The sequence below is a fragment of the Neofelis nebulosa genome, chromosome 2, assembly GCF_028018385.1.
Source record: "Neofelis nebulosa isolate mNeoNeb1 chromosome 2, mNeoNeb1.pri, whole genome shotgun sequence".
NCBI lineage: Eukaryota > Metazoa > Chordata > Mammalia > Carnivora > Felidae > Neofelis > Neofelis nebulosa.
In genome coordinates this window covers 128754765-129233665 of record NC_080783.1, presented here as the reverse complement: position 1 = coordinate 129233665, position 478901 = coordinate 128754765, and the positions used below count along the sequence as shown (strand labels likewise).

General features: G+C 42.8%; 13 protein-coding genes, 2 long non-coding RNA genes, 1 other non-coding gene and 2 pseudogenes across 49 annotated transcripts; 8 read left to right on the top strand and 10 right to left on the bottom strand.

Annotated features, from left to right (window-relative positions):
* The first annotated feature begins 11948 nt into the window (after nt 1-11948).
* GPSM2 (G protein signaling modulator 2) lies at nt 11949-60642 on the top strand. 5 transcript variants are annotated; one of them, XR_009257888.1, is made up of 15 exons: nt 11949-12277; nt 32265-32486; nt 32869-33004; nt 33334-33476; nt 34020-34143; nt 34257-34372; nt 36898-37053; nt 38176-38284; nt 39700-39829; nt 42313-42383; nt 46911-47087; nt 49851-50010; nt 50874-51091; nt 58428-58616; nt 59877-60038. XR_009257888.1 is itself a non-coding variant. In XM_058716338.1 (15 exons), the coding sequence occupies exons 2-15, from the start codon at nt 23812-23814 to the stop codon at nt 60102-60104; spliced, it is 2046 nt and encodes a 681-aa protein (XP_058572321.1). In that variant the 5' UTR covers nt 12141-12277; nt 23563-23811; the 3' UTR covers nt 60105-60642. The 5 variants fall into 5 exon arrangements, 4 of the variants coding, with proteins under 4 accessions (XP_058572319.1, XP_058572318.1, XP_058572321.1 ...); XM_058716338.1 differs by lacking the exon at nt 58428-58616 and adding an exon at nt 23563-23867 and having other exon boundaries at nt 12141-12277; nt 59877-60642; XM_058716337.1 differs by lacking the exons at nt 11949-12277; nt 58428-58616 and adding exons at nt 12388-12479; nt 23563-23867 and having other exon boundaries at nt 59877-60642.
* Nucleotides 60643-61702: 1060 nt separating this feature from the next.
* CLCC1 (chloride channel CLIC like 1) lies at nt 61703-87824 on the bottom strand. 5 transcript variants are annotated; one of them, XM_058716330.1, is made up of 11 exons: nt 87736-87824; nt 78412-78553; nt 77892-77993; nt 74748-74855; nt 72073-72294; nt 71691-71831; nt 69985-70078; nt 68429-68526; nt 68023-68169; nt 64922-65263; nt 61703-63503 (listed from the first exon to the last, which is right to left on the bottom strand). In XM_058716330.1, the coding sequence occupies exons 2-11, from the start codon at nt 78538-78540 to the stop codon at nt 63246-63248; spliced, it is 1641 nt and encodes a 546-aa protein (XP_058572313.1). In that variant the 5' UTR covers nt 78541-78553; nt 87736-87824; the 3' UTR covers nt 61703-63245. The 5 variants fall into 5 exon arrangements, with proteins under 5 accessions (XP_058572313.1, XP_058572315.1, XP_058572316.1 ...); XM_058716332.1 differs by having other exon boundaries at nt 78412-78552; nt 87732-87807; XM_058716333.1 differs by lacking the exon at nt 87736-87824 and adding an exon at nt 87370-87687 and having other exon boundaries at nt 78412-78552.
* Nucleotides 87825-91401: 3577 nt separating this feature from the next.
* Nucleotides 91402-92967, bottom strand: LOC131493326 (proline-rich protein 11-like; annotated as a pseudogene).
* Nucleotides 92968-94920: 1953 nt separating this feature from the next.
* On the bottom strand, nt 94921-164863 carry WDR47 (WD repeat domain 47). Of its 7 annotated transcripts, XM_058716325.1 has the most exons (17): nt 164725-164863; nt 159858-160043; nt 149723-149770; nt 145905-146071; nt 143659-143742; nt 138926-139031; nt 135447-136249; nt 130609-130735; nt 122503-122681; nt 118833-119093; nt 116081-116156; nt 113675-113832; nt 111212-111381; nt 110274-110444; nt 109460-109591; nt 99565-99783; nt 94921-96274 (listed from the first exon to the last, which is right to left on the bottom strand). In XM_058716325.1, the coding sequence occupies exons 4-17, from the start codon at nt 146060-146062 to the stop codon at nt 96132-96134; spliced, it is 2787 nt and encodes a 928-aa protein (XP_058572308.1). In that variant the 5' UTR covers nt 146063-146071; nt 149723-149770; nt 159858-160043; nt 164725-164863; the 3' UTR covers nt 94921-96131. The 7 variants fall into 7 exon arrangements, with proteins under 7 accessions (XP_058572308.1, XP_058572306.1, XP_058572309.1 ...); XM_058716323.1 differs by lacking the exon at nt 159858-160043 and having other exon boundaries at nt 164725-164852; XM_058716326.1 differs by lacking the exon at nt 159858-160043 and having other exon boundaries at nt 130609-130732; nt 164725-164852.
* An 8888-nt stretch (nt 164864-173751) lies between these two features.
* LOC131490927 (small ribosomal subunit protein uS8-like) lies at nt 173752-174158 on the top strand (annotated as a pseudogene).
* Nucleotides 174159-175153: 995 nt separating this feature from the next.
* On the bottom strand, nt 175154-183988 carry TAF13 (TATA-box binding protein associated factor 13). The gene is made up of 4 exons (XM_058716321.1): nt 183871-183988; nt 182943-183021; nt 178790-178887; nt 175154-176522 (listed from the first exon to the last, which is right to left on the bottom strand). Exons 1-4 carry the CDS (start codon nt 183895-183897, stop codon nt 176352-176354), a joined length of 375 nt encoding a protein of 124 aa, XP_058572304.1. The 5' UTR covers nt 183898-183988; the 3' UTR covers nt 175154-176351.
* A 10910-nt stretch (nt 183989-194898) lies between these two features.
* On the top strand, nt 194899-200379 carry TMEM167B (transmembrane protein 167B). Its single transcript, XM_058716322.1, has 3 exons — nt 194899-195056; nt 197202-197333; nt 197873-200379. The coding sequence occupies exons 1-3, from the start codon at nt 195047-195049 to the stop codon at nt 197953-197955; spliced, it is 225 nt and encodes a 74-aa protein (XP_058572305.1). The 5' UTR covers nt 194899-195046; the 3' UTR covers nt 197956-200379.
* Nucleotides 200380-201607: 1228 nt separating this feature from the next.
* LOC131505928 (small Cajal body-specific RNA 2) lies at nt 201608-202018 on the top strand. The gene has a single exon (XR_009258678.1). It is a non-coding gene; the product is annotated as a small Cajal body-specific RNA 2 (non-coding RNA).
* An 887-nt stretch (nt 202019-202905) lies between these two features.
* On the bottom strand, nt 202906-214437 carry CFAP276 (cilia and flagella associated protein 276). Its single transcript, XM_058716320.1, has 5 exons — nt 213579-214437; nt 205127-205243; nt 204490-204605; nt 204000-204130; nt 202906-203557 (listed from the first exon to the last, which is right to left on the bottom strand). The coding sequence occupies exons 1-5, from the start codon at nt 213657-213659 to the stop codon at nt 203487-203489; spliced, it is 516 nt and encodes a 171-aa protein (XP_058572303.1). The 5' UTR covers nt 213660-214437; the 3' UTR covers nt 202906-203486.
* Nucleotides 214438-214537: 100 nt separating this feature from the next.
* Nucleotides 214538-288063, top strand: ELAPOR1 (endosome-lysosome associated apoptosis and autophagy regulator 1). Of its 4 annotated transcripts, none has more exons than XM_058716314.1 (24): nt 214538-214552; nt 214768-214976; nt 252304-252424; nt 255003-255195; nt 260250-260397; nt 261099-261179; nt 261762-261867; nt 262001-262150; nt 268389-268477; nt 272353-272530; nt 273227-273355; nt 273751-273841; nt 275808-275913; nt 276190-276327; nt 276844-277107; nt 278412-278585; nt 283076-283256; nt 283562-283658; nt 284128-284229; nt 285550-285676; nt 285754-285932; nt 286454-286619; nt 286863-286918; nt 287778-288063. In XM_058716314.1, the coding sequence occupies exons 2-24, from the start codon at nt 214824-214826 to the stop codon at nt 287809-287811; spliced, it is 3063 nt and encodes a 1020-aa protein (XP_058572297.1). In that variant the 5' UTR covers nt 214538-214552; nt 214768-214823; the 3' UTR covers nt 287812-288063. The 4 variants fall into 4 exon arrangements, with proteins under 4 accessions (XP_058572297.1, XP_058572300.1, XP_058572299.1 ...); XM_058716317.1 differs by having other exon boundaries at nt 287747-288063; XM_058716316.1 differs by lacking the exon at nt 286863-286918 and having other exon boundaries at nt 287747-288063.
* Nucleotides 255191-298130, bottom strand: LOC131504256 (uncharacterized). 4 transcript variants are annotated; one of them, XR_009257884.1, is made up of 4 exons: nt 295785-295899; nt 293085-293144; nt 258473-258642; nt 255191-257333 (listed from the first exon to the last, which is right to left on the bottom strand). It is a non-coding gene; the product is annotated as an uncharacterized LOC131504256 (long non-coding RNA). The 4 variants fall into 4 exon arrangements; XR_009257883.1 differs by lacking the exon at nt 258473-258642; XR_009257885.1 differs by lacking the exons at nt 255191-257333; nt 258473-258642; nt 295785-295899 and adding exons at nt 292033-292385; nt 296682-298130.
* SARS1 (seryl-tRNA synthetase 1) lies at nt 295882-317810 on the top strand. Its single transcript, XM_058716318.1, has 11 exons — nt 295882-296095; nt 302916-302986; nt 307590-307667; nt 309172-309330; nt 310303-310446; nt 311213-311368; nt 314446-314667; nt 315225-315354; nt 315624-315781; nt 316910-317039; nt 317381-317810. The coding sequence occupies exons 1-11, from the start codon at nt 295960-295962 to the stop codon at nt 317536-317538; spliced, it is 1542 nt and encodes a 513-aa protein (XP_058572301.1). The 5' UTR covers nt 295882-295959; the 3' UTR covers nt 317539-317810.
* A 9921-nt stretch (nt 317811-327731) lies between these two features.
* CELSR2 (cadherin EGF LAG seven-pass G-type receptor 2) lies at nt 327732-354740 on the top strand. 3 transcript variants are annotated; one of them, XM_058716299.1, is made up of 34 exons: nt 327732-331603; nt 335941-336588; nt 338521-338743; nt 339158-339273; nt 339450-339538; nt 339915-340072; nt 340500-340663; nt 340817-340942; nt 341307-341473; nt 341754-342041; nt 342125-342299; nt 342534-342675; nt 342834-342954; nt 343354-343537; nt 343714-343815; nt 344454-344548; nt 344763-344972; nt 345456-345639; nt 345740-345868; nt 345955-346135; nt 346296-346463; nt 346562-346688; nt 346803-347003; nt 347342-347516; nt 347837-347949; nt 348080-348159; nt 348247-348373; nt 348464-348586; nt 349210-349337; nt 349796-349884; nt 349990-350184; nt 350312-350482; nt 350630-350864; nt 351328-352933. In XM_058716299.1, the coding sequence occupies exons 1-34, from the start codon at nt 328267-328269 to the stop codon at nt 351347-351349; spliced, it is 8793 nt and encodes a 2930-aa protein (XP_058572282.1). In that variant the 5' UTR covers nt 327732-328266; the 3' UTR covers nt 351350-352933. The 3 variants fall into 3 exon arrangements, with proteins under 3 accessions (XP_058572282.1, XP_058572280.1, XP_058572281.1); XM_058716298.1 differs by having other exon boundaries at nt 327733-331603; nt 351185-352933; XM_058716297.1 differs by lacking the exons at nt 350312-350482; nt 351328-352933 and adding an exon at nt 353964-354740.
* Nucleotides 352808-359466, bottom strand: PSRC1 (proline and serine rich coiled-coil 1). Of its 5 annotated transcripts, none has more exons than XM_058716308.1 (8): nt 359293-359466; nt 358762-358819; nt 358614-358671; nt 357716-358157; nt 357248-357362; nt 356909-357157; nt 356509-356602; nt 352808-353243 (listed from the first exon to the last, which is right to left on the bottom strand). In XM_058716308.1, the coding sequence occupies exons 1-8, from the start codon at nt 359323-359325 to the stop codon at nt 353060-353062; spliced, it is 1233 nt and encodes a 410-aa protein (XP_058572291.1). In that variant the 5' UTR covers nt 359326-359466; the 3' UTR covers nt 352808-353059. The 5 variants fall into 5 exon arrangements, with proteins under 5 accessions (XP_058572291.1, XP_058572292.1, XP_058572293.1 ...); XM_058716309.1 differs by lacking the exon at nt 359293-359466 and adding an exon at nt 359193-359286; XM_058716310.1 differs by lacking the exon at nt 359293-359466 and adding an exon at nt 359048-359134.
* LOC131504250 (uncharacterized) lies at nt 359412-370655 on the top strand. 2 transcript variants are annotated; one of them, XR_009257881.1, is made up of 3 exons: nt 359412-359523; nt 361210-361381; nt 369603-370655. It is a non-coding gene; the product is annotated as an uncharacterized LOC131504250 (long non-coding RNA). The 2 variants fall into 2 exon arrangements; XR_009257880.1 differs by lacking the exon at nt 359412-359523 and adding an exon at nt 366060-366363 and having other exon boundaries at nt 361284-361381.
* On the bottom strand, nt 361375-380980 carry MYBPHL (myosin binding protein H like). 6 transcript variants are annotated; one of them, XM_058716307.1, is made up of 11 exons: nt 380870-380980; nt 378664-378745; nt 378004-378192; nt 369181-369269; nt 368426-368621; nt 368072-368211; nt 367769-367928; nt 367530-367666; nt 366246-366432; nt 365044-365089; nt 363771-363866 (listed from the first exon to the last, which is right to left on the bottom strand). In XM_058716307.1, exons 2-10 carry the CDS (start codon nt 378683-378685, stop codon nt 365079-365081), a joined length of 1131 nt encoding a protein of 376 aa, XP_058572290.1. In that variant the 5' UTR covers nt 378686-378745; nt 380870-380980; the 3' UTR covers nt 363771-363866; nt 365044-365078. The 6 variants fall into 6 exon arrangements, 5 of the variants coding, with proteins under 5 accessions (XP_058572288.1, XP_058572290.1, XP_058572289.1 ...); XM_058716306.1 differs by having other exon boundaries at nt 378674-378745; XR_009257879.1 differs by lacking the exon at nt 380870-380980 and adding an exon at nt 364453-364503 and having other exon boundaries at nt 378004-379137.
* A 45-nt stretch (nt 380981-381025) lies between these two features.
* On the bottom strand, nt 381026-448994 carry SORT1 (sortilin 1). Of its 2 annotated transcripts, none has more exons than XM_058716300.1 (20): nt 448630-448994; nt 426398-426457; nt 424886-424959; nt 415614-415716; nt 414921-415085; nt 410978-411051; nt 406870-406919; nt 405907-406037; nt 402164-402308; nt 401026-401181; nt 399239-399345; nt 396178-396280; nt 395671-395839; nt 394632-394822; nt 392228-392417; nt 388466-388582; nt 387748-387856; nt 386220-386326; nt 385824-385947; nt 381026-385607 (listed from the first exon to the last, which is right to left on the bottom strand). In XM_058716300.1, the coding sequence occupies exons 1-20, from the start codon at nt 448939-448941 to the stop codon at nt 385593-385595; spliced, it is 2502 nt and encodes an 833-aa protein (XP_058572283.1). In that variant the 5' UTR covers nt 448942-448994; the 3' UTR covers nt 381026-385592. The 2 variants fall into 2 exon arrangements, with proteins under 2 accessions (XP_058572283.1, XP_058572284.1); XM_058716301.1 differs by having other exon boundaries at nt 405907-406034.
* A 3936-nt stretch (nt 448995-452930) lies between these two features.
* Nucleotides 452931-477516, bottom strand: PSMA5 (proteasome 20S subunit alpha 5). The gene is made up of 9 exons (XM_058716293.1): nt 477363-477516; nt 473257-473323; nt 466504-466630; nt 464000-464067; nt 462987-463094; nt 462789-462847; nt 461563-461665; nt 460466-460552; nt 452931-453182 (listed from the first exon to the last, which is right to left on the bottom strand). The coding sequence occupies exons 1-9, from the start codon at nt 477389-477391 to the stop codon at nt 453105-453107; spliced, it is 726 nt and encodes a 241-aa protein (XP_058572276.1). The 5' UTR covers nt 477392-477516; the 3' UTR covers nt 452931-453104.
* Between the last annotated feature and the right edge of the window lie 1385 nt (nt 477517-478901).

Genomic DNA, 478901 nt, shown 5'->3' with positions numbered 1-478901 from the left:
TGTACTTCATCTCATCAGTCCTCTCTGTGGCCCTTAAGATAAATACTCTATGATCCCTACTGTGCGCTGAGAACAGGTCAGTCTGATTCCAAAGCCAACTTGCTTCTGTTCCTATTAGACCACGTGGCACAAAGTGGGAGGAAATAGAAAGTTCAGACTCACCAGAACTTTAAAAAAAAAAAAAGAAAGATTGGTAATTAGTTTTCTATTCCTGCTGTAGCAAATTATCCCAAACTCAGTGGCTTAAAACAACACAGATTTATTATCTTCTAGTTTTGGAGGTCGGAAGTCCAAAAATGGGTCTCCCTGGGCTGAAATCAAGGTGTCAGCAGTCTGCATTCCTCCTGGAGGCTTGAGGGGAGAATCCATTCCCTTGCTTTTTTTAGCTTCTAAACACAATGTGCATTCCTTGGCCAATGGTCCCTTTCTCCATCTTCAAAGCCAACATCATAGCATCTTCAATCTCTTTTTGACTCCGACCCTGGTACCTCCTCTTTCACTTAACAGGACCCCTGTGATTACAAAAATGGGCCCACCCAGATAATCTACAATAACTTCCTCACCTTAAAATCCCTAACTTATCACCCGCAAAGTCTCTTCTGACAGGTACAGGAGCATATTCACAAGTTCTAGGGCTTAAGACATAGGCATCTTTGGGACCATTATTTTGCTTATCACAGTACTTTATATTTTGGAAAAAAGTTTTTTTAATATTTATTTATTTTGGGGAAAGCACAAGCAGGGGAGGGGCAGAGAGGGGGACAGTGGGTCTGAAGTGTGCTCTGCACTAATAGGCTGACAGCGGAGAGCCCAATGTGGGGCTCAGACTCACGAACCTCAAGATCATGACCTGAACTGAAGTCTGAAGCTTAACCAACTGACCACCCAGGTGCCCCTATTTTGGAGAATTCTTAGAAAACTAGGATCTGGGGCACCTGGGTGGCTCAGTCGGTTGGGTGTCCGACTTCAGCTCAGGTCATGATCTCACAGTCTGTGAGTTCGAGCCCCGCGTCAGGCTCTGTGCTGACAGCTCAGAGCCTGGCGCCTACTTTGGATTCTGTGTCTTCCTCTCTCTCTGCTCCTCCCCCACTCATGCTCTGTCTCTCTCTGTCTCAGAAATAAATAAACATTAAAAAAATTAAAAAAAAAAACTAGGATCTGTGCCTCATCATTTCTTACCCAACTAGTATCTCTTATATCTGTTACCCCCAAAGCCCCTCCTAAAATGGAACTCTGTCATCTCATGGAGCAAACTGAACACTATAGGAGGGCGTACCTCAAACATGGAAGGTTTAAAAAACAGAAAATGATAGCTGTTGATATATGCAACTACTTGGATGTATCTCAAAATAATTATGCTATTTGAAATAAGCCAGAAAAGAGTACATGTTTATATCAAATTCTACAATACGCAGACTAATATATAGTGACAGAAAGCAAATCACTGGTTGCCTTGGGTTGAGGGGCAGGCTGGGGGAAGGATTACCAAGGGACATGAGAACATTTTTAGGATTGATGGATATATTAATTGTGGTGATGGTTTCACAGATGTATAAATATGTCATACAAGTGTCAAACTTAACAAATTGTGTACTTTAATTATGTACTGTTTCTTATATGTTACAGCTCAATAAAGCTGTTTAAAAACACATGAGGGGCCCCTGGATGGCTCAGTCAGTTGGGCATCTGGCTCTTGGTTTTGGCTCAGGTCATGATCTGAGGGTTCATGGGATCAAGCCTGGTGTTGAGTTCCATGCTGTCAGCATAATCTTCTTGGAATTCCCTCTCCCTCTCTTTCTTCCCCTCCCCCATCTCTTTTTTTTTTTACTCTCTCTCTCTCTCTCTGTTATCTCTCTCTGTTTTTTGCTCACGCGCACACACGCACGCATGCCTGTGTGTATCTGTGCTCTCTCTCCCAAAATACATAAATAAACTTAAAAAAAAAAAAGATTCTCTTTCTCTCTCTGCCCCTCTCCCCTGGTCTCACTCTCTCTCTAAGATAAAAATAACAAATAAATAAACAACAGTATTAAAACACACATGAAAAGAAACTTCAAAATCCTCCAAGGCACCCAAGAACTGCATAATGAGGTTCAAGAGTCACAGAGAAACTTGTGTCATGCTTCACTAACCTTATCTATATAGCTCTTCAGAAAATTCCTAAACACCTCATTCAGATGTTATCATTTCAGGATGATTGAAAATTTGCAAGTGTAACACATTTGGGAGCTTATTTTGCATATTATCTCGGTTCCTTAGCTTGGCATAGGAGATCCTTTGTGAACTGTGTGGGCCGCCTACCTCTCCAACCTGTCTTCCTACCACACCTGGACTTGAAATTCATGCTTCAACAATGCCAAGCTATTTATAGCTGTGCAAGCTCACCTGGTGTTTTATGTCTCCATAAAATGTGCTGCTGTCCTCTCTGCCTCCTTGGCCAAGAGAAGCCACCACTTCCTCTTCCACCACCGCCATTTCTTGGACAAGCATCTTTTCTTTGGTTGCACTTTCCCCACCGTACTGTAACTAATCGTTTGACATCTGTCTCTGTCACTAGCCTATCTGTACTCCCAACCTTGGCATATAGCAGAGACTCAACAGCTATTTCATGGAATTAGAAGTGCTCCCAGTATGTCATAGAGACAAACATCAGAGCCATTAGGGTATCTGTAGGGAAGGACATCCACCAGAAGAGGAATTTGGATGCTAGTGGATGAAGGGATAAAGCATGGTCATGAAGTTGGTGATGGTGACACTACTGTGGCCCCAACTCGAGCAATGGCTGTCAGTAGGAGGCAGGACCACTCCAGAGGATTTCAGAAACTGTGGGGTGCTTTTGGTTATCACAGTGCTGTCTGACCAGGAAGGTGCTACCAGCACGTTGTACCTGGAGACCGGGTGGAAGCTATGTACAGAGCAGCCCTGTAAAAAGAAGAATTATCACATCCAAGATGCCAATAAGGCCTTCATTTCGAAATAAAACAAACTACTCTAAAGATAAAGGGTGTTTTCTTTATAGAGACTGAAAATATTCCTCATCCTCAGTGCTTCAGGAAAAGGACCAGAATCCTCTCCCCCAGCTGCAAGCACTCACTCTCCCTGCCCCTGTCTGCTTCACCAGCCAAGTGTCACTTTTCCCTCTTACTGTCTGCACTTCATCCTTTCCTTCCCACCCTGGGGTCTTCACTTCACGCTGTTCACTCAGCCTGAAGTGGCTGCTCCCCCTCCCTCCCTTTTACCTGGTCACTCCTTACTCATCCTTAGCATGTCATTTCCTCTAGAAGCTTCCCTCATCTCCTATACTAGGTCTGTTTCCCCTGATATAAGCTTTCAGAGCATTCTGTGTATCTCTCTAATAGCCTTTATTACAAGGATAAAACCTTGGTGGAAGGAAGAAGGGGAAAGAGGGAGGAGGGAAGCAGAGAAGAAGACTCATTTGGCTGTTTGAGGAGGATGGAAAGAGCACACATTTTATTTTTTTTTATGTTTATTTTTGAGAGAGAGAGAGAGAGAAAGAGAGACAGAGCACGTGTGCGAGCAGGGGAGGCACAGAGAGAAAGGGGGACAGAGGATCCAAAGCGGGCTCTATGCTGACAGCAGAGAGCCCAATGCGGGGCTCCATTAGAGGCTTGATCTCACAAACCGTGAGATCATGACTGGAGCTAAGTCCAAAGCTTAACGGACCAAGCCACCCAGGTGCCCTGGAAAGAACACGCATTTGAAAAAAACCAGACTCTTAGCTCTGCTCCTTATTAATTGAGGAACTCGAATAAGTTACCTAACTGATTTGAACCTTGGTTTCCTCATCCACAAAATGGGGCTAAAGGTGTTAGTGACAATTAAAGGACAGAAGTATACAGAGTATCTTGTTTAGCGTCTGACACATGGAGGGTACTCGGTAAATGCCAAATCTTCTTTCTCTCTCTCCCTCCTCTTCCCCTGAGGAAAGGGCATGTAAATGCTGGACTAAAAAAACCTTGATGCCTACTTGACGGGGAGCAGTTCTATAAGCCTTCTAAATGGACTTAAGTGACTCTGAGAACTCACAAACGTCTTAAAGAAAGCCCATGGTCAGGGGGTAGACAGTTGTAATAGATTGTGAGTAGAAGCAATGAGGGGAATTCATAGACACTGAAGTGGAGTGTTGCTCAATATTTTTGTAAGACCTTCTCTTCATAATTCCTCCAGCATGCAACAAGTATATGTTGGATGGCTATACCTGGTTTCTTGGAAGCAATATGAGCTAACTGGGAAGTGAGGCACCTCTAAAAAGTTACTTGGTCCTTTATGTCTCTGAGATCAGGGTCCTACTGAAGTCCCACTGATGCCAAAGGGGCCGGGGGTGGGGGGCGGGGGTGGGTAGGCTTGGAAGGGTCAGTAAAAATTATATGAGGTGTCTTTTCTAGCCACTAAAGTAGAAAGAGTTCTAAATGACCACAATTTAGATTCATATGATTTGCCATCAAGGGAACCTCTGGGCACATCTGCAATCCCATAATTAAGACTGATAATAGCATCATAAAGTAATGGGTATAATCTTTAGAAGGAAACATCTGAGTACGCATACTATCCTAAAGGCAAACAGACTCTTAGAAGTTGGACACATGGGAGACTGCAACAGGTAAGAAAGTCCCACCTCCTTTCTAAGCAATCCACCCTAAGTGATCTTTAGAATAACAGAGTAGTAAGTTAGGTTCATTGTGCAACTTCTTTCTGCCTGACATCACTGGAATTAAAAGCATTTGATTGCTTTGCTAACAAGAGCCTCCAAATCCGTTGTTAAGCAGTGATATTGACCACTTGAACTTTATTTAGAGAACCCCAAAAGTTAACCCTATAAAGCAACACAGGGCTGTTTCCTGATCAGAGCCCTGAACTTCTTACTTGCTTTTCTTTCTCAGACAGGCTTCTTAAAAGGATCTTCTTTTTTCCACAAGTCTTAAAGGGTTGCCTTGCTCACCTGCCTTTACCAACTCCTGTTCTGGATTTAAAGTAAAAATTTCTCATCCTGGGATGCCCTCAGTCCAAGAATGTAGTGTATGGCATTTACCCTCACCCCTGCCAAATTTCTAACCTGTTATCCTCTCACCTCTAAATATTTATCCCTGTTTCATATCTCTTTTTTAAATAGAAAGCATCAGAAGGAAGTAACAGAGAGCATCCTTATGGGCGAATATTCATCTCCATAGTATTTTGTCTTAGTTTTTAAACCTTTTTTATTGCTTTATGCTTTTAACTTAATGTATAAAATGGGAAAATACAGAAATGTCCAGCGTCAGAAAACTTCAACATAATTCTTTCTATTTATTAAACATGTTTTACATAGTTGGGGTCATAATAAATGAGCAGTTTTACAACCTGCTTTTTTTTTCACCAGACATAAAGAACATTTCCCCATATTATACTTTGAAATAAATATCTTTTTAATAGTTATATCTACTACATGGCTATATTGCAATCATTTCTCTAACAATAGACATTTAGATTGTATCCAGTTTTCAATATTTTTAAATTTTTTAATGGTTTTTTAAAATTTATTTTTGACCCTGTATAAATCAGACCAAGGCTTAGATTTTCTAAGATACAGTCTTGCTTGGCTGTTTTCTGTTCCCTATCTGGTTTTACTCTTTTCCTTACAGGTTCATCCTGAAAAGCCCTCCCTCAATAAATCATGCATATTTAATCCCTGTTTCAGAATCTGCTTCTAGGGAACCAACTTAAGATTCTGTAAAAGGGGATGCTCTTAGTACCTATGTCATAGAGTTGTGGTAAAGATTAAATATTAATTAATAGTATCTTGTACTTATTATGGGTAAGGCATTGTCAGACACATTTTACACATGTTAATTCATTTAGTCCTTAAATCAGTCAGGGTCCAGGTATAACCCTGAAACATGTAAAGTGCTTAGAACAGTGCTGGTGCATATTTAGCATCAATAAATCTTAGTTATCATTATTTATTAAATCATTCTACATTTCAAATGGAAGATTAAGCCTACAAATAGACTTTCCCCTGGATTTTGATGTCTCTGTTCCATGCCCCTTTTCTTAGACATTCCTTTGGAAAACTCTTTCCCTCTCATTTCCCCCCTCTTTTATTCCAAAAGGTAGAGAGCTACCAAGTCCACATCTTTGTTGAGGAACCCCTATACCTAATATTCTGACTTGGTTTTAATTAAGGAAGCACTCTTACACTCTGATAGACTTTGTTGGAAAGGGAAGAAAAAGTGTTTTCTCCTTGATTATTCAAATTTGCCTTGACTTGGGTCTTTTATAACTCAGAGGAGAGTCCAGCCACCCTAGCTTTATCTTAAACCCAAAACGAAACAAAACAAAACAAAACAAAAAGAAGACATTAAGCTTGGGCTATCCTAACAACCTTGCATGTTGTAAGGCTATGCACACTCTCATTGTTCTCTCTCTTCTCCAAGGCATTGGAAAATGGTCAAGAAGTGTCAATGTCAGCAGTGTCGACACCAGAGGGGTTTTCAAGAGATGTGCAAATGCAGTAAAAACCCCACTATGTCCCTAGCACCCAGAATAGTGTTTGGCACATAGTAGGTATTTAAACATATGTGTTATTGAACAGATGAATGAGTGAATTTACAAAGAAAGAGCAATGACATTGGTTAATAGTGGTTTATATTTATTCACATATTTACCACTTACTGTAATTATCACTTCCTTCCTGCATCTTTATCTAAGATCATTTTCCTTCTTCTTGAAACAAAACCTTTATAAGTTCCATTAGTGAGGGCCTGTGATGGCAAAATAACTTTTTGTTCATCTAAAAATGCCTTTCTTTCACTCTCCTTTTTAGATGATATTTCCACTGGTTAAACAATTCTAGGTTGACAGTCATTTTCTCTCAGCACATTCTTTTGGCTTATATTTTTACAGTTGCAAACTCACCTATCAGCTAAGTGTTGTTTCATTGGAGGTAGTCAGCCCTTTCTCTTGTACAGCTTGTAAAGTTACTTGTTTTTGGTGCTCTGCATTTTCATTATCTTATGTGTAAATATCTTTTTTCTTTTTTTCTTTTTAAAATATTGCCTAAAGTATTGTCCATTTTTCTTATTTTAGAATTTCAGTTAGACACATTAGAGCTCCCTCTATCCTCCATGTTTTTCTTTTACATGAAAAAATGAATTTGGTTCTAGCTTCCAATTTGCTAATTTTCTCTTCAGCATGTCTGATCGCTGTTAAACCTGCCCATTGACTTTTGAATTCTAATTATTATGCCTTTTTTTTGTTAAGTCTAGAAGGGTTTTTTTTTTAATTCTTTAAAAAAAATTTCTTTTAACATTTATTTATTTTTGAGAGACAGAGAGACAGAGCGTGAGTGGGGGAGGGGCACAGAGAGAGGGAGACACAGAATCTGAAGCAGGCTCCAGGCTCTGAGCTGTCAGCAAAGATCCTGACACAGGACTCGAACTCACAAACCGTGAGATCATGCCCTGAGCCAAAGTCAGATGCTTAGACGACTGAGCCACCCAGGCACCCTTGAATAATTTTTTAAGTCTGCCTATTCATTTTTGGCAGAACTTTGCTCTTTATTTATATTTTCAATCTTTTATTGCTTTAAATATATTAAACATATTTATAATCTATGACTGGTAATTCCAATTTCAATGTCTTTAAGAGTTTGATTCCATTGTCTTTCCCTGCTAATTCATGTTTAAGAATAATTCTTGGAACTTTCTCTGTGTAAATTTTTGGGGTCTGGATTAAGTTGGTGTCTTAGTCCATTTGAACTGACAAAATACCATAAATTGGGTTGCTTAAACAAAACATTTATTCCTCACAGTTCTGGAAGCTGGGAGGTCTAAAGTCAAGGTGCCAGCAGATTGTGTCTGGTGAGGGCCCATTTCTTGGTTCTCAGAGCACTTTCATTTCACTGTGTCCCTGTGTAAGAGGCTGTTTTTGGGGTCTTTTTTTTTTAACAAGGGCACTAATCTCATTCATGAGTGCTCCACCCTCATGACGTAATCAAAGACCCTATCTCCAAATACTGTTACGTTGGGAATTAAGTTTAAGCATAAAATTTGGGGGAGACACAAATATTCAGTCTATAGCAGTTGGTTTTCTCTAGAGGTGATTTGGTTTACCTTTGCCAGCTGGCTGGAGGCACCACCAACCTGAAACCACTTTAAATTATGTGCTTGAGTTTCAGACAAAGCCAGGTAGAGCAGATTATTGCCTTTGGTTTAAAAAAAAAAAATCTTGGGGCACCTGGGTGACTCAGTCGGTTGGGCGTCCGACTTCAGCTCAGGTCATGATCTCACTGTCCATGAGTTCGAGCCCCACGTCGGGCTCTGTGCTGACAGCTCAGAGCCTGGAGCCTGCTTCCGATTCTGTGTCTCCCTCTCTCTGGCCCTCCCCCACTCACACTCTGTCTCACTCTCTCTCTCAAAAATAAATAAACATTTTTTAAAAATTTAAAAAAAAATAAAAAATAAAAATCTCAGAGGAGATATCTCCTCTTTCATTCTATGCTGAGGATGATTACAGGTAATTTTCTTTTGTTGTCTTCTGGTAAAAGACAGTAAGAAAAGATCTAGGGGATGCTGACCTATGTGTGGAGTCTCTCATTGGATTCCTCATCTTGGTAGGATTTGGCCTTTGTCTCCTTTTTCCATGCTTCATGAGACCATGACAACTAAAACTCAAGTTCCTCTGCTAATCTATTTTACTAGTTCCTAGCTTCTGAGTAATCCTAATCTGAATGCTGGTTCATTAATAAATTTTCTATTTTTTAAAAAATATTTAAAAGCATTTTAAGTTGTTTTAGTTGTTTTCAGTGGGAGAGTTGAACAGGGAATCTGGTTTACTACTGTCAGACATGGAAGTCTACAGATTGATTTTCTTTGCTACTTTTTATTCTGAAACATTCTAAATTTCTAGCAAATGTAAAAGAATAATACGTGAATAGTATAGTACAAGAATAAGAGATATGTCTTCACCTAGATCTAATTGCTAATATTTAGTTTATATTTCTCTCCTTTCTCTGTCTTTTGCTGAACTATTTGAATATAAGGTGCAGAAGTGATGAACCATTTGAATATAAGTCACAGAAGTGATGTTTTTTTATCCTTGAGTATTTCAGCTTGCATTTCCTAAAAATAAAAAATAAAAATTCTCCTATGTAACCATAATTCCATGTCACCTCTAGGAAAATTAACAGTAAATCTCTAATATTATGTAATATATTATCTACATTCAAATTTCCCCAATTGCTTCTAAAATGTGTGTCTCTCTTATTTATGCCAGGTCTTCCTGCATCCTATTATGCAGATGTTCCCTGGAATGTTCTTGTACTTCTGCAATAAGTTGTTTCAGACTTTACTCTCCATCTGAATATTCAGAAAGAGGTTCCCTCTCCTTTATTTTGTGGGGGATTTCATAAACCCTGTGATGAAATGTTTTCTGTTGGCTTATTCAATAAAGAGAAGATATCCATCTGGATTCAATGTTTACTGAAAAATAAAATAAAATGTGTATCTCTCTCCCTTTCTTTTTCTTTCTCTCCCTCCCTCTCTGACTTAGGACTCCGTAAAGATTCATGTACCTTTTTTTGATTGGTTTGTTTTTCATGACAATGATGTTTATGAAGAGTCTGGGCTGTCTTACAGAATGTCTGAGATTCTGGTTTTGTTTCAAAGTACTCCTTTAAAACTATAAGCAAATGAAGTTGTTCTCAAGTTTAAAATCGTCCTCTGGCTATTATAACATTTAGAAAATAAAACCCAAACTCGTTATCCTGGCTTACAGAGGTCTACATGATCTGGTGTGACTTCACTTTGTATGTTCTTCTCTACCTCACCTTCATTTAAGCCATAGTGGTCTTTTTACAGTTTCCCAGACAAAGCTTGCCCTCACAGGGCTTTGCATTAGCTGCTCCCTCTCCCTAATATTCTTTTCCCTGAGCTTTACTTGAAAGTTGGCTCCTTATAATTAAAGTCTTGATTTGAATACCATCTTCCCAAAGTGGACTTTCTTTCTACCTTGACCCTCAATGCAGTCTTTCAGTCACTCATTCTCACATCACCCTATTTTGAATTCTCTGCTTGGTACCTGTCACAACCTGATATTTTTCTCATTATTTATTTTTATTGAGCTCCATGAAAGCAGGGGCTGTGCTTGGTCTTGCTCATTACTATATTCCCAGCACCTACACCAGTTCCTGACACATAGCAGAAACTTAATAAATACTTGCTATATACTGTAATGAATAAGCTGAAAGCTGAGGGCTGAAAAGTACCCAGCCATTTAAAGGGCCGGAGGGGAAAAATCTTGGCAGGGGCAACTGCCAGGGAGAAAGCCCTGAGAGAACCCTGAGGCTTGGTCTATTCTAGGGATGGAGAATCGCTTCTCGGCCTTTTGGCTAAGATCAAGTGTATTCTAGGGATGGAGGAATGACCTGTGTATTTGGAGGGAAGTAAGCTAGGAGAGAGAAATACAGGAGAGGGGAGAGGGGAGTAGGGCAAGATGACTGAGAGCTTTGTGGGCCCTGATAGGGAATTTAGATTTTATTTTAAATCAAATGAGAAATTGAAATGAATGTAATCTAAATGAAAACTAAAAGTTTCTAATAGGAGAGTGACATAATCTGAGTTATGCCTTTTAAAAGATAATTTAAAAACTAATTTAACTTGAGTAAGATGGAGATAATACCAGTGATAGAAAGTCATATGTGTAAGAGATCTGCAGGCGGGAAATAATGATTTATTTTTGGACATGTTGAATTTGACATAAGGCACTTCCTTTGTGGTTTTCCTATCAACACCCAAAAAAGAATTTATAAGATGGTATTATAATACCTACCTCTGAAATGTTACAGCCATCTAATTCAGTTGTTATTTATAAGTACCTGATATTAAAGGTAGTTGTCGATAATAAGTACCATATTTAAGCAGTCAGACACTATGTTAACTCCTTAACAAAACTTACCTCACTGAAGCATCACAACCACCCTTATATTACAACAGGATTTCTTTCCCGTGTTTTACAGCTGAGGAAACTAACGCTAAAGAAGGATAGGGAACTCGTTTAAGGTCAATCAGCCTATAATTGGCAGAGATGGAACTCAAATCCAGGTCTAATCTGATGCCAAGGCTGTTATTTTAACCAATTTGCAGCAATACATTCCCAGCAAGAGAAATGCTGCTTGGATCACTGGTTACGGCCATCATTCAGAGAGATACTGAAGTGGGGATTTCTCTAACACCTCTTTAAGCCTGCAGAAACATGTAAATTTCATTTTGGTGGAGAAATAGTTGAGAAATAATCTAATTAAATTCATCTGATTCTTCAGCCCAGAGAGACTTGCTATTTTTGTGAAAAACTGAGACCAGTTTTTTGGTTAAACTTGACGTGGAGAGGAGGTGCACGGAAATAAAACTACTCTTCCCAGTGTGTTTGGAATGCATTGGCCTGAAACTGAGTAGACTGCCACCCAGTTTTCCTGGGAACCGGCAACTCTGCAGTCAACACAAGTTTGCTTTCCTAACAGATGGAAACGCCAGAATTGTGACAGGCCCGCAAGAACTGAGGCTGCCTTGTTCGACTTTGACACGGGTCCCTCTGTTCCTGTCACAGAGCCCTCTTTTTTCTTAAATATCCCGCATACGCCGCTTGGGAAACTCATTCTCCAGGCCGTCGGAGCTTTAAGCGCAGATCGCATTAGTTCTCGGCGCCCACCCTCTCTGAACATTTTGCTGGGAGATATTTATCGCTCCACCCTTCAGCGTCTGAAGAAGAAATAATAGTGCAGTTTCAACTTGACGGTTGAGGATAGGCCCCGGAGCGGCAGGAGGCCAAGCCCCCCAAAGTCTCCCAGTTCCCCTCCCGCACGCCCGTCCGGAACCCCAGAGGCAAAAACGCCGTCGCCCGCCCCGCCCCGCCCCTCCTCCCCCACGCCGGCCATTGGCGGGTCCGAAAGACGCGGGGCGTTGTCGGTTTGAATGGGAGAGACGAGCTGGGGCGCAGGCGCAGAGGAGGGAGCGGCGGAGGCCGGGCGGTGTTGCGGGACCCCTGGACTGGGGAAGGAGGCGAGGGGGGCGAGGAGAGCCGCAGGAGCTCTGGCTCACGTGACCCGCAGCGAGCTGGGGCGGGGGCCGCGCGCCTGCCTGCCGCGGTGCCCCTGCCTGGTGAGGCGCCCGCGGCGCGCGGACTCGCCTGGGGGAGGGGCCACAGCCACCCGTCCTTCGCCCCAGGCGGCCGCTGCCGCAGCTCAGTGGCGTCCGCCGCGCTCCCGGGACTCGCCAGCCCGCGGGAGGTGAGTTCTGAGGCGTCTGAGGGCGCCTCGCGGAGGGAACTGACTGGGAGGGTCGGGTGTGTGCGGCACGGTGGGGTAGGGGGTGGGTCCGGGGTCCCGGGGCCGTCCGCTTTGTTGGGGGTGGTCGGCGGGGACAGGCGCTGCCAGGGACCCGAGTGAAGAAACCAGAAACGGGATGCGGAGTAGCTGGCTGATGTGCGAGGTGCTTTCTTGTTGAGAGATTTTTTAAGTTTTTTCAAGTTTAAGAGCTTTGTTCCCTTTTTAAAATAAAAAGTATGATAGGGTACAGCGACTCCTTACGCATTCTGAGTGTAACAAACAGTGGCTTAAAACCCCGAACGCCTGTGGAATTAACCCCGAGGCAGACAGCATTCACTTGTAGTCTTGCGCTTGCCGACTGAAGCCGGCAGTGTTTGTCGGACACCTGCGTCTCCTTCGTTTTCAGTTCGCGAATTCTGGGCACAGACTTGTCGAATTACCGTAGAAATTGGTAGTTGCTGCGGAAAGTTTTCGCAAGCAGAGAATGTTGAGAAAGCCCTTACCGAAAATCTATAAAAAACCTACGAAGAGTAAAAAGTGGAAAATCTATACTTTCCTTGTTTAAATGGTAACTAGTTAGATCGTGTTAACTAGTAGCATTTGAACTCCGCTCAAGAAAACGAGTAAGGGTGGCAATTTTATTTGCCTTCATGCATAATTTAAGCCTGCCACAGAGTTAAGCGGAGTAGGTTCTTGGCTTTCCTTTCTGCCGGCTTGTGTTGGAAGCTCTCGTGGTGTGTGTGTGTGGGGTTAATGTACCAGCCCAGCTGAATTTTCAGGCTGCCACTTTAGGAGGGTGCGCGAAGATTTCCGGTCTGATAACCACCGCTGTGATTACCTCAGATAAAAACCACTTTTGCTAGGGTTGTCCCTGTTGGAGAAACAGCTTTAGTTGATTTTTCTGCTGCCTCCTTCTAAACAAAGGACGATCGCAGTTGGTTGACCCGGGCGGGTGTGAGAAGAGAGAGGGCTCGGGAGAAGGGCAGTCTCGGACCTCCTCTGCTTTACACCTTACCATGGATTCATTCAGGCAAGCTCTTTCTTTAGGCTGTTATTTATAATATAAGCAGTGGAGCAGATACAAAGTAAAAAGTTGTACGATATTGCTGTAGAATCATTTCCCCCCAAATCTGCTTTGGCTAGATCAGCAGTTTAGCTGTATTTTCTAATGTTATTAAGTCAGGCATGAAGTGTTACAAATATTATATTTTAATATAAATTTCAGACTTGGTGCTAGGCTAATTACAACGAAGATAGCCTATAGTGATTTTGTAAATGGCCTTGTACTTAAGCATAGAATATGTCTGAGATTTACCCAAACAGTAAAATTTTGTAATTTTCTGGAATTCAAAAACCTGTTGCGGATTTAGATTAGTCTAATAGTAGACATTTAAAAAAATGTCATCTATCATTACTACTATACTTGATACTTTTGTTAAGTACCAGAGCCAGGCACTGGGTTAGGTACTTTATAAATCCTATCTCTCATCATCACAACACATGTTGCATAAGTGTCATTATGCCCAAACAAACTCTGAGAGTTTAACTAGCTCAATATCACATAACTAATAAGTCACTGTGCTAGGATTCAAACTGTGGCCTGATCCCAGAGCCCTCGCTGTGTTGCTTCTGTGCGATTGTTTAAATCTCCTCCAGATCTCTGGATTCCATTTGTAGGGACATAATTCACTTTTAAGATGCCTTTAGGTGTTGTGTGTTGGTAACCATGCAGAAATATTTCAGTCCTCCTTTTAGGACAACTGTCTTCCTTTTAGGACCTTTTAAATCATGTAACACTTTCAATATCCTTTAATCATCTATTTTATAAAGACAGTAAAAAATTGAGTAAAACTTTTCTGAGGTATTTACATGAATATGAATTTACTCTTTACTGTGGAGCAGATATGTGTTAAGGGCCAGTTTTCTCACTATTCTAGGATTCTTTGCCACTTCATAGTTCTTCTTCACAGGCAAGAAATCAAAAGTTTGTTGACCATCAATTATGTGCAAAGCAATTTGCTTGGTGTTTGTTGTGAGATGACAAGAGAAAATTTCCTATTCAGTAGTTGCTTCTGGAATTTTTCCAAAACTTTTCTTTAAAGTTTATTTATTTTATTTTGAGAGAAAGAGCAATCAGGGGAGGGGCAAAGAGAGAAGGGGAGAGAGTCCCAAGCAGCCTCCCTGCTGTCAGCACAGAGAGCCCCATGAGGTGCTCGAACTCACCGTGGCATCTTGACCTGAGCTGAAACCAAGAGTTGGATGCTAAACTGACTGAGCCACCCAGGTACTCCGGAATTTTTTTTTTTTTTTTTTTTTAGTATTTATTCATTTCTGAGAGAGAGGGTGTGAGTGGGGGAGGGGCAGAGAGAGAGAGATCAGAGGATCTGAAGCAGGCTCTGAGCTGACAGCTGTGGGCCTGAAGCAGGGTTTGAACTCAGGAACCATGAGATCATGACCTGAGCTGAAGTTGGATGCTCAACCGACTGAGCCATCCAGGTGCCCCGCTTCTAGAATTTTTTGAAGTATCTATCTTCTTTCTCCATGTTCTACCGTATGCATTGCTGCCAGTTTATCTTACTAACACAGACCCAACTTTGTTATTCCTTTGTTGAAAAAATTACAGGGTTAAATACAAGGCCACATATATATTCACAGCCCCTAATACTTTAATGTCTATTTATTTTTGAGAGAGAGAGTGGGGGGGGGGGGCAGAGAGAGAGAAACAGACAGACACACACACACACACACACACACACAAAGTCTGAAGCAGGTGCCAGACTCTGAGCTGTCAGCACAGAGCCTGATGCAGGGCTTGAACTCAGGAAACTGTGAGATCATGAGGTACACTTTAGTACCTTCCTAGACTTGTCTTTTCCTACTCCTAATCCAGTGTGCTTGTCCTGGGCACACATTCTGTGCATTCCTACCTCCTTGCTTTTGCTTGAGTCATTTCCCTGTGACTGGAATGCCTTTCCTCCATTTGCCTCACAAGGGTCCACCCATCCTTTAAGGTGCAATGTGGATTCCTTGCTTCCAAAAAGCTTTCCCTGGTCCTTTTTATTTAGAATCATTCCAGGAGCACCCAGGTGGTTCACTCGGTTACGCGTAGGACTCTTGGTTCCACTCAGGTCATGATCTCACAGTTCAGTGAGGTTGAGCCCTGTGTTGGGCTCTGCGCTAACAGGGCGGAGCCTGCTTGTAATTCAGTCTCCTTCTCTCTCTCTCTTCCCTTCCCCCCATTCTCTGTCTCTCTCAAAATAGATAAACCTAGAAAAAAAAATTAGAATCATTCTTACCATATCTCATAGCATTACTGAATTGACTAAGCACATTTTAAAAAAACTATTATTTTTATTTATTTTAATTGAAATCCAAGTTAATTAACATACAGTGTAATCATGATTTCAGGAATAGAATTTAGTGATTCATCACATATATAACATCCAGTGCTCATCCCATGAATAATCGTATTTTTTCACAGGATAGTGATAACATTTGGAAGAAGATAAAGTTATATTTTCTTATAAAGAATTCTAAATTCAAACTGTCTAGGGACCCTTATAGACATTTTTAACCATTGTGCGTTTGGGATTTATTTCTACTTAAAAATTTATTTGAAACCAGTTATGCCTCTTTAAAGTCCTTCTGCTAAGAGAACTAGTTTGTTGTCACTTAACTCTAGAACAATGCCTAATACAAAGGACCACTTCTGTTCACTACTCAGTTTTTCATATATGTATTGATTTAAGCTGATGACTCACCAACACAGATAGTACTAAATAGCTATAAGTCAATATTCTCTGGTAACTTGGTAACGAGTTTTTCTGTGAGTTGTGTTCTCCTTGTTCTATCTCTTCTGTCTCTCTCTCTCTTTCTCTCTTTTTTTTTGGGGGGGGGGGCACAGCAGTGTCTTCAAAAGCTGTATTTTTAATTTGTTTCTTTGAGCTCCAGTTAACTGCATCATGGTTGTCCAAAATTTATATAGGCCCTAAAAAAGAAAAACGCCTAAATAAACTTATTTATTTATTTATTTATTCATTTATTCATTTATTAACAAAAAGATTACAGATCAGAAAGGGCAAGAACTAATATATATACACTTAAGGGTTTTGTTTTCTTTTGGTAGAAATTGGGCTTAGTGTAAATTGTCAGTGTTTTTGGATTGCAGACATATTCTTGTGATCTCTTGGTCTTTTAACCTGAGTAGTCATTTGGAAAGCACTGAATATATAATTGGGAATGATGAAAATTTAGAATGTGTTTTTTTTCCTCAGTCCTTACAATGTCTTTTGTAACTTTGGTATTGTAATACTTCTATGAATCCCATTTTTATGTGTTTATAACAGTTAACTATAAATCATTTTTCTTATGTGTCTAATTGAAACTCAGAAGATTGTTAATTTTCTAATAGATTAAAAGGACTATATTTAACATTGTTTTGTAGGAGAGAAAATTAACATTATTTGCAAACTCTGGGCTTTAGTTTGATGAGAAAACCGAATAATAGGGAGAAAAATACTAATTTTATCTAACGAACATACCTATTCCTTTACCTATATTTTTAAATATAAAGTCTTGTTGGAGCAGTACTTGTGATTCAGTAACTGCTTTGCAGGGAAAAAAGGAAACCAAGATTAGGTATGTTACATAAAAGTAATCTGTCTTTTGTCCTTGAAATTTTTAAACAACTATTTCATCCTCTTGAATTATTGTAATCACTGAGGATTGTAATTACAAAACAGCAGTTTTAATGATTGGTGTAGTGATTGGCATAATTCAGATTGACTCCATGTATAGTATAAAAATGGAGCCCCTTTCTAGTTTATCACCCCCCAGAAAAATCTTCAATATTCTTCCTGATTTATCATGGCCTGCCAAACCAAAGACACTGAGTTTGCTCATGCAATAATTATTATATCCATAGTGCTTTGTGTGGAGACTTTTGGAAACTGCTGTTGACCTATAAACATTCAGCATTTCTCATATAAGTAGATGCATACTTGGTCCTTTCTCGCTGTTTAACAACAATGCTAAGATGAAGGTTTGAAATATTCAAATCTTTTTCTTCTTCTACATTACATTTTCTTTTAGTATTTATCTAATTTGAAATTTCATATATATTTGTATTTGGTTATCCAGGGATAATTCATTGGAGTCTTTGAGTATAAATTTTCCCCATCAAAAAAGGAAGATTATGCGTAGTTTAGTTGTTTAGAGTGGTGAGCTTTTAGTTGTAAACATTGAAAACATGAAAAGGAATTCTTACTGTATATCATTAAAATTGTTTAGGTTATACTACTCTGAAATGGTTGCATTTGTTGTTTTGACATTTCTAAAGGCCATAGCTCTGGATATATGTATACACACACACGTATATCCAGATTTTTTTTTTTTTTTTTTTTTTTTTTTAGAGTGTGAGCATGACTGCGGGAGAGGCACAGAGCAAGAATCCCAAGCAGGTTCTGCACGGTCAGCAAAGAGCCCGATATGGGGCTTGAACTCACAAACTGTGAGATCACGACCTGAGCCAAAATCCAGAATCAGATGCTTAACCGGCTGAGCCACCCAGACGCCCCTGGATCATAATATATTTTTTTAACCTGCCAAGAATAAAAATGAGAATGTTGCCTGGGTGGCTCAGTCGGTTAAGCATCTGACTCTTGGTTTCGGCTCAGGTCATGATCTCGCTGTTGGTGAGTTTGAGCCCCACATCTGGCTCTGTGCTGACAGCATAGAGCCTGCTTGGGATTCTCTCTCTCCCCCTGTCCCTTCCTTCCCTGCTTGTGCACGCGTGCTGTCTGTCTGTCTGTCTCTCTCTCTCAAAATAAACCAATAAACTTAAAAATAAGTAAATAAATAAATAAATAAATAAGTTTGAAATAGTGCCTTTAGTTTGCATAGATTTGCTATCTTTCATAATGACCTTTAGGATTAATTTCAAATACACTTGGAAAGCCTTCTGACTGGTGGTATACCTTTTTAAGATTTATTTGGAATCTAGAACCATTAATCTGTTCTTTGAATTTTATTCTATTTATTTAGCTGATTGATAGTCACAAACAGCTCATTAGAAAGTTACACTGTTACATAGCAGTTACACTGTTAGCTATGCTTGTTTTCTAAACTAACTTGGCCTACTGTCTCACAGACTAACATTGTTGCAGATTTAAAAATTTACAATAAATTAAGACTTAGCCTTAATTGGAGTATGTATTTAGGATTATGTATTTGCTTAAGGAAAATTTTATTCATACAGTTTTATAGCATAATCTGTGGTAAATTTGCATTTCTCCAGAATGATAGAGAATAGAATGATTTGCTTAACTAAGCACTGTGATTATTTATTTTATTAACTTGGGATCTTGTAAAGTAATTTACATTTGCTATATATGACAATTATCAGTTGATACTAAAACCATGTTCAACACTATACATAGATTATATATGGATACACAGGTATAATTTTGAGTTAACTTTAGTTCAGAGTATTATGTAAAAATTTGGTTATAGTATTGGTTTAGAGATTGAGTATGTTGAAAAAAGAATCAGAACTTTTATACATTGCTTTAGTTTTTATTTCATTGCACTTTCTCTTTAATTTTGCCGCTGACTTATTGCAGGATTAACATTTAGATCTCATTGGTACTTTAACAGTTTTTAATGTAAGTTGTGCAAAAATTCAGTAATGTCGGTCACTCAGTTCTACTTTTTACCCTTCTGATTCTTTCCCATTTACCAAATTTTATATGATTTCAAATTATCTCGTTTGATATCTTTATTTTTTCCAGCTATTATTTGTGAATATAGCACTTTACCAAGTACAAGTTTAAAAGAAGTATTACACTTTTCCCTCCTCAAAGTCTAAGATTCCATTTTCTCACCTTGGAAGTATCCCTCTTGCAATCCGATTTGTCATTCACTGTGCAATGCTACTGTTCCATCTACCTTGAAAATTGGAAATATTGGCGTGCTCTTTGTTACTGCTTGACCTTTACTTCTCGTATCTAATCAGTGGCCATTGTTTTTCATTTTTCTTTAGGTATTCCTAGCTAGATTACCTAATCAAGTACCCAGCCATTTTAGGGTTTGACTTCCCTTGCTTTAGGCACTAATTTCCCATGTCAGTCATGTATTCTCATGTCAAAATAATTTTTCTTGCTTTTATTTTGTTCCCTCAGCACCTGCCACACTAAAACCAAGCTCTGAACTTTTCTCTCTATTGGACTTTATTTTGGCATTCTTTTTTTATTACCCCCATTATTACTGTGATGTGTATTTGTTATAACCTGTACCCTTAAGTCTAATATAAAAGAACTTCATTTTAAGTGTGTTCTTGATTCTTTGTCCATATTTATCCCTGCCCAAATTGTTAAAGGGCTACTGTATCTGACTTGAAACATTACAATTGAAAGATTTGGAGAATTTGACTGTTGCTCCTTACAGGGAATTATTAGGATAAAAAGTTTAAAGAATTTAGATTATCTAACCAGGAGGCAAAAAAAGTAAGTTATATTTATTGTCTGATGAGTGTTACCAGTTTATAGAGATACTTAAAGAATCAGACCAGAGGTTATCGGCATTTAAGTTGGATAGTTTGAATAAATTGAAAGAAAGGACAAATGATAATACATGTAACTGTGTACTATGTTTCCCCATTGCTTAGTTTGCAAATATTTTACTGTTGATGGAGTAAAGTAAGGATAGGATTTATTGTTTACTCTGATTACATACCTTGGACAGTGCCTAGAAGTCCACCTAGCTGTGTAATGGGAGTCTGCCTATTTTGACTTCCTAATCAGGTAATTAAAAGTGAGGCTGGGGCGCCTGGGTGGCTCAGTTGGTTGAGCATCCGGCTTCAGCTCAGGTCAGGATCTCGCGGTCCCTGAGTTCAAACCCCGCGTCGGGCTCTGTGCTGACATCTTGGAGCCTGGAGCCTGCTTCTTGTTCTGTGTTTCCCTCTCTCTGCCCCTCTCCTGCTCATGCTCTGCCTCTCTCTCGCCCTCTCAAAAATAAATAAATATATTTTTTTAAATTAAAAAAAAATTGAGGCAATCAGAATTATATACTAGCTTATCTTTCAATATGCTTTTGTCAATTTCTAACATATAGAAAAAAATATATATCTTTCTCTTTATTTCTGTATGGTCAGACCAAAAGATGCTGAGGGTTTTTGTTAGCAGTGAGGTTTTAGGAGCATTGTTTTTTAAAACCTGGGAGATACTACTAAGCACATATAATATGTTCCTTGTAAAGTATTAGTTATAAGTCTTAATGGAGATTGGAGGTTAAATTTGATGACTTCTTAATATTCTTTCAAACCTATAATTTCCATTCCATTTCCTGGTCCTGTCATTAAATTTTCTTATCCTAATGAACATAATTTAATATTTATTACAGATTTTATTACTGTCACACTGGTAATATATAAACTGTGTGTTAAATATGAAGTGGGTTAACTCTTTGTAATGTGGAGCATAAATGAACACATTGTTACTAAATCAGAGAGTTCTTGCAGAATTAATCATTGAATCAAGAATTACTTGTTCAGTGAATAATTATAAGATAAGAAATGCTACTTTATTATGGAGATTGTAAATGAAAGAATGACTTCTTTGGGTATACATTTCTTTTGGGAATAGTAAAACCATGTTATAAATTGTCCATACAGAAATGGTGAATAGCATTCTATCTTCTTGCTTGTTTTAATTATTTTTAAAATGTTTCTCTATGCAGTCTTAAATAAGGTATTTCACAATTCCATTTATTTACATTTGTTAATTTGACTACATGTATCCATTTTAATAAGTATGAAGTTAATATAGTTTTAATGATTGCTAAAATTTGGAATTTCATAATCTGGATAAAATAACATTCCAATTAAGTTATAACTTAATTCAAAATTAATTTATTCTAGTACTTCACCTTCTGCCCCATTTTATAAATAACAGCCTAAATAGCCTAAACCGCAATGTGGATAGGGGAAGACCTTTTGGTTGACAGTTTAGCTGTTGTGTAATCTAGATGTACATTGAAGCTATTGCTGTTAATATCTACACTAATAGTGTTAATAGAGTTTTATTATTAAGGAGGCACAATGGAATCCTGAACAAAAGAAAAAGAGGTTTGTTGGATTAATAGCTGCTACCCTGTCTTTTCATCATTTCTTAAGACACTTCCTTTTGCTGGCCAAGGGAAAGATAAGAGGAATAATATTTTGTGTTTTTTATGTGTCAAACTGGTTATTAATATGAAAACATCATTTCCTCTGGGAAGCTTGTCAATATTCCCAAAGCTAGTCCTTTCCACCTTCTACCTTCTTCCTCCTCAGGAATCCTTACTGCTCTGTTTCCTACTAACCTCTCTCAAACCGTACTTGATTAACAAAGCAGTGGGTATGTGTGATTTAGAGTCTAGTTTATGTTATAGTTGAAATATTTATTCATTTATTTTTAAAAGTTTATTTTTGAGAGAGACAGAGACAGCCTGAATGGGGGAGGGGCAGAGAGAGAGGGAGAGAGAGAATCCCAAGCAGGCTCTGCACTCTTCAGCACAGAGCCCAATGCAAGGGTCAGACTCCTAACCGACAGAGCCACCCAGGCATCCCTAGTTGAAATATTTAAAAGGATGATGTGCAAAAGGAATTAGGCTTATTGGATGGAGCAGAAGGGAAAAAATAGGTAGAAATGGAAAGATTATTCAAACTATGGAGCAACTTTCTAAAAGGACTATTCAAAATTAGGATTAGCTGCCTTAAGACTTTTCCGGGAATGAGGTAGTAAAATGTTAGACTAATTTACCTATAGTGTTGTTTATAACATTGAGATTCCAGGACTTAATAATTGTGTTTGTGTGTGTGTGTGTGTGTGTGTGTGTTTATAAATTACATCTATTTATATATACACATACATATATCTTCTTTGTTTCCGTCAGTTGTTACCTTAGAAGTTATAGTTTATATCTGATGTTCTGTAGTTTCTCTGTGATAGATCTGGGTATGGGATTCATTTTTATTTATCCTGTTTAGGACTTAGTGTGCTTTATCAATCTGCTAATTCAAATCTGTCTTCAATTCTGAAAAATTCTCTTTATCACTGAAGATTTTGCCTTTACTTTTCTTTGTTTTTTCCATCTAGTACTATAATTAGACCTCTGTCAGAGCCTCTCATTTTGTCTTCCTGTTCTCTGAACTGCTCTTCAGTGTTTTTTTGTCTCTTTAATCTATTTGTGAATGTCAGGATAATTTCTTCAGATATCCTTCTAGTTCACTTATTCTCTCTTTTGCTTATCTGCTGTAGTTTTTAACCAGTACATTGAGTTATTACTACCAATGTTCATAACAGTACTTTAGTAGTAGCAAAAAATCCAAAAATTACAATCCAAATGCCCATCAGTAGCAGAATAAAAATATATTTGGTCCACAGCAGTAAAAATATGCAAACTGTAGTTATGTGCAACAAGATGAATCTCAGAAACATAATGTTAAGTAAAACCACATAAAACTAAATGATATGATTTTTAGGCCTATATAAGCATTGTACTAAAGTTATAAAGACAAGAAAGGAATAATGAACAAAATTCAGTTTAGATATCACCCTAGAGGGGAAAGGAAGATGTGATGGGTTAGATTGAGGCACCCAGGAGACTTCAAAGGCAGTGATAATATAGTTGTTTTTCTTAAATTGGGTGGTGTTATATAAATGTTATGTTATTCTACTATACACATATTTTCTAAATTTCTTTTGTACTTAATAGTAATAAAAACATTTTAAAGATCTTAAAAAGTAAAAATAGAATATGCTCTGAGAACAAATGAATACAAATATAATCTAATGATCAGCACAAATATAGTGAAGAAATAAATTTAAAGTTGGATTTGACTTGTTCGAATAATTACCAATTTTTCATTTAACTTGTTACAATAGCAATTTTTAAAAGCTTGAAGTATCATAATTTTGTTTTTAGATACTCCAACACATTCTCCTAAATTTGTGTATAAATAGAAAATAATACATAAAATTATCGTATTTTAGGACGATTTAAAAAATTAAAGTACAGGCCTCAGATGAATCTCATCTATTCATTCACATCCTTATTTAGAAGCTGTGTGATGACAGTTAAGCCCTCTGCTGTTTTTCTCCCATGATTGACATGACAGCAGTCTGTGTGATTATGTACAGCTTGGAATTACTTTAGGTTATTGTTTGAAAATAGGACTTCAAGCAAAGCATCTTGTATTCCTTTTGCAGAAATGTTGCTGAAGTGCTGCTGAAAGGGCCAAAGATGCAAGGATTTGGGACACATTTTGAACCTTTAAGCTGTCTGACATTGACCTCCTTTCATTATTAATAAAGAAGAAGCAGGAGCTTAGGATGTATTAACACCAACTCATTAATATACTAACTGGACAATGTTCTGCAACAATTCTACATTGTAAAGAACTGGATTGGCTGAAAATAAAATAATTTCATATTTTACTCAGCTTATAATATGACTCGATGGAGGAAAATTTGATAAGCATGAGGGAAGACCATTCTTTTCATGTTCGTTACAGGTAAGACCACTACTTTCTTAGTGGGTGACTTTTAATCCTTATTAAACATGTATTTCACTCTGATCATTTCAAATTTAAATTTGAATATATTCAAATTATACTAGCTGTAGTTAGTATCTCCTATAAACTATATTTTCTTTTTGTTGTGGTAAGATTTTATATCCTTTCTATGGGAAAATAGTGGTAGAGATCAATTATATGTTATCGTTTATTAACATTTTTGGAAGAATTTATGAATAGTTACTTTATATTTTGTAACTTATAATACAGGTATAAAAATGAAATCTGTTTCTAAATGTTTGAGGTAAAAGCTGGATTTGTAATAGGACCATATGTGAATGACCTAATTTTTTTGTTTCAGTTTTTGATGGTGATCTTTTATGAGTGAACTTTTAAAAAAGTCAGTAAAGGAATGGATGGGTACTTTCTTAACATGATAAACTAATAGGTTAATATTTAATGATAAAATATTAGTGACATTTTGGATACATTTAGGAGCAAAGCAATGATATCTTCATTTTTATTTCAAAATTTCTGTTTATTTTTGAGAGGGAGAGAAAGAGAGCACAAAGTGTGAGCAGGGGAGGGGCAGAGAGGTGGGGGGGTGGACAGAGGATCTGAAGCAGGCTCTGCAGTGACAGCAGAGAGCCCAATGTGGGGCTCAAACTCATGAACTGTGAGATCGTGACCTGAGCTGAAGGCAGATGCTTAACTGACTGAGCCACCCATGTGCCCCCATCATTATTTAACTTTTATTCTAGAAGTTCTGGTCATTGCACTAAACTATATAATGAATATAAACATAAATATTAGAATGAAAGGCATGTAACCATTAGTAAGGTGATTAGAATACTAATAGATTCTTTAACATAAATGTCATAAGCTAATAGTAAATAAAACTTGTAGCAGTGAGGATTATTCAGCATATCTAATAAGTTGAAGGTGTTGGTTGCTAAATCCTAGATATCTTAACACACATTTAAGAAATAGATGTATTGTACTTTGGAGCAGATTTGTGTTAGGGCATGGTGCCAAGGAAGTCTGTATAGTCTGTAATATGAGGGTATTTCTATTAAAAATAAAAAAGTTTTAGGGGCAGTTGGGTGGCTCAGTTGGTTAAGTGTCCAACTTCAGCTCAGATCATGATCTCACAGTTCGTGAGTTCAAGCCCCATGTCGGGCTCTGTGCTGACAACACAGAGCCTGGAGCCCACTTCGAGTTCTGTGTCTCTCCCTCTCTCTCTCTGCCCCTCCCCTGCGCATGCGCGCGGTCGCGTGCGCTCGCGCGCTCTCTCTCTCTCTCTCTCAAAAATAAACATTAAAAAAATTTATAAAAATAAAAAGGTTTTGAATAAAGAAATGGGGGACATTCAACATAATTAAAATGAGCTTTTAATATAACTCTACCCTTTTGGGCATGGTTCCAGAAGTTTGGGAGTTATCTTACATGCTTTTTTCTGCTTCTCACTCTCTGTATCCAGTGTGAAGTCATGTCAGTTTTATCTCCTAAATGTTGCTCGGAATTATCTACCCCATCTGTATCCTCCCTATCACTGTTGTGGTTTAGGCCCCCTTCATCTTCCTCTAGACTCACTCCATTCTCCATTCTCCATTCTCACCTCTTAGAAGCCATCTTTTTAATTTGCCACTAGGGGGCTCAGTCTAAAAACACAGAGCTAACTGTGCCAATTCTGCTTAATCACTGGTGCCTCCTAGTCACCTGTAGGGCAGAGCCAAGCTTAACATAGTATACGATATCTTCCTTTTTCTAGCTTCTGTGTATTCCTTTGTTCTTACTTTCTTCCAGTCCTAGCCTTGCACTTTGAGCTCTGGTTTCCTATACATATCTTGCTGTTCCGTGTCTCTGTGCCTTTGCTCATGATGCACTCTATGACTTGAATTATCTACTGTTGGAAACCACTTCTAAATGCCATAGTTTGGCTATGTGCCCTCCGTTTGCTCCCATAACATGCTTTGCATATCTCTTTCTTTGCATCAACTATATTAAAATTCATTTGATCTGTTTATAAGTTTGTGTCCTCTTTGACCCCTCCCTTTGACCATTAACTTCCTTAGGGCAGCCATGATGCTAAGCATGTTATCTGACTCATAGTGCACGTGTGATGGAATGTATATTGAACTGCATTGGACATAACTATCAGTTGAACCTAGTGAGTAAGATTTCGTCTTGCTAAACATTTTCAAGAGTGGTATACTTCTTAATACTGTGTAAGAGCAGCAGGTAAGGAGGAGTGGATTATACATCTACCTATGGGAAAGTTAGATTTGTCCTTTTTCTATGATATAGCATAGGTCAGACATAGTTGTGTATTGGTATAGGACTTCACCAAACGAAACTTTAAACACTGTAACTATTTTTAGTAAGAATATGCCATGGGGGACTTGGGTGGCTCAGCCAGTTAAACATCCAACTGGATCTCAGCTCAGGTCTTAATCTCAAGGTCATTAGATTAGGCTTAAACAAAAACAGAAACAAACAAACAAAAAACCAAATCCCAATATGCCAAACAAAGCTTTAGCTTCTTCAGTGCTTTAGGATCAGCGTTCTGTATATTGATATATATTCTGTATATTGGATTATTGTATAATTGCAGGTAATACTTTTTATCCTTTATGTTAGGACTCATGGCCTGGTATAAGTTATTACTCTGCTCTGGTAAACAGGTAGCATATATTGTTTTATCCTTCTTGTTCTTTCATTTTGGAAGTCTTCATCCATCCCTGGAGAACATTCTGTGACACAATGAGTTTATAATTTTGAAATAGAATAATTCTTTAGACACTAAGGTACCTCCTGAGAGAGATTAGAATACTTTATGAAATATTTTGTGACCTATTTATGAAGGTAGAGAGAAATGGAGACTGGTAGTAAAATGAAGTTAGTTTCTAAGCTTTAAAACAGCATATATATGATGGGGGTGTCTGGGTGGCTCAGTCGGTTAAGTGGCCAACTTCAGTTCAGGTCATGATCTCACAGTTTATGAGTTCAAGCCCCACGTCGGGCTCTGTGCTGACAGCTCAGAGCCTAGAGCCTGCTTCAAATTCTGTGCCTCTATCGCCCTCTGCCCCTTGCCCACTCATGCTGTCTCTAAAAAATAAACAAAAAAAAATGTTTTAACAGTATATGATTGTTTTTAAAGTAATTATAATTAGTTTTCGTAGGCATGATAGTATTAATTTTTTTTGAAAATGACTCTTTTAGAGATACATACTAAAATATTTACAAATGAAATCATATGCTTTCTGGAATTTACTTTAAAAGAATCTAGGGTTAGAGAGTGAGGATGGAAATAGAGATGAAACACACTGGTAATATTATATATTGGTAATTGTTGATGTTGAAAGATGGATGTATCAGGTTCATTAGTAAACCAGTTTCTCTTGTATTTCTTTGGAAAATGTCTTTGTTCCTACTTCAGTAACTTTCATATTGTAAAAATTAGACTATTGCACACAATTTGTAAAGGAATACAGTTTTGGTGTTGAATTCTTTAATTTTGCTAGGTAAATGTAGTGGTTAATATTCTTTCCTGAAGAGTATTTGAGGAATATTGAGTTTGAGGTAATGTTAGTGGAAAGAGCATTGGATTTAGAGACAAAGACAGGATTTCATTTCTCAGCTTTGCAGTCCTATGATCTTAATAGGTCACTCCACCTGTCTGAGCATCAATTTCCTCTTCTGTAGTAATACCTCTACAGTAATTCTCAAGAAGGTTATTTTGAGAATTTAACTTAATATACAGTAAAATCACTTTTAAAACTAAGTTACCAATCAAAACTTAAATCTAAATCAAGGTAAATTTATACTACTTTCCCTTTCGCAAGTAAACTAGAATAGATATATGTGGTAAACAGAATGGATGAAAATTGTTTGTGGGAGGTAGGATTGGTAATGGAAAAGATCCATGCCCAATTAGAACACATGGAAGGTGGAACTAAGGTCTGTAAAGAGATTTGACAGCTATAGAAGACAGCACAGTGGAGAAGATGCAGAACACTCTTGTATTGAAGCCTGAGACCTCAATCCCATTGTTTATTCTTAAATAGTATGTAAACCTTTTGAGGGTAGGGTCAAATTTGAACATAATCTGTATGAAATCTTTTTAAATGATGTAGCATTGAGGTTTTAATCCTCTCTTGTTTTCATTGATATACTATGAACACAAGAAACTAAAATTAAGAAGGTAAAGGAAAAATCTAGCGTGGAAGAAAAGTGAATAGTAATAATAATTAAAAATATAAAAATTAAATTGAAATGACATGGGGTTGTGCAAAAAATGAGGAATTATAACTATAATTATAACATTTTGGCAAAATGAAAACATTTCAGTTAAGTATAGTAGTACTGTGCTTATTTGTAGTTATTAGGAATGTACTTTCTTTGCTTCTACAACTAGTTAGGCCATTAGGAAGAATAAAAGAAACTTTGTATGTGGGATGTATTTTAATGGAGGTATTTTCCCAGTTTGTCTTCTACTCTGAGTGTGTTCTTTGTTTCCAACCCAGCTGGTAAACAAATGAAGTAATTCTATTCTCTCATAGAGACAGAGAGGATATGAAATTACTTTCTCTCTTACTATTTAATGATCTTCTAAAAAATTTATAAGCCAACCTGCCTTGACTGTTATGCAATTAGATGTATTTGATTTTAGGTGTTGGAGATTTTGCCAAAATGTTGACTTCTTTTCTAATAAAACATACCAGAGCTACAATATATCTCAGAATTAATCATTACTAGAGAGTTGAGGACTTTATTTTAGGAATTACTTAAATAACTTTTCCAAGGTAGTTTCTCTTATAGGACATTCTTACTTCATGGACTTCAGAGACAGCTGAGCAGCCAGCAGGGTTCCAGTTTGCTGTCACTGTTTCTAATGAAATTATCTAAAATGTCTTTTTAAAAATTTGTAGCTATAAATTCAGTCTGCAGCTAAATTTTGTTACATACATAATTTGGATTGATGGTTCCGGTAAAACGTTGTGTAAGTTTCAAACCAGAAAGTCAAATATTTGTGGTGAAGATGTTTATTTGAAGAAGACACTTCTCTGGTTTATATGGATATAGGCAAACATGTTGTAAACTTCCAATTTTTACATGTCTTATCTATGAATAGCCAGTTCTGCCTTGTCCCTAATTTCCTGGCCAGCCAGCTAATCATCCTGAACTGATGGTGCTGCTGTATGTAACTATTTCTCTACTTCTCCTTCAGTGAAATCATGTGCCATTATTAGTATTCAATTGTACAGTGGCGTGTAATTTTCCTTAACACTCTGTTGATGGACATTTAAGTTGTGTGTGTGTGTGTGTTTGCTGCTGTGAATGTCCTTTCACATATATATTCTTGAAGTTGTGTACATATAACTTTAAGATCAATTCCTACCAGTGAAATTGCTCAATATATAATTTTCTTACATAATTAGAATCATGCTTAAGTTAAAAATTTTTTAATAGAAAAAGTATTTTATATGTAAAAATATCATTTCCAATTTTTTTTTCCTATGGTAATTCTTGAAAGTTCAGTGGTTTCAGTATTCAGACAAATAAAGACACCTAGTTTAGGTAGCCAGTCTAGCAAAAGAATCCTTTAAGAAAATCACATTTTTTACATAGTAGTCTTTGTACTGCCTCATTTCTCTTCATACACAAAATACAGCAATCACCTCATAAAACCTCAAAAATAATCTTTTTCTTTATGAAGTCCCTAATTTTCAAAAATACAGTTTTTTTAAATATTTAATTTTGACAGAGACAGAGATGGAGCATGAGTGGGGGAGGGGCAGAGAGAGAGAGAGGGAGACACAGAATCTGAAACAGGGTCCAGGCTCTGAGCTGTCAGCACAGAGCCTGATGCGGGGCTTGAACTCACAGACCGCGAGATCATGACCTGAGCTGAAGTTGGATACTCAACCCACTGAGCCCCCCAGGTGCCCCTCAAAAATACAGTTTTAAAGGGCAGTTTTTACTTGTGAAAGATGAAAATTGGTTTTATTAATTTGAAATGACATGAAATATAAATATAGCAGGGGTGCCTAAGTGGCTCAGTCAGTTAAGTGTCCAACTTTGGCTCAGGTCATGATCTCGCAGTTTCGGAGTTTGAGCACCGTGTCAGGCTCTGTGCTGACAGCTCAGAGCCAGGAGCCCGCTTCGAATTCTGTGTCTCCCTCTCTCTCTCTGCCCCTCTCCAGCTTGTGCTGTCTCTCTCTCCCTCAAAAATAAATGAACATTAAAAAAAATTTATAAATAAGTAAATATAGCAAAAATTCTAAGTTTTCTGGTTTAACTGATTAATTTTTCTGTGTGCTTTAGATCTTTCTTCTTTGTATATAATTGGTCTAATGTTGAAGCAAAATGTTAAATAGAGGTTCATTTGCATTATTTTGCCTAAATCCATTAAGTGGGGGTGAAATCACTAGTGTAATTGTGATCACACTGTATCCTTTTACTTAATTACTTGAATTATAAAAAAAAGGATACCTGGATGTAAAACTTGAAATTTACCTATCATAGATAACTACATAAATCTGCTACATAACCAAAAGTCTGCTTTGAACCTTTGCAATTGGCTCTGTTAATCTTAGTCCAGACTTTTCTCTTTATCAGATTTATTTTCCACTTTTGCAATCCCATTTTAATTTATGGCTTTAAGGAACCTTGGAGTTTTATAGGCTAAAAGACAGCATCTGAAGAAACATGTTAATTGATTGGCCTGCTACTAGAAATACAAAAGTATAATCCTATTTGAATGAATTTAGGGCGAGTTGTGGTTTAATTTCTATTTCTTGTTAAAGCAGTGATTCTCAACTCTGGCTTATATGTTGGAATTACTTGGGGGTGTTTAAAAAATACTATGAGCCAGACCTCATACCTAGAGAGTGGGACCCAGCATTGAGAGCTTTAAAAAGCACTCCATATGAGCTCTGCTGTGGTGCAGCCAGGATTAGGAATCACTGCTCTGTTAGAGTTGTTCAAAGCTAATTCCAGTAAGGAGTAATTTCATGCTGCTCAACAAAATTAGAATGCTTGATGAGCTTAATCAGAGTTTCCCAAAGGGTGATAGTGTCCCTACCACTGGTGTTACATAAGGTAATTTTACTTTTTTATTTTAATACTTACATATTTGTTTTAATGTGCATTAGAAAATAAGTATCACACCAAACTCCTCACAGTTCCATGGATACTGCTTTGAAGCCAGATTTTTAAAAATTGCATGTGCCAATTTCAAAGAAATTTGCCAAATTGTAGAAACACACTTAAGTGGATGATTATGTAAAATATAAACATGGCAGGGGCGCCTGGGTGGCGCAGTCGGTTAAGCGTCCGACTTCAGCCAGGTCACGATCTCGCGGTCCGTGAGTTCGAGCCCCGCGTCGGGCTCTGGGCTGATGGCTCAGAGCCTGGAGCCTGTTTCTGATTCTGTGTCTCCCTCTCTCTCTGCCCTCCCCCGTTCATGCTCTGTCTCTCTCTGTCCCAAAAATAAATAAAAAATGTTGAAAAAAAAAAAAAATTATAAAAATAAAAAAAATAAAAAAAATAAAAAAAAAATAAAATATGAACATGGCAGAAATCATAAAAATGTTAAAGAAACACAGTGGCAACTTTGGTAAAAGTCACCTTCTAAAATCTAGGATTAGAACCTAAAGTATCATTGCTTTTTCTCCAATGTATATTTAAAATAACTTAATTCTTCTAGCTTTTAAAAATCCAGTGACAGACTTTGAGAATTAGAATTTCTGAAAATATTTAAATTACTGCTTTCTAACAAAGTTTCTTGTCACTTAGTTCTCTTATAGAAGTATGCCTTATAGATCAAAATACTTTGCTCCTTTTTTTTCTGAGGTAGAGATACCATGTGGTGGTAAGGACAGAAAGGAGTGTGTGTGAGTGTTTGAGACAGAGAAAGGGATAGGGATGGTAGGAGGGCTTGATGGCTGAGTAGGTCACTTAGATACCTAGATAGAGAAGAGTATTAATTATAAGACATCACCTTCCCCAGGTACCTGTTTTCTCCCACACTCTGAGGAAGTCCATAAGTCTGCCACAACTCAGAATACTTTAGGAAACACTACTTTAGGTTCTCTCATTGGTGAAGTGGGTTGCTCTGGGTGGGCCAATTAAAATGGGCTCCATGTAGAGGTATTTAGCTATCCTATATAAAAGACCTCTGGGGCTCAGAGACATTTGATTAGGCAAATAGCTCATGCTATAAATAATAGTTTACTGTTTTATCAATAATGTATATATACTTTAATTATAGAGGCAGCTCTTCTAAGCAAGAGTAGACACAGCCAACATTAAAATTGTATTACCTGAAGTTAAAAATACTGTGGTGCAGTTATAATATAATGTTGTAAATGTCTGTCCTATGTAATTTTATAGAATGGAAGCTTCTTGCCTAGAACTGGCCTTGGAAGGGGAACGTCTGTGTAAGTCAGGAGACTGCCGTGCTGGTGTGTCCTTCTTTGAAGCTGCAGTTCAAGTTGGAACTGAAGACCTAAAAACACTTAGTGCTATTTACAGCCAGCTGGGCAATGCTTATTTCTATTTGCATGATTATGCCAAAGCATTAGAATACCATCATCATGATTTAACTCTAGCAAGGTAATTAATTTAAGCTTTTTAATACTCTTTCTCCTTGAATGTTTCTTAAAAAATGTTTATTCAATTAAAAAAAATGAACTTAATACATTTTAGTGAGTTCTGATTCAGTAGCACTGCATTTTAAAACTTTAGGCTGATCACAGTTTAATGAAATGATTTAATAGTAGTGAAATGACACTAGAGTTTAATTAAATGAATGAAAATTAATTACATTTAAATACAGAAACATAAGTTTTACATTTTTATTTAAAGTAGGTTTCAAGGCTAATAACAGGTCCTTCTTACCTAAAGCATGTCAGTTGTCCTCTAGGGAAAACTATACTCTGGCTGCTTGCTTTATTTTTAACACCATTTGCTTTCCCCTCCCCCCCCCTCCCCCCAGGACTATTGGAGATCAGCTGGGGGAAGCCAAAGCTAGCGGTAATCTGGGAAACACCTTAAAAGTTCTTGGGAATTTTGATGAAGCTGTAGTTTGTTGTCAGCGACACCTAGATATTTCCAGAGAGCTTAATGACAAGGTAATAAGGAATATTACATAGTGGGCCAAATGTTTTATTTGAAATTGCTTTGTGTTTTAATTTTACTTAATTATTCTGTAGTTTATCTAAAAGTTAATACCAATAAAGAAAATATTCATAGAAAAATAGAAGTAAGAAATTTAAAATAGTGGAGAAAAAATAGTAGACATTCTTTCATAAGTAATCATTTATTTGGTTGTATGGATGGCCATCGTAAACATTTCTTTCTCTTGACCATCAAGGATAATTATAAATAAATATACGTGATAAGCATTATAATACCTGGCTTCTGATTTCAAAACATAAACTCTGTTGATATCTTCATCTAGGTGGGAGAAGCAAGAGCACTTTACAATCTTGGAAATGTGTATCATGCCAAAGGGAAAAGTTTTGCCTGCCCTGGTCCTCAAGACATGGGAGAATTTCCAGAAGACGTGAGAAATGCTCTGCAGGCAGCTGTGGATTATTACGAGTAAGTAGCACTGATGCAGTCCTGTGGCCCACCTAAGGCTTGGACCTGCTCTACATTCTTTATCCAGTAATACGTTTTTAAGTTTGGGAAAGGTTTTAGAATTATGGACTAGCAAGTAAAAATAAACCATCAAATCGCTGCCAAAATGTTATAGTGTTGGAATAGAGTAATCCCCTCCCCAGGAAAGCTTTCCTTTAAATTGTTAACCGGTGCCACTTAGTGGCAAAAACAAGAAATATCAATCGTTAGTCTAAACTATTTGGAGTAAATTTAGTTTTTTATCAGTAGAATTTCATAGAACTTCTTAGCTGTAACGGTTCCAAGATTGAATCTGTCCTTGACTCTGGACAGAAACCTGCCTGAATGGTTCAGTAAAGTGTTCCCATTTATTTCCCATAATCATCCTCCATCATACATATACCTCTAAAATTTACACTATGACTGTAAGCTTAGAAATTTTTTTGATAAGAATTTGATTTATAAATTAAATCAATACATTTTTTTCTCAAACGTATTTTTTTCACAACTTTTGTTATCATTTAGGGAAAACCTATCACTAGTGACTGCTTTGGGTGACCGAGCAGCCCAAGGACGTGCCTTTGGAAATCTTGGAAACACACATTACCTCCTTGGCAACTTCAGGGATGCGGTTATAGCCCATGAACAGGTATAGTGCAAGGCTTTGAGGCCAGATCATTTTCCCCATCAGTGTTCTGAATAGTGATTAGATTATTCTTTAGTTTTATTATAGCTATATCTAACTAGAATTTTCTGTTTCAGCGTCTCCTTATTGCAAAAGAATTTGGAGATAAAGCAGCTGAAAGAAGAGCATATAGCAACCTTGGAAATGCATATATATTTCTTGGTGAATTTGAAACTGCCTCTGAATACTACAAGTTAGTCTAATATTTCTATAGATAAATGTAAAATGAATAGTTATGCAGTCCTATAAAATCATAGACTTTGGGTTTAAAACTTGCTTTTTGCACATACTAGCAGCAGGAACTTATACTTCTAAGCCTCAGTTTCTTCATCTGTAACGGATGATGCCCAAAAGCAACGGACGATGCTTTTGGGATTGTTGTGAGGATTGAATGAAAGAATATATTAAGCATTTACTTTGCATAGGATGTGGCACATAGTCCTAAATAAATATTGTACCTTCGATTTAATCATAGCAATATGACTCCTTTATATTTTTGTTAGTTTTTATCTTTAAAACTGTTTTTAAATGAAATTCTAAACTTTTAAAGTCTTTTAAACCTGTTTAGTGTGTGGGGTATGTACATTTATATGCTTTTTTTCACCCAGTTATGTGTTTGCAAAAAGCCACAAGAAAGTCTGGTAACAAAAATATGCCCTAGTTTTCATCAGTGATCACTTAATTCTTTTCCCCACCATTGTACCCTCGTGTTGAACATTTCACCCACCCTCTCCTGCCCATCTTTCATCCTCACCATAAACTGAGGCCCCCATTCACTTGCCTGAGGAGTTGGCAAACCAACTCCTCTGGGAAAGGTCTTTCTGGTCTTTCAATAGACTTGATACATAGATAATAGGAAAGTGTAGACTGTTTGGGATTGTCTGGTCTGTGCTTTCTAGTTTGGAGTTTTCTCTAATTAGTGGGGATTGAAGGCCCATATAGACCTTAGGCAGAAGCCAGTTTGAACCAAAGATACAATGATTGAGTTGTATTGTTAAAGAATCCAGTGTGAGAGGGTTTGGGATAGTTTGTCATCTAAAAACAAAAGGTAAAATTGCTTTAGGTCCATCTTAAAAACTAGAATGTCATCCCACCCTACTTTAAACATTGACTAATGGGTAATATTTGTTCGTTGATTAGATATAAGATATCCTCGTAAATAAAATACATTACTATATAAGGAATACGTAGTTTGATTTTGATTTTATTTTGATTTATTTTTTTAAGTTTTATTTATTTAAGTAAGCTCTACACCCAACATGGGGCTGAAACTCCTGACCCTGAGAGTTGGATGCTGTTCTGACTGAGCCAGCCAGGCACCCCTATATTTTGATTTTAAATATAAAAGTTTCTTATATTTTAAAGCCAAAAGACATGGAAATGTCTTAATTAATAGATGATCTACTTGTATTAAATACTTAAAAATTCTGCAATAAAGTGGATGGTGGCTGTTTGAGTAAAGAACAAGAGTATGAAGTAATGAAACTTCTTCCCGCTGCCCTCTCCATAAGCAGGCTAAAACTCAGAACTCTCAGGACTGCACAAGAAGGCTATCTTAATGTTTTAAATCGCTATCCTTCAGGATAGAAAGCAGTAGTAGTAGCAGTTTGGTAAACCTACTTTAGCAATTGAATTTGTTCCAGAAGGACTTCTGAATATTTACAAATTATACCGTCAAAGAATAATGGTGTGCCAGAAAAATACTCCAGGAACTCAAAGCAATTCCAGAAGTCTTGCAAAAATGTTTGAGAGGAGGCAATGTTAGAATAAGTGTGTGGTCTCCCAAGGTGACAGCTTTGAAGGTATCACCATTAAATATAAAATTTCAGGCTTGTTTGCTTAAAACTATATTATCTATCATATACCTATTTTTTGTATAATTATAAATCACATGAAATATTTGTACTATTTGGCATAAACTATAGGAGTCATTTAAGTTACTGGATCTAAAGCATCTGTAGGCTTAAGTGCTGATAATAATAATCAAAACAGTATTTACATTTGTTAGCATCTCCTGCGAGCAAGATGTCATTCTAAGCACTTCATATATACTAATTTGTTTCATCCTCACAAAACCCTGTGAGGTATTTTCCCCATTTTACAGACGAGGAAACAGAGAGTTTGAGTGACTTGCCCTGTGACAGAGCTAATAATTGCCAAAGTTGGGATTTGAACCCATTCTAACTTTAGGGTCCACACTCTTAACTGGGACACTAGGTTCTCATTGATTCAATGTGTGTTAGGTAGAATCTGGTTAATGTTTAAATGTGGTATTTAATATTTTTCATGAATCAGTGACTACTGATTCTACACATTCTACACATTAGAATTTTGAGTACTATGTTTTGAATTTTGGCAAAATGCAAAGACAACAGTATAATTGAAAAGAGAGGTTATGTGGACAAAATTTTCTTACTTTTAAGCTATTGCCACTACAACTTGGATAGTTTTTTTTAGAGACACTTGGTCTTGTGTCAGTATTCCTTTTCTCTGAAGAATATTTAATAGGGCTCTCAAATTTATTCTGAGAGTCTGGATTTGGTTTTTGTGTTTCCAAAACAACTTCATTTTGTCTGAAAGTGATGGAGAAAGTATGAGATATTAAACTCTAAAATAAATTTACTTTAGAGGCAGGAAGAAAAATTAGTGTTTTATTTTATGATTATTATAGCCAAAAATAAAAATGATCATTATGTAAGAATTAATTTCTTTTTTTAGAAAGACACTACTATTGGCTCGACAGCTTAAAGACAGAGCTGTAGAAGCACAGTCTTGCTATAGTCTCGGAAACACATACACTTTGCTTCAAGACTATGAAAAGGCCATCGATTATCATCTGAAGCACTTAGCAATTGCTCAAGAGCTGAATGATAGGTAAGTTATACAGCTCCCTACTATAATTATAGTAAAATATAGATGCATTATTGAATCCTTAGAATTTTTCCTTTGTTTTTAAGTTTGTTTCCTTTGTTTTCTTTTTAATTCTTTTTTAAGGAATTTCTTCTGTTTTAGTTACCTTCTCTGTACGTTATTGCTTGAAGGGCTAGCATGTCATAGGAGTTTGCAATGGTCCATATAGCCTTGAACCAAGATCAATAAGTAGGTCACAAACTCGGTTGCCTGCAAAGGTCCTCCTGACTAGAACAGTGTGGGAATTGTGGTGATCTTAGAGATAAGGCCCAGCGTAAGGGGGCAGCTGTTACTCAGCTCCAGCTAACTGATGCCAGGCAGGACCAAGGGTCTGTAATGTCCAGGTACTCCTCTGTTTTCAAGAGAAGCTGGAAGTCCTGAGTTTTATTTGAAATCTTCTGATTTTTAAATATTGGTGGCTATTTTTTTTAAATAAAAAACTGTATGATAAAACAGAATCTGTGCAGGCATTTAGTCTGTGATGTTTGCTTTAGAAAGAGATTTTTACTTCAGTATGAAGAACTGCTTTTCTGTAATTGTTCAAAATGAAATATGTTACTTCAAGAGGTAGTACATTCTCTCTCCCCAGTGGTGTTCAAACCTGGACTGAATGATTACTTGGTAGGGCTGTCATGGAAAGAAAATGGGCAGTTTAACTAGAAGACCTATTAGATTTTATTATTTTATAATAAATTGTATGTTTGAAAAGGATGTTTCCCATTTTTTGCTTGACTCTGAGTTTGGTATTATCTGGGTATTCTAATATGTCTCCAGTGATGTGATAGTATGTTCTTTATATGAAAGACCAAATCCAAGAGTGGGAGAGAGCCAAAGCATAAGAGACTCTTAAAAACTGAGCACAAACTGAGGGCTGATGGGGGGTGGGTGATGGGTATTAAAGAGGGCATCTTTTGGGATGAGCACTGGGTGTTGTATGGAAACCAATTTGACAATAAATTTCATATATTTAAAAAAAAAAACAAATCCAAAACATTGTTTATACCATTAATTACTGCTAAATAGCTTTTATTCTACACACAGCTCTCCTTTCATATAACTATATGTTAGCTTTGAATTGTTTTGTAGAATTGGTGAAGGAAGAGCATGTTGGAGCTTAGGAAATGCATACACAGCTCTAGGGAATCATGATCAAGCAATGCATTTTGCTGAAAAGCACTTGGAAATTTCAAGAGAGGTATGTAACTAAAAAACGCCTGTCTGTGCTATGTGATTCACAAATTAGCACGGGGGAAGCCCTATTATTTCTCTGGATTTCTCCTGTATAACCTAGTAATATATCTATGTTATTCCCTTGGCATAAAAACTGCACAAAGCATTTTGAGATACAGATCAGAGGTCTGTTTGCATTGGCTTTGATGTAGGAAGATAGGAAGGTTAAGACCAGGCATAGGGGAATGGAAAGATTACTAAAATATGCCTCCTGTCTCTACATGGAAAAGTAGCATGGTATGGAAAGAAAAAACGGGTTTTTTGTTGTTGTTGTAGTTGTTGTCTTTTTTTTTTTTTTAACATGGTTGTTATAATCAAGGATTTATAACCCAGATTGTATCTGTTCCTGGGGCACCTGGGTGGCTCAGTCGGTTGAGCGTCTGACTTCGGCTTAGGTCATGATCTCGTTGTCTGTGAGTTTCGAGCCCCATGTCGGGCTCTGTGCTAACAGCTCGGAGCCTGGAGCCTGCTTCGGATTCTGTGTCTCCCTCACTCTCTGCCCCCTCCCCCGCTCATGCTCTGTGTCTGTCTGTCTGTCTCTCTCTCTCTCTGTCAAAAATAAATAAACATTAAAAAAGTAAATTAAGGGGCGCCTGGGTGGCGCAGTCGGTTAAGCGTCCGACTTCAGCCAGGTCACGATCTCGCGGTCTGTGAGTTCGAGCCCCGCGTCAGGCTCTGGGCTGATGGCTCGGAGCCTGGAGCCTGTTTCCGATTCTGTGTGTCCCTCTCTCTCTGCCCCTCCCCCGTTCATGCTCTGTCTCTCTCTGTCCCAAAAATAAATTAAAAAACGTTGAAAAAAAAATATTAAAAAAAAAAAAAAAAAGTAAATTAAAAAAAAAAAAAGATTGTTATCTGTTCCTGTTCCAGTTCTGCTTTCTGGCTATTTGAGCTTGGAAATCTTTTCTAAACCTCATTTCTCATCTGTAAAATGGGAAGAATAACATCTACCTTGCAAATCATTATAAGAATTAGAGATAGTGTATGTAAAAGTGCCTAGTGTAATATCTGTTGCTGGCTTAATAGATACTATGGTATGGAAACAATATTCTAAGGAAATTTTATTCATGTGTTGGCAACTTAATGTGTCACAGAATAACCTACGTTATTATTAAATATGATTGTAGAGATTAAGAGCAATTAGTATTTAGAGAATGGAAGTATTGGTAGAATGTAATCAGCTTTCCTATTGCCATATTTTAGAAGTTTCCCTTTTCTTTAAAGCAACTATTATTGAAAAAACCCATTTCATTCAGTCTCTTAATTCTAATAGAACTGTTTTCATTTCTATTTTCTTCCAGTTTTAGGTTCATAACATTTTCAGCTAATCTTCACCATTGTCTTTAAATACTACTCTAAAATATAAATGCTTGTTGGTTGTAGGTTGGGGATAGAAGTGGTGAACTAACAGCACGACTGAATCTCTCAGATCTTCAAATGGTTCTTGGTCTGAGCTACAGCACAAATAATTCAATAATGTCTGAAAATATTGAAATTGATAACAATTTGCATGGTAAGTAACAGGTCTTCAACCCAATTTCTTTATCCTCAATTACATTTAAATTACTCATAACATGTTAACCATCTCCAGAGAGAATATATAACTTAGGAAGCTCAAATTTTTATAATACCTTTTTGCTTTACCATAGTCCTGTTGATGTATCACTGTAGAATACGGTATTTTACGGTTGTTATCTTGAACTTAGGAATGGTAAAGGTATGATTATTTTCTATAGGGTCACTCAAATTTATAAATGTTTGATGACAAAATTAAAATATTTTATTGTTTATTCTTTTTGATTCAAATGTTTTTACATATTTGATTTTTGTTTAGCTCTTGTTTCATTTCTAAGGTTATCTCTTAGATGAAAATTAAAAGGTCTGATAATACCAGTATTGAAACGTGGGTAATGGAAGCTCTCATTCAGTGTTGATGGTGACAGAGATGTGTTTACTCTCAAGAACAATGTGGCAACATTCTGGTAAAGTTGAGGATGTACTGAGCATATGATCTGGCATTTCCACTGCCAGTTACATACCACTGATATCCAAACTGGAAGAAACACTTGCTCGTGTCACTAAGAGAAAGAGACATTTTCAAGAATTTCTGTAATAGTACTGCTTATGATAACAAAAAATAAGAAGCACTCTAAATCTCTGTCCCCAGTAGAATGGATAAAGAATTTCCTAGTCCTAAAATGGCAGTCAAAATTAAACTACACATGAACTTGGCTGAATCTCACAAACATAAAGTTTCTCAAAGGAAGCAAGTTAGATGATATATACAGTATGAGAGCATTTATTATAAAATAAACTAAATTGCTTGGAGATCTATATATATGTAAATAGATGAAACATGAAATATATGAAAATATAAAAAATTATAGGGAGGAGGAGGCACATTTTCAGAGAGTCACAAAGGAGTTAATATGTTGATAGTGGTTTATTTGTTAAGCTGGGTATTAGGTATCATATATTCCTTATGCCTTTAAAATATTGCTTAATCTTTAAAATATTGATTGGATATGAAAATGTGAAAATGGATATGAAAATATGTTTCTCTATATTCAATGCTAACTTTATTGAAAAAACTTTTGACGACCATGTTTATGTTTATTTAACATGTTTCCTGGTCAGCATTAAATCTCTCATCTAATGTGATCTTAAAATGAATATGAGTAACAATATAGAACTAGAGGTGTTACTTTGATTCTTACCTTGAAATTGAAGGCCTAAAGCCTTTTCCTTGGGTTTTTACTTAATTAAAAAAAATTTTTTTATTGTTTGTTTATTTTTGAGAGAATGTGAGTGGGGGAGGGGCAGAGAGAGAGAGAGAGAGAGAGGGAGACACAAAGTCCAAAGAAGGCTCCAGGCTCTGAGCTGTCAGCACAGAGCCTGACACGAGGCTTGAACTCACGAGCCATGAGATCATGACCTGACCTGAAGTTGGATGCCCAACCGACTGAGCCACCCAGGAGCCCCTTATTATTTTTTTTAATGTTTATTTATTTTTGAGAGATAGAACATGAGCTGGAGAGGGCTGTAGAGAGGCGGGGGATAGAGGATCTGGAGCGGGCTCCATGCTGAAAACAGAGCCCTATGCAGGGCTCGAACCCATGAACTATGAGATGATGACTTGAGCCAAAGTCAGACATTTAACTGACTGGTTTTTACTTACTTAAACTACCCTACAGTTTGTTTTTTCCCCTACTATAATCATTTTAGTGGTTTTTTTAAATTTGTGTTTTTTCCAGTTTGAGAAATATTTGACATACATGATTGTAAATTAAAGGTGTACAGTATGATGACCTGATTTATACCTAGTGAAATGATCACCACAGTAGGTTCAGTTAACATCCATCTTCTCATACAGATAGCAAAAGGGAAAAAAAATTCTTCTTATGATGAACATTCTTAGGATAAACCCCCCTAGCAACTTTCCTAAGTGTCATACAGCAATGTTGACTGTAGTCATCATGATGTACGTTCTATCCCTGGTACTTATTTACCTTATAACCGGAGGTTTGTACCTTTTGACCACCTTCTTCCTTTCCCCCTCCGTAATCCTCTGCCTCTGGTAAATCACAAGTTTGATCTCTTTTTTTCCTAGTTCAGGTTGTTTTTTTTCTTTTTAGATTCCACTATAAGATCATACGGGATTTGTCCTTCTCATTTTCTTTTAAGAGTTTCTGTGGATAGTATAAAACCAGTTATTATAAAATGCCTTTTCTAAATTAAGGGGTAATGTCAGTAACCAAAGTTAGTTTCCAACCAAAATGTAACTTCCCTACATCAAAGCATTTTAGAGGGAGTGTATATTCTATTTTTATGTAGTTGGTATGGAAAATTATTATTCTTAAAAAAATACATGTTTGTATGTTTCCTCCTTCCATATGGGTTTGTGTAACAGACTTTAAAATTGAATAACCTAGTCATGCTGAATTTGTAGTCTTAAGGACTTCCCCATGTATTTGAATTTTTTTTTTTTTTACAAAGGTGCACGCCCGAAGTTTGGACACCGACACAGTATGGAAAACATGGAACTTATGAAGTTAACACCAGAAAAGGTTGGCAGCCCTTAGGTTTTTAAATTTCTTGAACTGTTATAATCAAATATTTAAGTAACTTTTAACTTACATGAATAGTTTAAATAAACCTTGTGTTGTATGGGTATCACTTTAAAATTTTCCTTTAAAAAGAATTTTTAAAAAGTGCAGTCTAAAAAGAATGTGCCTAATATGCTGCCATCTGTTTAAGAGAAGCATTATGCATCTATATCCTTTGTAGATGCTTAAAACATTTCAGGAAGAATCTCTAAGAAACCTGCTAATAAAAATAACAATTGCTTCTGGGAAAAGGAGTGGATGTCTCAGAAGAGATACTTTGTACACAGTTTTAGTTTGAACTGTTTGAACATTTTAACATGTACGTGTATCACTTTTCTTAATTACTTTTTTTAAATGGGAAAATTAAAGGGTTAGGAAGCTTTTTTCCCCCAACTAAGTAACAGCAACATTATTAGTAAGATAAGTGATATGTATGATCAAGCTAGTTTTTCTGGCTGCATTTCTTAAAAGCATTTTCTTCACTAACAACTGTTTATTCAAGATGCATCTGCCTTAGGCTTTTGTTTTCAGTAACAGAGAAGGGACTTTATAATTAGAAAAGTTATTTTTTCTTTTATAATTTTCTATTAAGTTTTTTTAATTCCAGTGTAGTTAACATACAGTGTTATGGGAGTTCCAGGTGTGCAGTATAGTGATTCAGCACTTCTGTGCATTACTCAGTGCTCATCATGCTAAGTGTACTCTTTAATCTCCATCACCTAGTTCACCCATCCCCCCACCCAGGGAAAAGATTAGTGAAGAAAAGAAATCTAGGTCCTTTCTTCCACCTTTAATTTTACATTGTTAAAGCAGGCTGTTGTTCTTTTATGGTTTTTTTTTTTTTTTTAATTTTTTTTTTTTTTTTTTAACGTTTATTTATTTTTGAGACAGAGAGAGACAGAGCATGAATGGGGGAGGGTCAGAGAGAGGGAGACACAGAATCTGAAACAGGCTCCGGGCTCTGAGCTGTCAGCACAGGGGCCCGATGCGGGGCTCGAACTCACGGACCGCGAGATCGTGACCTGAGCCGAAGTCGGCGCTCAACCGACTGAGCCACCCAGGCGCCCCTATGGTATATTTTTTAAAATACTTTTTATAAAATAGGTTCATTATAATAACTTCAAAATTTCAACAAGGAAATTAAAATTATCAGTAATCCCACCCTCAGTGGTAACTACAAGTAATATTTTGGTATTTATTCATCTTGCATTTTCATGTGAATATTAATATTTTATAGATATTTTATAATGTGTAGTTAATATTATTTCCATGTTATTAAAAATTTTTCTGCCCTATTATAATAGGCATATGATTTTTTAATATTGACATTTTTTGTGGGAAAAGTTTTCATAAGTTCAAATCAGCCAGATATATATAAAGTTCTTCAGAAATCCTAGTTAACTCCTGAAGGACTTTGTGATTTCCCCAGATACCTGTCTACATCTTATCTTGTCAGTTTGCAAATCTGACTAATCTGCAATTAATTAATTAGGCTAATATGCAATTTATTTAATGTTTATTTTTGAGAGAGAGAGAGGGAGACAGAGCACAAGCAGGGGAAGTGCAGAGAAAGAGGGGGATACAGAATCTCTGAGCTATCAGCACAGATTCCGGCTTGGGGTTTGAAATCATGAATTTGAGATTATGACCTGAGCCAAAGTTGGCCACTTAACCGACTGAGCCACCCAGGCACCCCTGCAAATTATTAAGAGAAAAAAAACAAACAACTTTTAAGTCAATTTAGGTCTCTTTTCCTATTTCTTGTAAGAACATACTAATTAGCAAAATTAATTTGCTGCCTTGTGCCTAGCTCTGAAGTGGTACTAACAATAGATTTCATTAAGAAGCTGACTAGATTTGGGCGCCTGGGTGGCGCAGTCGGTTAAGCGTCCGACTTCAGCCAGGTCACGATCTCGCGGTCCGGTCACGATCTCGCGGTCCGTGAGTTCGAGCCCCGCGTCAGGCTCTGGGCTGATGGCTCGGAGCCTGGAGCCTGCTTCCGATTCTGTGTCTCCCTCTCTCTCTGCCCCTCCCCCGTTCATGCTCTGTCTCTCTCTGTCCCAAAAATAAATAAAAAACGTTGAAAAAAAAATTTAAAAAAAAAAAAAAAAAAAAAGAAGCTGACTAGATTCAACCCTTTAATTTTCCAAGAGCCAAATAATGGCAAAGTTTTGTCTCTAAAATATGTTTGGAATTAGTTCTGTGTTTTCTTTCCCTCATAATAAAGTTGCGATTCATTATTTCATTATTCTCCACCAAGCTAAGAAGCATATGTAAAGAAAAAAGGAGATTCTGTGTTAAAGATATTTCTTAGGAAAGAACACAGTTGAAGGGAACTCTTGAGACCCTGGATGTCTGAAAATGCCTTTTTGCTACTCTCACATTTGACTGATAATTCTTACTATGGAATTACTAATTGGAAATAATTTTCCTTCATAATTTTGAAGACCTTGTTCCAGTCTGTATTCTTCAGTGTTTTTGTTGAGAAGTCCAAATAAGTATATAGGAAACATTAAAAATTTTTCACATTTCTGGGGCACCTGGGTGGCTTAGTCGGTTGAGCGTCCAACTTTGGCTCAGGTTGTGACCTTGAGGTTCACAAGTTTGAGCCCCGCATTAGGCTCTTTGCTGACAGCTCAGGGCCTGAAGCCTGCTTAACATTCTGTGTCTCCCTCTCTCTCTGCTCCTCCCCTGCTCACATGCTGTCTCTCTCTAAAAAATAAAGATTAAAAAAAATTTTTTTTTCACATTTCCACTTGGGATTTAGGTAGAGTTTTATGTTTTTTTTTTTTTTAAGTTTATTATTTATTTCTAAGAGAGCGAGCGAGCATGAGTGAGGGAGGGGGAGGGAGAGGGAATCCCAGGTAGGCTCCAGGCTGTCAGCACATAGCCTAATAATGGGGCTCAAATCACAAACCGTGAGATCAGGCCCTGAGCCCAAATTGAGAGTCAGGTGCTTAACTGACTGAGCCACCCAGGCACCCCGAGTTTTATGTTCTAATAATTGGGTTTGTTTACTTTTCTCGAGTCAATAGACCCTGTAGTCCACCCCAACAAATAGTTTCTCCTTATCACCTGTATGAGAAAAGGAACAGAGGGAAAAAAATAAAACAAACTTCATTTGTTACCCAGAACTTACCCAGATAGCTGGCTTGTTCACTCACTAGCTATCTCTCACTCAGGTACAATAGCCTCAGGGCAAGACTTATCCTAATTTGTGTCTCATGTGATGTAACTTTATTATCAGTTACTACATTACATAGACCTTTGGACTTACAAACACTTAAGACCGAGTGTTAAAGCTGCAAATGTCATGTAGCTACTATACATACTGTGTTTTTCCTTTCCACTCAGTAAATATTTGTTTTTTGTTTTTTATGGTTTTTAGTCATTCTTACTATTTTAGGGTTTGGGGGTTTTTTAGTAACTTTATTTTTAATTTACATCCAAGTTAGCATATAGTGCAACAATGATTTCAGGAGTGGATTCCTTAATGCCCCTTACCCATTTAGCCCATCCCCCCTCCCACAACCCCCAGTAAATATTTGTTATATTGAGTCTGTTGTTTAGAGGTTAAGTATATTTAAACCAGGTCTAGACCTATATAAATGACTGATGTTTTCCCTATTGAGAATTTAGTAGTTAGTGAAAACAAAAAATGACAAAAAAAAATTACTGCTGTATGGCTTAGATGTTAATTTATACCGTTAAAAATTCCACATATATCCAGAATTTCCAGTTGTAACAGGTTCTTAATTAACTCACATCCAGAATAAAACTTGCTCTTTGACCTTTCATATTTTTATGGGATTTTGGCAAACTTTTCTTTTTTTTTTTTTTTTAATTTTTTTTGCTTATTTTGTTTTGAAGGAGAGAGAGACAGAGTGTGAGTGGGAAGGAGCAGAGGGAGAGGGAGACACAGAATCCAAAACAGGCTCTAGGCTCTGAGCTATCAGCACAGAGCCCGATGTGGGGCTCCAACCCATGAACTGTGAGATCATGACCTGAGCTGAAGTCAGATGCTCAACTGAGTGAGCCACCCAGGCACTCCTTACTTTCTTAAAAAATTATTTTGAGAGGGAGAGAGAGGGCACAAGCAGGGAAGGGGCAGAGAGAGAGAATCCCAAGCAGGCTCCATACTGTCAGCTCAGAGCCCAATGGGGGCTTGATCCCACAAACTTTGAGATCATGACCTGAGTGAGAATCAAGAGTCAGATGCTTAACTGACTGAGCCACCCAGGTGCCCCTGTTTTCTTACTCTTAAGTTCCTAAAAGTCACCACTTTAATGTTTTGGTGATGAAAAATTCACAGTATGCATTTGGTACAAGCTGTTGAAAATAGATATACTGGCAAAAAGGAATTTATTAAGAGATCTAGCTTCACCCCACACTAGAGGAGTGGCAATGGCAGGTTAATATGATAGAAAACCAGAAATAGCTTTGGTTTTTTTCATGCCCTGTTTTCCATATCTGTTTATAATTTTGTAGGTACAGAACTGGAACAGTGAAATTCTTGCTAAACAAAAACCTCTTATTGCCAAACCTTCTGCGAAGCTGCTCTTTGTCAACAGATTGAAGGGGAAAAAATGCAAAACTAATTCCTCCACTAAAGTTCTCCAAGATGCCAGTAATTCCATTGATAATCGAATTCCAAATTCTGAGAGGGTATGTATGAAATAAGTTTTTGAGTATTCTGTTTTGAGTACCTACATTTTAGTTTTCTTGTATTCATACTGAATATTTGATAAATTATATTAGACATTTAATATAAAATATCTTTTTTTATTCAAAGAAGTCTTCCATATTTCCCTATCTTTTCAGTCTTCTTCAGAGCTAGAAACTGTAATTACTCCATTCATGGATATGTTGCTTCACTGCTCTGGACAGTAATTATTTGTCACTAATTACAAAAATACTACCTTTTAGTTTACTACAGTGTCTCCTAGTAAATAAAACTCCTTTCATTGTAGAAGTTAGAACAAATTAAATTCATATGTTTAAGGATTTTAAAATGCTGATTTAAAATAGTATCTGCTAGCATCAACTTCTATTTATGTTGAAATTATAACAGTTAAAAACTGTTTTGATGAAAAATGATCACAGGAATCAGCTTATTAAATATAACTTAAAATATTTAGAAATAAGAAAATATCAGGAATATCTCTAATCTAGCTACCCTACACTCTGATAAAAGAACCAAAATAAATTACAAAGATGATACTTCCAATTATCAAGTCCATTTTCCAATGAGTTTTTTTTAAATTCTTTGTTTATTCATTTTTGAGCAACAGAGTGCAAGCAGGGGAGGGGCAGAGAGAGAGGAAAACACAAAATCCAAAGCAGGCTCCAGGCTCTGAGCTGTTAACACAAAGCCCGACGCAGGGCTCGAACTCACAGACCATGAGATCATGACCTAAACTGAAGTCGGACACTCAACCGACTGAGCCACCTAGGCACCCCTCAGTGAGAGCTTTTGGAAAAACTGCTGGTCTTTTATTTTTTTGACCAATTTCTCTTGGTCCTCTTGTCAGCATCCCATCATATCTGTACCCTGGTAGTGTCTTTTGTATTGATTTTTACCAGTTTTTTATGTGTATGACTAACAAAAGGAAACTTTATGGGTATATAAAAATGGCTCAGGAATATTTTTATAGACCTAGAGCAGATCTCAAAGGCATACCCTTTGTTCAAGATTTCAGGTTTTAACGAAGCCCACTTAGCTCAACTGAAAAACATCCACTTCTGGACCCTTCCTGCGTTTTAATGTTTAGAAGTTTGAATTTGAGCCTTTTTTGCACCTAGGAAAGTCTTGTTAGTGATTAATACATCTTACTATAGCTTATGTATATATTTAATACCAAACCTCAGATTGCACATTAAAAACTGTACTCTCTCAAACCCTCCTGTTTCCTTTATGTATGCTATGTACTCGGTCACCCAAGTTAGGTGACATTCTGGACTCCTTTTCCCCTAACCATATCCAGTCAATCCCTACATCCCTTAGATCTGTCCCCACCCCCACCTTTTGAAAATAAACCTCTGCTACTGTGTCTTAGTTCTTAGGGCAGTACTGCATCTCTTAGCCAGATTTTTGGAATAGGCACCTGAACTTGATCTCTTTCCCTACGTAATTTCTGCAGCCTTTTGGAGGCGCCAGTTCTGTTTAAAATTGTTACCAGTGCTTCTCTTATTTCACACAGTATAACTTGTATATCATACAGAGGCCCTTGCTTTGGCAGCTTCTTCCTTCTTCACCTCCCCAACCCTTCAGTTCTTAATCCCCTGAATACTACAGACCTTTGGAATTGCACATTAATCAGTATGAAACATATCTGCCCTGCTAATCATTATTCATTCTTCAGGAGCCAACTCAAATTACCAGTTTCCCCTATTTCCCTGAAGAATTAGTTCTGCCTTTTTCGTGAGGCCTAGGACATTATATATATATGTATCTCTACTATAATATTTACATCATTGTGAAGAATGAAACTTTTATTAAACATTGCATCTGTCATGTTAAGCTTTGAAGCCTTCCAAATAAAGTATGACCAGTTCCCCTCTGCCTCAAATACTCATTTATTTGAAGTTCACATTTTTTTCAAGATCTTCAAATCTGTAAATATAATAAAGGATCTTGGAAATCAGTGTGCTTTCTTAGTTTTCAGTTCTTAGTTTACTTTTAAATTCTGTTGTAGAATCTTAGAACCAAACTTTGAGCCTGGGATCACTAATATTTACATAATTCATTCAATATCTGGAGCAGTTCCCCAGAGTTGAGGTACATTTCTTTATTCTTTAGCCTTGGAAATACAGAGATTAAAAACTAAAATAACTAGGGGCGCCTGGGTGGCGCAGTTGGTTAAGCGTCCGACTTCAGCCAGGTCACGATCTCGCGGTCCGTGAGTTCGAGCCCCGCGTCAGGCTCTGGGCTGATGGCTCGGAGCCTGGAGCCTGTTTCCGATTCTGTGTCTCCCTCTCTCTCTGCCCCTCCCCCGTTCATGCTCTGTCTCTCTCTGTCCCAAAAATAAATAAAAAATGTTGAAAAAAAAAAAAAAAAAAAAAAAAACTAAAATAACTAGAAATGCTTTTTGTTAATTGGATTGAAATAACTTGATTACCAGGGTTGCCATCTTGAATTCTTTATAATGAAAATGTAAGTTTTTCTTTAAAGTTTATTTATTTGGGGGGGGGGAGGAACAGAGGTCCCAAAGCGGGCTCTTCACTGACAGCAGACAGCTGCATACAGGACTCGAACTGAAACCACGAGATGATGACCTGAGCCAAAGTTGGACACTTAATCGACTGAGCCACCCACGCACCCCGAAAGTGTCAATTTTTAATCTTAACCCTTTTGCATATATATCATGATATTGTTCCATTGATCTCATGATAATGCTGGAATATTCAGATTTTCTCTCAATATTTCAGAAAATCGGTGCAGATATTATTGGAGACGAAGGGTTCTTTGACCTGGTAAGCCGATTTCAGAGCAATCGGATGGATGATCAGAGGTGCTGCTTACAAGAACAGAGCTGCGGGACTGCTTCAGCTGCGGCTTCTTCCACTCCACCTCGAGTGATGATGAAAGGTGAGTGATCTGTGCTTCTCCCCCAATTTTAGTAGTTCCCTTTGATATTCTTGTGATTTCTTTCTGAGAGTTTAGTTCTCATCAGAGCAGGTACAGTAAATGAGCCTGAATCCAGGTGTATCTGAAATGCTGGTATTTCTTCAGTTTGAAACAAGGTTTTGTTTCGGTTTCCCTAGGTTTATCTGTATTTTAGTCCAGGTACTTTCTACTAACTATATCATATTTCCTCCCTAGATTCTTCGGGACTAGAGGAAAAAAAAAATCTAACTTTAAAAATAGGAAAACATTTAGTTATAATTCTATGTAAAAGACAAATGCTTTCTGTCTGGATTAAAAAGAAAAGCCAAGATGGACTGAAGAGGAACCTCTAACTCAGGCTGAAGCTAAGGCCTGCCTGAGCCTTAGAAAGGTCTAAAATGGATTATCTAAGATTTTCTCTTTCAGCTACCAGAAGATTTCCTCCGTAGACCAGGACTTAGCAGCAATAATTTAAGTTAGCTAAGTGGTTCCCATGCAGGGCAGAGAATAAAAACAGTCTCATTCATCCTCATGTGAGAAATTATGTAAGAGAGATTATTTACCTTCTGAAATCTAGCCCAAGATCTTGTAAAGTTACATTTTGAGCAGGTGGTTGATAAAAGGAAAGATAGTCAAATCTGAATAACCTCCAAGTGAATCACCTGAAGTATTCTGGGATTTATTCTTCCCTCCCTGCCCATCTGGTCAGGCCCCAGCCTCTCAGTGAGAGCTAAAGCAGGAGGCAGTGGATGTTGGGACTGAAAAAGGCAGAAAGAACTAGATGTATATTAAAAATATGCTTAAATATTTTCATAATGTTTGGGACTTTTTTCCCCTGTTCATAGCACCGTCTGTTTCCGTGGTGTCCCCCAACACAGATGAGTTTTTAGACCTTCTTGCCAGCTCACAGAGCCGTCGTCTCGATGACCAAAGGGCCAGTTTCAGTAATTTGCCAGGGCTTCGTCTGACACAAAACAACAATAAGTCCGTACTTGGCCACTTGATGACTAATGACAACAAAGAGCCTGATGAAGACTTCTTTGACATCCTTGTAAAATGTCAAGTATGTATGCATATTTTTTTTTTTTTTTTAATTTTTTTTTTTTCAACATTTTTAGTTTATTTTTGGGACAGAGAGAGACAGAGCATGAACGGGGGAGGGGCAGAGAGAGAGGGAGACACAGAATCAGAAACAGGCTCCAGGCTCTGAGCCATCAGCCCAGAGCCTGACGCGGGGCTCGAACTCACGGACCGCGAGATCGTGACCTGGCTGAAGTCGGACGCTTAACCGACTGCGCCACCCAGGCGCCCCTGTATGCATATTTTTATTGGTCTGTGTGTAGCTCAGATGCTGTTGAGAGCTTTGGCAGTATTTTGATTATAATTTGGGAAAGGCTCATTTTGTATTAGGGACACACTTATCATTCAGGGATCCTTCAGACACTATAGATCCCTGTGATAGCTTCTTATTTTGTATTTTGGGTGGTAAGGTAAGGTGTTGCTGATGCCTCTCTCTGACCTGTGGTGGAGAGGAGACTGAAGGGCATTGGGAGGAGACCTAGAAAAGAGCCCCACTTTCCTGAATGTTAGTATCGGGAGCAACCAGTGATTAATATGGGGAGAGTCTAGCTGGGGCCCTTTATGCTGTTGAGAGCTTTAGGAGAAATGTTCTTACAGAGATAGCTTTCATTTTTTATTTTAATAATTATTTGCCACAATGGTTAAGGAATACCTCAGATGGCTTGAACACGACCATGAGAAAAATAATCCTTATTTTCACTAAAGAGACATTTCCACTGCCTGACCCTAGTTCTGTGTCTGTTTTTTCATTCATAAAAAGAGGAGATGATGATACATACTACCAACCTCTCATTTATTCAGCAAAAAAACTGAGTACTTACTATGGAGATATCGTACTTGCTTTTAAAGTTTTTTAGTTATTTTTGAGAAAGAGGGAGAACCTGAAGCAGGCTCCACACTGTCAGCATAGAGCCTTAACATGGGGCTCAAACTCCCAAAACTGTAAGATCATGACCTGAGTCGGATGCTTAACCAACTGAGCCACCCACGTGCCCTGCCATGTACTTGCTTTTAAAGGATCCTATGTGTTAATGGGAGAGACAGTAAGTAAGTCTCTGCGCATGTAGAGATAGATACTATATGACAGGTACTGATACTTGCTATAAAGAAAATTAGAGCCAGATAAAAGGGTGGGGTAGCCAGGGGTGGTGGTGGTTAGGGAAGATGTTCTTGGATTGACAGATGAACAGAGATCTGAATAAGGTGAAATAGCCATGTGAGTATTTAGTGAAATAGCATTCTATGCAGAGACAAGTCCCTTCTTGGATATAAAAGCTTAGCAGGTTCAAGGAATGGCAAGGTGGCCAGTGTGACTGGCATGGAGTAAATAAAGGTTAAGGGAGAGTGGTAGGAGATAAGGATAGAGAAGTAACCAGCCTAGATCTTATGATCTTATAGGCCATGATGAGGTCTTGTGTTCCAGATGTGATAGGAAGACATTGGAGGGTCTGAAAGATCATCCTGTCTACTGCTGAAAGCATGTGGAGTGGCAGAGGCTGTTAGTAGAACCAGCTAGAAAACCAATGTGGTAATTCAGGCAAAAGATATGACTTTGACTAGTGTGGTGGTAGTAGTGATGATAAGCAGTCAGAACAGGGATATATTTTGAAGTTATGGTTGATTGGCAAGACCTGTTAATAAATCAGATGGTATAAGAAACAATCAAGAAGGGCTCCTGCCTTTTTTGCTTTAAATAACTGTTGTCAGTGGATGGTGCAGTTTACTAAAATAGAGAAGTTGAGAGGAGAAACAGGTTTGGGAAGAAAAAGCAGGAGTTCTACTTTCGGTATGTAAATTTGAGTTACATAAATAGGTATTTAAGTGGAGATGTTGAGTAGCCAACTGGATATAAAAATCTGGAGCCCCTGGGTGGCTCAGTAGGTTGACTAGTGATACTGGCTCAGGTTGTGATGCTTGCGGTCATGAGATCAAGCCCCCTTCACACTCGGCGCAGTCTCTGCCCCTCCCAGGCTCATGCATACTCACTCTCCCCTCCTTCCCCCAAAAAACCTATAGCCCCAGAGAGAAAGGACTTTGGGAGTCATCAGCATATAGCTGGTATTAAAGTCCCAGGAAGATACTACCTAAAGAATAGATACTGAAACAGGAGGACTAAGCCCTGAGCATTCCAAAATCTGACTGAATAGAGGAAGATGAGCCAGCAAAGCAGCAGTCAGCCTGGAGAGTGGTAGGAAGCAAATTGAAGAAAGTGTTTTAAGGAATGTTCAACTGTGTCAGACACTGCTGCGAAGTGGCTGATCTACTAGCTTTGGCAATGTGGAGATTATTAGTCATTCTGAAAGATACTGTGATGGGGACAAAGGATTGAGGGGGTTGAGAAAATGGAAAGTGTTAAAGGGGAGACAGTAAACAAAACTTTCAAGGGATTTTCAGAGTTAAAGATGAAGTATATAGAGGTTGGTTTTTTTCTTATTTTGGGAGTTAATACCTCATGTCTGCTGATGTAAATGATCAAGTAGAGGGAGGAACCAGTGATGCAGCAGAGTATGTGTGTACAATTTGGAGGTAGATGCAGGTAGGAATTCTCTGGTTGTTTTTCTTTTCTTAGCAAAGTAAGAAGTAGGGCCATTAACAGAGATTGGGGTTGGAGCATTGTAATTTTGAAGAGAATAGAACATAGTTACTTTGAGAAACTGAAAGTATATTGACCAGCAAAAAGTAATAGGATTATTGAACTACACTGAGGACTCCTTCGAAGTTCACAGTCACTGAAGTAAGTACAGTGATGTATTTTCTCAAGGCATAACCAGCTACTTAAGGATAGAGATTTAACCAGGGTCACTAATTTGATAGACTAGGATGGAGGAGGAGAGAAGCACATGCCAGGAAATGATTTTAATAATGGACTTTAGAACCTAGGCTGCATCTAAGAAAGGAGGTAGGAAAATGAAGGGTATGGAAGTGACAACTGTCAGTAATCCTGGTGGCTTTAATAGCGAAGACCTGGGGCAGCTGAGTCAGTTAAGCATCAGACTTCAGCTCAGGTCATGATCTCATGGTTTGTGAGTTCAAGCCCTGTGTCAGGCTCTGTACTGATAGCTCAGAGCCTGTTTTGGATTCTGTGTCTCCCTCCCTGTCTCTCAAATAAACATTAAAAAAAAAATACTGAAATCCTAGTAACAGGCCATCAACATAAAGAAAAAAAATTGACAGAACTGAAGGGAGAAATGGACATTTCTATAAAAATAGTTGGCGATTTCAAGACTCTCCACCCCAGTGATAGGTAGGACAACCAGACAGATGATGAACAACACAATAAATCAGCTAGTTCTCACAGAATCCACATTCTTCTCAAATGCATATGGGACATTCTCCAGGATCGACCATGTTAGGCCACAAATTCTCAACAGTTTTATTTTTGAGACACACACAGAGCATGAGTGGGAGAGGGGCAGAGAGAGAGGGAGACACAGAATCCGAAGTAGGCTCCGAGCTGTCAGCACAGAGCCAGACATGGGGCTGGAACTCACAAACTGCAAGACCATGACCTGAGCCAAAGTCATATGCTTAACCAACTGAGCCACCCAGGTGCTGCAAGTCTCAACAATTTTAAAAGATTAGATACCATACAAAGTATCTTCTCCACATCTCCACAACAGGATGGAGTTAAAATAATAAGTAATAAGGAGGGGCACCTGGATGGCTCAGTTGGTTGGGCATCTGACTCACGGTTTCATTTCAGGTCATGATCTTGTGGGTTCAAGCCCCGTTCTGGGCTCTGCACTGAAGGTGAGGAGCCTGCTTGGGATTTTCTCTCTCCCCCCTCCCCTGGGTCACACTGTCTCTCTCTAAATAAATAAAACTTTAGAGAATTCCCAAATTTGTGGAAATTAACCAGTGGATAGAGAGGAAAACACAAGGGAAATTAGAAAATACCCTGAGACTGATAAAAATGAAAATACAATATCCTAAAACCTTGGGATGCAGGGAAGGCGGTACTCGGGGGGATATTTAGAGCTGCAAATGCTTATGTTAAAAGAGGAATATCTCAAATCAACAACCTTTTTTATAGCTTAAGGGGTTAGAAAAAGAACAAACTAAACCTAAAACTAGCAGAAAGAAGGAAATGAAGAACAGAAAAAAAAAAAAAATCAAATCCAAAAGCAGGTTAGTTAAAAGGTTTAACACAACTGACAAAGGCTCAAATTACTAAAATTACAAACAAAAGTAGGGACATCACTTCTAATTACAGAAATAAAAAGAATTTTTGGATAATACTGTGAATGCTTATAAGTTGGATAACCTAGATGAAATGGACAAATAACCAGAAACAAAATCAGCCAAGACTTAATCATGAATAGAAAACAGACTCATAATCTATAAGGATACTGTATCAGTAATCAAAACCTCCCAACAAAGAAAAGCCCTGGACCTGCTGGCTTCACTGGTGAATTCTACCAAACTGAAAAAAAGGGAATACTTTCTATTCCTAAGTCATTCTGTGAGGCCAATATTGCCCTGATAACAAAGCCAGACAAGGCACTACAAGAAAACTCTGTGTCCAATATCCTTTTTGAATATAGATGCAAAAATCATCAATAGAATACTAGTAAACAGAATCAAATGGCATATTTAAAAGATTATACACCATGCCTAGGTGGAATTTGTTCCTGGAATGCAAGAATGGTTCAACATAGGGGAATAATCAATGTAATATATACACTACATTAATAGAATGAAAGAGGGGGGGGGGGAAAACACCTGATCATCTAAATTGACATTTGACAAAATTCAACACATTTTCATGATAAAAACACTCAACTAGGGATAGTAAGAAACTACCACAACGCAATAAAGTCACTTATGAAAAACCTATAACTACCATCATAATGGTAAATGACAAAAGCTTTACTCTAAAAGCAGGAATAAGACAAAGATGCTCATTTTTTACCGCTTGTATTCAAATGGTACTGTAAGTTCGAGCAGAGCAATCAGGCAAGAAAAAGAGACAAAAAGCATCCAGGTAGGAAAGAAGTAAAATTATCTCTGTTCAGAAAGGAGTCTTATGTGCAGAAAATCCTGAAGATTTCACCAAACAAAAAAACCCTGTTAGAACTAAGAAACATGGGGTGCCTGGGTGGCTCAGTTGGTTGAGTGTCCGACTTCAGCTCAGGTCATGATCTCACAGTCTGTGAGTTTGAGCCCCGCGTCGGACTCAGCGCTCGGAGCCTGGAGCCTGCTTCCGATTCTGTGTCTCCCTCCTTCTCTGTCCCTCCCCCACTCACGCGCTCAAAAATAAATGTAAAAAAAAACTAAGAAACAAATTCAAAGTAACAGGGTACAAAATTAACATCCCAAAATCAGTTGTGTTTCCATACACTAACAGTAAACAGACCAAAAAGGAAACTAAGAAAACCTTCCTAAAACAGCATCAGCAGGAATGAACTTAACCATGGAAGTGAAAGACTTGAACAATGAAAATTATAAAATGTTTCTGAAAGAAATTACACTACATAAATGGGAATATTGTTAAAATGCCAGCACTACCCAGAGTGTAATCTATGGATTCATATAATGCATTCCTTATCAAAATGTAAATAAGGTATTTTATAGAACAGAAAATTCCATCTTGAAATTCCTATAGAATCTTAGGGGAACCCAAATAACTGAATCTTGAGCAAGCAGAACAAACTTGGAGGACTCCCACTTCCTGATTTCAAATTCTACTACAAAGCTACAGTAATCAAACAGTATGGTACTGACATGATGACAGACATAGACCAATGGAAAAGAGAGCCCAGAAATAAATCCTTGAATGTGTCTTCAAATGATTTTCCACAAGTGTGCCAAGACTATTAAGTGGGGAAAGGAGTCTCATCAACAAATGCTTCTGGGAAAACTATCCACATGCAAAATAATGAAGCTGGGCCCTTACCTAACACCATATGTAAAAACTGAGAATGGATCAGAGACCTAAATGTAAGAGCTAAGACTTTAAACTTATAGAAAACATAAGAGGAAAGCTTCAAGATTTTGGATTTGGCAGTGATTTCTTAGTTATGAGACCTTAGTTATGAGGCACAGGCAACAAAAGAATAGACAAACTAGACTTGATCAAAGTTTAAAACTTTTGTACATCAAATGACACTATCAACAAAGTAAAAAGGCAACCCACAGAAGATACCTGCAAAACATAATCAATAAAAGGATTAATTCAGAATATAGAGAACTCTAAAACTTAACCACAAAAAAACAAAAACCCTATTCCAAAAATGGGCAGAGAATCCAAATCAATATTTCTCAAAAGATCTACAAATGGCTAATAAACACAGGAAGAGATGCTCAACATCACAAATTAGAGAAATGCAAATCAAAATCATAATGAGATACCATCTCACGAACCCATTGGGAAGCTACCATTAAAACAAAAAACAAAAAAATGGGTGCCTGGGTGACTCAGTCAGTTAAGCATCCCACTTCGGCTCAGGTCATTATCTCACAGTTTGCAAGTTTAAGCCCCAGGTAGGGCTCTGCTGACAGCTTGGAGCCTGGAGCCTGCTTCAGATTCTATGTTTCCCCCTCTCTCTCTGCCTCTCCCCCACTCATGCTTGGTCTTTCTCTAAACAATAAACATTAAAAAAAACAGTTGGCAAGGATGTGGAGAAATTGGAACTGTCGTGCACTGCAGGTGGGAATACAAAATGGAGGAGCTGCTATGAAAAATGGTTTGGTGATTCCTCAAAAAATTATTTAAAAACAGAACTACCATATGATCCATCAATCTCATTTCTGGGTATATACCCCAAACAGTTGAAAGCATGGATATGAGCAGATATTTGTACACCTACCTTCAGGCAGCCAGCATTATTGACAAGAGCCAAAAGGTAGAAGCAACCAAGTGCCCATTGGCAGATGGATAAATAAAATGTGGTGTGCATGTACAATGGAGTATTTTTCAGCCTTAAAAATGAGGGAAATCCTGACACAGGTTACAACACGGCTCAAGACACTATGCTGAGAAGTAGGCAGTCACAAAAGGACATACAGTTCGACTCACATGAGGCAAAGTAGATTCACAGAGACAAAGAATGGTGGTTACCAGGGGCTGGAGAAGGGAGGATGGGAGCTACTGTTTTGGTTTTGCAGAATGAAAATGTTCTGGAGATGGATAATGCTGATGACTGCACAGCGGTATGAATGTGCTTAATACTGAACAGTACACTTAAAAATGGTTAAAGTGGTAAACATTCTGTTTTACCACAATTTAACAAAAAATTCCTGGGGGAGTACTCTCTAGCCTGATCTGGAAAATTGGAGGTGGCAGTCAACATGAGATGTTTGAAATCCTGATTTTCAAGACAGTGCAGTTACTGAGAATGACCAAGTCTGGCCTATGATGATGGGAGCTTAATGGATAAGGCAGAGGTGAAGACTGGAGACCAGAGGAGAGGAGGTCTAAGGTGTGAAGTACCGAAGTGTTGGATGAATTGGAGGACAATGAAATCACCCCAACTTAAAGACAAGAGAAATGAAGAAGCAGGAGCCAGGTGTGTGGGTGGTGGGGGGCTGCTGACAAGGCGGCCACTGAGAGTCACAGGGCTGGCCGTGGGGCGAAAGGTTAAGGCATATAAATGCACGGTGCCCAGCAACATATTAGGCACTCAAATGTCAGCTGTCACAGTCCCACTCTGGAGCTACAATACCAAATACTATACTATACACATTTAAATGCTTATATATATATTTTTTTAACGTTTATTTACTTTTGAGACAGCATGAACGGGGGAGGGCAGAGAGTGAGGGAGACACAGAATCCGAAGCAGGCTCCAGGCTCTGAGCCATCAGCCCAGAGCCCGACGTGGGACTCAAACTCACGGACCGCGAGATCGTGACCTGAGCTGAAGTCGGACGCTTAACCGACTGAGCCACCCAGGCGCCCCTAAATGCTTGTATTTTTTATTTGATGGGTAACATTTGTAATGTACTTCTAAAAGAAGAATCAGAAGTTAGAACTTCAAGGAAAAAAATCTGGCTTGTTTCTTTAACAGATTTAAATGTTTAAGATAGGGCGAGGCAAACTTTCTGTACAGGGCTACATAGAAAATATTTTAGGCTTTTCAGGCCCTTACAACTGCTGGACTCTGCCAGCCACACTTAATTCGTAATTAGTAGACACATGAGCATTGTGGTGAAACGGAAAGGAAACTTTATGCACAAAACAGGCAGCAGGTTATGGTTTGCTGACCCCTGACCTGACAGAGTAGTGCTGCAGGGGTTTTATATATAACATTGTGTTTCTAAGGATTGGTAAGTTGTCAATGCCAATTATGTAAGATTTGACCTTGTATCTTAAGTAATCTTACCAAAGTCTTGAGGTTATGGCTATACTTTTTTTTTTTTTTTTAAACGTTTATTTGAGAGAGAGAGACAGAGCATGAACGGGGGAGGGGCAGAGAGAGAGGGAGACACAGAATCGGAAACAGGCTCCAGGCTCTGAGCCATCAGCCCAGAGCCTGACGCGGGGCTTGAACTCACGGACCACGAGATCATGACCTGAGCTGAAGTCGGACGCTTAACTGACTGAGCCACCCAGGCGCCCCTATGGCTATACTTCTACATAGTACTTGTTATGTTCTGATTATGTAAGTCTTTGAAAAGGTTTTATTAGGTTTCAGGTCTAAAGATTAAATTTGTGAGACAAGGCAAGAAAAAAAAAAATGTTTCTCTTGTGATGACAACATAATGTAAGGTAGTGTTCTCCTTCCCTACAATATTTGTGTTTCAATCTCTCTCTCATAAATTTTCAGGGGTCCAGATTAGATGATCAAAGATGTGCTCCACCACCTGCCACCACAAAGGGACCAACAGTACCAGACGAGGACTTTTTTAGCCTGATTTTACGTTCTCAGGCGAAAAGAATGGATGAACAGAGAGTTCTTTTACAAAGAGATCAAAACAGAGACGCTGAATTTGGGCTGAAAGACATTTTGCAAAGTAATGCTTTGTTGGAATTTAAAAATACAGGAAAAAAATAAACCACTAGTTATTACGGATATATTTTTTTTAATGACCTTATTTCCTTTCAGAACACTGCAGGGAAACTATTTTTTTCCTTAAAAGGAGAAATTATAGCACTGTAATACAGCTTAAAATGTTTTTAGAATGATGTAAATATTTAACCTTTAATAGTATAGCATTAATTCACATTTCTCTGGACACTTGTTTCAGGGTGGAGGTGTCTTCTACAAGGTGCTTCATCAACTTTTTTGAATAATGCTTGGGATTGTGTTCTTTGGCAACTTTTTAGATTCCTTTACCTAGTGTTTGTAAAGTGATAATTTTTTTAACTCTTAATTGATGATGGCATTTTTTAAATACTGAACCGTGGATATAGTAAGAAATTAGGCTGTTTAGTAAACAATAACATACTTGACCAATGTGTAAAAAAGTTATATAGTCTTTATTAAAAGAATCTAGATCTTTTTTCTGCTAAAAATCCTATTTTCAGTATGTTATTAGTTCAAACCCATTATAAAAACAGCTCTAAGAAATAAACTTTTAGCATGTTCTGGACCCTTGAATTTTAAAGTGTGTGTGGCTTAAAATTATATCTTCTGTTGCAAAATACTGTTTAAGACCTAATATCAAAAAACAAACCCAAACTCCTGTGGTTGTATTAAGAACCTAGGCCATGAAAATAGAGAACACATGAAAACTCACAAAATTTAAGTATGAAAGATGTAGGTTAAGCTCTCAGTCGTCATTAAGCCTCCCTTCATCTCAGGAACTGAAGGCAGTTTACAAGGGTACGCAATATGACATGACAGGAGGTAAATTTAGCAAAAGAAGACAGCAAGGATGGGACAGGCTAAGGCTGAATTGTAAAATGCAAATGCCCACACCCAGAACTCATTCACCTCTGGTTGCTTTTGATTCTGCACAGCTGGGATGGTATCTGGGGCTCTGGGCCTCTGTCCTTTCTCAAAGTCCTTCAGATGACTTGATGGGCAGTGAGAATCACTTCTCCAAATGGCCAATGTTCACAAAAATAAAACAGAAGAAAGTTACTCGATCTGGAATCACATTAAAGGCTCAGGAAAAAAAAAGTATTCTTGGTTCTAAGATCAGACAAATTTTGTCAAAAGTACTCTGTTAACACCTGGATCACTTTATGATGTATATATTATACATAGGATATATATATAGGATCTTTATTTCTTAGAGCTAGATAGCATCCTTTTAAAACCTGTATGTAAGTTTCATGGGTTTTTTTCTTATAAGCATATTCAATGAGCAAAGACAGCATACCAAACCACAATAATGTAAAATATTTTGTGTATACTGCAGTTAAGAGCCTGTAAACATTCATTAATTCCATTTAAAAACTGCTTTTAAAAAGCTGTATACCCTACTGATTTTCCTAAAAGCCTGTTGCTACAATTCTTGATTTTGATAAATATGAGCTGGACAATAAGCCTATTACTCCAAGTTCTAGACTGCCCTTGATCTGTTCAGTTTGCTTTAGTCTTCCCTATTTGCTGTCATTCGACAGCAGTTGAATGTATGTTGCTTTGCTGTCAAAGTGGACTGCATCCCCAACAGTTATCTGTAATGAAATAATACAAAGACGAAATTTTAATTTTTTACAGACTTGTTTTTAGATTGATAAAAAGGAGTTCAAACAGCATTAACTCCACTCTCATTGTTACAGTCTGTCACCTGAGGCATTCGATACTCTTTAGAGTCTAATCACAGCTCAAAGGACACCTAACCACCCTAGGTGCATATTTACCAACTAGCATGAACAGGTCTGGCCCTCAAAGAGGTTTTTTCAATGTTTACTTTTGAGAGGGGGGACAGAGAGAATGAGCAGGGGAGGGGCAGAGAGAGAGAGAGAGAGAGAGCGAGGGAAACACAGAATCTGAAGCAGGCTCCAGGCTCTGAGCAGTCAGCACAGAGCCCGCTCAGGGCTTGAACTCACAAACCGTGAGATCATGACCTGAGTTGAAGTCAGATGCTTAACCAACTGAGCCACCCAGGTGCCACAAGAGAGGCCTTTATATGTATTGATGTTCAAAAATCCCCAAACTGCAGGCATCCTTGCATTAGTTCATATATCACATACCTACTATGTTACAAATTTTTATACAAAATTCTGTTGTATTTGGGGGGGGGGGGGGGGGAATACTGCCTTTTTGATGAAATACTAAAGATGTTTGCAATATTAAACTAGAAAATAATATTAACGTTAAATTTTACACCCTCTTGCTGAGATAAGTTTTTAAAAATCTTGACAGTGGCATTTTTTAGTATTTGACCAAGGATGTAGAGAGATTATGCTGTTTAGCAAAAATAATGTACTTGACCAATGTGTAAAGTACATATTGAAATAGAGCTATTCTCAAAGTCTATGGACTATGTAAAACCCAGATTACCGACTTAAACTGTGCTAATAACTAAATTCTCCTGGCAATCTTCAGTTCTTAGCTGAGGGTAAAGTAAGATAGGTGGCCAGGAAGCAGGCCCAGTCATCGCTGGGAGAGTTGAGAGACGGAGATGGGATAGGGAATGACAAAGCCATGATGAGCTAAGGCAGCCTACACAGAGACAAACGGACACACACTCCATGGCTGCATGAAGACACCGAAGTGCATGACAAGAGTAAACTTGACCACAGTGGACTCTCCTTAAAAACTATTTTTGGGTACTCCCACTTGCAGAAACATATCGAATCCAAGGCACGACTAACAAATTATTAACTAAGGTAGGTGTCCTCGGGCTTCGCTAGGCACCATGCACGTTGGCTAGTTGGTTCCTATCTAAGCCTGTGAACCATCAACTTCTTTCTCACTGTCCCCTGAATCAAACTGACCTCTTTATTTGAAATCAGTGATACTTGCCATGGTGTTCATCGATGAATCCCGTTCCAAAATTAAAACTTTAAAACTGTTTGGGAGGTTTCAATATGAAAATGAAATTAAACTGACAAAAGATTAAAAACTAAACAAATACAAGTGTATTCATTCGTTCTGATGGTCAATAAAAATATTAATGTAGAAGTTGGCACCTGTATAGTAAATGTCAGAATATGTGTAGAGAAGAGTGCACGGTTGTGAAGAGTATACTTTACAAAACCCAAAGACGACCTCGGAGCTGTGGTCCGAGTCTGTGTTCCTCTAGCCACATGGGCCAGCATCCAGGTCCTTTCCACAGCTGGCGGGGCTGGATGCACCACCGCCTTCCTCTGGGCTGCCTCTGGCCTCGGTCCTGAGCTGGCCCTTTTCCTCCACAGTTGTACCTTCCGCCTTCTCTGATGTCTCTGCACCAGAGACACGCTTAGTGGACTGGCTGCTTTCAGTGCTGCTTTCTGGCAGTGTGCTTTCTCCTGGGATTCCAATCTCTTTGGGCTTTGCATCCAAAACAGGAAATTTATGCTGTAGAGAATTACATTTTAATTGTTTAATTAATGCAATCAAACATGTTTAACAAGTTCCTATGCAAATCTGTTGTATCAAACTTGGAACTCTTTCGAATCCCAGCTCCAGTGCTGTACTGTAAGGATACAGATGTTATTAAGCCTCACAGAACTATACACGGAGGAATGGGGCAGGGGCACGGAGGATATGGCAGGTGGTCTAGTGACCCAGGTTTAGGAAGGGACAAGAGGACTGGTAAACAGTACTGCTAACTCCTCTTGCCTGGTGAGAGTAATTCATTTGAGTTATTTATTAAGTCTGTATTAAGTTCTATGTGCTGGGGATACAGCAGGAACAAAACCGACAAAACCCGCGCCCTCACTGGAACTTCCAATTAGCTTGGGGGAAAGAAGCAACAAATTAACAAACTACCACGCTGGGTTTACATCAGGTGATACAGGAGTAAAGGCCTGAAGAAATGAACCATATGAATATACGGGAATGGCATTCTAGACAGGGAACAGCAAGTACAAAGGTTGTAAGTTCACGAAATAGTGAGGAGGCTCCTGTGGCTGAAGGAGAGTAAGCACAGCAGGAGAGCAGGAGGAGAAGAGATCCATGTACCAACGGAGCCGGGCTGTGGGCAGATCAAGGGAGCCCCGGGTCACCATGATAACTAGCTTTCCCTTTAAGTGAGATGGGAAGTCACTTGAGGCTTGGGATGAACGGTATCTTACTGTTACCTATTAAAGCTGAAAGGCACATCTGAAAATTTTCTAGATGTACGCAGGTATGTTTATTCTTCTAAGAAACTCCGTGGAAAGGATTCTATAATCTCCTAGATTCTGCACTCACAGCTATTTCTCAAAGGTTTACAGTTGCAACTTGAACTTTGCAAATGACACTATAAATTCCTCTCACAAACAGAAATGGCAGTGTCTCTTCAAATGGCCCATAATGTAGAGAAAACACCTCAACATTCGGCAGGTAGAAAGTAGACTCTAGCCAGCCAATGATACCAAAGACTTGGGAAAGTGTGGTGTGGCCCCTCCCCGCCCACTCTTCCGCCCAGCTGAGCCTTTAGGGCTCTCCTGCGGGCTCCCCAGGGCTCCAGGCCTTCAGTGGGGACTTCTCTCTGAGCTCTTTACGGGTAGAAATTTTAGTCATGCTCGCTCGGTTTTGTAATGAAATTTCCTATGAACTACCACCTGTTCTAACTTGTTAAATAGTACTTTACATAAAAATTAAATCTGGCTTTATTTCTTCTGAGAAGGCCAAACTTTTGACTAGAAAGGAGGAGAGAGTAAACAATTATATCAATAACGATATAATTAACTGTGAAAGTTAAGAGAGGAAAAAACGCTTAACCAGAAGCTCTGTAGGAAGCACTCAGGCCTAACATGACAGGACGGCAAAATGAACAGTTGCTGACTTACACTGGGTACCGCCTTGGGATGCTCTCTTGCCTCTGCGTCTGGTAAATCACATGCCCGGAGCACTTCGGGGCTCTTGTTGCCAGTCTTAAGTCTCAAGTCAACATCTCTCTGTCTCAAAACATCTCTTCTACCCTCATATGTTTTGTCATAAGGGCCTTGCTCAACGGGGCCGATCGGGCCTCTATAATAGAAATCTGTATCACCTGCTCCACCATGGGGTCTATAATCAACTTCCTTCTGCCGTCCTCTGTCACCTGGCTCAAGTGCCCGGGGTGGTTCTCTCTCGGGACCACTTATTTGTCTCAGCATATTAACTGATTTTCCAGCACCATAGCAGAAACTCTAGAAGGAAAAGAAATACATAGTCCTGAGTATTTAATGGCTGACTCACAATGAAATTATTCAGGATGCTAACAAAATTACCTAACTTGACTTGTGGCATTTGGAGACATATTCATTTCACTATTGTTTCATTAGAGGTCTCTTCTTTAGATTAATACTGGGCCAGAATAGCCAATAAAATGTGAGAAATCATGAAGTGTTAAGTAGACATTTCAATCAGCTGAACACATTCTGAATGAATTGTACCAAGGGAAGTTTGGCTAAAGTCTAGAAACTTAAATTGGAAGGTACTACCTGATAACTGCTCATCAGTTGTCTATTTTCACACCCACCATATAAGGTAGTTGCTAAAAATCAGAATTGCACATCATTATGGAAACATTCTCAGGGTAACTTTCCAACAGGCTTTGAGTCCCATTTCATGAGAAAACCTAGGCAGCATTTCTCAATGTGTGGCCCAGGGACCCCGAGGGGGATCCCTGAGACAGGTTCAGGGATTCTGGGAGGTCAAACTTTTTTCTACTTCAAAGACCTTAGTCTTTCTCACTCTTCCCTTCTGAGTGTGGAATCTTCTGGGGCTGGAATGACTTCCTCACTCTGACAGCTCATGGACCGTGTGCTCGTGTAGACGTGAATTTTAAATTTTTCTTAGTTTTAATTCCTAATATGGTAAACTATCAATAAACAAAACTACCATAAATAGGAGCTCTTCGTGGTCCTCCGTTTTTGTTTGTTTTGTGGGCTTTGGTTCTTAAGAGTACAAAAGGGTCCTGAGAATAAGAAATTTGAAAATCCCTGAGCTAGAGAAACTATTTGAAGACAGAAGCAGTAAAAGCCCTTTCCGCAGGCAGATGAATCAAGAGATGATGGGCTTTTGTCAGACACTAGATTATAGGGAGTCCACCCCTTACAATGGTTCGACTTACAACTGTTAGACTTCACAATGGTGAGAAAGTGATACACATTCTGCAGAAACTGTACTTCAAATTTAGAATGTGGATCTTTTCCTGGGCTAACAATTTCAGGTACGCTCCTCTCTGGTGATGCTGGGCAGGGCAGCTCCCAGTCAGCTGCGCGGTCACAAGGATGAACAACCCCTTCACCTCAATCACTCCTTACCCACACAGCCATTCTGTTTCTCACTTTCAGTACAATATTCAATAAACTGTGCAAGATATTTGACACTTTACTATAAAATGGGCTTTGTGTTAAATGATTTTGCCCAACTGCAGGCTAACATAAGCATTCTGATCACATTTAAGGCGGGCTAGGCTAAGCTATGACGTCCTGTAGGCTAGGTATCGTAAATGCACTTTTGACGTATGGTATTTTCAACTTATAATGGGTTTATCGGGATGTAACCCCGTAAGTCAAGGGAAATCTGTACTACACAATTAATGTCACCTAACAAAATCATCCCCCTAAACCTGACTCCTAAAATCACAAGCCCAAAAAACAAAAACAAAACAGGAACAATTTCAAAATGAATAAGGCATAGTAAATTTTGTACCCTTAGGGAAGATAATCCTTTTTAATTTAATAATTAAAATTGGAAGGTACTAATCGTCTGATAATTGCTCACGTGTTGTGTATATTCACACCCAATATAGAAAGTCAATGCTGCAAATTATTTAAAGTTGTACATTTTAAATAGCTTAATTTCTTTACAGATGCAAACTTGGCTTTTCCCATGGCACATCTGGGTTCTTTGTATTTTGTTTTATGTGACAACTACTTCATTAGGGTAAGGGCTGAAAATCAACAATAAGAAAGCTGAAGAGGCTGTGGATGAATGACGAATAATGTTTCTACATAATCAATGTCTGTTCCTGGATCCCCAAACTGTTTCCCAGTACAACACCTTCTTCTACATCCCTGCCTGATTCTCCGCTTAAGCCAACACCCTTCCCTTCTCAGGGCTGCAAAAACTCAGACTGAAACAAGGCCCCCTTTCTCAAAGAGGACAAAACAGGGGCGCCTGGGTGGCGCAGTCGGTTAAGCGTCCGACTTCAGCCAGGTCACGATCTCGCGGTCCGTGAGTTTGAGCCCCGCGTCAGGCTCTGGGCTGATGGCTCGGAGCCTGGAGCCTGTTTCCGATTCTGTGTCTCCCTCTCTCTGCACCTCCCCTGTTCATGCTCTGTCTCTCTCTGTCCCAAAAAAAAAAAAAAAAAAAAAAAAAGTTGGAAAAAAAAAAAGAGGACAAAACAACTGATTTCATCTGTATTACTTCAACAAGTTAAAGAACAAATTTAAAAGGGTGTTATTGGGGCGCCTGGGTGGCGCAGTCGGTTAAGCGTCCGGCTTCAGCCAGGTCACGATCTTGCGGTCTGTGAGTTCGAGCCCCGCGTCGGGCTCTGGGCCGATGGCTCGGAGCCTGGAGCCTGTTTCCGATTCTGTGTCTCCCTCTCTCTCTGCCCCTCCCCCGTTCATGCTCTGTCTCTCTCTGTCCCAAAAATAAATAAAAAACGTTGGAAAAAAAAAAAAAAAAAATTTTTAAAATAAAAAAATAAAAAAATAAAAGGGTGTTATTACTCGAAGTCCCTGCCACAACACCCACAATCAAACTTGAGAATCATCTCCTTGCTTATACACGTAAGAATACACACGTAAGTATAAATAAGTCCGCATCACTTTAAAATCATCTTTTCATACCATTAAGCATGACTTAGCCTGATTTACCACAGCAAAAAAAGTCTGCAATTTTAGAACTGCCTTTTTCCTGCAAGTCCTGTTAACAGTCAACAGTGCTATGTACTAACCAGCACAGCCAGTGCCATAATTATCAGCACTGGAATGTGAAGTAATACTGGCATCTCCTTCATGAGCGCTTTAATAAATTCACCAGCTCCTTTTCCAATGTGTTTCAATGGCTCCGTGACAAAGTTGGTGAACGTAACTGCCAGTGCCTAAAACAAGACATAATAGCAACTTAATTTTTCCCTCAAATGGTTGAGTGCACAGAACAAGCCAAAATTCGCTGTGCACTGGGATGAAATTATGTTCATAAACTGAAATGCGTTTAATGTGAAAATCATTTGTAACGGAAGTATTTTTTCTAGAGCAAAGGTTTATTAGTAGCAAAATGACGGTAAGAACACTAACTTTTAATAAATACAAGGGATTTTTGACTTTGTATGAGTAATTTTGACAAAATGAGTTCCATACCTTTGTTGGTGGGACCAACCAAATAGGGTTGACTAACAAGAGCTCATAGTATTTTTGGCATGGGTCATCCTTATAGGTCCACGAACTTCTAAACACTTCTATTTAGAGAAACAGACAAAACACTGAGTCATTAAAAAAAAAAAAGTTGCATTTCATTCCCAAATAAGACATTTTCGTTTTGTCCCTGTCCCTGCCGCCAACCAATTTTAACTGCTGTACAAATAGACTCCCTATAACACTGATTTAAAAAGTTTTCACCTTATGCCCAAAATGTTCAAAAATCCCCTCAAATTATACGAGTCTTATGCAGATAAAACATACTTTATGAAAATTTCTAAACAGTAAACATCAAAAACTGTTCTTTATACATACAAACGAATCCAAGGAAAACGGGAAATCAGAGATTATGTGGAAGTTAATATCCTGGCTGTGATGCTGTGTTGCTATAGTTGTGGAAGATGGTTCCACTGGGGATAATGGGGAAAGGGGGCACAGGATGTTTTACTTCTTACAACTACGTGTGCATCTAGAATTATCTCAATAAAATTTCAAGTTTTATTTATTTTGAAAGAGATAGCATAAGTGGGAGTGGGGCAGAGAGAGAGAGAGAGAGAGAATCCCAAGCAGGCTCTGGAGAGGAAGAGAGAGAGAATCTCAAGCAGGCTCCAAGCTGCTAGTGCACAGCCTGCTTGGGATTCTCTCTCTCTGCCTCTCTCTGCCCCTTCTCCACTTGTTTGCTCTCTCTCTCTCCCTCAAAATAAACATTAAAAAAAGAAACCAATTCTTACTTTACAAAATAAAGAACGTTAGTTCTCCCAATTTTTCTAAATGTATGTACACAGTACATTGCATACTAGCCTGGGCTAGAGGATATATTCACTTGTCTCCTGCAGCCAGGAAGCAAGGCTGGATTGGTTTAGTTCCCATAACTTTTGAAGAAACGCTAATTTGGACACCCTGTTTTGTACAATCTGCCGAGAGTCTATTCTGGGTCAGCTATTACAGACGTGCATTTATAAAGTGCCTTTGAACACTAAACCATTCCTATTGCTAGATATACAGAAGTAAAGACAGTCACATTAGTGAGAATGTTTATAAAGTCTGTGAGATTAAAAAACGTCAAATAATTTTCCTCTTATTTAAAAAATGTATAGTAAAGTTACAATGTAAGGTTTCATAAGTCATTATCAGGAGATTAAGTCTAAGCTGGATATTAATTTATATAAACACGATTCACTTCTTTAATAAACATGCCGAACCCTCTTCCCAAGGACTAGATGAACGACATGAGCACAGGCTCCATCACGGTCCAATGGAGAAGACAGGTGACACTGGAGCCGGCAAAGACAGGTCCTATTCCTTCCCTGTGATGTTACATGAGCACAGGTGTCACGGTCTGAAACCCGACGCTTCTGGCATGTTCTTCTGATACTGAAGATTCATTTGGTCATGGGAAGCGTCTTTCCGGCATTTTATCATTTCTCTGTAATTACTAATATGTTCTCTCCTTCTCAGAAATTCTACTCAAGATAAGGCCCAGTGAACCAACACCTTACCCCAGAGACTTCCAATCCAGTCCATCTTCTCAGCACACACGTTGTTTAACGGCTCCATCTTGGCAACCTCGGCCTGATGCTGTGCGAAGGCTAGCTGACCAACACCAAGAGGGAGCTGTGAGCAGCCGCTAACAGGAGGTTATGTCTACATATCCAAAACCTTACTTCAAAGAGTGTCTGTACCAGACCCCAGACTGTTCACATTTTTTTCGATACAAAAAAAATACGTATTATTTTAAAATAGTAGCTCTTTTCAGTTCATGGCAAAGCGCAGTCTCTTTTTCTTTTTAATTAAATTTTTTTTTAACATTTATTTATTTTTGAGAGAGACAGAGAAAGACAGAGCATGAGCAGGTGAGGGGCAGACAGAGAGGGAGACACAGAATCTGAAGTGGGCTCCAGGCTCTGAGCTGTCAGCACAGAGCTGGAAGTGGGGCTCGAACCCACAAACTGTGAGATCGTGACCTGAGCTGAAGATGGACGCTTAACTGAGTCACCCAGGTGCCCTCAAAGCACAGTCTTAATACAACAAGTGAGGATAAAGAATTATAGTTGCCTTCTTTGTACATAGTTTTGATGAGAAAGGAAAACCTTTGTACTAAAAAGATTGTTTTAAAAAATTAGTTCAAGGGGCACCTGAGTGTCTCAGTCGGTTAAGCGTCCAACTTCAGCTCAGGTCATATCTCACGGTTCGTGAGTTCGAACCCCATGTCGGGCTCTGCTGACAGCTCAGAGCCTGGAGCCTGCTTCCAATTCTGTGTCTCCCTCTCTCTGTGCCCCTCCCCCACCTCTCTCTCTGTCTCAAAAATAAATATTAAAAAAATTTTTTTAAGTATCAGTTCAAATATAATTCACAGCACGTCCCAAAATATATACATTAAATAACTACTTCTCATTTTCTTTTTACAATTCACAATAAAGTGTTTTACTCCGGATGATTTTCAGCACAAATGGTCCACATAAAGATACTATATCTTTTTATATAAAAGCCCTGGGGGGGAATCACCAAGATAACAATATTCAACCAAACTTTCTTCCTTTAATCTGTGAAGAATTAGTTCTAGAAGCTGCAGAACTTAGAGCAAAAAGTTAAGGATGTATCACAGTGACTTAAATCAGATAAATGCATCGAAAACACTTTGCTACCTGACTCACCCTGCGAAAACGATCTAAAATTGCCCTTCATTGGTTATGCTATTTTGGCAAGAAGAATAGTGCTTCATTTGACTTTCTGTATTCAGTATGATCCCAATTTTGAAAGAACTGAAATTTATTTAAAAAAAATTTTTTTTATGTTTTATTTTTGTTGATGATGTGTCTACCGTCAACATATCGCTTTCATATTCAGAAAATAACCGAACTTTTAAAAAATAATCTTTTGATATCTTTTCTGGCAAAGAATAAAAGGACATACCCTAAATTACCTACATAAAATTTTAAACAGTCTATCTACCTAGCTTTATTCTGATTTAGCTGCCCAGCTGCCACCGTCAGGAACTGGGCTGTGAGGACGAGGACCACGCCAGCTGGTCAAGGACCCAAAACACCAGGTGCAGGTGAGCAGCTGCCAGTTTCCTCCCCCGCCTCATCGCCAACCACTGCCTCCAGCCCTCAGGAAGGTTATGTATCAGCTCTTGATGCACGGTCTTCTTCTTCTATTATGAAATGGCATTTGAACGTTTTAAAGCCTCCCGCGTATTTAATACCTTATATAAATACATCCAATTCCATCCCAAACTGACGAGAAAACTGATGAATAAAACCCGTCTCAGCTGGGTGTACCAATGCACATAGGTCCATAGCTCGGTAGCCACCAGTGCCACGATGCAGAGCAGACACAGAAGCACCTCAAAAACAGGAAGAAGGGGAAAGCAAAGTTACTGCCACACCATCCTCCCCACCAGAAAATGGGAACTGTCAACAGAGACCAAAGAACCGGACTCCTAGGCCGAATCGGGTGTGCTCTTCTGCCGCACGCTCCTCAGTACAGCAGGAGGGTCTCCATACAGGCTCCTAACAATCATGGTGGAGATTTTAAGGGATTTTTAAAGCTGAGCTGTTACTTACGTCCCCCTCATCCCATCTTACCATCAACACGTTATACGGATCCACTCCAAAAGAGTCTTCAAATCGCCACTTCCATGTTTCAAAATCATGAAGCTTAAAATTAATTAAAATATCACTTAGTGCATCATCCAAGGCTCCTGGCTTCCAATCCTCTCCACTGAGAAACTTCTGTATTTCTAACAAGGTTTGTCTTCTTAGGATAATCTCAGCATCATAATGCATATCACCTTTGTTTTCTTCAGGCTGAATTAAATTTGCCAAAAACAAACAATAGAAGAGAGAAACATTGTAAGACAACAGCCAATCTGGAACTAAATATGTATGTGGTTCTTATTTCACATGTAAAAAGTAAGGATAATACTATCCACCTATTTTTCTCACATACAAACCAGAGATTTTGTTCTATAAAGTCACCTCGGACGCTAGTCAACAAATACTGAACCATGGATCCTACAGGAAATACACATTTTCATCAGCCTGTCAATGCACAGCCCTTTAATGTGTGTTTCTACTTAAAGATACCTTATTTAATCTTGTTGATTAACACTTAACTCACAGCCAACAGCACTGTAACTCATGCCCAAACGAAGCTTATCTCACACGCATATTTTTCTCTGTAAGGCACATCCCAGCCTTCATGTGCTCAGAGGCACTGGACAGGATTTTTCTTGGGAATTTTTTTTGAGAGTGCATGAGTAGGGGAGAGGGGCAGAGGGAGAGAGGGAGAAATCTAAAGCAGGCTACATGTGATCTCACAGTCTGTGAGTTCGAGCCTGTTGGGCTCTGTGCTGACAGCTTAGAGCCTGGAGCCTGCTTCAGATTCTGTGTCTCCCTCTCTCTCTGCCCCTCCCCCGCTCATGCTCTGTCTCTCTGTCAAAAATAAATAAACATTAAAAAAAAAAAAACTTAAAGCAGGCTACACGCTCAGCATGGAGCCTGATACGGGGTTCGATCCCACAACCCCATGAGATCATGACCTGAACCAACATCAAGAACTGGACACTTAACTGAGCCACCCAGGTGCCCCTAATCTTGGGCATTGTTTTAAACAGCCAAATAACAACATCAGCGTAAGTGTGAAATATGTGGCACTAAATAAAGCATGAAAAAGTAATTGTTTATAGTCTGAGAACTGAAACAAGGCAAAACACAGCATTGCGCAGCCTCGGCTGGGAATGGGCGCACCAGACAATTCAAATGCTGTGCTGCTCTGTGCATGTCTGAGCGACACAAAAACTCTGCAAGGATTAACTCTGGGGTCACAAAAGAAGTTCAGTGTGTACACAAATTCGCAAATATGGAATCCACAAATAATGAACGTGAGCTGTTTACTTTAGTTTTCATTTATGACTTTCCATCTGACTGAATTTTCAAAAGTCCTAAAATATGCAGTAATACAAAAGAGAAAAGGAATCTCGAAAAACAGCCCAACTGGAGTTTCTATGAACATGCATATTTTTTTTAAATTTTTTTTTAATGTTTATTTATTTCTGAGACAGAGAGAGACAGAGCATGAGTGGGGAAGGGGCAGAGAGAGAGGGAGACACAGAATCCGAAGCAGTCTCCAGGCTCTGAGCTGTCAGCACAGAGCCCGACACGGGGCTCGAACTCACAAACCATGAGATTATGACCTGAGCAGAAGTCGGCCGCTCAACCGACTGAGCCACCCAGGCGCCCCTGAACATACATATTTATAACTATTTTTATTAGCATGTATTCAGGTTAGCAAAATCATTACAGACATTTTACTTTCATTAACCAGTTAACACAAATAGAATATTCTTTTTTTCTAAGAATGCAGATATTTATATAAAAAGCAAATATAAAATCAGAAGAAAACAAAGTGTCATGTGGTATCACAAGTCGTCACTGAGCTAAAAAAGCAGTCATTGATTACTATTTTTAAAAAACACCACATTAAATATTTCCATCGTAGGTATTTTCTGCCTTCATTTGTGTCCTCACCCCACACACTTGTAAGACTTGAATTAAATGGCGCGTGTATGAGAACATCTGCTTTTTCACTTCCAAAATAAGGTGGGATGATTAAATATTCATCTAACATTCCTTTCCCCTTAAAACTTTTCTTGATGTTTAGAGGCACCTGGGTGGCTCAGTCGGTTAAGTGTCCGACTTCAGTTCAGATCATGATCTTGCAGTCCATGAGTTCAAGCCCCGTGTTGGACTCTGTGCTGACAGCTCAGAGCCTGAAGCCTGCTTCAGATTCTGTGTCTCCCCCTCTCTCTGCCCCTCCCATACTCACGCTCTGTCTCTCTTGAATGAAAGAAAAACATTAAAAAAAAAATTCACTTTTCTTGATGTTTTGAATCCCCAGAGTGAAAACAATGACTCTAAAAACTGGAATCCTAACATTAATTATGAACAATATGCACATGATATGCAATTCTACAAAGTAGTACTTGACATAGTAAAAAGCTTCCGCGATGGGGGGAAACTACTTAAAAAACATTGTTGTCTTTCTCAACACAGAATGATCTTACATTACGAGAATGAGAAAGTGTGTAAGTGGTAGAAAACAAGGGCCAGCATAGAATTTCCTTGCCAAGTCATGAGTGTATTACATTTCCAACCATTTAGTAAAGTTCAAATAGCAAATTTAAAGCACCTCCTCCCATGTGAAATTAATAAATAATGAAAAGATCCACCATACTGATGAATATCACATCAATACTCACAAGTCCGAGCTTCCTGGCTTCAATTAAAATTTTATTTAAGTATCTCCTAAAAACAGGATTGCTTTGACTTTCATAGTCTTCCCTCTTTTTCTTTTCACACTCACTGATCTGTAATCACAGAATAAATTCAACATTAGTTAGCATCAAAGTTTAATGTAAGGGTCAAGTTTCTAGCCTAGAGATCCCATCAAGATCAAGGTAGGGGCTTGTGATTATCAACTATATGAAAACTATAGAACTTCCTACTTTCCGTAGGTTCTCTTTGCAAAGGGCAGGAAGGCAACAAGTGAGGAACACACGTTCAGCACTTGGCTCTGGCAATTTTAAAGCTAAAAATCATGAAGCAAGGAGGCAGAGATGTGGATGAGCAGAACATCTAGGACCATCTGCCTCTTCCCAATTCCAAAGTAATGATTCAATGAACAAAGGAACAAAAGAAGAAAGGAAGAGAATAAGGAACAGAGAGATAGAAAGAGAAACACACAAGAGGAAGCCGGAAGCTGAAATGAAGGGCCCAGCAAGGAGTTTCTTGAATGTGCATATTACTTTTTGCCTTTTATCAATTTTTCCTGTAAATGATCGATCATCCCCAACTCTATGTATGGGCTGCTTCAGAAGGGCAGGAACATGGCTTCTCCAGAGTGTCCTACACATGGCAACCCCTCAGCACGTAATTCATCATTCAGATTTCCTCTGAACCTAGCTCTACAGACACCACAGTGGTCAAGTTGCTAGGTGAGGGTAGTACCTATCTTACAGACAGTAGAACCTGTGATAAGCAACTTTTATTTTCTAATTGAGTGTGGACCATGAGTTGAGTTAGCATGGAAACGGGCTTCAGATGATAAACAGAATAACCGAGCGTTACACTCAGACTTAGGATAGAAGGACACTTGAGAAGTCATGTGGCAGCTTCCTCTGCTTGCAGGCAAGGTTTAAAAACCTTTTAAATTTCTCTTTAAGAGAATGTGTGGGTTTTTTTGTTTGTTTTTGTTTTATTTTGAGACAGGGAGCAAGAGCATGAGCGGGAGAGGGTGAGAAGGAGAGAGAGAAACCCAAGCAGGCTCCATGCTGTCAGCACAGAGCCTGACTTGGGGCTCCACCCCACAGACTGAGATCATGACCTGAGCCGAAACCAAGAGTCAGACACTTAACCGACTGAGCCATCCAGGCGTCCAAAAAGGAATGTTTTAATTTTTTTAACGTTTATTTTTGAGAGAGAGACAGAGAGAGAGAGAGAGGGCCAGAAAGAGGGAGACAGAGGATCTGAAGCAAGCGTTGTACAGTGAATACAGAGCCCGACGTGGGGTTTGAAGTCACGAACTGTGAGATCATGACCTGAGCCAAAGATGGCCACTTAACTGACTGAGCCACCCAAGCACCCCAAAGACAATGTTTTTTAAAATAAGAACTCAAGGGGCACCTGGGTGGCTCAGTCGGTTGAGCGTCCAACTTGGGCTCAGGTCATGATCTCGCGGTCTGTGAGTTCGAGCCCCACGTCGGGCTCTGTGCTGACAGCTCAGAGCCTGGAGCCTGCTTTGGATTCTGTGTTTCCCTCTCTGTCCCTCCCCTGCTCATGCTCTGCCTCTCTCTCTGTCAAAAATAAATAAACATTAAAAATAAATAAATAAATAAAAATTAAAAAAATAAGAACTCAAGACTCCATTTTGCCAATCATATTTTTACAATTTTGAGCCCATGTTGCAAAGAATGGAATAAAAAATCTCTGTAAAAAGGCATTTCTGCATTTCCTAGTGTGCAGCCAAACAAACTCAATGATACTACAAAACACAACTAAACTGAGGCAAATCTTATCCAAGCATTACTTTACTGGCATTGGGTGAGACAGCATTCACAGCCGGTTAGCACCACAGCAGTGCTTACAGATCCATAATCGAGATCTCTGTGCCTCCATTCACAAGCTCTCCCAGTGTCTCAAGCTGGAAACCTCTGTCCTTCACTCCATCCTTTTCCCTTCTCCCTCAGCTACCCAAATTTGCCTATTCCACCTTGAAGAAGTCCCACATTTCCCTCTTCAACCCTTGTCACTGCCTTGGTTGGAGCACTGAGCACTGCTGGGCCCCTGTCACCCCCTCTCCTTCCAAGGCCTCTCCATGGGGCCACCAGCTCATGGTCTCCACAGCCAAGAGGTTGGTTCCCACCCCACAACACACATTCAAACCCTTAATAATAGTGACTTATTTCCTTTCTCATCATCTCTACTTCAGTCTCACAAATAAAAGGACTGAATAAATGAAGGAATAGCTACCACACACTAAATTATAATAATCCCTTATATTTCCAAGAGTAATTCTTATGCTCATCAGATGATCATAGGCCCATTTCTTCGTGGGCTACATTTGTCATGAGTCTATGACCAAGTACTGTGACAGGTGACAGAGAATCAAAAATGACTAAAACAGGGGTGCCTGGCTGGCTCAGTCAGTACAGCATGGGACTCTTGATCTCGGGGTTGTAAGTTCAAGCCCCATATTGGGTGGAGAAATTACTTAAAAATAAAAAAATAATAATAGGGGCACCTGGGTATCTCAGTCGGTTAAGCGTCCAACTTCAGCTCAGGTCATGATCTCACGGTTCGTGGGTTCAAGCCACACATCGGGCTCTGTGCTGACAGCTCAGAGCCGGGAGCCTGCTTCGGATTCTGTGTCTCCCTTGCTCTCTGCCCCTCCCCCACTCGCACTCTGTCTCTCAAAAATAAATAAAACATTAAAAATAATAAAATAAAATCTTAAAAAAGTAAATAAAACATTCTTGATCCCAAGAAATGTTCATCTCTGAGGGCTGATGGGGGGTGGGAGGGAGGGAAGGGTGGGTGATGGGTATTGAAGAGGGCATCTTTTGGGATGAGCACTGGGTGTTGTATGGAAACCAATTTGACAATAAATTTCATATATTTAAAAAAAAAAAAGAAATGCTCATCTCATAAAGAAATAATTACAACATGGTGAAAAATGTTATTACAGGAAAATAAAAGTACTATTTTTAAAAAAGTTCAGAGTAACTAAAAAAAAAATTATATATCAATATTGTACAGTACACAGAAGCATATATGTTAGCAAATATAGGAAGCAGCAATTAAACATACTATGAATATAAAATTCATGAATTAAAAAAAATTCTAACCTTATGAGTTAAAGAATCAAGTTTGCTATAACATTCCGACAATTCATCAGCACATGACAAGTCAGGACTGACATCTTTTTTCTCTGATACATCATATTTCACCTAAAGCAAAACAGAGATTTTTATTTCCTTTATAAAACCTATAGTTAAGACTAAAACCTATAGTTAAGTTGTAAAACCTATAGTTAAGACTAAAATTTGACTTCATTTTATGACTTTGTTATATTCTTCAATTGTATTGAACCATCAAAAAAGAAAGAGTCTCAAATTTCTATACTAAGAGCTAAAATCAAATTAGTTGCTGCTCAATGGGCTTTACGTTCCAATTCAAAACAAAAATAACCAGGTGGGATTGAAATCATTTTAGATGAAGCAGGTCAGGGAGATAATCTGCACGGCTACTAGTCACTGATATACAATTCTTACAGCTCTGTGAAAAACTGCAATCGAAGTGGACTATTTCCAGTACAGACCTGGGAAGGTCTTACGTACACACACGCTTTTCTTTTTCTTTTAATACCTGAGATTTTCTCATTGTTCCTGAAGCAGCATCATAGTTAAGCATGTCTGTGGGATCAATCCAGTCATCATCAGAAGCATAACCAGTTATAAGCCACAGACATTCACAAAGGAGCAGAGAATACAGCATCCTGCATGAAGGCTAAAAAAAAAAAAATTTAATAGATATAATGAAATAGAATTATTTTTAGAAGACATGGTTTTGTAATAAAGGCTATCTACTTCCTTCTAGTGCTAAGATAATGCTTTCTTTCTGAATAACTGAAATAAAAATACTCAGTAAAATGGTATTCACATATAAACATATACACACATATTTTTGCCAAGACAAAAAGAAAGTAAGAATTTTTCATAAGACTCAGAAGAATCCGATTCCCGGGTTTATATCCAAGGAATGAAAATACCTATCCACACAAAAACTGATACACAAATGTTTATAGCCACATTATTCACAATAGCCAAAAAGCAGAAACAATTCAAATGTCTATCAACTGATGGATAACTAAAATGTCGTCTAGCCATACAAAGGAATCTTATTAGGCCATGGAAGGAATCAAATACTGATAAGTGCTACAATATGGATGAATCTTGAAAACACTATGCTATGTGAAAGAAGTCAGTCACCCAGGACCATAATATGATTCCATTTACGTGAAATGGCCAGAATAGGAAAATCTAGAGAGACAGAAAGTAGATTAGTAGGTCCTCAGGGCTGAGGATATAACAGAGGGTTGGGAGATAAAGGATACAGGGATTCTTTCTAAGGTGATGAAAAATGATCGAAAACTCACTGTGGTAATGGTTGCAATTATCTGTGAATACATTAAAAACCACTGAGTCGTGCTCTTTAAATCGGTGAATTATATACAGTATGTGAATCATTTATCAGTAAAACTGCTTTAAAATAAACAGGTATTTAACCAAACCCTCTCCCCCCAATTTTTTTAACACATGGAAAATTAGAAAGGTATAAAATTAAGATTCAAATGAGGTGACTGAACTCCCAAACCTTTCAGAGAAAGTAACCTGCTTCAGCTAAGTCTCGGCAGAAACACTGTCAAATCATTTTTGTTTAAGTTTATTTATTTATTTTGAGAGAGGGAGGGTGTGGGAGGGGCAGAGAGAGAGAGAGAGAGAGAGAGAGAGAGAGAGTGAGAGAGAATCCCAAGCAGGCTCCACAGCAACAGCGCGGAGCCCAATGTGGGAGTCAAACCCACAAACCTTGAGATCAGGACCTGAGCCAAAATCAAGAGTTGGATGCTCAACCGACTGAGCCACCCAGGTGCCCCAAATCATTTCAATACTTAATACCTCTTCTATTCAACACTGTCCAATACATAAACAACCAAGCACATGTGGCTATTTAAATTTAAATTACATTAATTACAAATTCAGTTACTCAATCATGCTAGCAGCATTTCAAGTGTTCACACACCCACAGGGGGCCTGTGCCTGCCAGTACAGACACAGAACAATTCCATCACTGCAGAAAGTTCTGTTGGACACCTTATCTTATACCTACTATGAATAAAAATCAAATAAGAGAATTCTAAGATGAGAAAGCCCTGGGTTTATAGTCTACCTGTAGAAATAAAGTAGCTCCAGGCTAAATTAAACACTTCTTTGTGCTCCCCGAGTGCTCTCTTTATTCTTCCAGCACAACACACAACAAAATTAGCCACTTATTGGCCAATCTCTTCCACGGGCACAGTGGCTGCCCATCTTGGCTGTGTGTTAAGAATCACCTGACAAGCTTCTAAAAATCCCAATCTTCTGGCCACATCTCAGGCCAATTAAATCAGAATCTCTTAAATGTGGGACCCAGGCACTGGAATTTTAAAGCGCCTCAGGTGGTTTCAATACGCAGCCAGGATAGAAAACCACTGTGCTATAAAGTGAACTTTTCCAGGGGAAGGTATCGGAATTCACCTTCCTGATGGCTCTCCATCTTGTCCCCTCCACCTCTCCAAGCCCAAGGCCTAGCCTGGTGGCTGGTGCATGAGATACCCAGTAAGTTTTAAGCTGCAAATGGTCAAAGCCATACAGGGATTCACAAGGTTTTAGAGGTTTAGAGGCTTCAGAGGCCACTCTCTGACTGGAAGACACGGGCACGATTTCATGGAGGAATGGGGTGTGGGAAATAGACCGGGGAGTGTGCAAGGTAAGGGAGGCAGAGGAGCAAAGTGAACCTTCGAAACCATCAGAGGATGGACATGGTGGGAGATAGACAGGAAGATGGCGGGATGGCAACGCTGTAGTGACAATGCTGATGTGAAAGGTTATGGCCAGACTTCTCGGCTAATAGTTCTCAAAGGCATGGGAGCTACATTTGGGGAAGATGAAGGTAGCACTAAGTGTACAGAATGAGGGGGAAGAACTGGATTCTGAGAGTCCTCCAAGGAGGCTGAAGTAGCAAAAGGATGCCGAATCACATTCTGAAGATTGGCTATACATACAGGCCTCAGCTACTGAACGCACAAAAGAGAAGAAAGATGGCAGGCATGACCAAGATTTCAAGGCTGACCAACTACAAAAACACGGTCTTATTAACTTCAAAAAGAAATTGAGAATGAGAACATGGTTTTGGGGGAAAATCAGGCATTCATTTGTACAGCATTTACTAAATACCTACTGGATACTGGGCACTGTCTTATGTGACAGGGATGCCAAGACACTAGACCGGCCACTATTTGTTAAGAAGCTACATGGAGGGAGGAGCACACGGGGATGGGGACAGGATGGGACAGTAACTTGACCAAAAAATAAATATAATTTCAGGTAGTGATATGTGCTGTGAAAAAAATAAAGGGGGACAATGGTATGGATGAGTTAGGAAATGTTGAGTATTTTAGGGAAGGTCTCTGAGGAGATTAAAGATGGCCACAAATGCTGTCAAGTCCCCAGCGAGAGATGGAGTTTATTTTCCCTCCTCCCAAATCTGGGCTAACCCTGTGACCACTGTCAACTGAGAAGAGAGGAAGAACTGATACAAAAGCATTTATTTTGGGCTTAGAACTATAATTTGGGGAGCAGCCCAAATTGTGGCCCCACTGCAGGGAAAAAGGGTTTTTTTTTTTTTAATTTTTTTTTTTTTTTACGTTTATTTATTTTTGAGACAGAGAGAGACAGAGCATAAACGGGGGAGGGTCAGAGAGAGAGGGAGACACAGAATCCGAAACAGGCTCCAGGCTCTGAGCTGTCAGCACAGAGCCCGACGTGGGGCTCAAACTCACAAACCGTGAGATAAAAACCCCGAAAAAGGGGTTTTTATAAGAAAAAGGAGGAAACAAAATACCTTACATCAGTTGTTTCCCAAGTATTGTAACTGGGAGATACTATTACAATTTATAATTCATTGGCTTTCTAGGTATATTGTATTAGTTGCTAGCAAAGTCCCTTTTGCAGAGTGACCAATTTTTGTTAAAAATACAGATACAGCAGTCAGGTGCTCAGTCATATGCCCTTGCCCAGTTCAACAGTGGAATGCAATTCCTGTTTCAAAAACAGAATGAATGGGGCACCAGGGTGGCTCTCAGTTGGTTCAGCATCTGACTCTTTGAGTTCAGCTCAGGTCATGATCCCAGACTTGAGCCCCAGACGGACCCTGCTTAAGATTCTCTCTCCACCCCAGTCCCTCTCCCCCCCACCCCTTGCATTCTCTCTAAACAATGAAGAAAATAAATAAATAAAAACAGGATGAAGTTTCAGTCACAAAATGAAGTCTCTTATGCACAAATGTTTTACACAGGTTCACAATATTTAGCCAAAATATTGTGGCAGAAGTGATGCTGTGTTGGTTCTGGGCTGGGCCTGGCCTGGCCTATGTGACACCCAGCTGCTTCTACTTTATCACTTTGGAACACCTGCTCTTGGACCTCAGCTGCCATACTGTGAGAAGACCTAGCCACATGGAGAGGCCATGTGTTGGGACACGCTAAGCTCCCAGCTGGCAACCAACATCAATGGCCAGCCATGTGAATGAGCCGTCTTGGTAGTTCCAGTCCAATCCCACAGTATTGGGCCTGTGACCCAGCCAACATCATGTGGAATAAAAGAGCTACACAGATGAGTCCAGTCAAGCCCCATAAGCCTACAGAATCATAAGAATAAAATGTTTAAATGCCTCTAAACTTTGAGGTGGTTTGTTACACAGCAGTAGATAACCACAACGACATTTAAGCAGAAAAATGGTAAGAAGCTAACCTTAGAAGACTTGGGAAAAGAATATCTAGAGAATGGGCATAGCAAGCGTAAAGATCAGAGTGGGGAGAAAATTTGAAGCATTCAAAGAACAGGAAGGTCAAGATGCATAGTACACCGTACTCCAAAGCACTCCCTAGACTCCTACTTCTGGCCAAGATGAAGTAGCAGGGGCCAAATGTACTCTCCCGCCTGAAAAACCGAAACCTCTGCACAAAATCTATGAGACAACAATTTTCAAGACATTGGATACTAGGTGAGCAAGGCTAATTGTCTTTGAAAAAATGGGAAATGGGAGACTGGGTGGCTCAGTCAGTTAAGCTCCCAACTTTGGCTCAGGTCACGGTCTCAGAGTTTATGAGTTTGAGCCCCATGTTGGGCTCTGTGCTGACAGCTCAGAGCCTGGAGCCTACTTTGGATTCTGTGTCTCCCTCTCTCTGTCCCCCACCCCACTCTCTCTCAAAAATAAATAAAACATTTAGAATTTTTTTAATTAAAAAAAAAAAAGAAAGAAAAATGGGAAACAAACACAGACAGTCCTTCCATTGCCCCAGCTTACTGTCTTAACAGTTTGCAGGCCATGAGCACAGGGAGGGGGAACTCAGGCAGAGCCCAGAAAACAGAGGAAACAGAGCTGAGTATCTGGGGGGACCAAGGCAGAGAAAGCTGCAGAGAGACAGAACCCCTTTATTATGTGCAGAGGGTCCCTGCCACATAATAAAGGATATCTGGTCTTTGACCACAGTTCCTCCAAATGCCCTAGAAATTTCCTGAGTGATGGCAGTGTCTGTGATGAGGTGCTAATGAGGGGACTACGTTGGGCCCAAGGTAGCTTCAAGGTGGAGGATGGTCATGAGAAAGACCAAGCACAGGATTAGAGGGTTGGAACTTTCATCCATCCAACCTCAGGGGAGGGAAGGAAAGTGGAGACTGATTTCAATCACATGGCCAATGACTTAATCAGCCATGCCCTGCATCTGGCTCTGCACCAACAGTGCAGAGACTGCTTGGGATTCTCTCTCCCTTCACCCAACTCATGCTCGCTCGTGTGTGCTCTCTCTCTCTCTCAAATAAACTTAAAAAAAAATTAAAAAATAAACATGAGTAAAAAATTTAGGAAACTCGTAATTGAGAAAATAAAACCAAAAGTTAGTTCTTTGAAATGACTAAAAAAGTTTGATATACCTATAGTAAGATTAATGAAGAAAAAGAGAAGCCCCTCCCCCAAATCAAAAATGAAACAGGATAAACTTATTCCTGATTAAAACACTTAGCAAACCACGAATAAAAGAAAACTGCCAGATAGAGTACTACAGGCAAACACTACACTTGATAAATACTGAAATCTTTCCCTCTGAGATCAAGGAGACAAGGGAAAACCTCTGGAAGGTTTCTGGGATATTGACAGTATTCTAGTTTTTGTTTTTTTGTTTTTTTAACATTTATTCATTGAGAGATGGGGAGAGACAGAGCATGAGTTGGGGAGGGGCAGAGAGAGAGGGAGACACAGAATCCAAAGCAGACTCCAGGCTCTGCCTGTCAGCACAGAACCCGAATCGGGGCTCAATACCATGAACCAAGAGATCATGACCTCAGCTGAAGTCACTCAACAAATGAGCCACCCAGGTGCCCCAACAAGTGTTCTAGTTCTTAATCTAGATAGTAGTCACATAGGTGTATGCTTTTTAAAAATTTGATAAGAACATTAATATTTTAGACACTTTTCTGTATATGTATTTCAGATTTTACAAAAGCCTTTTCTAAAATGGGAAAGAATGAGATACCGTTATGGTCTGAACTGTATACCTCTAAAATTCATACGATGAAATCCTAAACCCCAGTTTCACAGAATATGACTGTATTTGGAGATAGTGTCTCTAAAGAGGTAATTAAGTCATAAAGAGGTCATTAGCATCAGCCCTAATCCAATATGACTGGTGTCCTTATAAGAAGAAGAAATCTGGACACAGGTCAGAGAGAAGACAGGAGGACACAGGAAAAAGGCAGCCATCCACAGGCCTAGAGAGGCCTCAGAAGAAACCAACTGTGCCGACAACCTGATCTTGGATTTCTAGTGTCCAGAATTGTGAGAACATAAACTTCTGTTGTTTAAGCCACCAATCTGTGGAATTTGGTGGTATGTGGTATAGCAAACTAACACAGATTTCTTCAGACATAAAAAGACTAAGAAAGATTCCAACCCACAGACTCTTGATATGTTAAAGAAGTTTAACCTCAATGAGAAAAGGTGTGAATAAAAGAAACAATGATGAGCAAAGGAACTGGTCAAATATACTAATTAAGTAAACCACTAATAAAAACAAAACACCCACAACTCTTTTTACCCCACAACTTTTTATGTTTAAAAATGTAAAACTGGGGAGCCTGAGTGGCTCAGTCAGTTAAGTGTCCAACTCTTGATTTCAGCTCAGGTTATGCATGATCTCATGGTTTGTGGGATCAAGCCTGGCCTCGGGCTCTGTGCTGACAGTACAGCGGCCTGCTTGGGATTCTCTCTCTTGCTCACTACCTCTCTGTCCCTCTGCTGCTTGCTTGCTCGCTCGCTCTCATCCCCCCACCCCTCAGAATGTAAATGTAAAAAAAATGTAAAACCCAAATACGAAGTAAAACAACAGTGGGAAAGGTATCCTAGGATCCCTGTCACACTCTAGAGACTGTTAGAAATACTGGATGACTGTATACTTTATTGGGGGGGGGGGGGGGGGAAGGAGGAGTTAAACTAAGGAATAAAGCCTTGAGAAGGCCTTAAGAAAACACTTAAGACTAATAAGCACGGTAGAAGACAAGCTAAAAAATGCAATGTGTAGAAACTGAGAGGAGCTTAATTTGAAAGAGGCATTAGTCAACTGTTATTAAATACTTCAAAGAAGCTGAGAAAAATAAAGTCTGGGGGAAAAAACACACAGGATTGCTTAATTCGTTGGTCATCTGTGAAATGACTTTCACAGACTAAAAGGGAGAAACCTAATTCTAAGCAGTGAAGAACTAGGTAGGTGACAAAGGGCATCTCTGAATGGAGCAGAAGCTCTGAGAAGATGGCAGTGTATAAAATCAAGTCTACAGAAAAGGCTTTTCATAGGCAACAAGATTTTACCCTCCTTCATAAACAGAAATGAATAAGGAGGAATGGAAATAAAGGTTCTAAAGCAAAAAGAAGAGAAGCTGACAGAGTTCACATTATTACATGTATCAAGAAGATGGTGAAACGATCCACTAGGAAGCCAGGAATGTCACTGGGTGAGGAAGCTGGGATGCAGGAATGGAGATTTGGGAAAACAGCTCTATAGGGAGCATTATGTAAAGGGAGATGAATCAAACACCTTTCAAGCAGGGGCACCTGGGTGGCTCAATCGGTTAAGCACCCAACTTCAGCTAAGGTTGTGAGTTCAAGCCCCACGTTCGGCTCTCTGCTCTCAGTGCAGAGCCTTCTTTGAATCCTCTATCGCCCTCTCTCTCTGTCCCTCCCCTGTGCACGCTCTCTGTCTCAAAAACAAATAAACATTAAAAAAAAAAAAAAAGCCACTCCTTAAAAAAAAAAACAAAACCACAACCTTTTGAGCAGCTGAGTTTTGACTATGACCCCTACAAAGTCATGCTATTAGCAATTATGCTACTTTCTCCAAAATGATCAGCAGATCCAGAGCTTTATCCAGGACTAAGAATTAGAAATGAAAAATCATGCAAGACCAGGAGCTGAGGTAGAAGAGTGGAACCAGCTGCAAACTCAAGTCCTCCTGCCAAATCCCGGTGGTCACTGACTGAAGGCTGTAACTCCTTGAGCAATCTTATAGCTGATCTCACGCTTCCTCCAAACAAAGCTGCATCTAAACCTGCTGGGGATCTTGTTAAAAACACCTTCTGATTGAATACATCTGACGTGGGCCTGAGATTCTGCATTCTAAGAGCTCCTAGTGATGGCAGAGACATTGGCTCACAGACCACACTCTGAGCAGCAAAGTGTTAAGGAAAAGTAACCATCCTGTGTTGGTTTAGTTTAATGAGGGGCACCTGTGATTCTACTTGACAGTGACTAATAAGCTTACTTTAAATCACCTTTCTCATCTGCTTCAGGCTTTGACACTAATATCAAAATTATTATATATATATAACAAATATACATAACAAGTATATATAATATATATAAATATATAATAATATAATAAAACATGCATAATATATAATTATTAGATATATAATATATATTATATATAGTCCTCTTACTACATGCCAAACATTGTTACATACATTCATTCATTGAGTCCTCACAAAAACTCTTGGAAGTAGTACTGTCATCTTCATTTTACAGTTTGGGATAACAAATAACTTGAATGGAGAGCTACCAAGAAAGACTGAGATCTCCAAGGAAAGTTACAGCTACTGAGTGGAAATCAGCAAAGAAAAGTATCTGATTTCAATGAATTACACATGTATGAGAAAGACAAGACTAACTTGAGTCAAATTCTGTATTAACCAAGAAGTTGCATGGCACAAAAGTCAGGAGTTCGCAATTTAGTTCGTGTGCCTATGTCTGGTTTGCTGGAGTCACAGCTCTCAAACTTGAGAATCTGCGTCTCTAACAACCTGCCAGATGGCGATGATGACACTAATCTGGGGACCACACCTTCATAACCACTGCCATGGAGAAAATATGAATTGTTTTTCACCACCCACTCATAAATATGTATCTCTAATCCTTATATTCAAATCAGATTTGAAGTTTTAAAAAATTAACTACAACCAAACCCGAGCTATTCCGCTGGCGGTATTCGATCAAACGCTGCGTAAAGTTTTCAGAGATAACTGAAGCCCAGGAAATTCAGCGTTCGCTCGACTCTGGCTTTGCAGTTGCTGCCCCTTTCCCTAGGCCGCTCTTTGAACAGTGTATGTAACTCCCCAGCAGCCCGCGCTGCTCCCGAAGATAAGGCGGCCAGTCCTCGCCGATCCAGGCACAGCAGCCCGGGAGAGCGCGGCCCCCTGCCCCGGGCAGCGCCCGCCCAACCCGCCGGGGCCGAAGCCGTAATCCGCCCCCCGCACATACACCCAACCGCGCCGACTCAAGGCCGGGTCACCAGCCTGCGTCTCGGGAAGAAGGGCACCTACCCGCCGGCCTGCTGGAAAAGATGGCGAGCCGCCTAGCGGAGCCGCCGAACGCTTCAGCGGGCGCCTGGTTTCTGGCACCGCCTCATCGACTTACTCGGCTGGCAGCTGTGTGTCCTTCCCGGGCGCGCGGCTGATTGGCCCGCCGAGGGGGCGGGGCCTGACTCTGTCGGCTAGGTTTAGGCCAGGGTTTTTTACTTTGATCAGCTAGCTGAACTCTCTGCAAGTGAAGCCAAATGTATACGAATGGGTAGTGTGTTTTCTTAGTATTGATGTATTTTGTTAAGTCCGAATGTGCAACATCTACAAAAATTGTTTAAGTAAGGTATAATGAACGACGAGGATAGTCCTATGTATGGGCGTGGAGGAGGACATGCTCACTATGGTGTAATTGGAAATTGGAAATTTTGTTTGTTTTTGTCTTTAACTGCTGCCCTGGCAGTTTCAGGAAACTCTCCAAAGACGAAATGATGAGTTTTACAAACTAGGAAGAAATGAGAAGTACACAAGAGTTACTGGCAACAAATTTGAATGCTTTTTAAATGTGTAATGTGGTACACTTAAGTGTGCATGTTGCTTATTACAATTTTTTAAGATTAAAATATACCTCACGTAAAGTTTACCATCTTAACACTTTTTAATATTTTTGAATGTTTACTTATTTTGAGAGGGAGAGAGAGGGAGGGAGAGCACGTATGCAAGCGGGGAAGGAGTAGAGAGATAATCCCAAGGGGACTCTGCTGGTAGAGGGGGCTCCATCCCACCAACCCTCAGATCATGACCTGAGCTGAAATCAAGAGTGGGAAGCTTAGCCGACTGAGCCACCCAGGCTCCCTAATTTTAGCCGTTTTTAAGTATACAGTTCAGGGTCATTAAGTATATTCATATTGTTGTGCAACAGTCACCATCATCCATCCTCCATTAACTCCTTCCTTCTGCAAAATGAAAACTCTACCCTTTAAACAACTCATCATTTCCCCACCCCCTTTCCCTGGCCCCTGGCAACCACCATTCTACTTTGTATCTTTACGAATTTAACCACACTAGGTACTTAAGTAGACTTACACAGTATTTGTCTTTTTGTTACTGGCTTATTTCACTTAGCATAATGTCCTCATGTTTCATCCATGTTGTAACATGTCAAAAATTCCATCTTTTTTAAAGGCTGAATAATATTTCATGGCATTGTTTACCATAGTTTGTTTATCCATTTATCTGTTCATGAACTCCTAGGTTGCTGCTCTGAACATGGGCATGCAGATATCTCTTCAAACTCTGCTTTCAATGTTTTTGGGCATATATCCAGAAGTGGGATGGCTGGGTCACATAGTACTTCCATTTTTAATTTTTTGAAACCCACCATGCTGTTTTCTACAGTGCATGAACCATTTTAATATGATTAGCAACACTTTAATGAAGCCATAGCATTTAAAGGATTCTCAGGTGGAAATAATATAAAACCTGCTATCAAAATTAGTAAAAGATGCAAGGCAGAACACATTTTAATACTGGTACAATGGCAAATGGCAGCCTTACAAGTATTTATTTATAGGATTTCTGCAGCATTTTTTTTATTTTATAGCATCTTTTATGAACCATTATTCCACAAGAATGATCACATCATCATTTAGAGACAGTACATACTGGTTTATTTTATTATAAACATCATAAGTGCCCCCGTAAAATATTGTTACAAATACTCAAATGTCTTATTCTCAGTGATTATTCCCTTTATTCTCACATAACACAAATGTAGTTAGCAGGCTTTTTGAAACAAACTAGAATCATATATGTTTCATAACTTCATCATCTGTTTAATTTTCATTCATAAATGTGTTGTAAACATAAATGTGGGTCTCCTAAGAACAAAACATTGTCCCCAGGTCTGCTTTCCAAGCTGGTGACTTTCCACAACCCTCACTGTATTTGGCATCTCAAAGCAGTATTTATCTGTGGAAATCTAGGCATTTCTGGGAAATTACTAAAATAGCTTTTTTAGCCTATGCTAACTGGGGGAATATTTCAAGGATATCATATATATAGCTACTTCCTGTCAGGCTAGAATTTCAGTGAAGATCTAAAACCCCTTGTTTCCTATCCATGAGGCACTGCTATCTTTATTCTTGGAACTGCAAGGGGAGGTTATCACCATCAAAGCTAATCCTGTGCCTTCAGTCACGTTCACCCCTAATGAGAGTTCCCCTTCCTCCATGATACTTAACACATTAGTGATGGGGATCCTGGCTGAAGCTATAGTAGTGTCCACTGCTAAACAGATATATCTGACAAACGGGGGGCTCCCAGAAATACTTAGCAACTTTGTAGGGGACTTACTGATAGGGTTGCCTAATAAAATATAGAATGCCCAGTTAAATTTGAATTTCAGATGAAAAATAAATATTTTTTTAGTATAACTATGTCCCATGCAAAATTTGGGACATGCTTATACTAAAAGAAATCATCTATTGTTTAATGGAACATACTTAAAAGTTATTTGTTGTGAGGTACCTGGGTGGCTCACTGGGTTGAGCATCTGACTTCAGCTCAGGTCATGATCTCATGGTTTGTGAGTTGAAGCCCTGTGTCAGACTCCAAGCTGATTGTGAGGCATGCTTGAGATTCTCTCTCTCTCCCTCTGCCTCTCCCCTCCTCCCCTGCTTCGCATGCTCCCTCTCTCTCTCTCTCTAAAAGAAAAAAAAGAAAGAAAGAAAGAAAGAAAGAAAGAAAGAAAGAAAGAAAGAAAGAAAGAAAGAAAAAGTTTTTTGTTGTTTATCTGAAATACAAATTTGATTAAGTGTCGTGTATTTATAATTACTGAATGTGGCAACTCTGGACTGGCAGAAAAGAACAAAAATCCAGTGAGGTGTGCGTTGTTACTGTTATTGAATTGACAGGCTGTTGAGGACAAGGAATTAGGTCTCACAGTGAATATGTCATGGACTTCAGAGAATCCTTCGGGGAATTGTGGAAAATACAAGCAAGGTTCATGCTGAGGTCCTCGTGAAACTTATATATAGCCGCATGAATGTGGACAGCAGATATCAAAGTAAGGAAAATTTCAGACTTCGGTGAGCCAGATAGAACTACCTACTTATGATGCTAGAAATGATACATTCTGACTTTTAAGGTGACATTGGACGTTTTGCTTCAAATCCTTTTGGAAAATAATTGGGTTTGGATGGGGGATGGTCTTACCTCTTAACTGCTTATAGAGAACAGAAAACAAATCTAGAGGGTCTTTTTTACTGATCAAGTTTCAGCACTTAATGAATGCATTACCTTTATAGGCTGAAATACTTTTATTTTTAATTACCCAAGAATATTCAAGATGAATGGACATTTCTTAATGTCATAACTGTACCTATTAAGTACAAATTAGTTATCTAGTTAAATGAACAATGTTTCCAACCTAATTTGGGTAATTGCAGGATAAACATCTCTTTGGGGATTGCATTTTCTCGAATCTGTTCTCTTATTGTTTATACAAACTAAAAAATATCCAAATACCCACTTTATACCACAGTATGTATGGGCTCCAAACATACTTTAATCCTTCAGATAGAATTATAGACTAGTATAATTATTTATACATATTCTACTACATTAAAAAAAAGTTGGCTGATTTTATCTGTGTATTTTTTGGACCATCACATGCAGTCAGGCAGAGTTGGCATCAGTTTTGTTCAACAAAGCTTCTTATAGAAAGTGGCAGAGTTTGAGTTGGGCTTCTAAGGTGACTCCACTGAAACTTTCTCCTTCAGTCCCAGGTCATGACTAGAGTCAACCTAGCTCCTGTTTCCATATTTTTTTTTATTGGTAAGTGAGGTTCCACCTGGGCTCCTCTCTACAGCAACTTTCCTAAGTAGTTTCCACAGATTTATCTGGCTTTTGCCAGGAATAAGTAAGACATTTGTCAGTTGAGTTGGTTACACTTTGGAGTTGGGTTTCAGGATAACACCCTGCAGGTCAGAGACAGTAACTAGTGGATTCCATGCCTTTGGTGCTGGTACAAACATCTCCATCAAAACTGTGTCGTCTTGGGGTGCCTGGGTGGCTCAGTTGGTTAAGCATCTGACTTCTGCTCGGGTCATGATCTCACAGGTCATGAGTTCCAGCCCCGCATTGGGCTCTGTGCTGACAGCACAGGGCCTGGAGCCTGCTTTGGATTCTGTGTCTCCCTTTCTCTCTGCCCCTCCCCCACTCATTCTCTCTCTCTCTCTCTCTCTCTCTCTCTCTCTCTCTCTCTCTCCTCTCTCTAAGATGAATAAACATTAAAAAATTTTTAAAAAACCCTGTGTCTTCTTTAATTTCAGTAATAGATCTTTAATTGTTGGCTGCATGAATCCATCTTTTTTTTAATGGTCCAGGCTGAAGTGTTTTAATACAGTCAGAATTTCTGAGGGGCACCTGGGTGGCTCAATCAGTTGAGCATCCAACTCTTGGTTTTGACTCAGGTCATGATCTCCTTGTTCATGGGTTTGAGCTCTGATTCAGGCTCTGTGCTGACAGCACGGAGCCTGCTTGGGATTCTCTCTCCCTCTCTTTCTGCCCCTCCCCTGCTTGCTCTCTCTCTCTCTCTCAAAATAAATAAAAATAAACTTAAAAAAAAAGAATTTCTGAGCAGCAAAGGTGCTAAAGGTGGTGGAGGTACAGGCAGAGGAGGAGGTGGAGGGAGTGGAGACAGAATCGGATGAGGAGGAAGATGGCTGGCCGGCTGTGGCAGCATGGGAGGAAGTGCAGCTCAGGATTCTCCAGGGATGGTTAGGACACAGGCAGGCACATTTGTAAATTTACCACTTATGTGACACATTTGACCAGAGCTCAGACAGGTCAAATTTTCCAAGATGGTCCTTCAGTGCTTCCTGGAGTTTGCACAATTCACTTTCCAAAATGCAAAACCATTGTTTTAGACCAGAAAGTTCTCAGTGGCAGATACAGAATGGAAAGATGGGGTCTTTCAATACTTCTAACCTCTGGGCCATTGTAGTTCCTACACCAGTTGTACATAGACCACACTCTATTTTACTGTATCTTTGATACTGGGAAATTTGAAGTTCCAGTATGATCTTAGCCAGCTTCTGCTGAGTGTTATCTGTTGAAGCAATAACCACTCTTTCTGGTGATGGTGGCAGACTGGGAAGTATAATTAGCTTGAACTGAAAGTGAAAGGCTTTTTTTTTTTGGATAATCTTTTCACTTTGGCTTTTAGCTTTCTTCCTCATTGTGTGAACTTGGGCATGATTTAAGTCTAAGAGCCTGGGAATTAGATAGAGTCAGGGTAGTTGGCTTTCCCTTGCTATAGGGGCTACACGATTTTATGCGAGAGTTCCAATTTCTCCACATCCTTGCCAACACATATAATCTTGTGTTTTTGATAATGGCTATCCTAATGGGTGTGAGGTGGTATCTCATTGTGGTTTTCATTTTCACTTCCCTAATGAATAGTAGTGTTAAGCATGTTTTCATGTGCTTATTGATCATTTGTCTACATTCTTTGGAGAAATGCCTATTCAAATACTTTGCCCATTTTTTAAATTTATGCTTTTTAATGTTTATTTTTGAGAGAGAGACAGAGTGCGAGCAGGGGAGGGGCAGAGAGAGAGGGAGAACAGAATCTGAAGCGGGCTCCAGGCTCTGAGCTGTCAGCACAGAGCCTGATGGGCCCGAACGCACACAATGTGAGATTATGACCTGAGTCGAAGTCGGATGCTTAACTGACTGAGCCACTCAGATGCCCCCCTTTGCCCATTTTTTAATCTGGTTGTTTTTCTTTGTTGTTGTTGTTGTTGTTTTTAAGCTATAGTTCTTATATATTCTGGATATTAATCCTTTATCAGATATATGATTTGCAGATCTTTTCTCCCATTTTGTAGGTTGCATTTTCTCCCTGCTGATTCTGCCCTTTGGTACCTGAGTGGCTCGGTCAGTTAAGGGTCCAATTCTTGATTTCAGCTCAGGTCATGATCTCACAGTTCGTGAGATCCAGTCCTGCACAGTCAGTGCAGCGCCTGCTTGGGATTCTCTCTCACTCTCTCTGCCCCTCCCCTGCTCACTCTCTCCCCCTTTCAAAATATTTTTTAAAAATATAAGATTTGAATCAGACTTCTGATACTTCTGTAGGAAGGGGTTAAACATTTCTGCACCCCCTCCCTTCCTCACTGTCCTTCCCCAACCCCACTGAGAAGGGTTCAGAGAATGTAGATACCTCAATTCTCTTATTTTCTTGTTTACATGAACCTCTAAGAATCTATTCACCTCCATGCCATGGAGAAGACAGTGTGGAGGCATGGGAAAAAGGAAATATATAATAAGATGTTTATTAAAATAATTTCTAGTGATTATCTAATGCACTGAAAAATGAATTCTATATCCCATATATAGGAGGATCTTAAAGTTCTCTCCTTGATAGTGATGGAATAATTTTATGAACACTTTTTTACCATGAAGTTGAACTGGTCTGTATCAGGAAAATACCTTTTTTCCTAGTTTTAAACTTAACACTAATGACCTGCTGTAATGTGTAGAATGTGTAAAATTAAGCATGGAAGTAAACTGAAGAGGAGATGTGGCGAATTTTAACAGAATTCCCTTCTGCAAAGGTAGGAAAACAGTGTACCCGGCTGAATATACACAACTAATTAGATTTCATTTCTTTCCAAAGCACTCAGTTCAACATATTTGTAGTCTAACTTGCAATTTATGTATTTTCCTGGGCTTTTATTAATTAACTTTCACAATATATCCAGGATGGACGGTTCCCTAGACTGTGAATAAAAGAAATAGGAGACACACAAAAGTTAGGCAGTTGCCAGGGGTTAAAAAGTAAGTTAGTAGGGACACCTGGGAGGCTCAGTGGATTAAGCATCCAACTCCTGATTTTGGCCCAGGTGATGATCTCATGGCTGTGGGATCGAGCCCCACATCAGGCTCCCACACCGAGTGTGGAGCCTGCTTACAATTCTCTCTTTTTTTTTTCTCTCTCTCTCTCCCCCTCCCTTCTCCTCTCCCCTGCTCATGTTCTCTTTCTCTCTCAAGTTAAAAAATAAAAATAAACTAAAAAGTAAGTTAGTGGAACTATAGGAAGAAATTTAAGAAATTGATTGTGGGGTTCACCCCCTGGCCACAACACTTCCAAGTAAACTGGAAAAAATAACACTCTAAATTGAAAGTCACAGACACTGAGGAAGAGGAATTCTTTTAGATGTCAAGAGGTCTTTATTGAAATAATAGCACAGTTACACTTCTAATAATATCCTTTCCACTTGTATACAATAGATTAAAAATGCTTGCTACATACAGTGCACAGACAGTTCAATAATTAGAACCAACTCAACTGCATTTGAAATAAATAAAATAGCCTATTTAATAACTTAAAGTAAAATTACTGTACAATATGAAAATAAAGATACATAAATGTTAGGATCTACAATGCCATAGAAATAAAATCATTATTCTGCATTACACAAAACAGTGCAAGAAACAAATCCAAATAAGCTTTTGGAGTGCAAAGTTTAAATGTTTCCATTTTAAATTATCATGCAGACATAGCATTTCAAACCATGCTATAGTCTATGGCAAATTTTTTATCTTTAAGAGGAAAAATGCTAGCCAGTCAGTTTACTGTACCATCAAGTGTTGCATCACATAGCGCTGCTGCTCTGCTTCTACAGTACAGTTTAGAAGGGAGGTATCCTGTTGCATTCAAAAAACTGAAATTAACAAGTTTCTGAAGCAAACATATTTACCTTTTAAGCCTGAAACGAAATAATGTGACAAAATAGTAATTATATCCCTGGGTTTAAGAAAGAAAAGGCCAATACCACATAATGAACTAAGAAGCAGTTTTCCATCCATCTTTCAACTCCATAATGATCCTTAGTGAAAATAACCATGTAACTTTTGAGAGACATAAAAAATTCTGACCTCCAGCTGACAAGTGATACAGTATCATGGGCTTGTGAGAAAAGTTAATTTCTGAACACCTATGTTTAATTCGTGTAGAGCTTGGTTGCGTTACATGTAATAATATGCTTAAAGTATAGCTCAATTTCAATGTGTATATAAAACTGTTATTTAGGCAAAGACCAAGGAATGCATTTAATACTAAACCATAAACACATCGTCCACCTCGGAGTGCACACTGACAACATAAGAGCTCTTCCGCAGACTTTGGCAACAAGACTACATATAGCAGATCACAGCAGCACGAGCTCACGTGGAAGACTGAAAGCACTGCAGAATAACACCACCCAACAGTTCCTATCAAAGGGATACATGGTAATAAGGGGCCTCCTCGTGCTAAGCCACTTTCCCAGTCAGTCTATGTTCTTCAGATTTGTTATTTTCACAACGCAGTAGTCTTAAGTCTCTGTGCTTTCACTGCATAGATTGACACTGGGTACTCTATCCGTTGTAAGTCCAGAGGGTTACAGTTCTGTCTGCAGAGGATGACAGGAAGGACAAATCCTGGGTGTGCCATCTGCACTGAATCACTTTGTCCTTGTGCTCCCCTACCACCATGATAGGAAGCTGCTTAGTGAGATCTCCTAAATTAAAAAGAGAGATACTGATTTACAATACAAAATAAGTATATGTATACATTTCACACACTTCCTGTTACTTGAAGACATTATAGTATACAAGTCCTAAACTACATCAATTTAATACATTTAAAGGTTTAAACAGGGATAAATTATTGAATATCTGTTAGTAGGATTAGGTAAAATATACACAGCAACATTGGACACAGCTGCCACTCTCTCCTTGAAACTATCTCTCAACTTCTCTCTGACTTTGGTGCCACTACATCTTAGTTTCCTTTGCTGGTTTGCTGTTGTTCCTTTCCCAGGAATCAGCCTTCAAATTTCCTGTTTACTTTATATCCACTTCCTATGAAATTTCATCTAGTACCATGATACCATGGCCATTTGTATACTTATGACTCACACATTTCACCTCCAACCTTGACTTCTCACCTGAGCTCCAGACTAGAATGCAAATAGCTATTCGACATCTCACTTGACTGCCTCATAGTCATCTTCATTTGTTCAAACTGAACACTTGATTTTCTTGCCCAAACCTGTTCCTCCTCCTACCTATCTTCCTTATCTCAATTAACGGCACCACCTAGTTGCTCATGCCTAAAACCTAGGAATCAGCATTCCCCTAACTCCTCAAATTTAATCCAAATTAAAATATATCCCAAATTCAGTCACTTGGCACCACCCTCCACCTCTACCACCCTAGCCCAAGCTACTATCGATCCCTCAACTGAACTGTTCTGATAATCTCCTGATATTTATACTTATAATCCATTCTCCCTACAGAATTCGAAATTACCTTTTGAACAATATCAATAGATATCAAATCAGATCACTCCCTGTTTTAAATATTCCAAAGGATTCCCATTATGCTTTTTAAACATGCCTATAAAACCCTGCCTCAGATTTATTCTTCTGTCCCTCACTCCCTTAGTTCTCTAAGTCCCAGCCACCCTGGCTTCTTGTAGCCTCGTGAACATGCTGAATTCACTCCTGCCTCAGCACCTCTCCAGAAGCTACGATCTCCTCCTGGGGTCCTGCCCTGGCTGTGCCTTCTCATCACACAAGTCTCTGCACAAATGGCATTTCCCTAGAGAGATCTACCTGAGCCTACCTAAAATAGCCTTCCCCATCCACCCATTCTCTCCCACCTTGCTAATTTTTTAACTGCACTTACCGATACCTGAAACTACATCATTATCTGGTCTACTTTTTATTGACCTCTAAAATGTAAGCTCCAGGGGTGCCTGGGTGGCTCAGTCGGTTAAGCGTCTGACTTTGCCTCAGGTCATGATCTCATGGTTTGTGGGTCAAGCCCCATGTTGGGCTCTGTGCTGACAGCTCAGAGCCTGGAGCCTGCTTCAGATTCTGTGTCTCCCTCTCTATCTGCCCCTCCCCTGCTTCCAGTCTGTCTCTCTCTCTCAAAAATAAATAAATATTAAAAAAATATATTTAAGATGTAAGCTCCATCAAGGAGGAAGTTCCCTGTCTTATTCATCTCTCTTCTGTCTCTAGTTGATACAAAATAAATGACTGCTTACTAAGTGATTAAAAATAAAACTAGATGCTGAAGATATAATTACACATATTATACGTTTTTTAAAGCAGAAGCAGGGGTGCCTGGGTGGCTCACTCGGTTAAGCAGCCGACTCTTGGTATCAATTCAGGTCATGATCTCATGGTTCGTGCGTTCAAGCCCTGTGTTGGGCTTGCACTGACAGTGCAGAGCTTGGTTGGGATTCTCTCTCTCTCTGCCCCTCCCATGCTTCAGCTCTCTTTCTCTCTCAAAATAAATAAACTTTAAAGTAGAAGCAAAGTGGAGTACATAAATGTGTATTTTAACATCTACCATCGTTGAACTCAAAATGATTCATTGTAATAAGTGCTGATTCTTTTCAATATTTTAAGAACTATTTAATAAGACTATTCACTTGATCTGTTTAATAATTTTCTATAGGTCACATCAATACAGTACCAGTAATCTGACTACTGAATACTATAAAACTAAAATTTGAAAATATTATATAGTCGATTACAGCAGATTAACAACAACAACATCCCAAATAGCCATAAAAATCCTGGAAGAGAGCACAGGCAGTAATTTCTCTGACATCAACAGTAGCAACATTTTTCTAGGTATGTCTCCTGAGGCAAAGGAAACGAAAGCAAAAATGAACTCCTGGGGCTACATCAAAGGAACAAGCTTCTGCCCAGCAAAGGAAACAATCAACAAAACAGAAAGAGAATCTATGGAGTGGGAGAAGATACTTGCAAATGACATATCTGATAAAGGCTTAGTAACTAAAACATATAAGAACTTACACACACACACACACACACACACACACACACACACCCCAAATAATCTAATTAAAAATGGGCAGAAGACATGAACAGACATTTCTCCAAAGACAGACAGATGGCCAACAGACACATGAAAAGATGCTCAACATCACTCATCATCAGGGAAATACAAGTCAAAATTACAAATGAGTTATCAACTCACACCTGTCAGAACGGCTAAATCAACAACACAACACAGGTTTTGGTGAGGATGTGGAGAAAAAAGGAATTCTTGTGCACCCAAAAGGTGGGAATGTAAACTAGTATAGCCACAATGGAAAACAGTACAAAGGTTCCTCAAAAAATTAAAACTAGAGTTATCATATGATCCAGGAATTCAATTACTGGGTATCTACCCAAAGAACACAAAAACCCTAATTCAAAAGATATATGCACCCTTGTATTTATTGTAGCATTATTTACAATAGCCAAGATATGGAAGCAACCCAAATATCCACAATAGATGAACAGATATGGAACACACACATACACACACACACACACACACACACAGAGGAATATTACTCAGCCATAAAAAACAATGAAGTCTTGGCATTTGCCAACAACATGGATGGAGGATATAATACTAAGTGAAATACATCATTCAGGGAAAGACATATACCATATGATTTCATTCATATGTGGAATTTAAGAAACAAAACAAAGAAAACAAGGAACAAAAAAACCAGAGTCTTAACTAAAGAGAACTGATAGTTACCAGAGGGGAGGTGCATGGGGGATGGATGAAATAAATGAAGGGGAAGGGATTACAAGTATAATTATCTCAATGAGCACCGGGTGATGTATGGAATTGTTGAATGGCTATATTTTACACCCAAAAGTAATATAACACCATATGTTAATTATACTGGAATTTAAAAAGAAAAGTTAAAAAAAAATATGTGAATTAAAAAAAAAATCCCAAATAGGAGAGTCCACAAAAAAGGACTCACCTTGCAGGTCTGTCACCTTTATTTTCATATCATAGGATCCTGTTAGCAAGTAGTGAGCTCCAGGAGAGAATCGAACAGAGCGAACATCGCTGGAATGAGGATGATAACTTTGTACCATTCTTCCTCCTCTTATGTCATACAACATGCAGCTAGAATCTTCTTGTCCTGTGGCCAAGAGACGTCCACTGGGATCTACAGCTACAGATGCCACTGCACTGCCTGTATAGAAGACAGAATAAAAGTTTCACATGGAAAAACCAATACAGCTAAACTACAACAGCTAATTGTGTTCATGGAACCATACATTAAAAATTTAATGTAGCTGGGGCGCCTGGGTGGCTCAGTCGGCTGAGTGTCCGACTTCAGCTCAGGTCATGATCTCACGGCTTGTGAGTTTGAGCCCTGTGTCGGGCTCTGTGCTGACAGCTCAGAGCCTGGAGTCTGCTTCTAATTCTGTGTCTCCCTCTCTCTCTTCCCCTAACCCACTGGCATTCTGTCTCTGTCTCTCTCAAAAATAAATAAACATTAAAAAAAAATTTTTTTTAATTTAATGTAGCTTGTCAATACTGTTAAGGAAAAATCCAAATCAACATTCAACCATGGACACCTGGATGGCTCAGTCAGTTTAGTGTCTGACTTCATTTGAGGTCATGATCTTGCTATTCATGAGTTCGAGCCCTGCAGAGGGCTCTGTGCTAACAGCAAGGAGCCCACTTCAGATCATCTGTCTCCCTCTCTCTCTCTGCACAACCCCCCCATGCATGCATACACTCTCATTCTCTCTCTCAAAAATAAACATTAAAAAAAAAACATTCAACCAATAAACACTTTCATCCTTTTTAGAGACAAAGTGTAAGCAAGATTCTATGAGAAACAAGAAAGTCTGTTGTTTTTCTTTTATCATCTGGGAGAACCCCCTGGGACACCATTACCTATAACACAATAGTACAATAGATGAGCCACTATTCCTAAGGTAGTGCTATCACTGCTGGGTAAGTGTCCAGAAATACTCCCGTAACCAGCTCAGAGTCTAGTTAAGGGAATAAGAAATTAAGTAACAAAATATGTTTTAGGACATAGTAGAGGAAATGTGTCTAAGCAACATAAGAATAACTGCCAGCAGGAACTGGATGAAAGTAAGTGCTGAGTTCACAGGTTGCATCCCTAAATCCAGATTAGGTATTTTCAATAGGGGTAATAATGCCCCCAAGGGAGTGCAAAATGGTTTCTAGGGGATAGAAAAACTCTTAAACATTAAAAAAAGTTTGTTAGCACCCCCACCCCCCGAAGCTTAACCCCACCCAACAAAATCTTACTCCTTAGTATTTAATTTCTCTTGTTAGGAAAAAGTTTAATTTAGTTTTTCTCCTCACAGGGGGCAATAATGAAAATAAGGTTGAAGAACACTGCTCTAGGCTGAAGTGGCTTGGGAATACTTCACAGAAAAAAGGGACATAAGTTAGACTTTAAAGAACAGTAAATAGTATAAAAAAGAAAGAAATTGGGGCGCCTGGGTGGCTTGGTCGGTTAAGCGTCCGACTTCGGCTCAGGTCATGATCTCACGGTCCGTGAGTTCGAGCCCCGCGTCGGGCTCTGTGCTGACAGCTCAGAGCCTGGAGCCTGTTTCAGATTCTGTGTCTCCCTCTCTCTCTGACCCTCCCCCGTTCATGCTCTGTCTCTCTCTGTCTCAAAAATAAATAAACATTAAAAAAAATTAAAAAAAAAAAAGAAAAAAGAGAGAAACTGTATTTATTATACACATATGTAAAAATAATCTTTGCCTAAGATTTTGATAGAGAAAAGATGAGGGCTATTACATGAAACAGAATTACATGAAATAACATTTAGAGGAAAAGTATAAAAATGTTTAAGGACAGGTGGCTTAGTTTGCTGGAGTCACTTGGTTCAACAAGTTAACATAAAAGGTAGTTTGTAGTTGAGCCATAAAAGGCAGATTAGGGTCAAGGGGTGCCTGCATGGCTCCGTTAAGTGTCCGGCTCTTGATTTCAGCTCAGGTCATGATCTCATGATTCATGAGATCAAGCCCCACATCTGGATCTGCACTAACAGTGTGGAGCCTGCTTGGGATTTTCTCTCTCCCTATCTCTGTGCCCCTCTCCTGCTGTGCTCTATGCTATGTCTCTCTCTCTCAAAATAAACAAACATGAAAAAAAAAAAAAAAAAAAGGCAGGTTAGGGCCAGACTTTTAGGCATCTGCAGTGTCAAACTGCAGAGTTTGAACTTGTTCTTATACACAGTGAAACATAACTGCAAATTTCCCAGCAAGAGAATTATATAGTCTAACCAGTACTTTAAAAAGATTAATCTATGTGAAAATGTGTTTTAAATTCAAATAGACTTTGAAGTCTAAAAGGGTAACCTCTAGAAGACAAGACAACTAATAGAATAACAAAAGAATAAGAGCCTAAATGAAGACGGACACATTTTACCAAAAAAAATTGAATGAAGAATCAACAGTCTTGTCCTCAATGGGGCAAAAAAAGAAAAAAAAAAAATGAGTCCTAGATTTCAAATCTAGTTGCATGAGGAAATAAGAGAACTGTTATCCAAAAAAAAAAAAGGGAAAAAATGAGAAGAACCGATTTGCAGGGGAAATATAATGACTTTAGTTTTTTTTTTTAATTTTTTTTTTTTTAACGTTTATTTATTTTTGAGACAGAGAGAGACAGAGCATGAACAGGGGAGGGTCAGAGAGAGAGGGAGACAAAGAATCTGAAACGGGCTCCGGGCTCTGAGCTGTCAGCACAGAGCCCGATGCGGGGCTCGAACTCACAGACCATGAGATCATGACCTGAGCCAAAGTCAGCTGCTTAACCGACTGAGCCACCCAGGCGCCCCATGACTTTAGTTTTATACATGCAAAGTTGATGATGCCAACAGAAATCCAGGAAAGTCTGTTAGGCTCCAGGCTCTGGGCTGTCAACAGAGCCCGACACAGGGCTTAAACTCACGGACCACGAGGTTATGAGCTGAGCTGAAGTCGGACACTTAACCGACTGAGCAACCCTAGCGCCCCACAAATATATAATTTTAAATAGTGATAAGAGCTATGAAGTCAACAAATGGAGTTCAGTGATAGAAAATAATGGTGAGGTCCCAATTAGTGCAAAGAAGGCCTCTCTGGCAAGGTGCTACTGGAGCTAAGACGTAAAGATTAGAAGGACCTAACCAAGAGAAGACAATGGAAGAACATTTCACGTCAAGGAAACAGCATGTGAACTCACTAGAGGTGGGAAGTTTGGTACATTCCAGGAAATGAAAGGAAAAACAAGTGATCTGAGTTAAGACTAGAGGAATACACAATGCCAGATCAAGCAGGGTCTTGGGGGCATGGTAAAGAGTCTGCACATTAACCTAGGAGCAATCAGAAAGCACTGAAGTGCTGTAAGCAGAGTCTGATGTGCTCTGGCTGTTGTGTGGACCGTGGGCTGGAGGTGGCAAAAGTGTAAGTGCAGACTAAGGAAGCTCTTGCAGTGGTTAAGTTGAGAGATGGTGGTGGTTTATCCTAGAGTGGTGCCAATAAAAATGGAAAGCAGTAGATGGATTTAAGATAAATTTTGGAGGCTAAAACAACAATTTGTTTATGGATTGATTACTGGAGGGAAGGAGAGAAAGAGGGATCTGGGGAGACTCCTTCTGGCATGGACAATGGGTGGTAGTACCACTTAGGTAAGGAGGTGTGGGGCAGTTTTGTTTAAGGAGAGAGGTCATTGATTCAATAGTTTGGTTTAAGACACGTTAAGTTTGACATATCCTAGAAGATATCCAAAAGGAGGTTAGAAATATGAGCCAGCCATGCAGAAAAAGTTTGGGCTAGAGACAAAAATTTTAGGTCTGTCAACATATGAGTTACACTTAAAGCTGGAGGAACAGATATAGTCAAGTAGAGAAAGGAAGGAGACAAAAGTCCTAGTCCTAGGGAATGTCAAATTTAGAGACTAGGCAGATAAGAAAGAATCACAAAGGAACAGTTATACAGAAATGTAAAAGGAGAATAAAAAGCCCAAAAAGAAAAGAGAAAGAGGTTAACTGCTGCAAGTCACCGAGAACTGAAGTAAAATAAGGATTTAAAGGTGATGTGACGGGTATCTGGGTGGGTCAGTCAGTTAAGCATCAGACTGTGGCTCAGGTCACGATCTCATGGCTCTTGAGTTCGAGCTCCATATTGCGCTCTCTGCTCTCAGCACAGAGCCTGCTTTGGATCCTTTGTCTCCCTCTCTCTCTACTGCTCCCCCGCTGGTTCATTCTCTCTCTCTTTCTCTCTCTCAAAAATAAACTTAAAAAAAAAAAAAAAAGGTGATTTGACAAAATGAAATTGTTGGTGACCTTGAAAAATGTAGATCTTGCTGGAGTGGAGGAAGCAAGAGACAGACTGGAATAGGTGGAAGACTAAGGGTGAGGTAATGGAAACAATATATGTAAGCAAGACTTCTGAGACATCTGGGTAGAAAGAGCAAAAAATTGGGAGGGGGATAAGGAGGTCAAAAGAGGAACTTTGGGTCATTGCCAATTCTATAACATTTTTGTAGGTCTATGGTAGACAAGAAAGAAGGGCAGATCCAGTAGAGGAGATAATGTTGCAAGAGAGAGGAGATGACCAAAATGTTGAAGTCTCTGAAAAGGAGAGAAAAGGGGGTGAAATAATTTAGACAACTAGGGGAGAGTTTGGAGATAAGTCAGTGAGATAAATGTATAGAAACTAAGCAAAGAAAACCAAAAAATACAATTATTAACACCAAGAAAAACAAAAGATATGAAAGAAAAGGAAAAAAAAAAGATATGGATAGCACAGTAAGTTCTCAGAGTGGTTAAAACAATGTAAAGAATGAATACTGATCTAACCAAAAATGGTACAGCTATATTGAAAAGATAGGAGACAGAAAGTATGTGAGTGGATGAGGAACAACAGGAATCAGAAAGGGACATGAAAAGTTAAACCTTCATCTTTTATGGTGTTAAGGGAATAAACAATCCTAAAAATCTATGATTATGGGTATGTTATTTAGAAATATGTAAACTATGAAAATACAACTACTACAAAAGTTTAAAATGGTTGCCTTGGGGGGAGTCCTAGGTGGCTCACTCAGATAAGCATCCGACTTTTGATTTTGGCTCAGGTCATGATCTCATGAGGTTCATGAGATGGAGCCCCGTGTCAGGCTCTGCGTTGACAGTTCAAAGACTGCTTGGGATTCTCTCTCCCTCTGCCTCTCCCCCACTTGTGCATGTGACACATGCACACGTGCGCACTCTCTCTCTTTCAAAAATAAATAAACATGAAAGAAAAGGTTTCCTTGGAGAAATGGGAAACGAGGCAATGGCTGAAGGACAGGGGACAATTCTCAGGATACTGATATTTTTCTTAAACCTTATTGAACTGTTTGGTTCTTTAAACCATGTTACACATTAACTTTGGTGACAGTGCAAACTAAAGTTTAACAAATCAATGATCACATATTCATATATAAAAATACACATGTGTGTGTATTCCAGAATCAAGCTTGCTAGAACAAATCATATCTGGTTGGAATCAAAGTATAGGAAAAGGTCCATGTAAAAACTAAAAAAACAATAGAACAAATCAATGAAACTAGGAACTGGTTCTTTGGGGGAAAGAAATCAATAAAATTGATAAACCTCTAACCAGAATTATGAAGAAAAAAAAGACAAAGGACCTAAATAAATAAAATCACAAATGAGAGAGGAGAAATAATAACCAACGCCACAGAAATACAAGTAATTATAAGAGAATATTATGAAAAATTATATACCAAAAAATTGGCAACCTGGAAGAAGTGGATAAATTCCTAGAAACATATAAATTGTCAAAACTGAAATAGGAAGAAATAGAAAATTTAAACAGACTGATAACCAGCAAAGATACTAAATTAGTAATTGGGGCACCTGGCTGGCTCAGTTGGCTAAGTGTCCAATTTCAGCTCAGGTCATGATCTCACGGTTTGTGGGTTCAAGCCCCACATTGGGCCTGTGCTGAAGGCTCAGAGTCTGGAGCCTGCTTTGGATTCTGTCTCCCTCTCTTCCTGCCCCTTCCCCGCTCATGCTGTCTCTGTCTCTCAAAAATGAATAAACGCTAAAAAAATATTTTTTAAATCTATAGATAGCATCATCCTTAATGGGAAAAAACTGAGATCTTTTACCCTACGGTCAGGAATAAGACAAGGGTGTCTACTCTTACCATTTTTATTCAACATAATGCTGGCAGTCCGACCCACAGCAATAAACAGCAAAAGAGAAATAAAAGGCATCCAAACTGGTAAACAAGAAGTAAAACTTTCACTACTTGCAGATAACATGATACTACATATAAAAAAATCTGAAAGACTCCACCAAAATCCTGCTAGAACCTAATAAACAAATTTAGTAAACTCACAGGATACAAAAATCAATGTACAGAAATCTGTTGCATTTCTGTACACAAATAATAAAGCAACAGAAAGAGAAGTTTAAAAAAAACAATCTTAACAAATGCACCCAAAATAATAAGATACCTAGGAATAAACCTAACAAAGAGGTAAAAGACCTGTACTCTGAAAACTGTGGAACACTGATGAAAGAAATTGAAGATGACACAAAGAAATGGAAAGATATTCCATGCTCATGGACTGGAAGACTAAATATTGTAAAAATGTCTATACTACCCAAAGCAATATACACATTTAATGCAATCCCTATCAAAATACCAACAGCATTTTTCACAGAACTAAAATAAACAATTCCAAAATTTGTATGGAACCACAAAAGACCCTGAATAGCCAAAGCAATCTTGGAAAAGAAAAGCAAAACTGGAGGCAACACAATTCCAGACTTCAGGTTTTATTACCAAGCATTGGTAATCAAAACTACAGTACTGGCACAAAAATCTACAGAACAGAACAGAAAACCCAGAAATGAATTCACAACTATATGGTCAATTAATCTTCAAAAGCAGGAAAGAATATCCAATGGGAAAAAGACAGTCTTTTCAACAAGTGGTGTTGGGAAAACTAAATAGCAAAACACAAAAGAAAGAATCTGGACCAGTTTCTTACACCATATACAAAAAGCAATTCAAAATGCATTAAAGCCCGAAATGTGAGACCTGAAACCATAAAAATCATAGAAGAGAGGGGCGCCTGGGTGGCTCAGTCGGTTAAGTGTCCAACTTCGGCTCAGGTCATGATCTCACAGTTCATGAGTTTGAGCCCCACATCTGGCTCTCCACTCTCAGCATAGAACCTGCTTCAAATCCTCTGTCTTCCACTCTCTCTGCCCCTCCCCTGTTCATGCTGTCTCCCAAAAATAAACAAACATTTTTTTTTAAAAATCCTAGAAAAGAACACAGGCAGTAACTTCTTTGACACTGGCCAAAGCAACTTTTTTCTAGACATGTCTACTAAGTAAGGTAAAAGAAACAAAAGCAAAAATAAACTATTGGGACTTCATCAAAATAAAAAGCATCTGCATACTGAAGGACATAATCATCAAAAGTAAAAGGCAACCTACAGAATGGAGGAAGATATCTGCAAATGACATATCTGATAAAGGGTTAGTAACCAAAATATATAAAGAACTTACACCACACAACACCAAAAAAAAATCCAATTAAAAATGGGCAGAAATATGAATACACATTTCTCCAAATAAGTCCTACAGATGGCAACAAACACACGAAAAGATGTTCATCATCACTTACCATCAGGAAAATATAAATCAAAACTACAATGAGATATCAACTCACACCTGTCAGAATGGCTAAAATAAAAAACACAAGAAGCAACAAGGTGTTGGTAAGGATGTGAAGAAGAAAGGAAGTCTTGTGTACTGTTAGTGGGAATGCAAACTGGTATAGCCACTCTGGAAAACAGTACGGAGGTTCCTCAAAAAGTTAGACATAAAACTACCCTATGATCCAGCAATCACACTACTGGGTATTTACTCAAAGAATACAAAAATACTAATACAAAGGGACACATGCACCCCTATGTTTACAGCAGCATTATTTACAACAACCAAATTATGGAAGCAGCCCTAGTGTCCATCAACTGATGAATGGATAAAGAAGATGCAGTATATATATATACACAATGAAATAATACTCAGCCATAAAAAACAATGAAATTTTGGGGCACCAAGGCGGCTCAGTCGGTTAAGCACCCAACTTCAGCTCAGGTCATGATATCGCAGTTTGTAGGTTTGAGCCCTGCGTTGGGTTCTGTGCTGACAGCTCAGAGCCTGGAGCCTGCTTCAGATTCTGTCTCCCTCTCTCTCTGTCCCTCCCCTGCTCAAGTTCTGTCTTTCTCTCTCTCAAAAATAAACATTAAAAAAAAAAAACGAAAATTTGACATCTGCAATAACATGGATGGAGCTAGAGGCTATAATGCTAAGTGAAATAAGTCAGTCAGAGAAAGACACCGTAAGATTTCACTGATATGTGGAATTTAAGAAACAAAATGGATGAACATAGGGGGACAAAAAGAGACAAACTAAGAAACACACTCTTAACTATGGAGAACTGATGGTTACCAGAGGGGAGGTGGTTGGGAGGATGGGTTAAATAGATGATGGAGACATTAAGGAATGCCCTTTTGATGAGTACCAGGTGATATACAGTATAGTTGAATCACCATAATATACACCTGAAACTAATGTAACACTGCATGTTAACTACCTGGAATTAAAATAAAACCTTAAAAAAACAAAAACCAAAAACCTAAAGCACTGAGTGAACCTCAAGTGAAACACCTAGCAATATTCGCTGCGTCAATGCCAGTCCCTAGTGAGCTGTTTATTGATAGCTGGCTGGTAATTTTATGCCACCTCTAGTCATAAATGAAGGTTTATTAAAACAGTAAGTAAAATATTCCTGGGGAAAAAAAAGTTCCATGAAAGCCAAGAGAATTGATAAAGCACTAAAATAACAAAACAAAAACACCACCAAAAATTAAGAATGAAAAGTAGTCCTTTTCATTTTGAACAGTGCCATAAAAACTACAAAGCAGAAAAGGGACTCTAAAATAAAAACAATTGCAAGATATTGTGCTTCTCTTAAAAGGTGATATAACATGGGGTGCCTGGGTGGCTCAGTTGGTTACGCATCCAACCTCGGCTCAGATCAGGATCTCACCATTCGTGGGTTCAAGCCCTGTGTCAGGCTCTATGCTGACAGCTCAGAGTCTGGAGCCTGCTTTGGATTCTGTGTCTCCCTCTCCCTCTGCCCCTCCCCAGCTCACACCCTGTCTCTTTCTCTCCCTCTCTCAAAAATAAATAAACATTAAAAAAAATTAAAAAGGTGACATAACACAAAGAGCAATACCCTCGGTTTACATGGAACGATCCAAGGTATATTGTTAAGTTCAAAAAGTAAGTCATGTATTATATGCTACCATTTCTGTGTGCATTCTTTAGACATATGTTTAAAGAAGACAGGAGGTTATCACATATACAAATTTCTTGGTTATACACTTAAAGAATATTTATAGAAGAATAAATAAGAAATTGGTTCCTTAGGGAAAGATACCAAGGAATGGGAGTGAGAAGAAAATGATCTTGTTCAATTTCAATTTCTGCCGTGTGTATTTTAAAACATGTTTTTTAAAGGTCTGAGTTCTAAAAGAGCCCTGCTGACAGAATAATTGCCGCATGACACTTAATGTCTCTGGGCCTCAGTTTCCTAAGCTGAATGTTATTTTTACAAAGAAAGTAAGATGAAAGTATTTTGAGAGAATTTAAGGTAATCTGTAAAATACCAACTATTTGTTTTACTATTTATTCCTATTTTTTTTAACAGATGTGTTGCAGGGGAGAGGAACTAGACAAGCGCATTTTACAAAGTTTCTTTGTCATATAAATTCATTTAAATTCCTGAAAAACCTACCAGTTCCATGGAATGTTGTGCCAACAACACGAACGCAGCTTGGTACTCGAAGATCCCAAAACCTAACAGTCTTATCTTGGGAACCAGATGCAATCATCCAGCCACTCCAGGTATAAAGTGCTAAAATATGCCCTATAAAAGATCATATACTCAGTTATTATGGTGAACAGTACTTTTCTTAAACACATTCAAAGCTAGGTACTCATTATTAGACATGCGATGGTCTGGTTAATCAAATAACACTGGGTAGTAGAGACTTTCCACATATATCAAATATACTGGCAATGTTCAAAACACTAAAATTCAGTAAACTGCACATCAAAATCATACTAAACAATCTTGTTACTGACCATTTCAGGATACCATAATTAGTACTGAAAAAAAAATTATCATTTGAAATTATGGCAAATTATGGCAAAGCACAGGATCATGGTGTTAGAATACTGGCTTTGCAAGAGGCAGACCTGAGGTCTTATCTCAATTCTGCCATATTCAGCTGCAAGATATTGGTCAAGTCATTTTGCCTTTTCAAATTTTGTTTATTTCATATATAAGATGAAGATACAACTTCCTGCCATATAAGATTATTGTAAGGATTAAATTATGTGTATAAGCAAGGGATTTAGCGCACAGGGAAATGTTACCTATTGTTACTGTGTTGTTATCTAAAGTTCCCAACTAAAACTTTTAAAATAAAAATTTCCTGTCTTGAAGAAGTCACTTTTGATAAAATATACCCCATTAATGAAAATGCAGAGAGGGAAAAAGCACAGGTTGAACAAAAAGAAAAGTAGCATCTGAAACTATCACATACCGGTATGTCCACTCAGAGCATGCAGGCCCTGTCCTCTTTGACAATCAGTTGTATAAATGTTACAATCCCCTGCTCCAGCACTTATTAAAATAGCTCCACCACTTTCTGGGCCTTCCATAAATGCCAAGTCTCTAATTGTCCCATCATGCATACTAAATTCCAGATCCGGTCCTGAAACAACAATAAGAATTAAAAAAAAAGATGCTGCTCAACTTACTGTGATAATTTGGTATTGCTAAACTGTCTCAAAACTAAGCAAGAATAATGGTAGAGAGGAGTGGTTTATATTTTCACGTAGGGATAATACTATTATCAATTTCATTTTACTTAAAGAGCAAAAAACTTCAAGAAATCAAAATACTGATTCAGTTATCATCCTTAAAACAGCTAGAGAGTTATCCTCTCTTTTATGCCAAAGAAAAAGAAAGAGAAGACAGGTACTCTCTGTAACATATTCATTAATGCACTGCTGGTAGTTATTTAAAAGTTATCTTTCCTTTTTTTTTTTAAATGTCTATTTTTGAGAGAAAGTGAGCGTGTGTCTGTGGGGGAGGGGCAGGGAAAGAGGGAGACAGAGAATCCCAGTTTCCTCACTGTCAGCACAGAGCCTGATGTGAGGCTCGAACTCACAAACCATGAGATCATGACACAAGTCAAAATCAAGAATTGGAAGCTTAACCGACTAAGCCACCCAGGCACCCCAAAAGTTATCTTTCTGAATAACAATAATTTTCTAAGAATTAGACAACACTGATTAAGAACTTACTAAAAAAGAATAATGTCTTATGAATGCAACTAAGCAATTACAAGAAAACTCTAAAGGCTATATTCTTAGATTTTATTGAAAATAAAACAGATATATCAAAGAACATAAGGAAAACATTAAGAATACATTAAGAAACATTAAGAACACTACTGCTTACATACTTGGGACCTACCTGTTGCATTACAAGTCTCTGCATTGAAGGGCAGCACTTTAACATATTTGTCATTTGATCCTGTTGCTAATAACTGTCCACAAGGACTCCAGGCCACACAGTAAATGGATCCTTTATGATGTTTATTCCTTTTAAAACGTACCACTGGCTGCTTAGGGATGTCATGTGCACTAAACAGAAACATTACAGAAAGACATTTCAATTTTTTGCTTGCCAAAGTTAATGAACTTCTATGTTATGATTGTCTTGAGGGAGGGAGCAAAAAAGTGTATCAGACAACATGTCAATAACAATCTTCAAAATCTCAAAGCAAAAGAAATGAATTTAAAGTGTATTTATTTATTTATTTATTTATTTTAACGTTTTATTTATTATTGAGAGGCAGAGAGAGACAGAGCATGAACATGAGAGGGACAGAGAAAGAGGGAGACACAGAATCCGAAGCAGGCTCCAGGTTCTGAGCTGTCAGCACAGAGCCCGATGCAGGGCTCGAACTCAAACCGCGAGATCATGACCTAAGCTAAAGTCAGACACCCAACCGACTGAGCCACCCAGGTGCTCTGAATTTAAAGTATATTTAAAATTGAAAAGTAAAATTATAAACTATTATTAGACTAACCTAACTCTATTTCAGACCACATAAGGAACAAGATTATTTTTTAAAAATTCTTCATTTCACTTGGGGCATCTGGGTGGCTCAGTTAAGTGTCCGACTTCAACTCACGTCATGACCTCACAGTTCAAGTTTGAGCCCCACGTCTAGCTCTGTGCTGACAGCTCAGAGCCTAGAGCCTGGAGCCTGCTTTGTATTCTGTCTCCCTTTCTCTATGCCCCTCCCCTACTCGCGCCCTGTCTCTCTCTCTCTCACAAAAATAAACATTTAATAAAATCTCCATTTCACATATTTTTCATAGATTTTAACTCAGAAGCACAGAGGAATGAAAAAAAAGAGCTACTAAAGCTTCCAAATTCAAAAAACATATATTAATATTATATTAAACATATAATATGAGCAATTGGCTGGGGCTGAGGGAATGCAAGGGATGAATCAAAAAGAAAGGAGGCGAGAGTTCTTTCTAGAGTTTAAAATCTTACAAAGGTTGGGGTGCCTGGGTGGCTCAGTTGGTTAAGCATCAGACTCTTGATTTTGGCTCAGGTCATAATCTTGCTCTGCTCTGAGCATGGAGCCTACATGAGATTCTCTTTCTCCCTCTCCCTCTGCTCCTCCCCCGTGAGCCCATGAGCATGTACACTCTCTCTCCCGCTCTCTCTCAAAAAAAAAAAAAAATCTTGCAAGGGTCGATGTTGTCATGATTACTCACAAACAGTAAGGCAAGTGTAAGTGTTCTGGTCCAGTACAAAAGTACAAGGCCTTAAAGGACAGGGAGAATTTTTACAGAAAAAGATGACAGCAGAATCACTCCAGTGAAGATAAAATATAGTATGGCAAGTGCCAGCTGCAGACTGAGTGGGATGGACATGGTAGGTGAGGAGTTGCAGGCACGGTTATGGAAGGTCCTGAATGTCATACTCATAAATTTGGCCTTTAATGGGAGTCAAACATTGGTTTAGTGGAGTAATAGATCTTACCTGCATTTTAAAACACAGACTAATATTCGGTCAAAGAAAAACAAAAATCATATGACTTCACTCATATGAGGACTTTATGAGACAAAATAGATGAACATAAGGGAAGAGAAACAAAAATAATATAAAAACAGGGAGGGGGACAAAACAGAAGAGACTCATAAATATGGAGAACAAACTGAGGGTTACTGGAGGGGTTGTGGGAGGGGGGATGGGCTAAATAGGTAAGGGGCACTAAGGACTCTACTCCTGAAATCATTGTTGCACTATATGCTAACTAATTTGGATGTAAATTTTAAAAAATAAAAAATAAAATAAATTAAAAAAAATAAAACACAGACTAACACTAGGATACTAAAAATTTCATTAGGTATGATGATAACATCAAGTCTGTAAGAACTGGAGATTCATCCTAAAGGGTGAAATGACATATCCAGGATTTACCTTAAACTATTTTAACAAAAAGGATAAAGCAAATATGACAAAAATCTCAACAATTACTGCACTGCACTGTACTGACATCTAATTTTGTGTGTGCTTGAAAAGTTTCGTAATTAAAAACAGAAAAAGAAGACTGATAAATTGCCAATACCTAGAAGGTACTTAATATTGATCTAGAAAACAGATCAGATCAAAAGATTTTCTTTTCAGTTGCACATTGAATTCATGGCCCAATAAAAACATTTTATGACAAAAACTTATAAAATTAATTGACAATTCTGATGTGTATTTCCTAAGCATTGAAAATAAAAATTTTAAAGTTTAATAAAGAGAAATAAAAATTAAACACTACTGAATGGCAATTCTGAAAAAAGAACTAATATAGCTAAATTAAAAACTAAGGATTGACGGTACAAACCATCTATCCTTACTTACCTTGGATCGATTACTTCTGGATAGGCACATACTCTCAGAGTTTTTGAATTTGAACCTACAGCATATAAACCACCACCTGGATGAAAAGCCACTGCTCTAACAGCTTGTGTGTCTTCTAGGGTGTTAATACAAACAAATTGTTTTTTTGATTTGTCATCCTATGGAAAGAATAAATATGAAAGTCATTCTATGAAAAAAGCGAATTTAAAAGAATTCCTCTTTAGTCCATTTTAAATTCATCTGAACTGTATTACTTATCACTTTATGTGATAAATAAATCACATATAAATAAATCACACATAAATAAATCACTACCTACAATCACATATTCTTTTAAATGGCAAATTCAAATTAAGCCAAATTTTCCTATTTTTTGCTGCCCATTGCTAAATTCAGAGAGCACATAGACATTCAAGTTTTTCTTTGCTTACTATGACAAAATATAAGACTATGCAATCCATATAGTTACCTTTAACTATCAAGAAAAAAAATAGCCCACATATATAATTCTCACAAAGTTAACAGAATATCATTTGTGCTTCTAAAAGTAGGAAGTATAAAAGACTATTATTCAATCCACTTGGGGGTTGGGAGATAGTTTCACAATCTCTAGCAATGAATACTTTAATATTTCAAATTGAAATTATAAAATACTCTTTCAAAATTGTGAAAAGGATTTTAATCAGAACATTTAATTTGAACCTCATTTTTATTTTAAACTGTCAAACTCTGTCCTCTTCTGAGGAAGGTAAGTTGAAGCCTGGGTGGCTATATAAAAGCTTTCGTGACTCCTGCTATTAGTATAGTTTGAAACTACCCTGCTACCCTGACTACAATGGACTGGACCTGGAACAGGGACCTCTAGACTAGGTGTGGTCAACACACGTCACCAAATCCTGTCTTTGGGAAGTACAGATGTCAAGTACACATACAAAGGCAAATGTCTTCCGCTCTGGTTGTAACCTTACAGCTCTAGGACCCACAGTCAGTGAAGAGATCATGCCTCTTCCTACACAAATTTTTATGTCTTCATGTAATACATCCTCATGGGGGAACAGGGGAAAAACTTGATAGATCATACTATGTCTGCCTTATGTAACTGAATTCATTTCTTATTCATTTGAGGGGCACCTGGGTGGCTCAGTCGCGTAAGCATCTTACTTTAACTCAGATATGCTTACAGCTCAGAGCCTAGAACATGCTTCAGATTCTATGTCTCCCTCTCTCTCTGCCCCTCCCCTGCTCATATTCTCTCTTTCTCTCTCTCTCTCTACCTCCCTCTCTCTCTCAAAAGTGAATAAACATTTAAAGTTGTTTTTTTTTTTAACATTTATTTTTGAGAGACAGAGAGAGACAGAGTGCAAGTGGGAGAGGCGCAGAGAGAGGGAGACACAGAATCCAAAGTAGGTTCCAGGCTTGGAGCTGTCAGCACAGAGCCCAACACGGGGCTCAAACCTGCAAATCGCGAACTGCGAGATCATGACCTGAGCCGAAGTCGGACCCTTAAACAACTGAGCTACCCAGGTGCCCCAAAAGTGAATAAGCATTTTTAAAAATTGTTTTAAATTACTCATGTGAATTTATTTGACTAGAAATGCTATATTTCCCATTGATCCACATATAGGAAATGTGATCGTCAAACAAATAGCATTGGTAGATAAGAGAAAAAGGGAGAAGAATGACTAACTGATTAAATGGCCTATAGCACACAAATAATAATTACAAAGGGTTGCTTTAGAATAGATGTAGCAGAGCCACCAATTAAATCTATGTGCTCATCTGCAGTGTTTAAATTTTTAAAAAACCTGTTGCTATTTTTAAAATATATTTCAAATAAAAATCTACATTCCTACAATTTCTTGAAAATGAAAAGAACTAGAAATACTAGAGAAGCAGATTTCTTTGTGCAAGCGAAAAATATTCTTATGTGCTGCTTATCACAACCATAGCCAACTTTATTCATTTATGTTATCTGGCCCATAAGCATCTGGAATAATGGCTGTGTTTATGGGGTTAAAATTTGAACTAAGAAATAAGATAGAATGAAGTTATATAGTAATTAGGTAAGGATATCTGGTTCCAAAGCAAAAAAATAGCTGCACTGAAGATAAGCCCATAGGAAAAACCAATAATATCTAAAGAAATTAACCACAAGGTTCAGAGAATAGTGCATAGGCCCAACTCAGGAGCCCAGATTGCTACTGGACCATTAAAATGAATACTTGCAAGTATTTTCTGAGGCAACCTCTTCACTTAGCCCAGTGAATGTTCAATTACCTTGAGACAAATAACAGCATTAATAATAATGATTATTTCTAAAATTAGTTCTATGAATTGAGAATTCCTTAGCAAAATTTGCAAGTATATATAAAAATAATGATGAAACCTCCTTCCCCAAAGTATTACCTCTTCCCCTCTTGACCTTGATAGATTTCCTGAAGAATCTCCAAGAGATGGTTTAATGACCGAATGTTCTGATGAGCTGTATGAATAGAAATTCAAATAAAGTTTACTCTGAATATCAAAACATAAACTGAATTAATTTATCCTTTCAATTTCCAAATTTTTTTTGGCAAACGACCTGCACTGACCCCAAAGTTACGCTCTGAAGCCATTTATTAAGAGGTTCTGGGCTCAATGACACCAAGCACCATTTTAAGGAGAAGTGAGAAGTCATTCTGGAAAGGAGATTGAGTCAAAATCCATAAATTTTATAGTGAGATGTCAAGTAGTTTTCTCCTGCTAAGTTCTAGAATCCTGGATGCTATGCTTAAATGCTACCCCAGACAGGAACTTAGATTGTTCTTTAGGAAAATTTTCTCTGGCCCAAGAGAAAAGACTACAGAAACTGACAGTTTCAAGTCCTACAATAAAACAATGTTTCTCCTTAATTACTTTTTGCCATGTTCCATCTACGTCCATAGCCTTCCAATTGGCTTTTTTTTTTCTCCATTAATGCTGCACTCTTTATAGACAGTCAAAGGTTTCCAGATAGTTTAAGAAAGTCTACTATATAAAAGTCAGAGACTAGGGGCGCCTGGGTGGCTCAGTTGGTTAAGCATCAGCTTCAGCTCAGGTCATGATCTTGTGGTTCATGAGTTCTAGCCCCACAAAGGCACACCAAAAATGAGGCAATTACTGTCTCCATGAAAAATAAGAAGTTATATGAAAAGGAAACATAATCATATTATATCACACAAGTCAGGTATCACATTACGTGACCATCAACATTGAATATTGATTTAAACAAAAATTGATACATATTGGAAAGAAAGAGTAGACAAAGTAAATGTATTGTGGGTGAGGAGTATGGTAGCTAAATCTAATTAGCAGGAAGTCAATGGATAATAAAAATAGTAACAGAACTATGTTATTTCGAAATGTGGAAATATATAGCAAAAAAAACCAGCTAACTGGGTTGAAAACGACAGCCTACCAGAAATTGAAATCATAGATAAAGACGGGTAAGATTACCTTCACGTGCTACTTGTCTTTTTAAATCATGAATGTAGGTTACTTTAATTAAAAAAAAAACAACACAATTTTAAACTTTGAGTTCTAGTTTTGGGAGTGCAAAAATACAGCTGTTGAAACTAATAAGGAAGCAAATATTAGTTGAACTTATGCTTTTATATATAAAACTAGAATTTTTCAAAATAAAATAATAAAAATAGAAAAATAATTTTTATTTATAATAAATAATAAAATAGATAATAAATTTAAATATTTATATTTAATAATGAATATAGACTATACAGTCTATAGTTATATAGTAAATAATATATAAATAATAAATACTAAATAAATAATAAATATATATTTATTTAATAAATAATAAATAATAATAAAACTAGAACTCTTGAGACAAAATTTATAAAGCTAATCTAATTCCTATAAGCGTCCAAAGGCCAAATGCAAGTTATCCAATTTTTCAACGTTTTTTTATTTATTTTTGGGACAGAGAGAGACAGAGCATGAACAGGGGAGGGGCAGAGAGAAAGGGAGACACAGAATCGGAAACAGGCTCCAGGCTCCGAGCCATCAGCCCAGAGCCTGACGCGGGGCTCGAACTCACGGACCGCGAGATCGTGACCTGGCTGAATTCGGACGCTTAACTGACTGCGCCACCCAGGCGCCCCGCAAGTTATCCATTTTTAAATGAACCACTCTCAAAGGTGTTTAATGTTGAGAATAGATGAAGAAACTCCTATGTGGAATTTAAGAACAAAACAAATGAGCAAAAAGTGGGGGGGGGGGGGGGGGCAAAAGAAAAAAAAGACAAACCAAGAAACAGACTCTTAAGTATAAAGAACAAACTGATGATTACCAGAGGGGAGGTGGGTAGGGGGACTGGTGAAATAAATAGGTGAAGGGGATTAAGGAGGGATTAAAAAAAAAAAGAATAGATGAAGGAAATGCTCCATAACTACTCCCATTGCATAAATTAACACTTGTTTACTAATGACAGCAAGATAAAACTCTTCCCTGATTAGTGAAAACATAAATATGCAAAATGCCTTCAATTGCTGTAACTGCCAGAACAGCCAAGAGTGTCTTGCTGCAATCATCCCAACATGTTATAAAACATCTTGTGCTCTCAACATCTGTTAACTAAATATTATTTGTTGAAAGGTACCAATGGCAAGAAAAAAGAAAACCAGGGAGAAGATAAAACTGTAAGATCTTTGAGTACAATAATGTATTAAAAGATAGAATTTTCTTGGTAGTGATGAGAAAGCAAAAATAAAAACAGGAGAAAAAAAACTACTAAGAAATTTAGAAGTTAGTAGAAAAACATAAAGATGGATTAGAAAAAGATTTGGTAGGTAATGAGCTCTAAAAACTTTTTAAAAATTTGTCTATTGAGAGAGAGAGAGGAGGCCAGAGGGCGGGGCGGGGGTGGGGTGGGGCGCGGGATACCAAGCAGGCTCTGTGCTATCAGTGTCAAGCCCAACAAGGGGTTCGACATGGTTGGTGACAACCATGAGATCATGACCTAAGCTGAAACCAAGAGTTGGACACTTAACTGACTGAGCTAACCAGGTGCCCCATGAGCTCCAAAAACTTTTATTTGTATGGCTCCAAAGAGAAGTTCAACTTTTTAGGTTTCCATTCATTAGCAGGAAGTTAATATTTCCAGGTTTTATAAAGTACTTACATTTGGTTTCCACTAGAAGGTGACTCCTCAAGAAAAGGTATGTGATTTGTTGATCCAGGATTACGAGGGGTGCTTGTATGAATATTTGAAGCATCATGTGTTAATCTCTGACTAGAGTCTTGGGGAGGTGTAGCAAAACTAGTTACAGAAGAATTATTAGATCCATTGCTTTTACTCCCATTACATTGCTGGTTGAGCACTGATACCTCATTACCAAGGCTATCCATTCCAATATTTAATTCACCAAGCTTCTGAATAGACCTATAAAATAAAACAATGCAATTATATTAAAAAAAAAAAACTTAATCACATTCCTTTTTTTTTTTTTTAAATTAAGTAAAGTCCACACCCAATGTGGAGCTCAAACTCACAACCCCAAGATCAAGAGTCACATGTTCTTCTGACTGAGCAGCCAGGCACCCCAATCATTCTTTCCTTTTTTTTCTTTTTCTTTTTCAGAAATAAAGAGAGCATGAGTGGGGGAGAGGGGCATAGGAAGAGACAGAGAATCTCAAACAGGCTCCATGCTCAGTACAGAGCCCAACATGGGGCTTGATCGCACGACCCTGAGGAGCATGACCTGAACTGAACTGTCAAGAGTCAAGACACTCAACCAACTGAGCCACACAGGTGCCCCACATTCTTAACATATAGATTATTAGAAGTTTGAGAAGGTAAATACATGCACATGTAATATATATATGAAATATATAAATGGTAATAGATAAATGGTAATTTTTTAGTACTAAAAAATTGGCTTAAGACATAACCAAGATACCAAAAGAAGATCCAAATTTTCCTAAAGTATGCCACTGTAGAAGGATATAGGCCTAAAAGCACCTTTTACCATAACAGCAAGAAAAAAAATTCTGTTTCTTCTCCAGTATAACTGGTTTAATTTTCCACTTAAAACTTAATTTCCCAAAATAGTCAACAAAAATATCACCACTACCAAAATTTCTCACCAACAAAACAAATCATTTTCATTTCATCTCTGTAGTTATATCACATCAAGTAGGAAATGTATGATTAGAGCAGGCCATGACGGAACAGTCAAGTGGCATCCTATTATTCACATATTCAATCTACACAGACTCTCTGGCAGGCTCTGATCTAGGTACCAGAGGGATAAAACAGAAAGCAAAGCAAGTGAGCCTCAAGGTCTTTCCCTCATCACAAGTCTCCCTACATCAGGATAGACGGACTTCTTTTGTTGGACTCAGGGCTCCAAAGAGCACAAAGAGGAAGCTGACAAGCTCTCTTAAGACTGAGACCCAGAACTGGCCCAGCATCACTTTTTACAGCTTAGATTCAATATGAGAGAGGAGTCACAAGGGGTATGAATTCCAAGAGGTGCTTTGGTTTATTGTATTTTGAAAGTTTTCCTACATTAAACACTGGCGTGTGTGTGTGTGTGTGTGTGTGTGTGTGTGTGTGTGTGTATTTAGGGCTTAGAAAAGACTTTTAAAAAGTAACTCAATATTATTAAAGGAACTGCCAGCCATTATTTTTTATGTTAAAATTTTTAACTAGGCATTTTCCAAATTGTGTTCTATGAAACACTAATCCTGTGAAATGCTCCTCATAAAAAATGAGTCTGAGGTCGAGTAAATTTGGGGAGTGCTAAGTATAAAGAGTAAAATGCTAACATCATTTTGACTCTCTAAAGTGGTGAGGATGGGGATGTGGCAGAATATGCCTGTAAGTGCCAAATCAGCAGTGCCGATTATTAGTATTAGAAGAAACAAAATATCAAGAAGTATAAAGTAGTGACACAGTATGGTTAATGAAAATTCTATCATGCTTTAGTTTATTTTCTTCTATAAGATCTATTATGTAACATGACTAATTTCTTTCCCTCTGTCTATGCCTCTTGGAAAAAAGATGCAAAATTTAAATCTGGAAACTATGCTCTATTGCTAGAATGACTTGAAGAAATACAACATTAACATTTCAGGGAAAGGATATTTTATTTTATAGATTCTATCTCTATTCAATTTGTCCATGGTATTAGGTATTTTAAAGTTCTGGTACAGCGGGGCACCTGAGTGGCTCAGTTGGTTAAGCATCTGACTTCAGCTCAGGTCATGATCTTACCACTTATAAGCTTGAGTCCCACATTGGGCTCTGTGCTGACAGCTCAAAGCCTGGAGCCTGCTTTGGATTCTGCGTCTCCCTTTCTTTCTGCCCCTCCCCTGCTTATGCTCTGTCTCTCTCTCAAAAGTAAATAAACATTTAAAAATTTTTCAAAAAGTAAATAAAGTCCTGGTACGGCCTCAGATATATGAAAAAAAGGATTGAATAAAATATTAAAGGGTTAGAAAACAATAGATAAGAGAGGGCCAGGAGAACAACAGAATTTATACGAAACTAATTTTCAAAAGCTAAATAACAAGAAAGAACTTGAATTCTATTTATAATGGTTTTTAAAGGAAGGATAAACCATCTTGAATAGTTTTTTCCTGAGGAAGTACATCCTTTACCACTGTTAGGATCACAGAACCTTGACGCTTTATCTTCTGATTTAATGCCAGCTATCTGTTTTCACTGCAAAATAAAATGGTCAGAGAATCCAATTGCAACCATGACTTTTATGGATATGAAGAAGACATCCAAGAACCAGAAATGGCAGTTCATCAAATTAGGATAATTCTAATAAACCATGGACTTATCAGAGGAGATAAGAAAATGATCCTCAAATGCAATGTTCAAAAGCCTACTTAGACTCTAGACTACCACTAAACATTCCTGAAGGTTTGAAGACAATCAATTTTAGGCTCACTGACTTGCCCAACCCTCAGAATTTCAAGCAGATTACTTCCAATATTATTGAACCAAATAAAGAACTGATAGTCACCACTGAATTGCCTAATCATAATGACAATAATAACCAACATTTATGGTACACTTCTTATATGCACCAGGATTTATTCTAAGTAATTTGTTATATATTAACTCATTTAATCTTCCAACAAGCTTTGCTCAGAGACATATATTCTAGTTTACTGATTTTTAAAAAGACACATTACTATCTACCTGTCCATATACATACAAACACACACACACACAAAAACACACACACACCTCCTATAATTAAAAGCAATGTAAGGTCATATTACCTTGGCAGAAATTATAAGAAAGAATAACTTTAATATATTGAATTCAATAATAATTTTAATATACTGAATTCAAAAGAACCTGGAAGTTCAAGCACCCAAAATAACAATAAAAACAACAGTGAACACTTAACATAGTGCTTACTATATGCCAGATACTGTTCTAAGTACTTTGCATAGATTAACTCATTTCATCTTCATGGCTGTTCTGTGCAGCAGATGAGGAAACAAGCAAAACGAAGCTAAGTAACTAGGACCCTTAGGACCTGAACTACCCTGGGACAGAGCTGGATCCACCTAGCCATTTGCTTCCAGCTGTCAGCTGAACCACCACACTTCTGCTCTCGTTGCTTCGATGTGAAAAAAGGTTTAAAGGAAAGAAGAACAAAATTAGATGGACCCTCAGAATGCTGTGACAAGAAGATATTCTGTAACTCTGTATTACTTCAAACACTTTAAAATTACAAACTATACATGGAAAGCAGCAGTCATTGCCTGCTTGTAATCTCTTTGAAATAATTCCTTACATTTTAAAAAATGACTGAAAGACATACCTATTAAGAAATTGTTCTGTAAGATTCTGCTGCTGATCAGGACCATCCTCCTGATTCACACCTCCTTCGAGCAGCATTTGTTGGTATATCTGCCGCTGTTGCTCCTTCTGTTCTAAATGCTGTTGATAGCGTAATCTTTGCCTATAATATTCTTGAAATTGTTCTGTTGAATCTCGAAGCTTAAAAATATTAGAAAATATATTTTAACAGACTATAATTAAATATATGTCCCTACTCAACAGTAACTTCTAAAAACACTGGATGAAATGTGCAAGTAGCTATATTTAACAATTAGAAAATACTTAATATATTGCTCTTTGAAAAATAACATAGTATCCATGAGTTTTTATAATCAAGTAGATCAATTAATTTACTTTATTCTATAGCAAAAGACTGACCAAAATGAATGGTTATCCTGGATCTTTGACTAATGCAAAAGAAAAATATATATTATAGTTGTCACAAGGGGGTTAGATCTGTATTGCTTGAAAAAAATACTAAGAGAAGACATTAGGATTTAATAAACACAGTATTAACCTTGTCCAACACACTTAATTTAAGCAGGTAAATGGTTTAATAGGTTACTCTAGAGAGAAACTTTAAAAATTTCCCTCAAAAACAGTACCTTAATTCAGGTTTCAAATGACCTTTCACAAGAAAGTGGAATAAATGAATGGTAAACTTAATCCCAACATTCCTGCTTCATTCTTCCAAAGAATTGTATAGCACTCAAATTTACAGGACTTGGATATTCAGTAAATTCCAATATTGGCAAAGAAAGACTCCTCTGCCAAGGTGGAGTCTGGTCATATTACAAAGATCATGTGAACCAGGGTTACCCTGGAACTAATCAATTATCTTTGAAATTGGCAGTGACAATAAGCTTAGCTAAGAGTCTTATATGGCTAACTTAAGCTAAAACTGTCTCCCTTTTCCAGAAAACAGTAACAATCCTCTTCCATTTCATAACTTAATAGCAATAACTCTGAGAAAAAATTATGTGTCCTTTTAAATTTTTTATTGTTGGTAAAACAGAAAACTTGTCATCTTAACCATTTTCATGTGTACAATTCAGTGGCATTAACTACACTCACAACATTGTGCAATTATTACCACTATTTCCAAAATTCTTCAGCACCCTGAAGAGAAACTCTGTAACCATGAGGCAGTAACTTCTCATTTCTCTCCCTCCCCCAAGCTCCTGGTAACCTCTATTCTATTTTCTCTATGATTTTGTCAATTTTAGATATTTGATATAAGTGGAATCATGTAATATTTGTCCTTTTGTATCTGACATTTCACTTAGCATGATATTTTCAAAGTTCATCCATGTTGTAGCATATGTCAGAATTTCATTCCTTTGTGTGGCTGAATAATATTCCATTGAATGGATATACCACTTTTGTTTATCCATTAATCTGTGAGTGGACACTTGGGTTGTATCTACCTTTTGGCTACTGTGAATAATGCCTCTATGAACATGGATGTACAGATACCTGTTTGAGTCCTTGCTTTCAATGTTTTTGAGTGGAATTACTGGGTCATACGGTAATTCTAAATTTAGCTATATTTAAGCTATATTTTATTTATATATTTATATTCTATATTTAATTCTATATTTAAGGTACCACCAATCCATAGTGACTGCACCATTATACATTCAAATCAACAACATATGAGGGTTCAAATTTCTCCACTCCCCACCAACACTTATTTTCCACTGCTTTGAGTTCAGCCATCCTAGTAGTTGTGAAGCTATATTTCATTGGGGTTTTGATTTGCATTTCCCTAATGACTAGTGGTATTCAGCATCTTTTCATGTGCTTATTGGCCATTTGAATATATTCTTTGGAGAAACGTTTGTTCAACTTTTTTTTTTTTAAGTAGGCTTCACACCCAGCGTGGAGCCCAATGAGGGGCTTGAACTCATAACCCTGAGATCAAGACCTAAACTGAGATCAAGAGTCAGATGCTGAACCAACTGAGCAACCCAGATGCCCCTCAACTCCTTTTTCATAAGTTGAATTGTCTTTTTGTTGTTGAGTTGTAGTTCTTCATATATGCTAGATATTAAACCCTTATTAGATATATAATTTGCAAATATTTTTCCCACTCTGCTGGCTGTCTTTTCACTTTTCTGATAATGTCCTTTGATGCGCAAAAGCTTTTAATTTTGATGAAGCTCAATTTATCAATTTCTATGTTTGTTGCTCAAGCTTTTAGTATCATATCTAAGAATATATTACAAAATCCAAGATCACAAAGATCTGCCCTTATGTTTTCTTCTAAGAGTTTTATACTTTTAGGTCTTATAATTAAGTTGTTGATCTGTTCATTTTTGTACATTATGTGAGGTGGAGATCCAACTTCATTCTTTTCCATGTACAAATCGAGCTGATCCATCATCATCAGTTAAAGAGACTATTTCCCCGTTGAATGGACCTGACATCCTTGACAAAAGTCAATTAGCCACAGATATATGGGATTACTTCTAGTCTCTCAATGTAGTCCATTGGTCTATATTTCTGTCCTTATGCAAGTACCAAACAGTTTTGATTACTGTAGCTTTTGTAGCTACTGTAGCTTTGTGGCTTTGCAATCATGAACTGTGTGTGAGTCCTCCAACTTTGTTCTTTTTAAAGATTGTTTTGGCTATTCAGGACACATTACAACTCCATATGAACTTGAGTACTGGCTTTTCATTGCTGCAAAAAAGGTTGCAGAATTTTTTTAAAGGAATTACATGAAATCTGTAGATCATATTGGAGAGTACTGACAATATTAAGTTTCCCTATGTGTGAACACAGGATATCTTTCTATTTATTTAGATCTTTTAAAATTACTTTCAGCAATGTTTTATAGATTTCAGCATACAAGTTTTTCACCTCCTTGGTTTAATTTATTCCCAGGTATTTTATCCTTCTATATGCTATTGTAAATGGAACTGGTTTCTTAATTTCCTGTTCAGATTGTTCAGTGTTGGTAGTATAGAACCACAACTAACTCTTATTGTTGCTCTTGTACCCTGTAACTTTGCTAAACTTGTTTGTAAGCTCTAGTAGCTTTCTTATGAATTCTTTGGGATTTTCTATAAACAGGATCATGTCATCTGTAAATGGAGATAGTTTTACTTCTTTCTTTCCAATCTGGGTCGGCTTTTGATTCTTTTCCTTGTCTAATCTCTCTAGCTACAACTTCCAGGAAATGCTGAATAGCAGCGGTAAAAATAGGCATCCTTGTCTTTGTTCCTGATCTTAGGGGAAAGCTTTTAGTTTTTCCCCAATGAGTAAGAGGTTAGCTTGGGTTTTTCATAAATGAACTTTACCATGCCAAGGAAATTCCATTTTATTGTTAGTTTTCTGAGAGCTTTTATCATGAAAGAGTGTCTGATTTTGTCAAATGCCTTTTCTGCATCAATTGACATGGTCAGATTTTTTTTTGTCCATTATCCTACTAATGTGACATACTACATTGATTGATTTATTTAATGTTGAACTAACCTTGTACTCTGGGATAAATTCACTTGGTCAGGGTACATAATCCTTTGAATATACTGATGAATTTAGTTTGCTAGTATTTTGTTAGGGTTTTAGTTTCTATTCATGAAAGAAATTGGTCTGTAGTTTTCTTTTTCTTCCTTTTTTTTAAAGTTTATTTAGTGTGAGGGGCACCTGGGTGGCTTAGTTGGTTAAGTGTCTGATGTCAGCTCAGGTCATGATCTCACAGTTTGTGGGTTCAAGCCCTGCGTGAGGCTCTGGGCTAATAGCTCAGAGCCTGGAGCCTGCTTTGGATTCTGTGTCTCCCTCTCTTTCTGCTCCTCCCTGGCTTCTGCATTCTCTCTCTCAAAAATAATACACATAAAAATTTATTTTGAGAGAGAGACAGTGTGTGAGTGGGAGAGGAGACAGAAGGAGGAGAGAATCCCAAGCAGGCCATCAGCACAGAGCCTGACACAAGGCTCAAATCCATGAACCATGAGATCATGATCTGAGCTGAAATCAAAGAGTCAGACCTTAACCGACTGAGCCACCCAGGCTTTAATTTTCTTTTCTTGTAATGTCTTCATCTGGCCTTGGTATTAGGGTAATGCTAGCCTCACAGAATGAGTTAGGAAGTATTCCTTCTTCTTATATACTTTTAGAAGATTTTGAGAAGGACTGATGTTAACCCTACCTTAAATGTTTGGTAGAATTCATCCATAAAGCCACCTGATTCTGGATTTTTCTTTGTTGGAAGGTTTTTGATTACTGATTCAATCTCTACTCATTGTAAGTTTGTTGAGATTTTCTATTTCCTCTTGAGTCAGCTTAGGTAATTTGTGATTTCTAGGAATTTGTCCATTTCAACTAGGTTATCTAACTTGCTGGCTTACAGTGGTCATAGTATTCTCTTATAATCCATTTTATTATTGTAAGGTTGACAGGAAAGTCCCCAGTTTTATTTCCGATTTTACTTGTGTCTTTTCTCTCTCTTTTTTTTTTTTTTTTTTTGGTTAGTCTAGCTAAGGGCTTGTCAATTTTGTTAATCTTTTCAAAGAATCAACTTTTGATTTTATTGATTCTCTATTGTTTTCCTTTTCTCTATTTTATTTATCTCCCCTCTAATCTTTATTACTTCCTTCTGCTAAAATTTGTTTTTCTTTTTTCTAGTTCCTCAAGGCATAAAGTTAGGTTATTACTTTGAGGACTTTATTCTTCTTCTTTTAAATTTTTATTTACTTATGGGGCACCTGGGTGGCTCAGTCAGTTAAGTTGGCTCAGTCTGACTTCAGCTCAGGTCATGATCTCACAGTCCATGAGTTTGAGCTCACATTGGGCTCTATGTTGACAGCTCAGAGCCTGGAGCCTGCTTTGGATTCTGTGTCTCCCTTTCTCTCTGCCCCTTCCTCACTTGTACTCTCTCTCTCAAAAATAAACAAACATTAAAACACTAAAAAAAAAAGTTTTATTTATTTTGAGAGGGGAGGGGCAGAGAGAGAGGAAAGAGAGAATCCCAAGCAGGCTCCATGCTGTCAACACAGAGCCCAAATCAGGGCCCAATCTCATAGACTGTGAGATCATGACCTGAGCCAAGATCAAGAGTTGGATGCTTAACCAACTGACCCATCCAGGTACCCCTTTTCTTTTTTAATGTAAGCATTTACAGGCATAAATTTCCCCTGAGCACTGCTTTTGCTGTATCTCATCAATTTGGAACGTTGTATGCTTTGGTATGTTGTATATTCATTTTTATTAGTTTCTAGGTATTTTCTAATTTCCCTTGTGATTTCCTTTTTGACCCACTGGTTATTTAAGAGTGTGTTAATTTCTACACATTTGTGAATTTTCCAATTTTCCCTCTGTTATTAATTTCTAGCTTCATCCCATTATGGTCAGAGAAGACACTTCACGTGATTTCAATTTTTTAAAATTTATTGAGATTTGTTTTGGGTCCTAATATATAGTCAATCCTGAAAAATGTGTATTCTGCTATTGTTGAAGTGTTCTTTTTTTTGTTAGTATCACTTTATTTACATATTTGTATTCAGATATTGTTAGTATTCACATATTCACAAAACAAGTTACAAACACTTGGAATACTATCACTGACCTGAGGGCCTAAGAAAACAACTTCCTCTAAAAAGACTGATACAGGCACCTCTGGGTAAAAAAAAAAAAAAAAAAAAAAAAAAAAAAAAAAAAAGGTGCACTGGGGCACCTGTGTGGCTCAGCTGGTTGAGCGACCAACTTCAGCTCAAGTCATGATCTCGCAGCCTGTGGGTTCAAGCCCTGCATCAGGTTCTGTGCTGTAAGCTTGGAGCCTGGAGCCTGCTTTGGATTCTCTGTCTCCCTCTCTCTCTGTCCCTAACCTACTCACATTCTGTCTCTGTCTCAAAAATAAACAAACATTGGGGCGCCTGGGTGGCGCAGTCGGTTGAGCGTCCGACTTCAGCCAGGTCACGATCTCGCGGTCCGTGAGTTCGAGCCCCGCGTCAGGCTCTGGGCTGACGGCTCGGAGCCTGGAGCCTGTTTCCGATTCTGTGTCTCCCTCTCTCTCTGCCCCTCCCCCGTTCATGCTCTGTCTCTCTCTGTCCCAAAAATAAATAAAAAACGTTGAAAAAAAAAAAATTAAAAAAAAAAAAAATAAACAAACATTAAAAAAAAATTTTTTTTAAAAAGGTGCATCCTCTAAAGCAACAAAATTGTTGGAGTATTCTACAGATGTCTGTTAGGTCTAGTTGGTTTATAGTGTTGTTCAAGTACTTTGTATCCTTATGGATCTTCTGTTTAGATGTTTTATCCATTATAGTAGGTAGGGTATTGAAGTCTCCAACTATCATTTCTCCCTTCAACTCTGCCAATGTTTGCTTCATAGATTTTGGGGTTCTACTGTTTGGCACATATTCACACATATTTTTAAATATATTAAAAAAACTTTTTTTTAACTTTTATGTTTATTTTTGAGAGAGAGAGAGAGAAACAGAGTGCAAGTGGGGGAGGGACAGAGAGAGGGAAGACATAGAATCTAAAGCAGACTTCAGGCTCTGAGCTGTCAGCACACAGCCTGATGTGGGGCTGGAACCCATGAACCGTGAGATCACAACCTGAGCCGAAGTCGGACACTTAACTGACTGAGCCACCCAGGCGCCTCTTAAAGTTTTTTTTTTTAATCTTTACTTATTTTTGAGAGAGAGAGAGTGTGTGAGAGGGAGAGGGACAGAGAGAGAAGACACAGAATCTGAAGCAGGTTCCAGGCTCTGAGCTATCAGCACAGGGCCCAACACAGGGCTTGAACTCACAAACCATGAGATCATGACCTGAGCTGAAGTTGGATGCTTAACTGACTGTGCCACCCAGGCGCCCCTATATTTTTAAGTTTATTTATTTTGAAAGAGAGAGCATAATCAGGAAAAGGGCAGAGAAAAAGAGAGAGAGAGAGAGAGAGAGAGAGAGAGAGAGAGAGAATGAATCCCAAGCAGGCTCTGCACTGTGAGCACAGACCCAACACAGGGCCCAAACCTACCAACTGTAAGATCATGAGCTGAGCCAAAATCAAGAGTTAGACACTTAACCACTGAGGCACACAGGTGCCCCTTATATGTATTTTTAACAATAATTTTTCTGCTTCATTCTTAATATTTGGTTGAAAACAAAAAAATTTATTGAACGTTTTAAAACTACCTCTTCATTTCTTCTAAGTGGCATAATATATAAGATAAAATTTATAATCTCCTTCATAATACAATTTCCTTTCTAAAACACCAGAGAAAAATAATTTAGAACTCTAAAGACTTGGATAAAAATGGCGCCTGGGTGGCTAAGCAGGTTAAGCATCCGACTTCGGCTCGGGTCATCATCTCACAGTTCATGAGTTCGAGCCCCACGTTGGGCTCTGTGCTGATAGCTCGGAGCCTAAAGCATGCTTCGGATTCTGTGTCTCCCTCTCTCTCTGCCCCTCCCCTGCTCAAACTCTGTCTCTCTCGTTCAAAAATAAATAAATATTAAAAAAGAAAGACTTGGATAAAAGTATTTTCTATTACAAATGTCATTTCTGAGGTGCCTGGGTGGTTCAGTCAGTTAAGCATCCGACTTTGGCTCAGGTCATGATTTCACAGTTCATGAGTTTGAGCCCCGCGTCAGGGTCTGTGCTGACAGCTCAGAGGTCCGTGCTGACAGCCCAAAGCCTGGAGGCTGCTTCGGATTCTGTGTCTCCCGCTCTCTCTGCTCCTCCCCTGCTCACTCTATGTCTCTCCTCTCAAAAATAAAAAATAAAAAAATTTTTTAAAATGTCATTTCTTGTTCATTACATCTAATCAGTAAAATATAGAGCATACCAAGCTACCCACATTTAATGTGAGTTCAATTACTTGAGTCTTGAAATATGTAAGATTAATGTAAACTGTGGTATTTTTAGATTGCTAATAAATTCACCTGTTAAAAATTCTCCAAAATACATGACAACTAAAGATACCATATATCCTTAAGGGAGAAAATGACTTAATAAGTCTAGATATTCTCTCACCTACTCTCAAATATTAAAAAATTCCATTTACATTTACTCAAGCAAACACTATTATTTCTTACAAAGAGAACAACTCTAAAAGACACTAGATGTATTAAATTATACCTCATTTTTTTCTTGCTTAGCTGGTCCTGGATTCTGTGCTCCATTTGCAGGTTCTTTTTCTGAAACTGAACTCTGGCCCAGGACTTCACTGCTTATAGGCCGCTGTGCCTCAACAGGTGTATCACTTCTTCCAGAAAAGTGCAAAAAACAAAAAGGAAGAGGTGGGAGTGAAGGAAAAGATATTTCAGAGAAATTTTAATTAAAACAATGACTATTTAGTCTAAATTTTACCAAATGTTCAAAAATAGATTTTTTAATTTTCCTTTCTTAAGTGTATATATAAGGTGTTTTTTCTTTTTTTAATAGAATATGCCTATAATGGAAGAGCACTGGATTATTAAGCAAGGAGGGTAGGGGGTCCAGTCTAAAACAAGATTTGTGGTCTTTGGAAAATCACTTACATTCTCTGTGGCTCAGCTTCATCTATAAACTGAACTGAATAATAAGCTGGATGACCTAATGCCTAAATTCTCTTTATGAATCTTAATCTGTGATTCTGTTACCCAAACATTAATTTTTCCCCTCCAATATGTTTCAACAAAAATTTAAAAACTGTTTATTAAAAGGCTTTCTTTGGTTTATTTGCACTTAACATAAAAGCTAAACATACATGTTTCCAGTATTTTTAATGTATACTAGTTAGTGAGCTTAACATCTCTGTCAGGTTGTTCCTAATATTCTTCTAAACACTAGCAATTTCTACTTTTTGTAGTTATTCTGTTCAAAATTTTTAATAACTAACATCATCCAAAAATGATGAATACCTCAGACACTTACACAGATAACCTGTTGGCACAAGGCACCATGGGAATATATACAAAAGTAAAATGACCTCTGCCTTGAAGGAATTTGATTATGAGAGGGCTTCATAATGGCCTCTCCAGGTAGAGTATGTAATACATAACAAATTACAGTTGTAGAGGTCAGGAAGCAGAGCTAAATAGTCATCTTCACAAAGGCACCATTGGTCAGAAGCTTTCTAACTGATAAGTACCTCAACATACATATATACACATGCGCCCAGAAGAGGAAGGAGAAAGACTTGGAGAAGTTTTCAGGACCAATCTCTGCTGTAACCTGCTAATGCCCATAAGAAGCCCAATTTTATGCCCACAAGATAGATTTAATAAGAGTTATTAACTATATATAAAATAAAATGACCTTCATAATGTAACATTTAATTTTGCAATCTATACATTTCCATATGTATTGTCTCATTTAACTTGCACAGTAACTTGTGAAATAGGTTGTAACTCTCATTTCACAGATGACGAATAAAGTTATTTTCCTAAAATTGCATAGCCAGTAAATAAAGGGTTTCAATCTAGATTGTCAGGTTCCAAATCCAATGCTGATTCATTCCTGAGATGTTTTTGGGTTGGATTTTTTTGTTTGTTTGTTTTTTGTTTGGTTGGTTTCTTTTTTTTTTGCCATTTAATTTTGAGACCATTACACTGAATAGCCAAAGCTTATATTTTTTTCAACAGATTTTTCTTCCTTTTTTGTTTGGAGTTTGTTTATGTTTGAGTGAAAAACTATCTTTACAAAACCCACACTCTCTTATAAACCCTTCTTTTGTGTTTTATCTTCTTGTTCACCATAGTAATTCCATCACTGTATCCCCGGAATGCAGCATGACGCTAGCAGAGGAGACACTCAAAATATTTTTAAACAAATACTGACTTCAAACGTATATCACCACAAATAAGAGGTTTCTTCAAGTGGCATCTTCAAGATAATTGTGTAATAATCTTACCAATATTTTTAAATTACACCTAAAATATTTTTAAGTTTATTTATTTTGAGACAGAGAGAGGCAGAGGGGGAGAGAGAGAGGCAGACGGGGAGAGAGAAAGAAGCAGAGGGGGAGAGAGAAAGAGAGAGAGAATGAGAGAGAGAGAGAAGGAGAGAGAGGGAGAGAGAATGAATATCCCAAGCAGGCTCCACACTATAATAAGCACAGAGCCGGATGCAGGGCTCAAACTCACAAACCGTGAGATCATGACCTGACCCAAAATCAAGAGCTGGGCACTTAACTGAGCCACCCAGGTACCCCACACCTAAGATAATTTTAAAAACAAGGTCAACTTTTTCCAAAGTAAATTTTTATACTTTATCCACAGCACAGTAGCTTACCTATAGCATGCTATTAGCAGCCCTTTTGACATATTGTCTTTACCAGGAGTATGACACTCAGAAGGGGGGAAATCTGTATTTACTAAGCACCACGCACATGCTTGCCACTCTGCTAGGAACTTTATCTCACTTTGCAAGTCAACACCCTATTTTTATACAGATGATCACTTAGGCTCAGAGAGACTAAGTAATAATGGTCCCAAGGTCACACAACTAGTAAATGGCAAACTCTTGCTCAAGTCCAAGTCTGACTCCAAAGACCATTCATTATTCCACACTGCTTTGCCTCTTAAGTCTTCCAATTTCACAGGCATGACAGATATTTTCTTGGTTATGCTACTGCTCAGCTAGTAACACATGTATTACTCACATTTTAATATGTCACATTTTACCTCTCTACTTATTCTATAATGGTCTAGTAGCTTATACTCCACTTCTTTCTGTCTTTAGTCATTCCTCAATTTCTACTACTCCTTTACATAGGCAACAGCACATGTAGAGTCAGAACTGGATAGATTTTTGTGTCTCTTTTCTTTAGAAAGACCATCCCTTTGTGGGAACGCAAACTGGTACAGCCACTCTGGGAAACAGTATGGAGGTTCCTCAAAAAACTAAAAATAGAACTGCCCTACGACCCAGCAATTGCACTACTAGGTATTTATCCAAGGGATACAGTTGTGCAGTTTCGAAGGGACACATGCACCCCCATGTTGATAGCAGCACTATCAACAATAGCCAAAGTATGGAAAGAGCACAAATGTCCATCGATGGATGAATGGATATATACACACACACACACACACACACACACACACACACACACACACAATAGAGTATTACTCGGCAATCAAATAGAATAAAATCTTGCCATTTGCAACTACATGGATGGAACTAGAGGGTATTATGCTAAGTGAAATTAGTCAGAGAAAGACAAGTATCATATGACTTTACTCATATGAGGACTTTAAGAGACAAAACAAATGAACATAAGGGAAGGAAAACAAAAATAATACAAAAACAGGGAGGGGGACAAAGCATAAGAGACTCATAAATATGGAGAACAAACAGAGGGTTACTGGAGGGGATGTGGGAAGGGGGATGGGCTAAATGCATAAGGAATCTACTCCTGAAATCATTGTTGCACTATATGCTAATTTGGATGTAAATCAAAAAAAATTAAATTAAGAAAAAAAGAAAGACAATCCCTTTGGTGTACAAGTCCAAACATTATACTGACGAAGAAGTTCCAATCATCTTACGTACCCAGAAGAATATCAACAGTTCTCCTCAGAAGAATATCAACAGTCCCTTAGGAATTGAAGCCCAACATACCAGACAATGAAAATTTTCTTTAAAGAGATTGGAAAGTCCAAGAAAAGTTTAAGATAGTCTCTACCAATGTTCAAGACTCTATTCCTTTGGGATTTAGATAATAGGATCCTTCGATATTAAGTTATACTCATCCATTTTCATTACTAGATATCATCTCTATCTTTCAAGTAGAGCAATAAGATGACTCTTAAGTCACCCTACGCTTGGGGTGCCTGGGCAGCTCAGTCAGTTAAGCATCCAACTCTTGATTTCAGCTTAGGTCGTGATCTCGTGGTTTATGAGTTTGAGTCCCGTGTCAGGCTCTGTGTGCTGACAGTGCAGAGCCTGCTTTAGATTCTCTTTCTTCCTCTCTCTCTCTGCCTCTTCCCTACTCATAGTATCATACTTCATAGTATCAACTCTGAGTATAGGAAACCAGCCATATGTCCCAGTGGTTTTCCTAGAAAGTGAGGGAAGAACTTTTCTAACTCTTGAAATAAAGAACCGCTAACCAGGAAATTATTATTTCATGCCAAGTTTGAAAGAAAAACTGAGTGCTGGCTTTAACACTTATTTCCTTCATGTATATTAAGAGTTACTAGAGGGATGCCTAGGTGGCTCAGTCGGTTAAGCATCTGACTCAGGCTCAGGTCATATCTCATAGTTCGTGAGTTTGAGCCCTGCATCGGGCTCTGCACTGACACTGTGGAGCCTGCTTGGGATTCTTTTTCTCTCCCTCTCTCTCTGCCCCTTCCTATTTGCTCTCTCAAACTAAATAAATAAACTTAAAAAAAAAAAAAGGAGTTACTAGAAAAAATAATCAGAGTGGAAATAATCAGAGATTTTTACACACATACATTCAACACTATTTACTATTCAGTACTATTCATATAGGAGAAAAAAGTGGAAATAATCTGCTATCCTATGATGAGGAATTAGGTAAAATTATGATACAGTCATACAGTGGAATACTGCATACATCATTAATCATTTATCCCAATAAATGTTTAAAAATACGGGAAAGTATTCAAGATCAAATTTTAAAAAGCAAATTATGTGAATATATATAGTACATTCCCAATCTTTAAAAATGTATTCATAGAAAAAAGACATCATCGAAGTGTGAGATTACAAGGGATTTTAATTCTCATATTTATACTCTCCTCTATTTTCCAAAATGTCTTCAATGCACATCCATTGCCTTTATAATAAGTAAAATAATAATACAGGATATAAAAATATTCTCATTGATAATTTTAATTATCAAAATTTATTTCAGAAATGCTTTATAAAGTTTAAGGACTAACTTTCAACTAAAGGGACTTGAACATTAAACACACACACAATCTCACACTTTGAATAATTTCTAATTTTTATGAGGAAATACTTACCGTTCAGGGGATTCTTCATAAATACTGTGACATTCTGTATTCTCAAGCATGAGACTTCTACTGAGGTTTTGTACCCCTGGATAATGAAAGTTAGCAAAGGAGTGTGACATTGGAGACGTTTTGTTTCCAAGGTCTGAGATTCTCTTATCATGACTGGTTAGGCCACAAGTGAGGCCATCTAAAGCAGGATTCAGAGAGCGGGTCATATAGGCGTCAGCTGATTGAGGCCTTCTCATTGGAGACGATGGATAGGGAGAAAGTTTGCTGATAAGAGGAGTCAAAAGATCAGCGTATGCAGCTTTTGTAGGTTTCAGAAGTTTGTCAACATGAATATTAAGCATTTTCTGTTCAAAAGCACAAGAGAAGACAGAAGATGGGAGATTCTGAAGCCATGACAATAAACTCAGATCCAAGTCATCACAACCATTACCACATAAAAGGTCAATGCCAAGAAGTACTTCACTTTCTGTAATTTCTTCTCCAGTTGCTTTACTTTGACAAAATTCTACACAGCATTCATAAAGTAGGCCCTTCATTACAAGCTGAAATAAACGATTGTTACTTGCTTTAAACCCAGCCTCACTTAGCTTCCTATCAGCAGGGATGAATTCTGCAACCATGACACAAGCCTCTTCAAAACAGTGAACTCGTGCAGTGCTTGGATTCCAGTCCTTAAATTCAGCATGATTGGTCAGACGAGGCAAAGTCAAAAGCAAACAGAGCTTGCTGTAATCATCTTTAGAAGGACAGTACTCTTCTAGGGCATGCAAACATTGCACAGCTTCTTGCATGGTAAATTCCAGCTGTAAGAAAAATATAAGTGATCACTACAAAGAAAGATGCTGTGAGATATGAAAACAAGAGTATTTTAATCAAATACATTTAATCAAACGTTTTATAAAATATTTTATAAAATGTTTTAAAAAATATTTAATCAAATATTTTATAAGCTTTCATAAACTTTAATTGCAAAAGGATAAACTCTAGTGTCACAGAGTACTCATATAATTTGCAGGCTATGTAACAACTCTAAAGTCAGGAGCTAAAATGTTTTTTCACTATTAAAACAAAAATATGAAATAATTTGGTTACTTAGCAAATTAAACTCTTACTATAAGAATAGCGTTGGGGGCACCTGGGTGGCTCAGTCGGTTAAGCGTCCGACTTCAACTCAGGTAATGATCTCACAGTTTGTGGGTTCGATCCTGTGTCCCACAGGCCTGGAGCCTGCTTCAGATGCTGTGTCTCCCTTTCTCTCTCTCTGCCCTTCCCCCACTTGTGCTCCCTCTCTCTCTCTCAAAAATAAGTAAACATTAAAAGATATTAGGGGTGCCTGGGTGGCGCAGTCGGTTAAGCGTCCGACTTCAGCCAGGTCACGATCTCGCGGTCCGTGAGTTCGAGCCCCGCGTCAGGCTCTGGGCTGATGGCTCGGAGCCTGGAGCCTGTTTCTGATTCTGTGTCTCCCTCTCTCTCTGCCCCTCCCCCGTTCATGCTCTGTCTCTCTCTGTCCCAAAAATAAATAAAAAACGTTGAAAAAAATAAAAATTAAAATTAAAAAAAGATATTAAAAAAAATAGTGTTCTAGGGATGCCTGGGTGCTGGGTGGCTCAGTCAGTTAAACACAAACTCTTGGTTTCAGCTCAGGTCATGATCTCACAGTTCGTGGGATGGAGCCCTGAGTCAGGCTCCGTGCTGTCAGCGGATTCTCTCTCTCTCTCTCTCTCTCTCTCTCTCTCTCTCTCTCTGCCCCTCTTCCACTAGCACTCTTTCTCTCTCAAAATAAATAAGTAAACATTTTTTTAAAATATTGTTCTAGTTCAGGCTTTGGACTATCATTCTCAAATATATAATTTTTTAAGGTCAAGATAATTGAGCACTCTAGAAATGAAAACTGAAGCATGCCAATATTCAATGGTTTATGTAGCTTGCTATCACTCCAGCTTACCCAAAAAGCAAAAAAGTCATTCTTAAACTTGCTGTAGGAGAAATTTGTGTGGGGAAAGAAAGCAAATTGGGGGCGGGGGGGGGGGGTGGAACTCTACAGTTCATTTACTACAAAAATAGTATGTGAGGTGCCTGGGTGACTCAGTCAGTTAAATGTCTGACTCTTGATTTTAGCTTAGGTCATGATCTTATGGTCATGAGATTGAGTCCCATGTTGGGCTCCATGACAGGTGTGGAGCCTGCTTAATATTCTCTCTCCGCCCCCATCCTTTGTCCCTCCCTGACTCATGCTCTCTCTCTCTCTCAAAGACAAAACAAAACAAAACAAAAAACCTAGTATGAAGACAGAACAAAGAAAGCTTAGCTGAGAGAAAAATTACAGTAATTTGTATACTGAATATTATCTTAAATCATAAGCTTTTAATGATGTAAGGAATCTCAGAGTTTATGGAATTCACCTTTCTTTAGCTTACATATGGGAAAAGTTAGGGAGCAGATTTAACTAAAGTAATTCAGATGGTTAATGACAAAGACAAAGTAAAAATTAAGTCTTTTGACTTACAGTGTTCTTTTCAAATTTAAACATCACTGTGGGGGCAACTGGGTGACTCAGTGGGTTAAGCATCCGACTTCAGCTCAGGTCATGACCTAACAGCTGGAGTTTGAGCCCTGCATCAGGCTCTGTGCTGACAGCTCAGAGCGTGGAGCCTGTTTCAGATTTCTGTGTGTGTCTCTCTCTCCCCCCGCCCCCACTCATGTTCTGTCACTCTCTCTCAAAAATAAATAAACATTAATAAATTTCAAAAATTAATAAATAAAATAACCATTACTGTCTGGCAAACATTTCTCTTACTATATATGAAAGTTCTCATTGTAATATCTTTTGAGTTTATTTCAATGAACACTTACTTACTGGCACTTAATAAGTTTCCTTGGTTTGGGATATAACAATACTATAATTAAAACTTTAAAAATAACTCTCTAATCAAAAAAACCCTTAGTATCTTTAAATTTGAATTGTCATAAAGACACACATATTTTATCAAAAACCACCTCTGTTGTTGTACTGATCATTGGGGTATTGTATGTAAGCGATGAATCACTGGATTCTATACCTGAAACTAATATTACACTGTAAGCTAACTAACTGGAATTTAAATAAAAACTTGGAGGGAAAAAAAAAACACCTCTGGATCAATGTAAATACTGAAAAAACAAAACGAGGAAGTAAACATAATCCACTTCTGGGATAAAAAAAGAAGCAATGATGTAGAATCTTCAAGTCAAACATCTACTGTAATCTAAATCACCTTAAACAGGAAAAGCACACACTCTCCAACCAGCCAGCCATTCATTTATAGTCTGTGTCTAAATCTTGGAACAAGTTCAGAAGCATTATAGATTGAAAGTACTCCAGCTGCAAAAGAGTAGATCTTATTCCATCCCAGCTCATAAAAACTTTGAAAACTCATGATACTAATCTTTTGTTTTAGTAAATAAAATACTTATGACTGAAACAAGACTATAGCGCAAACCTTCAGGAATAAAAATCTTACATGCTGGGGCTCATCTTCTGCTGACATTGCATTGTTAACACACAAGGCTTCTAAAAACTTCTGCTTCAGGATAATATAACGAAACCTGTGAAAAATAAAATACAAAACATTAAAATGATTAAAAAGCCGAGTTACGACAAAGTCAAAGATTGGAAATGAAACCCAGGTTCTTAGAGCAAAACAGACCAAGTTTGTCTTAAAGGGCTAATTATTCCTCTAAAAAAAGATTTTTAAGAAAAATTAATTTTCCAATGTCTCATAAATCAAATGCCCTTTTAAGTTACTATAACCACCTTTGCTTTCAAAAAATTATTTTTTTAATGTTTATTTTTGAGAGAGAGCAAGTGTGCGCACACACGCGCACGTGCGCGCGCACACACACACACACACACACACACACACACACACACACGCATGTACACAGGCAAGCTGGGGAGGGGCAGAAAGAGAGGAGGACAGGGGATCCAAAGTGGGGTCTGTGCTGACAGCAGAGAACTCAAGGTGGGGCTTGAACTAACAAATCATGACCTGAGCCGAAGTTGGATGCATAACGAACTGAGCCACCCAGGTGGCCCTGCTTTCAAAAAATTCTTAAAATTTGGGGCACTTGGAGCATCTGACTCTTGATTTTGGCCTAGGTGAGGATCTCGCAGTTCATGAGTCTGAGTTCTATGTCAGGCTCCACACTGACAGTGCGGAGACCGCTTGGGATTCTCTCTCTCCCTCTGCCCCTCCCCTGCTTTCTCTCTCTCAAAAATAAACAAACTTTTAAAAAATTCTTAAAATTCTTAAATTACTATTTTTTTAAAATTTTGTTTTAACATTTGTTCATTTTTTTGAGAGATGGAGACAGAGCATGAGTGGGGGAGAGGCAGAGAGAGAGGGAGACAGAATCTGGAGCAGGCTCCAGGCTCTGAGCTGTCAGCACAGAGCCCAACGTGGGACTCGAACCCACAGACTGCAAGACGACCTAAGCTGAAGCTTAACCAACTGAGTCACCCAGGCGCCCCAAAATTCTTAAAATTCTTAAAAGCTTATCACATTGAAGCCACAATTAAAATAATTTCAGTAAGTAAATACAATTTAGTACTCGAAGGATTTCTATTTCCAATATTAATTCTAACCAAAAGCCAAGTTTTATGAAAGATGAAAATTATAATCTAATATGAAATCAAAATCCGTTACATTCAAAATGTTTTGTTTTATTATGTTTTGTTTTATTATTTTGCATTTCATTCAAAATATGTCCTTTTTTCTTTTCGAACATGAGAAAAGTCTAATAAAAATCAGGCTGAAAGAGGAAGAAATGAACATTTCTGAAGTCATAAAATAATCATAAACTTTAAAGCTTTTTAACAGAGATTTTTCAGGGAGAGGTCTACTTGACTTGTCTAAGAATAAAAAATTCTGGATGCTTTAAGCACCTTAAAGAAAAATTATTTTTAAGGACTGAAAGAAAATGAAACTTCAGTCATTCCTTCAACCATTGTTACAGTAGCAAATGTATGTCCAATAAAGCAAAATACTTGCCTTCAAAAGAGGGTCATCTAATAAGTTGTATGAAATATGTACACTGTTTCAGCAAAGTCTCAAAGGAATGTGAAAACAATTCTATCAGAAGGGGTGGAAAGTATAAGGCAAGTTTTATAAGAGCTGACTCTCAGAAGATGATCAGGTGTGTGCTGTATAAAGGTAGGAGATGGTGAAAGGAATACTATTCCAATAAATGAAGAATGTGCAAAAGCAAACAGGTATCAAATAGCACCAGTGGTATGAACAGATGATCAAAAAACAATGTAAGGTTGTACTTCCATTAATGGTAGTCACTTGTTATCTGGCTAACCTTTCTACAGATAACAATGATAAATCCTAGATAAAATTTTAAAAGTAACTATTTGAAAGCAATGAAGAACAACAAAAAGCTGGTACAACTAGAGGGAAGTCAATCTTTGGTGGCGGGGGGGGGGGGTAAGGCATGGGGGGGCGGGGATAAAAAAACCTTTGGAGTGAGATTCAAGGGTATAAGGTCTTCCAGCTGGGGGCACTCTCCAGTCAACACAATGTGAGCTAAAACTCAAGTAGAAAGCTACAGTTTCACTTTCTTAAAAAGTCAGCAAAAAGTTTGGTACTGCAAGAGTAGCTGAAAAGCAGGAGGACATCCAAACACAAAGGAAGCCATAATGAAAAATACACCAAAATCTACTGTACAAACTCAGATAAAATCTTTGGCTGTCCCTGAAACTGTGAAGATGCAAGGGAGACTCCAAGGAGCCCAGGGAAAGCAACAGATGAAAGGCTAATTAACTGACAAAGATCTCAGCTGGCATCCACTAAGTGGGAGTGTAACCAAGTTAACTACCTCATGAATAAAAGTCAACACTTTTCAAAGGCAGATAACAGAATCCAGAGCCTCAGCAACGAATCCACAATGTGCAGAATACACTAAAAAAAATTTTTTAATGTTTATTTATTATTTTTAAGAGAGAGACAGAGTGCGAGTGGGAACAGGGCAGAGAAAGAGGGAGACACGGCATCCAAAGCAGGCTCCAGGCTCCGAGCTGTCAGCACAAAGCCCAATGCAAGGCTCGAATTCATGAACTGTGAGATCATGACTTAAGCCGAAGTCAGACACTCAACCTACTGAACCACCCAGGTGCCCCATATTTTAAAAGTGACTAGATACGTTTAAAAAAATAAAAGTTAGGGCGCCTGGGTGTCTCACTCGGTTGAGTGTCCAACTTCGGCTCAGGTCGTGATCTCAAAGTCTGTGAGTTCAAGCCCCGCATCGGGCTCTGTGCTGACAGCTCAGAGCCTGGAGCCTGCTTCAGATTCTGTGTCTCCCTCACAATCCACACACAAAAATAGTTTTAAAAAAATGAATAGCACCTCAGTCCTGTGGGACAATATCAGTTATCTAATACTGCATAGAGTCCCAGAAGGAGAAGAGAAAAGGGCTAAAAAAAATATTTGAAGAAGTAATGGCCAAAAACTTCCCAAATTTGATGAAAAATATAAACTTACAGATCCAAAAAGTACAGCAAACCCGAAGCAGGAAAAATACAAAGAAACCACACTTAAGCACATCATAATCAAACTGCTAAAAGCAAGTAATAAAATCTTGTTGCCAGAGGCAGGAGTTGGAAGGGTAGGCATATTGGGTAAAGTGGGTCCCAAGATATAAACTTCCAGTTATAAAGTAAGTCATGGAAATGTAATGTACAGCATGGTGTACATTATATAGTTAATAATACTGTTTTGCACATGTGAAAATTGCTAAGAGAGACCTTAAAAATTGTCATCACAAGGGGCGCCTGGGTGGCTCAGTCGGTCACGCGTCCGACTTCAGCTCAGGTCATGATCTCGTGGTCCGTGAGTTCGAGCCCCGCGTCGGGCTTTGTGCTGACAGCTCAGAGCCTGGAGCCTGTTTCAGATCCTCTGTCTCCCTCTTTCTCTGACCCCCCCCCCCCGCCCCGTTCATGCTCTGTCTCTCTCTGTCTCAAAAATAAATAAATGTTTAAAAAAAATTAAAAAAACAAAAACTGTCATCACAAAAAAGTGTTTATAACTATGTATGGGGATGAATGTTAACTAGACTTACTGTGATCACAATTTTACAATATATACAAATATCCAATCCCTGTATTGTACATCTGAAACTAATATAATGTTATTTATATGTTAAATATACCTCAACAGGGGTGCCTGGGTGGTTTAGTCGGTTAAGTGTCCGAATTTGGCTCAGGTCATGATCTCGCAGTCTGTGAATTCAAGCCCCACATCCGGCTCTGAGCTGACAGCTCAGAGTCTAGAGCTTGGAGCCTGCTTCAGATTCTGTGTCTCCCTCTCTCTCTCTCTGCCCCTCCCCCACTCATGCTCTGTCTCTCTCTCTCTCAAAAATAAATGAACATTGAAAAATATATATATACAGGGGCACCTGGGTGGCTCTGTTGGTTAAGCGCCAACTTCAGCTCAGGGTATGATCTCACAGTTCATGAGTTTGAGCCCCGCCTGCTTTGGATCCTGTGTCTCCTCTCTCTGCCCCTCCCCCCACTCACGCACTGTCTCTCTCTCTCTCAAAAAAAAAAAAAAAAAAGAACATAAAAAAAATATACACACACACATATACACCTCAATAAAAAAAAAAAAAGATCTTGAAGGCAACTAAAAAAGAAAACAAAAACAACAACAACAACCATACAAGAGAATCCAGACACAAACACAGCTAAGTGTTCATCAGAAAATAATGGAGGCGAGGAGATAATAGAACAACATCTTTAAAATCTTCATATTATTGGGGCATATGGGTGGCTCACTTGCTTGAGCTCTGTTGGGACTCTTGTATCAGCTCAGGTTGTGATCTCTCAATTATGATATGGGAGCCTACTTGGGAGTCTCCTCTCCCTCTCTCACTCTGCCCCTCCCCAGCTCATGCTCTCTTTCTCAAAATAAATAAATTATGAAGAAACAACTGTCTCAGATATGGCCCTTGTGACTTTTTATATACACTGTCAAAAAAGGTAGGTTTATAAATCAGATTTTCAACCAACTGAAGTACATACAACTTGTCCTCTAGAAGTGCTCCAACTCAATGGTATTGAGTATACTATTTTCTAGGAAAGCTAACAGTCTTGTTTTTAAATTTTTGTTTATTATTTTGTTTTGCTAAGCCTATACCAGTGATAAGACAATAAAAAATTTTGATGAAATCTTACCTTTTTTTGTCAAATTTTTCCATACATTCTAGAGGCTGTATAAACTGAAGAACTTCATCCCATTGACCATCAAGGATTAGCTGCCTATACAAAGAAAAACACATGCATGTTATCAAATTTGGGTTATACTAATTAAAAGCAGAATAAATAAGAATGAATAAAAGCAGAATAAATGATAAGAATAAATGATAAGCAGAATAAATGAAGCATTAAAACTTCAGTCTGAAGTCTGTAATGAGGTTAACATCCTCAACCACTATACTAAAATAAATTTTTCACAACTTATTTGTAACAACATATCCTATACAAGAAGAATTTGTGAATCTGCATCCACTTCTCATTCTAATATATATGTGGGGTTTTTTTCACCTATATAAAAACACTGGGCTAAGTCTAAACGTTCCTTTATTTTCCTACTCATCTTACAGTTTTAAAGCTCTTCTGTATTATTTAGGGGCCAATGTATGGCTATATTTCAGACTCACCAAATCAGAGGTTCTTAACTGGGGGTGATTTTGTCCCCAAGACATCTGGCAATGTTTGGAGACATTTTGGTTGTCACAATTTGGGGGTGCTACTGACATCAACTGAGTATAGGTCAGAGATGTTGCTAAACATCCTACAATGCACAGGAAAACCCCCACAGCCCCAAAGAACAAAGAATTATCTGGCCCAAAATGTTACTATTGCTGAGGTTGAGAAATCCTGCTCTCAACTCAAGGATTCTCAAGGAATAAGATCAGGTTTCATTTCACTTTAGTGGTCTATGGGAATTTCCAAAAGTTATAAGGCATTCTTACTGCTGTTCTTCTTTTATAATAGCAATTTCCCTACTTCTGGATTTTTAGAACAATATAATTTAAAAAGGGATGGGCAGGAGGATCTAAATAAGATTGCCAACTTTTAAGCCTGCTAATAAGGAATATTAGTAAGAAGCAATCATAATATATCATAATCATTTTACAAAGAGGCATTTTAATATTTAAAAAGAAAGGGCAGAATTTCAAAGGTTAGTCCTTTAAGATGAATACATTTAGTTTAATGAAAAACTTAACTATTCTACAATTCTTTGCATTTTACCTCAGACCAGTAAAACTTCATCAGAAACCCAGCTGGTTCTTGGAGGGGGGATATTTGAGAGCCACTGCTAAATTCCAGGAGTAGCAATGCTTGAAAGACAGGGCCGGAACGGCCTCAGTGTTGGTTCCCGAGAATATTGACTAAGCTCCCCAGGGCTAAATGACATTCATAACACCAAATACAATGAAGTTCCAAGGAGTTTAAATAAACTCTTAATACACTGAAGTTTGTTTTTTTTTTTTTAAGTTCCTTTTTCGTGACTTAGGAATGCTTCATTTTTTAAAGATTTCCAAGTCACAAAATGCCACATGTCCAAGAATCTGTACTCTTCATCAAGGATATTCAGTATCACATAAGCAGAGAGTGCATTTCTGTCTGGAAATCTGGGTTTTTCTTTTTCCATCTAATTCAAGTTAGGATATATTTAGCTTCCCATTTGGCAAATATGTTAATTCTCTTTTGCTCTGCAATTCCAAGAATCTTGTTCTAAGGAAATAATTCAAGATGCAGAAAAAGTCCTATGTATAAAAGATGTTCAACAGAGCATTTATTTAAGATAAATTGGAAATAATTTGTTTAAAATTGGGGAATCATTAGGAAATCAATTAAATCAAAAAATTTTAAGTATAAATTTGTAATAACACAGAGAATCCTTATAATGTTAATGGATAAAGAAGGATACTAAGTTATCCTTCTAATAGAATGTAACAGAATTGCTTTTTTTTTTTTTTTTAACATGCACAGAAAATCATCAGCATGTAGTGTGTCTGGCTGATGGGTATTTTTCTCTTTTCCTTTTCTATATTTTCTATAATGAATATATCTATATTCATTTCTATGGCCAAAAAGATGGTATTTCAGAATTTTTTTTTTATCCTTCTGGAGTCTCTTATTTTTTAAATCAAGAATTTTTCATGATGATGCCACAACCACAATGGAGTTGTGACTCTAGTTTTTTTAATGGACTTCTTGATCTTACTATTGAAAAGATTCTATAGAAAACATGACTTTGTAAATGTTCTATTATAAAAACAAACATTATTTTTACAAATTATATGGCCTTTTCACGATTATAAATATCCCACCTGAAATACACATATTATTTCATTAATACTTAACACTTCTTTGAAGGAGCTACAAACCTTATAAAACTAATGAAATCATACCTCAGAAAAAGCATATCATCTGAAAATAAGCCGTTTATGACTCCACTTTCTTTCTCGAGGGCTAACATACTAATGTGAAGTTTCTTTGAATTCAAGAAGTCTAAAATTAGTTTAATAATTTCAACCTCTTTTACATTCACTGTTTCTTCAGCCGTCATGTTGATAGCCTAAATATTAAACAGAACAAAAACAAAAATTAGTCCTATTATTTTATTTCTAAGTGTTATTAACTGTCTGGAAACTCTACATAATAGGTTTCTTGGAAATATTTAGTATAGGTATTTTGAAATGAACCTAATATTTATCAAAACCAGTCATTCTTTAAGGTGGAATAAAGGTTATGGCTATAATTTTTTTAAGTCCTTATCTTTGAGAGATACACACTGTAATAATACAAATTAAATGATATAAAGTCTGTGACTTGTTTCAAAATAATACAAGAGGGGACTGGAAGAGGTAAAGATGAAACAAGAATAATGACTATTGAAGTGGGGTAATGGGTAAATGGAGGGAGATTCATTTATATTTGCTATGGTCTGAACATTTGTGTCCTCCCAAAATTAATCTGTTGAAATCCTAATCTTCATATTGACAGAATTAGGAGGTGGAGCCTTTGAGAGGTGATTAGATCTTGAAGGCTCTGTCCTTCACGGGATTAGTGTCCTTCAAGAGGCCCCAGAAAGATAGCTCAACCCTTCCACCTTGTAAGAATACATCGAGAAGTCAGTAGTCTGCAACCAGAAAGAGAGTCCTCATCAGAACCTGATCATGTGAACATTCTGATCTTAGATTTCCAGCTTCCAAAGCTGTGAGCAATAAATTTCTGCTATTTATAAGCCACCCTGTCTATGGTATTCTGTTACAGCAACCCAAATGGACTGAGACAATATTATTCTATCTATTCTTACACATTTTTAAAATCTGTCATAAAAAAGAACATTTTAAAAGTCATTAATAACCATGTTTAGCCATGTCCTAAATACCTTGCCATAGGCATACACTCATTCAATAAGCAGCTTTTTCTCTGTGATAGGCACTGTTCTACTTAGACACTGGCCTTGTCCTTAAGAAGCTTATAGTCTATAGCAACACAAACTATTATATCTTGTACTTTGGAGTCAAACAAAACAAGGCTGATTAAAAAGTACAACTTTAACTCATATCAACCTAAACATGAACAAAGATATTTCAATTCTCTACAATCTCTTCTAACTTTTACCTAAAAGTTTGCAGTGATACAATTGAGCACATAGGTTATGAATTCATAAAGATTCAGAACTAGGAGGAATTCTGAAGATCATTTCACAGATGAGATCACACAAGTTAAATGGCCTAAGCTGTTGGAATTTTCAAATGTTAAGGCTAACAGCAGTACAAAAGACTACCATGCTAAAGGGACTAGCTGCAAAGACACATCATCACGCATCATCAATGAAGCAGACTATTGTAAGCACATCTTTCTCACAGGACCGACTAACTTTAACCAAGTTCACAGAAACAAACACACATATGTATGCAAACGTGTTAATTTTTTTCCAATTTGTTTATTATCTTGTCAATTTCTTTCTTTAAAATGAGAAGTGTAAATGTCCAGCAGACTATAATGTTCATATCAGATGAGTAGATTTTCTCTTTTAGGTAGAGAAGGTGGCAGGGTAAACAAGGGACAGAACATGGGAAGATATCATATGACTCAAATATTTAATGACATCAAATTAAGCTAATCTCCTACATCAGGCTAATCTCCTACATCCATCACCACAATAAGGACATGCTTGCCTCAAGAAACAAACAGATCACCAATCTCTCTCTCAAAAGGGCAGCTGACCAGTCTGCATGCTTTGGGTTTCTCTTTGCTCTCTTTTGAGCTGACCATCCTCCTGTTCACAGACTTTGTCCAAAAAAGGATACAGTAAAATTAGTGATATTTCTGCTCACTAAATTTTAATTACATTTCAGAGGTGCCTGAGATTACTCCTAGAGCACAAGGGTTAGTGGTTTTAGCATTCCCCAAATCTTCACATAATTTTTACTAGCAAAAGAATGGCTTTTACTAATTTAATTATCAGAAAAAAAACTGCCCCCTCCATCTTTTAAGTTTTTAGTGGGTACTTCACTTATATCACTATGTATCAACCATACAACTTGGTGCAGAATTGAGATGCAATTTTCTATTGTTGTTGAATATACCCAATGATTTCGAACATTTTATAGGCCTCAATTTATTTTACATTCAGCCTCAATATGGGAGAACTCTAGAATTACTATGAATTTCACGTTATGGGGTGCCTGGGTAGCTCAGTCAGTTAAGCACCTGACTCTTGATTTTGGCTCAGGTCGTGATCTCTCAGTTGGTGAGATTGAGCCCCACATCGGGCTCTGCGCTGACAGTGCAGAACCTGCTTGGGATTTTCTCTCTCCCTCTCTCTCTGCTCCTCCCCAACTTGTGCTCACGCGCACTCTCTCTCAAAATCAATAAATGAACATTAAAGAAATAAAATAAATCATAACTACAAGTTCAATGCCACCATTTCTGGTTAATAAAGTCTAAGAGAAAAAATAAATTCTTTTTTTTTTTTTTTTTAAATTTTTTTTTTTCAACGTTTTTTATTTATTTTTGGGACAGAGAGAGACAGAGCATGAACGGGGGAGGGGCAGAGAGAGAGGGAGACACAGAATCGGAAACAGGCTCCAGGCTCCGAGCCATCAGCCCAGAGCCTGACGCGGGGCTCGAACTCACGGACCGCGAGATCGTGACCTGGCTGAAGTCGGACGCTCAACCGACTGCGCCACCCAGGCGCCCCGAGAAAAAATAAATTCTTACAAATACATATTTTTATACTGACTTTACATTTAAACTTTGAATAAATACAAAAAATGTATACTAATTAACGTAGAATTGTTCAGCGTTTTTAAAAGACAGGCTTTAATTCTATACTGTGAAATTCCTAGCAGAAAAGTATACTATTTTAACCACTCAACCCAGAATTTTAATTCTTATAAGATTCACTGTTGCTAGATAGCATATACAACATAGGCACATGCTTAATGACTATATCTTCGTTATTCTTTTCTAACCACTCTGTGTTACTGAAACGTTTGTAGAGGCTCCCCAAATCCCAGCTATATAATTTAGAAATTAAATACATTATTATAAATAAAACTTTTAAAGATAATACATAAAAACATAATTCACATTCTTTTTAAAACTTTTTTTTTTAATGTTTATTTATTTTTGAGAGAGAGAGAGAGAGCAGGGGAGGGGCAGAGAGAGAGGGAGACAGAATCCCAGGCAGGCTCCATGCTGTCAGCACAGAGCCCGACGTGGGGCTTGAACCCACGAACCATGAGATCATGACCTGAGCCGAAACCAAGAGTTGGACGCTTAACCAACTGAGCCACCCAGGCGCCCCCATAATTCACATTCTTAATGTCCTTAAGCTATTAATCACTACCAAGCAGAATTTTTCTCTAATTCAGAAGAGTAGAATTCAATAATAAATGTTTCATCCTACCTTCTCAGGGAAGATATAAAACAGTAAGAGTTAACCAGCTTAGAAACAACTAAAATTATCTTTTAAATGAGATGTACAGTACATAAGTGTACAATAAAGTTTACTTGAATTAACTTAAGGTGCAAAAATCAATGAAGAAATGCCTCTTAAAAGGTACGGAGTAGATGATTTTGTTTGCAACTATTCTAAAAATCATTCAAAAGGACAGAACTCTGGCCCTTTAACCTATTTAAGCCAAAGTCAGCTCTGACAACACTGTAGGTTAGATATGCCAGCGCATGGTGCATGTGAACGATTACTCACCAGGCAGAATTTATGTAGAGCCAACAATAAAGTGTATTCTGCTGAAAACTGAAAACAAAATGAAAAAAAAATCAGAATGTTTCTGTATTTCCATAATAAATGACACACTTACCTATAAAAAACAAATCACAAAAACATCTCTATGTATTTAAAAAAAATAAGTTTTTACTTGGGGAGTCTAGGTGGCTCAGTTAAGTGTCCAACTCTTGGTTTGGGCTCAGGTCATGATCTCATAGTTTGTGAGTTTGAGCCCCACATCTGGCTCCATGCTACTGGTGCAGAGACTGCTTTGGATTCTCTCTTTCTGCCCCTCTCTTGTGTGCTGTCTCTCAAAATAAATAAGCTTAAAAAAAAAAAAAAGAACTTTTTACTTATATCCAATCCTGGACTAGGTGAGATAAAGAAATGTTTTCTTTAATAATAAGTATATCTGGACACCAGCAGGAAGGTAGTTAATATTTTAGTACTTAGATACAATATCTACAGAAATTAAATTCCAGATGCCATCTCTATACTCATACTGATTCCTATCTTAGTCAAACAAGATTAGAAGACTATATTAAGGGGCAAGAAATAAAATTATTTTTAGAAATCTAATATTAAATATAAAATGTTAACAAGAAAAAAAAAGAATGTCAACAGAAATATATTGACCTCTATGTATATTTCTATACATGGATATGGAAAAAGTTTTATGAAAAAAATATCAGTGGTAGCTTTCTAATCAAATATAAATAGATAGGATTTAAATGTTCCTTTGCAATGAGGAACATTTGAAATGTTTCTTTACTCACTTGTAATACATATTAGGAAGGAAGAAAAATGCACAAAACTAAGAATGACTCACAAGTACAAGATTGAGGGAATTAAGGTACAGCCATTATAAATTTTATAGTCAAGAAAAGAATGCTGAAGAAAAGTTCCATTAATCTCCAACTCCATCCCACACAATAAAAACCACCCTCTTTAATCTTCCAAGTATTACAGAGCATGTAACAATGAGTTACAGTGCCTTAAGATTCCTGTTTACAGACAAAAATGCAGATAACAAAATGAAGTACATGAACCCTTTTAATACCAAACTGTAACACCTTTTAATACCAAACTGTAACATAAAACTACTGCACCTTTTCCTTTAAAAAATAGAGCAATAAATTTAATAAAATAGCATTCTAAAAACTTAAGTTGCTGCCAGGTCAGTTAACTGTAAATGTCTGGTCCTTCAGAATTATAAATGTGATGTTGCAAGCCACTTAACCTCTATGGGCCTCAATTCTTCATACATAGAATAAGAGGGTTAGGGGCACCTGGTGGCTCAGTCAGTTAAGCATCCAGCTTCAGCTCAGGTCATGATCTCGCAGCTCATGGGTTCAAGCTGCTCATCAGGCTCCACACTAACAGTGCAGAGCCTGCTTGCGGTTCTCTCTCTCCCTCTCTCCCTGCCTCTCTCTCTCTCTCTCTCTCTCTCTCTCTCTCTCTCTCTCTCTCAAAATAAATAATCTTTAAAAATAGGGGCGTCTGGATGGCTCTGTCGGTTGAGTGTCCAACTTTGGCTCAGGTTGGTGAGTTCAAGTTGGTGAGAGCCAACTTTGGCTCTAGTGTTTGGTGAGTTCAAGCCTGGCATCGAGCTTGCTGCTTTCAGGGTAGAGCCCAATTCGGATCTTCTGTCCCCTTCTCTCTGTGTCCCTCCCCCACTCTCTCTCTCTCAAAAGTAAAACATTAAAAATTGTTTTAAAAATATAAAAAAATATATTAAAAATAGAATAAGAGGGTTAGTTTGGGCAATTTCTATGATTTCCCTTTAAGTTTTATAATATGCTTTAAGTCACATTTCAATATACTTCTTGTTATTGATATACATATATTCTTAGGGGGAAATATAAAGTCTTGGATAATTAGAAGTCTCTAACATATAAGGTCAGTTTAATAAAAAAGAAAATAGATTTGTTTTAAATCATATAAGCAAGCAAACAAAAGCCCTTCTAACTGCAAAGCTCTGTCATGTCTGCTAATCAACTAATGTTTATAACATGGATACAGCATGTGTCCCTTCTTATTGTTGACAGCTGTTCTTCTATTCATCAATTATTCTAATTTACTTTCTGGAACTGTGAATAATTTTGGCTTAAAGACCAAATTATCTTTAAGCAGGTGTTGCTTAATATAGCTATAAAAAGAAAAGAATTCAATTAACATAAACTATACGTTGTGTATCTGCATAAAATATCTCTGGGGAAAAAAGACACAAAAAATTGATAAAAATGGTTCTTAAAGGGTCTTAAAGGAAAACTGGATAGTTAAAGAATAGAAATGGTAAGACTTTCCACTACATACCTTTTTATACCTTTTGAATTTTGTACTATGTACAAATATTACCTATTCAAAAAATTTAAATAATAATATGAAATATAAGTAAGAATTTCCAATTGCAAATTACTTGAAAATTCTAATTGCAAGTAAATGAAAGGTATTAGTAATAAAATGAATATAATATATTCATTAGGTATGTAAAGAAGTAATATTTCAGAATGATTTGTAAATTTTTTGTAACACAAGACCTCTTCTCAGATCTGATTCAAATATTATTTCAATCTTTCTTTATGAGATTAAAGTATGTGTGTTCTTTCCATATTGAAACTCACAAAAATTTAAAAAACATATTTAATTGCTAAAGAACTAAAAATTTACAAGATAAGCAAAACTAGTTTTGACTCAGACTGTATAATTAAGTCTTGTAACCCAGAAAATGTAAAGGAAAAAATGGTCAAATCTGGTACTAAAAATGTAAACTGTAAACCTTCCATTTAATAGAAGTTGTCATAAACAAGAGACAAAGGACAAATCAGGAATAAACATAACACACATAAACGGTTAAATGGTTACCAATGAGAACAAATAGATAGCATCTTCAAATCAATACCCTCCCCAAATTCCAGTTGAACAATGAGCAAAGACTACACAGACACTTCACAGAACTACAAAAGAGACCAAAAATTTATGAAAAGATGTTCAACCTCACTAGTGGTACTAAAACAAGACACCATTTATGGCCTACTAATTTTGGCCTACCTGATAATACCTAGTTTTGGCAAGAGTGTGGGTAAATGCCCTTTCACACATTGTGTTAAAAATGTAAATTAGGACAAACTTTTTGAAAGAGACTTTGACAGCATGAAATTCTTATCTATAAAAAAATGTTTTTAATGTTTATTTATTTTTGAGAGAGAGAGAGAGAGAGAGACAGAGCATGAGCAGGGGAGGGGCAGAGAAAGGGAGACACAGAATCCAAAGCAGGCTCCAGGCTCCAAGCTGTCAGCACAGAGCCCAACGCGGGGGGCTCTCACGAACCGTGAGATCATGACCTAAACCAAAGTTGGACATTTAACTGACTGAGCCACCCAGGCATCCCCTCTATAAAAATTTTAAATGTTTATACTCTTTGACTCACCAATTCTAATTCTACTTCTAGAAACTGATCCCAAAAAAGTACTTGCAAACACACACAAAGATACATATACAAAGATGTTCCTTGAAGATTTGCTTGTAATAGAGAAAAATGAGTAATGAACTGAGCTCTCATCATAGCAGTATTGTTAAATTATGGTAAATTCATAGTACAGAATACTAATGCATCCTCACAGTGCAAAGGCACATCACGGAATATAGCTATTAATAAACATCTGTTGAATGGATAAATGTAAATGCATCCACTTATTTTTTTAATGCATCCACTTATTTTTATTTTTTTATAAATATAAATGCATCCACTTATTTTTGATATCTGTCTAAATAAATAAAGAAAGGTCTGGAGGGATACATATCAAACTGGTCAGAGTGGTTACTTCTGAAGACAGGAATTGTAATGGATGCAGGGCATGAAACTAGGAAGAGAAAGGAGTTGAAGGGGGACCGTTTTACTCTTCATCATTTGTATTATCAGAATGGTTTACAACCAATATATATCCATGCATTAGTTGTATATTTATACATACATTTCTTACATGAATACAATTTTTAACTCTAAAAAGAAAAAAACTATGAAAAATTACAGGATTAGATTCCAAAGGTTCTCTTCTATATCAAGATAGTAACTAGAATAGAATCCCAAAGATAGGATTAACTGCTATGTTTACAATGAAATAATTATTGGGTACTATTCTAAGATCTTTACTTATGTTGTTTAATTGATCCTTATGAGATAGGCAATTTCATCCCCATGTAACAGATGAAGATATTGGGCTTTGTAAGTTTAAGAAATTAACCCAGGGGCACCTGGGTGGCTCGGTCGGTTGGGTGTCTGACTCCGGCTCAGGTCATGTTCTCACAGTTCATGGTTTGAGCCCCGCATCCGGATCTGTGCTGACAGCTCAGAGCCTGGAGCCTGTTTCAGATTCTGTGTCTCCCTCTCTCTGGCCCTCCCCCACTAATGCTCTGTCTCACTCTCTCTCTCAAAAATAAATAAACAACAACAAAAAAGAAATTAACCCAGTATTTACATTAAGACTAAACATAAGGATGGAGCTAAAATGTATTATGCTAAGAGAAAGAAGTCAATTGGAGAAACACAAATACCATCTGATTTTATTCATATATGGAATTTAAGAAACGAAACAGATGAACATATAGGGGTGGGGTGGGTAGAAAAGGGAACCAACCACAAGAGATGCTTAATGATAGAGAACAAACTGAGGGTTGATGGAGGTAGGTGGGTGGGAGATGGGCTGAACAGGTGATGGGTATTAAGGAGGGCACTTCTTGTGATGAGCATTGGGTGTTAAGTGATGAATCACTGAATTCTACTCCTGAAACCAATACTGCACTCTATGTTAACTAAATAAAATTTAAATTAAAAAAATAAAAATGCGGTTCCTGAGTGGCTCAATTGGTTAAGCATCTGGCTTCAGCTCAGTCATGATCTCACAGTTCGTGGGTTCGAGCCTCCCATCTGGCTCTGTGCTGACAGCTCAGAGCCTGGAGCCTGCTTCAGATTCTGTGCCTCGCACCCTTTCTGCCCCTCCCCAACTTGCACATGCGCTCTCTCTCTCTCTCAAAAAATGAATAAACATTAAAAAAAAATAATAATAGGGGTGCCTGGGTGGCTCAGTCGGTTAAGCATCAGACTTCAGCTCAGGTCATGATCTCCCGGTTCACCAGTTCCAGCTTCATGTCGGGCTCTGTGCTGATGGCTCAGAGCCTGGAGCCTTCTTCGGAGTCTGTGTCTCCCTCTCCCCTGCTCATACTCTGCCTCTCTCTCTCTCTCAAAAACAAATAAAACATTAAAAATAATAATTTTAAAATAACAATAATAATAATTTAGAGGCACCTGGGTGGCTGGCTCAGTTGGTTAAGCAACCAACTTGGTTTCTGCTCAGGTCATGATCTCGTGGTTCGTGAGTTTGAACCCCGTGTCAGGCTCCAAGCTGGCACTAGGGACCCTTCTTGGGATTCTTCCTCTCCCCTCCCTGGCCCCTCCCCCCACCGCTCTCAAAATAAACAAACATGAAAAAAGATTTTTAATAATAAAAAAAAGATTAAACATATATTTCACCAGCAACTGAATACTTCTTTCAGAAGTACATCAGGACATACATCTTGATATCAGCATCCATGTCAATCAGGAAATCTTTAAAAAGTATCAGAGGGAACCTATTTAACAGGGTAGCAAAACAAAGGGGAGGCAAATTTTATATTTACATATATATTATATATGATTAATTTTTGTATGTTGATCATGATTAATTTTATTACGTATATATATATGATTAATCTTTAGATCAATTTTTCATTAGCTCCTCAAACATCTGAGCAAGTAGAACTCTTCAACTCTTCATTTTTTCCACAAGCATCTGGGCTGCCTTATCTTGGTAGCCAGACAAGAAATTGTCTCCCCCTCCCCAATTCAAATCCTAAGCTTTGCAGCAATGAAAATTAGAATTTCTGACTGTGAAAGGGAGACCGAAATACAGAAACAGAGAGGACAGGCAGAGAGTGAAAGAGGAAGAAAAGGAGAAAGGGTAGGAAAAAGGAAAGAAGGAAATACAGTAGCCAAAGGTTACAACCCTGGGCAAGAATGGAACCATAGTTTGTGAGATGCTAAAGATCTTTCTGCTATATCACACTAATTCCCAAGAAAGGGAAGGGCAAAGATACTTCACAAAAATAAGGAGAGTCATCTAAACATGTTAAGGGAAAAAACTTCACAGTAGTGAAATAATTTTTAAAACTTATTCCAACTGAGGACCCTAATTTTATGATCTTTCACATTGTTTTTCTATTAAACAATGTTAATAAGGTAAATAGACTTCTAGATAAAATCCTGCATTAATAACAGTCTAACCAGAATTTTAAACATGCACTTTAAAAAAAATTTTTTTTTAACATTTATTTATTTTTGAGACAGACAGAGAGAGCATGAACAGGGGAGGGTCAGAGAAAGAGGGAGACACAGAATCTGAAACAGGCTCCAGGCTCTGAGCTGTCAGCACAGAACCCGACGCGGGGCTTGAACCCACGGACCGCGAGATCATGACCTGAGCCGAAGTCGGCCGCTTAACCGACTGAGCCACCCAGGCGCCCCTAAACATGCACTTTTAATAGGAGAGACAAAAAGGATTAGCCCAACTGTGTAAGAAACTAAAATAAAATTAGATATTACTTTTCTTTTTTTTTTTTTTTTTTAATAAAGGTTTCCGGGAGATCATCAGTTCTTTTTTTTTTTTTTAAGTTTATTTATTTTGAGAGACCAAGAGAGAGAGAGCAAGCAAGTACATGAGCCAGGGAAGGGCAGAGAGAGAGAAAGACAGAGAATCCCCACAAACGGTGGGATAGGGTGCTCGAACCTACAAACCATGAGATCCTGACCTGAGCCAAAGTCAAGAGTCAGATGACTGACTGAGGCACCCAGGTGCCCTGATACTACTTATCATTTAAAAAAAAAAATCTCTCCAGGTCTAATAAAATATATTTCTTAACCCTTATTTAATCAACCCCACTTAATTTAAAATTGTTATCTAAATGAATATTGCCATCAAAAAATAAGGAATATTGAAACTGATAGGAGGGAAGGGAACCAGAGGGAAGGAAGGAAGGAAGGAAGGAAGGAAGGAAGGAAGGAAGGAAGGGGAAAGAAAAGAAAAAATTAGATCTAAGAGCTCTAGAGTTTAACTTTCAATTTTAAAATGGACCTCGGTCTTTAAAATATCTATGAAAACCACGCCAAATATAGGGAAACCTATATAAACCTAGATAAATTTAACAGTGTGTTGCTACAAATGCTTCACTCTGAACACAATTTAGCTTTTAGAGCACAACTAAAACCAAAATCAGTGTTGATTTAAAGCATAAGAATTTTTATTTATTTAATTTTTTTAATGTTTATTCATTTTGAGAGAGAGACAGAGTGCCAGTGGGGGATGGGCAGAGAGAGAGGAAGACACTGAATTTCAAGCAGGTCCCAGGCTCTGAGCTGTCAGCACAGAATCCGACGCTGGGCTCGAACCCACAAATCACAAGATCATGACGTGAACTGAAGTCAGACACTTAAATGAGCCACCCAGGGGCCCCTATTTTTATTTATATAAAAAATTGTTTTAATGTTTATTTATCTATTTTGAGAGAGAGACAGAGAGCATTTGAGCAAGCAAGACAGAGGGGGTAGGAGAGGGCCAGAAAGAGGAGAGAGAGAATCCCAAGCAGCCTGTCAGCACAAAGCCCAACATGGGGTTCTCGAACTGAGATCTTGATCTGGGCCGAAATCAAAGAGTTGGACACTTAACCAACTGAGCCATCCAGGAGCCCCTACTGCATAAGAATTTTAGATCAAAAAACAAAATGTGTAGAGAATTTTTTTTATTCTTAAATAATACATTTTTAGTTCACTTGCCTAGAACATGGTTCGGCAGGTCTCTTTAAGACCTATCAGACCTTTGGGGCACCTGGGTGGCTTAGTTGGTTAAGCCTCTGGCTCTTGGTTTTGGCTCAGGTCATGACCTCCTGGTTTCAGGATTTCAAGCCCTGTGTCAGGTTCTGTGCTGGCAGCATGAAGCCTTCTTGGGATTCTCTTTCCCTTGCTCTCTGCCCACCTCCCTCACCCTGCACTGCCTCTGTCTCTCTCAAAATAAATAAATAAACTAAAAAAACAAAAAACAAAAAACCCTATCAGGGGCTCCTGGGTGGCTCAGTCAGTTGAGCATCCAACTTTGGCTCAGGTCATGATCTTGAGGTTCATGAGTTCGAGCCCCACATCAGGCTCTTTGCTGACAGCTCAAAGCCTAGAGCCTGCTTCAGATTCTGTGTCTCCCTCTCTTTCTGCCCCTCCCCTGTTCACACACTGTCTCTCTCTCAAAAATAAATAAATATTAAAAAAAAAAAAAACCTATCAGACCTTTGCTGTGTTCTCTGGTCTCAGACTGAACAGCTTCATCAGAAAACTCACAGATGGTGTCACTGAACTCAAGAGAAACCTAGCAGTAGGTATGGGCAGACCAAAGCAAGTCTATTCTTTAAAACAATTTAAAATGAGAATCCCACTTACTAGTGAGCAACAGTGCCACTGCTTGATTACACAATTATTAGACATTAGGCAGAACTAAGAATTCCAGGTCTCCTGACTCACAGGCAAAAGCTTTAGGTGTTAATCATACAAAGAATTAAAAGATTTTTTAAACGATTTATTACTTAAATCATCACAGCAGCTCATGGTAAAAATTCAAATGTTTATTAGGCAAAGTTTCAACCTATAAAGATGTAAATAAGAAATGTAGAAAGTATATATTCTTTTTTTTTTTGAAGTAGGCTCCACACCCAACATGGGGCTTGAACTCAACTTTGGGATTGAGAGTCACATGCTCCATCAACTGAGCCACCCGGTGTCCCTAGAAAGTTTATAATCTTAATATTTGTAATAAAAATTAACTCCAAGCACAAATTTATGCTGTATCAACCAAGGTCAAAGTAAAATATTCATATAAACTCATACTATATTCCTATTTATTTTCTTATTTGTGTGTTTCTACTTTATTTATTTATGGTAAAAATAATGTTTTATCTAAGAACACAATTTCACCTTTCATTATATGAGACCTCTAGTATCGTTTTCTGTCACACCTAAAGCCAAGGTACAGAAGTGTGCTTTGTAAAACAGATGAAGAATGTCCTTCATGGGGTGCCTGGGTGGCTCAGTTGGTTAAGCACCCAACTCTTGATTAAAGCACAGGTCCTGACGCTGGGGTCATGGGATCCAGCCCCTCACTGGGGTTAAACTGAACGTGAAGACTGCTTGAAATTCTCTCTCTCTCCTTCTGCCCCTCTCCCCAACTCAAGCTCTCTCTCTAAAAAAAAAAAAAAAAAAGTCCTTCATGTTGTTTTACTCCCATACGCACTTTATTATTTTCAAAGGGAAAAACAGAACTTAAGGTATTTGTGTATACTTCAGAAATTGAACTACATAAAAAATGGCTTTTTTTTTTAAAGTCAGTAGGTCAACATACAGAAACACAGCAGGAAATGTACTGAACCAAGAATCACAAAAACTTGAAAATGTACTGAAAAAGTCAAAATTATATAAGCATTAACTACTGAATTAAGTACATCAGAATATATACTATATAATTACCTATTAAAGTCTTTCATCCTTAGCTTTTCTACTTCCTTACCTTTTATATATTCATCACAGAATTGAGTCGGAAGATACATTAGTCCACTTTCCTATAATGCAGAATATCCAAAACTTACCTCTAACAGATGGTCTGACAACCTCTACATAAATGCCTCCAATGAGAGAAAATTTTTATGCCCCCCTTACAAGCCACTTGTGGAAGGCAGTCTCTAAGATGAGCCTACTAGTGTTTACAACCAATGAGTGTTTACCAATGAGCCTACTAGTGTTTACAACCTTCTGTAGTCACTGGCCCTTGAATGTGCGCTGGATTTAGTGACTCACTTCTACCCAAGAACATAGCAGAAGTGTTGGGCTGTCACTTCCAAGATTTGTAAAAAGATAGTAGTGTGAGTCCTGAGTGCAGGCGTGTGTCCTCTCTCTCAGAATGTTCACTCTGGGGGAAGCCAGCTGCCATGTCATGAGGCAACCTTGTGGAAAGATCCAAGTGACAAAGAACTGAGGGAAGCCTCCACTCACCTGCTGGCAAGGAATGGAATCCTTCAGTCCAACAGCCCACAGGAACAGAGACCCAAGCCACTGAGCTTAGAAGGAGATCATCCCTGATTTGTGTCTTCAGATGACACCAAAGCCTCTGTGGCAGCTTGACCGAACCTCAAGAGAGATCTTAAATCAGAGGCACTCAGCAGGTCTGTGCTCAGATTCCTGACCCTCAGAAACAGTGAGATAAATATTTGTTGTTTTAAGTCACTGTTTTGGAAAAGGTAATTTGTAACAATAGATAACACTCATTTAATTTTTTCACAAGTATAAAAATTTTGCTTTCCTAATACTGAAATGAAATCTACTTTCTTGCAACTTTCATCTAGTTATTCATGTCTTCGGGTCATCATGATACAAGTTTATTATGTTTCAAACTTTCACACATTTGAATCTGACCAATAATCATGTCTATTTTCCTATACGCTTTAGCAATTCTTCATATAGCTTACAGAACCCCTACCATTCTAATCATTCTCTTCCTAACATGTGTTAATCACTCTCTTAAAACATCCAAAATAGAATACAACACTCCAGGTATGGTATTTCAATGTATACATTGAAATCAACACTTCCCATGATGTGTGCACTATATAATAAACACACCCAAACACCTAAAGTTGCTTTACATCATCATCTGCTCAGCAGATACTGTTTTTGCACTTCCCAGAATTTAATTTCTAAAGCTTCTCTTGAAGTTGGAAAGAAAACCAATCCAACGCAATTTCCAGGCTTTCAAAATAACATTTTAAAAAAGGTTAAACCAAAAAATGGACATTAAGCCTCCAATTTTAGTTCAGTTCTGTAAAGTTTTCTCAAAAATTTTATTACAAGATTCTATTTTCTTTTCCAATACATCAACAAAAGTCACAAAACATACTTAGCCATAGAAATCTGTTCATTTTATAGAATTCATTATTTAAGTCAATGTATCAAATAGTATAAAATGTTTATGTCCTTTTTCATGTAGTACTGTTTCTCTATAAAATAGGGTGTTGACTTGCAAAACAAGATAAAGGTCCAGGCAGAGTGGCAAGCATGTGAATTGTGCTTAATAAATATAAGTTTCTCCCCTTCAGAGTTCATACCCATGGTAAAACCAGTATGACAAAAGAGCTACTAAAAACATGCTACGGGGGAGCTACTGTGCTGTGGATAAAGTATAAAAATTTACTTTAGAAAAAGTTAACCCTGGTTTTAAATATATTTTAGGTGTAATTTTAAAATATTAGGAAGCTTGAGGCCCCTGGGTGGCTAAGTCCATTAAGTGCTGGACTCTTGATTTCACCTCAGGTCATGATCTTGTGTCTTGTGGTTCTTGAGATGGAGCCCCACATCAGGCTCTGCACTGACAGCATGGAGCCTGCTTGGGATTCTCTTTCTCTCTCTCTTTCTGCTCCCCTCCCCTGCTTACACATGCACGCACTCTCTTACCCTCTCTCTTTCAAAGTAAATAAACATTTAAAAAAAAAAAAGATTCTCTCTCTCCCCCTTTACTCCTCTCCCCCACTCACATGTTCCCTTCTCTCTCTAAAAAAATTAAAAAATAAAATAAAATAAAAAATAAAACAAAATATTGGGAAGCTTGATTAGATCAAATTATGTTGCAGATGCCACACGAAGAGACTCTTACTTATGATAATGTTTGTTTGAGGTCAGTATTTGTTTAACAATATTTGAGTATCAGGGCGCTTGGGTGGCTCAGTCAGTTAAGTGTCCAATTTCTTCTCAGGTCATGATCTCCTGGTTCGTGAGTTCAAGCCCCACATGGGGCTTTCTGCCGTAAGCAAAGATCCTCTGTCCCCCCTCCCTCTGCCCCTCCCCTGCTAAATCTCTCCCTACCCTGTCAAAAATAAACAAATATTAAAATAATAATAATAAAAATATTTGAGTATCTACTCTGTGCTAGTACCATGCTGCGTCCCAGGAATACAATCACTGAGTTACTACAGTGAAGACGATAAAACATGAAAGCAAGATTTATAAGGTAGTGTGTGGTGTTTTGTAAGGATAGCTTTTTACCCAAACAGAAACAAATTAAAAAGCAAAAAGCAAAACAAAAAACAAAAAAAGCAAGAAAAATCAGTTGAAATATATAAGCTTTGACTATTCAATGTAATGGTTTCAAAATTACACAGAATAAAAAAGTATCCTTAGGTATGGGCCAGCGTTGGACTTGGAGTTTGAAGACCTGGATTCAAGTCTTCTATATAAAAGTAATATGCATAAAATATAAAGAGCACCATAAAAGAATTACAAATGAAATGCCATGGAAGTTCAGAGGAATAATAGGGTTTCCTGTTAAGAATGGGTTTGAGAGATTGTTAATATCCTAACATGCAGAGATGGGAAAGGAAAAGCTACTAACATGTACTGTGCATTTACTATGTCAGGCCCTTAATACTCCTATACAGTATTTATGAATGGGACAAGAGGGTCTACATGACTAAAATCCTTTGACCTTTCCACTACAATATTCTGACATTTACAGGAGGCGGGGGGAACAAGAGGGGATAATCAGAATAATAAGCCTAGTGTCAAAGTTTTAGAAATTGAAATTCAACTTATTTCCTGTGCTAAGTAGTGATTCATTAGCTGAGTGAGTCTAAGGCAATGCTTCTTAAATTTTTTTCCATAGGGGCAGAAAAAGACTGAACACATCCCCAGGGTCCCTTAAGCATGAAATTTCTTTGAAGTCTCTGAAATCTACCTTATATTCTCTAAATATAAGAAAATCGTACTGAAAGCAGGAAAGCAATCCTTGCACACATATAGGAAAGAAACACCCTTTTTCCATGTCACCATGGTAATAAAGAACCTCCATCAAAGAGTAAGGATGGATGCACCTTAATAGTTCCCGTGAGCCCTGTAAGGCCATTATAAGAAATAAGGTCCTGGGCCTCAAAATACTAAATAGATCATGCAGAGTATTTTAATTATCCTTGCCAACGCTCCACTCTATTAAGAGGTAATCAACAGATGCCTTAATTTTTTTCCAAAGTGCTTTCAAACAGACTATCTTGTTCAATTTAGAGCCCATTCCAGACTAAAACAACAGTAGGTATTATCCCCATTTTACAGATCTAGATATTAGACTCAACAGTAGGTTAAGTAGCTCTTCCATGATTGTAATCAATAGCTAAATGACACTTAAATCCAGGCAATCTGATTTCCAGCTTACTGATTTGCTAAGGAAAACTGCATCTTTTCATACTTATTTTGAAGTATTTCTCAAACTACAGTATATATCAACCATATCCCATGCTGTCCATTCAGTAACTGATAATTTCACAAACAGAAACAGAGGCTGAACACAAGTATGTAACTAGGAACTTAGAATAATACCCCTGTTCTCTAATGATATAGTCCTAATACTGGCTTTAAAAGAGAGAGAGAGAGAGAGAAAGAAAGAAAAAAGAATTAGGAAGTAGGAAGAAGAGGTAAACATTGAAATCCCTTCACAAAAAATTACATATTATTATGGCATATAAGTTCCAGTGTTCTGTGGTGCTTTTTTTTTTTTTTTTACCTGACAATATACTGCTAATGGTTTAATTGCTTGTCTTTTCCCGCACTGTATAATAATTTTCCTTTTGTGTGGAAGCAATCTCCCCCCTAAAACCTAAGGTAAAATTGTTCATTACATCTTTGTCCTAAATGAGACCCCTAGAATATGCCATATAAAGGAAAATGGGCTCTTAGGCGTTTCTCCTTCCTAGTAAAATTTCAATGCAACTCAAGCCAACACCAGAGACAAAAAAGATTCTACTTGGATTTACTGTGAAAAAAAGATCTGTAGCATATTTAAAGCCTACATGTTAATTTCTGTGCCATTAACTTCTTGAAGCATTCTATGAAGTCTACAACAAAGGGAGGCAAATAAGTGTTAGATCACAACCTATGAATCTGGGTGGAACAAAGGCTTCTCCTTTCATTATGCAGAGAACCAAGTTGCCAAAAACGCTCCGCTCAGATACCATGCGTGGTTACTGACTGCACGTCTGGGTATAGAGATGAAAAAAAATCAAATGCTGTTCAAATGCCGCCCAGCCTACCTTGCCCCTTTTGCCCAAGGCCTCGCCCCAGAGCTGGAGCCCCAATCTTTCTCCCCAATACAAGACACCGGCTGAACCCTAGAGTTCTACAGCCTCCCGCCTCTTCTACGCCGGCGCTCCTCAGCCCCAGCAAAGCCGGGTTCCAAACCCAGTCGATTCCCCTCTCCCCGCCCCCCGCCCAGACCCCCAAAGGCTGCACCCACAGAACCACTGACGTAAGAAAGGCCAAAGCCGGCCCCGCGGAGCTGCCCCACGCCGCCGCTCGGTTCCCAGCCCCGCAGCTTCCTCCCTTCCTCCCGGCCAAGGCGTGCCCAGACAGGGACGCGAGCGCGCCCCTCAGTTCTCGCAAAGGCTCGGCCGCGGGCGAGGAAGGAAGAAATCAACGCAGCCAGCTCCCCTCCCGCCTCTCAGCAGCGGCGAGGTGGGCACTGGTCCTGCGCTAGCTCCCCGCTCCGGGGCCGACGGTACCAGGCGAGGGGTGTCGCTCTACCCCAGAGCCGGGCTGGAACAGAGGGGAAGGTGTGGTCCAGGACAGGCTGTCTCGAAATAGGGGCCGGCAGTTCCCAGGTCCTCATCCGGCGGCGCCGGGGCCTCACTCAACGACCCCAGTCCCCACCCAGGAGGCACCGAAGCCTACCCGAGACCCTTCTCCCGGGCCGCCAACGCCGCCCTTTGGGCCAAGGGCCGCCTGGGTCGGAGCCCTGTCAGCTGGTGACAGGTGGCAACTGGTGACCATGGCAACCCGAGGTGCGATGCGGCCGACCCCGCCTCCGCCTCCCGGAGTCACTCACCTGAGGGTTCCCGGACGAGTCCAGAGAAGCGGCTGAGGAGAAAGCGGCTGTGAGGCCGGCGAACGGGGCCCCGACGCGGCCGGGTCCGGGCTGGGGCTGGAGCGCGAGGGCGGAGGTCTATGTCTGGGTTTGGCGTCGGTCCTCCCTCCTGCCGCCCGCGCGTCAATCCATCAGATCGTCAGGCCGTCCTTCCTCGCGTCTGCCCCTCCCGGAGGACCGCTCGGCTCAGCCTCTTGCAGACTGCGGTTGTCAAGCGGCGCTGGAGCAGAGCTCCAGCCCCGAGCGGCAACCAATCATCGCGCTTCTCCGAGGCGCCTCAGGACCCCGCCGAGGGGCGGCCAGGCAGGTGCCTGAGCCAAAGGGAGAGTCGGCTGGGCGGGCCCGAGCCTGGAGAGGTGGGGACCTGCCTAGACAGACAGGCTCTGGCCTGCCCTCCAAGGACCTGCTGGACTCGGAGGAAGAGCTGGCCTGGCGATTGGGTGAGAGACCAGCAGCCGGGACGCAGACGGGTCGCTGGCCGGTGACCCCGCGTCCCGAAATAGCGCGGAGGGGGCTGTCGCCTCGGAATCGAGAAGTCCTCTGCTCATTAGAATCGCCTCTATAATACTCTTTCCTGACAATTTATTACTGAACGCAAATGAAATAAATCTAGCCTCCTCTTTTCTCTCCGCTCTTCCTGGCCTCACTTTCTTCCTGAAAACTCCAGCTGCTTATTTTGCCCCATTTTTGATTTCTCCTTTTGTGATGCTGATATACCTTGGAGCATTTTACAGTTACTTAACTTGTTCACAGATTTGGTTTTTTACTACCCTTTTTATTAGTTGCAAGGCCCATGACAACAGAACCTCACTTTCCGACCCCACCAGTGCAGTCGATTCCACAAATATACATGATGCTTAACCCAGCTGAATTGAGTATTCAGTGGGTATAACGATGTAGAAGAGTTAAGAATACAGTGATACAAACCTGTAAGAACCTCGCCTTCATAAGGGCCAAATGCCAAGAGTGAGCTGGGCCTCCAGACTGAGGGAAAGGACGTAAGAAAGAGTGGTAATAATAAACATCAAAAACACTTAAGAACAGGAAAAATTTAATCTAATTCAAGATAAAAGAAGCTATCGTGTGAAGGAAAGGTTCTAAGAAAAGTATTTACGAATTCAGGGAAAACAGTTTATGCAAAGCTTAACTAGTCCTGATTAACTCCTATAAGAAAGTCTTCATTAAGAAACTCTCTCAGTGATGTGACAGGCAAATGAATATAAACACAAATTAATGTTACCCAGGGTCTTGATATCAAAAAGAAAAAAGAAAAAAATTTTACGGAGTATTTAAATTGAAAAAGTGGGCAGATACAATATATCCTGGAAATGCCAGTATGGTTTTTGCCAGTATAGTTCATCTGAGAGTCCGCTACTTAAATTTGATTCTCAATACCACTGCAAGAACCAAGCACTATTTATTTAAATTTTCAGCTAGATCTGATGTGGTTTAAAGTGTTGGGGTTTGGAGCCAATGGCCAAGAAAGAATTCTTCAGACGTCTTCAGTGCAAAAAAAATGTCTTTATTAAAGCACAAGTACAGGACCCATTGACAGAGGACAGAAATAGCTGCCCTTGGGTTGTGAGGAGTGACTGATTATATAAGATTTTTCTATCCTACTGAAGGGATGGTGGTGTCAGGGTCCTAGGAAATTCAACCTACAGGTTTCTAGAAGTTTGACTATTGATAAGATTGCTTTTTTCTTGTAAATCATTAATAAATACAGTTGCAAACTGGGGCTTCTGGGCAGCTCAGTCAGTTAAGCATCTTGATTTCAGTTAAGAGTCAGTTAAGACTCTTGATTTTGTCTCAGATCATGATCTCACGGGTTCATGAGATGAAGTCTCTCATCGGCTCAGCACAGAGCGTTTGGGATCTTCTCTCTCTCTCTCTCTCTCTCTCCATTTGCCCCTCCCCTGCTTGTGCTCTCTCACTCTCTCAAAATAAATAAACTTAAAAAAAAAAAAAGACCATTGCAAGCTGATAGAGGCTCATGATAGAGGCATCACTGTGATCTTTATCAGTTAACCACTTTTTTCTCCCTTTCCTTTGTTCTTGGGCAGCCAGGAGTGCTTGAGGAATGTCACACATATCCCACCTTGGGGGGTGGGGGGTAGCTGTTAGCTTGTGCTTTGCCCTCAGCTTGCCTTTGTTTCTCACATCATTTCTAGAAAGAGTTACTAATCAGGGAGCCTGACAAACATTTGACCACCTATTAGAGGCAGAGTGCTACGTAAAAGGAAGAACGTAATCTGGTACTAGATTGGTTTGGGCATTCATAAAATAAAGTACTTTACTTATGCTCTCATTTAAGCTTCACAATCTCCCTTAAGATGCCTGTTAACTATTCCCATTTTAGACGTTAAGGGATAATTTGCCCAAGGGCAAATAGCTGATCTGTAGGGGAGCTAAGATTTCAACCAATATGATTCTTAAACCCTTCTTTTTGCACTCTACTTCAGTGTATCAACTGGATATTTTAGTGTGAAAAAAAATGGACTTATCCTGAAAAGGTAGAGGGAATAAGGTCTTATTCATGTTTATATCCCCCATATCCTGTGGCAGTGTTACCTGTGTCTAAATTTTGAACAAGTCCTCAGAATTGTTAGAAGCAAACGCACAACCGTATTTCCAGAAAAAGGGGGTGGGGAAAAGGGAGAAATCAGGCACTGAAATATGACATCTGGCACATCTTGTTCAGTAATAAATGCATTGACTGTATATTCACTTCCTAATGTAACATCATCAAGTTTTACACTACAACCTTAATAGCTGTTAGCCTAAGGTATCACCTTTCCTTCTATACTCAGCCACACTGATTAAGATTAGATCTTCTTGTCTTTCACTCTAGTTGCTGCAAAGCAGTGAATTGTTCAGAAAGGACAAGGCTTTCTCAGTTGAAGGACTGTCCTTGGATTCTGAGGTACTGCCTCAATCATTCACCAAATATTTATCAAGTGCCTACTCTGGATGTGGAACTAGGTTAGGCATTGTTTGAAAATGCAGGTCCTAACTTGACAGAATGATTCATAGTGCTTGTGACTTAAATGCCTATAGGCTAAGGTGTACCCCTTTTAATAAGATTCTCAAATCTCATTTCTAAAAAGGGAAATAGAAGTTTTTGGTTTTCCCCAAATAGTGGAAAGGAATCTGAGCACAAGCCTAAAATAGGAAATCTTGCCTCAAGCTCTTCAGGGGAAGTTCAACAGGGATATGAGCACTTGTTTTAAAAGTTCCACTCTCCTTATTAGAACACACACATAAATACACACACCAAAGAGCTGTGTGATTTATAGCCAGCAGTGCCCTGGCTCTGGGAGAACAAACAAGAGACCACCACTGCTTCTCTTTCAAATAGTCTCAAAGATTAGGTAGGTAGAATACCTGGGTCTACCAGCACTCCTCTCCAGACCCCTAAACAAAAGCTTAAATTATATGTCAATGACTAAACCTAGCAACACACACACACACACACACACACACACACACACACACATTCTTGTTTCAACATAAAAGAGATGTGCTTTTTTATGTTAAGTAAATAATTGGATGTTCTACTGAAAACAAAAATAAAAATTTTTAAATATTCTGTTTTGAGAAAAAAATTCACCCTATTTTAATGAAACCACTGGCATACTTCAAAGTCAAAAACAGGGGGGAAACTACAGATTAAAAATATTAATAATACATAAAGCACATTAAGCATCATAATTTTGGATGGGTATTTTAGGGTAAGGTTAGTAACTTTCTAGTAATAATCTTGAGACTATTTAATAGAACTTGCTAGAAAGAGCAAAGAAAAACAGAGATTGACCAAAATGAGTCTAGGTAGGTGTCTTATTGTAAGTCATGTGCCCCCAAAATATTTATAAAAATCCTATTTCAGAAAAATTAAGTATCATATTAGCATTTCTTTTAGAGTTTGGTCAGTAACTAAATTGGCCCTTTCCAACTAAATTTTGAGTTATTTATCTGAAATAGTCACACAGCCCCTGGATGGCTCAGTTGGTTGAGTGTCTGACTTTTTTTTTTTTTTTTAATTACTTTTTAATGTTTATTTATTTTTGAAAGAGAGAGACAGAGAGAGACAGAGTGTGATCAGGGGAGGGGCAGAGAGAGAGGGAGACACAGAATCTGAAGCAGGCTCCAGGCTCTGAGCTGTCAGCACAGAGCCTGATGCAGGGCTTGAACTCACAAACCGTGAGATCATGACCTGAGCCGAAGTCAGAATGCTCAACCAACTGAGCCACCCAGACACCCCTGAGTGTCTAACTCTTGATCTTGGCTCAGGTCATGATCCCAAGGTCATGAGATTGGGCCCCGAGTCAGGCTCTGCACTGAACACAGAGCCTGTTTAAGATATCTCTCTCTCTCTCTCTCTTTCTCTCTCTCTCATCTCTCTCTGCCTTTCTCACCCCCTTTACCCCTCTCCCTGGCTCATTAAATAAATAAATAAATAAATAAATAAATAAATAAGTAAGTAAGTAAATATAGCCACACAAAGGCAAATGACAAAATGCTTTGTTTCAGTGATTGTTCTTCCTATCCTAAAAGAATGCACCCAAGTTCAACACAGTTTACCAGGGTTTCTGTGTAAGTATAATATAGTGAGCATATGCATAGAAGTCTCAATGCTACAAATTACACATGAATTGGGATTTTGTACAAAAGTTCAAACCTTAACTCTTACCAATCTACAGGTAACATAAGAAATTTCTCCTTACTTTATTTCGATAAATTTAGAATTCCACTCATACAGATACCATAGAGCAAAATAGTATCAGTGCTATGTCTCAAATAAATTATAGGTGCTTAGTAAATACATGCTGACATATCAAAATATTTTCTGTGATCCTATCCCATAATGTTCCAGGATTTTTTACCTCAATACCTGGGATTCGTTCTCACCGCTTTGAAGAATGAAGGGGTGGACACAAAACAAAATGAGCAGCAGGCAAAAGTGTAATAGAGTAGGGATGCCTGGGTGACTCAGTTGGTTAAGCATCAGACTTCGGCTCAGGTCACAATCTCGATCTCACAGTTTGTGAATTTGAGCCCCACATCAGGCTCCGTGCTGGCAATTCAGTCTGGCGCCTGCTTTGGATTCTATGTCCCCTCTCTCTCTCTGGCCTACCCTGGCTTGTGCTCTGTTTCTGTCTCTCAAAAATGAATAAACATTAAAAAATCTTTTTTAAGTTTATTAAAGATTAGAAAGGAAGAATAGTATGAAAGCTCTTTTGCAGAGAAGGGACATTTTGAAAGTGAATTTCTGCAACAATAGGCAAGGGTCTTTGTTTTATAAGATTCTGGTCAGCCCTCCCTTCCCTTCTCCCTTGCTCCTTTTCAGGTTCTACCCTTACTGGCTAGATAACTCTAGGTCCTGGCTTGTCCATTCCTGATTGGCTCGACTCCATTGTGTGAGGAGTCAGACTATGGTCATACTGTCCCTCATGTAACACAAGTTTTATGGTTTACTTTTGTTAGTTAGGTATTTTGATAGTCAAATTCCTGATGGGAACCTGAGGGAGAGTAGGTGGTGTGTTAAGTTCTTAAGAGGAACGTTAAGCCCGAGGGGGTTTGCTGTGGTCAAATGCTCCCAGCCTTGTTCCAAAATATGTGTTTTTCCCCCACCCAGGGACCTCAGGTCCTAACCTTTCCCTCTCTGCCTATTTTATCCTAGCATTTCCCAATCATAATATAACAATCTAGCTCATGTAGTCATTAACCAGGATCCAGGAAAAGCAGCAACCTGTAACAACACATTTAATACCTTGCTCACTGGTCATCCACCTCTCAGTCTCTGTGCTAAGAAGGTAAAGATAGGGGGGTGCCTGGGTGGCTCAGTCAGTTAAGCGTCCAACTTCAGCTCAGGTCCTGATCTTGTAGTTTGTGAGTTCAAGCCCCTCGTTGGACTCTGTGCTGACAGTTCAGAGCCTGGAACCTGCTTTGGATTCTGTGTCTCTCTCTCTGCCCCCTCCCCCTCTCAAAAATAAATAAACATTAAAAAAAAGAAGGTAAACATAGGGCCCTCAGAAAAATCAGGTCTAGAGATTAGGAATGTTCTGGGATACAGGCAGAGTTCTTGAAAAGTTCCTGATTTTCAGGCACAATGTTTAGTGTTGTCAGCTCTTGGGAACAACTACGAAGCTTCCCTGAAGATATTGAAAGTAAAATTCCCTTCTTTGAATTACCTCTGAGCTCAACATTTGAATAAATTAGAGTAGAAATACACAAAGTCACCTGAAAGCCACAAACAGACAATGCTTGGATGCCTACTGTCACTGGAAATGAAAACTCAAGCCAACTTTCCAGTACCAGTGACAAAGGAATCTTAAAGGATGCTCCTCAGGAAACATACCCCAGTGCATTGCTTTGGGCCCTGGGGAGCCATTCTTCCTGATTCTGTATTAATTTTATCCTCTTATTTGGTGCTCTAGGCAATGCATTCATCCAATTCCCCTCATTCTAATTCACCTTCATATTTATGTTTTGATTTCCCACATTGTCTGCCTAGGGAAAGGAAAAATTGGCTGGTCAAACCTATACAAATTTTATCTACGTCTGTAAATTGGCATCCATGTTCATACATTGGTCTTACTAGCTTGGTTTCTGTGAGTCCACCCTGAGAGATGGATGTGCTTTCCATTTGCTAACGAAATCAGTTTCCAAGCCTGCAGTGATGCAAATCAAACTTTGGACCACATATTCACCCAAGTAATGCAACCTCTAGAGGCCTCTTGGGAAGTGGCCAACAGACTCTCCAGATACCACCTCTCTCCACTGATGTGAAGTCAAGTGAGCTATGGCCTCCACTTAAAAATTTCTACCCTTAGTATTAATATTATAGCTTTTACTTAAGAAAATCAGTTTAAATACAGTAAAGCCCATTTCAAGTGAATCACAGATTATATTAGATGTTCTGCTTGAACAGCAAATAAACATGCTTGTTAAAAAAAAAGTTATAATTTATTTAAAGAGAGAGCCTCATTAAACAAAGTGTGGGGTGGGGGGAAGAGCTATTAGAGATTAACAGAGATTTAGACTTTACCCAATGCAATCAATGGGCAACCAAATGCAATGGGGGACACCTTGTTTAGATTCTACTGCATGGGGTGCCTGGCTGGCTCAGTCAGTACAGCATGCAACTCTTGACCTCAGGGTTGTGAGTTTGAGCCCCACATTGAGCATGGAGCCTACTTTAAAAAAATATTCCACTGCAGACAAACAGTGGGAGGCAGAATAATAGCCCCTCCCAAAGACATCCACATCTTAATCCTCAGAACCTGTCAATATGTTACTTTTCATGGTCAGAGACTTTGCTAGTGTGATTATGTTAAAGATTTTTAAATGGGGAGGTTATTCTGGGTTATAATCACTTGGGTCCTTAGAAGCAAAGAACCTTTCCCAGCGGGGGTCAGAGGGAGATACGACTATGGAAGGAAAGTCAAAAAGATGAAACATTGCTAATTTGGAAGGCAGAAGGGGACTAAGAACCAAAGAATGCAGGCTGTGGATGCTGGAAAAGGCAAGTAAACAGATTCTCTCCTAGAATATCCAGAAAGGAATGTAGTCCTTGATGTTAGCCCCAGGAATGCCCATGTCAGACTTCTGACCTAAAGACCTGGTAAGATAATGAATTTATATTGTTTGAAGTTACTAAATTTACAGTAATTTGTTATAGAAACAATAGAAAAGAAATATAAAAACTCAAAAAGATATTTTGAGACAAACTAGGAGATTTAAACAGGGATTGGGCATTAAACGGAGTATTGAGGAATTAATATTAACTTTTGTTACAGTATGATAATAGTATCTGGGCTACTTTTTAAAACTTTTTGCTAGAGATGACATACTGAAATATGTATAGATGAAATGATACAATGAAAGCTGGGATTTGGTTTAAAAAACTGTCCCTTTACCCCCAAAAGGTGGGGGTATAGATAAGACATTAAAATTGGCAAAAGATTAGTTAATTGTTGAAGATGGGGCTCATACTATTCTATTATTATGTATACTTGAGATTTTTCATAGTAAGTTTTTTTTAAGTGAATTAGCTTAGGAAAGAGCACCTGAATATTACAGATCAGCACTGTCCAAAACAATTTTCTGTGATGATGGAAATGTCCTGCATCTCCACTGTTCAATGCAGTAGCTACTGGCCATGGGACTGATGAGCACTTCAAATGAGGAACTGAAGTTTTAATTTTATTTAATTTGAATTAATTAAATTTAAATAGTCCCATGTTGGGGCTCCTGGGTGGCTCAGTCGGTTGAGCTTCTGACTTCTGCTCAGGTCATGATCTCACAGTCTGTTCGAGCCCCGCATCGGGCTCTGTGCTGACAGCTCAGAGCCTGGAGCCCACTTCGAATTCTGTGTCTCCCTCTCTCTCTGACACTCCCCCATTCATGCTCTGTCTCTCTCTGTCTCAAAAATAAACATTAAAAAAATAAATAAATAGTCCCATGTGGCTAGTGGCTGCAATATTACACAGTGCAGCTCTAGATATTAGAAGAGAGCCATGATGTCTTGTTATTAGAATTCAAATAAGTAAGCTTGTGAATCAAGTCAGCACACATCTGCTATTTTTGTCTGCCCAGCCTCTCTTTCCCTTTCTTCCTAATACTATCCAGCTCCTACCTCCCACCCTGATCACTTCTGGGGATTTTCTGTATTGGTAAGTGAAGTAGTACCCTCCATCAGTTGTATGACTAGAAACCTTAGAACTGCTATTATATTCTCTTCACACACTGAGGTTTCTGAGAGAGTAAAATCAAAATTAGGACAAAGATGGACAGTCTTGATTCTCAAGTTCTTAGACCTAGTCAACCCTGGGGAGTCAATACCATCCTTACTTTCCCTTGTTTCAGCTGGATAAAAACAATAAATTCCTCTTTTGCTTATGTTATTTTTGAGTCAAGTTCTATCATTTGCAACCTACAATACAATGTCCCACAAAAAACTTAACTCCATTTTTCCGTGCTACCATAATGGTGCACATGAATGTTGTCATGGATACTCTGAAGAGCATTAACAATGCTGAAAAGACAAGCAAATGCCAGGTTCTTATTAGGCCATGCTCCAAAGTCATCATCCGATTTGTAACTGTGGATGATGAAGCACGGTTACACTGACAAATTTGAAATCATCGATGATCACAGAACTGGGAAAAACTGTTGTGAACCTCATGGGCAGGTTAAACAAGTGTGGAGTGATCAGCTCCAGGTTTGATGTACAATGCAAAGATCTAGAAAAATGGCAGAATAATCTGCTTCTGTCCTGCCAGTTTGGTTTCATTGTACTGACAACCTCAGCTGGTAGCATGGACCATGAAGAAGCAAGATGAAAATACACAGGAGGGAAAATCCTGGGATTTTTTTTTTCTCTAGGGATGTAATACATTCATGCAAATAAAATGACTCACTGGACTCTTAAAAAAAACCCACAACAACAAAAAACACACACACAAAACTAAACAAATGCCAGGGTCACTAGCAAAATAGTAAGATTAATGGCACTGCTATAGACTGAATTGTAACCCCCTAAAATTCATTACGTTGAAGCCCTACCCCCCACCCCCATCTGACAATATGGGAGATGGGGCCTTTAAAGAGGTGATTAAAGTTAATAAGGGGCACCTGGGTGGCTCAGTCGTCTCCGGTCGTGATCTTGTGGTTCGTGACTTCGAGCCCCACATCAGGCTCACTGCTGTCAGCCCGTCAGCACAGATCCCGCTTCAGATCCTCTCTGCCCCTCCCCTGCTTGTGCTCTCAAAAACAAATAAATATTTAAAAAAATAATAAAGAGGTGGTTAAAGTTAATAAAGCCATAAGGGTGGACCTCTGAACTGACAGAACTGGTAACCTTTTAAGAAAAGAAACAAGACAGCTCTCTCAGGAAAAGTGAAGACACAGCAAGGAGCTATCTGCAACCCAGGAAAAGTCCTCACCAGACCCCAATCATGCTGGCACCCTGATCTTGGACTTTCAGCATCCAGAAACGCGAGAAGGTAAAGTTCTGTTGTTTAAGCTGCCCAGTCTATGATATTTTGTTACGGCAGCCCTAGCTCAGACAGGTACCAGTATAGCTCTCCTAGTGCCAGTTACTACCAGTTCTTTCAGGGTGAAGTTGACCCTGATTAGCAAAAGTAGTAATATATTGACATTTTATTATTCCATTCCCATTCTTGATTTCAGCTTAGACTAGAGTAGCTTTTCAATTGGTTTTTACTTTTTTTAAGTAACAAAACGCTCTGCCCAGCTATCTTGAATCTCATCAAATCAGAAAAATTCTATCAATATAGAAAAAGTCTTTACTGAGATTAAGCAGCCAGAATTACATTACTAGTAATGGAGAGGAAAAGCTGATAAATCACATAGTCAAATTCATGTATTCATCCTTTTAACTTTTGACTTTATTCCTTGTATCAACAGGTTAAGAAAGCAAGATTCTCTTACATATTGATTTATAGATAATGTTACAAGCAGCACACAAAACATTGTTTCACAGAGTAATATTCAGTGATCCCATTAAATGCAGTTTTAATCCTTATTTTAAACTAAGTGCAATAATTTAATACAATAAGCTGAACGCACACAAAACTTGTATATCCTGAACTACAAAAGTGGTTTCCACAACCATACATGGTTTTAGTCAAGTACACATTTCCACAATGAACAAGTACTAACAAGTATGTTAATAAAACACTATCCTAAATGCTTATCCTGCCATCAGCTTTTTAAGCAATACCTTCCTGTTACTGAAAACATTTCTTTTTAGACGCTTTAATCTAACCTGGGAAAATGAGTTCTCTTAAAACTTGACAACTAGTATATTATAAGCTCAAAAGGTTTTAAATCAAAAAAGCCTTCCAATACGGAAGAATTCACATGAAACTTTTAGTTAAAAAAAAAAAACCCAACATTCTTGTTATCTAAAGAAAAGAATATTAAACAACAAATATCTCAAGACAGATAAACATTCCTACAAAAGACTGTATTTTCTTGTATCTTCTCCCTAAAAAAACACAAACCAGTTCACTATCTTTTAATAACCTCATAGACTACTATAAACACTCCTACAAAAGACTGTATTTTTTTTGTATCTTCTCCCTAAAAAAAAGCAAACCAGCTATCTTTTAATAATCTCTTAGACTACTATAGTCTAAAAACTTTAGAAGACATGAAACACGTCTTAGCTATCATAGTAGAAGGTGCCCTTTAGATTTCATATATTAAACAGCTACAGTATAGCCTACACCTAATGGCACAAATACCTAATACATAAATACTACTTCATCATTTAGACAGTCAAAAGTCAGAAGGAACTGCATGGTTTGCAAGGTACTTCAACTTACATGTGGTCATTAAAACCCAGTAAGTAATTCAAGTATAGTAGTATAATGGCAGACAATTCAAGGCTCAAATATCACTCTAAAATTGAAGACATGAAAAAAAAAAAAACGGAAAACTTTGTGTTCGTCCATCCTTCACCTTCATGGCTAGATATAGAGACCTTACAGTGGAAAATATACAGTTATTATATATGGTTTCCCCAGAAGATAATGAAGCTTCAGAAAGTACAAAAGGTGTCAAGATCCATAGTTTGCCTCATCAAATGCTTTTCTAGCTCGCTTCAATTCTTCATTCATAGTAAGCAAGTCTTTAACCCTAGCAAACTTCCTTGGGTCCTTTCGAATCAAGAAGACGATATCTTCAACTTGTACCCGACCTTGTCTTCCGATTGACATTGCCTTGTGAGTCTATTACAAAAAAATAAATTAATTTTAAAAAATCTAATATTTTACTTTTTATTTGCATTTACTTAATACTGGTGAGTTTGAAGACTTTCTCTTCTATTTATAGCTATTCATTTGTGAATTGTGTTTATATTCATGTCCTTTGTCCACTTGCTACTGTGTTATAGAGATGCTTAATGCTTTATAGACATCTTTTAATACTAATGACATTAAAACTATCAAATTTATTGTTTCTTTTTTTTGTTTTTTGGTATACCTAGTCTTTGTCTTCATTTGTATAAAATAATTCTGTAATTTCGTTGTAACTACATATTTCATTTAAGCTTTGTCTAGTAACGAATAGCGGTGAGTAAAAATAAACAAACGGTGGTGAGTTTTCCCCTTAAATTCAAATAAATCTCATCTCCTATCATATACTCATCCTGTGCAAAAACAAAGGCTCATCATAATATTATTTCTAAGGACAAAAAAAGGAGAAATTAAGTGTTTAATAAGGCATTAAATAAACAAATTTGGGTACATCCAACCAATTAATATTATGAAGCCATCAAAAATATTTATAGAATATTATGCAATGACATGGGGAAAGTGTTCTACTTATGTAAGTGAAAAAGAAGGCTCTGGGGTGCCTGAGTGGCTCAATTGGTTAAGCAGCCGACCTTGGCTCAGGTCATGATCTCGCGGTCCATGAGTTCGAGCCCCACGTCGGGCTCTGTGCTGACAGCTCAGAGCCTGGAGCCTGTTTCAGATTCTGTGTCTCCCTCTCTCTGACCCTCCCCCGTTCATGCTCTGTCTCTGTCTCAAAAATAAATAAGTGTTAAAAAAAAAAAAATTAAAAAAAAAAAAGAAGGCTCTAAGACTAAATACACTGTATGATCTCAATTTAATAAAGTTTAAAAATATGTGCAAAAAAACAAAAAAATATTCACCAAAATCTGAGCATTAGTTGTCTAGATGGCAGGATTACAGATTTCTATTTTCTCTCCTGTACTTTTTTATAATTCCTAAATTTAACAAATATTCTTTTTATAAATGGAAAAAAAAATTTAATGCATACTCTCTGACAGGAATTTTACTTCTATTATTCTATACTAAGGAAATAATCCATAACACAGGGTAAAAACTCACAAGAACACAACCAAACTCAGTATTCCTATCCCTGTGAATATATCCAAGGAGGAGATGGGAGGACATTTCACGAATATGGTCATATCTATTTAGATCAAAATAATCTGTAACTTACTTATGCAAGAGAGAAATGGTTAAATATATTAGAAAACAATTTATTTATTTTTTAGAAAACAATTTAAATGAATTTCATCTAACTACTAAAATAATTGTGATTAGAATGTAGAAAATATATTATTATAAAACTCTGAGTAAAAGACATGTTTACTATGATTACCACTATATGTAAGCACTGTACACATTTTTTTTTTTTAATGTTTATTTACCTTTGAGAGAGAGAGAGAGAGAGAGAGAGAGAGACAGAGTACGAATAGGGGATGAACAGAGAGAAAGAGGGAGACACAGAATCCCAAGCGGGCTCCAAGCTCTGAGCTGTCAGCACAGAGCCCGAAGCAGGGCTTGAACTTGTGAACCGTGAGATCATGATCTGAGCCGAAGTCGGACACTTAACCGACTGAGCCACCCAGGCGCCCCTTTTTTTAATTTAATTTTTTTTTTTAAGCACTGTATACATTTTTAAATAAATACTGGAAGGGGAGATCTTACATTAGATAATGGGATTATGGTTAATATTTGTAAATTTTATTCTAGAATCTTATAATTATGTCCTTATAAATAAAATTCAGGAGAAGGTAGAATATTGTGTGTGCACATATACATGTGTGTATGTTTATATGTATATATCATATACATATATCTTAAATATTTTTTTTAACCTTATTTATTTATTTATTTAGAGACATTACTCAAGAGCATGACCAGGGGAGTGGCAAAGAGAATGGGAGGGAGACAGAGAGAGAATCCCTAGCAGGCTCAAGTGTGAACTCCCAAACCATGAAATCATGACCTGAGCGGAAACCAAGAGTCGGATGCTTAACCGACTGAGCCAGGTCATGATCTCCCCATCCTAAGACAAAGCCCCATGTTTGGCTCTGCGATGAGGCATGGAGCCTGCTTGAGATGCTCTCTCCCTCTCCTTCTGCCCCTCCCCCATGCACATGTGTGTGCTCCCCTCCCCCTCTCAAAAATGAAATCTTAAAAAAAAAAATTAACTAAGACAAATTACAAAAAAAAAATCTTACCATTTCAGTGATGAACTCTATGACAAGGTCTTCAAGAATATCCACTGACTCAGTATAAGGATTCTGGTCATCCCCAAACCCATACATCATACATCGCACTGCAAAAGAACAATCATTTTTGTTTACTTGAACAAATTTAACAATTTTACCAATACCTTTTTCAAATTAGAAATGGACCAAATAACACAAGATACTTGTATAAACATATATTATATATTTGTTGTCTGCAAGTATGGATTTTGGTGTAAAAGACTTTTAACCACAATCTCATAACCAACTGTTCCTACAACTATTCCTACCTGTCATTCCCTACTAGGAACTCCTGTTCCCTCCCAGCCACTGAACCCTGATACCAATATTCTTTCCCTAATCTCTATTATCTATTCACCAACAACCCCAGAATACCTGTAACTAGGAAACTCCATGCCAGGGACAGGATGAGTAGCAATGGCTTAGCTCTTACTGGGAGTATTCTATGTGTGTATGGAGTAGGGGGGTGGGGGGGTGGGCAGGAGGGGCAGGCAGGGGGTCATTGGAAAAGAGAAGGCAAAATCCTTTCTGATACTAACATAGGAAAAAGGACATGAGAGAAAGTGCTCTAATTGCTTCTTATAGGAGGAACACGGTAATCAAAAGGAGAAAGCAAACAATGTGGAATCTTGACATTTCATTCCCTAGATCAATGCACTGCTAATAAAGTCCTTTCAGGCTTCAACCGAAAGAACCATAGAAAATGCAAAAGAGAGGGGCGCCTGGGTGGCTCAGTCGGTTAAGCGTCCGACTTCGGCTCAGCTCATGATCTCACGGTTCCAGCCCCGCGTCGGGCTCTGTGCCGACAGCTCAGAGCCTGGAGCCTGTTTCGGATTCTGTGTCTCCTTCTCTCTGTGACCCTCCCCCGTTCATGCTCTGTCTCTCTCTGTCTCAAAAATAAATAAACGTTAAAAAAAAAAAATTAAAAAAAAAAAAAAAGAAAATGCAAAAGAGAAGAAAAGTCTAACACAGAGTAATAAAAATGGGTGCTAACACCTAAAACTTACATAGACCTTACTATGTACCAGGGATATAGTTTTAAGCCTTTCACATACATAACTCATTTAAACCTCACAACAATCCTTTGAAGTAAATACTATTATTATCCCTATTCCAATGGAGGCACTGAGCTAAGTGATTTACCCAACCTAAGTGATTTTCCACACAGACATAAGAGATGGAACCTCAGTTTGAATGCAACCGATCTTGCTCCAGAGTCAATATTCCTCCTCTTAACAGTATTACACTTCTTGGTAGTTTAAGGCAGATGGAATCCATGTGGATTCTCATCCTATAGTCTACAAACTCCCAGTTAGTCCATGGATAGGCTCTAAGAAATCCTTGAGGCCTTCTGAAATTAAATGCAAAAATTTTATACATTATTTGTGTGTGCGCGTTTTTCTTGAAAGAACAATCTGTTCTTAACAGTTCAGAAAGGGGTATATAAATGTTAAAAAAAAAAAAAAAGGGTCACAGGTTGGAAATGTTTTGTATATGGATCTGAGTGGTGGTCATATGTAAACAAGTAAAATTCATTAAGCTGTTCATTTAAGACTAATACAATTTATTTTAAGTACAGTAAAGAAAAAAAAGGAACTCCTAGGACATTTCTAATGGAAGATATGAGGGGCACCTGGGTAGCTCAGTTGGTTAAGTGGCCAACTTCAGCTCAGATCATGATCTCGCAGTTCAGAGCGTTGAGCTCTGTGCTGTCAGTTCAGAGTCTGGAGCCTGCTTAGGATTCTGTATCTCCCTTTCTCACTGCCCCTCCCCCACTCCTGCTCTGTCTCTCTGTCTCTCTGTCTCTCTCTCTCTTTCAAAATTAAATATTTTAAAACGTTAAAAAAATAATGAAGGAATGAGTACATTAAGAATAATTCCTATTTAGGAGAAGCAAAAGCTGGTAGAACTGAAAGGAGAATTGAATAGATAAGCCTAGGGAAGAAAAGAAAGGGGCGACTTGGAAGTTAGCCTGGGACTGAGGTATCCCTAGAGTTTAAACTGGTAAGAGCCTTTATGTCCAGATACAGGGAGTAGAAAACAAGTTGTTTTTTTTTTCTCTTTTAGATTCTGACAACTTTGTTTTTGTTTTTTTTTTTTTGAGATAATTTCAGACTTACAGAAGAGTTACAAAAAATAGTAGAGTTCCCAAATACCCTACATCCACCTTCCCCTTATTTTAACACCTTATATAACCAAAGACATTTATCAAAACTAAGAAATTAACATTGGTACAAATATAGAACTTACTCAGATTGTACCAGTTTTTCAACTGATATCCTTTTTCCATTTCAAGATCCCACGTTATTTAATTACCATGCCTCTTTACTTTTCACTGATCAGTGACAGTTCCTCAGACTTTTCTAGTCTTTTATGACCTTGACACTGTGGAAGACTCCTTGTTAGTTATCTTGTAGAATGTTCCCCAATTTGGGTTTGTCTGGTGTTCTTTCATTATTAGGCTGTGGGTACCCATTAGTAGAAAGGATACCATAGAGGTGATGCGCTCTCTTAACTGACTGAGCCACCCAGGCGCCCCTGATGTGCAATCTTAATGCATCACGTGATGTTAATATATATTACTGGTGATGTGGACTTTGATCATTTAGCTAACATTTTAGACATTACTTGTCTGCCAGGATTCTCCACTGTAAGCTTACTATTTTTCCTTAAATATTTTGAGTAAGATACTTTGCCATGAACATTTTGATGGGCACAATTCACCAGTATGTATGTAAACTGCACTTGGTTAAAAGGTTTGTAAAGATACAAATACCAGTGAATGCTCTGAAACTTTGTGTTATAGTAGCAAAAAAATTTTTAAGAAGAAGATTTAGGAGAACAGATCTTGGCCAGTAACAGATATCAAGATTCAGGTAAGACCAGAAGGCTGTGAAAATTCCAAATTTTTATCATCACAAAAATAAAACAATTCAAGTAGAACAAAGGTTTCTGCTAACAATTGACTATGCAAACATCACACTGAGATGCTCTAGCGTGGGAATCCCCTTCTTATGCTGATTAAGAAGCAAAAACACATACAAATGGAGTAAACAGTATCAGAGATGGATTAAACAGTGGTCAGCTTTAGGTGAGAAATTGAGATATGGAGGATTTGAGTCATTAAAAATATAAAAATAAAAAGACATACTGCCTGCAGTTTCAAGAGCATTTGGAAATGACTGAGCCTGACCCAGCATAAATAAACCATATATTCATTTGTTAATACTCAGCCATAACTATATGTAAAGGACACAGGTTGAAGAGTGCATTCTCACAGTGCCTTTCATGGGCTGGCTTTGACCATCACTAGACACAGCAGCTCTTCCACTTACTTGCCAAAAAGGGTCAAACCTGTCTATTGAGGGAATACACTAGAGAACCAATCAATACATTATAATTTCCATGCCACTGTAATGCCTTACACTGTTCACCATTTTTCTGTATTTTCCAATGCCTTAGTCCACAGCCCCAACTTAATTCCTACCCTCAGCACCTGTTCCAGGATCCATTATAATTTTTGACTTACAGTCAAAGGAGTCCCTGCTCCTACTGCTGCAATAGTAAAGGACATAAAAAGTAATGGAGGTATGTTCTTAGTCCCTGAGTTGAAACACTGATCACATTTCCTCATTTTAAAAAACTGTGTATTAAAAAAAAAAATGTGGGGGAACCTAGGTGGCTCAGTTGGTTGAGTGACTGACTCTTGATTTCAGCTCAGGTTGTAGTCAGTCCCAGGGTCATGGGATTGAGCCCCAAGTTGGGCTCCACACTGAGCGTGAAGCATGCTTGAGTTTCTTTCTCTCTCTCTCTCTCTCTCTCTCTCTCTCTCTCCCCCCCCCCTCCCCAGCATGTGTGTTCTCCCCAGCATGTGCGTTCTTTCTCTCTCTAAAATAAAAATTTTTCAAAATGTGTACATACAAAACCCACCTACCCACATACAAACATATAAATTGGGGTCAGGATCATTACTATCCATGATTCACAAGTTAAACAATCTTACAGGCAAGTCTGAGAATATTGTCCCTACAGAGAAACACATTCAGAACATTAATCTACTTTGAACAAACATGTCCAAAAGTTTTTATCATCTATAATTAAATCATTGTCAAATATTACTTACATTCTTTAGAAAAAAGTCTCTTCCTTTTACCCTGTCCACCTTCTGCACCTCCTCCAATTTCTTCACTTTCTTCCTCAAACTGTAAGTTAAAAATGTATATACAGAAATGTCAAGCACTGCATTTGACTTTTAAGTAATTAATTTTTTTCCACTTTCAACACTAATTATCATGCCAGAAAGCCTAAAACATGCAGCAAAAAAATCATGAAACCTTAGCATTTTAGGAGCCTTAAAGACTATCCAGTCCAACTTCCCACTCAATGCAGGAATGGCTCCTACAGTGTCCCTAACAAATAATTTTACTGCCTCTGCTGGAAGCGTTTCAATGACCGTACTTTTTTTTTTTTTTAAACCAACTAGTTAGCCTATTACTACACAGTTTTACTGCTAACAGTGAATCGAAGTAAGTAAAACTATCTTTATTTTTTATTAAGCATTGCTTATACAGTGCCAGGAACTTTCTTCAAGTAAGCCTTAACCCCATTTTACGACACGAAAACCAAGGCTCAAAGTTAAGTAACTTGCTCATAGATAATAGAGATTTTGAAACACAAATTCCCTGACTTTCGGTCCATTATTCCCACTACTTTACAGTAAGTATATAGTTTTGTTACTAGTTGAAGTGTTGGTTCATAATGAGAGCTAAACATAATTAGCTTCGTCCTATGATGATTCTCCAGGCGATTCAAAGAGTGTCTGACAAATAGAGACCAAAAGCAAAGGGCAAGGGGCCACCTTCCCACTCTTCACGTCCTGCCCCACACACTAAGAGATGAATCGGGAGGGAAGGGCTAGCACGGCGTGAAGTCCCCGAACTCTCTCCAGTGAATTCGCGAAGGAAAACCTCGAGTGATTCTGAACTCGAGTTCCACTTCTGCACCCCAGGGAGTGAAGAAAGGACTGAGTTGCAACAGTGGTGGTCACTCACGGTAGGATCTTCCTCCTCGTCTGCCATGCCACCAGCCAGCTTACAGGGCTCAGCCGCCTCGCTCCCAGCGGGTTTTACTATATCCGCGGCCTCACTTCCGGTGACGCGCAGGGAGGGGCGGGGCGAGACGGAGCCTAGTCCCGGCCGGCCAGCTGGGGTGGAAAATGCGCGGAGATAAACTAACAGGGGACCGAAGCCGAGTTTAGGGAGAGAGGGATGAGCTCTAGGCTCTGTGTTCAAGATCACAGATTAATTAAACATTCGCAAAGTAAAGGGGGCGTGTATCTCCTTGTGACCCTGAATTTGCTTCTACATATCGAATCACCTCTTCCTGATTTGGGGCTGTGTAGTTATGCATCGTTGGGGGTCCTAGCAGTCCTTGGGCTGCCCGAAGAGTGTACTTAAACGATTTTAACAACTTTCAGTTACACCATTATTAATTGCCAAGCACTATACCGGTTATCGGGTGTGTTTTTCCTCGCTACTAGTTTTTAAGGGGGTGATACTACCCCTTAGACTGAGGATTAAATATGTGTGCGGAGTTTTTTGATCAGAACAGTAATTGGGAAAAACACCGGCGTTAGAAGGCTAAAGGGATATAAAATGTTATGCAATGCAAGACACGATACCACACAAGGAAAAGTTGTTCCACAATGTTTCTGAATGTCCTGCTAAACATTCATGCAAGTGAAAAATCTGTAATTATCTGAACCTAGAACCTTTGTTAAAACATAGACACAAAGCATGTCCTATACTTTTAACTTACATTTAATTTTCTAGGAATGAAACTATGAGATAATAGGAAAAAATATTTATGGGTCTCTGCTGCCAGTTTCTGGCACAGAACTCCTAAAACCCTTGCAATTTCCTTGGTGATAAGAGCATAGGAGCATCTTTTGTTCTTATGAGGCAATTTAGGATGGGATCCTAGATGGGGGCTGGTCACCAGAAAGACCAAGCCATGATTAGAAGGTTGGGGTTTCAGCCCCAGCTCCCATTCTCCAGACGGGGGAGGGAAGCTGGAAATGTAGTTAATAATTGATCATGCCTACATGAGGCATAAAAATCCCAATAGTAGGGGTTTTGGAGAGCTTCCAGGTTGGGGAACATACCCACCTGTGAAGAGAATGACACACCCCCAACTCCACAAGGACAGAGAAGCTCTTCACTTAGGACCCTTCCAGACCTCGCTCTCATCATAGGCTGTTCATCTAAGTAAATGTTTCCATTAGTTCTGTGAGGTGTTCTAGCAAATAAATCCAAGGGGGAGGAAGTCATGGGAACCTCTGATTTATAGCCAAGTTGGACAGAAGGTGGGGACTCTGGCACCTACTACTTGTAATTGGCATCTAAAGTGGGAAGCAGTCTGGTGGAACTGCACCCTTAACTCATGGGATCTAATTGAATTAAATTAGACTTGAATTAAATTGAATTAAATTGTAGGACACCCAGCAGTGTCACAGAATTGTTTGCTGTGGGAAAAAAACCCCACATTTAGTGACCAGAAGTGTCAGAAGTGAAGTGTCCTGTGTGAAAGTAAAGAGGAAAGATACACAGGGAGGAATGAACCAGAGTTTTTCCCAAAATAGCAAGTACCATAGAAGTGGAGAGGTATATACTTTGTTTTGTTTGAAACTTACCAAGAGCTGTGAACCATTTCAGGAAATAACGTCACCAAAGGCCAAATCACTTGTAATAATTTGGGTAGCCCATACTCACTGGGTGATAATGCTTTTGTAGCTCCCACATTCATTGTGATTCTACATATAGGTCCAAGCATCTGAAACCATTATACCCTCTAGTGTAGTCATGCCTGAGCATTCACATATTGAAACACGTATTATAATTCACTGTCTGTATTTTACCTTTATATTACATTAGGGCATTATATATTATTTTTAAATTATTGGGTAGTTAAATACATTTGTTATTTATTGCTGTGTAACAAATTCTCTCCAAACTTAGTGGCTTAAGACAAACATCTATCACACAGTTTCTGTGGTTGAGGAATCTGGGTGCAGTTTAGTTGGCTCAAGGTCCCTTATATTGCAGTCAGGGTGTTGGCTGGGGCTGCAGTCTCATCTGAAGTATTGATGGGGAAAGATGCACTTCCAAAATCACTCTCACGGTTGTCAGCAGGGTTCAGTTCCTTTAGGTTGTTAGACTAAGGGCCTAGTGCTTCATTGGCTATTGCCAGAGGCCTCCCTCAGTTTCTTGCCACATGGTCCTCTCCACACAGCAGCTTACAACATGGCAGCTGGCTTCAATTAGCACAGATGAGGGAGAGAACCAGGAACATCCAAGACACAGAAGCCACAGTTGTTGTTGTTGTTGTTGTTGTTGTTGTTGTTGTTGTTGTTGCTGTTTTGTAACCTAACCTTGGAAGTGACATCCCGGGGCGCCTGGGTGGCACAGTCGGTTAAGCGTCCGACTTCAGCCAGGTCACGATCTCGCGGTCCGTGAGTTCGAGCCCCGCGTCAGGCTCTGGGCTGATGGCTCGGAGCCTGGAGCCTGTTTCCGATTCTGTGTCTCCTTCTCTCTCTGCCCCTCCCCCGTTCATGCTCTGTCTCTCTCTGTCCCAAAAATAAATAAAAAACGTGGAAGTGACATCCCATCACTTCTGTCCTATTCTGTTTACTAGAAATCAATAATTGCAGCCCATACACAAAGAGAGGGGATTACATAAGGATGAGTATATTATAAGGCAGACATCACTGGGGGCTCTCTGAGAGGCTGCCCACCACAGTAGGTTATATTATCTGTGAATGTCATTGCAGAATAATAAAGGAGACATTATAATACTTTTGTTATTTAAGAAAGATTATTGAGTCTGATAGGGTTGAGAACTTCTGTGTTAGGTAGTGATGAAATTCTGGGTTCAAGTATAAAACATTCATAGTGTCAGCAGACAGATAAAATGTTCCAGATGCAGACCAAGAGGTACTATGCAGCAATCAGAAGCAACAGACTAACAACATGGACAGAGCTTAGAAACACAGCACTAAGTTTAAAAAGAAACACAATGAGATCTATAACAATACCATTTATGTAAATTAAATATACATACACACAAAAAATAGGAACAAATGAAAAAGCATAGACATTAAATACATTGAAAGGTTGTGGGGCAATGCACAGATAAACAGCAAGTGAAGGACTTTGGAAGGGCCAATTTCAATACTATGTCATCAACTGCAGAGCATCAATAATTCAGCCTTCAAAACCTGAGATCCAGAATATCTAGGGAAGAACATGCAGTTATGAGCAGATCAGAAATAAAGCACAGAAAGTGAAAAGTCCTGGTGTGCTTCCATAAGATGTTTTGGGTGGATTACCAGAGTCAAGTTTGTTAGGTGGGGATGCAGGAAATCAGGCTGGAATGAAGCTGGAGTTAGAGTGTGAAAGGCCTGGAATGTTCTCTTCAGAGACTAAACTTCACACTGCAGAGTTCCTGGGAGGTCTTTAGGCAGAAGAGGCATATGACCTTATCTTTTTTAAAAAGATCACTTTAGCAGGGAGACCTAGGATAAGAGATGATTAAAACCTGAATTACAAAGAAGGAACTTTCAAAGGTAGAATTTGCAGGACTTTGTGTCTGAATGAATCTAAGAGCTGTGGAGAAGTTTACATACAGATAGATGGAATGTGTTATTAATATAAGTTGGAAAGTAAAATGGGAAAGCAACTGGGGGTAGGGTGGGGAGAATAAAATGAACTCGGTCTAAGAGTCTAGAGATGTCCTATAGACAGGCCTGGAAATCCACAGAGAAATTAGAACCAAAGAAAATGGCACTGGAGACATCAACACAAAGGTGATAGTTTAAAGACTGCACAGGAGGGGCGCCTGGGTGGCTCAGTCAGTTGAGCGACCAACTTCGGCTCAGGTCATGATCTCATGGTCTGTGAGTTCGAGCTCCGCGTCGGGCTCTGTGCTGACAGCTCAGAGCCTGGAGCCTGCTTCTGATTCTGTGTCTCCCTCTCTCTCTGTCCCTCCCCTGCTCATGCTCTCTGTCTCAGAAATAAATAAATATAGGAAAAAAAAAAAAAAAGACTGCACAGGAACAAAGTCTAAGAAAGAAGGGAGCCAAAGAGCAGATCCTTAGAAACAGTACATCAGGAAACAGAAAGACAGAAGGAATGGTTCAGGAGGTAGTGTTGAAATAAATCTCTAGGCCCACGATGGAGCCATTCCCGTCCCTGGTGCCATGTCAGCAAACGGAAACTTAAATGCTCTATTTTACCAGAAATGCAGCATATTCCTCAGCCAATCCCCAAATGCCAAGCAAACTCTGGGCCTTCTTACTCCAACCAAGGTTGACTATCAGCCAGCCAATAAGATATTTTAATTTTTCTTTCTTGTTCTTTATTCTTTATCCTATAAAAAGCATTCTTCCTTCCACCCCATTTTGCAGTTCTTTGAAAGGAGACTGCTTCATTAAGTGTTCAAATCCAAGGCCTTTTACTAAATCTCTTTAATCATCTTTAATAGCAGGAAAAGATAAAAGAAGAATGATGAAAAGAAGAATATCTTTTGAAAGCCAAAAGAAAAAAATTCAAAAAGAAGCAAGTGGTCAGGAGTGCTCTGTGCCACAGAGATTAAGGGTTTAAGAGATTTATATTTTTTTAATTTTATTTTTTATTTTTTAAAATTTACATCCAAATTAGTAAGGGTTTAAGAGATTTAAAACGACGCCTTGGATTTTACAATTAGGAGGTGGTGGAATAATCTGGACAAAGTAGTTTGAGGGCAATAGTGAAGCCAGACGCCAGATTATAAGTGGTTAAGGAATGAGTGTATAGTTGGACAGTGAAGGGTAGAAAAGCAAGGAGAGGAAAATAGCCTTAGAGGGCAGTACGGTGAAGGAAGGTGGACTTTCAATAAATGACTACCGAATGAGTAAGGCCGTGAACTTGCACCAGACACTTAACTGCTAGGAAATCCAGGTTTTCATTATGGCAAAGAAATGGAATGAGCTTCTAAAGAAAAGGTTAGTGACAAAAGAGATCTGTTCACAAAAGAATGGAGTCCATAGAGAGGCCGACAGCAGTAGCTGACAGAAAGAAGCAGTAGAGCTGAGTTGTGGGAGAAAAATTTGGACAGAAAGGCAGTAGGAGGGGCTATCAGAAATGAGGAAAGCAGAGGCTGGGTGGTGCGCTTGAGGCATGTAGTAGTGATGGGATGGGAGAGGGCAGGCAGGGAGTACCAACTAGACCCCAAATCCAGAAGCAGTGCAGTCCCACACTCACCCCGCCCCCACTCTCACCCCTACACCCCAGGGTACAGACCTCTGCTACTCACTGTTAGGGGCTTTAGGGAAGTAGTGTCATTTTTTTTAAGTGGCTTTCAGAACTTCCACAATAATCTTGTGCAATCTTAACCACATGTTTGTTCACTAAAGAACACCTATACTCCCTGTTCAGCTAGCAGGCTCTGGGGTCAGATAAATTGGTTTTAAAATCCTAGCTGTATTACTTACCAGCTATGTCACTTTTGAGACAACTGACTTGACCTCTCAATACATCCCTTCTTTATCTGTGAGATGGAGCTTTTAGCAGTTACTAACCTTATAAGGTTATTATGAGGCTTGGATGCGTTAACACCCATAAGACACTTTGAGTTGTACCTGGCAGGTAGTAAACATTCTGTGAGTGTCAGCTGTTTTTGTTCAAGAACCTATCTTTTCAGCAGTATCTTCTATTCTCCTTCATGAACTCTACATTCTAGTTCCACAAAACCACATTCAATTATTCACGCAACAAATATTTAACAAGCACCTATAAAATGTGCAGCGCTTGTATGGGACTGTGGATAAAATGAAAAACAATGAAAATTCACAGTCCCAGGCTCACAAACCTTACAGTGTGGCAGGGGGACATGAACTAAATAGATATTGTATGCTCTGATAGTTTATGATGGGGGAAGGCAGCCCAAGAAGGTCAGAGATGCCTTCCTTGAGCAAGTGAGGTTTGAGCTGAGACCTGAGGGATGAATGGAGTTAGTCAGTGAAGGAGAAAGGGAAGAATATGCTGTGCCCGCAAACTTGTCCTGTGCTTTCCTTTCTCCAGGCCTTTGATCACTGTTCTCCTTTCCCACTAGAATACCTCTTTTTTTATTGAAATGCTACATGCCTTTCCAGCCCAGCTAAAACATCCGCTTCTCCACTAAGCCTTCCCTGGGCTCTCCAGCTGAAAGCACTTTCTCTTTTACACTCCCACAGCACTTAATTTTCATTTTCCTTCGCACTTTCTACTGTATTTTCTGGTTATTTGTACACACAGCTTATCTTGTCTAGTAAATCTTATTAAAAACAGAGTGTTTATCATTCATCTTTGAGCTCCCAATGTCTAGCACATTCCTTAGGCTTAGAAGTCCTGGAACAAATATTTGTAGCATAAATTAATGCCTGTTTGACATCCCTTTTCAAATATGTTGTAATTCAAATGAAGCTATTGTGGCAAGCTGTGCCTTTGAGAATGAACTTACTCTTTGGTTAGACCAGAATGCCATAGTCATGGTCCCAATACTGATTAGTGTTCACCACAGTGACCACAACAACCCTAACAAACAGACCACTGTTCTTGACTGGCAGGTGTTTGGCAACAACTGCCTGTCTTCTCATGGAGGCTGAAATGAACTGAGGAAGGACTGTCTGAACTGAGTCCCTAGTCAGTGGGATTCTATTTATTCCTTGCAGTTTGGCTGCAAGAGCCAATGGCCCGGATTTGACCTGATGTGAGGCTATAATGCTTTCCACAGTGACAGAAACACTAATGCTTGGAACAAAACCATCAAAGATTAGCATCAGTGGAAACTATCCTAATTTGAGGCAGTGTGAAGACAAGGGGAAGGGGGCTTTGAAGTCAGATAGACTTGGGTCTGGATCCTAACTGGACATGTGATGTCACCCATGTGCCTTCTTTAAGTCTCAGGTTTCTCATTTTAAAAATATTCTGCAGGAGCTCCTGGGTAGCTTAGTCGTTTGAGTGTCTAACTGGTGATTTCAGGTCAGGTTATGATCCCAGGGTCATGGGATCGAGCCCCACATAAGGCTCCATGCTGAGTGTGGAGCCTGTTTAAGATTCTCTCTCTCTCCCTCTCTCCTCTCTCTCTCTCTCTCTCTCTCTCTCTCTGCCCCTCTCCCCACTTCGTATTCTCTCTCTTTAAATAAAAAAAATAAAAAATAAAAATAACCTGCAAAACAGTTGTGAAGATGAAAGATAATGTCTTTACATACATAATGCCTGTGGTTTATTAAATGTGTTTATTCATCTATCATCCCCAATACAGTTTGTTCCCTGAGAGCAGAGACTCCTTTTTGCCTCTATTCCTGCAAAATCTAGCAAAGTGCTCAGCACTTTGTACACACTATGTACACACATAGTACACACATTTTAAACAAATGAACAACAATAACAACAACAACAACAACAACAACAACAACAGTAATAACTAGCATTTATGGAGCACCTACTTCATGCTAGCTATTGTTATAAATAGTAATTCATTTAATACTTCAACAACCCTAGAAAGGAGCAACCAATACAACCCAATTTTAAAGAGAGAAAACAGAATATAATATTTTTAAATATAAAATTCCTAATATAGCAGATTTTTAAACAAAAATCTGGTGAGATTAATTTTATTCAATAAAAACACATAAAATGCTTTATAAAACCTGGAAAGGAAAAAATGTGGTAGAGAGAGAAGAAAGGACATAAATGTAAAAGTGGGAAGAAAGAGTAGGAAGAAGAAGAAAGACACATGGAAAAAGAAGAAACAGAAATGTGTAAATTCTGAGCAGTGTAAAAAATAACTACTTAATCAGAGTAAGACATTGTGGTCTATCACTGTCCTTTGAAATAGTAATTAGCCAACTACTCAATTACTCTTCTCTGCCCTTCAACTGTGATTCTTTTGTCCTCAAACTTTATTCCTAAATTCTGTGAGTGATGGGGGAAAAAAGACGTCTTTCAGAGAATGACAAAAAATTGGAGTGGTTTCCATCTAGTACAAAATGAGGAGATAAAGTTATCACCAAAAGAGTAAATGGCATGAGGGGCCCCTGGGTGGCTCAGTCAGTTGAGCATCTGTCTTTGGCTCAGGTCATGATGTCACAGTTCACGAATTCAAGCCCCATGTAGGGCTCTGTGCTGACAACTCAGAGCCTGGAGCCTGCTTTGGATTCTGTGTCTCCCTCTCTCTCTGCCCCTCCCCTGGTTGCACTCTGTCTCTCTGCTTCTCTCTCTCTCTCTCTCAAAATAAATAAACATTAAAAAATATATATTTAAAAAAAGAGTAAATGGCATGAGCAAAAACTGTGAAAGCAAAGAGCACATTTGAAGAACACAGAAAAGTTTTTTCACAGTTGAAGCTTAAAGTGTACACAGAACAGTGGAAAATGCTGCAAGAAGGCCATGATAACAGCTAAGGAGTTCAACAATATTTACCAGGCAGTGGTTGCTGTTACAAGAAACAACAGTTGTGATTTGGAGCAAAATTTTCCAGTCCTCAGTTCAGAAGACCAGTATTATTGTTTGAGTGTGATACTGGGTAGTCTTAGGCTAAAGCTCACTTTATCTCTAAAATTGGGTAATAAGGCACTTGTGAGGATTAAATAAGATCATAAAACAAGGTGTGTTTGGCTTTTGAAATGTCAAAATGTCATACAAATGTACATTTTCACTTCTGGAGGATAGAATTGATGCTTAAGACTGAAACAGTAAAATCACTAACATGATGGCTGCAGGATTGAAAAGGGAACAATCTGAATGACATTCTGAAAAAAGTTAATTGACTCAAAGATAATTTACAAATCTAAACTTTAGTGATTAGGGGAAAAGGCATATTAACCCTAGAAACTGGGAAATTGGTGAGAAGGAATTGCGTTTGGCTTTAAACATTTCAGATTATCAGAAGAACATCTATTAGAAATGTAGGATTGGAGCTTGGATAGGACATCGATTTAAGAACTCTACAAAGACAGGGTGCCTAAGTGGCTCAGTCGATTTAGTGTCTGACTTCGGCTCAGGTCATGATCTCATGGTTTGTGAGTTTGAGCCCCAGGTGTCAAAAAAATATATTTAAAAATATTTTTTAAAAAAGAACTTTTTGGGGTGCCTGGGTGGCTCAGTTGGTTAAGCATCCGGCTTTGGCTCAGGTCATGGCCTCACAGTTTGTCAGTTCAAGCCCCACATCGGGCTCTGTGCTGACAGCTCAGAGCCTGGAGCCTGCTTCAGATTCTCTGTTCTCTTTCTCTCTCTGCCCCTCCCCTGGTCGCACTCTGTCTCTTTCTCAAAAATAATAAATAAACATTAAAAAAAATTTTTAAAGAACTTTTCAAAGAGGTAGCAGTTGAAACCATGAACAGAAAGAATAGGTCGCCAAGTGAGAGTTAATAATGAGAAAAAGAGGGTGCAGGTTTCTTAGGAACATCTATATTTAGGTAGAAGAAGAACCAAAGTAAAGAGAACAATTAGGTGCAGGTCAGTGAGGCTAGCACAGTTCAATAGGATCCAAAAAACAGGAGGCTTTCTTTAGCTGAAGATGAGCTACACGATTCAATCTAAATTGGTGAACATGAATTTATTTAGGACTTGGTTTGAGTTCTATCCAGCCATGGTGCAGGGAATTAACAGTCAGTTGTTAGTGATATTAGTACTGATGTTGTTTTAGATAACAATTGATGAAAGGTTCAAACGCCAAGACAATTAGGGGAAACTCAGTTGTTTTTGAGTGGTACTGAGCAGTTCACCTGGGCAGGGGGATTTGTCTGTGTGTGTATGTACATAAATATATCTGGCCTTGTCTTAGATTTTGTCCCCTATATTTTCCTTTTTTTTTTTTCGTGCACTGATGCATATTTTTGCAAGGAGTCTGTCTTCCATTAGACTTTTTTTTCGGCTTGCCTCTCCACTCCAGCTCTTAGAAGGAGGCATTCTGGTAGGTTTTTTTTCCCTGTAACCAAGCCGTCTGCAGTCAGCAGATGGCACTGCAGCAAGAGAGGCACAGAGTTCCTTTAGGACCTTTGTCAACCACTACAGACTGGTAACCTAACTTGTAATTTCATCTGGGAAGGCGGAGTCGCACTTTCGCCCTTATTTTAATAAAGCAGGTCGGGTTGTGCACAATTAAAGATTTCGATTTACAGAATGGAATCTGTGGCTTTGTCTCCACTCTCCTTCATCATTAAACCGGTATCTTTCCTCAGCGTGTGAAAGTTTTGTGAGAAGCGCTGTCCAGATATCGCCAATTCTTGGTTAAAGTGGCCAAGTTGACCCTAGCATTTAACTAAACACAGGAGATCATCGAGACTCTACTGAAAGTTTAAAGAAATATCCACAGAAACAAACAGGCAATTACCTGAATGTTTCCCGACAAACTGGAGCTTTAGGATCTGAAATGTGTGACTTGTTTCTGTTATAATGTTTCTTATTTCACTCCGAAAGTTCAGACGGAACCTAATTATTCTGATTTCCATAAGGAGTAAGAAAGAAGTGATTAGGTCAATTATTTCTCAATAAAAAATGGAGGGGGGGGGGAAGATTCTGGTATACCCGGTAGCAAAAAAGAAGGAAGAAAGAAAGGAAAAAACGAAAGAAAGAAAAGAAGAAAGGAGCCGCGAAGCAAAAGAAGTCCTTCCTGGAGACCGCAGGGACCGCCTCATGACCTCCGCTGTCAGGGTTCTCTTAACTGGAAGCGCGGGACCAAGACCTCACCATCACAGGAAGGCTGCTGCTGGCGCGCGCGCGCACACACACACACACACGCACACACACCAGCTGCCACAGCGCAAAATAAAGTGCAAAGCCGCAAGCTTTACCTTTCCAACTACACTGACGCGAAAGGTCAGGTTACGCCCCCAGCACTACTGCTGCCAGGACACCAAGGAAAGTTGGTTACCATGGCCACTTAGGAAGCCTCCCGGATGGCACTCTTACGCTCGCGTTGGCAAGCAAGTGCCACTACCCACACAAGTCCCGTAGCTTGGGAATCAGCTAGCCACTCCTGATTGCGTTCGGCGCTCGCCTGTCTGCCCTTGCGCCTGCGTACTACGCCTCGTACCCGTCGCCGCGGCCCCGATCGGGAAGTGTCAACACGGAGCTGGGTTCCCCAGTCTTCGCGGCTACCACCTTCAGCCGATCCCGGACCCCCTAACCAGGCCCGGGCCCAGCCGCCATGACGAACGGTGAGAGCCAGTGCCCAGAGTGGAGAATGGGAGTAAAGGACGAGGGGAAACGTGGCGGGCGGGACCCGGACTGACGTGGCCATTCTCCCCGCCCCCTCCCAGCCCAGCCCCACCATGGCCTTTTGCTGCCCCTGTCGCTCATCCCCAAGTCTTTCCGCAGGTTCCCCCGTCCCGTGCGCATCTAGAAATACATATGTCTCATGTGCCCACACCCCGGGTCCTCGGTCTCTACCCCGTACTTTCTCTTTCTCCTTCCTAGAAGTTCGTTTTGGCCATTGCAAGACTCTTGGGCAGGCCAGTCCCGGTTGAACTATTGCTTTAGCACCAGGAAAAAGAGAGGATCCTCCTCCCAGCCCCCTAACGTAGGCTTGTTGGGAGGACCAAGAAATCACAGAGGATGTCAAGTCTCACATTTTTTGGGTGCAAATATAGACCATTGGAAAAAAAAAAAAAAGTTCTCCAGAAAGTTATGTCTAAAGTCCTGCCTGGGTGATCCCATCTGGAGACCCTGGCTAGTGTTGCAAGGGTTGGATTTAGACACTGCCTCTTCTAAACGATGTGGCAATTGCAGCCCTGTTTATCCAAACTAGTTTTCCAAACGTCTTCATACACTTGATAGAGATGATTTCCGGAATTCCAGGGAAGGGCAGGAAGCAGGGATTTTATGGTCTTTAGAGTCAACTTTACAGGAAAGAAGAGAAGGCCTCTTGGTATGATTTGAGGGGTACAGGAAAGTATTTCTCAAAAGTACATTTTCTGTAAGCCTGGCAGTGGTGACTCAAATTTCACCTCCTTGTGAATTTTGGCATTGTCTGCAAGAACTTGTGAGAGTAAAAGAACACACTAAGGTATCAGTCTTCATAAGAACTTAGTGTATGTGTTGACTTATTGGACCCTTTCTCGTCCGACACCTGGCTGTGAGGTAGTTTTACTGGAGGGAGATAGAGTGGTCTAGAACTGGCAGATACTGTGTAAAATATCCTTTTGGAGCTTCCTGGGTAAGTCATAGGTATGAGGTTACTAAGCACAGTACCAGAAGTTACATCACCTGGAGGAAGACATCATCTGGACCAGGAAATAGAATAGCAGTTTGATACAGAATAATTACTGAGTAATTTTTAACCTTCCCTCCTTTTGTTATCTGATTATTTTTTTTAGGTGCCTCATTGTGCTTACGTGTACAAGAAATAGCTTGTTTTATATATGTAAGAAATAGAACTAATTGTTGAAAGCTTTATTCCCACAATTGTTTCACTATGTTGAAACCTCAGATACTTTTTTTTTTTTTTTTTTACAAGAGTCTGTTGTTATTCTACCAGCAATTTGGTTTGTAAGTAGAGTACTATGCCTGAGGTGTGAAATGAGCATAGGATAATTGTAGTTTTATGAAATCTAAAAAAAAAAAAATTTTTTTTTAATGTTTATTTTTGAGAGACAGAGCACAAGCAGGGAAGGAGCAGAGAGAGGGAGACCCAGAATCCGAAGCCAACTCCAGGCTCTGAGCTGTCAGCACAGAGCCCAACGCGGGGCTTAGCACAGAGCCTGACATGGGGCTTGATCCCACAAACTGTGAGATCAAGACCTGAGCTGACATCGGACGCTTAACCAACAGCCATCCAGGCACCCCTGAATTCTAACTCTTGCTATTTCCATTAAGCTTTACTTTTTGCTTTAACATATTCTTCACCAACAAATGCAGATTGGGGAGACTTGGCTAAACATCTGGCTCTCCTTTATCACATGAGTGATTGATCATAAGAACATGTGTACTTTTGTTAGCTCAGGCTCCAAGGATTCTTATGCCTCTCTCAACCTGTTACCACTACTGGCCATTCCTAGGAGGTTGATTCTACGTAAAACTGATACCCTTTTCTCAGAACTCATAGTTCTTGAAAGGGGAGGAGAGGGTGCAGTGAAATATTTGTACGGGGGTTGTCTACAAGCAGTTTGAGGAACTATAAAGTAACCTCGTTAGTCCCAGGATTTGGGCTCCCTCTTATCAAGGGTTGGCATTGTCAGTTGTGTTTATCGTCTTGATATTATATCACACTCTGTTCTTGAGTTCTCAAGTGGGATCACCTATCACCTGTCCGAAACTAGATTAGCATCAAAGGTTTTGTTGTTGTTGTTTTGTTTCTGTAACAGTGTACTCCTTGGATGGGATCCTGGTGTTTGGTTTGCTCTTTGTTTGCACCTGTGCTTACTTCAAGAAAGTACCTCGTCTCAAAACCTGGCTGCTATCAGAGAAGAAGGGAGTTTGGGGTGTGTTTTACAAAGGTAAGATCGTAGCTAGACAGTGAATGGAGATTGCCATCTCTGGACAGTGAGGTGCTACAAAGTGGGGGTGGGGATAGGCTGGCATTGTATTTGGTTCCACATTTACATAATTGTTTATTTTAGCATCAAGGTAATTTTAATATTCCCCACGGAGTAAAAATAGATAAAGAATTTTAGACTGGACTGGAATTGTTGGAATATTTTCCCAGTGAAAAGTTTTTCTGAATTTCTGGGAAGAATATATTGGAGTCTCTTTTAAGTTTTGATTTCATTAACTCAGAGGCTTTTTTATTTTTTATTATAGATAAATCCTACCTATCTAAATCTCTTTTCAAAATAGAGCAAAATATAAACAAACAGTATATCCACCTAGAACCTATAGCTTAAGAATAGTATTTAAATGCATTCCCGGGTGGGCTCTTGAAAACCTTGATAGATCTCTTCGTGTAACTAGAGATTTCAGAGCATCACCTTGAAATTGAGGACTTACATGAAGGGCGGGGTTTGATTTCTTTTCTCTTTTTGCTTTTGTCTGCTAGCCGCTGTGATTGGAACCAGGCTGCATGCTGCTGTGGCAATCGCCTGTGTTGTAATGGCCTTTTACGTCCTGTTTGTAAAATGAATTCCAACGCATCCATCTCATCAGCTGCCAACCAAGAGGATGAGGGTGAAGAACCTGTCGGAGCCTGGGCCCAACGTGAGAAAGCTCAGCTAAAATCATCAAAGTCCCCAAGATGACACCACAGCATCTGCTCCTACCATATGTGGGGAAAACTCCTCATGGTTACAAACATTATTTATGCTTCAGGGGACTCGAGGAAGCCAACTTCCTTTGATCTGTGTGTGAATCAGTCCTCAGCAGAGAGCATATAATGTCCAGATAAATTACACTCCATGGTGATAAGATTACATATACCTCCTGCATAAAAACCTGTCACCTATTTTGTTCTTCAGTCCCTCATCAGGAGCTTTTCAAACTGAGACTCATTAGGGAAGGACATAGGCTGTGTTCACACCTCTTGGAAGGAGAGAGAATTTTCAAGACTTGACTTTTCTTTTTCACTGTTTGATTTGCATTTGGCAAATTGATGGAAACGGGGTGGGTGGGTGGGTGGGAGGAAGAGGAGTTAAACAATGCCAAGAAAATTTTTCACTTTGGAAATTTATCTTTCATATACTCGTATGGGAACGTAAGAGAGAGGCATGGTCCTCATTGCAAAAAGAGAACGGATGATATAGTTGTGCTGTGTGCTGGCAGCTTAAGAGTTTGCCAAGAAAATCTGGGCCTGTGTAAGATTTATCTGTGATGAGACCAGAAAGCAGTAACTTAGATAAGGAAAAATGTTCTGTTCACCAGTATCCCCCAAAGGAGACTTCACCCCATCAAATGGTAGATGGAAAATGAATCTAGTGTTGCAATTTTCCTAAAGCCTTTTTATATATTTTAGATTACTGAGTGCTGAATAGTGTCACTCAGTTTTAAATGCCATCGCTAGGGGAAAGAGAAAGTATTGAAGAAATAATTTTTAATATATTTGCAGTGAGGGTAAAAGAAATCTAGTATATAATTCATACACTAGTAAAGTCATCTAGTATAAGAATTTATTGTGATGTTAGATCGACGTTTTGTCACGTTATCCAAGACTTATTGGATTATCCACGTTATGTCACGTTATCCAAGACTTATCCACAGTCTTATTCTGTGTTTAAGTCTGGCTTATAATGGCAGTTTTTAATTGATTACTTGTTTTTCTTGGGCAACTCTTAGGTTGCCTCATATTGCAGTACTTTTTAGCTATCCCTTGGAAATTCTGTGTTACAAGAACATGATAAATTCAAGTGAGAGAGAGAAGTTGCTGATATGCATAGGCATGTTTGGATAGTTCACAGAATCCATGATTGAAATGAGGGTGTTTTCGAGAATAAAGGAAAACAGATGTTTGCAAGGGAGATTGATGGGCTTTCCCATGGAGTGTGGTAACTCTTGCGCAAATCATTTTAGATGACTCAACATTTGAAGGGATGACTTCTCCATTAAAAAAAATGAAAAAGAGTTGGTCTAAAATTACATTATTGTAAAAAGCAGGCATAGACATAGGAGCCAATTGAATCACCCATACAGTAAAACGTGATTGTGGACAAGTTGGCTGTAGTTGACCTCTGTGTGGCAGGAAATTGTCTTTTGTCTTATCCCCAGAGAAAAGCTGCTAGGAAGTTTAGGTTTCAAAACAGGCAGTTTAGTGCTTTGAGGGTTTCTAGAGGTGTAGCAGGTCACCAAGTAAACACTACACATCTCATCCTCTCAGAGTTGTGCTTTTTTCTCTTCAGGAATTGGCCCAGAGGGTACATTTCACTGATTAGTATGGTTTCCAGTGTCCCTCCTGAGGATCTTTCACACGAGGGAAAGGAAATCTATTGGAACAGAAAGGAAGAGTTACACCTTGTAGGTGTGAGTTTGGGACCTGTTGGCCAGCAGGAGTGCCACTCCCTGGAAATACAGGTTCAGCATGTTTTGCACTTGTTATTCTGTAGCTTTAATGACTTGTTTTCCAACAGGGCTAATGTCTCTAAGCTTGGTGAATAGAGCTGCTTCCATTTTAAACTCATTTCACAGTTCTAGTTCAAACCCAATTTTTACAGCCTCCTGGGCGGGTCATCTTGCCCTAAATTGTTATATGTTGAGGTGTTTTCATATGAGAATGTACCAAAAAGTGTACAGAATGAAGGTAATTTGCAGCAAGAAACAAATAACACAGCTTATTTAATTTTTTGTGTTTATGTAAGCAGATAAGCAGAAACCTGTTTAATTCATTACTTTGGTTGGTGTGTCATATATTTTTTTGACTGAAAATTGTAGGATGTTATTCCCCTAAGGAAGTCTTAGGGGTAGGAGAATGGGGATAGCAATATTGCCTCAGATTCAAACTGGCATCACCATAAACCCTGAATGCCAGGGTGGAATGAAGTCAGCCTTTTATAGTTGAAATACAATTTTTTATTCACCACTGTCTGCACAAATCCTTGAAAATAAAATTCCTTTCCCTACCGTTTTTGTCCATTTTATTTGTCACATGAATTCATTGAACTTTGTTCAACACTCTGCTGGGTTCTGCCCATGGTATATATACCTTTTTAGTTTACATCATAGTGAATACCATCATTCCTGTTAACCTAGTGTGATGGTCACCAAATATACGATATAGTTCATAATTTATGAGCGTGTGGTTTTCTCCTTTGAGGGAGCTCATACATGCATCAGCATTCATATATATCAGCATATATACATGAATAAGTGTTGAGGTGTATTAAATAAGGTAAATAGCACTCCTCAAAACATTTTGTCTACCACTACTATTAAAATACAAGTATCACCTGCCATTACCAGTCATAAACTCCTTCATTCAAATGAGGTTATCAGGTTAACCAGCTATGAACCTAGGCAATCCTTGAGCCAATGGGATTCTGGCACATAAATGGATACTTTCCCCCTATTTGTTTATAAGTGCACGGTGGGATTGGTACAGTTACAAATTATAAATTAATATTTTTCTGGTTTACCCTCATGCATACCTTTTTCACTGAAAAAAGAGAAGGTAACTGAGACATTAAAATTGTGTTCCTTGATATGAAAGGAGCTAATACTAATTATATAATCACTACTTTTTTTTTCACTACTTATTCTGGAATTGGAAAGTTAGACATGCTTTAACAGACATGCAAGTTAATGAAGGTTCAGCAATATGACTGCCACAGAACCAAGTTCCAGGTAGCAAGAGGGCTCTTGTGAATGAGGATAGGGATATGCCTTCCTACTTTTACTCATCTCACTATTATCATGACTACCAAGCCCTTGGATTTAAGTAACCTATTCTCACCCTTCCCTTTGGTAAAATGATGTTTTCCTTCTCTCTTGGGGGAGGAACTCCTGCAGAACCTGGTACTGGTTAATGACCGGGATTTGCCTTCTCCATGGGAAAGTAGCCACCTATAAATCTGAGACTGAATCATCTTATATCCAGAACTTGGGTCAAAGACCAAAGAAAAACTAGAGATATGGATATAAATATGCTACTGCACAAAGACCAAAAGACAAGCACGATTTAGGATTGCCGGGTTTTGTCCAGCCTTTCCCTCGGACCTGGGTTCCCCTCCGAGCCACGCGAGGGCAGCAAAACGCATACCGTCACGAGGGCCTATGCTCAGTGGTTCCTCCCAGAATCCTCCGAGGTGGGGGAGGGGCGGAGGGATTTAAAAGAGGATGCGGACTTCCGTTCTCTTTCCGGAGGGAGAGCGGCCTAGGGCGAGGTGGTTTGTATGGTGCTTTGGTGTTGAATGGAAGGCGCGTATGGCCTGAGTGTGAGTGGATGCGCGACTGTGAGTGTGCGCGTGGGGCGTGCAAGGCGAGTGTGTGCGCCCGTCCCTGAGCCACTCTCCCCCGCCTACACCTTGATCTTATTTGATCGGGTTGTGACCCTTGCCCCGCGGGGCCGACCCGATATGAAAAGCTCCCCTCCTGCGAAGCCCCCTCCTCTGGGGCGCTGTGCAGCGAGGCCCCTTCGGCGGCGGCGACGCTGCGGTCCCGGAGCCGGTCTTACGGGGCCCGGCGCTCAGAAATGATGAATTGATCAGATAGACGAGGCCGGGCTAGTCCCGGGCCACTGATTATCGAGGCGATTCTGATCTGAGCCCGGCCCTGGGGCACGGCCACCCGTGGCATTGGGGCTAAGCGTTTACAATAGGCGGCGGCGGGGGCGCTGACCGGTGGGGAAGGCGCGGGTGAAGGAGCCATCACTCTGCCCCCTGGAGCTGGAAGGGCACGAAGTCGTGTTTGCCGCTTCAGTGTTTTTCTTTAGCACCCCTCCCTTTTTTCCTTTAGTCCCGACTTGTGATGACCGTTTGTATGGTACCAACACTGGTGCCCGCTGATCTAGAGGCACACTACAGCGTCTGTCGCTAAAGGCTCTATGTATATATGCACGCCTATATGTGTGCGCGCGCGTGTGTGTATATCGCGTGTGTGAGTATCCGTAAGAGAACTTGGAGAGCTTGTAAATATTCAGATTACAGGGACCCGCCCCAGATTTACTGAATTAGATTTATTAGGGAGGTCAACGAGTCTGTATTTTTAAAAACCTTGATGTATGGGTCACAGTAATAAATTTTTAAATATTTCAGTATCAAATAACCTGCATGAGATGATCATCTGGAGAGTCACCATCTCTGCCGCTTTCAGCCATTATAAATAACGAGAACTGAAACTTCATATTGTCACTTGGCAGCAGATACTATCTGAATAGGTGGAGTAACTGGAAGAGGGGCTGTGATAGATTGGTGGGATTTAAGGGCCATGTGTACCTAAGTAACAGGAAGAAGTCCTTTCATATCTGCATTATTCAATAATGCACATGCTGTCCAAACTTAGAAATGGAAGGTTACCCTACAGTATTCTAAAAGGTCTGCCATTTCTTGCCCAATTTAACAGCAGGTCCTCCTGAGTGACTTGTAATTTTAGAAACCACATTAATGCATCGGTTTTTAGGTCCCCTCAAGCCCAAGCACCAGATTATTGAACCATGTTTAGAAGAACTGCCTGTATTTCACGGCACAAATTGACAAAGAAGGGAATTGACTCCCAGGCAAGAAGACCGCAGAGTCAGACAATGAGCAATGGCAAGGAGCCTGGACCAGACAGATGGAGCCCTCATAGCAAGGTAGAGTCCAGTAGATGACAAAATCCACCTGGTCTGAAGTATGTTAAGTGTGACCTCATCATAACCATTAATGCCACATAGAACTACCAGAATTATGGCAGTGTGAGCTCATTAAGAAAATGGGCTACGTCCATTCTTGTTTCCTCAACACTTAGCTCAGTGCCTGACATATAAAAGTTGGCAAGAAATGTTGAATGGATACATCAATGTTTGGAATGACTTCTAAATCCTTATCTTCTCAGCAAAATGACTCCAAATTGCAAATATGTCCAACAGGACTAACTTCTAGAAGTTGGGAAACTTCCATATTTTAAGAGTAGTCAAGTGTCAACTTTTACTCCTTGGGCAACACACTTCAAGCTTCATCCAGCACAAATCTATTTAATGGAGGTGGGTGAAAGGACGTTCCACTATGATTAATTAGTCCAGGGGCCTGTCAACACTAGGTAGAGAAGAAGCCACCATCATTCTTTCGGGAGTAGCCTCCATTGGTGGCTGCAGTATGAGGGGACACTGTGGAGAAAAGAGAAGAGGGAGTAGGTTGTGAATTTCAATAGTTTGCCTTTTCTGGGAACCTGTAATCATCCATACATTTCTGGGTACTGTGGAGCAGTAACAAGCTGTCTTGTAACAGCTGGGAAACTGGCATATAGGGGACTAATGGGAGATAGCTAGAGGTCTTTCATTCCCAGGTTTCTGCCCTTTGCTAGAAATTTTGTTCCCTAGACCTAAGGCTGAGTTAAAGGCTCTGAAAAATTGAACTCATTTCCTAGCTTATAGGCAGCATGTCCCCTGGGTTTAGCCTGATATATGTCAACTTAGTCACTGCTATTCCTAGATCCTAAGTTATCCCTTAAGTTCTCTAATGGCCAATCACCTCAACTCCCTGATTCCTAGGTCCATTTAAAAAAAACTCTTGTACCACCCATCTGCCCCCCAGTCTTCTAACCCTTACCTATGGATCCCTGGATGCTGTGGATAGACTCCTTCTTAGGGTTGATCCAGTGTCTGATGTTAGCCTGGGAAGTGATGGAAGGTGGCAGAGGAGGGGGTAAAGGTTCTCCAGGGAATTGGGTCTTGATGATTCTAGAAGATGGTATGGGGAAGAACAGGGGAGAGTGAAATCAATCAGAAGGAGAAAGGTGAGGAGGGAAAGATAGTTGCATGCAGCCTCAGAAATAATGCAGCCAAAGATCCTTTTTATCTTTTTCAGTGGAATCAACTGAAGCTTTTGTTTATACAGATAAGCACAATCCTGGAGGATCGCTATTCATTTTAGATAATAAAGATATAGAAATTGCATTACAGATACAGATGTAAAAAATATAGAAATCTGTATACAAATGAGTACCTCTGGGTTATCGTTATTTCTCAGGTAACACTTTACCTTACTTGACTGGATGGCATTGTCCTTAGGACGGAGAGGCTCCACCTCCACCACTTACCCATGGGTATCCTGGGTGGTCTCCTGATGTAAGAGTGTCTCATTTTTGTTCTTGAATGTCCCTGTGTGATGGTTGTACAAGGCTGCTAAGCGGAAATCCAGGTCATCCTTTGGTATCTACAGAGGAAGTCAATCCCCCCACCCCCAGGGTTAACTTGCCACCTCTACCCCAACTCTAGTCAGTTCTGCTGGGCTCTACTTCTCCCCAAAAGCAGAGTGAACCCTTTTTGTGCCTGAGATCCACCAACTCCTTACACACCAAAGACATCTTAACTCTTGTCAATATAGAATTGTGTCATGGTTAGGCCTAAGGAGGGGTGAGTTCTTACTGGAGATATGGAAATAATTATACTGTCCTTTAGTTGGGCCTAATGGGCCTTACTTCATTTATGGTTACAATCAGAAGAGAAATCTGGTAAGAAAACAACTTGCTCCAGATAATCAACTGGAGAAAAAACCGAAGCCTTCCAACTTCCCAGGGGCCAGATAAATCAATATTTGGTTTTGGATTTGGTAGGATCTTGGATTGGGGACAAAATAAAGATGGTGATGCAGTTAAGGACAGACTACCTTTCCAAAAATGATAGTCACGAGTCTTAGGCAGATGTAAAGAGAAATAGCGTTTCAATACTAGGTACCTCAGGATCAAAAAAATAAACTTCCCGCCTCATGGAGGTGACTGTGGGAGTTGAGTTGAGCCGACTCCAGGGTTCCTGTTGCTGAGCAAGGTGATTTGGGTTCTTATATGGCAGTTTCTGCAAAAGAGAAACCACACACAGGACCTGGTTACAGGAGGCCTTGCTGATGTGATGGCTTCAGTGACACCATCTCCTTATTCCATCCTATTTTAACTGAACCTCAGATATCTTCCAAGGGAGGAACAATATGAGGCAAGATTCCCAGACTTTAGATGCTCCTAAGTTTTCAATCTTGGAACTGGCAGAAGTAGGCCAGGAATACAGGGAAAGGGGTGAAGTGGGACAGGGGGTAAAGAGTGCAGAGGAGATAAGATGATGAGCTCAGGCTTAGATGTCCTGAGTTTGAAGAAAAGGCAAGACATCTGATTGCAGTCAACAGGTAGAAAATGGGAAGTGTGCAAGTTAGAGGAGAGCTCAGAACACGTAATAGGGGTTTGATGGTCGTCCGCATGAAGTAGTAGCTGAAGCCTGCAAAAGGAGTGTGGCCAAAAGGGCTCATGACTGTATAATATTATAATGGGGGGGGGGTGGGTGGAGAGGAAAGAGGAAGAGACAGGAGAATCAGAAGAGTGCAGTGTCTAAGCAGGAAGAGAAAAATATCAGCAGGGAAGGGTTATTGTGACTGCAGAAATGTCAAAGAAAAAGTACACTGGTTAGTCAATCTTCTAAATAGAACCGCATAAGCATGAATGTGAAAAGCACATAACTGATTTTCTTCATTGTATGTAAAGCTATATTGTATCCCTAGTGTCTAGAACAGCAACCTAACACATGGCATTCAAAAATGAAATACTGTTTGAATGATGACTGAATTCTAGTGAGTCCAACTCCAACCTAGTAGAAATCAAATTCAACCTATCCAATGTTGAAATCCTCCTCCCCTCTATATATGGCAAAATGCTGTGTGACTCAGGTCAGTTATACATTAATTGAATACTATGTTCCAGGCAGTGTGCCACCAGCAAAAAAGATGACAAATGAAACAAGAAAACTACAAATATATGAGGCAAGCATAGGCAGATTTCCTCCCACTTTTCAAAAGCTACAGAAGTCTCATCATGTCCTCATTCAGTGGATGAGACTGTCTTTGAGAAAGTCAAGACTGTTGAGCATGAATACCATCCTCACATCCAGTGTCCTTCCATCTCAAAGAAAGAGATGTCCCTTTTACTCAAGAATAACCCTTATGAATGGAAAAACATATTCCCCTCAAATGGAAGAAAAAAAAGCCAGGTAGCAATACTTATATCAGACGAAACAAACGTTAAAACAAAGACTGTATCAAGAGTCAAATAAGGGCATTACATAGCGATAGAGGATCAATCCAACAACAGGATATAACAATTACAATTACCTATGTACCAAACACAGAAGCACCTAAATACATAAAGCAAATCTTAATAGACATAAAGGAAGAAATTGAAAAAAAAAAAAGCAAGAAATTGATAGTAATACAATAACACTAGGAGACTTTACCCCACTTATATCAATGGATAGATCATCCAGACAGAAAACCAACAAGGAAATGATGTTTTTGTTTTTTTTTAATTTCTTTTAATGTTTATTTATTTTTGAGACAGAGAGAGACAGAGCATGAACAGGGGAGGGTAAGAGACAGAGGGAGACACAGAATCCGAAACAGGCTCCGGGCTCCGAGCTGTCAGCACAGAGCCTGATGCGGGGCTTGAACCCACGGACCGCGAGATCATGACCTGGGCCGAAGTCGGACGCTCAACCGACTGAGCCACCCAGGTGCCCCGGAAATGATGTTTTTGAATGACACATTAGATCAGATGGACCCAAGAGATATATACAGGACATTCCATCCAAAGCACCAGAATTACACATTCTTTTTGAGAGCACATAGAGCATTCTCCAGGACGGGTCACATATTAGGCCACAAAACAAGTCTCAATAAAAAAAAATTTTAATTAAAAAAATTAAAAAAAAATTTTTTTAATGTTTTATTTTTTATTTTTGAGAGAGAAAGAGAGAGACAGAGTGCAAGCAGGGGAGGGGCAGAGAGAGAGGGAGACACAGAATCTGAAGCAGGCTCCAGGCTCTGAGCTGTCAGCATGGAGCCTGATGTGGGGCTTGAACTCATGAACTGTGAGACCATGACCTGAGCCGAAGTTGGAAGCTTAACTGACTGAGTCACCCAGGCGCCGTAGTCTCAACAAATTTAAGAAAACTGAAATCACAACAAGCAACTTTCCCGACCACAATAGTGCTGAAACTAGAAATCAATTAGAAGGGAAAAAAAAAAAACCCTGAAAGAAACACAAACAGAGGCTAAACAACATGTTACTAAATGACCAATTGGTCAACTAAGAAATCAGGAAATCAAGAAACAGAAAATGAAAACACAGCTGTCTGTCCGAAGTCTTTGGGATTCAGCAAAAGCAGTTGTAAGAGGGAAGTTTATAGCAATACAGGCCTACATCAAGAAACAAGAAAAATAATCAAACGATCTAAAGAAACTAGAAAAAGAAGAACAAACAAACCCTAACAAAGAACTAACAAAGTTAGTAGAAGGAAGGAAAAATGAAGATCAGAGCAAAAATAAATGAAATACAGACTAAAACATACACACACATACACGAAAAGATCAATGAAACCATGGGAAACATAAAATTGATAAACCTTTAGCTAGACTCATCAAGAAAAAGAAAAAAAAGAGAGGACTTAGATAAAATCAGAAACAAAGGAGGAGAAACAATAACCAACATCACAGAAACAGAAATAATTACAACAGAATATTATGAAAAATTATATGCCAACAAATTAGGCAATCTAGAAAAAAAGGATAAATTCCTAGAAATGCAGAATCTTCCAAAACTACATCAGGAAGAAATAGAAAATTTGAACAGGCCAATTACTAGTAACAAAATTGAAATGGTAATTTAAAAGTCCCAACAAACAAAAGTGCAGGACTAGATGGCTTCACAAGTGAATTCTACCAAACATTTAAAAAAGAGTTGGGGCACCTGGATGGCTCGGTCAGTTAAGCATCTGACTTTGGCTCAGGTCATGATCTCACAGTTTATGAGTTTGAGCCCCACATTGGGCTCTGTGCTGACAGCAAGGAGCCTTATTTGGATTCTCTGTCTACCTCTCTCTCTCTTTCTCTCTCTCTCCCAAAAATAAAGATTTTAGGAAAATAAAGAAGAGTTAATGCCCATTCTTCTCAAGTTATTCCAAAAAAATAGAAGAGGAAGGAAAACTTCCAAATTCATTCTACAAGATCAGCACTACCCTGATGCCAAAATCAAAGACACTACAAATGAAAAAAAAAAATACAAGCCAATATCCCTGATGAACATAGATGCAAAGATCTTCAACAAAATATAGCAAAACAAATTCAATAATACATTTAAAGGATCATTCACCATGACCAAGTGGGATTTATTCCAGCAATGCAAGGGGGCTCAGTATTCACAAATCAATCAATATGTTACATCACATTAACAAGAGGAAGGATAAAAACCATATGATTATCTTAATAGATGCAGAAAAAGCATTTGACAAAATAGACCATCTGTTCATGACAAAAAAAATCTCAACAAAGTAGGTATAGAGGGAATGTATCTCCACATCATAAAGGTATATATCAATTTTAATGGTGAAAAATTCAAAGATTTTCCTCTAAGATCAGGAAATGCTCACCATTTTTATTCAACATAGTATTAGAAGATTTAGCCACAGAAATCAGATAAGAAAAAGGAATAAAATGCATCCCAATTGGTAAGGAAGAAGTAAAACTGTCACTATTTGCATGTGACATGATACTATGTATAGAAAATCCTAAAGATTCCACCAAAAAATTATTGAAACTAGTAAATGAATTCAGTAAAGTTGCAGAATACAAAATTAATATACATAAATCCATTGTTTCTATACACCAATAACAAAGTGGGAGAAAGACAAATTAAGAAAACAATTCTATTTACAATTGCACCAAAAATAATATTATAGCTAGGAATAAATTTAACCAAGGCAGTGAAAGACCTCTTTTCTGAAAATTATTAAGACATTGATGAAAGAAATTGAAAACAACACAAATGGAAAGATATACCATGCTCATGGATTGGAAGAAATAATATTGTTAAAATGTTCATACTACCCAGAGCACGCTAAAGATTCAGTGCAATCCCCATCAAAATACTAATAACATTTTTCACAGAACTACAACAAATAATCCTAAAATTTTATGGAACAAAAGACCTCGGATAGCCAAAGCAATCTTGAGAAAGAAGAACGAAGCTGGAGGTACCACAATCCCAGATTTCAAGACATGTACAAAACTATAGTAATCAAAACAATATAGTACTTTAGGTGCCTTGCTGGCTTGGTTGGAAGAGCATGAAACTCTTGATCTCAGGGTCATGAGTTCAAGCCCCACACTGGGTGTAGAGATTACTAAAACAAATAAATAAACTAAAAAAAAAAAAAACACCCAATATAGTACTGGCACAAAAATAGACACATAGATCAATGGAATAGGATAGAAAGCCCCCAAATAAACTCATGCTTTTATGGTCAATTAATCTATGACAAAGGAGGCAAGAATATACAATGGGGAAAAGACAGTTCTTTTGATAAATGGTGCTGGGAAAAAAACTGGACAGCTACATGCAGAACAATGAAACTGAGCCCCTTTCTTATATCATACACAAAAACAAAAGGAAAATAGATTAAAGACCTAAATGTGAGACCTGAAACCATAAAGTTCCTAAGGGAAAACATATGCAATAATCTCTTGGACATTACCCTTAGCAAAATATTTATGGATATGTCTCTTCAGGGAAGGGAAACAAAAAGAAAAATAAACAATTGGGAGTACACCAAAATAAAAAGCTTTTTCACAAAGAAAGCCATCAACAAAATGAAAAGACAACCTACTGAATGGAAGAAGATATTTGCAAATAATGTATCTGATAATTAATATGCACAATATATAAAGAATTTATACAACTCAACACCAAAAAACAAAACAAAACAAAAAAAAACCTGATTAAAAAGTGGGCAGAGGACCTGAATAGACATTTTTCCTAAGGGGACCTACAGATGGCCAACAGTCACACGAAAAGATGCTCAACATCACTAATCATCAGGAAAATGCAAATTAAAACCACAATAAAGTATCCCTCACATGAGTCAGAATGGCTAGTATCAAAAAGACCAGAAAAAAAAAGACAAGAAATAACAAGTGTCGGCAAGGATGTGGAGAAAAGGGAGCCCTTGCGCAATGTTGATGGGAATGTAAATTGGTGCAGTCACTGGGGAAAACAGTATGGAGGTCCCTGAAAAAATTAAAAATAGAAATACCATACAATTCCATAATTCCACTACTGGGTACTTACCCAAAGAAAACGAAAACACTAATTAAAAAAGATATATTGGACTATGTTTACTGCAGCATTATTTACAATAGCCAAGACATGGAAGCAATCCAAGCACCTATCAATAGATGAATGGATAAAGAAAATGTGATATCTATATATCTATATATCTTTATTCTTTTTTAATGTTTATTTATTTTGAGAGCGAGAGAGAGTGCAAGTGGAGGGGGGCAGAGAGAAAATGCTAAGCAGGCTCCACACTGTCAGCACAGAGCCCAACATGGGGCTCGATCCTGCCAACTGTAAGATCATGACCTAAGCCGAAATCAAGAGTCGGACACCTAACCGACTGAGCCACTCAGGTGCCCCTATATCTTTATTCTTTATCCATTCATCTATCTATCTATCTATCTATCTATCTATCTATCTATCTATCTATCCATCCACCCACAACGGCATATTACTCAGTCATAAAAAAGAAAAATCTTTCTGTTTTCAACAACATGGATGGAGCCTGGGTATCTGCTAAGTGAAAGAAGTCAGACAAAGAGAGACAAATACCATATTATTTCACTTATATGTGGAGCCTGAAAAACAAAACAAAACAAAAGCAGAAATAGACCCATAAATGCAGGGAACACACTAAAGGTTGCCAGAAGGAAGGTGGGTAGAGAGAGGGGTGAAATAGATGAAAAAATTAAGATATACAAACTTCCAGTTATAAAACAAAAAAGCCACGGGAATGAAAAGTACAGCATAGGGAATATAGTCAATAATATTGTAATAATGTTGTACGGTGACAGGTGTTGACTACACTTACTGTGGTGAGCACTGAGTAATGAATAGAATTGTCAAATCGCTATGTTGTACACCTGAAATGAATATAACACTGTATGTCAACTATACTTCAAAAATAATAATAAAAAGGAATAACCTTTTCCCCCCTGAACCTAGCCTTGTGCTTCAGAGAGACCTGCACCATCCTAGCATCCCCTGTACTCAGCTTCTCTCTCGTTCCTTTATCACTGTCTCACTACCACTCTATCACCTTCCCTGCAGAACTAGACTTCAAGAGTTGACATTTGCTATCTCCACTTCCTCCCCATTTCCGTCCCCTCTTTAGCCACTGCAGTCTGGCCTCTTTCTCAAGCAAGCACTGAAGCTGCTCTTGCTAGTGACCAGTGATCTTTATCTTTAGCTAGGTTTGGAGGATCCTTTCCAGACCTGATCTTATTTGACCTCTGCAGTTTCTGGAACCATGATTCAGATTCCCTCAAATGTTCTCTCCATGCTCTGTGGGTCCAGTTCCTCCTTGTTTTCCTCTTGAGTTTAGTCGTAACTGCTTAGCTCCCTTGTCAGCACTACTTTCTCTTTCTCTGCCCCTTAGTGCATTCTCCAAGGTTTTTATTTGTTTGTTTGTTTTTTTGTATTCTTACATTCACTGGATGAGCTCATTCCTTCCTATGGCTTCAACCACCACATGGCTATTTTGATTTCCCGATATACATCTTCAACCTAGAACTCTCAAGCTGTTGCCTGCTATTCATGTTCACTTAAGAGTCCTACAGGCACCACAAAACAACATCTACATAACTTATCTGAACATCTTTCTCCCCAAACCTGCTTCCCCTGAATCCCTCATTCAGTAATGGCATCAATTAAGTCCTCGGACACCTAGGAGCTATCCTAGACTTGTCCCTTCTTTTGGGCCCATCCATATCCAGCCACAAAGTCTCATCAGTCCTGCCCTTTGCATCTTTTTCACATCTGCACCATATTGCCATCCCCTGCTTTAGATCCGTTATTCCTCCTGGAGACTGCTGCCTCTTGAGGCTCTTGCCTCCTTGCTGATTCCTCTTGTCCTAACTCCCATTCTACCCAATCCACTGTCACTGTGTTTTCTGAAACACCCATTGATTGTGTCATTGTAGTGCTTAAAATCCTGATATGATGCCCCGGTGCCTCCAGGATGGAATCCTAGCTCACTAGCATGGTGTACACAGCACATCCAGTCCAACAAGGTCACTCCGGCTCCTGCTCTCTCCCCTCCTCCATCTCACATTGATGCTCCAGCCATTCTGGACTCTGGTCCCCAACAGGCCACTCTTTCTCTCCTTTCCATGTATGGGCACCCGCTGCCTCCTCTGCTCTGAACGTCTGGTTCTTGTTTCCTTCTTCCTAACTCACATTCCACCTCCTCCCTCACCTGGGCCAGCTATTTGGATGTGAAAACTCACCTGCTCTGGGAAGCTTTCCTTTAAGCTCCCAGTTCTCCTGATATACAACATATAACTCTGTCATAACACCTGTGCTATTGTGCAGGCATTCTTGCTGTTGTGGTTGTCAGTCAGCTTTTCTACCAGAGTTCCTCTAGAGCAGGAGCCATATCTAATTCATCTATATATCCTCAGTGTTGAGCAGATTGCCTGGCATATGGTAAATGATAAATGTTGAATAAACCAAAGGAAGCTTTTTGATCCTGTTATTTAAGCCACAATTACTATTTAATTCACCGTATTTCACACCACTTCAAGCATCCCAAATACCTCTGCCAGAAAAAAAAAAAAAAAAGATCATCTAAATTCCCAAATCACTGACACACACACACACACACACAAACACATTCCAGTATTAACCAAAAGACAGAGATGGTGTGAAGGCAGATGTATAAGGCATGACCTGGTGGCTTCCAGAGGATTCTCTCCCATTCCATATCTCATGTCTCTTCAGAGAACAGTTTTCCAAACAGGGCAAAGGGTGGTTTGGCGGGACCTGAGACTGTTTAAGCCACATTACACAGCATTGCTTTGGGCAACGAGAGCCCCCTTGTTCCTCTGGGCTAGAGCTCTACTTTACTCTCCTCAAAAGCACCTCTGAAACGTTAGCAGACCTGAATATGGGGCCAAGGAGGCAGGCAGAAAGCAAACTTATCCGGTACTTGACTCAGTGTCCTCACCAGAATCCTTTAAGTTACCATCTCTGCCCATTAGGCGAACAGAAAGAAGAGTGCCATCGACCCTGGTGGGAATCTGCGCAAGAAACCACAGTACCTTGGAAGCTCGGGCTTTTCCCAAGTAGGAGTCATCGTTATCCAACGTAGGGTGCTGGAAAGGGTCTCGGGTGAAAGGCATGGCAAAAGGCGCTGGTGTGAAGGACTGGGGGCCCGCGCAGCCGCACACAACGCACGCGGAGGATCCCGTGTCCCAATTGTTTGGAACGCCCAGTTTCGGTTGCCGAGCAACTGCCCCTCCGTCTGTGACTGAGGTGAGTTCCCTTCGAGAAGGGCGCCACCTGGCGGTGCAGCGCGGGAGACCCCTTGCGAGGGAGCTCCTGGGAACGCAGAGGGAAAGTGTCACCTAGTGTACCAGGGAGCCCTGCATTTGCATTCGGGAGGCTTAGTTGAAAAACGCCGGCCTCCTGGCGTGCAGGACTTCTGCAAAAGACTTCATCTGGGGAAAGAAGTCCTAAAAGATGACCCAGGAATTTCCTTCTACCTCGCATCTAACAGAAGGATTTTTCAAAGCAATGAGAGAATGAGGATGTCAGGAGACGGAAGAGCCCAAGTGTCTTGCACAAACACTCCTTCCTTAAACCCGTTTATGCCAGTCTCAAGTCTTCTCACAGAGCCGGTTGTAAAGGCACCGCTGAATTTGGTGGGACGGAAGTTAAGATCTCCAGAAGAGGCTGCTGCAGTAGGTAACACGTACCGGGGCCACTCTTCCAAACTGTAACTTCTGGAGGTGAGATGGCGTCTCAATCTTCCTTCTATCGCTCCACACACAGGAGGTGCTAAATAAGTATTTGTCGAACGCCACGTCTGCAAAATTAGAGGTGCTCATAAAAGGCCCATGGCACAAAAGGGCAATGGAAAAGGTGGATTTGGTGCCGATGGCTTGGAGGATGTTTCTACTGCGTTCTTTACACGCCCCCTGTGCCCGCCTGTTGGGCCGGTTGCAGACCCCGGGCGCGCGCTCCCTGCCACGCGGCGCGCGCCAGCGGCGGCGGCTGCCATGGCGACCGGCAGGTGAGCGGCAGAGGAGCTCGTGGTCCCTGACCCACCCGCGCGGAGGGAAAGAGGAGGCGGTTGCCAAGGCGACGTGGGTAGGAGGAGAAGAGGAAGGAGGGAGGAGGAAGGATGGGCGGCCTCGGCGTAGCCGCAGGGAGGTGACTGAAGCGAGCCCAGCCCCTTGCATCCTCCCCCTGTGAACCTCCCTCCCCTTTTTTTCCGCCTTCTGCCAGCAGTAGCAGCAGCCGCAGCACCTGAGCCGCTGCTGCCGCTCGCTCAGGACAACGTTATGGCTGAGCCTGGGCGCAGCCTCCATCCCTCTTCCGGACGCAGGGGAAGAACTGAGCGGCGCACACTCCGGCTTCTGCGGCTGCTGCTCTGGGTTGGGACCGCCTTCCAGGTGACCCAGGCAGCGGGACCGGAGCTTCACGCCTGCAAAGAGGTACTGTCTTCCCCGATTCAACCCCACTTTGGTTAGAAAAATCTTGGATCCTGGCGGAGACCTTGAGGACCCAGGCACAGACAGTTTCAGAGGCCACGGAGTTTAGGTTTCTTTGGGGATGAGACGTGGGGCTGGGGGAGGGAAGAGGAGCAGACTGGCGTCATGGAGAGGCCAGCCTACTGGAGGACTCACGAAATAGATCATCCTCACAGCTTGGGCTGCTGAGCTCAGGGGGGAAGGTCCCAGCTCCAAGGAGCCCAGGAGGGACCCAGGTCCCTGGACTCGGGAATGAGGGAAGAAGAAGGCATGGGTTGTTTTCCAGCTGCAATGAAATTACCTTTAGTTGAAAACAAAAGATTATGTACAGAGGGGCAAAATGGAAAGTGAGAGAGAAGAAGTGGGGTAAGAGAAGAGTTAGGAAGGCCAGAGGAAAGTAGGGGAGCAAAGTGGGAATCCTTGTGGTTTTATCATGGCTTCAAAAAAGGAGAGTGAAGGTGGAAGATGTGTGAGGGGAACTGAAGGAACCCATCACCTCTCTCTCCCCACTCCGTGTCAAACATCCATTTACCTTGCAGACTGCTAAATGCTTTGCCTTTCCCAGTGCGCTTTGTTTAGTATACCTGATAGCACAAGACCCACCTCTGACCACACTTTGAGTCCTGTAATATTTCGCTTTCCACAAATCTCTACTTTCCTTTTCTGGACTTCTGCTGACGTACGTCATGAGTTTTTTTCAAGGTGTTACTCAAACGCTGCCAACACAATTCAGACAATAGGTAGTGAATGTCTTCCAATTAAAAATGTCTGAGCTTTCTTTTTGGAGGGATACACAAGGTATTAAGGAGTAACAAAACTCAGTCGTTTCTATAGTGTTGAAATAACAATATTTGGTTGTTCTCGGAGTAACCCTTTTTAACCATATGGCAGAGACAGTAACAAAATACAAGAACTGCATTGGGGAAGGCAAAATAAAAGTTGTTCTGTTATTTCTGTGAAATGTGAAAGAATCGTAATGCACCAATAGTTTAGCCCCGTAAAAGGAATCTCCAGTGTCATACTTGGCTAGAGTTTTGAGAGGTTGAAATACTTTTTGTAAGTTGTCAGTGTTGACTGATTAGTAACAACAACCCCCTCCCATATGGACATACGTTATTATGAAGGTGCTCTATTCATTACACTGTCCACAACATAACAGATCAAGAAGTGAAGGGACGAGAAGAGAGAGAATTTTTTTTTAATGTTTTTATTTATTTTTGAGAGAGAGAGACAAAGTGTGAGCAGGGGAGGGGTGGAGAGAGAGGGAGACACAGAATCTGAAGCAGGCTCCAGGCTCTGAGCTGTCAGCACAGAGCGCAACATGGGGCTTGAACTTGTGAACCACGAGATCATGACCTAGGCTGAAGTGGGATGTTCAACCAACTGAGCTACCTAGGCACCCCTTAGAATTTACTTCATTCATGAACATGATACAAGTGACTCCAGTTAATGGCAGTTCTGGTAACTCTCGTCAGTCCCCTTGATGACCTGCCCTGGGCCATCTGTGTTGCCACTCAGCCACTTTATGACCTGTTTTAAAGATGGCTGGGTACAGAATGATTTTGTCCGTGACTGTGGCTGACTGTCCTTGGTGGCCTGTGGTCTAACCAACTGAGATAACTAGTTCAAGCAAGCCCACTTACCTAAGAATCCAACATGGGAGTCTTCTGAGTGAAAGGTAAGAGTCTTACAGTGCAGCGACTACTTCTTGGTGAGATCTTGTCAGCTCTGGAAAATATGAGACATTCGAGAAATTAAACATGTTGTATCATCTTAGTTTGGAGGGAGGGAAGAATATTGACACTTGAGAACTATAACTTGGGTACAAATTTAGCCTTTAGTCCTTTTTAAATGGCTGACATTTGCCTAAACAAAAGGTCTTGCCACAGAGCACGAGCTTAGGAGAGTGGAAGGCTGTGCAACTCAGTTATACGAGGGTTCCACTCCCTGCCTGTCACTTACCACACAGTTTTTGGATTTGTAGGATGGATGTCTCAGTATTACCTACCTGAAAAAGGACTGCTTTGAGTACTGAAAGAGAGAGTAAAAATAAGAACATAAATTTGCGTTACCTAACCTCCTTTCCCATTCAGCTTCTTTACCATTAGATCCACACCCCGTGCCAGAGTGAAAGTGGCTTAGGAACCATGCTTATTGGCCACAAGCATCAGCAAGTCCTGTTGAGACTCTCCTTGAGCAAACAGTGGCTGTTGGACACACGTGATGCCAAAATAATAAGGAAGAGAATAAGCCCATTGTTATAATGTTCTTCATTTGGCAATATGAACTGACGCAACAAGTTTGGGGGCTTCCAACCCTAAATGGTGACAAAACAATTCAAGGTAGACTAACCCTTCTCTACTATTAATCTTCGTATGAATTTCTTGTGAGTCCAATTTGGGTATTACTGACAGGGACTCTTATCAGAGTCATTAGGCCAACCCTAATAACAACAGTGCTGTTGCAGCCTTGTTCCTCAAATCTGAGGTATCCCTCTAGATCTAATCAGGAGACAGAGAGGTTTAGCATGAGGCCTAGACTAAGGTGACAGAGAACTGGGAGTTCTAGGTTGCTAAACCTGGGCCAGGGTGTGGCATGCGTTTCCTTTCACAGTTTTATAATAATCAGGGTCACCAGTGGAACTAAGAATCCTGTATGGTATTTGTTTTCATGAATCATTTCTTTTTTTTTTTTTTTTAATGTTTTTTATTTATTTTTGGGACAGACAGAGACAGAGCATGAACGGGGGAGGGGCAGAGAGAGAGGGAGACACAGAATCGGAAATAGGCTCCAGGCTCCGAGCCATCAGCCCAGAGCCTGACGCGGGGCTCGAACTCACGGACCGCGAGATCGTGACCTGGCTGAAGTCGGACGCTTAACCGACTGCGCCACCCAGGCGCCCCCATGAATCATTTCTTTAGCCCTGTACTAACCTGGGCCAAGTGCTGACTGAGAGCCAAAGGAGCATTTCCTATAGCACGATGAGTCTCAATCTAATGAGAGAGGAGCAGAAAACCTTCTTAACAGATCTGCCTTGTCCTGAGGCTCCAGCATTAACTGCCCCAAAGGGACTTCCCAATCTATACTGAAAAGTCTGTAGGGTTTAGGAATCTGGCATACCTGGATTGTAATAAAATTCAATTGAGTGAGTGATGACTCTGCCACTTAGTAAGGATGCTACTTCGAACAAGTTAATTAATTTCTTGCAACCTCAGATTCCCGATCTGTAAAGTGGGGATGATAATACTCTTCATTATTCTTACTCTCACAAAGCTGTTGTGAGGATTAAGTTAGATAACACATGTAAAACGCCTAGTGCATGCCGTTGACATGTCATAGGTGCTTAAGAAATATTGGTAGGCAGGGGCGCCTGGGTGGCTCAGTCGGTTGAGCATCTGACTCTTGATTTAAGCTCGGGTCATGATCTCACGGTTCCTGAGTTCGAGTCCCTCATTGGGCTCTGTACTGACAGTGCGGAGCCTGTTTGGGATTCTCTCTCTCCCCCTCTCTCTCTGACCCTCCCTCCTTCCTCCCTCTCTCTCTCCCTCTCAAAATAAATCAATAAACTTTAAAAAAAGAGAAATATTGGTAGGCAGAAGAAATAAGTACACAAATAATGATACATAAATGATAACATAAGGTTAACATGTGGTGAACAATGCAAGAGTGGCAATATAGATGTGAATAGGAAGAAGAAAACATATTCGAACAGTTAGCACTTGACCTACTTCTGGAATAATCAGTAGGACTGCAATGGGCAGAGATGGATTAGATAGAGGGAGGGGCCTGTAGAAAGGTACACCAGGAAAATGCAAGGGATCCTGGGAAGAGCAAGTGGACCAGGCAGCTGAAATGTGAAGTAGGTGTGAGTACAATGGGAGATAAGTTTGGAATGTGGAGTCGGTGTAGGGTACAGTAGAAATCAAGGTTGGAGAGTTAGAAATCTGAAGTGCAGAATCCTTGAAGGATTTCTGGCGGAGGTAGTGGCCTGCTCAGAGCAGATTAGCATGAATGAAAGGTAAACATGGTTGGGGTGTCTGGGTGACTCAGTCGGTTTGAGAGTCCCGCTTCGGCTCAGGTCATGATCTCACAGTTCGTGGGTTCAAGCCCCACATCAAGCTCTGTGCTGACAGCTCAGAGCCTGGAGCCTGCTTCGGATTCTGTCTCCCTCTCTCTGCCCCTCACCCACTCACACTCTGTTTCTGTCACTCTCTCAAAAATAAATAAACTTAAAAAAAATTTTTAAAAAGAAAAGTAAACATGGTTGAGGTAGGCCAAAAGGTGAGAGAAGGAGATGGGGGCAAGGAGACTGGTCAGGGAGGGGGCTAAGAGAGGGACTGTGCTGGCTGGTGGTAATGGGACACATAGAGGTGTAGATATGAAAAATACACTGAAGGCTAGAGGGTTTAGCGACTGACTTTAAGTGCAGGGTGAAGAAAAGGGGCAAGCTGAGGGTTTTGGTCAGGGTTTTAGAGTGGGCATGGGAGATGCAGAGAGAACAGCTCTTGAATCAGAGTGATGGCCTTTCGCAGTTCTGACTTCCCCAGAGTCAGCCCCCGTACCAGGAGGGAGAACAGCCTGAGACCCTGGCACCACACTTTACCCTCTGATCATAGCTTCTGGGCTTCTATATTTCCTCCTGTATTTGCTTCTAACTCATTATTCAAGGTCTGAACTCCACAGGGAAACAAGTTGATCTAGAAAACATTGAGGACCTCTGAGCTTTCAGGAAATATTTCACTGAAAGCATTAAGAGTTAAAGTGACTCCTTTGATTAGGAATCATCAAGGTTGGATGTTTAAAACATCCTGCCATATTTGGTGGACAGGGGAAATTGAAAGTCTCCATTCATCATGAAGTATTTATAGGGTTGCAAGAGGTTCTGTTTTTGTTTGATATCAGAGGGCGCTAAAGAGTAATAAATTCTTGAGATCTGAAGACAGTTAGGAAGTCATTTTGTCTATTCTCCTGTCTTAAGGTAGGAGTATAAAACTGAACCAGACTGATCATTATCTGCCTTACTTTAATAGAGAAACTTTAAAAATTGTAAAAGTGACTCGTTTCATTTACAGAAAACTTGGAAAAAAATAAATAAAAAGAAGACAGTAGAAATCACCTATAATCCTAGCATTCAAACCATCATTTTTATGTATGTATTTGTGAGAGGGAGGCAGACTAGTGGTACAGAGTGGGGTCTGGATATACTAAGTGGGGTGGGTTCAGTTTCCAGCTCCTCCATTCAGTAACTGTATGACCTTGCAGAAATTATTTAATCTCCTCAGGACTCAACTTCCTCATCATTGTGGTGGGAATATTAATAAAGACCACTTAATTACTATATTATGACAGTTAAGTGAGTTAATACATGTAAAGTGTTTAGAACAGTTACTGGTGCATAATAAGTACTCAATAAACATTAGCTGTTACGAATTTTTGTGGAACTATGATTAACATGGTCTTATAGTAGTAAAAAATTAATAAGAATTTAATGGTGGTAAAAGTGTTGGAAAGGGGAAAAGAGTAGATGTGAAAGATATTCTGAGGACAAAGTTGGTAGAATTTGGCCAAGAGAGGGAAGAAAGCATAGCAGTTAAGGGTCTGGAGTTGTACTATCTAGATATGGTAGCCACTAGCCGTGCGTGACTACCAAGAAATAAAAATGCAGCTAGTGCAGTGAGGAAATGAATTCTTAATTTTTGTGATTTTAATTAGGTTGAAATTAAAATGCACACTCAATTCAATCATTGAAAAATTATTGGCTGTGTTTGGAACTACTTGGGTACTTTCATAACCATAAATTTATGAAATCTAAATAGAGATCAAGTATTTCTGATGAAGATGTAGCATCTGAGTTCGGTTGTACGGTAAAGTATAAAACACAACCAGAGGGGCGCCTGGGTGGCGCAGTCGGTTAAGCGTCCGACTTCAGCCAGGTCACGATCTCGCGGTCCGTGAGTTCGAGCCCCGCGTCAGGCTCTGGGCTGATAGCTCGGAGCCTGGAGCCTGTTTCCGATTCTGTGTCTCCCTCTCTCTGACCCTCCCCCGTTCATGCTCTGTCTCTCTCTGTCCCAAAAATAAATAAAAAACGTTGGAAAAAAAAAATTTTAAAACACAACCAGAGTTGGAAAACTTAGTACAAAAAATGAATGCGGAATACTTCAGTAATATTGCATGTTGATTGCATGTTGAAGTGTATTATTAAAATTAACTTCTTTTTTTTAATGTTTATTTATTTGAGAGAGAGAGAGAGAGAGAGACAGATCATGAGTCGGGGAGGGGCAGAGAGAGAGGGAGACACAGAATCTGAAGCAGGCTCCAGGCTCTGAGCTGTCAACACAGAGCCAAACGCAGGGCTCAAACCCATGAACCATGAGATCATGACTTGAGCCAAAGTCAGATGCCTAACTGACTCAGCCACCCGGGTGCCCCTTATTAACATTAATTTCACCTGTGTCTCTTTACTTTTTCAAATGTGCCTGCTGGAAATTTTAAAATCTTGCATGTGGCTAGCATAGTGTTTCTATGGGACAATGGTGGCCTGGAAGTGATGGCTGTGTGAGTTTGTCACCTGCGGTTGAATCCTAGTTACCATTTCAACTGCATTGTCTTGGGCAAGATACTCACCTCTCTTTGCCTCAGTTTTTTCATTTGGAAAGTGGGGATAATTTAGTTCTTACCTTTTATGGATTGGAGGAGGATTAAAGTGCTTTGCAAAATGCATAGTGTATAGTGAGTGCTTAATAAATGTGTTTGTTACTGTTTTATGAAATCTTTGTTAAAAACTTAGGAATGGGACTGAACTCCAGATTGCTTTATTCCCTTTTGTCCTATTGAATGCTATTTTGAATACTATTGAATACTTTATTCCCTTTTGTCCTATTGAATACTTTTTAATTTCCCTTTTGTCCTATTGAATATTTTTTAATGTTTATTTATTTATTTAAGTAATCTCTACACCCAATGTGGAGCTTGAACTCACAACCCCGAAATCAAGAGTCTCATGCTCTTCCGACTAGCCAGCCAGATGCCCCTTGAATATTATTTTTAAATAGCTTTATTATTTTTGTAACAATGATACATTCTTATTCTAAAATTTCAAGAAATATAGAATGTGAACAAGGACACAAAACTTACCCAAAAGTTTGTAACCAGCTAAAATCACCATAAACATTTTGTTGCATGTTTCCAGACTTCTTTCTATACTTCTAGACTTTCTATACTTCTACACTTATATGTATAGATATAAGTATATAATTCTCCAAAAGTGGAATCATATCACACATGCTGTGTTATAACCTAATTTTTTCATGCAATAATTTACAAGAGACATTTCTGTTAATAAATATAGGTCTGACTTCATCATTTTTAAGGCTGCATAGAGTTCTGTAGCATGTATATAATATAACCTATTTAATCAACTTAACCAATTCAAATGACTTCTAATTTCTATTACTATATACAATACTGAAATGAATGCTTTTGCATATATATTTGTAAATACTTGCTCAATTGTTATCCTGTTAACTCCTTAAGTTATATTGCTAGACATGGAGATTCCTTGATCAAAGAGCACATATTTTTTTAATATGTTTTTAAAGTTTATTTATTTATTTTGAGAGAGAGAGAGTGGGGGAAGGGGAGAGAGAGGGAAAGAAAGAGAATCCCAAGTAGGCTCTGCACTGTCAGTACAGGGCCTGATGTGGGGCTCAAACTCACGAACCACGAAATCATGACCTGAGCTGACATCAAGAGACACATTTAACCAACTGAGCCATCCAGGCGCCACAAGAGCGCATATATTTTATATTGCTCTATATTATCCAATTTCTCTTTTGAGGAAATTACACCAATTTTATTTTCCACTAAATGTCCTCACCTTTTCTCATACCTTTGGCAATACTGTCACTCCTTTCAAACTTGACAAATCAGTAGGAAACGCACACACACACACACACACACACACAAACACATCCTTTGGTTTTGCTTGGTCCATAGCAGAAGGACCCCTCCTGTTTCAAGAAGGACCCCACCTAGAGCTCCCAACCTACCTTAGAATGTTTCTGGAAGCTATTACTGCAACTGAGAGACAGAATCTTCCTCATTCTATAGCAAACAATATAAACAAATCCCTATACATCATCCAAGTCGCTTCTCAGCTGCTTCCTCCACCAGCCAGGAATGAATGAAAACTCTCTTTCACATTTCCCCACCTAAATGGTTCTGGGGTGGAACTGGGCTTGGAAGGCAGACTGTATACTCCCAAATTACCAATGCAATTGACTTACAAATTTGGTTAAGTGGTAAGAAAGAAAAGCAAAAGCTGTGGCAAGGAGGCCTAACCTAGATTATAGATTGGGAAGGTTAGAGCTGGCCACTCTGAGGAGTGGGTTTAGTGGCGAGCTGAAGGTTTGAAGTTTGACAGGTGAAGACGAGTGGACAAGTTTGCAGGCAGGAAAGAGTCTGTGCTTACAGGACAGAGAGAAGGCCAGAGGGCCTGACAACATAATATTATACTTGCAAAATGAAGAATGTATATCCCCATTTCGAAGTTTCAAAACTATTAAAGGAAGACACGAGATCTTAATTAAAAGTCCTTGTTGGGATGGATTTGTTTAAAAATTGTTATTTAGTTTTACATTTTAAGGTAATATATGCTCATAATAATCATTCACATTTATTGAGTGCCCTAAGTGACCTACAGGCATTTGGTTCTTATAGGAACTCTAAGCAATCCATTTGGTCCTTACAGGAACTCTATGAGGTAGGCTGTTAATACCCAACCTCCATTCCACTTCCCATGGTTTCCTGTCCTCTTACCTGCTTCACTTTCTTCTACAGCACTCTCTGCCATCTGGCATATATTTTACATATAAACATATGTGTGCATATACACCCATATTTTTTAAATTGTCCATATCTTCCGACTAGAATGTAAACTCTTGAGGGCTGGTATTCTTGTATGTTTTATTCCTTGCCACATTTCCAGTGCCTGCCACAGAGAGATGAGCCTGCCAGAGGTCACTTGGCTGGTAAGAGAGCAAGAACTCAGGCAGCTGAGCTCTTAATCACCGTGCTGTTTTCTGCATGTCAGTCCCAATTGTGCAGAGGGTATGAGCTGAGAAGTAAAGGTTACCCCTCCTCCCTGCAAATCCCCAAAGGCTAACCTCTGTCAACTCCTGCTTAAATATATTCTTCTTGAAATGTTTTATGCCTGTACAACCACATCTGTCTTTTCTTTTTACCTTCTATACAAATCAGATCAGAATATTTGTCCTGTTCTATAATTTACTGTTTTCCTTACTTTAGGCCCATGTCTTTATTTTTAACAACTGAATTGTGATTCATTATAAGCATGTGCTATGATTTATTGAAACAGAAACTTGATGAATAGGTCAGTTCCAGTCATTTTTATGGTAACAGTGCCACAGTGAACATCCTCCTGTGTGTATTGAGGCATAATTGTTTGCTTGAGTCTGTCAGGTGAATTCTTTCTGTTTTTCAGTTTTTATGTATTTATTTTGAGAGAGACAGACAGTGTGAGCAAGGGAGGGGGAGGGAGAGAGAGAGAGAGAGAGAGAGAGAGAGAGAGAGAGAGAATCCCAAGCAGGCTCCACACTATAAGCACAAAGCCCAACTCAGGGCTCAAACCCAAGAAACTGTGAGATCATGATCTGAGCCGAAACCGAGAGTCGGAAGCTTAACTGACTGAGCCACCCAGGCGTCCCTCATCGGATGAATTCTTTTTTTTTAAAATTAATTTATTATTTTTTATTATTTATTTTTATTTTTTAATTTACATCCATGTTAGTTGGCATATAGTGCAATAATAATTTCAGGAGTAGGACCTAGTGATTCATCCTCTACATATAACACCCAGTGTTCATTCCAACAAGTATCTTCCTTAATGCCCCTTGCCCATTTAGCCCTTCCTCTACCCACAACCCCTCCAGCAACCCTCAGTTTGTTCTCTATATTTTAAGGGTCTCTTATGTTTTGTCCCCCTCCCTGTTTTTATATTATTTTTGTTTCCCTTCCCCTATGTTCATCTGTTTTATATCTTAAATTCTATATTTATATAGAATTTAAATTTTTATCTTAAATTCTGAGTAAAGTCATATGATATTTGTCTTTCTCTGACTTATTTCACTTAGCATAATACCCTCTAGCTCCATCCACGTAGTTGCAAATGACAAGATTTCATTTTTTTAAAAATTTTTTTTTCAACGTTTTTTATTTATTTTTGGGACAGAGAGAGACAGAGCATGAACGGGGGAGGGGCAGAGAGAGAGGGAGACACAGAATCGGAAACAGGCTCCAGGCTCCGAGCCATCAGCCCAGAGCCTGACGCGGGGCTCGAACTCACGGACCGCGAGATCGTGACCTGGCTGAAGTCGGACGCTTAACCGACTGCGCCACCCAGGCGCCCCAAGATTTCATTTTTTGATCACTGAGTAACACTCCATTGTACATATATGCCACATCTTCTTTATCCATTCATCTGTCATTGGACATTTGGGCTCTTTCCATACTTGGGCTATTGTCAATAGCGCTTCTATAAACATTGGGGTGCATGAGTCCCTTTGAAACAGCACACCTGTATCCTTTGGATAAATACCTAGAAGTGCAATTGCTGGGTTGTAGGGTAGTCCTACTTTTAATTTTTTGAGGAATCCCCATACCATTTTCCAGAGTGGCTGCACCAGTTTGCATTCCTACCAGCAGTGCAAAAGAATTCCCCTTTCTCCACATCATCAAATGAATTCCTTTTTTTTTGTCTTTGCTATCTTTTTTATTTACTTATTTTATTTATTTTTTATTTTTAACTTGTTTTATTTTTTATTTTTTAAAATTTACATCCAAATTAGTTAGCATATAGTGCAACGATGATTTCAGGAGTAGATTCCTTAGTGCCCCTTACCCATTTAGCTCCCCCCCCATCCCTCCAGTAACCCTCAGTTTTTTCTCCATATTTATGAGTCTCTTCTGTTTTGTCCCCCTCCCTGTTTTTATATTATTTTTGTTTCCCTTCCCCTATGTTCATCTGTTTTACATCTTAAATCCTACATATGAGTGAAGTCATATGATATTTGTCTTTCTCTGACTAATTTCACTTAGCATAATCCCCTCCAGTTCCATCCACGTAGTTGCAGATGGCAAGATTTCATTCTTTTTGATTGCCGAGTAATACTCCATTGTATATATATACCACATCTTCTTTATCCATTCATTCATCAATGGCCATTTGGGCTCTTTCCATACTTTGGCTATCGTTGATATTGCTGCTATAAACATGGGGGTGTGTGTGTCCCTTCGAAACAGCACACCTGTATCCCTTGGATAAATGCCTAGTACTGCAATTGCTGGGTTGTAGGGTAGTTCTATTTTAAGTTTTTTGAGGAACCTCCATACTGTTTTCCAGAGTGGCTGCACCAGCTTGCATTCCCACCAACAATGGAAAAGAGATCCTCTTTCTCCGCATCCTCGCCAACATCTGTTGTTGCTTGAGTTGTTAACGTTAGCCATTCTGACAGGTGTAAGGTGGTATCTCATTGTGGTTTTGATTTGTATTTCCCTGATGATGAGTGATGTTGAACATTTTTTCATGTGTCGGTTGGCCATCTGGATGTCTTCTTTGGAGAAGTGTCTATTCATGTCTTTTGCCCATTTCTTCACTGGATTATTTATTTTTTGGGTGTTGAGTTGGATAAGTTCTTTATAGATTTTCGATACTAACCCTTTCTCTGATATGTCATTTGCAAATATCTTCTCCCATTCTGTCGGTTGCCTTTTAGTTTTGCTGATTGTTTCCTTTGCTGTGCAGAAGCTTTTTATTTTGATGAGGTCCCAGTAGCTCATTTTTGCTTTTGTTTCCCTTGCCTCTGGAGATGTGTTGAGTAAGAAGTTGCTGTGGCCAAGATCAAAGAGGTTTTTGCCTGCTTTCTCCTCAAGGATTTTGATGACTTCCTGTCCTACATTTAAGTCTTTCATCCATTTTGGGTTTATTTTTGTGTATGGTGTAAGAAAGTGGTCCAGGTTCATTCTTCTGCATGTCACTGTCCAGTTTTCCCAGCACCACTTGCTGAAGAGACTGTCTTTATTCCACTGGATATTCTTTCCTGCTTTGTCAAAGATTAGTTGGTCATACGTTTGTGAGTCCATTTCTTGGTTCTCTATTCTGTTCCATTGATCTGAGTGTCTGTTTGTGTGCCAGTACCATACTGTCTTGGTGATTACAGCTTTGTAGTATAGCTTGAAGTCTGAGATGGTGATGCCTCCTGCTTTGGTTTTCTTTTTCAAGATCACTTTGGCTATTTGGGGTCTTTTCTGGTTCCATACAAATTTTAGGATTATTTTTTCTATCTCTGTGAAGAATGCTGGTGTTATTTTGATAGGGATTGCATTGAATATGTAGACTGCTTTGGGTAGTATCAACATCTTAACAATATTTGTTCTTCCTATCCAGGAACATGGAATCTTTTTCCATTTTTTTGTGTCTTCTTCAATTTCTTTCATAAGCTTTCTATAGTTTTCAGTGTATAGATTTTTCACCTCTTTGGTTAGATTTATTCCGAGGTATTTTATGGTTTTTGGTGCAACTGTAAATGGGATCGGTTCCTTGATTTCTCTTTCTGCCGCTTCATTGTTGGTGTATAGGAATGCAACCGATTTCTGTGCGCTGATTTTATATCCTGCAACTTTGCTGAATTCCTGAATCAATTCCAGCAGTTTTTTTGTGGAATCTTTTGGGTTTTCCATACAAAGTATCATGTTATCTGCGAAGAGTGAAAGTTTGACCTCCTCCTGGCCAATTTGGATGCCTTTTCTTTCTTTGTATTGTCTGATTGCAGAGGCTAAGACTTTCAATACTATGTTGAATAACAGTGGCAAACGTGGACATCCCTGTCTTGTTCCTGACCTTAGGGGGAAAGCTCTCAGTTTTTCCCCATTGAGGATGATATTAGCATTGGGTCGTTCATATATGGCTTTTATGATCCCGAGGTATGCTACTTCTATCCCTACCTTCTTGAGGGTTTTTATCAAGAAAGGATGCTGTATTTTGTCAAATGCTTTCTCTGCATCTATTGAGAGGATCATATGGTTCTTGTCCTTTCCTTTATTGATGTGATGAATCACATTAATTGTTGTGTGGAGCCTGAACCAACCCTGCCTCCCAGGTATAAACATCAGATGAATTCTTAAATGTAGACATAGTGGGTCAAAGAGTCCAAGTGTTTAACATTTCAATAGATGTGTGTCAGGTTGGGAGCATGGGTTTTTAAAGCTAGCATTAGCCTTCTCCACCTGCAGTCAGATGGAGGAAGAGGGAGGCCTTGCCTGGAAAGACTGCTGCCAATTTATTCCCCCCCTGGGAATCACTGAGACCCAGAGGGCAGGGTTGAAGAGCCTGTCAGCTTTATCAAGCTGCCAGCTTTTCCGAGTCAGGGCAGATGGGCCTGATGGCTAATTTTGCCAGATTTTCAGAAAATAATTTGGTCCAATTTATAGCTTTTTCTCAGTCTGTATCATTCCTCTTGTAAGTGACAAAAATTGTGCCATTTGTCACATTTCTTCTTAAGCTCTCCTTCTATGTCATACCAGATAAAGCACAGAACAGATAATTATAGTTAGTGCTTGACAGCTGCCAAAAGAAAATACATTTTTCATACTTCCGAGCTCTCCACTTTTCAAAATCTTTTTAAGTCTGAGAGCCCCAATATGAGGTTATCACCCATTCTTCTCTTTCGATTTGACATGTGTTATTAAAGGCATTTATAAAAGACCCACAGAACTATGTGGGGTGAAAAAAATAAATACGCTGATTTTCACAGACCTAGAATGTGATTTTCTAAATTGGAATTGTACTGATGATACAAAATAAAATGCAAAACTAGCAATAATAATTGGACTTTAATAAGCCTGTGTGCTAATTGGAGTATCCTCTTTTTACTGCATGCACAACAGTCAAGGAGACCTGTTTCTGAATTAGAAAGGAAACTGAAATTGGCTAATTTTCTGCTTGAAATTGATTACTTTGCCCTCCAACCTCAATCATGTGAAAATAAAAGAGTGGCTAATAATCCACCAAGAGGAAAGATAAAGGAAGCATCAATTGTATCTGTTCATCTGACTTGGTTCAGATTCTCATAAGGATGGTGCGGCTCAGGATAGCACTTTGGAAAAGTCAGGCCTGCCAAGCCCTGTGCTGAACTAGATGCTCCATAAAGTTTGAATTAATGGGTCAACTTACTTTCCTTATAAAACATTTGTTTTAATAAATCGGTGCTAGAGCTCCCATTTGCATGCATTCAGCTGTATGTATAAATCATCTATAAAAGAAAAGAAGGGATTGTGGGGTACCTGGGTGGCTCAGTCAGTTAAGTAAGCATCTGACTTTGGCTCAGGTCATGATCTCGCAGTTCGTGAGTTTGAGCCCTGCATTGGGCTCTCTGCTGTCAGTGCGGAGCCTGCTTCAGCTCCTCTGTCTCCCTCTCTCTCTGCCACTCCTGCACACGTGCACTCTCTCTCTCTCAAAAATAAATGAACATTGGGGCGCCTGGGTGGCGCAGTCGGTTAAGCGTCCGACTTCAGCCAGGTCACGATCTCGCGGTCCGTGAGTTCGAGCCCCGCGTCAGGCTCTGGGCTGATGGCTCGGAGCCTGCAGCCTGTTTCCGATTCTGTGTCTCCCTCTCTCTCTGCCCCTCCCCCGTTCATGCTCTGTCTCTCTCTGTCCCAAAAATAAATAAAAAACATTGAAAAAAAAATAAATGAACATTAAAGAAAAAAAATGTTTAAACAGGGCACCTGAGTGGTTCAGTTGGTTAAGTGTCTGACTTCAACTCAGGTCACGATCTGGCGGTTCACGAGTTCCAGCCCCGAATTGGGCTCTGTGCTGACAGCTCAGAGCCTGGAGCCTGCTTTGGGTTCTGTGTGTCTCCCTCTCTCTCTGCCCCTCCCCTGATCATGCTCTGTCTCTCTCTCTCTCTCTCTCTCAAAACTAAATAAACGTAAATTTATTTTTCTTTTTATTTATTCATTTATTTTTTTATTTTTTTAAATTTACATCCAAATTAGTTAGCATATAGTGCAACAATGATTTCAGGAGTAGATTCCTTAGTGCCCCTTACCCATTTAGCCCATCCCCCCCTCCCACAACCCCTCCAGTAACCCTCAGTTTGTTCTCCATATTTATGAGTCTCTTCTGTTTTGTCCCCCTCCCTGTTTTTATATTATTTTTGTTTCCCTTCCCGTATGTTCATCTGTTTTGTCTCTTAAAGTCCTCATATGAGTGAAGTCATATGATTTTTGTCTTTCTCTGACTGACTAATTTCACTTAGCATAGTACCCCCCAGTTCCATCCACATAGTTATAAATGGCAAGATTTCATTATTTTTGATTGCTGAATAATACTCCATTGTATATATATACCACATCTTCTTTATCCATTCATCCATAGATGGACATTTGGGCTCTTTCCATACTTTGGCTATTGTTGAAATGTAAAAAAAAAATTTAAAAACTTAAAAAAAGAAAAGAAAAGATGGGATTATGACCAAATATAAAGTAAATAACAGCTTAGCAACAAGTCATAAGAAAACAAAGAACTATGGGGGGGTGGAGGGGAAGACATGTTGTTAAACAATCACATGTGTTTTTAGCCCTAGGGTATCTAAAAGACTACTCCTGATTTTTATATTCACCAGCTAGTTTTTCTTAGGTGGGGATAGATTCAGGTAAGGTTACAGAAGAATGTGTGATTGTGGCCAATGTACTTGGTTGTGTTTAATGTAACTCTCATTCTAGTCAGATGATGAGTGACCAAAGGGAGTGGGCATGAATGAGTGTGAGCAGAAAAAGGTGGTACCGCTGGGAATATGCAACAGATTCTCAGGAGCTTCTCTGAAAAATGAGACATCCTCTTAATTTTTAGATAACTTAAAAATCTCAGGCTTTGTTTTTGAAGTTATTGATATCACCCCATTTCCATTAAAATCTTTATTTTATATGTGCAGAAACTGAGGCCCAAGGAGATCAACAGGTTGGTTCACTCTGGGGAGTGTTGTTTAGATATAAAACTGTGACCTCACAAAAAACTGCTGTTAAGGTGGATCTCAGTAGCCATCCAGACATAAGGCATCCTGACTAGCTCCCTAAGATAGTGGAATGGTGCTTATCCTCAGGTAGGTTATATTGCTTAACAATTACAATTGTTTAAAAAAGTACTTTTCACCCCAGATAATGAGAGGCTCACTATTTCTAGAGTGAACCCCCTACTATTGGGGTAAAAAGTATTCTTTTCTAAACTTTGTAATTATGAAGCAACATAATTGGTCCTCTGATGTCCCTATTGTTTATGGCACTCGTTTCCTCCACCCTAGACCCTTTCTGTTTTTTTCCTTCTTAGGAAGATTGACAGATATTGTCCATATTGGTACCTAGGCCCAGAGAACAGTTATCGTTAGAGTACTCACAGTTTGAAAACATTAATGACAGATTTCCTCTAGAGATCATGGGCCATCGTCAAGTTTTCTCCACCAAATACTTATTTTTTTCTCTTATATATTTAATCCTCTGAAATTTAAAATAATTCACATAGCAAGTATTTATTGAACATCATGCACTGAAGGAACCCTGGAAGAATGATAGGACATGAAACTGACATCGATGCCACCTACAGTCTTTCAAGGAACAAGCAGTTACAAACGGAGATCAGTGCATGATAGCATGAGGCCAGATCGGAAGGAGCAGTGGGCAGAGCACTGCCTCTGGAGCCGGTTCATATCCCTGGTGAAGCTTCACTGGCTGTCAGACTCAATTGTCAAAGGAACTAATCATATGTAATTTGAAGGATTTTTGTGAAATTAGAAATGAGAAATAAGATATGCACAGTGATAAGTTGTATTTGTTTGTTAGGGCTGCAGTAACAGAGTGCCACAAGTTGGATGTCTTAAAACAACAGAAATTTATTCTCCCACAGTTGTGGAGGCAAGAGGTTCAAATTCAAAGGGTCGCGGTGTCTCTGTGTTGGCTCTAGGGAAGAGTCTTCCCTTCTTTTTCTCGCTTCTGGTGGTTGCCAGAAATCCTTGGCACTCCTTGATTGGTAGCATCACTTCAATCCTTGCTCTCTTGTCACATGGTCTTCTCCTGGTGTGTTTCTGTGTCTTCACATGGCCTTCTTTTTTTTTTTTTTTAATTTTTTTTTCAACGTTTTTAATTTATTTTGGGGACAGAGAGAGACAGAGCATGAACGGGGGAGGGGCAGAGAGAGAGGGAGACACAGAATCGGAAACAGGCTCCAGGCTCCGAGCCATCAGCCCAGAGCCTGACGCGGGGCTTGAACTCACGGACCGCGAGATCGTGACCTGGCTGAAGTCGGACGCTTAACCGACTGCGCCACCCAGGCGCCCCTCACATGGCCTTCTTATAAGGACATCAGTTATTGAATCGAGGGTCCGTCCTACTCCAGTATGACCTCCTCTTAACCAATGACATCTGCAAACACCCTGTTTCCAAATAAGGTTACACCTTCTGAGGCTCTGGGTGGACATGACTTTTGGAGGGACACTATTCAGCCAGTACACCAGCACATAGTAAGTACTCAGTAAGTCGAAGTGATTATGGTTACCAAGAGCCAAAGTGCAAACGAACCGAGAAAAGCGATTTCAGTACAAGCTGGTGTGGTTAAGGAGAGCTTCTCCAAAGATGTGAGAAGGTCAAGCAGGGCTTTAGAGAAGTGGTAAAATTTAGATAAGAACTGAAGGTGTAGGTATGGTGGGGGAGGAGAACGGCATATCAATATTTTAACAATGGGACTATTAACCATGTAAAATCAGCTATTAATGAGACAAATCTCCTTTGTTCCAACAGGAATTTAAAACTATAATCTTTTTCTGAATGGATAAGCACATATATTGTCTATTGTTATCTATTATCTATTACTTTATAACCAATGACCCTAAAACTTGGTGGCTTAAAAATAACAAACATTCATGATCTCCGTTTCTGTGGGTCAGGAATTTAAGAGTGGCTTAGCTGGGTGATTCTGGCTCAGAGTCTATCATGAGGTTACAGGCAAGATGTCAACTTGTGTTGCAGTCCCCAAAAGCTTGTTTGGAACTTGAGGATCAGCTTCCAAGATGGTTCAGTCACATGGCTATTGGCAGGAGCAAGTTCCTCCCACATGGGTCTCTTTATAGGATTGCCAGAGCGCCCTTACCACATGGCAGCCAGCTTCCTCCAGAGCAGGTAGTCAGAGAGAGAGTGAGAGACAGAGAGCGCAAAGAAGCATCCAGGGACCCTTTTATGACCTAATCTCAAAAAGTCACACACTATCACTCTTGCCATATTCTTTCTGTTCTTTAGAAGCAAATCGCTGAGTCCAGCCCCAACTCAGGGGGAGGATTGAGCTCTTTCTTCCTTTGGAAGGAGGAGCATTCAAGAATGTGTTGACATGTTTTAAAACCACCACATCATAGTACATCATGAAATCATCCATTCCTTTGACTGTTGGACTAGTTTCCTAAATTTGATGTTCCTAAATCTCCATGTTATTATTATTACTATGTATTAATACAATAATCATTTTGAACTCTGACAGTATGCCAGACACTGTGCTTGCAGCTAGAGATTTGGAATGCATTGGTCCAATGCTTGCCTTCAGGGAGTTTATAGTTTAGTGGGAGAGGGACTATGTCATAAATATAATGCTCTTATATAAGTGACAAAAGTGAATATAAACAAAAGGCTTTGGGTTTGCACTATAAGAAGGAAACTGCAGAAATCAGAGAAGGCTTTTAGGGGTAGGTGGTATCTGAGGGCCTAGGGTAGCACCTCAAGCCTAGCCACCTCTTGGTATAGACTAGATGCTGGGAAGGTCTTTGGGGAGGGACATTCTAGGCCAGGAGATGGGAATGTGCAAAGTTTGTATGGGGGATTTTCAGGTTGTCCAGGGTGGCTTTCATGGAAGGGGAAGGAAAGGGAATGGGAAGGTGGATTGAGGCCAGTCTTAGAGGCTTTTATAGAATAGACAGTATTAGGGAGAAAGATTGAACTTGATTCTGAACACACTGGAGTTTTTTCAGGAGGGTAGTGAATGCTTACATAGGTGTTTTGGAGAATAGAAAAAGTTAGACCAGAGAAACCAGTGTAGCTGTATGTGTGAACTCATTCATTCACTAATTCATTCACCCATTCATTCATTCAACAAACTTTATTGCAGACCTGCTATGTTGCCAGGCATTGTTTATAGTCTAATGGGATATACACATATCTGAAATCATCACAGAGATAAAATTACAACTGTGACAAGTGCTACAAAGGGAAGGTACACGGTGCAATGAGAGCACCTATTATGGGATTTGACTTAAGCAGGAAGTTCAGGTAACTCTTTTCAGGGCAGTGATAACCCAGCTAGGGTCTGAAGGATGTCCAGCAGTAACAAGCCATGAAGGGGTAGGAATCAGCACATGCAAAGGCCCTGAAGTGAGTACAAAGGACTGAAAGAAGGCCAGTATAGTGTGAGGAGCAGGGAAGGAGAACATGGTGAGAAATAAGAAAGGAAAGGAAGTCAATCAAACCATGAATGGTCTTATTTTAATTAAGTAATTAGCAGTGCCTCCACCTATAAGGACTTCAGTTTTCAGGAAATATTCCATCAAAATAGTAAAAGCCAAAGATAAAATAAAGATTATGGCAGGAAAAATACAATTTAGAATGGCAAGTACAGAAAAAATAATTAAATGAATATATGAACCCTATACAAGCAAATGGACTGGAAACTTGACCCTGAGCTTCCCGGTGGCCAAGGTAAAAAATGAAAACGTTATAGAACATTCTCAGAGCCCATTAAGAAAACACATGAGAAAATTACTTAGCGGGAAGATGCAACAAAAAGATGTACTGATAGGGCAGCTGTGGCATGAGAATGGGAAGGATTAGGAACATCAGAGGAAGACATTGCAGAGAGATTCACTGATGAGGTAATATATTACTGAGACTCTATAGTATCTGTGGATATTATCTCTCAGTATCTTTGGAGATTGTTATGGGACCAGTGATTATTATTTGTCTCTTGTATATATGTATATGATATAGAGATGGAATATATCTTCTTTTCAAGCCAAGATAATTTCCTTTGGTCTCTAACTGAAATTGCAGGGGATACAGTGTTTTGATTGCTATCTATTAACCATTACAGAAGTTGGTACTGCTTGGAGTGAGAGGAAAAACCAAGATGGCTGTTTATCAGTAAGTGTAAAAGTAAAGAAGTAGGGGATTTGTCCTGATTTCTTCTGCTAAAAAGCAGGATCATCTGAGGCCTTCCTGAAAATTAGGGAGAATGGCATCCTGCTTTAATTTCTTCCATCAGATTTCACTCTTGGACCCAGGCCATTTCTGCTTTGGCAAAGCAAGGGGTGCTGATGTGAGCTGTGTTCCCAGTGATGGTGCTCCAGGCTGGCCCCAGGGGAACCTTTCGAGATTGTTGTATGCAGTGGTTGCCAGAACCTCAGGCACCATCAGGTGCCTGGCCGTGGGAGGGGGGATGCAGGAGGGCAGGAGGAACTCTGTTACCAATTTTAGTACCGCATAAAGAAGCCTTTCATTTTCTACCTCCTAGCAGAAGCCATCTGAAAAAGTGAATTTAGGCAAATGGCTTGAAGTTGAGCATTCTGCTTTGGACCCTGTTCTTTCTTCTAGCCTCTTGCTTTAGCTTTAGGTTTTCAGATTTTCTTCAACAAAGCCTCACAGCCTGCTCCAGGCAGAGCCCAGCGGTGGAACTCTGGTTTGGGCCACGCACAGGCTTTCTCCACCTCACAGGGCTCCGGGGCCTCTCCCTGGCTGGCATGTGGCTGCCACCCTCGTCTGCCACCAAGACCCTTAGAAAGAATAGTGACTTCCTTTAAGAATCAGCTCATTCTTGCAAAGGATTGCTGAGTCCTGGCCCTCTGTCCCGTGAACAGATGGCTTCTATGATGGTCTCCTCGGTTTACCGATAACAAGCAGTTCATCTGTTCAGTTGGCTGCTGTGTCTCCTGCTCTGGTCTTTTCTTCATGACTATGCAGCTGTGCAGCTAGTTTGTTCCACCTGGATCTTCACTTCATGCAACTTTGAAATCCTTTGGCAGCTTTCAAAGCTTCTTGCCCTGGAGAGGCCTGTCAGCTCTTCTTTCCCAGTGGAAAGTCCTCCATGGTGTTTCATCAGAGCTTCTCCGAGGGATGTCTCATCACTTCCAACAGAGCAAAGAAACATGAAGAAAGGGTTCAGATTTAAACACTTACCTCCAGGCACTCTCCTCCCTCCTTTTAATTAATTAATTAATTAATTTTGAGAGAGAGAGAGGAGGAGGGGTAGAGAGAGGGGGGTTCAGAGGATCCGAAGTGGGCTCCACTCTGACAGCAGAGAGCCCAATTTGGGGCTCGAACACAGGAATCACCATGAGATCATGACCTGAGCCGATGCTTGACCCACTGAGCCATCTAGGCACCCCTCTCCTCCCTCCTTTTAAAAAATACTGGAGTAGGGGCACCTAAGTGCCCCTAAGCATCCAACTCTGGATTTCTGCTCAGGTCGTGATCTCAGAATTTGTGGGTTTGAGCCCCACGTGGGGCTCTGGGCTGACAGCTCAGAGCCTGCTTGAGATTCTGGCTCCCTCTCTTTCTGCCCCTCCCCTGCTTGCACGTGTGCTCTCTCTCTCTCTCTGAAAATAAATTTAAAAACCATAAAAAAACAATAAAATAAAATAAGAACACTGGAGCCATGTAACTTTTCAGCATAAAAAGCAGTGACAATGGTGGGAATTGGAAGACGAGGTTTCTGGAAATCCTATAACTGCATAGGTGACTCAAAAAAAAAAAAAAATGACCAAGCCAATCTCTAAGTCCCCACCCACTCTCGACATCTCCCAGCCAGCTTCCTGGTTTAGTGAAGGGGCTCCCCGTTGCAGCTGGTATGAGCAGCACATGGAGGGCTTGCTACACCCCAGATTGCTGGCCCCACCCTAGAGGTTCTGATTCAGTGGGTCAATGAAAAGGCCTAAGAATTTGCATTTCTCACATGAACTTATTGAGGCTGGTGGTCTTAGGTCCACACTTTGAGAACCACTGCTTTAAATTTAATGGAAAGGAGGGGCGCCTGGCTCAGGTCATGGTCTTAGAGTTTGTGAGATTGAGGCCTGCATTAGGCTCTGCACTGACAACACATAGCCTGCTTGGCATTCCCTCTCTCCCTCTCTTTCTTTCTCTCTCTCTCTCTCTCTCTCTCTCTGCCCCTTTCTACTGCCCGACTGCACACACTCTGTCTCTCAAAATAAATAAATAAACTCTAAAAAAATAATAATAAATTTAATAGAAAGGATAAGAGTTTTGAAGACAGGTGGGTTTGGGCCCGAGTCCCAAACCAGCAGCTTACCAGCCATGTGACTTTGGGGCATATGCCTGAGCATCTCTGATCTAATTTCTCCATCCTTAATATGGGGTAAATAATATCTACCCCACAGTTCATTGATCCAACACATATTTGTCATATAACTATTGCAGTACCAAGGTTCTAAGCTAGCTGGTGGGGACATGACAATGAATGAGACCATCTTTGATGTCAAGGGATTTGGGGTAGTTGTAAAGATTAAAAAGAGAAAATTTGCAAAGTTTGAAGACCCTGAGAGATGTCTATTAAATATTCATTTCATTTCCCTCAGAGGAGGTAACATGATGCTGCTTTTACTTTTTTCAGGAGGGGGTGTCCAAAAGAGTCATCCTCAAATTTTATAGTATAGGGCCTAGAGTCATACTTCTCTCTTTGTCTAGATAGAAAATTTGAGGTATGGGCACTGGTGTCAGTTTAATCGTGTCTTCCAAAACTCATATGTACCTTGGAGTAACCCCGATGTCCTCCAGCACCTCAGAATGTGCCCTTATTTGAGATTTGGGTTTTGGCAGACTGTAGTCAAGATGAGGTCATTTGGGTGGGCCCTATTCCAATATGACTAGTGTCCTTATAAAAAGTGGAAATTTGGACACAGACACACAGACACAGACACACACACACACACACACACACACACACACACACAAAGGAGAATGCCACGCAAAGATTGGGGTTATGTTGCTGCAAACCAAGGAAATCCCAGAAGTTGTCAGCCATCACCAGAAGCTAGGAGGGAGGCATGGAACAGATTCTCCCTCTCTCATCCTGTAAAATGAAAACTGTACTGGTGCCTATATATGCCGGGACCGCCTTGATCATATTGGTATCTCCTCACCATATCCATAGTATGTATCTAAACATAGTATCCATATTTTAGCTGAATTACTCTGAAGTAAAGCAGGAAACATCTCAAAGGATTATGGTGAAGGCATAGGGTCGGAATAGAGATACGGTAGAAGTAAGCAGGGGCCAGGGAGTGAAGTGAACCTTGCAGGGAGTCCGGTGCTTACTCTGAGGGCAATGGTGGGGCAGTGGTACATTATGTTTTGTGGTTCAAGTGGGTCACTCTGGCTGTGGCCTGGAGAGTGGCTTGGAGGAAAGGAGGGAGCCAAGCCCAGGAGACAAGTGAGGAGGCTTCTCTAGGCAAGAAGTAATTGTGTTTTGTCTTCATTGGTAGCAGTGTGGATGGAGAGAGGTGGACTGACTCAAAAGATATTGTGGAGGTAGAAAACAGATAGGTCTCAGTGATTACGTGGGGCCTAAGAGAGGTGTCAGGAACACAGTTGCTGGCTTGAACAAGTACTGAATGTAGCAGTTTCAATATCAGAGCAAAAAGACAATGCCAAGACTGGTATTTTATCTTTTAAAGTGTTTGGGGGGGGTGCCTGGGTGCCTCAGTCAGTTGGCCATAAGACTCCTGAACTCTGCTCAGGTCATGATCCTCATGGCTCATGGGATCAAGCCCTGAGTCAGGCTCTGCATTGACTCACTCTGCAGTGTGATGCCTGCTTGGGATTCTGTCTCTGCCCCTCCTACACATGTGCACAAGCACATGTTCTTTCTCTCTCTTGAAATAAATAAACTTAAAAAAAAACCCTACTTTAAAAAGTGTTTGGAATATATTAAATATTTTAAAGAAATAAGTAAAACTAAATATTTAAACATTTTTTGAAGTTTTATTTATTTTGAGAGAGAGAGAGAGAGGACATGTGCACATGAGTTGGGGAGGGGCAGAGAGAGAAGGAGAGAGAGAATCCCAACCAGGCTCTGCGCTGTCAGCACAGAGCCCAACTCGGTGCTTGATCTCCCAAACCATGAGATCATGAGCTGAGATGAAATCAAGGCTCCCCCACTCAACCAGCTGAGCTACCCAAGCACCCCACTAAATAGTCAGACTTTTCAAGTGCACCTTCTATAACACATTAAGTAAATCACATTAATAAAAATATAAACATTATCATTCTCATATAAATTGTTAGCAGATAAAATTAATGAAAATAAAGTATTATTCAACAAACCCTAAAGATCATTATTGCTACCACAGGTGGATTATGGTATCATTCAGTTAGGTATGGAACACCAGGTGGGGAGGGTAGTTAAGAACTATTTTTTTTTTACTTTTTATTAAAAAAAAATTTTAATGTTTTATTTATTTTTGAGAGAGACACACAGACAGACAGACAGACAATGAGTGTGGGGGGGGGGGGGCAGAGAGAGAGAGGGAGACACAGAATCTGAAACAGGCTCCAGGCTCTGAGCTGTCAGCACAAAGCCCGACGCGGGGCTCAAACTGGGAACAATGAGATCATGACCCAGGCTGAAGTCAGATGCTTAACCAACTGAGCCACCCAGGTGCCCCTATTATTTTTTTTAATGTTTTATTTATTTTTGAGAGGGCGTGAGTGGGGGAGGAGTGGAGAGGGAGGGGGACACGGGATCTGAAGTGGGCTATGTGCTGACAGCAGCAAGCCTGTTTTGGGGCTCGAACTCACAAACCGAACCATGAGATGATGACCTGAGCCAAAGTCACATGCTCAACATACAGAGCCACCCAGGCACCCTGAGAACTATTTTAAAATGTTGGTTCTGATGCGCCTGACGAAAACCTGCATAGGCAATTAAAGCTAAGGGTTGGGGGCACCTGGGCAGCTCAGTCAGTTAAGCATCTGACTCTTGATTTTGGTTGAGGTCATGATCTCACGGTTCAAGGTTTGTGGGATCAAGCCCGGCCTTGGGCTCTACTCTGACAGCACGGAGTCTGCTTGGGATTTTTCTCTCTTCCTCTCTCTCTGCCCTTTCCCCACTCATGTGAGCACTCTCTCTTTTTCAAAATAAATAAGTAAACTTAAAAAAAATAAGGATAAGGATCAGGAGCTCTGGGGTAAGGGCTGAGCTCAAGGTATAAACTTGGAATTATCAGTCCATGAAGGCAATTGAAACTTTGGAAATAGCTTTGTGTAAGCGATTTGAACTGAGCTTTAGGAAAGTCTAGGATTTTAATTGAACTAGAAGATGTGTAGGTAGAAGGATGGATTTACAAACTGAGGAAAAGAGCAAAGCAAAGAAAGCTATGGTGTTAAGATTAAGTGGATACTGTTAGCCGTGCGCTGGCCAATGTTTAACAACTTGCTCTTCAGAGGTGAAGGGAAACCCTGGTTTATCGTGTTTGCTGATTTCCGTGGTATAAATGCTCCCATTAGAGTCACTGTCAAGCTATCAGCGTCACTGAGCATGGGGTTGGGAACAGATGAGCACAATCAGCTGTTGTAAGCTCATGTTGTGAGCAAGTGAACTTAGCCCACAGCTAAACGCAGTCCTGATGGAGAGGGAGGGTTCTATCTGGGAGTGGTGTTGGATACATTGAAGATAAAGTGAACGACTAGTGTGGCTGTGAAGACAGATGACAACAAGTGTTGACAAGGAGGTGGAGAAATCGAAACCTTCATACATCGCTTCTCGGCCTTTTGGCCAAGATCAAGTGTAGAAACCTTCATACAGTGCTGCTGGGAATATAAAATGGTGCAGCCACTGTGGAAGGCAGTTCGGCAGTTCTTCAAGAAGTAAACGTGGAGTTACCATATGACCGAGCAATTCCACTCCTAACTATATTTCCAAGAGAACTGAAACATATGTTAACACAAAAACTTGTCCATGAATACTCATAGCAGCAATATTAACAATAGCCAAAAAGTGGAAACATCCCAAATGTCCGAGTAATGAATGGATAAATAAAATGTGGTATATCCATACAATGGAATGTTATTGGGCCATAAAAAGAAATTAAATACTGATACAAGCTACCACATGGAGGAACCATTGAAAACCTTACGCTAAGTAAGAGAAGTCAGATACAAAAGGCTGTCTATTGGGGGCACCTGGCTGGCTAAGTTGGTAGAGCATGAGACTCTTCATCTCTGGGTCATGAGTTCAAGCCCCATGTTGAGATTACAAATGAAATGAAATGAAAATGAAATGAAATGAAATGAAATGAAATGAAATGAAATGAAATGAAATGAAATAAAACAGCCACCTATTGTATAATGCCATTTATGTGAAATGTCAGTAATAGATAAATCCATGACCCATAGAGTAGACTGGGGGTTGCCAGGAGCTGGGGGATGGGAAGATGGAGAGTGAATGTTGATTGGTAAGATTTTGAGGACTCTTAACCCCCAGTTTGAGAAACAATATTCTAAGAGATTGTGGCATGGCAGCTGTTCAGATATGTTTGCTTCATTGGAATTACTGAAGCCCTGACTGCTGACCTGGCTCTCCAGGCTGGAAGTCTCTCCACCAGGTCAAGTTCTCCGTCACAAACAGCTAACACATCTGAATATGAAGCTGTCCTTGGAGAGCTTTGCATAGGCCAAGCCTAGTTGGCTTGTGTCTTTCATGCATGATTAAAAGCTCAGGTGAAAAAAATTTGATGGAACATTTTGATCTCATTAAAAACCAAGAAAAGCACATCTTTGAAATATAATCTCATAAAACCCTGCTTGTAGACAGATGTGTGTACCAAATTCTCACCTATCAGAAAGGGATTGAAATTTATAAAGGGACATTTTGTTTCCTGGCGACAAAGCCATTTCAATCCTAGGGATATTTACAAGCAATACCGAAAAGCTCTCTGCACCTGACAGACTGGCTGCAGGTACCAAGTGTCTAAATGTCAGCGACCAGCCTCTCTCTTGGAGAGATTAGCTTTGGAGGAGTTGTTGGGGGAGAAAAAGTGGAAAAAGGACAGATGTTATTTCATATGTATGAGCAGACTGGGATTAGGGGGTGAGTCAAGACGGGTGGTAAACAGCAAGGGGAACCAGGGAGGTCTAACTGCTGCTGTCATCATTGCTGTTAGGCCAGAAATGGCTCCTTCCTCATAGCCCTCACAGAAAGAGGAGTGAAGAGCCTGGGCACTCCCTCCATGAGCTCTCTGCAGGCAGGGTCAGCTGACTTTGTTTTCTTTTTTCTTTTTGTTAGCCAATTTACAAAGAGCTGAACATAATCTCCTAATTGTCCTGAGAATTTGATGTTACTCAGTTTGGGTGGGTGGGTGGGATCCACTCAATCATCTTAGCAGGGCATTGTCATCCCTGTTTTATGGGCACAGGGTTTAACCACGGGTCCGCGGTTGTGCAGGACAAGATGAGAGTCTGGATCCCTGGGGTCTAATCCAGAGCGCCTTGCACAACTCCAGAACCACTCTAGAGTCTGCCCTTTTGCCACCATTCAGTCACTCAACAAATACTAATTGATAGTGTTTGTGTCAGGCACTGTTCTGGGCCCTTGGGCTACATCAGTGAACAAAAACAAAGATGCCTCTTCTTGTGTTGTTTCTGATCTGGAGTGAGGGCAAGGGCAGAAATAGACAATAAACACAACGAAAAGTTAAGTTAGAAAGTGTGTTTGAAGGTGGTAAGTGTATAGAAGAAAGGAGTCACTTAGGATTTGAAAATTGATAGGGTGGGAGGGGAGGAATTACAATTGTAAATAGGGAGGTGGAAGCAGGAGGAATAATATCAGGGGCCTTGGTAGGGGCTGAAGGGGAGGGTGCATGTAAAGAGAAGAGCCCCAGAGCCGGGTGCAAGGGTGCTCGTACGTGTCACTAATGGCGGCTGTCGTTACCACACCAGTTCCATCTCCTGTGCCCAAAGTGGACAGGCAGCTCTAGTTCCAGACAGGCTGGACAGCAGGGCCTGCCTGACCCAGGGCCTGGTGGCACAAAGTGCCCCAGCTGGGTGTGAAGACCCAGCAACCAGTTTTGTGTAATGTGCCCATGGTCAAATGAGCTGGGGTGACCGAGTGCCGTCTGCGGTTTTTGATCAAAATGGGAGTTGAAAACCCCAGAGTCGAATAGAAAATGCTGAAAGAAGGGGCAGCGGAAGGCCAAGGCTCCCCCATCCTCCTTCAGACTGGGAGCCCCGGGGCTCCCAGCTCCGTGTTGCTAGGCAACAGCACACAGATTGAGGGCAGCCAGCAGGGGCCAGCCTGCCTGGGGTCTGTTTGCTTTGGCTGCTGCTGGGTCTGGTACCTGTTCCGGGGGAGAGGCTGTGTCACTTGGAAGCAAACACCTGACTGTGTAGGGTTATTAAAGGAAAGCCAAAAAGCCATCCTTGACTCTGAGTCGGCCTCAGGGCCTGCAATTCCACCTTTAGCAATTTGCTCCTTCAAGCAAAGTCTGTGGTGTCAAACTTTTTGGGGGCTAAAACAAAATCTTAACTGAGAAGACTATGCAGAAGAGATTTTAGGGAGGAAAATGTTGCTTCATTAAAGGGGGGAATCCCCACTCCCGGCTGAAGGGGCTTTCTAAACCCCTAGGTTCTGAACCATAATTTGAAAATCCTTGGCTTAAAGTATTTCAGCCCCCTGTTAAAAAGTGAACAGCCACGGGGCGCCTGGGTGGCGCAGTCGGTTAAGCGTCCGACTTCAGCCAGGTCACGATCTCGCGGTCTGTGAGTTTGAGCCCCGCGTCAGGCTCTGGGCTGATGGCTCGGAGCCTGGAGCCTGTTTCCGCTTCTGTGTCTCCCTCTCTCTCTGCCCCTCCCCATTCATGCTCTGTCTCTCTCTGTCCCAAAAAAATAAATAAAAAACGTTATTTTAATTTTATATTTTTAAATGTTTATTTATTTTGTTTGTTTATTTTTAAATGTTTATTTTTGAGAGAGAGAGAGAGAGACAGAGCGTAAGTGGGGCAGTGGCAGAGAGAGAGGGAGACAGAATCTGAAGCAGGCTCCAGCCTCTGAGTTGTCAGCACAGAGCCTGACATGGGGCTTGAACCTGGGAACAGCAAGATCATGACCTGAGCCAAAGTCGGACGCTTAACCGACTGAGCCACTCAGGCGCCCCAATATTAAGCTATTTTAAAATTACTAATATGTTATGATAGATTTTCATGGTTTTCTGCTGGGGTAGGGATGGTGGAGAACAGACTCCTCTGAGGATCTGATGAAATCTGTACACCCTCTGCCCAGGAAAATGCACATACATGAAATTCTGCATCTGGTTGTATCGGGGAAGTTGTCCATAGACCATAGATTAAGGAGCTCTCTGTCTTTCAGGACATTTGTTTATCTGATTTACTTCCAAATGGGACAATACTTAAGTCTTGAGAAGAGTGAGTTTTGAAGGAGGGAGGGAGGAGAATCAGAATCTTGGGGATGGAGTCTGTATTTTTAACATGATCTCCAAGCAGTTGTGATGATCAGGTAGGCATGGGCATCAGGGCTCTGGAGGTGGTTTGTCTAGCCCCTAAGGCCCAGGAGACACTGCTGTGAGTTGGCAGCCCTTATGAGGGTGAGGAAGAGGGAGGCAGAGAGAGAGAAGCCCTGCTTTCCCTCTCTAGTCTGACAAGCTGGAGAATAGGAAAGACCCTGTGTTCTCCATCCTGCCCTTCGTAATAGGAAACTGAGGTTACTTGTGCCCCTGAGCCTCAGCCAGGCCCTCCACTCAAAATTCAAATGAGGGCACTCCAAAGCAAAAAGAACAAAGACCAGTACTTCAGGACACCATCCAGCTAGGACTGGGCCTAAGAAAGAGTATCATTTGGGACACTGATGTTCAAATTCCGATATTTGTGGTTTTCCATGTTCTGTATTAATGAGAGGTCATTCCTCCCTCCTAGCAAAGGGTTAGTGTCTCCTTAATAGTCAGGATTGTTTAATGGGATCTGCTCCCATCTGGGTCAGGTGCTTTCCAAGCAAAGAAGCATTCGCCACTGAGTCAACAAATAACCTATTGATCCCGCTGTACCAAGCTTGGGGCGTTTTCACTGGTCTACCTCGCCTCCATCCTGACATTCTCTTCGGAGGATCTGGTTTTCAGGGACAGCGAGAGGACAGGAGGATGAACCTGCAGTTGGGGGAAGAGCAGGAGGCAGCCTCCTCCAGACCCCAAGGCCTGTAGTCAAAATCCGGGTTTACTTAAGAACCTGTTTCTTGACGCAGGCCCTATCCCAGCCAAGACAAACCCAAGTCGTGTTTCTCTCCTGCTTCCTTGGGTGGTTGTGACTTTATGCTACATGACTTGGTGGTTCTTGGACTTGGGATATGAGACCCTGGTTGGCTCTGTCTCTCCTGCCTGTGGTGGGGGATGTATCCCCTTCCCCCCACTGTAGTTGCTGCAGTAATCCTTCCTCCTGTCAATGTTTTGCTCAAGTGGAGCCATTTATCCAAAATGAACAGTTAAGATGTGTGCATTCCAATGTGTATAAATTTTACCTAAAAACAAAACAAAACAAACAGCAACAACTTCCAGAAGGGAGGAGTGGGTGGAAGTAAATGGGAAATGAGTAGAGGTAGATGAAGAATGACAGAAATTAAGAATTGAAGCTGGGGGGTATAGAATAATCATATTCTGTTCCAAAATTCTTGTTTTGACATTCACCACAATGAAAAGAAAAAAAGTACTTAGAGATGTCTGTTTTCTCTTAGAAGTCTCCCTACATGCCCCTTCCCCACTCAAGAATCTTGAAGAAACTCATACCCTTTACCCTAGTAATTCCACTTCTGGGAATGTATCCAAATCAAATAATGAGAGATGCACAGAAGGCTTCATAGTAATGCTATTTAAAATAAGAAAAAGTTGGACAAAATTCCATGTTAAAGGAACTGCAGTGCAATCATTAAAGCCACGGGAAAGTGCTTGTGACCAAAATTGTAAAAAAAAAAAAAAAAAAAGAGTACAAAACTCCACACTGTATGATCTTCATTTGGTTTTTAGAAATGCATGTGCATGTATAGAAAAAGAATGTGGAAAGGAATACAATCATAGGTTTAAAGTAGTGATCTCTGTTTGCTGGGCTTGTAGATTTTTATTTTCATTTTAATTCTAGCCTATATTTTCATCTTTTCTACAATGCACATTGAGCACTTTGACAATTATTTTAAAGACTGAGAAGTGCCATTTTGAAGGAAGCAGGAGGAAAAGGTGGAAGAAAGAACAGATTTCCATGCAGGTCCTAGCCGTAAAATAGTAAGGTACTGGAACTGGAAGGAATCTTGCAAATGGCTCAAATCCAAATTTCTCAGTTACAGATGAGAAGACTGAGGCCCAGAAGAGTCAAACAACCCCCTCGGCTGTTTGTTGTCAGTCTCTCAGACTGCTTGTTTTAGCACCACACGGAGCCCTTACTTCCCTCCCAGGAACTTCGCAGCTCCAGAGTGTGCCGTGTTAACCCCAGCAGGCCCCGCTTGGGGAGCAGCCTTTTGTCTTTCCAGTCTAGGCCACCTGTTGCCAGCGTCCTTGGCCAGCGGGGCTGCAGAAATGACCTGACAGGAAGAAGGCCAGAGGAGCAAGGGGCCAACTGCCACCCGATCACTCAGTGCCTCTCCCTCTGACAGTTCCAGCCAACTATCTCCCTGCCTACTCAGTTCTGCTGTGGTTACTTCTAAGGAGTGAGGTTAAATGTTTGTGGGGTCTGGCCTTGTGGCTTTCAGGCCATCATGAGTTGAAAAAGAAACAGTGCAGTTCAATGGTTACTGTCACGTTGGAGTCAAGAGACGTGTTACGGTCTTTGCCAGAGTCCTTACACATGGTCTTAGTCCATTCTGGCTACTATAACAGAACACTATGGACTGGGTAGCTTAAAAGGCAAACGTTTCTTACTCATGGTTCCGGAGACTAGGAAGTCAAAGATCAAGGTGTAGGCAAACTCATTGTCTGGTGAGAGCACTCTGCCTGGTTTGCAGATAACCCTCTCCTCACTGTATCCTCACATGGCTCTGTTCCTCTTTTTTTTTTTTTTCTTTTTCATGTTTATTTTTGAGATAGAGAGTGCCAGCGGGGGAGAAGCAGAGAGGTGGGGGACAGAGGATCAGAGCCCGATGCGGGGCTCAAACCCACAGCCATGAGATCATGGCCTGAGCTGAAGTGGGACGCTTAACCAACTAAGCCACCTAGGTGTCCTGACGCTAATCTCTTCTTGAAGGCTCTACCCTCAGGCCCTAATTACCCACCAAAGGCCTCACCTCCAAATACTATCTTATCAGGGCTTCAACATATGAATTGGTTGGGGGTGGGCACAAATGTGCAGCCCATAACAGTTATCAAAACCTTCTCTGGAGATCGTGGGGGCAAGCAGGAGTATGCAATGATAACTAACTGTAGAGAATGGTGGAAGACCAGAAATAAGCCTACCTACGTGTTTATGGTCTGTCTCCTCCCTGCCCCATCCCTGCCAGCACACTCCCCACCATGCCCACATCTACACCCTTAAGAGCTGTGACTGTCTCGGATACCACTGCTTCACCAGAACCTAGCACATAAGAGACCCTCAGTAACTACTTGTTGAACGCAGTATATGAGTAAACACCATTTTCCTAGAATGTGGAAGACCCGACATGTTCCAAGCTAACGGTATTCCCAGAGTTTAAACATTTTAGTTCCAAAAGAGCAGAATGTTTGAAAAACAGTTATTTTTTAGCACTTAATATTTATTTGTACAACTGTAACACGATGCTTCCAAACAGTTGTCAGTAGCCAACACATAAGCACCAGGGAACTGCCATGGGCATATCCAGTGAGACTGTCACGATGTCCGCTCTGTCTGTTGCCTTCCACTTTTTCCTCTACTCCTCCCTCTTGGTGTCTTTTGAATTTGGCATCTATCTATCTATCTATCTATCTATCTATCTATATATATCTACATATATATATAGGTAGATATACTTTTTAAATATATATATTTAAAAATATATATACATATATAGAGAGAGATAGATATACACTTTGGGGGATATTTCTTTTTTTTTAATTTCTTTTTTATGTTTGATTTATTTTTGAGGACAAGAGAGACAGAGCACAAGCAGGGGAGGGGCAGAGAGAGAGGGAGACATAGAATCTGAAACAGGCTCCAGGCTCTGAGCTGGCAGCCCAGAGCCCAAATGCGGGGCTCAAACTCACAGACCGCGAGATCATGACCTAAGTCGAAGTCAGACGTTTAACCAACTGAGCCACCCAGGCACCCCTGGGAGGCTATTTCTTAAATGCAACTACCAGATCACAGATTTCTACTCTCTGGGGTACTTAATAGGATAAATCAGAGGTTGGGCATTTTCCTGTGGCATAATCTTTTTTTTAATTATTTTTTTTTAATTGTGGTAAAATACACATAGCATAAAATTATCTTGAACATTAAAAAGAATTTTTAATGTTGATTTATCTTAGAGACAGAGCGTGAGTGGGGGAGGGGCAGAAAGCGAAAGAGAGAGAGAGAGACAGAATCTGAAGCAGGTTCCAGGCTCTGAGCTGTCAGCACAGGGCCCGAAGTGGGGCTCGAAACCACAAACCACGAGATCATGACTTGAGCCAAAGCCAGACGCTTAACTGCCTGAGCCCCCCAGATCCCCCTATCTTGACCATTTTTTTTTTTTTAATTTTTTTTTCAATGTTTTTTATTTATTTTTGGGACAGAGAGACACAGAGCATGAACGGGGGAGGGGCAGAGAGAGAGGGAGACACAGAATTGGAAACAGGCTCCAGGCTCCGAGCTGTCAGCACAGAGCCCGACGCGGGGCTCGAACTCACAGACGCGAGATCGTGACCTGGCTGAAGTCGGCCGCTTAACCGACTGCGCCACCCAGGCGCCCCTATCTTGACCATTTTTAACTGAACAGCTCAGGCATTCAGCAGCCATCACCACCATCCATTGACAGAACCCTTTTCATCTTGCAAAACTGAAATTCTGTACTCAGGGCCCCAGTCCCCAGGAACCACTAATTCTACTTTTTCTCTCTATGAATTTGAGAGGTACTGTGGCTACCTCATATAAGTGGAATCATACACTATTTGTCCTTTGGTGAGTGGCTTAATACAATTGACATAATTTTCCTGTACCAACAGACAGCTCAGCATTTGACCAAGGAAGTTCCAACTTAGGGATTTTTTTCTTCTCTTCTCTCATATTCCCCAGGAGTATCGCATGTGGCTGGAGGATTTGGGGTGGGGGCAGATTAACTAAGGTGCCCACCCCTCATTTCCAAACCCTACCCTTCTTTTCCTGATGACAGGCAGCAGCCACTGCCTACTGTGCCCTGTTTGAAATTGTGAGTTGGATATGTGCACGGGGGAGTGAGGAACTGTGTGCTAGACATACATGCTGAATATATTTGTGGGTCTCCTTTGTGAATCTGTATGTTATGCAGACTATACGCTTTCAAAGATCACTGGGTGAATTGAGGTACTGTTGGGGATTTGATTTGTTCACAGAATGCTGAATAGAGTCCAGGAGTGCTGCCATTTATATCTCTGATTTAACTATCTGTCTAAGCTTATATTGTGAATAGTGAGATCTCGAAGGATAGTTTAGATTTGAAACAGCTGCAGTAGACCCAGCCACTTTGGATGGTGGAAATATCCCCAAGTGACATGAAATAAATTAGCACATATTGAAAAGGGAATTTTCTAAGGCTTGGAATCACCATTTTCCTGGCAAACCCCCCACCCAAGTGGCACCCAGGGGACACCAAATGAAAGGCGATGAAAAGAAATGCACTTGGCCCGTGTGTCTCCAAAACGCCAAATGTAGTCTGAGTGAACTGAAATTATCTGCTCGAACAGATTAGGTATTTTAACACCCATTCTCAGGCCTCCGAAGCAAGCCTGTCAGCTGGCACACAACCAACACTGTCTTATGTAATTTTTAGATTTGGCTGTTAAATTTGGCCCAGTGTGAGTCTGTGTTTGATTGGGTGTATGAGGATGGTGGATTTCTGGTGGGAAGGCCTGGGTTCTAGCTCAGTGACTTACCAGCCGTGTGAACACAGGCCATTTCACCCCTGTGTGAGTGTTTCCTCACCTGTACAGTGAGGGAAGCACTCCTGCTCTGCTTGCCTTATGGGGAATTTGAAGATCAAATGAGACCGCGTTTGGGAACCGTAAAATCACCACGCAGATGACCAGCGTAATCATGCTTACAGTGGGGACATCAAATCCTTTCTGCCCGGTTCACTCAATTTGCATTTAATTTACATACTGTGAATTTTACCCCTCATTCTTGCCTTAAAACCCTTTGGGGAGTATCATATTTAGACCTGGAATTGCTATATGTGTAGTTGCTCTCTTCACCTTAGGGTCCTCTGAGATAAGGAAAAGACTGGAATTGGGGGTGGGGGGAATAGACCCAGAGACCTGGTAGCCCAAGGGCACAAAGAATCCTGATGTTTTTCTTTCCTAGATGACACTGACGTCTAAGTCCAAAGCCAAAGATTCTCATCAAAAGTTAGGCTCACTGGGGCAGCTGGGTGGCTCAGTCAGTTAGGCATCCAACTCTTGATGTCAACTTACAGTTGGTGGGATTGAGCCCTGTGTTGGGCTTTGCGCTGACGGCACAGGACCTGCTTGGGATTCTCTCTCTCCTTCTCTCTCTGCTCCTCCCCTGCTCGCATGCACTTTCTCTCCCTCTCAAAATAAATAAACGAACATAAAAAAATTAGAACTCCCAAAACATTTCCCCCAATTTTCCCCTTCTCTGCATCTTCTCCCTTCGGATGAAATTGCTGAGTTTGTATGTTGCTATCTTGAGCCATACTGGGCGCAGCACTTAGTAACTCTAATGGCTGGGCATAGAATATATATTTGGTAAATATTTAAAATAGAGGGAAATAAAATTGTTCTCTTATCATCTTGAGTTTCTGAAACTACAGCTCGAGAAACAACACGTTCACTATATTTCCACAAATCTGAGATGCCATTGCTTCTTAGACCCACCGTTTTTTACGTATTGCAAAGAGAGGAAAAGCTTTATCAGTTAAAATATGACACAGTGCTTCCTTATTGTGTCAATTATAAGCCACTTTGACTTCACAGATGTTAAAATGTGAAATAAATATGCATTTTAGAATAAATGAAATGCAGCGTGTTTACCTCTTCCAAAAGGTAAAGATTTCTGCTTTTGGTTCTGATGCATTCTTAGATTAGCAAACTTCAAAATGGTCTCATTTTTAGTCTCAGCTCCTTGCATTTACACGTGGTATGCAATCATGCTCTTATGTGGGTTGAAAGGGGACATTAAATCGATTTTTCTTATGGACACAATAGTACCAAGTACTTCCCTGCACTTGAATATAGATTTAGGTAAGGGCGGATTATAAAATACTTGTCAGAGCCAAAATGATAATAGTTCTGTGATCTGTTGTTTATTACGAGATTTAAAAGAGTGAGAAATGTTTAAGGGCATTTGATGGATCCATTGTGGGTTTTTTTAATCCTCCAAAGTAGTGCTTTTTATTACTTTTGTTGTTACTGTTGTTCTATTTAATACTTGATTGGGCTGTTTTGTGGCTCTTATTTAGGTTATTGTTAGTTCAGTAAAGCAACTGAACTGTGAGTGTCCCACTGCACAGAGAAATTAGGCATGAATAGGTTCAGGTGATGAGAGCTGCCTGGGTGAGATAGGATGTTTTCATAAAATGTAAGGTGGGAACTCATCATCTTTCCAGGCAGAAGGGAGTGTGAAGAACAGGAAAATACAGCTTCTGTGACAATCCTTTGCACGTTTTTCACAGACCAGTTCTTGCTCATAATTCTACGGTTTAGGACAAGAAAGCTAGCACCTGTTTCCAGCCTGTTCTGTAGTTTCCTTCTCACATTCCTTTGGTCCGTTGGGTCATTATCTATATACAACAGCAAAGAGAGTCACCACACAGAAAGGATTTCTAAGGACTGGACTGTGGTTGGGTGGAGAAGAGTGATCCAAATCATTGCAGCTCCTGTGGGCTTTCTAACAAACATTCGGGCACCATGATCCTTGCTCCCTGCTGGGGCCCCAGGCGCGTGTCGGCAGCCCGGCAGCCCCGTGCTGGGCGGGAAGTGGGTGGAAAGCTGTTAATGTCTGATCACTGCTAATGCACGTTTTGCCCACTGTTGTCTCCCCTGCAGTCTGAGTACCACTACGAGTACACCGCGTGTGACAGCACGGGATCCAGGTGGAGGGTCGCCGTGCCGCACACCCCGGGCCTGTGCACCAGCCTCCCCGACCCTGTCAAGGGCACTGAGTGCTGTAAGCATTCCTGCCGCTCACCTCTGGCCTCTGCCCCGAACCTCCTGCCATCCAAGCCAGGCCCTCTCTGACAGCGCAGCTGCCTTAAGGAATCAGATCTCTCCCCCAGTTAGTCCCCAGCCCCTTTGAGATTTGGTACAGAAATGTGATTTCATGGATGCAAACTGGGTATCTAAATTTGCTTTTCTTTTCTTTCTTTCTTTCTTTCTTTCTTTCTTTCTTTCTTTCTTTCTTTCTTTTAAATTTAAATCCCATCAGGGGATAAAGTATGAGCAATTCCAGCTGTGTGCCAGTCAGCGATTTCTTTCTGTTTGCATACATTTTCTTTTGTGCCTGTGCATCTCTCTCCAGTCTGTACTTACCAGCCACAATCAGGCATTAGGAAAAGACTGTGATTTGCTTTTGTTCTTGAAAAGGAAGCCAGAGAAGATGAATTTCTGCACAGACAGACCTTTAAAATGCACTGGGCATCACTTCAGGGAACAAGAACCTTGCCCAGCTGTGGAGCTGACTGTGCGATCAGAAAAGCCGTGACTTGTCTGCAGCTCTGTCCCCACCTCTGCGACTCTGTAGTCACAATTTTTCTACAATTGGCAGCTGTTTCCCCTCCACTGTTCTTCTTAGCAGTGTAAAGGGATAAAACAGGGACTAGAATCAAGGAATACTTGGAGATTTGGAAAGGAGATTTAAATTCTTTTTTTTTTAATATTTATTCATTTTTGAGAGACAGAGCATGAGCAGGGGAGGGGCAGAGAGAGAGGGAGACGCAGAATCCAAAACAGGCTCCAGGCTCCGAGCTGTCAGCACAGAGCCTGACTCGAGGCTCGAACCCACTGAGCGCGAGATCATGACCTGAGCTGAAGTAGGACGCTTAACCAACTGAGCCACCCAGACACCCCGAGGGCATTTAAATTCTTTTAAAAAAAAAAAACCAAAAACTTACATAGTGCCTGGTTCAGTCGGTGAGCAAATAAATGCTTGTTAAACTACTGAACGGATATTGTGAAGATCTGAGCGGGACTGAGGTGTGACTGCTGCAAACAAGTGAGCCATCTTCAGGTAACTCCACCAGCTTAACCGAGCTCTTCTTATGTGCATGCACTGTGAACCACAGAGATATATAAGGCACAGTCTCTGCCTCTAAAAGCTTAACGTCTGGTGGAAGAAGCAGACATTCATTCCTCCATTCATTTTTTCAGCAAAACTATACGGAGCCCCTACTATGTCTGTGCCAGTTACTGAGTCACTGTCCCCAGAGGAGCTCAGAGCCTAGCAGGAGGCACACATCAATATGATGTATTCATATGAGATGACAAAGGACAGGAGATACGGGTGCCTAGGGCTCAGGAACAGCTCGGGGAACTACTTGGGCAGAGGTTTGCAGGTGGAAGAACACCAGACACATTCAGGGAAGAACATGTGGTCTGGGGTGGAGGCAACGCATGGAAGGTGACGGTGACAGATGGGGCTGTAGTGGAGCAAAGCCTGTAGTGGGAGATCAAGCTGGAAAGTTAGGTTGAGGAAAAAATTGCAGAAGATTTTGAATGCCTGGCTGAGAGCTTAGATTCTATAACCCAAGGGGAGTGCCTGATGATCTCTTAAATAACAGGAATAATAGTACCTACCCGTGTTTTAGAAAGATACCTCTGACCACAGAATGAGCAAAAGCAGGAAACAGGGAACTAGTTAGGAGGACTCTGTAATCATTGAGCTAACAGCCAGGAGAATCCCAACCAGCATGGTGGCAGTGGAGCCAGAAAGGAGACAGAGACCAGAGACTCGGGGAAATTCATGGCTGAAGGGCTGGGCACCGTTCAGAAGACCATGGTATGTTCTACTGGAGAGCTCTCAGAATAGCCAAGGCTGTCCCTCAGGAAACGAAACCGTCAGGGACAAGTTCACTAAAGCAGAGCTCCCACAGCCCTAAATTTTATTTTTTAATTTTTTATTAAAAAAATTTTTTTTTAACGTTTATTTATTTTTGAGACAGAGAGAGACAGCATGAACAGGGGAGGGTCAGAGAGAGAGGGAGACACAGAATCTGAAGCAGGCTCCAGGGTCTGTGCTGTCAGCACAGAGCCCAACGCGGGGCTCGAACTCACGGACCGCGAGATCATGACCTGAGCCGAAGTCGGCCGCTCAACCGACTGAGCCACCCAGGCGCCCCCAATTTTATTTTTTAAAATAACAGCTTTATTGAGATATAATTTGTATATCATAAAATCCACCCCCCTTAAAGTGTAAAGTCTAGTTTTTAGAATATTCACAGTTGTACAACCACTATCTAACTTCACAATATTTTCATCACCCCCAAAAGAAACATCATATCCGTGAACAATCTCTACCCACGTCCCCTCCCCCCAAGCCCCTGGCACCATAGATCTGCTTTCTGTCTCTGTGGATTTTCCTATTTTGGACTTTCCATATAATGGGAATCATACAAGATGTTTTAAATCTTAGTGGGTCAACTTCTGGATCTTGATCCTCTGCTCCTCATTTTAGGGTGCCCACAGGCTGCCTACTCCTCCTGGTGGCAGTGGCCTCACCATCCTGCCCTTGTCCCTTCTCTGCATTCCAGCCTTTTCTTGCAAAGCCGGGGAGTTTCTGGACATGAAGGACCAGTCCTGTAAGCCATGCGCTGAGGGCCGCTACTCCCTTGGCACGGGAATCCGGTTTGACGAGTGGGATGAGCTGCCCCATGGCTTTGCCAGCCTCTCAACCAACATGGAGATCGAGGACACCACCACCGAGTCCACTGAGAACTGCACTGCGTGAGTGCCCCCTATAGTCCCTTCCCCTGTGCTGGGCTGGGGAGGATGGAAACCAGGGAGCCAAGCAGCCAAGGGTTAGGTTGGAGCAGCTTCCCACAGGACTGTTGGACATAACACCCACCTCAGCCCACTCTTACTGATCCAAGCTTATAGTGACTGACAGGCGTTGGTGAGGGGTAAAGAACAGGGGGAAATAGAGAGGGGTGGATATGGTGGATAAGGGTTAAATGGCCCCGTCCACTTAAAATAGAACCTAACTGGATTTCTGCCATGGGATTTTGGATCAGCAATAAGCTGCCTCAACTTGATTGCAACCCAATGTGTAAAGTGCTAGGTATCTTCCTGGCTTTGGTGTTAACTTCTAAAACTGGTCAGTCCAACCTGAGTTTATAGGTTTGAGGGAGATAGACTAGGGCCAGATCTTTGGTCAGTGGTGGGTGGGATCTTCCAAACCTCTTGAGACCCTGGTGACCAGAAAAAATTTTCTAGCTCAGAAGGAGATCTTTTCAGTACTTGAAAAGCTCAGCCCCAGGTGCTTGAGTAACTGGTGAGTGATCCTTATCATATCTTTTGATATTTAATTCCAGGGACAGGAATTAAATGATGTGCCTTCTATGTGTCAGGCACTATTCTAGATGCTTTACATATATTACTTTCTATAATTCTCTCAAGAACCTTCTGAAATTGGTTATCATTATTTCCTTTACACAAATGAGGAATTGGAGGCTTAGCAAGGTTAAGTGACTTGTCCTTTGTTACCCAGCTTAGAACTGGTGACATTGGAATTCAAACCCAGTCCCAAGCTCTCTACTGCCCCATGAAGCCACCCTCAGATAACATTTAGTGTATGCTAGGCAATGTCGGGTCCTAGGGAGGAGAAGCAGAGGGGTGCACAGATGCTCTTTGACAGATAAGATGCGAGGAAAGTACATGAAAGTTTCTCTTACCCCCAAGTAATCAAAAGGATAAAAGGAGTTAATGATTGTTTACACTTGGGTCTCTAAAACTGGGACCAATGTGTCCCGTTCCTACACTTAAAAAGAAGGCCCATTAGCGGAGCCAGGCAACAGGTATTTTATAGTCCGATTTTAATGTCACTTTAGAGTTTAACATTATGTGTCAAAATCATTGGCATGACAACGTTGGCAACAGAGATAAAGCCAGGGAGGATTAAAGCTGAAAGGAGAGCCATTTACATCCTAATAGAGAATGTAATTGACTCCACCTCCCCACCCCTGCAACAAGGTGCAGGCCCGGTCACCCAATCAATTCTTACCCGCTTGAAGAAAGGGTTTCTCTCTCTGGGGACGTCACTGAGAGTCCAGAAATCATTACCTCTCAGCAAGACAGGATGTGGGCCAGTTAATAACAACTTGTGTTTCCATAGCACACACTGCTTCAGGGCCTGCATCTTAAGGCATCCAAGACATCCCTGGGAGGGGAGAAAGAATGTTTTTCCTCTGTAGAAATGGAGACGAAATGGCCATCTAGAGAGGCTGTGTGATTTCCTCACCGCCCTCAGAAAGGCAATAATTGAGCTAGTACCGAGATGTTACCCGAACCCATGTCCACTGTCTCCAACCTGACCAGAGCCAGCCTCCCCGCTGTTCTGCCTCCGGCGCCCCCAACTCGTCTCAGCCTCTGCTCCAGCCTCTGCATGCCACTGGCTGCCAGCAGCCAGACCGAAAAAACACAAGTCCAACCACCGTACTTCCCCACTCGAAACTCCAGATTCTGTGGATTCCTGTTGCTCCTGGAATAAAATCCAATACCTTGTCGCAGCCTGCGTGGCCTGCCTGGTCTGGCCTCTGCCTTCTGCCCATTTCTCCAGCTTCACCCAAATGCCTTCCCTCTGGCTTACTGTGTTCCAGCCACGTGGCCACCATACTCCTTCCCTCCTGGGTCTTTGGACATGCTCTTCTCCAGCTCTTCTGGCTCACTGCTGCTTCACACTCAGGTCTCTGCCTGAAGGTCACTTCCTCGGAGATGCCGGCCCTGACCCCACAGATTCCCGTCACATACACACTCTTGCACCATCTTGTATTTCTCCTTATGGCACTTAGCAGACTTATTACTATGTGATCAATTGTGTGATTAGTTAAGTTTCCTAATCACTTCCATGCCTCGATTTCCTCATCCTAAAAAAACAAAACAAACAAACAAAAACAGTGTTAAAAATAGTATTCTTGTAGGTTGTGGTAAGGATTAAATGAGATGATCCATGTGAAGAATTCAGAGCAATCCCTGCCACTAGAAATCAATCAACACATGTTGTTATTATTGAATGTGAAATGATCTTCACCAGAGACAACTCTGACAAAACCCAGAATTGTGATGCCTTTTGCAAATGTAGCCCACTTATGGCATCCTTTTAATTATTCATCTCACTCTAGGAGTTATTTATGGAAGATGCCATGGAGCACATCAGCATTAAGCGTTGTCTCTTTTAGCAGGAGAAATCAATACCATTCGATTAGTTGTGGTGTCTGGGATGAGCTCAGCGTAGGTATTTGAGAATAACACTATTTTTTTTAATGTTTACTTATTTATTTTGAGAGAGAGAGAGAGTGGGGGAGTTCAGAGAGAGAGGGAGAGACAGAATCCCAAGCAGGCTGTTAGGGCAGAGCCCAATGCGGGGCTTGATCTTACGAACCGTGAGATCATAACCTAAGCAGAAATCAAGAGCTGGTCGCTTAACCAACTGAGCCACCCAGGTGCCCTGAGAATAACACTATTAAAGAACTTGAGGGGCGTCTGGCTGGCTCAGTCAGTTGAGTGTCTGACTTCAGCTCAGGTCATGATCTTGTAGTTCTTGAGTTCAAACCCTGCATGGGGCTCTTTGCTGACAGCTTAGAGCCTGGAGCCTGCTTTGGATTCTGTGTCTCCCTCTCTCTTTGCCCCTCCCCTGCTCTCTCTCTCTCTCTCTCTTTCTCTCAAAAATAAATAAACATTAAAAAAAATAAATAAGGAACTTGAAATACATGCTATTATTCTAACAAACATAGATCCCCTTAACAGACCACTGTTAATACTTGCCTGGGCTGGTCTCAGGCAAAACAATGAAAGAGTGGGATTATCTTTGGTCACCATTTTCTACATTAATCTATATAATTCTGAGGCCCTCCTATGTGCCAGGCACAGGGCTTGGTCCTGGGGCTACATTAGTGAGCAAGATAAGTCTGGTCTCTGCCCTTACAGCATCTGTAAGCCAGCCAGGAAGACAGACAATTAAAGAAGAATTAAAGAAGAATTAGAATATGATCAGAAGAGGGGGCACCTGGGTGACTCGGTTGGTTGAGCATCTGATTTTGGCTCAGGTTATGATCCCAGGGGCATGGGATTGAGCCCCTTGTCGGGCTCTGTGCTGAGCCTGGAGCCTGCTTAAGATTCTCCCTCTCTCTTTCTCTCTCTCCTTCTCTGCCTCTCTCCCCTGCTCATGCTCTCTCTCTAAAAAAAAAAAAAAAAAAAATCTATCTATCTATCTATCTATCTAATCAGAAGAAGCCGAATTGCAAATAAAGAAAAGATGCTCAGCCTCACTAATAATCAAAGAAATAAGATGTAAAGCCCAATGAGACACTGTCTCTTACTACATCACATTGGCAACAACTTTACAGTCTGACCATTCCAAATTTGGGGAGGACGTAGAGGAACAGGAACTCTCTCACGTGCTGGCGGGCGCAAGTTGGTAGCAACTACTTTGGAGACGGTATGGCAGGAGCTGGGAGAGCTGGAGGTTCACATGCCCTCTAACCCAGCGGTTGTTCTCCCAACCACCTCCCTCAGACACGCGTACGAGGAGCAGAACAAGAGTGTTTCTAACGGAGTGGGTACAAGAGCAAAACACTGGAAACAACCTAAAAGTCCACCAATGAGTAATGGGTAAATAACTGTGGTAGAACCATGCAAGGCAATATTATAGAGTAGCAGAAATGAAAAAATAGCTCTGTGTGAATAGGGATGAATCCCACAATCATCATACTGAAACGAACAAAAAAAGTAAGTTTCAGCACACATAAATATGATGCCATTTACACGAGGTCTGAAAACGTGCAAAACCATGATCGTAGGGCATATTGTTTAGAAATACCTGCATAATTATTAAAGGATAAGGAACCATGTGCAGATGGTAAGCACCATATTCTGGAAAGTTGTTACTTGGCTGAAAGGAGCAGGTGGTAGTCAAGGGCTTGAGATTAGCTGGGTGTACACCAAGGCTTCTGCTATATTGTATTTCTTAAGCAGGGTGGGGGTCTTCAGTCTCTCATAGTATGTGTAAGTGAAGTAGAGGAGAGTTATGGCTACGAGAAGAGAATCTGTGAGAGCTCAGGGTACACATAGCAGAGGCCAGTAGAGTCAAGGGGGACTTCTCAGATGAGGTGACGTTATTTTAAGACATGAGGAGGAAGTAAATCGAGGGGGAGAGGAGGTAGTTTGTTCCAGGAAGAGTGAACAGCATGTGGGAATACCCAGGGGGAGGGAAAGTTTGGCAGAGAAAGTGAAAGAAATGCTGCAGGGCTAGAGTCTAGAAGGTTCTCTGGCCTTTCCTCTTCCCAGTTGCCAGTTACATGCAGCATCTAAAAGTGGGCATTTCCAGAAAAACAGGTGGGATAGATTGGATGGACTCTCGGTTTCTGAAAAACAGCAGTGTCTGCTAAATTTCGTTGACAGCTTCGGAATTAGGCAGACTTGGTTTTGAATCTCAGCCCTGCCACTTGCTGGCTGAGTGATACCGGGGAGGGTACTCACTGAGCCTCAGTTTTACCATCCATTAAATGGGAATGAAAGGAAATCATGAATATAAAACGTGTAGTTCAGTACCTGGGAGGAAGACAGGTGGGGGTACACCTACCTGTCTTCCTCATGTCGGCTGTATCTCCAGCCTCCTTGATCCAGAGGTCATTCTTTACTGAGAATGTTCGTGATGAAATTCCCATTTGCGAGTCACAAGTCTGGAATTCCACAGAGACCCAGCAGGACATGAGACCTGCACTTCCCACAAAGCATGATGGGCCGTGCGCCTGCCAGTGAACTTGGCTCTCGTTCCCTCACAGGTCCAAGTGGGTTCCCCTGGGTGACTACATCTCCTCCAACACGGACGAATGCACAGCCACGCTGATGTATGCTGTCAACCTGAAGCAGTCTGGTTCCGTCAACTTCGAGTACTACTACCCAGACTCCAGCATCATCTTCGAGTTTTTTGTAAGCCCCTGGCCATGGGGGAGGCTGGGAGGTAAAGTCTCTCCAAGGCTCAGATTCATTTACAGGATCACAAGCACATTTCCGGTTGGGGATTTTCCACAGTTGTCTTCCCTCTGGAGAGAACTATGGACAAATGGGCTGAGACTTCAAGATGTGGGGAGAAAGACAGAAGTTCGGGGGCTCTGCAGGGGCAGGAGACCCTAGGCATTCTGCCTGCTCAGACATGAAAACAGCATGTAAAGGCTTCTGAGTTATGAGTTATTTTTTCGGTGTTGATGCATTGCCTTTAAAATAATTTTTTTTAATGTTTATTTACTTTTGAGAGAGACAGAGCGTGAGCAGGGGAGGGGCAGAGAGAAAGGGAGACACAGAATCGGAAGCAGGCTCCAGGCTCTGAGCTGTCAGCACAGAGCCCGATGCGGGGCTTGAACCACGAACCATGAGACCATGACCTGAGCCAAAGTCAGATGCTTAACCAACTGAGCCACCCAGGCACCCCTGCTTTGACGTTTTGTGTGTATAACTAGCTCTTGCCCTGCTTCAGGACTCGTGTTTTGAGCTCAGTCCCCAAAAGAAACTGGAAACTCTTCCCCCATAAGAAGAGCCCTCTGGAAGGCTGTTGCAGCATGGGGGGGGGGGGGGGTGAAGAACCCATTTTCTTGGAAAGCTTTGACTCTGTCCCCAAACTCTTGCCACCTCAGGTTCAGAATGACCAGTGCCAGCCCAACGTGGATGACTCCAGGTGGATGAAAACCACAGAGAAAGGGTGGGAATTCCACAGTGTAAGTATCATACCAGCCTTCTTGGAGCCTTTCCTGGGGCTACCAGAAAAGGGATCAAGGGCTTTTCTTCCAAGGACAGTTTCCTCCTGGTCTGGGCTTCCCACCCCTCTGTCCCTAGAAGGCAGGGGTTTGACATGATGAGGATGCCATAGTTTCTGTCCTCTTGAGTTGACAGAATATGGGTGTGGGCCGACTTGCTCCCATGGCTCGACCCCAAGGACCAGCAGCTTCGCAGGGTTAAGGGCCAGGTCTTCTGGGGATACACAGAATCAGAGAAGAGTGAGGGAAGTCCACTCACCCTCCTGTCAGCACCTTCAGGCTCCTCCATGGGTCTTACCTTGGAGATGCTCGTAGTATATGTGGGTGAGGGAGAGGCCATGAGGGTTGTAAGAGGAGACTTCAAGGCAGAGAGGAGCTAAACTGATCTGGGAGGAAGGGCAGAGCTGAGGAAGTTGAGGGAAGGGATCAGAAGAGGTGCCTCCACGCAGACAGTAAGGGGAAGGATCCCCACAAGAGGCTAATCCGATGGATTAGGGATATCCATCTCTGCAGCTAAATGAACTTCCTGTTTGCGGTTTCTAGGTCGAGCTAAACCGAGGCAATAATGTCCTCTATTGGAGAACCACAGCCTTCTCAGTGTGGTCCAAAGTTTCCAAGCCTGTGCTGGTGAGAAACATCGCCATAACAGGTACCAAGGGGGAGTTGGGTCCGGCATCTGCTGCTGATTTCCTAACTCTGTGGGGGGGGCTGGTGAGGGCCGGTCCCCAGGCCTCAGTCTCTAGGCTCAACCGTTGCTTTTCTATGTTGTTCGTCCTCCCTAGGGGTGGCCTACACTTCAGAATGCTTCCCCTGCAAACCTGGCACATATGCAGACAAGCAGGGCTCCTCTTTCTGTGAACTTTGCCCAGCCAACTCTTACTCAAATAAGGGAGAGACTTCCTGCCACCAGTGTGACCCTGACAAATACTCAGGTGATGTTTCTGAGGGTGGGTAGAGTTTGGTGGAGGTGGGGAGGGGGTGATAACCAACAAACATGGGGAGAAAACAGGAAGGAGAGCATCCTTCTGACCATGCTGAAGACGATGCTTCTTAAACCCTGGTTTCCTGGACACTGGAAGAGCCTTGCTGATCCACACTCCACTGATCACTCTGGAAACAAAAATGAAATCGTCCAACAAGTAATTATTGAGCCCCTACTATGTGCCAGGCCCTAGGTGCTTGGAATACACCAGTGAACAAAATCGACAAAGCTCCCTGTTTTCATGGAATTTACATTCTGGTGGGGGGGGGGGCGGGGGAGGCAGACAATAAACAGTAATGATAATAAATATATAATAAATTATAGTACATTAGACAGTAAAACGTGCAGGGGGCTGTGGCAAAAAGAAAAAGCAGTTCAGGGTTACAGGGATTAGGAAAGTTGGAGAAAGGGGTTGCAATCTTTTTATTTTTTTCCTAAGCAGTGAAATTTGTAGACACAAAACCTTATATAAGATTACAGTTGGGGTGCTTGAGTGGCTCAGTCATTTGAGCGTCTGACTCTTGACTTCGGCTCAAGTCATGGTCTCCTGGTTCACAGGTTCGAGCCCCGCGTCGGGCTCTGCGCTGACAGTGCGGAGCCTGTTTGGGATTCTCTCTCTTTCTCCTTCTCTCTGCCCCTCCCCTGCACTCATGCTGTCTCTCTCAAAATAAATAAACATTAAAAAAAGATTATAGTTATAAATAATAGATACTGTAAGTAAAAGGTATATGTTTATATATTTTAATTCATAACAATTATTATCAAAGTTAATTTAGAAGAGCCATGAGGCTGTGTTGATGAGCAAAACATTTTGATAGCAAGGGCTAAAGATGGAAGTTACAATCTTTTTACTACTTTTAGCAGCCTGAGCATCCATTGAATTCAAGGGAGGCCTTTTCAGGAAATCCAGGGTTCCTTGGAACATAGTTTAAAAACGAGTGTTCTGAGGGAAAATAAGGGGACAGGTGTAGCAGGCTGTTGCTAGTCTCTGAGTAGCTTCCTAAAGCATCACAACTTGAGAAACAGAACTGGTCATTTGAGGGAGTCCCAGGGTAGCAGGGCTATGGTGTAAGGTGGGCAGTCTCCCCAGAGGACCCTCTGCTCAGGCACCCCAGGCATTAGCACAGCGGCCAATCTCTAAGACAGGTTCTAAACAAATAAGCCGGGAGGGAGAAGGAGTCCCTTCGCTTTCCCTACAAACACTCATAATTATTCCAGTTTCCTTTTCTTACCCAGACTCACATACACACCCAGCTCAAGGCTTTCTCTCAAGCAGACACTCAAACCTGTCCACAGACACACCCTTCAGCAGGTGTTACACTATGTGTTTGCTTGGCCAAGACGAGCCACTGACCATGTGAACTGCTTGGTTTTTACACTATTCCTAAAACAACAGTCCTGTTTATCTACACAGATCTTGCCAAATGAGTATAGTTTTCAGCAAGAACAGGAATGTTGAGATCTTGAGGGATGTTTTTAATCCATAAGCCTAAATTCCTGTTTTTCCACTTGCATTTCTCATTCTCCTTCCCTGCTCTATCAATGGTAGCCTTTGTTGGTCTTAGTCTCCAGCTGCCTTTCCAGCCCAGCAGCTGTACAAGAGTTTGAATGGCAAGGTGGCTCTAGAGAAACCGCCTGGGAATGTTTTGATCAACTCTGTATGTAAACTGATTGTCATCCAGACAACTGTTACAAAAGTGTTCAGTGGGGAGTCTGAGTTTTTGAACTTTTGACACCAGGTTCTCAATCCACCTCTTTGACTAGAAAGTGAGTTTTTACAATGACTTGACTCTTCCAGAATACAGGGTCAGTGGGAGGCTGGGGAAATGCAGAGAGAGAGAGAGAGAGAGAGAGAGAGAGAGAGAGAGAGAGAGAGAGGCGGGGGTGGGGGTGGGGGAGAGATCAGAGCCTATGATGGACTGTGCGTAAAGGGAGGTCAGAAGACCCTGTGAACATTTAGTCATCCATTTACAACTAAGTCCTGAGTGCCGGCCAGGTGCCAGGGCTTGGGCTTGGTGCTAGAGTTGGAGCTGGTGCCTACCCTCTACCTTATGTCGGAAAGTAGGAACGCCGTTATAGGAACACCTGAATTTAGTAACCCCATGGTGCAGTAGCTGCTGGGATAGGAGCTCTGAGTGTAGCACACAGTAGAGGCAAAGAAGAGAACTGGTCAGTCCTTTACTGTGGAGACAGGAAAGGGTTCAGTGGCTGTGGTCTTGAAAGATGAGTTGGTGATTTGACGGATGGTCTAGAAGTGTAGCCAAAGCCAGAAGGCTCAGGGATCTTGAAGAAACTTGGCATGGCAGGAACTGACTTGGAGAGACCTAGCATCCAAGGCCAAGAGGTGGGCAGGCAACAGGCCATCCACCAGCCCTTCTGTGCCATCGCTAAGCATTTGAGATTTGATCCTATCAGCAGGGATGGGGTGGGGGGGCATTAAAGAATTTTAGCTGGGGAGTAACATGATCTGGCTTGTGATTTTGAAGGACCACTCTAGCTGCCATTTGGAAAATGGATGAGGAATGGAACAACTGGAGGTGGACGCCACAGTCCAGAGATTTTGCAACAGGCATCATTGCCGGTATCCAGGACCTAGACTAGGAGCTGATGGGACTGTATCTGTTAAGGACAAAGACTTGACTAAACGCATCTTTCTTATTGATAACTAAAATTTGATCATTAAGATGAATTCCTTTGTGTTACATTGAATATTAGGGACTTACTTCCTAGTAGAACAGCTTTGGGTTTAAGAGCATGGACTCCAGAACTAAATTACTAAGGTTCAAATCCCTGCTCCACCACTTACTAGCTCTGTCACCTGGGGCAAGTCCCCTGTCTGTGCCTGAGTTTCCTCATGTATAAAATGGGAGTGGCAATAATCCTATCTACCTCATAGTGTTATTGTGTGGATCATTTGATTACTACAGATAAAGGATTTGGAACAGTGCCCGGTATGTAGTAAGCACGTATTTTATCATAGCTGACCCTTGAACAACATGGGGACAAGGGGTACCCACCCCCCAGGTAATCAGAAATCCACATGTAACTTTTGAGTCTCCAGAAACTTAACTACTAATGACTGGAAGCCTTACTGCTAGCAAAAACAATTGATCAACACATATTTTGTATGTTTTGTGTATTATATACTGTATTCTTACAATAAAAGAAGCTGGAGGAAAAATGTTATTAAGAAAACCACAAGGAAATCTACTCCTGAAATCATTGTTGTACCATATGCTAACTAACTTGGATGTAAATTAAAAAATAAATAAAATACTAATAAAAAAAGAAAAAAAAGAAAACCACAAGGAAGAGCAAACACGTTTACAGTATATATACTGAATATACTGAATATATTCAGTATATATACTGAATATATATATATATATATATATATATATATATATATATATATAAACCCAGTCTGCATATAAGTGGACCCGCCTGGTTCAAACCTGTGTTGTTCAAGGGTCAACTGTGTTCATTTCCGTCAAGGCTAGTCCCAGCTGTCTTCGCTTAATATGAAAGTACTTTTAGCATAGGTAACAACAGTAAGACGTCACTTGGATGGTACTTTACAATTTACCAAACATTTTCTCATGTATTACTCACAGCAGAGTGCAGGACTGATCTCCCTGTTTGTAAATGAACCAAGGGCAGCACAGAGAATTCGAGGGATTTGCCCAGAGTCTGAAGTGGGGTCTGACCTGGGCCAAGCATTCATTAGATGCTTGAACCTTCAGGGGAAATGTTTTCCTGTGATGCAGTGGATCAGGATGACAAGACCTTGTACTCTTAGAGGCGGGGAGAAGGTCCTGGAAGGAGGTGGGAGGCTCAAAGAGAGACACTGGAGTCCCCATGATAAACTTTATCTTCTTACAGTTTTGCCCTGGGGCCAATGCTATAGGAATCACTTTTCACTCCCTCACCAACCATCTAGGCTGATCTTTCAAACTTGACTAGTACCCAACTTAAACACTTTGATGAAACCTGAGCTAGGGAAGTAAGGTCCGTCTCAGCATTTGGGTTAATCATTTCTTAAAACTACCTTAGCAGTTGTCAGTGTGTAAACAGCTGGACCCTTTTTGCTGAAACCTGGAGCTAGGGCATCAGGTTGAGCAAATATTTGACAGAGAAAGGTCCTTGTGCAGAATGTACTTTCTTCCATGCAGCTTGCAATTTGCTAGACCCAATATGCAAGGTCCTGGGAATTGGTGTGTTTTCAGCATCTCCCCCCAAATTTCTCCTGGCCCAGTTTGTCAAAAACAGGAGTCCCTGGATCTCTCTGTGCTGAATGAGGCCTTCTGCTTGTTAGCCAAGTCAATGAGCTGAGAAGACTCCAGCTGTCTCTCAGGCAGTATTTCCCTCTTGCCCAGACTAATAAGACGGGGACAGAAGAGGTGTGAGAATGCGTGGTTGAGGAAGCTCCCCAGGGCAGGCCAAGGAAGCTGTAACTAGGAGATTCTCTGATCTAGGAACTCATTTGGTGCCTTGGAAAGAAGAAGGGATCAGTTGGGAAATAAGCCTTCGCTGGGAAAGAGAGAAAGAAATTCCTCAATCCTTATTTAAAATCCCATGACAGTTACCAGATAGAAATCATTCGCACAAACCCAGGTAATAATAGTTACTAGCATTTAGTGAGTCCCTACTTACGATGTGCCAGGGATGTGCTGGCTCCAGTGAGGTGGATATCATTATTCCTGCTCTACAGATGAGAGCACTAAGCCTCAGGTTCAGTAACTTGCCTGAAGTGACACAGCTGGTAAATGAAGCAGGATCTGGGGTGCCTGGGTGGCTCAGTAGGTTACGCGTCTGACTTCAGCTCAGGTCATGATCTCAGGGTTTGTGGGTTCGAGCCCCGCATCAGGCTCTGTGATGACTGCTCAGAGACTGGAGCCTGCTTCGGATCTGTGTCTCCGGCTCTCTTTGCCCCTCCCCCACTCATGCCATGTCTCTCTCTTTCTCTCTCTCTCAAAAATAAATAAACATTTAAAAAAATTTTTTTTAAAGAAATAAAGCAGGATCCAAACCCAATTCTGTCTAACTTAAAATCTCAGTCCACTCTATCACACAGCCTGTCAGATAATATATAGAGTGAGGAGGTCTCGCTTGTATTAAATGTTTACCTGCAGGTGACAACAATAGTCACTGTGGAAATGATGGAGACAAGTGTAGTGGTAGTATTGTACTGGCACTCTATAAAGCCATGACTTTTATTTTGGGGAAGTAAAGTCCCTGGAAATTTTTAAAAATTTATTTTCAAAAGTTATGTATATTTTTCTGGATAGAAGAAACAGGTCTTTTTACAAATTCTCAACGTGTTTGTAATTCAGAAAAGGTGAAATTCATTGTTTCAAAGAGGGATACACCGAAATAGTTCTTGCTATCGAGGCACTCATAGGGTTAAAGCAAACTGACATACAGAGAGTAGAATAAATAAAATGATAGTTAAGACGGTTTTTATTAGGAACAGGTCAGGGTTAGAGATGGCACCAGGATGTTTGGGGGTAGGGAAAGTGGAAAGAGCTCTATATCTTTTTTTTTTTTAATGTTTATTTATATCTGAGAAAGAGAGAGAGTGAGCGCGAGCAGGGCAGGGGCAGAGAATGAGACAGAGACAGAATCTGAGGAAGGCTCCAGGCTCTGAACTGTCAGCACAGAGCCCGACGTGGGTCTTGAACTCAGGAACCGTGAGATGATGACCTGAGCTGAAGTCAGATACTTAACTGACTGAACCACCCAGGCACCCCAAGAGCTCCATGTCTTAAGTGGAGTCAGAGGAAATTATCAGCTCATTTGTGTAGGATGGTTGCATGGAAAAGGGAAAACAGGATGCGGGTTTCAGGAACTTACATTAGTGGCGGTTAACCTGTAAGATGCTCTTTCCAGCTAGTCGCCCTCCTCACTGGTCCCCTGGCCGGTCCTCTTCTCTCTGCCCCTCCCCACTGTGCGGGCCCAGTGGCTTCTGATAGCACTAGGGAGAAGTGCAAAGGGGGTATCTGAGCAGGGCTTTAGGGACCGGAAGTGAAACAAAGGGAAGGGTGGGTATGCAGGGTGTTCTACCCCCCCGTCAGTACCTGTGTTGTGCTATACCCCTGGGTCTTAGAGGTCACAGGTCATGAGCAAGTGGGCAAGAGCTCTGCTTTCTTATATAACTTCAACTATTTGTCCTTACTTTTGCAACTTAGAAAAAGGATCTTCCTCCTGCAAAGTACGCCCAGCCTGCACAGACAAAGACTACTTCTACACTCACACAGCCTGTGATGCCAACGGAGAGGTGGGTAGCATGATCTTGGAGCCCCTTTGTCCCAGATAGTTCCTTTGCCTGCTCCTTGGGCTTTACCACATTTGGAGTTCCAGAGGTCAGCGAAGCTGGCACCAGAGAAAACCCCACAGACCTCCGCAGTGACCCTGGGGCCAAGGGGGGAAGCAAAACAAGACGGCCTCATTCATTTTCAGGTCAGAGACTCGTTTTTGCCCCATTTGTTCCGCTCCTTAGTTACATGTGCTCTGTTGCAAAAAGCCATTTCATTTTCTTTTGCTTGGTTTCTTCCATTTGCTTATTAGCCCCTCTGGGCAATGACTGCCTGTCCATGCACACTTATTTCCTCATGGAACTCATCAGACTTGTCCCCTTGGTGCTGCTTTTGTGGGCTGGCAAAGGGAATTGATTCCTACTTCCTGGCTCACTGGAGAATGGCCTGACTGTTCGGTCTTTGCTGGTTCCCTCTTTCCCCCAGGCTTTCTGCCTCAGAAAGACTTTCCTTTGTAGTCTGCATCGCCACTGAGTCAGCAGGCGTGTTTTGAGTATTAATGCAGTGCCAGGCTTGGTACTCAAGTTGGGGACTCTGCGGTGACAGAAGTGCCTGCCCTCGGGGAGCTCGCAGTCCTAAGAAAGAGGGTGAGGGAGGAGAACAGGGCCTGACCAAAGCAAGAAGAAAGATGCGCAGGGCCCTGGGAGAAACCGGGAGAGGAGTGACCAGGACTTGGGGGTCCAGGAAGGCCTTTCACTGGTCACATGTTCATTTCAACAGTCAGTCATGGTACTAAGCACTCTGTATACAACAGTCAACCAAACAGAGGGAACATCTACTCTTATGGAACTTAATTCTTGCTGGGGCACAAGTGGAGAGAGAGAGAGAGAGAGAGAGAGAGAGAGAGACAACAGATGAACAACAAATTAGACTATATCAGTAAGTGGAGGGAAAAAAATAAAAGATTAGGAGACAGAGAATGACAGAGGGTGGAGATACTATTTTAGAGAGGGTTGGGATGACATTTGAGGAGGTGACATTTGAACAGAGACCTGAGTGAGATGAGTGGGGGCCCCAGCGCTTTCCAGGCAGAGGGCACAGCAGGTGTGGAGGTCCTAAGACGATTTGTCTTAGATTAGACGTTCTAGATGAGTTGTCTGTATCTGTATCCCTAAACCACAGCCTCTCAGACAGAGAGAATGAGAAGTTGGGAAATCTGCATTCAGCATTAAGCATGTGCTTGGCTCTTAGGGTGCATAGGTGTTTGCCGGCTGGATGGCTGGATAGATTCTCCTTTTGCCAAATAAGCACGGGATAAAGTCTGGTCCTTAGCAGTGGCTGTTTTTCATAATCATCTCCTACTCTCCACCCTCCCCCACCCCTTTCTTCATGTTTGGAGCATCATTCCCTTGCCCAACAGCCAAGGGAGAATGGCTGCACATGTCATCAGTTGTACCTTACATTCAGTTCTGCAGTGTTTGGGGTTCTGTATGACCTTGAAAAAATTATTTTCATTTTATTGGCATCAGTTGACTCACTAATTAAATGAGGACACTTAATACTGCTCCTCTTCTCCCCGCTTGGCATAACATATGACTGAATGTGGCTCTTTGCTTCCTTCTGCCCCAGTCTCTCCCCTCCCAGGCCCAGGCCAAGGCCCTCTAAATCTGTAGTGAGCTCTGCTGCCTGCCAGCCTGGCTGCCTGCCTTTGCCTTTGGATGCTCAGTAGGGCCAGAACCAGTGCTCTGCCTTAGCAGCCCAGCTAAGGCTCAGGGGAGGAGCCCTGAAGCGTGAGTGCACACGAACATGGGTTCATCAGGAATGCTTTACAGAGCTCTTGTGATTTGTGCCTCATGCCCACACTGGTTCTGCTGAGTCTCATGATTTCACTTTGCCTTCTAAACTGTATTTTTAAAAATATTTTTTAGAGTTTATTTATTTTGAGAGAGGGAAAGAGAGAGCACATGCGGGGGAAGGGCAGAGAGAAGGAGAGACAGAATCCCAGACTCTGTGCTATCAACCCAGAGCCCTACGTGGGGCTCCAACTCATGAGAACATGACCTGAGCTGAGACCAAGAGTCGGACACGTAACCCACTGTGCCACCCAGGTGCCCCTAAACTGTATTTAAAAAAAATTTTTTTTTAACATTTATTTATTTTTGAGACAGGGAGAGACAGAGCATGAACGGGGGAGGGTCAGAGAGAGAGGGAAACACAGAATCTGGAACAGGCTCCAGGCTCTGAGCTGTCAGCACAGAGCCCAACACGGGGCTCGAACCCACGGACCGCGAGATCATGACCTGAGCCAAAGTCGGACGCCCAACCGACTGAGCCACCCTGGCGCCCCTAAACTGTATTTTTAAATCAAGGGACGTAACTCGTAACTCGAGCTGACTCCCATGATTGCCCTGGTGACCTTTGCCGTGCCTCGGGGGTTTCTCAGGGACTAGATTGGCCAATTCACTGGGGCTGCTGCATGTGCTGCTCTAAGGGATGGCCCAAGTCAGTCTTCCTGCTCCCCAGACCCTTCTCTCCATGAGACTCAAGGGGACAGGCTGAGAGCGCCTAGGTTAGAGCACAAGCCGAGGGCTCTGGCCATTAGCTTCTCTTCCAAGGGAAGAATGTCTTCACAGCTGAGCTGAGCAGGGAGAGGAGGAGCTCTAGCACTCACTGTCAACAAAGACAGCACAGGTTCCTTTTAAGACTTGTCACTTCTTATCCTGAATAGAATGGAAAGATGCCTTATTCATCCACCTTTTCACATATATGGTAGTGCTGCACAGATTATCACATCAGCATAATCCACAGAAGTACTTTTTGTCTCTGACTCAGCCCAAGGACCACATAGGAGGCTTGGAGCTGCTGAACCAGGAGCCTCCTGTAGGTCAACCCCTCTTCTGTATAGATGCCTCCATCAGAAGAGTAGGGATGGCCCTAGTGAATGACAGATACAGTGCTTCCCTTCCCCACTGATGTGATAGCTGACCATTCCTCTTCCCTCCTCCCTAGCTTTATTGAGATGTAATTGACATATAACATTGTGTAAGCTTAAGGTGTACAGTGTGTTGATTTGATGTATTTGTATATTGCAAGATGATGACCACCATAGCATTAATTAATACCTCCACTATATCACTTAATTACCCTTTTTATTTTTGCAGTGAGAACATTTAAGATCTACTCCCTTGGCGACTCTCAAGTATATACAGAAATACAGTACTACTAACTGTAACCACCTTGATGCACCCTTAGATCCCCAGAACTTATTTTGGTCTTATAACTACAAGTTTATACCCTTTGGCCAACATTGTCCCTTCTGCCTTGATGTCTCAGAGAACACAGTAGCCATAGATTGTTATTATGTGATTGTTGCCCTTGCTAGATGGTGAGCACCTTAAGGGCAGGGGGCCATGTCTCATTCATCTCTGAGCCACCAGGTCTGGCACACAGATGTATTAGGCTTTCTAAAATGTCTATTGAGTAAATGAAAAGGCAAAGAAAATATTTGGAAGACAAATTGGGACACCCCTTTCTATGTTTTGGGGTTTTCATCAGCTACTTTTCCCGTGACTTTAGTAGTGATAAGATTCTACATTGGAATCAGAGCTTTCTCTGGAGACAGCTGGTCCTCCCATGACCATTCCTTCTGTCACACAAGTCCTCATTAAGTATTTCCCTCTTCATCCAGTCAACATTCAGCAAATATTTGTCGAGCACAACCATGTGCCAGGCTCTGGGCTAGGGTCATGGGAGGCACTGGTAACCAAAACAAGTTCCCCACCCTGGTGGAACTTTCGTTATAGCCCAGAGTCCTCCCACCTCACCCCATTCTCGAGATAAATTCCTAAAGATGTGCCAAATGCCACACAGGCTGAGCGTTCTTAATCCATTTCTGCAGACACAGCTCATGTACAAATGGGCCCAGCCGAAAATCTGTGGTGAAGATCTCAAGGGGGCCGTGAAACTGCCCGCTTCTGGTGTGAAGACCCGCTGCCCACCCTGCAACCCAGGCTTTTTCAAAACCAACAACAGCGCCTGCGAGCCCTGCCCTTATGGCTCTTACTCCAACGGCTCTGGTAACCTCTTTATCTGCATTCTACCCGTTCCCACATCACCCACATGGGTGGTCAGCTGAATGTGCATTCTGTCCTTCCAAGGATGCAGTAAGGACCGGGCCACTCTGTGGACTAAGTTCAGGAGAAGAGAGGGCAGGGTGGGACCTGTCTGCAGGTCAGAGTCATACTTGAGAACTGCCTGCCTTCCTCCCTATTCCAACTGCGAATGTGACTCGGGCTTGAAGTACCCAGTCCTCACCACAGAGACTGCTAGCATGCAGCAGGGATGCTAACCAGAAGGTCTGGGAAGCTGGGATGGCCAGCTTGACACAATCGGAGCCATAAGCCATGCTGCAGAAAGGAGTTGGGAGGATTTGTGTGCCTATTCATGTAAATGCATTTACTGATAATAATGTGACAAATAATATGAACTACATGCATCAGACTAGGAGACACATTTAAGTCTCAAAATGAAGAACTTGGTGAGCAAGTAGGACAGCTGGAGTTTTGGAATTCAGGGTCAGAGTTTACGTCCTGAGTTTGTTAAATACATTGTCAGAATGTTTTTGAGTCAACTCGATATAACCGTGCTATGGTGCTCAGCATCACCCTCCTTTAGCTGCCTGCCCTTGTCGCCACTTAATCTGTGTGACAGCAGCTCTGGTCAGGGTGGCCGCGGCCTCCCTGCTGAAGGTGTGGATCTTGTGGTTACCCCAGATTGCACCCACTGCCCAGCCGGGACTGAGCCTGCTGTGGGATTCGAATACAAATGGTGGAACACGTTGCCTTCAAACATGGAAACCACCGTTCTCAGTGGGATCAACTTTGAGTACAAGGGCATGACCGGTAAGTGCGTCCCCACTTACTGTGAGCTGTCGGCTCCCTGCTCACCCTACAGGGGCTCCTCCACTTCACATTTCTTCATAATAGTGATGTCTACAACGAAATGAGCTAATCATGCCATGCATTCTCTCTAAAGTTCCACTCCTTGCGGACATTTATCCTCCAAAACTTAGTTTTAGAGACAAAGCCAGAACTAGAAGCAAGGTGCACACTCCAAAGAGCTTGCTCTGAGAGTTTCAGAGGCTTTGACCCAAGTAGCAGGATAAATAACATGACTTGGTTGGGCTAGTGGTTCTGGATGCCTCAAAGGACAGTGTTCTCTCAGCATGTCATCTGGGTGTACACTTGCCCTTCATCTGCGACCACTGGGGTGTTAACTCTCCCCTCTCTTTTTCCAGGCTGGGAGGTGGCTGGTGATCACATTTATACAGCAGTTGGAGCTTCAGACAATGACTTCATGATTCTCACTCTGGTTGTGCCAGGATTCAGGTGAGGAATACAAAACCCAGGGGAATCCCACACCACCTTGGCCACAATCAAGTCCCACATAGCTTAGAATGTTGTAGAGGAGAGGGCTTCTGGCATGCAGAAGTATGAGTTCAGAATAGAGGAGAGCAATGGTAATGGTCTGACAAAGATAATCTGAATGCTAATATGGCTTCTTAGTTGCTGCCCATGCTGGCGGACCTACTGGTCGCGCTCCGTCTCATCTGGCTTCTCTCATCTATTGGCCACATGCTACTCAAATTCTTCCTCCTTGGGGGTGCCTAGATGGCTCAGTTGGTTAAGCATCCAACTTTTGGTTTCGGCTCAGGTCATGATCTCATGGTTGGTGGGTTCAGGCACCACATGGGGCTCTGTGCTGTCAGAGCAGAGCCTGGTTGGGGTGCTCTTTCCTCTCTCTCTCTGCCCCTCCCCCACCGCACATGTGCACACACACACTCTCTCTCTCAAAATAAATAATTAAAAATAAATTTGTCCTCCTCATGGCATCTAGATAAAATGTTACCAAAAACAAAACAAAATAAAACAAATCAAAAAACCAAAAACGCTTTTAAAAAGGAGAGCCAGAAATACCCATAGACAGTTCATCTTTATTTGGGGTAAGAAGACTGAGATGGATTGTTCTCATTGTCATATTGATCCCCATATCCCAAGAAGACCTAGGACATTAAGCAATTTGTTTGCCATTAAAAAAAAAAAAATACTACAGACAGTGTGGTACAGTGGAAAGAATAATAGGCGGAAGACAGGACACTTGAACTTTGCCAATTATTGGCTTTGTGAACTTGGAAAAGTCACCATGCTCCCCCTATAAGCTTCAGACTCCTCATCTGTAAAACAAGTCACATTCTGTGACTTTGGACTAACTCAGGTTGAGATGATTCTTCCAGCCCAGTGGTTGGCACAACTGTATAGACGGGAGCTGGACTGATGGTACTTAGAATACGAGCAAATGGCCAAAGCCAAAAGAAAAGCCATAAAAGGATTTCCAAAGCCAAAGTGAATTCTTGTACCCATATGTGCTTTCAGGATAGGGGGGGACCACTGAAGAGGTTCCCTATTTCCAGTCTGTCTTCTCCACTACCTTCTTCAAACTCCCTCCTTTCCATCCCTAGCACAGTGCTCAGCCCACAGTGGTTGCTCAAAAGGTATTGATTTCCTTTCCCTTAATTTACACTACTCAGAGATGAGCAGTTATATCCCATTTGCAAGGTGAGCAAAATTTTTAGGCTTTTGGGGGGATAACATTCCTAAAAGTACGTATCAATTTTCAAATCTGATTGCTATGGTAAAGTCCTTCCTCAAATCACCCACTCACCACCACCCCTTACCTGCCCCCTTGGGCATGGATCTCTTTCCCAAAAGAAGGACCAGACTGAAAACTTGGCTTGAAGAGATGATAAATTGAAATATCTGCTCATTTGACCCAGGAAAAGCTCCCACCACCCCAGAGAATGAGCTGCTAAGTGAATGTAGGTAATTTACATCTTATGATGGTGGAGCTTCTCAAACCTTAATGTGCTTATGCATCACCTAGGAATCCTGTTAGTGTGCAGATTCTGATTCAGTGGGTCTGGGGAGAGGCCTGAGGTTCTGTGCATCTAATAAGCTCAGGTTAGGGTGATGCTGCTGGTCTGGGGACCCCACTCTGCTAGTGAGGTTATATAGCATTTTACTAAGCACTCGTACATCTGGTATGCCTTTGGATCTCACCACAATGATGGAAGGTAAATAAGAAAGATATTATCACCTTCATTCTACAGATGAGAAAACTACAATTTGGCTAAGACAAGGTCACATAGCTAGGTGGCAGAATTGGACTTAATCCATTGCTGTTTCCAACATACTCAGAACTTAATCCTGTCCCCCCAGCAGACCCTTTGCTGCTGTCTGGGCTCTTCAATAAGCATTGCCTGACCTCTGGAACTGACTTTTAATTTCTGCACCATAGACCTCCACAGTCAGTGATGGCAGACACAGAGAATAAAGAGGTGGCCAGGATCACATTTGTCTTTGAGACCATCTGTTCTGTGAACTGTGAGCTCTACTTCATGGTGGTATGTTTCCCTTTCTTTGTCTGCTATGGGGCTTCCAGGGACTATGGGGAGGGTTGCCCCCACCCCCACCCCGCCCCATTGGCACATGAACATAACTGACAACCTGCTTATAGTGACTTCACAGAGGAAGGGCCTGGACCGTCCATCAGGAACTTAACAGTTTAACATGGGTCTGACCAACTGTAATGGGCCCTGGGATGGCAGCAGCATGGGCACCCTGCCCCTCACCAGCCACCCAGCAATTGTACTGTCTTCACTTGTCTGTCTTGGGTTCAGGGTGTGAATTCTAGGACCAACACTCCCGTAGAGACATGGAAAGGTTCCAAGGGCAAACAATCCTACACCTATATCATCGAGGAGAATGCTACTATGAGCTTCACCTGGGCCTTCCAGAGGACTACTTTTCATGAGACAGTAAGCTCCTCCCCTTCCGCAGACCCCTGGCTTCCAGGAGACACCTCTGAGTCAGGATGATCCCTGGCATTAGCTTAAGTATGAGTGTGAGGTTCAGAATCCAAGGGTTAGAAGGATCTTAAGGAGTCCATCAGGGAACTGCCTACTCCAGCCCCTGAGAAGCACCCAGCCTTGTCCAAATGACTTCCAGGGAAGATGACACTCTAAGTACTAATACTTTTTTCCCCTTTCACAAGGAAAAGACCTGCTTTTTTTCATTTATCATTATCTACTGCATATTTCCCCCATGACACTTAATATTTTTATACAACATTTAGAGTGGGTTAGTCTTGGTTTAATGTGACACAAAATGTAGCTAAAGAGCTACTAAAGTGAGAAAAAAAAAAAAAAGGATTCTTCCAAGACTTTTCTCAAGTATTACAGGGTAAAAGAGGGTTAAGTAGTAATTTGCTATTTCCAGAGAACTCAATTGCTGCTGATGTCTCAGGCCTCTGCCCTCTTTCCTCTTGTTTCCAGGGCAGGAAGTATACCAATGACGTCGCCAAAATCTACTCCATCAATGTCACCAACGTCATGGATGGGGTGGCCTCCTACTGCCGTCCCTGTGCCCTGGAAGCCTCTGACATGGGCTCCTCCTGCACCGCTTGTCCTGCTGGCTACTACATTGATCGGGATTCAGGAACCTGCCACTCCTGCCCCCCTAACACAATCCTGAAAGCCCACCAGCCTTATGGCATCCAGGCCTGCATGCCCTGTGGTCCAGGGACCAAGAGCAACAAGGTGCCAGCAATGGGTCATGCATCCTAACCTTGGCCCTCTGGATGAACAACCTCAGAGGGTTCCAGGACCTGGGTGGGATTTTTGAGGGGCTGATACCCAAGCATTCCCTGTAGCTTACTCCCAGGTTAAGTCCTTGAGGATACCCACCCAGGCTGTGACCATGGACGGCAAGTTCTTAGCTGTAGACATTGGTTTTCAGGGTCTAGGCCTCAGTCAAGGACAAGTCTCATCTTCAAGAGATGGGTTAGGGAGATCTGTGACTGTCTGGTCCAGAGGGTTATTTGGAATCTCTGCAGAGACTTAAAGGAAAGGAATAGGAGCTCGGGTTCACATTCAGCCTACTTCAATCCAGACAATTGTCATGGGTATTTATTTGCCCTGAGTCCTTTGGGAAGGCAACCCACCTTTGCTGGGACATGCAGTTAATTGGCATTGCTCTCTTTTATCCTAGAGATTTCTTCTAAAGTAGAAAAGCAGTGCTGTTGCCCCCATGTACTTTCTAAAGCTAAGAAAGTTCTGTGACAGAAAGCTCTTATGTGTTCATCAATGCTTTTAAATGAATTTGTATTTTATTGATCACAACCACACAAACACACAAACATCTGTAAGGCATTGTTTATGCAGCCCATGAATGCTGCTCAGTTTAGCTGTGTAGTAAAAAGCCACAATTCTGCAGATCCCAGACAACCTCTTTTGGGCACCCTAGACTTTTGCCACTAACTTCCTCCCCTGGGGCTCCCTCTGCCGTTGTGGGAGGGAGTGGCAGTTGCATGTGGCTGCTGCTGAACGGGGACCCTAAAACAGAGCAAGGCGGGGGGTGGTTATGGGAAATAAGTCCACTTTTGAAGCTCAGTGTCCTGCAGAGAACCTGGGAGAGAGGAGGCAGGGTTCAGTGAGTTTTAAATGGGGAGGGAGCAAGGCTTGTATTTCCTCCTCTGCCATCCTGAACACCCTTCTTCCAGTTAGCAATTCTTGTCTTCTGCTTAAAAGCAAGAAGGGCTACCTTGTGTATTGAGAGAGTTCTATATCCAGGCTGAGGGACAAGGCTATAAAAATCTGACCAAATTCCTTACTGGAAAACAGTAGATTTGCGTTTGTACATCATATATGTGCTAATAATTGAACTGTGAGATGCACATGACCCCCACTAGCCCATTTGCCTTGTTTTAATGTCCACACAATCTGTACGTCCGCTTCTTTCACCCCTGGGCTGGACCAGGCCGGGGACGATAGCCACCCCTCTCCACTACAGTCTCTTCCAAGTTCTGCCCACGCAGCGGGCCTGACGGACCCTTTCCCCTCAGATCCACTCTCTGTGCTACAATGACTGCACCTTCTCGATCAGCACTCCAACCAGGGTTTTGGACTACAACTTCCTGGCTTTGGCAAAAACCGTCTCTCTGGCTGGAGGGCCAAGCTTCACTTCCAAAGGGCTGAAATACTTCCATCACTTTACCCTCAGTCTGTGTGGAAACCAGGTAAGGTGTACGCGAGCTGATGGCGTCATATTGAAAGAGGACATCAGTGGGTCAGAGCCAGAGATGACACAGGAGCAAAGCCAAAAAAAAAAAAAAAAAAAAAAAAAAAACAGGCATCAGGCGGTTTAGGAAACTGAAAGGTTTCTAAGTGATTATTATTCTCCCTCAGGACCTTTTCCTATAAAATCAGATGTTTGGTTTATAAACATTTAGGAAAATAAAGGTGTTCAAGATAAGATGTTCGTTTACTCCTACCTGACTTTTATTCTTTTAAAATGAATATGTAAAAACAATGCAGAAGGAAGATTCTGTTCCCTTTAAAAAGCAGTCTTCACTAATCATGGAACTTGTTATTTGTTTTCTTCCCCCCCCCCTTTTTTTAAATTTAAATTTTAGTTAGTTAACATACAGTGCAACATTGATTTCAGAAGTAGAATTCAGTGATTCATCACTTACATACAACACCCAGTGCTTATCACAACAAGTGCCCTCCTTAGTACCCATCACCCATCTGGCCCATCCCCCACCTACCTCCAGCTGTCAACCCATAGTTTGCTCTCTATCAATTAAAAAATCCCTTACAGGGGCGCCTGGGTGGCTCAGTCCGTTGAGCATCCAGTTTCGGCTCAGGTCATGATCTCACAGTTTGTGAGTTTGAGCCCCCGTCAGGCTCTGTGCTGACAGCTTGGAGCATGGAGCCTGGAGCCTACTTCAGATTTTGTGTCTCTGTGTCTCTCTGCCCCTCCCCCACTTGTGCTCTGTCTCTCTCTGTCAAAAGTAAATAAAATGTAAAAAAAAAATTTTTTTTAAATACCTTATGGTTTGTTTCCCTCTCTTCTCTTCCCTCCCCTTCCCATACGTTCATCTGTTTTGTTTCTTAAATTCCATCATATGGTTAAATCATATGGTATTAGTCTTTCTCTGATTGACTTATTTTGCTTAGCATAATAAATTCTAGCTCCATCCACATCACTGCAAATGGCAAGATTTCATTCTTTTTGATGGCTGAGTAATATTCCATTGTATATATACCACATTTTTTATTTTATTTTATTTTTTTTAACGTTTATTTATTTTTTGAGACAGAGAAAGACAAAGCATGAACGGGGGAGGGTCAGAGAGAGGGAGATACAGAATCTGAAACAGGCTCCAGGCTCTGAGCTGTCAGCACAGAGCCCGACGCAGGGCTCGAACTCACAGACTGCGAGATCATGACCTGAGCCGAAGTCGGCCGCTTAACCGACTGAGCCACCCAGGAGCCCCAATACCACATTTTTATTCATTCGTCAATCAATGGACATTTGGGTTCTCTCCACAGTTTGGCTATTGTTGATAATGCTGCTAAATTGTCAATAGTTTGAATCTGTATTTTTGTATCCTTTGGATAAATACCTAACAGTGCAATTGCTGGGTCATGGGATAGTTCTATTTTTAGTTTCTTGAGGGACCTCCATACTATTCTCCAGAGTGGCTGTGCCAGTTTGCATTCCCACTAACAGTGCCAGAGGCTTCCCTGTTATTTGTTTTCTAAAGGCTGGATAAAATAAACTGTTTGTAGTTCATCCCTGTGAACCTTTGCTGACAGTATAAAAGAAAGTAATGTGAAAGGCTTTACAGGATATTAAAAGAATGTTATGTTCAGCCATTTCATGCTGCTGCAAATATTTTGGATCAAAAATTCAAAGGCAGAAATTAAAGGGCAATCACACCACTACTGCACTTAACTAAATCACAAACAAGGCAGGATTCATAGTTGGAGAGTTATTAGTTTCAAATATTACAAAATAAAGAGCATCTTGAGCCTTTAGTCTGTGACCCTGTGAGGCAGTGAGGCCTTTACACAGCACAGCTTTACCACCTTCTGTAGCGTGCAAAAAAAATTTGACTTGTGTTTATGTAGACAACAGGCCAAGAAATAAACTAATCAATATTCTATGGCAATTATGTCTTAATAAAAGAAAGGAAGGAAGGAAGGAAGGAAGGAAGGAAGGAAGGAAGGAAGGAAGAAAAGAACTAATCTATGGAAAGTTCGAGATACATGTCTCTATCTTGTCTTTCAAAGTCTTTGAAGAAGTTAAAATGAAGCTTGGATAGTGAGTTAGTGATAACTCAGGAATTGAGACTGATTAAAGGAAGACCATGTAGTAAAAGTTTCATTCAGTGAGCTGGAAGGGCGATGAAGATGTGGAGTTTGGAGAGATTGCCTTCTTTTCTTTGCTCCTTTTATCTTTTCAGAAATGCTTACTGTGTACTGTCACACTACAGACTGGCATTTCAAAGACAAAATAACTCTTTGTTTTACCATAAGGTACAGATTTCTTTCTGTTCTCATGTTCCTTATTTCTTACACTCTAAAAAATAAACTAAGAACCACCAGATTTAGCAACTGACATTGCTTCATTTTTAACAAAACTTAGAATATTGAAAATCCTACATTGTAAATGCTTAATACACTTACATTTTAAAAAATTTTATTAAGTTCTATTTATTTTAATTTTTTAATGTTTATTTATTTTGAGAGAGAGAGAGAGGCAGAGAGGCACAGAGACAGAGAGACAGAGTGCAAGCAAGGGAGGGGCAGAGAGGGAGGGAGACACAGAATGTGAAGCAGGCTCCAGGCTCTGAGCTGTCAGCACAGAGCCCGATGCGGGGCTTGATCTCACAAACCGTGAGATCATGACCTGAGCCAAAGTTGGACACTCAACCGACTGAGCCACCCAGGCACCCCAGAAAAAATTTTATTAAGTTTAAAATTTTAATCCTGGTATAGTTAAAATACAGTGTTATATTAGTGTCAGGTATATAATACAGTGATTCAACACTTCCATATATCACCCTATGCTCATCGTGATAAGTGTGCTCCTTAATCCCCATCACCTATTTACCCCATCCCCCCACCCACCTCCTCTCTGATAAAACACCAGTTTGTTCTCTATAGTTAAGAGTCTGTTTCTTGGTTTGCCTCTCTCTCTCTTTTTCCCCTCTTTGTTCATTTCCTTTGTTTCTTAAATTCCACATATGAGTGAAATCATAGGTATTCATCTTTCTCTGTCTGACTTATTTCATTTAGCATTATACTCTCTGGCTCCAACCATGTTGTGGCAAAAGGCAAAATTTCATTCTTTCTTATGGCCAAACAATATTCCATTGTGTGTATATACCACATCTTCTTTATCCATTAATATATCGGTGGACATTTGGGCTGCTTCAATTATTTGGCTATTGTAAATCATGCTGCAATAAACTTAGGGGTGCAGGGGCACCTGGGTTGCTCAGTCAGTTTAGTATCCAACTCTTGATTTTGGCTCAGGTCATGATCTCACATCGAGCCCCACGTTGGGCTCCATGCTGGGCATGGAGCGTACTTAGGATATTCTCTCTCTCTGTCTCTCTCTCTCTCTCTCCCCCTTCCTCTGCTGCTCCCCAACTCAAGCTCTCATTGTCTCTCTCTCAAAATAAATAAATATAAAATTTTTAAAAAATATTGAAAAGATTATTTTAATTTTTTTAAATGTTTATTTTTGAGAGAGAGAGAGACAGAGTGTGAGCAGGGAAGGGGCAGAGAGAGAGAGGGTGACACAAAATCTGAAACAGCCTCCAGGCTCTGAGCTGTCAGCACAGAGCCCAATGCGGGACTCAAACCCATGAACTGTTTAGATCATGAGCTGAGCCAAAGTCAGATGCCTAACCGACTGAGCCACCCAGGTGCCCCACAAATGATTTTATATTAGCAGACAAGTTATATATTGATATTCCACAAATTTAACATTTTTTTCAAGAACAACATCTCAGTGTTTCCTCTACTATAAAATCTCCAGGAGGAAGGAGTCTTATGCCTACCATCTTCCAGAGTTCTCTACAGTGAGAGTTGTTATGGAATGTTTATTTCTTGGCATGTTCTCTATATAAACACAAACTTTCTTCTCTTGATACATTTTTTAAAATGGACTAGGTTCTAATTATTTCCCAGATGTCCTACCTCAAGGCAGGGAGGCAGTTACTTATGGGGTCTGTTTCAACTGCTGGGAATCTCTGTCTGGAAAGTGCTCCCAAGACAAGCACAGTGGAATCAGAGCACTAAGGGAGACACAGAGAGGGAATGTTCAAAAATTTCAGGAAACCAGTCATGTATTTCAGCAGCTATCTAGAAAACTGGTCAGGGTAAGGTGGGCTGGTAGATTAGAGCTCCAGATTGTTTGCCACCATCACGACACCACTTATACAAGGTTCCCACGTGATTGCAAGGAAACAAAAAGGCTTGCGACCCCTGGGCCAGGCTTCCAGAAACTAGGACACCTAGGCCTTATTTTTAGCATTAAAAAAAAAAAAAAGTCTGTTTTATAATTAGATCTGGGATGAATCATTCCACTGCAACATACCATCGGAAGGCTGAAATTTCAGATGTGAAAAAGCTGTGCCCTCCTTCCTTTTGGGAGTTCTATGACCATTCACTGCTCCCCACTTCATCCTCTCTGTGTCTGCCAACCCAGGGTAAGAAAATGTCCGTGTGTGCCGACAATGTCACTGACCTTCGAATTCCTGAGGGTGAGTCGGGTTTCTCCAAATCCATCACCGCCTACATCTGCCAGGCGGTCATCATCCCCCCGGAGGTGACAGGCTACAAGGCTGGAGTGTCCTCGCAGCCTGTCAGCCTGGCTGACCGACTTATCGGTGAGTAAATCAGCCGCTGCAGCCTGTTTGGGCTTGTATATGTGTAAGAGAGAGTGAGGCTACCAGGCTCTGAGGTGAAAAGGCCCCAGATGAGGGACCCAACCTCCTGACCTTTGTTTTCCATTCCATCTTGGGATGCCACGTGCCCCCTGGGGCTTCTGACAAACCTTGGTTCACCCTTTCATGAGCCACTCTGGGGTGTGATGAGATGGAGGAAGGTTGGATGTTGACAGGTATTGAAAGAATTGAAGTGGTTGCCGGCTCATGCTACTAGTGACAACTAATTAGGAGCTCTAATTTGGCAGGGGTGACAACAGATATGACTCTGAATGGAATCACCTCCCCAGCCGAACTTTTCCACCCGGAGTCCTTGGGAATACCGGACGTGATCTTCTTTTATAGGTGACGATGAGAGACCAGTCTGTACAAGGGAAACCTAGGCCCCTCCACAATTTCTGATGCATCCCTCTCTCCAGCCACCTACTTATCAAGCCAGAACATACCCGATGTCTAGCAGAACCACCCAGCAGTGACAGCTACAGGCTGGGAGTCCATTGATTCCCAGCTTCTGGGGTATTACTGGGGCAGATGTGCCCTGGAGGCAGGGAGAAATATGGGATTATCTGTGGCTGACTTCCCTTCCTACCTTAGGAGACTCCGGTGTTATGGATATGCTAACCTTTCCTGGACCAGTGCCTTTCCCCTTGACCACATCTCCCCGATCCCCACTCTCTCACTGTATAACCCCAGTCCTGTGCACTCCCAAGTCCTGACTTCCCCAGCAAGGAAACTGTTCCATGTTGACGTCAACGACTCTCCAATGGCACAGGTGAGTGATTCGTTCCCCTATGGGGGTTGGCTTTCTCTGCAGGTCCAGTGATGTGACCCAGTCCTGCAGTTCTGGGAGATCAGCCACCGTCCGTGTCAGATGCAGTCCACTGAAACCCGCCCCTGGAAGTCTGTCATTGCCTAGGTAAAGGGGTGTAACAAAAGGTCTCCCTTCTTTGGACTCATTTCATCCCAAGAGCCAAAGAGAAAACAGTCTGAGAGCCATTCATTGGCTCTTGGGGACACAGTCATGGCTCCAAATTCTCGATCTTCAGATGTCAAGAATGGGGCAGAAGGATGAGTCAAAGCAACTCTCGCATTCCCATACCATTATGGGGACAGCGGCATAGCCAAGTGATTATTTGATTCATCTCCTCCCCTTACTAGCTATGTTATTGTGCATACATTTCTTATCTTCTCTGGGCCTCTTTTTCCTTATCTGTAAAATGAGGGTAATAATAAGTTCCCTCAGGGAGTGGTTGTGAACTTGTGGACTTCTCATGGTGTCTGGCATATGTACTCGCTATTACTAGGATGAGTAACGGTTTAAGGAATCCTAAGAATCTCTCCACAAATAAAAGACCCAATTCTGAGTTTAATAGCTGAGTGCATTAAATCGAGAATTCTGGAACCAGTTTGATGACCGCACCCCTCCCCCACCTCCTTTTTTTGCCCCACCTAACCCCAACTAACATTTTGAGGGGCACTGGTGTCTTTTGTGTGTGTGTATTTTTTTATTTTTATTTTTTTAGTGTTTGTTTATTTTTGGGAGAGAGACAGAGTGCGAGTTGGGGAGGTGTAGAGAGAGGGAAACACAGAATCTGAAGCAGGCTCCAGGCTCTGAGCTGTCAGCACAGAGCCCAATGCAGGGCTCAAACCCACAAACTGCCAAGATCACGACCTGAGCTGAAGTTGGACGCTCAACCGACTGAGCCACCCAGGCAGAGGGGCACTAGTGTCTTGAGGAACATGGTTTGGGAAATGTTGCTCCTAAATAAGAGCCACTCAGGGAGACGGGGAACAAAGCAGGATATTTTGACTCCACAGTGGTGTCAAAATGTAAGACCGCTTTTCTTGTTGTTGTAAACATCACAGTAAAGCACATAACAGCTACCCATGACCCTGAAACCCACCCGCCAGGTAGCTGCATCAGAGTGGCTTTTTGCAAAATGTCACAAGTCCACGGAGAGAACAGGAGCCTCTGAAGTGTTGGTTGGGGCAGCCATGCTAGAGCTCAGACACCTGGCATTAGCTGTGATAATGTCAGCAAAACAAACGGGCAGAGAGTAGAGAGCCCGGTGGAGGGTGGGAGATCAGAGAGCAAGACCTGTGTTAAGGACTAGTTGGAAGGGTCCTGGTGGGGTTCACAGTTTGGCAAGGAGAGGATGGATCAGGCAAGCTATAAGATGACAGGACTCCCACCACCCAGCCAGTGAGCGCTCAAGTCTCTTTTCTGCTTTGTCAGCACATGCTCCGATGGGACCTGTGATGGCTGTAACTTCCACTTCCTGTGGGAGAGTGTGGCTGCTTGTCCGCTCTGCTCCCCTGCTGACTACCACGCTATTGTCAGCAGCTGCGTGGCTGGGATCCAGGTGGGTTTCTCTCCTTGGGGATGTCCCACGAGAGAAGGGAATGTGACCTCTAAGTTTCTTGTTTTCCTCCCCAACAGAAGACTACCTATGTGTGGCGAGAACCAAAGCTATGCGCGGGTGGCATCTCCCTGCCTGAGCAGAGAGTCACCATCTGCAAAACAATCGATTTCTGGCTGAAAGTGGGCATCTCTGCTGGCACCTGTACTGCCATCCTCCTCACCGTCTTGACCTGTTACTTTTGGAAAAAGAATCAAAAGTACATGATGGGGTATTGGAGTTTGGGGATGGACAGGGTTGGATCTTTGAAGTGGGAGGAGAACATCTGAGGGTTCAATTCATGGGGCTGTCCTCTGGAGTTGGCCACAGACGCTGTGACTCTGGCCAGAGACTGGTTGAGCCACTTATCCAACATATGTATTGGTTATCCTGACTCCTGAACACGGACAGTATCACACGGCAGTCTATAAATGGCTATTAGATGCTCAAAAGAAAAGCAAAGAGTATCCTAAATCTGTTGTTATTATTAACAATTAAAATAATAAATTTATGATTCCAATATTTCTATTAAGCTTTGGGAACACAGAAACAGCCAGACTTAAGGAAAAAAGATCACTGAACTGGAAATCAAGATTCCTTAGCTATATGCCCAGCCCTCACACCATTTTGCTGTTTCAGATTCCTTATCTATGGTTACCTGTTTGTAGCCCAGCCTCTCTCTCTCCTCCCTCCCTTATTCCACATTTTGTTGTCTTATCTTTCCCATCCCCTGTCTCATAGACTGGAGTACAAGTACTCCAAGCTGGTGATGAATGCTACCCTCAAGGACTGCGACCTGCCAGCAGCCGACAGTTGTGCCATCATGGAAGGCGAGGATGTGGAGGATGACCTCATTTTTACCAGCAAGAAGTCACTCTTTGGGAAGATCAAATCGTTTACCTCCAAGGTAGGGAGGCTCGTCAGTGCACTGAGGTCAGCCTGGAGGGCTGGAGAAGACACCAGTCCTAGGACACTGAATGGTCCCACACTGTTCAGGGATCACTACTCTGCTCCCCACCCTCCCTACTGTTCTGTCCCTTCACCCTCAAAATCCTGGCTTCTGCCTTCTGTGTTTCCACACCTTTATTATTTCCCATGGGGTCCAAGGCTGCTCTTGACCAGGCTCCTTCTCTCCCAACATGCACTCCAGTTGATGAACTGTTTGGGCCTTTTAACTTCCAGAAGGAGTATTGAACCATCTACGTTGTAAGAATCATTTCCCCCCACCCCCACCCCTTTTTTATTTTTGAGGGTGGGGAAGAAGTGGTCTCTAGGATCAACTTCTGATAGAAGCGAGGCTCTCCTTTGACCAGTGGAGGGTGCTGTCCCCTGATGTCTGGGCCTGGTCCTTTGGGAGCTGAGTCAACAGCTAAGTCTAGGCTGCTCACCACTGAGCATTGTGGAGCTGGGAGAGTTGGCTCTGTCTGTGTGGCTGGGTGAGCGAGTTTGAAGCTCATAAATGCAATACCCACAACCCTGTCGCTGGGTGTGGGGCCAGCAGAGAGCGTCCAAGCAACTCCTCCAGGGCCACAGCCCTCTGCAGTCCCACTCTGCCAGAATGCACACCTCACTGCTGCCCTGAACCAGTTCATCAAACAGGTGTGGGCGGGGAGGGTGGTAAGAAGAGAGGAGAGGACTGGAAGGTTGGTGAGGGAAGGAGGGCGGGTAGGTGTTTAGATTGTAGAATCTCATTCCCTTTGTACTGACCTATCAGGGTGACTCCCTTGGCCTTTTTAAAAATCGTGTGTGTGTGTGTGTGTGTGTGTGTGTGTGTGTGTGTGTGTTTAACCAATAGGAGAACAATTTACCCTGGGACCCCTGAGTCTTTCTGGGCTTTTAGAATTCAGCAAAGATGCAAAGCAGGGGGTTTTAAAGATTTTTCTCATCCTCTGACTGACTGAAAGGACCAAGAAGAATAGAGGGAATCTTATATCTGTTTCCACAAAGCCGCTGGAAACAGGAATTCCATAAGGGTTCCTTCTGTCACCTCTTTTCCCTTTCTCTCCTTTGTTCGGCAAACTTGCCCCCCTGCAGCAGCCAGCTCCTGTCACCATCTCTCTTTCAGAGGACTCCTGATGGATTTGACTCCGTGCCACTGAAGACATCCTCAGGAGGCCCAGACATGGACCTGTGAGAGGCACCGCCCTGCCTCCCCTGCCTCCTCACCTCGGCACATCACCTTGCAAGCCTGTGGCGATTTGGGTGCCAGCTTCCTGCTGGAAATCTCTTCATTGTGGCCTTATCAGAAGAAGTTTGAATTTCAGATATCTGTTTTTTTTATAGAGTACCCAAACCCTCCTTTCTGCTTGCCTCAAACCTGTCAAATACACCCACACTTTGTTTGTATATTACTCCCTTGCTTGCATCTTGTTTCCCAAAATGGTCCAGCCTTGCCAGAGCCATGGCTTCGTCTGCTCATAATTCTTATAGAACTGGAATGAAAAGTTTTCTTTCTTCTTAAGTATAGAAACAACTTCCTCTGTCCTCTTATTGAAGGGCAGAAGCAGCTGGGAGTTTTTCTGATGATATGCCCTCAGCTCCTGATCTCTTTAGGAGAGAGACTGGGTGAGGAGGGTGTGGGCATTCCCTCCTGGACCTGTGTGGTGGCCTAGATTCACTGCTCCTGGATAACCAACTCAAACTGAGTTTCATGGATAGGCTGAGGGCAAGGTGAGTAAGGCCTGGGGAAGAAAAGGCTCAATAAGCACAAAGAGAGGCAACCAGGAAAGTTTTGTTTTGTTTTGTTTTGTTTTGTTTTTTAAACTAGGTACTTCAACTCCCTTTCCTAAGTAAGTCATAAATATTCTCATAGGAACCAAAGGAAAAAGTACACCAAGAAAATGCCCAAGCTCTGGTGGATCTATTCTACCCCCACCCTTTTTTTTTTTTTAACATCCCACCATCTCCCTGTGACACTAAAGAGAAAAGGTAAGCCCCAAACACAGATGTTTTAGCTTTATTCTCTGCTTGCTTTTACCCACAGAGATGACAAACCCTACCAGTAAGGAAAATTTCCTGTCCTTGAGGGCCCCATTCCTAGAGGCTTGAGCCATAGCATGGAACTGGAGTATCTTATGTTGAAAGAACACAAGGAGGTCAAGGTTTTGATGGGGCCATACCAGGGGATGCAGCCCACAATGGGATGAACCTGAGGTGGCCAGGATGTCTGCCTCTAAGCTTAACTCACTCATCTGCTCAGCTACCAAATAAACATTTTCTAGGTGGGCCAAAAGAGGAATTGACTCCCAACCCCTACTACAACCACGGAACCAGATCAGTCTTCAAGGAGGAAAGACTAGGGGGAGTTGAACAAGATGTGTAGCAAACTGGAACACCTCACACTTTCAAGTCTCTATCCTTCTCTTTCTCCTGTTCTCATTTCCTATGTGTGCTAAAAAACTAAAAAGACTTCCCAATTTCTGGCAGCATCCCTTTTGAAAGGTGAGTAAAGTGAGTGTCCTCTGTGCCCCTTTTCTCTACTTTTGCACCAAGTGTAATCGATGGACTTCCAGTGACTACAATGGCAAAAACAGTGCAAAGCTTAAATTCTGGTTTCCTTTCTAATACTGGCAATTCTCCCTCCCTATCAAGCTAGCACGACCATCCCTCGGTCAAGGGCCCAGTTACCCATGCTTGTACGTATCTCCTTTTTTGGGTGGCCGCTTGGTGCCCAGAGGGTAGGCAGAGAAGGGGGTTGGCATTTCTAAGTGGTTTGTCTGCCATAAAAATGGTTTGCTGATCTGGTTAACCACTGCTGCCCTGGCAGTGGTTTTATAAAAGGGTCAGTGAGAACCAGGCCCTGCTGTCACTTCTGGTCATCAGTAGCACTGCTGAAGGCAGGTAGTCCCTTTGGTTCAATAAACCTAGAAACTTTTTTGGGGGGTGTCCTCCTCTTATGGGAGTCGGGCTCTCAGACCCTGCAGCAATGTTGGAATTTCTTCCAACAGATGCAAACACCTAGCTCCTGAACTCCAGCCTCAAGTTTTCTGTAGCCTCAGTTAACACCCTGGGTACCCGCTTCCCCACTGAATAACTTTCTTTTGTGACAAGAGCCACACAAGGTCCTTAGGCACCTTCGAAGCAGTAGGAAAAAGTATATACCCTGTTGACTTCTTTATTCTGACATCTTGAAACTGAGTGCCCACAGAGCAACCTCAAATTCCACTGATTCAATGTTGTTATAATGCTTTAAGCATCTCCTTTTTACTATTGCTTAGTGTACCGACTTCCCTGTGTCCTGCCAGGGAGCTCCTCAGTTATGATATCGGGGTCACCTGTGACTTAGACATATTAGATGTTTTTTAATAGCCCTATTAAGATATCATTCACAAACCATATAATTGTGTCATCGAAAATATAAAACTCAATGGATTTCAGTATATTCACAGAATTGTGCAGCCATCACCATAATGAATTTTAGAAGAGACACATGTTAGATTTTATATGGGAAGAGCATTTAGCTCTTAAACAAAGGCAATAGTGGTTTGCTACTGGGGGAGGAAGTGTGGGCTCTGGAGACAAAATACTTAAATCCCATTTGGTTACCTAGAGTTCTAGAAGACACAAGTAATTCTCATCACGTAGGCATCACCTGATTCGGCTGGGAAAACAAACATTGTGGTGTGTTTAAGGACTGGGAGATTTCTTATGCCAATACAACTTTTTTTTTTTTTTTTGTCTGACTCTACATTAAAGATAAGACTGACTATATTTATACAACAGAGACTTTGTAACGGATTTTTCAGCCTTGTGAAACCAAATTTTTGTCTCATCAGGACTGCTTGGATTTCCTTTTTATTCTGTATTCCAAGAGTTTATAGTTTGTTAGGGGATGGCTATTGCATGTCATATTTTTTCCTTTCCTTTTTCTTTTTTTTTTTTTTTTGTGAAATAAAAACATATGTTTCAAGTTGTTTTTCTCGAACATGGGTTGGGTGGCCAGATGGGTGAGTGAGAAATGGAAGTGTTCTTGAAGCTTAAACTGAAGATGAGGAGAGGCGCCTGGGTGGCTCAGTTGGTTAAGCATCTGACTTTGGCTCAGGTCATGATCTCACCATTCATGGGTTCGAGCCCCACGTCAGGCTGTGTGCCAACAGCTCAGAGCCTGGAGCCTGCTTCGGATTCCATGTCTACTCCTCTCTCTCTGACCCTCCCCTGCTCACACTCTCTCTCTCTTAAAAAATAAATAAAATAAACAAACAAACAAACAAACTGAAGATGAGGATGATTCTGGAACCCTGCAGTGACAGAAACGAGCATGCTTCAGAACAATAGGGACCTATCCTAGAAAGGCTCTCACCACCTGTTCAGGAATCAGCAACTACCAAAGCCTGTTTCCGCGGTAATAAAAGGCATCTAATGATGCCTTCACTCCCCAAATTGGGTGAGGATCAAAGGGAGAACACGTAAAACACTTAGCATGTCCCCTCCCTTCCTTTCCAGTTCAGTTTTCTCTCTGGTGACACTGAGGCCAGTCACAGAACAACACATGTATGAAGACAAAATTCGTTGCTTTGGGTGTGGCATGGATTCTTACAGAGCAGATATGGACAAAATCCTAGAAGACATCAGGACCTACCATTTCCAGTAGTAGCTGGATTTTCCTGCTTTAGTGCTTTCCTTCACTCTAGTTGAGGGCACTTAACCCCCCAAAAAGATTTCCCTCAGCTGGTTGTTTCCATCAGACTGAGTTGTACCTGGTTGTACTGATGGTTAAATATTTAAATATCACCCCTGCTTATAAGCATAAAGTCTAAACTAGAGGCAGGTACTATCCCCATTATAATAGATGAAGAAACTGTGTCTCCAACAGAATTACTAATGTGGCGTGTAAATCCCTAACAGCCTACCTGCCCCTTTCTGCCAACATTGCTTCTACTCTAACCACACAACTTTTAACTGCCCCTTACTTATAAGCTCTTTCATACCTCCCTGTCTTGGCCTATGCCTCTGACTTCACCCCTTCCTTTTAACCTGCTAGACCCCCACGCAGCCTTCAAAATCGCCCCACTGTGAAACTTTCCCTAGCTCACCCACTGAGGACTTCATGGTGAAGAAACAATGACATGGGAATACCACAGTTAACTGACATGAATTCAACCATATATTGAGTAGTATTCCAATGCATCAAACAACAGACATGACCAAGCTTGAAAGTGTGTGGGGGGAAATATGTGAATGATTTTAAGGGTTTCCCAATCACTGACAAGTGAAACAGGTGACTAGGCAAGAAGATGCTAACGACTTGGTCTAAACCTTAAAGAAGACAATTGAGAACCACAGGGCAACAATGCCTTATTGAAGAGACAGAAAAACTGACGTAGGGTTGCATATACAAGTGTTTATGGATAATTTAAGAGCTATTCAAGGAGAATTTAGGAAATAAACGAACTCCATTTTAGTGCTGAGGTTAACAATTCCACATAAAATGTAATACCCCAAACCACACAGTGTGGTAGGAGAATGGACACCTCATTCCAATTCTGAGGGAGAGGTGGGATCAAAGTCGTCCCCCCCCACCCCCCATCCTGGCAGCTTTTCCTGACCCATGTTATTTTTAGATGGTTCCTCCTTCATTGTCCAAGGATGGCAACATGAACTTCCTTTGTTACTGTGTTTTTCTGATAGAAGGGAGTGGGCAGCCTCAAGCTGGAGGTAGGGTTGTCAGTTTCTCCTGAAACAGTATGATAAATGTCACTGGACTGTGGGAACCTAGAAAGGTGGGTGCTGCACCAGTCTGGGGGGGCAGGGGTGAATAGTGTATCAGAGACAACTTCCTGGAGGAATAAGGAATTAGCCAGTTTGGAGGAACATGGAAGGGAAGGGGAGTTCTAGCTAGAAGCACGTTGCACAAAGGCTCAGAGATGAGAACGGGGAGCTACGAGTAGGTCAGCATGGGGAATGTGAGGGGGAAATGCCAAGAGACAAGGGGAACATTTTAGAGAAGTCGGTAGAGGGCAGATCATGAAGGGCTTTGACACCTATGCTTGGACATTCTCATGAGGGCAACAGATAGTCGCTGAAGGTTTCTAGAAGGGGAGCGAGAGGGTAGGGCTTGCATGTCCAACACTGAGAAATCCTCCGCCAGATCTGAGACGTAAAGAGGAGCTAAAACAAGGCCCAGGAGAGCCCTCCTACGTTAGCCAGCACCGAACTGCTAAAAACAGGGTGGCACCCATGGCTGGGTGCCCACCCTCTTTTCTTGCTCCCTCCCTGCAGGTACTCATGCCCTCTAGGCTCCCCACTAGCTGCCCAGGACCCCCAAGGCCATATGTCAGCTAGGACTCTACTTCCTGAACCTACCACAAGTTTCTAACCGTTCAGCCTACTCCCTGTAACTCACTCACCCAGCAAGGATATAATAAGCACTTACCACGTGTAAGGCATTGCACTGGGTTCCGTGGAGATAAAGATGCACTAAAAGGTCTCTACCCTATAAGAAAAAAAAAAAACAAACAACAGCACATTTTCTTTATTTTTTATTATTATTTTTTTAAAGTTTATTTATTTTTGAGACAGAGAGAGACAGAGCATGAATGGGTGGGTCAGAGAGAGGGAGACACAGAATCTGAAACAGGCCCCAGGCTCTGAGCCATCAGCCCAGAGCCCGACGCGGGGCTCGAACTCACGGAGTGCGAGATCATGACCTGAGCCGAAGTCGGCCGCTTAACCGACTGAGCCACCCAGGCGCCCCAACAGCACATTTTCTAGTCAAGTACCTCAAGGCTCTGTTTTCTGCTAAAGAATGCTAACACACTCTATCTTAGAGTCTTACCAATATTCAGGTTTTGTCTCTACTGCTTCATTTCCTTGGGCCTCAGTGTCTTACACAGAAGATAAAGGGGTTGGCCTAGCTATTTTCCAGCTGAGGGGTCCCTGAACCCCTGAGTCCTCAGATGCAGCACCCAATAGCTATTTTTTTTTCAACGTTTTTTTTTATTTATTTTTGGGACAGAGAGAGACAGAGCATGAACGGGGGAGGGGCAGAGAGAGAGGGAGACACAGAATCGGAAACAGGCTCCAGGCTCCGAGCCATCAGCCCAGAGCCTGACGCGGGGCTCGAACTCACGGACCGCGAGATCGTGACCTGGCTGAAGTCGGACGCTTAACCGACTGCGCCACCCAGGCGCCCCCCAATAGCTATTTTCAGTGTTAAAGCTTAACAGAAACCACACATCCATAAGTAGTATGGCTTCACATCATCACTCCATAACTAAAGTATTATGTTGATTTGTTTTTGCGTTAGCTTCTGGCAGTATAGTAACACTGGTTATTTCCTGCTGATCAGAAATTCTAATAGCAGCTGCATATATCTGATTAGTAAGAAGGGAGAGTGAATTTTTAAAAATCATGTTTTTTAGACAAACATTTCAAAACAGGGGGGACAAGGTGATGAAAAGGTTAGGAATTATTAGGCTAGCAGTTAGCTAAGATTCACCTCCAGCTTTAAAAATGCTATGATTCTAAGCTGATGAAGTATGCTATTATGTTAATGTGTTATATTTATCAGGTAACAGCATTTTAAAGGAAGATGGCTGTGATATAACAATAAGACTAATGGTGAAAATTCCTAAGGAAATTTAAAGAGGACAGAATTTTTTTTAAAAATTAAGCTTATTTATTTCAAGAGAGAGAGAGAGAGCAAGTGAGGGGCAGAGACAGAGGGAGAGAAAGAACGCCAAGCAGGCTCCACATTATCAACACAGAGCCCGAAGTGGGGCTCAAACTCATGAACCATGAGATCATGACCTGAGCCGAAACCAAGAGTCAGAGGTTTAACTGGCTAAGCTACCCAGGCACCCCTGAAGAAGAGAGAATTTTAAGGTCACCCTTCCAATTATACTGATTATATTGGCCCAATGGACCTCCTCCCCGAGGCCTGAGCCCCAGGGCAGGCTTAGGAACGCCCATCACCATCCAGAAACTTAGTAAATAAAACAACACACTTTGGCAGTGACTTCACTGACATAGAAGCAGTCAGCCCCTATCAGACCTTGCCCTCAGAAGGTTTCAGGGAATCTAACACTTGGATGACTGTTTTCTTACATGTTTTCTTCAGAGACTGCAGGTTCCTACATGTCCTTTACACTGGTTTTGAATCTAGCATCCTAGGCAAACTGAACCTAAACCCTCTTATTCAAGCCTCCCTCCAGATCTCTACTTGTCAGCTTCACCACTGTCTTTAGCCCTACACTGTATCTAAGTTGGCTTGGCAGACACTTACTGGGAAGCAGGGAGAGCAATGCCATATCCTCATCACAGAAGCCCATGCACATGCCATAAGACCAAGGAGGTCTTAGCATAGTCAGCTGGTGGGGCATTGGGGCAGTGGGGCTCTAAAGTCTCTGTAGAGGATGGGGTGAACAGACCGTCTATTCCCAAATCCTCCAAATAATCTCTTGTTACCAGGAGGGCTTTTTGATAACTTTGGCTCCAATCAGCAACCACAATATTTCACTGTAAAGGCCTTTACATTATTAAAAATGAAAATATGGTGAAATCTTTGCTCAAGGACCCAATATGTGACTTCAACACCTTGTACTGCCTTCATATCTGCTAAATACTTTTCTCTTTGTTAGAGTCTTTTCATGTCTCTCAACTATTTCAACTGCACTTTTCCAATCCTGTGATCCTAAAGGTTGGTAACAGGACAATATGGTTTACTCAATAATCCAGTTAGGAAAGGTATCTTAGCAGGAAAACAGGAATCTCCTGTTACCAACCTTCAGGACTTTAACATGAGACTAAAACAGAGACTAAAATATGTAACCATAGTCTTGTCACAAGATGGAGAAGAGAACAGAAATTCAGGGAGACGGTCCAGTCTTAGGAACCATCCTTGCAAGACAAAAACTGGCATCTATTGGAAGCTCCAGCTTCCAGAAGCCAGAGACCATATTGGCAGGCCTCTGCCTACACTGAGATATGCCCTTTAACATGAGGAAACTGAGGCACTCGCTTTCATGGGACAACCAGAGACCCTACAATCAGCGCTGGGACAGACAGGGACAAAGGCCCATGAACCAGACCGGACCTGCGCACGACCTGAAAAACCCACGTCCAAACACTCCACCTTCCTATCCGCTGCCCAGTCTCCGACACAGCTCCTTCCGGCCGAGAGGGGGCGCCTGCGCCCTCCTGCCGCGCCTGCGCGGGGAGGGCGGGTCAGCGCGCCGGCGCAGTGCGGCGGTCAGTGGCTGCGGTCATACGTTCTTCACATCCCATAGTGTGGCCCGAGAGCAGGAAAGATGGTGCTGGATCTGGATTTGTTTCGGGTAGATAAAGGAGGGGACCCAGCCCTCATCCGAGAGACGCAGGAGAAGCGCTTCAAGGACCCGGGACTAGTAGATCAGCTGGTGAAGGCAGACGGCGAGTGGCGACGATGTAAGTACCAGGACGCTCAGGGTGTCCCACGGTTCTAATACCAACTTCATCTCTCTGATCTCGTTACCGCTCCTGAGACCACAGCTTCTGCCCCTCGTCAGTCCCCTCCCTGGTTGCGGTGACTCCGAGGCTCTCACTATCCCCTAAAACGCACGGGGCGAGCCGGGACCGTCCCACCATTTCCCTCCGCCCGGGTGGTGGGAGCTGCCTTCCATGCGTGCTCTGTGCGGCTCTCTGGTCGGCTGGGGAGGAGCATGGCGCGTGCGCATCAAGAGCTGTCAAGCGTTCCTGCGGCAAGGGTAGCCAGAAGAAAGCTAGAGCGGGAGGTTTGGGGTGAGAGGGTCCCCTTTCCTAACACCTGTCTTTGGTCGCTTTAGGTCCCTTTCTCATCTTCCGTAAGCCCCGAGTGGTGTCCCTCTAATTTGATAGGATCTAAGGCTCCAGCCTGAGACTGAGTCACGTTTGCAACGTAATAGTTTCAGTCCACCCATATTGGAAGTATTTTGAGACTTAGGCAGCCGCTCCTGGCTAAAAACAAAGATCTCCGAGCTTTGGGGAAGGTCATCCCTCTGACCTGCAGGCATACCTGTAAGAATCGAGGAAAGACTTTTCCGTAGTTGACCGGACATGGGGAGAGAAGCGAGGTGAGGCAAGAACAAGCTTGTAACTATTAAGGCTGTTTAATTGTGATATGTGCAAGTTTTCCGGAAAAGACGTTAGCAGAGTTGGTCTAGAACCTGGAACTGATCCGGGCATCTTTCGTGAAGCTAAATAAAACCAGAGAACCCTCTGCCTATCAACCTCTGCCTGGATTAACTGGAGTAGTCACTGATTGGCCGGAAGCTGTCAAGCACATGTGACTCTTTTTTTTTTTTTTTTTGTCTGATGCAATAGGTCTGCAACCAGCTGAGGGCCAGGTTTTATGACAGCACGCTGCAAAGGCACTTGCTATCCAAAAATGTGGTGGATTTCTATTAGGAAAATTGATTTTCCTAAATTTATCAGGGTATAGGGTAGGAAAAGAGTATTTGATTAATTCCTGTTGTCTGCTAATTCTGTAGTCTTCATTCATTCTAATGTGGTATTTGACTGTGAGATCCCACCACCGATTCACATGTAAATCTGAATTTTTAAGTTGCAATGGAATTAAATGGAAGAAAAAAACTAGACTGGACACTTTTACTGAATCAGAAGTCAGAAGTATCAGATTTTGTGTCAGCCGTTAAAGACTTTGAATGTGTTAGTCTCTTGTCTGTAACATGCACGTCCACAGGAAATTCTGCCCCTTACATGATGAGTGGATATGTGGTGAAGGGATGAGTTCTTTGGGGACAAGGTTGTTTTATTCACCTGGTATGTCCTAGTAGCTAGGGTATACATATACATACAGGATATACATATACACATGTATACATTTAATCCCAGTACCTAGCACTGTACCTGGTTCTTAGCGAGGGTTTGACAAAGGTTTATTGAATTCACAAATAGTTTCTGTGTTCAGGCCACTATGCCCTTCTGTATGAAAAACAGTTTATGTAGTTTATTTTCAACATACCTGTTGATTTGATTCTTTTCTACCTGACATCCCTTCCAAATACTTTCTTTGCAGCCAAAAGTTCATGATGTTTCCCAAGTCACTGGCTGCCCAAGTTGGACATCAACAGATCTTACATCGAGGTTCTTTTACGTCTGAGCCTCAGATCAGAGGTTGGGGTTCTTTTGTTATTGGCTGCAACAAGGACTTGTAACCCAGAGCCACATTAAAAACTCAGATCATGTTCCCTGAATGAGGACACAGCAGGCTTCACAAGTATACCTATTTGTCTGCCTGTAGACTTGCAAGACTTGCCACGAGGGCTTTGTGTGGAACATAGATGTCTGATACAACGTGGAGTCATAGTATCACATCGGAGTTGACCACAACTCTTCTAACTCCAAAGATTCAAACTAGGATTTCTTCTTTTTAATAAAGAGTAATATGGCAAGGACACATTTGGACATCTGATAAGCATTTGTCTCGACTATTTCCAAAGCAACTATATTTCAGTGTATCTTGAAATCTGCTACTAATTACAGGAATTCTATCTAGCCTGTGCACTCCTGCACGAGATTTCTCTTTACCAACTGTTGAAGTTATTTCCACTTAACCCTACTGCACACGCCTTAAGCCAGGTCCTTCTCATTGGGAGAACTTTCTAACTGCTTTCAGCTTCACCCCAGAGTCACCTAGTGCAGGGCCACATCCAGAACATGTAATCTTTTTGTAGTTTAAATCTAATCATTTTACATCCAGGTTTAAGTCTTGCAGTGGCATTCTTACCTTAAAGCAGCGCTGTCTGATGGAAATATAATGTGAGCCACATGTGTGATTGTAAATTTTCTGGTAGTCACTTAAAAAGGGAAAGAAAAACAAGAAATTAAAATTTTTTAAAATTTCATTTTGGAGAGAGAGTGTGTGCAAACAGGGAAGAGGGGCAGTGGGGAAAGAGAATCTTAAGCAGACTCCACACTCAGCACGGAGCCGGGCACAGGGCTCCATCCCATGACACTGGGATCGTGACCTGAGCCAAAATCAAGAATTGGTCACTCAACCGAGCCACCCAGGCGCCCTAGGAAATTAATTTTAGCAAGATATTATATTACCCAATATATAAAAAATTAATGTTCAATATGTGATCAGTATAAAAACTGAGATATTTTACATCCTTTTTCTTTTTCACAAGTCTTCAGAATCCGATGTATATTTTACATGTACAGTATATCTCAATTTGGGCTTGCCATGTTTCGTATCCTCAGTAGCCTCAGGTAGCTAGCGGCTACCATATCAGACAGTGTTGCCCTAAAGCATAAAAATGCAAATTACTTCACATAATTTACAAAGCTCCACATGTCTTCCTAGCCTCATCTTCTGTCACTCTCCAACATATGCCCTCCACTCTTTGTTCTAGCCTTGTTATGCTACCTGTATGCTCTTTCACACACCTGTGATTGTTGCCTCTTCTTGGAATATTCCTTACCAGGCTGCTGCCCCCACTTCCATCAGCCCTCTTTGCTAAACCAACTCTGTTCCCATAGTACTACCTCATTTGTTGAGTGTTCTCTGTATCTCATGTACCTTGTTGTGGCGTTTACACTATTTTGATACACAACCTTTCTAAGCTTATTTTTATTGAGATGTAATATATTCAGTAAAGTATGCAAATTTTAATGTGCAGCTTAATAGGTTTTATAAATCTGTATACCTGTGTAACCACCATCCAGATCAAGATCAAAGACATTCGCAGCATCCCAGCAGTCTCACGTGCCCCTTCCAAAAATACCAGTATTCTGCCCTCTGTCACCATAAATTAATTTTGCCTGATTTTGGACTTAATATAAATGGGTTTACATAGCATATACACTTTTGTATGTGCCTTCTTTCTCTCAAAATTATGCCTATAAGATTGTTCCATCTTTTCATGTGGAGCAGTGGTTGGTTCTTTTTCATTGCTGTACAGTACTCCCTTATGTAAATATACCAATCATCATATAAATACTCCAATCAGTTCTACTGATGGCCATTTGGATTACTACCGATTTAAGGGTGTTATGAATAAGGTGCTATGAACATTGTTTTGTGTGTCTCTTGGTAGACATAAGCACTCATTTCTGTTAGGTATATGCCCTGGAGTAGAGTTGCTGAATCATGAGGTAGGGACATGTTTAGAGATAGTAGATATTACCAAATAGTTATCCAAAGTAGTCATAGCAGTGAGCGCTCCCACTAGCAAAAGAAGAGTTCTAGTTGTTCTATATTCTTGCCCTTAGTATTGGCAGTCTTTTTAATTTTAGCCATTCTGGTGGATTTGTAGTGGTATCTCATTGTGGTTTTAATATGAATTTTCCTGATTACTAAAGATATTGAGCACCTGTTCATAAACCTCTTAGTACTTGGATAGCCTATCTTAAGAAGTGTCTGTTCAAGGATGTTGACCAATTATTATTTGTTTGTCTTTTTCTTATTGATTTGTAGGAATTCTTTATCCATTCTGGATATAAGACCTTGTCAGATGTATGTATTGCACATATTTTCTCCCAGTTTGTGACTTGCCTCTCACTCTTTCAGTCATTTAATGAATAGAAATTAATTTTTATGAAGTCTAGTTTATTGATCTCTTCTTTATAGTTTATGCTTCCTGTGTTCTGTTTAGGAAGTCTTTTCATATCCCAAGTTCCTGAAGAGTTTCTCCAATATTTTTTCTAGAAGTTGTATTACCTTGCCTTTCACATTTAGATGGATGATTCATCTCACGTTGATTTTGGTGTATGATGTGAGATAGAGATCAAGTTCATTTCTCCCATGCAGCAAGCTAGGAATAGAAGGAACTACTTTAATCTGATAATAGGTATTTATCAAAAAGCCTATAGCTAATGTTCTTAATGATGAAGTACTGAATGCTTCTCCCCTGAGGTTGGGAACAAGACAAAGATATCTGCTATCACCACTTCTAATCCACATCATGCTAGAGGTTCTAGACAGTCTAATACAAGGCAAGAAAAAGAAATAAAGGATTGGAATAGAATGTGATGACAGATGGTAACTAGATTTACTGTGGTAATCATTTTGCAGTGTATACAAGTATCAAATCATTATGTTGTACACGTAAGTAATGTAAGATATGTCAATTATACCTCAGTAAAAAAGAGAATTAAAGTGGTCATTTTTTGCAGATAACTCGATTGTGTATGCAGCATCTAAACTATTAGAATTAAATTTAGCAAGATCACTGTATGTAATGTACAGAATCAATGATATTTCTTTTTTTTTTAATTTTTAAAAACATTTTTTATGTTGGGGTGCCTGGGTGGCTCAGTCAGCTGAGCGTCGGACTTCAGCTCAGGTCATGATCTCACCACTTGCGAGTTCAAGCCCCACGTTGGGCCAGATCTGTGCTGACAGCTCAGACGCTGGAGCCTGCTTCAGATTCTGTGTCTCCCTCTCTCTCTGCCCCTCCTCTGCTCACGCTCTGTCTCTCTCTCTCAAAAATAGACACAGGATCCAAAGAGGCTGCAGGCTCTGAGCTGTCAGCACAGAGCCCAATGCAGGGCTTGAACTCATGGACCATGAGATCATGACCTGAGCCGAAGTCAGGTGTTTAACCGATTGAGCCACCCAGGCGCCCCAATGATATTTCTAGATACAAATAATAATTAAAAAGCACTGATATCTAGAATACTTTTAATAAATGATGTTCAAGATCCCTGCACTGAAAACTACAAAACATTCCTGAGAAATTAAAGATAATGAAGGGATATGCTATATTCATTGATTGAAACATTCAGCATTGTTATATTATTTTTCATTGTCTTTTCTCTTTTCAACACCTAGCATGATATTTTCTTTTATATTGCCAGCACTTAACATAGGGCCTTGCAAATAGGGACTAAATAAAAATTTTAAAACCTTTTTATGTCAAAATAGTTACAGATTCACAGGGAGTTGCAAAAATAGTATAAGAAGGTCCTGTGTACCCTTCACCCAGTTTTCCTCAATGACAACATCTAGCATAGCTAGTACAATATTAAAGCCAAGAAATTGACATTGCCACAATTCACAGACCTTATTCAGATTTCACCAGTTTTACATGCACTTTGTGTGTGTGTGTGTGTGTGTGTGTGTGTGTGTGTGTGTGTGTGGTTCTATGCGACTTTATCCCATGTGTAAGTTTGTATAACAACTGCCACACTCAGGACAGAACGGTTCCATCACCACAGAGACCCTCTTACTGCCCCTTTGTAGTCCATTCTGTTTTCCCCTCTCCCCTCCAACCCTGGTGACCACTCTTCTGTTCCTATCTCTCTAATCAATATAAGTGAATGAGAAAGTAGTTACATCATTTTGTGCTGAAGTTTATTAGCTCAAGTTCAGCAAAACCTTAGAAAATAGCTACCTAGGTGCTGTCTCATTTCTAGTCATCATTTCACCTATCAAAAACTTGATTTTTGCTGTATTGCTACTCAGGCTTAGATTCAAGTGGTCCAACTTTTGCTAATTAGACTAATGAACCACAATACTGACATGCTAATTTGGGCCACAGTACCCCTATAGGCTGATTAGTGCACTGTCTTCCCCAAAAGAAACTAAAGTATAAGAAACTTAATCTCAGGGCACTTGGGTGGCTCAGTCTGTTGAGCATCCGACTTCGGCTCAGGTCGTGATCTCATGGTATGTGAGTTTGAGCCCTGCATTGGGCTCTGCGCTGACAGCTCAGAGCCTGGAGCCTGCTTTGGATTCCGTCTCCCTCTCTCTCTGCCCCTCCCATGCTCACACTCTGTCTCTCTCTGTCTCAAAAATAAATAAACATTAAAAAAAAAATTTTAAGAAACTTACTCTCAAGGCCGCAGGTGAGATTTATGTCAGAGCAAAGGGAATAACATTAACCATTTCTGGCACAAGTTCATGGGACTAGAAACAAGACTGCCCTCTTTCTAGAGTCTAGCACATATCACATAGTTTCTTTAAGTGGCTTTCAAGATAATTGAGCAAGTTATAGTTACTTGAGTTTTTTCCAGGTTTCTCAGATGTGTTATTCTACTGTGACATTATCCAGCTTGTGATACTTTCTAATTTCAGTCCCAGAAGGGACTTTTCCTAGTCATCAAATGCTGAGGTAATCCTATTGTCACCACTACATGCCAACTAAATTGGGGGCTCTAAAGCTGTAAGATTTCACAGCTTCATGAGATCCTTTAGCTCTGCCTAAAGGTCCATGATTAAGAGAGGGGGATGTTTTAATTATGTGCATGTCTTTGGTATATTCTTGGATTCTTTCTTCTTCAGGCCGATTTCGAGCAGACAACTTGAACAAGCTGAAGAACCTATGCAGCAAGACAATTGGGGAGAAAATGAAGGTGAGAGAATGGTAACAGCCTTGAGAACTTGAGCAGAGGGGTTTCATCTTGCTCTTGGTTAACCCTCATGTAGTGTCTAACTTAGTACCTAATTCTAGGAGGTACTTAATTCTTAGCACCTAATTCTAGGAGATACTGAATTTCTTACCAGGGGAAAATATTTTAAAAATAAAAGAAGGAAGTGGGGAAGGGAACTAAGAGGCACCTTCAGGGAAAGGTGAGTCCATCTTCTGTCTTCAGATATGTCTTAGTCCTTTCAGGCTGCTATAACAGAGTACCATAGATTGGGCGCCTTATAAACAAGGGAAGTTTATTTCTCACAGTTCTGGAGACTAGTAAGTCCAAGATCAAGGGGCTGGCAGATTCCATGTTGGTGAGGACCCGCTTCCTGGTTCATAGGCAGGCCTCTTGTTGTATCCTCACATGATAGAAAAGAGCTCTCTGGGGTCTCTTATAAGGAGAGCACTAATCTCTTTGATGAGGGCTTTGCCTTCACGGTCTAATTTACTCTGAAAGACCCCACTTCCAAATACCATCACACTGGGGATTAGGTTTCAACATACAGATTTTGGGAGGACACAGACATTCAGTCTGCAGCAAGATAAGATTCTTGCCACATTGCTCATTCGTTGTCTATTTTGTTCTTTTTTTTTTTTACTTTTTTTAATGCATTTTAATTCATTTTTGAGAGACAGAGTATGAGTGGGGGAGGGGCAGAGAGAGAGAGGGAGACACAACATCTTAGTCAGGCTTCAGGCTCTGAGCTGTCAGCACAGAGCCCGATGCAGGGCTTGAACCCACGGACTGCAAAATCATGCATGACCCAAGCCGAAGTCAGATGCCCAACTGACTGAGCCACCCAGGCGCCCCTTGTCCAGTTATTTCTTAAGCTCAACCTACAGTGCCAGAAAGGTTTTCTTATGGTGGACTTGAGATTCTTTGTCTCAGTGTCATCGTGCTGTTTAATGAAAAGAGCGCAGATAAGGAGTTCAGATCCTGGATTGCTAGCTGTGTGGCTTCAGCCAAGTACACTTCTGAGCTTCGGTTTTCTCATGTGTGAAATGTCAGTGTTAACATTCACCTACAGAACAGAACTGGAAGAACTAAAGTTTTTAAATATGGAGAACCTGGCACAATGCCTACAACATTGTAGTTCTTCAGCAAGTGCAAGTAACAACAGAGGGCAAGTAGTTACTGGTTTTCATCCAAAAACTCTTTCCTTGCTTGGAGAATGTTAAGTTTCAGCTTGGGCTTGCTTTGGTATCCAGAATAGTTGATGTTTTTAATCTTTCTTCAGAAATATCCTCGGGGCACCTGGGTGGCTCATTGATTGAATGTCCAACTTCGGCTCAGGTCATGATCTCACAGTTTGTGCAGTCAAGTCCCACGTCGGGCTCTGTGCTGACAGCTCAGAGCCTAGAGCCTGCTTCAGATTCTATGTCTCCCTCTCTCTCTGCCCCTCTCCTGCTGGTGCTTATGCTCTCTCTCTCTCTCTCTCTCTCTCTCTCTCTCTCAAAAATAAATAAATAAATAAATAAACAAACAAACAAATAAATAAATAAATAATCTTTTATAAATTTAAAAAAAGAATGAAAGATTTACTCATTTAAAAAAAAGTCCTCTTATCCCCTTAATCGTTTTTAAAAAAGTTTTTTAAAGTTTTGTTATATTTATTTAAAAAAATTTTTTTAATGTTTATTTTTGAGAGAGAGAGACCAAGCATGAGCGGGGGAGGGTCAGAAAGAGAGGGAGACATAGAATCTGAAGCAGGCTCCAGGCTTTGAGCTGTCAGCACAGAGCCTGACCCAGGGCTTGAACCCACAAACTGTGAGATCATAACCTGAGCTGAAGTCGGATGCTTAACTGACTGAGCCACCCAGGTACTCCAGAATGTTTTCTTTTCTTTTTGAGAGAAAGGGAGATAGAGCATAAATGGGGGAGGGGCAGAGAAAGAGGGAGACACAGAATCCGAAGCAGGCTCCAGGCTCCAAGCTGCCAGCACAGAGCCCGATGCAGAGCTCAAACTCACAGACTGTGAGATTGTGACCTGAGCCGAAGTCAGACACTTAACCAACTGAGCCACCCAAGCACCACATCCCCTTAATCATATTTAAAAAACATATTAAATGTTCCCTAAAATCTGTCTTGTTTTTAAGTTGTAAACCTCTAAACTAAACCAAAACATGAAATTTTGGAACCTGAGCTAGTAAAGAGCATAACAAAAAGAGTTCTTCCGGATTCTAGCACGTTACACTTTGTGATAATCTGAATCCTTCTCTCTAACAGTATCTTGTTACACTTTCAGCTTGTGACTGGCTGTGGAAATTGGTATCAATGATCATATAGTTTTCTTCCTTTGGGACTCATGATGCTTAATCATTTGCATGTTAGAGGCCCCATAATTATGCTAATTCCAGTGTATGCTCCTGTCTGTATTCTTTGGGGCGTATATATAGTGTCAGCCAAGTATTATCCTAGCAAGAAGATGGAAGTGTTTTCATTTGCAGTAGCATTCTTAGATCCCTTTACTGTAGTCCCGCAACGAGTGTTCTCCCTTACTGTCCATTAGAATGGTCTTAGTGCTTTAATTTGTATAGCGCTGGAAAGTATTGAAAAACCTTTTATGTACATCTCATTTTGGTTTTGAAATTTGCTGCAAACCTATAGTATATTTGTCAACCTTATTAAAAGGGTAAGAGAATAGGTTTAGGAAATTAAGGGGCTTTCCTAAAATCGCATCGTAAGTTAGTTCCAGGCCCAGAACTTGAACCTGGAACTTGAATTTGCTACCCAGAGGAATTATCAGCTGGCAAGGAGCCTCAGCCTATCTTGGCTACTAGATATGGAAAACCTTGAGATTTGAGGCCATTTTTTCCTACCTCAGTAGTCTATGCTTGTACTTAACAAGACTCATTCTGGTATTTTCAGACTTTTGCTGCTTTTTTTTTTTTTTTTTTTAATGTTTATTTTTGAGAGAGAGACAGAGTGGGAATGGGGCAGGGACAGAGAGAGGGAGACACAGAATCCAAAGCAGGCTCCAGGCTCTGAGCTGTCAGCATAGAGCCGGATGCAGGGCTCAAACCCACAGGCTGCAAGATCATGACCTGAGCTGAAGTTGGACACTTAACCGACTGAGCCACCCAGGCGCCCCTGGACTTTAGCCACTTTTTAAGATGAGTTTGCTTGAGTCACTGAAGGATGTGAGTTATGGTTAGCATCCTGGCTTTTCACTTTGGTGTATGTGATTGTGTAATAAATCTAAAGGATTTCTATACTTTACCCTCGAAAGATTTGGTTCTTTCTTATGACTCAGTTTTGTGCAGTGGTATATGAGGTTGTATAAACGTAATTGCCTATTGTTTTATGTATAGAATTTAAAGAAATCTTTAGAATATTGCACATGATTTGTAGTTGTAAAACAGGCTCTGAATCTCACCTTGTTTTTGTGCAAGTTTTGCTGAGGTTTTACATACCCTGTTATAATGGCCTTTGATAATTTTCTTTAACTCCTTTTTTTAAAAATTTTTTAAAAATATTTATTTATTTTTGAGAGAGAGAGTGTGAGCCGGGGAGAGGCAGAGAGAGAGGGAGACACAGAATCTGAAGCAGGCTCCAGGCTCCGAGCTGTCAGCACAGAGCCCAACGGGGCTCGAACCCATGAACTATGAGATCATAACCTGAGCCAAAGTCAGACGCTCAACCGACTGGTCCACCCAGGCGCCCCTAGCTCTTTCTTTTTTTTTAAGTTTATTTATGTATTTTGAGAGACAGAGAGTGAGTGGGGGAGGGGCCAAGAGAGAGGGAGAGAGAATCCAGTGCAGGCTCTGCACTGTCAGTGTGGAGCCAGATGCAGGGCTCAAACTCGAATCAAGAGATTATGACCTGAGCCAAAACCGAGAGTCAGACACAACTGACTGAGCCACCCAGGTGTCCCTTACTGCTTTTCATTTGGGAAGAGTTTGACTCCTAAAATGATTTTCTTCATGGCTCTGGGCAAGGATTGGAAACGATTTGGCAGACTATCATAAAGAACAGGAGAAGAGAAACCAGAGAATAGAAAACCTAGCCCTGGGCACATTCTGCCGTTTTGCCACACTGCATTGATTGCTTTAAACTTAGTTCCAGATTTGGTGACTTTTTTCCTTAAAAATTTTGTTTTCCTTGGCATCCTAATATTCTATCATCACATCCATTTTTTCCCTTTACCCCCGGTGCTCAGTGCTGGGATGGTTCCTAGGAAGTTGACCAGAATTCACAAATTCACACCCAGGCACCTGCCCCACCACTGAGCAATGGTATGAACATTTTCACACATTCTTGGTGTCCATAACCCCTCATGTCCAGGGCAGACATTCTTCTCACGTTCCTGTTGGTGTCAGCCCTCTGACCCCGATGGGTTAATTGATCTGGCGAGGATCAAAAAGCTAGAGAGTGGTAGAATAAGGACTTGAAACTTTGATTTCTCACTTCCAGTTTACTAATTTTTCCTCTTATGTGTTGCAGCTTTTAGATTAGTTTATATACTAATTTGGTGTGCGCTTCTAAAACTATGTCAAAATTTTTCTTTCATTTAATATATTGTTTTGTTTTGTTGTCCCTGCAGAAAAAAGAGCCAGTGGGGGATGAGTCCATTCCGGAGGATGTATTAAATCTTGATGACCTCACTGCAGACACTTTAGCTGTAAGTTATTGTCCTTTCCTTTTCTAGGCTGGATTTCTGTTCTTTCATTGTAACTTTATTCCCAGACAAGCAAGTGCTCACACTCTGCCCCACATAGCACTGTGCGCCGTTGAATGTGTGCAGCGGGAAGTGGCCCCGTCCGCTCTTGTTGCACTCTCCACCTGAGTGTTTGTTACATCGCAGAGATGGAGACAGATGGAATGGAAAAGTTGCGAGTAGGAAGAAGAGAAAAAAGGAATTGAGCTATGTTTGGTTTATAGAACCTGTTTTCACAAAGTCCAGGAATTTTTCAGTCTGCTGGAATTCGCTAAATATTCCCAACAGTGAACCTAGGGGAGTAATTTTCAAGTTTTTTAGTCATCGAACCTTTTCTTAAAACCTGTAACACAAAAGCGTAGCAAGGGAATAAATACACAAAAGCAGAGTTGCTGCGCTTGAAGGGCTAGGTTGGGGGTCCTATTCCTGTCCAGGCCAACTTGCTAAGGGCTCCCCAGCCCCAAGAAATCAGTTTGAAACACTTGGAAGAAGGAATACAAAATAAGCTTAAGACAGGGTCTCTTGCTCCTAACAAATTTATAATCTTTCTAGGGAACAGTTAAATGTAGTATGTAAGAGTGCTAAGTTGTTTTAATTAGGAATATTAGAAGGTACAAGTTGTTTTTTTTATTTTTTTTTTATTTTTTTTTTAATTTTTTTTTTTTTTTTTTTTTTTTTATTTATTTTTGGGACAGAGAGAGACAGAGCATGAACGGGGGAGGGGCAGAGAGAGAGGGAGACACAGAATCGGAAACAGGCTCCAGGCTCCGAGCCATCAGCCCAGAGCCTGACGCGGGGCTCGAACTCACGGACCGCGAGATCGTGACCTGGCTGAAGTCGGAAGCTTAACCGACTGCGCCACCCAGGCGCCCAAGTTGTTTTTTTTTTAATGTTTATTTATTTGAGAGAGAGAGAGAGAGAGAGAGAGAACACGTGAGCGGGGGGAGGGGCAGAGGGAGAGGGAGACAATTTGAAGCAGGCTCCGGGATCTGAGCTGTCAGCACAGAGCCCAAAGCGGGCTTGAACTCATAAACTGTGAGATCATGACCTGAGCTGAAGTCAGACACTCAACCCACTGAGCCATCCAGGCACCCCTAGAAAGTACAAGTTAAGGGAAAGAGCTCTTACAAGAGCTACAGTATTAAAACCCCTGAGATATACTGAAATGAGAAGAATGGCCAGAATTTATCCATCTCTGCCTTAGGTACCCCAAAAGAAAATGCCAATGAGTTTTTACGGGGCAAGATTGTGTGTGTGTGTGTGTGTGTGTGTGTGTGTGCGTGTGCGTGTGCGTGAGTGTGTGAGAGAGAGAGAGAGATAAACTGGTTCTTTGAAAGCCTTCATTGTTAATTTTTAAAATGCTGTCATAAGGATTGTCATTAGAGCACAATAGGGCAGCAGAATCTTATTCCTGCTGTATCCTTGACCTGCTGTGGCCTGAGTACTGGCCTGGCCTGTTCATCTACAGAACCTGAAAGTCTCACAAATCAAAAAAGTCCGGCTCCTCATCGATGAAGCCATCCTAAAATGTGATGCCGAGCGGGTAAAGTTGGAGGCAGAGCGGTTTGAGAACCTCCGAGAGATAGGGAACCTTCTGCATCCCTCTGTGCCCATCAGCAATGACGAGGTAGGTGTGGGTGTCACAGCAGGCGGCTGCCTCCACTGCTCGCCTCTGTTGGGGATGGGGCGGGGCGGGAGGAGGACAGGGAAATGCTGGCACTCTCTGTATAATATGCCTTGTGTCAGAAGCTGGCTTTTTGTAAAATTCACTCTGCCCACCAATTGAGAATTGAAAGAGTCAGATCCTTGTCTGATCGGGAAGTAGCAGAGACAGCAGGTAGGAGGAGACTCCTGGCACAGAAATCTCTTCTAAATCGGGCTGCTGTCCTCCACTGCGTGTTGCCCGTGGTAGCAGCGGGTCCTGTGGGAGGGATCTGCTAAATCAACCTCACCCCTCACCCACACCCTGCTGAGAAGCTGCAGGTTGAAGGGAAATCTGCATGATAAAAGTTTCCTGCTGAGTGGGAGCTTCCCCAACACAAAGCTGTTCTGAGCCCAGCCTTTGTTCCCCGACACCCCAGCCGTGGCTAGGCCCATCTGTGCCTCTTTCATTCATTCCCTGGTGAACGAGTGTTAAACTCACTGCTGCCTGGGGTGGGAGACTCGGGAGGTCAGGGCCCTGAGCCCGCCCTCGTGTGGCCCCAGGACCAATGAGAACCTGGAAAAAAAAAAATCTACATTCTCCTCTGCACCCCAGGCAATGCTGATTGGGGGGGAGGGGGTTGTCCTGTTGCGGATTCTCTAGGAGTCCTTTAAAAGGGTAAAAAAATGTGAGAAAAAGACCTCTTAGAAATTCATGATTTCAGTTCCATGGCTATAATTGCTTCTAGGAATTTGTGAATTATTATTTCTCTATTGAGCACAGATTCTCTAGCAAATTCCCTTCCCTAGTTTCTGTACACAATGACCAAAGCCTAGTGTTTGAGTTCAGTAGTAGTTTCACAAAGCTCTAGGTTGTTCTTGGAATGGGGTGTGGAAAGGTGGAGGTTGCGGGGTTCAGTGATTGTGCATCTTTCTCTCCTGTTCTTGTTTTCCTTAGGATGCAGACAACAAAGTCGAGAGGATCTGGGGTGACTGTACGGTCAGGAAGAAGTACTCTCACGTGGACCTGGTGGTGATGGTAGATGGCTTTGAAGGCGAAAAGGGGGCCGTGGTGGCTGGAAGTCGAGGGTACTTCCTGAAGGTAAGAGTCAGGAACCCATAGCGATGGGATTATAAAAAAGGAGCTAAAAACAATATGTGCAGAAAACATAACCTACTTAAAGAAGCCCACAAATCCAGCACTTGTTCTTGCCTTTCTTCTGCACACTTACTGGCAGTAGATGCAGTTCTCTTTCTGAGGCAGGAAAGTGCTTATCAGGATCCCCTAGAACAAAAGCCACTAAGTGATCCTCTGTTATGAATATATGTTGCACTGACTGAATCACAACAGTCTGCTTTTAAGGAGCTTAGTGTACTTGGACCAGCAGACAACAGAGTCGAGCTCAAGTCAATGAGTGCTGGGGTGTGAATAGGCCCAGAGGACTATGAGAACAGGTAGGTAGAGGCAACAAACCCAGAGTAGTTGGGACAGAGGGCAGATAAATTCAGGGAAGACTTCCAGAGGAACGTGGGAAAATCATTTTGGAGATTCTGTACATATATACACATACATAAACGTGCTCTCCATACACACATGAGTCCAGTGTCGTGAGAGTTACTGCAAGAAAGTCCTCCTGTGCACCCTGGACAAAGAATCTTTTTTGCCTCGCTTTGTTTCTCCTTACAGTGTGCCTAGATGATGTGCTGGGCATTGATGTTAAGAAGGAATCTCTTGGGTCAACTGTTGGGGTTCACGGTCTTTGCTGGCCTCCTGTGTGTCCCCAGTTGCCTCTGAGTGTTAAGTTCTAGCAGATAAACATGATGGCGATAGAACCCAATCACACAGTGCCATGTCTCTGCTCCTTTAGGGGGTCCTGGTATTCCTGGAACAGGCGCTCATCCAGTATGCCCTTCGCACTTTGGGGAGTCGGGGCTACACTCCCATTTATACTCCCTTTTTCATGAGGAAGGAGGTCATGCAGGAAGTGGCACAGCTCAGCCAGTTTGACGAAGAACTGTATAAGGTGAGTAAGCCTGGGGCAGTGTGGCAGAATGCCTTAAGTTACAACGTTTAACTTCAAAGATACAGAGCAGTGCTGACCAGTAGAACTTGCTGCGATGATGGAAATATTCTGTATCATGGCTGTTGAGCACTTAAAATGTGGCTAGTACAATTTTAATCTTTGTTAAATTTTACCTTAAATGGCTACCTGTGTCTAGTGGCTACCATACTGGACAGTGCGTTCATAGAGTCTATATTATCTTTCCCCAGATAATCTGTATGATTTATCTAAATTGAGCATACTTTAATTCCATGGGCTTTGAAAAGAAGTACATTTTTGAGTGCTTGGGACAAAAGAAAATTATAGAAGTGGCTGATCTTCCTGTATCCTCCTACTCCTAGCCCCAGACTAGTTGCTTCTGGAGGGTGAGACATATTTTCCTTGGGATGGATGTGGCTTCCGGGTTGTGACTCTTTCCCAATCATGGACCATCTCAGGGAGAGCCATAGCTATTCATGTTGAGAGTCAGAGGGTCGTTCTGATGAGCTGACTCCAACACCAGCTGTGGCACCCGCAGTCTGCCTAGCACGTAGAATTTCTAGAGTGTCTCTGCTAACAGCTGCCCCTCACAGCATAGTCCACTTTTCACTTGTCCCCCATCCTCCTTCTGTGAGAAGGGGGCCACTTTGCTCCTACTGAGAAGGAGGTAGACAATGCTCTTGGGCTCACTTGACTTATCTTAGGTAGAGAGAGGAGTTTAATAGTTAGAACTTCTTCCCACTGGGTCCTATTGATGACTTCTAGTTAGGCTTTCATTCAAGATGCATTGGGAAGCAAATGTTTTCTAAACTCTGATCATTAGTGTAACCTTGATGTCCTGCCTCTCTTCTCTTTCTTTCTTTTAATTTCTTTTTAATTAAAATTTTTTACAGGTTTATTTTTGATAGTGTGTGCACACACACAGGTTGGGAAGGACCAGAATGGGGGGTGGGAATGGAGGATGCGAAGCCGGCTCTGTGCCGACATCAGAGAGCCCAATGTGGGGCCCGAACTCACAAACTATGAGTTCATGACCTGAGCGGAAGTCAGACACTTAACTCAGGAGCCCCTTCCCTTTCTTTCTTTCTTTTAATGAGGAGAGGAATGTGTTCATGTATCAGCTGAAACCGGTTTTCTCTTTTCTTTTTTTCCTTATCTCAACCCCAAGATTGGATAATCACTAACAGAGCTTTAGAAGGATGCCCTTCATGTAACACCAGGGAGAAGCTTATATGGAGGATTATGAGAGGCACACTAGGTGGCAAGTGCCCTTTATGTTTCCTGCATTCTCCCTCCCTCTCTTCCGGATGCTTCTTGGATCCATATACAGGGAGAGTCACGGGTCTCAGTAGTGAGAGTCTGGGCTGGCACTTCTTGCCTAATAACCTCAGTGTGTGAATTCTCTGGAGCAGCGTTGTCCAGTAGAACTCTCTGCAGTGATGGGAATGTTCTGTATCTACTATCCAGTTTGGCAGCACCAGCCATATGTGGCCATCGAACACTTGAAATGTGGCTAATGCAAGCCAAGGAACTAAATTTTAATTTAATTAATTAATTTAAAAAAAAATTTTTTTTAATGTTTATTTATTTCTGAGACAGAGGGAGACAGAGCATGAGTGGGGGAGGGGCAGAGAGAGAGAGGGGGACACAGAATCCGAAGCAGGCTCCAGGCTCTGAGCTGTCAGCACAGAGCCCGACACGGGGCTCGAACTCACAGACTGCGAGATCATGACCTGAGCCGAAGCCGGACGCTCAACCAACTGAGCCACCCAGGTGCCCCAAAATTTTAATTTAATTTAAAGAGCCATTGATGGCTAGTGGCTATACTGTATTAGACTGCATAGCTCTGGAGTTTTTCTACGTTGTATGTGGGTAGCCTCATAAGAGGCTAAATTCCCATGGTCAAGTAGCAGTGTAGTCTTCCGGGTCCCCCAGCACTAACCCAGAGGAAGTTTCCTCCCTCCATTTTTTAAAATTAAAATAATACCACATGACAAAGTTTGGAAATGATGGGGAGAAATCATCATCTTTCCCAATTCCTAATACAACAGTTGACATTTTTAATATCCTTTTGGGGGCTTTTTTCATACATCTATCATTTTCTACTACTTCTAATCACAATGTATATAGATTGCCTCAGCATTACATCAAAATCATTTTTCAGGGGCGCCTGGGTGGCGCAGTCGGTTAAGCGTCCGACTTCAGCCAGGTCACGATCTCGCGGTCCGTGAGTTCGAGCCCCGCGTCAGGCTCTGGGCTGATGGCTCAGAGCCTGGAGCCTGTTTCCGATTCTGTGTCTCCCTCTCTCTCTGCCCCTCCCCCGTTCATGCTCTGTCTCTCTCTGTCCCAAAAATAAATGAAAAACGTTGAAAAAAAAAATTAAAAAAAAAAAAAAAAATCATTTTTCAGTGTTACTTCGTGGTCTTCATAACCATCATTTTTTAATGGTTACATAATATTACATGGCTGTGATGTAGGATTGTTGCCTCTTCCCTTGTTGAAATATTTAGGGGGGCTTCCTTTTTTGCCATCATTAAGTCATGTTACAATGAACTTTGCCCTGTTTCTACCTTTTTTTCTTCTGCGTTACTTTCTTCAGCTGAACACCAAAGTGATTTTTTAAGGAGAATAATCCTAGACTAACTCACAAGCACCCCGAAAGCAGAGCCCAGGTCTCCTTTTGTCCAGCAGTAGCAAACTTGGCACTTCGTAAACACCTAACAAACATTTGGCAAGTGGATTCATTTATACTGCTACCAGCACAGCCAACCGTCATTGGCCACTGTACGTTATTCATAAAGGTCTCATTTATTAGATAAATAACAAAATATTATCAGAATATCTTACCTCCTTTTAATTTGCATTTCTTTGATCTCTGCTAGGGATCCCCTTTTGGAGTGACCTGTTCCCTCTTTTGTCTTTTTAGCTTCCCCTGCTCACTTCCAGGCAGGGATTGAAGTCAGTTCTCCCCATCCCATCACTCAAATCTTCCCTGTGGTTTCTTCTAGCTGAGGTCCTCACCCCTCACTCTTAACTAATAGAGGTCCCTCCTCCTACAGGTGATTGGCAAAGGCAGTGAAAAGTCGGATGACAACTCCTATGATGAGAAATACCTGATTGCCACATCAGAGCAGCCTATAGCTGCTCTGCACCGGGATGAGTGGCTGCGGCCCGAGGATCTGCCAATCAAGTATGCCGGCCTGTCCACCTGCTTTCGCCAGGAGGTGGGCTCCCATGGCCGAGACACCCGCGGCATCTTTCGAGTCCATCAGTTTGAGAAGGTGAGTGGTCAGGTCAGGGTGAGGAGTAGGACCCTTCTTCCATGCATCTCTCCGGGGTGGTTAGAGGAGAGGCACGATCTGTGTTACTCGGACCCACCCTGGCTTCACTCTTCCCTCTCGCCGACTACATCTGTTTCTGCCTAAGAAGCACGTGCTGGAGTGGCTGTGAGCACAGACTCTGGAACCAGGCTGCCTGAGTCCCAGCGCCAGCTCCAACACTTAGCAGCTGTGTAACCTTGAATAAACTGCTTCTCTTCTCTGTGCTCAGTTTTCTCCTCTGCAAAAGGAGGATAATAATAGCACGTCCCTCATTAGGCCTGCGGTGAGGATTCAACTAGTTGATGGGATAAAGTACTTAGAACAGTACCTGGTGTGCACAGGGCAAGAGCTCCACGTAGCATTTGTTCTTGCGGCCCCAGTCCAGTCCAGCGCCAACCTCATGTGGGGCCCCAGCCTCACCTGACTCCCAGGGGTGTGGGAAGAGGTCTTCACTGCAAAGATATCTCCCACTTCAGCCCTGCCCTGTCGTCACGGTCTCCTTGGGTCCTCCTCTGCAGATTGAACAGTTTGTCTACTCGTCACCACACGACAACAAGTCATGGGAGATGTTTGAAGAGATGATTGCTACCGCAGAGGACTTCTACCAGTCTTTGGGGATCCCTTACCACATTGTGAATATTGTCTCAGGTATCAGCGTCCCTTTCCCACGTCGCACAAACACCACCCTCACCAGCAGGGCTGCCACACAGAGCAAAATAGCTCACGATCCAATTAATTGCCACATTAATTAAAACATCACACTCTTATCACTTGGGAGTGTTTGGTGATAAGAATATCTGGGTGTGATTTCACTTCTGGGGAGAGGATGTAAATTAAGGAATTCTGCAGGTTTGCTAAAGGTCAGTCTTGTGAAATCCCATCCCTCCTTCATGAATTCTAGGGGTTTTCCCTTACAGGTTCTTTGAATCATGCTGCCAGTAAGAAGCTTGACCTGGAGGCCTGGTTTCCGGGCTCCGGAGCCTTCCGTGAGTTAGTCTCCTGTTCTAACTGCACAGACTATCAGGCTCGCCGGCTCCGAATCCGATACGGGCAAACCAAGAAGATGATGGACAAGGTAGACGGCCCCTGGGGAGGCAGGAAATAGGGCCCTTGTGCAGAATAGGTCCATCTTATTTCTCAGTCCTTGGAGTATGTTCTATCCCATCGTCATAGGAAAATCTGAGCTTCTCAGTCTAGACCAAAAAGGGAACCTGAAAGTGACTTCTACTGAATCAGGACTGAGTCTATGTATGTATGTATGTATGTATTTTTTTAAGTTTATTTATTTTGAGAGAGAGAGAGAGAGAGAGAGAGTGTGTGTGTGTGTGCGCGCGTGCATGGGAGAGGGGCAGAGAGAAGGAGAGGAGAGAATCCCAAGCAGTCTCCATGCTGTCAGTGCAGAGCCCAATGTGGAGCTCAGTCTCCTGAACAGAACTGTGAGATCATGACCTGAGCTGAGATCAATAATCAGACCCAACTACCCAACCACCCAGGCGTCCCAGGACTGAGTCCTTTAAAAAAATTTTTTTTTAATGTTTATTTTTGAGAGAGAGAGAGACAGCAGGGGAGAGGCAGATAGGGAGACACAGAATCTGAAGCAGGCTCCAGGCTCTGTACTGTTAGCACAGGGCCCGACACAGGGCTCAAACCCACAAACTGTGAGATCATGGCCTGAGCAAGGTCAGATGCTTAACCAACTGAGCCACCCAGGTGCCCTGAGTCCTTTTAGATAGAAACCTGAATCTAGCTCTATTCTACAAGGTAATTCTAGCTTTTCTCTTTTGGACTTTGTTTTCTGTGACTCCAGATAAAGGATAATCCCCATTTGTCTATAGAAAACAAGTTGAAGGCAGTGTCTTCCCTCTCACCAAAGAAGGTCTGGGTTTGTAAGCTTATCTCTTCAAACCCAATTCTCAGGCCCTAATGTTTTCCAAGTCTTGAAGGGACTTGAAAGGGGTAAAAGGGAGAGGCCTCTTGTTAGTTTCCTCCTCCCCCTAAAGGGCCTGGCTCTCCTCCATTTGCTGGGGCCTACCACTTGTCGCTCATGGAGACCTGAGGAATCTTAATTCAAATCCAGAAAAAGATCAATAATGATTTTGATTTGGAAATCTACGGTTGGGAAGTCTGGCTGAGTGGGTGGTTCCTGGTCATGAGTAAGACCAGGCTGAGTTTCGTGTTCCCTGTGGGGACCCTGTCTTCACAGGTAGAGTTTGTCCACATGCTCAATGCCACGATGTGCGCCACCACTCGCACCATCTGCGCCATCCTGGAGAACTACCAGACAGAGAAGGGCATTGTTGTGCCTGAGAAATTGAAGGAGTTCATGCCGCCAGGTAAAACTCCCTGCCCGGCCATCTTCCTCCTCTTCTGTCTTCATACTCTTCTGCATAGCAAGCCCCTTTCAGAATGTACCAGCTTTTCTTGTTCCCAGACTCTGCCTATCCTCTGGTGCTAGGCGTTACAGGGGGCAAAGTTGAGAGAGTAGCCAGTACAGGTATGACATTCAAGTGCAGCTAAAATTCAGACTGGGGAAGAAAAGAATTAATGAAACCAGTTGCCATCGTGGGTGCCCTTTTGTTCATAGGGATCACTGTCTTGTGGAACTCTCCCCAGAGGCCCTTGGGCTTTGACTCCTGAGATACGATAGGTTATTTGATTGGCTCTCTTCTTCCAGGTCTCCAAGAACTGATCCCTTTTGTGAAGCCTGCCCCCATTGACCAGGAGCCATCAAAGAAGCAGAAGAAGCAGCATGAGGGCAGCAAAAAGAAAGGGGCAGCAAGAGATGTCCCCCTAGAAAGCCGGCTGCAGAACATGGAGGTCACTGATTCTTGAACATTCCTTCCTCCCGGTTTGTCAGGCTCTCGTTTCTGTCAGCTGGGATCTCAGAACCTGCCCACGGGCAGGGAAGCCAAGCACCCACTCGTCCCCGCCCCATCTGACTGCATTGCTAAAAGGGGAACAGTCTGCCGTGTACAACACAACGTTCCTGTCTCTTTGCATGGGCATAGGATCCAATCACTGATGACTGATGAAACCATGTAATAAAGGATCTCTGGGGAAGGCTAGGACTATTCCACAGTCTTCTGCCCAGGGCTCGAACCCTGTCTCTGACAGTTGTCCCTGGAACCACACTTCTGCTTTTCCTTCTAAAGAAGGCTGTTCCATTTAGCAAGTCAGACAACCTTTGAGAAGGCAGGTGAAGGCAGGGGTAGATTAGGAAGGGCTCTAGGGGAGAGTGAAAACTTTGTCTTAGACACACAAGCTTGCAGAAGGGCCAGATCCTTCTCTGTAAATCTGACCCTGCTTAAAAGCAGTTAGGTAAGACTAGCTTAGAGGCCAGAGTTGACATAAAAAACCTCACGGTGCTTCTGTTCCCTAGGATGGGCTCCATGGGAAGGGCAGGAGGCTGTGAAACCACAGGAAAGATGAGACTGTGTTTAATGCCACAGTCCCCAGAATCAGGAGCACAAGTTGGAGCCTTATTAACACCTGCTTCTCTTGCCCAGTCACCCCCAAGTGGGAGACCAACCAGAAGAACAGAAGGGAGGGAGGAAGGATATTTTCTCCTTTCTCTGGTGCTCCCTCTGTTGCCCTAATGGCCAGTTGACCATTTCCCTGGGGAGGGTGATGTTTAGGCCTTTTATTTGCTGCCTTTCATCTGCAATGTACAAACACTTCACTTTAATAACACCTTATGTTAGTATAGTGCTTCTCTTCCAGGAGCCTAACAGACTTACTATACTGATCTCTTTTATCTTTGTGACAGTCCCAGACGAGAGGGTGGGGACATGATTATACGTCTTCCATTGTACAGAAGACAGGGTACCAGGCGAGTAAGGGAGATGAGACAACATGACCAGGTGGGAGCCAGGAGTCCCTACTTCTCAGCAGTGCTCAGTGCCTATTGTGTTTCTTTGGAAGATGAGGGCATGGCTCCGAACTGGCCTGTCACTTAGGAGCCTTTACTTGATCTCCACGCCCTTAGTCCCTAAGCAGCAACTTCCCCAGGCCTGCCTGAGCTTGGCACCCAGGAAGGAGGCTGTGTGCTGGTCTTCCACTAGGGACTTGGGACTGATCCTGTTCATCTTGCTACTGGAAACCCTGTCGGACTGGGCCACCCATAAGGATGACCACGATGACTCTCCTGCCACCAGGTAGGCTCCACCAGCCTGCCTCTACTGTAGCCCATTGCCCTCCGCTCTGGGATAACAAAGCCAGGGCAAGGGGATGAAAGAACAAACTGCTCCCCACCACACACACTTCTTCCCCGTTTGAAAAGCCTACTGGGCTTTAGGGTTAGAAACTTTCTTTTTTTTTTTTTTTTTTAAATTTTTTTTTTTTCAACGTTTTTTATTTATTTTTGGGACAGAGAGAGACAGAGCATGAACGGGGGAGGGGCAGAGAGAGAGGGAGACACAGAATCGGAAACAGGCTCCAGGCTCCGAGCCATCAGCCCAGAGCCTGACGCGGGGCTCGAACTCACGGACCGCGAGATCGTGACCTGGCTGAAGTCGGACGCTTAACCGACTGCGCCACCCAGGCGCCCCGGTTAGAAACTTTCAAGTGGCTCTGAACACCCCCAACTAGCCCTAGAGGTCCCTATACTTGCCTCCTCTGTGCTCTCCTACCTTCTTCTGCTCTTGGTGCCTGTGACCTTCCTTCCACCAGGAGGCACTGCTTTTCTCCATGCCCTAAAAGTACCCTGGGAGGGCAGTCGCTGGGGCTCTGAGCCTGTAGGCACCTGGCCTGGCTTCTGGCTGCCCTGACCCTGACTCCCTCTCTGCACTGGCTGACATACGTTCTCACCTGACCAGTTTTCTGGAGCCTTTGGCACCTGGAACCTAGACTGCCTATTGCTTTATGCAGAGAGAGCCTCCTGCTCTATGCTGTTGGCTGCCCAGCTTCCCACACCAGCCTTCTCCTACCTGCCCAATGGCTGGGTAAATGTGCGGACAGGCCTGGGAGCCTGCGTAGTGAGAAGGAATGAGTGGAGGCCTGGAAAGTAGCCGATGTGTGGCCCAACTCGTCTGTTAGCGGGAAGTCTGTACTCCTTTCTTACTGATGGAGCCGGAGGAGAAAAAACATAGTTGTGAAGGAAAGGATGACCCTGCGGCTGAGGTCCTTCCCTCAGGTCACACAAGAACATGCCAGTAGGTGGGCACACATGGGCAAACACACGCATTTACTGAGTGCTCACTCAGTTCCAGGCACGATTAGGAACAGGCTTACAGGAAGAATGGGACACAGTCCTTGCTCTCAAAGAACTCACAGTCATTAGGAAAGGTGTGGCTTGCCTGCTCCAGAGTGAGCTGAAAACCAGACTCCTTCCCTCCCTGGAGCAGTGGGATGGACCTGATGCAAGCCTTGTTTAGGATGGGAAGGCTGGCCTGGACGTGAGCACTTGGGAACCGTCCCAGATAACCTTGACTCCACCCTGGCAGTTGCCTCCGCAACCCACAGCTGATGCCCTCATCCCTGGCATCTTGACCTGCCCCATCTCCAACCTCAGCTACCCAGGTTACCTCAGTTGGCAGACAACCCCACAGGCCTGGTGGAGTGAGTCAGAGCCCTGGGTCCTTCACCAACCCTTGGTTCCCACACCCAGGAATTCAGGGCCCAAAAAGCAGGTCTGGGTGCTTCAGGCAAGAGAGAGGAGGCACCTGGTCTCTCTATCAGGAGACAGGGACAGCTAGAAGCCAGACTTTCAGAACGCAATTCTAAAGAGCCAGGCAAGCCTAGGGACCCAGTGTGAGACTGCTGAGAAGTTCAGTTTATTAGCCGCCAAGGAGCCAAACCCTGCAGTGGTGAAGCCACTCCTGGGATCTGACACTTTTCCTTGTCCCGCTTTTCCTTCGCTGAAGCTTTTCCGGGTTACCCTGGGTCCTAAGAAAGGCTTCTCTCCACCTCGACCTCCCCCATACCTCCCACAAGGGGCCTGGGGCAGCCCTGGCTGCACTCCAGGGATGAGTCTGACAGGCAGAACTGGGATGGGCCCCAGAGAAATGTGCTGCATGTTGGAGCCTGTGCCAGAATGAGGGGCCTGCCCCACTACCCCAGTCACCTCCCAGCATGGGGTTCCCCAAGAGCTCCTCCCAGATACACACAAAAGGGGGGTGCAACCCCACATCGCCTATGGGTGAGGTTCTGGTGGGGCTGACACCGCTGCCTCTGACGTTGCCCTTTTAAGAGCACCCCCTTGGGGGGGGGCGGCGGGGGTGCTGCAGGCAGGTTCTTGTTGCAGAAGCCTGGTGCTGTGTGGCTCCCCACCGACCTGCTGGAAGGAAGACTGGGACGCCAACCCTGCCGGGTCCCAACCTCTGGATCCCAGGGGGTTCCCAGCAGCCACTGATTCTGAGAAAGCCCCCTTTTCTGAGGGGAAGGTCATCTCTTTCACTGCTCTGATTGGTTGGCTGACAAACCCTGCATTTTGGAAAGCAGTCCGGTTCCCTCCACAGGACTTGGACTTCCCTCCCCCCCACTTAAACCTGCTGTTAGAAATGGTCTGGGAAATTATTTTCATTGAGGTGTAAATTGCTAATAAGGTGGTGCGACCCTTCGGGGAGACCTTTTTTTTTAGACCCCGAAGAAAGGTAAGAATTAAGCTTCCATTTAGAATAACGTTCATCCTTTTCTCCTTCCATCTTGTCTCAGAGAAAGAGAAATATATATATTGTTTTCTTTCCTTTCCCCCCCCCTTGTTTCTCTACTCTTTCTCCAGAACCAGCCCTTGTCTACTTGTTCCCTGGATCTCACCACCATCCGGCATCCCTGAATCCCTGCTCATCAGCTAGCTCTCTCCTGAACCTCCCTCTCCCCTCCAGTCTCTCCCCTCCTCACCCATTCCCCTCAGTACCTACCTGCTTAGTTTTCCCATCTTAAAACAGCTTTCCTCCTGCCCTGCCTCTGCTGTCGAATTCAGTCAGATCCCATCTGGCTCCTTTCCCTCAGAGATAAATAAACAGCAGACACTTGTAGGCTCTCCCTACCTCATCAACATTCTGGGCCCTCCTAGTCCCCACCCCCTCAGAAAGAAGGTGGAACGTTCCAGACAGAGGGACCAACAGGAGGGAACAGGAAGAAGGCCTGAATAGCAGGAGAGCAGAGAATGAGGGGATATTGAGTTAAAAGTAGAGGAGCCGGGTAGGATAAGGAGATTGTACCTGCCCCTAGATGCTGGTTCCCCAGATCTCTGGCTTCTCCCTGCCCTTTCTCTGCATGCTGTCCTACTTTACACCCCAAATCTGCCATCTCTCACCACGCATCTCCAGCTCTTCTACCCCCCCGCCCCCCCCCCCCCATACACATTGACTTCTCCACCAGGATCTCAAAGTCCTAAGCACAAAGTCCAGCTCCTTAGCTGATCCTCTGCCCTCTCCCTCCTCTGGGTATTCAGACACCCAAAACAAACACCTGAGAGTCACCCTGGACCACCTCCTCCTCATCCCCAGTGGCCTGCCTCACACAGTCCCACTGAGTCTCTTGGTCACTCAGATCTGCCCCCTTGGCAGCCTGTTCCCTAGCCACAACACAGGCTCTCCTCCTGGACTGTTGTCCTGCTAGTCTGTACCCCCAGCTCCTCCTTCAGTGGGACTAGTCACCATGTGGGAGGAGGCTTCTGAAGGTACAGCCACCGTCCTGCCCTCCCCAGCCCCAACACTTCAGGTGGCTCTCTCAACTTACCAAGTCAAGCCCAGACTTCTCAGCCAGAGTCCACACTCTTCCAAAGCCTTCCCTAACTCCTCCACCCCACATAGAAATACTAACACAGCTAAACACAGCTCTACCACTACATTTGTCTCTGTCCACATTAGACAGATTAGTCTTGTTCATTTGTGTACCTCTCACACCTAGTTTGGTGCCTGGAGCATAGCTAGGGGCAGACAGGACTTTCTCCTAGGCCTGCTCTGATACACTTAACATTTAAGTTATTGCAGATGTTGCTTTGGGATATGCTGCTCATAGCTCAGCCCCAGGCTCCGTCTCGTTCCCTGTGTGCTCAGGAGCCAAAAATGATCTCAGCTGGATCTTGGATGGACTATACATCAGCCGTATGGAATGCTAGACCTACTGAGCCACCCTCAGCAAATAGCATGGCACTGCGGGTGGAACCTATCGCTGGGTTAAGGCATCTAGTGCCATCTTTTAATGAGCTTCAAAGAAAGTCTATCTAAGTTGGCTGGGACATCAGGCCTACAGCTCCTGGCTGCACCTGGCATTGGAAATACAGATTTGTGGTTAAAGTAAGTGAGTTCAGGGCTGTCCACAGAGGAGGCCAGAGGCACACCTGGCCTCCCAGATGGTAGCTCCAAGAATGGACAAACACCTGGTCGTTCCTCTATGCCAGCCAGCCAGCCTGCCAGTCTTTCATCCAACTACTCATCTATCCATTCATTTAACCAGTATTTACCAAGTGCCTACTATGTGTCGCCTACTGTGCTTGGTGCTAGTCTTCAAGACACACGTATTCTCTCTGCTCCTGGAACTTACTGCTAGTGGCTGAGACAGATGTCAACCAAATAAATTAACAAATAAATGCTGTATGTAATTATAACTTGTGATATGTGCCAAGAAAAAAGGGGCTATTTAAGGCTACCATATTCAACAGCTGGAAGGAAGCCAGGGTGCCCAGAACAGAGTGAAGGGGGTGGAGGCTGGGCCCCTCTGGGCTTTGTGGACCAATATGAGGAAGTTGGCTTTTATTCAAGCACCTCCAAAAAGCCCAGCACAAGGTTTTCAGGAAGAGAGCAACATGCTCAGATCAGACTTTGCAGTATTACTCTGTGAAAGACAACAATAAGGGGTCTTTTAATCAGATAAATCCAGCATGTGGCATATCCAATAAGAAAATGGGCGTGGACTCTTCAGTCACTTTCACATGGAAGGGAGGGAGGGAGGGAGGGAGGGAAGGAAGGAAGGAAGGAAGGAAGGAAGGAAGGAAGGAAGGAAAGAAAGAAGGAAGGAAGGAAACTAAAATTATATACAACCAAATGTTATATATAAACCTCTGGTTTGAAAGTAGCAGCTATCAAAGACCTCTGAGGGATAGCAAGGAATTTGGATTAGACTGGATATTAGATGATACCAGGAATCATCTTTTGTGTTCCGGGTGTGGCAGCCACCCTGTGGGGTGCAGGAGAGAGCTCCAATCCACAGGGGTGTGCTGGGCTGCGAAGGGTAGAGGCGCCATGCTGTTTGCACTTCACTTTCGTTTCATTCCCTAAAAACTGCGAGAAAAAACATAGTGTCCACAATTAGTGAATCTAATTGATAGAGAGTATCTGGGGTGCATTGTCCCACCTCTGGCCCTTTTCCTGAACACTTGCCATTTTCCAAAATAAAACATTGGGAGAGATTTTTTTTTTTTTAATCTAAAAAATGTTTATGGATTTAGAAACAATTACTTGGGCTGCTGAGTGGAGACTGGTTTGGAGGGGAAGCAATCACACGAAGACTCCAAGCATCCTCACAACTCTGACGGAAAGCCCCTCAGTGCCAGGCATGGAGTTGGGGGTCCGTCCTCAAGGAGCACCCTCAGCTGGGAAGAAAAGTGCAGGGAAGCGGAGTGGGCACACAAGGCAAGTGTGGACCGGAGACACTCAGGTCTTGGCCTGCCCCAACTTTTGGCTCCTGGTCCCTTCCATCCTACCCCACCCCATAGTCCCAGAACAGCAGTGTCTGAAGTTCCACATGGCCAGCCTCTCCCCTCCCATTTCTGTGCTCTTTATACAGCAACACCGAGTCCAGAAACAGGATCTTGCCCTCGGAGAATCAGGATCCCTTCACCTCTCTCTCCTGCCTGAGAAACTGCCCTGCCCACCCAGCAAAGGTCACCGTGACCCTTCCCTTTTGCAGCCTCCCTCCACACCCCTCCTTTCAAGCAGGCCATTGGTCCTAGAACTTCAGCCCACAAGCATCTGCCCTGACAGGGGTCACCTGGTTCTTCCCAAATGTGGCCTTGTCTGCCCCTCTACTGTGCTGGGCCACAACATACCCACCCCAACCTTGGCTTCAGCCAAGGTGACACATCTCATTCATTCATAAGTATAATGCTTAAAAGCATGAACTCTGGAAGCAGATTGCCTGGGATCCAATCCCAGGTCTGCCATTTACAAGCTGTGTAACCTTGGAGAAGACCCTTAACCTGCAGGTTAAATGGATTTGCTTATGAATTCCTGGCAATGCTGCTTCTGATTTGAGATGCAACCTAAGTCCTACGAGGGCTTCCTGGAGGATTTACTCGACCCTCAGTGCTCTCTCCTCTGAATTCCTTTAGTCCTTTCTGTCTCGGTTGCTCCTGGAGCACTTCACCCATGATGTCATGTTCAGCTGAGAGCCAGGGCCAGGCCCTATGCAGAAATGTATTCTCCATATGCCCGGGGAACCCTCAGGAAACAGCCTGGGTGAGGAAGATCCATGAGAGCTGGGGGAGAGCCTGGGGCTATCTCAGCAGGTCACTTTCCCTCCCCAGCCTCCACTGTAAAACGGCCTAGAAGAGTAGTAAATTCCCTTTGAACAAACTCCAGGATCTTGCTTCACCCTGGTTTTCTCCCACATAGGAGGGAGGTCTAAAGGTTCCTTATAGCTGGAAAGTTCCATGAAATAGGCAGCCCTTCTTCTAGGGGTCAAGGAGGACACCACCAGGGCAAGCCCTAGTCGGAGACACTCTGGTGCACCACAGAAGACTTGGAAGTTTCCTTTCAGCTTTTGGGAGGTGGATGCTGCTGAGGAGGTGACAGTGGATGGAGAGGCAGCTCTGTCTTGTGCCCCTGGGGGCAGGGCAGGGAGAAGGTTAAGGGCTATTTGCCAAATGCGCTTGGAGATGAAAGGAGAGGTTCATCACATCCCACAACTGTCTACTTTTGGGTAGAAAGGCCACTGACCCAGAGGAGGCTTTCTGTTCCTGTGCCTTCCATGGCAACCCCTGCCTCAGTGCTAGGTTCCAGAACCGGGATCCACACATGACCCAGAGCCAAGGCTGCTGCTCTCTCCCACCCAGAAAGCTTAGTTTAGCACAAAAGGAGAGAGATGAATGGAAAGCTGCAGTTTCCCCACGTGTTGGCTTAGGCCTTCATCAGAAATGAGAGTCTCATTACCCAACCCTGATTCAAAGGATAATTAACAGATGGTATAATTTCCGAGCATTCTCCGTGCCACATGGCTATTAGGTGAAGAGCAAAATGCCCACGCAGCCCCAGATCCTCCCAAACCAGAGTCAAAGCAAGTCCAGAGAGGCAGAGCCCTGCAGAGGCCGCTTAAGCCATCCCTCTGCTTCTGGAGCTGCCTTTGGCCTTGCCCAGAGGAAGAAAGCTCATCTTCAATCCAGGCGAGAGCATTCCCAGGAGCCATGGGTCCTCCTCCCACTTCCTTCTCCCCATCCTTTCCACCGCCACCACCAGAAATGTAGCCTAACCCTAATCCCTCTTGCTGTCCCCAAGGCCCATCTCCTTTCCTTTCCCCTGAGGAGAAAGTGATATATCAGCTCACCCTAGGCATCACTGTGTGGTCACACTGTGACCCTGGGCCCCAGGTCCCTGAGAGGGGATTCATGTTTCCCTCTACTGTGACCAGAACGAAGCGTTGGAAGGGAGCATCTGGTTCAATGCTTTTCAAACTAGGTTCCTCCAGAGCACAAGCCCCACAAGGTGGCCCCGGGATGTATTGATGGGCAGAGGGGCAGGGATAGGGCAGAGCCCAAACCTGCACTTCATCCCAGGAACACTACTTTTATCTGTTTAATATTTTGGACTTCTACTTCAATTTCATTTGAAAAAGGGATTCTACTGCTAATTTAACTTGTGGAAACCTTATATAGGTACCTTATTCAATCCTCTCATTTTACAAAACGGAAATTGAGGTACAGGAATTTGACCAAGGTCACACAACCAGAGAGTGGTGGGACTGAGACTAAAGCCCTACCCTCTTCCCCAGGCCAGCCCTCATACTGCCTGGCCAGGCCCCTTGCAGTCTCTGCAGTTGGCCCTATTGTCCCTGAATAGGTGTCTCTGGGTGGGAGGTGAGACAGGGAAGCTCCTTCCAGATCACCCTCCACCAGCCCTGCCCGGCTTTTCTTCATGGCCCAGTTTCCATGCCTGGGCCGCCTCCAGAGCTCCTGGAATCCTACACACCCCTTTCAAGTGCAAGGCTCAGTCTGCAGGCCTACACTGTGCACCAGGCACGGCTGTTTGTTCATCACAAAGCTGTGGGTGGAAGGAGGGGAACAGCAGCTGGACAGTGATGGGGAAGGAGGGAGGGGGGCAAAAGGTCATCTCTCCAGACAGGAGGCCCTATGGGGCAGTGAAATCCACTGGTCGAGGATCTAGGAAGCCTGGGTCCTAACGCTTGTCTCCATCCCCAACCAGCCTTGTGACCCAGTAAAAATTTCAGCCATTCTGGGTCTCAGAAGCTGGTGATATTAGTGTGTTTATACCGACTGGCTTTGGCTTTGGCAGTCCCAGCTTACTGCTCCCTACAAAGTCCAAGGGTGTCCAAGCCCAGCAACTGGACCCCAAGGGGCATCCTAATTAGACCACAACTTGGATTAGGGGTGGGGATGGGGTCTCAGGACTCTGTGTTCCAGGGAGGTGGAGTGTCACTCTGGAATATGGGGGAGGCTTTATACTGTTGAGCAGGCCCCTTTTAGCTCAGCCTGACCCAGGACCCGAGGGCTCTTATCAGCAGCCGACCATGGTGACTGGTGTGAGGTGGGCCCTTGGTCTCTGAGAGCCCTTCAAAATATTTTTGAAAACCTGTAAGCATACTTAGGGCACAAACACCGTTATTCTCATTCTCTGTCTGGCTTCTGATTGTTAATTCTTCTCTAATTTGTGGTAGGGATCTGGCCCCGGCCCAGGGGCAGGCCTGGGAAGGGATTGGGAATGGAGGTCTGGCCAGCGGGAATCCTAGGACGTCGGTGCGTAGGAGGGCGCCGGGTGGGGCCCACCTCCTTCGGTGCGGCTGGCGTTGCCGCTTTAAGGCGGCGGCGGCGCGAGCAGGTCTATGGTAATGAGCCGCCGCCGCCGCGGCTACCGCCGCCGCTCTGCAGAGCTCGCCCGCCCGCCGGGGAGGCGAGGGATCGTGGTGGGGCTGGGCCCTTGGCCGCGGAGACAGCAACAGCCTCGGCGGGGACGCGGGGCGCGAGCGAGTGGCGCGGGGCAGTCGAGGACGGCCGGGGTCCGGGTGCGTAGCTCTGCGGCCTCAGGTGGGCGATCCCGCGGGGGCGAAAGGGGCACCTCGAGACTCGGGAAGTCGGCAGGGCCAGGGTAGCGCGGGGCCCGCGGGCGCAGGTGGCGAGAGCCGGGCGCGCAAGTGGAGGCGCGGCGCCAGCCAGCGGTGGTCGGGGTGACCCGGGCGCGGGCCGGGATCGGGGAGCGGTGCGAGCCCGGGTGCGTCGGAGAGCTCAGCGCCGGGCCCCGCCGAGGCAGCAAGGCGCAGGCCCGAGGGGCGCACGAGTGGCCCCCGGGGACTGGCGCCCCGGCCTGGGCATGAGGCGCGGCGGGGCCGGCTGGAGCCGGAGGAGGAGTCGCCGCCGCCGTTGACCCGGCCGGCCGGGAGCAGGGAGAGATGCAGAGCCGGGCAGCCCGCGCCCCCCTTCCAACGCTACTGCCGCCGCCGCCGCCGCCGCCGCCGCCGCCGCCGCTGCTGCTGTTGCTGCTGCTGCTGCTACTGCCGCCACTGCTGGGAGACCAAGTGGGGCCCTGTCGTTCCCTGGGGCCCGGGGGACGTGGCTCCTCAGGGGCCTGCGCCCCCGTAGGCTGGCTCTGTCCAGCCTCAGCCTCCAACCTCTGGCTCTACACCAGCCGCTGCAGGGATGCAGGGACGGAGCTGACTGGCCACCTGGTGCCCCACCACGACGGTCTGAGGGTCTGGTGTCCAGAATCCGGAGCCCACATCCCCCTGCCGCCAGCGCCTGAAGGCTGCCCATGGAGCTGTCGTCTCCTGGGCATTGGAGGCCACGTTTCCCCCCAGGGCAAGCTCACCCTGCCCCAGGAACACCCGTGCTTAAAGGCCCCACGGCTGAGATGCCAGTCCTGCAAGCTGGTGCACACCTCGGGGCTCAGGGCAGGGGAAAGGTCAGCAGAAGAGTCCATGGGCGGGCGTCGGAAAAGGAATGTGAATACAGCCCCCCAGTTCCAGCCCCCCAGCTACCAGGCCACAGTGCCTGAGAACCAGCCAGCTGGTACCCCTGTGGCATCCCTGCGGGCCATTGACCCAGATGAGGGTGAGGCAGGCCGGCTTGAGTACACCATGGATGCCCTCTTTGATAGCCGCTCCAAACATTTCTTCTCTCTGGACCCGATCACGGGGGCTGTAACTACAGCCGAGGAGCTAGATCGTGAGACCAAGAGCACCCATGTCTTCAGGGTCACGGCACAGGATCATGGCATGCCCCGACGCAGTGCCCTGGCCACACTTACCATCTTGGTGACTGACACCAATGATCATGACCCTGTTTTTGAGCAGCAGGAGTACAAGGAGAGCCTCAGGGAGAACCTGGAGGTTGGCTATGAGGTGCTCACAGTCAGAGCCACAGATGGTGACGCCCCTCCCAATGCCAATATTCTGTACCGCCTACTGGAGGGCCCCGGTGGCAGCCCCTCTGAAGTCTTTGAGATTGACCCTCGCTCTGGGGTGATTCGAACTCGTGGCCCCGTGGATAGGGAAGAAGTAGAATCCTACCAATTGACAGTGGAGGCAAGTGACCAGGGTCGGGACCCCGGTCCACGGAGTGCCACAGCTGCTGTGTTCCTATCTGTGGAGGATGACAATGACAATGCCCCTCAGTTCAGTGAGAAGCGCTACGTGGTCCAGGTGCGTGAGGATGTGACCCCAGGGGCCCCGGTACTCCGGGTCACAGCCTCAGATCGAGACAAGGGCAGTAATGCCTTGGTGCATTACAGCATCATGAGTGGCAACGCTCGGGGACAGTTTTACCTGGATGCCCAGACTGGAGCTCTGGATGTGGTGAGCCCTCTTGACTATGAGACAACCAAGGAGTATACCCTACGGGTTAGAGCACAGGATGGTGGCCGCCCCCCGCTCTCCAACGTCTCTGGCCTGGTGACAGTGCAAGTCCTGGATATTAATGACAATGCCCCCATCTTTGTTAGCACCCCTTTCCAGGCTACTGTGCTGGAGAGTGTCCCTTTAGGCTACCTGGTCCTCCATGTCCAGGCCATTGACGCTGACGCTGGTGACAATGCCCGCCTGGAATACCGCCTTGCCGGGGTTGGGCATGACTTTCCCTTTGCCATCAACAATGGCACAGGCTGGATCTCTGTGGCAGCTGAGCTGGACCGGGAAGAGGTTGATTTCTATAGCTTTGGGGTAGAAGCCCGAGACCATGGCACCCCAGTGCTCACTGCCTCAGCTAGTGTCAGTGTGACCATCCTGGATGTCAATGACAACAACCCCACCTTTACCCAACCAGAGTACACGGTGAGACTCAATGAGGATGCAGCTGTGGGCACCAGTGTGGTGACAGTGTCGGCTGTGGACCGTGATGCCCACAGCGTCATCACCTACCAGATCACCAGTGGCAACACCCGTAACCGCTTTTCCATCACCAGCCAGAGTGGTGGTGGGCTGGTGTCGCTCGCGCTGCCATTGGACTACAAACTTGAGCGGCAATACGTGCTAGCTGTCACTGCCTCTGATGGCACACGGCAGGACACGGCACAGGTGGTAGTGAACGTCACTGATGCCAACACCCACCGTCCCGTCTTTCAGAGCTCCCACTATACGGTGAATGTTAATGAGGACCGGCCAGCAGGCACCACGGTGGTGCTGATCAGTGCCACGGACGAGGACACAGGTGAGAATGCCCGCATCACCTACTTTATGGAGGACAGCATCCCTCAGTTCCGCATTGATGCAGATACAGGGGCTGTCACCACCCAGGCTGAGCTGGACTACGAGGATCAAGTGTCCTATACCCTGGCCATCACCGCCCGGGACAATGGCATTCCCCAGAAGTCTGACACAACTTACCTGGAGATACTGGTGAATGATGTGAATGACAATGCCCCTCAGTTCCTTCGTGACTCCTACCAGGGCAGCGTCTATGAGGATGTGCCCCCCTTCACCAGTGTGCTGCAGATCTCGGCCACTGACCGTGACTCTGGCCTTAATGGCAGGGTCTTCTACACCTTCCAAGGAGGTGATGATGGAGATGGTGACTTTATCGTAGAGTCCACATCAGGCATCGTGAGAACGCTTCGGAGGCTGGATCGTGAGAATGTGGCCCAGTACATTTTGCGGGCATATGCAGTGGACAAGGGGATGCCTCCCGCCCGCACGCCTATGGAAGTGACGGTCACTGTGTTGGATGTGAACGACAATCCACCCGTCTTTGAGCAGGACGAGTTTGATGTGTTTGTGGAAGAGAACAGCCCCATCGGGTTGGCCGTGGCCCGGGTCACAGCCACTGACCCTGACGAAGGCACCAATGCCCAGATCATGTACCAGATAGTGGAGGGCAACATCCCTGAGGTCTTCCAACTGGACATCTTCTCTGGGGAGCTGACCGCTCTGGTGGATTTGGACTATGAAGACCGGCCTGAATACATCCTGGTCATCCAGGCCACGTCGGCTCCCCTGGTGAGCCGGGCTACTGTCCACGTCCGCCTGCTTGACCGCAACGACAACCCACCAGTGCTGGGCAACTTTGAGATCCTTTTCAACAACTATGTCACCAACCGCTCAAGCAGTTTCCCTGGGGGTGCCATCGGCCGTGTGCCTGCCCATGACCCTGACGTCTCAGACAGCCTGACTTACAGCTTCGAGCGGGGGAATGAACTCAGCCTCGTCCTGCTCAATGCCTCCACGGGCGAACTGAGGCTGAGCCGGGCATTGGACAACAACCGGCCTCTGGAGGCCATCATGAGCGTGCTAGTGTCAGGTAAGGAAGGGCCCAGGTGGTGTCAGGTGGGGGCGGCCATTGGAGGAGGCCCTGGGCAGCCGTCCAGGGAGAAGTCTTGGATTCACCTCTCTGCCCAGAGGCTGGCACAGAGGTTGAGGGGTGAGAAGCAGCTTGGGAAGGAGCCCTGGGAATCCTGGCAGCTGGTGCAGGCCCCGCCTGCCACCCCAGGCTGGGCTGGGCTGCTTCGGTTGGCTGCCCCCTGCCTACCACCCTGTGACGTGGCAGGGCAAGTGTGGCGAGGCTGCCCTGGCTCTGGCTGCCAAGAATTGTAAGAAAAAAAAGAAAAGAGAAAAGGCACGTGGAAGACTGGGGGGCCAGGAGAGCTGGGGGAGGGGTAGAGAGGACTGTGTTGTGTGTGGGGCAGGGAGGTGAGCCGGTCCCCTCAGCACCCCTTCACGCCCGGCAGGGTATTCTTGTGATCTCATAACAGCCTTCTGACAGAGCAGAGGGCTGTGGGGCACAGGGTTGCCGCCGAGGGGTCAGGACCCTGCTGTCGGGCCTCTTCTGGCCCCTTCTGGCTCCCGGCTGAGCCCCAGACTGGCTGAGGGGGACTTTGTCTAGTGCATTCTTTTCCCTCCAGGCAGAAAGAGCCTGGCCTGGCTACCCCTTCAGAGCTCCCGCAGGAAGTGAAGCCAGAGCTCATTGTCTGTGTCCAAACAGACCCCACTGTCAGAGGCCATGGTTCGGGGTCCAGCTTGGGGGAGGGGCTGCTGTGAAGCCAGGGCCAGGCTGAGGCCTCTTGGGCCGCCTTGCCACCCCGTGGGCTCTTCTTAGGATGCTAGGCCTTCCTTGCTGTCTGTGACCAGCCTGGACTCAAGGAATGGGGTATAGGGACCAGGATGAGCGAGGGGACTGGTGGTCTTTGAAGGTAGAGCCCCCTGCTCCGGTGGGGAGAGAACAGAGTCCTGGGGCGTGGGAGCCTGGCCAGGACCCAGGCTAGGCATTCCTGCTGCTTGGCCAAGCGCTCAGCCTGCAGACTCCCTGGACAGAGGGTTGGGGGAGGAGAGTTGGGGGGGGGGCGGCATTCTGTCTTCTCTGTCAGCTATGAGGAGTGATTGGCAGTGGCAGGGAGGGAGCCAGCCCCAGGTTGCCGAGTCCCTTCTCCAAGCCTGGGAACAACTGGCACCCCCATGAGGGCCCCTTGTTAGAGACACCCTAGGGATGGATGGCCCAGGATACCCCATTCTAGACACATAAGGGAGGAGAAGAAAAGAGTCTGGCACCCCTCTATTGCCACCTCAGGGAGTCTGGGCCTAGAGGGCAATGAAAGACCTGTGAGATGCAGGGTGTGGTCAGCCCCCTCCCCGCTCTGGGTCCTTCCTGGACAGATGCCTCCCCTGCCCTACTCCCTTAGGTGGCCACAGGAGCCAGGGGATAAGAGATTTTAGAGGTCATGGACAAGGCTCTGTGCCTCTTGAAGCTTCAGTTTTCCTCCAGGAGGAAGAAGTGAAGGGCTCGAGCTCCTGTATCCTGTACCCTTCTCTGCTGGGAGAAGCAAGCTGTGGGGAGGGATGGAAAAGAAGGGCCTCTGCTTCTTGTCCTCCCCACAGCCTGTCCTAGGCGAGTATGGCAGGACACTGAGGAGGCCCCACCCAGCCTTCAGGCTCCTACCTGGGCAGAACCCCTGACCACAGCTCCCTAAGAACAGAAGGGAAGGCCTCAGGCTGGCCCTCCAGCCCTGGCCCCACCATGTCCCTTAAGCCCTGACCCTTGGAGGCAGTCACCACGGCAACCCCAAAGTTAAGGGAGGCTGGGGTGAGGGGGAACTGACTCCCACTGCCCCTTTGTTTTCCTTCTCTTGTTCTTTGTCTCTCTTTCTTACCCGCCCCTGCCCACGGGGGCCCTCCTGCTCTGCCCCACTTCATTGCCCTCTCCTGATCTCCTGTGTGGCTCTCTCCTCCTTTCCCACTTTCTCCATTGCTGGCTCTTTTTCTGGGTCTTTGTTTTCTCCTGTTTGGTCTCCACGTTCATGCCCTTCTGACTTCCCTGCCTCTTGTCCCTGTGGCTGAAGCTGCCCCAGCTTGGGCTGGATGGCTCTTCTGAGGCCCCAATTCTCCCTGCCTCTTTCTTACTCTGCTGGAACACACAGGAACTCTTGTGCGTGGTCTGGTCAGCTCCCAGAGCAGCAGACCCCCACCCACTCCCCCTCCAGGCCTACCGCTTCCACTGGCACATCTGCCAGGGGAAGACAAGTTTGGAGTCTGATTCTGCCACAATCTGGGACCTGGGGCCCCTGTTCCCACCCTGCCTTGACACCTGAGGGGTGACCTAGGTCAAGGCAAGGGAGAGGAACAAAGAGGAAGGACTGTGCAGTAGGTTGACTGCTGGGGATGAGGGACAACAGAAGAGGGGGCAGGTGGCCACAGATGGTAGACCAGATGGGAAGCAACAGAGACACATTGGGTGAGGGGCATGGGCGGGGCCTGGGACGGCAGTGGGGAGACACAGGGAGGAGTACTTGTTCCCGGGGTTGAGTGGTGGTGAGGTTTCTCTTGCTCACTGGCTTTGACTGCCCCCTCCGCTCCCTAATCAGTTAGGGGCTCTGTGTGGACTCTTCGGCAGCTTTCTGCCTGGAAGGACTATCCCATCAAGGAATCACGGGGCAGAGGCACCAAGTGCCTGAGAGCCCCGTGCCAGCTCCCCACCTCAGTGCAGGGTGGTCTGAAAGAGGGAGAAAAGTAGAGCCTGAGGTCATAAATCTGGGCAGGCCTCCTGGAGTAGGTGAGCTTGGGGCAGGTTAGAATAGTAGGAGGACTGTGGGTAGGCCAGGTGGGAAGGCACAGCGTGTTTGGTAGCTCTAGACGAGAGTAGGAGGAGCAGAAGTGGGGAATGACAGGCAAGCTTGCTGGTGAGAGCAGGCAGGCTTTGGCAGTCTCTGCGATGAGGCAGGAGGGCAGGTGGGTGGACCAAAGCCACGGCTGAGATGGGTGTCTGCCTTCAGCCTTCCCTGGCTGAGCTGAGCTGCCTGGTGTAGTTAGCCACCTCCCATAGGTACGGCAGAGAAGCAGAATCTATTCCCAGGTCCCTCCCCTAATCCCACCCCACCCCAGAAACACCATCTCCTGCCCTGTTCCTATTAGGGGTTCCTTCTTAATATCAACTCAGGGCCCCTTCTGCTGTGTTTAAAAGATCATTTCCTCACTATGGAGACATCAGCATCTTAGCATTTACCGAACACCTACTATGTGTAGGACATTGTAGTAAATTTAAAAAATGAACACCCTTTACAGCCCTGCCAAGCCATTTCCTCCTCCCCACTGGCCTCCAGCTTTCATTTTCGAACTAAATAAAATCCAATGTCACGTATATGTGCATTCAGGTGTGCATGGTATTTCTGGGCTTAGAGTGTGGGTGGAGTGAGACACTAGAGTGTGTTAGCACCTAGCTGTTTATGTGAGTGTGTGGCCTGCAGGTGTAGCGAGCATTTGGGTGCAATGCAGTGAGCCAAGCGGGCGATGAATAGCTAGAGGCCCAAGGCCGGAGGGGAGATCAGCCTAGTGGGGCTTTTCTGGGGTTTCAGGTTGGAGAGCTGCCCAGGCCCTTCCATCTCTGCCCCCACCCCCATCTCTCACAGCATCAGGGCAATGGGTTGTGCAGCCCCTGGAAAGGTGGCTCAGCTGGATTTCCTGGGGTGAGGCCTCCCCAGGCTATCTTCAGCAGCCCAGAGAGTTGGGCGGGAAGAATGCTTTGTGTGGGGCGTTGCTATGGGGATAGCAGGCCTGCGCCCAAGCAGCCATGGGGCTCAGTGGGAGGGGGACTGGGTGGCCCACTGACCCAGTTCATCCCTCACTCTGCCTCGGTGGGGGAGGAGGGAGCACAGCCAGGGTCAGGGTTATGGTAGTGTCGAGGTATAGAGGCTGAGGGGGTAGGATGATCATTTTTGTGGGTATCTCATGGTGCTCTGGGCCCTGTAGAAAGGTAAGAAATAGGCAAAATTGGGTTCTTGTGCAGGGAAGTCCCGAATTTGGTGTAAGAGAGTAAGAGTCATGGCTTGGACAGGGAAAGGTGCACAAACATTAAAAGACATGCTGTTCTTCACAGTGCAGGGTTTTTGTAAAGTATGCAAAGAGAACTTGTGAAAAATGGAATCACCTTAAGTGTGGGTCGGGGCCGATCCAGCAAGGTGTGACTTCCCTACATGTAGTCTCTTAGGCACTTTTTGCCACTGTGGCAACTGGGCAATTCAGTAGTGTGTGGGCTGGATTTCGGCTCCCGCTCCCTTCTTGGGGTGCTCCTGCCCAAGGCTAGGTCTCCGGCTTGGCACCCCTGCCCTCCCAGCCCTGTGCCGGGTCCTGACCCATGTCACTTATCCGCAGACGGCGTGCACAGTGTTACTGCCCAGTGCGCACTGCGTGTCACCATCATCACGGACGAAATGCTCACGCACAGCATCACACTGCGCCTGGAGAACATGTCGCCAGAGCGCTTCCTGTCCCCCCTACTGGGTCTCTTCATCCAGGCGGTGGCCGCCACGCTGGCCACACCCCCAGACCACGTGGTGGTCTTCAACGTGCAGCGGGACACCGACGCCCCCGGTGGCCACATCCTCAATGTGAGCCTGTCGGTGGGCCAGCCGCCTGGGCCGGGGGGCGGGCCGCCCTTCCTGCCCTCCGAGGACCTGCAGGAGCGTCTGTACCTGAACCGCAGTCTGCTCACGGCCATCTCGGCGCAGCGCGTGCTGCCCTTCGACGACAACATCTGCCTGCGCGAGCCCTGCGAGAATTACATGCGCTGCGTGTCGGTGCTGCGCTTTGACTCCTCCGCGCCCTTCATCGCCTCCTCCTCGGTGCTCTTCCGGCCCATCCACCCCGTTGGGGGGCTGCGCTGCCGCTGCCCACCCGGCTTCACCGGCGACTACTGCGAGACCGAGGTGGACCTCTGCTACTCGCGGCCCTGCGGCCCCCATGGGCGCTGCCGCAGCCGAGAGGGCGGCTACACCTGCCTCTGTCGCGACGGCTACACGGGTGAGCTGGAGGGGTGGCGGGGGGGGGGGGGGGGGGGGAGGTGTTCTGGAGGGCTAACGCTTCAGTCCAAGCACAGATCAGGCTAAGGACCGGGGCTGCCTCGTTCCTTTCCAGAATAAGGCAGGCACAGGTTACACTGGCCATCTGCAGATCCCACTTGCTCCTCTACAGCGACCTACTGGGGAGGGAGGAGGGGGGAGCCCACCTTCTCCCAGCACTCCCCACCCCCATCCCAGGCAGCATAGTAAGTGAGGTCAGCGCCTGCCCTAGAGGCAGCCGGCTCGGGTTTATATTCCAGCTTTGCCACTGGTAGTAGTTGTGTGACCTCGGGCAAGTTACTTAACCTCTCTGTGTCTCGGTATTTTTAAATGGAGATGATGAATTGATTTACCTCACAGCGTGGTTGTAAGGATTAATGTAATTAACTTAATACATGTAAAGAGCGAGCCCTTGGAAGGTGTTGGCTGTGATTTAAGAGACCACTGGACTCAGGCTACTTGTTGTGAGTCTCACCTCACAGCTTGACTAGACCTGAGGCTGGGCCTGGAATCTGGTCTCCCCCACCACTGAGCAAGTTACCTTTTTGGGCTGCAGCCCATACTTTTCTTCCCAGGCGTTGAGAAGAAAGCATAGAAAAAACTGGAGGGGTTTGGGTGCGGGGTAGGGTTGTTTCAGAAGGTCTGTGTACCTTTGTGACCCTGAGCAGAATAGCTCCACCCCTGCGCAGGTGCTGGGAAAAGGGTCAGGCCTCCCAGTTGGCCTGTGACCTGGGTTTTTACACATCCCCTCCCCAGCCTCTGCTTTGTGCTCCTGACCCCGCCCTGCAGGCTCCTGTTTCTCCTCAGGACACCCCCTTCTCTCCTCCCTGGGCCCTTCCTTCCCAGATAGGTTAGGCCTACTCTCTCTCCTCCACAGCCATGCCCACTGGCTCTGCCAGCGTTGGCGGGCAGACCCCACCGCCTTTCTGCTGCATCTTCCTGCCCAGAACTTGCCAGACTTGACTCCTCTCAGTCTGCTGTGGGTGGGGGTGGAGGGGAGGGGAGGGCTTGGGGGATGGGAGGGGAGTCTTTGTCCAGGAGGATGGGGAGGGGGGCTTAGAGTAGGCGAACAACAGTTTCCATGGAAACAAGAGCCAGTCACTAGGCACAGGAGCTGAGAACCTATCTCTACAATCTGGGAATGGGGAGGGAGAGAAAGGGGTGGATTTTCCCATCTGATGTTGTTGGAATTTTCAGTTCCTCCACTGAAATCCTGGTCTGCTCCCAGGGCTCAGTTCCCCAATCTGTCAGCATCTCCCAAGTGCACAGAGGGCCTCCTTCTGGGCCCCAGGACTCAGGGCGGGAGTTCTCTGCCCCATTCCTGGGAGTCTCCAGCTTCCCACACCCCTCACCCGCCACCCATAACTCTGACAACCGAAGTGGAAGCCTGGTCTCTTCCCCAGAGAGGGAAACTGATCTTGGCGCCTGACAGAGACAAAAGCACCAGTGGGAGGGTGGGAGGAAGGGGGTTTGGCACCAGCCCTGGTGTTGTCCTGCAGGCTCTTTCCTCCATGCACATCCATCCCTGTGGGAACAGAACACCCCCAAGCTTGCTTGGAAGCCAGGACACCAAAGGCTAACTAGGACCTGGGCCTTATGACCAGAGACCCCGGCAGGCCCGTGCACTTGAGCCCCAAAAGGAGTACAGAAGGGCCTGGGAGCGTCAAGGAACTCGCAGGGGAGCAGTATAATGGGATGGTGGTGAGAATGGCACGGTGGGCCAGACACAACACCCCGGTTTCCTAGATCTCAGAGAAGGTGGGCACATGAAAGGAGGTGCAGATGCTTGGGAGAATTTGGGAGTGTTATGGGAGGTATCGCTGGGTGAGGAGCCATCCCAGTTACTCTACCCTCTCAGGCACTTGATATCCGCCCTGGCTTTCCCCTTGCCCAGGTGAGCACTGCGAGGTGAGTGCCCGCTCAGGCCGTTGCACCCCAGGTGTCTGCAAGAACGGAGGCACCTGCGTGAACCTGCTGGTGGGTGGCTTCAAGTGCGACTGCCCATCTGGAGACTTCGAGAAGCCCTACTGCCAGGTGACCACGCGCAGCTTCCCCGCCCGCTCCTTCATCACCTTCCGTGGCCTACGCCAGCGCTTCCACTTCACCCTGGCCCTCTCGTGAGTGGCTGGGCCCTGAGCTGGGGGGAGGGAGTGTGGCGGGAGCCTGGGGTGTCTCCCGTTCTGCACGCAAGGCGAGAGGTCAGGCAGCGAAAGTGCTTGGAGCAGGTTGTTGGCAGAGCCAGCTCTGCACTTGAGAGTTGCTTGTGCACTCTGCCAGCAGACATTCCTCACCCGCCAGGGTCCACTTATCACTATTCCTACCCCACTTTTGAGGGTGGGGAGTCAGGAGGTCAGGGTTCTGGTTTTAGTTCTGGTTTGGGCTCATCTTCCACGTTCCAGCTCCACAGCCCATAACCTTAGCCAAGTGTCAGCCCTCTGGAGTGTCCTGAGTAGGATCAGGGAGGGGCTAGTTAGGTGGCTGGGGTTAGGCTGGTGCCCCGCTCCCTGCCCCCATCTCCACCTCCTGCTCAGGTTTGCCACCAAGGAGCGCGATGGGCTGCTGTTATACAACGGACGTTTTAACGAGAAGCATGACTTTGTGGCCCTCGAGGTGATCCAGGAGCAGGTCCAGCTCACCTTCTCTGCAGGTGATCCCGGTTGCCCCATGTCCTTGCCCATCTCCCAAAGGCCCTATGTGTCGTGGCCCCTGACCCCAAGCCACATGCCCTCCCAGCCCAACCTGGGCCCAGTCCCAACTGTGAGCACACCCTCCCCATTCCCAGCCCTCATCTGACGTCCCAGCTCACCTGGGTCCTTTCCCCAGGGGAGTCGACCACCACTGTGTCTCCATTCGTGCCCGGAGGGGTCAGTGACGGACAGTGGCACACAGTCCAGCTGAAGTACTACAATAAGGTGAGTGTGGGAGGGGGTCAAGGAGCTGGAGGGTCCTGTCCTTGGCTCAGGTGCTCAGATCTAGGTGGTGCTTCATCCAGGGGGGCTGGTAATGGGTGGCACTTCTGACGGAAGGGGGGGGGAAGGGGGTAGGAACTTGCCACTTTGCCGGGGTGTCTCCCTTCCACCCGGCAGTACTAGATGTCCCCTGTCCTGTTAGGCACACACTCCAGCAGACATTGAGGAATGCAGTCGAGCACATATGTCACGTGAACACACGTGTGCACACCTGTATATATGTGTGTACAGAGCGGTGTCAGCATGTGCTGGTGCCTTTGTGCCCGTGAACCTAGTGGGCTTCTTGAACTGTTTCTCTTCTCTGCCCTTCCCTGTCCAGCCACTGTTAGGTCAGACAGGGCTCCCTCAGGGCCCATCTGAACAGAAGGTGGCTGTGGTGACCGTGGATGGCTGTGACACAGGAGTGGCCCTGCGTTTTGGAGCTGTCCTGGGCAACTACTCCTGTGCTGCCCAGGGTACCCAGGGTGGCAGCAAAAAGTGAGCAGGGGAGAGGGCTGAGGGATGGGGTGCAGTGTGGGGCCAGGCAGGGAGGGAAGGTTGAGACAGTGGGCCTCAGGGAGCCCTGAAATGGAAACCAATCCAGATGGCAGCCTTCCCTCATCTTGCTTCCCTTAGCCCCTGCTCAGGCTTCTGCAGAGGTTTGGGTTGGGGAGCGGGAACGGCAAGGTTAGGCGATTAGGGCAGGGTCTCATGGAGCGGTCTGGGGGGTGCGGGGGGGATGGTGGGTGTGAGATGGGAGTGGCTCCAGGTTGGGATGCCCCGCTTTCTCTGTGCTTTCTCCAGGGCCCCTTGGGCTTCTGCCTGGGCCCTTCCTGCCTCTGGCCTGGTGGCAGGGAGAGGGGAGAAGGAAGAGCCAGAAGCTCCCCCGTTTTGCCTCACGTTGCCATCATTTCTGCTCCCGCAGGTCTTTGGATCTGACAGGGCCCCTGCTGCTGGGTGGGGTACCTGACCTGCCCGAGAGCTTCCCTGTCCGCACGCGGCACTTTGTGGGCTGCATGAGGAACCTGCAGGTGGACAGCCGGCACGTAGACATGGCTGACTTCATCGCCAACAACGGCACCGTGCCTGGTACGGGGACCCGGGGCAGGGGCAAGGCCAGGAACCCAGTGCAGAAAGGAGGGCTGGGCCTGGTATGGGGACATGTTGGGGGTTTCAGAGGCCCTTCCGGCTACAGGTTTTCTGTCTGGAGCCCCGACCCGAGCCCCTTTCTCTCCCGTCTAGGCTGCCCTGCCAAGAAGAACGTGTGTGACAGCAATAGTTGCAACAATGGGGGCACCTGTGTGAACCAGTGGGACGCGTTCAGCTGCGAGTGCCCTCTGGGCTTCGGGGGCAAGAGCTGTGCCCAGGGTAGGAGGGGCAGCCAGCAGAGGCTGAGGCCCGAGAGCTGTCAGCAATGCTGGGAACACTGGCAGGGTCGGGGCAGGCGCTGGGCAGGGCCCAGCCAGGCTGGGCTGTAGGTGGAAAAGCGTGTCTGGGCAGAGCCCTGAGAGGGTAGCACTGGAGACAAAGGGCCCAGTCAGAGGCAGGCCTGGGCACAGCATGGGGCAGGCGCAGGACAGGTAAATGCTCTGGAGGGTGGGGCCAACGAGGGGAGTGGGCACTAGGAGGGGCAGTGCCCTGCCTGCCACAGAGCCACCACCTCTGAGCATCATACCCCCTGGGGCACTTGGCTGCTCCACCCCTCAGAATCTGCCTTTATCTGCCTCCTCAGAAATGGCCAACCCGCAGCGCTTCCTGGGCAGCAGCCTGGTGGCGTGGCACGGCCTCTCGCTGCCCATCTCCCAGCCCTGGCACCTCAGCCTCATGTTCCGCACACGCCAGGCCAACGGTGTCCTGCTGCAGGCTGTCACCAGGGGGCGCAGCACTATCACCCTGCAGGTGATGCAGGGAGGGGGTAGTGACCAGGGCTGCTGTAGCCTCCAGGGGGCTGGTCAGAGATGGCTGGGCGGGGTCTATTCTTGTCCCCAAGGAAGAGGCCGCTAGAGCTGTTTGTTGGATCACTGCTGCCATCTATTGGCCCCAAGGGAAAAAACACCTTTTCTTCTCTGGCCTCAGCTGGGCAGTAGGATGGGTTTGGTGGTCCAGGAAGAACGGCAGTGGGCTAGAAGAGATGATTAAGGCAGTCTGCTGACCCTCTTTTCTTTTCTCCTGCTGCCAGCTGAGGGAAGGCCATGTGGTGCTGAGTGTGGAGGGCACAGGGCTCCAGGCCTCGTCTCTCCAGCTGGAGCCAGGCCGGGCCAATGACGGCGACTGGCACCGTGCACAGCTGGCGCTGGGAGCCAGTGGGGGCCCTGGCCATGCCATCCTGTCCCTTGACTACGGGCAGCAACAGGCAGAGGGCAACCTGGGCCCCCGGCTGCATGGGCTGCACCTGAGCAACATTACAGTTGGGGGAGTGCCTGGGCCAGCCGGTGGGGTGGCCCGCGGCTTCCGGGGCTGTCTGCAGGTGAGCCTCCTCCCCTGCCTCCCAGTCCTCACCACCTGGAGGCCTGCTCCACAGAGGGCCAATACCGCTTCCGTCCCTCCCAGGGTGTGAGGGTAAGCGAGACGCCCGAGGGGGTTAGCAGTCTGGATCCTGGCCGTGGGGAAAGCATCAATGTGGAGCCAGGCTGTAGCCTGCCGGACCCCTGTGACTCGAATCCGTGTCCTGCCAACAGTTATTGCAGTGATGACTGGGACAGCTATTCCTGTAGCTGTGATCCAGGTATGCTAGGGATCCAGGGAAATGGGGCAGGTTGGTGGGTGCCCAGGGTCTCATTTCAGCTCTGCTGTGTGACCTGAGGTGGGTCATATGACCTCTCTGAGCCTTGTCTCCTGCACTGCAAAGCCATAGCCAGCTGGTATGATTCTCAGACTGGAAGGTGGTGGATGAAGGCAGGTTTGAAGAAAGTGCCAGGGGAGGGTGGGCTTTGAGTCTCTCTCATCCTTATGGTCCCAGGTTACTATGGCGACAACTGTACTAACGTGTGTGACCTGAACCCGTGTGAGCATCAGTCCGTGTGTATCCGAAAGCCCAGTGCCCCCCACGGCTACACCTGCGAGTGTCCCCCAAATTACCTTGGGCCATATTGTGAAACCAGGTAAGTGGACCACGGCATGACCGTTGCCTGTCTCTGGGGTGTCCCTCAGAGCACCATGAACCTGGGTGAGCCACAGCCACAGTCAGAAGGGCCACACAAGGCTGCACCAGACAAGGATGGCAGAGGGAGCTTATGTCCGCCTGGGCTCCTCTCTGCAGGATTGACCAGCCTTGCCCCCGAGGCTGGTGGGGACACCCCACGTGCGGCCCGTGCAACTGTGATGTCAGCAAAGGCTTCGACCCAGACTGCAACAAGACAAGCGGCGAGTGCCACTGCAAGGTGACAGCCCCCACCTGGCCTCCACAGTGGCCTCCTGGGCCCTTAAGTGGAGAAGGCCTTACTGCAGAGAGAGCTCAGGGCTGTGTGCCCTTGCTCTGACGGGGTGGACAAGTGGCCCTGTGCTCTGATGTGTCTGGGGTGTGGGGGACCCAGGATGGATACTCTACCAGTGAACTCTAGGCTGGCCTCACTGGTTGTTTGCAACCAGTTCTGACTGGTTGGCATCTCACTGATGGGCTAAACTGCAAATTGTTACCAGTTAAATATTTTGAATACCATTCCTGGGGGGACCTGAAGTCAGCGAGCCTCCCTCCAGAGGGGCCACAGCTGAAAGGATCCATGAGCATCCAGGAGAGAGAGCCTGAGCCAGTGACCCGCATCCTCTGTCCCCCCTCTCAGGAGAACCACTACCGGCCCCCTGGCAGCCCCACTTGCCTCCTCTGTGACTGCTACCCCACGGGCTCTTTGTCCCGCGTCTGTGACCCCGAGGACGGCCAGTGTCCATGCAAGCCAGGCGTCATTGGGCGCCAGTGTGACCGCTGTGACAACCCTTTTGCTGAGGTCACCACCAATGGCTGTGAAGGTGGGGCTCCCATGCTGGGTCGGTGGCTCTCCTGCTGTGTGCCAGGTCCCGATGTCCCAGGGATGCCAGGAGCAGGGGCTGGTTGCAGTCCTGAGGCTGCTGAGGGCGGGCTGGGAGCCTGAGCAGAGCTGCAGGGGGACAGCTACTCCTGGGTGACCCTGTGTGTTTCCTTGCAGTGAATTACGACAGCTGCCCACGGGCCATCGAGGCTGGGATCTGGTGGCCCCGTACCCGCTTTGGACTGCCTGCTGCTGCTCCCTGCCCCAAAGGCTCCTTTGGTAGGTGCTGGACTTGGCCTCTCATCACTAGGACTGGCTGCAGATCCCGGGACCTCTCTCTGGTCTCCAGGTCCTGGAGACTCCATGTCCCACACTGTTGCTCTGCTCCCAGGGTTGCCGGGATGAAGGCAACCTACATCCTGAATTCTTAACAAAAATGCTGAAACACCTGCCGTGTGCAGCCACAGTGACGGGTATAGAGATTCAAAGATGAATCACAGAGGGTTCTTTCCCATCCTCAACTCACCACCTGGAACAGGAGTTATGCCACTAGAAAGGCAGTCTGGGGAGTAGGGGCTGTTGGGTGCTGTTCCAGGGGACCCAGCCCCAGTCCTGGTCCTTGGACTGAGATGATGAACAGAGTTCGTAAGCAGAGAGTGGCAGAGAGCACAAGGTGCAGAGGGACAGCGATGTCTAGGGACTTGAGGAGAGTGTGTGCCCTGTGCTCCTGCATCCTTGTTTGGGCCCATCTTGCAGGGGTTTCTTACTCTTCTCATCTGGGCTGCAGGAGGGCAGGGCCCTTGTTTGCTTGTCTCCTGTCTCTGGCCCATGAGGTCCTGGCACCCGGGAACTCTGGCAGGTCTGGGAAGCATCCTGTATCTGTCCTGAGGCCTGCCATCTGGGCTTCCTTCCCCCAGGGACTGCCGTGCGCCACTGTGATGAACACAGGGGGTGGCTCCCCCCAAACCTTTTCAACTGCACATCAGTCACCTTCTCAGAGCTGAAAGGCTTTGTAAGTGAACCTCCTCTTTCCCCTCACTGCTTCTAGCTTTGAGAAAAGGGCTTTTGGAATTCCAACCCCAGGGTACCCCCCACTGGGAGTGGCCGTTTCTCCCTTTTCCTGAGGCCCTTTTACTCCAGAGTTCCAGTCCTGCCCTCTGGGGACCTCACTGCTATCCTCCTGTGCTGACCTCCCGCCATCCCTGTCCTGTCTGGCTCCATCCTAGGCTGAGCGGCTACAGCGGAATGAATCAGGTCTGGACTCGGGACGCTCCCAGCGGCTGGCTCTGCTTCTGCGCAATGCCACACAGCACACGGCTGGCTACTTTGGCAGTGATGTCAAGGTGGCCTACCAGCTGGCCACACGGCTGCTGGCCCATGAGAGTGCCCAGCGGGGCTTTGGGCTGTCTGCCACGCAGGATGTGCACTTCACCGAGGTGGGGCTTGGATGGGGCAGGGCTGGCTGGTTAGATGGGGGTCATGGTGAGTGAGCCCGTTTCTGGGGCAACCTGAGGGCTGAATGGGGAACACTCTCCATCCCTGCCTTTGGGGACCTCCCAGTTGGCATGAAGCCTCCGGGAGGTCCCTCGAGCCATGGAATTTAGAGCATCTCCTTCCAGCTCTTTTTCTAGTAAGGTGCTAACAGAAGCTAATGTTTGTATTGGGGCCTGGCCTGACCAGGTTCCTCGGAGCAGAGGCCTTGCCCACCTTGCCAGGCTGGGGAGGAATCAGCATCTAGCCATGTGTGTGGGTCCAGACACAGGGCTTGGGAAGCTCCTAGTTCCAGAATGAGGAGGGAAGGTTTGAAGGAGCGGCATGGTTGGTGTGGGCAGCCAGGGCTGGTCGAGGCACAAGTGGGGCCCGGTGGTGGGGATAAAAAGGTATGGGGCTGCAGCCCACTGTGACCATGCCTACCCCAGAATCTGCTGCGGGTGGGCAGCGCCCTCCTGGATGCAGCCAACAAGCGTCACTGGGAGCTGATCCAGCAGACGGAGGGTGGCACGGCCTGGCTGCTTCAGCACTACGAGGCCTATGCCAGTGCCCTGGCTCAGAACATGCGGCACACCTACCTGAGCCCCTTCACTATCGTCACGCCCAACATCGGTGAGGCTGGGTCAGGGAGGGGGCTGTGGAAAGAGGCCCTGGGCAAGGTGGCTGTGCTGGGGGCCTGACCCAGGGTCTGACCTGTGACCCTTCTCCCTAGTCATCTCTGTAGTTCGCCTGGACAAGGGGAACTTCGCTGGGGCCAAGCTGCCTCGCTATGAGGCGCTGCGGGGGGAGCGGCCCCCTGACCTGGAGACGACAGTCATTCTGCCTGATTCTGTCTTCAGAGGTCAGTGGGGAGCCAGAGGGTGGGTCAGGGGCCAGGCTGGGGCATCTGTGCGGGGCCCAGCTGAGTGGACAGTGTTCCGGTCCCAGAAACACCCACCGTGGTCAGGCCCGCGGGCCCTGGAGAGACCCAAGAGCCAGAGGAGCTGGCTCGGCGTCAGCGGCGGCACCCAGAGCTGAGCCAGGGTGAGGCTGTGGCCAGCGTCATCATCTACCGCACCCTGGCCGGGCTGCTGCCCCATAACTATGACCCGGACAAGCGCAGCCTGAGGTGAGCAGCTGAGGAGACAAGGGGTGGGTGGGATGCAGGTTGGGTGGGTGAGTGCTGAGGCACAGAGAGGCCAGGGGTCGGGGCATGTCCAACTGATGATGGGTGTTCCCTCAGCCACGGGACTGCCATAGTGACTGTGTACCTGCCTGTTCTTCATCAGAGTCCCCAAACGCCCTGTCATCAACACGCCCGTGGTGAGTATCAGCGTCCATGACGATGAGGAACTTCTGCCCCGTGCCCTGGACAAGCCAGTCACGGTGCAATTCCGGCTGCTGGAGACGGAGGAGCGCACCAAGCCCATCTGTGTCTTCTGGAACCATTCCATCCTGTGAGCCTAAACTGCCCTTCCCCCAAGGCTTTGGGCGGAGAGCCAAGCCCCTGGGTGCCTTACACTCCTGGTCCCCTGCCCCTGCCTCCCTCATGCAGAGTCAGTGGCACAGGTGGCTGGTCAGCCCGAGGCTGCGAGGTCGTCTTCCGCAATGAGAGCCACGTCAGCTGCCAGTGCAACCACATGACGAGCTTCGCCGTGCTCATGGATGTATCCCGGCGAGAGGTTGGACCCCCAGGGGGCAGCCGCGGAGCTAGGGGTGGGAGCCCAGGGCACTGGGCTGGATTCTTAGGCCCTGCCCTTCCTAATTCTCCTGGCCTCTTGCCACCTGCTCTGCAGAATGGAGAGATCCTGCCGCTGAAGACACTGACATATGTGGCCCTAGGGGTCACCTTGGCTGCCCTGCTGCTCGCCTTCCTCTTCCTCACTATCCTGCGTGCCCTACGCTCCAACCAGCATGGCATCCGACGGAACCTGACTGCTGCTCTGGGCCTGGCCCAGCTGGTCTTTCTCCTAGGAATCAACCAGGCTGACCTCCCTGTAAGATTTCTCCCCTCACCCGGAGATCGTCCACAACTTCTAGTCCTATGAAACTTCCTATGAGTCCTCCTCAGCTCCCCAGTCCCTGCTTCTGCAGCAGGAACTCAGACAGAGCCCAGTCCAGCACCCAGCCCATGGTTTCCTCTTCTCCAGCTCCCCCTCACCTCCCCCTACCGCCCCCCGACTGCCCCCACCCCTGCTGCCGGCATCCTAGGAGTACCTTCCTCTGGCCCACACTTCCCGAAGCACCACCTTACACCCAGGCCCTTCCCCTGACAAGACAGAATCCACACTCTGGGTGTGCCCTGGTCACTGACCGGGCATGGCTGGGTCCCCAGTTTGCTTGCACAGTCATCGCCATCCTGCTGCATTTCCTGTACCTCTGCACCTTCTCCTGGGCCTTGCTGGAGGCCTTGCACCTGTACCGGGCACTCACTGAGGTGCGCGACGTCAACGCTGGCCCCATGCGCTTCTACTATATGCTGGGCTGGGGTGTGCCTGCCTTCATCACAGGTACCTCCCACCCCCTTCCCGGGCCTGAGGTTCTGCATCCCTAGGCCCTGGGTCCACCTTCATGCCACATTCTCCCCACCCACATCCCAGTCCCAGAGGCCCCATACCCCCATGACCCAGGCTGAGTTCTCCGTAGGCATGCCTCTCAGTCCTTGAGGCTCCCCACCAGGGGCTGGGTCCCCCATCCTGGACAGGTCGGCATGGACACATGGTGGGTGGAACCCTTTGTCCTCTGCACCTGGCCCTGTGAGCCCATTTGACACCTGACTGGTGTCAAGGCCCTACCACCCCTTCCCCTGCTGTTGTCACCATACCCCCAGGTCTAGCCGTGGGCCTTGACCCTGAGGGCTATGGGAACCCTGACTTCTGCTGGCTCTCCATCTATGATACGCTCATCTGGAGTTTTGCTGGCCCTGTGGCTTTTGCTGTCTCGGTAGGTGCTAGAAAGTGGGCTGGGGGTGAGCAGGCTGAGTGTGTCCCCATTTAGGAATGGGGAAACTGCTGGGCCCCCGCAGAGTTGAGTAGAAGCTGTCTGTCCCCTGATGATCGCCCTCCCCTGCTAGATGAGTGTCTTCCTGTACATCCTGGCAGCCCGCGCCTCCTGTGCTGCCCAGCGGCAGGGCTTTGAGAAGAAAGGCCCTGTGTGAGTATGGGGTGTGGGTGCCTGGGCAGTGGGCAGGCATCGGTGTGGGAGGCCTCCTGGCCGGGCTCACAGCCTCCCCCTCTCCAGCTCAGGCCTGCGGCCTTCCTTCACTGTTCTCCTGCTGCTGAGCGCCACGTGGCTGCTGGCGTTGCTCTCTGTCAACAGTGACACCCTCCTCTTCCACTACCTCTTTGCTGCCTGCAATTGCATCCAGGTACCTGGCCCAGGCCCATGGAGATGGGGGTGTGAGGCTTGGCCATGGGGTGCCCGATTCCGCACTTAGCTGCTGCCTCTTGCCTGCCAGGGCCCCTTCATCTTCCTCTCCTATGTGGTGCTTAGCAAGGAGGTCCGGAAAGCACTCAAGTTTGCCTGCAGCCGCAAGCCGAGCCCTGACCCTGCGCTGACCACCAAGTCCACCCTGACCTCGGTGAGGGGGCCAGGGATCAGGGACGTGGGATCAGGGAGGTCTGGGGCAGAGAGGAAGAAGCAGAAGGCCCAAGGAGCTTGTTCTCTGTGCTTTTTGCCCCGTTTTTTCTTCATCCTTACATCCTTTCCTGGAAGGAGGAAGGGGTGGTGAGATGGTATGTGTGGCCTGGGAAGAGGAGGACATGGGGGTAGGGAGGAAGGTTTTGACTCAGAAGAGTTGGGTGTAGAGCTAGGAAGAGTAAGGTGAGGAAGTGACCAAGACAGGTGACCCAGTCACGGATGCCCAACATCTGAGAATCCCTCGTGGATCTTGGTAGATTTTCTGTGTCCAGCACATTCTCAGGAGATAATTCCCGGTACCATTTTTTACCAGGAAGCCCTTATATAGCTGAGTCCAGGGTACTTGGCGTGCACAGGGCTGGCCCAGGTACGGCAGAGCTATGGCTACTACCAGGCCCTGATATGGGAGTGGTGGGGGGAGCGGAGATGTGCGGCCTCTCTCTTTCAGACCTGGGCGTGTAGGTGGTAGAACTTAGGGCAGACTCCCTCGGCCCTTCTGCTCCCTGTCCTGGGGCCACCCCGGCCTGCTCCCCCTACCTACTGACCTCTCCATTCCATGCCTAGTCCTACAACTGCCCCAGCCCCTATGCAGATGGGCGGCTCTACCAGCCGTACGGAGACTCAGCAGGCTCTCTACACAGTGCCAGCCGCTCGGGCAAGAGTCAGCCCAGCTACATCCCCTTCTTGCTGAGGTGAGCCCTGGTGACGGGGGCATCCACAAGGAGAGAAGAGTGCTGTGCCTGCTGGAAACCAGGCCAGCCACCTGCTGGGAGTTGAACAGCGCACTTGGTGGCTGGCTGACTGGTGGCAGCTTAAATTAGAAGCAGGAGGGGGGTGCCTGGGTGGCTCAGGCCGGTTGAGCGTCCAACTTAGGCTCAGGTCATGATCTCATGGTTCGTGGGTTTGAGCCCTGCATCGGGCTTCGTGCTGACAGCCTGGAGCCTGCTTGGGATTCTCTCTCTCTCTGTGCCCCTCCCCCATGTGTGCACACACACTCTCTCTCTCTCTCTCTCTCAAAATAAATAAACTTAAACAAAAAAAGAAGTAGGAGGGGCATGGGGCAGGAACAGGGAAACAAGAGAGAGAAAAAAGAATGGGACACTAGGCAAAGGGCTGGGCTGACCCTTCTAACATGGCCTTGTCTTCTCAGGGAAGAGTCCACACTGAACCCTGGCCAAGGGCCCCCTGGCCTTGGGGACCCAGGTAGCCTATTCTTGGAAGGTCAAGACCAGCAGCATGGTGAGAAAAGAAGCCCCTGATGGCCGGTGGGGGGCAGCTGCCTGGCTTTTGTGGAGGGTGTGCAGAGGCAGGTTGGTCAGCCGTGATTTCTCCCCCACCTCCCAGATCCTGACACAGACTCTGACAGTGACCTGTCCCTGGAAGATGATCAGAGTGGCTCTTATGCCTCTACTCACTCATCAGACAGTGAGGAGGAGGAAGAGGAGGAGGAGGAGGAGGCCGCCTTCCCTGGAGAGCCAGGCTGGGACAGCCTGCTGGGGCCTGGCGCTGAGAGACTGCCCTTGCACAGTACCCCCAAGGGTGGGCCGGCGCCAGGGCTTTGGCCTTTGACGGGGGCAACGGGAGGGCAAAGGGCCTGGAATTCTAGGGTAATGAGTTCCTAGCTGTCTGTCTTCTCTGGGCCTTATCAACTTCCTTTCTCCACCAGATGGGGGCCCAGGGTCCGGGAAGGCTCCCTGGCCAGGAGACTTTGGGACCACAGCAAAGGAGAGTAGTGGAAATGGGGCCTCTGAGGAGCATCCTTGGGAGAATGGAGATGCCCTGCCTCGGGAGGGGTCCCTGGGCCCCCTTCCAGGCCCTTCTGCCCAACCTCACAAAGGTGAGCAGGGCATGCCCAGCTGCCATGCTCCCCCATTTGGCAACCTCACAACTCACCTTTGCCCCGTGGCTGGTAGGGCTCTCTAGGGCAGTCCCATGAGCCTACCAGTTGTTCCTCATGGCGCCTGCACCCCCCCTCCCCCCACAGGCATCCTCAAGAAGAAGTATCTGCCCACCATCAGTGAGAAGAGCAGCCTCCTACGGCTGCCCCTGGAGCAGGGCACAGGGTCTTCTCGGGGCTCCTCAGCCAGCGAAGGCAGCCGGGGCGGGCCCCCTCCCCGCCCTCCACCCCGGCAGAGTCTCCAGGAGCAGCTGAACGGGGTCATGCCCATCGCCATGAGTATCAAGGCGGGCACAGTGGATGAGGACTCGTCGGGCTCCGAGTGAGTGAGGCTGGCTGGGTGGGACCGGGCGCAGCCCCTCAGAGGCCCGGCTGGGCTCACAGCTGCTTCCAGGCCTCGCCAGGCTGCTCTGGCAGGCGGTCGGGGGACGGATGGGCTGGCCAGCTGCCTTACTGTGACATGCCCACAGACCATGGTGCCCCATGGGGTCAGCTCAGCCCGCATCGGGCAAAGTGAGGGAGGGTGGGGAGCTGGGGTTGCTTTTCTGTTTCCTTCTCCTGGTGGAAGCTTCTCCCTGTCTTCTCTGCTCCAACTAACCCCCTGTCTGCCTTTTCTGTCACTTTCCTTTCCTGCCTCTCCAGATTTCTCTTCTTTAACTTCCTGCATTAACCCTGGGCCGGTGGTTCCTACACCCTGAGGCTCCCTTACCTTCCCCAGCTGCACTCATGCCCCCACTCCTGTCTTGTGCTCTATCCTGCCCCTGCTCCCCACCGCCTGCCCGCAGCAGCGACGAAACGTCCATCTGAGGAGCCTGGGCCTTGCCGGGAGGGGCGCCCACCCCACCCAAGGCCATCTAGTGCCAACTCCCTCCCCCACCATCCCCTTCACTGCACTTTGGACCCCTGGGGCCAACATCTCCAAGACAAAGTTTTTCAGAAAAGAGGAAAAAAGAATTTAAAAAAGGATCTCCACTCTTCATGACTTCAGGGATTAATTTTTTTTATATGCTGGAAACTGACTCCCCTTTCCCTTCCCAAAGAGGATAGGACCTCCCAGGATACTTCCCAGCCTCTCCTCAGTTTCCCATCTGCTGTGCCTCTGGGAGGAGAGGGACTTTTGGGGGGCCTGCCCCTCATTTGCCATCACCAAAAGGAAAGGACAAAGCCACATGCACCCAAGGGCATCAAGCCCTGCAGGCTGCACCCCGGCAGGCCTCAGTATGGTGAGGGCGTCAAGGTGGAGGGCACTCCTCACTCTGCCTGTGCTGCCCCTCCCAGGAACTGAAAAAAGCCCTGTCTGGTGAGGGGGCAGAAGGACTCCACGCCCCCAGACCCCCAAATGCTGCATGAACACATTTTGAGGGGAACCCGTGCCCCTGGGCGGCGGCCGGGCCACCCCAGCCCCTCTTCTCTCCCTGGACTCTGGCCACGCGCTGCAGTCCAGGCGTTTGCTCAGTTCGCTGACCCAAAAGTGCTTCATTTTCCTGCCTGACCCGCATGGGGAAGGCCAGTCGTGTGTTAAGTTGCGCTTCTTTGCTGTGGTGTGGGTGGGACGGGGAGGAAGAGTAAATCCAGGGCTGGCTTAGTCGCCCCCAGATGTCTAAAGCACAGGTCTCAAGCCTGGGTTCTGGTGTCCACTCACCTACCCCACCCAAGATCAGACGAATCCCACTTTGTCTGACCTGCTGTGGCCTCTGAGACATGTTCTATTTTTAACCCCTTCTTGGAATTGGCTCTCTTCTTCAAAGGACCGGGTCCTGTTCCTCTTTCTCTCCCTCTCCCACGCCCACCCCCAGCTCCCTGCGAAGAGAGAGTTAATATATATTTTATTTATTTGCTTTTTGTGTTGGGATGAGTTCGTGTCCGGTCCCAGGGGGTCTGATGTGGCTGTGACAGGTTGGGTGTGTACCCAGCAATCCTGGCGTGGGGGCCTGAGGCCCTTCCCCTGCTCCAGGCTGTCATCTCCTGCCTCCTTTCCTCCGGCCTCCTCAGTTTTGCCAACTGCAATTCATTTGAGTTACTGTTTATGCTAAGCATGTACTCCTGACTTGTCACTGACTTTCCTCTGGAGCAGGTGGCTAGAAAAAGAGGCTATGGGTGGGGGAAAAAATGTTCCTGTTTCTCACTTGTAAGGCTGGTTTTTGGCTTTTCTGCCATGGATTCTCCCCCTGACCTCTCCCCTCAGCAATTCCTGCAAAGGGTTAAAAATTTAACTGGTTTTTAACTACTGATGACTTAAACAACACAAAGATGCTGGATGCTAACTTGATACTAACCATCAGATTGTACAGTTTGATTGTTACTGTAAATACAGTAGGGTTTTGTGTTTGTTTTTTTCATTTCCCCATACTACTGAATAAACTATAGCTCTGTGCGGGTTGAGCACTGTCATCACGTGCTTCTGTGTGGTACCCTGTCCTTCCAGAGGGCAGCTCTGGAAAACAAGAGCAGGCAGGGCCCTAGGTGGGCCAGGAGGTCAGGGGACTCAGATGCCAAGCAGCCGATGAGCTAGTCCCTCTACCAACACCCCAGCAGTAACCAAATAGCCTCATCAGCACAGAGCCCATGTCCTGGCATGTCCAAGGAAGATGCGGCAGGTGGCAGGAAGGTTTCCTTTTCACCAGGATAGGAGGGACTTGTGTGGCTGGAGAGGCTGCAAACAGCAGGCAGGTTTCCGGTCCAGTCGCTTAGGGGCTGAGTCCTGGGGATAGAATTCAGGAGGCAGGGAGGGCAGAGTTGAGTGGCTGAGTGGCTGGTAGGAATTCAAAGCTCAGTGACTACCTCCTGACTACTTCTCTGGGCCATTTTGTGTGTTTTGCCATTGGAAATGAAGCAGCAGTTCACACTCAAGCCAACTACATGTTCTGCAACATTACTTCTCTTCCCAAGTTTTGTATTTTCTTCAAAGGTCTGTTCAGCAAACTAGTTAGGGAGTTAACATGGGGGCACTAGAGGGTGGGTAGTGATCAAGAGCACAAGCCCTGGGCACCAGACTGACTTAATTTCTTTGCCTGCAAAATGAGGATGGTAAGAGCATCCGCCTAATTGAGCTTTTATGAGACTTAAATGAGTTAGCACATGTAAGGCGCTTAAAACAGTTCACAGTGCAGAGTAAGAGGCCAGTAAATGTTGGCTTCCCTCATTGCTGCTACTGGGCAGGGGCGGGGTTAGAGAGCATAAAGAGACAACTAGAAAGGCGGACCTGAAGGGAAGGAAGGAAGCAGGTAGCTGAACAAGGAAGGCAGCTGTGGCAGGTGGGCCTCCGCCCTCGCTGGCACTGCCTACGGAATGTTGCTTAAGCCGGCTTGGGGCGGGATGGGGGTGGGGGTGGGGGTGGGTGGGGATGGGGTGAGGTGGGGGTTACGAAATTCAAGACTGACCGAGAGCAAAAGGAACATGCCTTGTCCTTTCCGGCCACCAGGTGGCAACAGCACATGGGTCTGCGGCTGGTTTTGTCTCCCAAGCTACACACACGTGCCATCTGCTGGCCACACCTAAGTGCTTGCCTGGGCATGCCGACCTTCCAGCGCTTCTGCCAGAGCCGGGAGTCACCAACAGGCCCTGCTCGCCAGACACCCGCGCAGGACACAGCTGGGGAACACACCTCAGGTTTTCTGGCCTCTGCCAGATTTCTCCAGAGCCAGTCAAGTGTGTTTCCACATCCCCTCCCCCAACTCAATTCTTGGAATCCCAGAGGCTGTAGGAGTTGCTGATAGAGGCTCAGGGAGAGGGGTGAACATCTAGGCAGCTGTCACTGTGATATAGGTGAAATGTGTTACATGAACTTTAAGATCGGCCATAAAAAGGAGAAGACAGCAGTGGAGGGCCTCTGGGGAAGGACATTTCAGTGCCCATGTAGGGTGCTTGTGGGCATATGTATGTGGGGGGCGGGGGACACCAGCTGACACTCCACTCCCTCTGCCCAGTTGCCTATTGCCTTCCGTAAGTCACAGCCTAGCCTTCTAAGAGGGAAGTTGTCTCAAAACTCATAAGGAATTGAATTGGTTCTGGTTGCAAGAGTCAAAGGCTGTGAGTCAAAGGCTTAGCGAAATCTGTTAAATGAGTCTCTGTCATTCATTCAACAACCCCCCACCATCTTGCACTCAAATTTATTTTTTCAATAAATAAATGAAATTCTCTGCCACATACAAATGACAACACTGCAGAGATTTCTAAAACCTAGTGCCAACCCTCGCGTCTAGGAGGGGACATAAGAAGAGAACACCAATTCTAATATACGTGACGAGGTGTTCCAGTATCTTCTACCGAAGCAGTCAGTGAAGCTGAATACCAGGGGACCCATCAAAGGGTCCCCTCATCTCAGTACCGCAGGCTAGATGATGAGGCATTCTCAGAAGGTTCCATTCTCCGGGTGCCTGAGTGGCTTAGTAGGTTAAGTGTCCAAACTCGATTTCGGCTCAGGTCATGATCTCACAGTCTGTGGATTCAAGCTCCGCATTGGGCTCTTCCCTGACAGAGTGGAGCCTGCTTGGGAGTCTCTCTCTCCCTCTATCTCTCTGACCCTCCCTTGCTCCCACTCTCTCTCGCTCTCTTTCAAAATAAATAAATAAACTTAAAAAAAAAAAAAAAAAGGCTTCATTCTCTTGCCAGGAAAGGACACCCAAGCTTAGCAAGCTTAGGCTATGAATAATTGACCAAGACCCTTGATAACCTCACATAGTGTGAATCAAGCTATATTTTACTTGATCTGGACCTTCCAGTAACATAAATCCTGTGAAAAGGCAGCTTGTTCCCATCTAATGCCAACAAAGGGAGGGTGGATAGTCACAGCTGGATGAGCTGCAATCACAAAAGCCTTCGGCCTATTGAGGCCCCAGCCTGGGAGGCTCCTCCTGGCTCCCTCATTGGAATAACACAGGAGTTTACTACGTATTTGTTTGAAATTGGAGCATTTACTTTCACACATACAGAGATTATAAAAATACATTCATTTTATTTTAGAAAAACGCAGATCGATGTAAGCTTATCATAAATTGGCATCTTAAGAGTCACAGAATTCACAGGAAATAAGTTCTAGAGACCAGGTGCCTGCCTCTGCCTCTCCAAACAGGCCTGCATCCAGTAGAGGATGTGATTCAGGACTGTTCCTCAGAGAGCAGGGAGGTTAGCTACAGAGGCCATTCACATGTAAATGTCCAGTGAGCCAAAGCCTGGGAAGAAGATCAAACTCTCTGGGACTGAACACAAGAGTGGGGGTGGAAGAGGACAAACCACTCTCCTGCATTTCTCATTTTCTGCTTGTTAATTTCACTGTTGGGAGGTGACCTCTTTTTCCTAATCCTCTTTCAACCCACAGAGTTTGATTCCCCTCCAGCTCAACCCTAATCCACCCCATCTCCCATCTCTTCACTCCTGGGGCACCAGCCCTGGTGGCATCTTTTCCTCCTGCTCCTGGGCCAGAATCTTCTGGAGTCAGGGCCTGCCTTCCATGAGAGGGCTTGGGAGGTCGAGTAGAGGTGAGTCCAGGCAGTGACTGTAGTGGTTTGCTCCTGAATTTTTGCTTGCTGACTGATCTCTTTACCTAAAGAGTCAGAAGGAAGAACTTGCTTTAAACTGTCCCTCTTCTGGGCTGTCTGGGTGGCTCAGTTGCTTGAGCATCTGACTCTTGATTTCAGCTCAGGTCATGATCCCAGGGTTGTGGGATCGAGCCCTGAGTCAGGCTGTGTGCTAAGCATGGAGCCTACTTAAGATTCTTTCTCTCTCTCCCTCTGCCCCTCTCCCCTGCTCTCTCTCTCTCTAAATAAATAAACAAACTTCCCCTCTTCTTCAAGCCTATTTGTCACCGAGCTGAGTGGAGGTTCCTCAGGGAAGGAAGAAATGGGACTCCCTGACCCTCTAGTCTCCCCTCTTCATTCCCATCTTGCCACACAGGATTCAGGGCTGGTGTGCCTAACAGTTTGGAAGCCTCAGTGACAGGGCAGAGAGAGCATCTCGACCAGTCTTACCTGGTGGGTCCTGGGACTGCCACTTTCCTGGGGGGCTGCAGGTTGCTGCGAGTGGCAGCAGTGATGGGAAGATTTGGCCGCTGGGAAACAGGAACTTGATGGGGGTTAACAAAAGAAATAAGTGAGCAGAAAGTTCAAATGACCCTCCCCGAGTGAGTCTGGGATTAGTGCCTTTCCTCCCACCCAAGGTTACAAAACATAAAGTATTTGAAAACCACAGTTCACACTCTTTGCCCGGGCCCACATCTCTCCTTAGCTCAGTCTCCCCATCTTCAAATTGGGCTGTAATGAAGATGGAGAAAGGGGTCACTGTTCCCAGCTCTGGGAGGGTGCATTCAAGCTGGCCAAGGGTAGGCATTCTTCCTCCTGATTTCCAGCCATTACATCCACTCTTCCTCACCTCTGTGCCCTACAGCACTTGGTCGTGGAAGTCCTTTCCGAGGTGGCAGAGAAGCTGGAGGCAGGGTACCTTTGCTGGGTGGTACACTCCGGCTGGTGAGTGGCATTCGGCTGGCAGGCCTGGGGATGGCAGAGGGAACAGGCAGTCGACTGGAAGGCTTAGCAGCTGCTCCCTGCGGCCGAGAGAGGCGCTGAGAGTTGCCGGTAGGAGGCTGTGGGGCCAAGACTGGTCTGACAGGGGTAGGCGGGCCTGGTGGAGAGGAGATGAGGAATTTTGGGGTCAGCTCCATACCCTCCCTCCTCCCATTCACCCACAGTTTTGCTGCCCAAGTCTCCTCACTTGCTGTTGCTCTCCCACTGGGCCCAGCTTTGCCCCGGACTGGAGGAGTAGATCGGGCAAGAGGAGAAGATGCTGGGCTTTTGGATGTAGGCAACAGATTGCAAGTGGGTGACTCCTGAAATACAAGAGAGAAAAAATAGGACTAGAATGGAAAAAGAATCTGTTCTGCTGGCTGTTTGAGGAATAGAGGTGGAGAGCTGCCTAGATCCCAGGAAGCAAGGGCAGACATTCGCTGCCGACATCGTCATCCTCACCAATACCATTTATCGTGAGCTTATTATAGACCGTGTAGAGTTATGCACAGACACTGTGCTAAGTGCTTTGCTTATGGTATTTTGCTCAATTCAAACAGTCCTGAGGTAGAATTTTACTATCCCCACTTTACCAACGAGGAAACCACTCTATGGCTGTACCGAGTCACGCACTGGGTCTGAGGGCACACGTCCAACCCAGGTCCTCCAAACTCACCCTTTTCACACTGGAGGGCCTCTTTCCAGATGCTGCCCGGAGAACCCTGACTGACCCCTTCTTATCGCTGCTCCGGAGTCGGGGTGTCAGGCCGCTTGGGGAGGGGGTGCTCCGAGTCAAAGAACTCACAGTGGGCAGCAGGTCTCGGACAGGGCTGTCCTTCAGCACAAAGGTCTCCCGCCGGGGGCTGGGCTTCACCCTGCGAGGCCCCAGGCCCTCACCCGTGCTCTCCTGCTCCTGCAGGGCACACTGCTCCAGCTGAACTGCCAGCCGGTTGGCCTCGTGGAGAATCTCCTCCAGTTTCTCTGGACTAAGGGGACCCAAGCTGAGCCTCAGCCCCTGGGGGGCTGGGGCCACTGCATTTGGATTACTTCGATTGGAGAGTCCTCTTCGGAGGGGTTTCTCTGGAGTCACCGACACTGCTATGTCTTCCTCCTCACGACTGAGACAGAAAACAAACCAGGCGCCATGCCCACACAGAAGAGAGCAGGAGACTGCAAAGGAGACTGGGCAACTCCTCCACAACAGAGCCAGGGACACAACCCCAAACCCGGAAGCCCATGCTGGCTGTGAGGGTGGTCTCTAGGTGATGAGATGCCCCGTTCTATGAGGCCTCATAGGCCTTTAGCACTTACCGACACTGGAAATTATGCCAGGATGCGGACGGAGCAAATCCACTTACCCTTCTTCTTAACATCCTGAAATCTCATTCCAGCTTATCCCTTTTCCCCTCCCCCAAAAGTGTCACAGGGGCCCATGTCAACAAGTCACCCAGCAGCCCCAGGGCACCCAACCCCAATTACCAACCCAGACCCCAGAGGACAATACTTCAGCACTAAGGGGACAGAGGCAGACAGGCACTGTTGGAGGAAAGCAAGTAGGTTAAAGAGGCTGGTACCTGTCAGATGGTGACAGCCCTCCAAAGTCCAAGGTCTCATCTGCTATGAACTTTACATCTGTAGGGGAGGAAGGAAGGAATGCCAGCCTCGGGTCCCTAACGCCGTTCTCAGTCGCAGCGCCTTACTCCGCCCTCCTTACTTTCTTACCTTCCTCTAAATCTTCCATGTTCCAGCCAGCAGGTGCACGAGTCAGATTTGACCTGAGCTGGAGACATAATACACCTTTCTTCAGGTCTCCATCCTGCCCAAGGCCCCCAGCTAAACGCAGGGTGCAAGCCAGGGGATGAGGATCATGCTGGAGATAAAGCAAGGGTCCCAGGGGTAGCACCTGCCCCTGTAACTAGCCCTGTGAACTCCGGGGAAGGTGCCGAGAAAGCACCATCCCCCTCCTCAGGTTGCCCTGCCGCCCCCCTACAACCTGGGCTCTTCTCACCGGGGGCGGTCTGCGCGCCCCATCTTCTTCTCCGCCACCATCCTCCGGTTCTCTCTTTCCCCAAACCACCTTTCCACTCACACGGCACCACACCCATACCACACCTCCAGCCCACCCTCTGTTTTTACTTTCCGCCCCGCCTCACCTCTCGCAGAAAGCACTTGCCTCCCACCACTTAGTCCCGGGAATCAGCCCTGAGGGGGGTGGGGCTCCTTTCGAATCTCTCAGGCCCCACCCACTCTCACCACATGCTCTCCGTGATTGGTGTTTCCCAACATCCCTGCCCTCAGGGGCGGGGCGGTATCGACCAGCCGGCCGGAAGTCTGCAGGTGGGGGCTGTGTGGAGAGCGGTTCTAAAACAGACTTCATCCGGTGGGTTAGGGCGGGGAGGCCGCCTGCGCGCGCGTGTGTCCGGGAGACTTTCCTTGGAGGAGGCGGGGCCTCCTGGCGGCGTGCGAGGGACCTGACCAATGACTGTACGTTTCTCACCCTGCCAGCTGGGCGAAGCCAGGCTCCCCGCTGGACCTCCAAGCGCCAGTCACCCTAAACCCAACGCTTCTCTTGAGGAAATTTGTTTTCAGGGGCTTACTCCGTTTGCGAGCACCGCGTTTGCCATGTTTCCTCATTTGTGATTTTTCCAAGTTATGGAAGCACCTAGACATTTATATTTTAGGTATATTGAGGTTCTCTAAGAAGTACAGCCTCCGTTATCTTTTTTTAAATATATACAAGTTAGCATATAGTGTAATAATGGTTTCAGGAGAATTTATCGATTCATCACGTACATATAACACCCAGGGCTCATCCTAACAAGTGCCCTCCTCAATGCCCATCACCCATTTACCCCATCCTCCCCTCAACCCAACACCCCTCCAGCAAACCAGTTTGTTCTCCGTATTTAAGAGTCTCTTGGGGGGCGCCTGGGTGGCACAGTCGGTTAAGCGTCCAACTTCAGCCAGGTCACGATCTCGCGGTCCGTGAGTTCGAGCCCCGCGTCGGGCTCTGGGCCGATGGCTCGGAGCCTGGAGCCTGTTTCCGATTCTGTGTCTCCCTCTCTCTCTGCCCCTCCCCCGTTCATGCTGTGTCTCTCTCTGTCCCAAAAAAAATAAATAAAAAACGTTGAAAAAAAAAATTAAAAAAAAAAAAAAAAGAGTTTAAAAAAAAAAAAAAAAAAGAGTCTCTTGGTTTGCCTCCCTCTGTTTTTATCTTATTTTTCCTTCCTTTACCATATGTTCATCTGTTTTGTTTTTTAAATTCCACATTTGAGTGAAAGCATACATTTGCCTTTCTCTGAATAATTTTGCTTAGCACAATACATTCTTGTTCCATCCACGTTGTTGCTAAATGGCAAGATTTCATTCTTTTTGATTGCGGAGTAATATTCCATTGTGTATATATACACCATATCTTCTTTATCCATTCACTACTTTGGTATATTGAGGTGCTCTAAGAAGTACATCTTCCATCATTATTTTAAGAGAACATTCAGAACCCGAGGTAAACAGGTTTTTTGGACACGGAGATTTGGGTCCAATTCAGCCGTGACTCCTCTGTCACAAGGCAGGCAGGCTTGAGTGTATTTGACCTCTCGCTTATCTGCAGAGCAAGAACCCTGACCGTCAGTCATGGTTTCATGGCTAGAACTACCAGAGTCAAGTTTATACCTTGTGCCTTAGGGGCTTTTGAAGGGTGTTTGTAACTTGCTACCTCTAAACTAAAAGCTGTGTTTGTGAAGTGCGTAAGCCTACTTATTAGAGATCTTTTTGTTGTTTCCAAGTGTTGCCTGTGAATAGACTGGGGCCACCAGTTAACAGGGCTTCTTAGAAATGTTCTAAAAATTTAAAACAATGGCTGGAGAACTTTAGTCTCCAGAGTTTATGACCATTCTTTTGGCTATTTAGAGGCTTTTTTTTTTTTTTTTTTGGTTTACTTTCTAGTTTTTAGCTGTGAAGCGGAGGTGATGAGGTTTGCAGGCACGAGATGTTACTGTAAGAAATGCCCCAGCAAGCAAAGGAGCCTTGGGGTTTAGTGGGGGTGCTAAGGCAAAGGGCGGGGGGTGGTGGCCCAGAACTTGCAGGCTTGTGTGAAGAAGAACTGGGAGAAGAGGATTGCCTGGTTTTCTGTAGGCTTGTTGGTGAGGGTGGAATTTTGGTTGTTTGTAGGATTCAAGTTCTGTGGAGGTGGGAAGACCAGAGCCAGTAGTTTCCCTCTCTCCAGGCAAGTGGTGGCAAAGTGAAGAATGAAGGGAAAGAAGCTGCTCATTAACTGCATTCCTGCTGGGCTGAGGAGCAGCCTGACTGGGGAAACCCCGCCCTTGCTTCTTCCCAACCTCAGGTGAGTGGGGACGTAGTTGTAGCAAATTGGAAGTTAGTTCCTCCTATGGAAACTCATCTCCAATTTCCTGTCACCCAGTTATGATTTTGAAAGCTGTTGCAGTACCAGAAAAAAAGCAATTGAACTACTTTCTCCTCCATCAGAATAACAACAAAACCAGAAAATATAGATTTCAGGCACAAGAATTCTTTACTCAGCCTAAGGCCACTAACCTGGGAATTATTTGTCCCCCTCAGCCCAACCCCTAAAATGACATCTATGAACAGATGTTCAAGATTTTGGATAAATAGTGAATAGACGAATTAATGAAGAGATTACACCCCCTCCCTGGCACGTGGTAGACCTTACTTCAGAAGGAACTCCCTAGTGTTGAGGGCATAAATGACAAAATTAAGGATTCCAGTACAGTTCTTCTTGAATGTGGGAAGATTAACTATGACTGGAAGTCTTGTTCAGCGTGAAGATTTTATTCCTTCACCGTGAAGGTTCAGCGTATAGGAACCTTGAGTACTTTGATAGCAGAGGCGTGGGGCCGTGGGCTGAGGCCAGAGGTCTAACTGATCCTTAGGGCATTGTAGCTGGGTGTATTCCACTCCTTCCTGACCCCGGCCCTGCTTCAGCTGAAGGGAGGCCTCCTGGCCATTGTGTCCCCGACTAGCTGGCTCTGGACTCTGGTCCCCCTCTCTCCCCAACCTGGCAGTTGCAGCAAGGGGTCCCGCAAGGGCATTTGACCGTACAAATAATTTGTGTGGCTAGTTTCTCAGTTTTCCCAAGATGCTACATAACTAGTGACATTCTGGATGCGTGGAAAAAGTTAATCATGACATATAATGGATGTCTTGGGGGGCATTGGGGCATTCTCATAGTGTTCCAGTTGAGAAAGGCTGGAATAGACATTTGCCTCAGCTGAAAATAGACCTTTGGTGTGAACAGAAAAGCCTGTCTCAGTTTTCTCAGCCGAAACACACCCTCCTCCTCTTCAAAGCCTTGCCTAAGATTTACTGCCTCCTAGCGGTCTTTTCTTTCTTACAACCCATGATCCCACCCCCCAGACCTGCTACAGTTGAGCGTCGCTTGGGTGAAAGAGATGAGAGGAAAGAGAGAAAGCTTGAAGTCAGGCAGACCTGGTTCCAATCCTAGCTCTGCTAATTTACCAGCTTCGTGACTTGGAGCAGCTTATGAACTTCAACTTCCCCATTTGGAAAATAGAGATTAAAAGTGATAAAGCCTGACGTTCAGTGTCTGATGTCGAGAAGACTATTTCAGTTACGTGCTACTGTGTAACAAACCACCCTAGTATTTAGGGCTCAAAACACCAGATCTCATGATTTTACAGTTTGATTTTACAGACAGTCATGCCAGGAGGACCTGTCTCTACTCCATGACCTCTCTACTCCAGTCCCAGTGGATTGGACTTGACTAGCGCTGAAAGGTCTCAGGCAGCCACATGTATCTAGGGCTATGGTGCTGGCTGTCAGCTGGGATGCTGGGTTGTCCTGCATGCGGCCTCTCATAATTTGGAAATCTGTCCTGAGATTCAACTACTAGACCTCTTAAGGTCTAGGCCCAGACTGGCACAGCATCACCTCCACTACATTCTTTTGGTTAAAGCAGGTCACATGGTCAGCCCAGATGCGAGGGGAGGGGAACAGACCCCAACTCTTTGGGAAGAGCACGATGCCCTTTGCTAGCCAAGATGGGGGGAACTGTTGCTGTCTTTTGCAGATTCCATTACAGAATGGCTTTAATATCTTACTTGTTATGAGAATGAAAGCAAACATGTAAGCAAGAGCACCTCACCTTTATTCTTTCCCCAAGGCTTAGTGAGACTCTGCTCCAATTTCTTCAGTGTCTCCCAGCCCTCAAGTCTTAGTGCTTCGTCTTTAATTAGCTATGTACGTATATGTGTGTTCTGCTGTCTGCATCTCTGTGATGGATGTGCATCCTCTTTTCCAACTTATACTGGAAAGATCAGAGAGGAAGAGACCAAGTCATGTTCAGCACCTCTTTCAGCACCAGGCACAGGATAGAGTTGAACTTAGCTCTGTCATAGACTCTAAACAAAAGGACAGTGTTAGAAACCTCTGTGGAAGAGAATGTGGATATAAGAAGAAAGAGGAGGGGGCACCTGGGTGGCTCAGTCAGTTAAGTGTCTAACTCTTGATTTCAGCTCAGGTCATGATCTCATGATTGGTGATAGTGAGCCCCATGCCGGGTTCTCTGCTGACAGTGCGGAGCCTGCTTGAGATTCTCTCTCTTTCTCTCTCTCTGCCCCTCCCCTATCTGCACATACACACTCTCTCTCAATAAACAGACAAACAATTTTAAAAAACGGATTCCAACTTTCTAAATGGTTTTCCCATATAGAAAGGCTCAAACAGATGGACACTTCTGCACTGAGGATCCACACGTTTATTTAGATTAGTCCAAAGCAGATGTTGTGCTGGAGCTGCTTAAGGACACAATCTCCCCACAGTCAGGCTTCCTGGAGGCACAGAAAAGAGAAGGTATGTTGTGGCTCTAACAGCAAACAACCAGTGCACACCCAAGACGCTGAGGCAATTCTCCTCACGGTCCCTGGGTCCCGTGCTATGAATTCTCTCCTTACCCTGCTTTGTTGCTGTGTGCTGGCTGAGAGAGAGGTAACAGGGCAAGTCCCGACACAATATAACATTAACACAGAGAGGGAACTAAGGCATGGCCAGAGAGCTATCTTTGCAAGCCAACTGGCAGAGAGAGCTCTCTTGAGAAATGTGGACTTTTAATGCGTCCCTGAGGGTTTCCATTTGATCTGTATCAATGATGGGCTCAAATAAATGGCATCTGGGATGGTGTTCATTCTGTTTTCATCAGCCAGGAACTGCAAGTCCCAGGAGACATTGGGAACTGGTTCTCCCTAATTCTCCCATGAGCTGCTCTTTCACCCCACTCATTAGTTCGTGCACAGCATTTCTACTGTGAGTGATTTAGAATCTGAAGAAGCTATCAAATTTTAAACGATGATCTGAGTTGTCCTTTGCCAGTAATGTGCTGCTTGGGACCACATACCCGCATGTTCAATTATTACTGACCTATGATGATAATGGTGGTTTTCTTCTCTCAGAAGGGAAGGAGTCCACAAACTTCAAAGTAAAAAACAAGCAAATGAATCTGTTTCTTACCATGCTTATGACACGGCGGTAGAAACAGTTAGCAGGAGCAGCTTCCTGTCTCTTTTTCCACGCTGCTGCCGCTTGGTGGTGGTGACCCACCTCTACTCCTCTACTCTACTGGCTGTTCCCTTGATGCCTTTTCTTATAGCACCTGCCCACCTCCCTTCACTGAGCCCCCTTACACTTGGATAGATGCTATCACTCCTTTCCAGAGGACCATTAGATTTAATACCTATCATCACTTTGAGTACAGAAAGAGGACGTGGCAAAAGTAGTACCAACTATGGTAAAGTCCTTCCATGGAGATGATAGTATTAGCTTACAAAAAAAAGTGGTTAAAAGGAAAGTAGTTATCAATGACTGCATGGTCGAAAGGCTTAGTTAGGAATACAGATATGTATTCAGATCTGTATTCTGTATACAGATATGTGTTCCTAACTAACACTAACAGATTCAACACTAACTGTAAATACAAAATGCTCTATTCAGAAGCCCAGTCCCTCTCCTTACCTTTGTCAGAGTTGCCCTAATCTTCTTTGGAAGCCTCAGTGAGGAGCTGCAAGAATTCAGACATTTCTCAGAGTTAGCATCTCAGAAATTTCTGGGAAACCTTCTTTTTTTTTTTTAAATTTTTTTAATGTTTATTTATTTTTGAGACAGAGAGAGATAGAGCATGAACGGGGTGGGTCAGAGAGAGGGAGACACAGAATCTGAAACAGGCTCCAGGCTCTGAGCTGTCAGCACAGAGCCCGACACGGGGCTCAAACCCACAAATTGTGAGATCGTGACCTGAGCTGAAGTCGGACGCTTAGCCGACTGAGCCACCCAGGTGCCCCTAAATTTCTGGGAAACCTTCTTGTGGAGCATTGGGAAGGGATATACTTCTCATGTTTTTTGAGAGTCCATTATGTAATTAGGAGTCCACACATGGGGAAGAATAGGGCATGTAATGGCCCATTCATTCCTGATTCATGCTGTGCACACTTAGAGAGTGCCCACTGTGTCAGAAACTGGGCTCATCACCGGGGGACAAGTGTGAATCAGGCTGTACCTGCCCTCACAGTGCTCATGGGTTAAATGAGAAACAAATCAGTAAATGGGCACTTATGTAACAATATGTTAAATGCAGTGATGGAGATCTGAACAAGGTGACAGGCAGAGATAAATGAATGAATACTTTAAAAGAGGTATGGGGGGGGCGGTGCCTGGGCAGCTCAGCTGGTTAAGTGTCTGATTCTTGATTTGGGTTCAGGTCATGATCTCATGATCCTGAGATCAAGTCCCACAAGGGGCTTTGCGCTGAGCCTGGAGCCTGCTTGGGATTCTCTCTCTCTCTGCTTCCTGGACTGGGCCGAAGACTGTATAAAAGAAAAACGGTCTGAGTAAGGAAAGGCTTGGGCTCTTTCCACCACAGTGCCGACTCCTCACTTAACCAATACTGGGAATCTTGGGGGGAGCTGATCACCACCTTGTGCTTCAGGTTTCTCCTTTGCAGAATGGAAATAGCCATTCTTTCTATATTACAGAATTATGCTGGAGAGAAATAAGATATTGGATAATAAAAACGGCCCTTCAAATACATCCTGATGATGACGGTGCCCAGTGCCGAGAGCACGTGAAGGGGAAGCCAACCAAGCCCTTCTCCATGCAGGCTTGTGGCTCTGCCCCTGAATTTTCCAGCTGTGGAGAGAGGGTATGAGTTCTGCCCTTACCTCTCACATCCACCCGACAGTCCACAGATGCCTCCCCCAGGGGGTTAACTGCCTTGCAGGTGTAGATGCCCCCATCAAAGGGACCGGGCTTGCGGATTTCGAGAGAGCAGATTCCCAGGTGAGTGAGGGCTCGGTACTTGGGGTTGCCTTGGATATCCATCTTGTTCTTCAGCCAGATGATCTTTGGCTGCAAGATAAAGGTGAGGGGGCCAGCATGGGAGTGGTGAGAAAGTTCCCTATTCCTTACATTGGGAGAGGGGTTCCCTTACTGGTATCCTCAAAATCCTCCCAGGCTCCTTCTGTTGGTTGAAATGAGCACCTGAAACCTTGCCTTGTTCATCAAGTATTCCTGAGTAGAAAAAAGGTAGGACCTTCTGTTCTTTCCCCTTCCCAAGCACCGGGCCTCAGAATCCCCTCTTTTTGTATGTTTGTTGTTGAATCATTCATATTCTGTTCCCACTGTTGGCTAGGGAGTCAGTGTTGTCCCTTCTGGTTACAAAGTAGTTTCTAGAGTGGGCTTATTGATACCCTCTTTCTGAGATGTAGTACTCTGGCCCAGGACTCCTATGCAAAAGGTACTTGGTAAGGTTGTTAGGTTTTTTAAAATTTTATTTTAATGTTTATTTATTCTTGAGAGAGAGAGAGAGAGAGAGAGTGTCTCTGCTCAGGGGATGGACAGAGAGAGAGGGAGACACGGAATCCGAAGCAGGCTCCAGGCTCCGAGCTGTCAGCACAGAGCCTGATGTGGGGCTCGAATTCACGAACCGCGAGATCATGACCTGAGCTGAAGTCAGATGCTTACTGACTAAGCCACCCAGGCGCCCCCTTGGTAAGGTTGTTAGTGATGTTTTATGCGGTGTAGTGTACAGAAGTAGTGACTAGATCGGAAGTAGACTTGCTCAGGGTTATGGCCTCAACTCTAGACAGCTGGTAGGCATATGGCCCTGAGCAGGTGAGGCGTGGTGGGTGACTAAGGAGAAACCAGCGGGACTCCATCACCTCTGCCAGAGAGACAACTTGAAGCTCATGCCCAACTGCCAGCAGATTGGCAAGTGATCTTCGCAGAAGAGGAGCAGACACTAAAAGGAAAACTGGAAACATCATCCACGTCAGCCCGTCTTGGACTCTAAGTGCCCTAGCTGTTCCTAACCTACGTAACCTGCGGTGGAAGAGGCGGGCGATGGTGATGGGAACACATGTTTTAGAATAATCTCCCACGTAGCGGAGGTGAGGGCAGGAGCAGGGAGCAGCACAGTACGGCCACCATGCAGAACTCCTGCTTACCTTGGGAGAGGCGCGGACGCAGCAGAAGAGCTGGGTGTCATAGCCCATGACCGTGGTGCAGTCTGCCAGAGGCTGGGTGAACTTTGGGGCTTCAGAGAAATCTCGCTGTGCAAACCCCCCAGTCTTGCGAAGGGTAGCTGAGGAGACCGAGAAGGGCCCTGCTGTAGTGCCTGAGATCCCCCACCCTTCTTCAACTCTCCACCCTCCACCCTTCCCAGCTCCGAGTCTCTGCGCCCCACCTGCTTTCTGGATGTGGGCAAGGTCAGCAGTGATGGGGGCTGTCTCACTGAGCCCGCACTGGTTCTCAGCAAAGACTCGAAATGCATAGGAGTTGCCCACGATGAGGTTGGAGACTGTGAAGCTGGTGCGGTGATAACGTTCCAGCACCGTGAACCACAGCTTTGGGGGCCCAAGAAGATGCCGTGAATGAGATGCCTGTTTTGTGAACTCACTCCACCTCGGCTCACCGCATGGAGGTAGCAGAGCCCCATTCCAGAACGTGTGATTGCTCCCTCCCCACTCCCTCCCTAGCTGCGCCTCACCCCAGATTTTGTGTCAGCCTTCTGCACGGTGTATCCGAGGAGTGCCGTGTTGCCTGTGTCTTGGGGAGGTGTCCACTCCAGAGTAGCATTGGAGCCCCAAACATCCACCAACTTGATACTCTGAGGAGGGCCTGGCCTCTCTGAAAGGGCCAAGCATGGCAGTGGGCGGGGTACGGCTCACATATGCATGGGAATCACTTCAGGGGTGCCCTTCCCCTTCTCTGCTCAGGTATGCCCCCCCTCACCCACCACTGTGCCCCACACTCGGTGTGGGGAGTCACCCTGGCCTCCCCAGCTGTCTGTGATGGCTCCTCTAGCCTGAGGACCAACTCGCTCCCACTCCCCCTACTGTACCGATCACCAGGATGTCAATGGTGGCAGTGGCCTCCAGCTCGCCCAGCCGCACGCTGAGCTGGTAGCGACCTGAGTCAGCACGTTGGGCTTCTCGGATGAAGAGGATGGAGTCCCGCTCCCCATTGCGCACACTCACACGGCTGGCATCCAAGGCACAGCCATCATGTGTCCAGGTGGCTTGAGGTTTGGGTTTGCCCTGAGAAATGGGAGTAAGGCGCTGAGCAGCCCCAAGAGACCTCGTGACCCTCCCTGCTGCAGTGGGGACCAGATCCACCCCAGGTCCACATGGTGACTGGACTTGCAACTGTGAATGCCTTGAGTTAGAAGTTCGCACACTGTCCCAGGGGACCTGCATCTTTCAGCAACAGCTGAAAGGATGTGGAGGAAGGAAGGGGTTTGGCTTTGAGTCTCCCGCCCTCTGAGAGTTTAGATCACCCGAGGCAGCTGGGGCTAACAATAGCTGTCTAAACTCCCGAGAACCCTCCAAACTGAGAGCTCCCAGACCTCTGCTGACCAAGGGGCAGAGGTTAGCCTCAGTGGGTCATGTGGGGCCACGCCCCACCCCATCCCCCCTCAGGAGTGCAGAGGGAAGAGTCGTTCTGTCCCAGACTTCTGGTGACTTGGCCCCGTCCACTCCAGGCCAGGACAACTTCCCTACTGCTAGCAGGACTCTCAGTATCTGTTTCCAGATCAACACCCTGGCCTGGTCCCGGTCCGGACCCAACACGGAGTCAGCTCGGGGCCAGCATGCTTACCTGGAATGGGATTAGTAGGTTCACGGTGTCTCCGACCTTCCGGATATAGGTCTGCCTCAGGGCTCGAGGTAGCCAGATCTTGGGGTGCTCTGAATGATAGAAGGAGAGAGAACAGTGGGTGGTGAGCCTCCTGTAGTGTAGGCACAGAGCTCAGAGGAGGTGGAACACTGCACCCGGCTGTGCTCCATGGGCAGACGCCCCAGGTGCTCGGCAAATCAGTCCTCTCCTAGGGGATGGGAAGATTGCTCCCTTCGTCTCGCTGGAATTTTGGGATGAGTGATTGGCTGAAATATCCTCTGGAGAGCATTCAGGTCTTGGCAGAAAGCACTGGAATGTGAGCCTGACGCTTACTTCTTTTAATTTGTAATGCTCAGCTACTGACTCTTCATTAACCGAGATTTCCTTTTTCTGTTTGTGCACAGACTGGTCCAGCCTGTGGGGTTTGCCTTTCTACCCCATTTCTGCATTTGTCCTCAACAGCACTCCATTTATCAAAGCCACTTTCAATGTTAGTCTGGACCTCCAAGCGTCAGCCCTGCTTCCCAGTTTGAGGCCACACTGGAGGAGAAAGTTTTCCACTCTGCAGGCAGAGTCAACACCCTGGACCCACCGGGACAGCACTGACGTCACTGAAGAGGGAGCTGGTGTCTGGGTCCCTTCCTCTGTGTGGCTATGCTGCTTGGACACCTGGGGGTGCTCTTCCAGTTGGTGGAGGATCGCTTTGTACCAACAGACTCTGGGAATCTGGGAAAACTAGGCCACCCCTCCTGCTCCTTGATGTTCCAGGCCTGTTCCAGTGAGTCGAGGGATTAGTTTATGTCCCTTGGCTTCCAGGATGGAGGCAGGAGACGCTCAGGAAAAGTGCTGAGTGTGAGGTTTGGAAGACGACCAGGTGTGACCGCTTTCCTCTCCGGATGTCTTGGGCTGCCTCGGCTGAGAAAGTGCAAACATCCCACCTGGTTCCCTTGGGGGCCTGGCTGAGACTGCACCATTTTCTAGCTTTCTCGGAGCTCCTGTCTCCTTCTTCCTCAGGCAGACAGTCGCCTGTTGCTGTTGTCAAAAGTGGGATGTGACAGCGCCTCATTCCTCACTACCTGCCCGGCCTCTCTGCACAATTCTTTCGTGGAGTCGTAAAAAGCCTCATCCAGGTCACTACCGAGGCAAACAGCACCACTGCGTGATAGTGGGCTGTAAACTTTCTGATAACGTAACATTTCCCCACGATACATTCCTGAGCACTCCACTCCACGGTCTGTGTGTTCACTTACAAATTGAACTGTTTAAATATGTACATTATGCAATGCAAACTTTTGAATGGTGAAATTTAAAATACAGTACGTAGGGGTTCTACTGTGTTCTTCCTACACATCAGTTTGTAGCCCACTGTTTAGAGAGCAGGAACCTCCTTCCCATGGTCTGCCCTGTCACCACCCCGAGATCACTTTTGCCTTTGGAAATAAATATAAACACAGATAGCGCACACTGTCCATTTTTATTTATCTAGTTTCCTTTTTCACTGTGTGGCTTATGTTTCCTCCTGGGCTGTGCTTCTTAGACTGCACCTCACCCACCCCTGCCCCTGGCAAAAGCAGGAACGAAGTGACACGGGGCCTCCTCAGGTGCTCTGAGCGGCTGGCCTGCCTGTGTTGCTCAGGGCCTGGCGCCCCAGTAAGAATGCGGCGACAGCGATGGAGCCCCAGGCGGCTGGGCGACACTTCTCTGGTTGCCCTCTGTTCGACTTTGGCGGTTTGGAAGGGGGCGGGGCACGAAACACAGAAGAAGCATTTGTGTGATGTGTTCTCTCCTGTGGCCCTCTCGGCAAGCGACCAAGGAGTTGAGAACGAGCGGATATGACTTAAGGGTTTTGTGAAAAAAAGAGGGTGGCAGTTGAAAAGGAGGGTCAAAACCTCATCTTGTTGGGCTTGGTTCCCCACTGTTGGATGAGGAAATAGCCCTTCACACTTGCTGGAGAGAGGGCTGGAGAGAAGCTGGCTCTGCTGTCCCCTGCATATGCAGAGGGAGCTTGATGAGCGCCAGGATCAAGAAGACAGGAAAGGGCTCGGAGAGAGAAACACACTTGTGAAGTTGTGCTGCCTCTCCATCTAGAAATGTATGTCCAAAGGGCCTGTTCTCTGAGCACAGCATACCTGCCCCCTTACCTGCCCTCCACTGTCCACCTGGGCCTGCGCACCTTGTCAGGGCTCTGACAGTGATCTTGCTCTTAGGAGGAGGCAGCAAAGAGGGGAAGGCAGAGGGATACCCTCAAGAATTGAAAAGGTTGAGGCGAGGAGACCAGCCATCACACCTGGAAGATATGTTGTCTGAGTTTTGCTCTGCTTAGAGCTCAGGTGGGGAATGGGCTTCTATAGAGGGGTGCATGCCCACTGATCTATTTGTGCCCACTTAGTGTTTCTCTTGTTTCTTAGAGAGATACTTTGGAAGATGTTAGCATTGGTTCACCTGAACTAAGGAGAACAATTACAGAAATAATTTTATGTGGAACATAAATTAAGATGGTGGTATTCATGGGGCTCCTGGGTGGCTCAGTCGGTTAAGTGTCTGACTTCGGCTCAGGTCATGATCTCATGGCTTGTGGGTTTGAGCCTCGCATCAGGCTCTGTGCTGACAGCTCGGAGCCTGGAGCCTGCTTCAGATTCTGTGTCTCCCTCTTACTCTGCCCCTCCCCTGCTTGCAGTCTGCCTCTCTCTCTCTCTCAAAAATAAATACACATTTAAAAAAATCTTTTTTTAAAGATGGTGGTATTTGGAGGAAGATGAGCAGAATGGCCCAGAGTCCAGAAGGGATCCCAGCGGAGGCAGAGACAGAGGAGAAGGGCCCACAGCTAGCATGGCAGTCTCTTCCTCCCTGGGGGGCACCTGTGCCAGTTCTTTGTTTGTAAGTGGGATTCCCTGACAAGACGTGAGTTGATAGGGGACAAAGTTAAGTTAGTAGAATGCTCTGAATCTGAGGCTTAGTAGGTGAGGATTCTGCTCTCAGCAGGCTCCCAGACCACAGTGGGGGGGGGGGGTGGGGTGGGGAGGAAGGAGGACAGGCTTGGGCAAAAGCAGCTGACAGTGCAGGAGGTGGCAGGAGACAGTGTGGCAGCTGCAGGTGCCCAGGCAGGGGCACACTCCTTCCCAGCTCAACCTGGGCCCTCGCCCTTTGCTAAGAATGTTAATTGGAGGGCTCATTTGGGGCATCTCTTTTCACACATCTGCAGTCAAGAGAGGTGTTAATTGTACCGACCTTGGGGAAACATGGGTTTTCCCTGAAGCCCAAGGTCTTTCTCCTCCTCAGATGCCAGGAGGGATGTGAGCCAAAGACTAGAGCCCTAAAGCACAACCTAGGTTTTCTTTCTTTCTTTTTAAATTTTTTAAATGTTTATTTTTGAGAGACAGCGAGCAAGCAGGGGAGGGGCAGAGAGAGAGAGAGGGACACACAGAATCTGAAGCAGGCTCCAGGCTCTGAGCAGTCAGCACAGAGCCCGATATGGGGCTCGAACTCACAAGCAGTGAGATCATGACATGAGCCGAAGTTGGACATTCAGCCTACTGAGTCACCCAGATGCCCCACAACCTAGGTTTTCTAAGACCAAGTTTGAGACAGCCACAATTTGGTTTTCTCCCTTCATGGAGTGTAGGGGAAAAGGCATTTTGAAAACAAAAAGTCCTTTGAGAGACATTGGCTTCTGACCTGTGGGGTCGTCTTTCCCTCAGACAGAATGTGGTCTAATTCTTTCTTTAAAATGAACAGAGAGGGGCGCCTGGGTGACTCAGTCGGTTAAGCTGCCGACTTCGGCTCAGGTCATGATCTTGTGGTCCGTGAGTTCAAGCCCCGCATCAGGCTCTGTGCTGACAGCTCAGAGCCTGGAGCCTGTTTCAGATTCTGTGTCTCCCTCTCTCTGACCCTCCCCCGTTCATGCTCTGTCTCTCTCTGTCTCAAAAATAAATAAACGTTAAAAAAAAATTTAATTAAAAAATAAAATAAAATAAAATAAAATGAACAGAGAAGGAGACTACTTAAAGTCCAAAGATCTTGACTCCTCTTGATTAGAAATTTCCTCTTAATTCTACCCTAATTTCATTCTGCTGAAGTTTATGCCCATTTCCTTATTCTGTGCTCATGGGGAAACAGATGTTCATATTCTCTCAAAATTTCCCTTGACACAGTTAAAGCCTGTCCTCCAGCAATTCCTGAAGTGCCATGTAGTTCACACTGATGTTATTACTTATGGCCTGGAGAGTGAAGGAACAAGACAGACACATCGAAAGAAGGGAGGGAGCTGTGTGTGTGTGTGTGTGTGCAAGTGTGAGAGATAGAGTGTGTGTGTGCATGAATGTGTGTAAGGGGGTGAGAGTATGCGCATGTGTGTGTGTGTGCTCGGGCCTGTGTGAGTGAATGGCTACCCATACAGGGCAAATGCACAAGGTGAGCGATGGCTTTGAAACAGGCTGTGGACTTGGCCTTATTAGAAACTTGCCTGGAGGAAGTCACAGGAAGGGTGACTTCTGAAGTACCTTGTGGGACAGGAGTGTCACCTTCTTGAAGACGGTGAAACTAAGGTCAGGAAAAAACAGAAGGACATAGAAACAGGCAACTGCTGTCTGAGAAGATCTGCCACCCTTCCTTTGGGGTGATCCTCCCCATCACGCTTGCTGTGTGACGGCCACTGTCTCCAGTGCAGTTCCAGATCTTCGTGATCTCCCGCCCCCGCTTCCAGTCCCTGCAGGGCCCCTCACGTCTATGCCCACCCCTCTTCCAGCACTGTCGTCCTCTCTGGCTCTAGGCCCTGGTTCCTTTCGCCATTCTCTAGCTGAGTAACTGCAGCCCCTGTAATCTGAATTTCAAGCGCCTCACTCTCTCCTCACCTCTACGACAGAGGGTGGCTAACTGCCTGCCCAAATGCATACTGTCTCTTCCACAGTGTAGCACCTTCTGGGAAGGGGCTGCCCTGGCCCCCTCGCTATAGGACCATCAGACTAGCTCTTGCCAATGAAGTGCAAGTGGAAATGATGAGAATCACTTCTGAGCCAAGGCCTTCAAGAAATGCGTTCTCTACATCCTCTTCTGCTAGCTGCAGCCGCGTGGCTGAGTACAGGGCCCTGAGGCACAGCAGAGCCACAAGAGGGAAGAGGCCTGGGTCCTGGAATCATTGCATGGAGAACGGTTTTTAATAGAAATAAATAGAAACAGAAGGTTTTTCATAGAAATAAACATCTATTGTTTTTGAGCCTTCAGTTCTGAGGCCTCTTTGTTACATCAACCGGCAAACCCCGACGAGCACAGCCTCTGCCCCTAGAGTGCTCCCCTTCTGCCGCTCCAGCTACCAGCCATCCGTCAGCACCACTGAGACCTCTGGTCCCCTGTCTTCCTACCCCTTCACTCCCTGTCACCCTCTCTGTTACCACTCTCTCTCCCACCCACCTTAGATTCCAGTCATTACACTCCCTCCCTTGTGTCCCCACTCAAATTCCTTACTCCTCTTTTTCTCCACTGCACTCTCCTAGCAATGGCCAACCCCAGTGACATGCTTTCCACCCACTCAGTGCCCACATCCGCACGCTGGGGAAAAACACAAGCGAGGCTGACGGTAAGCTGATGGCCATGAGCAGAGACTACTAACTCCAAATGGCCCCTGGCAGTTCTAGTCCACTCTGCCTCCTATTCTCCCAGGTGACTATTGGGTACCTCCCTCTTCTAAAACCTCCATACCTTCTCCCTCGTCCTCATCCTTAGTTGATGATCTTGCTAGTGTCTCAGGCCTGCCTACAGCCTATTCTTAGCTCAGCAGCTAGAAGAATCCTTAAAGCCTATAGCTGACCATGTCAGTTTCTCACTTAAAACCCTGCCCAGGCTGCCCACCAGTCTCAGAGTTGAACCAGTCTTCACAAGCGTCCTGCTACCTCTCTGCCGGCAAATCTACCGTTCTCTTCCTCACGCTGCCACAGGCCCAGTGGCCCCAACCCATAAGGCACACACTCCTGCCTCAGAGCCTTTGCACAGACTGTTCTCTCTGCATGGAAGACATTCCCTCCAAGTATCTGCATGCATTGTTCTCTCATCTCCTTTCAGTTGCTGCTCAAATAGCACCTAATTAACGGGACCTTCACTGAATATCCTGTTTAAAACTGCCGACATGTTTCCCACCCCCAGCACTTTGTGCCCTCCCTCTCTGCTTCATTTTTCGGCACAGCGTTTATCACATCTGACATCTTACATATTTTATTTATTTATTATCTATCTCCTTACACTAGGATGTAATCTCCACAAGGGGAGTTATTTTTGCCTATTTTTATTTCTTTAGCAGTGTGTGGCACATGATAGGCATAAAAGAAATATTTGTAGGAGGAAGAAAGAAGATAGGAAGGATGGAGGAAAGCAGGAAGAAGAAAGAAGGAACAGGAGGTTGCTCCCAGGCATGGGCTCCAGCTTCCCAAGGCTGGAAGACACAGAAGAGTTTGGATTGAAAAGAGATGCAGTTATTCTGAAAGCAGCAGCTGGGCCCTTCCTCTGGGTCTCAGGGTCTCCTCTTCTCCATGGCAGGGGTACAGTCTGCCCCCCAGCCTCCCACCCAGCACTGCCTGCAGGACCCAGTGCCTCCGTACAGTGCTAAGGGGAGATGGAAACTTGTTTCCCAGTGCCGGCCGCCTATGTCTGCTCATCTTGTAGCCACATAGCAGGCTTTCCTGACTAAAAGCTCATGTTGGCCAGTTACAATTTATTTTGACGTTGCAAATGCATGTCTGCCCCTGGTGCCTGCTCCGTTTCCTGTGCACACGCACGCTCGCTGCAGTGCTCCTCCGGGTCCAGCAGTGCTCCCCGTGAGGTACAGGAGGGGTTAAGAGGAAGAAAAAGACCTTAGAGCTCACGGGAACATAGGGACCATCTAGGCTGGGTCCATGGCACCCTGAAAGACCTTTGAATGGGCTTCAGGGGTTCTGTGGGCCCCCTGAACATTTTCTAAGCATTTTTCCTGGGATAAGATTCTACAGATTTCATCAGATTTTCCTAGGGGTCCACAGCCATCAAAAGGTCATCCTTCAATTTACAGATGAAAAAATGGAAGCCCAGAGAGGTGCAATGACTTTCCTAGGGTCACAGGACAGAGCTAGGACCCTGTCCTCTCTAAGCAGATAACAGATGCAAACATATTTTGCAAACTATCACAAGCACTGCTTACCTTCACTGACCTCTGGGATGCTAATGAGTGGAGCTGCTGGCGCGGGGGGTGGTGAGGCTGCACTTGGGGCTGGCCGGGGGCTGTCAGGAGCGACGGCCCAGAGTGCCCACTCACAGCCAGAGGGAGGAGCGTGGCGAAACCGATGATGACCTCCCCCAGGGTCTTATGGAGGGAGACCAGCCGAGTTGGGAGTCAGCAGTCCCGGCTCTCACTCTCTCTCTGCCTGTGTCGCTTATTCTCTGGATCCTTACGGAAGAAATGGTTTTCTGTCTCAAGACCATCCCAGCCTAGTGTGCTCACAATAACTCTGCTCCCCTACCTCTTCTTTTTCAATGGAAGGAACTCAGCCGGCTCTCTCCCTGTGACATTGAAACAGCTCCTGGAAACCCAGCGCCTCCCGTGAGGATGACGAGTGGCAGCCAGCTTTCCCTACTCAACCCTGTTTGCAGGTAGAACTCTGTCTTCACCCCTAACTTGGAAATATTTTATTATCTACTCACATTGTCATTTGGCCTCTTCCCAGGTACTTAGGGTCACCTCAACAGTCCTCCTAACCCCCTACTAGGTAGACACTAGTAATTACCATTTTACAGAGAGGAAATTGAAACTGAGTAGTTGGTTAGCTTGTCCAAGGGCACAAAGCTGCTGGAGGCAGCCTGGGAATTGAGTCTAGGTCACAGCGTCTTCTCCTACCGCTCCCTACCCTCGGGTTTCATGCGTTTCTTGTTTGTGGTCTCTGCATCCCCTGCACTTAAGATGTCGAGGGGCCAAAAGTAGAGACTTTGTGCAGGTAACTGTCTTAAATGTTTGAGGCAGCCCCCGTGGTTCCTTCTGCCGGTTACTGCACATGAGACGGGAAACGCCTGGCTCCTGCCTTCCACCTCTGGTCGGCCAAGCCAGGCACCGTGGGTGACAGCCCAGGTGAACATGACAGAGGCCTCAGCCAGGGGCAGCTGGGGAGTGGGTGGCTGGGCTGCTGGCAGGGAACCTGGGACTGGAAGGGGCGCCCACCACCTCCTGGCTCAAAAGTGCCTCTTCGCTTAGGGGCTCAGAGAGACCACTGTGGAAGGGAGGCCAAATGCTTCTCCTGGATGGGCTCTGCTTCCATGGAGCTCAGACCCTGAGAGGCTGGGATTTTCCATGGGAGCCAGCTGGGGTGTTGGGGTAGGTTCTGGACCTGTGGCACTGCCAAGGGAGAGGCAGAGTGTCATGGACCGTTCACCACCAGCTTCTCAGTTGCTGTAAGCTTTTCACTGCCCTCTTCTAAGCCAGACGGCCACCATCTCACCCCTCAATCCCTTCCTGGCTGGCGTTAGTATATATCAGGTCCTCAGTCCCTGGGACAGACATGTTATTAAAGGTAAAAATATAAACAGATCAGTTTTAGTCACTGGAAAGCGTCAAATACACCATCCCCTGGCTTCTCAGCTAAAAAGCACAAACCTAGCAAAGACACATGAGCAGCAAGTAAGAATCCACCAAGCAAAGGGGTGGGGGCTCCAATGAATGCTCCCCCACCCTAGGCACCAATCCCATGAAGCTTCCCTCTGCACAAACCTGAGGAGGTACAGTCAGGGGGTGAGGGATATCCTCCCCAACTCCTACCACCCAGCCGCCCCACCCTTCCCAACCCCACGGGTCACCTTCTATAGGGGACAGGAGCTGGGGAATGGGGCTGCCGGCCTCCTGTTGAGGTGAAGCTGGGGGTCCTTCTGCATCCGCTGGGCTCATTTCTTTCACCTTCAGTGTGGATCCTGAGGAGGCCACCTCCGGAGCTGTGGCTGCCTCCATGCTGGGCTGCCTGGAGGCTGGGCTCCAGAGGGAGATTTTCACTGTTGGTGGTGAGGGAGGGGCTAAGCACCTGCTCTCCAGCCTGGCCTCCGGGGTCCCAGCCATGGGCTTATGTAACTGGCCTGGCCTTTCCCCACCCGGCTACTCCCAGCAGAAGGGCTGAAGTAGGGGCTGGGGAAGAGAGGGAGATCAGACAGCAGCCCAGAATAGCCGCAAGAGGACTGAGGTGGCCCGCTCACACAGCCCGGGGGTGGGGTGGGGGTGGGTGTGGTAGGCTTTGAGCTTCAAACAGCTCCCCTGGCCCCGCACACAGATCATACAATGGGGCTCCTGGCTTAGCAGGCTCAGCGGTTCACACGCACACCTTTCACCTTTAACGGCCCCTCTCTCTGTGCCGTGTTCAGGGAGCTGTAAAGTCTTGTCAACTCGCCCTTTTCAGGGTCTGTCCCCATCCCCTCCGCCACCCCCCTAGTGGTGGGGAAGGTAGAGTCTGCCCTCTGGAGCTGGACTACCTGGACTCACTTTTGGCTCCATCACCAACTAGCTTGTGCGACTTGCCACACATCACAGTCTCTCTCAGGTCTGTTTCCTCATCTGTAAAATGGAGACGGTAATGCCCATAGGGTGGTTGTGAGGATTAGAAGAGGTAATCTGTGCAAAGTGCTTAGCAGAGTAGAGCGAAGTGCTTGATAAATGGGAGCTATTTTTAGGTTGGGCCAGCACGTGGCCCTCTGAGAGCTCCCTTGCCTCTGAGATAAAGTACCAGTAAAGCGAGAGGCAGCAGTGGTGGAGGGGAGCCAGGGGCATGAGGTCAGAGTATGTGTGTGTGACTTCGGGCAGGGCTACTCACTCATTAGCTAGGTGACCCTGGGCAAATCACCGAGTCTGAACCTCAGGGCTCTGAAACCAGAGATGATGATGCCATGACTGTGTTGAGGCTAAAATGCTAATAGTCGAAGGAAATGGCCAGAGCATAGGAAGTGTTATTCTATACTAAGTGTTATTCTATTCTATTCTATTCTATTCTAATTCTATTCTATTCTATTCTATTCTATTCTATTCTATTCTATTCTATTCTATTCTATTCTATTCTATACTAAAGGTCCTATAGGATTTCTAGGCTTACCAAGCCATCATTCTACACCTTCTGTACTGCGCCCAAATGGTTTCCCATCATACCCTCACTTTCTTTGCTCCGGAAACCAGCATCCCCTTTGTGTGTGTGTGTGTGTGTGTGTGTGTGTGTGTAGAAAGACTTTATTTTTAGAGCAGCTTCAAAGGGTTCACAGCAAAGTTGAGTAGAAAGTACAGAGTTCCCATATACCCCTTCCTCCTTTCCACCACCTCTTTTATGGGAAAAAAAAAAAAAAAGAGTGTGGTTGAATGGATGAGCTCCTTACTCATTTCTTCCCTCTAGCCCTCAATTTAGAGACAGAGTCGATAGGATCCCAGGAGCCTGTGCTACAATGGAAACTGCCCTTTGCAACTTGTGTAGGGGCTGAGGCCAGGAAAGCTAGTAGACACACTTCTGGCCCAGGAACCTATTTATCAGGAGCTGGGATGGCCGAGAGGGAGCTGTGTGGCTGGACCTCTGAGGCTGCACTTGGTGCCACATCAGGATTCGTGTGAAGGTGGCTGCCCGATTTCTTTTGCCTGAGCCAGCCAACAACTTTATAAGTACAGAGTTCCGACATCAGGAGACTCCAAAACCCACTTTTTCCACCCTACTTAACCCATCCTTTGGTGAAACTGGTCTAGGCTTTCAGTCTAAGCCCTTTGTTGCAATAGAGGTGTAAAGAATCAAGGTAAAAATGGAGACTCTTAGGGTCTGTCAATTATGAAGTCTAATTTAATGAGTCTAGGTGGGGTCTAGGAATCTGCATCAGAAAAAGCAACCTTAGTGATTCTGGTAAAGTCTTAGGACACTAGGTTAGATAGACTTGTTGAAAATAAAATTACATACATAATCTCCTAGGGGAGGAACTCTTACGCCAGGTGGCGGGGCTCCTTAGAAGCAAAATCTTTTGCCTCTTCAGCTTCAGATCATGATGTCAGAGTAGGTATTCATTGGAAATATCACCCAAGATGGCAGACTGAGAAGCAATTTTCAAGGCTCAGCTAAAGGTTCAAGGGAGTTGGGGAGGAACCTCTCCTAAAAGACAAGTTTGGGCTGGGGCGCCTGGGTGGCGCAGTCGGTTAAGCGTCCGACTTCAGCCAGGTCACGATCTCGTGGTCCATGAGTTCGAGCCCCGCGTCAGGCTCTGGGCTGATGGCTCGGAGCCTGGAGCCTGTTTCCGATTCTGTGTCTCCCTCTCTCTCTGCCCCTCCCCCGTTCATGCTCTGTCTCTCTCTGTCCCAAAAAAAAAAAAAAAAAAAAAAAAAGTGGAGAAAAAAAAAAAAAAAAGACAAGTTTGGGGAGAGAGGAAAGCGGCAGCTCTTTGAATGTCCTTAAATGAAATGGATCAGGCAGGCTAGGAGTAAGAACAGCAAGAGAAACCTGAGAGAGGCAGGGTTGTTGTCTGTCAAACCTGCCTGAAGGAGCATCTAACTCAGGAGAGTCATTCTGTGCCGCTGTGTCCAGAAGGAAGAGTGCAGCAGTGTACTGAAAGGGTGTGTGGGGTGTGAGACCGAGAAAGCTGGCCCCACAAATACCCATGGGAGGTAGACTTTTAGGAGCGTAACGAACAAGAAAAAACTAAGGAATCCCCCGCAACTTACCTAATACCTCTCATGAGACAAATGCACAGTCCTGCCTCTTTTACTGGCTTATTCTCTGGTGGCTGGAGTTTGATTTTTGAGGCTAGAAAACTGGAAAATCTACCAGATTAACAAACTGTACATATTAACAAACTATAGCTTAGTCATTTCAACAGGTCAGGTAACAAAGTCCAGTCTGTTTTATTTCTAACCCAAATATTGCAAATATACAGAAAATTACCAGTACAAAGTTAAACACATCCAGATTTATTTACACAATGCTAAAGAAATTTGAGTTTGATTTCCGTTTTGTGGAATTTTGTAATGGGGTCTGGCTTTTGTTGTGTAACTGACATGGGTCACTGAAACTTGATTATCCCACCCCACATGCAATTTTCTGTCCCAAGGGAACAGAAAACTTGGGTTTTTAGCGCACATGCAGTAATGATGTTAATACTGCTTTACACTTTAGTAGGAAGGTAGCTGTCCCACAACTTGGGGAAGGGGCAGAGAAGTTATAGGACAGGGAGGGACCACATGCTCAGAAAGGGGACAAGAGACAAGAAAGGGTTGAACAACAGGCACATGGGGACCCTGAGCATTTCTGTGCATGAGGATAAGGAGGGTACGACCAAAACCCTCCTTCCCTAGACGTCCAAACATGGGAGGTGGGCAGAATCATCGGGGAACATTCAAGTCACCCGACCACAAACTGAGGGCATGCGGAGGATGAGAATGTCATGAAAGACTTGGGACACATCAATAAATCATTAACATGTACACTATACAGTTTATACATGTATATATGTACATATATATATATATAAAGGTACAGATTAGTTTATGTTATTCTATATAAACAAGGATGCTTAAGAATGTACTGGTGTGAAAAAAATGCATACAGCAAGTTGTTGAAGACAGTTTCAAATTAATGTTCTGATTCTTACTGTTATAATGAGACATAACCAAGGAATCAACATGGTCCTGCTATTTCAATCATCCTTCATGAGGGCAAGGCCCGGGCTCTGCTCGGGCAGGATGATGCTCCCAGAGCTGCTGGGCAAACGGGCAGCAGATGAAACGGAAGGTCTGGCACCTGCTGAGCGCCAGTGCCGGTAAGTCTGGCCCTCCCTATTGCTCCATCATGTGGCAAGTCTTACACTTTGGTTTTGTTCAAAGGACATTTAAGTCCATGTTTATTTCCCTGCTTGCGGCAAGGCAGTAGCAAAATTGAAAAGCTGAATCTCTTATTTTAGTAGTTCCAAGTATCCAGGGTGAGGGGTGAGGGGAATGTACCAACAATGGGCAGGATGAGCTCTAAACCACTGTATATAGAAGCAGGGCTCTTTAGAGCTCTCCTGAAGGGAAAGAGAACCTCCCATACTTGGATGATTTGCCTAAGAAACAGAGAACTGACTGAAGCTCCGGCCAGCCCTCTCTGTACCCTGGTATTGTGACCAAGGCCACGGAAAAACCAGCTGCGCTTTATAGAGCCGGTGCAGGAGCTGGAGGTGGCCAGCACGTGACTCATCTATCAGGGATGAAAGGCAAGCTTGGGCATGTAGAGGCCCAAAGGCAAACCTAGGAATTAGAGAGGTACACACTGGAAAGCCTAGTTAGAGGCAGATGGCAAGTTCTCAATTTCAGTTAGAACTAATCTACTGAATCTCCCGAGCCCAGCTTAGAACTGCCAGAACCCTCCAAACACTTTTGATTCTTCAAAGTGGTGTTCCCATTCAATCACCAGCCTAGGTATATGCATCCCTGGTCTCTGGACCCACTAAAAACCAAGAACCCCCCTTAGGTCCAAGACACCTGTCACAGGTGAGGGATGGTGAGTTCTCTACCTGAATTTAAAAGCCCAGACCACTCTGGACAGTCTGACATGTCCAACTTATCTTACAATGCTAAATTCTATCACTGAAACCTCCAGCAATAATCTCTCCTGCTACCATCAAGCCTGGGATTTTATTACACAATGGTAAGCTATACTTTACGCAAAGATAATGCTCCTAACCTAACATCAGTAGAACAAATTAGAACTTGTCTTCCCTCATAAGCTATCATGGATTTAGGCTGTTATGCTTTCTGGCTGAGGGCATACATTTCTGAGTAAGCAGGCTGATATGGAAAGCTAACTAGCCAATGAAGAGAATGAGCCAGGCTTGTTGGCAGTCCTCCAACCAACGGGAACTAGCTAGCTAGCTGGCCAGGGCCAAGCAAACAAGGAGAATGGAGAGGGGTGGCTCATCAAGGGAGATCCCACGCCCGCAACGAGGTGAGGGGCAGTTTCTAAACACATATTCAAAATCACCATTCATTTGTGTTTTCAGACGTGAAAAACAGGAGAATGAGACTTGCTGTTTACCAAGGTGACAAAAAGGCTTCACACGCTGCTCTGACAGAAATGCCACTGACCCTTCTCCTAAAGAACAGCAAGTCATCCAGAAGAAAGAAGCCCTTCCCGCTCCAGGTATCCAGCACCTGCACGCATAACAAGGTAGCGAGCCCTGAAGATGGCCAATGGCCAACCGGCACTGCTCATCACACACAGGGACCCTGGACAATTTACTCACTTTTTGTACCTCCGCTCCATCCCCTAAAAATGCGTATTACAAACCCCTGCCTTCAAAGGAAGAATCTCACTGAGGATGTGGTAAGGTTCAAATGACATACTGCGAATGAAGTCCTCTGAAAGCTGCCAGGTTTTACAGAAATCCCAGATACCATCACAAGCAAAGAGCTTTAACCATACTTGGTTACAGAATACTAACTTTCCTACCATCCTAAAATGAATCAGAGAAATACTGCATACTGGCACAGGTACTCCAACGGGTAACACGTATATGCCGTGGGGAAAAGGTGTGCAGAAGTGGGTCTTTTCTGGGCATCAAATTCACTTTGGACAGGAGGTGAGGGTGTCTGGGACAAAGGCTGACACTTCATCATTTGTGAGCTGGTCAAATGAATGAGCTTTTCCTAAAAGACCAGTGCTCTCTAGCTCAAGCAAATATGAATCCTCTTCACAAAAACTGCCCTAACTTTATTTTCTAACTAGGGCTCCCTGACTCATTTAATTTTCCTGCAGCTTCACAGTCTCTAACCTTCTCCATCCACCCCCTCTCCCACTTTCCCTGCTGCTGTTAATCCATTCTGGGGAGGAGAGAACACGGCCATCTGCTCACTCATTCTGACAAAAGTTAATTTGGCACATTTACTTTTTTGTGACTTTAGAGCCATAAAATGAACGAGCAGCAAAATGGCAGTTACCAAAGAATGTCCCAATCATAATTACTGGGTGAAACTGTGGCCAGCACAGTAGGGATGCTAAGACCAAGCTTGTACCATGCTATATTCCTGGCGAGCAAACATCCAAGCCATATGAAAACTAACTACTGCAGCTCGCCGCTACTATATGGCCATCTTCAAATCCACCTCACTACATTCTACCGTGAACTTAATTTGAAAAGTGTCAAATGGAAAATTTCCTTAAATTTAAAATACGAACCTAATGTATCACATAAAACATCACCTACACTGGAAGTGTGTCTTCAGTTGGTTTGGCCAAAAGTTTCACGGCAACAAATTCCTTGGCAAAGCTGGGAAAAATGGGTGAGGAGGAGAGCCTCGTAATAAAGTCCTGATTTTCAAAAAAAGAGCCTATAAATCTGAAAATGTGTTTAGTCCTGGCTCCATATACGACAGCAATCCAACAGGAGGCACGCAAGTAAACGGCCATCCTGATGATTCACCGCCGTGCCAACAGGTGGCAGAGAACATGGAAGACTGTGTGATGTTCAGTCCGTAGGGGCCACACCGGGTGCCCTCCCTCGGCTCTAGCAAAGAGGTCACTTGGCCTGGGCAGACATCCGGGGCAAGCCCTAACCCTGTCCTTGAGCAAATCCACTGGCACAAACATGAAGCACGGTTGGAAAGCTCTTGGAAGAAGCAAGAATTTGTCCTTTAATAGGTGCTAAATCTAGTCAATTCTCTGCTGCTCCCTTCTTCCTGCCCCAAGTTAAAAATATTGCCCTTTAAGTTTTCCTGATTTAGTGTCTTAGAAGCACATGGTTAAGTCAGTTGTCAAAGGGCAACTGACAAGGGTATACTCCCCGATTAAAAGGGGAAAAGAAACACCACTGTGGTCTACGGTCCCCAGAAAAGAAAGAAAGAAAAGGCAGGGTGTGTGTGAGGAGCTGGTGTGCAGTGTTCTTGGGGCAGGGCTGTCCCTGGCCGGGGAAAGGCTGCCCGGGCCGTGCCAGTCATTGCAGCCTCCAAGTCCCTCTCCGCAGCTGCTTTGTGTCGCCGGCAGAGCCCAGGGACAGCACCGGGTGCGTTGTGAACATTGATGCTGGGGTTGGCAGGAGCCCTGAAGCAGGCGCCATGCAAAACATGCGAGAGTGGGGTTAGTGAAATGTTCCCTTCTGATTCCATTTCGAAAGTTTCCCTTAAAAAACAAAAACAAAACCAAAAGAACCCATACTTTGCAAAAAGAATTTGAAATAAAAAGTTAAAGAATTAAAAATTTCCCCCCCCTTCTCAGGGCCAATTATGAGAGTGTTTAGGGTCCCTCCCCCCTGCCCTGCATTTCTTTAGTGAAGGTCCTTTTGGCTTTGGTGGAAGCAGCAGAAACAGAGCTGGGTCCCTCGCAATGGGAAATTTATTCCCCCCATTCGGAGCCACAGGGAGTGTGAGAGGTACTGCGGTTCCATCATCTGTCCTCGGTCCCAGCTCCTTGGAGGAGCTATTCCAGGAGGTCCTGAGAAGAAAAACAGAGACCGTATTATTTACACACTAAAAAGTTCCTATTTTGAAAGTTATGACCTAGTTGCTGGGCTGGCCAACTCTCACAGTCATTAAGTTGCTGCTTCTGGCTTTTACCCTCCTTTGCCTCAGTCAGATCTTGATTATAAACAGAAAAAGAAACACTCCTGTTTTGTACTTGTGGCCCACCCCTCCGGAAGAAATGGTTTACCTCATCTGAGTCGTCGTGATAGCCGCTCTTGTTAGTGTGGGGGGCTGTGTCCAGAGCGTCCACGCCATCCACACCATTGGCCTCAGCATGTTGCTGAAGCACAGAGTATCGATGCACCAGGAACCTGGGGGTGGAAACATCTGTGAGTCCTCATGCGGTGAGGATGGATGCGTTTCTCACAGGACTGTGGATTTTCCGAGTTTTATATGTTCACAGAATGAGTCATACATATACGCTCCTGGTCGGCGTGTGGAAAATATAAATTCTGATTTGGGCCTCCTGCTTTAGGGACAATCACTTCAACGAGCTAGTTTTTGCCCAAGAGCAAACTCAACCGTGCGCCCTTGGCTGACTCTGTGGTTTGAATTCAGTACCTCTGACTTCCATGCTCCTTACCTTCCCCCACACACGTATTTCTTCACGAGGAGCACCCCTGCTACAACGGTGACCAGCATCAGTCCCACGGTGGCCAGGATGATTGGAACAGAATTGGACTTGGAATTCTTGATAAATTAAAACACAAACAATTTCAGGTGTGCATATTCTAGGACTGAATTCAAGGAGACTGCCCATTTCCCTGGCCTCTCTGTGAATGATCCGCAGTGTCTAGGTACTTACTGCTTTCCCAGCCCCCCACGATGGGCCCTCTCAGTGCTATCAGGAGGGCATCACTGGTGGCAGAGGGTAACCAGAACCTCAGCTCCTTGAAGCTGCCAGAATGGTGCAGACTCAGGGGCTTTCATGTCACAGTAACACTGGGAGCCCTTGGCAGTGAGCTCGGTCAAACAGCAATTGTGGCTGTTCCCGGCTACCAGTGTGTAAGTCGTGGAGCACTTAAGGGTGCAGCAAGAAAGGGAGACACGATGGTAACAGGGGGTTGGAAGAATCTGGAACAGAGCCAGCACCCGGGAAGAAGCTGTGCCAATGCCTTATCAGGCAGGACAGCATATAATACTGAGACGTGTTTTTACTTAATTTTTGGTATGTTTTTACAAATAGGCCTTTTCATATCATTGTTTGAGTGTGACCTACCTGCTTCTGGGTGGGAGATAGGGAATGTGTGTTTTCAATGTATCCAAGAGGAGGCAGAGCTGGATTCTAGGACAAGCTGTGTCCCTGTGGGTGGGAGTCCAGTGCAATCACACACACACAAACACTGAGGACAGCTGCCAGGAGTGTGGGGTGGGGCGGGGGGGGGCGCAGAGGAGGAGGAACCTGCCCCCTGACAAGTACACACACCCACGCATTCTTCTCCCGCTACCTTCCTAATCCCACCTCAGGCCCTCAGTCCTTAGAAGGCTGAGGAGGAGGGGGCTGCGGACTGTCCACCTCTCATTTTAGGGGTTAGGAAACTGGCGTTCACAGTTTACTGCCCCGGTCTCACTGCTGGTCCAGTACTTCTTTATCAAGAGGTTTCCTCTTTACCATTTCCCACACCCCAGCCAGACAGTTCAGTACTACAGATCTGTAATCAGCCCACGTCAAAACCAACCCACTGAGACCATCGTTCAGTTCTGCACTCTGCACGCACTCAGCATGACTTGGAGCAGAGACCACCTAACCTATGGCCCAGGGCTCCTCTCTTCCACAAGACTCAGGTGCAAGACTCCGGTCCTTTATAGCCAGGCTTCAAGCCTTTTTCCTAAATGACTCTCAGCCTCAGAAATGTCCTCAACTTGACGCTTCCAAGACTCAGAACAACTTTACAGAATTCCACTTTGTTCCCCCAACAAAGAAGTTTCTGGGGACGAGTTTCTCACTGCGTCGCATGACCCATCCTCCACCCTAATGGTTTCCTGTGCAAAGCAAAGCCCGCCGGAAGTAGTTTGGCCACTTTTACTCAGTAATAAAATTCTTAATGTTTTTTGTTCCTGGCAGAACAGGAAACCCCACTGGTACCTAAACCAGAACTACTTTCATATACCTGCTTTTCAGGACTCAAAAAGTTACTTGTACATTTCTTTTTCAAGTCTTTTACTTCTCGAACTGGATTCACTCCACCTTGGCATCTGTCTCCTGGAATTTTCCGGTACCTGAAAAGGCAGAAGACATTTTTTATCAGACCACTAGGATGTATCCCTGGATTCCTGTTAGTTCCTGAAAACAAGATTTGAAAAGTGCAGAAAAACATCTCCACCTTATACCACCTCTCAGGCCAGAGGGGAGAGCCACAGGAATGTTTCAGGGACATTTTGCGTAGTTTCAGGCCTTGAACAGACCAAGCATCCCTGGCCATGCTGTGGGGACATGCCCACCATTCTGCCTTAAGAGATGGGGCCAAAGAACTGTGACCCAGGGAAAGCACATTAACACGTGGTACAAAAATGGGAGGGGGAAATATGTATCCGGGGAGCGGGCACCATGTCCCCTCCAGAGCAGCGCTGCCTAATGCAGTGGCTACTTACATTTCAACTAATTAAAACTAATTCAGTGCCTCAGTTGCTGCACATGGTCAGCAGCCACCATATGGGACACAGCAGGTTAGGGAGCATTTCCAGCACCACACAAAGTTCTGTTAGACAGTGTTTTGCTAGCGTGTCCTAGAATGCCGTGTGCTCGGAGATGTGGAGTGCTGCGAGTGGGGGTCTCACTCTGCAGGGTGAAGACTCCTCTGTCACGATTTGAGAGGAGAGCCGCCTCACCCGTTTGTTGTCAGGTGCTCCTCTCTGCCATACAGACAAAACTCCAGGTCGTGGCCCTTCAGTTCTGGCTGCTCCACACATTTGGAGTCATTTTCTGGACGGAAGTAGCCAAAATCACTGCCAAGAGTCAGCAAAGAAAGTATCTTTCAGAGTTGCTGAAAGACAGTTAAGTGACTAGTAATGAAGGGTTTCTGAGGAGCAGCGGAAGCTTAATATTCCAGTCTTTGGTTGCATGAGAGCAGCTCAGGAAGGCCTGTGTCATCTGCAAAGAGGGTCTGTTCAGGAAGACAGACATGGAGAGGGCTAAACTGGGGGACCATCAGCTTACGGATAAGGCCTGGTGGACTGAGGACTCAGCGGCTGGGAGCCCTGCAGAGACCACGCGGACTCCAGGAAGGGGATGACTGCAGCAAGCGGGGGGGGCGGGGGGGACTGTGCACCGAGAACAAAGACACTGAGAAACAGTGGCAACAGCGACAGATCTAAACCCACTATGCTTAGGAATCTTTTTATTTACCTCCAAATCGCTCATTATTATGTTTTTGGGAGGTATTCCATAGGGTGTATGCCAAATCTTTCCTGCCTGCCCCATTTCTGTCCCTCTTAGCTTCTTAGATGACCTTTGTCTCCAGTGCAAATGCCTGTTGTGCCCTCCATCCTACCCCATCTCTCCACAGTGCCTTCCACCTGCTCACCTTTCTCTGTTTCTCCCAAGAAATATACCGCCTCCTCTCCAAGGCTGACCCCCTACACGAGCGCCCTGGGCCCATCCTTCTTACTACCCTGGGATCTGGCTTCACTGATGGTATGGACCGACTATCAGTCCCTTAGCCTGCACATGTCCTCTTCCTTCCCCCTCTTCTTCCTTATCCTTCTTAGAAGGATATTTTATACTTGTTCTATTGTACTCATTTCCTTTTTATTCCATGCATTGTGGCTTCAACCCCCGTTATCACCTTGGAAGCGAATGTCTGAGGCCCCCCAAGACTCCCTAGTCATGCCACTGTGGAGAGCCCTCTCTGGCCCTGCCTGTGCGGTGGCCCCGACACAGCACCTGCTCCTGCTCCTGCCGTTGCAACTGTGCCCGCCGGTTTCTCTTGGCACGGTTTGCACTTCAATCTTCCTAGCCTAGAAATGCAGACCCTTTCCTGCGGCCCACAGGTCATCCTCTTACTCTGTATCTGTTCTGCCTTCATGAGCTTCATTATTTGTTGCAACTAAAACTTCCAGGTTTTACCTCTCTTGAGCTCTGATCCTCCATTTCCAAGTACCTGCTGGATGTCACCACCTAAATCTGCTGACAGAACTTCAAATAAAGTGTCCAAAACATGTCACAAATTCTCTTTCAAGCCAGCCTCTCCCAACATTTCCCTATGTTTGTCCAGGGCACTGCCTTCCTTCCATTATCGAAGTCGAAAATTCAGCCTGGGCATGCCCTATCTGGACCCTACTCACTTCTTTATCGTGACCTCTGTGACTTCCCCTCATGGCCTATCTCCCGACACACCATTCCTGAGCACGCCAGTGGTATCTACACGTATGCCAGTCCACGGCTTCAATGACTTGCTTCTTCCCAGATGTGCAAGGTCAGGTCCTGCCACTTGTCAGGGCTCGGCTCCAATGCTGCCTCCTCCACAAAGCCTCCTTTGACCCGTCTCCTTTCAGCTCTAGATGGAATAGCCTCTAGGTTCTCTACATCTTCAAGGCACTGTTTCACAGCATAATTACGTGCATCTTACCAGGAGAGTCAATAACAGGCTTTCCACCATCACTTTGCACTGCCTTGTGCACAGCAAGTATGCGATGGATGCTTGGAGAATACACAGATGATGCTTGCACTTCAAGGTTTTTGTGACAGATATTTAGGGGACAGGGTAAGAAGATGCAGAAGACACCACCCCTCTAGCACGGAGGGGGAGTTCCGGTGAAAATTTTAGGGTCTCCAATCCGAAATATCCGGGAAAGTGCCCTTCCCGCTCACAGAGTACACAATTCTTAGGCACGGGTGGCACAGTGTGTAGGCTCTGGGGCCGAGCTGCCAGGCACACATTCCAGCCGTGCCGCTTCCCGGCTGGGTGATGGTGGGCAAGTTAGTGGTAACCTCTGAACCTTCATTCCTCCTTTTGTGAGATGGAAATGGCAACAGTACCTAGCTCAGGGGGCTGCCATGGTTAAACATAAATTGTTCGGGACAGTGCCTGGTATAGTTACTGCTCAGGAAACATCAGCTGCTATCACGACTACTCAATGATGATCAAATACAACATGCCCTCAAGGAGTCGAGACTTTACTGGTAGAACCAAACCTGTGCACAATAACCAAAATACAGCAAGAGCTGTACGGCAGAAGCCCAGATGAGTGAAAGCTGGAGAAGGCTTTACGGAGGTGAGAACTGAGCTAAGTATTAGAGGCCAAATAGGAACTCCCAAGCTTGGGGGTCAGGCAGGGAATGTGGGAAGACTTTCCAGGCAAAGGAAGCAGCAGCTAAAATGGCATGGAGCTCTGAAGAAGCACAGCTTGTCTGGAAAGCAGGAGAAGGTCAGGTAATTAAGAGCCTGGTCTGGGTCCAGTCTAGGATATAGAGTGTCCCAGTGTCAACAAGCTCTAGCCCTAATATGACACCACAGTGACCGGAAGGATCCTGTTTCCTGTGGAAACACAGAAGACAAGACCTCTGGCCCATTCTGCATTTAGATGTGAGCCACACATGGGGAACCACACCGGGTCAGACTGGGTGTTCGCTCAGTGCCAGAGAATGTGATGTGGGAGGTGACGACTGCTACCTGTCTGCATTCTTTTCCAGATCCTTTTAAAATTTTTATCTTTGAGAGAGAGAGAGAGAGAGAGAGAGAGAGAGAGAGAGAGTGAGCATAAGCAGGGGAGGGGTAGACAGAGGGAGAGAGAATCCCAAGCAGGCTTCCTGCTGCCAGCATGGAGCCTGATGCGGGACTCAAACCCACGAACTGTGAGATCATGACCTGAGCCAAAATCAAGGGTCAGATGCTTAACCGAATGAACAACCCAGGCGTCCCTTTTCTAGATCTTTTAGGATCCACTTTTACTTCCTGTCAGTATGTTTTGCAGGTAATGAATTCCATAAGATTACTGGCTGTGATGGGAAGCAGTGCCTCTTATTTGACCTAACTTACCCTGCTTGGCTACCTGGGGCCTGCCTTGCCCTTGAGTAATCAACTAAGTCCATGCCAGTAGGGTAACTAACCCTTCAGCCCAGATGGTCCTGAACTTGAGGCAGTCCATCTGGATGGCCTCTAGACCTTGATACGACATCTGGACCATCAGTACTCCAACATCCCCTCCGGTCTCCTTCAATCTTGCAGACGATCCAAAACCTAGTGCCCTACCTGCTGAACTCAGGCCGCCAGTGTTTAGTGAACACATGAATTCCAACTTCCTCCCAGCTCCTGTACTGTCCTTCCTGGTGTTTCTGCCCTATTTTCTCCTCTCTCTGTTTCTGAGTTCTCTTCCTCCTTATACACTTCCCTCCCTTGCTGTCAGCCCAGGATTCCTGGGGGCTGTTGCTGGCCCTGTCCAATAACTGACTGACTGGCCTGATAATATTACCTGTCCAATTGCTAATAACTCTCGGTCCCTTCTCTGTGCCTCCATTTCCTCAGTAAGAGCAGCAGTTCTCCACCCTTGGAGAAGAAAGGATTTGAATATTTTTCAGCACTATAAGTCAATGGTCTTTCACTACCTCCGGCACAGCAAAGGGGCTGACAGAGATGTGAGGGAAGCTGATACCAGAGGAAGTCCTCCAGGGAGCAGGGGCAGACGGACGGCTGCTTGGTCACAACATAGTCCCGACCATTCTGGCAGACAGACGACTTGCGGAGCCGCAGGTACTGTTCTTTGTAGCCTAAGATGCAGCCGTCTCCGTAGTCTCCAGGGTCGGCAGAGTGAGCCAGCCATACGGTATAGTCCTTCTCCTCACCTAAAGGGAAGACAGGCAGTTCAGGCCACCGCACCCACGTGTGCGAGGCAGCTGCCAGGCTGAAAGGAGAGGAAGGACAAGAAAAAGGGGATGTCGGACTCATTCCACTGCCTCATTTTGGAACTGCAGACAAGAGTTACGTCAGTTGGAGCCTACTAGCAGTTGGCACCTCCTTGTGTCAGAGGAGGACACTTCACATCTCACCGCCCGTTTGAGTTATGAGGAAAAAGCTTATTTGCTTCAAAGTGGGCAGCTGGATGGAGGACCTCTAAGCTTCCTTCCACATGGAGAGACTTCTGCCTCCATGTCTTGCACACCTGTGCTGTTGGTCAGCAGGAGCTGTCACAGGTAAGCAACCAGGCGTTTCCTTTCAGGAGACAGCAGTTAGCCAAAAGCGAGAGTTCAGTTTCACCACGGGTTAGTTTGCCTCAAACAGAAGGGAAGACAATCTCTTTCTAGACTTTTAACTTCACATGACTGGCTTTCACGTAGACTGCTGATGACAGTCGATCCAGCTTTGTAAGTCGTATCACCCACTCCTGGAGAAATGACTCAAAGGCCATGGGCTAGACTGTGGATTAGGGTTTTATCCTCTGGGATACAAAGACCAGCGCAGAGTCTGTTAGGGAGCAGGTGCCTACCAAATCTTTTAATGGCGTTAAACTTCAGGAATAACTGTAGAGCTGCCTTCTGAGGGGAAAACTCACAAGCCAGCTCCTTCACAGCCTATTTAATGAATCTGGATATTAAATAATGACTCTCGGGTATTAAATCATATGTAAACACCTTGTAGAAAAGGCCCAAACAGTGCTTCTGCTTCCTTCAGGAGTCACTAAACTAACATTCTGAGGAAACAGACCCATTGTGCCATCTAATAACAGGACCAAAATTCAAACAAAGCTACCTGAAACCTTAAGTCTTTTATCATAACATGCCAACAAGAAACCACGGCTCGCAGGGTGGGAGACTTTTCTCCAGTTTTCTCTTTTATCCTCCATATTTTTCAGTACAGTGTCAGCATCTTTGGTACCAGGGCCTGGGTTTGCTTATGATTCTTTAGCAACACCTTGCAATGAGCATTTTACCTCCTTTTCGGAAGCCATTTTCCATGCCTCTAACATGCCTTCCAGTCTGACATCACAGAACTCTGAAATGGTCAGTGTGGGCTTCGAGCTCACCCAGTAGCCATTCTAAAACCTCACCTGTGACTGACATTCAAGCCAAAACTCTTTACACGAATACTTCCTCACTTCAACGTTTTGATAATCAGATGCTCTATGCAACACACTTTCCTCTAACGCTTCTCTTACAGTTCTGTTGCAATCAAGGGTGAAAAGCCCTGAAATGTCATGAAATAATTTTAGATAAACACAAGGACGCATTATCCTTACAAGCAGAAAAAAGTCCCATAAAGTGTTACAGAGCTTCAATAGTGTGAGGCCACGCTTACAGCCTTAGCCACACATGGCTGGTCTGAAGTGAGATTTACTCTAAGGGTAAGGGTAAAGTATACACTGGATTTTGAAGTCTTAGAAGAAAAATATAAAATATAAAATATTTCATTGATAGTTTTTTTTTTAATGTTATTTTTTGAGAGACAGAGACAGAGCATGAGCAGGGGACGGGCAGAGAGAGAGGGAGTCACAGAATCCAAAGCAGGCTCCAGGCTCTGAGCTTTCAGCACAGAGCCAGACATGGGGCTTGAACTCACAGACCGTGAGATCATGACCTGAGATGAAGTCGGGACGCTTAACCAACTGAGCCACCTAGGGGCCCCACATTGATAGTTCTTAACACTGCCTACATATTGAAATGATTTTAGGTATAGTAGGATGATTAATTAAAGTGAATTTCACCTCTTTTACTTCTATAATGCAGCCAACAGAATAATTTAAATTGCACATGTGGTCCTCATTTTATTTCTTTTGGACAGTGCTAGTCCAAAGAAGGAAGCTGCATTTCTGATACCATTCATTGCATTGCCTTGAACATCCTTCAATCCTCTTTCATATGCTTTTTTTTTAAGTAGGCTCCATGCCCAACGTGGGGCTTGAACTCATAACCCTGGAATCAAGAATCATGTGCTGTACTGACTGAGTCGGCCAGTGGCCCTCATATGCATTTTCTTATTCCAGCTAAAAGAAATGAAATTGAATTATTAGAAAAAGAGGCTTATATGTTCTGGTAGAAAAGGTCAAAGGAGACTCTACTCACAGTTCCTTTCAAGGACATCTTTAAAGTCAATGGTATAGGAGACCCACTGGCGGGTCAGGAAAGATTCTGTGAACCCCCATATGCTGATATTCATGGACCGAGCTCCAGGTTCTGAAGCTAGACCGGTAAAGTAGATGGGCTCCTTGGTGAACATGTAGGTTTGCCAGCACTGACCTTCATCTGTGGAGAACCTGAAACCACAATTAGAGAACAGTCGTGACAGAGGATCAACATGTACGGGAGTATCAGGAAACTACTCTGGCTGTTTGATCCCAAACCAGAGAAAACCCTCATATTTATGTCATGGCTTAGTGACTGATAACTATATAAACTTTTAATGCCCACAGATAACAGGGTAGGTAAAAGAGATTCATTCAAAGAATATAGAAGAAAATGCCTTTATAAAAATTGTTTCAAAGGAAACAGAGGGTAGCGACCCATGTACGAATGGGCTTCTGAATAAACATACAAAATTATTTTAGAGAACTTATACTTAAGGAGTAATTTTCCATCCAAAGTGCTTAAATGCTTCTATAGGATTCTTGTGGAGAGAAAGAAGAATTATTTATTTACTTATTTATTTAAAGAGAGTGAGAGTGAGAGTGAGAGAGAGAGAGAGAGAGAGAGAGAGAGACACCACGACTGCACACACGTGCAAGCCAGGGGGAGAGACAGAGAATCCCAAGCAGGCTCCATGCTCGTTGCGGAGCCTGACCCGGGGCTCAATTCCATGACCCTGGAATCATGACCTGAGCTGAAATCAAGAGTCAGACGCTCAACGAACTGAGCTACCCAAGTGCCCCAAAAGAAGAGTATTTTTAAAAAGTGACAAAAAATGTTAGCTAGAGGAACTCAGAAGAAAAAGCAAAGATACTGAATGTGGGTTGCTCTAGATGCAATCCTTTCAAGAATGTTCCCTACAGTTCTTAGAATGCACAAATTTGAATCAGGGTCCATAACTATCCCTACCTCCCACAGAAAAACATCCCACAGTTGCCCTCCATGCAGATAGTGTGGGTGGAGCAGAGCTCATGCATACTTAATCACACTGATAGGATGGCTGCTGTGCTCAATGGCCACAATGATGCCTCCAGAATCCAGGATGGTATAATAGTGGGGTCCTTCGAGCATCTTCGTCCAGGAGTAACCCCCATCATCTGAGATGTACACATCCGGGATCATCACTGAAATGGCATCCCCTACACTACCTGCAACACAATCCGCCATCTCGTCAGCAAAAATCAGCAATGAAACGGAGAGGGTTTACTGCCAAGAGAATAATTTTCAGTGAATTTACTCTGATTATTTCCCATCATACCTCTTGTAATAGGAAAAAAAGGCCACTGAAAAGTTGGGAAAGGAAGTCATGTTTCTCTCTCTGATGGGGAGTCTAATGAAAAACCCAGAGTATCATTATTATTCGAGAAATTTCACAAAGGATGGTAAACATCATGTATGGTGGTTTTCTTATAGGATTCAAGGCTGTGGCTGAGTTTTAGTGTGCTCAGCTACTTGCTCCTGTGGAGATGGGGGGCGGGCTGCTCACCATGGGCAATGACTATGCCGACGGCCTTAGGCTCTGACAGTGGGGCCATTGGAACGTTTAGTTTCTGGGAGATGCTGTAGGAAGCGTGAATATGAAGGCTGCACTGTGAAAAGAAACCAAAGCTCAGATTAAAACCAAAGGTGTAAATTTTTAATCATCTCACAGAGCCTTCTAAGAAAGCTTTGAATTTAACCCAGACTTCAGCGGGATACTCTCTTAAAAAAAAAATTGTGGTAAAAAATACATACCATAAAAGTTAGCATCTTAACCATGTTTAAGTGTACAGTTCAGTGGGGTTAAGTACATTTATACTGTTGTGCAACCATTACCACCATCCATCTCCAGAACTTTTTCAAACCAAAACTCTACACCCATTAAACAGTAACTCCCATTCTTCCTCCTTCCAGACCCTGGAAACCACCATTCTACTTTCTGTTTCTATGAATCTGACGATTCTAGGTACCTTATATAAGTGGAACCACATAGTATTTGTCTTTTGATGACTGGCTTATTTCACTTAGCATTATGTCCTCAAGGTTCATCCATGTTGTGGTATGTGTCAGAGTTTATTGAAGGCAGAATATTATTCCATTGCATGTATATGCCACATTTTGCTTCTCCGTTTATTTGTCAAAGGACACTTGGGTTGCTTCCAGCTTTTGGCTACTGTGAATAATGCTACTATGAACATCGGCATGCAAATATTTCTTTGAGACCCTGCTTTCTTTTGGATATATACTCAGAAGTAGGATCGCTGATCATATGGCAGTTCTGTTTAATTTTTTGAGGAACCGCATACTGTTTCATATAGTGACTGCACTATTTTTCATACCCACCAATGACGCACAAGGATCCCAACTTCTCTACATCCTTGGCAACACGTTATTTTGTTTCGTCTTGTTTTTGATAGTAGCCATTCTAATGTACATGAGAGGCGTGAGAGGTGATCTCTCCCTGTGGCTCTGATTTGCATTTTCTTAATAATTAGTGATGTCAAGCATCTTTTCATGTGAGTTTTTGGCCATATATATATATGTATACATATATACGTATATATATATACGTATATATATATATATATACGTATATGTATACATATATATATATATATACACGTATATATATATACATATATATATATTTTTTTAAGCTTGTTTATTCTGAGAGAGAGTGAGCGAGCACGGGAAGAGCAGAGAGAGAAGGAGAGAGAGAGAATCCCAAGCAGACTCCTTACTGTCAACATATGAGATCATGCGGGGCTCGAACTCATGAACCGTGAGATCGTGACCTGAGCTGAAATCAAGTCAGACACCTAACTGACTGAGACACCCAGGTGCCCCTTGTATATTCCCTATACAGAAATGTCTACTCAAGTCCTTTAACCATTTTTAATTTGGGTATTTGTTTTTTCTGTTGTTGAGTTATGGTCTCAGTGGGATATTCTTGATTCCAAAATAGATTAGTATATTTAGGAGCAAATTATGCAATTATTTTCTCATGTGTAATGCTTAGTTTATTTTATTCCTGCATTACACTGAAGCCTCTGATCAATATTTAAAGTGTGAATAAACATGAAAATAAAAATAAAGCATGATTCCACACAAATAAACTTGATGAACACCTGACATACTTCTGATACCGTACAAGATGTGGTGCTGATTCAAAGTAAGACCCAGTCCTGTCTTTAAAATTTCTGAGAAACCAGTTGAGCTATAAAGCACAATGAAAGTTAATGTTTTAAAAGAGGTCTGTGTTGGATAAAATGTTCATTTTATGTCATATATTTTACTGCAGTAAAAAGGGGTTCACACAAACTACAGGCGACATGAAGAGGCAGGATTAATTCTAGGTGAAGATGGGCCCTCAGGATGATCAGGATTTCTGCTGCTTCTAATGGCTCAGGACTGGGAGAGTCAGGCATAAATTTCCCAAGAGTCATGTGGGCAGCGCCACAGAGGCAGGAGCGCATGTAGGGTGTTCAGGGGGCAGCAGAGGGCTACAAGGAACATGCCAGTGATCAGATGGACAATGACAATGAAAAGGCAGAAGAGAGCCTGACGGGAGGAGAGGACCTTCACTCACCAGGTCAGAGGCACAGACTTTATTCACAGGCAAAGGGGAACCCTGAAACGTACTGAGGAGGGAAAGGCATGGAGTGTGAGAGTGGCCAGGCAAGTAAAGAGGCCACTGCACCGCCCAGGCTCAAGGTGAAGAGGGCAGGCACAGGGCACGGCCACGGTAGAGGGATGGAAAAAAAGGGGAAAGGAGAAAGGGCACCGGGTGGCACAGGTACACTATCTTACACAGTCTGAGGCTCTTAAAACGAAACAAAAAGTCCCGCCTACAACAGCAGAGTGGATATCGGCCACAGGTATTCTGAGAAGAGCTCGGGAACCACCAACACTGTCATTTTTTGAGGAAAACTCCCAGGGTTCCCCGAAACTCTTCTCAAACTCTGTAAGAGCCAGACACAAGACTTGTTCCTCTTTTCTTTTTTTCTTGTCTGTCCAGACCCATCACTCCTGGAACCTGGGATCTCCTGGAGCAATGCCTTTGTATCTCTATTCTTAGCCTCTCCTCAGAGGGGCTAGTTCTGGCATTCATGGGCCCTACCGTGTCACCATCCACACCCTCTGGCTGTGTGGAGCCCAGGGAGAGGGGAAGAGAAGGCCAAGTTCTCTTCTGTTTGTTTCTGGCCAGCACGGCTTTGCACTGCTCATGAATGGCTGGTCCCTGGCGTCACGTAGAATTCCTTAAGTCTCATAGTTGCCATGCTGACTCTTAACTGATTACCGGCCCATCCTCCGTTCTGTTTTCATTCAGTGGTTTAGTAAAACACAAAATTTTAGCCTTTAGTTTTTTCTTTAAAAGACAAATAGTCCATAGTATTTTGGCTTTTCCTTTTCCTACATTCTACATTACTTTCATTACTCTGATTTCCAAACTTTCCACCTGTAGCAGCTGTGGTCACTAATCAAGTACAAAACTTCATTATTCAAAGGCCTGAAACCGATCAGAGCAGGACACAATGGCTGCACAGGACACATGGAGTAAGACACACCTCATTCTTGTTTTTGGCTGTAGCATCACATTCACTGTTTTCAGGCTTCCTCAGGTGCTTCCACCTTCCTCCTTGGTCAAAAGTGATCATAGTCTGGATAGAGTTATCTGAATGGGAAAAGAACGGTCTTAAGTCTGATAGACCGGAAGTACCTTATTAAATTCAGTTTACCATGGCATCTCTCGCTCCTGGGGCTACATAATGCCATTAGAACTCTAGAGTCCTACAAGCCTGTAACATCCAACAAAACAGCTCAGTGTTGGTGAGTAACTGAGCAGCACTCTATGCTATTTGAAGAAGGCTTCCCACCTGAATAGGACTCAGCTGATTCCAGAAATCATCTAGACTGATACTCTTGAAAAAATACCCTTTTTCTCCTTACCAACACAAACAGGTTAATGTCCATTCTCCTTCCTTGCTTGCTTGCCTTCAAGGTAAAATCTACAATGGGAAGGCATCCCAATCTTTACTCGGATAAGGCCAGGATACCAGGCTTGTTATAGGGACTCTCAAGATTTGAATGTATGTGCCTAAGTCTGGCTCAGTAATTCCTAATTTTCATCTTTCCACTACCCCATACCCGATCTCTCCTATACCTTTTCTCTTTTTTCTACATGCTCTTCCCTGTTCTCTATTCTTAATGACATAAACTATTGCAAGTTTAAATTCAGAGACAATATGCTTTGAGTTTCCCAAGGAAAATCAAACAAGAAAGCAAATGAAGGACAATTCATTTAGTCAATAAATATTTATTGCATGCCTACTATGTGAAAACTGTTGTGAGCCTTCGGGACTATCTTGGTGAACAAAACAGAAATAAAACTTGGTGAATGTACATTCTAGCAGGGTGAGACAAATGCCAGATGCTGTAAACAGGTAAATTATATAGTATGTTGGAAAATAAGTGCCATGGAAAATCCTGCCCTGCTAAAGAGGGGCTGAGTGTGTGTGTGTGTGTGTGTGTGTGTGTGTGTGTGTGCGTGTGTGACTAGGGGAGGACAGACAAGCTCCCAGTGGGACAGTCATGGCAGGCTCTATGGCTCTATTCAGAAAGCAACATATGAGCACAGATTGGAAGGAGGATGGTGTCAGCCTTGCAGATATCTGGGGAAACAGAGAACAGTCCCTGAAAATCTCTAAACCATGCATGTGTGTGCCTGGTGTGTTTAACGACTGGCAGAGGGCTGCAGTGACCAGAATGTAGTGGGTGGAGGGGAGAGGGGTGGGAGGAAACGGGTCAGTACTGCTTAAGACCTTGCCGACCACTGCAAGATCTTTACCAATAAAAACAACCTCTCACCTCCCACCAAAAAAAATAAATACATCTAAAAACAAAACCTTAAGAGTCTTTGTACTTTAGAGTGATGTGTTTATTTGTATAACTGGGCCTTAGCAAAGGTGAGCTCTGCAGAACCTTGGAGCAGAACACCAGAGGAACGCTGGCCGGCTACAGCTGTGCCTTCTACAAGGAGAAAAGCAGGAAGTGGTTCAAACTCAGGCTCATTCCTCTAGGCCTAAACCTCCCAATATAGAAAACTCATTGCTTTCATTTATTTAAAACTTCCTCTACACAACATAGAACCCAAAAAATCTTTCTTTCTATCTGCTGCTGCTTTGCTCTTTTTAGTTCTATTTACCATAACTGATGTAAAATGAAGAGCCAGTATTGACATGAATAGGCTTGCCGGCTAGGCAAGCAACAGTACTGGGGGGACAGGACCACCATTGTTTCTGAAAGTCTCGACTCCCAACACTTTCAGCTGAAGGACAGCTGTGCCCAGACTTACCTTCTGAGAGCACACTTGTTATGTAGACCCCGCGGAGGGAGGTCACATTGGTAAAGTCCGTCTCGCCACCTGTGGTGGTGTAGAGATGTCGGTCCAAGGACTTGGAATAGACAATGCCTCGATCATCTGAGGTAAAGATTGTGCCAAATCCGGTATCTGAAATAGGCAAACAAACAAAAACAGTAAGTCTTGCGGGGAGGGAACAGAGAGAAAAACAACAGTCCAACCATACACATGACTAAATCGCTGACTGACTGCATACATTAGCCAACTGTCCCTCTTCATGATGTAGGCACAGACCTGAGCATTAATCATGGTTTGATACTCATGATTTTCATGTCCGCCTTTAATTCTACTACCCAGCTTGGTGCCTGGAGTCTGGTAGATACTGTTTGTTGAATGAATTAACCAGATGCCACAGAAAAGCCCTTCCCAGATATATTCTGGTGGCAGAGGCAATGCACTTAGATTTATATCATACATACCTCTAAATCTTTATATTCTAAACCTATGCTTCTTGAACTATCTGTGGTGAAGGATCAATTTCTTTTTTTAAGTTTTATTTATTTAAGTAATCTCCCCACCCAACATGGGGCTCGAACTCACAACCCCGAGGTCAAGAGTTGCATACTCCCTTGAGCCAGCCAGGCGCCCTGGTGAAGGATCAATTTTTAAATTTCTATTATGGCACAAACCGATCCTTTGTAAAATATAATAAAAATTAATCCTAAGAAGAGTGAAATACAAAATCTAATCCTCAATGTTTTAATGATTAGATTCAACAGATGTAAAATTACTTTGTCAAATGGTAAGAGGAGTTTCTCAATGTTTGCTATTGCTTTGGTGCTTACTTGGCAACAAAGAGCTTGCAAACCGTATAGCACCGGTCCTCCGACCATTCTTTGAGCAGCACTGCTCTAGAATACTTGGACATACACATAAACCACATTCTAGAGCCAAAAGAAGGGGCCTTCTTAACAGAGACTACACAGTATCTCTAAGACAGAGTATTCAGTAGGACACTAATAAAAACCTAGGGGTAAGAGGAAATGTCAACACGTAAGAAGGAAGCTCAAAATAGAACTTGAAGTTTAAATCTCTATGCGTTCAAGGGTGGGCCACTAAAAAAAGCTCTTACCTCCAGGTTCATCTACATGCATGAACACCATGTCATCATTAGCTGCTAGAATAGAATAGAACTGTTCCTGCCCCACAGAAGGTAGCTGGGCCATGCTCCACGTGTCCCCTTGATCTGTTGATACATGAATCCTTCTTGTTGTATCCTGGAACAAATGCCAATATTTAATGTTTCAATTTCCACTAAGATGCCATGTGCAGCGACATGAATAGGAACATTATTATTCATAATTGTAAGTCTCACTCTCCATTTCTTCACTGGGTACAATTGTTATAAATGACACATCCTAGTACCAATTACCAAAACAATTTCTTAAATTTTTTTTTGTTTATTTATTTTTGAATTTAAATTTTTTTTTTTTTTCAACGTTTTTTATTTATTTTTGGGACAGAGAGAGACATAGCATGAACGGGGGAGGGGCAGAGAGAGAGGGAGACACAGAACCGGAAACAGGCTCCAGGCTCCGAGCCATCAGCCCAGAGCCTGACGCGGGGCTCGAACTCACAGACCGCGAGATCGTGACCTGGCTGAAGTCGGACGCTTAACCGACTGCGCCACCCAGGCGCCCCTGTTTATTTATTTTTGAGAGAGAGAGAGCACGAGCAGGGAAGGGTCAGAGAGAGAGGGAGACACAGAATCCAAAGCAGGCTCCAGGCTCCGAGCTGTCAGCACAGAGCCCGATGTGGGGCCTGAACCCACAAGTCGCGAGATCATAACCTGAGCCAAAGTTGGACACCCAACCAACTGAGCCAGCCAGGCGCCCCACCAAAGCAATTTCTAACCCCTAGCAAAGTTCCAGGCAATGGAACAATCCATTCTATTGTAAGCAAGGCTATCTTGGCTTCCTCTTTGGCTTCTTCATTCTGGTATGGCCCTGTATGATGTAATTCTCCCAACCTCTGACATTCCCATTTTCTTCAATAGAGCTAAGGGTATGATGGGGTCGTCTTTAGTTTGGCTTTACAGCCATTCGCTATGCTTGCTCAGATAATTCTTAAAATGATTACTGTACCAAAGTTAGGTCCCTCTGAGACAGTCCTAGCATAACCCAAAGAATGAGACAATTAAGAGTCTAGAAAATGGAGACGAAACTCATGCTTGGGAGATCACAGGGAAGTCAAGATGTGACACGTCTCCTCTTTAAGGAAGTCTCTCTAAACAGCCATAGTGAAGGGAACATGCACAGGCTAGGAAGAGGCCAAGGAGAGGCAGAAATTAATATAGGGGAGCTGATCAGGGAGTATTTATCTGTTGAAAGGAGTCTGTTAGGTAGGCAATTAACACCTCCTTTCAGATAAATAGCTTAAAATAGCTACTAGACATATTTAGCCAGGGCACAGGAATGAGTCCCAGGGCTTCCTTATGTTAAATACTCTTTAAATTTTTTTTTCAACGTTTTTTATTTATTTTTGGGACAGAGAGAGACAGAGCATGAACGGGGGAGGGGCAGAGAGAGAGGGAGACACAGAATCGGAAACAGGCTCCAGGCTCCGAGCCATCAGCCCAGAGCCTGACGCGGGGCTCGAACTCACGGACCGCGAGATCGTGACCTGGCTGAAGTCGGACGCTTAACCGACTGCGCCACCCAGGCGCCCCTTAAATACTCTTTAAAATTTAGTGACAAGTACATTTAACCTATCTCTAACTTATACCTAGATGTTTACTTTCGGTCTTACTCATTGTTACAGGTAGAAACTAGAATTAAAAAGCACACACTAGACAGTAGCAGTACAGAGTAGGAGGCTAACTCTGGAAGCAGTCAGTCTGATTTCCACCAGGGTTCTATCTCTGGGTGACCCTAAGCAAGTTACTCAATTTCCTCAAATACAAATTGAGGTGAGAGGCCAGCTCCTAGGGCTGCTGGGAAGATGATCACAAAACTGCTTGAGACAGTTATGTATAGTTACTGTGTCCACTTCCGTGTCTCCACTCCCCCTTTCTCTGAACCCGCTGTAATCAGCCCGTTAACCCCGGTGCTCTGATGAAAACACGCTTGTCCAGGTCACTGACAACTTCCACTTTGCCAACTCCAGTAGACAATTCTCAGGACTCATCTAATTACGTATTTTAGTTGAGTTTCACACAGCAGATCACTCCTCCTGCTTGAAACACTTTCTCCCCTTGGCTTTCGTGGAATCCCTGCCCTACTCCCCGCCTCCCTGGTCCTTCCTTCTCAGTCTTCTTTGCTGGATTTTCATCTCTTTCCAACCTTTCAGCATTACTAGGGTGCTCTGGCCCATGCTCAGGCCTCCAGAAGATAACATCCAGTCACATAGCTTTATATATACCATATAATTTGGAGAGATTCATATACCCAAATGCTTACTCAACATTTCCACTTAGATATCTAGCAGGCATCTCATACCCAAAACTGAATTCTTGATTTCCCTCCCACAAACTTGGTCCTCTTGTGGTCTCTGCCATCTCAGTAAATGGTACCACCATTCACCCAGTTGCTCAGGCCAAAGACTAAAGTTATCCTGGGTTCCTCTCATTCCCTCACAATCCACATCTAATCCATCAGCAAATCCTACTGGCAACACGTTAACAATATATCCACACTCTTACCACTTCTTCTCTCATCCATGTTAATAGCCTGGTCCAACCTTCCATCTTCTCTCACTGCTGTCATGGCCTCCCAGCTTCTCTTGGTTCTTCCATTCCTGCCCCTTGTCAGGCTATTGGTTCCTGCACCTACCTATTCTGTCAAAAGAGCAGCCAACTTACACCATTCCCTTGCTAACAACCCTTCAGAGCTCTCCAACACATGAAGAATAAAAGCCATGCTCTTGGGGTGCCCGGGTGGCTCAGTTGGTTAAGCATCCGACTTTGGCTCAGATCATTATCTCACGGTTCAGTTTGTGAGTTCAAGTCCTGCATCAGGCTTCTGCTGTCAGCTTGGAGCCTGCTTTGGATCCTCTGTCCCTCTTTCTCTGCCCCGCTCCGACTCACTCTCTCAAAAATAAACAGATTAAAAGAAAAAAAAAAAAGCCAAGCTCTTAATCGTGACCTATAAAGGCCATTGGCTCCCCCTCTTTGGACCACCTTTGCCTGTGCTCCAGCCATGCTGCCCTTCTCACTGTTCTTCAATATTTCCAGCATGTTCCAATCCTAGGGTCTTTGTGCTTACTGTTTCTTCAGCCTAAATGTACACAGAGCTAAGTTCTCACTTCAGTCAGGTCTCAGACAGCCCATCCAAACCACCCTATCTAAAATAGCACTGCTCCAGTTCCTAATGCATTCTATTTCCTTACTCAGCTATAGATTTCTTCATAGTTTTAATTGTTAACTGATATTATAATATCGTATTTATTAGTTTAGTGTCGATCCAATTCCCTACTTAAATATAAGCTCTGAGAGCAGGACATTTATCTGTGTTGTTCACTGCTATATTCCTGGGACCTAGAATAGCACCTAGAATATAGGTGGTACTCAATTAATGTCACTATTTCATTACTGGATAATGAACAAATGGGACTGCTTTTTTCAGATGCCCATGTCTGAGTAGAGTCCAAACACTGGGGCCATACATCCCAGAACAGGTACCACAAGTCATGTGGTGACAACAGGCTGAGCTACAGAGTAGCCCTGAAGAATCAGTCAACTTCTAGGAAGACTCCCTCCAAATCTTAGTGAACGTTGCAAAAAAGGCAAGAAACTCTGTCAGTCCTAGCAGTAAAAGGGACTCGTTTGAGACATATTTACAGAATATTAGAAATCGCCAATAAAAGGGCAATACCCACCTTATCAGCCATCACAGAGGCAAAAAGGAAACGTCCCCCAAGACCAAAGGAGTAGATTTTCACACCGATGGTTTTGAAGCTCTTCCCCAAGTCTGAAGTTCTCCGTAATTCCAGTGCCCCAAGGTCAGCTTCTTAAACAAGACAAAATATTAATAAAAATTGCATATACTGGTGAGCCCCTAGTTCAAAACAACTGTTTTAGAATGTTCTTAATTTTATAGCTAAAGGATTTTTAATCTTATGCATGTTAATCAAGTAACAATATGAAATAACACAGCATTAGGCATAGGAAATTAACATGGGGTTTTATTTTTATACGGTGAGGTTTTGCACTGGATAGAAAGATAAAGCTTACTTAATTAAAATACAGTGTTATATAAACGTGTCACAGCCACAGCATCCTGTTTTGCTTTCTTCATGCTTGGAAACAATCTTATTTTATTTTAAGTAGTCTTGAGTTTCTGGTTTTCTTGCTGATCATCTAACACCCCTACTGGAATTCAAGCCCCATGAGAGCAGGCCTTGGGTGTCTTGCTCTCTCCGTCCTTAGAACGGTGATTGGCACACTACTGCAGGTGCTCACATGAATGAATGGATAAATGAAATGGAGCCATGGACTGGACAGCTAACAACTTCCACCAACACAAACACAACCTCCATGCTCTTTTGCAGAAATCACTATGCACTTCAACTTGTTACTGTTTGTAGTCTAATTTTTACTTTATGTATAAGCGTTACTAAAATTAAGTATACTGCTTCTGTATGTGGCTTGCATTTTTATTTGATCTAGGCTCAGTGCTTTTAAAATTTGAATCTGGTTGTAATTTCAAAATTTTAAAAATCATTGCCAGTTATCTTTAGCTATTAAAATCACAGGACAATGGAAGGATCTTTGATGTTTCTACTTCTTACAACCATGAGTGGACAACAGGACACTCTTATTTGGGACTAAAATATACTTACTGCAAGAGCCGTTTGCATAGGTGGTAAAGAAGATGGTGTTTTCTGACCCCCTACAAAGAGGCAAAGACAGAAAAGACACAGTTCAAGACTGCTGTCAACTGCAGTCACGAGCTCCAGGCAAGTCTACTAATGACACACTCCATCTGCAGGCGCCAGCTGAGACAGCTTTTGGGGATGCTGCATGCCAGATTCTCGCAGCCTCGCTGGTCAAGGTTCCCCCCAGCCCGGCCCCAGGATTTTCCCCAGTCCACTACTTCTTCACGTGGACTCTTTCAGCGGGTCAGACTGGCCTACTTACTCTCTCCAAATCTGCCTCTTGCATTTGCTGTTCCTGTTTCTGGCTTAAAATGCTTTTCTCTCTCATGTAACCAAATCTTACCCTCACAATCTTTAGGCTCCAGCTTCAAATTTAGCTCTTCTCTCTTTTTTTTTTTTTTATTAAAATTTTTTTTCTTAATGTTTATTTATTTTTGAGAGAGAGAGAGAAAGAGCATGAGCAGGGGAGGTGCAGAGAGAGAGAGGAGGGGACAGAGGATCAAAGCAGGCCCCACGCAGACAGCAGAGAGCCTGATGCGGGCCAAACCCATGACCCACAACTCATAACTGTGAGATAATGACCTGAGCCAAAACCAAGAGTCAGATGCCCAAGTGACTGAGGCACACACGCGCCCCAAAATCTAGCTCTTCTATGAAATTTTTCCTGGCACTCCAACTGGAAAGCTTCTTTGCTGCAAAATTCTGGAGCAGTGATTCTCAACTGGGGGCAATTTTGCTCCCCCGGGTCATTTCCAGTGGTCACAACTGGGGGATGGGCAGTTGTTGCCAGTATCTAGTGGGCAGAGGCTAGAGATGCTGCTAAACACCCTGCGATGCAGAGGCCAGCTCCCCCACAACAAAGAACTGTCTGGTTCCAAACGCCATTAGCACCAAAGTTGAGAAACCTTGTTTCAGGGCACTGTGCTACTCTGTGCCAACCACTCGGCATTCCTTTGTCTCCTATTTAATTATCTTAATCCACCAGTTTATGTCTTCTCTCTCCTATTACATTATCGCATTCTTAGGACAGGTGTGAAGTTCTGTGCTCTGTTGTTTCCCCTCAAAACGAAGTTCCATGCTTTGCATGTGCTAAGTAACTTAGTTCTTTCATCTCAAATAGACAGCAAGGTCAGAGGTTGAATTATTTAAATTCGAATTTGGAAAGGGAATTTTCAGGAAAGTTGATTCAGACCCTGATGGTACTTCTAGATCAGCACCAGCGGAAGGTGTCAATTCAGACCCTGAAGGTACTTATCAACCAGCACCAGCGGAAGGTGCTGGGTCTGAGCATGTTCCTTTGGCACTGCAGGCTATCAATTCCTAGAAATCAAACATCTAAAAGGTGAGGTAACAGTGGCCAGCAGACCAGTTATCCTATATTTAGACACTAATCAGAAAAACGAGTTACAAAAATAAAAAATATTATACAGAACACAAAATACCTTTCAAAAATAAATTTTTACCTTTAAAATTTTTTTAAGTAATCTCTCCACCCCATGTGGGGCTCAAACCCATAACATGGAGAACAAGAATCACATGCTGGACCAATAGAGCCAGACAGGCACCCCTTAACTTTCACTTTTAAAGATGAGTTTTCTGTTTGTTTCTTTGAACTTTGGAGGTATAACTGACAACACTTAAAGTGCATACTGTGGTGATTTGATATACATATGTAAAGGTGAGTTTATGGTTTCTTTTTTTTTTTTTTAATGCTTATTTCTTTCGAGAGGGAGAGAGGGAGGGAGGCAGGAGAGGGAGAGCGAGAGCAAGAGAGAGAAAGCGAGAGAGAGAGAGAGAGAGAGAGAGAGAGAGAATCCCAAGCAGGCTCCATGCTCAGCCTGGAGGCCAATGTGGGAGCTGGAGTGTGAGATCATGACCTGAGCCTCAATCAGTAGTCGGATGCTCAACTGACTGAGCCACCTCGGAGCTCCCATAAAAGTGAGTGTTAATGACCAAAATTACTAGAGTCTTACTATAGTAACACCCTATGTACCTTAGGTCCATCAAGAGTGAAGCAATCTGTTAACTTAGTTACTTTAAAAGTTACTTCCTTCCAGGGGTACCTGGGTGGCTCAGTCGGTTGAGGTGACTCAGCAGAGAGCCTGCTTGGGGTTTTCTCTCTCTCCCTCTGTCTCTGCCCCTCCCCTACTCACTCTGTCTCTCTCAAAATAAATAAACTTTAATAAATAAATAAATAAATAAATAAATAAATAAATAAATAAAAGTTAGTTCTTTCCTGATAAGACCACATAAGGCACAAACACAGTTCACTGAAACACACACAGTGAATGGGGTGCCCGGGTGGCTCTGTCAGTTCAGCATCTATTGATTTCTGTTTGGGTCATAATCTCACAGTTCGTGAGATTGAGACTTGCATTGGGCTTTGTGCTGACAGTGTAGAGCTGGCTTGGGATTCTCTCTCTCCCTCACCTGCACATGCATGCTCTCTCTCAAAAATAAATGAATAAATATTAAAAAAAAAATAGAACAAATGTAGACGTGGCATGTGTCCCTTGGTGGTGCTGTAAAAACCTCATGTAACCAGTGTTTCCTGGGAAAAGGCCATTTTATTCAAGCGATATTTTTTAATACTTTAATTTCAGTAAATGTCTCTATTACACATTTCCCTGACTCCCTAAGTCGAGGACATTAAATATGAAAGTCTTCCTTGGACTATGGGTCATCTTCACGAACATCAACTGCAGGAAACTGTAACACAGTGTTCCCATTAGAAGTCACTGAGGTACGTGTGCTCTCTTGATCTGGCACCAAATAATCACATCCTGTTACAGCTTCTGTTTCTCTTGCTTTTACAGTCCCCCCACCTCCATGCAGCTCTCAGGCAGGGGATTCTCAGGCTGGGTGTGCTTGCTCTTGGTGTTCACACACCCCACCTCTGGCACCAATCTGCTATCCACAGGGAAGTTACATTAACAAGTTTGTTGAAATTAGTCAAAGAGAAGGAAGAAAGAGGTTCTAAACAGGGGAGTGAGCCTAATCAGAATTTGGGAGGTATGAAGGTTTTTAACACAATTCTTGCTCAACAATCTCCCAAACTCCCCCAGTAAATCTCCTTTCACAAAAGCCAGAGGTTAAGCCACTGACTAGACAGTTAGGACAAAGGTGATCTGCTCCCGAGTAAGAACTCCTCCACTGCATCATCTGGCTTTTTTTTTTTTTTTTTTAAATGTTTGTTTATTTTGGAGGGAGAGAGACAGAGTGCAAGCAGGGGAGGGGCAGAGAGAGAGGGAGGGAGACACATAATCCGAAGCAGCTCTAGGCTCTGAGCTGTCAGCACAGAGATCATGACCTGAGCAGAAGTCAGATGCTTAAGCAACTGAGCCACCCAGGCACTTTTTTTTTTTTTTTTTTTTTTTTGAGAGAGAGAGAGAGAGAGAGAGAATGAATGAATATGAGTGGGGGAGGGGCAGAGAGAGAGAGGGACAGAGAATCTGAAGCTGGCTCTTGTGTGCCGGCAGCAGCGAGCCTGATACAGGGCTTGAACTCATGTCAGATGCTCAGCTGAGCCACCCAGGGGCTCCTCCTCCACTGCATCATCTTAAGCAGGCACTGGGTGGGGGTGGGGGCCCAGCAAGAGAAGTGAAGGATTTCTGGTGCACGGACAGTGTGACTCTGATGGCCTGGAAGCTCTCTGGGCTTTCTTCCTGAGTCCGTGCTACATTCCACACGACTGAAATGGAGCTCTAGATGAGGGAATATAAATCTGGGCACAGGGAAGTATGTAAGTCCTCAACTCAAAGCTGTATTTTATGCTTTCCAACTGATGTCACCATTAATGGAGACTAAACCTTTGCAGGCAGGAGCAACTCAGTCACGTGCCTTGTTTTACACTTTATATTCTAACATTTAGTGAGACTAAGTATTCTTCCCCAGCAGAATTAGAGGCTCCTCCAGGTCAAGATCTGGGTCATACCCCTTCTCTTGTATCCCTTAGGGCACCCTGAAGAGTACTTGGCACATGGTAAGTGCTCAATATTTACTCATGTGACTTTTGGCAGCCCTGTCAGGAAAGGTTTAGGGCTCTGCACAGATGGAGTCTTCTGTTACTCACCATTTGGCCAAACACACTGCTTTGTGGATTTCTTCCCATTTTCCCCCAAAATCCTTGGACACCCACAGGCCATTCTGAAAGATTATAAATGACTTATCAGAATTCCAGCTTTGTCTTGTGCAGCTGCTTATATGACCTTTAATAATTCATATCCAATCATTCAGGACAGTAAAAACACACACGGAAGCTCCATCAATAAGCTGTCTGCGCTATACACATGGTTTATGGCGGCCTTGTCAGGGTTTGGGAAGTTCAGAATGACAAGTGCTTGTGGAGTGCCCAGTACATGCCAGGCACTGTACCAGATGTGCACAGGAGACACAAAGACAAAGAAGATAACGCTCCCTGCTCTCAAGGAGTTCACAGTTTAACAAGGGGTGCAGATATGAAGTTTGACACAACGTGGGGGCACAGATACAAGTTTGATACAATGTGGTAAGTTACAGAAACATGGTCTCTGGGGTGAGAGTAGGGAGGGGAGGGGCAATGAATGAGAGATGGTTTGTGAAGACAGCTGAACTAATATTAAATAATGAACAGTGTAACCAAAAGAAGGGAAATGGGAAGATGGGATGTTATTACACAAATATATCCCAGTACTAGTCAAGGCGAGTCAACATCGCAGGGTGGGCAGGGAGCTAAAAGCCTTCAGATACTGATGGAGCACAAATTCCAAGGTGAGGAAAGAAGGGACTAATGCTTGGAAGAAAGGTGTGGGTCAGCTCACAGAGGGCCCTCAGTTTTACTTTTTTAAAGGTGGAGTACTTGGATGGCAATCGGAAAGGGGTGGATTTCTGTTCAGAAGCAGGAAAAGTAATGAAAAAGTAGTGCCACATTAGTTCATGAAGAGTTACTGAGGCCCTACACCACAGCTATAAGGAATAGGCTCCAGAATCTAGAAACTAGATTCAGTAGAACTGGGTGGTTTTTCCTGTAAGGCAGAGAGAGAGAGAGAGATCTTTAGCAGTATAGAGGGGCAGCGAGATAGGAATCTGAGCCTTAGGAGGAAGCCAGAAATATGGATTTGAGAGCCTTATACATTAATTACAGTGGCAGTTAAAATGGTCAGCGTGGAAGAGATTGCTCACAGTGAAATGAGCGGTAGGGACTCAAGGGTAGGTTGACAGGAGTTTACGAAAGAGACCAGGAAGGAATGGTTAGAAGGTAGGAAAGAACCAAAGGAATGAAGTCCTAAAAGCCAAGCCAACTGAGTTCCCAGAAGGCGAGACTGGCCAGTATTTTCAAATGTAGCAGAGACTTAGTAAGATTAAGATGGACAATGTCAGCTATATCGACAACACAAGCCTACTGGGCCCAGACCCAAAGGATGTGGGACAGAGATGTCCTGGTGCAGCTGAGATTAAATGAGGATGGTCTGGGCAGAATTTACCCCCACTGTTCTCCCACTCTCATCCACCATTCTTCCTTCTGTAACTTTTCCTCCTCTGGTAATGTTCACCTCCCAGCATTTCTAAGGTACCTAATTCTACTTAGAAATAGGTAAGGATCTGATATCACCTGTTTTCACTTTAGTACATATTGGTCCATCTTATACACACTGATTAATCCTTAACTGGAAGAAATTTGAGGTATAAAAGCAGACCGTGGCTACCTCTTCCTGAGGATAGCATGTTTCAATAATCTCAAGACACTTGGTATTGGTGATGAGGTGGTCAAAGGAGGGGCTGGTGATTCTGTCCATCCCTCTGGGGGTCTCTCTGCTCCCTTGAAGGGCCTATAGCTCAAGCTGCTGGAGGCCAACTTCCTGGAATTGTTGCATTAAGATCTGAAGCCTACCCAGCAGGGCAGTTTCCTTCTTCTGGCCTCCTTTGGCTAAACCTAACTTTGACCTTCCTTGAATCTTCCAGCCTTCCCCCTGCTCACCGAAGGCCCAGAACCCAGACTGCTCTTCCAGTGCCCTTCACCCTCCCTGTGCCAGCCCAGCTTGTCCACATTGATGGTCCAGTTTCTGTCCCAGAATAGTCACCACAGCAATGGCTCTCAAATTTTAGTGTGCAGGCTCAGCCGCGAAGGTTGTTAAAAATATTAGCCACCTCACAACCAAAAGTCACTGATGGACTCTACCTGGATTGGGGCCTAGGAACTGCATATTAAACCAGTCTCCTAGGGGTTTCTATCTGATGTTGCTGGACAGAAGAAATCAGAAATAAGATGAGAGAGAGCCATGTAAATGTAAAGTATAATTATGATTATCATAGTCTAGCAACTCAGACACTTTGGGCCCTAAAAATCCATGCTACAGAAGAGTGATCCTCTAGGAAAGGAAAAGTGACACATGTTCCCCAGGGATCTTTCAAAAGAGAGGTGGGAGGGTCAGGGAGGGACACAGGTTTCTGGGAACAGTAGAGGAATGTGCTAGGGGATGCAGAGATTTAAGACTCTGGATAGTTAATACATGAGTATCAAAGACAGAAATCAATATGCTTTATATACTGGGAACTAACAAAAAAAAATCATAAAAATGTGGTTTGGCCATAGCAAAGGAATAAGACCATCAGAAATTTGACAATTTATGCATGTCCCTTGCAGCATAAGAATGAATACATTAAACTGTTTTCTAGTTTGTTACTCTGATAGTACACATTTATTCACTTAAAAAAAACTGGAATGACAGCTAGATAGCATACTTATCTGGACTAGATAGCACATGAAAATCATGCCCTTTACCAAATAGGAAAAAGATGCAAAAAATACATAATCAATGTCTTAAGAAGTCACTAGAAAGCAGTCCAATATAAAGAGCATATCCTACCCTCTTGCACCGTTGGTGGGAATGCAAATTGGTGCAGCCACTCTGGAAAACAGTGTGGAGGTTCCTCAAAAAATTAAAAATAGACCTACCCTATGACCCAGCAGTAGCACTGCTAGGAATTTACCCAAGGGATACAGGAGTACTGATGCCTGGGGGCACTTGTACCACAATGTTTATAGCAGCACTCTCAACAATAGCCAAATTATGGAAAGAGCCTAAATGTCCATCAACTGATGAATGGAGAAAGAAATTGTGGTTTATATACACAATGGAGTACTACGTGGCAATGAGAAAGAATGAAATATGGCCCTTTGTAGCAACGTGGATGGAACTGGAGAGTGTGATGCTAAGTGAAATAAGCCATACAGAGAAAGAGAGATACCATATGTTTTCACTCCTATGTGGATCCTGAGAAACTTAACAGAAACCCATGGCGGAGGGGAAGGGGAAAAAAAACAAAACAAAAAAGAGGTTAGAGTGGGAGAGAGCCAAAGCATAAGAGACTCTTAAAGATTGAGAACAGGGGCGCCTGGGTGGCGCAGTCGGTTAAGCGTCCGACTTCAGCCAGGTCACGATCTCGCGGTCCGTGAGTTCGAGCCCCGTGTCAGGCTCTGGGCTGATGGCTCAGAGCCTGGAGCCTGTTTCTGATTCTGTGTCTCCCTCTCTCTCTGCCCCTCCCCCGTTCATGCTCTGTCTCTCTCTGTCCCAAAAATAAATTAAAAAAAACGTTGAAAAAAAAAATTGAGAACTGAGGGTTGATGGGGGGTGGGAGGGAGGGGAGGGTGGGTGATGGGTATTAAAGAGGGCACCTTTTGGGATGAGCACTGGGTGTTGTATGGAAACCAATTTGACAATAAATTTCATATGTTAAAAAAAAACAACAAAAAACTGAGAACAAACTGAGGGTTGATGGGGGGTGGGAGGGAGGGGAGGGTGGGTGATGGGTATTAGGAGGGCACCTTTTGGGATGAGCACTGGGTGTTGTATGGAAACCAATCTGACAATAAATTTCATATATTGAGAAAAAGAAAAAAATTTTCAAAAGGACATAATTGGAAAAAATAAAAATAAAAAAAATAAAGAGCATATCCTAGAGCACCCTTTTAAAACAGTATATTTTGAGCCTATAAAAATGCAAAAAAGCAAGACAAGTTCCTCAATTATACTTACTTCAGTGCTGAGGGCTAACAGGTAATCAGAATTCTGAGGGCTATACATCATCTGAGTCAGAGGGTGAAAAGGGAGATTGGTCTGAACAAAGTTCTTTGCAAAATCTGATGATCGAAAGATTCTTCCTCCGTGACTTCCTCCAGACACCTCTGCTGTTAAAATCACCTGATCAGGAAGAAAAAAGTTCAGATACAGAATATAATACTATGAAAGCACAGGAAGTTCTTACACCATTTCCACCAGGTGTTAAGAAAATTTTCAAAAGTAAGAAGAGTCATAAAAACAGTAATATTAGTTTGTGCACTGCACTCCTCAACTATTAGTCTTGTAACAAATGTTATCCTACACTGAGCTAGCGTGTCATAACTATGAACGTAGCCTGCTCAGTTTGGGATTAGCGAGTTGCCCAAAGACTAAAATGTTGTCTCATGGATTATACATTGTGATGCCAACAACCACTACATAATTACAAAGAGTTTGGCTGGATCTTGGAATAGGGACCAAAAAAAATAAAATAAAAATCCTGTGTGCTGAATTCCGTTATTTTATGAACAGCACTAAATTATGTTTAATTTTAAAAATACACTGATAGCAAACTAAATATACTGCTGTGTACAACCGGATCATTCCACATGATCCACAGCCTGCGTGTGGTACCAAGCACAACTTCGTATGTATCTGAATGAATCTCACCTTTCCAGAATTCTCAGGACCAATAGCCATGCCAAACTCAGTCCGAATGAAGGTGTTATTGATGAGATTTGTAATATCCTTAAAGTTCTTTCCATAGTCCTCACTGAGAGGAAGAAAAACAAGACACATTTAGAATGCGATGGTCAATGAGGACACTGCTGGGCTCCTGCCTGCCTTCCTTTCCCCCTTCCCACTGGCTTGGCTGAGGCGCTCATCCTCCCCTGAACAGCCTCAGGGGGGCTGATTCCATCTCTAGCTCTGGTGGTGGGCCTGATTAGTCTGAAGGAAATCACATTCCCTTACCAGTGATGGGAGTGACCCAGGATGAGCCAATAAGACCAAAGAGGGGAATTTGGAGTCTTTTAGGAAACACATTTCTTTACACTTAAGATAGCCACCTGACAAAATGATGTCTTCTTTTAGATCAGTGGTTCTCAATCAGTGTATTTTTGCCCCCCACCCCCATCCCTAGCTGCAAACGTTTGGTAACATCTTGAGACATTTATGATTATCAACAACTCAGGGGTGAGATGCTACTGGCATCTAGTAGGTAGAGGCCAAGGATTCTGATGAACATCCTACAATGCACAGGACAGTTTCACAATGAGAAAAAATTATCTGGTCCCAAATGTCAGTAATGCAAAATGTGAGAAACCCAACACCGTAATATGTGAACACAAAGCAAAAAATTGCTACAGGCATTCTGACACAACGAGAGTATAGCTTGAAAAATAAGCCAACATACATGGAGAGAACTGCTGAGGGGATTCTGGAATTCCGGAGTCTGTGACATTGGACTGAATAACTTCTATATTAGTTATGCGCCATTAATTCCCTTATTATTTGAGCTAGTTTGGGTTGAGATGTCTGCTAAATGTAGCCAAAGGCCTCCTAACTAACCTGTTAATGCACAGTACACATGATAAAGCTGTAAACTCAGCAGCAGGAGTCTTAAAGTCCCCCACTTCCAGAGGTTGCCGTCCCAGGTACCGGCCTCTAGTGCATGCAGCACACAAAACACAGCTAGGGAAAACAAACGCACTTAATCTCATCTCTTGGGTTGTCAGAGCTTTCCCCCAAGGTTCATTCCAACAATGTCTTTGAGAGGTATTCAATTTCGCGTTTCAATTTTGAAAACTAAAAGCAAAAAAAATCAGTAGCTCTCTACCTCTGACGGGTTTAATACTGTGTGCAGTTCTGATAAAACATGGCATAGAATGTGAAATCTGCACATTCACTGAATCTAAATGTTCATCAGTGAAGACCACCATGTTTTGCAAGTCAACTGCCCGGTGATAAGTGCAATGTACAGTGGTCTTCACCAACAGAACAGACGACTTAACAGATGGCACAATTTTGGTAGCAGCCTCAACAAATAATCACAGAACCACAGAACATTAGAGATACAAGGGACTGGGGACATTTTGTCTGACTACCCTCACAGATAAGGAGGTTCAACGGGAGGCAACTGTCAAAAGTCTATGAGTTAACTAGGGGCAATTCTAGTTAACTAAGAATTCTTTACAATTCTTGTAAAACTACAAGCAATTCTCTTACTCTCAGCCCCATACTAGACCAACTTTTAATTATTTGTGAGTTTTTCTCTTACAACCTGCAGTCTTCCGCTATCTTGCCAGGGCTTGTGGCCTGGCAGTAAAGATGGGCTCAGAGGAAGTTGAGAGCAGACAGGAAGGCAGTATTTGTGAGTGTTTGCATAGGTATGCAAAGCAAATCACATGTGACTTTAGGTTGTCTGAATAACTCTTCCCATTTCTTAACATACACACACGGAAGATTCCTAAACAAACTGGGGATTAGGCAGTGCCCAACCAATTCCTTTATTACCCTTTCCTTGGCTTTGGAGTACAGAAAGTGTTATCATCTTCCAGACAGCAGGTCAAGGGATATGCACGAACAATTCATAGCTCTACAATGTACATATCATCAATCGCTCAGACAACCATCTAAAGGAGTTTGTAGTTGCTTGCTTATCACCAGCTTACAAATCTCCCCTCCTTCATGACATCCCCAGGGAACCTCCACAAACCTGTTGGCAAGCCTGCTTGCTTTTTAAGAACTTGGCACAACAAAACATATCCCTGCCCTTCAGAAAGAGAAAGCAACAATGCACAGAACAAAAAATCATCTGTGACACGACCTTAGCCACTTAAAAAACAACTGGAGTACAATGGACTAGTATCAACCTGCTAGGATTTAGGTAGGGTTCTGCTAAGACCACATAAGGCCAAGGAATACATTTTAATGTAACACTTTATTTTATTATTTTATTTTTTTTCTTGAGAGACAGTGTGCATGTAAGCAGGGAGGGGCAGAGAGAGAGGGAGAGGGAGAATCCCAAGCAGGCTCCATGCCCAGCGTGGATCCCGAGGCGGAGCTCGATTTCACAACGGACCATGAGATCACGGCCTGAGCCAAAATCAAGAGTTGGACGCTTTAACCAACTGAGCCACCCAGGTGCCCCAAAACTTTATTTTAAAGTAATTTTATTTTCTATCAGCACATTTATCCACACACAACATGCATCATGAAAAGGAAAACAATGAAACATTTTGAAAAATAAATCCATTTTCAAATTCCATAGGATAATGAATAGCATTATAAACAGCAGTCAAATGATAAGTTAACAAAACCCTGTGAAACCACCTGCTTTAGGAATAAGTCTTTTGAACAAAAAATAACCAATTTCTTGTTGCCAAAAAGAAATGATCACTTATGCATGTATCTGTGCTGTAAACATATGCATAACAATATGCACGTGTTTACAGCTCAAGAAACTGTTAAAATAAAAATATTATTGGAATATAACCTAATAACCCCAAAGAACAAGAAAACTCTAGACATTAAAATAAATGAAAAAAAAAAAAAAGTAATCCTCACATGGAACTTCTAGTAAAAGCATGCAAATTCCTAGCAAGATGAAGGACTCAAAAGGGGGTTTTTCCAGAAGACTCATATATTGACACTCAACCCCAATGTCAACAGCCAAAAATTACATCCTTGTTTTTGAACACTTTTCATTTACAATACATTGGAACTTGTAATACCAGGCATTTGAACTGCAGACATTTAATGAAATGGAACAGTATAAGAGTTCTACAATATCTCAGATAATCTTACATTTTAATTTTCTCAACAATCAAACAAGCATAGATATCCTTGTCTGCTTGGCTTTCAGGCCTAACCATTTTTCTGTTTCTTTAGTTCATTTCTGCCATGATTAAGTTGCTATAAATTGCAACATAAAAGCAACAATGACAATAAACTTAAAAAAAAATAACTACACTTTTGTCTTTTTCACTAATCAGGAAAGCTTACACACTATATCCTGATTGTTCACGGGCTCCATATGTGCAAATGTGACTACTCACTCAAATGTATTTGTAACCCTAAAATCAATACTCATGGCACTCTGGCAGTCATTTGCAGGCATGCACAGAGTGACGAACATCTGAGTAACCCAGCGTGCCCATTCCCAGCTGAGGTCCAACGGGGAGCTGCTCTGCCTTCTTGTTCCAGCTCTAATACTGCAAATAAGGGTCTTCTTCACAGTCTATTTAGCACCACACGTTCTGCATTTTTGCATTTTTTGTTGGTTATTCTGCTGTTTAAAATAGCCCCTTAGCACAGTGTTGAAGGGCTACCTAGTGTTCCTGCACACAAGAAGGCTTTGATGTGCGTCATGGAGAAAATAAAGGAGTTCGATAAGCGTCTTTTGGGGAGGATCTGGTTGTGAGCTCAACGTTAATGAATCAAGATATATTAAATAATGTATCTTTCAACAGAAGCACACACAAAACAAGGTTACGTACTAACCAATTGACAAAAATGAATGTTGTGACCAGAGGTTTGTAGGAGCCTAAACCTTTCTTTCTTTCCCCTAGGAGCAATGGTTCAGTATTCACTAATTCAGCATTCAAGGAGACTTTGTAGAAAAATGAAAATCAGCTGTACTGAGATTTCCAGTTAAAAGACCAATAGGGAGAATGTAGCATATTAAAATGTGGCTACATAATTACAGACCTCAAATCATAGATAGACCAGCCAGTAAAATGGGCAGAATGTGAATTTACATTAGTCTGAAAAAAAGACTTTTTATTTAACCCCGATTGTCTAATGCTAATTGTCTAATGTCTTTTAATTCTTTTTTTAATCCTTATGCAAAAAAGGATACAGGTTTTCTGTAGAAATTTTGAAAATATAAGTGGGAAAATAAAAAGGGTAAGTAAGATATTGTGGATAAGATCCCAGAACTTTTTTTTTTTTTTAATGTTCATTTATTTACTTTGACAGAGAGCACGAGCAGGAGAGGGGCAGATAGAGATGGAGAGAGAGAATCCCAAGCAGGCTCCATGCTGTCAGAGCAGAGCCGGACATGGGGCTCAATCCCACCAATGGTGAGATCATGACCCAAGCCGAGTTTAAGAATCAGATGCTTAACCAACTGAGCCACCGAGGTGCCCCAAGTCCCAGAACTTTTCATCACAAGGAACATGAGAATGTATCCAGTGTCCTTATTTTGCTTTGGTTGACAAGGCAATGCAATAGGTATTTTCATGGGAATATTTCCTACGTGATGAAAACCACCTACTTTCATGATTTTTATATGCCTTAAGTTTGTAAAAGTGAAGTTTTAGCAAAAATGCCATCATCATACATTTTAATAAACTTTTTATTTAAGGAAAAAGAACAGTAAAATGTTTTAAAATGGACTTTATGCTACCCTTGTAGCATATGCAGTCATTGTTAATAATCTACTACAGTGAAAACTGAACCAAGCATATCATTTAAAACAATGTCATACAAGATGTCTTAGAGAAGCCAGCTTACTATACTTTAATATCAGTTGTATACCTTTAAGTTTACCTTTCAAGTAACATCCTCAAAAATTTATACTGACTATGGAATAAAGTTTAATTTGAAATTTCTTTTTTTTATATATATATTTTTCAACGTTTTTAATTTATTTTTGGGACAGAGAGAGACAGAGCATGAACGGGGGAGGGGCAGAGAGAGAGGGAGACACAGAATCGGAAACAGGCTCCAGGCTCCGAGCCATCAGCCCAGAGCCTGACGCGGGGCTCGAACTCACGGACCGCGAGATCGTGACCTGGCTGAAGTCGGACGCTTAACCGACTGCGCCACCCAGGCGCCCCTAATTTGAAATTTCTTAAGATGTCCTTACTAATTTCCAAAAGTTGAACAACTCTCAATAGGAAATAACATAGCAGCAGTTTTGCGGTAGTTAGGTACAGAATTTTGATGCACAATAATGCTTACATGTGTCTCACTAAGTTGATCTTACAACGAAAAGTTAGCCTCAAGAGGCCATAAAACAAAAGGGTGCAAAATATCTTTCCGTTGCCAAAAACCAAATTATGTTTACCACAGATCTAGTTTATTTCCTTTTTAACTTCACATTTGAAAAAGGCAAATGAACTTTACAACCTATTATATAAATTATTCCTTAACAGAGAATCAAAATTTAAACTATTCAAATATAACTCTTTTAATTGAAGATACTATTATTCAATTTTACCTAATCATTAATGCCTAGGGCTTTTATTTATTTCCCAAATCTTCCCATAATTCTTTTTTATTTTTTTTAAATGTTCATTAATTTTTGAGAGAGAGAGAGAGAGAGAGAGACAGAGAGAGACAGAGAGAAAGTGAGCACGCGCACGAGCACCAGAGGGGGAAGGGCAGAGAGAGAGGGAGACAGAATCTGAAGCAGGCTCCAGGCTCTGAGCTGTCAGCATGGAGCCCGACGCGGGGCTCAAACTCACAAACCGTGAGATCGTGACCTGAGCCCAGGCTGGAAGCTTAACTGACTGAGCCACCCAGGTGCCCCACCCACAATTCTTTTTTATAACCTAAAGACCAACGTACACTTCCTTCTAACTCAGCGTAGGTAACAAAGCTTCTTTCTAATCCTGTGAGCTTCTGGGCCCTACTACTCAGAGCAGCTGGCATGTGAGGAAAGTGCCTTTTCTTTGAACCCCAAATGAACCTTTGACCACATAAGATTTGGTACGGAAAGATAATCCAGTAAGTAATATAATCATGGGAGCTTTAAAAAACAGAAGAGTCTCAGAGTGGATTGAAAAGGCTTTTATTTTATTTTTCAGTTGGGCAACCTCCCCCTATTCAGGACTCATCTTAATCAAACTGCCCCCTCCCCTCCAAAGCAACACGTGCCTCTTGGCTGGCACGTTCAACAACATGAGTCACTTCACAGCAGCCAGGCCAGCCCAGGGGGAGAAGCAACGAGGCATATTTAAAGTTTCCACCTAAACTCTGGAAAAGGTTTCACAGCAGGGAGGAAATAATTAATATTCAAAATGACCTTGGGAAAAACAAAAAACAACCAAACAAAAACCCTGCTGTGCAACATGAAGCAAAAGAACCTTAGTAACATGAGACTATCAGAAACAAATAGCACTGCCCTCTGGTAAAATGTATGTTAGGGGTTTCTCACAAGACTAGACAAGTATAGGATGAAAAGGGCTGAGTCAGATGGTAGTAGGCATTTTAACAGTGACATTTAGTGATACTGTTTCTGTTTTGGTTTTGGCTGCCTTAAAGTAAACACAAAATTGAAAAGCAAAAGGATGGGAAAAAAGAGTCATGAAAATACATTTTACTCCCCCTGGGTATGACTCATGAACCTGTCAGGAACAGTTCTAGCCACACGATTAAAGAGCAACATAGAGAATAAAAAGTGAATTCAGAAGGCAAGCAAATAAGTGATGCAGACAATAGGTATAGAAGGTAGTTCAACCTGGAGGAGGAAGAGTTTAGTAAACAGCCTTCACAACATGGCTCTTTGGAATCAATAGGAGAGGATTTGCTACTAAAAAATGAACTGGAAATCAGCACCTTCTATGACACATACATGTGTGATATGTATCACAGCAGCATTAGTAATCCTGAAAAAATTAGCTACAACCTGAGTTTCCAAGAGGATAGTGATTAAGTAAATTCTGTCAATCTAACAAAAATGATGAGTTACCAGCAGAGGGGATATGAAAAGTATCGTGGTATGAACATTCACCAATCAGAATGGGTACAGGCTGTGACACGAGGTGTTAGTAATACTTGCATATTGGCAGCGGCAAGGGGATGTGTGCATTTGTAGAAGCCATGGAAGCATCTGGGGGCAGGCAATCACTTTTTACCAACTGGCACAGGAGGCTTTCAAATTCATTTTAACAACTGGTACAGCAGTGCCAGAACAGGCTGGCTACAAGCCATCCCTGGCTGTTGGCACGGCAGCAGCTGACCCCACCAAGTTCTTACTCCACGCCAGCCACTGCAAAGCATAACTTGCAACAGTTACTGTTAGTAATGGTAATGGTCTATGATGACCATTGTTATCATCTTTCTTTTGCAGATGACAAAACATTTAGGGAGACTAAATGACTTGTTCATTCTGCTTGCAAATAAATGATAGTGCTGAGATTCAATCCCAGGCCTATTTGCCAACAGAATCTGGCAACTTTACCCTGCACCATGCTGCTTCCCAAGACTACGTGGCCATACGAATAATATTAAAGGGGAAAATCAAGATAATAAACTGCAAATAAATTAAGATTATACCTTACGGTGAACTTTTTTCTTTTAAAATTTCCAAATGTCTTATAATACGGTTGTATTCCTTTTATAATGAAATGTAAATTGGTAAGAAAAACTGTATTATATGGAAAGATTTTATGACAGCAAGTTTTTTTAAACACTAGAAAGAGTTACAAATTATTTAAATGTAGTTTTTCCTTTCCCAAACAGGATACTTTTCATCTGTCTGAAATGTTTCAACCGCTGTTCTAAATGAATAAACAAAATCACCTATAAATTATAGCCCTTTCTAGCACTGGGATTCTACAATGTGTTGTCAATCTTTATGAAATAAAAAATAATATCAGCCTAAAAATTATAGAGAAGCCAAGACATGCATTCATTCAATTAGTATGTACTGCTTGCCTGCTATGAGTCAGCTGTTTGGCTGGTTGTTGGAGAACCCCGAGTTAGTCAAGAACCTTGCCTTTATGGAGCTTACAACAATTCCAGATGGCAATTCCTTCTTAGCAAATTTTTAAGCCAACATCACTGTGTGGAAGGGCAGAGAGCACTGGCTCCAGGCTTAGTAGCAGCAGTCAGTGATCATGCCTACTAGGGAGGGGAGGTTAGGATGATCCATCTCAGAGCTTCAACATGGGTTCACTCCATGTTGAAGTGAATGCCAACAGTCAAATAAAGAACACTGAGAGAGTACAATGCTCCCGGGAGTCCTACAGGTAGTTTCTATGTCATCTGCTGGGATGTCATATTCTTTAGGTCCCTTGGGGAAAAATGGGATAGGCACAAATGACTGAGAAGACAATCAGCAATTTCTGAGAGTTGGCTGGTCTTGACTCTTATAATTACGGGAAAGAACCTACTATTTAACAACCTGTATCTTTGAAAAGACAACTCTAAAACCTTGTGAATGTCACAGTATAGGTTATGACTCCTGAACACACACTGCCAGCCACCATCATTACCAATGTGAACACTATTAGGCACTTGGGTTAGGTCTGACCTGAGGACCTCCTCCTGATCTGGAAACAATCTGTTTAGGGCTTAAAATAGGTACCCATTTTTCTAAATGCTTGGTTATTTACTTTGAGAGAAAGAGAGAGGAAGAATCCCAAGCAGGCTCCGTGCTATTGAGTGCAGTACCGATGCAGGGCTCGATCCCACGAATCATGAGATCATGACCCGAGCCGAAATCAAGAGTTGGATACTTAACCAACTGAGCCACCCAGGTGCCCTAGTATCCATTTTATTGTAAGATAAATCACATTCACTTAGGAGGTATAGTGAGGACTGTAAAAACCATTGCAGGGACATAAAAACCATTTTGTGCTATTGCAGGGATATAAAAAATCATAATAAATAGAAAGGTGGTTAAAGTCTATGCTACTTTCCCACAGATAAATACCCATTTAAATTAACAGACAAATCCCTATGGACTCTTCCTTCATCTTCCTTTATTGTTTTGCCACTCAATTATGTCAGCCTAATCTCCTTGGAACTAGATCCCTTTTCATATTTCTTCAGGTTGTTAAGTAGGCACTCAATGTGCTGAGTGTGATAGTCTGGTGAAAATTTAAGATGCCTAGAAGATCCTTTAAATCAGCTTTGAGACTCCATCAAGTCTATAAAAGTAGATATGCTACTCAGCCAATGCCCCAGCCACATGTTATACATCTCACCTTCGATATAGCTTGGACTGTCCAAAAGTCATAATTACCAGTGGTACATGGAAGGTAGTCAAGACTAGAATGATCTGGGAAGAGACAAAAGCATGCAGTCAATAAGAAAGATAGTCTAATTACATGTCTGCATGTGATGGGATTAAATCAACATCTAAGAGGCTGCCAACAGCCCTGGTCTGTAGTAGCCTATACTGTTAATATCAGAAAACCAAGACATACCAAGTTACGAGGGCTCACAATGATTCAAGATCTCAACTCATTTTGTTGAAATGGTCCCATCACATACACTTGTAACAGTGAGGCAAAAGTAATCAACTACACATTATAATAAAGGAAGGGTTTAACCACTTTGTATCTCTATTATTGTAAGATATTCTCAGGTAAAGATCATCTCTCTTCCTGCTTACAGAGCCTAGAATAGTACGGGCGCTCTAATAGAAGTCATGGTGTCATATACATCTGTCCTTTCCTTCTTCTCCTTGCTGTTATTTCTCCATGAAGTTAATTTTTTAAATAACTATTTTTCTAGACAAAAATATGCATGGAGAAAAGATTCTGACAGATTAGCACAACAGGCTAAGGAGTCTCAGGTAGCCATGTAACAAGAAATCCTAGAGATGCCAACTCTCTTAGATAAATGGATAAATCATGGAAAATGGCATACAACCCAAATTTTAGAAGAAATTAAGACATGATTAAAGAGACAGTCTACCAGAAGTTTTAAAATTAATTAAAGTAAGTAATTTGTAGCTTGCTTTTCAACATCAAAATTATTTCTTTTGGTTCCTGATATAGCCATCACATGCCTAAATGCTACAATACATACATTACCAGAATCCCAGAGGGTATGAGCTGTGGTCCCTGACCTTGTTCAGACAGCAGGGCACAGAGCCAGGTAACGTCAAGCCTAGATTCAAGACCTGAGGCCACCCTCAGCACACCCTCCTACCAGGAGACTGTCTATACTAGCAGGGATAAGGGGCTAAAGAACTCTCCTTTCACGCCCCTGATCCTGGCAGCGGCTTCTCTGTGGTGGGGAAGGGACAACAGAGGGAGCTGAGCAACCATGAGCCCATGGGCGCCACAGTCCTTCAACACTAACTGTGGGAAAGGACACGGGAACAATACAGTTTGGAGGAAAAATGCCAAGATGTGCAATGTGCAGTTTTCCGCTTCTACACAGGGGTTTTCCCAAGTATTGTGAGGCTCCCGTCTCAGCACATGGCACTCTCCTTTCTCTTTCTTCTTCTTGCTCATCTTGATGCCAAGCAGCCACCAGAGACTAAAATGGTGTCTATCTTCCTATTATGGAAGAAGGCGGTCACAAGATGCTTCCAGTTCTAAAGCAAAACCAAACCAATCATCGTCCTGAAAGTCGGTACCGCAAACATGCATTTTCTGCAACTGAAGTTGGAGACTATTTCAGGAAGTAACAACATTCATTGCTTAAACTCCTAAAATCGACATCTTCTTGCTACGCTGAATTAACAGACTCAAAATACTACTTACCCCAGTGCCATCTCCAACCCAGGACAAGGATACTGAGACACTGAGATCATCAAACACATGCTACAAGGAAAAAGAAAATTCATTTAGAAATGACATCTGTCTTTTGATCTTTGACTTCCTTAAATAATTCAGAACACTATTACTTTCAAAGTAATTCAGTTCATAATTGTAAGGGGATACGGATTCCCAGAACAAAATTTGGGAGAGACAGGACTGAACTACTTAACCCAAATTACAAACAACTTGGACATTTTAATTCTCTCTCATACAAAGTAAGCCAAGCAGATGAGTTTTCTTACTGCACCAGATGGGGAGATGGAATAATCTAATTGCTTTCTCCAACAGGACTAAATATAAAGATACAGAAAGTATTCTTAGGATGCTTTAAAACAAGAGATCACAGCCCACATTGACAGATATAATTGTAACCCAATCAGCATAATTTACATTTTTCAAGGCAGCCTTCACAGTACAGCTGAGCAGTTACTAGCTGGATTCCTTTGGCTCCTAGGTTAACTCACTGACCCAAAATGACAAGGGACAGAATCAAAGAGCCAATGCCCTACTTCACCTTTATTTAGTGATGATGATGATTATGATAGAAGAACAATCTTAACTGTCATGGTAAGAGTGAGGAGAAAGAAAAGGGAAAGCTGGTGTGTTAATTCCAAGATATGGTAAGCATGTTGGACTACAGTTATAATCATCATCATAGATGCTTTACGGTTTTGGTTTTCAAATACTTTATTTATAAAATAATACATATCCGTTATAGAAAATGTAGGCAATAGTAGGGAAGTATGATAAGGAAAATATAAACCATTTGTAACCCTATCGTGCAGAGATATTCAAGGCTAACATTATTTGTATAATCTACTAGTTTCTATCATTTTTTAACTGATAAAGAATTCCAAAAAGGCAACAATGGCACTTGGTAAAAATTTCCAACCATACACAAATATATATACATACACAAATATATACAGTTAATCCTTGAACAATGCGGGGGGGTGGGGGATGGTCAGGGGTGCTGACCCCCTGGTACAGTCAAAAATCCGCATATTACTTTTAACTCCCCCAAACATAACTACTAATAGGCTACTGTTAACTGGAAGCCTCACCAATATCATAAACAGTAGATGCACACATATTTTGTATATGTATTATATGCTATATTCTTATAATAAAATAAGCTAGAGAAAATAAAACACTATAAAGGCAATCATAAGGAAGAGAAAAATACCTATACAGTACTGTACTCATCAGAAAAAATCACGTGTAAGTGGACCCATGCAGTTCAAACCCATGTTGTTCACAGGGCAGATGTATAGTAAAAAGTGAAGATACTTCCTCTCCCTCTGCCACATGCCCCACCACCTCAAGCCCCACTCTCCGAGCAGTTAATTAGTCTAGTATTTAGTTCTACTAAATGGTGACAGTTACGTGCTTTTCTCTTACAAAGACATATATCTTATTAAGTTTTTTCATCTTAAGCATGCCCTGCCTTTCTGAGTATGAGCAGTTCCTTAGAAGCAGAGGCTATAACTTTATACTTGTTGGTATTCCTTATGCCTACCACGATACTTTACACACTCAATAAGCATTTGTTGAAAATGATTATACGTCCTTCCCAAACCACCAACTCAGTCTCAAAATAGAACATGTCTATAAATGGTGGGAGGCCAGCCGCTTGGTCACTCAAGCCGCTACCCCAACAGAGAGGTCTGAAGAGACAGGACTCAAAACACTAACTGTTTTGCTTATCTTCTAATTTTCTTTCGTGGTTCTCCTGAAAGGGCTTCTGAATTCACCTATGCTATTTCCCCTCTGGACTGTAAGTACCTTTGAAGTCAGCAGAAGCTCTTGTACAATTTCTTGTACAATCAGTGCCTCACAGAGGGCCTGACTAAATGCTGGTTAACTCTCAAATGCTCAGGCAGAGCTTCTCACAGCCTCTGCAGAACAGAAAGGCCATTCATACATGTAAGCTGGCCAAGCATCTGAGAAAACGTAGGGCTGCTAGAGACATCTGGAACCAGAAGCTTAAAAACTGACACAGCAATGTGTCTTGTAAGATACTGCACACAGAGCAAGACAGCATGTTCTCTTGAGTGAGAATATAGTGTCTGAAATTACATCAATGAGCTCCTTGAGGAACAGGAATATCCAGAGCTACCACAGGCACCAGAAAGACCACATGGCCTCACAGTCATCTAAACATAGGCTATCTTTCCAAGGAAGGCTCTGGCCCCCACAACTGACTAGGATACAAGAAAAATTCCACCATCGGAGTCCTGGCTATCTTGATCAGGCCACAGTATAGTCTTGAGCCAATCATGATCTACAACTCTCACTTTTCAGACAAAGCTCTACACACCTGACCTAGTCAATGCATTACTCACATGTTCCTGTTGCCCAGTCACAGAAGAAGGAGGATTATTAGCCATCACTAGCAACTCCCAGCTTCACCTGAACAACTCAAAGGATGGCTGACCTCATTTATCATCCAAAGAGTTCCTCTGGAAATACAGGCCAGGTTTATTAACTATAATTGTGGTCTTCTGCTACCCTTAACCTTCCCTCTCTTCCCTTCCCAGTAACCCATTACATTTTACTTTGGAAACACATACACTCATTGAAAAAAACCCATCCATCCATGGCAGAAGCAACTAACTTTTTTGGGGGGAACAGGAATTATTTCTCATCCTGTATGAGGACCAGGTTCCAGTCTTTAACATTCTCATTCTAGTGAAAGTCAAAGACAAAAATGAAATCAGATCTAACAACAGATCAAACCTCAGGTGGAAAGAAAAGGTCATATGGAAAGAAGACAGATCCAGGAGCGTTGGGGGACCAAGAGCACAGATACAATCCTACTCCTGCAAAGAGAGAAGAATTATGGATGGCCAGGAAAGGGTGGGCAACCTGGTCATGGTTAGGAGACAGAATTCACAAGTGTTGGCAAAAGGCCATCAGTTCATATGGTTAATCATTTATCACACTTGGTACAATGTATATGTCACCCTATGTTGCAGTGGCATCTTAAAATGTTTCAAAATATGTGTTACTTTTAATTACAGCAACAAGAACCTTGTCTGCCTCCCTCACTAGACCTGAAGCCCATGTCGTGCAGGGACAAAACCTTCATTTTAGGAACTAATATACTGCATAGCATATGGACAGCACTCAAAACATCCAATTCATTTTCTTTAAGAACTATTTGTGGGGACGTCTGGGTGGCTCAGTCAGTTAAGTGTCTGACTTCAGTTCAGGTCATGATCTCACAGTTTGTGAGTTCAAGTCCCGCATCGGGCTCTGTGCTGACAGCTCAGAGCCTGGAGCCTGTCTTCAGATTCTGTGTCTCTCTCTCTCTCGGCCCCTCCCCTGCTGGCGCGCGCGCTCTCTCTCTCACAAAAATAAATAAAAAACATTAAAAAAAAAAAAAAAAGAACTACTTGTGAAGCTCTGAAAAGGCAGATGATGAAGAGAAAAGGCCAGACCCACTTAATTTCTCTATGATGGGAAGGAGTATGAAATGTAAAGTTATGTTCTGAGAGAATTTCTGCCTCTGGCCAAGGTGAAGTCACAAGGTCCAGATTTGCCTTCCCACCTGAAACACCCCCCCCCCCAAAAAAACCCCACAGAATATGTAAAACAATAGTTTTCAAGACACTGGATCTCAAGGCAATGATCCCAGAGAGATGGGAAACAAATAAAGGCCTCCCTGGCTTACTGTATGGAAAGAATTTCCAGACCATAGTGCAGGGGAGGAAAACTCAGGCAGAGCCCAGAGGTCTGAAGGGATGAGCTGATAGTCTGGGGAGGCCACAGAGACTGGAGTTCAGTAGTAGAGTGTTAGAGAGCAAGAGCTGGACAGAAAGAAAACTCTGGAGATCTACAGATGGAGGCTTCCCAACCAAGCCTTCAGCTGAGTCCTCATCAGTGCATGCGTGTGAGGAAGCTACCTGAGACCAGGGAAAGATCCACCTGAAAGGACTGAAGGAGACCATATGTGGCCCGCACCCAGGAGCAGAAATAATTCCTGCTCCCAACAACCAAAGGAGAAAACCTCATATTTCACAAGGAACTGGAGAGAATACTTGGAAGAACTCTACTTCACTAATGAAGAAAAATTAACCCTTGTCTAAATGCTGTTCTGGTCTTGCCTTAAAAGCTTACCAAAACAAAACAAAACAAAAAAACAAGAACAAAAAAGGACCAATCCGTTTCCAAGGAACCTAACTATGTGCCAGACCAAAGTTCAAGATATTTATAGGAATATAAAAATATCTAGCACTGAAGAAAATAAAATTCACAATATCCAACATTCAATAAAAAAAACCAGGCGTGCAAAGGAGCAAGAAAACAGGACCCATAATAAGGAGAAAAATCAATCAAGCTGACCCAGAAATCACACAGATAATAGAATAGACAAGGACATTAAAAGAGCTGTAATTATACTCCGCAGGTTCAAGAAGTGAGAGAGTAGATTGAGCATGCTAAATAAAGGCACAGAAGATACAAAACAGACTGAAATTGGACTTGTAGAGATGGGAACTACAGCGTCTGGGATGAAAATTACACTGGATGGCATCTCCAGAAGAGGAGGCGCTGCAGAAGAGGACACGAACAGACTCGAAGCCCTACCCATGGAAACCACCCAAGTGAGACACAGCCAAAATGACCGGAAAAATGAACAGAGCACCACTGAGCTATAGAACTTCAAGTAACCTAATATATATGTAATAGGAGTGTCTGGAAGATGTGGGGGGTGGGAATAGAAAAAACCCCTGAAGAAATAAAGATCCCCGAATTTCCCAGATTTAATGAAAAGTATCAACCCAGAGAGCTAAGAAGCTCACAAATCACAAGCTGAAGGAGCACAATGAAAACTACACCAAAGCACATCCTATTCAGAATGTTTAAAACCAGTGATAAGAATTTTAAAAGCACTCAGAAGAAGAAATGACATTACATACAGAAGAACAAAGAATCAGTAGACTTCCCCTTAGACACAATGCAAGCCAGTGGATCAACATCTTTAAAGAACTAGGGGAAAACTGTAAAGATGGAATTCTATACCCACGGAAAATATTTTTTAAATGCAGGTTTTAGAAAAGGAAGGTTCTTCTCTTCTGAAATTGTTCACTGCCCCTCAGTACTGTATGGTGGGTGTTCCTTCTTGACAGCCACAAGAGAAGGACTACGCCAGTGCAAAATCCCACCTTTCCATGTAAAACCAACCATTCTGGTTCCTAATTATCGCAGTTTACATGATCTCTTCCTAGATATTATTCTCACAGCATTTCTAGATGTTGCTGGTACTATAACTATTTACATATCTGGTTGCCTCTCAAATTACGCTAGGAATTCTTAGATGGCAGGCACTGTGATCTGGTATTACCCATCAGGTATAGCACAAGGTCTTATATGTATTAAGTGCTCCACAAATATCTCATAAAAGTCTATTCACAAACTCTTGCTACCAACATCATTGACCTGTGCGTAATCTTCCTTCTACCATGATTACCAACATTTCAGTAAATAATGGCTAAACAGGGTTTCTCCCTACACCTCTGCCAGCCAGAGCACTGTGGCCACTAGGATATGTTCCTGGGTGCTCACACCTACAATAGGGACCTCACTCCTCTTTCCCTTTATAGTTACCATCAACTCCATATGGCCCAAACTGGTAAAGATGCCCAAACACATCAAAGTGTTTGGAGACACTGGCCAGGGGTAGACTACACAGAAGAGAAATCCAAACATTTGAGTACAAAGAAACAATGGTCTGCATACTGAGATTTAAGCAGGGCTTACAGAGGTGGGAGCAGATACAAGCAATAGCAAGAGGGCGCGGGAATGTTGTTGTGCGGTAGAACACACACAAAGATACGTGTAAGCATTCTGAAAAATTTCAAAGGATAACACAAATAGCATATTAATACCATCTATAGTAAAGTACTGAGTGTGCAGTAGATGCTGTAAGTGCTTGTTAAATAAGAATTTTAAGATCAGGATAGACAAGTTATGGTAAGAATAGAAGGAAAATAAAAATATGGAAAAGGAAATGTGAGAAGAAAAGTACTTCTGCTTGAAATACCCAAAGAAAACAGAGACGAGGCCACAAGATTACGTGCTCAAATAGGCAAGGTTTCCAATGGTATATACAGCTGAACTTAATCAACCCATAAGTTATGGCTCAATTGTTCAAATCAAAGCAAAGTTAAGATGAATAAAAGAAATATGAGCCGAGGACAAAGCTTTGTGGCTATAAAGAAGTGAAAGGCAGAATAATCCCTTTAAGAGGAGAAAACCCCAAACCTTCAGAACAGTATTACCAATGAATAGCCCACAATATTAAAATACTGAACATATGAAAACATGTAGGAGTCAAGAAGTCCAGCCAACAGAAGGTAGAGGGAATGTCTACCTCAAGCACTGTTGCAAAAACGATGTTACGTGTTAGCTGTATGCCTGACAATTGAAATGGAGAAGGTGGGGAGAATTGAAGCATGTTTTATTTCTGGAAAACAATAGCTGTGTTGCTCCAAAGTAGTATGCCTAAGAGGTAGATTATTTAGCACAAAGAGAACATGATCTGGCCACTTCATATTGCTAAGCACTCAGCCAAGTGTACAATCTAGAAGCAGGTCAAAATTAAGGGAAACCATGTAAAAATGCTGTCTATGTGATGAGCAATCCAAAAACCAGTATCCAGTGGGACCACAGAGTAAATACAGTAATTCAGATTATTTAATCATACCCTACAGAAGGAAGCTCAGAAATGAAGCAATTTAAGACTGGCTATGTAAAATGTCAGTCTGATTCTATCAGGAGCAGGTAAGCATGAAATTTGCTACTTCTAGAGACAGACTTATTAATCTCCTAGCACAGTTACTGGCACAGGAACAAGACAGATCAATGGAACAAAACAAAGTCCAAGACTGGACAAGGTTTCTTTTAGTGTATGATGAAGCTAGCATTTCAAGTTAGTGGTACAAGTGCTGGAAAAGCTAGCTATTTGGAAAAAATAAGCTGGATCCCCAAAACCCTTCTTAACCCCACTCCCAAATAAATTCCACATACAGCCAAGATTTAAATACAAAAAGTCAAATAATCAAACTCCTAGAAAGATGAGTGACTATTTTTAATCTCAGAACGAGAAGACCATTACAAAAAATGATGCAAAAAACGGAACCCGTAACATAATATAGGGATTACTTTGACTTTATATAAAAATTTTAATGGCAAAAATACCACATAGCAAGTTTGAAAAATGTCAAAATTATTTGCAACATGACAAAGGGTTACTATAGAAAAGAGCTGTCAAGTCAATAAGAAAAAGACAAAGGCCTCAAAAGAAGATAGGGAAAAGACACAAGCAATTCACAAAGGACAAGGAAACAGCTCATAACATATGAAAAGCTATTCAATTTCATGAGTAATCCAAAGGAAATCAAAGAAGAATAATGTGATGGCATTTCCACCTTCCAGAAAAGCTCGACAGAACGTATCCAGTGAGGGCACGGAGGGCACAGAGGGCCCAGGAGGGCACCTGTGTGCACTGTCCATGGGAGCATATCAACTGCTACCACTTTTCTGAAGAGATGCTTGGTGATGTGAATCAGAACTCATGCCCATACCCTGTGACCCAACAAACCCAATCTTAGGAATTTATCACAGGGGGTAATTACACATCTTAACAAAAGATGTATTTGTACCTGGGTGTTTACCACAGCTAACAACTACTGAGCACTTCCTACAGGCCATCTCCATTGCAAAGCATCTTCACACATTATCATTTAATCCATATAACAATCCCATAAACTATCACTGTATCTGTATATTCTAGGTGAGGGATTAAAGCTTTGTTAAATAAGCTATGGTGTGCAATAAAACAACATACCAGGTGCTGCCGAAAATGTTTCAGGTAGTCACTGACATTGCAAGGTACAATATTCCTAACGTGTTGAGTACAAAGCAAGTTATGGAATAGTGTATAAAATCCTGTGTGTGTATTAATGGATAAAAGACATCTGGAAGGAGGTCCTTCAAAATTTAACAGCAACTGTCTCTAAGTGGTAGAATTTATGGTGATAGTTCTTTACAGTTTTTCTGGATTGACTGAATTACTCCCCACCCCACCTCCAACTATCAGGAATCACTTTTAAACATAAAACTATAGAAGTTATTTTTATTTTGAAGAAAGAACATATAAAAGCGTGGTATAAAAAGTACACATAGAACATATCAGTTTATTCTTCTGTTAATACTGGCTAATGGGGTGTAACAGAAGGTTACAGGACAGGTCAGAGAACCCCGGACCCCCCGTCACACTAACATGGGTGGTCTTGATTTGAGGTAGACTCCCTAATACCACATCTTAACATCATTATTCACTGATATACTCACAGTCTTCTGTTCATCACCTGTTAAACAGTGATTTCTAGTGTCCCAGATGGTACTGACAGCCGTTTACTGCCCCCCAGTAGGGAAGCTCTGGGCAGCAGGGAATCACTGGCTGGCATTTATAACCAAATTGGTTTTCAGGGATTCATTATGTTAAGAGAGTAAGGGACAACTTGTAACACCTTCTCTGAAATACATCCACCTTGACAGCTGGCGGTAAGATTTATCCATGCATTTATTGCCTACCATTTTAAAGCCTGAGGTCCACACATTTTAGAGACCATGAATTACCACAAATGTCCATTTCTCTGGTCCTGTGGCCAACTGCTAGTTCCACCTGGAAAAAGAGAAAGGCCACAAACCACAACATTCTTTAGGGGGATAACTTTGTCTTCACATCTAATTAAACCAGAAGCCCAATTACTGTTGCTATAGCTTAGAGAACTTAAAGTTAGTCCTGACAGTCACTGTAGCTTGGAAAAAAAACAAAAACAAAAAAACAACCACTTGGTAACGAGAAACTTCTGCCTGTCTTTAGTTACACACCTGATCAAAAGTAAAATACTGGAAGAACCAACACTGGACAACCAAGTGTGGGTCAGGTTCACAGGGCCAGGCCCAGATGAAAAGGCACTTGCAGATGACCCAACTGTCCTGCCATCAGGAACCATCTCTCTGGCTAGTAAACGAGGGAATGAATCCCATGATGGCATCGTTCACACAGATTCCTTCTTGTGACAAGTACATCTGTGTGTCTACCATGGGCCATGCCCTATTTGGAGCACTGGGGAAACAGAAGTAATAATACACATTCTGTTCTTGTGGAGCATTTATACCCCAAAACACACTTCCTACAGAAGTCTAAAAATGAAGGCGAAACATGCTAGACCTTTAATCTATAGACGGCAGCCTGTAATAGTGAAAATAAAACCACAAAAGTGGGTGCGAAAGCCCAGTCCAGTTATTAGCTGGTTGGAAAAACAGGCACAAATTATTTTCTCTCTTGGGCATCCATTTCTTCCAGAGTAAAACTGAATTATGCTCCTTCACTCACTGGAATAATAAGAATCAAATGAAATAACATAAAAAGGCAAGGCCCTGGTGATTCCATAAAAGCTGGGAATTTAAGATTCAGGCTTCCAAACCCCAACTAGGGAACACAGGGACAGAAAGGACACAGTGATGTCCAAAAGAGGTCTGGAACACAACTTAGGTGATGCTCTCGCAGGCAGGGAGAAAATCTTAACAGAATTCAGTTCTGTTAAATAAGGCGCTGCAAGGATCATAAAACATGAGCTAAAAATAAGATCACAAATGTTCCAGTTCTCATGGAGACTATTCTTAGAAATGAAACAGCTAAACACCAAATATTACACAAGTTTTCATACCTACTCAATTATTCAGAGTCTTCTGCAAGGCAGGATGATACACAGGAGAGCAATGGGATAATATTCAACCTGAATTTTATTTCCAGCTCTGCTGAAAGCTGTGTGGAGCGTGAGCGACACAACCTAACTTCACCACCAAGGCAAGGGGGCTGGAGTGACATTTCTAGTTCTTTAAGATTCTATGACTCATCAATAATTTAACCGCTCAGTTTGCTTTTCCACTGCTCTGTTTAAACAAACAAACAAACAAACAAACAAACAAACAATTCAGCTGCCTGCTCCATAACACTCTAGTGTTGCAAAGGGGGGCTGGGGGTGGGCAACAGCAACCTGCGTTACACAGAAGCCCCAAAGAGCCGAATGCTCACTGGAAGGAAGCAAGGGAGACTTCTGGTGCCAGGGTCTGTGCAGTAGAAATCTATGCATTTGACCTCTAAGATAAACCTGCAGACCATCACTCTAAGTCAATTTGCTAAACTTGCTAGAATGGTCTAACATTAGGAATCCATTTTCTTAGTTTACAGAAGAAGCAAATAAAATTTGGGGGATAGTGTATCTCAAGACAGGATCAGCAGCAAAGAGGAACAGGATATTGCAAGGGGTCTATCACTTCTGTAGGAAAAAAAGTAAACTTCAACAAACAGACAACAGGCCGTTCAAAAGGGGAGAAAACAGCTCCACATTCTCAACAGCTCTTGAGGGCATGAATACCACACCATATTAAAATAATGTGAGGGGTGCCTGGGTGGCTCAGTTGGTTAAGCGACCAACTTCAGCTCAGGTCATGATCTTGCTGACCGTGAGTTCGAGCCCCGCATCGGGGTCTGTGCTGACATCTCAGAGCCTGGAGCCTGCTTTGGTTTCTGTGTCTCCCTCTCTCTGCCCCTCCTCTGCTCGCACTCTGTCTCTCTCTCTCTCTCAAAAATAAATAAACATTAAAAAAATTTTAATAAAATAATGTGAGTGGTGGGGCACCAGGGCGGCTCAGTCAGGCGTCTGACTTGATTTCGGCTCAGGTCATGATTTCCAGGTTCGTGGGTTCAAGCCCTGCATCAGCTCTGTGCTGATGGTGTGGAGCCTGCTTGAGATTCTCTGTCTCTGCCCCTCCCCTGTTCGTGCACTCTCTCTCAAAATAAATAAATAAATAAACATTAAAAAAAAAAAAAAATATGGGAATGCAAGCTGGCGCAGCCACTCTGGTAAACAGTATGGAGGTTCCTCAAAAAACTAAAAACAGGGGCGCTTGGGTGGCTCAGTTGGTTGAGCATCTGACTTCAGCTCCGGTCATGATCTCCCAGTCCATAGGTTTGAGCCCCGCATTGGGCTCTGTGCTGACAGCTCGGATCCTGGAGCCTGCTTCGAATTCTGTGTCTCCCTTTCTCTCTGCCCTCTCCAGGTCGTGCTCTGTCTCTGTCTTTGTCTCTCTCTCAAAAATAAATAAACATTTTTTAAAAATTAAAAAAAAAAAGCAACTAAAAACAGAACTACCCTACGACCCAGCAATTACACTACTAGGCATTTATCTAAGGGATACAGGTGTGCTGTTTCGAAGGGACACATGCACCCCCATGTTGATAGCAGCACTATCAACAATAGTCAAAGTATGGAAAGAGCCCAAATGTCCATGGATGAATGAATGGATAAAGAAGATGTGGTATATATATAATGGAATATTACTCAGCAATCAAAAAGAATGAAATCTTGCCATTTGCAACTACGTGGATGGAACTGGAGGGTATTATGCTACGTGAAATTAGTCAGAGAAAGACAAATATCATATGATTTCACTCATGTGAGGACTTTAAGAGACAAAACAGGTGAACATAAGGGAAGGGAAGCAAAAATAATATAAAAACAGGGAGGGGGACAAAACATAAGAGACTCTTAAATATGGAGAACAAACAGAGGGTTACTGGAGGGGTTTGGGGAGGGGGGATGGGCTAAATGGGTAAGGGGCATTAAAGAATCTACTGAAATCATTGTTGCACTATATGCTAACTAACTTGGATGTAAATTTAAAAAAATAAAAAAATTAAAAAAAAAAAAGCAAATAGACTAGAGAACCAAGAATGAAAAAGAGGATACAAATGAGGAGACAATTGCATGAATCTGTGTGAAAGATTACAGTGGCTTGAAATGGAGTGCTAGCCAATGGAAATGGAGAGAAGTAGATGGATTTAAAGTGTGTCTGGAATCAGAAAATACAGTATTTGCTGATAGATTCTACATTGAATGTGAGAGAGAGAATCAAAAATGACTTGTACTATATTATAAAGAACTTCAGCCTTTTGTGGTCAACCACTGAAGGGACATTTACTGATAATCTTTAGTACATGGAGAACTTGTATTGTGGGGGGTACAAATAAAAGTAACTCTAATGCTTTAAAAAAATAAATAAAATAACAAAATAAAATAATGTGAGTGGTGGGATAGCATAATTTAATCTCTTCCTAAATGATCCAGGGTCATACTGTTGACTAAGAAGGCAGAGAAATATTTTAGAAGAGTTTCCATTAAACAAAAACAAAAAATCTCTAGCATTTAAAAGGATAGGCTTAGTTTTTGAAAAATTCACTTTCATGAGATAATTCAATTCTGATTATGCCCAATAAATGAGCTAAGTTTCAAAACAGTTAGCATTTACTTTTTACATCCTAGTCCCACTTCAAAGAAAAGACAGTGATAAGGGATGGGTCCCAGCTGCCAGCCACTCCCCAATACAGGTGGGGGCTAAACCCTCACAGCCTCTGCTACAACCACACGGGCCTTCTTCCAGATCGTAGGGCATACCAAGCTCTTTCCAGCCTGAAGCCTTTGAACATATAGTTCTCTCTGCCTGGGATACTCCTCCTGATAAAATTCTATTCATTTTCAAGTATCAATTTAAATAATTTCTCAGTAAGTCCTTCCTAATGCCCCCAGACTAAAAGGCCCTCTGTCAGTTATTCTCCTGTAGTTACTTTTGTTCTTGTGGGTAGTTACTGTACTTATAATTATGTATTTGTTTAATTTTCATTTTTGTCCTGCTGGTTCATAAAAGGAGGGATCTTGTCTGCTGTGTTTCACCATCACGTCCCAGGACCGATGCCTAAGTTTTGGAAGGTGGGCAATTAGCGACTGTTAAGTACAGAAAAACAGTAATGGCACTGAAGTTTAACTGAGTGCCTATGATATATAACACACTACTACTTTATAGATGAAGCAGTAGGTTCAAAGAGGTTAAGTCATTTGTCCAGAGTCACAGAGTTTGTAAGTTGCAGAGCAAAGATTCAAACTCCTTACTCCAGACCACACACTGCAGTCTCCCCCAGCACTGTATGAGGCAAACGTGGTGAAAGAATCGTGCAAGCATTGCTCCTACCTTTAAGAAGTTTATAATCTGGGGAATAAGAAATTTAATAAATGAGAGTGAATACAAGACAGAATACTACAGTTAAGTGCTAGATCACACGGCATAGTTAAATGTGGTAGGAAAGAACAGAAGAAAGCACCTAGAGCTAGAAGGGCATTCAGATGGGAAGAAAAGCCATGCGCACAAAGATGGAGAAGCAGCCTAGCACATGATGAGCTCAAGGGACTGGTGAAAAGGTCGCACTAAGTGGAACAGAGGGTTAACAGAAGTCAGGAAGTGGTGAAATGTTAGCCTAAAGAGATATGCACATAATAAAAAATAATTCCATTGACATTCTGGTCTGCTCTGCTTCCCAGCAAAGTTCCTGAGAAGTACGGATCACATCTTGTTAATATTTCTTAAAAGTCCACAGAAGATGGCACAGTGCAAAGCTAACAGTGGCTGCTCAGTTACCAAATGAGGGTGAAACAGGCAAGGCGCCATTTCAGGGCCGTCAACTAGAAACCACAGACGCTAACTCTAATAAACTAAAGCTTAATGAAAGAAAAGTAGCTATGAAATGATAAGTAGTCTTATTTGTTCTAATTGTGAATTCCTTAAAACTATAAGTAAATAGCTATATATACTTGAAATTAATAGAACCCAATGAGCCGGTGGCTGATGAGGGTGGGATTATGATTTCCCCCCTTTCATCTCCCATAACTTCAGAAACGACACTTTGGTCAAATAATCTCTCTTTCACCTTATACCCTTTTTCTTAAAATCCCAAGTCCAAGGACATAGGTGGTACATATTTCTTAATCCAGATTTGGTTCCTGTGAGTAGCCATAATAACTCTCTTAGGAATATTACAGCTATGAAAAAAAAAAAAAAAGTTAAGTGCATACCCAAATATTTGAGCATCTAACTGGGATGCATCAGAAGCTGTGTGGAAATAATCATTATAAGATATGATAAAGGATGAATACACACTATATCCCATGTCTCATTTTCTCTTCACAATGACCCTAAGACACAGAGAGTAGTCTACCCATTTTATAGACGAAAGGACTAAGGTTCACTGAGATTAATCTGCCCATGATCACCAATGATGTTTGAATCCAGCCAGGTCTGACCTGAGATCATGTTCCCTCCTAACCACTGCCTCAAAAAACTGTCGATCATATTAACAAGTTAAAATTTTGATGTAATCATGAAGGTTATAAAAAGAACACATACGCTTCTCATATTTCTGCCAATCTTGACTCACTTTCCTTCTTGCCACCCCCGCCCAAGCCTGTCACCCAACCCTGCCAAGTGATAAAACCACCTCATCTCATGTATCTCCGCTTATGCACGTGTTCCCCTGGAGTTGGTATTTATCAGGATCATTTGGTTGACATTCGGGCCTGTGGTCTCAAGAACAGATCAACAGGCTTATTAAGAAATGACATAAATAACACATATATGGTACTTCAAGGTGTTCAAAACATTTTCTCTTCAAAGCCTCTGATAATGCTCCATTTTATATGATGGGAAACTGAGGTTTAAAAAGGCTGACAGGTGCCTGGGTGGCTCAGTTAGTCAAGTATCCAACTCTTGGTTTTGGCTCAGGTCATTGTCTCACAGTTTCATGAGTTCAAGACCTATGTTGGGCTCTGTGCTGTAAGCGCGGAACTGGCTTGGGATTCTCTCTCTGCCTCTCTCTCTGCCCCTCTCCCACTCACATTGTCTCTGTCCTCAAAAATAAATATAAAATAAAAAATAAAAAGGCTAATTGAGTTCTGCTGAGGGTACAATGACCTTAAGGAGCAGAGAAGAATTCATAACTATATGACTTACATCAGGGGTCTATAACCTTGCCTTATCCCTAAAGCAAACACATTGATTTAAAACGTCTCTATGAAACACTTCCAAATGTAGCACCACGTTGGGACATCTGTGTTCTACTCTCAGTTCTTGGCCCACATGCAAGTAATTTAGCCTCATCAGTAAAAGAGATATGACCAGCTAATTAGCCTAACAATCTATGATTCAAACTGTTTAGCACATTATCAGCAAGATTTCACCCTTATGCTTGTTCACAAATGTTCAGAACAGAGAAATCTGTTCCTCGGCTTCGTCTTATACCTCCTGGGTTTCTCATGCCTTGGCTCACATCCTCCTCCAATAAGGTCCAGGAGTCCAGGAGTGTTCCTTAGAACTTTCAGCACTTCAAGTATAAAAGGTGGTCTGTACTGCCCTCTATTCCATTCTCCTGTTGGATGCATTCTTCAAGACCACAGCAATGGTCAACTTCTAAAAAGGATAACTCTTCTTGGCTCCCCATTTCCACCTCTGGTTTCTCCACCTCTAGCCCCCTCTCTAGCACTAAAAGATATAAGTCCCAACACAAAATTCCCTGCCCAGACATCCCCTCTCTTTCCTCTTCTCATCCCTGCCCAAGAGCTACCTTTTTTGACTTTTCTATATGTTCTTCTGGAAAGCTTAGACATACTCCTCATCTTTCCATTGACCATTCCCTGAGCATATCTTGGATTTCCCTCCATCATGCCTTTACAGATCTCCTTAATAATCACCTCCATACCTTGCTTCTCTCTTCATCTAGGAGGCCTTCCCAGACAACCGCACTGTAGTGGTCAAGCCTTCTTCAAAAATTCTTCCAAACTCTCATCAAGCCATCTCTGAACACCTAAACCCTTAAAGTAGCACCAATGAGGATATCTTTAATGTTTACCTGTGATGATGCACAGGCCTGAACTCCACTATACAGTTTAGTAAGTGCTTAAATGAATGACACCCACATAATACGTTTAACAAAACATTTTGATAGAACTTCATATTTGACCCTCCAAATAATCCTAAAGCTGCTTATCTAGTTTAAAAACTTATAAAGGTCATAGAAGTTAAGTGACTGTCCATGAATCACATAGCTATAAAGCAGCAGAACAAGGTCTCAAATCTGGGTATTGAGATCTCTCTTGAATTTTGTATACAACATATCTGTAATTTGAATCCCTTTGACAAATAGTATGTACCAGATAGACATCTGATTGAGTTATCTTGTCTGGGAAGCATGAGGTTCATCAAAATTTTTCTTCCCAGTTCAATTCTCTTGATTCTTCAGGGTCATCTTACTGTTGAACAGACTTACAAATTGGCTTAAGTACAATACTAGAACTTAGTTTCTTAGGTAATACAGGAAGAACAAAACTCTTAACAAAAGCAAATAAGAGAGAGATAGTACTCAAGCCCTAGAAGGGAAAAAAACATACATTTCTTCTGATGAAAAAAATCAAGTCAATTAATCACACATACATTTCTAACTAGCACAGGGCTGAGTATACTAATGGTAAGCTGACAATCTTTTTATTAATTTATTTATTTTTGAAAGAGAAAGAGAGAGGGAGAGAGCAGGGGAGGGGCAGAGAGAGAGGGGGACAGAGGATACGAAGTGAGCTCTGTGCTGACAGCAGACAGCCCGATATGGGGCTTGACCTCACAAACCATGAGATCATGACCTGAGCCAAAGTAGGACACTTAACTGACTGAGCCACCCAGGCCCCCTGGCCATCTGTTTTCAAACACAAACAGTCAGGACAAAAAAAAAAAAAAAAAAAAAAAAAAGCCCCAGTTTTGGCAAAGTACTGTAGGGAAGGAGAAAAAACAAATTTACTATTATATATTTACTGGGTTTGCTTTTGGACTATCCAAAAGCTTTGGTTAGTATTTGCTTAGCATTAGATTCTTCAGGCAACAAAGAATGATAAAGTACTACCCAAAAAATAAACAAGTCAAAGGTCTTTCATAATTATATGAAAAAAAAAATACTCCTGCTATCTTTAACAACACTGGTATTTCAGTGAAGTAAGCTCTGGAGGTGGTAACAAATTACCCCCAGATGTGAAATCCCAGGCTATGTTCAAGTTCAACTGTGAAGCAGATCAGCCGCAATTTGCTTCTAAATTTGGAATCAAGCAATAAACATTTGTGATCACAACCTCTGGCCTCCTCCTCTTCCATATGAATCAGAATTTTTTTAGACATTTTAAATCTAATCCAAAATTTCTCATGTTGTAGATGAGGAATTGAGGGCTAGAAAGCGAAATGCAAAACAGAAAATAAACTACAGTCACAGAAAACTTTCTCAGCAAAACACCACAGGCTCTGAATGGAAGATTCTGTTTTTACTGTGGTTTCCTGAGACTAGGGTTGAGAGTAGAGTAGGGAAAATAGCCTCAATCTTTAAAAAAAAAAAAAAAAAAAAAAAGAACAACAGAAAAAAAACCCTCTACATGCCCAGCATTCACTTAAAAACCTCCACAGATTTGAAGGGTCTGTCGTGAAGATCCATTCAACCCAGCTAGCTCAAAGATATATATTACTAGCCCAGCTTTGATTGCAGTCACTATTAGAACAATACAAAACCTGTCTAAAACTGACTGAAATTGACTAGCATGTTCCTCAAGGCTCATTTTATTCCTCAAACCCATCTACATAAAGATCAGTGACATGGCTACCTAGACAATGGGAAAGAACAAATTTTCACCAAACTTTAAAAAATGTTTATTTATTTTGAGAGAGAGAGAGAGAGAACAAGAGTGAGCAAGTGGAGGAGGGGCAGAGAAAGAGAGAGAGAGAGGGAGAGAGAGAATCCCAAGCAGGCTCTGCACTGCCAGAACAGAGCCCAACTCGGGGCTCAAACCCACAAACTGTGAGATCATGACCTGAGCCAAACCAAGAGTTGGATGCCTAATCGACTGAGCCACCCAGGCGTCCCAATCAATTTTCACCAAATTTTTAAAAAAGAGTAAAAGATGCAAAAGAAACACTGGTTACAAAAGGATAAGAAGGCAACTGAAAATTTTTTTTGGAAATTTACAAATGCACTATCTATTTCAAAATATTTTTGGAGCTACTATCATAGCACCTTTTCCTTAAAAAGCTGTATTTTAAAATTAGATGTTAAATTTGATAGTTTTGTGTACGCTAATATTAGCTTCTAATCACCTAAAACATTTGAACGTCATTTCTTCAGTCTTAAAACACAGTTCACTTTCTGTAGAGACAGAACTTGAGGGGTCGGGGTGCACAGAAAGGGAGGGAGAGGAGCAGACATTACTCCTACTGACCACTACCACTCAGTGTTAAGCATTGGCCTGATGTGATGATCACACAAGGATAACAGGCCAAGTAGGACAAAGTCGGGGAGCACAGTCTCTGCAGTCACCCACTGAGAATCCAATGCTTGCTGGCAGGAGCCGATTAGAAATCGGCAGAGTGCAGAAGAAGCTGCTAATAGCCTCCGTGAACATGACACGAAAGATCAGATCAAAACAGCAGGATGGAGAGCCTATTATTATTATCATTACAGAAAGAAAATAACCATTAGAAATTGACCAGAACATGAGCCTTCTCCCAATTATTTCCACAAACAGACAAGAGACTCAGATTTCTAATTAAAAATCACTAGGCACAGAGCCAAATATTTGAGTCAGCAGAGAACTTACCTAATTGTCACGCTGCATTCCCTCTCAGCCACTTGTCCTGCCTGGGTAGCTGTCTACCCTCACCCCAGCCAACCTTCAGATGAGGACTAACTAACCTTTCCCCAGATAAATATACTTCATCGAATCTGCTGATACTTGTAACTGAAATCCCCAATGCATACGGCATGTTAACAGCCATTAGGGGTTAAAGTTCTGATTAGTATACTGCATGGGAGTAGAATCCCATGAGGATTTTGCTCATTCTGCTCAACCAGGACCAAGAAGGAAATCCTGCAGAATTCCTATTCTTTGACCCCCAAACAAATGGGTGGAACAGGACTCAAGAGAAGATTAACTTGAGGGTGTGGCTGGGAATGCCGGGGAAGGTAGTATGAAGAGAGGCTGAATGTTGGAATAAGTGAGGCACTTAGAAAGTTGCAGGGGAGCTAAAGGCACTGACCTTCAGATTTCCGGGTGTTACAAAGATCCACGACAGGCTAGAAGTGGCAGCTCCTTGAACCTCCAATAGGCACATTCAGTCCTGTCAGCCTGGACTCAGCCTTGCCAGCACCAGCAAGCACACACACACATTCTTCTCAGAGCTGACATACACACAACACAGTCTCTCCACAGGGCCTGTTTACTTAAGAAACCAGATGCTTTGATGTTGGGGTAGAAGTTGGGAAGTTATGTGTAAAGAAGTAGTTAATGACAGCAGCAGAGGGAGGACAGAGAAGGAGAAGCAGTTTTCTGGCTTTTAATCATAACTTTTGAAAGTTTTAAGGAAATTATCAAATGGTCTGAACCCAGGAATGAGAAGGAAATTATGTCAGCAACCGCCGTAACTCCGGCCAAGGCATTTCATCTGTTTCTTTAAGACAGTTTTCATGCCTAACCTCAAAGGGCTACTTATAGGAGGAATGTTTTGAAGCAATCCAACTTAGCAACCAACATTAATAAAATCTATGCTTGCTCAATTTCTCTCATGTACAAAGGTTATACATGTCATGAGCATTCCAAGCACTTAAAGGAAAGAATCAGTAAAAAGGGTGGTGTGAAAACAGTTTTGGGTTAGAGGCAAAAAGGGTATTTATTGAGCCCGAGTTTCAGGTCATTAGGGTACAGGTCTCCTAAACCAGAACAGAAAAGTGCTATCATGGTTTAGGACTACCTTGCTTTTTAAGGAAGATGAAACACCAACATATTCTCACAAGCCAAACAAACCATAGGTCCAGGAGATCTGCTAAACCCTTCTGAGGCTTTTCATTGTCCAGTCTGAATTATCTTTTCCTGGTATCATTCAGCACACCTTGAACATTTTTAGGGCATTCTCATATACTGACTGTATGGATTAATGTGGTCTAACACGAACAGCACATTTTAGCAAATAAGAAGAGAACCAAGAACTTCTGATTTTCCTTGGGAAGTGAATCCTGTCATCTTACGAAAAACTACTCTAAATGGCACTTTCCCAGCTGTACAAAAGTATACAATATCCCTGATAAAAAAAAGTTGTTTTGTCCTGCTGATACTTTTATCTCACACTATTTATAGTGTGGCTCAGGTCATGATCTCACGGTTCGTGAGTTCGAGCCCTGCGTAGGGCTCTGTGCGGACAGCTCAGAGCCTGGAGCCTGTTTCGGATTCTGTGTCTCCCTCTCTCTGCCCCTCCTCCACTCGTGCTGCTTCTCTCTCTCTCTCTCTCTCTCTCTCTCTCTCTCAATTAAACATTAAAATTAAAAAAAAAAAAAAGGAGGTGGACCTCTAAGAACTGCTTTACTCAACCATGTCTAAGGTGAAGAATATTAACAACAGCTTCACTCTGGCCACATATACATGTTATAAATAGGATGGGATCTCTGAAGAAGAGATCATGGACGATGAACAAGTGCAAAAAGAGCTATTTAAAATTAGGTCACTGAAAGACTAAGAAAAAAAGCTAAAAAACAAAACACTGGAAACAGTAGCTAAATAAAATGAGAGAAACAGAGGGAAGTTTCTTTTCATATGGACCTCAAAGAACCAGATTTCAAGACCTGCTCTTGAGTACATTTGGCCTAAGAATCCCCTGAGCCAGTTTTTTCAACCTCTAGCTTTAAAAATCAATAGTTTACAAATGACGTATCAAGTCAAGCCAATCAGGGAAGGTTCTGCAGGAATAAATCCAGGAGGAGCAGCAGGTCCTAAATTAGGTAGGTCAACCAGCAAGAGAAGAATCAAATATGGAGTAAGAATGCTGTGTCCAGCTGACTCCAGGAAGGAAGTGGTCCTGTTGTAAGTTCAGCTTCGGTACTGCAAGGCCTTTCTCAACACCCCACTGTGAGATGGAAGTCTACAACATTATTTCTTCCTCCACAAACAGGAAGTCTTCCCGGTACTCACTCCACCCAATCTGCATCCAACCAGTCCCACCCGTCAGCACTAGTTTCACCACCTTTCCACAGCTCCTGCCTGGAATGCCTTACGTGGGGCTACCCGGCTACCCCTGACTGCTTGTGCCCTGACTGCAGTTGCCCTAGGGGGAGGGGGGAGTGCAGATCTGAGAATTCTGCACAGGTAACAAGTATAGTCCAGGCAGAGGGAGAATGATAGTTCAGGGGGAGACTGAGATCTGGCTGACAGGGAACGTGGCTATACATGGACAAGTGCAGTTAGCCACTCATCTCTGTCCCCCCATGCAACTCTCTTTGAAAGAGCAAGAGCTATAACAAAGAACATATTAAATTGAGAATACATTGTGCAAATATGGGTAACAACAATTAAACTGTTAGTTCTAGAAAAACAAGAGGAAGATGCCCATGTTGCACTGCAGCAAGGAGCCAGGACCTTCTTAACAATGGGCTTTGTCAGGCCAGTAGTGTACAAAGGTTGAGGGGCTTGTCCCCAGGGCCTGAAATGCTATAATTTCTAAAGTTGTTGACTAGGACCTAGCGCAAAGGAGAGTATCTGCAACGTGCGTCCTAACTGTTGGAAATCTTGTTAACAACAGGATGAAGACATCCTGGTCAGAGTCCAAAGCCAGGATAGAAGGTCAAACGTGAAGGCGTAAGAGAGATCACATATATACTGTCATCCTACTTCCAAACTTGTTCCTTTGCCTATTAAAATACACACAGTAACCTAGGAACTGCCGTGGGATTTCTGAACACCCGCCTACCCACCCTGAAAGTACTGACCCAGCGAGGGCACACCTTTGCTTCTGCGCAGCCCAACTTCTCCAAGCACTTAAGAGATAATTATTCCTCCAGTTGCCTAGTGGGTTATAGAGCTACTGGATCCTAATTATTTACACAGACGCAAAAACAGCGACGCACAAGAGATTTTGACAACTTAAAAAAAAAAAAAGAATGCCGTGAAAGTCGAACGCTGCCTCCCCTGTGACGAAACACAGCCGCGCGGGCCGCGGCGTCCCGCGGGCCGCTCCCGGGCCGGACTCCGCCCGCCGCAGTTTCGGGGCCGCGGCCAGGCGAGCGGCCCGGGTCTCCCCGGCGGAGACGCGAGGAGCGCGGACAGAGAAAGAGGGGCGGGCTGCGCGGGCGGGGCAGGCGGCCGCCGGGGCCCGGGGGCGGCACCTCGCAGTCCGGGCGGCACCCGGGCCCGGCGCCCGCTCACCTGGTGCGTGTTGTTGGCCAGCTTGGCGACGAAGTCCCGGACCCGGCCGCAGTCCTCGTCCTCGTCGAGCGCGCTGCGGCGCCAACGGCCGCCGCGGGGAACCGGGCCCCCGGGCGCGGCCGCGCGCAGCCCCCAGCTCACCCCGACGGGGCCGGACCAGCGCGACAGCGGCGCAGCGGGCGGCGGCGGCGCGTCCAGACGGTCCTGGCCGAGGGTCGCCGGCGGCAGCAGCTGCAGGAGGAGGAGGAGGTGGAGGCCGAGGCCGTGGGGCCAGCGCGAGAGGCCGTCCGCAGCTCCCCGGGGCCGCTCCATCGCCGCCGAATGCCGACGCCGCCGACACCTGCCGCCCGGCGCGCCCGCCCACCCCCGCCGGCGCCGCGCCACACCCCCGAGTCGGAGCCCCGCGCTCCTTGGATACGCGCAGCCGGGCCTCTCCGCCCCCATAGGCTGGCCGCCTGTCCTTCTTCCCCGGCCCACTCCTCATTGGCTCGCGTCGCCTCCGGCTTCGGGGGTCCTGGATTCGGATGCCAAGATGCGGGACTGATTGGCTGGAACGTAGCAGAGACGGCTGAGGTCATCCCCCCCATCGCCCGGCGTCTCCGGGGCCGGACTTCCAGAGTTAGCGTAGGAGCTTCCCCCACCCCTCCCGCGTAGCCCCCCGCTCTTGGCGCCCGGCCCCACTCTGGAACCCCAGGTTGGGGACTAGGTTATTCCCCCGTCTTCCCCACAGACACCCTTAAAATTCCTTTCATTGCGGCAGCGCCTGGAAAATCTCTTAAGGGAATCCCTGAGCTCGCTCAGCTGGAAAAAGGGGGCTTCGTCATTAACCGGTGCTTCAGGTTTTTAACCCTCGCGTACTGGAGCACTCATTGTCTAATGTAGCAGCCTTCTTGCTGCCAAAAGAGGTAAATGTGAATTGTGTGGGCTAGTCCTACGGAGGCAGATAGACATCAGGACATCCGTGACTCATGCAAGCTTGAAGAAGAGTCCTCCACCATGTATGGTCTCACTCACTTTCTTCTTCTTCAGGGAGTTAGGCCAAAGGTAGAATTGCTCATTGGTTCCCCCAGAGTTACAAAGTAGCTTAGAATCAGGGGCAGGTAAACGGGGCAAGAGAATTACCCAGTGCTTACTTTAGACAATCATTTCATAGGTGCATGTTGTCTTTACCAAAGTGCCGTAACCCTGCGGTGAGTGCATTGCACAAGTTTGGTTTTCAGTGTATAATGCCCCCTAAATCAGCACCCTGCCTTTAATCAATAAAACCCCCATGCTGTTTCCTGTACTGAAGAAACTGCACACTTAACTTTTAGAACATGCAGCGCAGGTAAAACCAGTTTTTAATCTTTACTGGCTCCGTCCCTTCAGAATGCCAGAAATTGTTCAGTAGAAAATGTACAAATAGATACAAAGTCTGCAAAATGTTACACCCAGATAAAGCCACTAAAAACTACTTTTAACTATAAACTGGACGTAAACCCAAATGAGAATATAATATTCACTGTAGAGCAAAATGGTGCAATGCACCCAACCCAATGTTTACATTAAAATCCTATTCATGTTAATTTGCAAGCAAAAAGATTTACAAATTTACATTTTTTTCCCAACAACCATAAGGCCTGAGAAGTGAAAAATAATTTTTGAATGGCATCTGAGCAGGGTGGTGAAATCACTGGAATAGTCTTCCAAGTTCTCAGCTGCTGAAATGACAAAGCTCCATGAAAACCGGTGTACAATTTGTTCTTTTCTGTTAATTACCATGTGTCAGATTATTTTTTAAAATACAGATTATTTTTTAATCTATGCCAACTATGGAGTAGATCACAAGACAGTCAGTTCCAGCAGCATGTGATTAGCTGGGGAAGAAGAGGGGCTATAGAGGAATATTTCTTTGTTTGGGTGACACAAAGATGAATGGTCTATTGTCTTACAGCCCTGAAAGGAAAAAAGCCAACTCAACAGTGCCATCTCCTGGAGAAATTACTAAATCCACTTTTAAACTAAGTAGTAAATTGTAATTATGTGCACCTTCACTTTTGAATATATTGCTTTTAGTTACCATATGCTTACAAAATATATATTTCCTTCCTCTAACTCTACCAGCTTCTGGGGACATGGCATTTTGCATATGGCACTGAGGAAGTGTTTTGAGTGAATAAACTGTTCTGGTATTTTACTTTTGTCTGACACAGGCACTAAATACAGAGGTTGCACTTTATCTCCCTTGTGAAATACTGCACAGAAGATCTTACCTTATTTGTAGGACTAAAATATATAGATTACTTATCTCAAAACTGTACTTTCTTCCAAGATACATTCTATAGCAGAAAGATGAATAGAAAAGTTACACATCACAAAACTATCGCTTTTCCTAGTGAGATTATTTCTGGTTCTGTTTAAATTGAACACAAGAAGTGTTGTAGAAAGTTTTAAAGTTCTACAAAAAAAACCCCACAAAGTTCCATCTCTTTCAAGAATGCTGAAATCCTTTTAAGAATTCTAAAGTTTGAGCTATAGAGGGTATGAAACTTACTGCCTCACCAATTGTATAAGGTACAAGTAACACTGCCTGGGCAGTAAGGAGGAACACAGTGTAAGCTGAGGCTATGGGAGATATGCTACGATCTATTTTCCCTTAAACAATACCCATGATTCAGAGACACAACTCTCACCTCTCCCTAAAGCGGCACACTTTGTGCATGAACCTACACAGAATTAAATTTTTTTTTAACGTTTTATTTATTTTTGAGACAGAGAGAGATACAGCATGAATGGGGGAGGGGCAGAGAGAGAGGGAGACACAGAATCGGAAACAGGCTCCAGGCTCTGAGCCATCAGCCCAGAGCCCCACGCGGGGCTCGAACTCACGGACCGTGAGATCGTGACCTGAGCCGAAGTCGGACGCCCAACCGACTGAGCCACCCAGGCGCCCCGAACCTACACAGAATTAAAGGGAATGCTGTGGCTAGTTCTCCCCACGAGAAGCTTCATGGGAGCACAGACCATACTGTTTTCACAGCTCTATTCCCAATGCCTAATACATTATTACTTGGCACATAGGAAGTAAGTACTCAGTAAGTTTGTTAGATTTGAATAAATAGAAGTTGTGATAGGATTTTTCAGTGGCATTTTCTATCAGGATTTGATAACTGGTGAACATGAAATGAATCTCATGATTATCATATTTAAAAAGTAATCTCAACGTGGGGCCTGAACTCACAACCCTCAGATCAAGAGTCCCATGCTCTACCGACTTGCGCCAGCCAGGCATCCCACTGTGTATTTAATAACAGGGTTACAATAACCATAAGTCTCCGGAACATTGGTGACAATACACTCTGGTTCCCTACTCTCCTTATGTGTATATACAGGGCAAAAGTTTTCTTCCAAGTGTTTCCAGTCATTGTAATTTCCAAAGGCATATAAACACAAGTTTCTGTGGGGTTTTTTTTTGGGGGGGGGAGGAGAGTTGCCTGGAAACACAGTATGAAATCTAGTATGAATTCAACCTACTCAAATAATAACTTATTTTGACATCATGGACAACTGCCTACAAATGTTAATGAAGATAATACACAATCAATTCTGCATTATCCACATATGGATTAGCCAGTCATGTTGTAGATAGTGCAAGTACATTTCAAATCTCAATGAGATTTCCCTATTACTTAGAAGGTGTGTAGGCTTCAAGGGACCTGGCATTGTAAAATCAAGAGTTGATGATTTGAAACCAGAAAATCTGAGTTCAAATCCCAACAGTTTAGTTTTCTGTGTCCACGGACACACAGCCTTAGATTCTTTATCCGTATGATAATGCTATCCATTTCATATGGCCATTTTGGGGGCTCCAAAAGATTCCTTAAATAATTTCAATGAGTCATAAGATGGCAGCTCTTATAGTTCTTATCTTCATAAAGTGAAAATCTCTTTCCAAATTATCAACACACAAGAACTGAGACAACATTGTAGTTGGCTTAATGAACTACAACCCTCAAAACATGTTGTTAACATCTCCTTCATATAAGAAATAGCAGCAAAAATACCTATTTAATCAGGTGAAACTATGGCACTGAAATGGATTCGCAATGGTATTAAGATCTTTAAACCATTGCGAAGAGTTGGATAAGCTTAAGTTCATTTGCCAACATCAAGGGATTCATGAGATAGTTGATTCTGTTGTAGATAGACACTAAAACAATTTTAGAATAGATACTCTGATAGGATAGGGATATTAGTACCACTATCCTTTTTGTCCCCTAAAATGAGCATTTCGAACAAAAGACTGCATTAGAAGAGAATACTCTATTAACAAATTTTAAATTTTTCTTTATTTCAGAACTGTCTTTATGTACAGACATCATAAAAAAAATGCACATACACTGGAGATTTTCCAAGGAACAGGAGCTGGAAATAAAAGTTAAAAGCATTTAAGAGAACTGAAATTGTCCCAGAGAAGTTCTGAGGATCATGCTTCTTTAAATGTCCTTGATAACCTCTTCAAGTTCTTCCTTTGTGAACATGTGGAAATTCTGGCCGGGCTGCACCGTGGCTAACTGGAAAGAAAGCAGAGAAGGGTTAATGAGCTGGGCTCGATTACCCTGCTGATAGCACTAGCATGGTCAGGAGAAGCTGTGTTAGTGATGCAGCTGTTCATTAGGAACTAAGGGATCTACTATCCAAGGGATATCCTTTTCAGCCACAGGTTCCTAAAATAGCTCTCTGACTCCCAAATAAAAATTCTTATTGACCAAGTTTTCTATTTTGAGGTTAACAGACCACATAACAGTTAACCAAATGCCTGGTGTCATTGTCATTTCTTGACACTACTTCAACAAGTATCAGAAAAGCAGCAGCAAATTACTTGGGGTCAGTACTTTTTCGTTAGAAATATATGAAAAGTGTGTTTACACACTCGGAAGTGAAGCCTGTGTGACCTTTGTTTCCTGGCCACCCTGTGTTTCAATTTTTATCAGTAAAATGGGGATAACAATAGCACCTAATTCATACAGAAGTTGTGAAGATGTGTTAATCTGTGTAAAGTGCTTACAACACTGCCTAGAACATTATAATAAGCACCAAATAATTACCGATTATTATTAGGTATATTATTTTCTTTAAAATTTTTCATAATGCAACTTAACAACAAAGTCTGTTTTAAGTTCATTATTTTGAGAGACAAAGAGAAGAGAGAGAGAGCGCATGTGCACATGTGTATGCTCACAAGTAGAAGAGGGGCAGAGAGAGAGAGAGAGAGAGAGAGAGGTAAAGAGCCAGACATTAGGCTCGATCTCATGAACCATGAGATCATGACCTGAGCCGAGATCAAAAGTCGGACGCTCAACCTACTGAGACACCCAGGTGCCCCTGTTTTGTTTTTTAAAAGGACTAGCCATGAAAATAAAAGGATTCCATTAGTACCAACACAGGAAGTCAGTTGAGACTGACAAATATTAGTTATAAATATCAGTCCAGATAGAATCTATTTAAACAATAAAATACGAGGGTCAGAAGACAGTTTCAAATTTAACTAAAACTACCAAGTTTTCTATCACCTCTGCTGATAACATAGTCCCATGTTTTGGGGACCAATACTGAGCAATAGGTGCCATTTGACATTTGCCTAAAAAGCGGTTGTGTTGGTTTTAAATTTCCTCCTATTGCCTTTTTCTTTAGACTTTACAGTTAAACATACTAGGGTATTTTTGGTAATATTCATTACTGATATTTAACGTAATTTGAAACTTCCAGAATTAGCATAATCCAATTACATGATGTTTATTATTTGCCGCTTCACCTACAGGAAAAACACAAAAAGACTACTAACATTTTAAAACACCTGAAGATCTGATCTGGGAACAGACTTAAAAAAAAATGTTCTCTCAACAAAGCCTGCAGTCTCCACTAGATTCTCCCAACAAAAGATCTATCCAATTACACAAAATGTCAGAACACATATTTATAAAATACATGTTAAACATTATCATTCATGTCCATATAGACCATGGGAAATTAAAATAATGTTATTACTACATCTTTCAAGGACGTGAGGACAGAGACACAAGGTCAATAAAGCAGAGAAGAGTGAGGGCCTACAGAATTTTTTTGTCAAGTTGCTCACAGTTCATAGGCTAGTCTTCCCAAACCATTTCAGGGGCTAAAAACAGAAACCGGGAAAGCTCTGAATAGAAAAGTCTGATAGAATCTGGCTGTAAATTGGTGGTAATAAGACTAGACCCAAATACGGCCTTTAGGAAGGTACTCACTCATCACTAGATGAGTAAAAATAACCCCTTGCATTTGCATCATGATAAACTTATTTACATAGGGAATATGAAAGATACTCTTCTATTTATCTTATTCTTTCAAAAAGCTCTGTGAGACAGGTGAAACATTTTCTTTCATTAATTCAATTAATAATTAATTATTAAGCACTTATGTACTAGTTATAATTGTACTAGGCATGAGGGATCCAAAGATAAAGAAAATCTTTTTTATTTACTAAGGGTGCTGGACACCAAATGCTTTTAATGCCAGGTGTTATAAGAGAGCTGAGCATATGTAGAGGCACAAAGGAGTGATCTAGGGGGAGTCAAGCAAGGTTTCAAAGAGAAGCAACTTTTGAGTTGTGTCACAACTCAAAAATGGGTCACACAGTGGAGAACCAGAAGAGCAGATGGAATGTGCACATGTATAAAGCATGCAACAAGAGGATATATTTGCAAAATGAAGTAATTCTGAATGGCTAGAGCAGAGACTGCATATGGGAGGAGATAAAACGGGAGGCGAAGTAGGAAAGACAGTATACTATAGTGGTTATAAAAGTACAGGACCCCAGGAGGCACCTGAGTAGCTCAGTCGGTTAAGTGTCCGACTTCAGTTCAGGTCGTGATCTCACAGCTTGTGGGTTTGAGCCCCGCATCAGGCTCTCTGCTGTCAGCACAGAGCCTGCTTCAGATTCTCTGTCCACCCCCACCTCTATCCCTCCTCCACTCTCTTGAAAACAAGTAAACATTTAAAAAATTAAGAAAAAAAAAGAAGTACAGGGCACAGGAGCGCCTGGGTGGCTCAGTCAGTTAAGCATTTGACTTCAGCTCAAGTCAGGTCAGAATTAGCATAATCCAATTACATGATGTGTATTATTTGCCGCTTCACTTACAGGAAAAACACAAAAAGACTACTAACATTTTAAAACACCTGAAGATCTGATCTGGGAACAGACTTAAAAAAAAAAAAAAAGTTCTCTCAACAAAGAGAGAACCCATGTTCACGATTCATGGGTTTGAGCCCTGAGCGGGCCTCTGCACTGGCAGCTCAGAGACTATAGCCTGCTTCAGATTCTGTGTCTCTCTCTGTCTCTGCCCCTCCCTCACTTGTGTTCTCTCTCTCTCAAAAATAAATTAATAAATTAAAAAAAAGAAAAAGTACTGGACCCCAATCACAGCTGGGTTCAAATTTTGACTCCATCATTTACCACTGTTATTTTGAGCAAGGTCCTACCCTCTCAAAGCTTCAGTTTCCTCTTTTGTAAAATGGAAATAGGAATACCAATCTGAGAGAGGTACTGTGAGGATTAAAAGAAACAATTGCACGCAAAATGCTTAGCAAGGTGCCTAACAGATTAAACATATGACTTAAGAACAGTAAATTATCATACCATGAAAGAAGTTTAGGATTTATCTTATAGACGGGAGTCAGAAAAGATTTCTTTTTCAATTTTTTTAATGTTTATTTTTTGAGAGAGACAGAGCATGAGAGTGGGGGGAAGGGCAGAGAGAGAGAGGGAAACACAGAATCTGAAGCAGGCTCCCAGCTCTGAACTATCAGCACAGAGCCCAACATCGGGCTTGAACTCAAGGACCACGAGACCATGACCTGAGCTGAAGTCGGATGCTTAACCGACTGAACCACCCAGGTGCCCCCAGAAAAGATGTTTTCAAGTGGAGAACAATCAAGACTAGATATGTAATTTAGAAAATCAACCTCAGTAAGCACAATGAAGGAAATGGAATGAAAGGAAAGATGGCAAGGCTAGAGGCAAGAAGACTAGTTAGGAAACCTCTGAAAGGATACAAGGCAGGAGAAAATTGAGTGCCTGAACAAAAGAAGGCACTGGAAGTAGGGATGGAGAGGAGGCACTATAATATGTCAATTATTTACAAGGGGGCAAAGACAGTGAAGGGAACAATTCAGTGAAGGGAAAAAAAAGGGAAGCCGAAGTCTTCTAGGTTTCTACTGTGAATGACAGGTATACATACCGGTAGCATCATCAACTAAGATTAGAAGGGCAGGAAGATGAAATGGTTTTCAGGAAAGATAATGTTTCGTTTTAGAATTGTCAAAAATTTGGGGCACCTGGGTGGCTCGGTCGGTTGAGCGTCTGACTTCAGCTCAGGTCACGATCACAGTCCGTGAGTTCAAGCCCTGCGTCGGGGTCTGTGCCGACAGCTCAGAGCCTGGAGCCTGCCTCGGATTCTGTGTCTCCCTCCCTCTCTGCCCCTCCCCTGCTCATGCTGTCTCTCTCTGTCTCAAAATACAAACATTAAAAAAAAATTTATAGAATTGTCAAAAATTTGAGGAGTCTGCTTCAGAAAAGTCAGATAATAGGTTTAAAAAGTGACCACGAAATCTGACAAACTGGAGTTAACTTAGCAAAATAAGAAAAGTCCCAGGGAAATATTAAGAACACTAACAAATGGTAGCAATTGAGGAATAAATGAGGGGAGAAGCGGTGAGGACAATGGATATAGGTTCTCTTGGGAAAAGACCTAGTAATAAAGATTACAAAAAAGGATGAATGGAATAGCGCCCAGCAATAACATGTAACAGACTGATACACACGAGATGAATTTCAAAAATCATTATGCTGAGTGAAAGAAGTTAGACACAAAAGAGCACATACTGTGTGACCCATTTATATGAAATTCTAGAACATGAAAGAAAAATCTAACGACAAAAAGCAGATCAGTGGGAAGGAACGAACTAAAAAGGGGCATGAGGAGACTTTTTGGGATGGTAGAAATGTTCTATACCTTAATTGTGGTGGCAGATTATACATTTGTCAAAATTCACTGAACTGTATACTTAAAATAGGTACATTTTACAGCATGTACACTATATCTCAACAAAGTGGATTTTTTTTTTTAAGACAGGATACTAGGTAGAAGGAGGAGTTAACAAAGGTGTGCTTTGTTTTGTTTTTCTAAAAAAAGATGCAGCTTGGAAATTTTCCTTTTTTGTAGAGAAGGACAGGCTGGTGATCCAAGGGACAACTGGTAGAGCAGGGGCCCCCAAATGCCTGACTTTCTCAGACTGACCATCAAAATCACCCAAGGAGATTTCAAAAGTACAGATTTCTGGACTTGATTTCCAAAGACTGATGGCCAGTCAGATTTGGAAACTATCAGAGTACCGGTGGAGTAAACTGTCTTAGACAAGTGAAAGTGACCTTTTGAAATGCAAAAATAACTAAGTCAGGGAGTAATATAGTTAACAATAGAGCATGGGGGGTCCTGGGTGGCTCAGTTGGTCAAGCATCTGACTTCAGCTCAGGTCATGATCTCACGGTTCGTGCATTCTAGCCCCACATCGGGCTCTGTGCTGACAGCACAGATGGAGCCTGCTTGGGATTCTTTCTCCCTCTCTGTGTCCCTCCCCCACTCACGTTGTCTTTCAAAAATAAACATTAAAAAAACAATGAGAGAGCATGACTGAGACACATCTGATGCTCTTTTCAAAGCAACACTGAAACTGAATGAGCTAAAAATCTATGCAGTTTCAACTGAACCAAGCAGACCTCAGAACCTGCATTGTGAAGTCAGCAGAGCTATCTCTGAATTACTCTGAGGTAGGAAGAAGGGGGTAGTTTTGGCAGAAATGCCAAGACCCGCGGTGCCTGGGTGGCTCAAATGGTAGAATGTCCGACTCTTGATCTCAGCTCAAGTCGTGATCTCACGATTTGTGAGATAGAGCCCTGTATCAGGCTCTGCATCGACAGCAAAGAGCCTGCTTGAGATTCTCTCTCTCCCTCTTTCTCTGTCCCTCATCCACTTGCTCTCAAAATAAATAAATAAACATTAAAACAACAACAACAACAAAAAAAAAAAAAAAAGAAGAAGAAGAAGAAGAAGAAGAAGAAGAAGAAGAAGAAGAAGAAAAGAAATGGCAAGACCCTATCTCATTCAGTACCAAACACCCCCAAAGTACCAGAAAAGAACTGACAAACTCCCTCCTAAGGGTCAGACCGGGTATCACTGTTACTAAGAAAGTGTAAAAATAGTATTTATGTAGTAGGTTTTTCCATTTCTATTCCAAACTCCTCTTCTTCCTGTTACTGCTCAAGAAGTAACCCCTCTTTCCCCCCACCTCCTCTCTCCAATTCCACCCATGCTTTCCCAACTTTAGGCCAGCCCCTTGTTTTGACATTCAAGTTTGCCCCTTTCACTGTAGCCTGTGGAAGCTGGCTGGCTCTAATGGCAAGACATTTGTCAGCCCTTAACCAGCCATGCTTCACCAGGGATTAACCTAAACATACATTTTCTCAATGCACACTGAGTACAGCTGACATAATTCTGGTAAGTGCTGATTGGTTTAGTTACTGATTTGTGATTACAGACACAGTTGCCTTTAAAAAATTTTTTAATTGAAATATAATATTATGACCACCATCCTGACCTTTTTTTTCCCCTTCTTTTACTTGAGAGAGAGACACAGAGAGACAGAGAGCGAGCAAGCAGGGGAGAGGAGCAGAGAGAATCTTAAGCAGGCTCCACACTCAGCACAGAACCTGACACAGGTCTCAATCCCACGACCCTGGGATTGTGACCTGAGCTGAAACCAAGAGCCAGACGCTCAACCGACTGACCCACCCAGGCACCCTGTACCCTGACTTTTTTTTTTCCAGCTTTTCCCCCTTGTTTTTAATGTTTATTTATTTTTGAGAGATAGAGACAGATCATGAGTGGGAGGAGGAAGGGCAGAGAAACGGAGACACAGAATCTGAAGCAGGTTCCAGGCTCTGAGCTGTCAGCACAGAGCCCAACACAGAGCCCGAACCCACAAACTGTGAGATCATGACCTGAGCTGAAGTCATACCCTCAACTGACTGAACCACCCAGGTGCCACCCCTCCATCCTAACTTGTGATAACAATCTGGTAAATGGAGCCTCCGCTAGTTTTTTTTTTTTCCATTAGTATTTTAAGGTAGCCCAGCAGTCCTTTTGCTTATCCCAGCCTTCCTTTTTCCCTGTCCATAAAGACTCTTCCAAATAGTTCCCATTTGCCTTAACTCTACTGTTGAATTCACCCACTCTCAGCAGATGATCTAACATTCACCAGGGAAATACAGGACCTCTCTCTCAATTCACCTGCAAACCTACTCTATCTTTTTACTCACCATTATCTCCTTTTCTCCCATCTACTCTTAGCATCCTAAATAAGGGCAGTCAGAATCTGGTCCACAACTCTCTGGTATCATCTCTTGCCACCTCACTCACTACCTTACATATATCTTGCACCCCAGCATTCAGAAAACCCTCAAATTCTCCTTTGCATACAATGTTATTTTATATCTTTGAGCCTTTGCACATGGCTGTTCCCTCTTCCTGGAGTACCCTTCTCTTCCCTTCTCTAGCATCACCTCTTCCAGGCAACTTTCCTAATGTCCTAGGATAAGTTAACACGTTTTGGGGACAGTCCATTCTTATTACTATTATAGAAGTATTGGAGCTTCAAAGGATAGCAATAACTTCTTAAGGGCTGAGCATACAAAATGTGATTATTTCCCTGGGAGATATGGGAGCTATGATATCTGAATAAAAAACACCACAAGAGAAAATACCTCTATATTAGTTGCATTCAGCTTCTCCTCCATTACTTGTTTGAGGATGATGAGTGAAGACTTGATGGCTTCTTTCAGTGTCATAGACTTGAAACAAAAAGGGTAAGAAGAGTAGCCATTATGTAATTCCTCCTTCCTTCAAAGATTTCCCCTATCTCCCTGAATGATATAGCAAATATTACTAAATCAAGCAGCTTAGTAAGTACAGTGCATTACCAGGTATCTCTAGAATTCAAGTAAACAGTAAATAAGTAGAATACATTCATTCAAAGTTTCAAGTCTTATTTTGAACCAGATCAAAGTCACCAACTTTCATATTAAGTGATCTTTGAAGAAGTGGAAAGGGCTACACTTCTCTAGTTATCCTCTTTTAATACAGAAACAAGATAATATTGGGAATATCCTATGATTCACAACTCCCAAATGATCTAAAAAGGTAGCCCACTGGTTTAGTAAACCTGCTCTTGTAGTACCGTGTTTTGAACCCATGAACCCAATTTCTTCCACACATAAAATCAATACTATCAGGGGTAGAGGGGAGTAGACATCCCTGTGTGAACCAGTAAGTAAGATAGCCTTCAACCACAACAAGTTACCCAAAGCCAAGTCTTCCCATCCTACAAGGTAAAAAATGCCAAATGTCTACTTGCTTCTAGAGCCAGACTAGGAAATCTATCTGTTAAGTAAAGCTTTCAAGATAAAGGGTAAACAAACTGAGGTCATCTATACCATGGTACAGCACTCAGCATTAACTACTGATATGTGCAAAAATATGAATGGATCCTAAAAACAGCATTATTGAACAAAAAAGGCAAATGCAAAATATAAACTGTATGACTGCATTTATAGAAAGGACAAGAACAGACAAAACTAATCTACAGTGGTAAACATGGTTGAAAGGGAGGAAGAGAGTGAACGGAGAGGAAATAAGCATTTCAGGAAGTGATGGAAGTGTTCTCCATCTTGTTTTAGGTGGTGGTCACGAGGGTGTGTACTCCTAGAACTCCTAGAACTGAACACTTAAGGTCTTCCCATTTTATGTAAATTATACCTTGATTTATAAAATAATAATAAAAGTTGTGAGAGTACTCAATTACCTTGTGGTAAACTTCTTGCAAGGAGCTCTGGGCACCCTCTGAAGCAGAGCCAATTGCTCGAGCATCACACTGTACAAAGGTCCCAGATGGGTCCATATGAAACCTGCAAAACCCCCCAAAAGAAGGGGGTCACAAATGCTTAAGAGTGGTGGCATTTTATGTAACAAATATCTCACTAAAGAATATAAATGCTTGGCCCTGCAGTGGAAACTCCACTGAAATACTGAGGTACAGGTCCAAAAGATGTTGTATGCCTAGAGAAACCAGATTTTTTTTTTTAAGTTTATTTAAGTAATGTCTATACCCAATGTGGGGCTCAACTCACAACCCCAAGATCAAAATTCACATGCAAAGTCACATGCAGCTATAGAAACCAGATCTTTTATTTTAAAGTTTATTTATTTTAAGATAGGAAGTATGCACGAGCCAGGGAGGGGCAGAGAGAGAGGTGAGAATATCCCAAGCAGGCTCCATGCTAAGCATGGAGCCCAATGCAGGACTTAATCCCAGGACACTGGACCATGACCTGGGCTAAAATCAAGAGTTGGACGCTCAACCAACTGAGCTACCCAGGCACCTGAAACCAGATCTTTTTTTTTTTTTTTTTTTTAATTTTTTTTTTCAACGTTTTTTATTTATTTTTGGGACAGAGAGAGACAGAGCATGAACGGGGGAGGGGCAGAGAGAGAGGGAGACACAGAATCGGAAACAGGCTCCAGGCTCCGAGCCATCAGCCCAGAGCCTGACGCGGGGCTCGAACTCACGGACCGCGAGATCATGACCTGGCTGAAGTCGGACGCTTAACCGACTGCGCCACCCAGGCGCCCCAAAACCAGATCTTTTAAAAAGTGTTTAAGAAAATTAATTCATTCCTCAGAAATTTAGAAGTATAGAAGATATAAATATGGCACTTGTGTATGCCTATCTAAATAATATTTGAGGAAAAGGAACAAATCAGCATTCTAAAGCAAAGCTCTAAAACACACCCTGACTATAGTACAAAGTTGCTTCTAATTCTTTCCAGAATCAGCAGTGGTTCCAACAGGGAAGTTCTTCACAGAATGTTTGTCTTTGTATAAACAGCACAGAATCACTGAACTTTAGAGTTAGAAGCCCTTCATTTTTTATAATTCTACAATAATCCTCTCAATTTAGACAACCAGTCCCCATCCCAAATTAAAATAATTCTACAAAAAAAGAAACAGGAAAAAATGGCAAATTCTTACAGCTGGGGTCCTTTCTCATCAACTCCTCCAAATAACAGTGCTACTCCAAAGGGACGAGACTAGAACCAAAAAACAAGAGGTATTAAGATAAACAAATGGCTACTGAAGCAGGAGGTAAGAGGGGCTGGGAAAGGTATGTTCAGAGGACAAATGTCCTAAGTCCCTTAGAAGGAAACTTGCCACAAACACCACACTCACCATGGCACCTGGATCTGCATCTTCTTCTCCAAACTGCAGAGCTAGATTGGACACAGCCTGAGTCACACTCTCCACGGTCATTGTCTCATTGTAGGTGAACCAATGGTTCTAGAAAAAGAGCAAAATGTGGTCTAACTTTTAAATAAGAAAAGCATTAAAGCAGTCCACCATCTCACTACATACATCCCTGTGGACTATGGTTGCAAACCGAAGGCTCAGCTCCAGTGTGTTTTTCTTAACACTGAACTCGAATGCTTGGGCCTACATGAGAGGAAGAGAAATAGCTCTAGAAAGAAACTGTGATCAAAGTACCCTAAGCATTAATGACCGACTAGAGGATTATTCCCTTGAAAAACAGAGTTAGCCCTTCACAGCACTAAGCTTAGTCTTTTCACAAAGTGAATGCTAACAGCTAAGTGCCACTTTCCCTCAAAGAGCCTACCTTATCATTGTGTTGGTGTTTAAATTAAATGACTTACTCTTACATAAGTACTGACAGTAAAGTTGAAAATAAGTGCAAAAAGTTTTATCAATCAGGAATTTTTTTCTTACTGGTCTTTTCTCGAAGCAGCAGGTACTCAAAGAAAAAAACAAAATCAGCATTCTTGACCTGGTACATAACATTACTCACCATAGGAGAGCTGTTACTTGCAAGCCCAGCACCAAAGGCAGTTGGGGTAGAATGTCCTTTAGCTATGTCCACTTCCTGCTATGGTGCTCCCACAGTTAATTAGGGAACAGAATGTAGTGCAATGCTTGCTTTATTTAAGGCAAATCAAAAAGAAGCAAGAGACTGTCAGCACTATTTACCAGGGCTTCCTTAAAGCTGCAATGGTTGGATGGCTAGACTCCAAGCCTCAACAAGTTATTAACTAGGTGGTCTATCCAAAAATCACTCCTAAGAGCTACATCTGATATTAACACAGATAGCCTGCAATACAGCCCAGGCAGCTACATCATTAAACAAGGAACTCAAGCATCAAGGTAAAAAGGAGAGATGATGCTAATTTTACCTGTGTCTCCACTCTGGCTTTATCAATTAAAGTCTTAGCATCAGCAATTAGCCCACTCATGGCACAACCTGCAATGTAAAAGCAATAGTGACCCAGGGGCCAAATCCTAGCAGAACTCTTTCATCCACTCAAGAAATGCTGAAACACTGGAATGGAACCATGGCGGCCATACGCAATCCCATAGCAATACACCCAAGAGGTTAGATGGGAAATTATTTGATTATACTGAACACAAGTATAATTATACTACAAATAAATAAAACCATCTGCAATAACTCAGAAGTCCAGTATTAAGATAGAAGACAGGCAAGAACAGCCAAACAAGCATGAATTTTCACATATTACATCCTTAAGCATTCCTTTAGCATTCTCGTAGACCACAATACACTTTCAAACTAAGCGAACACTAACATCCCAACAGAAGAAATAAGGAAAAAAATAACCATGTCACTATGAGCTATAAAAGGCCCCAGGATAAAATCAAAAGCTTTTTCACCTCCCTGACCAAATACAAACCAATTAGTTTAGAAAGAAAGTTTGCCTGATGGTCCAAGATGCCAACGTTATAGCTGTTACTTTATATGCCATAACTTGAAATCTGTATTTCCAGCTTAAGCCTTACTACCATATTTCAAACCTATGAAGCCAATGACTCCCTTAATATATCTACTTGGACATACCACCAACTCAAATCAAGTTCTTTCTTCCTTCTAGACTCCTTGGCCCTCACAACCAATCAGATCCCAAATTCTATCAATCTCCATCTGATTAACCTGTCCAGCATTAATCCTTACGTTGTCCATTCTCTGTCTACTGCCTTGGTTAAATTCCTCATTGTTTCTATTTGGATTAAAGGAAATTTCTTTCCAGGTCTCCCTACCTCCAGTCTCAGGCCCCTTCACTCTACCTGCAACCTTGTTATGAGAACTGTCTTTCTAAAAGACTAATCTGGGGGCACCTGGGTGGCTCAGTTGGTTAAGCATCTGACTCTTGGTTTAGGCTCAGGTCATGATCTCACAGTTCGTGGGGTCAAGCCCCACATCAGGCTCCTTGCTGACAGTGCAGAGCCTGCTTGAGATTCTCTCTTTCTCCCTCTTTCTCTGCCCCACCCCTGCTCATACTCTCTCTCTCTCAAAATCTGATGATATTACCCCAAAGCTTAAAATCTTTCCCATCAAGTTGAAGCTCTTTAGCATGGTAAAAAGACTTCTACTGTCTGATCCAAGACTTATTTCTTGCTACAGTCCACCTGCCAGTCATACCAAACTTCTTGTGCTAGGGTATTCCCTATTTTACACCACTAAGGGTTTGCTCATTTCTATTCCCTCTGACTGGAGTGCTCTCCCTTCCTATACCCACACACTTGTTCACTTAGTGACCATTTCCTCATCTTTCAGAATTCAACTCAGCTCAAGCATCGCTTTATGGAATCTTTTTCTGTAAGTCCCACTACCACTGGTCCCAGACAAAACTAATGATTTCCTCTTTTGTACCCCTACTGAGCACATACTACAGCCTCTCTTAACACCTACGTCACTCAACTGCATTTACTTATTTACATGTCCACCTCCACTATCAGACTGTATGCTTCTGAAACATAAGGACTATGTCTCATTTTTCTCTGTATCCCTGGTGACTAGCATAGGTCTGGCACATGGTAGGTTCTCAATTTGCTGAATGAAGTGACACTGATCTATCTCCAGACACACAACTTGGGATTAAGTAGACAAAATGTTCTTAAAGGACTAAATCTCAGCTTCTACATCTGAAAGATACTGTCAAGCTCCTGGAGTCACCATGGCATTGGTTCTGAGGCCTTCAGGCAACTAATTATTTTACCAATATTCCACTAATTAGATGACTAAATGGTTAAGAAAATTTCAACAGTCAACTAAAATGCAGAACTACTCACCCTGTAATGCTACAATGATGCCAGAAGCTAAGGCAGGGAAATTATAACAGAGACCAAAACAAAAACAAAAACAAAAACAAAAAAGAGTGCTGGGGTGTGGGGGATATAGGGGAAGACAGGGAGTAAAAAGATAAATCTGAAAACAGAGGAAGAGGACTGATCTGCTCAAAATCTATTATTCTCATGCTCTCTGAACCTTAGTCACTCTAAAGACCTTTAAGAATTCCTCTTTCTAGTGGACACTCTAGTTTTCCACATGATCCTCTGCTCCAGATGGCTTCCTACTAGGGCTAACATTATGCAACATTGAAGACCCAGCCATCATAGGGAGCTGGCCTATGATTCAACCTTTACATATTTCGACAACCATCATATTCGCCAAGTCTCAATTTGAAAGAGAAAGGAACTTCTGGAAGTAGGCTGAGCCCTACAATTGCTTCCCACTCCTATATTATGCACACTGGCTTACTGCCTGGAAAACAGTAGCTAATAAGGGGATAAGATGTTCATCTAATGAACCTCCTGTGGAACACCAAAGAAGACTAATTAATCCAAGCCAGATCCTATAGAACAACTTCCCCCTCCTCCTTACCTATGTGAGCATCAATCTCTACAATTTTCTCAATGCTGCTAGGCTCCATTAGTGGGGAGGTAATTCTCTTCTCCACAGCTAGGCACACACCCTCTGATGTCTGAATCCCAATGGCTGTAGAACCAAGCTAAAAAGAAACGTGTTATAGTTATCATGTACAGGTCAAAGAACAGTCTCACATACTCACCAGGAATCTCTCTGAACACTGCACAAGACAGAAGCTTCAATTAGCCATACCAAGTATTCAGAGAGTATAAACAGCACCCTAATAAGTAATGTGTTATTCTTGTCAATGGCAGGAACACTTGATTTACAGATTTTGTTCTTCTAAAGGGAAAAGTTCAATGAAGTCTTGAAAACATCTGGAAAATGATCAACTCTAATGCCAATATTTTGGAGAGGGGTAGATTCTAAAGTTCTAAACATCAACGGGCAAAAAAGTAATAAAACTAGAATGTTTTTCTTTTCACCTCTGTTCTCTTGACCTGTCCCCAAAGGTAGTATTTCTCAAATCTACATGACCTCCAGAAAAGTAGTGTACATTAAAAAAAGGAAAAAGGTGCCTGGGTGGCCCAGTGGGTTGAGCGTCCAACTCTTGATTTTGGCTCAGGTCATATCTCACAGTTTGTAAGATAGAGCCCTGTGCCAGGCTCTGTGCTGGCAGCACGGAGCCTGCCTGGGATTTTTTCTCTCCCTCTCCCCCAAAATAAATAAACAAACAGACAAACAAAAGAAGAAACAAAAACACCACCACAAACATAATTATTAACTTAATTTTTTGAGGTCACTAGCAGTTTACAATATAGCTTAATTTCATCTCCCCATCTCCAGGGCACCATTCTAGTCACCGATCCCTCTATGTCTGTTTCTTTATCTGCAAGATGGGGGTAATAAAACATCAAGAAAGTAAATATATTAATACATAAAATGCTTAAAATGGTGCCTGGCACATAATAAATGAGTAACAAAATTAGTCATTCTTCTTATATGCCTAGATTACTTCAACATCCTCTTACTTAGGTTCCCCATCTTAATCTCTCTCTTAATGTATATTTCATGTTATAGCCTAACTGATCTAATAAAATGCTATTTTAATTATACTTCTTCTCTGAAGAACTAACATCTCCCTATATTGCCTGTCACATAAAATCCAAATAAGCTTCCAAAGCCCTCAAAACCTAATCTCACTTTTCATTTCAAACTTTATTACTCATTATTCTCCAACAAAATCTACCAGGTATAGCCCAACCCATTTTCTCATGCCATATTACTTATCCCTTAACTCACAAACCATGAGATCATGACCTGAGCTGAAATCAAGAGTTGGACGCTTAACTGACTGAGCCACCCAGGTGCCCCTGAATTACCATTATTATTTAGTTAGTTCCACAAAGCAATGCCTGCCAGTGCAAGCATCAGACTCCCAGAACCTGTTATTGTAAAGGAGTCCAAGGAATTTCATGAATCATTATGCATAACATGCTTAACATGACTGCAGACTGCATAATCATGTCTCATACATAAGTGAATTATTTTTCAAATGCATAAAGTTGTGACTTTATTTACAAATGTTTTTAAATGTATATACAAGCTTTTTTTTTTTAATATATATGCATAACTACAGGAGAGGACTGTTAAAGAACTTTATGTAAAAAATGGGCATTCATACTTCTAGGTAAAGGTATAGACTGAACACACACATTAGCTCTACTCCTTCCCCTAGCCTCGTAATAGTACAAAATTAAAGGATGGCAGAGTCAGGGGGTAGGGGGCGATGCACAAATATACTAGCACAAAGAAAATGGGCAAAGACACAGCAACAAAATTTCTAGGAAAGAAGACAGGTTAGTGATAATTTACTTAATAGACCTGAGAAATCTGAACCCTAAACCAGTAGTAAAGAAAATCAAGAAACAATCTGATTTACATTATAGGATCCCAAAAAAGAAAGGGACCTCTGGAAATAGAAACAAAGGAGCTAAAAATCACAAAATCAGTTCAGTGTTTACCTAAGAAACAGATTTCCAGATCCCCTCCCCTAGGCTATAAAGCTAGATGACAGCTCCCACCCCCACTCCTATAGAAAACTCTGGAAAGGGTAAAACAGACAGTGGTCTTTGGATTGGGGGACACTAAGCACAGTCAAAGGCAGGAGTACCAGAGTGAAAACAGGGGATTAAGTAAAGACTGACTAGCTGAAGGTTAAGAACTTCAGCCTTCTTTCCCCATTCAGCTCTCTGAAGCTAGTAGCTGAAACACCCTTCAGGCATGAAATGAGAAGGGGCAGTTTTCTCTAGAACAGTTTTCAAACATTTTGGACAAAATCGACATTAAGAAATATATCTTATATCATGATCAAAACATACTAACATACGCAAATAAATACAATAGAAACAACGTGGGAAAAAAACAATGAAACACCAACAGTATCAACATGGCATTCTGATATCTACTGTTCTATTCCACTCAAAAAGAAATGCTACCTTAACCCACTAAATTGATTTCAATGCTCACTAATTGGTCAAGACCTATAGCTTAAAAAACATAGCTCTAAAGAATCTAACCAATTCAAGAAAAAAAAAATTGAAAGAAAAGTTTAAAAAAAAAACCCTTAAAGAATATATTTCATCCATAAAACAAAAATAGGACACTAATAAGAAAAAGGAAAAAATAAAGGAGCTTAGAAATTGAAAAAGCAGTATGCCCAGAGAACTAGTCCAGAATTGGAACAGGTCAGAAGCTCAAAGATATTTTTAAGAATCTTTACTGGATACTTAATGTGCTTGGAAATTTTGAGAAGATACATATAACCTAGAGAGACTTTGGGGATTATTTATGACATGTATACATTAAATTAAGTAAATTTTTAAAAAAGAAGAGCTCTTAACTCCAGGAAAATATTGTGCAGAAATGGAAAAATGGCTCAGCTGTGAATACATTTACATAGTCATATGACTATAAGTGTTGACTAATGATCTCACAAAAGTATATATTGAGTGAATTGCTGTACCTCCACCCCAGGAGGAAAGTGTGTGTGTGTGTCCATGTGTGTCATTGGGGGCAAAAATCTTCATCGTCTATAATGTAAAGTCTGTGGATAATATCTAAACAAAAACAAAATTTTTTTTCCCCACTTCTGCTGGCTGTCTGCTTCTGTGCTAGAAATATGGAAGCAAATGCCAAGAAAATTATCAGCTAAAAGATCTTAAAAGTGTTGCTTTTGGGAAGCTGAAGATAGAGGGGGCAGTCCTCAGGGATTGCTGTTTTTGTTACAAGGTTGATATAATTATTTTATCTTTTGATTCTAAAACTACATGCAGGTATGCCTTAAGAATAAAAATGTAAAAGTCAGAAAATATTACTAGAGAATTTAATTTGGCACTTAGTTGTTCTCTAGTTGTTTTACGTATAGTACATTGCTCTTAAATCTCCAACTGAACAGAGCAGGACAGACTTTATATCTACTTTTTTTTTTTATGTTTATTTATTTTTGAGAGAGAGAGAGAGAGAGAGAGAGAGAACACAAGTGGGGAAGGGGAAGAGAGGGAGACACAAAATCTGAAGCAGGCTCCAGGCTCTGAGCTGTCAGCACAGAGCCTGATGTGGGGCTTGAACTCACAAGCCGAGATCATGACCTGAGCCAAAGTTGTACACTTAACTGAGCCACCCAGACACTCCCTTTATATCTACTTTTAAATTTTATCTGGCAGACTTGTTCTCAACCAGGGGCCATTTTATCCTCCAGGGGACATGTATCTGGAGGACAAAATCTAGAGACAGTTTTGGTTGTCACAGTTAGAAGTGTGAGTGCTACTAGCATCTAATCCCGCTGAACACTCTACCATGCACAGGATGGTCTCTCAATAAAGAATTATCCAGTCCAAAATGTCAATAGTCCCTGGGTACTATAACTATTTTGTGGATGAAGAATTCTCATATTATAAGAATTCACAGCCTGTTCAATTTGGCCTCCAACTTAAATAACTTCCTAAGTTTCCACTCCAAAAAAAAGATTAATATTTTCTTTTTTTTTTTTTTTTTTTTAAATTTTTTTTTCAACGTTTTTTATTTATTTTTGGGACAGAGAGAGACAGAGCATGAACGGGGGAGGGGCAGAGAGAGAGAGGGAGACACAGAATCGGAAACAGGCTCCAGGCTCCGAGCCATCAGCCCAGAGCCCGACGCGGGGCTCGAACTCACGGACCGCGAGATCGTGACCTGGCTGAAGTCGGACGCTTAACCGACTGCGCCACCCAGGCGCCCCGAAAGATTAATATTTTCAAGACAGACTAAGTAATAAAATGTACCAAAATCAAGGGAATTTTCTTTTGAACACTTACATTTACCCCAGATATTTCAGTATTACAATTCTGCCTAAAGTCCACCCCACCCCTTGGTGGGGACTGAGGAAAGGAAGTGAGGGAACATTTGAAGACTCTACCTAGTATTTCTTTAGTATAACTCATAGTAACCAATGTCCACATGCTCAGTTTAATATGGTAATTTTGACACTGCCAGATTATCCTTCCTTCCCCCAAAAAACTTACTCCAAAGGCATTTTTTCCCCACTTCTGCTGGCTGTCTTTCACCCATGCCATCCATACCGTACCTCCAAATGACAACTTATACTTGCCATTCTTAGTCGTTTCTCCAGCTCCTTTCATGCTACTGAATACTTATGCTTATCAAATTGCTTTCTCATTGACAACTCAGAAGTTGCCAAGGCGACAACCAGGTTGTTTAAATACCAAAGAGCCTGAATTTTCACATGGGTTAAGTCACATCTATTAAAGGGTCACATGGCTATTTCTATCTTAGCCCAACCTAGGGTAGACATCACATGGTCTCTAATTATCTTTAAGCAATCTGAAAATTACTAGCAGTAAGAAGCTTAAAGAAGAACCCCCCCCAAAACTGAGGATTATTCTTGGCTTGGATAGGACTATTATCTTTAGAGGCTCAAAATAAATGCCACAGCTTGAAATCGTCATAGTCTTCACAATTCATAATAATGTATGGTTTCAATACAGGGCAAAGATGATCAGAAACAGGCACTTGTAGCTGGCCCACCACTTTCTGTCCCACCATCTATCATAGTGCATCCACCTTTACTTCTATGTCTTCAACTAATCACAGTCTCTTTTACCCTTTTCTAGATTCTCATACAATAGTTTTCTAAAATACACTCTTTTTATAATAGGTAACTTAGAAACACAGTAGCTCTCTTCAATTATTTGAAGAACTGTTTTTGGAAAAGGTTTAAACATCCTGTGTGGTTCAAGGACAAAACTAGGGACAACTAAGGAAACTTCAAAGAAGCTAGACTTTGATTTATTTATTTTACAGTTTATTTATTTATTGTGTGTGTGTGTGTGTGTGTGTGTGTGTGTGAGAGAGAGAGAGAGAGAGAGAGAGAGAATGTGAGACAGGGAGAGAGAGAATCCCAATCAGGCTACATGCTATCAGTGCAGAGCCTGACACAGAGCTTGATCCAACTAACTATGAGATCATGACCTGAGCCGATACCAACTGAGCCACTCAAGCACCCCAGGAAGCTAGACTTTTGATTCAATACAAGGATAAATTTCTAAACCATTATGAATTGTTTTCTAACAGAATGAGCTACCTAGTGAGAAAATATTCTATCACTAGGACTATACAAACAGAGGTTATTTAAGGATGTAGAGGTGACTGAAGCACAGAGTAATGGGTTCATCTAGATCATTGATTCTCAATTCTTGCTAGATATTAGAATCACTGAAGGAGCCCTTAAAAATACTGATGCCTGGACCTTCCTTGGATAACCTAAATCAGAACTTAGATTATCCATAATTCAACAAATGCAGATCCCATGTGATAACTAACTTTAAGTATAGATAGCTCACTTACTGATTTTGTTAATACTGGTTTGGGGCGCCTAGGTGGCTCAGTTGGTTGAGCGACCAACTTTGGCTCAGGTCATGATCTCGTGGTTTGTGAGTTCGAGCCCTGCGTCAGGCTCTGTGCTGACAGCTCAGAGCTTGGAGCCTGCTTCAGATTCTGTGTCTCCCCCTCTCTCTGCCCCTCCCCTGCTTATGCTCTCTCTCTCTCAATAATAAATAAACGTTAAAAAAAAAATTAAAAAAAAAAAACTGGTTTGAACTATTTGATTTTGTTACATTACAGGACACATCTCTTAGTCCTGAAAGTGTCCAGTACAAATCCACAATTTTAAGAATACAGGTGATGAGTTAAACAATTTTTCAAAGTATCTTCCAGATGCTAAGTCCAGACCTCTATATCTCTCTCTTTATAGCCAAGAGGATTATGAACACAAACATGTCCCTTCAGCCCCACTGAGAAAAAGATACTTACATAATTATGAAGCATTGATCTGTTCAAAAGTCTTCAGGAATAGGATTGAAATTGATATTAAAACGGTTAGTGGTTGGGTAAAGGGAGATACAGAGTATTTTCTAAACAAATAGCTAAAACATGGGGCACCTGGGTGGCTTAGTCGGTTAAGCGTCCGACTCTGGCTCAGGTCATGATCTCACGGTTCTGTGAGTTGGAGCCCCACGTCAGGCTCTTTGCCAACAGCTCAGAGCCTGGAGCCTGCTTCAGATTCTATACCTCCCTCTCTCTCTCAAAAATAAAATAAAAACATTAAAAAACAAAAGGGAGAGATAGCTAAAACACATTTACTCCAAATGTTCTGCCAGCAATGCAGTAGGTTGCCATGAAATTTCAAAAACTTGCTACTTGATACTATACCTTGATAGCTTCAATGGCATATTCCACTTGAAATAATCTTCCTTCAGGAGAAAAAGTATTCACACCCCTATAATTAAAAAAAGCATTAAAGATTGTCAGAAAAAGTGTAGAGAAACAAAACTCAAGTTCCTTGACATCTAGCTCAAATAGCTACAAGATATGCATGTTGTCATTATTCTCCTTTGCCCACAACAATCTGTAGCTATTGTTTTGTACATTAACAGCTTTTCAAGAAAATGGAACTTATGTATGGAACACTTCTGTGCTACTCCCAGAGGCTTCAAACTGATCAAATGAGAGCAAGGGGCTTTCTACCTCAACTCTGAACCAAACTGAATTCCCTCAGTAAATTCAAGCCCCCAAAACTACCTGGCAATTCCCAATATGCTTTTATCCTTCTCCCCTTCACATTACGTGCATTTAATGTCAATACCATACTTTTCAGTAAAAGTCAGTTACAGGTACATTTCTCTATTTATTTGTATGAATTAGTATTGCTATCTTAACAGACTGAGATCTGGCTGGTTCCTAAAGCCTAAGCTAGTTTATTCATTCCATACATATTTACACCAATTACACACTAGACTTCTTTTTCTTTCTAAAACACCTTCCCACCTTTTCTTGTTCCATTCTGTTGGAAATCCCTATGGAGAAGAGGCATCAATCATGGTCTTAGCTATAAAAGTCTTCTGCACACAATGGACACTTCAAAAATACTTGAACAAATGAATGAAAGTAGTTATGATCCTTGGCTTATAGAGTTTGGATTTGATAACATGTAACATGATATATAATACAGTGTTTTCAAATTTGTTTTATTAAAAACTCTTTCTTCAAAAAAAAAAAAGTATATGTATCCCCGAAATACAAAACAGGTAATAATACAAGTTGACATTTACTGCATATCTACTATATACCTGGCATTGTTATAAACCTTTAAATTATTTAATTCACTTAACCCTCAAAAATAATCCTATGAAGTAACATTTAAAGACAGACAGTATTTCACAGATGTGAAAGTTGACAAAGAGGTTGAGTAATATGCCCAAAGTTAGTCAGCATGTAAGAGGCAGAGGTGGAATTAGGATTTAGGCAATGTGACTGCGGAGACCTATCTTTGAATTGTTCCACTATACTGCCTCTGGGAATTATTACTCTGGGCTAAATCAGGAGTGAAAAGAGAATCTCACCATCCCAGAATCCTCCTGGCCCCAGAGGTAATATCCCAGAGGTCATTAAAAAGTTCAGAACTCTAGGAACAATTTTTAAAAATCACTGAGTGAAAAGTCTGAGGACAGAAGACTGAAATTTTCTGCCACTTAGTAGCTTAAATTCCCTCAAATGAAAAACAAAAAACAAAACCTATCGTACATCTATCACAAGATAATTAATATTGAATTGCACAGAGTATGAAAGAATTTTGTGATAAAGTACCATGTGAATACAGTATTTTCACCTTAATTCAGGCACTTCATCCTAGTATAGTATTAATTACTACATCCTTATATGGGCTCTGCTCTTGGCTGTCTTCTCACACTTCACTGTTCTTTGGGTTATTTCATTTACATCAAGCACCAACTACTCTCAAACCTCTATTACCGGTCTGACCTCTTCCCTGATTAATTTAATGAATCCTGAGCATTTTCACTTGGATATCCCATTAGCACCGAACACTCAATATCTTCCAATCTGAAATATCTCTTTAAATCCAGCCATCCTTGCAAAATCAGTTCCATCTCCTGTCATCCTATTTCATTTTTATTTTAAAACACCTGCAATCTCTCAGTTCCCCAAGCTAGAAAGTTCTGAATGATCTGACTCATTTCTCCCCATCTTCTCCCACATTAATCATATACCAAGTCACATCAATTCCTCCCACAAGGTAACTCAACACTCTTTCATTCTCAACGACCTCATTACCTTTCACCTAACTATTGTAAGCCTTCTAACTGGTATTGACTCACTCTTTCTTCTGCTCCTGTCAAATAATCTCTGCAAAACACAATTATGTAACTTCTTCAAATAAAAATTAATAGCACATGGTTGCCTAAATAGTGACCCAAACTCCAGGGGCGCCTGGGTAGCTCAGTGGGTTGAGTGTCCGACTTCAGCTCAGGTCATGATCTCACGGTCTGTGAGTTCGAGCCCCGGATCGGGCTCTGTGCTGACAGCTTGGAGCCTGGAGCGTGCTTCGGATTCTCTGTCTCCCTCTCTCTCTGCCCCTCCCCTGCTCATGCTCTAACTCTCTCTGTCTCAAAAATAAATAAAAACACTTTAAAATTTTTGAAAAAAAATAGTGACCCAAACTCCTTCACTACAAAAAAAATCCATCCAATACCTAGCACCATCCTGTTTTCCCCATAGTTCACCACTCCCATACATGTATCAAATGTATCACACAGAAAAGAATGTTCCCAAACAGGCACTGTTTCCCCACTGCCCCTCCTTTGTTTATCCTATATTCTCTGCCTCCAACCTACTGACACTTAGTCCATATTTATTAAAATCTTCTTCTTTCTCAAGACTCAGTTTAAATATCGGCTCCTTTTTAAAAAGTTTTCAATGACCCCCTAATATTGAATGCAACCTCTCTCAACAAACTTTCTATAGTACTTGATTTGAATTTCTCTAATGACATGAAGCCACTTCTGACTTGCACTATAGTTATTTTTTAAATAGCTCTTTAAAAGGCAAGCTCCCATTTAAGAGCAAGAATCTTGATTTTGTTCACTGCTGTATGGCCAGTAACTAGAACAGTGTCTTGTACACAGCAAGCATGCAAGTATATTAGCTAAGTGAATTTTAAAAGGCTGTATTTTAGGCATTCTTGGGAGGATATAAAAATGAATAACACATAGCACTCATTGAAGATGTTAAATGATCACAGAACCTTAATAAAGACTTTCTGATAAGGATAATAATGTCTATCATACACCCCCTAACTCAAAATTCTATCACCCAAGGAGGATTTTTTTTTTTAATGCTCTGGAAAATAAATACCAAGTCATTTTACAGAACAGTACGAAAAGCTGTCAGTTTTAAAACTTCACATATATATATTCCGAGTCAGTAAAAGCATAAAAAAAGTGGGAGTTCCAAGTGATAAAACTTTTGACAGGATCAACATACACTTGACAAGAAATGCAGCTTCTAAAGAGCTAGTAGAAAGCAAACATCTGCCTTTCCTGGCTAAACAAACAAACAAACAAACAAACAAAAAAACCCAAAAACATCTTTGCAGCTATGTGAAAATCTAACCCACCCAAACAGAAACTGAAAGTAACAATGTCTAATTGTCTATGCACAATTTTACTCAGCATTTCCAAGCCCTGAAAAATATTTTTTTTCTTTTAATGAATACAACAATCTCACAACCTTAATTTCAAAAACAGATGTGGCCTTAACACACACACAAACTAAATTGCTTTAAGCTTCTCAAGAAGTCCGAAAAGTCTAGGTCTAGTGGAATCAGCGTGATGAGGAAACTCTTAAGAACCACTCTAAATTCCAGTTCCTATAAAATCAGACTCCACACTCCATCCGGGCATAGCTGAGAATACTTTCAGACTTTTGCAGAAACTATACATACCAGCATGCCCTCCTACATTTCAACCAAAGGAAAGGTTACTCTACTTCCACAACTAAGAAACGGAAAACGAGGTTGTTCCCCTAGAAGGAAGGGGGAGCTGAAATTATGAGAGCCATTAAAGAATCTCTAGTAGCTTTTTTTTTTTTTCAGGCAACACGTTCACATTTTTTAAAAAGGCAGTCATACTCAGCACGAAAGATGAACGGAGGAGGGGTTGACCCCTGGACTTCTCCGGGTTAAAGGTCGGAGTCGCGGCCCTTCGGCCTTCTTCCCCAAGCACAAAGCGGAGCTTCTCCCTTCCGCACCGAGTTGGGACCCAGCAGTGACTCAGCGGTAGCACCTGGCGCGAGTCTAGCTTGGGGAATCACTGCAGGCGGCTGGGGAGGACAAGAGATCCCCAGGCCGGGCCAGCCTCGGGTTCCTGGGGCGCCCCATGACACGGCAGAACCCAGGCCGTGGCCGGGCCCCAGTCCTGCCCACTCACAACCCCGACCCCACTTTCTCCCGACGCACAGACCTGTCGTACTCAGACCGGGTGAGGAACATGGCGAGGGCAGGAAAAGCTGGCAGCAGCTACGTGGGGTTTCTGAGGGCCAACACGAGTCCACCAGCACCCAACTCACCCACACCACCACAAAATTGAGGCCCTGCTTCCAACTGCGCGTGCGCAGGCGACCCCTTCAGCCCGCCCGTCAGTGCCTGCTTCCTATTGGTTGGTTGTAGTTCCCGCCAAGGTGATTGGGCCAAAGTGCCTCCCTGCCAGGCCGCGGTTGGTTCCAGGGACCGCCGGCCCAGGGCCGTCCTTCCGCTTTAAATCTTGCGTGGTTGCTAGGGGCGCTCCGAGCCCTAGGCATGTGGGGAGATGCTTCCCTTGGAGAAGGTGTGAACCCGCCCCAAGATTGGCAATTGGGAGAACTTCTACGGAGGAGTTGATAGGCTCCTTGTACAATAATCCCCGCCGGAGTAAATTGGTCCGGTTTTTCTCCACGCCCTCCACCAGCCCCGCCTTTCGCGGGATTCCCCGCGCTTCCGGCTCTGGCTCAGTCTTCCAGGCGCTGCGCGGAGAGCTCCCGGACTCGCTGTAGGCGGTGACAGGGTGCGCTGCGGTGGGAACGAGCGGGCGCCTTGGGCGAGTCCGTTTGCCTCAGCCCACCCTACTGTGGTTCGTTTCAGAAAAGTTTGGTGGGCTTCAGTCGGTGGGAAAAGACTCCAAGTTTCCTCCTGGTCAAGGTAATTTTACCAGCATTTCCTTCCATTCCTTGCCCTCCCGGCTCCCCCCACCCCACACTTCCCAGTACAGGTTTTAGAGCTGGTAACGCCTTGGATCTGAGATTCGTATTGCTCTCTGCTTTTTCTGTTATTCGTGAAGAATTTAGCTGACGGTGCCGCCTTTGTGTGCTTTGTGCTTCGCTTCCCTAAAGGTAAAAGGGCAACGTCACAACTTCATAGAAAGGCTGTAAAATGAATTATTTGTTCAGGAAAGATAGCCAAGTAAGAAGTCATTTGATGGGCAGTATATGACAGAGAGAAATGCCAGGGTTCTGCTTCCAGTTAATATGATACCACTGGTCAAGTCTCCTTCAGGCCCCGTATTTCTCAAGTAAAGTTCATGTTTGGCTCTAGGTTAGATTTGTAAATGAGGCATTTCAGTTGAGGGGGAGGCGGTATGTAGAAATATGCCTTTGGGGTATGGGCTCTGTTTTTCCTCTCATTTATTTCCTGCCTTCATAAATTCAACAAGAATATCGTTTTGTGGTCCCTAGCCAGTCAGATGTTTGACACTTATAAAACAGAAGTTCCAAGTAGCAATCCTCAGCAATCTGTTAGATTGCTGTGAAAAGAACAATATCCTCTAGGTTTCTGGTCAACTATTGTGGCCTTTCTGTTGAAAAAGTGTTGTTAAATTCACTGTGCCTACTCTTTCAAAGTTCTTTTGAAATTAATATATAGTAACTACTTATATACCTACATAGGTATTACCTATAAACCTATATAGGTGCTTGAGCATGATAATATTTCCTGAACACTCAGGGATGCAAGGTGTCCTACTGATATC

Coding starts and splice junctions, on each gene's coding strand:
- SARS1 (XM_058716318.1), top strand. CDS start 295,960: ATGGTGCTGGATCTGGATTTGTTTCGGGTAGATAAAGGAGGGGACCCA. Junction 311,369..314,445: donor TTGACGAAGAACTGTATAAG/GTGAGTAAGCCT, acceptor CTCCTCCTACAG/GTGATTGGCAAAGGCAGTGA. Junction 317,040..317,380: donor GAAGGAGTTCATGCCGCCAG/GTAAAACTCCCT, acceptor CTCTTCTTCCAG/GTCTCCAAGAACTGATCCCT.
- SORT1 (XM_058716300.1), bottom strand. CDS start 448,941: ATGGAGCGGCCCCGGGGAGCTGCGGACGGCCTCTCGCGCTGGCCCCAC. Junction 424,960..426,397: donor GGGTTGGAGATGGCACTGGG/GTAAGTAGTATT, acceptor GTCTCTTCCCAG/ATCATTCTAGTCTTGACTAC. Junction 385,948..386,219: donor AAATACGTGTGTGGGGGAAG/GTAAGGAGCATG, acceptor TTCCACCCCCAG/GTTCCTGGTGCATCGATACT.
- TAF13 (XM_058716321.1), bottom strand. CDS start 183,897: ATGGCAGACGAGGAGGAAGATCCTACC. Junction 178,888..182,942: donor GAGACTTTTTTCTAAAGAAT/GTAAGTAATATT, acceptor GTTCTTTTGCAG/TGCGATGTATGATGTATGGG. Junction 176,523..178,789: donor TAGAGTTCATCACTGAAATG/GTAAGATTTTTT, acceptor TTTTTGTAATAG/ACTCACAAGGCAATGTCAAT.
- CELSR2 (XM_058716297.1), top strand. CDS start 328,267: ATGCAGAGCCGGGCAGCCCGCGCCCCCCTTCCAACGCTACTGCCGCCG. Junction 339,539..339,914: donor AGCTGAAGTACTACAATAAG/GTGAGTGTGGGA, acceptor TTCCCTGTCCAG/CCACTGTTAGGTCAGACAGG. Junction 349,885..349,989: donor AGGTCAAGACCAGCAGCATG/GTGAGAAAAGAA, acceptor CCCACCTCCCAG/ATCCTGACACAGACTCTGAC.
- CLCC1 (XM_058716330.1), bottom strand. CDS start 78,540: ATGCTGTATTCTCTGCTCCTTTGTGAATGTCTGTGGCTTATAACTGGT. Junction 68,170..68,428: donor GGTTGGTCCCACCAACAAAG/GTATGGAACTCA, acceptor GTCTTGTTTTAG/GCACTGGCAGTTACGTTCAC. Junction 63,504..64,921: donor ATCCCAAGGCGGTACCCAGT/GTAAGTCAGCAA, acceptor AATTCTCTACAG/CATAAATTTCCTGTTTTGGA.
- PSRC1 (XM_058716308.1), bottom strand. CDS start 359,325: ATGTTGGGAAACACCAATCACGGAGAGCATGTG. Junction 358,158..358,613: donor GGGCTGTCACCATCTGACAG/GTACCAGCCTCT, acceptor TTTCTGTCTCAG/TCGTGAGGAGGAAGACATAG. Junction 356,603..356,908: donor AAGTGCTGTAGGGCACAGAG/GTGAGGAAGAGT, acceptor ACCCCCATCAAG/TTCCTGTTTCCCAGCGGCCA.
- MYBPHL (XM_058716303.1), bottom strand. CDS start 378,256: ATGGCTGGGACCCCGGAGGCCAGGCTGGAGAGCAGGTGCTTAGCCCCT. Junction 368,622..369,180: donor ACCTACTAATCCCATTCCAG/GTAAGCATGCTG, acceptor CCCATTTCTCAG/GGCAAACCCAAACCTCAAGC. Junction 367,929..368,071: donor AGGCTGACACAAAATCTGGG/GTGAGGCGCAGC, acceptor GGGCCCCCAAAG/CTGTGGTTCACGGTGCTGGA.
- PSMA5 (XM_058716293.1), bottom strand. CDS start 477,391: ATGTTCCTCACCCGGTCTGAGTACGACAG. Junction 466,631..473,256: donor ATGCCATTGAAGCTATCAAG/GTATAGTATCAA, acceptor GTTTCTTTTTAG/CTTGGTTCTACAGCCATTGG. Junction 460,553..461,562: donor TGCAAGAAGTTTACCACAAG/GTAATTGAGTAC, acceptor TTTTGTTTCAAG/TCTATGACACTGAAAGAAGC.
- CFAP276 (XM_058716320.1), bottom strand. CDS start 213,659: ATGCCTTTCACCCGAGACCCTTTCCAGCACCCTACGTTGGATAACGAT. Junction 205,244..213,578: donor GAAAAGCCCGAGCTTCCAAG/GTACTGTGGTTT, acceptor TCTCTTTTGCAG/AAACTGCCATATAAGAACCC. Junction 203,558..203,999: donor CAGCATCCAGGGATCCATAG/GTAAGGGTTAGA, acceptor TTTTCTCCACAG/TGTCCCCTCATACTGCAGCC.
- GPSM2 (XM_058716335.1), top strand. CDS start 11,964: ATGGGAGAGACGAGCTGGGGCGCAGGCGCAGAGGAGGGAGCGGCGGAG. Junction 32,487..32,868: donor CATGATTTAACTCTAGCAAG/GTAATTAATTTA, acceptor CCCTCCCCCCAG/GACTATTGGAGATCAGCTGG. Junction 51,092..59,876: donor ACATCCTTGTAAAATGTCAA/GTATGTATGCAT, acceptor ATAAATTTTCAG/GGGTCCAGATTAGATGATCA.
- TMEM167B (XM_058716322.1), top strand. Junction 197,334..197,872: donor TTGGGGTGTGTTTTACAAAG/GTAAGATCGTAG, acceptor TTTGTCTGCTAG/CCGCTGTGATTGGAACCAGG.
- ELAPOR1 (XM_058716317.1), top strand. CDS start 214,824: ATGGCTGAGCCTGGGCGCAGCCTCCATCCCTCTTCCGGACGCAGGGGA. Junction 261,180..261,761: donor AAGGGTGGGAATTCCACAGT/GTAAGTATCATA, acceptor TGCGGTTTCTAG/GTCGAGCTAAACCGAGGCAA. Junction 273,842..275,807: donor CTGGTTGTGCCAGGATTCAG/GTGAGGAATACA, acceptor TCTGCACCATAG/ACCTCCACAGTCAGTGATGG.
- WDR47 (XM_058716325.1), bottom strand. CDS start 146,062: ATGACGGCTGAAGAAACAGTGAATGTAAAAGAGGTTGAAATTATTAAA. Junction 119,094..122,502: donor ACAGAACAATTTCTTAATAG/GTATGTCTTTCA, acceptor TTTATTTTATAG/GTCTATTCAGAAGCTTGGTG. Junction 113,833..116,080: donor CAAGGTCAAGAGGGGAAGAG/GTAATACTTTGG, acceptor TTCTTTCCATAG/GATGACAAATCAAAAAAACA.